The sequence below is a fragment of the Coffea arabica genome, chromosome 5c (genome assembly GCF_036785885.1).
Source record: "Coffea arabica cultivar ET-39 chromosome 5c, Coffea Arabica ET-39 HiFi, whole genome shotgun sequence".
Classification (NCBI taxonomy): Eukaryota; Viridiplantae; Streptophyta; class Magnoliopsida; order Gentianales; family Rubiaceae; genus Coffea; species Coffea arabica.
The window spans coordinates 47,398,357-47,936,441 of record NC_092319.1 but is presented as its reverse complement, the minus strand read 5'-3'; the positions used below and the strand labels follow the sequence as shown (position 1 = coordinate 47,936,441).

The 538,085-nt window shown below is 37.6% G+C and overlaps 87 protein-coding genes, 3 long non-coding RNA genes and 4 other non-coding genes across 141 annotated transcripts; 43 read left to right on the top strand and 51 right to left on the bottom strand.

Moving 5' to 3' along the window:
• Positions 1-2,314: 2,314 nt before the first annotated feature.
• On the bottom strand, positions 2,315-4,239 carry LOC140007392 (scarecrow-like protein 18). The gene is made up of 2 exons (XM_072050151.1): positions 3,797-4,239; positions 2,315-3,593 (listed from the first exon to the last, which is right to left on the bottom strand). The coding sequence occupies exons 1-2, from the start codon at positions 4,237-4,239 to the stop codon at positions 2,315-2,317; spliced, it is 1,722 nt and encodes a 573-aa protein (XP_071906252.1).
• An 8,377-nt stretch (positions 4,240-12,616) lies between these two features.
• Positions 12,617-18,160, top strand: LOC113690514 (uncharacterized). Its single transcript, XM_027208442.2, has 3 exons — positions 12,617-13,719; positions 14,248-16,843; positions 17,318-18,160. Exons 1-3 carry the CDS (start codon positions 13,246-13,248, stop codon positions 17,494-17,496), a joined length of 3,249 nt encoding a protein of 1,082 aa, XP_027064243.1. The 5' UTR covers positions 12,617-13,245; the 3' UTR covers positions 17,497-18,160.
• Positions 18,161-18,894: 734 nt separating this feature from the next.
• Positions 18,895-20,877, bottom strand: LOC113690512 (autophagy-related protein 8C-like). 2 transcript variants are annotated; one of them, XM_027208441.2, is made up of 6 exons: positions 20,720-20,877; positions 20,479-20,587; positions 19,915-19,970; positions 19,758-19,810; positions 19,291-19,409; positions 18,895-19,165 (listed from the first exon to the last, which is right to left on the bottom strand). In XM_027208441.2, exons 2-6 carry the CDS (start codon positions 20,513-20,515, stop codon positions 19,071-19,073), a joined length of 360 nt encoding a protein of 119 aa, XP_027064242.1. In that variant the 5' UTR covers positions 20,516-20,587; positions 20,720-20,877; the 3' UTR covers positions 18,895-19,070. The 2 variants fall into 2 exon arrangements, with proteins under 2 accessions (XP_027064242.1, XP_027064241.1); XM_027208440.2 differs by having other exon boundaries at positions 20,479-20,578; positions 20,720-20,853.
• Positions 20,878-25,438: 4,561 nt separating this feature from the next.
• LOC113690511 (CASP-like protein 2D1) lies at positions 25,439-26,903 on the bottom strand. The gene is made up of 3 exons (XM_027208439.2): positions 26,503-26,903; positions 26,297-26,408; positions 25,439-25,865 (listed from the first exon to the last, which is right to left on the bottom strand). Exons 1-3 carry the CDS (start codon positions 26,664-26,666, stop codon positions 25,602-25,604), a joined length of 540 nt encoding a protein of 179 aa, XP_027064240.1. The 5' UTR covers positions 26,667-26,903; the 3' UTR covers positions 25,439-25,601.
• A 766-nt stretch (positions 26,904-27,669) lies between these two features.
• On the bottom strand, positions 27,670-31,799 carry LOC113690510 (probable beta-1,3-galactosyltransferase 2). Its single transcript, XM_027208438.2, has 11 exons — positions 31,372-31,799; positions 30,411-30,501; positions 30,163-30,224; positions 29,872-30,083; positions 29,711-29,774; positions 29,385-29,457; positions 29,075-29,195; positions 28,785-28,872; positions 28,564-28,689; positions 28,360-28,469; positions 27,670-27,968 (listed from the first exon to the last, which is right to left on the bottom strand). Exons 1-11 carry the CDS (start codon positions 31,485-31,487, stop codon positions 27,820-27,822), a joined length of 1,212 nt encoding a protein of 403 aa, XP_027064239.1. The 5' UTR covers positions 31,488-31,799; the 3' UTR covers positions 27,670-27,819.
• A 6,495-nt stretch (positions 31,800-38,294) lies between these two features.
• Positions 38,295-39,783, top strand: LOC113690509 (heterodimeric geranylgeranyl pyrophosphate synthase small subunit 2, chloroplastic-like). Its single transcript, XM_027208437.2, has one exon. It carries the CDS (start codon positions 38,670-38,672, stop codon positions 39,585-39,587), a length of 918 nt encoding a protein of 305 aa, XP_027064238.1. The 5' UTR covers positions 38,295-38,669; the 3' UTR covers positions 39,588-39,783.
• Positions 39,784-40,713: 930 nt separating this feature from the next.
• On the bottom strand, positions 40,714-42,501 carry LOC113690508 (protein S40-4). Of its 3 annotated transcripts, XM_027208435.2 has the most exons (3): positions 42,052-42,500; positions 41,727-41,961; positions 40,714-41,609 (listed from the first exon to the last, which is right to left on the bottom strand). In XM_027208435.2, the coding sequence occupies exon 3, from the start codon at positions 41,603-41,605 to the stop codon at positions 41,045-41,047; it is 561 nt and encodes a 186-aa protein (XP_027064236.1). In that variant the 5' UTR covers positions 41,606-41,609; positions 41,727-41,961; positions 42,052-42,500; the 3' UTR covers positions 40,714-41,044. The 3 variants fall into 3 exon arrangements, with proteins under 3 accessions (XP_027064236.1, XP_027064237.1, XP_027064235.1); XM_027208436.2 differs by lacking the exon at positions 41,727-41,961 and having other exon boundaries at positions 42,052-42,501; XM_027208434.2 differs by having other exon boundaries at positions 40,714-41,961; positions 42,056-42,500.
• A 4,085-nt stretch (positions 42,502-46,586) lies between these two features.
• LOC113690507 (ATP synthase gamma chain, chloroplastic) lies at positions 46,587-48,298 on the bottom strand. The gene has a single exon (XM_027208432.2). It carries the CDS (start codon positions 47,962-47,964, stop codon positions 46,819-46,821), a length of 1,146 nt encoding a protein of 381 aa, XP_027064233.1. The 5' UTR covers positions 47,965-48,298; the 3' UTR covers positions 46,587-46,818.
• A 780-nt stretch (positions 48,299-49,078) lies between these two features.
• LOC113690506 (uncharacterized) lies at positions 49,079-53,589 on the top strand. Of its 2 annotated transcripts, XM_072051449.1 has the most exons (10): positions 49,079-49,497; positions 49,604-49,904; positions 50,575-50,631; positions 50,948-51,000; positions 51,283-51,334; positions 51,818-51,880; positions 51,957-52,016; positions 52,744-52,780; positions 52,949-53,011; positions 53,276-53,589. In XM_072051449.1, exons 2-10 carry the CDS (start codon positions 49,793-49,795, stop codon positions 53,337-53,339), a joined length of 561 nt encoding a protein of 186 aa, XP_071907550.1. In that variant the 5' UTR covers positions 49,079-49,497; positions 49,604-49,792; the 3' UTR covers positions 53,340-53,589. The 2 variants fall into 2 exon arrangements, with proteins under 2 accessions (XP_071907550.1, XP_027064232.1); XM_027208431.2 differs by having other exon boundaries at positions 49,079-49,908.
• A 1,138-nt stretch (positions 53,590-54,727) lies between these two features.
• LOC113690505 (putative aconitate hydratase, cytoplasmic) lies at positions 54,728-62,916 on the top strand. Its single transcript, XM_027208429.2, has 20 exons — positions 54,728-55,184; positions 55,828-55,932; positions 56,236-56,396; positions 56,481-56,573; positions 56,900-57,085; positions 57,337-57,498; positions 57,640-57,784; positions 57,867-58,009; positions 58,103-58,159; positions 58,251-58,330; positions 58,422-58,497; positions 58,852-59,037; positions 59,226-59,293; positions 59,391-59,509; positions 60,104-60,225; positions 60,556-60,654; positions 60,738-61,214; positions 61,505-61,603; positions 61,697-61,939; positions 62,372-62,916. Exons 1-20 carry the CDS (start codon positions 54,842-54,844, stop codon positions 62,435-62,437), a joined length of 3,030 nt encoding a protein of 1,009 aa, XP_027064230.1. The 5' UTR covers positions 54,728-54,841; the 3' UTR covers positions 62,438-62,916.
• Positions 62,917-63,212: 296 nt separating this feature from the next.
• On the bottom strand, positions 63,213-67,285 carry LOC113690503 (uncharacterized). 3 transcript variants are annotated; one of them, XM_027208427.2, is made up of 7 exons: positions 67,148-67,285; positions 66,805-67,044; positions 66,514-66,641; positions 65,714-65,883; positions 65,070-65,147; positions 64,117-64,261; positions 63,213-63,956 (listed from the first exon to the last, which is right to left on the bottom strand). In XM_027208427.2, the coding sequence occupies exons 2-7, from the start codon at positions 66,923-66,925 to the stop codon at positions 63,543-63,545; spliced, it is 1,056 nt and encodes a 351-aa protein (XP_027064228.1). In that variant the 5' UTR covers positions 66,926-67,044; positions 67,148-67,285; the 3' UTR covers positions 63,213-63,542. The 3 variants fall into 3 exon arrangements, with proteins under 3 accessions (XP_027064228.1, XP_027064226.1, XP_071907549.1); XM_027208425.2 differs by having other exon boundaries at positions 63,419-63,956; positions 66,514-66,656; XM_072051448.1 differs by lacking the exon at positions 67,148-67,285 and having other exon boundaries at positions 63,419-63,956; positions 66,514-66,656; positions 66,805-67,061.
• A 314-nt stretch (positions 67,286-67,599) lies between these two features.
• Positions 67,600-68,243, bottom strand: LOC140007875 (uncharacterized). Its single transcript, XR_011815335.1, has 2 exons — positions 67,846-68,243; positions 67,600-67,753 (listed from the first exon to the last, which is right to left on the bottom strand). It is a non-coding gene; the product is annotated as an uncharacterized lncRNA (long non-coding RNA).
• A 1,151-nt stretch (positions 68,244-69,394) lies between these two features.
• On the bottom strand, positions 69,395-71,981 carry LOC113690504 (protein FATTY ACID EXPORT 5). Its single transcript, XM_027208428.2, has 3 exons — positions 71,576-71,981; positions 70,323-70,410; positions 69,395-69,689 (listed from the first exon to the last, which is right to left on the bottom strand). The coding sequence occupies exons 1-3, from the start codon at positions 71,772-71,774 to the stop codon at positions 69,617-69,619; spliced, it is 360 nt and encodes a 119-aa protein (XP_027064229.1). The 5' UTR covers positions 71,775-71,981; the 3' UTR covers positions 69,395-69,616.
• Positions 71,982-71,994: 13 nt separating this feature from the next.
• Positions 71,995-73,485, top strand: LOC113690502 (uncharacterized). Its single transcript, XM_027208424.2, has one exon. The coding sequence runs from the start codon at positions 72,121-72,123 to the stop codon at positions 73,399-73,401; it is 1,281 nt and encodes a 426-aa protein (XP_027064225.1). The 5' UTR covers positions 71,995-72,120; the 3' UTR covers positions 73,402-73,485.
• Positions 73,486-74,420: 935 nt separating this feature from the next.
• On the top strand, positions 74,421-76,903 carry LOC113690501 (CRS2-associated factor 2, mitochondrial). The gene is made up of 5 exons (XM_027208421.2): positions 74,421-75,084; positions 75,544-75,671; positions 75,778-76,003; positions 76,131-76,258; positions 76,373-76,903. The coding sequence occupies exons 1-5, from the start codon at positions 74,517-74,519 to the stop codon at positions 76,478-76,480; spliced, it is 1,158 nt and encodes a 385-aa protein (XP_027064222.1). The 5' UTR covers positions 74,421-74,516; the 3' UTR covers positions 76,481-76,903.
• Positions 76,904-77,371: 468 nt separating this feature from the next.
• LOC113690500 (purple acid phosphatase 18) lies at positions 77,372-80,967 on the bottom strand. The gene is made up of 5 exons (XM_027208420.2): positions 80,649-80,967; positions 79,303-79,971; positions 78,497-78,685; positions 78,319-78,407; positions 77,372-77,836 (listed from the first exon to the last, which is right to left on the bottom strand). The coding sequence occupies exons 1-5, from the start codon at positions 80,802-80,804 to the stop codon at positions 77,617-77,619; spliced, it is 1,323 nt and encodes a 440-aa protein (XP_027064221.1). The 5' UTR covers positions 80,805-80,967; the 3' UTR covers positions 77,372-77,616.
• An 864-nt stretch (positions 80,968-81,831) lies between these two features.
• LOC113689635 (senescence-specific cysteine protease SAG39-like) lies at positions 81,832-83,187 on the bottom strand. Its single transcript, XM_027207380.2, has 2 exons — positions 82,564-83,187; positions 81,832-82,442 (listed from the first exon to the last, which is right to left on the bottom strand). Exons 1-2 carry the CDS (start codon positions 82,994-82,996, stop codon positions 81,853-81,855), a joined length of 1,023 nt encoding a protein of 340 aa, XP_027063181.1. The 5' UTR covers positions 82,997-83,187; the 3' UTR covers positions 81,832-81,852.
• Positions 83,188-89,015: 5,828 nt separating this feature from the next.
• Positions 89,016-93,586, bottom strand: LOC113690499 (polyadenylate-binding protein RBP45-like). Of its 2 annotated transcripts, none has more exons than XM_027208418.2 (7): positions 93,114-93,586; positions 92,119-92,593; positions 90,172-90,227; positions 89,966-90,096; positions 89,785-89,881; positions 89,563-89,703; positions 89,016-89,377 (listed from the first exon to the last, which is right to left on the bottom strand). In XM_027208418.2, the coding sequence occupies exons 1-7, from the start codon at positions 93,444-93,446 to the stop codon at positions 89,375-89,377; spliced, it is 1,236 nt and encodes a 411-aa protein (XP_027064219.1). In that variant the 5' UTR covers positions 93,447-93,586; the 3' UTR covers positions 89,016-89,374. The 2 variants fall into 2 exon arrangements, with proteins under 2 accessions (XP_027064219.1, XP_027064220.1); XM_027208419.2 differs by having other exon boundaries at positions 90,050-90,096.
• Positions 93,587-95,048: 1,462 nt separating this feature from the next.
• On the bottom strand, positions 95,049-101,131 carry LOC113690497 (DEAD-box ATP-dependent RNA helicase 32). The gene is made up of 8 exons (XM_027208417.2): positions 100,606-101,131; positions 99,581-99,856; positions 98,477-98,800; positions 97,320-97,511; positions 97,046-97,201; positions 96,524-96,945; positions 95,919-96,085; positions 95,049-95,566 (listed from the first exon to the last, which is right to left on the bottom strand). Exons 1-8 carry the CDS (start codon positions 100,978-100,980, stop codon positions 95,220-95,222), a joined length of 2,259 nt encoding a protein of 752 aa, XP_027064218.2. The 5' UTR covers positions 100,981-101,131; the 3' UTR covers positions 95,049-95,219.
• A 1,379-nt stretch (positions 101,132-102,510) lies between these two features.
• On the top strand, positions 102,511-110,651 carry LOC113690496 (uncharacterized). Of its 3 annotated transcripts, none has more exons than XM_027208416.2 (13): positions 102,511-103,010; positions 103,402-103,523; positions 103,618-103,778; positions 104,326-104,425; positions 104,613-104,647; positions 105,339-105,411; positions 105,492-105,522; positions 106,163-106,437; positions 106,834-107,076; positions 108,485-108,586; positions 108,710-108,757; positions 109,164-109,251; positions 109,361-110,012. In XM_027208416.2, exons 1-13 carry the CDS (start codon positions 102,833-102,835, stop codon positions 109,390-109,392), a joined length of 1,488 nt encoding a protein of 495 aa, XP_027064217.1. In that variant the 5' UTR covers positions 102,511-102,832; the 3' UTR covers positions 109,393-110,012. The 3 variants fall into 3 exon arrangements, with proteins under 3 accessions (XP_027064217.1, XP_027064216.1, XP_027064215.1); XM_027208415.2 differs by lacking the exon at positions 109,361-110,012 and adding an exon at positions 110,258-110,651 and having other exon boundaries at positions 102,512-103,010; positions 106,834-106,941; XM_027208414.2 differs by lacking the exon at positions 109,361-110,012 and adding an exon at positions 110,258-110,651 and having other exon boundaries at positions 102,512-103,010.
• Positions 110,652-111,066: 415 nt separating this feature from the next.
• Positions 111,067-114,150, bottom strand: LOC113690495 (protein METABOLIC NETWORK MODULATOR 1). 3 transcript variants are annotated; one of them, XM_072051446.1, is made up of 3 exons: positions 114,016-114,150; positions 111,637-112,729; positions 111,067-111,526 (listed from the first exon to the last, which is right to left on the bottom strand). In XM_072051446.1, exons 2-3 carry the CDS (start codon positions 112,672-112,674, stop codon positions 111,404-111,406), a joined length of 1,161 nt encoding a protein of 386 aa, XP_071907547.1. In that variant the 5' UTR covers positions 112,675-112,729; positions 114,016-114,150; the 3' UTR covers positions 111,067-111,403. The 3 variants fall into 3 exon arrangements, with proteins under 3 accessions (XP_071907547.1, XP_071907548.1, XP_027064214.1); XM_072051447.1 differs by lacking the exon at positions 114,016-114,150 and adding an exon at positions 113,729-114,002 and having other exon boundaries at positions 111,067-111,517; XM_027208413.2 differs by lacking the exon at positions 114,016-114,150 and adding an exon at positions 113,729-114,000.
• Positions 114,151-115,184: 1,034 nt separating this feature from the next.
• On the bottom strand, positions 115,185-118,944 carry LOC113690494 (1-acyl-sn-glycerol-3-phosphate acyltransferase). Of its 3 annotated transcripts, XM_027208411.2 has the most exons (7): positions 118,673-118,938; positions 118,292-118,420; positions 117,800-118,154; positions 116,880-117,026; positions 116,448-116,546; positions 116,281-116,373; positions 115,185-115,854 (listed from the first exon to the last, which is right to left on the bottom strand). In XM_027208411.2, the coding sequence occupies exons 3-7, from the start codon at positions 118,118-118,120 to the stop codon at positions 115,618-115,620; spliced, it is 897 nt and encodes a 298-aa protein (XP_027064212.1). In that variant the 5' UTR covers positions 118,121-118,154; positions 118,292-118,420; positions 118,673-118,938; the 3' UTR covers positions 115,185-115,617. The 3 variants fall into 3 exon arrangements, with proteins under 3 accessions (XP_027064212.1, XP_027064211.1, XP_027064213.1); XM_027208410.2 differs by lacking the exon at positions 118,292-118,420 and having other exon boundaries at positions 118,673-118,937; XM_027208412.2 differs by lacking the exons at positions 116,880-117,026; positions 118,292-118,420 and having other exon boundaries at positions 118,673-118,944.
• Positions 118,945-140,734: 21,790 nt separating this feature from the next.
• LOC113690492 (uncharacterized) lies at positions 140,735-144,414 on the top strand. The gene is made up of 3 exons (XM_027208405.2): positions 140,735-141,312; positions 141,815-141,943; positions 142,376-144,414. The coding sequence occupies exons 1-3, from the start codon at positions 140,914-140,916 to the stop codon at positions 143,945-143,947; spliced, it is 2,100 nt and encodes a 699-aa protein (XP_027064206.1). The 5' UTR covers positions 140,735-140,913; the 3' UTR covers positions 143,948-144,414.
• A 199-nt stretch (positions 144,415-144,613) lies between these two features.
• Positions 144,614-149,879, top strand: LOC113690493 (OVARIAN TUMOR DOMAIN-containing deubiquitinating enzyme 2-like). 4 transcript variants are annotated; one of them, XM_027208406.2, is made up of 9 exons: positions 144,614-144,961; positions 145,727-145,811; positions 145,909-145,954; positions 146,983-147,091; positions 147,463-147,554; positions 147,649-147,711; positions 148,168-148,286; positions 149,229-149,304; positions 149,425-149,879. In XM_027208406.2, the coding sequence occupies exons 2-9, from the start codon at positions 145,747-145,749 to the stop codon at positions 149,479-149,481; spliced, it is 627 nt and encodes a 208-aa protein (XP_027064207.2). In that variant the 5' UTR covers positions 144,614-144,961; positions 145,727-145,746; the 3' UTR covers positions 149,482-149,879. The 4 variants fall into 4 exon arrangements, with proteins under 4 accessions (XP_027064207.2, XP_027064209.2, XP_027064208.2 ...); XM_027208408.2 differs by lacking the exon at positions 144,614-144,961 and adding an exon at positions 145,012-145,149; XM_027208407.2 differs by lacking the exon at positions 144,614-144,961 and adding an exon at positions 145,155-145,307.
• Positions 149,880-150,559: 680 nt separating this feature from the next.
• Positions 150,560-153,714, top strand: LOC113690489 (uncharacterized). Its single transcript, XM_027208403.2, has 2 exons — positions 150,560-152,257; positions 152,355-153,714. Exons 1-2 carry the CDS (start codon positions 151,230-151,232, stop codon positions 153,529-153,531), a joined length of 2,205 nt encoding a protein of 734 aa, XP_027064204.1. The 5' UTR covers positions 150,560-151,229; the 3' UTR covers positions 153,532-153,714.
• Positions 153,715-153,779: 65 nt separating this feature from the next.
• On the bottom strand, positions 153,780-156,856 carry LOC113690490 (reactive Intermediate Deaminase A, chloroplastic-like). Its single transcript, XM_027208404.2, has 6 exons — positions 156,515-156,856; positions 155,822-155,937; positions 155,672-155,716; positions 155,352-155,425; positions 155,198-155,247; positions 153,780-154,057 (listed from the first exon to the last, which is right to left on the bottom strand). Exons 1-6 carry the CDS (start codon positions 156,699-156,701, stop codon positions 153,963-153,965), a joined length of 567 nt encoding a protein of 188 aa, XP_027064205.1. The 5' UTR covers positions 156,702-156,856; the 3' UTR covers positions 153,780-153,962.
• A 992-nt stretch (positions 156,857-157,848) lies between these two features.
• LOC113690488 (NEP1-interacting protein-like 1) lies at positions 157,849-159,991 on the bottom strand. Of its 2 annotated transcripts, none has more exons than XM_027208402.2 (5): positions 159,577-159,991; positions 159,259-159,410; positions 158,954-159,037; positions 158,554-158,721; positions 157,849-158,374 (listed from the first exon to the last, which is right to left on the bottom strand). In XM_027208402.2, exons 1-5 carry the CDS (start codon positions 159,755-159,757, stop codon positions 158,252-158,254), a joined length of 708 nt encoding a protein of 235 aa, XP_027064203.1. In that variant the 5' UTR covers positions 159,758-159,991; the 3' UTR covers positions 157,849-158,251. The 2 variants fall into 2 exon arrangements, with proteins under 2 accessions (XP_027064203.1, XP_071907545.1); XM_072051444.1 differs by having other exon boundaries at positions 159,259-159,484; positions 159,577-159,840.
• A 5,382-nt stretch (positions 159,992-165,373) lies between these two features.
• On the top strand, positions 165,374-170,467 carry LOC113743807 (uncharacterized). Of its 6 annotated transcripts, none has more exons than XM_072051443.1 (5): positions 165,376-165,643; positions 166,932-167,078; positions 167,238-168,531; positions 168,888-169,118; positions 170,139-170,467. In XM_072051443.1, exons 2-5 carry the CDS (start codon positions 166,934-166,936, stop codon positions 170,266-170,268), a joined length of 1,800 nt encoding a protein of 599 aa, XP_071907544.1. In that variant the 5' UTR covers positions 165,376-165,643; positions 166,932-166,933; the 3' UTR covers positions 170,269-170,467. The 6 variants fall into 6 exon arrangements, with proteins under 6 accessions (XP_027127710.2, XP_071907544.1, XP_071907543.1 ...); XM_072051442.1 differs by adding an exon at positions 166,112-166,827 and having other exon boundaries at positions 166,932-168,531; XM_072051441.1 differs by adding an exon at positions 166,045-166,827 and having other exon boundaries at positions 166,932-168,531.
• A 2,890-nt stretch (positions 170,468-173,357) lies between these two features.
• On the top strand, positions 173,358-178,331 carry LOC113689851 (calcium-dependent protein kinase 19). 2 transcript variants are annotated; one of them, XM_072051436.1, is made up of 9 exons: positions 173,359-173,740; positions 173,978-174,692; positions 175,411-175,554; positions 175,678-175,830; positions 176,450-176,562; positions 177,232-177,399; positions 177,475-177,602; positions 177,725-177,824; positions 177,931-178,331. In XM_072051436.1, the coding sequence occupies exons 2-9, from the start codon at positions 174,011-174,013 to the stop codon at positions 178,003-178,005; spliced, it is 1,563 nt and encodes a 520-aa protein (XP_071907537.1). In that variant the 5' UTR covers positions 173,359-173,740; positions 173,978-174,010; the 3' UTR covers positions 178,006-178,331. The 2 variants fall into 2 exon arrangements, with proteins under 2 accessions (XP_071907538.1, XP_071907537.1); XM_072051437.1 differs by lacking the exon at positions 177,931-178,331 and having other exon boundaries at positions 173,358-173,740; positions 177,475-177,614.
• Positions 178,332-179,263: 932 nt separating this feature from the next.
• LOC113690992 (protein translation factor SUI1 homolog) lies at positions 179,264-179,835 on the bottom strand. Its single transcript, XM_072051439.1, has one exon. The coding sequence runs from the start codon at positions 179,833-179,835 to the stop codon at positions 179,497-179,499; it is 339 nt and encodes a 112-aa protein (XP_071907540.1). The 3' UTR covers positions 179,264-179,496.
• LOC113688868 (AUGMIN subunit 4-like) lies at positions 179,264-187,334 on the bottom strand. Of its 3 annotated transcripts, XR_011815333.1 has the most exons (15): positions 187,075-187,328; positions 186,932-186,979; positions 186,679-186,804; positions 185,867-186,220; positions 185,524-185,623; positions 185,006-185,051; positions 184,197-184,290; positions 183,990-184,061; positions 183,738-183,796; positions 182,814-182,882; positions 182,677-182,728; positions 182,381-182,458; positions 182,158-182,294; positions 180,481-181,954; positions 179,264-179,899 (listed from the first exon to the last, which is right to left on the bottom strand). XR_011815333.1 is itself a non-coding variant. In XM_072051438.1 (13 exons), exons 1-13 carry the CDS (start codon positions 187,201-187,203, stop codon positions 182,232-182,234), a joined length of 1,290 nt encoding a protein of 429 aa, XP_071907539.1. In that variant the 5' UTR covers positions 187,204-187,327; the 3' UTR covers positions 182,078-182,231. The 3 variants fall into 3 exon arrangements, 1 of the variants encoding a protein (XP_071907539.1); XM_072051438.1 differs by lacking the exons at positions 179,264-179,899; positions 180,481-181,954 and having other exon boundaries at positions 182,078-182,294; positions 187,075-187,327; XR_011815334.1 differs by lacking the exons at positions 179,264-179,899; positions 180,481-181,954 and having other exon boundaries at positions 182,125-182,294; positions 182,381-182,549; positions 187,075-187,334.
• A 2,128-nt stretch (positions 187,335-189,462) lies between these two features.
• On the bottom strand, positions 189,463-195,255 carry LOC113690859 (uncharacterized). Its single transcript, XM_072051435.1, has 7 exons — positions 194,438-195,255; positions 193,268-193,408; positions 192,810-193,175; positions 191,687-191,932; positions 190,854-190,946; positions 190,332-190,532; positions 189,463-190,052 (listed from the first exon to the last, which is right to left on the bottom strand). The coding sequence occupies exons 1-7, from the start codon at positions 194,756-194,758 to the stop codon at positions 189,837-189,839; spliced, it is 1,584 nt and encodes a 527-aa protein (XP_071907536.1). The 5' UTR covers positions 194,759-195,255; the 3' UTR covers positions 189,463-189,836.
• Positions 195,256-196,851: 1,596 nt separating this feature from the next.
• LOC113688843 (fatty acid desaturase 4, chloroplastic-like) lies at positions 196,852-197,995 on the top strand. The gene has a single exon (XM_072051434.1). The coding sequence runs from the start codon at positions 196,967-196,969 to the stop codon at positions 197,972-197,974; it is 1,008 nt and encodes a 335-aa protein (XP_071907535.1). The 5' UTR covers positions 196,852-196,966; the 3' UTR covers positions 197,975-197,995.
• A 267-nt stretch (positions 197,996-198,262) lies between these two features.
• Positions 198,263-202,085, bottom strand: LOC113688844 (vacuolar protein sorting-associated protein 22 homolog 1). The gene is made up of 8 exons (XM_027206651.2): positions 201,743-202,085; positions 201,509-201,619; positions 200,597-200,732; positions 199,951-200,105; positions 199,463-199,570; positions 198,880-198,969; positions 198,670-198,775; positions 198,263-198,568 (listed from the first exon to the last, which is right to left on the bottom strand). Exons 1-7 carry the CDS (start codon positions 201,791-201,793, stop codon positions 198,671-198,673), a joined length of 756 nt encoding a protein of 251 aa, XP_027062452.1. The 5' UTR covers positions 201,794-202,085; the 3' UTR covers positions 198,263-198,568; position 198,670.
• A 1,831-nt stretch (positions 202,086-203,916) lies between these two features.
• LOC113690474 (probable folate-biopterin transporter 4) lies at positions 203,917-208,389 on the bottom strand. The gene is made up of 7 exons (XM_027208390.2): positions 208,042-208,389; positions 207,203-207,330; positions 206,388-206,609; positions 205,665-206,105; positions 205,202-205,399; positions 204,963-205,100; positions 203,917-204,539 (listed from the first exon to the last, which is right to left on the bottom strand). The coding sequence occupies exons 1-7, from the start codon at positions 208,120-208,122 to the stop codon at positions 204,278-204,280; spliced, it is 1,470 nt and encodes a 489-aa protein (XP_027064191.1). The 5' UTR covers positions 208,123-208,389; the 3' UTR covers positions 203,917-204,277.
• Positions 208,390-209,518: 1,129 nt separating this feature from the next.
• LOC113690476 (uncharacterized) lies at positions 209,519-212,059 on the bottom strand. The gene is made up of 2 exons (XM_027208393.2): positions 211,766-212,059; positions 209,519-210,032 (listed from the first exon to the last, which is right to left on the bottom strand). Exons 1-2 carry the CDS (start codon positions 211,929-211,931, stop codon positions 209,749-209,751), a joined length of 450 nt encoding a protein of 149 aa, XP_027064194.1. The 5' UTR covers positions 211,932-212,059; the 3' UTR covers positions 209,519-209,748.
• A 1,097-nt stretch (positions 212,060-213,156) lies between these two features.
• On the top strand, positions 213,157-216,355 carry LOC113690889 (uncharacterized). The gene is made up of 2 exons (XR_003448510.2): positions 213,157-215,881; positions 215,994-216,355. It is a non-coding gene; the product is annotated as an uncharacterized lncRNA (long non-coding RNA).
• On the top strand, positions 213,695-213,775 carry LOC113691178 (small nucleolar RNA R21). Its single transcript, XR_003448591.1, has one exon. It is a non-coding gene; the product is annotated as a small nucleolar RNA R21 (small nucleolar RNA).
• Positions 215,017-215,098, top strand: LOC113691177 (small nucleolar RNA R21). The gene has a single exon (XR_003448590.2). It is a non-coding gene; the product is annotated as a small nucleolar RNA R21 (small nucleolar RNA).
• Positions 216,356-222,051: 5,696 nt separating the features above from the next.
• LOC113689623 (uncharacterized) lies at positions 222,052-224,375 on the top strand. Its single transcript, XM_027207368.2, has one exon. It carries the CDS (start codon positions 222,052-222,054, stop codon positions 224,056-224,058), a length of 2,007 nt encoding a protein of 668 aa, XP_027063169.2. The 3' UTR covers positions 224,059-224,375.
• A 9,743-nt stretch (positions 224,376-234,118) lies between these two features.
• Positions 234,119-237,031, top strand: LOC140007554 (uncharacterized). Its single transcript, XM_072050233.1, has one exon. The coding sequence runs from the start codon at positions 234,247-234,249 to the stop codon at positions 236,881-236,883; it is 2,637 nt and encodes an 878-aa protein (XP_071906334.1). The 5' UTR covers positions 234,119-234,246; the 3' UTR covers positions 236,884-237,031.
• A 1,413-nt stretch (positions 237,032-238,444) lies between these two features.
• On the top strand, positions 238,445-241,520 carry LOC113691097 (probable serine/threonine-protein kinase PBL23). The gene is made up of 5 exons (XM_027209299.2): positions 238,445-238,759; positions 239,283-239,464; positions 239,587-239,785; positions 240,264-240,655; positions 240,832-241,520. The coding sequence occupies exons 1-5, from the start codon at positions 238,615-238,617 to the stop codon at positions 241,132-241,134; spliced, it is 1,221 nt and encodes a 406-aa protein (XP_027065100.2). The 5' UTR covers positions 238,445-238,614; the 3' UTR covers positions 241,135-241,520.
• A 1,084-nt stretch (positions 241,521-242,604) lies between these two features.
• On the top strand, positions 242,605-251,094 carry LOC113689621 (DNA polymerase I A, chloroplastic/mitochondrial-like). The gene is made up of 12 exons (XM_072051432.1): positions 242,605-243,206; positions 244,094-244,913; positions 245,074-245,265; positions 245,372-246,045; positions 246,306-246,732; positions 247,063-247,158; positions 247,637-247,729; positions 247,817-248,011; positions 248,938-249,030; positions 249,118-249,330; positions 250,040-250,129; positions 250,456-251,094. The coding sequence occupies exons 1-12, from the start codon at positions 243,064-243,066 to the stop codon at positions 250,615-250,617; spliced, it is 3,198 nt and encodes a 1,065-aa protein (XP_071907533.1). The 5' UTR covers positions 242,605-243,063; the 3' UTR covers positions 250,618-251,094.
• A 215-nt stretch (positions 251,095-251,309) lies between these two features.
• LOC113690806 (microtubule-associated protein TORTIFOLIA1-like) lies at positions 251,310-257,252 on the bottom strand. Of its 2 annotated transcripts, none has more exons than XM_027208880.2 (6): positions 256,012-257,252; positions 255,009-255,200; positions 253,879-253,981; positions 253,175-253,803; positions 252,216-253,097; positions 251,310-251,761 (listed from the first exon to the last, which is right to left on the bottom strand). In XM_027208880.2, exons 1-6 carry the CDS (start codon positions 256,729-256,731, stop codon positions 251,564-251,566), a joined length of 2,724 nt encoding a protein of 907 aa, XP_027064681.2. In that variant the 5' UTR covers positions 256,732-257,252; the 3' UTR covers positions 251,310-251,563. The 2 variants fall into 2 exon arrangements, with proteins under 2 accessions (XP_027064681.2, XP_071907534.1); XM_072051433.1 differs by having other exon boundaries at positions 253,175-253,782; positions 256,012-257,247.
• A 1,094-nt stretch (positions 257,253-258,346) lies between these two features.
• On the top strand, positions 258,347-262,732 carry LOC113689729 (uncharacterized). 3 transcript variants are annotated; one of them, XM_072051431.1, is made up of 2 exons: positions 258,347-258,724; positions 260,129-262,732. In XM_072051431.1, the coding sequence occupies exon 2, from the start codon at positions 260,189-260,191 to the stop codon at positions 260,669-260,671; it is 483 nt and encodes a 160-aa protein (XP_071907532.1). In that variant the 5' UTR covers positions 258,347-258,724; positions 260,129-260,188; the 3' UTR covers positions 260,672-262,732. The 3 variants fall into 3 exon arrangements, with proteins under 3 accessions (XP_071907532.1, XP_071907531.1, XP_071907530.1); XM_072051430.1 differs by having other exon boundaries at positions 258,348-258,728; XM_072051429.1 differs by having other exon boundaries at positions 258,349-258,867.
• Positions 262,102-262,599, top strand: LOC140007391 (2S seed storage albumin protein-like). The gene has a single exon (XM_072050150.1). The coding sequence runs from the start codon at positions 262,102-262,104 to the stop codon at positions 262,597-262,599; it is 498 nt and encodes a 165-aa protein (XP_071906251.1).
• Positions 262,733-263,654: 922 nt separating the features above from the next.
• LOC113689772 (protein LHCP TRANSLOCATION DEFECT-like) lies at positions 263,655-265,009 on the top strand. The gene is made up of 2 exons (XM_027207548.2): positions 263,655-263,998; positions 264,596-265,009. The coding sequence occupies exons 1-2, from the start codon at positions 263,693-263,695 to the stop codon at positions 264,851-264,853; spliced, it is 564 nt and encodes a 187-aa protein (XP_027063349.1). The 5' UTR covers positions 263,655-263,692; the 3' UTR covers positions 264,854-265,009.
• A 436-nt stretch (positions 265,010-265,445) lies between these two features.
• LOC113688884 (chloroplastic lipocalin-like) lies at positions 265,446-268,676 on the bottom strand. Its single transcript, XM_027206705.2, has 5 exons — positions 268,350-268,676; positions 267,643-267,766; positions 266,815-267,054; positions 266,327-266,617; positions 265,446-265,887 (listed from the first exon to the last, which is right to left on the bottom strand). The coding sequence occupies exons 1-5, from the start codon at positions 268,448-268,450 to the stop codon at positions 265,606-265,608; spliced, it is 1,038 nt and encodes a 345-aa protein (XP_027062506.2). The 5' UTR covers positions 268,451-268,676; the 3' UTR covers positions 265,446-265,605.
• A 6,216-nt stretch (positions 268,677-274,892) lies between these two features.
• LOC113689858 (septum-promoting GTP-binding protein 1-like) lies at positions 274,893-277,718 on the top strand. The gene is made up of 6 exons (XM_027207651.2): positions 274,893-275,561; positions 275,705-275,825; positions 276,003-276,099; positions 276,261-276,300; positions 276,698-276,781; positions 277,407-277,718. The coding sequence occupies exons 1-6, from the start codon at positions 275,193-275,195 to the stop codon at positions 277,572-277,574; spliced, it is 879 nt and encodes a 292-aa protein (XP_027063452.2). The 5' UTR covers positions 274,893-275,192; the 3' UTR covers positions 277,575-277,718.
• Positions 277,719-280,335: 2,617 nt separating this feature from the next.
• LOC113689619 (F-box protein At3g62230) lies at positions 280,336-283,136 on the bottom strand. Its single transcript, XM_072050231.1, has 3 exons — positions 282,092-283,136; positions 280,811-280,990; positions 280,336-280,652 (listed from the first exon to the last, which is right to left on the bottom strand). Exons 1-3 carry the CDS (start codon positions 283,028-283,030, stop codon positions 280,338-280,340), a joined length of 1,434 nt encoding a protein of 477 aa, XP_071906332.1. The 5' UTR covers positions 283,031-283,136; the 3' UTR covers positions 280,336-280,337.
• A 3,273-nt stretch (positions 283,137-286,409) lies between these two features.
• On the bottom strand, positions 286,410-293,423 carry LOC113689618 (uncharacterized). Of its 3 annotated transcripts, XM_072051427.1 has the most exons (12): positions 293,092-293,423; positions 292,203-292,431; positions 290,895-291,566; positions 289,784-289,812; positions 289,548-289,614; positions 289,226-289,283; positions 288,773-288,865; positions 288,342-288,456; positions 288,175-288,222; positions 288,028-288,073; positions 287,834-287,904; positions 286,410-286,848 (listed from the first exon to the last, which is right to left on the bottom strand). In XM_072051427.1, the coding sequence occupies exons 3-12, from the start codon at positions 291,534-291,536 to the stop codon at positions 286,809-286,811; spliced, it is 1,209 nt and encodes a 402-aa protein (XP_071907528.1). In that variant the 5' UTR covers positions 291,537-291,566; positions 292,203-292,431; positions 293,092-293,423; the 3' UTR covers positions 286,410-286,808. The 3 variants fall into 3 exon arrangements, with proteins under 3 accessions (XP_071907528.1, XP_071907527.1, XP_071907529.1); XM_072051426.1 differs by having other exon boundaries at positions 292,203-293,423; XM_072051428.1 differs by lacking the exon at positions 287,834-287,904 and having other exon boundaries at positions 292,203-293,421.
• A 176-nt stretch (positions 293,424-293,599) lies between these two features.
• On the top strand, positions 293,600-297,160 carry LOC113688793 (tryptophan synthase beta chain 1-like). The gene is made up of 5 exons (XM_027206592.2): positions 293,600-294,192; positions 294,688-295,044; positions 295,863-296,305; positions 296,401-296,495; positions 296,744-297,160. The coding sequence occupies exons 1-5, from the start codon at positions 293,863-293,865 to the stop codon at positions 296,917-296,919; spliced, it is 1,401 nt and encodes a 466-aa protein (XP_027062393.2). The 5' UTR covers positions 293,600-293,862; the 3' UTR covers positions 296,920-297,160.
• Positions 297,161-298,536: 1,376 nt separating this feature from the next.
• On the bottom strand, positions 298,537-303,243 carry LOC113690416 (glucose-6-phosphate/phosphate translocator 1, chloroplastic-like). Of its 2 annotated transcripts, XM_072051423.1 has the most exons (5): positions 302,361-303,242; positions 301,815-302,040; positions 301,070-301,292; positions 300,132-300,345; positions 298,537-299,022 (listed from the first exon to the last, which is right to left on the bottom strand). In XM_072051423.1, the coding sequence occupies exons 1-5, from the start codon at positions 302,910-302,912 to the stop codon at positions 299,011-299,013; spliced, it is 1,227 nt and encodes a 408-aa protein (XP_071907524.1). In that variant the 5' UTR covers positions 302,913-303,242; the 3' UTR covers positions 298,537-299,010. The 2 variants fall into 2 exon arrangements, with proteins under 2 accessions (XP_071907524.1, XP_071907526.1); XM_072051425.1 differs by lacking the exon at positions 298,537-299,022 and having other exon boundaries at positions 300,128-300,345; positions 301,026-301,292; positions 302,361-303,243.
• A 2,335-nt stretch (positions 303,244-305,578) lies between these two features.
• LOC113689617 (F-box protein At4g22280-like) lies at positions 305,579-310,498 on the bottom strand. 4 transcript variants are annotated; one of them, XM_072051421.1, is made up of 6 exons: positions 310,095-310,498; positions 309,548-309,609; positions 307,898-308,868; positions 307,596-307,751; positions 307,220-307,517; positions 305,579-306,007 (listed from the first exon to the last, which is right to left on the bottom strand). In XM_072051421.1, exons 2-5 carry the CDS (start codon positions 309,594-309,596, stop codon positions 307,233-307,235), a joined length of 1,461 nt encoding a protein of 486 aa, XP_071907522.1. In that variant the 5' UTR covers positions 309,597-309,609; positions 310,095-310,498; the 3' UTR covers positions 305,579-306,007; positions 307,220-307,232. The 4 variants fall into 4 exon arrangements, with proteins under 4 accessions (XP_071907522.1, XP_071907520.1, XP_071907523.1 ...); XM_072051419.1 differs by having other exon boundaries at positions 310,105-310,498; XM_072051422.1 differs by having other exon boundaries at positions 310,176-310,498.
• Positions 310,499-315,519: 5,021 nt separating this feature from the next.
• On the top strand, positions 315,520-316,920 carry LOC113690053 (uncharacterized). The gene has a single exon (XM_027207871.2). The coding sequence runs from the start codon at positions 316,065-316,067 to the stop codon at positions 316,779-316,781; it is 717 nt and encodes a 238-aa protein (XP_027063672.1). The 5' UTR covers positions 315,520-316,064; the 3' UTR covers positions 316,782-316,920.
• A 460-nt stretch (positions 316,921-317,380) lies between these two features.
• On the bottom strand, positions 317,381-325,478 carry LOC113689616 (uncharacterized). Its single transcript, XM_072050149.1, has 7 exons — positions 325,176-325,478; positions 323,555-324,610; positions 323,304-323,450; positions 322,869-323,233; positions 318,178-319,177; positions 317,942-318,088; positions 317,381-317,844 (listed from the first exon to the last, which is right to left on the bottom strand). Exons 2-7 carry the CDS (start codon positions 324,566-324,568, stop codon positions 317,548-317,550), a joined length of 2,970 nt encoding a protein of 989 aa, XP_071906250.1. The 5' UTR covers positions 324,569-324,610; positions 325,176-325,478; the 3' UTR covers positions 317,381-317,547.
• A 1,382-nt stretch (positions 325,479-326,860) lies between these two features.
• On the top strand, positions 326,861-333,875 carry LOC140007874 (uncharacterized). Of its 3 annotated transcripts, none has more exons than XM_072051416.1 (16): positions 326,861-327,208; positions 327,326-327,466; positions 327,872-327,963; positions 328,412-328,508; positions 328,727-328,770; positions 329,361-329,449; positions 329,939-330,030; positions 330,113-330,259; positions 330,479-330,626; positions 330,747-330,823; positions 331,110-331,181; positions 332,317-332,364; positions 332,470-332,597; positions 332,694-332,850; positions 333,002-333,226; positions 333,434-333,875. In XM_072051416.1, exons 1-15 carry the CDS (start codon positions 327,104-327,106, stop codon positions 333,218-333,220), a joined length of 1,656 nt encoding a protein of 551 aa, XP_071907517.1. In that variant the 5' UTR covers positions 326,861-327,103; the 3' UTR covers positions 333,221-333,226; positions 333,434-333,875. The 3 variants fall into 3 exon arrangements, with proteins under 3 accessions (XP_071907517.1, XP_071907519.1, XP_071907516.1); XM_072051418.1 differs by having other exon boundaries at positions 327,310-327,466; positions 333,002-333,212; XM_072051415.1 differs by having other exon boundaries at positions 326,862-327,208; positions 333,002-333,212.
• Positions 333,876-336,377: 2,502 nt separating this feature from the next.
• On the top strand, positions 336,378-337,722 carry LOC140004307 (vascular-related unknown protein 4-like). 3 transcript variants are annotated; one of them, XM_072050229.1, is made up of 3 exons: positions 336,378-337,004; positions 337,132-337,221; positions 337,344-337,722. In XM_072050229.1, exons 1-3 carry the CDS (start codon positions 336,636-336,638, stop codon positions 337,479-337,481), a joined length of 597 nt encoding a protein of 198 aa, XP_071906330.1. In that variant the 5' UTR covers positions 336,378-336,635; the 3' UTR covers positions 337,482-337,722. The 3 variants fall into 3 exon arrangements, with proteins under 3 accessions (XP_071906330.1, XP_027062658.2, XP_071906331.1); XM_072050230.1 differs by having other exon boundaries at positions 336,383-337,004; positions 337,159-337,221; XM_027206857.2 differs by lacking the exon at positions 337,132-337,221 and having other exon boundaries at positions 336,381-337,004.
• A 2,220-nt stretch (positions 337,723-339,942) lies between these two features.
• Positions 339,943-340,013, bottom strand: TRNAG-CCC (transfer RNA glycine (anticodon CCC)). Its single transcript has one exon. It is a non-coding gene; the product is annotated as a tRNA-Gly (tRNA).
• Positions 340,014-340,735: 722 nt separating this feature from the next.
• On the bottom strand, positions 340,736-344,578 carry LOC140007873 (electron transfer flavoprotein subunit alpha, mitochondrial-like). 2 transcript variants are annotated; one of them, XM_072051414.1, is made up of 8 exons: positions 344,409-344,578; positions 343,670-343,852; positions 342,874-343,085; positions 342,293-342,456; positions 341,924-342,085; positions 341,657-341,709; positions 341,194-341,334; positions 340,736-341,018 (listed from the first exon to the last, which is right to left on the bottom strand). In XM_072051414.1, exons 1-8 carry the CDS (start codon positions 344,481-344,483, stop codon positions 340,941-340,943), a joined length of 1,068 nt encoding a protein of 355 aa, XP_071907515.1. In that variant the 5' UTR covers positions 344,484-344,578; the 3' UTR covers positions 340,736-340,940. The 2 variants fall into 2 exon arrangements, 1 of the variants encoding a protein (XP_071907515.1); XR_011815332.1 differs by having other exon boundaries at positions 340,845-341,018; positions 341,099-341,334.
• A 3,422-nt stretch (positions 344,579-348,000) lies between these two features.
• Positions 348,001-353,986, top strand: LOC140007872 (protein disulfide isomerase-like 5-4). Of its 2 annotated transcripts, none has more exons than XM_072051412.1 (15): positions 348,001-348,315; positions 348,500-348,590; positions 348,860-348,954; positions 349,363-349,420; positions 349,503-349,687; positions 349,779-349,836; positions 350,289-350,329; positions 350,465-350,539; positions 350,902-350,958; positions 351,236-351,302; positions 351,577-351,720; positions 352,215-352,439; positions 353,066-353,215; positions 353,421-353,498; positions 353,634-353,986. In XM_072051412.1, exons 1-15 carry the CDS (start codon positions 348,275-348,277, stop codon positions 353,709-353,711), a joined length of 1,443 nt encoding a protein of 480 aa, XP_071907513.1. In that variant the 5' UTR covers positions 348,001-348,274; the 3' UTR covers positions 353,712-353,986. The 2 variants fall into 2 exon arrangements, with proteins under 2 accessions (XP_071907513.1, XP_071907514.1); XM_072051413.1 differs by having other exon boundaries at positions 348,045-348,315; positions 349,508-349,687.
• Positions 353,987-354,640: 654 nt separating this feature from the next.
• LOC113688990 (early nodulin-like protein 9) lies at positions 354,641-355,799 on the bottom strand. Its single transcript, XM_027206818.2, has 2 exons — positions 355,516-355,799; positions 354,641-355,365 (listed from the first exon to the last, which is right to left on the bottom strand). The coding sequence occupies exons 1-2, from the start codon at positions 355,715-355,717 to the stop codon at positions 354,872-354,874; spliced, it is 696 nt and encodes a 231-aa protein (XP_027062619.2). The 5' UTR covers positions 355,718-355,799; the 3' UTR covers positions 354,641-354,871.
• Positions 355,800-358,121: 2,322 nt separating this feature from the next.
• LOC113689615 (uncharacterized) lies at positions 358,122-366,965 on the top strand. The gene is made up of 13 exons (XM_072051411.1): positions 358,122-358,765; positions 358,869-359,061; positions 360,941-361,036; positions 361,244-361,347; positions 362,110-362,276; positions 362,379-362,444; positions 362,671-362,793; positions 363,554-363,642; positions 364,341-364,446; positions 364,768-364,865; positions 365,264-365,524; positions 366,330-366,413; positions 366,567-366,965. Exons 2-13 carry the CDS (start codon positions 358,972-358,974, stop codon positions 366,579-366,581), a joined length of 1,299 nt encoding a protein of 432 aa, XP_071907512.1. The 5' UTR covers positions 358,122-358,765; positions 358,869-358,971; the 3' UTR covers positions 366,582-366,965.
• Positions 366,966-373,226: 6,261 nt separating this feature from the next.
• On the bottom strand, positions 373,227-376,359 carry LOC113689684 (COBRA-like protein 11). The gene is made up of 3 exons (XM_072050228.1): positions 375,627-376,359; positions 373,546-375,021; positions 373,227-373,448 (listed from the first exon to the last, which is right to left on the bottom strand). The coding sequence occupies exons 1-2, from the start codon at positions 376,252-376,254 to the stop codon at positions 373,607-373,609; spliced, it is 2,043 nt and encodes a 680-aa protein (XP_071906329.1). The 5' UTR covers positions 376,255-376,359; the 3' UTR covers positions 373,227-373,448; positions 373,546-373,606.
• Positions 376,360-379,137: 2,778 nt separating this feature from the next.
• Positions 379,138-382,360, bottom strand: LOC113688976 (DDRGK domain-containing protein 1-like). The gene is made up of 9 exons (XM_027206807.2): positions 382,208-382,360; positions 381,832-381,971; positions 381,536-381,641; positions 381,239-381,345; positions 380,831-380,932; positions 380,584-380,745; positions 380,238-380,294; positions 379,799-379,835; positions 379,138-379,670 (listed from the first exon to the last, which is right to left on the bottom strand). Exons 2-9 carry the CDS (start codon positions 381,955-381,957, stop codon positions 379,465-379,467), a joined length of 903 nt encoding a protein of 300 aa, XP_027062608.2. The 5' UTR covers positions 381,958-381,971; positions 382,208-382,360; the 3' UTR covers positions 379,138-379,464.
• A 1,385-nt stretch (positions 382,361-383,745) lies between these two features.
• On the bottom strand, positions 383,746-387,528 carry LOC113691063 (pectinesterase 2.1-like). Its single transcript, XM_072051409.1, has 2 exons — positions 386,383-387,528; positions 383,746-384,641 (listed from the first exon to the last, which is right to left on the bottom strand). The coding sequence occupies exons 1-2, from the start codon at positions 387,368-387,370 to the stop codon at positions 383,950-383,952; spliced, it is 1,680 nt and encodes a 559-aa protein (XP_071907510.1). The 5' UTR covers positions 387,371-387,528; the 3' UTR covers positions 383,746-383,949.
• A 2,179-nt stretch (positions 387,529-389,707) lies between these two features.
• LOC113688858 (thiamine thiazole synthase, chloroplastic-like) lies at positions 389,708-391,958 on the bottom strand. The gene is made up of 3 exons (XM_072051408.1): positions 391,357-391,958; positions 390,226-390,786; positions 389,708-390,063 (listed from the first exon to the last, which is right to left on the bottom strand). The coding sequence occupies exons 1-3, from the start codon at positions 391,717-391,719 to the stop codon at positions 389,902-389,904; spliced, it is 1,086 nt and encodes a 361-aa protein (XP_071907509.1). The 5' UTR covers positions 391,720-391,958; the 3' UTR covers positions 389,708-389,901.
• Positions 391,959-393,697: 1,739 nt separating this feature from the next.
• Positions 393,698-396,322, bottom strand: LOC140007871 (protein translation factor SUI1 homolog). The gene is made up of 5 exons (XM_072051407.1): positions 396,165-396,322; positions 394,848-394,955; positions 394,403-394,608; positions 394,263-394,316; positions 393,698-393,934 (listed from the first exon to the last, which is right to left on the bottom strand). The coding sequence occupies exons 2-5, from the start codon at positions 394,882-394,884 to the stop codon at positions 393,890-393,892; spliced, it is 342 nt and encodes a 113-aa protein (XP_071907508.1). The 5' UTR covers positions 394,885-394,955; positions 396,165-396,322; the 3' UTR covers positions 393,698-393,889.
• A 1,268-nt stretch (positions 396,323-397,590) lies between these two features.
• LOC113688765 (uncharacterized) lies at positions 397,591-401,981 on the top strand. Of its 2 annotated transcripts, none has more exons than XR_011815331.1 (12): positions 397,591-398,292; positions 398,403-398,454; positions 398,537-398,642; positions 398,791-398,896; positions 399,752-399,820; positions 400,339-400,376; positions 400,545-400,613; positions 400,833-400,881; positions 401,036-401,076; positions 401,207-401,367; positions 401,458-401,544; positions 401,778-401,981. It is a non-coding gene; the product is annotated as an uncharacterized lncRNA (long non-coding RNA). The 2 variants fall into 2 exon arrangements; XR_003448105.2 differs by having other exon boundaries at positions 397,592-398,292; positions 401,781-401,981.
• A 2,741-nt stretch (positions 401,982-404,722) lies between these two features.
• Positions 404,723-405,390, top strand: LOC113690167 (2S sulfur-rich seed storage protein 2-like). Its single transcript, XM_027207994.2, has one exon. The coding sequence runs from the start codon at positions 404,808-404,810 to the stop codon at positions 405,270-405,272; it is 465 nt and encodes a 154-aa protein (XP_027063795.2). The 5' UTR covers positions 404,723-404,807; the 3' UTR covers positions 405,273-405,390.
• A 1,981-nt stretch (positions 405,391-407,371) lies between these two features.
• LOC113690808 (polyubiquitin) lies at positions 407,372-409,794 on the bottom strand. Its single transcript, XM_072051404.1, has 2 exons — positions 409,546-409,794; positions 407,372-408,976 (listed from the first exon to the last, which is right to left on the bottom strand). Exon 2 carries the CDS (start codon positions 408,974-408,976, stop codon positions 407,603-407,605), a length of 1,374 nt encoding a protein of 457 aa, XP_071907505.1. The 5' UTR covers positions 409,546-409,794; the 3' UTR covers positions 407,372-407,602.
• A 1,988-nt stretch (positions 409,795-411,782) lies between these two features.
• On the top strand, positions 411,783-414,450 carry LOC113690811 (uncharacterized). Its single transcript, XM_072051406.1, has 5 exons — positions 411,783-411,962; positions 412,140-412,237; positions 412,440-412,539; positions 413,150-413,332; positions 414,080-414,450. Exons 1-5 carry the CDS (start codon positions 411,906-411,908, stop codon positions 414,200-414,202), a joined length of 561 nt encoding a protein of 186 aa, XP_071907507.1. The 5' UTR covers positions 411,783-411,905; the 3' UTR covers positions 414,203-414,450.
• Positions 414,451-415,354: 904 nt separating this feature from the next.
• LOC113690810 (protein NDR1-like) lies at positions 415,355-416,546 on the top strand. The gene has a single exon (XM_072051405.1). It carries the CDS (start codon positions 415,669-415,671, stop codon positions 416,311-416,313), a length of 645 nt encoding a protein of 214 aa, XP_071907506.1. The 5' UTR covers positions 415,355-415,668; the 3' UTR covers positions 416,314-416,546.
• Positions 416,547-416,769: 223 nt separating this feature from the next.
• On the bottom strand, positions 416,770-421,958 carry LOC113689614 (putative multidrug resistance protein). 2 transcript variants are annotated; one of them, XM_072051402.1, is made up of 7 exons: positions 421,611-421,958; positions 421,214-421,268; positions 420,920-421,107; positions 420,348-420,805; positions 419,712-420,252; positions 417,540-419,503; positions 416,770-417,407 (listed from the first exon to the last, which is right to left on the bottom strand). In XM_072051402.1, the coding sequence occupies exons 1-7, from the start codon at positions 421,791-421,793 to the stop codon at positions 417,032-417,034; spliced, it is 3,765 nt and encodes a 1,254-aa protein (XP_071907503.1). In that variant the 5' UTR covers positions 421,794-421,958; the 3' UTR covers positions 416,770-417,031. The 2 variants fall into 2 exon arrangements, with proteins under 2 accessions (XP_071907503.1, XP_071907504.1); XM_072051403.1 differs by lacking the exon at positions 421,214-421,268 and having other exon boundaries at positions 421,611-421,746.
• Positions 421,959-423,352: 1,394 nt separating this feature from the next.
• LOC113690807 (pentatricopeptide repeat-containing protein At4g04790, mitochondrial-like) lies at positions 423,353-427,121 on the top strand. Its single transcript, XM_027208882.2, has 3 exons — positions 423,353-423,807; positions 423,916-423,963; positions 424,741-427,121. Exons 1-3 carry the CDS (start codon positions 423,528-423,530, stop codon positions 427,023-427,025), a joined length of 2,613 nt encoding a protein of 870 aa, XP_027064683.2. The 5' UTR covers positions 423,353-423,527; the 3' UTR covers positions 427,026-427,121.
• An 872-nt stretch (positions 427,122-427,993) lies between these two features.
• On the bottom strand, positions 427,994-428,774 carry LOC113689613 (protein CHLORORESPIRATORY REDUCTION 41, chloroplastic-like). The gene has a single exon (XM_072051401.1). It carries the CDS (start codon positions 428,658-428,660, stop codon positions 428,007-428,009), a length of 654 nt encoding a protein of 217 aa, XP_071907502.1. The 5' UTR covers positions 428,661-428,774; the 3' UTR covers positions 427,994-428,006.
• Positions 428,775-429,057: 283 nt separating this feature from the next.
• LOC113690809 (polycomb group protein FIE1-like) lies at positions 429,058-433,704 on the top strand. The gene is made up of 13 exons (XM_027208883.2): positions 429,058-429,366; positions 429,864-429,929; positions 430,034-430,156; positions 430,310-430,390; positions 430,525-430,617; positions 430,755-430,830; positions 431,767-431,846; positions 431,938-432,009; positions 432,480-432,539; positions 432,643-432,739; positions 432,945-433,008; positions 433,123-433,182; positions 433,264-433,704. Exons 1-13 carry the CDS (start codon positions 429,190-429,192, stop codon positions 433,325-433,327), a joined length of 1,113 nt encoding a protein of 370 aa, XP_027064684.2. The 5' UTR covers positions 429,058-429,189; the 3' UTR covers positions 433,328-433,704.
• Positions 433,705-434,093: 389 nt separating this feature from the next.
• Positions 434,094-443,588, bottom strand: LOC113689612 (uncharacterized). 2 transcript variants are annotated; one of them, XR_011815330.1, is made up of 21 exons: positions 443,054-443,588; positions 442,840-442,928; positions 442,523-442,632; positions 442,366-442,420; positions 442,152-442,240; positions 441,353-441,419; positions 441,208-441,270; positions 440,830-441,000; positions 440,595-440,688; positions 440,421-440,497; positions 440,213-440,288; positions 440,060-440,103; positions 439,834-439,901; positions 438,733-438,818; positions 438,478-438,635; positions 437,068-438,391; positions 436,652-436,935; positions 435,957-436,148; positions 435,717-435,873; positions 434,815-435,221; positions 434,386-434,624 (listed from the first exon to the last, which is right to left on the bottom strand). XR_011815330.1 is itself a non-coding variant. In XM_072051400.1 (20 exons), the coding sequence occupies exons 1-20, from the start codon at positions 443,163-443,165 to the stop codon at positions 434,326-434,328; spliced, it is 3,615 nt and encodes a 1,204-aa protein (XP_071907501.1). In that variant the 5' UTR covers positions 443,166-443,587; the 3' UTR covers positions 434,094-434,325. The 2 variants fall into 2 exon arrangements, 1 of the variants encoding a protein (XP_071907501.1); XM_072051400.1 differs by lacking the exon at positions 434,815-435,221 and having other exon boundaries at positions 434,094-434,624; positions 443,054-443,587.
• Positions 443,589-450,532: 6,944 nt separating this feature from the next.
• On the top strand, positions 450,533-457,451 carry LOC140007870 (autophagy-related protein 18f-like). Its single transcript, XM_072051399.1, has 8 exons — positions 450,533-451,517; positions 453,491-453,949; positions 454,023-454,445; positions 454,828-455,055; positions 455,163-455,990; positions 456,087-456,253; positions 456,532-456,894; positions 457,211-457,451. The coding sequence occupies exons 1-7, from the start codon at positions 451,308-451,310 to the stop codon at positions 456,890-456,892; spliced, it is 2,676 nt and encodes an 891-aa protein (XP_071907500.1). The 5' UTR covers positions 450,533-451,307; the 3' UTR covers positions 456,893-456,894; positions 457,211-457,451.
• A 2,239-nt stretch (positions 457,452-459,690) lies between these two features.
• LOC113688944 (probable galacturonosyltransferase 12) lies at positions 459,691-464,035 on the top strand. The gene is made up of 6 exons (XM_027206771.2): positions 459,691-460,309; positions 461,525-461,580; positions 461,676-461,831; positions 462,373-462,963; positions 463,043-463,345; positions 463,568-464,035. The coding sequence occupies exons 1-6, from the start codon at positions 460,099-460,101 to the stop codon at positions 463,850-463,852; spliced, it is 1,602 nt and encodes a 533-aa protein (XP_027062572.2). The 5' UTR covers positions 459,691-460,098; the 3' UTR covers positions 463,853-464,035.
• On the bottom strand, positions 462,762-465,758 carry LOC140007869 (uncharacterized). The gene is made up of 2 exons (XM_072051398.1): positions 464,375-465,758; positions 462,762-464,148 (listed from the first exon to the last, which is right to left on the bottom strand). Exons 1-2 carry the CDS (start codon positions 465,370-465,372, stop codon positions 463,980-463,982), a joined length of 1,167 nt encoding a protein of 388 aa, XP_071907499.1. The 5' UTR covers positions 465,373-465,758; the 3' UTR covers positions 462,762-463,979.
• Positions 465,759-465,876: 118 nt separating this feature from the next.
• On the bottom strand, positions 465,877-469,695 carry LOC113688946 (transcription factor ILR3). Its single transcript, XM_027206773.2, has 5 exons — positions 469,339-469,695; positions 467,704-467,766; positions 466,875-466,952; positions 466,630-466,792; positions 465,877-466,329 (listed from the first exon to the last, which is right to left on the bottom strand). The coding sequence occupies exons 1-5, from the start codon at positions 469,473-469,475 to the stop codon at positions 466,066-466,068; spliced, it is 705 nt and encodes a 234-aa protein (XP_027062574.1). The 5' UTR covers positions 469,476-469,695; the 3' UTR covers positions 465,877-466,065.
• Positions 469,696-473,283: 3,588 nt separating this feature from the next.
• On the top strand, positions 473,284-474,454 carry LOC113690658 (photosynthetic NDH subunit of lumenal location 3, chloroplastic). The gene is made up of 3 exons (XM_027208653.2): positions 473,284-473,674; positions 473,770-474,056; positions 474,163-474,454. Exons 1-3 carry the CDS (start codon positions 473,386-473,388, stop codon positions 474,262-474,264), a joined length of 678 nt encoding a protein of 225 aa, XP_027064454.1. The 5' UTR covers positions 473,284-473,385; the 3' UTR covers positions 474,265-474,454.
• Positions 474,455-474,625: 171 nt separating this feature from the next.
• LOC140007868 (kinesin-like protein KIN-14N) lies at positions 474,626-480,813 on the bottom strand. The gene is made up of 17 exons (XM_072051397.1): positions 480,527-480,813; positions 479,818-480,072; positions 479,496-479,640; positions 479,303-479,412; positions 479,081-479,200; positions 478,770-478,973; positions 478,304-478,513; positions 478,136-478,210; positions 477,885-478,031; positions 477,655-477,793; positions 477,455-477,564; positions 476,696-476,857; positions 476,420-476,607; positions 476,092-476,173; positions 475,874-475,978; positions 475,682-475,786; positions 474,626-475,058 (listed from the first exon to the last, which is right to left on the bottom strand). The coding sequence occupies exons 1-17, from the start codon at positions 480,599-480,601 to the stop codon at positions 474,879-474,881; spliced, it is 2,412 nt and encodes an 803-aa protein (XP_071907498.1). The 5' UTR covers positions 480,602-480,813; the 3' UTR covers positions 474,626-474,878.
• A 4,217-nt stretch (positions 480,814-485,030) lies between these two features.
• On the bottom strand, positions 485,031-485,103 carry TRNAA-AGC (transfer RNA alanine (anticodon AGC)). Its single transcript has one exon. It is a non-coding gene; the product is annotated as a tRNA-Ala (tRNA).
• Positions 485,104-486,189: 1,086 nt separating this feature from the next.
• Positions 486,190-487,482, bottom strand: LOC113690009 (21.7 kDa class VI heat shock protein). 2 transcript variants are annotated; one of them, XM_027207835.2, is made up of 3 exons: positions 487,302-487,482; positions 486,743-487,066; positions 486,190-486,601 (listed from the first exon to the last, which is right to left on the bottom strand). In XM_027207835.2, exons 2-3 carry the CDS (start codon positions 487,050-487,052, stop codon positions 486,351-486,353), a joined length of 561 nt encoding a protein of 186 aa, XP_027063636.2. In that variant the 5' UTR covers positions 487,053-487,066; positions 487,302-487,482; the 3' UTR covers positions 486,190-486,350. The 2 variants fall into 2 exon arrangements, with proteins under 2 accessions (XP_027063636.2, XP_027063635.2); XM_027207834.2 differs by lacking the exon at positions 487,302-487,482 and having other exon boundaries at positions 486,743-487,236.
• Positions 487,483-490,667: 3,185 nt separating this feature from the next.
• On the top strand, positions 490,668-492,889 carry LOC113689625 (zinc finger BED domain-containing protein RICESLEEPER 2-like). The gene is made up of 2 exons (XM_027207371.2): positions 490,668-492,728; positions 492,821-492,889. The coding sequence occupies exons 1-2, from the start codon at positions 490,668-490,670 to the stop codon at positions 492,887-492,889; spliced, it is 2,130 nt and encodes a 709-aa protein (XP_027063172.2).
• A 3,059-nt stretch (positions 492,890-495,948) lies between these two features.
• Positions 495,949-501,863, top strand: LOC140007867 (formin-like protein 5). Its single transcript, XM_072051396.1, has 7 exons — positions 495,949-496,634; positions 497,817-498,492; positions 498,570-499,215; positions 499,413-499,612; positions 499,975-500,210; positions 500,381-501,241; positions 501,442-501,863. The coding sequence occupies exons 1-6, from the start codon at positions 496,491-496,493 to the stop codon at positions 501,233-501,235; spliced, it is 2,757 nt and encodes a 918-aa protein (XP_071907497.1). The 5' UTR covers positions 495,949-496,490; the 3' UTR covers positions 501,236-501,241; positions 501,442-501,863.
• Positions 501,864-504,158: 2,295 nt separating this feature from the next.
• On the bottom strand, positions 504,159-504,801 carry LOC140007390 (uncharacterized). Its single transcript, XM_072050148.1, has 2 exons — positions 504,535-504,801; positions 504,159-504,449 (listed from the first exon to the last, which is right to left on the bottom strand). The coding sequence occupies exons 1-2, from the start codon at positions 504,799-504,801 to the stop codon at positions 504,159-504,161; spliced, it is 558 nt and encodes a 185-aa protein (XP_071906249.1).
• A 5,939-nt stretch (positions 504,802-510,740) lies between these two features.
• Positions 510,741-512,012, top strand: LOC140007866 (histone H2A.6). Its single transcript, XM_072051395.1, has 2 exons — positions 510,741-511,046; positions 511,485-512,012. The coding sequence occupies exons 1-2, from the start codon at positions 510,858-510,860 to the stop codon at positions 511,692-511,694; spliced, it is 399 nt and encodes a 132-aa protein (XP_071907496.1). The 5' UTR covers positions 510,741-510,857; the 3' UTR covers positions 511,695-512,012.
• A 5,588-nt stretch (positions 512,013-517,600) lies between these two features.
• Positions 517,601-520,259, top strand: LOC140007865 (uncharacterized). Its single transcript, XM_072051394.1, has 2 exons — positions 517,601-518,719; positions 519,364-520,259. Exons 1-2 carry the CDS (start codon positions 518,056-518,058, stop codon positions 519,993-519,995), a joined length of 1,296 nt encoding a protein of 431 aa, XP_071907495.1. The 5' UTR covers positions 517,601-518,055; the 3' UTR covers positions 519,996-520,259.
• Positions 520,260-522,571: 2,312 nt separating this feature from the next.
• Positions 522,572-526,125, bottom strand: LOC113689695 (putative anthocyanidin reductase). Its single transcript, XM_027207435.2, has 6 exons — positions 525,592-526,125; positions 524,350-524,517; positions 523,990-524,207; positions 523,748-523,907; positions 523,144-523,354; positions 522,572-523,067 (listed from the first exon to the last, which is right to left on the bottom strand). The coding sequence occupies exons 1-6, from the start codon at positions 525,743-525,745 to the stop codon at positions 522,911-522,913; spliced, it is 1,068 nt and encodes a 355-aa protein (XP_027063236.1). The 5' UTR covers positions 525,746-526,125; the 3' UTR covers positions 522,572-522,910.
• Positions 526,126-526,787: 662 nt separating this feature from the next.
• On the bottom strand, positions 526,788-529,598 carry LOC113689610 (large ribosomal subunit protein uL24c-like). The gene is made up of 4 exons (XM_072051393.1): positions 529,405-529,598; positions 528,182-528,220; positions 527,324-527,554; positions 526,788-527,117 (listed from the first exon to the last, which is right to left on the bottom strand). Exons 1-4 carry the CDS (start codon positions 529,495-529,497, stop codon positions 526,911-526,913), a joined length of 570 nt encoding a protein of 189 aa, XP_071907494.1. The 5' UTR covers positions 529,498-529,598; the 3' UTR covers positions 526,788-526,910.
• Positions 529,599-530,854: 1,256 nt separating this feature from the next.
• Positions 530,855-536,279, bottom strand: LOC113691027 (calcium/calmodulin-regulated receptor-like kinase 1). Of its 4 annotated transcripts, XM_027209196.2 has the most exons (10): positions 535,911-536,279; positions 535,673-535,802; positions 535,353-535,416; positions 534,671-535,035; positions 534,214-534,367; positions 533,246-533,372; positions 532,422-532,507; positions 532,226-532,297; positions 531,853-532,056; positions 530,855-531,494 (listed from the first exon to the last, which is right to left on the bottom strand). In XM_027209196.2, exons 4-10 carry the CDS (start codon positions 534,982-534,984, stop codon positions 531,159-531,161), a joined length of 1,293 nt encoding a protein of 430 aa, XP_027064997.1. In that variant the 5' UTR covers positions 534,985-535,035; positions 535,353-535,416; positions 535,673-535,802; positions 535,911-536,279; the 3' UTR covers positions 530,855-531,158. The 4 variants fall into 4 exon arrangements, with proteins under 4 accessions (XP_027064997.1, XP_027064998.1, XP_027064999.1 ...); XM_027209197.2 differs by lacking the exon at positions 535,353-535,416; XM_027209198.2 differs by lacking the exon at positions 535,673-535,802.
• Positions 536,280-538,085: the final 1,806 nt, after the last annotated feature.

The window sequence follows — 538,085 nt, the reverse complement described above, 5'->3', positions numbered from 1 at the left end:
GTGTTGGATGATGGCCTCTTCTGCCGAGTAGCTCCATTAGTCGACAACAGAAATCGACAATTTCTGCGTCTCATCTCTGAACTTTGGAGAATACGTCTCAAACAACTGGGACAACCAAAATCCTATCTTAACATAGCCAGCCTTTCAATCCTCTGTGCTCCGTGGACATTGGCCGTCATCTTGAGCATCTTTTGGCCGCAAACGCACAATCCGTTGAACAAAATTCCTTCTCAAAAGTTGTTCCTTCGGCTATTGGCTTTTTGCTTAAGTCGAAAGAATATTTGAACCGGATGCATTTAACAAAAGAATGCTACAACCTTAAATCGTATAAAATGTCTTTAAGATTGTTTATATCAACAACACAAGTCTACTCCACGTTAAATCAGAGTGTCACCATTCTACCATACGCTCCGTGTAATTATAGGAATGAGATGATCGTTTGGAGCAATATGGATAAACATTTTATATCTTTTAGATGGAGGGATAGAATGGATATTTTATATTACTAAATAAAAAAATTAAACTACATATACATACATGTGAGGCTCAATTAGATCCTACAAGTTATTTGAGCCCCAAATACATACACATATGTGAGTTAAAACTCAAGTTTTGACTCAGCCAGTTTATGATTAACTCGACCGAACTTGATTAATTTATTCAATGACCAGCAAAGGAGAATCTTTCTGGAGATCATATCATCACGATGAAAGTAAAAAAAAAAAAGCGCTAGGCTGGGCTAGTTTCACTAGGCCTAAGGAAATTAAGGTTGGAGATTTGTCACAAATCCTAAACTACCTGATTATCAATCCTAAACAGCTCCTTCTGTTACTTTTGCAGTGCTCGTTTATTCCTTACTGCTTTCAAGTGCATTGGTTAGAAAGGGTATGCCACTTTATTGTGCGCAATCTTGTCCCCTAAACGGCAGCAAGTTTCTTTTATAAGAAAGACAAACCATTCCAGGCTGCATTTGGTTCATTTCTGATGTTCTGGATGTGTGTTGCTTTTCCAACTGTAGATTCTATTGCCAGACTCTGTATACTTTAAAGTTTTGTCTCAACCTAAAACTAAAAGAAAAGGGAAAATCATTGCCTTAAAAACACTCCGAAGACTGAGGAAAAATCGATTGCAGTCACAAGAAGTCGAAGAAACTACTTAATTTTATGTCTGAGTTTCTTATTCATAGCAACAAGAAAAAGTATGTCAAACTTTGACAGGTCGATACCCTTACAAGAGGTTGCAAGAGTTAATTTCTCTTTCGACCTTGCACAGTCAGGAGACAAGCAATACAGAGGCTAAATTGGATTGCAATTCATGGTATGTTCAAATTGGAGCCGACTCAGACTAGTCACACAATTCACACTCCAATCAGCCATATTCTTGGAAAACTTCCAACTCTGACTGACATTATTATGATCATGGCTGGAATTTCAGTCTTCATATTTGCAACAAAGTAGGTTCTTGTTTTCACCGAGTTCCATGCCCAAATATTTGTACTATTCTTTTGTTGGCCACTAAGAGTGGTAGGCGGCTCTAGAATGGCATTTAGTAAATCAGCCAACTTCCTTACCAAATTACAAACATTTGAAGATAATTTCGAATGCAATTGAGTGAAGCACTTCAGACTTTGGTCATCGGACTGACAGATTGCTTCTAATGACATGCACATCGAACACAGCAGAGTTCTTACTAAACCAAGGATACAAACACAACAATTTGGATAGAATTGCTCTTTCATGCTTATCGAGAGCAGAGATCTCGATTCTTTCATGCGTGATCCCTTGTACAGGAACATTCAACCTTAATTTTCCTTGTGGTAGAGTTGAAGTTTGTACAGTTTTAAGTCACCGTTATGCTGGATCTTTTCTGCATAACTAAGAGAAAAGGAGGCATGCATCTACATAGGACACTGAAGATTGGAGAAAAGGGAAAACCTTGATGAATTCCGATCACTATACATTTATACAGGAAGTACATCTAACACAATGAAAATACGGATGCAACCGTTGGAGTAAGCAAGCTGTTAAAGAATCTCTTGCATTACCACCATCATTCCTAAATTCCACTCAAATATCAGAGGCCGTAGGATCAGCAACTTCAAGATAAGACTCAAACATGACTGCACGCAAAATCACAAAGACTTTATGCTTGGTTTGCAAAAAAAAAAAAAAAAACAATCAACTAATCAATCTTAGTATCTATGTCAAGCAACATGAAAAAAAACCTGCATATGCATTTTACAGATTTAGATAGACAGTTAGGAGGACGATGACAGATTCAAAATATCAAAGTCCAGAACTGCATTCTTAGAATATTATCGAAACTTCCAAGCAGAAAGTGAATGAATTGGGGTTCCCTTCCACCCGATGATTAGGCCTTTTCCATCCATAGCAAGCGTGCAGGAACTCCCACAATCAAAATTCTTCAGCAACAAATTCGCTTGGTACATGGAAGACATGCTTAACTCAACCTGAACCATCCCAAAACGAGCAAAAAATGCCTTCCAGACGTTCACTGCCACATGTCGGATTGTCCTTTCCTCTCCTTCAGTTGCTACTATGTTCCTTATTGCCTGACTGAAGTATACTGATTCAACGAACATTCTATTCTTTGAGTCATGCTTCAGACAGTCTTCCAAGGAATCATAGAAAGCACCATAGTAAAATAGAGCTTCAATGAAGCGGGTCACAAAAACTGGAGAATTATGGTTTCCCTCGACTTCGGTAACAATCATCACACGAGGATTAATAGCTTTGACAACATTCATCAACGATTCCAGTATATCTTGCCTGCGAATCATGAACGTCAAGTAGTACTCGACCCAGACAGCAACTGCTTCATCAGCATATATCTCAAACAGGTTCTCATTAAGATCCATGATATCTGCAACCATGACTATGTTAAGTGAGAATTTCAAGTTCCAAGCCCGGGCAAAGCTTGCGAGTCGTCTTCCAGTCTCCTCAATTTTGACCTTTGATTTGGTTCCTATCGCAGTTACCTTAAGATATTCAAGGGGATTTTGACTCCTAGTCGCTAGAGCTTGCATCAAGATTGTGTACTGCATCCCAGTCCTTATCTCAAGATCGACAATATGAATTTTTGTTGCATCAGCTACATGATCTAATATACCTTGAGCTCCAGCAAATTGGCTAACCTGACTAAAGGGTATTGATTTTTGCATCGCAATAATGTCTGGTGTGATGCCTGACATCGTGTCTAGCATATCGAGGGACTGCATCTTCCCCAATCCTTTGGGAGTAACTGTTCCAGTTTCACGATCAATTCTCTCGTGGAGTGCACCAGAGAAATAGTAGACTAACCTTTCAATAGCATTTCCTTGATTAGAACTCAGCTTATCACATTCAAGGAGGAGCTTACCTGCACGTTCGAACTGTTTCTTGCCCACTAATTCAGCTGAAGCTAGAAGATACTGGACAAGTTGCACACCTTTGATGTCTTCCTCACCCAAGCCAACGAATGAACTTGCATAAGGATGGTTAAGCACAAAGAATTCAGAAGAAGTACCTTCGGAAGAACTTCGGATGAAATTTTGTGCAGCCAACTTTAGAATAGCATCAGTAGATAATTTCTGGCTAGTTATAAAAGTGCACCCCAGGTAACTTGGAAAATCCGTCTTTTTTGTGTTTGGATTGCATTTTCCGTGATTTTTCATGGAAAAATTACTGTAGCGATTTGATGTATGTGAGGGAAAAAGGTAATAGGGAAATGTGATCACGGAAAACGATGTAATTTTTTGACGGAAACCGGCAATCCAAACAAGGCTAATTTTCTGAACCTTTTCCTGTAGTTCTTCAGAATCTGAAGGGATCCTGCATATGGCCTTTCTTTCTTGGCATCATTAGGTTCTGAACCCTCGAAAGCCACATCATCGACAAGCTTCTTAATCGCTTCCTCACATGATTGAAATGGTGGGATTTCCATGTCAAAGTAGAGATCATTGAAACAGGCAAAACCTGACAACTGTTTTAACTGCTGCTCCTGATGCAATTTGGAGAAGATAACTCCATCAGCTGTATTGCAATGCACCTGATTCGACCCAGGGGCACCAGGATAAAAGGAACCAATGCCTCTGGATGCTTCCCATTCATCATCATTATTTGTAATCAGATGATTCCGTTTCTCTTCTTTCGCATGATCTTCAAACTGAAAACCTTTTGTAGAACCATACTTCCCAGAGACCCCAAGAAAATCAAAGTGATCGAAATGGAACATCTCCATTAGGACCTAAGACTTGAGAGATTTTTGCAGATTTTTTTTTAATGCTTAAAATTCTTGCAAACTAATCTTTATGTCCGCTTATTCTAGAGGTGATACAGTACTAGCACGATCAAAGCAACAAGTTTGATCGATGTTGGCGTCAAGTTTGAAGCGCTTTAAATACACAAGCCTTAGATTCTTTCTTGCAGCTGAAATAGATTTTCTGGAATAGCAAATAGCAAGATTTTGACTTATTCCAGCGCGTAGGAAAGGACAAACACAACCAACAATTGAGTACGTTTGATTTTGACGATCCACCTGCTTAATGCCAAAAGCTTCGAGATTAATCATGTCGTCGTTCGGCTGCGGTCGAATCTTTGGATTCCACATTGGACAAACGACGCAAAGAAGAATTAACACTTGTGACCAAATAAGGATCAAACATGTTTAGTTAACTTATTTTTTTACACGAAATCAACAAAGGTTACGTGATCTTGAGCTAAAATTTTAGGAGTCTGATCTGGGGACCCATTATTTTCCTAGTAGTACACCGTCGAATTGAACTGAATTCAACTAAGATTGATGTAAACTACTTGAAAAAAAACAGCTGGAGAAGCTCCAAGGTTGTGCTTAAAAAATTTAATGCGACAACGAAATGAAGACGCATTTTTAGCAGTATATTTTTCAGTCTCCAACCCTCAATATACAAATGACAAGCATAGAAGAGACCATTGGGCTAGAAAATGAAAAGTACAAATATTAAATTAAGTAAATATTTATCGTGAAAGTCGACTCATTTTGATCACTTACGAAGATTATTAAGAATCCAAAGCATATACTTTTATGTCCGAAGAACTATAAATTATATTCATTTTGATCAATTGTGAAGATTAAGCATCCAAAGTGTCCACTTGTGTCGTAAGAACCTTTCCGGAAACTAATCGAGCCTCTCTGATCATATCGTTTGACCACTCGTGAAGCTTGCAAACCTTTCCAGAAACCTATATATGGTCTTTCAATTTCCACGAGAAGGAGAACAAAAGGAACATCTCATAGATGTTTTATTTAGCTCATGACTTTTTTGACATGACTACAGATTTTTGGATAAATTTTTTAGGCAACACGAGTGTATATACTTTTTTTACCGAAACGGCAAGACTTTTGCTTATTAAATATGGGATATATGCCAGATGTCCTAATTTCAACTATGAATATAATTTTTGTATATGTGGCATATTTCTAGAACTACTAATGTAAAAAAATTCTACACTAACGTTGTATAAAAACTTAATTCAAGATTTTTGGACATGACTAAAAATTTTGAGCTTGTGAGGTCCCGCTCGCTAGAGGGCCAAATACATATATATATATATATATATATATATATATATATATATATATATAATAAAGTCATATTTTAATACTTATCCATTTATTTTTATCTCTTTCCTATGTGGCTATTTGATTGAGCAATGCTCTCTCAATGTCTAAGCACTCTTTGACTAGCTATTTTTTCTCTTGATTTCCTTTTGTCTTTATTGCTTTTTTTCTTATCAATTTTGGATAATCTTTCCACCAATATCTTTAATTTAAATTTTATTATTATCCTTATCACATGTGTTGTCATGTTGAATTCTCGATATGTTTCTTCTAACAAATTTCTATCTCACTCTTGATGACTCTTTTTAATTGACTCTATTAGAATCTTTCCCAAATTAAATTTTGAAAAGAACATTATCCTTATCATCTGAGTTGTATATATTACGGGTTCAATTATCTTTCTTTGCTCTTGTAGGTATGTCTAACATCAAAGTTTCATCCGGGGAAACAATGGGTTTGGTAATATGAGGGAGAGAGTGTAAGTTAGAAATCTCGAATTTGAAACCTTTCATTTATCCAACCCAAGTTCGAAACCTCCCACTTAACAAAAAAAAGTTTCATTTATAGTTCTCTACATAACTTTTACGATAAATTATTTGCAATTGTATTTTTTTTTTACCACATATGACTTTCCCAGGTGTTGTTGTGTTTTTATCAAATTATTAGGGGTTTCTAGGAAGCACTTTTTCAAGATTAATTATGATTTTTTCATCTGCGCTTTTTTTTCTTTTTTTTTTAGGCCAAAGTACATTATATTTGAAGGAGTACTAAAAAAGTAGTTCATACACAATTTTAGACTCTTCATGCTCAGATGATTCCTAGAATTTGAGAAGGCATACCTTTTTTTTAAGTGTAAATAGGAAATTTCGAATTCAAGACCTCTCACTTACATTTCATTTCTCCGTACTATCCAACTCAATCCTCCTTCCAAAGAAGGCATATTTAAATTACTAGATGGCAGTAAACAACCCGTTCTCTATTTCTCGACCTTGAAGAAATAGCCAAAACAAGTTCATTGTCTGAAACAACGTTGGGTGCACGGTGCAAAAACCCCAAATTCGAAGCCAGCAAATCCTAAACCAGTCTTATCCAAATATTGTAGTTTTAAGTAATTATATTTGGGAGTAAAAAGAATTTTTCATTCCACTGGAGATGTTTTAAAATTAGGAGTTTGTAGTAATTACGTGGCATAGAGAAAATATATAAAACTATTTATGCATAGAAAATTATGCTTTGATATGGTTTAAAATCGTTTTGCTCACATAAATAATATACATGTTTTTAGACAAATTTTTCATGGTGACACTATTTTGTTTTGTTTTTTTGTTCTGGATTAAGTTAAATTATTTTTGCCTTTTAGTTATCACAAAACTATCGTGAAGAAGCAAAATAGTTACAAATAAATATTGTCTACATCAAGGGGATTAAACACGAAATTCTTAGCATATGAGTTCAAAGGATCTTAAGCCATAAATGTCATATTATCACACAGTAGATTGTCAATTGTCATCACTAGATTAGAGCAAAATATTGAAGCAACTTCATGATTTAAGTTTTTATTTTTATTTCCTCATTAAACTATTTAATTTTAGTTTTATTGAATATTACATGAGCTTAGTTTCCAAAATGTTGTGGCGGATTGAAATGTATAAGATGGATATGGAGGATATCTGAAATGATTTTCTACTGGGCTTGTTTGCTCGGAAGAGAGGAGGACCTCGGTGCATTAGATTAGGTTTTATGAGTAGGTATTAAGTACGGTGGTCGACTGCATTGGAAAAATTGGTCTAAGCGGCCTCGATAATTTATGATTTGAGGTTTGTTGATCTGCAACGGCTGTATTTATGTGATATCGGCTAGCTGAAGGCCTGGAGGGAGAGGTCGGTTGTAATAGTTAACTGTTCGTCATATCCCGATTCAGTGATTTAGACACAGAAGAAAAATGAGGTCGTTTCTTGTAAATTTGGTACAGGCTTTCTTCAAGGAAGATTACTACTGTTATTGTGATTTGGGCATCATGATTATTTTATGGTAGCATACCTTTATCCTCTGCGGAGTTGGCTGTTTGGCTGTGTGTACATCGCAAACAATCACCCTTGGGGAATGAAAAAGAGCTGGTTATTCTTGCACTTGCACTTCATCTTTATTAGTGCGTCATTTCGTGATGATTATAATTGTTAGGGATCTTTTTCAGTCGCACTACCTGACATCCATTATTTTGAAGTCTAATGTGTGTTATCTTTCCTTGGTTCTCTTACCCACCGATTGTGATGTCATTTTAATTTCCATGCACTCTTGATAAATGACATAAATCAGACATTAATCTGCATGGATGGACGAGAAAAGAGATAGCTGTGTTAACATTTAACAGAGTTAAGGGAACGATTTCAGTTCTACATCAAAAAAATCGGGAATAGCTCAATGGTCAGAGGCGCTATTGTTTTATTCTTGCTTGACATCTAAATGCCTTTGCAATCTAACATTCTCCTCCGACGAGTCTTATCACGTTTGATCTTTTTCGATGGAGTTTTTACTTACATCGAATCACCCTTTTCCTTCCTCTTCCTCTTCCTCTCTTCTAGATTAAACTAGATTAGCTTATAAAAATTCTACAATTTTGACAAAAAAAAAAAAAAAAAAAAAGAGTCTTCTCAATAGCCATCCAATCCAAGCCGAAAGGCTATACGCGCTAAAGGGTTTAAAGCCAGACAAAATATTACGGACGAAATTACAGGACTGGGGTAATCCAATCAGATCCCCCGTCCTGAAAATGACAGCACGAATCCTTGTTGCAACAAAGCATTACTGCATTAGCAATACATATTCAGATTGTTTCTTGTAAGAAGCTCTTGAAAAAACCTATGAAAAAAAAAAGCTTTTCTCTTTTCTTGTGGTGGTGGTGGTGTTCTGTCCTATACATAAAGTAATACTGGAGGCTTGTGAGGAGCCATTATTGAAAATTTTACATGAAGAAAGATCGATAACATTACACTGAGCTAATCGTGCTTTTCTTTTCGTAAAGAAAACCGGGCAACAGAAGCTCGAGCTCGTCCACGGGGGACTTCTTGTCGCTTCTTGTTCTTAAGAAAGAGGCCCGGGGAAGATGATGATGAAGCCTTGGGATCACGCAAGATACAAACATCGCCATTACAAACAAATCGCCTGGACTCTTCTGACGACTCCCTGAAGCAATTCATGAAATTCAAGAAAGCCATAGACATGAAGATTCAGAAACAATCAACAGATAAAATGATTGTTGTAATATGTCTGGCCTCTCAGCTGTGTTCTTGAGATCCCATGGAATGCTTTATATAGGACGTGTAGAGGAATGAATGGCGAGTATGAAACGGCAACAGCAAATTGAATGGTTCCATGTGATAGAAAAGTCGCCACGGGCAAAATCAGGAGTGAGGTCAAACTTAAAGAGGGGTCCAAGGAACATAACATCAGCTCTTGTCGACAATTTTGACAAGAGAATATTATAATCAATCAATGACTTGTTTCAGATTTTTAGGGCTGAACAAATGGTGCAGAAGAAATAGGTCCAAAGCCACGTCTGGACTGAGTGTGGATGGAGTCTTCTTTGTGGCCCCTGACCAGCATAAAATAGACCTAATAATCCCTAAATTTTTGTCATTATATTATTCCTGTCTATAAAACTCGATTAATACTCATGCATGCGTGCACTTAAGGGACAGTGCAGCATGAGTTAACGAGTAATTGACGATTTTATTTCAAAATTTTTAGGACAAAATTGACGATTAATTACATTTGGTAATTAGTTGTTCTTTTTCTTTTCTTATTAGAACCGGAGCTTAAACCCACTGCCTTCTATCGTATTCAATCAGTGGGAACATAGCCCAGAGAAAATGAAGAAAGCTGAAATAATTGACAAACAATAACGCGATGTGCTGGTGTCTTTCTGGTCTAGTAATACGAGTGGATAATGGATATTTTCATATTTTTTGTCGTGTCCCATGACGTTTTTCTTTTTGTTTTATACGCGTCTTCGCGGAAAGCTTGGAGAACAAAAAATCGTTTCAGTATTGGTAGGTGGAGACTAGAGCGAGTCGCAAAAATCAAATGAAAAAAAAAAAGTAGTATTCTACGATTAAGCCTCTTTTCACCTTTTTTTGGTGTTTTTTGGAGGGAGGGGGGCGGGTGGGTGTGTGCGTGTGGAAGAATACTAGAATAGGCCATGTGTTTTGGAATCGAATTACGCACAATAGCTTTAAACCAGTGGTCAATACTGGTCATATTTTATTAATGTTGGACCAAGGCTTTTAATAATAATAAAAAGGGCAAGTTATCCATTTGACCCTTCAACTTTTTGTCTAAGTAAAATTAAGCTCCTCAACTATTTTTTTTCTGACTTTGAGCTCTCGAACTTGTAACATTGGGCACCCGTGACCCTTTTGGCTAGTTTATCCGATTTTACAACCGGAAGGCCAATTCACACGAATGTCACTGTGCTTTGAAGAAGGGCATTTTTGTCCGCATATTTTAAACAAAAAGGAAACAACTCCTTCTTCCTCCCTCCATTTTCCTAACACGAATGATTAGAATGGAGTGCCAGGAGCTATTTTGGAATGCAAATATCATGGCCAAAGAAAAACATGAAATACAATTTTGTAGTAACAATTGGCCAAAAAAAAAAACTTAAATTCGATGAAAAGAAACCCCCTATTTATGAAAATTAATTGCATGAACATCCAAAAACTAAAGCCAATAACACCAAATCTCGAAAAACCCTTCACAACTTACCGAACTTATTGCAGCAATCAAACTGAGATGCTAAACCCACAAACCAGGAAAGTAAGAAAGAAAGAAACAAATAATAGCTCTAACGGATCAAAAATGAACGACAAATAAAGCAGAGATAAATAAAAGATATTTATCCCCAAAAAAAAGGAAGAAGGAATCACCAAAATTCCACCATTCAATCATTTAAAGAGTCGAGGAAAGTTTGACAAGAAATGAAACCCAAAAAAAACTCACATCAGGTGATGCACATAGATATACACAAAACAACCGAGTCATCCACCTAGTAGATTCGAATTGGAAATTGAACCAAATAAATAAAGATGAAGATAAATCTTCAAGAAGAAAGATCGAAGATAAACAAGTAAAAGATTGACCCACGACACTGGATCCTCCTGAGCCAAGCATCATGAGTGAAGATAGCTTATAAAGCTTGTTCAGTCGCTAATGGATGATTTTGTGAAGAGATCGATTTTGTTCAGTCGCTGATGGATGGTTAGGAAAATGAAGGGAAGAAGGAGAAGTTGTTCCATTTTTGCTTAGAATATGCGGAAAAAAATGCCCCTTTTCAAAGCACACCGGCATTCGTGTGATTGGTCTTCCGGTTACAAAATCGGATAAACTGACCAAAAGGGTCATGTGTGCCCAATTTTACAAGTTCGAGGGCTCAAAGTCAGCCAAAAATAGTTAAGAGACTTAATTTTACATAGACAAAAAATTGAAGGGCCAAATGGATAATTTGCCCTAATAAAAATGTTGGTTGGGAACTTGGGTTGGCAGTCAACAAATTTACCGGCGCCTGGTTGTTTATCTACACTTGCAATCATCTGATAACAAATTTACCGGCGCCTGGTATTTTTAATGATTTGATAGATTTACACGGTGATAATATGTTCAGATATGTCAAACCGTTTGTTTGGACAGCGGATTATTTTTTCAAATATATTTGCTTATATTATCATTATAATTTTCAATACACCTTTTTAGCTCACATATATCACATCACAAAAAGTGTTACAGTAAAAATATCTCAAATAACTTAGAATCCAAAAGTAAAAAATATAAAGGCTGAAAAGTCATGTATACTTTTTTTCCAGTAACCGAAAGAAACTCACACATGCACTCAATTAGAACAAACAATGGAGTAATCCAAAAGAGCGACCCGAAGGCAATTTAAGGGAGACCCACAAGAAACATCCATCCAGCCAATTGGTGATAGGAAGATGCTCTCATGAACCTTAAACCCAGAGTGAAGAAAAGTCACATATACTTGAAATTTTTTTTAAAAAAAATGGATTTGTAGAAGGTGATGATGTATCAGGGTGACAATTAAGGGTCGATCTAGGGAGGATTGAGACCCAAGTTCTTGATAATTTGTTTTGTCTCAAATAGATAATTGAAATTTTTTTAAATTTAAGATTTTTGTCCCCTTAAAGATTTATAGTTATTTCATATCGTATGCTTAGAGTTAGATGTATTACAATTCGTGTCTTCAACATCGACTTTATGGTTTCGACCTGTTATGATATAGGTAAACATTTGCATTATACAATAAATAAATTGTTTTAATTAGTGCTGGTGCCTAAAAATAAATTCTTTATTACAATAATGTTGTCCTACTTACCATTATACTCATTCCAGCTTTCATTTTGTTGGAAAATGTCGATTTTCATCTCTAAACTTTAGACTATAAACACATTTAGTTCTCAAACTTTCTGCCGCAACACAATTTAGTATTTAAACTACCAAATTTTGATCAACTTCATGCTCAAATGAAAAACTAGTCAATTTGAACAAAATTTAAGTTGGAAGAGCGAAGATCGCTATTCTATTTTACTGATTTTAAATTGTGCAAGTCTTTTTACTTCTTTTCTATGTCCTGCTTGCATAATGTAACGCTGAGAGCATAAATATACAGCCAATCACTGGGGAGTCAGATTCAAATGAAGATAAGCGCTTACCCCTCCTCAACTTTGAAGAATTCTCATTGTTAGCTTTAATATTGTCCAAAAACTACATACACTTTTCAAAAAATTTCCTATATTCTTTTATTTTGCTCCCTAAGTTCTTGAAGTCTACAATTATCACTTACTTTAAAAATAATGACATGTCCGAAAGGAAATCAAATATTAGTTGAAAATTTTTTTTAAAAAAAGGAATTTTAATAAATGAGCCTAAAAACTTTGCTGTCTATTGTAAAAAAAAAAAAAGAAGTAATTATCACGTAGGTGTTTCAACACTATTATAAAAGGGAAGATTGGGTTAGATGAGCGAGGTGTCAAGTAAGATTTAAACAAAATAGATTACCCTCCCTAACCTCGATCTAACCCCGCCGCTGCAACCAATCAAATATCTTGTTGCATTGTTTTGAAACTGGACTTATCTGGCCGCATTTTCTTTCGGGACCTATCACAGCATCCACAAAACGTCTGAGAAAAAAGCGCAAATAATTTAGCAAAATTCTGATCTGGCCTTTGCCTAAATAAAGATGCAAATCCTGTCTAAATCCCTGGCTTTTCCCACCATAATCTCTCTCTTGCTTTCAGAACTTCGTTACCTCAAAAAAATCACGAGTTCGGTGTGAATGACAGCTATTAACGATCTTAATCAGCAAAAATGTCACAAATTACTACAAGAATAAGGCCAGATTTTTCTGGATCAAAATTCCGTTCCTTTCTTAAAGAATTCGTTCACTTGCATTGACATTTCATATTCTAAGAACAACCCATTAAGGATTCAACTGTTTCCTTGAAGGGTTTTGCAAGGAGGAGGAATCTATATGCATGTCAGAACAAATTTAGTCTTGAAGAAAAACCCAGAATAAAAGCAAAAGTAGACTTTCCAGAGCTGCATTTGTCTCGCAATCCAACATCTGTTAAACTCTTGATGACACAAAATGGGGTGGAAGGATGCTTGTTAGGAACCACCAGCTGCAACCTGGTTTGGTGGTCGCCGGAAGTACTCTCCGGCGGCCCATTTGACGGCGGGAAGTCCAAGTCAAAGGACCAGCCTTGCATGCTGGAAGACGGTGACGATCTTGACATCCAGGGTCCTCTCGAAAATAAGGGAGGTAGAGCAGCTGCGGGGGAAGAGGGAGACGTGATGGTGGTGAAAAAAGGGCCGTGGTCGGCTGAGGAGGATGAGAGGCTGAAAAAGTGTGTGGAAGAGCACGGGATAGGGAACTGGATAACCATAGAGAAGTATTCAGGGTTGGGTAGGACATCAAAGAGCTGTAGACTTCGGTGGACTAATCATCTAAGGCCAAATCTTAAAAAGGGCTCGTTTACCAAACAGGAAGAGAGACTTGTGGTCAAATTGCACAAAAAATATGGTAACAAATGGTCATACATATCCTCCAAGGTACCTCCTATCGTAGTATTGTGCGTACGTACATGTATAGCTGCAATTTATTTTCTGTAAATGCTGACTGTGTGATATATGTGCAATCTTCTGTTTTATGTGTTTGGTGTTGTTCTTTATACAACTATTTTAGATGGTTACCTGCAGTCCTTCTTGTTTCAAACACAATGTCTCTTTCACCCTGTTGATGTCTCTTTATTCTTCTGACGAGTGAGTCTTAATTGTACTTTGCAAATGCATGAGTTCGGTGCATTGTAATCTTGGGATTAGGTTTTGGTGCATTTTGTGTTGTAATTTGTGGTACTTGATTCGTTGCATTTCTGGATTTAGGCCCAAGATCAATGTCAAAGTTGCAAGTGAATTGCTTTTTGAAACTTATTGGTACAATTTAGATATAGCCAAATCATTCTCCTTCCATTTAGCGATTCATACTTGACTCTGAAATGTGAACCATTATGTCTCGCTTTAATTTGTATGTTGTCTTCTGTGTGATTATTCACTCTTGACGCTTTTGAGGGGTATGTGCAGCTACCAGGGAGAACAGACAACGAGATCAAGAATTTTTGGCATGGAAGGGTGCGAAGGTGTCGTAGAAAATTCCTACCTATCTACCCAGAGGACATTGAGGATGGTGGATCACGTGGAGATAGCTTAGATACTGATGGGAAGAACAATATCAATGACAATGATCATAACTCCAGCGCCAAGAATGGAACTAACAGTATTCCTTCATTCCCCTCCATTACGTTGCCTGAATTTCAGCCCCCACTATCACTTTCTGTTCCCTTCGAACAGCAACCAAGTCCTGTAATAAATCAAAACCCTGCTTCATTCTTTACTCCACTGCCTCGAACTCGGCTCCTCTCTCCACAAGAGAAGCCACTCCCATCACCGCATGGCTTCTTATCTTCACATTACCCAAGCCCTGCATGCTATCCAACTCACATTCCTCAATCACCCCTTAGTACACCTTCCCAAACTCAATACCACTCAATTCAAAGATCCCAATCAACTGAAACCCCTAATACAACACTCCAGAATCCACTTTTATCATTGCCACCAGACTGCTCATCTATACATCAATCCAACTCCCCTACTGGTCCTGCTTTCACACCTTTGAAACCTCCACCAGTTCTATCCCCTTACGTTGGTTATCTCAAGGGATCTCGAGGAAGCTCCAGCCTGCAGTCTTCACCAACTGCAGTAACTCAATCTTCGGCTCCTGCACAAGGGAGCTCTATCTCAGCAAAAGGATCTTCAGCACCTTCCCCCAAGATAGACGTTTCATCTTCAGTTACTTCTTCTCAATTTAGCTCAACCGCAACAGGATCCCTAATAAATTCTCCTAAACTGCATCTATCCGTACAACTGCCTACCGCATCTTCTGTCCCACTGCAGACTTCATCCCTGCCTTCTGCTCTTTCTTCTAGTAATCTGAACTCACCCAAAATACATGATCCCATGATAGCATCTCCACATTCTCCCCTCCGTTTGAACTTAACAAGCTCAATACCATTAGATTCCCATCTCCAACACAATCGATGTGCATCACCATTTCTGTTATCTTCTCAGTCATGGAATGCATCAAAAGCAGAGCCCCCTTCAGTCCAAACTCCAACATCTGCCTTGAGACCTACCCCTGAGATGAAAGACAGTGAAAGAAGTGTTGCGGTATTGGATGCTCCATTGCAGGAAGCTCAAGCAAAGGCAGACACCTTGCACAAGAATTCACCAGAAGAACTGTCTGTTGATGGATACCTGATAAACAATGACCTGCAAGGAAAGATATTGGTGACGGAATCTATCAGGGACAATGTGTTTTATCAAAGCTCAAGCGAAAGAGATTTCTCTTGCGAAAAGCCAAGAACAATAAACTTGCTGGGTCAAAGCTTGAAGCAAGAGAATACAACAAGAGAAACGCCAAAGACTGAAGATTTAATAAACAAAAGGTCATGTAAAAAAGTTTCGCATGATAAATGCTTAAAACCAGGAATTTTAATGGGGAAAATATCCAGAAGACAAGGTTTATTAAGTGAAATATCAAAGACGGGAGTTCTGTTAGTTGAAAGTGAGAAGAAACAAATTTTGTTGCAGGAACTCATGAATAACAACTTGACACAAGACGTTTTAGCAAGACGAAGTTCAAAGACTGTGGACCTGCAGTTGGGCGGACTCACTAAGACAACAAAGCTATTTGGTGAAAGGTTGAGTATTGAAGATCCATTGAGTCAAATCTCTGCAAGAAAAAGTTCAGTGGTTCAAAAATCAGAGGAAGGTGTGTCCATATTTGAAAACTTGACAAGTTTGCGGAACCAAAACTTGGTAGAAGATATTCTTGATATTAGCCCAACGAGGTCAACGTCTAATCCTGACACATTTGGTTTCTCTTACAGCCCAAAAGACACGACTACACAGTTCATATCAGATGATTTGCAATGGAACTTAAGCTCTGCTCAAGTTGTTGCTGGTGAAGTTTGTAATGAGATCTTGAGGGGAGGTGCACCATTGGCTTCACAATTGCAAGAGCATCAAATTGAGACACTTGGTCCTGTATTCAGCCACAGGCCTGAGCTGGTTTTGTCTAATTTTGGCTATGATGGGGGAGGTAAATCGACATGTGGTGAATTCTATGAAGGTGATCACTTGGATAAAAGCTCGAGGGAAAAATGTCCCGACTCTCCCAAAGGAGAATTTATAGAGGACCAGTCCCAAGGTGGTCAAGTTGTCAGTGGAGGTTTTATGACAGAAGGTATGTTGGTTTCGCAAAACTGGCACGAAATTCTACGAGGTTCAATTTCGGACCTTGACCAATATATCACGGCCAATTTGTTGAGATCACCAACTCCAGATGGTAAACTGAACACTCCTCAAGAATGTGGAGGTGGTATCATGGAAGAAGCTCTAAGCATAGAAGGTTTATCAAGCAGAAGCTTGAAAAATGGAGTTTCCCTGGATCAAAGCTCACGAGATATATTTGTTGGAGAAAGCTCAAGCGCAAATGTAATTGGATTGCATGAGGTGGCTTTAAGTGAGTTTGTTTCACCACCTAGGCAAACCACTGTAGCCCACCTGTTGACATCTCGTGATCAATTTAGTGAGGCTGGCTCTTCACAGTGCTATGAAGGTGAGTAATGTTTTCATTTCCTGATATGGGAATGAATATGGCAGAAAAGTACCTAAGAATACTAAGAACTTACCATAATTTGTTCATGGTTGAATCATTCCATTCCCACCATTCAATACCATAAGCATTTGGTGTGGATTTTGTATTCTCAAGTCCTGGAAATTGGTTTATCTTGTCCATTGGATATAGGGTCTAAATATAGTTTATTTGCATCATCATATTGTCTACAGAATACTACCTTCTTCTTTGGCCTTGGACAATAATTTACCATGCTGAGAAGCAACTGATGCAATGGCTTATTTTCTTCTAAGCTCAACTTAGTAATTGGAGAACAATTCATAAAGCTCCTAATCTGATTTACAACTTCCATTTTTGCCCGTGTCATTTTAATTGTAACTTCTTTTTTATAATTGGTTGGCCATGCTACAGGTCTTTTACATGTTGTTAACTTGCTGTGTTCCCCTAAACCTTCAGGAGTAAAGTTAAAGCAGGAGATAGAGGAACCCCATCCCTTGCCTGAAGAACTATCCAGCTTGCTGGAATTTTCCCCGACCACCTTACCAGATTGGCATGACATTGGTTGTGAAACTTCAAGCATAATGGACATCACTTTTGGGCTTGAGATGTATCACCTTCATCCTATCATGAGATAGGACCTTAAATGAGGTAAAAGTTTGGTTTCTGCAGTAGTCTTGCATAAGGTTAACTCGAGACATTTTGAACTCAAATGTTCTCACTGTTGACTCAGCAGTTAAAGACATTCAACAGTGAGAAACATTTTGGTTTCAATTAATAGGTAAAAGCGTGTCTCTTGAATTAGGATTGTTGGGTTTAGAGCACGGGTGAACTACACTCATAAATCAAATATAGTATGTAGCAAGATTTCTTTAGCGCTGGCAATGTACTTTTGATTTGAACCAACGGCGAATTTAAGTCTTGATCATCTTCCTCTTTTTTCCCCACCATAACCTTCCGGGAGAGCTTATCCTTATGGCTGATCAAGAGTGTTTGCTGACAAGTTTGGGTAGATAACGTTGCTTTGAAACAAGCTGAAGCACTTCCAAGGTTGACGCTGAATCCGTCCAGTGCGAGGATGTCATTGTTTAGTTTAGAACAAGCTGAAGCACTTCCAAGCTCGTCCAGTGTGACAATGTCATCGTTTAGTTTAGAAATATGCAGTAAACAATGAAATTAGTTTGTCTTCTTTCTCTATGTGTAATAGAAGTTCTTCACCAATGTTCCTAGTAGTTTAGATGCCCTTCGCGGCGAGACAACAACGATCCATGATTTTAATTTTTATTGTGAGCTATTATAGCACACTGGTATTCTCGCACAATAGCACTTCGACGCAGAATGCGTTGCTGAAATTGGTGAAATGCAGAACAAAGAAAAAGATTACATCTAATCGATTCTTGTAACTGAAACAACTATATGCCCTGAAGTATAATCCACAGACAAAAGTTTCCGCATGGAAAATGGATCTTTACCAGCCTACATCAGCTCCAATCCTCACTCACCAAATAGACCAGCAACGGTGCTGATCATAGCCGCCTCACACCAAAGAAAACCTACTTAGCATTTCGTGATATCCATTTTTTTTTTCAGCATCTAGCTGGTCGTAGAGAATTCAGATTTGGGATTAAAATGCCAGTATCATCCACACACCACATTAGCCCTTTCTTCCACCTCACTTTGGAATCATTCCTGAATTCCCAACAACTAGTGCAGGAAATAGAGATATTCTTGTGAACGCGTCAACTTGGACAATACCACAAAGCTTATTACCGGAACTACAATCTCCACCATGATTCAATGTGCAGCTTGACAGCCCACAACCAACCTCCAATTTCCGAATGTACAAACACAATTTGCGGTCAGAAAATGTTATCAAAATATCTTCATCTTTACTTCAAACATGTGAGAAGATAGAGAAAAGCCAACCAGATCTAGTACTGGTGCTCCGTGAAGGGAGCAATTTAAAAAATTTTGGAAGTGAAAAGGAGAAGCATCTTGTAATGAACAAGAAAACCCATTTCGTAGCATCAACATAATTCGAAGGGAATCAGAATATGCATATATAGATAATCTTCCTGGAATAAGTAAATATTACATGTCCAATAGAAACAAGGCAGATCTTCCAGAAGCAGTTCTTCAACCAAGATCAAAATTAAAAGATATTTACAAGTTCCTCTAAGATCTATATACATAGTTCAGGATGACTTGCACTTCAGCGGCTTCCAAAAGTATTCTCTCCACTGTAAGTCATATATAGGAAACCATCTTCATCTTTGTTTTCCTCATAAATTGCAGACATCATAGCAGCTGCAGTAAGAAGACAGATAAATATCAAGAAAAGAAAGGCTAAATTGCAAGTATGTATTTTAATCCTTAATCATATTAGGACTCATAAAAATAGAGAAGATATAAAACTCAAGTTCCTTCTTTACCAGTTGGAGGGAGAATGTTCTTGACAAAGATGAATATGGCCTTCTCAGCACTGAGCTTAATCCTCTTGCGGACAACATAGACAAATTGCCCAACTGTCAGATCAGCAGGCACCAAATACCTACAGATGACCAGAGTTAGAGAAAAGTGCGATAGCTGGGAAAGAAGGCTGCAGAAGCATGATGAGTAAAAGATGAGAAATCATATGCTGAAGGTGAAGAATCAGCTGAACTCATGATGGCCATAATCAGAAGAAAATAATTTCCTCCACTTGTTCTTCAGTAAGGAAAACAGGATTATGAATAACCAACTTTATATTTGTAGGAACAATTTAATATTTTCTTGTTACAAGCAAAAGGCACTTCAAACACTGAAGAGGCTAGCTACTCCAAGTAAGAAATTAGACACATTGATACAATTACCAACTCATCATATGAAGGCAAACATGTGAGATTATGAAGTGACTAACTTTTTCTTGTCAATGTCAGGTATATCACTCTTTTCAGCCTTTTCCACAATGACCTGCAAAGCAAAAACAAAGCAACGACATTAACACAGAATACAAGTATCAGCTATTGCGAAAGGTACAATCTTGCGAGTACATCAGACAGTGATTTCTTCAGTACCGGAATTCTATCAGGGTACTTCTCCCTGATTCGAGCTGCCTCAGCCTGTCGCCTTTCTGGAAAATCATATAACCATATCATATACTATGAACTAGAGAATCATAAGTGGGGAAAAAATCAGAGAAGGAACATGTTTTACTTACTAAATAAACAGTAAAAGAAAAAACAAAACAAACAATAACCATAGGCCTAATGGCAATAAAAAGCATCTCATATTTCTTGTAAATACACTAATACAAAATCTGTTCGTCCGTAAACTGTAGAAGATCAACTTTTTCATCATCTATTTCAGCAATATCTTGACATAATTCATTGACTACTAATCTTTTTTCCTTTAACTATCAAAACAAAAAAAACGCAATATGTACTATGTGCACAATCTCAACTGCAAGAAAATCAAGAACCCGTTAAGACAAAGAGTTGTCAATCTCAGCGACTATCAATCAACAAGCTAAAAAGCACAAAAGGATCACCAACTCAATCGATCCCAAATAGGAAATCACCAATAAAAAGCCACTTAATTATGAACAAAAAGTATAATCCAATCAAATCAAATCAAGATACCGAGAGGGTGCTCGAGCTTGAAGGAGCTTTTGGCCATGATGACGAATCGACGATAAATCAAAGCTACCTCTAGGGTTTCGCTAACTGCGATTCGAAAGGCCTGAAAAAACTAAAATTTAGGGTTAAAAATTAGAGCTTTCCCCTTTATCTTTATCTTTTTTTTATTCCCTTTCCAAGAAATAATCGAATTAAAAGTAAAAGATTGAGAAAGGCGTTAAACAAAACAAAAAAAAAATTCTACCTCGAGAGATCCAGACGGCGGTTTAGTTGTCTGATCAAAGGAATAATTACAGAACTGTCCTCTCAAACTGAAAATTGGGGAGGTTTTGATCGCATAAATATTGTTGCTGCCGTGTGGCCTTGCGTCTTGTTTCGCGTTAGAACTTCTATTGCTAAGGCTTTCCAAAACGTCGACGTTAGTAGCTTTGCATCATTCGATTAATTACATTAGGGAAAATGGCCAATTTAGTCCCTATACTTTTTTTTATTGTCAATTTAATCCTTACATAATTTTTTTGGCCAATTTAATCCCTAAACTTATTTATCGATTCCAATTGAGGAACTCTGCGGCGGCGCTACCTTGTAATTCCGATCAAACGTTTTAATTGAACACTTAAGCAAGGGTATTTCGGGTACTTCACTGCTGGGGTTCCTTTTCAAAAGTAAAAATCAAAATCAAAAGTGACCGGCACACTTTTATCACCACTGAGAAAAGCCCACCTGAAATCTCAACTTTTTCTTGCAAAAACCGACTGAAATCTTGCAAGAAATTTAGTCCTTTACAGGCACCTTATTAAAACAAATCCAGACAGCCTTCTTATCCCCAAATTTTATCCATCCCAAATAGCCTTGAAAAAGTTCTTGGATTTCCCTAACAAATCATTGGAAACCTGATAAAATACAATTCCATTGACCCAGATGTAAGTAAACAAGAATGCCAAGATCACGTACCCATATGCAGTTGATAAAATCCAAACAAAGTACATCAATGCCATGGTGTCGCGTCAGCCTAATTCAAGACCCCTTAGCAAGAAGTGTAAATCAACAACAGCATTTGAATCCTTGGTGGAATCATTAGCATCAGGATGTAACGAGGTGCTTTCTTGAGGGATTTCTAATGGCTTTGAAAGGGTTATAAAGGCAACCACACCAGACCGTACTGCGAAAGAGGCGCCATTGTCCACAATGGGGTCGGGCGAAAAACCCCAGACTGGGGTTGAAATTGGAGAGAATCACAAAGGTCCCATTGGGTTGGAATTTAGTGGTGGGGTTGAAGAGGGAGCGGGCTTAATCGAAATCACCCAAGAAGAAGTTTTCGTCAAAGGTTTCGATGCTAGAGAGATGAAGAAAGGCGTGACGGCGCCGGCGGCGGATATGGTAAGGGTGGCGGCGGCGGTGGTATTGTTGGTTGCCAAATAGGTTGAGACGGGAGATGAGGGACTTGAGAGAAGGGTCGCCGTCGACGGAAGAAATGAGGTAGTGGGCCCCCTTCTCGACGTTGAAACAGAAGGCGAAAACAAGAGAGATGAGGTAGATAAATGTGAAGGGATGTGAAATGAAGAATCGGCTGGTTTTCTTGAAGATTTGGACTACTAATTGATTGCTGATCGGGGAGGGAAGCCACCATTTAGGACCACATCTGTCGAAGAGGCGCTTCCTGAAGGATTTGAAAAGAGGATAAGAAGCAGGGGCATTGTTTATGGAGGTTGGGTGCAACTGCCGGCTATCTTGAGCCATCCATCAGTGGGATGCTTTGTGAATCAGAAAAGTAAAGCTTCACTGATTGGCTTTCCAATGACTCCGAAAATCAGGCTCAACCGATAGGAATATCCGGCAAAACAAGGAATATCCGGCAACAATTAGTGTGAATTTGGATTGGAAAAAAAATTACTCCTCTTTCAACGGTCCCAGCATTGACTGGTTACGGCCCTGCATTGAAGTTCCTAAAATATCCTTTTTGGGTTTCTCGATTAGGAGCATAATGAAAATTATGTGGTGGCGCCGCCGCTGAGTTCCTTGATTGGAACCGAAATATAAGTTTAAGGATTAAATTGGCTACAAATAATATATAGGGACTAAATTGACAATAAAAAAAAGTATATGGACTAAATTGGTCATTTTCCCTTTACATTATTCTCTTTTGGGTGCGATAATTACAAGTTGGTCCTTTAAGTAGCCAACAATTTTTAGCTACCTAAAAATATATCAATTTGACCTTTTTCACTACATAATTTTTGCTTCAGTTTGGCTCTTGAATGATGATATAGATTGATTAGTCGTCCAATTACTCAATGATGGATAAGCGATATATACAATTACAATGTCCCAACTGTATAATGCAATGTAGGTATCCATCATATATCAAACGTACACACTAATATAACAAGTATAGATAATGACACCATAATTCGTAAAACTACAATAAATCTTGACACTTCAAAAAAATTGTGTTTCCTGTAATCAATCTCATCCAACCCAATTTCAAATTAAATCCATTTTTATCATTAATTGCACTCTACAATCAAAATTGTAACTGTAGGAGCCCTAATCCCTCAATGAGGGCTGATCTATGGTGTAGGTGATGATTGAAGTTGAAGAAAATATGGAGCATACAAACTGAGAAGGATAAATAAAGTAAACTAATATGGAAATTCCAAAGGTGATTTAAAAGAATAAGAGTATCTGGTATTCATACTAAATTTCATTTTATCCCCTTCCCTTTTGGGGATTATGAGTTTTGTTGATTGCTAGTACCATTATACTAGAGATATCCACCTAGAAGTATCAACTTTATGGTATGACCATTGATTAGTTAAGGGAAAAAGTCTCAATAGCCCTCCAACTCTTTCTCAGGTAATGTTTTAGCCCTCCAACAATTAACAATAAAGTTTTGGCTCTCGATATAATAAAATAGCATATTCGTGGCTCTTCTGTCAAACCCAACAGTTAAAATTGACGGGAAGCTCCATCTCATGAGACGTGCGACCAAATATCAAGGGTATTATAATCTCTAAGCAAAGACAAAGTAAAAACACTTTCACCGATTTTCCCTCCAACAATTTCCATCCCTTTTGCTCTAAAACCCTAGTGCGAAAAAATCAAACAACTCAATCCAGATGCTGCAGCGAAAGTGCTAATTGCCAGCGTGGGAGAGGTTATAAAGGCAGAAATGGAGTGGCAAATACAGAAGAATATTACAGGGATTTGCGAGTATATATTGGCAGTGGCGTTGAGAGATAATTAGTGGCAGCTCTAACCTTTGACAATGAGCCATCGCTTGGAAACAAGAGAGCAGCTTTTTCGGTCGCCAGAACTGAGAGATTGGAAGATTAAAGCTAAGCACTCATCGGGAATTTCGGAGCTATAATCTTGCCCATCCCCGAAAATAGGGAGAGTAAGCTGAGCAATGACGTCGGTGGAAGAGACGGCGTTCGATTGATTAGCGGTGATGCAGCGGCAGTGGCTGGAAGTCGGGCTTGACCTACCCGGTGAGTATATATGTATAGAAGTAGACTGACCCATTATCCAGAGAGAGAGAAAATGAAGAGCTTATGCGTCTTCGGTCATATGTTATTAACTTAATGGTCCGACAAGGACAGTGGAAGTAACACGCTGGCGGTGTGATGGGATGGATGGACTCCGTTGATTTCCTTTCCTTATATGGGGGCTTTGAGAAAATCTAGTTCGCACATAGAATAGAAAAAATTGGGCAATGGGCTTCTCAAGGAGTTGAAATTGGGTCTAGCCGGAATGTTCATTTGAAGATTTTCGAATGCTGCAACGAAAGTACTAATTGCCAGCGTAGGAGGAGTTGTAAAAGCAGAAATGGAGTGGCAAATACGATTTCCAGAAGGAAAATCAGTAGTAAAAGTGTTTTTGCTCTGTCTTTGCTTAGAGACTATAATACTCTTGATATTTGGTCGCGCGTCTCGTGAGATGATGCTTCCTGTCAATTTTAACTACTGGATTTGACAGAAGGGTCACAAATATGCTATTTTATTAGATCGAGAGCCAAAACTTTACCGTTAATTGTTGGAGGGCTAAAACTTTACTTGAGAAAGAGTTGGAGGACCATTGAGACTTTTTTCCCATTAGTTAATGAAGGACAACATGCAAAACCTTAACAACCTTCTAGTGGCCGGAGTTAGTTTGGCCTCCGGGAGGTCCAGTCCGAGTTTAACTAACTAGGACACCGTACTGCTTTTCTATCAGATGGCATATGAATTCTGCCGAGAATGCAAGGTCTATAATGAATGTCGCCTTCCTTCTGCTGCTATCACCGCAGGTGGGAGTAGCATCCAGCTAAGTCGATTGTGGAAAGGAGCTGCAAATCCTTAGCAAATTATTTATCCATCCATATGTCATTAGACATGAAGTAATTGCATGTTAGATATACGAAGATTGTGGTAGGAGAGGTTTTGGTTTAGCGACTAAGATTGAAATCTCAAGAATTGTTCGAGTAAATGATTCAGCGACTAGAGTGGAAATCTCAAAAATAGCAGCCAATATGGTAGTGTTGTTTTGGTGGTCGCTGAAAACGGCAATTGTGAGAGATCAAATGGACCTCCTAATTTGCCAACAACGAGTCCTTCAGTGCTTTGATACAACAATATGCCATTAATTCTCTTAATGATTTTTATAATCAAACGTAATGTAGATTATTGGCATAATATAACCGTATCAAGGGGAGATTAGAGGATGAAATAGCTCTGCAATTCAAGAAATTTGTCTTAATTCCTGTTTCAGATGAATTCAGTTTTACGAAACACTTCTTTTTTCTTGGATTGCAATACGTTCCAAAACTTGGTGGAGGAAGCATACTTAGCAGTTACAACATAGAATCAAAAAACTAGCGAGTAATTCTATAGCATCATATTATCCCAATTTGGTCCGCTTTGGATGCATTTCTCATTCGTATATATAAGAGGTGAGATAAACAGAAAATCAGTCGCCGAGAGAGTGGCTATGTAATTTTCCCATTTTCCTATTCCACCAGCAAAAGTACAACCGGTATTCAATTGAGGGATAATCATGGCTTGATTGTTTATGGATCACAAGGCAAGAAGACATGATCTACAGTTGTACACAACAAAAAGAGATGGAACCCAGAAAAAGAAAAGATTTCAGGTTCGTTCTTCCTCGGGCTCTTTAGAAGAAAGGGTAGGAGGACCAAATCTGCTGAAGAGCCTATAAGCTGAAATAACAGCTAAGAGGAGAAAACACCACAGGGCTACAACATGGAATCCCAAAATCAGCTTCATTCTGTGGCAAAACCTTCCATAAGAAGTACAAGCTTCGCTCCATGTAACTTTCTGGTCACCGTTATATGACAAATATAGAATTTCCCCCAATGCAGCCATCGCTGTAACCATCAAGTATGCAACCACCTGCTCCATTTACATATCACCCCCATTTAATGCGGTGTCCATGAACCAAATAGACAATGCAAGATAAAAACAATGCATTTATTGCGTTTGCTCCAACATTATGGGAGTAGTTGGGCAGATCCTCAAGGCCACAACAACATATCAAGGGAATCAATTGCACAGAATTTACTGCTGTCGGACAACAAATTTGTTCTCGAGTTTTAGTACTACTTTGTTACACCTTTTAAGGTTGCAATTGGACTTCACCAAACCTATTTCCCCTTTGCTAATAAATTGAAGAAGCCAATTAAATAACCCATGCCCCATTAGCTCAGAATCTTGATAACCTTCATAAGTAGCATATATACTTAGTATCCAATTTCAAGTGCTAAGAGCAAGTGTTTGATGTGATTGGTTGAAATCTGTCTTAAGGATTCCAAGTGGAGACATACCTGATCAGATACAAAGAAGATCCATGCTTTACTAACCAAACATCTGACCCACAATGAAACAGCAGCTAAAAGAGCATATCCAGCTGATACTGCGCTGATGTAAACCATGTACCTGCAGAAAAGCTTGGATTTTTAACATATTGACCACGCGAAAATCATCAGAATCAAGGAACTTGAGAAAGATATATGGTCATATTGCTAATTACTTGAGCCCCATGAAGTAGCTAGAGACCAATTCCCCATAGCTGCTGTTGTCTTGGTGGTTGGTGAGGGTTAGCCAGATAGCTGCAATGCTAAAAGGAACAAGAAACAACCTTAGAGCACAATCCAGGACTTTGAGCCCGGATACATTTTCCTCAAAAATCCCCATTTTTTTTATGACAAAAGCAAGAGAAATTGAATAAGCCCTTAAGCTTCAAGGAAACAAGAAGTGAGTGGTGTTATCAGGGAAAGGATAAACAGAAGATAAGTAGAAGCTTTGAGTATGAACCAGCAATAGACACATATCAACTGCCTGATCACTTGTACATATGTAAATAATTTTCTCTGGAGATTGAACGGACAGAAGCCAAGCAGCAGCAAGGCTTGTTGAGCTCACTTTGCTAGTGGGAAGAAAGAGAAGCAGTGGATAGCCTTTTCACTAGAAGAATGATGATCCAAGGGTCGTTGGTTTTGTTATCTGGCAGAAATGGCATCATTGATTCCACACGGCTTCAAACCTTGCATTTACAACTACTACTGCCACAGTCCTAGTTACTAGAAATTTATTTCTGACCTCTCCGCTATTCCTTTATTCCTTTTTATCTTTTTACCAAGGCGTATTTCTGACTTTTGAAGTATTACTCCTCTAGTACTATTACTTTGGCGAAATGGAAACTACGCCACACTACTTTCCAGTCTCTTTAAGCCTCCAGGCACTTTGGTTAGTCTTCGAGGCCAAAACAGCCAATTAGTTTGCGACAACCTTTCGGATAAGACAGCGTCCTAACCTTTTACTTCTCTTCTGGCTGTTTGAACATTTAGATCGACCCTCAATCGTCTCTTTCGACACGATCCAAACGCGAATTGTCAAATGCAGAATCAGATCAGAATGTGAGAAACGGGTAAGTAGATGGAGAGCATCACATTTCCACTTATGAAGCAACAAGACGCTCGCATGATCGCTTATCGTAGACGTTTATTGAGTTTCAGCAGTCTTAAGAGCTGCAATCTGAACTCGTGCATCTTTTGACACCAAAGAATGGTTGCCTACAATTAATTTGTCTCTTGGCAACAAAATGATCTTACTCCTGAACAAAAAAAGGAGTTGATCTCCCATAAAATGGGTTGAGGCCGAGTTTAACCCCAATTCCCAGAAGAAAAAGAATAAGGAAGAAAGGAAAAAAAATAATGGTAAAAAAAAAAAATCTCTCATGCTTTACATATCGATATAACATACAATTTACCTAAAGGGCAAATATCTACAACACAAAATTCTCAATGATCAATTTGCATCCTCCAGAATTTGGATGATATGCTCCATGTCAAAAGACTGCATTCCATAAAGCATTCTCACCTTCTCCACATCTCCGGTGCACCTCCTTAATCCTCTCTACAGAATTGCAAATCCCACTGCACCTCCAATCGAAGGAAGCAACACAGATGTTGCCTGCCTGAGCCTTCCACTCACAATCTGGGTCAACATTAATAGCAAAAATATCAAACCATTTGAGTCTTAAAGCTTTGTTCAAACTCTTGTCCGACACTGGGTAGCACCCACTTAACTGATCTTGTTCTTTACACTCTTACTTTTAACAAGCACAATTCTTTTCTTCCTCATTTTTTCTCCTTTCGAATGGGCAGGGTGCTGATCAAGCTGGGTTTTTAAACAAAATATTTACATATTGGTAGAACTCCGTAGAGTTCAGACTCAATTTACAGGAAGCCATTCACTAAAAAAGACCTATTTCAAATAGGTCTAGTCATTGTGTTAAAGTCCACTGCAGTGTGCCTCGTGTCATTGGAGCATTGTAACCAACAGACTACAAATTGATTATTCAACAAATAGACTCATATAACCTTACCGGGTGGAGTTCCACAACATAATTGCCGATCATCTATGTGCTCCACGTCCAAACCAATGAACCAAGAACCTAGTGAGACGTCCTCATTGGCATATTTGTGAAGCACGTGCCTTATATGAATGAATATACACGATTAAAAGAATCAGGTTAACACATACAAGGCGATGCCATTGCAGCAGTACTATAATGAAATAAGATGCTTACTGGTTTATTGAGATATAAGTAGCCAAATCTTTTGAAATAGCATATAGCTGACCGGTAGCATGACGGAAGTACTTGTTTCCATATTCTCCAAACTTCCAATGCTCAGGTTCGTGATATCTCACTCCCCTGTTGGAGGAGACAAAGGTTAAAAAACAGGCCACTATCAACATAAATGTATTTTCAACATCAATTGGAAGAGCAGTTATGTGGTAGTATCATACTTTTGAGCAAGAACAGGCCCGGACTTCATGCACCCTATGTAAACCCTGGGTTTGGAGAGATGTCTGGATAGAGTTGCTCCCAGGGTTCCTGCAATTGTGCACAAGAACATAGTTATTCAAGTAAATTGAAAACTAACGTCTTTCGAATATGTTTCCCACAATGGCAATGATACACAACATTTTGAATATACAAGACAAAAGAAAGTTTTTGGTCATATAAACAAGAAAGGAAGAATTTACATTGCCACCCAAGTTTCCAAATGATAAACCAAAAAAATCATATCTTTTACCTATATTCACATGAACATCATCATCAACTTTCACATAGAAATCTGCATCCCACAGAGCAACAGCAGTAGTGAAGTATGACTTGGTCTTTGCTGACAATTCAAGGTATCCCTCAACATGTTCCTATTAAAGCATAAAAATGGAAGCATCAGTGAGCTGTCTTCTCAGATGTTCATGTACTTTATGAAAGTCGCAAAGCAGCAAATTAAATTAAGGTCATTGCAAGGCAGGCTGGGCTACAGTATATTCTGATCCAATACTGAACAGCAATGCATATCAAGCAAAAACTTAATTAAGGAAAATTGATGATACCAGCCTCAAGATGTCCCCGTGTTTTTTTTCTTCTGCTTCAATAGCTCTATCAAGAATACCACCTGATGTAGCACTGTTGAATAGGCGAGTAAGAATCAGACTTCAGTGATCCTTATTTGCCAAAAAATGAATTGCATCTTGGGAAATTCAAATGATTGTGTAGTATTTTTTCACATTATTCTTTCATAATAAAAGGTACTTCCATGATTATCCTAACAAGTAGCATCAACAAAATTATCACATAAGTTTTTGAAGTGGAAACATAGGAAGAGAACAAACTAGTGGAAACAGGTCAACACAACGTCCAGCAAAAAAATCTCTCTCACCTGTGACCTATTACAAAGCGGATTATAATGCCCTTTTCTTCTTCAAGTTTCTTGCGTCTGTCACCTGTTTTTACAGTGTTAGCAATTCATCCACGCACCCATTCAATTTAATAGAAGAAGAATTCAAAACCCAAACACAAACTGTCTTAATATTCAGAAACCTTGCGGCATCCAGGTAGCACGAACAGAGTCTCTTCTTTTCCTGCTGCTAAAAGCTGTGTTAATGCCTACAACCATGAGATATTTCCTTCTCTTGATCAATTCTGGAATCTTCAAGTCCCCAGACACTGGTGAACCAGTAAGTAGGGAATCTTGCAAAGCCCTTGCAGCAGCTAATTCCATCTCCAAACTTGAAATTGTTTTATCAAGTGTTCTGAAAATCCGTACAAAACTTTGAAGTTGCATGTCTACAAATTAATGATATCTAAGGTAAACAAGCATAAGGAGCTTACTGTATGCCATGATGCGTCTTTGACACTTCTCCCGGAATATCATTGGACTTACTTTTCATATTCTAGTAGCAAACAGGAATAGGAAAGCAGAACTTAGTCCCCACAAACCTCTTTACAAAGTCACTGATGACTAGTAACTCAACATCGTACATGAAAATGGATTGACTGTGAGCTTATTATAGCACTCAGTGACAATCTCCAAGCTCAAAATGAGAAAATGCAGTCCTCAAAATTATTTAAGTACTCACATTTTTACAGTCCTCCGCAACTAGCTTTAGTTTTTCGTCTTCAACTGATGATGTCCTTGATATACCTTTAGCTTCTGGGACCGTCCACATTCTAACATCACAAAAATTCTAATTAGGGACACAAACAAAACAAGCAACTCTACATAGGAAGTTGCCATGTGCGAACCCAGGCCATATTTTTTCACCAGTGTAATTATATAGTTATTGTGGAATTGAATGGAACTTCACAAGTTTCTGAACATCAAATTATGTCACTTTCGTCCAATCTTCAAGTTCTTGAAACTCCTTTTTAAGGGAAAATGTTTTAATAAAACCACCAAATCAAACTTTCTTTCTTAAACTGAAATCATCAACTCGAACGCTTTAAGCCAGCAAAACATGAAATGATCTGATGGAAGAGAACTGGACTTTTGCCATTTGTGCCAGCTGCAGATTAACCTGCTCTATGGGTGTGTCTTCTCCGTTTGTAACATGAGGCACTCCACTTGCAGGTGTTGAACTTTATCTTCTTTTTATTTACTTATTAATTAATCTGAAGATGTTGAACTCAGGAACTAGCACAATGACAAGGAAGATGACCCACAACCTTATTTACCATCCAAATAAAGACGATTGTACTGAAACCGATGGCAAGATCCTAACACCAATATGCACAACTGTTATACAAATTCTCGTGTCTCTGGCCATGAGAATTTTCTGCACCGAAAAGCAACTAAACCATACATACTATGGATACGAACTCTAGAAAACCGACGAAATTAATACACTTTTTATCACCAAGACACTCAGTAACCAAAAATGGGACTTTGGAACAAAGAATAATCTTTTCTATTGAAAATTTACCACTCAGATTACCAGATTTACAAGATTGATCCAAGAACGACCAATTCAAGTAATTCTGTTGCACATTTAAAGGGAAAGAGAATCACTAGAAATGTAAAGAAAGATAAAATAAACAAACCTGTCGGTGAAGAGCATTCCGGCACAGAAGCATCCAATACATAGCCAAACTGTTAATCTTCGAGAGACAACACTTTTATAACTGGACTCTGCTCCTCCTCTGCTCTTCCCAGACATTATGCTATTCTTGCATAATCAAATTCGATGTAAGATTTGACAGAAACCCAATTCAAATCTCACGGCTGACTTAGCTGAAGGAAACTCAAGAATAGATTATAAAGTTCAAGACTTTAACTGGAATTCCAATCAGCCACTTCCACAAACCACCGAAATCAAGCTATACCCAATTCAAAAACTGGTTTACCTAAAAAACCCACTTCAAATCTCAACTGAACTATGCTAAAACCTCAACTTTGGACCACAAAGTTCAAGCTACTGTGCCCCAGTTCAGTTTCTAGTGCACACAGCTCGACAAAAACCAATGAATTCTCTCTTTCGCTGAGCAAAAGATTGAGGAATGTAATGGAAGAGAAAATCCCAAATCAGGACCAGACAAAAAGAATTGGCCTTTTTTTCAATGCACTAACCAACTAATTTGTTTGTTTGCGTGACATTTTTTTTTTTTCTAATAAATGTCTAGAATATATCAAAGTTGGAAACTTCCGGTAATATGCTAGCTGTACTAACTCACATTCTAGGTGGAGGAGGAGGAGAAGGTAGGGGGCTGGTGGGTTGTGGAAATCAAGGACAGTTTTGGTAGAACGGAGCCAACCAACTTTAAAAACACTGCACCGAATTCAAGTCTCGATTTTTCCTAGTGGTATTAGTCTCTGTTTTCACTCCACTGCTTCAACAATTGTTTTCTATAGAAATGTCGGTGAAGCGGTGGCTGACTCGTAACAGGAGTCGGAAAGCAGCTTCAGCCTCCATTTTGGGTTGGAATTACTGAAATGTCCTTTTTCATCTGCCGCAATAGGTAGGTGAATTTTCTTGCCAGTGCCCTAGTTATTAGAATTTGAAGCATTTACCGCTTAAATATCCCATAAATTTTCCTTATGTGGGCGAGAGAGCAACAGATAGCACGAAAGAGATTTGTTTCTGCTTTTTTCTTCCTGGCAAGACAAAGATGAGTTATTAAGGAGGTCGGAGAGAGCACAGTGACTAGAGAACGCACGTAAAAGGAAGGAGCATCGAGAAGGAAGCGGGTACTTCCTTTGATATTTTTGGCATTCCAATTTAGTACAAGTCAGATTTGTGTTACCTAATCATTTCGGACTATTTTTGTTGGAGATCGCAAATAACAAAATGATGAGCTGTGGACACATGATGCAAGGGCCAGTAACATGGCCACTCTATTTCATTCCATGGGTCAAAAGCCATCTTCAGTTACGTACAGTACACAGAAGACACGGAAACACAGGCCATCGCAACCGCGACAGAATACTACACAGTAATTACTAACGCTAATAACCCCTGCGGTGGCTCCAAACTCATTTGCTACTATTGCTTTTTCCTTGTTCTGTTTGGTCCATCTGCTCAACGACATAATCCTTACTTAATCAATTACACCCCTTCAAATTCTGAGTTGTGCAAGGGTTGACCTCTATTCTAAAGTGATGTTGTTTGTTTACACTCTCAATTGCGATGGAATGACTATCCGATTTCTCTGGACAAGGGTTGAAATGGAGATGGTAATATCATGCACATTGTAGGGTACTCGATCTACAAGGACTCCGCTATGGATATGATTAGCAAATCGATGACCCTATTGTCCAATGTTTTCTCTTTTTGGTAGGATATATATATACACACACACACACAAAAGTCAGCTAGCGTTTACAAAATTGAGGCTAGCAAAAACCCCTTCAGTCATCTTCTAACAATCTAGAAATAGAAATGGATTTCCGAGATAAAGAAGTAAAGTCTTGGTTCCCTGTTACTCCATTTTTTTTTTTTTTTTTGAAGCACCTGTTACTCCATTTTTGCTAAAAAGTCCACACACCCTGTAAATTATGTCTAATATCAGTAAGCTCCCTGTGAGCCTTGCAAGTTGCAATCCAATGTGATTCACAGTTGGTACACGCTTTAACTATAAAGACCCTATCTTCTGTCCTACATTCTGTGCCACTCTCTATCCCACTTTTTAAGATATTACTATTTTTTTCTAAATAAACATCATGTTTTAGTTCTTTTTTATTTCCTTAAAATCCAATAACTATTAATTGAGTAAAAAATAAATACAGCATCTTAAAAAAAGCAATATATAATAGCAAATTAAAAAATATAGCAGAAATTTCATAAAAAATCTCATTTTTATGCATTTTGATTTTTTGAGTTTGTTAAATTTTGTGTATTACTCAATTAATAGTTACTGGATCTTAAGAAAATAAAAAAGAACTAAAACATGATGTTTATTTAGGAGAAATAGTAATATAATAAAAAATAGGACAGAAAGTGATAATAACGTGGCTGGCGCTGCCATTAAAAAACAAAGGCAGGAAACTTCATGATGTGTCACTACTAGCGTAAATAGCCAACCAAATACCACCTTGTCCAAGGTCCGAAGCTCCATGATCAGTGATCACAGAAAGATTGTTCGGAGAGGACTAAGCCCCGTGGGGAACACGCTCGAAAGGTTAGTAGGGGGATTTTGATACGATGAGCAATCACCTGATCCCAACATCTGCTGACACATTTAATCTCACAACTTTGAAAGTTCATGTGCGATGAGAATCACCATGGCCAGGAGATTCTTCTTGAAAATATGAATGTTTTTTATTTTTGAGAGAACACATTCGAGGACACATATTAGGTAGAAAGTCTGAGTCGTGACTTTCTGCAAGTGCCAGTCCTGTTTCCATCCCCTTGTCGTTATCGTTGTACTAGAGCTAAAAGCAGAGGATTGATTCATAAGCCGCACCAAACTTTACATATTAATGGGGGCTTTCTTGTCAATGTTCTCCCGGGGGGCCTGTAGGTTGAGGTGGTCGTTGCCTTGCCCTTTTGCCTTCGTAGTGCCGAAACAGGCACGTCTAGAATCTTTGGTGGGATAGTGACTCAGTAGCCAACTACTCGGCAAAATCTTACCCCAATGTATTCCATTAAAATGCGCCCCTACGTGAATGGTCCAGCGGCAGCGCCTCTCACAAGTGAATCTTGAGGTCACAAGTTTGAGTCTCCGCTCCGCTGAATTCCTCTGCGCACTTAACGTGTTCGGACTGGATTGGGGCGCCGGGTCCAAGTCGCAGGGGATTAGTCGGGTTCCGTAAGAATTGACCCGGACACTCCCGTGTCGAAAAAAAAAAACAAAAGTATTCCATTAACATGCATTATCTTATCTCTCCAAATGAAACCCACAAACAGCTTCAAAAGCATTTTTAATTTATTGATGAGTAGATGAGATGGACATGATTTTGTCTAAGATGGGATTGTATACATGCCAGAGCTGCTCAAATTTTATATGTCTCATTAAAAGTTAAGCAATATGTTGCGATATCAAGTAAAACTGGATTTCGCCTCATTGACTTCACCTGTAATGAAGAATTTATGTAGAGCAACAGATGATTAAGCCTCACAATGCAGACAATCGAAAGGTCGAAATTCTGCAGTTGGTGAATGGTGGTTGTGTTGTGTGACTAATTACGTTAAAAGGCTTGTATTTTAGGTCCTATATTTGAATACTCCATCTCCTGTTAGAATTTCTTCTCTTATCTCTCTCTCTAAAACTCCTCTAACCAAAATCTCATTTGACTCTCCTCTGGGAGAGAGATTAGACAAGATAATCCGGTTTTTCTCCATGAGAGGATGCCCTTTCCCAAAATTTATTTCCTTTGTATGAATAAATTCTTTTTTAGAGCTGTTTAGTGAGAGATTGTTTTCTTCTAAAATTTTCTGACGAGAGATTTTTCTCCGTTAAATTTTTCTAGTGGAAGTTTTATTGTCTGGTAAGATATTCTTGTGAAAGTGTTTTTTGTTTTTCTATCTTCTCTCTTTTTAATGGTCGAGATTAGAGATTTGGTAAATCTTATAAGCCAAAATTTTTTGGGTTTGAAGCAGTCTTTGTTCTATCTTTTTCAGTGGATGAGATTAGATATTTGATAGATCTAAGAAACCAAATATAGAAGTCAAATCTAAATTTTTTTCAGATCAAATAAAAAAATGTTCTATCATTTAATTTTTAGATTTATATATCTGTATCGTATTTGATGTATTAACTGTCATTAATACTATATTTAATGTAGTTGCTGCCATTAGTGTAAATATTGGAATGAAATTGCGTTTGTTATATATGTAGAATATATATATATATATATATATATATATATATATATATATATATATATATATATATATAAGTTTAAGCAGCAACTACATTTCAATATCTAGATGGAGGGGAGTGCGCGGGTGTTTGGTGCTTGTGATTAGAGATAATTTTTCATTGGACAAATAATAGTACATTCTGGAAAAAAAAATAGTCATCAAATATGACAAATCTAATAATAGTACATTTTAATTGTAGCACGTACTTGTGTACTTTGATTTATCAATACTTTTATGATTTTACTATCCCCAAAGATCCCTACAGATGTCAGTTGAAAATCGTCAAAAAATAAACATAAGTTGTTTCAGACAAAGGAATATTTTTCAATAGCTAGTTATAGCAACATGTTAATTGCACAATATGTTAATATGTCTTTGTGTTAATTGCACAACAAAATCCACACTTTAATTAAATGTGTCTATAATACCATTTCAGTAATTATACCAATACATAAGCTTATATGAGTTGTACTTGATGCAAAAACAGTTGCAAAATAATTTCATTTTTCAAAAATACTCAAACGTCTCATAAATCAAAACTTTCAATAAATGAAGACATTTTAGTAAATATACCTAAATACATGCTACCCTCAGTTGTACCAAAAATTTTAAAAAACTACATAACATTTCACATTCTCAAAAAATTCCTATCCATGCAATTGAAATTTAAACCTTCTTTGATCATAACTCATTCTTATATAGTATAAGGATATATATATATATATATATACACACACATATAGTTCAGCAAGTTTGGTGGGGGAAAATGGGCTGCAAGCGAATCACAAGTGTTGACAAACTTACTGGTGTGGAGCCCCGTAACTGAGCCTAGGAAGCCCACGTCCAACGCAAATTGGGACGTGTACATTGTGCTACTTTGTCTTTTTTAAATCTACTTTTTTCCTGTAAAGCCCCCAGTACGGTGTCACAATGCATTGAACACATGGGCTCTGGGCGTAGCTGTCCCAAAGCTAAATGGATATGCACCAAGCGCTGTTTATGCATAACATTTTCCGTGCACGAGACAATCGAGGCACATGGGTTAGGCCCATATGCCGACAAGATTGATTTGATTGGCTGGAGTATTTTGGCTTGGTAATTATTATCCTCAACTCGGATTAGGGAAGTGTCCTTACATTTCCGATTATACACTTCTTTGGTTGGTTTATCTCCCTCTTGCTCCTTTTGCCTCAATTAGGCTCTCCCTTAATATAGATTAATTTAGTAGTCATATAAATGTAGACAATTTTTTTTTATAAAAAAAAGAAAAACGTCGACCTCTTCATTAGTGTTATTAAATCCAATCCGATCTGATCCGGTGATTTAACCCGATCAATTCAATGAACCAATAACTAAATCGAGTTAAGTCTTTAATCGAATCATTTAAATAATAAACCCGTTGACGAATCGACTGTTCAACCGATCAACTTGGTGAGCCGATCAAATTTGTTCGAATGTGGTTCTTCATGGTTTCAAGTGGAATTGAGTCATAATAATGCCTCAAGATCTTGACGTCATAAGCATTGAAAGCAAGTTTAAAATAACGTAATTATTGACTGGAATAGTCCCAAATTCATTGATCTCTCCATGGTGTCAGGTGGAATTGAGTCATAGACTTGTCTCTAGACCGTTATAAGAATTGTTATAGGGCATATACACTATTAAGAAGTGAAATTAATCACTGAAGCAATGTAAATTTTGGGAAGGAATGGACTGACTCCTTGGCTAACCCTTTAAATATACTCCCATAGCTATTCAGCGCGTAATTTTTTTTTCCCCCTTGGAGGAAATATTCCCAAATACTCATCATTAATAGTGACGAGGATGTAAGATAAAAAAAGAAGCCATTATTCAGGTATATTTCGTTATGATATTGGCCACGGCAGGGAGAGGGACTGGTTTGTATTTTTAATTTCCCCCCCCCCCCCCCCCTGAAAGATAAGAGACGTGCCGGAAACGTCTAAATGGATTTTCCACTGCAGATGGTCCTGACGTTCAGTTTTGTCGGTTTAGCCCTAGTGCATCAATCAACCACATACATTTCACACAGGAATTTAGAGCTGTTAATCGAGTCGAGTATTTGGCTGTCGAGCTCGACTCGAGTTTAATTCCAGTCGAACTCGACTCGAGCTCATTAGAAAAACGAATTTTAAAATATGTTCGAATTCGACTCGTTAAATATACATGTGACTCGAGCTCGACTCGTTTATCACAAACGAGTCGAGTTTCATGAGCTCGAGCTTTAGCTCATGCAAATTAACCTTAATAAAAATTTATAATTTATAATTTTTATAATTTTAATTTCTAAAATGACAAATATACCTTTTATTAATGAGTTACTCGAGTATCAAACGAACGGTCAATAGCAACTATGGGTAATTTAAGGATGGCAAGAAAGAAGAATTTTTTTTTTTGACGATAAATATAAAGAAGATAATTCTTCAGCTCCGTTTGGTAGAGTATAGTAGTAGTACTATTACAAAACCTAGACATCTTCTTTCTCTGTGGTCCCTGAAATCAAAATCATTTGTACGCCGTATGTCAACATATCCAGTGCAACAAGTGAAAAGAAGTTTTGATGTACGCATGTCTGCTTCTTGATCCTCCGACTATTGTCTCTTGCATAAAAAAAACGTTTAAAAGGAAAAACATATTAGGCAATACTACTACAATTTACTTCCGCGTACTCTTTCTTTCTTTCTATAATGTCAATCAATCAACCAAACGGTCTCACGCGGTTCCATTACCATTACTTAAATAGCGTGAGACCTAAGGCAGTAAGCATCAATAATTGCTACGTAAACAGAGAGACCTCCAGCTTCACAAACCCGTGCCCCGCGTGCTCATGCACCACCACCACCACCCAAAAAAAAAAAAGAGTAGGCCATAAAAACGAAATCTTGACTTCATCTACTACCAGTATTATAAGTCTCCCGCACCAGCTGCAAAAAGTATTAGCCTGCAAGATCTGGAGTCATCAGCAGTAGTGCTACTATTATATCATTTCCATATACTCCTTCCTATCTAAGAGAAGAGAAGATGGCTAGAGCTCTTTCAAGTTGCAATGGAAGGGCGAATCTTTTCGGGTCCTCCACATCAAATCTTCTTAGCCCAGCGTCAGTATGCTACAGGCCTCTGGTGGTCAGAATGTCCCGAGAGCAACCTTACTCTTACTGGGCGAACATCGAAGCGGACGTCGAAACACATCTAAAGGAAGCCATCCCAATCCGGCATCCGGTCTCGGTCTTCGAGCCCATGCATCATCTAGCCTTTGCTGCGCCGAGAACCACAGCCCCCGCCCTGTGCATTGCTGCTTGTGAACTCGTCGGCGGCGACAGGAGCCAGGCCATGGCTGCGGCGTCTGCTGTTCAGCTCATGCATGCAGCCGCGTATGCTCACGAGCAGCTTCCCTTGACCGACAGGACCAGGCCCGCAACGGAACGTAGGTTCGGCCCGAATATTGAGCTCCTGACCGGGGACGGAATGGTGCCATTTGGGTTCGAGCTGCTGGCTGATTCGCTGGATTCAGCCCAAAACAATCCGGATCGGGTGTTGAGGGTAATGGCCGAAATCGCCCGGGCCACAGGATCGCAGGGGTTGGTGGATGGCCAATTCAGGGAATTCATCATCAGCCAATCGGACGAGGAAGGGGCGGTCGATGCGAGCTCGATTGAGTATGTGAGCAGGAAGAAAGAAGGTGAACTGCATGCTTGTGCTGCAGCTTGTGGAGCCATATTAGGAGGCGGCAGCGAGGCAGAAATCGAGAAGTTGAGAAGCTATGGACTCTATGCCGGAACCATACAAGGAATGCTACATGGGATTGGAAGAAATCAAAAGGGAGTGCGAGAAATGGTGGAAAATTTGAGAGCATTGGCCCTGAAAGAAGTGGAGAGTTTCAAGAAGAGAGAAATTGAGGCAATTTCCAGCTTGGTTCAGCCTGAACTCAGCTTCGTCTAAGGGCCTCATATTTTACGTAGTCTACGTACCTATCAAAAATGATAGTAATAAATATATGTCGTTACCAAAACCAAAAGAAAAGAAATTTCAAAGATGAAGTGTGAAGACAAAATATGATGTAATGTGTCTGGCTGCATGTGTGACATCTTCTTCTGCTATTTGATTATGAGAAAGCAACTAGATACTCTTCCTGCGACTTTAGACACGCCATTAAATTATTTTCAGCCGCAGAAAACATTATTTTCTTCTCTGGATATATTTGCGGCCGCCTAATTCCAAAATTTCCAAGCCTGATTTTGTGTGTTACGGCCATGGCTTGTCAATTTTCAACGGGGCAATAAGTGTACATTGAATAGAATGGTGGGTACCATGTTAAAAAATGTGCCCTTTTTTCTCTCTGGTTATAATTGAATTGTCAAGGACGAGTTACGTAGGGTGGTGGCTTCTATTTTTTTTTTTTTTTTTTAAAAAAAAAACTTATAAAATCTGTCAAACCTAACTAGCTAGCAAATTGGAATTTTATAGCTTAATATGGTGAAATGAAAACAAGTCAATAAAAATCAAGAAAAACGAGGGAGGGCCTTTTTTTTTTTTTTTTTTTTTTCGCTCCATAGGGCGACGGTTGCACAATTTTATTTGTACTAAATGTTATATCACAATATAAGAATACACAACTTTTTTTTTTTTCCATTGCCACCTTGTTTTTACTCTTCGATAATGTCATTTTCGTTGTCCCCTTCTAAATTTGGGTATTTTCTTTATGAACACGAGTAAAGGCACTGTTGGACAAAGGTACTAGCAATAATACTCTTTGTACTCCTTGTCTGGTTGTATCTATTATTGTCGTGTATGAAAGTCGTATACGTGCTTTAGGTGAAATTTATTGATCAGGAAAAAAAAAAAAAGAGGTAAACTTGCAAAATTCAGACTCGCAATGATCAAACTATTTTGCATTAAGGAGAGGCAAGAATCATTAAGTAGTTTAAACATCGAATAAAGCGCCAGTGGTAGTGGATATTGGAAACCCTTTTTTTTTTTTGGGTCGAAGAACAAGTTTTGATTGATCTCCATGCAGTTAACCCCCATTGGTAACCAAAAGAAGAAATAGAAAAACAGAAATGAAAAATTTATCAACATCACCTACTTATTTTATTAGTTCACTTTTAATTTGAAGGGCAAGAAGTTAATCTCTTACCCACAGCAGCACCAACCTAACAGGCAAATACACTGGTACTAAATACAGGATGCACAATTATTGTCTACTTATGCCAAATAAGGCAAATTGTCTAATCAGAAATCCTGAAGCAGGCAGACAAACCTGTACAATTGAATTGCGATAAGATAATAGCAGCATGATTTCACAGGGACCCATATTTACTAGCAGTATTACATTACCAATCATATTGATGAAACAGAATCACCATCATGACAATGTTAATCATGTCCATCACAAATAGTTACTCAAGAAATCCTGTTTTGGTTAACACAGCATTTCTGACATTGCTCAGATCTCTACCTTTGAGTGTTCTTCCAACGCCTTCGCACACAGAAAATGAGGTTATTTGACTCCTTGCAAGCTTTCTGGCGATCCATTCATGGGGTGGAACCACACTGCCATCATCTTCCTCTTCTTCATCACTGTCCCAACTGTTGTTCATCACGCCATCGCTATTGCCGTGATCATCAAGCCGTGAATCAGTATTGGATGGTTTTTTGGAGCTGCTTCCATAGATCTTGGACCAATCAGGGATGTTAACAGGGGCTGACTGTTGAATAATTTTGGGTTCGGTCCCAGAATTACTACTGGTGGCTTTTGGAATCATTCTCGATGAAGTCGGCCGGCGCCTCGAAACCATAGAGGACGATTCTCTGTAGGAATCAGAGTTGGACTTCTTCAATTCTTTACTTCGCCCGAGAATACCCCAGACATCTTGTTCTTGAAATTCTTCATTCCTCAAGGTTGACCAACCAGAGCTGCCTTGCCTGTACAAGCTATACTTGCCTTCAGCTGATGACATCCCCCTGAAAACACAAAATCCAATTAAGTCAACTGGCTAAATCCATTAACCAAAAAGACAGGTGCATACATGCTATTCCAAGTAGAAAAGAGAGGATCTCTCATTGTTGCTTCTTCCCCACCTCAGAACCAACAATCTCAGAAAGCATCCAAAGTTTAAGAGAGTGGAATTATCTTTTTTACTAGGCAAATCCCGCGCACTCAAAAGTCTTTTTCAGAGAGAATCCACAGTTCGCTGAGTTAAGAAGTCATGATTCAGAAATTGCAGCTCTAAATCTGAGACAGTGATATCAACAATCTATCGGGAGGGAAATGCTGCGCGAGCGAGATTGTGATGTGTGATGCGTGTGTGTATCTCTGAGAAAGAAAGGGAGAGCAACATAAGGGACCGGCTAGCAAATTTAGAAGCTTAAAGCATTGCTTCTGCTTAGAGAACCAGTTTCTCACCTACAGTTTAAGAAGATCAAATGAAGCTGGGAAGTCTGCTGAAAGTAGATAGCCACCAAGAGAGATGGCAGAACAAGGCCAATCCTAGAAATTCTCTAAATAACGTGTGTGCATGCGTTTCCCTTGTGTTTTAAATGACTCACTCTTGAATCTTGATAGTGAAAGGTCAGAATAACATCTGCAAGTATTATTTTCACTTTGTATGCGTTTCACTTTGTATCTACCTAACAAAGACTACCGGACCCCTTTGTATGCTTAAAAATATCCTATATCAAGACAAGAGCCTCGACTCTCCCAGCCAAAAAGAAAGACAATATGTGTCAAAAAGTTTGAAGGATAGAACATTGGAAGACTATGAAGTGGAAGTTCACACAAGATGAGGATTAACTTTCTGATTCTGTAGTAGTTAGTGGCTCCGGACTCGGGGGAGAATGCACAACCCTATGATAAATAGATTCAATTAGAAATGAGGAGGTGATTCTGCCAATAATAGTAGGGAGACCCATAATTATATTATTGATTTATAATCTCCTGAAGAAGGTGGTTAATGTCGTCATAAAGGTATAGTAAATTATGTAGTCAAGCATCAGTAACCTTTCCCGGTTGTTTCTCTGATTTGGACTTCATTTGAACTTTGTAAGACTAAAACCCGGATATACTTTCTGAAAGACAAGTAGCACCTTTAATGGTGCTGCTGAGTGCAATGCACATGTAGTTTTTCCACAATCTAATATTATCATATGTATATTGAAACCTTGATTTCATCATCCGCCTGCTGTTTTGCTCCGAACGAATGGCTGCTTTGGTTACTTGCCGTGGAATTTCCTTCAAGCATTTCTTTCCAGTGATCTATGGTTTTTTTACCTTAAAGGGTCCCCTCACGAATGGGGAGGGAGGTTTCCATCCAGTATCCCACTGATTAGAAGGATGGGTCCAGACCATTTTCGACTAATCAGGTTAAGCCCTTGACATCAATTGACTCAGTGAAATGGATATCCGATCCAAATCTAAGCATATACTTGGATCCAACTTGTTTCTCTTCACTATCTGCATAATAGTAGGAAAAGAATCATGATGCCATGTGTTCTCATGACTCTGCTAGAAGTAGTAATATTTGTCTGTATTTCTCCTTCCAATCAGTGTATTCCACAAACAACAATAACCCCCACTCCCAGACCCACAGCCACAGGTACGTAAATTTTAACTCCAGCGAGAGGTCAAATTTGGTGGGCAAATCATCTTAGCTTAAAATGATAAAAAAGAACATCTGATAAACATGATGCTCAACGTGACATAAGAAAAATCTTGTAACTTTTAGGACGATAACTTCTCTTTTTGCATTAAATCTTGTAAAATAGTTCATTCTTCCAGCAAAGGTTTTGCTTTATAAAATAATAATGCAGCATGTTTCTTTGTCTTGCTCGTTGGAAATGAGTCCCCCGAAATTAGCTGTTCTACATTGGCGTATAAGAGGCATGGCCGCCATTCAATGAATGCGGCTGCCTTCAGCTTTGGACATTCCAGCATGACAAAATCCCAATTTAAACTATTTCGACCTCTCCCTTTTCTGCAAATAGAAGAAGAGTATCTCTGGTGATAGAGGAGGACATATTCATGTATCTTCAGTAGATTCATTTGCTCGTAATACCAAATCTCGTCTGGAATCACTAGCAGCCGCCATCAACTAAAGTAGTACGGCGGTACGAGGTCCCACCATGGTTCAAAGTCACGGTCGCGGTTGCGGTCGCGGGCCACAACGTTTCATATCGGTCTCGGCATATCGGTCGCGGTCTCGATGAGACGCAAATTTTAAAGTATTTAATATTCTAAAAATTGTTAATAATATAAAAAAAGTATGCTAAATAAAAATAATTAAAAAATAGCAAAAGAAACGGTCAAGTCAATCCGTCACGGTGTGACTCGGCTGATTTCTCGTCTTGACTCGGGATAACTCGGAGTGACTCGGTGTGACTCGGTCGAGTCAATCCGTCGCGGTGACGACTCGGCCGATTTCTCGGCGAGTCAAGTATTTCGGTATCGTTTCGTCATGGTATCATATCGGTAGAGACCGAGACGGTGACGACTCGGTCGAGTCGTCTCGGTCTCGGCCGAGACTTCGAACCATGGGTCCCACAGGTTAGGGCGATTCTGTCCCTCTAATTCAGTCAATTTTTTCACATGCAGGCTTGTTCTGATGTTTGTCCGCCAGCTAATTTAATTACTAATAAGAAGGCAAGTTGTCCTCCAACTCTGCTCGCAATTTGCGTATGCCAAAGCAAAATCAGTTTCTGGACCTTCATTCATACTGGTCAGTCATCCAAAATTCCAAATTCTTGGAAGCTAGCAAGGAATCCAAAAACTTGCAGATGTCTTCTGTTTTAAGTCCAATTTATCTGTCTCTTTTGGACCCCTCGAAATGAAACATTCTGTTCCACTGCGTTCACCATGCATACATACTATAGCAGTTCCAAACCCCAGCAATGCTCCACATGAGACAACGAGACTGGGGGCAACATGTTCTCCATTTTTTCTTATAAAAGACTTATAAGTGTCTAGAAGAGTTGACATTTTTTCTTTCAATTTAGATGTTGAAATGGCCAAAGGAGATTGAATATTTGAATTTGCATTATTACTTGTCACAATGCTAATGTACAGTTTTAGTACGATTTACTTGGGTTATTTTGGCCCTTGGCCAACATTTATAGTTGGCCAATACTTAAATCACCACCAAGATCATTCAAACTCCCCTTGCATCATCATTTAAGCACTTCTTAACAACATCAGGTGGCCTGCCAGGCTATCCGCACAACACCCACTTCCTTCTCTCCAAGTGTGGTTCAACTCGCACTCCCATTCCTTCCTCATCCATTGTCTGAGCTTCCTTCCTCTTCCTCGTCCATTGTCTGATCCATTTTCTGATCCTCCCGTTCAAACTTGTTCTATTTGCTTCCTCAAGTTTCTCCTGAGTTTCACAATGTCCATTTGCTCCGACTTGTATATCCTCCTTTCCATCCTCTTTTTGATCTACGCCTGGATGATGATGGTACTCGGTCCCCTCAGGGTCAGGCAACACCCAAATTGGTGTGCTCCAGGGTGTCGACAGATCTGGACAAGGTGAAGACATTGAGATAGTTTTATCTTCAATGTGGTAGGAGTATAGGGACTTGTCTTGGTAACGTGTGAAGTAAACCCGACTTCCCATTCGTTCTATATCAGTTATCATAATTCGGCATGAGATTGCTTCATCATTGCTCAAGAAAAAAGCTCTATCCGGGCAGCTGTCCACTCTGTTCCATTTCCTAGTTGGGAAATCCAATTTGAAAACATCAATATATTCATTGCTTCCCTGGAGTGTATCTCAAAATTTATCGCAAAGAGATCCCCATCGGATTCCACCAAGTACATTTTTACGTGATCACATACGGATTGAAAAAGAGGTAGCTGACAGTGAAGAGATCTTATAACAAGCCTTTGTTTGACAATCTCAATCTCTGCCAGACCACGTCTGCAACAGGTAGTAGCATATATTCTACCATTGCAGACAATTGGCAAACAAAAATGATGCCAACCATCGTCGGTCCCGCTTATAATCTTGATCTCTTCTTTGCTGCAGCTTCTTATAGTCCACCTTTGGTCTTTGATGCAACAGAACGTAATGCTCTGAGGATTAGCCAAAAATAACAATAGAATGCTTCCGGGATTTGCAGGAGACGATGTTAATAGGATACCTTCCACACGTAGTCTAGGTTGCAGGTCCAAACTCCAAAGGAGGGAGATAAATTGATTCCAAAGATTTTTAGATTCCAAAGATGAAACTGAGTTTTTTCGACAAAACTAACCAGCGGTGGGATGACAGCCAAAATCTCTTGTTCTGCAACTCAGGAATTGATCTAACGTATTTAGTATTGGGCTGAGACATGCAATAAAAGGTTTGATTTTCCATAATTTTTGCCATGAAAGAAAACAAGCCAAGGGTATAGACTCGGAGGGGGTGGACAATGGCGGATTGGTCTGCTTTTTACTACCTCCGCCATGTTCAATTCTAGACTAGCAGTGTTTCTCTCTCTGTGCTGTAGTGAAAACGATGTAGGTCCTGTCCTTTATATAGGGTCCATGACCACGACCAAGTCCTGCTCCCTTTAGGGCTTCTTCCAATAAGGAAATGGATTTGGAGCAGAGTTCTGCTCCTTTAGGACTTCTTCCTCAATGAATTTGGGGTTCTGCTCCTTTTACACGGCAAATTACATCTAAAAATGGATTTAATTTGGCAACCCTCTGTCCTACCCCGCCTGTAGCACATTAAAAAACATGGTCCTTAATCGATTGATTGCTGTTAGAAAGCGGTCCACCACATCCCCGCCGAATAAAGTAGTGAAATAAAAGGAATTAAATCCGTAGCCATGTTTTTATTTCGACTTCCACAAGTAACCGTAAATACCAAATAACCCCATCACTTGTAATTTTTTTTTTTTTTAGAAAAAGCGTCTTAAGTCGATATTGTCTGGCATTCTAAAATTCAAAAATAGAATACCTCATGGCTAACTATAATCTCATTTCAAGCCGGAATGGTAGTGTCACAACTCATATGCCAAACTTGAGCAAGAGAGTATAGACACTGAATCTAGAAGGTACAGTCCTATTCCTGAGAATTGCAAAGCCCAAAAAAGCATATTGAACGGATTCAAAGGTTTTGGAATTGAGAGGCTTGGGATAGAAGCATAGAAGAGATCATACAATGAAAGATTGCATAGCCCAAACCGAAACAAACTAAATAAGTGCCTCTGCTCCAGCAACAATTTCCAATATCTCCCCTGTGATCTTAGCTTGCCTTTCCCTGTTATAAGTAATGGAAAGGTTCTTCTTCAACTCCAGCGCATTCTCAGTGGCATTGCTCATTGCATTCATCCTTGCAGCTAGCTCACTAGCAAATGACTCCTGCAATGCCCTCAGAATCTGACTATTTAAATAAAGTGGCATCAATGCATCAAGAATCTGAGCAGGGTCTTGCTCAAACTCCAAATTAGGCAAAAATTCCCTCTTTTTTCCAATCGGGCGATCCCTCTCCACAGTCAATCTCCCTTCTTTTGTTGTCAATCGGAAAAACTCATCTTTGCCTACATCAACACATTTGCCATTCACATCATAAACCTCTCCTTTAGCAGACAGTGGAAGCAAAGTATGGATTACTGGATCAGACTTTATCAATGACACAAATTTGGTATACAGTAGCTCAACTTTATCAACTTCTTCACTAACAAACAGAGAAAAAACGTCATCAGCAATCACTTGAGCTTCTTTAGAAGTAGGAAATCCCCCACTCTCGACAAATCTACCCACAAACAAACCATCCCTTCTATGAAAGTAAGCATTGCCCTTTTTTCCAACACTAATCAAATAATAATCCAATCCAAGATTCCTCAACTCCTTAATCCGGGCCTCAGCCTTTTTCAGCATAACATTATTGAAACCCCCACAAAGACCTCTATCTCCAGTCATCACAACGAGAGCAACTTTCTTGACTGGCCTAATATTTGTTAAAGGAACATCTATATCATCCAACTGAAGCTGCTCATTGATATCGTACAAGACTTCAACAAGGGCCTCTGTAAATGGTCTGCTATTGATTACTGCTTCTTGGGCTCTCCGCACTTTTGCAGCTGCAACTAGCATCATTGCTTCTGTCACTTTTTGGGTGTTTTTTACCGTTTCCATCCGCTCCCTGAGCTCACGGAGGCCATTTTGAATAAGGGGCGCTCTCGAAATATGATAAAAATCAAACCTTTTTGTATCTGTAATTGTTTGATAATTTAATATGCGATGGGGGTTGAGCTGAGATAGGGAAGAAATTGAAAAGGGGTCACAAATTGAAGGTTTTAAGGAGACCGTTGTTGACATGTTGGAGCAAGACATCATAGTTTGCACGTTACAGGTTTCATACAACAAGATGCAGCAAAAGAAATCGAGGGTTTAAGATTAGAAAGATCGAGCTTTTGGGGATTTTGGAGATATTTGGAATTCGAAGTTGGATTTTGAACTGTTTTGCTTGGGAGAGAGCATGGTAAAAGAAGATCCAAATAGTGAAATAGTTGAACGCCTGCCGGAGATGAAATTCCGGCCAGCGGCTATCAAATTGGTTTTAGATCTTCTTTTAACAGTTCAGGTGAAACCGTGGAAGATGTAGTGAGACTGTGACAGAGGATTGAAATTGGTCTAAGCACAAATTGGGCCTAAACTTTTCAATCGTGGGCCTAATGTTTGTCCAAATTTCCAAAATTTTAACAATTGACTAATATTTGCATCGTTTGAGTCACGTGTGCAACATTTGCTGGGAAAGCCTTCTGTAGAAATTCATCTCCTATGTTCGGATAATTGATTACTTTTAAAAAATGTTTTGTTACTATTTTCTAGATATGGTTTTAGATCACACTTTCTATTTTGTATGCACAATCATATCACCAAAAGAAGAACAAATTTCTAGATAGTTACTCAATTCAAACACCTGTAAAATGAAAAATGGATTGAAATTAGTAATTAAAAGACTATGAAAATGATTAGCTTATAGGAATGTTATCGTTGCAGGAAAAAAAACAGGCAGTTGAAAGACATTTTTTAATTTTTTTAATAATTAGAAAATTAGCTGCCCTTAGAATTTAGAGGACCTAAATTCAAATTTATTTTTTTCCTGTGGCATAAATCCTACCCCTCTCTTCATCTGGATGAAAGATTGAAACAAACTGTTGAAAGGCGTCATTCTTTTGCCCTTTTCTCAATAAGAGGATCTAGATTTAGATTTCTTTTCTTTTTTGCTGCCACATAAATCCCCTCTCGCCCTTTATCTGGAAGACATATTTTAAAACGAAAAATTGCTGCATAAATTCCCCCCTCCCTTTATCTAGAAAAAATATTTAAAAGGAAAAATTGGATGATTAAAAGAGTGATGGTCCAATTTGGGCCGCCCATTGGGCAATGATGGGGCCAGGAGCGCACCAGCCTGTAGTCCCTCCACTGCAAGGAGCGGGTGGTTTTCGCTGCTCTGTTAAGCCAGCCTCGCGCAGTGTCCATCTCTTTAGGGACCGTGAAACATCAGCCTTCGCCAAGATTACGCGGCCCAGCTCTCCGCTTGGAGTGGGCAGGCTAGTAAGTAGCGCTCTCAACCCTACCCTCTAAGTCGGACCAATGTTCCATCACTCTAATGCCCCCGCTTGAGTTACAAGCCCGCGCTACGAGGCTCGGCGGGCAGCTTGCTCATTCTCTGATGATTTGAAGAAGTCCAGACTCTTCTGTTATTCCGATGTGGGATTCCAGCTATGGAACTGTTTGGCAGATACCAGCGATACCTGAGAAAACAAACCCAACCCAGACTCTGCCCAATACTGGGACCAATAGACATCTGTTCTTGATTATTTTGTAATTATGGAGTTCGAAGAGCAAGAGAACATACTTCGGGTGATTTGTTTACGTTGAATCAAGTGATTTTGATCCATAGGAATAGGGAATGGAGCAGCATGAAAAGTGCTGATTACAATAGTTAACGCAGAAGTTAACGTTTCAGGTTGTTTCCAAACACTGTCTTATGTGGTACACAATATTCAAGACTTGAAGCCACCTGGGTTCGAACTCCTTTCTTGAGGTTTCAGGAAGGAAAACAGAAGCTTATGGTTGAGAGTCCAGAAGAAGAAGAAGCTGTTGAAGAACCATTTATTTCCTGATTACTGCTGATTAATATCGAAAAAGAAAAAGGATGTCGAGATTTTGGGCAAAAATTGTGGGATTATTCAGAAATCAGACTATGGCGGGAATGGACAAAGCTGGGAATCGATACTTTACTCGAATGGAAGAAATTGATGGTGTCAGTAAGTGGGTCCTTTCTTCTTCCTTTTTTTTTTCCTCTCTCGCACTTTGTGCTAGTTTGGCAATATATATAATTTTATTAAATGAATGGGCATAAAGCATCTGGTATTTGGACATGTATTAATAAGTTTGGAACTTTGTGAATTTCGATGTATGAATTGGGAACTTTGGGAGGAATTTGCACACATTCTTGCTGATTCCTTTATTTTTTTTTTTATTTATTGAAATGCTGCTTGAAGAACTTGTGATTTAAAAGCTGAACTAAAGTATAGATGAAATGAAACTGGTCAAGGTGTGATATAGGACGCAGAAAAGTTTGATTTTCGTCAGGTGTTTGTCCAATTATTTTAGTCGCCATTTTAGGCCAAAAGATATCCTGGCAGTTAAGGCCTACAAAGATGGGAACTTTGAGTTTTAGTGAAGCTTAATATCATGGTGCTAGTACTTCTTTTCCCACACTCATTTAGTTATTGGAAACTGCTATCATCAGATTATTGTACTGCATGATCTGGCGGAACGTGTAGATAGTTTAATGAGATAAACTACTAGCTTGAGGAAGTCTGTTGGCTCTCTGTTAATATTATGTAGCTGCAATGCCGTTTCTTCAGCTTTTTTGCAAATTGAAATTGTAAATGTGCTTGGCCTTATGTCTTACGTATGTGACTGCATCAGTGAAAGAGAAACGATGGGTGGTATTCAAAGGAGAGCAGGAACCAACTTCAGTTCCAGGTATATCTCTTCGGACAGAGCATTGTTCTTGTTACTTTCCCTTTATTGTGTGGCTTCTTTTCTTGGATTAATTTTAAAATTATCGGGGTGAATGGAACTTGTTGTTTAATGTGTTAATTATCTACAATGACATGCTAAATTTGAGGAATTCTTTATTGAGGGAAAATGCTTCTGCTTTTCCATACCCACTTATAAACCTGAATCCTTGATTTTCCTACTTTAAGTTGGTGAAGTTGTTCAATTTTATGATCACAAGCACCTTGCTTCTCCACATTTTGTTCTCATAATCAGTAATTTTATGCTTAAACCATTGTAGTCGAATGGATATGTTGGCTGAATGGACAGCGAAAGATAGCTCCTACGCCTGAGGTAAATTAAGCAACCTTGTCTGTCTTTTGTTTCATATGATGCTAAGCAAGCTGAAGGTCACTTCTCTTCTGAAAGTGCTGTTCCCATCCTTTCGATTGTCAATAGGTGAATAGGGTAGGAAAGTCTCTTCTTCTATTAGAAATTTTTTATGTTCTATGTGGACAATATACCGCTGTCTTTGTTTTTATCTTCAGGGGATATTCTAGAAGTTCTCCATACATCATGTACTAAGAAGTTGAAAGAGAACAGAAACATTTAGTTGATTATTAATTTGGTTGTCAGGAAATGGCTGAGCTTGAGGCTAGACGGGAACGTGTTAGACTCAATGTTGCTCGTAAGTATAATTTGTGTAATCTCTTTCAACTTCCATCAGTGCTTATCTTTTCTGGATTTGACTTCCCATAACCTTGTATCTGAAACTTTGGCATGTGATAGAATCTGAGAAAAGAGCTTCTCAATCAACCATGAGTAATAGCTCATGCTATATATTTTCATGTTTCCCGGAACAGTCTAATGTGAGGTGATTCTTTTCACATCTTAGTAAGTTATGGCAGAACGCTAAATGGTCAGTGCTGCAGGGTTTTCATGGAATAACAAGCTTGCATTTGTCCATAAAAGAATATAAAATGTGTTGTCCTCCACTGATTGAAGTCTTTGGTTGCATAATTTTGAACTATTGTTCCTAGATTCAAAAAATCAGCATCTCCAGGTTTTTATGATGAGCTTAATCTTCTTAATTAGATTTCAAAAAATTGAAGTTGTTGTGATATAGTTTTTCACCAAAACAAGTGCTTAACAAATATTTTACTGCACTAAGTTCTCAAGAAAGAAGAGGAGGAAAGGGGGGCCAAAGGTCTTAGTCAAGAAGCTGCTAAGACTGGTAAGCCACGCATTTTCTTGTATACTTTCACATGGTGTTATTGTACTAAACTCACAGAAGGCTATCTTTGGTATAGGTAAAGTTGTAGGGCCAGACTTGAAGAGTTTTATCCGGCAGCTCCCAGTTACTTCAGAAGGTAGCCAACTATTGTTTTACCATTTTAATTGTTAAATTGGTTGTCCTTTTTATAACATTAGGCGCTGTTATGAACTTGCTTTCTTATACTTGTAATGACCAATACATTAGCCCACAGCTGAGGGGATAATTCTGCATGGATAATGCAAAGTTTAAACTATTAATATATTGGGCAGAATGCAAAATTCACTAGTCGGCTTTGGAGTTCAAGATACGTGCCATCCTAAGCCTTCTTCTTTGGATTTGGAAATTAAGTCCCTGAACTTTCGTTTCTTAAGTTGAACTTTCCATCCAATAAATGGACAAAAGCTTTTGCTTGACAGACATTTTAAGCCAGCTGTAGGAAGATAAACTTTCTGGAACTACTTCCCAGTGTCTAAACTCTGCTGTCTGCTATCACTTCCATCTTGCATCTTTTCCAGTATTAGTTAGCTTCTATGCCTACAGTCCTTTTACTCCTTGCATAACCCTGTGCCCTCCATGTAAAATTTGGAAACTGCGAGAGTTAGATGTACATGTTTCTTCATATACTTACTAAAGAACCACTGTCTTGAGAGAAGAGAGGATGCAGAGAATGAACAATTCTGTAATCTGGTTCTGCATTTGTCTATTTATCGAGCATGATAGCTTCCATCCTCCGACCTTACTCGTCTACTAATTTCTCCCTTTCTTTTCATTAGAATGTGCCATGTCTCTTACTTTTTCCCCGTGTTATTTTATTCTTGAAGGTGATGGACGTGGGGAAGCACTTGATGCATCAGGGAGGTCAGTCAGATCGTATATGCACCTGTTAATGATGTGGTCCAAGTGAATTGAAATTAAACCCGCAACAAGTCTATCTTTCTTCTTTATTTGTTTAGTGTCAATTACCGTTGCATGGATGTACATCTGATCCTGAAATTTCCCTTTTGGCATGCCTTTGTGTGGTCACAGGACCTCCAAAGCAACTGAGTCAGAGAAGCAACCACCATATGAAGTTCGACAAAAACAAGAAGAGTAAGTTTCTTGGTTCATTCAGTCCGTGCGTCTCTACTCCTCCATTTCATTTCGCGTGTGCCTGCCCCAAGATTTTGGCTACTCGACATCAGTGGACCAACTTTTACGAGTGTGCAGCTCAAAAGTTGTGAGCAAAAAAAAGTCCATATGAGTGACGTGTTATTGTTTGAAACTGGAGATGATCTATTTCACTGATTTCATGTGAAATAGCATAATCATCATCTATGCTGAAAAATGTTTTGACTCCACAAACTTTTGTTTCAGTTCTTCCGAGCCTACGGGAACAGGTGAATCGTTCAGACCAGGGACATGGCAACCTCCAACATGACGTGATACCATATGCTGGTCATTTGGTGATTTTTGCTCCTCAAAGACCGTCTTTTTCCAATTATTTCCAAGGGGGTTTTAACGCCAAAATGTTGACCCTTACAATTACATGGACAAGTACTTGAATCTTCTGAGCTCTCTAGTTAACTGGGAGGCTGAATGTGTATTTGCCCTTTTACAGTAGTGCAAGTCATTTGCTACAGTAGAAATGAATCAGCCTGATCAATGCAGTAGACCAAGTCATTTTTACACGTGAGATGAGATAAAAAGGTGATTGATTAGATAAAATAGTGCGCGTTGAAAAATATGATTGCGATATAAGTAAATGTTTTTTTGAGAAATAAAAGGCTATCCAAACACGCCCAGCCTAAATTAGTTGCGAATGTTTTGCTTTGACCAATACTTTTTCTTTTAACACAACAGTTAATGATCAAATAATCATGTTAATTCATAATAAATTTCTCTTTTTAACTATGGAGGCTAACCTAATTTTGATTTAGTGTGAGGTCATATGCATTTGAAGAAGTAGCCTATAGAAAACGTGGTGCACTGCAAACATAGATTGTAAGTGCATGTGATTAAGCATATCAATGAATAAAGTTTGGGTAGAATTAATTACACTAAAAAAATACACATAAATTCACATCCACTCAAATATAAAGAAATGGAAATGATCATTAATATCTTACTATATATATAATAATCATCATTCTATATGTATATGTATGTATGTGCGTCTATACACACACACATAGAATGATGAATATATATATATATGTGTGTGTGTATATATATTACGAAAGAGAACTTGTAAATAATTTAGGTAACTTTGTGGTATATCAAAAATTATCCCATTAACGATAGTTTTTAAAACTATTCACTCGCTTTTCTTTTTTTTTTTTCTTTCAACACGGTTTTAATTTAAATACAATAATATCCTCCAAAGCAAAAGTAATAATTATAAATTTTTCAGTAAACCCATGATGTCTATCATAATATGTACTTCGCGTGAAAAATAAATCATACATTTTTTTAAAAACAATCACACACCTAGGGTGTGTAATAATTAGTCATAGCATCTACAAATTACTCTATAAAGTATAAACAACTTAAAATAAGAAGGCGTACTTTTTTCCATTTTTTTCCCCCTTTTCACGGGGAACACCACCTAAATTCATCCACACCGTGTCTTATCCCACCACCGCTTCATCCTATGGTCCGTGATTACCAATTGCATTCCAAAACCACAGTGCTGCAGCACCTTATCAAAACCCTTCCATTTTCTATCCGGATATCCATTTCCACGCAGAAGCAGCCAAGCGAAGTGAACAGTCTTTCGATCCTCCTTCAACGAGCCTATACATACAAAAATTTGTATCTATAAATGAACGCAAAAAAAAAAAAAAAAAAAAGAGTGAGAAAAACCTGAAGTTATATTCCCCCATTTTGATTTTTCTATTTAGGGTTCACTGACACCTCTGACAAACCGGGTGCTCTCCCGTCATGTATGTACCCACATGCTCACCTTCATCGTCAGTGTCCAAATCTGCTTCTGCTGCAATCTTGAGAGCTGCTAGGGTTCGTTTTGCATCTACAATTTCATCATCATCACCATCTTCTATTTTGTCTTCTGTTTCCAGAAGCTTCGTTTCTCCTTCGGTATCCAAACCGTCGTCGTTTATCGCTTGTCGGTCTTTTAAACCTTCGTCGGCGGTTCGATCGCTTCGTTGCTCTGTTCCTCGGTGGAGTCACGGCGTTGACTGGAGATCGCCTGTCAGTCTTAGAGCTCAGATCAGAACTGCTGCTCCTGTCATCGAACGCTTCGAGCGAAAGATCGCAACTATGGGTATAATTCAATCAAATTTCTCGAGTTATTAACTCAATTTCAATTTAGCTTGATTCTAATGTATTTCTTCGGTTCCTCATGTGGAAAGGTTTTTTGTGTGGTTTGCTTGATCATGAGTTTATTTCGTGCTTAATTGATGTCTGCTATTCATTTCGGGTTGGATGAATTGTTATCCATCTAGTCGAATTTGCCATTCGTGTGAAAAGTTGGAGTTTTACTTGTAAAAGTTGGTTTATTGGGTTGCATTCTGATACTCTTTGGAAAAAAAAAGGCTTTACTTTATGCAGAACTGTTTTTCCTCGTCAAACTTACATGCTGAAGTGAACCAGCTTGAAATGTACGTTTGTGTACCTACATTTGATTTGTCTTTGAAAAAAAAGGTTTTGTTCTCTTATTGTTTTAAAATGAAGTGCTGTAATTGTTGCTGCCTTAGTATAGGATATTAGCTTTTTGCAGTTATTTGCTCCTGTTTCATTTTTCTCTCTCCCCTTCAAGTCTTATTATCTTGGGATGACAATGACAACTGCGTGGTTTCACCTTTATTTACCTCAATTGCCTAATTAAGCTTACTTGAATAACATTGCCACAATTTAGCCTGTTGAACTTAACTTTGTGGTGATTGTTTTATTGATTTATGTTCCAGCTCCTGAACATCCTTATAAGGGAATATTGACCAGTCTACCCAAGCCTGGAGGTGGTGACTTTGGAAAGTTCTATAGCCTTCCTGCTTTAAATGATCCCAGAATTGGTATGTGCTCCTAGTCGTACTATTCTCATGTGTTATCAGGGTATCTTGGCTTGTCTTTTCCGGTAGAAATTTATTTGTTTTATTCTGGCATTATTATTCTTCTCTTCCCTTAGGTATCTCTGGTCTCCTGGCCTATTTGTAAACAAAGTTGTCATATTTCAACCTGATATACCTAGTGGGATTTTTTCGCTAATTGACTAAGGTCATTAGTAAATTTTCATTAGTACAATATTTAAGGTTTCTTGTTTTGAGGAGAAAAGGCTCTCATTTTCCTTAACAATGTAAAACCTTATTTGGATACAGATAAGCTTCCATATTCCATTAGGATACTCTTGGAATCTGCTATACGTAATTGTGACAACTTCCAAGTCACCAAGAATGATGTTGAGAAGATCATTGATTGGCAAAATACTTCACCAAAGCTAGTTGAAATTCCCTTCAAGCCAGCCCGAGTTTTGTTGCAGGTTAGAGGCATGAGTTTAGTAACTTAATCAGAAAATATATGCAGTAAACTTTTGGAACACTATTTTTTTCTCTTTTTGCTTCAGGATTTTACTGGTGTTCCAGCTGTGGTGGATCTTGCTTCCATGCGAGATGCCATAAAGAGTCTTGGCAGTGACCCAGAGAAGATCAATCCCTTGGTACATATTTATTCTTTTTCCCTGTGTTACTGGGATTTGTCACCCTCTAGCTTGAATGTTCTAAGCTATCCTTTAACCTGTACTCTGTGGTATTCTTTCTTCAGCCGTCCTTCCTTAAGTTCCATTTTTGACTTCAATGGCCACTTGTTCCGCTGTAATATGTGTGTTATGACAGTGGGTGGGTGGTTGTGTTTGGGTGTCTTTGTTTATTTGTTGTTTACTTCGCTTCATAGTTGCATATTGCAGCCTGACTTTTCAGATAACAAAAAAGTATTGCTATCCTGTTATTCCTTGTCATCAGGTCTAAGATGAGATATATTCTACAGGTACCTGTGGACCTTGTTATTGATCATTCAGTTCAAGTTGATGTTGCAAGACATGAGAATGCAGTGCAGGCAAACATGGACCTTGAATTCAAGAGGAACAATGAGAGGTTTGCCTTCCTTAAGTGGGGATCCACTGCCTTCCATAACATGCTTGTTGTTCCTCCTGGTTCTGGCATTGTCCACCAGGTAAAAGTCTGACATAGATTATAAAATGTTGTTCAACTCTATCTGGAGTTGGTGTGAAGGTTTTTCACGCGACTTTTTTGTTTATTAATGATAATGGGGCATAAAGTTAATAGATATTTGAATTGTTACTTAGGCTGAAATAGTTTTGGGGAACTTGTACAATAGTTTAGCTTTTAATTTTGCTCCTTACGTTGTTAACATGTTCATGAAAACTTGACCACACACTTGCTTCTCTTATGGCAATATTTCAGGTTAACTTGGAGTACCTTGGACGGGTTGTCTTCAACACTGATGGCATTCTTTATCCTGATAGTGTTGTTGGAACTGATTCTCATACAACAATGATTGATGGACTAGGAGTTGCTGGTTGGGGTGTTGGAGGAATTGAAGCTGAGGCTGCTATGCTTGGGCAGGTAGTTGGATCTCCTTTTGTTCTATCATCTTTTACTGGAGTTGTCAAGTTAGATTTAGTTGTTTTGACAAACTAGGAATGTCTGAACTTGTTTGTTGAATAAGGCATGACACAGGACTTTGATTTCTTATAAATCTGACAGCCAATGAGCATGGTTTTACCTGGTGTTGTTGGATTTAAATTGTCCGGAAAGTTGCGCAATGGTGTCACAGCTACTGATTTGGTTTTAACAGTGACCCAAATGTTGAGAAAGCATGGTGTTGTTGGCAAGTTTGTCGAGTTTTATGGTAAATATACCTCTTCAAGTATTTCTTGGGTTGTTCATGTTATATGTTTACAGTTTAGTACTAACAGAATATGGGTGTTTAGGTTCTGGTATGGCTGAATTATCGTTGGCCGATAGGGCAACTATTGCAAATATGTCACCTGAGTATGGAGCAACCATGGGTTTCTTCCCTGTGGATCATGTCACATTACAATACCTTAAATTAACTGGGAGAAGTGATGAAACAGTAAGTTCTGTGATCTCAGTCTATTCATTTTTGTGGTTTCAACAAGATAAATTTAGATGCTTTCTGGTGGCTTTTTGCTTCAAATTATTTTAGGTGGCAATGATAGAAGGATATTTGCGCTCAAACAAGATGTTTGTTGACTACAGCGAGGTAGAATCTCTCAGTTTCATACATTTTAAGGTGATATAAGTGGATCAAAGCATAAAATCTGATTTTGCTTGGTGTGTTCAACTTTGGCCAGCCTCAACAGGAGAGAGTGTATTCATCTTATCTGGAATTGGACCTTGCTGGTGTTGAACCTTGTGTTTCTGGACCGAAAAGGTAGTTGTTCTAGAGCTGTTCAGGGAAATTTATGGTTTGGTTATGGTTTTTCTTTTTGTTTATATTGATGAGATCGGTATCTTTGTTTTAGACCACATGACCGAGTTCCTCTAAGACAAATGAAGGATGATTGGCATTCATGTCTTGATAACAAAATTGGGTTTAAGGTGCGATAAAAATTTTTGCTGTTTGTTTTTAATGTTATTTTCTACTGTTCCTTTTCTACTTCTAACACCTGGTCGCATCCGTGAAGCATGAAAAAAAGATTGAAAGGAGTGAAACTCTAATTCTAGTTTTTTGTTTACATGATTCCCCTTTTCTTCCCTACTCTTGGTTGGATAGGGATCTTTAGTTGCCTGGCCATAATCTGACAAGTTTTTGTTTGTGTGGCTGACCATGCAAATGATGTCAAATTAATAAGATTAGTGAGATTATACTGCATGGGTGAAATGTAGGAAACAGTTCTGCTTTTGTTGATCAGATGTTAAGCTAGTGAACTACCTGAATCTGTCACTTGCCAGGGGTTTGGAGTGCCAAAGGAAGAACAAAGTAAGGTTGCCAAGTTCTCATTCAGTGGCCAGCCTGCTGAACTTAAACATGGTAGTGTTGTTATAGCTGCTATCACAAGCTGTACAAACACATCCAATCCGAGTGTCATGCTTGGAGCTGGTCTTGTTGCAAAGAAGGCCTGTGAGTTGGGGTTGGAGGTTAGTATTAGTTTCTCAGGTCATGCATGTACCACAGTTTGAAGTTACAGTGCTTTATGATTTTTACCTTTTGCTTTACCCCTTTGCCTTGCTTTGTGCAGAGTCTCTTTAATCACTTGACTCTCTGCATATTGTAGTCATACTTGAAAGTGGTTTTTGACTAATTTCTTTTCTTGGCTGTTGGGTAGGTAAAGCCATGGATAAAAACTAGTCTTGCCCCAGGCTCTGGAGTTGTGACAAAATATTTGCTCCAGAGGTACTTATGTTTTGATGCAAATTCATCTAAGAGTTACTCCTTACTCGCCCAGTGTACTGTTTTAAATTAGCAACTAAACTTCTTATTCTTGTTCTAGTGGCCTGCAAAAATATTTGAACCAGCAAGGATTTCACATTGTTGGCTATGGATGCACGACATGCATTGGAAATTCTGGGGATCTGCAAGAATCAGTAGCTTCAGCAATCACAGAACATGGTATTAAAGTTGTTTATAATGTTACTATCCCATATTTACATAAATTCAGAGCTGTGCAAGGCTTTCCTCTAGCTTTCATTTACATTGCCCGAATATCTTTGGAGTCACTTGACTTTTAGACATATCGTGCTACTGTTGCCTGTGTTATTATAGTTTGTCTTGTATAAAAGGGAATGTGAAAGCTAAATGATGCCTTTTGAATGATCTTAGAGACCTATTACAATTTTCACATAGGCAATTGAATGAAAAGTTAAATGCATATGGTGATATGGTTGCAAATGGGCTGCTCTGCTAGACAGGAGTGTTTTCTTTATTTAGAATTTTTGTGAAGTTCGTTTATTTTGAAAGAGGATGCGATTGAAGTATTTTTTTTTCTCTTTTGTTTATGGCCAGTGTAGACCAATATGTCATTTTATCTAGTAAAGTAGCAAGAAATAAAGATTTTAACCTATTTTGCTTCTGATGCTAGGTCGCTATATTAGATATGTCAGCAACCTTAGCAGTAAAATTGCTTTTAAAATTTGGGTGACACGCGATATTGCAAGTTTGCTAGTATTGCTCCTGTACATTCATGTTTTTTAACATCCTTTGCAGACCTCATTGCTGCTGCTGTACTTTCTGGTAATCGCAACTTTGAAGGTCGTGTTCATCCGCTGACAAGGGCTAATTATCTTGCTTCACCTCCATTAGTTGTTGCTTATGCACTTGCTGGCACGGTATTATGCATAACTTTATTTAACTTTACGTTCCGGTTTCTTCCTCTGAATTTGTGTAGCTATCAATATAATGATCACCGAAGTTGAGATGCTCCAATTTTTTATAAGCATTGTGTGTTTTTCAAGGAATCAAGAGTCCCTCGAACCATGATAGTGGTCTACATCCTTTTTAATTATGGTGTTGAATACTTTTGTATCTGATGATCTATTGGTTATTCACTTTTATGGTTGAGAAACCAGGGGCTTGATTTTTTTATTGTGCAGCTGGGGCCAATATCAATGGGAATCCTTGCATTTTGATAGGATCCTTAACATTTTGATTCTTTCCAGGTTGACATTGACTTTGAGAAGGACCCAATTGGAATTGGAAAAGATGGAAAAAGTGTGTACTTCAAAGATATCTGGCCCAGTACCGAAGAAATTGCTGAGGTAGTTTCTTTGTAATTTTCTTGGTTGTTTGACTTTCAGTTGACATTTTTTACCATATCTGACTTTGTTTGCTGAGATCACAGGTGGTGCAGTCTAGCGTGCTCCCAGAAATGTTTAAGAGTACTTATGAAGCTATTACACAAGGCAATGCCTTCTGGAATCAACTGTCTGTTCCTTCATCAAAGCTTTATGAATGGGATCCCAACTCAACATATATCCATCAACCTCCATATTTCAAGGACATGACCATGGATCCACCTGGTCCCCATGGAGTCAAGGATGCGTATTGCTTGCTGAAATTTGGTGACAGTATCACTACTGACCATATTTCTCCAGCAGGGAGCATCCATAAGGATAGTCCAGCTGCGAAGTACTTGATGGAGCGTGGTGTTGACCGTAGAGATTTCAATTCTTATGGTAGTCGTCGTGGCAATGATGAAGTGATGGCAAGGGGAACCTTTGCAAATATTAGACTTCTGAATAAGTTCTTAAACAAACAGGCTCCAAAGACTATTCACATCCCAACAGGCGAGGAGCTCTATGTTTATGATGCAGCAATGGTGAGTTTTAGTTAGATCAGTGTTGATTGACTTGGATAGTCTGTGGAGTTAATTTGATTCTCTGTGTCCATGGATACATGAATTATAAAGGCTGGGGGTATCTCCAGCTGCCGCTTCATGCTGGTAGAATGAAAAGATAGGCGAGTCTTCCATTGTAGCTTGCTCTTTGCTTTTTTTCCCCCCTCTGCTTAAGATTGATTTTCTGTTCTCTCAACTAGGATGTTAATTGGTAGCATTCTAATCCAATCTTTAACCTTTATTAATTAAACTAACACTGCAATTGTTCTCAGAGGTACAAGAGTGCTGGTCAGGACACCATAATTCTGGCAGGTACAGAGTATGGAAGTGGCAGTTCTCGAGACTGGGCAGCTAAGGGTCCAATGCTGCAGGTAAGTTGGTATTGTCTGCAAAACATTTTTGGATGGTTTGGTTGTTTAGCACATCCTATTTGCTTCACCTGCCATATTCTGCTTCTGATTTAGGGAGTCAAAGCGGTGATCGCCAAAAGTTTTGAGAGAATACACCGCAGTAATCTTGTAGGGATGGGCATTATTCCACTTTGTTTCAAACCTGGCGAGGATGCTGATACGCTGGGCCTGACAGGTTATGAACGTTACAGTATAGACCTTCCAAAGAAAGTCAGCGATGTAAGACCTGGCCAAGACATTACAGTCACCACTGATGATGGAAAGTCTTTCACATGTGTAGTCCGTTTTGACACACAGGTATGTATAACTGTTTCAGCCCTGTCAGGTCTAACTTGATGCCAATTTGCAAGGAAAACTTGTGGCCATGGGTCGATACTATTTTATTCCCTTCATCCCTTTCGGGGTGGTTAGTGGCCAAATCCCGGTGATGAACCCTTTCTCAGAATGCCACAGCTAAACAATAATTTCTCGTTGTAGCTGATGGTCATTGAGCAGCACTACTTAAAGTAGTAGAATTCCTTGATAGGATTTCTTTAGTGATTCTATCTTAATACATATAATTCGTGATGGATGAGGTGATCCAATAAAAAAATTGAAAGTGGACCGTGTGAGTTAGGTTAAAAGTTTAAGAGAAATTAAAGATTTCTTACGTTTTTATTTTTTCTGGGGAGATTGAGAACTAACAATGAAAAATTGTTTTCTGAAATCATTATTTGATTGTGTTTGCAGGTAGAACTGACATACTTCGACCATGGTGGAATCCTTCCCTACGTTATTCGAAACTTGGCCAAGTGAAAACTTGAGTTTCACTCGAGCATAGGATGACCAGTTATGCAGAACTGGGACAGCAGGGACTACAGCACAGCTACAATCCTCTCTTAGTTCATGAGCTATCGAGATTTATTGCACGGAGTTGTTTCTTGCCTTGAAATAAAGCTCTCGGATAATAGTGAAAATTTACATCTCATTTTAATTTGGCCCTGGTGAAGTGGGAACATGTGGCGTAATTTGTAGCGTGTCTTTTTTGGAGGCGGTAGTGGTAAACTTGCGTAGATACAAATGCCACTGTGGGGTGGATTTAATCACGGGGTCGGCGCTTGTTTGTTAAACTTTTCCTGTTATGCGTGTCTTCAATTTGTCCATCTTTTCTCGTCTCAGTTTTGCTTCTCTCACTTGACTAAGGGCGTGTTGTCAATGTGTGATAAAGGTGGTTAAGTGTATAAAGGTTATCCTTTGTCGTTTGACGAATAATATCCATCTCTACTTACCGTGCATTTTCCAAATATTAGTGCTTTTACTAGAGTGACCACTGGGTGCAGATAAGGCCCTGCAAACGGTGAAGGATATCTGCACGCTCTAAAGCTTCAATGCGCTCTCTTTAGATTTTGTTGACGGTCAAATAATGCGTTTTTTGTTTATTGAGTTAAACAAATTTTTGTAGGTCAAGCAACATGTACGTCGGCCGGAATAAAGTTTGTCTGAGACGCTGCGTGAATCTTCTTTACCTATTTTTTTTTTTTTTTTTTTTTACCTTTTCTCAAAATAGACGGAAATTATTATGCTGTACCTGTGAAGCAAGAAATTTCTTTGGAATGCATTACTTTGCAGCCGGTGTCTTAACTATACTTCACTGTACTTAAATACTTTACAAAGGCAAAGCAAAAGAAGAAGAATGATAACACAATCCCTGATCAGTGAATTCCTCCCATCCACTGGATCGCTAGAGATACCTAAAACATACATTCTACATCATGAAAACGAGAGAGACCGAAACAATGAAAATCATGCCTGCAAAACCGCATAGACTTCAGGCCAACTTTCAAGTAATACAGTGATAAAACTTAATCCTTAGGATCTAAAGAATGAAACTCATGATATGAAAGCAGGATAACGTCCTAGCCTAATTCCGATGGTGTAGAGACTTGGTTGCTTGGGAGGCAAGTGCCATTGCTTTTGCTCTAGAACTCATCATCACCCACTCCCTCACTGCTCGTCGCTGGTGCTGCCTTGCATTCTTTGCACGCTTTGGTGCCAACCGGTTATCTCTCTCTACAAATGCAAGCCTAAACTTTTCAGCCATGGGTAACTCATCAGAGCCAGAAGTTGACGCGATTATTGACCCAGCTGTAAACCCAGATATCGCCCATGTTTTCGGATCAATATCTTCAACAACTGGATCGTCCAATGCTGCACTTGGGAAGGCTTCTCTAGGAATTTCAAAGCCTCTGTATCCAAAAGCTGATGGTTTTGGGTTTATAATTATGCGGGGGCATTCTACAGACAAGCTCTCTAAGGAATCCTTGTCAACTTTTGGCTGTTAAAAGTTCACAAATCAGAACTCCATGCAAATAAGAGCACTAACCCGCTCATTTTTTTAATCTAGTATCATAGGTTAAGCAAACCAAATTTCTGAACACCGGTCATCTTTAATAGCAAAACGGAACTTACAAACTAACATTGAAAGGAAACCATACCCATACAAGCCAACGAAGTGATTGTGCAGCAGCGGCAATATCTGTGGCCTCCAGTTCCTCCCAAGATTCCCCGGCCACATCATGTAAAGTAGGCTTCAAGATACTTAAGCATCTCCGCGCTGTTTGGTCAGTTGCTGGGCACCCTCTGCAACATGAACTTTGGTTCATTTCCTGTTATTGAGGTTTATGCTCATGGTCAAAACCCAATATATTGGGTCATTCTATCCCATAAGATGATGAGAATACTCGAAGAGAAAATTCAAATTGGTTATACTTTTCTTCTTTCTATTAGTATGAAAGACTCAACTGGCACGGATTGACAATTAATTCGAGAAAGTCGAGACATGCACCGGGGTCTGGGAAGCTCTTTAAACGTCTATAGAAGTTTATTTCACTTCTGATTGAGGCAGCAAATGGAATAAGTAAATATCACTTTAAAGTAAAAGTTGAGTGAGTTCTGATAAGTTTTTTCATCTGCCTCCAATGTCCTTTTTCCATTCTTCATATATCAATCTAGACAACAGAAATGAGCCTAGATTTATTAATTATACATATATATGTTTGCTATAAGTCAATGCAGCAAAAACATGGGTTGATACTAAAACTCAACTATGATCCAGGTTCCAGTTAAAACGTACAAGATCAATATGAACACACAAGTTCAAACATCTGCGGTGAGTTGACTGCCAGGTGAATGGCACAAAAATTTAGCACCTTAATGTTAACAATTATAACACAGGCGTTAAGGCCAATTAGTTAATTAAACAAAAAACAAACAAAAGTATTTGAACTACAATCTTGTATGTATCTCCTAATATTAATCTTAAAATCATGTTAGAAGTTAAGGAGGTTGTACACACCTAAACAAAACCAACCCGGTGAATTTAATCATAGCAGCATCGCTTTGTACATATAAATATAGCACAGAAAAAGGTACAAGGAAGATAGCATACCCCCATCTCAATATCTCCAAACACTGGCAATGCTGAAGGAGTTCAGAAATCCCAGTTGACGTGAGTTTGCTGCACCGACTAGGTAAAGAAAGACAGCAGCGTAAACAAAAGCCAAGTCACATTAGACGAATAAAGTTGGTATAGTAAAAAATAGTACAACATATGCAATGTGATACCCCATCAGGATAAAAAACAATCACAATATAGAACTTTCTGCAAGTCGAGAACTGGAACATTTGGGAGCTTTTTAAACAAAAAATCCACGAGAATGAACTGAAAGTTACAAAAGAAAACCACATCCCATAAGTCAGATTGGTTCTCTCGCCTAGTCATTGAAAAGATGTAACCAAGTTGATGCATCTTTAAATCTTCAGAAAAGTCCAACAGTATGAGATGATAACCAAGCAACTGATCTTGAAAATTCAATGGAAAGGACCATACTGTTGGCTTCTTACAGCCCATGCAACGCAAAGGATAACAATCATTCATAATTGAAAAGTTTGTTCATGGAGAAGATGTTAAATTCTAAGTAAATCTACTAATGTGGCAGCAATTCCAAATGGAACGTCCTAGGGTTCCTACCATATTGCTACATAAGAATAACAAATTGCATCCGAATTAACACAAAATCACAACTTGGGTACCTTATGTCAACTGCTCGCAAAGATTTGCATATCTGAAGTACTTGTGATAAACCAAAATCAGAAATATCTGAACCCGATATGTCAAGTATGTCCCAAGAACTTTCAGCTAATACGATAATAACATCATCAGTCAGTAACTTTCGTCTTCTTGCAATTGCGGCAAGGGCCATCTGACAATTTTGCATGGACATGTCAATATCTTTTCTTTTTAAATAGAACAAGGTTCATGAAATAATTCATTCATATATGCACCCCTGCTTTTCATACCTAGACTGATTTTATGAGATCATGTACTGCTATTATCCATAACAAATTGCAATCCCTTAAGCCATCTTAAAAGGACTCTTAAGGCACTTATTTTTCACAATAACACTGTCGACTGATCAAATAAAGCCAATTGATTTCACAAGCGGCAAAGGCCCCAAATTTATTAATAAGAATGGATGATGATACCACCAAAAAAATTAGAGGAAAAAGCAAACAAAAATAGAGTCTTCAAAGCAAGCACTACAAGTTTAAGCAGTTTAGGTAACAATGAGACACCAAATCTCAATCACATATTAACGGCCCTGGAGCACCATTAGCCACATAAATATTAGAACAATTTATATTACGAATTAAATCACTGCCAATCAAGATAACCATTTTAACTCATTGCTGTGATTACACAATACGAAGGATCAATACATCAATTTCTGTACAAAGAGAGAGAGAGAGAGAGAGAGAAGAAGGAGAAGAAGAAGGAGAAGAAGAAGAAGAAGAAGAAGAAGAAAAAGACGGGTTCTTTGATGTTTTTTAACCTTGATATTGGGTGGAAAAGTCGGGGCAATATCAGGCAAGTCCTCAATGATGTCCTCAAAATGCCTACCAACTACCCCAAGACATAAACTCACTAAGCTGGGAGGCTTTGGCTTCTTAATCTTTAGCACTGCAATCCAAAAAGCTCGAACAAAGTAAAAAAACTTAACATCGCAAGAATATCATCAGTCAGTTCAAGAAATGATCGAGCAAAATTTTCAATAGGCTGATGAACCTCCACACACTAAAAGAATAGAAAAGGGAAACAAAATACAAGAGGGATTGGTGAGTACCATGATTTTGATGGGAAAGGAGCGAAAACTTGGTTGATTTCTGAGTGGCCTTGTTGGGATTGAGATGCAAATCGAGCTGTTGAAACGAGGCCGTTAGGTCTCTGGCTTTGACTTTTTCCATCGACAAGCCGGGGCAGGGAGCAGCTGAAGAAGGAAAACCAAACCCGGGATTTGAAGGATTGTGCTGACAATTCTCAGCTGCTCTCTTAATTGGCGGTCCGATTCACCGCCTTTTGCCTCCTTTTTCAAGAAATTAGAAATGCAAAAAAAATAAAATAAAAATAATTAATAATTAAAAATAAAGGGAAGAAAAGAAAGGAGAAGAAAGTTGTTTGGGACTTGCCTGATGACGTGGCAGTTAGTGACCTTGTAAAAAGTAAAGAGTCTTGTTAGCTCATAGTATCTTATCGTATTATGAAATCACTAGTCCTGAGAAATCTTCTCTCTCTCTCTCTCTCTCTCGACGGGAAAAGATGCAGAAAAATAGAGCGAGTTTGAACTGCGGATAACTCTAGAAGGGAACTTCGTGCTCAATGCTGAAGTACAAAACAACTGAGAATTAATTGGCACTTGGCAGAAAATCCGATTCTCGACCCTCCAAATCCAAGCTTTAGTTGTTAAATTGATTAATGCCCTGTATCTATATTGTATTGTGTTTTCTTTTTTGGTGTTAGTTGAATAGGAGTCCTTGAGCTGGTACTGGCATTTGGGTCTCGACTGAACTGATTGTCTGGGCAGCACAACTTCCATGTGAATTGAGTAACAAGACAGTGAATTGTGACTAAAGCCTCGAACTTTCGCAAACTCGTATCCTGGACATTTACGAACTCCTGCCCCGAATGCAATGAAGCAGTAAGGAGGAATGGAAGATTGATCATCAATTCTTGTCGGATCAAACTTTGTGGGATATGCTGCTATCCATGCGAGTCATGGCCGCAACCCAAAAGATCTATAGTTATCGTGAAGGAAGGATTTTTTTAATCCCACGCTTTACCATATACTAGAAAGAACAAAAATAACAGGAGGAGGTATCTCTCTTACTTGCCATCCTTTAGGCATAAGCAGGACATTGCGTATTATCTCTTCTTCATATAATACTTCTGCATTGCCTTCTCCGGGGATGCTAAGTAAACAAGAGATGAGGCCCTGGTGGGACGGAGCCCCTTTTGACAGTTCAAGTCTCTTTTCACGTAAAAGCTGCTCCTTTTAACATATCTTGAGTCTTTGCACCGGCCTTAAGGCTGCGGTTGATGCGTGGACGGAGCTCCCCTATTAGCTGTTGGAGGTACTTAACAAGTTGACCTCTTCGAGCTCCGTGTTGAACCCGAAAAGAAGTGTACATCTTCAGACAAGAAGAGCATTTCTAACTCGCTTATGATCTTCGTCGCTGAGCTCCAAAATATTACGATCCCCCCAAAATCATACTTATTGACACGGCCTGTTGGTTGTTGGAAAGTTTGCCTCCGTCACTGGACTGAACAAAAACTTGTTTGCAGCCTGTGCATAGATGAAAACTGTTGGTTTTCCAAAGAGGCTTAGCTTAGAGACTGGACCGTACTTCTTGTCTCTTTCCTCAGACCATGCTTCAGCAATATTGGCTCGCATTGCCCTGAGAAGGCCAAGGCTTTGGCCTACTAAGGGTAGTCCCAGTGACCCCGGTGGAAGCTCCTCTGATGATCTTTCCTTTTCTCCTCCTGAAAAGGAGAAAGAAGACTGGCAGAAGGAACAGGCAAAGTGTGAGGAAGATGTTCGTCATGGACGTCTCCTTGTGTTGCAGTCTAGGTGAGTGAGTTTGATCGTCCCTAGACACGTTTGATGCTACTTAATGATGAGTACTCTATCGCGGGATTTTGTATTGGAAGGAATATGAAACAATGCTGTCAGTGACCATTTGTTTAGTTCCGAAACTTTGTCTATTTTGAGATGGGAATCAGATGGAAATGTCCTCGTGCTGATGCAGCATCACTTGTTGATCCCATCCAACTCTGCCGACCCGTCCTGCATTTCAATTGTTTTTCTCGGTGAAAATGTACAGAAGTTGTTTCAGTGTCAATCAATTTTATTAGGCTTTTCATTTCGATCGCTTTGTGACTTGGGATATGTTACGCGAATTCACGGTTGGGTTTGGTCTTCTATAATGGTTCTCTGGTTCACCGCTTCTATTTCTTATCCAAGTTGTTTGTTATTTTTAATTCCTCCTGCAACAATTCTTTCCTAAAAGTCAACTCTTCTCTTTCACCAAACTCATTTCACTGTTTCATTTGTATATCCTAATTCTCGCTGCTGTCCTGTCCACTCGAAAGGCTTGGCCATCTTCAGCCTGGCTGTAAATGGTTGGTAGGTGTATTCGGGCAGACAGAGAAGAAAAAAAAAAATCTTGTCATCTCTTAGGGAGTACAATTCCTACTAAATACTGATTAACTACTTGTTAAACTATCAGCACTCCGATCCCCCTTTGTCCATTCAGGGATCGGCCATCTTCACCTCTGTTGTTTAGCCTTATTCGAAGACAATGAATATAGATAGCTAAACAAGCCTCTAGGCAGACTTCTTCCCACTAAAACGGAGTCCAACAATCAACATCTTACGGTTGCATAAATCTTCATATGATTACGTGAAATAGTAGAGAGCACTTTGTATACATGCAAAACACAGTGGGAGTGGTAAAATCTGTTGATTTGCCAGTGAAGTGGCACAAATTCTTTTCCTGCTTTCGTGCAAAGCTGTTTAATTAGTAATGTAGCAAAGTAGCCGAAAATACAACCTCGTCTCGTCTTGAACCCGTAAAGTTAAATGCTGCTTCTCAGGGCCATCACTCGCTCTTTGTGGGGAAATGGTTTCCACCAGTGATAATTTTGTAGAGATAAAATACAGTCATAACCGCGCTGCAAGAGAGTACGGAGGAGTTCCATTTCAGAATCTCAAAGTAAATGAGGGGGAAAATCATAAAAAACTAGGTAAGACACCAAGTTACCTCATCCAGGCAAGTAACTAAGTCAAACAAAGATAGTTATAAATATCACAAAGAATTTACCAACAAAGATGCTAGACAGAGAATAAATGGTTTTCGAACTCCAGAATTGTTAATCATTTCAAGACTCCCAGAGCAACCACGTAAGAGCAACCACGTAAGACGCTACAATGTGGCAGATGATATTTGACCATTCTAGCTCTACCCAGGTGATGAGGTTAATTGGGGAACAAAATATTTGTAATGAGGCTAGTGCAATTTTCTTCCTGGCCCCATTGCTATCTCATATCCTAGTTCTTTGTGATTGACCCTGGTGATGCCAACATGTTCCCACTTTTAGGTAGTAATTGAAGCCTATAGGTTGCTTTAGTTCGAAATTCTGCCTTGTTTTATACATTATGAACTTTGGCATTGAAGGCAAAAAGCCCATAGAATGAATAAATGCATAACATGGATGCAAGCATTTTTCTGCCACAGATTCCAGTTCTGCAACAAAATAGAATAATCCAACTGCAAAAAGCATCCTCTTCCAATGTTTTAAAATTACCTGATCCCAGCAACAACACCTGCAGGCATTATCTTTGAAGTTTGCAGGTAGCGGTGTACCATGACCCATGTAAGTAGAGCAGCACAAGCTGTTTGAACCACGTTTGAAAAATTAGACACCAAATTGTGAACCATAGCGCTAATCATTATTCAAATAAGATCATCAAAAGTATATACAGCCTCTTTTATAGATCACCACATAACAATATTGACAAAAGGAAAGGCGATGACTTGCAATTGAAATGTAAAAATTGCAAGTACAAGACATTAGCAATCTGACTAGGGAAAAGATATATTCTTTGGATCTTAAAACCCATAAAAGTTTATTTAGGTTTAGAAGAGCATAGGCATGGTCCTGTACAAGTGCACAGCTTTGATCTACTAACTTCCTTGATGGTTCCTAAGTAGACCCTTTACATCTTTATAAAGGTTATATCCTCCCCCGCCCCCCTTTTTGGCCCCCAAAAAAGCACTTAGTAAACCAGGAGCAGAGGTTGGAGTGTCCCCAAACTCCTGTGCTCCAACAAAGACTCACACACTAAAGACAGCATATGAAGTCTGTTACAACTTGTTATCCACCTAAGAGAACTACAGAGCCAAAGAGAATTTGCTCTCTTCAAAAGTACAGGCTGCAAAAGCATTTCATTACAGTAGCTCTTAGTTTAGCTTATGCACAAGCAAGGAGGTTGGGACGATACATTTTGCAGCAAGAAAAAGTTTAACAAGAAGAAAGCTAAAATTACACAAGTCGGAACGTACTTGCATAAGCAGCTAAATGTGCATACCATATGCCAACTAAATCTGTAACAAATTCGCATGTTGATCTCAATTCTTCTTCTATTTATGATGCAACGGACAAAATGCCAATAAGGCGAAACTATATTTTGCTGTTATCCTAGTTCCTCAAGCAGGCATAACAGAAAGTAAACTCGGATTAAGAATTAAACTTGGACCATCCAAATCTACACGAGGTAATGGATCTACTACAAGTCTAAATCAAGAAAAGCAAGATCTGAACATAAGATAATTGCTGCAACAGTTCTTTCTCCCAAATTCGTTACGTTGTCTTCGCCCAAGAATATTTATGTATGCCATATAAAGAAAAGATATTTCCTTCCACACTTCACAACTTTTCGAACATGATTACCTATCATATCACCAGGAGAAAAAGAAAAAAAAAAAAAAGATGTCCATCTCGAGGGAAAAAAAATTGCAGACGTCTTAGGAAATTTGACTTATGAGGAATTTGATTACCAGTTTCAAGAATCAAGGCAAGATAAGAGTTCTTGCGCTTATGGAAAGCTTGGAGGCTCAGATAACCAGCTAAGAGGAGGACTAATCCCGTGCCAAGACCCCCAGCCAGTGAAGCCGTGCTTCCCTTCCTGGCATATCCGACGATGCCACCAGCAACAAGAATCAGGCCATACGGAATCGTAAAGCAAAAGTCATGCATTTTTCACCAACTGGGTTTTGGAAGTAAGATTGAGAGAATTCGAGAAATTGGAGGCCTTTCTTCTCCAGATCAAGAAAGAAATTTATCTGAGGGTGGTTTTTCTGAAAAATTCAGCTGCGAAATTTGGAGGGGCCAGTGGGGTGCTGTGGTGGGCACGAGCCTGTTGCTTTATTTCTTGGTCAAGAGCCAAAACCCAAAACTTTACCTGCAGCTACCTACTACAGGGGCAGGATGGTAAACTAGAGGCTGATTAACGGAACAAACCCAAGGAAGGCCCAAATCTGTTCCACGCCTTTACCTGACTCCGTCTACTTAACCCGTTTCGTATGGACTGCTCCGTGAACTAATGCAGGTTCATTTTCAGATCCGAACCTGGCCACTACGGAGGCTACATCTACTTTATTTTCTTCTCAACCCGTCACAAATTCGTTCAAGCTACATTCAGGGAACCCTAACCTCAACTGCAGCAATGGCGACTAAATCGGGTTCTTCAAAGAGACCCATGTGCCCGAAATGCTCCAAGCCCGCCCGAATTTGCCTCTGTACCCGATTAAAAGCCCCCAGGCTCGAGAACTCTGTCGCCGTCACAATCCTCCAACACGGCCTAGAGAAAAAGCACCCCCTGAATTCTACAAGAATAGCCTCCCTTGGCCTAAGAAATCTCACCGTAGTTTCAGTCTCTGATGTCAATTTTGAAGGCCGGTTCGTCTTGGACTTCAGCTATCCGGATTCTAAAACGGGTTCGAGTCATTGGGATAGGAATATCACTGATTTTGGAGGAATAGGAAATGGTAAAAGAAAGTGGGATTCTGTTCAGTGGCCTATTCAATGTAATGGATCAGAGAAAGGTTCTCATTTCGTCAAGTTAACGGAGAGGCCAGAAGAGAAAAGGACTAATCTTGCTGACTCTGATGAGGATTTTAGTAAAAGAAATGATTTTGGTTGTGTTACAGCTTCCAATAGTGAATCTTTAATCACTGAATGTGTCTCAGGACCAGCTTTTAGTCCAACTGAAGCAGTTTCTGGATGTTCAGGAGATGCTGTTGTTGCTTTTACTATTGAGAAGTACGGCGCTATTGCATCTTTATGTAACCAAATGCAGAAACAGAACAAGTTTGATCAGCTATTGGCTTCTCAAATAGCTGGTAACGATTTAGGAAAAGGGTTCAGTGTAGTTAAGTTTCAGAGAAAGCAGTTGCATGGAATTGATGAATACGAGGAGTTTCAGGAGTTTGAAATCAAGGTTCCCCCCGGATCAGTATTGCTTTTTCCTAGTGAAAGAGCAGTGAGGATTGAGGCTAATAATTTCGAGGTGAAGAACTTGATTGTGTTGGATGGAACATGGGCTAAGGCCAAGAGAATGTACAATGAGAATCCCTGGTTGAAGCTTTTGCCTCATTTGAAATTGGATTTAGATGAGCTGAGCTTGTATAGTGAAGTGAGGCATCAGCCAAAGACCGGTTGTCTGTCGACTATTGAGAGCATTGTATATGCACTCAAGGCTTTGGGCGAAGACCCTGAGAAATTGGATGGTCTGCTAGAGGTCTTTAAATCCATGGTCGGAGATCAGAGGCAATGCAAAGATGAAAGATTGAGCAAATTCTCTGTAAAGCCTTCACAATCTTGAGCACTGATGTCATCATTTCAGTTTTCCATATTCACAATGGGACTCTTCATTAAATTGTTGGGATCTAATTGACAGTTTCTTGCCCTCTTGTGTTCTTTAAGTTAGCGTTCAGCATTTTATGCTTTTACATATTCTGCACATTACCTCTCAAATTACACGGAAGAATAATGTGTTGTTATATAGTATATACATCGAGGAAAGGCCTAGTAACTTCTTTAACTAAGTAACCCCATCTCATGCCTTTAACATTAAAAACTCATAGCAAGTCAAGATTAAGGCTGAAAGATGAACCAACTATCGAATCGAACTCAGCTTGGTAATAGTTCATTCGAGTTTGATTCGCCAACTAATCAAAGTCAAGATTAAATAGTTTTTCATATTCGATAACATTCAAACTCGATAAAGAGCTCGTTCAAACTTGATTTGATGAATAAACAAGTTAAGTTTGAACAAAATTTCAAACTCGTTAAAATAATCAAACAAATTTAAACAATGAAATGTTCAATTTAATTAGACTTGTTTACACACCTAATCAAGATGAAACTCAATAAGGCAAAATATCTTGATAACTATTAAGGTATCCACTGCAATTTTTAATTTAGTAATGTAAAACATTAACCATGCAACCAATTTGGTAAATTAGGTTCAATCTTTAAGCACCTTATTTGTTAACAATAGGAATTGAATACCAACCAACATTTATCCTCGAGGTGGGATTAGTTTGATAGGAACTTGTCCAACATTAATTTGTTACTTCATTAGACCAACCCCTAACAAGAATTAGAGTTAACTAACTTCACAAATTCAGACAGTGAACTCCAGTAAGCACAAATCTCGATTAAATTTAACATGAATAAGGCAAAGCACTGAATACTGTAAATTTAGGCTTGATAAACGACTGAGTAGTTCAACAAAGTGCAATCCAAATCCACGTCCTATTCTAATGAAAGTACCAATTTTAAGCCCAGTTCCAACCAGGCCCAAAACCCTTGGCAAAACTTGGAGAGAAGCCAGCAGCAAGTCTTGTACGGTTGTACCCAAGAGTGGCGTGGACTAGACTAATTTCTTCATTTCACCTGGCGAGCGACGACACCTGACGGACATCGCATTTGTCGATGCTGAAGCTCTTCGCGTGGCGTCGGACAACCTCTCGAGGCCTACCCAAAATCACGCCCTTACCCTCATCCCCAATGCTCTGTGTCTCTCGACTTCTGAGCCACTCTCCGTTATCTGATGAAGACGACGACATTTACGACCCTCCATTCTCAGCTACCTCCAAAACCCTCCTTAAACCCCGGGCCGGGAGACAACACAAGAAGAAAAATGAACAAAAGAAAGCTCGAGGAGGGAAAAAGGGTTCCTCGAATGTGCTTGATTCCCGAAATGCCCTGAATTTTCCGGTAAAGTCGGACCTACCCTTTGATTTCAAGTACTCCTACTCTGAGACCAACCCGGATGTGAAGCCAATCGGGTTTCGCGAACCGCCGAGGTTCTCTCCTTTTGGTCCTGGTCGGCTTGACCGGAAATGGACCGGGACGTCGGCCCCGGCGGAAGAGTCTGTGGATTCGGAGAAGTTGGCCGAGCAACGGAATAAGGTTCTTGGGGAACCTTTAATGGAGGAGGAGATTGCAGAGCTCGTGGAGAAATATAGGCATAGTGATTGTTCTCGCCAAATCAATCTAGGTATTTTCAAATTTTGTTTCCTTTTGATTCTGATGATTAAAAAAAAAAATTCACTCTTTTGCTAGGAAAAGTAATTAGAGCTTGATTTACTAATCAAACCAAGTCCAAGGACGTTCCTTTGAGCTTGGGTCAAGTGCTTTATCTCTTGCTGATAATTTATTAGGTATCTGAACTTATGTTTGAGGAAAACTTTTAAGCAGCCAAGGCATTATGGAATATGATTTTAGAGGCTGAAAAGTTTGTTTTAGGCTCCCCCTGTTATTGAATATCAATATGTTAGTGCGTGATAGGATTCAGTGGTGATGAGTTGGGAGTTGAGATTTTATTGGGTTGCGATTCTTGCTTAATACTGTGTTTAGTTTTCAGGATGAGGGAATTATGCATATTATGAAAACTCATGCTAGGCTCTAGTTGTAAAGAATAATGAATTGGGTTTTCCATCTACTTAATTTGATAAAGGGAAAGGAGGAGTTACTCACAACATGCTGGAAGACATTCATAACCATTGGAAGAGGGCTGAAGCTGTGAGGATTAAGTGCTTAGGGGTGCCAACTCTTGACATGGACAATGTTTGTTTTCATCTCGAGGTTTGGAACTGTAAACTACCTGTTAATCTCAAACCTTAAAAGTGTTTCATTTCTTTATTTAGTCTATCTGTGGTTTGTGCTCATCAGGATCACAGTGCGCTTGTAGGATAAATCTGGTGGGATGATAATTTATCGTCAGAGTAACGTTCTCCTGCTATACAGAGGTCGGAACTATGATCCTAAAAATAGACCAGTCATTCCTTTGATGCTGTGGAAGCCATATGCACCAATATATCCAAAGCTTGTGAAGCCTGTTGCTGATGGCCTGACATTTGACGAGGCAAAGGAGATGAGAAACAAAGGGCTCAACTCTGATCCCATAATGAAACTCAGTAAGGGAATTTAGTTTCGGGAGTTTTATACTGTCTGCCCATTTCTTCTCATGGTTAAACTCGCGAAATTAAATGCTGCTTTATTTGTTATGTAGAGCTGGTAATAGTTTTTGCTTCTTTTCTACAGCCAGGAATGGTGTGTATGTGAATGTGGTGGACAGAGTGAGAGATGCATTTAAGACCAAGGAAGTTGTTAGACTAGATTGTGCACACGTGGGGACTAGTGACTGCAAAAGGATAGGAGTTAAGTTACGGGTATGGCTCTTGTGGAGAGCAATAACTATCTTACATGGAATTTGTTTGTCTCAAATTGGTTGACCCGTACGTCTGATGCTGCATTTCTCATTCCCATTGCTTACACTGCTGCAGGATCTGGTACCTTGTACTCCTATCTTGTTCAAGGACGAACAAATAATACTTTGGCGGGGAAGGAATGATCAGATATACAGCTCAAGTGCAGTGGAACTTGCAACTTAAAAAGATGCTAGAAGTAGAAAGTCGTATACTTGGAGTTGAGCTCATTAACTTGGGTTTACATCTTGCTTCATTTCCTCCATTAATCACCAACCAGATTTGGGAAGCATGAGCTGACTGCTTTATTCTGGGATGAGGTCTTCCTGACTTTATGGCTGATAATTTGCCTATTCGCAGTTTTGAGTCCTAGGTTGTTGGCACATGATATGATTGAAAGGTTAAAAATTGAAAGCACTCGGTAGAAAGGTGGAATCTTATAGGCTATATAGCTAACGGATTGGAGTACCAATTTTATATTAGACTGTAGAGTAATCGCCTCCCATTTTGTCATTCGTATTTAGTGTCCCGCTGTGGAACGATGCCATTGTTGCGTAAAAACCTTTTTTCTTTTCGTCCAAATTTTATTTATCAAACAGATTGCAACTACTGATGCTGTGTGTTGTCTCTCTCTCTCTCTCACACACACACACACAGAGTTTGCGCAGCTCAGCATATACCAGCTCCAGACGCTTCCTAGTAGCTAACAAAATCTTGGTACCGTCCGTCACGTTATTCACCATTTCTAAGTACAGTACTTGATCAGTTATAACAAGTTCTTCTTTTGGTAATACTTGTTACCACTTTTATGTCAAGGGCGATGGCAAATTTGGATGTCGGCAACACGATGAGGATTTTCTTGCTGTCTGTCCGGATCCCTTGAAGGAACCAATCAAACTGTACTCAAAAGCTGATATCTAGTTTCTCTTACCTTTGAAAAAATCTTATCCTCGAACTTTCCACAGTTCCAGAAGACATAGGACCCAGATTAATGAAGATCACGTTAATGTCCTGCTTTGCCCAAGGGCCCTGGTTTTAAATTCAAAGTGCCGAGTACTTTTAAGGATTCAATCCACCTTCAGAAAATAACACCCTGGATTTAAACTCACATACCGTAAGTAATCTTCTTATACAGCAATTTAAGGATTCAGTCCACTTCCAGAAGAAAGGAAGGTACATACCGTTCTTACAATACCTTACAATACATAATAACAGTACAACACTTGCAGATTTGCACTCCTCTAACTATGCTGGTATTATACACTGCTTCAGGAGTTTGTGCAGTAGCTCATTTAATTAGGCACCCCCTTGAGAGAACAGTTTTACGGCTGCAATAGGAGCTTTCTCAAGTCACGACTCTCTTCAAGAATGCAACCCGAACTCCTTAGAGTGGTTATCCAGACCTCATCGGACCTCACTGGTTCATCATCGTCATTCCTATGCCAGCTCCAGAAAGCATGAGTGGAATTCACTATCTTGAGCTCACCATGACCAAAACTTGCTTCGCGGAACACTGACCATTCAGGCTGTTGATCTTTGAACCTGTCATCATTTCCCAAGACTAGTTAGACGTCAATGTGGAGAGGAAAAGGGAAGAACATGAATTGCAAAAAGTGACTTGTAAAACTCAATAATGACTCAACAGAGATATCAATGTTTCAAAACATCAAGTTTAACTCCTTCAGTCCTCCCCACCCTCCCCCTTTCCCCTCTCTCTGTGACAGACACACAAACAAACACAGGCACGCACTCAAAAAACATCCCTGCTTGGATCAATGTCACTCCCTTTTCAACTTCCCCAAAAGCTTTTTTTTTTTTCCTATACGCAGAAAATATTTGTTGCGAATGTACGACGGAATTGAAGTATTCCGGGAGAGAGAGAAAAAGAAAAAAGGACGCTTCATTAAACCAATAACTCTTGTTCACGATGCAATTCAGTTACTCGACCCAAAGAGCCATACTACATGAAAGAGGCTCTCTTTAATCTTTCTTAGGTGTGCAAGGGGATCAAGAGGAAGACTCACCGATGTGCTAAACCTTCTCTATTTCCTCCATCACCAATTGTTATATGTACAGCACCACAAGAATCCGATCTGCCATTGTAAACACGTTGCTGCGGACAAGGAACCAAATAATCAGGTTAGGTTCCAGATCACTCAGAAACAAGGGACCAAATAAGAAGTTAAACCAATTTGGGCATACCGAGCGTTCATAAGCATGCACATGACCAGCAAGTACGATATCCACACCGGCAGCGTTTAGTAAAGGTTCCATTGATGCCATCATGTTGTCACCTTCGCCTTGATGAGCATCATTACTGTTGTACCACGGCACATGGAATAGTGCAAGTAGCCAAGGTGTCTTCTCACGATCTACCTTCGCAAGATCAGCCTGTAATTCAAGGTTCAGTGAACTACTAAGTTTTCTTGGTTCAGAAAATTAATCATTGAAGACATATGTCCTATTCTATTACTCGACATATGCACTTTTAGAATCATTTAAGAGCATGACTTTCTGTTAAAAATATCTTAGAGGAAACGAAATTTATAGACAAACCATAAACTTTTCCAAGCAAAGGAAAGAACTTGATTAGTAATCTGAAATTATTGTAATGGATATGGATCCTGGAATAGATTTGTTTTAAAAGAAACATAAGCAATACAACTCATATAAAATTTTTTGCTGAATCTACATTCCATGTGTTCTAGCTCATCAGAACAATCAAAGGTTGTGATTCAATGATTCACTTAGGCATAAATGTCTACAGCGGTACTGCTTCATGTTGACATTTAAATTTCAGAGCGACCTCAAAGCAATTCCTCAAAACCGATATGGATAAGTAATGAAAATAAATCTCTCCTTTTCTCTGCCCTTGATTATGTCAGACATTTCAGAAAGACACTAATCATACCCGTGGCCCTGATACTTTAATTACCTTATTTGGAAGAGTAGTGGGAAAATTATTGAAAGAAAGGCAATTTCGCGCAAAAGCATACAGATGTTCAAACCTTCAGCCAACTATATTGGTCCGAGAATTCATCATAATCTGTATATGAACCAAGCATGATGATATGTGCACCGGCAACATCAAATGAATAGTACAAGTTTGAACTGGATCCACTCTCCTCGTATGGCATTTTCCATCTTGCATTATAAGCAGCAAACGACTTTTTGATTAGTAGTATGTGCTCCTTTTCATGGTTACCTTGTGTCACCATCCAAGGCCTGGCACTGGCAAGTGGCTGCACCAGCTCACCAAATGTATCCCACCTACTCTGTATGTAATCAGCATATGAAAGGTCTCCAGGGAGCATATACACATCGTATATGCACTGGTCTATGTGATCTAAAGTTGATTTGGTCCATCCAGTTTGACCCAAATCACCAGCCACTGCCAGAGTGATTGGGAACTGGGATGGTGGGGTTTTGAACTTGAACTCAGGACCCTCTCTACCACATTGATAGTAGTATATGGTGTCATCCTCCAGTGGCCCAATGACAGTATGGTGTATCTTCCCTGAGCTGTACAGAAGATAACTGTACGATGTGCTTTCTCCTTGAGCAACAGAGTTATATTTTCCAGGTGACATCCCATAGTTAACAACTGAAGGAGCAGATTTATCATCTGTGATCCATGTGACACGCATGTGCTTATCCCCGGCCAAAGAGATATGAACCTACAGCAACTCAACAAGAGCGAAGAGGAAAGTCAAATTGTGCAACGAAAATATCCCTGAGTAAGAACAAGCAGCTTTACAGCCTTCATACATAAACCTGACAAGAAAGAATCAAAATAATCCTGCAACAATAAACAGCATCCACAAACTTTTGGCTACACTAAGAGTGCATTATGCGCTGGAAATCCAACATCAGTGACCTCTTGAAGCATTGAATCTTACTATTGACGGCTACATGCAAGGAAGTAAGAAGCACGCATGTACATCTATACATATAATACCTACAGAAAACAGTAATATAAGCTCTCCTACACTTTCTGAATGCTCCCTTTATTTTATTTTATATGCTTTTTTGTTTTCCAATTTTTAGCAACTAATATAGGTGAGCTGATCACAAGTCTCCCACAAAGATATCATCTTTCGATGAATAAGCTTGAGCTTTAACCATGACAAACACCAATTGACAACAAATTTCTGAAGACTTAAACGTACACACACTTTCTTTGAAACAATTCACACTCTTTTCATCAAAGCTCAAGAAAATTAACAAGATCCCGTTATGATAGCATCACAGGCAGTGGACTTGCTAACAACCCTTTATCCAAAATTCACTAAAACAAAAAGCAAACTAGTTTAAAGGACAAAAGAAAGGCCTTCCAGTTGATCCCTTTTCTTACCTGTTGGGGATGAGAAGAATGCTTCGGACTCCATGGAAACTGAAGATTTTTCCGAGGTGCAGGTCGAATGTAATCGCCGGTCGTAGCAGTTACATTTATCACTGAAACAACTGCCAATGAAACTACAGATACTAGTGTCTTCAGATTTGGCTTCATAACTTTGTGATCTTTTACTTGCTTCAACTCACCATTAATTAATAGGAACCAAGAACCAATAAACAGTAAGAAGAGAGAGAGAAGCAAGGGAAGCAGTAGGTAATAAATTTCCGCTCAATGGTGGATAATGTCCTTTTAGGAACGCTTCTTGTCCTGATTACAATTTTGTCTTCATTATTCCATGTGAACTTTATATTTGTATTTATGATTTTATTCTCGGACTTTTGTTTTCCTTTTTATTTTTTTAGGATCTCAAAAAATGCCAATACCCATTTTTTCTTTTTTATTCCGCGTAAGCTCTTTTTTTTTTTTTTTTTTCGAGTGTGCCAAGTTGTAATCGAATTATATAAAATTTAATTTGATAATTTTGTCCTTAAAGTATAATCTCATGCAAGGCACGTGGTGAATTTCGATCAAAAATTAGTCGAAAACTTAAGTAAGAACCAAATTTGATCAATGTGAATTTGTAAGGGACGTAAAATTATATTTTTAAAAGTGAGAGATGAAAAAAGTTATTTTGTAAAATGTGAAGGACGTTTTGAACGATTTTCCCTTAAATTTAATCTTGCGTTGGTGATTAGCATAATGATACATTTGCAATATGGGGACCAAATGCTATTTGATTATGAGGGTTAAGGAAAGGGTTGAAGAGATCTTGGCGTTGGAACTAATCATCATTGTTGAGGCATAGTTCAAAGATCCTATCGCTCTGTGCTGACTAATTAGTTTTCTCCGCGCCCATATTTTTAAGTTGTGTACAAGATTCATTACAAATGCAACTTAATAATGATCAATTGTGTGGATTTAGAACAGAAGGAAGTGACTTTAGCCCTTTCTTTTCTTTTTTTTTGGTAATTCTTTCAGACTTCATTTCTTGCAAATACAAGCTTGTAAGTTGAGTACAACTTTCCAAAACTAAGTTAAGGGTCAAATGCAAGAGATTGCTACCATCGAATGGCAAAAAAATCCGTAAGCAACTAAACTTCAATAAATACGCCATAAAAATGAGGGCAAAAAAAAAAAAAACTGATTTGAATCTAAGAAAACTTCAAGCAATAGGATAAGAAGCATTCATGGCAATCCCGCAAAGCCCTTGCACATCATGAATGTCTCTTTGCATTCTGATGTATCCATCTTCACCCCAATCAACACCCCATGAGTTCTTGACTAACCAATACTTGATTCCATCTTCGCTTATTCCATAGCCTACGGCTGTGGCACCGTGGTCTAAATGAGTGCCGCATTCTCCTGTAAACACTCCACTGGAGTAGAACGCAAAATCTTGTCCACCAGCATCGATTGCAACAGATACAGGTTGATTAGCCACGGCTTTCAAGAGGGCTGATTCGTTATTTTCAGGGACGTCTTCATAACTTTTGATGGTTGCTGCAGGGGGATGTTCCTCATTTGCACTGCAACTGCCATCAATCCCCAAGTATGGATAATGTGATTCAGTTGTGAGGCCATGGTTTTTGATGATAAAGCTAAATGCTGAGTCCATTAAACCACCTTCGCAGCCTCGATCCTCATCTGTATCGCAGTCCACCAGTTCTTGCTCGGATAGCGAAATCAGCTCACCTGTTTTCAGCTGGTGAACTCCTTCCGTAGCTGCCACAGCTGAAAACGCCCAGCAGCATCCTGTAGATTGGGTCCAAAACTTTGTTAAACTAATCCTGCGAATCCCACGTCCTGTTATGATATAATGGCATCTTATTGGAGAAAACAAATATAGAGAAGAGAGAGAGATTTGTTGACTTACCACAGTCTCCTTGGTTCTTGACAGGAGTAACAGCTCCCTCCTCTCTCCAGTCCAAGCTAGATGGAACATCTGTAACATTCTCATATCTAAATGATGCTGACTTCGATGAAGTAAATGGTTTGTATCCATTGCGAGCCCGGAACTCCTCATTGGTCATATCAGCAAACCGGTTGATGCTTAAGCTGTAAGTCTTAGTTCCAGCTTTGTTAAAAGATTCGATATACTCAAAATTCTTCTTGAATATCTGGAATCTCTTTGCCTTTTCTGCATCATCCTTGTAAACACGTCCATAAGTTGCCATCCACTTTTCATGCTCTTCAACCATTGCCGCTTCATCATATTCATGCAACAAGCGGGACGTTGCTTGAGAAGCGCCTATCACCAACACAAAAAATGAGACTAGAATAGGCATCAATTTGAGCGGAACACCCATCTTCTGCTATATTTTCTGAAAAGATTCGACTGAGAAGCGCAAACTACGTCTATACTTGTGAAGCAATAAGTATTGGAATTGGGCTATGAACGGAACAGGGAGGATAGAAGTTAAAATTCTTGGAAAGCCAGGCCAGTTGTAATTTGTAAATGCAATATCAACAACCTCAGTTCTTGAACTAGACCAGTGAATGCAGCTACAACGGTATATACTCGCCTTGTTATTCTTTTTGTAATGTTACTATGAGCTGGGTTGCAAGCCTAGTTGGATCGACAAAATGAGGCAAGGAAAAACTCTGGTGAATATATATATACACATACATACATACATATATATATATATAGGCTGTGAAAATCGTTGCTTAACAAATATAACATGTGTTGAAAGTACAGTATTTCCATGCGCAATGATAGCCATCAAATTAGAGATCCTGGAAAACGTATTGACTTTGTCTTTGATTTGCCCCAATGCAGACTTTTTCTTTTGTGTACTCCAAAATCATTTACGAGCCTGAATTTTAAACCTATACGGTGCATCCGTGCAACTTTGTCGTGCAACCAACCAACTGTCAAAGCCTTTCAACAGGGATTTGTCTGTCAGCCAAGTATCGCTGGTCCTTGGAAACATTCAACTTCATACCTCAACTTTCATCTCCCGACAAATTTTGTTTTCCATTGCAGCTTTCTCTCAAAAGTCAAAACGAAGCTTTCCAAGTTTGATGCATCTGGTGTCGGGGGCTTCTCCAGAAAAAATTGTATCCACTCTCGGCCAGTTGTGGAAAGCATACTACATTTGATGTAAAATGCTATAACTTTGATGTAAACGTGAGTTGTGTCAACTCATATATTAATTAATGATTATATTAAATCTACAAGACTTTACATCCAAAATTGTAAGAATTACACCAACAAGATGATTGAACTAGATAGAATCAACTAGAGAGACCCTTAATCCGTGTCGCTATGATAAAAATTAAATCATCCCCTAGTTACTTTTTTCCCACTTTGGAAATGAAATCAAAATATCGACAGATACTATAACCCCCTTTTAATGTCATACTCTTAAATTGAAATTCAATTTTAGATTATGAAATAAGAGTTGAATTGCAACAATTTCAATCAAATTACTTCCATTGTTAAATGTATGTAGTAATCAGTGATTCAAGGAAATCCTAAAGAAACCTATACAATTTTCCCAAAACTATGCGTATTCTTTTCTTGCTTTCAATTGCACGTTAGCGGTTGACAAGGGTTCGGAATGCACCATCCCATCTTGAACATTTTCAAGGCCAGCCATAAATCCAAACTAATAATTGGTCTACCATTGGGCTATGAATTAAGTGCTTTTCAAGATATTTTTCAAAAATTTACTATAATATCGTGTATCAAAAACTTTCTTATAACAATACTAGTTTTTTCAACCTCACGCGATGCGTGAGGATGCCCTGGCTATATGTTAATCAAGATCAAATGAAGGTAAGTGGATTAATGTAAATTGGTTATATATTTAATACATGATAGGTGTTAATAAATGTGGAGATTTTGACTTTAGGTAAATTGAATATTGTTGTTACTCGTTTACTCATTTGATTTGTAATTTTCTCTTAGATAGTCAGTTTTTGGCTTAAGATCCTTGCGAATTCTTGATACTATAAATAAATGATGCATTCATTTAAAATGTACAAGTACATACAAATATCATAAATATGGTGACGCTGATCATTTTTAAAATTATGCACACACTATTTGTATCTAATCAAGAATGAAATAAGTTTCAACAAGATCAGTTAGGTGAGAGTGTGAAAACTTCACCTTATAAAACCACCAAATCCAGGTCTTCAATTGAAGAAAGAAACACATCCAATATGTTGCTTTCAGATGGCTTTCTCTCAAGATTACATAGGCAAGAGAGCTAAAACTCTGAATGAAAAAAATACCAATAAAAGTATCTAAAACTAAAGGTTAGGTAGTACATTACTTTTCTGAAATTTCTTATCAAGAATTAGTTCAAACATGTTCAAAAAATCTTTTCTTGTTATACATAATAGTGAGTAAGGCGCACTCAGATGTGTATATAACTAATTAGAATAAAAATATTTGTAATAATAATTCTCTTATAAAAGTGAAGTATTATAGGGGAAACAAGTGCATGGACTTAATTTGGGTGATGTTAATAAAGAAAAATTGAAGAAATGTGTGTCAAATATAGTAGATAAACATGGAGAAATTGAACGTAAAAATATGGGAAGATTCGAAGTTATGATAAAATTGTTGTTTTATTATTTTGTTACAGAATAAATCCATTTTATCCTTTATAATAAAGGCAAAAAAAAATTTTAAAAAAAAAGAAGAAAGAACTAACAATGCAACACCGTAAAGGGCATCAAGTTTTATATATGGCACATATATGCTTCCTAAAAAATGCCGCTGGAGGGAGAGGGGAAAGAATTCTAGCGTTGAACTCTGGAGCAAGAGGGCAAGCCCAAATAAATGCCTATGAAATACCACTGGAATTGTCGAAATTTACAGCATAACCAATCTATCTGCCTATGAAATGCCACTGAAGTTGCTCAAAATTACCGGATAACCGGCCTGCCTATGAAAATGCCACTGAAGTTGCTCAAAATTACCGGATAACCGGCCCATGAGCACTGTAGCAACTCCAACGGGCACTTTTAGTATACTAGTTTTTTAGGCCTCGCGCTACGCGCGAGGTTGCCCTAACTTGTGTTAATTTAATTTAATTTTATGGAGTAGGTTAAACGATGATAATCGGTAATATGATTGCATTCGATAATTAGAAAGTCATTTTGTATAGAAGGTATAGATGTATCAGTGTATGTATATATCAACCGTTATATTAGTTGTTTTTAAACTGGTTTTTTTTTCCCCTGGTTGAAATATTTATTTTAAGTTAAACGTTCCTTTGTTGGAACACAAGGGAAATCGTAGTGAAGAACAAATTCAGTTTATCATGAAAATTCTTGTTTCTCAAGGTAAAACAAAGCAAGAAAGCTAAAGTGGGAAAACAAAAATGTTGGGCTTGAATATAAAGTATGGAGTAGAGGTGTTGAAATGGGTGACTTGGGTGGGTTTGGGTTGGATAAAATGGGTAATGGGTATAAGTGAATTAACTCATTTATACCCATTTAATTAGATAGGTATAAATGGATAAGTTAAAAAATGAATTGGGTAACTCAATTATCCATTTACAACTTATTTGTTTTAACTTTTGGTAAACTCATTTAAATTTATTTTTGCAAAACAAGTTATCAATTTATACCACTCTTTGTACCCATTATTAGTTTTAAATATTTATTTATAATGTTCAATAAATTTAATTATCAATTTTTTTTCATTTATACTCTATGTTACAAAATTATCTATTATTTAATAATTGAATAATAAGAATATAAAAATTTGAACTAAGTACTATAAAAATTAATATAAAAATTTAATTCAAAAATTTTGAACTTATACCATCTATTCATGGACCGATATAGGTAAATTTAATTAGGTGGGTTGATTTGTCACCTCTAGTAATAATTGAATAATAAGAATATAAAAATTTGAACGAAGTACTATAAAAATTAATATAAAAATTTAATTCAAAAATTTTGAACTTATACCATCTATTCATGGACCGATATAGGTAAATTTAATTAGGTGGGTTGATTTGTCACCTCTAGTATCGAGCCATTATAACAATTGGTTTGAGTTTTATTAATATTGTCAACAAAATGGCTACGAAAAATGAGTACGAATTTGGGTTGAATAAAATGGGTAATGGGTATAAGTAAATTAACTCATTTATACTCATTTAATTAGATAGGTATAAATGGGTAAGTCAAAAAATGAATTGTGTAACTCAATTACCCATTTACAACTTATTTATTTTAACTTTTGGTAAACTCATTTAAATTTATTTTTGCAAAACAAGTTATCAATTTATACCACTCTTTGTACCCATTATTAGTTTTAAATATTTATTTATAATGTTCAATAAATTTAATTACCATTTTTTTTCATTTATACTCTATGTTACAAAATTATCTATTATTTAATAATTGAATAATAAGAATATAAAAATTTGAACTAAGTACTATAAAAATTAATATAAAAATTTAATTCAAAAATTTTGAACTTATACCATCTATTCATGGACCGATATAGGTAAATTTAATTAGGTGGGTTGATTTGTCACCTCTAGTATCGAGCCATTATAACAATGGGTTTGAGTTTTATTAATATTGTCAACAAAATGGCTATGAAAAATGAGTACGAATTTCGTCCAACATGGTAAGTTGTTTCTTCTACAATCTATACTGAAAATGTTAGGCCAGGTAAGATGAGGGTTTGAAAATCAAAGTCAAAGGTAGATGCCACGAGTGCAGGACCATCTCTCGCTCTCTCTATCTCTGTTGGGCTCAATGTATCCAAAGTGGCAAAATTTTCGTTGAAATGGAATTTCTCATTTCACATGTTAGGCGTAGCTGGTGTATTCGGCGGCTCCCTATTCAGTGCCCATAACAAAGCCACGCGGATAGCAAAGCCACCACCACTGAATGGCAAAAGACCAAACTGCCCCTCAAGCTCACACAAATCACGCTATAACCGGCCCATTTTCACTGTAGCTAAGCCAACTGACGCTTTTAGTATAGTAAAGATATATATATATATTATTTTAATAATAAAATTACATATGTATCCCTAATACTTTATTATATGTTAAGAAAAATTATTATTTTATATATTTTTTAAAAAATAAATAATTATATTTATTTTTTTTAAATCGAGCTCGAGTTTTACATTGAGAGCTCGTCAAGTTCGAATTCGAATTCGAGTTTGGGAAAATTAAATTGAGATCAAGACTCGTTTTAATTAAGTCAAAACTCGACTCGACTCGATTCATTTGCAACCTCATTTATGATACCAAAAAATCTTCACGGTGCATTTAAAAAAAAATAAATAATTATATTTATTTTTTTTTAAATCGAGCTCGAGTTTTATATTGAGAGTTCGTCAAGTTCGAATTCGAATTCAAGTTTGGAAAAATTAAATTGAGATCAAAACTCGTTTTAATTAAGTCAAAACTCGACTCGACTCAATTCATTTGCAGCCTCATATATCGTATATGATACCAAAAAATCTTCACGGTGCATTTCAAGATGGGCGGTGACTATGTCGTTATGCCAGGTCCGATTCCGATATAAAATGGTGACGAATAATCGGACTCGCAATAACCAATCACAAGCCTGATAAGCGGACCAAATCAATTGAACTCAAATTGCAAACTCCCGCTTTTAGTATAGGTAAGAGTAAGGAAAGGATATATTGTGACATTTTTTTCAATTTTAAATTTTTGAGATGTTTCTAAAAAATTTAAGAATTATCCCCACCTTCCTTCCTTTCCCTCCTCCCTCCCACCCAACATCATCTCCCTTCTCGTGCCCCTCTACCATCTCACTCTCCTCCATCAACACTACTTCCCTTCCTGCTTCCTGCTTCCTCCTCCTCCTCCATTTCCTCTCTTCACCTTCTTCCACTTGGTCTCCCTTTTTCCCCCACTTCCTTCTCTCCTCCCCAGCAATCGAATCTAGTCATCTAGGAAAGGAAAAGGGGAGAACAAGGGGTATGCGGAAAAAGAAAAGAGAAGGAAAAGATGATAGCGCCATAAAAAAGAGAGGAATAGGAGATGAGGAGGTAAAAGGAGGAAGGGAGGGACATGGTAGGGATCGGGATTATTACGAGGAGCTAAGGATGAATGGGGGGCCCGAAGGGGGGGGGGGGGGGGAAAGGGGAGGTACAGTCACGGTGGAGGTGGAAGAAACAAGTGGTGGATTCTTTTTCAGTCAATTTTTGGTGTTTATGTTATAGGTATATTTCAAATATATTTGGAGTGTTGTATTGCAGATTTGGAATACATTTGGGGTGTTTTAACACTTCGAATACAAGTTTTTGAGAAAGACATGAATCCAAACAGACAGTGACACACGACATTGGAGAGCCACAAACACCAATACTTAAACCAATAATTCTAGATTTAGGATGGCAAGCATTATAAGCGTCACTATTAGAGATAAACCAGTCAAAATCCTCGACATAATAACAATACTGTAAACCTTCATCACCATGAAACAAGCCCGCCCGCCCCAACAGCTCCCAAATTGATGGAGAGTCATAAAGTAACGAAATATATAAGAGCACATATGGTTCTTAGCCCTCCCATAACGGCAAACTATCATTCAGCCAAATACCGCAACTCTCTTGATTGGACATGTTACGAGCGTGAATAGCAAGCAAATACCCTGAACAATCTCTGAGGCTTTCATATACCAAGTTGCGTAGACTGCCAAGGCTTGCAACTTGCAACAATAGATCACTGCAAATATTAGCACAAGGAATTTCAGTTGCTCATCTATCTAAAAAAATTCAACAAAGGAGGACAAGAACCAGGGACGTTTGCATCACTTCCTGAACCAACAAAACCAACTAAAAAAGTAACACCCTTGCTGGTTAATTCAGCAACAAACAAAAAACGCATAAAAACATTTCGCATTCTCCTACCTGCTGCGGCTGTTGGTAATTTGTATATCCAGGGTAACCTCCATAATATACATTTGGGTCTTGCGGAGGTGGAGCATATGCATATGCATCATAACCTTGTGTATAACCATAGCATCCACCATTCCACGGGGGTTGATCCGACTGTCCAAAATCAAGGAAAAGTAAGATATGCAATTATATGCAACTATCAACCGTACCAAGAGACAGAAAGATGGCCCAAACCTGCTTGTTGGAAGGACTACGCCCCCATGAAAGTCGAATACTTTGTAATCCCAACTGTGTACCATTCAAGCTTTCCAATGCTTGTTCCGCACATGCCCTAGCACAGAAAAATCAAAAGAAATAGGCCATCACGAACTGCAAAATTTACCACAACATTTTTCCCCCAAAATTTAAAGGTTACCTATTAGTGAATTGAACAAAACCACATCGCTTCCCTGCAGGTATCTTTACATGTACAACTTCCCCATATCGGCCAAATACTTGCCTCAAATTCTCATCTGTCACACTTGGGTCCAATCCACCCACAAATATCTGCACTTACAAGAAACAGTCTTAACTACCACACAGGTAACAAAAGTAAATCCATAACTAAGACAAGCTACGCACTGTTGTATTATTTGGATCACTTTCACCCTCATTTCCTTGAGTATTCTGATTGGGAGCTGCAAATGATGGATAAAGGTAAGAATGACCAGAAATTAAAAGGAAACTGTGAGTTACAGAGATATTATCAGTTTGATAAGACAGCTACTGCATCGCACACTGGAATGCCAAATGAAGTATTGAGACACCAATAGTACACTAAGTAAGAGGCACAACTGCACTTCTCTGTAGTACACCTTTCTTCTAAGGTATATAAATGTTTACTCATCCATTGATCAAAACTTCAGAGCTAACAATGATAAAGTTCATTTGACCAGCCAAAAGAAACATGCAAAAGAGAGAAAATTTATAACATTAATGCTCCAAAGCAGTACATTACATTAGACTTTAAAAGGTTTTCACTTTGACAAACACGACTCTAGTCACACTAGTCAAGCACAACTAAGAACAGCAATAGACAAGCTCTTGAATACATAAATGCAGCTTTACAGCAAAGTTTTTCATGTAAGTGGGCTTTTGGCAATACATAGCACATACTTTTAAGAATGGTCACCATAGATGCACTGGAACAAGAGGATGCACTAAATGCATAAGACAAGGAGAATGCTTGGAAAGTGCACACTATTTTCGGCAGGAAGAAACGAATAACTTGAAAAGCAAACAATCTCAATCTCTTAAGATTGTCATGCTCACTGAAAAAAGATTTAAGTTACTAACTTGACAGAAGAAAATGCAAAACAGCAACAGGTAACATTACACAAGATTTTTCTAGTCATATCCAATCATTCATGCTATGCAGTTTTGCCAATCCATGATTTTCTCACGCTCATGTTCTCATTGAAATGTCACATAAATAAAATTCCAACATAACTTATGCCTATTGCAAGACCGGTAACAACACTTAGTAAATTATACACCACAAAGAAGCCCATAAACCACACAAAAATCCAACCAAAAGACCTGTTTATCCACAAAAACATATTCAAGAAGTACTTTCACAAAGCTTCGAAATCCATGAATGTATGATCCTCAGAGATTCCCTTCCAACGAAACCTTAAAAGACTGAGCCTCAAAAGATTCATTGCACCAAAACCTCAAAAGACCAAATCAATTTCATTTCCCTGGAATAAAAACTCAATAAAAAAAAGAATTTTTACAAAATTAGAAGTGCAATAACTGGGTTGGAAGACTATAAAAAATCATTCCCCAGGTTACTAACAGAACCATACACCATGAGAAGACTTGGAAAAAACATTAACTGGTAAAAGATAAGGTAAAAAAACAATTGGCAATGGAAGAAATAGAGTATCCTTTGTCACCAAAGAAACTGGTCCATAACAAAATGGAATGAAGGTAGTTGAGGATCAAGTAGAATGAAGGAAGCGAGAAAGGAAATGAAACCTCTGAAGGAAAGAAAATAAATATTCCCTTCTAAACTCCAAAGTAAGAAACTGGAAAGTAAGTGTGTGTAGCATAAAAATGCCACAGGAAATCGAAGTAAGGAAGCTTATGGCATAAACAAATTAACTGACCTAAAAGGACTGCCACCCATTAAAGTGGAATCAATTCAGCTGAAATCAGTTCCAGGCCCCCCGTAAATGAGAGCCTCTCTGTTTCCTGCTTCGAGACAACATGAGTTTTATAAGATTTTTAAATTTTTAGCAGAAGTATATGAGCCCATTTTAAAAAGGTAAGTACTGGAAGGAAATGACTTCGTAAATTCCACGTATCTTCATGTGCAAAACTCAAAGAACATTCATATCTCAAAAGCGGTAAAAAACAACTTCCAATGCCTTGACTAGGAACTTATTGCTTCACCTACGACTAAGAAGTACCAAGAAAACAACAAATGAAACAGTCCAATAAAAAGAGAACAAAAAGCAAATGTCAATGCCCTAAATTCTTGCCATAGCACACCACCATCAATTAAGAGATGTCAGCACGACATACCTTTCTGATATTGCTGAACGCCAGCAGGTTTTTTGTTAGCCGCTGGTCCAATCCTCATGGGCCTGGTTAAGCATATGACACCATTCATCTCTGTCATAGCACGGAGTTGCTCACTCTCATCCCCAAACTTAACAAAACCATACCCCTTGGACCGTCCAGTGTTCCTATCAATAACAACTTTTGCGCCTTTAACTGACGAATAGACAGCTTTAAATGTCTCTTGGAGAAGGTAATCTGTCACGTCAGCAGCCAAGTCCCCAACAAATATTGTGTAGTCAGGAGAGTCATCGGTACGCCTCTCACCAGCACCAAGAGTAGCCCAATTCAAACGATAGTGTTGCTCGACATTCGGCATCAATGTGCCATTATACGTAAACAAAACATTTTCAGCCGCTGAACGACTCCTGAACTCAAGAAAGCCATAGCCCTCTGATTGACCACTTTGCTTGTTACGAATAAGCTTTACAGAAACAAGCTGAAAGACGACAAAACGAAGAATTAAAATCAGTCAAAAAAAATCTTTCCCGCCCTTGCTCAATCTCTACAACGAACACTAGCAATAACTCCCTGACTAAAATTCTAGTTTTTGATCTTCTTACAAAACATTACCAAAAGCGCCTCAAGAATATTCGCAGAGCTACAAATAATTTGGAATATCGAGGTATTAACGTTGAGTACAAGATAGCACCTGTACAAACCGAAAATTACAACGCCAAGGCCAATACTACAAGTGAACAAAAAGCCTGGCATGCACTTTGTTACCAAAAACAAAAACCACGCCTATATACAGAACTACAAAACCAAGTCTAGCACTGCATGCATTATATCTGCAATCGATAGCAAAACCTACCGTTTTTAATGAATCTATAAAGCCGGAGGTTATCATGAGGTTAAGAAACCAAACAATAAATCAAAATAAACGATCTTACTCAAATCTTCCCCAAAATTCCCCCAAATTTCGAAAAACGTACAATTTAACCAAATTCTCCTTATACCTCTCCAGTATGGAAAAAGCAGGAAGAAAGATAATTCTCGTCCATCCAATACTGTAAGTCCCCAATCCACAGAGAGCGAATCTCATTGGAGCCGGGTGAAGCAGCAGTCGACGGAGGCGCAATTCCATATTGCGTAGGCTGAGAATGCTGTGGAGCCGACACCTGCTGCTGGCCCCAAACCTGAGGATCCTGAGGCTGAACCGGAGGTTGCTGAGGAGGCATCATGAACCACTGCTGTTGCGGCGGCGGGTACTGTTGCTGCTGGTGGTGGTGGTGCTGTTGTTGATCCATCGGAGCCATGGGTGGAGGAACGACACCGCCTGGTTGCATCATCTTCGAGACGGAATCGAAGAAACCCTAATTCGAAGGGAGAAAGAAATATAAAAAGCACTAGTAGATACAGCACAGATATACTGGAGAGGGACAGGAAAGAGGGCACCCAGATGGATAGGGCCAGTAATTGAGAGGAAGATTTCTAGGAGATTGGGGGTATTTATGGGGTTCGAGAGCGGGCCGAGAAGACAAGGCGGCGCTGAGAAAGGGAAAGGGTCAGTGATGGGCTGAAAAGTACTATATGGATAAGCCCATTAATAATTTATAGACAAGCAATTAAGCGAGATGTTGGTAATCACCAAAACTTTCTTGTCTTCTTTCACATACTTTTCACTTAATTGTAGCTGCTATTTTCAAACGACTCCCTCCAATACGATTAGGCTTTCCTTTCCCCTAAATTAGGCTAAAGTATGTTATACAAATATTATCGTTGTGATAAAAAAAAATTAAGCACAATTATGTATATGCACGTAGAGAGTTATCTTTGTCCCAAAATAAAAATAAAAAAAAGTTAATTTAGTATCAAAATCGATCGAGGAAAATTCTATGATTCCTTTGAGGTATCATTCCCTATAGGGCTATAAATGATTTAAGGTACTATTCCCTATAGAGGTATAAACGAAACTAATCAATCTGAATACTTTAGTGTTCAACTTTGTTTTGATTATTTTAATGAATTTAAAATTGTGTTTAAGTTTGATTTATTTATTTGTTGAATCAAGTTCAAATGAGTTTTTATCGAATTAGACTTGAGTTAAGTTCAAATAGTTTGAGCTTTTTACTTAAAATTTTAATTTTATACTAATCAAACCAAGTTTAAAATATTATAAAATACAACATGCTGTTCAAGTTTGGTTTGATTAGTTCGTAAATCAAGAGGAAGAAATTGTGATCATGGAATAAGCGATTAGCCCAATGTACGATCAATGGGTTAATGTCAATTTCACGTACACAATGATTGATACATCTAATTCATTCATTTATATTACCTTATTCTCTGGCTTTGTTTTAACTAGTACCCTAAAGTGTGTAATTTTAAGAAAAAGATATTAAAATGATTAGAATTACCCTTGTTAGAAAAATAGTAGTTTAAATGAATGTAGTTGTTGTAAGAAATAAGGCTCTATTTGACAAATATTAACTAACACATTTTATTTGGCAACCACAAATTAGAACCCCCCCCCCCCCCCTTCCAAAAAAAAAAAACAGTATTATGGTTCAGTTTACAGGAGAGGAATGAAAATATGCACAATTTAAGGTTTCAAACCTTATTTGGCAACCACAATACGAAGTGGAAACACCCTAAATGCGTGCATCTTTTAACAGGCAAAATATTCCACTAACCATAAAGTGGCTTCTTGTATGGTTTGAAACAAAGGTACAAGATGATCTCAGAGCACTTGCCAAGATTGGGGTTTAGGGGAGAAAATAAGTTAGAGACAGACAGAAAACTTGAGTTATGACAGAAGAGGTAGAGAGTTTTTTTTTTATTTATTTTTATCAACTCTTTTGAGTATAAAACTGGGGGTTTTTAAACCTTTAAAATGGCAATACACAACTAAACCAAATCTCTCAGGTTCCATTCTTTTTCTTTCCCACAACTTTCAAACAAGGAAAATATGACCTTTCTTCTCATTATAATAAACTAACTGCAAGTGTACAGATTACAGTTTGACTGGATACTGTCTCACCTCATACCACATTTCATGCTGTGTGTGTTTGGTTTTTTTTTTTTTTTGGAAAAAAAAAACCACTATAATATCCAAATATAAACTACGAATGCATGGAACTCAGCAACTTAAGAGCCAGCTGCTCTTGCTCAGCCAGAGAAATGGAGTCTGCAGAACCACCCTGTTTGTCCTTTCTCGTCCTCTTACCATCATCACTGTCACTGTCCGAATAAATCTTCGTCTTCTTATTGACTCTATCTCCACTTTCTTCTGTGTCTGATGCAGAAATATCCACCTCACTACCTACATCTGCCTCCTCTCCTTCCCTTCCTTTCTTCCACTTCATTTTCTCCTTGATTCTCTTTTCTTTTCGCCGCTTACGGTCCAAAATCTTATCTTCCTCGTCTACTATCTTCAATTCTTTCCTCAGGTCTGCAAATCTTTGCTTAACTGAGGCATAGGAAATGTAAAAAGTCAGAAACAAAGAAGTACTAAAATCTACATTGATAAAATACAAGTGCACACACTTAAATCTCCAGGTTTATAGTATGCATTCTGTTCCCTTTGTGCCAATCACTGAACTCCCAACATCATCCAAAATGAGCCATGAAATTTGGTATTTTTCTAATATAGTAAACAACAAGCACAAATCCAAGTAGTCTAAATCTTCTAAAAAAATGGTCACGACTTCATGATATCATTTTGGCGAATAATGACTTCAAGGAGAACCAGAACTGAAATATCTTTACCATACCTATACTGTTGATATCATATATTAGCATAACGTAACCAAATTAATTACCTTTGTCTTTGTCCAGATGAACCAAGTCAGCACTTCTTTTTACATCAGCCAACTTTGCGAGAGGGGGTAAAGTGTTGCAGTCTTCATCAAACACAACCCTGGTCCCAACTGGTCGATGCACATTGATCTTCAACTTCTTTTTCTTTAAAACCCTAGTTGCAGGTGGACTACCAAAACATCGGAGAGTAAGAACTGGCCCAAATATTTAAGATCAGGATACAGCATGAGAATATCAGAAACCATTTACTAAGTGGCCTATTAAATTTAACCAGGACTAATTGTGAGCCAGGTAAATGAAGTGTGTTATCCAACAGTTATCTATCATGAAAATGCATTCTTAATTTATGGGCAACATACAATTCATCCATTCTAAATTGAAAATTGTCTTATGAACAAATCAGAGAGGTGCATAGAGCAGATAAATAAAGTCTATTGAATTATGCCAGTCAATTATGGTTTACATATTTCTTAATCACTAATCTAGAGTGAGGACTGAAAATTAAGTAGCTGGAAAGTGAATAACATCTTTCTTTATTTGATCCCCACAAATTAGTTCTTAGGTCTAATATGTAAAGTAAAATACCCAAAGAAACAAAAATAATTACCCAGCATCTCCAATTTCCGTAACTTTTTCTCCGCGTTGCGTGTCTTCTTGCAGAAGAAGAAATTTGTCTTCTTTTGCTTCTACTCTGTCTTTCTCAGCTTTGCCAGTGTCAAAACTTTCTATCTGATCTTCATTCAAGTTGTCACCAACAGTACTTTCTTGTACAAGAGACAATTCCTCAGAAGCTTTTCCCTTAACTTTCTGTTTCAGAAAACGAATCTTGGGAGTCATTGGAAGGCCTAATGATGCAGAGAAGTCATCAATTGGGAGTTTCATCACATCAAAGACCTCCTTATCCCGCTGTTTATTTATGGACTTCAAATATGTAATAAATGCTCTCTGAGCCAGCTGCTGCAGATTGGGGTACTTCACCAACAAAGCTGCTAACAACCCAGAAACAGGTTGTAACCTTTTCATATTTGCCTGTGCCGATGACCAAGGAGCATTTTTAAACACGTAAAAATAATACATGATGCAAATGTTGCTTAAACTTAATCATATTTAACAAAATGAGAAAAAGAACCTTGATAAATCGAATGGGTATTTTCTTCTCTTCTAACTTTTTAAGCATTTTCATTTCTGAAGGCAAGAGAAATAAAACAGATTTCCCTCCGGAAAGGTAGCGAGCTGTTCGGCCCACTCTATGTATGTATGCAGCAACATCTTCAGGACAATCCATCTGGAAATCAACAAAGTTAACAGATTAATGACTCCTTTTCTTTGGTAGCTTGTCCAATAAATTAATCAGATCAAGTGTTATCTTTCAGTATCTATGGCCTACTTAACAAGTAACTAACCTGGACAACCCAGTCAACAGCCTTATCAAAATCAAGCCCCCTTGAGGCAACATCAGTGGAGAATAAAACTGAACGTTGCTCACAAAACTGGGAGTATATGCCCATTCGTTTTTCCTGTTTCATCCTTCCATGAAGACACTTCAAAGGGATCCCCGGACGAAGTTTTTTAAAGGTCTCAAAAACAAACCTTACCTGTTATATAATATGAAATGAAAATAACAGGACAACAAAAATGGAAAAAGTATGAAACCAAGTTGAGTGAAATGCATTTATTTTCTTCTCCAGCAACTAAAGAGAGCATTAGAATAACAGAAAAGTCCACAAAGTACACATTAAACTGCATGAACCACCATGAAAGTATCAGTTTTTGCAATTGCTTCTGCTCTCAATTCCTAAAGGCTCATTTATGAAGCATGCTAGTAGTAGATCAAAATGCAATATCTAGACATCTATCTGCACAGCCCAAGATTCAATGATGTGATATCTGTTGAGAGATTTCAAAAGAAACTAAGAGAGATGTTAAAGCCATTATAGCCAGATCCAGCAGACAGAATTACAAATCCTACAGGTTCATACCAATGTTATTTTCACCTTCTTGTTTGTTACTTCTTTATACATTTTAAGCCAGTGACTTGTGAATAAATGGTTGACCCCCAAAAGCAGCAGAAACAATGACTTGCTCGGAGATATGGCATCAAGATTGGCATCTATTTAGCTGGATTGGAGTCTCATAGAATTAGATAACAGCAGCTTTAGCTTTTGGCTCTCTCAGCAGTTCTGCTTTAAAACTATCTGCGATGCACTCAGACAAGACAGACCTCTGAAGGTAATATTTGTTGAAAGAGATAGATGGCACTAAATTCAGCAATCTAAGAGGATGGTGATCATGTTCCAAGTCTATCCAGAACAAGATTGCTTAAATAGACAATATCAGGAGATTTATTTCCGCGTTTACAGAGAAAAATATTTATGCAATGTTCTCAAAAAAGAAAGTACATATCCGGCTACTTTAAAATGCTTGGAGATTGTTCTCATACACGCACAGCAAATTTTGCATTCAATTACAACAGCTAGCAAGTTATGCATGAGAAATTTCTTCATTTTTCAGGCTCTGCACCTGAATATCCCAATTCATAATAAAGCTAAAGCAGAATTACCTGCTTGCAGCTTGAAAGAAACACCAGTATCCTCGAATTAAGATGTGCCTTTACAAAGCTCCATAACATATCTAATTTTTGCTCAAGAGGAACAATGATTGCTGTTTGCTGCAGGCGATTGGGAGTTGCAGTTTCTGCCTCTTCATGCACACTAAGGTATTCTGGATCTTTCAGACTAAGCCTAGCAAGATCTTGAACAGATTTTGTTTGGGTAGCTGAGAACAGCAAGGTCTGTCTATCCTTTGGCAGTTGTGAGATAATAGCATTTAAAGCTTTCTTAAATCCTACATCAAGAATACGATCTGCCTCATCAAGCACCAGAACCTGTATCCTGGCCAGAAAAACAAACCAAGTCGGCTACTAAGGAACCATGAAGATTTCATAAGGAAGCAAAAACTTTAATTTTTGAACCATAGTCATGTTTTAAAAATTGTCCCTATCTATCGTAGCTTAAAATTTATTGTACCATTAGCACATCCTTTAATTTCACTAAATATCACTAACAACCTCCATACAACTTGTTGAAGCGTAATAAAGAAAAGGTCCAAAGTAATAAAGTCTAATACAAACAAAATACATGCCACCCCTGCAGACATGAAATATTAAAAGATGCTGCAAAACTTGTCCATTTTATGTGCTTAGGTGAAAATATGGATGAACTCAAACTACTGCCCGAAAAGAATTGTATAGAATTTTGCAGCAATTGAATCCAACAACAATAAATTACATTCACTGATCCCCTAGCAACCGATGAACTGAAAAAGAATTATTCTCGCTTTTGTAGAAGAAAGCATGCACAGCTACCAAGTCAAAGATCAAGTTTCCAGTCCATTAAAGCGAATATAAGAAAGTGCAATAGTATATGGCAAATGCCACATAAAACTTAGTCCATGGCACTTTATAAACAACTAAGCATGGACACTGATGATTCTTGTTTCTTCAAATTAATGTTCACAGCTTGTTACAGGAACTAAAGTTACTGGATGACAAAACATATCATACACTGTGTATATGTACACAGGAAATGCTAACACTGGAAGAAGAGAAACTCTAGGAGAAAGTCAAAGCAGAATAGAAGAACAAAGATCAAATGAATATATTGACCTGGAGCTGTGAGCAGTCGAAATTTGGGGTTTCATCCATGTGCTGAAGAAGCCTTCCGGGAGTGCACACCAAGATGTTCAGATCATTAACATGTTCTTTCTCTGTGTCAACATCTTTACGGCCACCAATTAGAAGACCAGCACTAAAACCATGGTATTTTCCAACCGATTTTAATACTTCAAAAAGTTGGCCAGCTAACTCCCTTGTAGGAGACATTATAATGCATCCAACTCCATCTTCTGGACCCCATCTAGCTTGGTATAACTTTTCAAGAATCTGTCGAGGAGAAACAAGACTCCATCACTACAAGAAATTAAGATGTGCTAAAAGTGCACAAAAAGGGAGGGGGAAAAGCAAGGAATATTAACTTGTTAAGCATGAAAATCAGGAAAAGCCTTCATTTTCTTTTCTCCCAATTTGGGGGGGAAAGAAGGGGAAGAATATCAAAATTGTCAAGCTCAATCATCTAACTTTAAACAAATACACGTATGAAACTTGACAACTAGAAGCATTTCTGTCTTCAGGTCTCAAATTCCGCACTTTACATGGAACTCTTAAATCCAAATTATACTGATCTTTTAGTTTGAAGTTCAACCTAATGCTGATGAGTCCTTTTACAGAATTTAATGCGAAAGCCTCAATCTTTTTAACTCCAATTGAAAAAGTTTAGAATACAAATGTCAAAGAGGAGAAAGAGGAGAAAGAGACAAACTTAACTTGTCAATAGAATAAAAGCATAAATTGCCATCAATCAGTTGGATTTCTGAAAACTCCTAGGATAGGCAAGAAAATAACCGAAAGTAACCCAATTTTTGGTAAATTGCAATCTTCCATTCATTTTCCTAATCGATGAACAAAACAAACTAAAATATCAACAAAAGGAGAACATTGAACACGTCCAAATTGAACATTTCCGTCTTCTACCAACCAAAAATCAAGTCTTTCACACCAGCAAGCATAAAAATTGACCAAAATAAGATTGAAAAAACAAACCAAAACTGTGACAAATTCAGCTGAAAACCCACCGGAATAACGAAAGCCAGGGTCTTACCAGACCCAGTTTTAGCAGCACCAAGAATGTCACGGCCGCAAATCGAATGGGGCAATGAGGCCCTCTGAATATCAGTCATGTTTTTGTACTTAGCTGCAGCCAACCCATCTTTAGTTTCCTTCGACAAAGGCAATTGGCTGAACTTTTTACAACCCGCGTAACGAGAAAACGAGCCATCGGATAGCCGGCCAACCGGAGATTCATCTGGTAGCGGCTGGAGTGAAAGCGGGTTAGAGCCCGATCCGGGTTTACCGGATTCAATCCATGACTCGAGGAGCTCAAGTTCTTCAACCTCGGCTTGACGGCTCTGGATTTTGAACTTCTTGGACTTGGGTTTTGGTCTTCTCATGTCTGTTAGAGGATTCTGAGATTGAAGGGTTGCCGGATTGAACTTTGTGTTAACCACGGCGATGCGGAAGAATCTGGAATCGATTGGAGGGGTTTAAAGGGGTTTAGCAGGAGAAGATTTTCCGGGTTATAAAATTTGTGCACCAGTTAAAACTGGAAAATTACGTTTGTGCATCATAATTATAGCCAAAGCCAAAAATTGGCCCACTTTTTTCTGTACTAGTGCTACTTTTAATATGGGGTGTTTTTTGGAAAACTATTTAGACCCTTCCTAGGTTTAAAATTTTCAAGAGGGGGGAAAATATTAAAAGCTAGATACTAGTTGAGGAAGGAGTCTAGAATACAGATACACACGAGTAAATGTATTTTATTAATTAAGCACTTATTGGAAGATTTTAAATAATAAAAAAGATAAAATTCTTGAAATAAAAAAGAAACTTAAATTACATAGAAAATTTACACTACGCTCTCTTGTGAGAAGAAAAAATAAAACATAAAGTAAGGTCTTGTTTGATAACTCCGTTCAGCACTTGAATTTAATGAATTCAGATTTTAACATATTCCTGTTTGATAACAAAAAATTTGAACATTTGAATTAATTAAGTTGCATTGAATTTTCTAGGTAAAATTTACTTCCAAAATTAAGTGATAAACTGTTCACTTACCACTGAACGTGATATGCACTTCAATGTATTGGATTTAATATTTAACAATTTAATAATTTAATGAATTAGATTTAATGTATTAGATTTAATATTTAACAATTCAATAATTTAATGGATTCAGATTTCAGATTTTAAATCTTAAATTTCAACTTTTAGATTTCAATATTTTATCAAACGCACCTAAATGTATCAAGGTGTCACAAATCTTTCATTTACTTTCCTATTTCTCCGTAATAATACTTCGGCTTTTTCCTTATTTTGTTTTCAATTCTTTTCTTTTATCTCAATCCTTATTCTTTTCTAATGCATTAGAAGTTATATTAGTTAGACCATTATGTTATCATCATCTCACGAGTTCAATTAAAAGGAAAAATTCAGCATTTAAATACTCTATATATATTTTTAAATTTCTCTCACATCCTTTTCACCCTCTAATTATTAGACACAAAATTCTAACCGTAAACACTCTAGCGGATGTTATTTCTGAATAAGGCCTTGTTTAATAATCTAATTCAGCGCTTAAATTTAATATATTCAAATCTTAATATATATAGATTATTTAATAATAAAAAATTAAACATTTGAATTAATTAAGTGACACTGAATTTCTTAGATAAAACTTAGTCCAAAAATTAAGTGATAAACTATTCATTTATTACTGAATATAATATACACTCAAATATATTAAATTCAATACTTAAAAATTTAATAATTTAATAAATTCGAATTTTAAATTTCAAACTCCAATTTTCAGACTTCTGTTTCTTCAAACGCACCCTAAAAAAATTGGACTGTAAAGTTTTACGTAAAATACCCAAAATTGTATTTGTACAAGGAAAAAATAATCTGAAAGGTCTGGTAGGCGAAAAACACGAAGAAAAAGGCATCACCAAAAATTGCAGCCTAATGTCCGGGTACATGAGCCAAAAGGAAAAAGCATGGCAGCATTTTACATTGCACTAAAGCCCGCAAGTTTCATCTAATTTTCGCTGATCGTGAATTGTCTTCCCAAGCTGTGCAAAACAGCAAGAAGCCACCTCCTCCACCGCCACCACCACTTCAGATCTCTTCAGCAACCTTTGAATCACTAGTTTGTCTTGCCTTATAAGCACAAAAGCATATATATATCGATATATACTAAGTGTTGCGAGAGAGAATCAGGCTGTAAAATTGGGAAAGATCATAAAGATGGGTCGCAAAAATGGGGGGCTTTTGCCAGAGGAACAAAACGGGGCCTCAACTTCAGCGAACAATGCTCTGGTATTCATTACTATGTCCATCATTGGCTTTCCAGTGGATGTGCATGTGAAGGACGGCTCGATTTATTCTGGAACTTTCCACACTGCTTCTATCGACGATGCCTATGGTGCGTTTACTGTCATTCTAGTGATTCTTTATTTTTTCTTGTCAACGTTTGGAATTTCTTCTTTTCCTTACTGGCTTATGTTATTTACGTGAAATTGTATCCGGGTTTCAATTTTCTCCTAGAGTTACTCCTGTAAAGATTTCTATCTTTATTGACTTGATCAACTTGGGATGCGATTTGGTATTTTGTTTCCTGTTTCTTTTTTCGACAATTCTATTGTACATATTAAAAAGTTTGATAGCTTTGATTGGATTTCTATTGTGTTTAAATAAAGAGGGGATCTTTAGGCCTAAATTGCTTTTTTACATCACCTCTCCATGTTCAGAATTTAGCTTCTGAAAATTGTGAGATTAAGAAGGACTCCTTATCTTTGGATTTGGCGTTTATCCAGGTATTGTTTTGAAGAAAGCAAGGATGATTAAGAAGGGCAATCGACAGACAAATCTAGCTGATGGAAGTCTGATAGAGACACTTATAATTCTGTCAGAAGATCTTGTTCAAGTTGTTGCAAAGGTATGCCATAGTCCATTCTTTAGCTATTGGGAATTCTTGATATTTTGGAGTCAAGCAGGACAACCATTTGTGTAACAAACTCGATGGTGTATAGGAATTAATGCTACCAGCAGAAGGTATCTCTGGAAAAGTTGGAGCAGCTTATGTTGTGGCTACAGCTGGCACTTTGCCTCAGAATGTACGTGAAGAGAGGGAGGCAAATGTAACAAACTCTAAAGAACCCAACTTGGACAGAAAGCATGATACTCATGCGAGGTATTTATTGAAGTCTCTATTAATGTTATAATTTTTATGACTCTATGACTATATGCCTTAATCTTTATACGATTATATCGTTGGTAGTGCCACCTGGTACTGGTTGATAGCATTAGATGAAAGTTCTTCGTCATGCCAGTGAGGCCCACATCATGATTCTCGCTTTAGTTTTTGATGTTACGGGTGTAATAGTTGCAATCACTGGCTGAAATTTTAGTTAAAGCAATTGCTCAAATTGACTTTTACAATTTTTTCGCCAGTCTCTTTCTTTTGCCTCAACTGTTATTGAGCCTGGTTGTAGAATTTTCAAGTGCAGTTGATGACTTTAAGTTGTGCTCAAGTTTAGTTTAGGGCTTGAATTATCATTATGTTCATGCTTGCACATTTTGATTTTGGTTCTATAAATGCCCCTGTGCAATGTCAACTGAATCTGATCTTGAAAATATAAATGCTATGTTGTCCCTATCTTTTCAAAATAGGTGAGCTGTATAATATTCATTTCATAAGTGGTTTATTTCTAGTTAATGGGTACATTTGTCATGTGCAGGTTTGTCCGTCCATATAAGAATAGCTTTCAGAATGGTTCTGTTCACAATAATTCTGTGCCAATTGCAAATGGAAAATCAGACTGCAGAAACTTGGTCAAGGTAAAGTTGTAACCTAAGAAATCTTTTTCTGTAGAAAGTCAAGTTATAACCTTGTGTTACATTGCAAGAACTCCAGTATATGTAGATGACAAGTATGAGCTTCTGTACATGCCTCCATGTCACATGCTTATCTTTCATCATATTTAGATCTTAAGATTTTTTATACATTTGATGTTTTTGGATGCAGGGGGGAGAGGCTTTCACCGTTTCACCTAATATGAGGTAGGAAGTAGTGGTGATTTTCTCATTCTTTGAGATGAATTCCACTATGCATTATATTTGTTGAAGGACATTATTACATTCATTTGTATCTATGCTGTGGCAAAAGGAAAAAAAAAGTTGAGGCGTCAAATATGAAAGTAGAAAATTGTAGTTTTGCTAGCATGTTTCCTAATTGATTCTTTAGCCCTTGAATACTTTGTCCTTGGCATGGAATTTATCACATTTGTCACTTCAGGATTCATCTTTATTGGTAATTGCATTGTGCTTTTTGCTTTTAAGCTATTGGATTTTGGTTGTGTGTATTTTGTTAGAGTTTTTTCTTCTAACAACTGTCTTTGCTTTTATAGAGCAAGAGGAGGCTTATGGACTCAATTTTTTTTTCACTCGTTTAATTTCTCTTGTTACCCTTACAACAAGGACAAAATAATACCACTTTCCCCACCGCCCCAAAAAAAAGCAAAGAAAAATAAAACACTCACATGTACAAACCTAAAAAACCTCCAATAACTGTCAAGAACTTGCATCTTTTTTTCTTATGAATTCTTTTCTTTTAATTTGCACAGAAAATACGGTGCGTTTTTCTCACTAGTTTATATAATTCTTTCAATTTCTGCCAAAATTATAGTGGTACTCATTATAATTTTCTGAAGTAAGTTTGCTTCTGTGCTATTCCATAAATATTTCTTGACAGACAGGTTGGAGACAGCTCAGAGGAAAAACGGAGTGATCTAGTGCAGGAGCAAGTTTTGCATGGGGAGGAAACGGTATGTTAAACAAAATATCCAGCTAAAGGATTTTACTATGTTTCGTAACTTAGTGATGTAATGTCTGTGAATGTTTTCAGACTGATCAAGTTGAAGGCTCAAGATCAAGCTGTGAGTTCTTACATATCTTCAGTAGTCTCTCTGATTTGATTAATTGGTTAATTGATCATTTATTTTCATACACCACTGATTGGGGAGGTGCTCACTTGTGAATGTTTAGGTTAGTATGTTTCATTAGTCTCTGAGGTGGCTAGGGTGGGGAGAAATGAAGGGTTATTATTAACATGGGAAGCTTATTAATGTTGATAATTGATTGGCATTGACCTTTATGGACTTGTCGTCAATGCTATATTTTAGGTGGAAAGTTTACTTTTGGTTGAACCTCCAGTGTGGAGTCTGTGCCCACATTGGAAGAAAACTAACTTACCTAGGGGCCTTGGTTACATTAGGGTGGTTTTGACTCTAATGTGTTGCCTCTAGAATTTATAGGCATATACTTTTCCACTGAGGTTTTTACATTCAATGTGTTAAATTGTTCACTGCCTATTAGGGAATAAGAGATCCTACTGCATTTTTTAAAAGCTGAAAGCATTCATCATGTTCGGATTATCAAATGCATTCAACTCCTAAAATTTATTCCATCATGAAATTATTTTTTAGTTAATATTAAGTCAAGTAGATGCCTGCATGCCCTGTTTAAACTTTTTTTTTTTTTTTGTTGGATTTTGAACTTTCAGTTCTTTGTATGCAGTAGATGCTCATTCCAAGGACATGAATGCTGGAACAAACAAAGGGGAATCACCAAATCTGATGTCTTTTGAAAGATCTACTGTGGCCAAGCTTGATGATCCAAGTAATCTGAGGCACACATTAGATAAAGCTCAGGAGACAACTGCTCTTTCCTCCAAAGTTTGTGCTGATGCTTCCTCTGGTTTCGGTGTTGCCTCAGATTGTAACCTCAGTTTGTCATCTGCTTCCACTAAAGTGGTGCTTCCAAAAGTTGCAAATCATGGTCTAACCACTAAGGTAAAGCATGTGTTCTTAATATGTAAAGTTGCTACTTAAGGTTGCTGTGAGTGCTTGAAAAGCATTAACTTCCCTTCTTCAGGACTTAATTTCTATTGCTAGCCCTTCTAAAGAACAAACTTAAGTGGTCTGAATTTTGAGAACCGCACTCGCTGTTGCTCTGTTGCTAAGTTCCCCTCTGAGTCAAACTGTTAATCAAATATTTTGAGAGCATTTTACACTATTGTCTTGTTGATAAATTAGAGTTTAGGTGATAATCTAGAATGTAAACTGCTACTGGTGATGCTTGCTCTTTTTTTCCTGTATTAAATGGTTCGATAAAAACCTTTGCTCAAATACTTGGTTTATTAATTTTTAGTTTCATAATGTCATCTCGTGACACATTATTCTTCTCAGGAATCTAAGCTCAACCCAAGAGCAAAGTTGTTTTCTCCATCACCTTTGCAACATAGATCAGCGACTCCTCCTGCAGTGCCATCGCGCACACCAGAACCCCCACCCACGGTATCAAATGCACCTGCAGATCCAGAAGCTGATTTGAGTTCCTTTGCCTATTGTTCTTCTGTACCTGCTAAGTTTCTTACGCGTAATAACCTGTTTCTGGGAAATGGCTGGAGTGATCTACAATATGTCCAGCCTGTATGCTTACCAACTCTTGTCATATTGTTTAATGATTCCTTAGTTATTATACAGTTACACAGTTTAATTCATCTAAACATCTGGAAGAGGGCTGATGGTGAAAAAATAATATCACAATATGATACAGGCAAAGTAATCTAGTAATGCATCTTTACTGGTAGCCTTCAAACGAAGTTCTTTATATATATGTTTCTGTCCACCATAGTAACAATACATCTATGAATCGTGACAGTTGTCTTCAGGGAACATTTGTCATATATACTACCATAATAGTATTGCAGAATTTGCTGTAAAAACACCTAAGGCCCTTTTATCAACTTTTTCATTTCCTTTAGCTATTCTCCTGAGACCATGGGGGTGGTTACTGTTTCTTCGGTATGTTGTCCTTCACATTTGTTTGTGTTTGCTTCCTCTATCCTCCCATTTCCATAGTACTAGTATCGCAAGCATTTTTACTTGCCCATAAATCATATTAGATTGGGAATCATGTGGATGACATGAATGTAAAACCAGATGATAGCGGAAATACGATTTTTGAAGGTTGTTTTTCTAGATCCTTGAAGCAGATTTTGGAACACTAGATAAGGTTTCATATGCAGGAACTTCCTTTTTCAAGCCTCCCACCTTTTACTGATAACTTGATCTTAAAAAAATGTCCAAAATTAGCCTGTCAAGTTTTTCTGCATGACTGCTATGGTTTCCCATTTTAACAATTAGGCTTGGGTTTTAGTTTATTAGACATGTTCTCTTTTCTTAAAACCACTTCTCTTTAATAATAATTGTCAAGTATACCTTCTTAGCATACTTCCCACTTATAAGCTCTTCTCTGAAAAAGGTAATAAATATCTTTAGTGTTCTTGTGTTGGGAAACTTGAAAGTGTTAAAGCTTTTAAAGATCTTCCATAATTTGTAAGTCCAAGTTAGTTCCTTTGAAAAGATAAACATGTCAAAAACTCTAGATTACATCAAACCCTTTGGCCTTGTGACATTGCCATCCAAATCATCACTGCATCTATGGGGGACGCTCTGTTTATTCAAGTTTTCAAATTCTGTGATGTTCATGTGGGAGATGCTAAGTTTTTCTGTTGTTTCATTTTAAGCTGCTACAGCAGATTGGTGGTTGAGATGCCATCTGTCCTATACTCTTAGCTCATCTTTTCCTGCATTAGTCATTAGATGAGATTGATAGATTGGATGAATTTTGAGAGCATTTGTCAGTTGTGCTACTATGAATGGTGAAGTTTAAAGGAAGAGTGACAGAACAAGTAATAAAAAGAGCAAAAATTAGTCAACGTTGGCAACTATTTGAATATCTGTATCTGTTTTGATATCTGTACAGTTTTCCACCATCTCTGGGATCTTTAATGATGTCAATTTCTCACTGTATCTTTGTCTCTTTTACGTGTAGGTTGTTGGACATGTGGGAAGCAGGACACCTCCAGTTAGATATGCCAATCAGTATAATCATCTTCAAGCTGGGACAACGTATCTGCATCAAAATTCGCAAAATGTATGTAGCAGGGGACAGTTAGATTGCTAGTTTTCTTCGTTTGGTTTTCTTTTTTATGTAGTTGGTGTGCTACTGGATTGCAGATAATTTAGCTAATTTGTGTTAGCATTCTTGACTTTGCAGATGACTGGGCGAGCAGGGCCGCTGTTTTATGCACTTCCAGTTTCTAATGTGAGACAACTTCTGACTTGTTTGTTCATAGCATAGGCAACTTTTATTGACTTGAGATTGCATCAGATGATGCACACACTGAGGGTTCTAGCCACAACCTGCTGGAATGTCAGTAATTTAAAATTGAACTTTTCCATGCTTCTTTGAGCAATACAGTGTCATCTATGATGGAATATGCTGCAACTAAGAAATTATGGTTGGGGGAGTTATGGGATGTGTTTGTATTCATTTTACTTTTAGTTCAATACTTCGCTGGTTAGCTTAAAAGTCACTGTTGCTGGTTGTTTGTGTTTCTCTCTTTCTTTTATAATTTCCTTCTTGCATGTGTTGTTCTTTTTTCACCATGCATATGTAATTTCTGATCCCTTCTTATTTTCACATCTAATCTCTTCTATGATATTAATAGGATGCCACTCAGGGTGTGGCAGGATATTCTCAGTTATCTTCACATCCTCTGCTGATGCCACATCAGGCAAATCTTCCCAAAAACCAAGGTATGGAGACAGTTCAGAGCAAGTATTTGAAGAAATCAACTTGTTGATTATAGTAGCTTAGTGAAATCTGAAATCTGATTATTAATTTTTACTTGTATTCTTTTTGTAGTTCACCTTTCCTTTTTACTAGGACAAAGGTAACATTATAGTCACAAGGGACAAGGGATATCTGGCATTATATAGTTTGGCAAATCATGGATCTTCAGATGTATGGATGAGGTTCAAGAGAAATGAAAAAAAAAATTCCTTTAAGGTCAAATGGTGTTGGGAGTAAAGCAGTTGATTTCATGTGCACTACATATGTAGACCTCTAGGAATTCTTAGAAGATAAGTTTATAGTTGCTGCCTGCCTTAGTAGTTGATTCATCTTTTGGATTGCTTTGCATAAAGCACATATGCAATTGCATTTTTGCAAACAGTTTGGTCATCTACTTTGTGTCCAGAGGGATGTACGGCTTTTGGTCAGATTGTAACTGATCATTCATGGATATTACTTTGTTTGTCTGCTGAAAGTAGTTAAAAGGGCCTCATTCTCACCCAATTGTGCGATCATGTGGATATTGAAGTAAGGCAAAACTTTTTGACAGTTTTAGTTATTTACCATGTTGGGAAAAGGAACCCTTGTCATGCTGACTACATATTCGAGTATATACCAGATTTGACAGTTTTCTTGAGTGAGTTGATTGTCATCTCGGGACATGAAAATATTATGCTAGTATTCTTCATGGTCTTTTATTTAATACTCAGATTATGTGATTGAAGTTTGTTGGTTGATGCTGCTTTTGATGAGAGACTTCTAAGAGTACTATTTATGTTGCTTACAAAAATTCTATTGTTTGTGTTCTCTCTCATTCTTCTTCTTCCCTCCATCCTGTTTGCCAGTCTGCATTATTCTGCTCAGCCTCTTAATCTGGAACTGTAAATGCATATTGTACACAATGTTCCACACTTTTTAATGCACACTCGGACACACATTTGTAACCAGAAAAATCATCATCAACTGCAGGAATCGCAACAATGCAAGCACTGCAGCTTTATGTTACTCCATTTTTAGCTAATGGGCAGCAGCCATATGCAGTTCCTTCGTACATCCCTATTTCACCTCCATTCTTTCCCAGTATGGGGTCCATTCCAGTTCCGGGATCTGATGGTTCCTTAAGCGCCAAATTTGTCTGTCAATCGTGAAATGGTCACCCCCCCCTGATACTTGTGTCCCCATGATGCAGAGGCCATTGATTTTGTAAAAGTGCAAGGGACCCTATTTTTGGTCATCTTATATCTTGAAGCTTAAGTCAATTTTTTGTTTGCCTTTATCCGTATTTGGTTGGAAGTGAAGGCTCTCGTACATATATGTGACATTTATGAGCATAATTAGGAGAACAATCGCTCCAATTCTTTTATCTTCATATCGTACTCAAGATGCTTCCGATGTGTTCTGGCTCTCGTATGCCTTGTCTAATATTTCCCATGTATCAAGATGTTTTGCTTTAACTTGTTTATCACTCGTTCCCATTCTTGTCACGGCCATTTTCCTTTACCGATCCAAGTGAGAGACAATCTTACTTTCACCGTCTAATTGGATCTTGAGCGACTGGTTGATCTTGCAGATCCTCTAAATACTTTCTAGGCAGGCGGCAACCTTTTCGTGGCCTCTTACCCGCTGTAGCTACCGTTCTACTACCTGCAAAATGTAATGCACGAAAGTAACCCTGCTACAAATCAAATCTCAAGTACTTCAAGCCTTTCCGTTCATCAATCACCAAAAAGATCCATGGAACCAGGTGCTGAAATACAAGAGAAACGGGATGATTTGAATGATGGAAAAAGAAAAGCATTAACACCTTGAGAAAAATCCCCAAAACCAGTTAGTTCTCATAGAGAAACACTCTCTACACATTGAGCACGGCCAAGCTCAGAGTATCTGACCTACATTACAGCTATTAAAATCAAACTTCTTTCACCTAAACTCTATGTTCGCACATTAACATCTAAAGGCCCTTGGCCAGGCCGGATTGCACACCAGGTTATGTTTGCCCCATTTTGCTGTATCACTCCATTCTGAGATGCTTACCAAATTCATTATAGAAGGATTAAAAAAAAAATTTTTTTGAGGTGACCCGCTAAAATCAGCAGCTTCTTTTTTAGAACAAGGTCATTCATTGGTTCTCTCGTCTTTTCCACATGTTTCTGGATTCAGCTTTTCTTGAGAGTCTGCTCCAGATCCGGCGGATGGTTCAGCTGGAGGCATCTGGTTGTCAAAATTTTCCTGCAAGGCCTTGATACAAGACACTTAACTTTAGTCTTCATTATCAAAACTATTACAGAGACGTATACATGTAAACATCGGTCTCGTGCAAATATTTGAAGTTAATGGTTCTTTTTTACCTGTAAAAGCTCAGTCATTCGGCCCTTGCCATGATTATTCATGGGTTTAAGATCAGATGGTAACTGAACATCGCCAATTTCTTGGTCTGACTCCATTTGAGAGGTTCCAGCTGATGATTTATCATTATCAACATGAGTTTCTGAAGATTGTGAAGAGCCTTGGGATCCCGCAAGTGGTTCTCCCAGTGTCGGCACACTGGTTCGCTTCACTTCTTGAGCTTCTTCCCTGTGTCCAACCACAGATACAACTTCACTGTACAATCCATTTTCAATCGGAACACTTCCTGCTCGTACTTGGTTGCTAGTTTGCACTTGAGAAGGCTGCTGTTGATTTGTGGCAACCTGAAACTGGCTAGAGGATGCTGATTCATCTGGTCGTAACATAGCCAATGGTTCTACAGTCACCACCTCTCTACCTTTTGAAGGTGATCCATCCAGAATCACTTGATTGCCAGGTAGTGGTCCATTTGTAGGACCGAGAGGTTGCAATACAACAGGAACCACATTACCTCTGGAACCTACAGGAGGAAATGAAGGGCCTGCTGTTGGAGAAGTAGATATTCCTTTTTTCACCACCATGTTAGCTATTTGGGATGACGATCCATGAATGTCATTCCTCTCTCTAGATGGGTTGCTGCTCTGCATCTGGTTATACAAAGGGAGACTGACTTCGCTTCTTTGGATCATTTGAACATGGGGAGCTACGTCATTCTGTGATGTTACAGGAACATAATGCCCAGGCTTGAAAACAACTCCCCTCAAAATGGTATGGGAGTTGCCAATCCTGACAGTTAGCAAGTAACCAGCATCAAATGAGGCTTCAACAACCCCTGCAACTGCCTGGCCAACCATATTATCTTTGCCATCAAATTTATCTGCTTTTCGGGATTTGTTCTCTTTTATTCCTTCAAAACCAGGTGGAACACGAGCGAGTCCCACGCGATTTAGGCTCTGATCCTTCCTCGGGCGACCCCTTTTTCGTTTTGCAGGTAGGACCTGCGTCAGGTTAGAACCCTCTGACTGGATAGCCTGGCTCATTGTCCAGATACAATTGCACAATTACTTTCTATTGGGGAAATGTTGGCCCTTGCCCCTGTTTGAGAAAGAGCCATCACAATGATTACTAACAGAAAAAGCATAGAGTTTTCCAACTGAAAATTCAATGCATTAGCAATCTTTATATAGCAATATAAAAGTTTACATGTGGACAACACCCTATCAACGAATTATAACCCTTAAGGGAGAAGGTTTAGACACCTCAGCTGTACCTTCCATCAACTCATATGATAATTACCCAAAACGCCCTACCCCGCTCCACAAAGGAATTAATAGGCATACTACCAGAAGGAAACAAGATCATTTGTATAAAACATATCCAAGCAAAGACGACACTGCAATTGACCTCTTCATATAAGGACCAATCAAAGAAAAACAATTAATGTACTGTCACATGCACCTTGTCCCTCGCCTACCTCTAGCTCTTGATATTGAGGAGCGTTAATTTATCAGAGATTGATCCCAAATGTCTGCACTTCTAAATCAAGACAGTATGCGATTAATTGTTTCAACAACTAGCGCACGTCTAAATAAGTATGCATCGGCGTACTTAAAATAAACATTCCTATAGCTTCTCAAAGACTGAATCTCCCCCTAAAGCACAGAAAACTAGTAGAAAGCCCAGAGACGAAAATAAGCAATATATACGCAAAAAAAAAGACCTACTTTTACCATGAGCTAAAGACGAGGACTATCATTTTTGCTTACACTTAATAGTCCCGAAGAAAATATTTTAACAATGGCAATCTTTGCATGCAGTATTAAACTCCACCCCAAAAAAAAAAAAAAAAAGAACCGAACTTTATATCATTCTCTAAAACCCTAAGAGCAAAATCTTGAAATGCAGACATGAAGACATCTAAAAGAGAAAAAAAATTTAACTTTGATGCATTAAAGTTAATCTAATCACATTATCAAGGCTCAGATTGCTAAAGGATTTTCAAGAAACACAAAAGGTTACTGAAACCCGGAACCCAAAAAAAAAAAAGACAAAAAAAGGACTGAAATTAAAAGCTCAGGAAACGAAGGACTTTACCTTTTACAAGAGCTTGAGAGGGGTTTAAGATAGAATTACAAATGGGGAAATTCTTAAAACCCTAATAAGGCTTTTTTTTTAAGGTGAAGGAACAGATGTGCAAAAATACGACCTACGGCGAGTATCTACTAGTTTTAGTAGCAGTGGAATGGTATGAAAAGAAGCAGCGGTAGTAGTAAAAATGGAGATTCGGATTTATTTTAAGGTTAAAAGTAAAGCATTAATGATGATATTTTTGGGGAGGGGGAGGAGGAGGAGGTGATGAAGATGCAGTCTTAGGAACTTACGACTCCAGAGATTTGTTTATTCTGACGTGACTGTGATTTGAAAACTCCGTGACAGGCCGTTATGGGCGCAGGAGAAGCTTTGATTGGTCCCATTGTTCTTCCATCCAGCGGGTAAGACTGAGATGGAGCGTAGAAGGTAGAGTATAAACTCAGTTGTTGTAACGGTTGGGATGGGGCCACGTCAATGCCCCTGTTTTATAGATTTTACGTAACATGTTCTTAAACGAACATATAATATATTTTTTAATATTTAAATTTTTTAAAAATAATTATTTAGTGTGTTTGGACAGCCAATTATTTGGCCAAATATATTTGCTGACATCACCATTACAATTTCCAATACACCTTTTCATCTTCCCAATTACCTTTTTATCTCACATACATCACATCACAAAAAGTGCTACAGTAAAAATATTTCAAATAACTTACAATCCAAACACACTTATTTTGCATATATCATAAACATATATTTTTATTAAATTTTTTATAATTTTAATTATTTTTTTATCTCGTATATATCATATCACAAAAAATATTACAATAATTATTTCAAATAATACTCTATCCAAACAAACCATTGATTCCGAATATTTCATGTAATCGCCACTACTGATGAAGATAATCGCTCTACACAATTATGGTTAACGAGAAATTTACTGCTTTTTTCTTAAATGCTAACAAAAAGTAGTATATTATTTAGGGATGATTTTAGCTAACCCAAAATCTGTGTGTTTGATGACTAGGAATTTTAGCAATAATTTTAGTTATCTACATTTAACTTTTTAGAACTTCTACGGTCTGGACTTTTTTTTTCTTTTTTCTTTTTGGAAGTATATGTGTATGCGCTTTACCATACTGGGAACTTTTTTTCTCTTATAAACATGTACGTGAAATTAAAAAAAAAAAAGAAAAAGTACTAGTTAGAAAACATTTTTGGACTTTTTCAAAAACAAATTTCTACGGGACTCGAAAACTCAGATGAGGCCAGGCCACGTATTGGAATATCAAGGATATCTGAGATGAAGACAGAGATGAACAGTTTAATGACGCTGGACCAGGGGCAGGAACGGTTGGTTGCAGGAGCAACTGCTCCGAAGGTTATATGCATTTTACACACGCATAACTCTATTTACAGCAGCATGATATAACTTACTTTCAACGACATGTAATTTTAGAGCAAAATTTTATGTATTACACACATATTGTAAAAAATGCGATACAAGATGAGATCTGAATCGTATAATTTTTTTTTTTTTTGACTAAATCTTGACTGTGAACTGTCAAGCAACTGTTCCTACGCCTCTTCCAATGAGGCTGTTTACTCTGACATCATGCTGGAACTCGACTCGGAAACCAAGAATATGCACGATATATCTGCTGCTTTTTTGGTTGCAAACAAGAGACCCATCCATGAAACCTATGCCGATTTCATTGGTTGAAAAATGCCAGCATGGTACATTATATCAGCTGTGCTATTTCGAATACCGAAAATTTATACGCAATGATGCTCCCATCTAAAGCTGCGGCGATTCATCCGAGAGCTACAAATTACAGGAAGAGTTTTTGGCTGGGAAGGCGGTGTTGTTCCAGCACTCCTCCCTCCTAATGCATGGGCCTTTGAGATTCTGGGAGGTTTTTGACATAAACATCATGCACCATTTTCACGTAGTCCTCAATTTTGTCTGCGGTCCAATCATCTGTTCTGATGGGAGGAAGATACTCAACGTTCAGAGGCGCTGGCCTAACGTGCAAGCTCCCCTTCCTCCATGCCCTGTGGGTGCCTGTAAAGACAATAGGAACAATTGGCCGGCGGGTTTGCAAAGCCAAATGTACAAAACCCTGCAAAGCCAGTAAAAATCTCCTTGGTTACTAGCTAGCAAGAATGATACAAGATTTTTTATTTCTACGAGTTGCACTCCCAAGAGTTTAGGTGAAAGATGGATAAAGAATAGAATTCAGCTATTTCATGTAAGTTGCTATGTCAGAAATGGATACAGGTCCAAGATAATTGACCTAGTCAGTATAATGTTCAAGCGTACATCTCAAACAAAACTGTATAACATGCTAAGGAAATAGCCAGCATCATGATTCTAGATGCCTTATGCAACAACATTCAGCAACATTCTTTACTAGAAAGAAAACCATTGGCTCCAGTTTTAACAAGATCTTCCTAGACTCAACCTAGCAATTTAACGGTTACAATTGTTCGACTGACATTTGATTACTCATATTATTTTTCCCAGTCAGTGTAATTGTGAATCTTGCCTTTTTAAACGGTAGCAGACGCCCATTTTTGGACCTTGTTCCTTCGGGGAAAATAATCAAAGACAAATTATTCTTGAGAATTGTATGCGCAGCCTGCACAAAAACTTGATTGTTTCAGCAAGTGGATAGTGGATCCAATAGAAACAGAGGGAGACAAGATCAGCTACCTCCTTCATGGACTGAATGGCAGCACTTGGATTGGAGCGGTCTATCCGAAGATGACTGGCTAAAAAGTACAACTGTCCAAAGAGTGGATACCATATGATCTGCAGAAAATTCATCATCTGGATGACAACACGCCATGTATGTATTCAAAAAAAAAAAAAAAATTCCCTTTCGACAAAGAATCACAAAAGAAAAAAGGTGAGATCTTTCCAAAATCTCTTTCTCATGAACTGTAGACACAACATTCCTATATATCGCCCCTTTTTGTTCTTTTTGACAAAGTGAATGACATGTATCAGTGTTCAAGCCTGACTTCTCGGGACTGACTAGTCAAACTAACTAAAGGGCAGCATTCCAGGTACTGACTAGTCAAACTAACTAAAGGGTAACAAAGTCTGCTGAATAAACTAGTAAAGAAATCACTTTTTTTTTACCTCTTTTTTCGCAACACCAACAGTGCCAGTAGGTGTCAACCACATTATAAGAATAATGTCGATGGGAGATGCATGGTTACAGATATAAATCGCCTTTTCATCATATTCAGAACCTTCAATCTTTATGGGATTCCCTAAGATCCACATCTGCAATCAACAATCTGAACTTTTTCATCGTCGAACACTTGAACACTTAACGTATATTTTTAGATGTGCCTCATGTAACAGCATTTCCTTGCTGACTTAAAATGAATGTATTGTTGCTTCGTCTGGTAAGAAGGGTGATTCCCTTCTGAACTTCTGAATGTTATAATTGCGTGCAGCATATTAACATGACGGAATGATAACTAGAAATTAGCATCACTCAAGTTACAATTACGGAAAAATCTGGTAATAATTCTGGAAAGACAGTGATTGATTGCCATTGACTACATAGAAGGCGCCCGGATTCCGAATTAATCAACTTCAATAAGCCACATAAGATCTAGAAGCTCTCGTAAGTTTTGCTTACAAATAGGGCATCTCCTTGTAAATCAAATTGCATGTCCGAGGAATCCAAACCACCGTTTTAGCATTGTGTGTGGGATGCCATTATGATAAAAAATTTTCTCAAAAAAATGTCTGGAAAACAACATGACGCTGGATGCAAACCAACAAACACTAAATGCTTGTTCAATTTGGAAGAGTGTATAATTTGGTTTAGTAATTCAAGATGAGGAACGTTGAGATTCTAAACAACATACATCCCCAAGACATTGCAATAAAGCTTAGTTTGATAGTTTTCCAACTTTTGCACTATGCAGGGTTCACGATGATCACAAACAATCAGAAATAACTATAGTGCAACCACATATGAAGGATAGAATTCCAGGGGGAAAAATCATCAAATACAAAGGTGCAACAAGAAGCAAGATACTTACCAGCAATCTGCCGGTCAAATGACCATAGATATTACCCTGCCTGATCCTCTGGTAAGGCCAAGGAAAAAGCACCAGCATGATCAAGGCCCATATGAATGTAGTAAACATCATTGTCACGAAACAAACAACGATCCTAACCCATGAAATCAACACAGCCCCTATTCCATCATCCTCCACAAAAGCAACAGATTGTATCTTCTTTTCCACCTCTTCCTTTACGGCTACTTTTGACGGTGAGGCAAAATTCACCCCAAAACTCGCTTCAAGGTAGTTCCCAAACCTCCTATTCCTTAGAAATGAACCAATTCCAGAAATCTCCATTATCAACCAACTCCTCTCTCCAATCAGCTTAAATCTGTCCAGAAGAAAGTTCAAGAACCCACAAGACAAACTATGAGTCTACAATGACAAGGCATCAAAAGAAAGTACTACTAAAATAATACATATCACATAAAGGACCAGAGATTATGCAAGTCAATAATATTATATCACCTTGTTCAGGCTTCCAAGAGGGTGAAGAAGAAAAGTACGAAAAGACAACCATAATTAAGATCCCACTTTACTATTTTATTGAAGCTTTCAGAATCCAACTGAATCAATTATCATAACCAACCCTGGTTGCTGAGAAAGCGACATAGAAAAAAAATGGAAGAGAGTGAGGCGAAAAAAAGAGAGAAGTCTTTCCAGTCAAATAAGCTTCTTTCAATGAAGAAAACATTGACACGCCTTTTAACTCATATACAGTATCATTGACAATAGAGAACGATCCTAAAACTAGAAAGACTTGATTTTTCCTCAAAAGCAGTGCTATAAAGTTGCTGAAAACGTTAAGCCCAGAAAGGAATCGTTCAGGAAAGCAGTCTTTCAACGTACCTTCATCTACTTCCTGAGAGCTGTTGGCAAAGAAAGGCGGAGAACAGAAAGAAAAGGTTCAAGAAATACAAGGAAGTCAGCAAAACAAAATTTCTGAAGATGGATAAAGGGATAAGTGAGAGGAAGATAGAGAGTAAAATAAACTGGCGAAGATGGATAGAGAGATAAGTGAGGGGAAGATAGAAAGAAAGTAAGAGCTTGTGGAGGATGAAAGGAAGAAACAGAAAAGCAATAGAAAATGCAACAGGAAGTGATGCATACAGTCACTGTCCGAGAGCATGATAACTTATTGGCGTTGGAGAGAGTTCCCTCAATTTTTTTTTTGGCCTGCTTGAAAAAAAAAGAATATAGTTTTTTTTTTTTTTTGACAACTCCATTATTGCAAAGTTTTTAGTGAATACCACCAATTTGGCCTTGTCTTGTTCAGTTTGACAGAATCAGCCCTGAAATGATTCGTTATGTGGCGGATCTTGAGTTTAGTTTTTGGGGTTATAAAAGTATTGTCAAGGTGTTTGGTGAGGATTTGGCGGAGGAATAGACAAAAGATAAGAGATAGGAAGACAATAATGATACTGAACAAGAGAATATCTTGTGCAGCATATACATGATTCTGCTGAATTCAGGATATACTGACGATAGAATGATTGGTTATAGCTTCTACGCATTGTATTTGTTGTAAAAGAAATTGCAATGTTTGGTTTTCCACACTTTGGAGGTCATTAATTTACATGCTCCATGAAGATGTACATTAATCCCTTAAATTATCAGTCATATTTTCGAGGAGGGTTGGATTTAGGGCTGCCAACTGGTGGAGTCTGGACTCGGATTGGATCCGGATCCGATAATTTGAGAAATAATTTTGATACTTGAATCCGGGTTCGTACTCGTTTGCTCTAATAAAGAAGCGAGTCCAATATGAAATATAGGATTTTAACTTGGATCCGAACTCAAATAATATATTAATAATTATAAAATATAAATATTTTTAAATACATCCTTTTACTAAATTAACAAAAAATATTTTTTTTACGAAATTAACCAAATTACCCATATCCCAGATAACGCATCTAAGAAATTGAGATTTGGAAGAGGCAAACTTGTTTCACCAGAAATGTATTCATTACAAATTGCATATAAGCGCTTTTTTCTAAAAATCCAGGAATCATGTTGGGGTCTTTTTGCTAGCATAGATAAAAGAAAATAAATGATACATGTTGGGCATTTTCTTTTCGGATAGACCCGGACCCAACCTGAACCCATCACACCCGATTCTAGAATCTTAAGCACAATACCTGTCAGAAATACGAGTCGGATTCGGGTTCGGGTTCGAAATTTTCAATTTTGATCAAAACTCAATCCGTTGACAGGTCTAGTTAGATTAGACGATAAGGTAAAAAAAGTACTAGATTCTCAATTCAATATCTTTCACTTATATATAAAAAAAAAAATTAGTCATTTCCATGCGTATGGTGTTATACAGTTGTTGCTAGAAATAGTCTTGAAATAAAAACAATGAAAAGATGCAATGGAAGTTTTTTGGTCTATGTTTAGCCTTGATCGTGACAATTTGCATTGAACTATCACAACCCTTTTATTTAAGGAAAAACCCTCTATGTGTTTTACATATTTCAGAAGGGAAGAAGAAAGAGACAGAACATATTAAATTCGAAATTAATGCAAGAAACAAGTGCAAGTTTTTTTTTTTTTTTGGTGAAAGATTATAGAGAGGAATAGAAAATAAGGATAATTGTAATGGAATTGTTCTAAGACGATGAAACATGGCCCAGAAATATGTAGCTATTGATAACATGTATTTAGACCTCGTGGATTGTGGAATTTTATAAGCATATTGGTAAGGATGCAAATTCATCTCTGCGTATATATATACATATATATGTATATATATATTTGTGGGGGAAGAAAATGCAATTGCCGAGTGAAAATGTGGAACCATTATTTGTCTTGCTTTTGGAACTAGTTTTTGTCACAAGCCCACTGAACCTATATATTGTTCTCAAATCTTCAAGACTTTTAATCCTTTTCGCTCTCAGTTACGAATTAGCAGATGGATTTGACGCAGTTAATGCAAATGACTCGCTGTAGTCTTGTTGCACGCATTTGTATGGGTGGGCGTTCATATTTCGGGGGAAAAAAATGAAAAATGGGCACCGGTAAAACGGAATTTATTTCAATGTTGTTTAAGAATTGAGATTATGAGATAAGACTTAGGATTATGACTTTTTTTTTTTTTTGCATATCATATTTGTTTGAGTTAATTTGTTTGAATTTTATTGGAAAAATATATGGGATGTTATTTTGTCAGAATCATTTTTTAAAGAAAAAAAAGTATTTTAACTCACTATTAACATTTTGAATTTTGGATGTTATCAAATTACTGATTCTTCGGTCCAATTTACCAAACTAAAATTTGGACAGTAATCGGATATTGGTTTTAAAAAACTGATCCCCGAATTACCGAAAATATTTTTACAGAAGGCATTTGTTATCTTTCTATTATGTTATATACAATTCTCTTCTTGATTAAAGCACATGTTCACCCCCCATCATAAGTTCCTGGAAGATGTAACAAAATTTTGATCAGTACCACCTCGTCCAAAACTTTCCTGGGCAAGAGGCCCAAGCTCTCTCTGGGGGTGAATTTCACAAAATCGTTAGCAGGCATCTAAACAGCAGCAGAGGACTGTGAAAGCTCAAATGAACGTTACATTTCAAGTCTCTTTAAATACAAAGTTCCCTCCAAAACACAGTTCAGAAAAAGCCCTTCAACTCCTCGCCTCCTCTCCCTGATCTCCTTTGTATCACAATTCCAAGCTCCATTTCCGTCCTGCTTGCTCAACTGTAATTAGAGAGGAAATGTGAAGTTGTAGGTATGAATTAAACTCAGTTTATATAACGCATGTGCTGACCTCGGAAACAGAGAAAATAAATTGCATATTCTTTTTCCAACTTTCTTGATCATCTCTCTCCAAGAATCAATCTTTTTACTTCCTTTTGTTGTTTCTGTTGGTTAGAATTCGTCAGAATTAACTTCAATCTGGAAAAAAACTATCGAGTTCTTGGACAATTACGCAAGTCTCCATATCCAGCTTCCAAGATGTTGCCCTGGTTAAAAGCCAAGTAAATCCAATCTTTAGTACTGCTATGCATTCTCGGCTTTGTTATTTGTATTAAATTAATTACTCATATTCTTCGGCTGATGCATTGTTCATACTGGTTATAGAGCAAGAAGAGATGGGTATCTCCCGCCACCCCATTATCATCGTCAAAATCCACCCCACGGCCAAGGATATCAGCAGCAGCAGGAGGAAGCAGCATTTCATCCAAATGATCATCCCATTAATCAGGAAAATCCTGATAATCAGCAAGCCGTTGCTGGCGAGCCTGCCACCGCCATTCAAGAAGATTTTCATTTTCATACTCCTCAAGATCAAGAATTGCATGATACAGCTTCACTATCCCCAAATCTTGAACTTCATCCTTTCTATCAAGATCAAGAGCACCACGATGCAGCTACACTAGTCCAAGTTAATCTCGACGAAGATGTTAATACTGGTCCGGAATTGGGTATCAGGAAACAACGTAGCCAAATCACAAAAATGGGATCCTTTGATAATCACCATCATCTTGGGGAAAAGGCAAAAGTTGATTTGAAAAGATTAAACTCAGAAGGCCAGGGTCACCCGGCAGCAGAAGATGATAAACATGGCAATGAAGGCGGCTATGATTCTGATGTATCTTTTAATGAATGGCTTCGTAGGACCAGTACCGATCCTAAGAGACATCCTGATGATGACTTTGATGAAGAAGATTCTGCTTCATTAGACCTAACGCTTCGTTTAGGCAATGCCCGAGATACACCAAAGACTTTAATCTTATTCAAGTAGTCAGCAAATGATGCATGAAACGTTTGTGCATGGGAGCTTGCATTACAAGTATAGACTATCAGTCATACGCTTTACCTGGCTAGTAGTGTGATCATCGGTATGTTCGTTGGAATATTCACATTCTTGTATGGATGGAAACTAAGCAACACCAGATTACCGCAAATAGTACATTGTGGGATGTAAATTAGTTCTCTAGTTTGATATACTTGAGCCGAATGCAAGATAGATGCCTTCTACTAGTACCGATTCAATTGATTTTGGTGGACAGCAATCCAAATATTGGCTCAATGTCCATTCATTTTCTGTTAAACTGCGGGTCTATAAACATTTTGCCCGTAATTAGATACAGATCATACTCCAAGAAATGTATTCTTGAGAGTATGTTGACCTAATTTGGAGTCTGTTATTAAACAGGGTCTTTTTTATTTTCTTGTTACCCCCCCCCCCCCCCCTTCAAATGGGCTACAGATTCAGCCACTTGTACTTTAATATACTCAATTCTCAGTCCAGTTGATACAAGAGAAAATGTTAGTAATACGTTTCATTAAATGACAAAACTTACTTAATTTGATCTCAACGTTTTCATAGCTCTTAGACTACTACGACTCCATTTATGAGTAGTTTTAATGTTAGGATTTTTTTTTTCTCTCGTTAAAAAGAAGGAGAAGAAGAAGAGACAGCATCACTGTCAAAATGAGTAATTGACTATCTGTCACTAAACAGACTCAGATATGGATTTGACATCTTATGAGGGGGATGGCTTAGTTTAATTTTATTCCGAACAGCTGCCTCCCGTTTCCTCCTCTCTCTCTTCTTGTGGCTCTGCTCTAGTCCCCTCTACTCTACCACCTCTTCACCATCATCCCTCTTCCATTCATAAAAATTCCGTACAATTATGCTCCACAGTCATCTTTTACAATCTTTTAACTTCCAATAATTCTGATGTTCTGTGGTGGGCTTTGAGAGAAAGAGAGAGGCAGAGATGTCTGATAACAATCCTATTCAAAAAGTTCGGGTTACGGTTATGGGTCGTGCTGGGAGTATGTGTACGAGCTGCAATTGTGCTCTTTTTGTTCATTACTCCATGTATGTATACTGAGGTCCAAGCATGAAGTTCACATTATGTGAGCGCTGCAAATCAATTATTTATTTGTTTTCTTGTTGACTGTTCTTTTATCAAACAAATGACTTTGAGTGGCTAGATTGTACTTTGAGAAATTTATCTAGGTAACAAAATCCTTACTGGAAATTTGGAAGAACAAAGAACTCCAAAAATTTTCGCTATCTTTTGTAGCTCTGAAACAAACAATACTTATCTTCTATCTTTTTTGTCTTGCTTCCATCCTTGATTATTTAAAAAAAAAAAAAAAAACTAGTGTGTTGAATATCAGCATTTCTTGCACTTCTTCATCTTTATTATTCTATAAGAACACTTCTTGCACCTATTTATCTCCATTCTTTTGCACATGGATGCATCTTCATTTTGTCTCAGTATATTTTGTTCAACGGAGACGGCTCCTATAGTTTGTGTGCAGAAGCAATAATCTGTCACTTGAGATAATCAGTCTATAGGCATCTATATGCAAAGGAAGAGTGCCGTGATCAGGCAGGTCAGAAAGAGTTCAGCGATTATGAGCATCCAATGTCGTCTAATTATTCTCAAAGGGAAAAAAAAAAAAAAAAATGGATCAGCTCAAAATTTGGTCGAGGGAAACCGAAGTTTCGTCATAAACTATGGCTTCTTCTAACGGTTCCACCGGAAGTTTATAATGCCCCTCCTTTACAATTTCCTGGGATCCATTATTTTGGACGGAACAAGAAATCAGTTGCTGTTGCCTCCCGCCTCCTCGTCGGAGGTAGGTCAGAAGGAGAGTATCAGCAGTCCAAGAACAAAATGGGATTTCATAGCTTAATGGAGCACCCATAAGTCTATTGAAGATTTTTTGACCCAAGACTCTTGGATGCCATATTCCCTCATCGCCCATATATCAATCAAGTACCCCCTGTGTCGTCGACCCAAAAAAAATCAAGTACTCAGATGGTGACTCGAAAGGCGTCTTGACTAAGAAGAAGGCAAGTAAATCATCCAACACAGCAAGATTCGCAGCTGCATCGTCTGCTATCTCGCGGACCAATCAACCTGATTCTCTGGGATCCAATGCAGCAAGGGGCTGCGACTTTAATGCGGGTAGCATGTTCCAACTATGTCATGATCCGATGAAGCAGGTAGCTCCCAATCAGGGGCTGCGACTTTAATGCGGCTGGCCGGAGATGCAATATTGTCTCCATAATCTTCAACCTCATGGTGATTATAAGAATGGAAAGATAACAGCATTTTACTCGCTGTTATCGCCGTTGGCATTAACATGGCTGAATTGCATATCGGCAAACCAAGGGCTGCTGATCAATGTGCACCATGTTTTGGAGATGCGACGGAATCTCACCAGTGATTTCACGGGCAATCTCATCAGAATCTCAGTCATTACCTCTTCAGGCAGTAGTGGCTGCACATCATGATTCATCTCCTTCATCAGAATTGACTGTTGACACCTTGGCCTGCCCTCTGAAGTAATTAAACCCGCAATATAAACAATCAAAGCAACTAGAATCCTCACGAAGGATGTGAATTCTCTTCACGACTAAAGAACCTTAGAACCACGAGTACAGAAGGATATATGCATACATAAATATATACAGAAGGATTCTAGGAACCGACAAGAGTACAGAAGGAAACTCACTTAGAACCACGAGTGGAATAGAATTGGGATCCCCGAAAAAAGATCCCAACCCGTTCTCCCCCCCCCCCCTCCCGGGGGTCCTCCTGGCAATAATTTAGGAATTTCTGTTGGCCGCCGCTCAATATTTTACTTGGGAAGAAAACTTCAGATTTATGGGCCTTATCTTGAATTCAATCATTTTTGCAATAGAACTACGTATTAATCACAAAAAAGATTCGTACATCATGAAAGTGTACATCAAACTCATTAAATAGAACTAACGACTAATAATCAGTTAATTGACCAGGATTAAATAGAATCCTTGGGCGGGCTCTTCCAGCCTTGGGGAATTAGTCTGGTCAATTGACCAGGATACCCCAGTCGTCAAAAAAAAAAAAAAAAAAAGACTAATAAGCAGTTAAGGATGGATAAAACTCATAAAATAGAACCAACGACTAAAAAGCAGCGAAGGACCAATAAAAGGAAAAGATAAACATTTAGTTGTGAATGGAAATTATTGATAGGCAGATTTTAGGGATGATTTCAGAAACCTCCCTTGAAGTTTTGCCTAATATCACTCAGAACCTTTGAAGATTCATAAATATCACTTAATTCCCTTGTCATTTGGATTGGAACACTAATTACCCTTAGTGCATGCAAATTGACAAAACTACCCTTAATAGCTTAACCATTCTTTAAGTTAATAAATATGGAAGAGAAAACCAAAGTCACTAAAATACAATAGCTATTTTAATCTTTTTTTTTTACCACTTAAAGAATTTTGATCTTTGCATGCGAATCAGGTATTAATTATCCTTGATATTATAATAATTATTTTGGTCTATCTAATGTAGGTGCTAAATTTTTTAAAATATAAGATTAATTAGAGAAAGTATATAACTGCGAGAGCTGGTAATAATAGTTAGCTTGTGAATATATATGATAGGTTGGATGAAATTTAGGTGCGAGCACTTGTTAGGAAAAATTCTAATCGTTTAAGTAAATAATATATAAAACAATCTAAATTTATAATGACGACGGCTACTTGAACAATTATATTTATATTTAAGCACCCTTATCCTTCCATATTTCTTAGCTTTCCTAGATAAACTTTATGTCAAATCACCTTTATTAAAGTTAACATTTATTAAAGTTGAATGTGAAAATACTCGACGTCGCGTTCCCTACTTGTGTCATTTTATGCCAATCTTATATTTATACTTGCAATTTTTAAAAAAAAATTATGTAAAAAATGGAAGTGCTTAGTAAATGGCGAATTTAATGAAAAAAAACTGCTTGGCTATACATTCTATTAAAATTTATTTACGTGCCACCTGGACGGGTTTGCATTTTCCAGGAAACGGAATTACCCACTGTACACTAGGGCATGTTGGTGGAACTTTAGTGCAGCATCATGCTTTTTTTTTTTTTGGCTATATTCTGATAAAATCACCTGTAAAGAGGTTGGAAAAGAGTGTATAGAGAGTTATTTCCCTATATTAGTGCTTGGGCATATTGGTGGATGCTAGTCATTATGTTATGGGTTTGTTTGATGATCAATTTGTTTTTCCCCCAAAAAGTTAACGATTTAAGTCTTAATTATTATGCACGGTAATATTAGTGGATGTTAATTGTTATGTTAATTATTGTCATTTTTGAAGAAGCAGAAACAATTAATAATCCGTTTAAACGGTTTCTCATTGCTTCCCTTGCTACATGGAGCTACCAAGTATGATTGAACTAACTTAGGTGTTGGATTTTGTTTAGGGATTTTCTAACAGATGCCCTTATAAGGTATAAGAAACAACCTAATTAGTTAATGAATTAATTATTTTATATTTTGGAAAGCTATTTTTAATGGATTCAAATGCTAAATGACATACGTAACCTTTTTCCTAAAAATAAATATCACAATTCTTTTGCTAATACTTATTTTTATGCTTCCGAAATAATGATTTCACCATGGTGCCAAAAGTGATGCTTTTAACGAATAACCACAAAAATGGAGCCATCAATATGCATAAAGCTCATATTTAACTCATATTTAGAATTATGAAACTTTTAATTCATGTTTGAAATCTTCAATGCTTTGAGAAAATATATTAAAGACAAAACAAATGCAAAATCCAACAAAGAAATTATTATTTTAATTGAAAGTGTTCTTGTATTGGAAGTTTGACTCATTTTAGTTTTTGACATGTTTTCACATTAAAATCATTAATTTAAATTAATGTAGTGATACAAAAAATCACGAGAGTGTGCTAAATTCATTTATCAAATAAAAGAAAAAGCAAACCTAGTAAACCAAACATATACAATTTGTTTAATTAAGAGAATTAGCATATCATATCTGATATGCTTGTTTTGTTGATTTTTTTTTTGAATTTATCATATTTCGAATTTTCATTTTTTACAAGTCTTAAAAATCTATTATTCTATATTTTCTCCCAAAATAAATTGTATTTTTCCTTTCAATTTGTCATTTATGGGGACAAAAAGTGCCAAGTTCATAATGGTCTCTCTTTTCTTTTAATAAACCATAATGGTCTTGTTTGGTTTGATTTAGAATTTGGGAACCTACTATCTCTTTGAAGTTAAAATAAAATAAAAGCATAAAATCATTTTTTTATTGTTGATTTTTTTGAATTGAGCTAATTTGCTACAAAAACATATTATTTTAGAGAAGGTTAATGATATTTTTAAAATCTCAAGGGAGAGCAATGAAACTGTCAGAAACCTTAAGAGGGGTTTCTAAAAATTAACCCTTGTTATCATAGCTGGTTGATGGTTCCGGTCTTCTAGCGGTTCAGGTCCAAATCGAACCCTAGCAAGAACGATGGAGGTTCAAAATCCGCCATTGTGCGGAGGATTGAGGTGAGGAATGCGACTATTTAGGATTTTTATTTGTTTTTGCGCCAAAATGAGATTCAAAAATGAATTTTTTTGTTGTGGATTTCAATTTTTAGCGACTTCCTTCTAATCATATCAAAATTGGACTCGTAAAAGCAGGGCGTTTGTAAAGTAATCTGATTTCTTATTGTACTATACGCTGTCGTCTCGTGGCGGAGAATTTTGCCTATATGAGTTAGCTTCTTCAAGTCCAAAAATACTACTCTCTCCGTCCCACTTTGATAGTCCTGTATTCCTTTTTCATCAGTCCCAAATTGTAGTCCACTTTCAATTGAAGAATGTAGTTGTATTTTAATTTTCCTAAAATATCCTTATTCAATGTGAGTAGTTGTTACTATAAATCTATCCCATTTAATGAGGGTTGATTTTTTTTTTTACCATCAATTCAAGTTCCCATTAAGTTGTACCATATTTAATGTGAGGGTATTTTAGGAAAATAGCAATCTAAATTTACTTTTCCAACAAAGTTAACTATTTTTTCTTACATTGTGTGAAAAAAGAAACTGGACTATCAAAGTGGGACGGAAGGAGAACTATAGTAAATAGATCAAGCCATTACTCATTAGGGCCTGATTTGACTTTTTTTTTTAAATACAAAAAAAAAAAAAAAAAAAAACCTTGATTCGACCTTCAACTTAATTATCATGTGTTTGAGATTAGCTCAAATAGTAATTGAGTCAAAATTATGTATTCTAAGCAATGTTAAAGTCAATAAAAAGGTCCCAATATTATAGGATTTAACTCGATTATCTTTGATTTTGCCCCTATTACATGAATTAGTCTTATGAGTTGTAGTGTTAATGAATTAGGTCTTCTGATTTGGCTAAAAGTGGAGTAACTCATTAATGCTACACAGTAGTAAGTAATATTATTTAGCAGGTTAATGTTCCTGGTATCCAAGTCCTCTTTTCCAGAAACACAGACCAATTATCAACCATGCCTGCCTCAGAAAATTACCATACATCAAGTTTTTAATGTAATTCAAGGCATGTAAATTCCATCCAAGATCTAAGATTATATCAAAATGTTTGCAGGAGTGTAGGAACACCTAAACAAATAATTAACACGAGGTCACTTTGCATTAGCTGGCTCTGTTGATAAAATAGCTGTAGTCTAACAAGTAACAAACCACACCCCCCCCCCTCCCCACCCCCAAAACAAGAAAAAAAAAGAGTAGCAGCAGCTTAGTATTTGATTCATGTAACTGACACCGTCAAGTACGGCTCAGAAAAAAAAAAAAACATGTTCATCCTGTTTCCTATGTACACAGACAAAAATTTCCAAGAACCGTTTCAACCCCATTTCCATTGGGATCAAGGAAGTGACGGAGATAAATGGAGGCTGAGAGTTGCATGATCTATGTCTGAATTCAGAACCTCATCAAAAACAAAAACTTTACAGGACCTAACAAATACTATACGAATACAAATAACAGACTTTACAGGACCAAGTTAACTTAACACCTACCCTTTTGTTCAATACACCTCAGCTTCTGGTATGCTTTGCAGGGCAGGCCTCCAGGAGCTTGGATGATGCGTCTCATTTCCATGATCACTAAGGTTGTTGAGCAACTGTGTTAAAACCTCTTTCACCGGTTTCCCCTGCACATCCACCTTACTCAGAAGTTCCTCCAACTGCTTCTTCGTGATCTTGATCTTCACCTCTGTCCCTGCTGTGGTAGACGAAGGAAAAGATTTAGCCTCCTGCTTCCCTCTAAGAGAACTCTGTCCCTCCATCTTTGTTGGCTTCTTCTTCATATACAGCCTGTTGTTGTCTTGGCCAGCCCCACCAGAGAACACGGTTTTTTGGGCCTCTGATGGCAACGTCGAGAGAGAGCCCCAATCATCCCCTCCCCATTCTGTGGAGGGTTCTTTGACAATACAGTTTCCCATCTTCTAACAAATGAATGCTTGGAATTGATTACTAAAGCGATCGAGTAAGATCTTGATATATATATATATAGGGACTCAGGGAGGCAGGTGGAGCCCGCGGGGGAATTCTTTCAATGACCAATTTGAACAGCCAAAAGAATTACACAAAAGAAACAAACAATTACATATCCAGAAATATGAATGACCATTGAATGTGCATATTATGAAAAAGAAAAAATTTTTGATGCTATTGTCTATGACGCACGCACGCCAAAAATCTTGCACGTTTCATTGTAGTAAACAAAACAAAATGAATGTACCGAGTGGTAGTAGACTAGTAGTAGCAGAAAAGTGATAAAGAAGATGGTTGCCACGAGGGTATCCTACCTGGCAGGTGCTGGAGCGTTTGGAATGTTTGGGTCCGTGTCCCACACTGCACCTGTTCTTGGTTGGCCTCTTGATTGAGTCGAGGCAATTTTATTGGACCGCTGGTGGTGGCGGCGGCGGCGGCTCAGCACACTTCAGTCAGCTAGCTACTTACTATTCCATAGTGTAACCAGTTAAAACTTGTTTGACGGAAAACGGATATGATTATCTGATTACTCGGACGAGTAGAGGCTTCTACTGGACTTGTTCAAACCTCTCTTAATTGCATGCAACCTGGCGGTGTACGTAATTGAACGGAACGGTCCAAGGGAAAGGCCTGGTTGAATTTTGTTTGCTCAACCTTGGAGGCAGGCTATCTTCTTCTTCTATCTTTAAATTAAATGGGGATGGAAAGAACGAGTCCAAATTGAATATTTTGGCCAGGTTTAGGATTTTCCCCTCCTTGTGATCTTTTTTGGCTCTTCTTTCTTGTGCTCTTTTAAGCCATTGCATCCGTGTCAAAAAAGTATAATTCTCAATTTAAAATTAGCCACGTTTGCATTCAACTCCTATTTTTTTTTTTTTTTTTAAAAAAAGAAGAAGAAATTCTAGCTTTTCTGTAGATATAGCAAATAAATGTCTAACTTATAATTGATGCATCATCACATTGCTCCAACCAACATGCACTTGATTTATACTAGTACTTATTACTATGCTCTTACAATTTTATGCACAATATATATAGTTTAATGTGCTTGCATCTAGCGGTGCTTTCTCTCAATTTTCATTGCAAATTTAATCATCATATTACAGGACTTAAGTATTTTCTGCATCCTCATAATAAAAAAAAATTCAAATTCAAATCAAATACTTCTAATTCGTCTTAAACTCGTCCTTCTTGAGTTCAATTGAAATTGATTGGTGATGTATCATTTAACTTCAGAAACAACTTTAGTTTTTTTTTTTTAAAGAAATAATTTTAGTTATAAATGAAGAAGAAAAATGTCTTCTACTTGTACCAAAAAAGGAACGATATATATATATATATACATATATATAATTTTTGTCATAGTTTCAACATTATTTACATGTATAATTCTATGTGTCGATTCAAAATAGTGGCTAAAAACATCTTCGCCATTTTTTCCTTGAAAAGAGATATATAGAAAGTGATAAGGGCTAAAGAGGTAGTGACTAATACATGTAAATAAGAAAATTTGTTAATACGTTCATCGAATAAGAACAACTTTATTTTACAACAATTCAGAAAATTGTTCTAAAAAAGTAGAGGTGATTCCGTCGAAGCTCCGCCACTGAAGCAGCAGCTGAGTATTAGGCCAAACCCAATGAGCCGGCTCCGTGTGAAAAGAGATTGGCTAGCGAATCTTGCTTGCTGATGTCCAGTGTGAACGCAACTGGGCAAGTGGAATCTTGCGCATTCGTACTCACGTGTGGGTTCCCTAATCTGCTTTTTTTCTGGCTGATCTCACGCTAGTCGTAATTAAGCGCCCTAAGCTTTTCATTATCACAATCTTTATCCCACGAGTAGGTTGCTCCCTCAGGCCTCGTCCCATGATGAAAGTTGTTCATCACGAGTCTTCTTTGCAAACACGTTTCAATTATTTATCTTTTTAATTTATATATATATTGCATCATAAAAAGTATCATTATAATTACCTTAATTAATTTCTCAGAAAAAAATTATTTTAATTAATATCTTCATCAAAAAAACACGCAACATTTAGGGAACCCGGAATCTTGCATAGTTTCATGTCGACCACTAGGTATTGCCAATTTGCGATGATGCGAGCAATCGGGAAGATTGAGCAGGAAGGGACGAGCATGTTGACACGGAAAGTGGTACGTGCACTTAATTCAAGTGACACAGCAGTGGAATGCTTCACATTTGATTTTTGTGAAGGGATACTTACTTTCTTTTTTTCTTTTTTTTTTTGAGCCTAATAAATATCGGATTTGTTTGGATAGCGAATTATTTATCAAAATTTTCATCACTTTTCTATGTTACATACGTCACATAAAAAACAGTGCTACAGTATTTTTTTTTCTTTTAAAATATTTATCCCAAATAATCTACCACGAATTTCTGAATACCTATCCTATGCAACTCATTCTTGTCCACCTCCATTAAACCACGAATCAATATCTTCTCTAAAACAATTGAGCGCCTTTATGAGTTCATTATTTATCTTAACAAAGATATCATTAAACACTTTCTCGAGTAGTTTTTTTTTTTTTTTATGTATTACTAAGAGGTTAAGTACTTATTTAGTTGCAGATTAATTGCAACAATTATGCAAGTGCATGATGTAGGGGCGTAGTCCGATGATATGGTATCATCAATAATAAGTACGTTAATTGTTGGATGACACTCTTTTTTTCTCTTCTAATCAGTTGAGTAAATTGAACGCCATAATAGTAGTATAACTAATAAAACTGACGAATCCTCAATTGGATTGGATAGTTCGAAAGATGGAGTGTAAGTGAAAGGTTTCGTATTCAAATCTGTTCACGTATATATTAAAAAAATTTAAGAAAAAAAAAAAAACTGTGTCGTGTACTAGACTGAAGTTCTTGTCACTTTTTGAAAGGTGGTTTGCGGCAAGCTAGTCTAAGTTGGCTCCTTCTATATATCTGTATCGACTAATGGTAAATTCCCACCTCGAGGAAGCTAACCAATATATGCAGCGCGATTTTCCAAACATTTGAACTTATCTCTTCTCTTTTTTTTTTTTTTTTTTTTCAATAGAAAATGGATCGGTTCTAAGAAAAGAAGTGAGGGAGGAGAAGGTAAATTAGAACCCAGAAACTCGAGCTCTTTTTGCCACTTTTAATGGCTTTAATTTACATGCAAAATTACGTTATGTAGTTCAGGCCATGCATATGTACTTTGCATTGCATGCATGGCGAAGCAATAGATTGGTTGACTGTTGAAATCATGCTGCTAGCCGAATACCTCTCCACGATTGCCAAAGTGTTCAAACTCATACCGAAGATGATTTTTTTTTTTTGGTTGTTGGGGGGGGGGGGGGGGGGGCATTCCGAAGAGACGATAAGGCGAAAATGCTCGAGCATTACTAAAGTAATTAGATGAGAAAAATTTGGGCTGCTGGTGCAAGTATAAAGCTAGCGTTGTCTTTTGTGTTGAGGGAATTGGCCCTTGCTTTGTTCAATTGATGAGGGGGAAAGACCTTTCTTATTGTGTGAAATCTAACACAGATAGGGCGTGCTAAATTGTTGTGGGATGAACAATTCTATAATCATAGGTCATACTAGAACAGAAATTAAAGTACGAGTCCAGAATTAAAAAAAAAAAAGAAATAAAAGTAGGCGAGAATTGTCTTAACTGGATATAGGTCTCGTTTGACAAGTGAGTTTTTTGGACGTTTGTTTAAAATTTTACTGTAGTTTACTGTAGAGTTTAAAAAAAAATTTTTTTTGAAGTGTATAACTTTTTTGAATATTTTTAAGTGTATAGTTTAAAATTTTTTAAAAAGTTTTTTGAGGCTACTATAGCTATAGTTTTAACAAAATTTGTAGCAGACAGACTTGGCAAAACATTTAAGTGCCAAGCAGGGCAATAGTTTAAAATACGACAAAGCTGGAGAATCCAAGAAACAAATCGATTTTGATGTTTTGTAGTCAAACTAGCTACCGGCTATTTGGTTCGTTTGTTTGGGTTTTCTATGACTGCTGAAATTGAAAAGGAAAAAGAACTAGAAAAGCCTTCATTCAAGACGAGTACCTCTGATTTTCAATTTAGAGGCGTACATGACTTTATAGAGAGTTTGGAGGCGGTCAAACAACATTTTTAATTACTATATAACAAGGAATCTACAATCAATTCTTATCATTTTGATTTTGGACCAACCACGCTTAATTACTTCCAGTTCCAGGAGGTTTAATTATTATACTAACTAGAATTTTCGCAACAAAAAATAAAATAAAATTCCTAGAACTCGCTTACTCTTGCACGCAAAATCTGAAAGTACTTTTGTCAATGTCTGAATTCGTGAAGAGTTGATATGTAGATAGAAAACTATATAAATTTGTACGTACTTTGTCAATGTCTCGACTCTTGAATATCATCCTGAAAAAAAATGTCAAACTCTGAATGGATAATGATTAATGACTTAATTTGATGGTACTAAGAGTTTAAGTGCTTGATTAATTATATCTTACAACAATTTATATATGGATTTGTATCCGCTAAACATGCAGCTGCACCTGCAATTTCAACATCACAACACTATTAATGGTATATATATATATATATATATCAAACTTGCTTATTGATTGATTAATTACTGGCTTTTCTCATTCCTTGAATTCGAGTGATCGAGGGATTAAAGCCAGTAATGGCCACGACACGAGGGACACTTGAATAAAACTGACGAATCCTTGACCGTTGATTAATCTGTGTCGTGCACGAATGGAAAGATACATACATACATATATATATATATATATATCTCGTCACTTTTTGAAGGGTGGCAGCAAAACCAGTCTAAGTTGGCTCCTTTGTTCTCTCTGCATGGACAAGGGTTAATTCCCCACGTGGTGTGTATATATATATATATACTCCCTCCGTCCCACTTTGATAGTCTTGTTTTTCTTTTTTGTCTGTCCCAAATTGTAGTCCACTTTCCCATTAAGAAATGTAGTAATCTTTCAAATTGTCTAAAATACCCTTATTAAATATCTTGTTATTAATACATTGTTATTAAATACTAACCCACTACATTGAATACATTGAGTTTTTCCAATACTAACCCATTAGCTGTAACTGATATTAATTGGCACTCTTCGTGATTAGCAAAAGGGTATTTTAGGAAATTAATAATCTAAATTTATGTTTCTAACCAAATTAATTACATTTTCTTAATCTGTGTGAAAAAAAATCATGACTAATAAAATGGGACGGAGGGAGTATTACCTCTTCTGCCAATTCTATATTATTCATTTTTATGGATTCCTCATCCTCATGGCAAAATTGATGCATATGTACTTGCACGGCGACTGGCTGAGCGATAGACCGGCTGACTCTTGAAATCATGCTGCGGCGACAGGGCGGAAAATTCCCCAAAATAATATAATAAAAAAAGAAAGTCAGGAGTTTAGCTCTTAAATGTTTTAATCAGTCGCTTGTGCGGCCGTGCGGGTTTCTTATGACTTCCGAAACATAAAAGCAAAAACCTGTCATTGTTTTGGTGGCGGTCAAATAACAATAACATTAATTACATAAAAAAATATACAATCAATTATGCGGTCTTCAAACGTTTCCTTGCATCAATTTCCATCCCGAATGGTTCAAACGTTGCGTGCACTTAGCACACTTAGTTCATATATATTCCCAATGTAACAAAGAAGAATGTGAATTGCCAGAAAAGGGACGTGTTAGAAAGCGACGAATCTGGATAAACCCGTAGCTACGGGCCTACAATCAAAAGAAAAGAATGAGAATTCATTTCAAAGGTCTGCATTTATGCATGATTCATGCACATCCCTCTTGTCATTTTGGTTTCGGCCAATCAGACTTGTCAGTTCCCATAGGTTTATTCATTAGTATTAATGAGAATTCTTGCACATTTAACAACTCTCAAAAAAAAAAAAAACAAATTAGAAAAAAACTAGAATTCGTTCACTCTAATCTGGAAGAGTTTTAAAACTCTCTCTTTGAATGTAGGTCAAGAAAATCCATTCTCGTTCAGGATTTATTGTAAGTTTCATCAGCGAGTGCAAATGTACCCATCTCTTATCTGGTTCAATTCTGGATCCCCATTGACCTCCGAAAAACAGAATATAATTTATCGTGTTCGAAAACCAAAAAAAAAAAAAAAAAGAGGCTAACTCATAGATGGCTGTAAAGGACGAGATCGCTTATGTCTCAATCTTGTCAATGCGGAAGCGGTCGGGACATGAAGATCTTGCGTACTTGTACTGTTTCTGTAACGGCCGGGTCGGGCCGCGCCCGAGCCTGTGGATGGACAGAATCCAATTAGAATTCGAGTTTCAATAAATAACAAGTGTTTGGATAGCAGATTTTTTCGAATAATATTTTGTTTGCATCATAAATATATTTTTCAATTCATCTTTTTATATTTTTAATCACTTTTTTATCTCACATACATCACATCACAAAAAGTGCTGCAGTAATTTTTCCCAAATAATATTTCAAATAACATTCTATCCAATTCCTCGCATATTTCATGTCTCAAATTGGTCTATCATATCAACAAAAATAGAATGTGATAAAGTTGGATCCTTCACTGCATTGTCACGGTTGGGTCTATCAAAGTTTTCCCTTAGCAGCGCCAATGGAAAAAACAGATTGAAAGTTCAAAACTCAACACTTGTTTATTTTTTTGAGACTTGAAATCGTTAAGATGCCAAAGACTGATAATTGAATGATATCGTATGTAAAGAAAACCTGTTTAAAAGAAAAAGAGAGGAGGAGAAGAAGAAGAACTTGTTTTCATTCAGTTTCTAGAAATTTGTACGCCAAATCCTGCAGAATTCCGTCCACAGAAATGTGTTCACTTCCCAGGGATGCCGAAGGCCATGACAGGAAGACGAGTCCGCCAATTATATGTACACTCCTGCTCCTCCAGTCTGTACAGTCCCTAACAGTCAACAAATCCTGCCAATTATATGTACCTGCCAATTCGGCCTGTTCAAGGCAAAAAGTTCCGGTGGATATGCTGGGGACTAACAGAGAGCTAGATCAGGAGGCAGCCCACTGGACTACGGTTTTAAAAGAAATTGGGCCTCATCGGGTTCTGCCCCAATTAGAAAACTAAGAAAAATCAGCTGATAAGGAACTGGACTATGGCTTTAAAAGAAATTGGGCCTCATCGGGTTCTGCCCCCAAGTGGGAGAAGAGAACATCATACTTTGTGGTTGTGGGGCCCATTGATTTGGTAAAGATGAAGAAATTAAACAGGTATTTGGAGTAATACAACAAACCCATAGGAAACTGAGATTTGCTGGTACCTTTTCGCTGGGCTACTTCGGAAAATTTTGAGTATTGAGCTCTTTTTGTTAATGGACAAGCAGTTAAGCTGCACTGCACACAAGCAGATTGTTTTTCTCAATAATTATCTTGGTCCATATTTTTAAATAATTGAAACTATTATAGTTTCAAAGTCAAAAGGTCAATGGCCACCACCTCTCTTGCCGCTCATGGGCAACTCGATTGGTGTCAGCAAGCCTCCTTAGGAGCTGATGTCCAGTGCCCGCAAGGACTCGAGTTCTATGATTATCGTGTTCGGGAGATGGAGCCTCTCCTCTCGGATCGGAGTGGGATTAGTTGGGTTCCGTAAGGATTGATCCGGACACCCACTCCGTCAGCAAAAAAAAAAAAAAGAGTCAAAAACACTACTTATTTCATCATTTCATGAAAAAGTCGAAAATGACCGTAGAATCTCTTAATAATTTTTAGGGGCAGCTTATATTCGTAATTAAAATATGAATTACAGCCTTTTTTTTTTTTTTTTTGGAGTAACGAAAAGTAAGAAAATCAATACCAATGATGCGTATTAAAGGGTTCAAAATATGTACCGTGAATTGTTTGGAACTTATGCTACTTGGCCTTCTTTGAATAGTATGTTAGAATGAACGATAACGTGTTCTGTTAAGAGTCTATTATCTTCTCCAATAAGTCAAAAGATATGTTGCAAGCATGGACATCACTCGTCCAACTATTACTCGATTTACATAGCGATAAACAAAAGGACATACCCAACTTAATAATTAGAACTGATAGAAGAAACAAACAACGGGAGCACTGCCATTATTTGTGCATTCCACGTCCGTTGTCCGACGTAGGCTAATGAGTAGTTCGTAAAACAGATGCTCAGTGGAGATGAGATCCGACCTGCATATACTGTAGTAAGAGCATTATCATTTTCAATTGCCTAATCATCACGATGTGCAAGCCACGTATGCATGTCGCTTTGGTAAAAGCGTAAGAGTGATACGAGCCGAGTCGAATCGATTTTGAGTAGTGTTTAATTCGAAGTCAAATTCAACCATAAACAGGGCTTTTTGATTGAGTTTTGACCTTGAGCTCAACTCAAGTGAACAAGCAAAAATTCATATCGTGAGAAAAGAACAATTAAAAATCGAACTCGACTTGAAAAGACTATATATTATTCTTGAGCCTTATCGAGCTCGAGCATTCAAAAATTTGAAATACAAAACTTTGCATAAAATATAAATCCTTATTGGCCATTTCATAATCGAAATAATTTTATTATATAAATAATAAAACTAATCGATACTGGACGAGCACTTGAACAGCAAGAACAAAGAAAGGATTGAACTCCATTCGGCCCCTTTATCCAGCTACTCTCAAGTTCAAATTCGACCCGCTCATGAGTTACTCGTCAGTACCTTCACCACCACAAGAGGGTCAGCACCGCCTACGTGTGAAGGCATGATTGCAGCCACGTGGAAACTCCCCTCGGATTCTCTTTTTCCGAACCATCTCCGCAACTGTACCACGCATCTCCCAAGCGGAAGAGCTCGCAAACTTGCAGCCTCGCCAGACTCCAGGCGCACGCAAGCCCAATCCTGTTTCTGTCGAACAAGCGCATTTCTGCGCGTAGCCATATACTATCCGTCAAGGACAAAAGCAAATGTACAGTTTTTGAAATTGGTGATCTCATCTTTTCTCGAGCACTCGGAAATTCTACCATTATTAATTTTGACTTACCATTGTTGTTATGACGTGCGAATAGTGGAAGCTGTTTTGACTTCGCAAATAGTAGTGGAAGTTACGTGCAAATAAAAACCTAAAGGAGCTTTGCTTGCTCATCACTATGATGAAGCAGTACACGTTTGCATTGAATTATTTGACATGCTGCCTCACATTGATTGACATTTGCGAAATGAGAGCTAATGGTAATGAAATGATACTCAAATATCCACGTATGAAAATTTAAATATTAGAGAAACATGATGCATTCCCTAAATCTTTCTTCTTCTTTTTTTTTTTGCCAAAAAAAAAAAATTGAACTTAAGTTGATTACTTTTTAGTTATTTATCACTTATGCAACATATGATTGAATAAACCACAAAAACAACGAGATATTTTGTTGTGTTACACTGTCATATTATTTGTACATGATTGTTACGATGAAACAAAAAACTATTTTAGTCATTTTCAGCCAATAACCAGCTTACCGCCAAAATGTTGAAGCGTTGGCATAACAATTAACAAAAAACAAGTGTTTATTTTTTCAAGAAATAACAGTTTTTGTTAACAGTATATATCTATATATTTTTTCTAAATAAAGTCGAATAGGCATTTTTCATGTTCTATATCTACTAGATGGAGATTCTTCTTATTTATAATTTGGAAAATTTTAGCTTAGATGTTTATATACCCAATCCTTAATATGTTGATACCCAATAGTTCTTAATGTTCTTTTTTTGAATCAATAGTCAAAATGGAAAAAAAAATGATAAACATGCATAATCTTTTAACTAGTATACTACTATTATTGTATATCTATACACTAATTGGTGAGCAAAACACACCTTATAGGTGTTTACATTAAAAAACTAATTTTCTCTATAATAAAAGAGTAATAATAATTAAAAGCCTAGTTTTAAAAAATAAAACAAGATATTAAAAATGCAAAGAGTAGAAGATTTTATAAGTCATTGAAATTTAATAACTACAAACAATTTTATTTGTAGTGATTAAGTGTAAATCCTTACTTATATGAGGGTAAAATTGATATAATAAAAAAATGAAAAAATTTTAACAACTGATGGAGTATTTGCAGGTCCCATCGTAACAAGATCGATCATGGGTTTCGTTTACTCGATTACTCCTGCGGGCTCTGTTTTGTGATCATGATTCATGAGGCCTTTTTGCTATATCCTACTGGGATTCACAGCAAGTTCTAGTTACCGCACGAGAGAGACGACGCGCTCCTTGGTGCGTGAACATTTACAAGAATACAAGTCACATGCGTGGCGGTTCAGTAAATTTCGCGGCGCCACTAATTTAACCAGCAACCACATGCTGCTGTCCGATTCCCCAACGATTGGACGCCTTCGCTCCTTCCAAAAACGACACCGATTCGACACTAATTCACCGGCTATACGACACCGTCATCGGCCCTCAAGTACCAGTTTCCTCCCACGACACCGTTTTATCTGGCTTTTATTAACGCAATCCGAGGTTACTGTAATAAGAGACGTTGACCGTACAAATCTACTTATACGTATTGCTCTCTTCAGTCTGCCCTCTGATTTCTCATCATCCCAAGCTAGCCAGGGACCATTTCTCTGCAAGAATTCACAAAACCCCACTGCCCCATACCCTACGGCCCCTCCCATCTTCACTCAAAAAAGCCAGAAATAAAAAAAAGAAAAGGCATCTCAGGGAGAAAATCAACATTTGTCAGAAGTTCTACAATGGCTGAATCAGGGTGGAGAGCATGAAGATTACAGCCGGCAAGAAGGAGCTCCAGCAGGGTCCATCTTCGACACCATTCAACCCTTTTCAAAGTTCCGATCTTTTAGAAAAACCCAGTAAGTCTAGCAAGCCACATCGTAGGAAAAGTAGGGGTTCCGGCAATGGAGTTCGGCTGAGAAAAGACTCTGGAGGAAAGAGGAGCAGCAGACCGGAGACCCCTTTACTCCGATGGAAGTTTGATGAAGTTGGTGTTGAAGATGAAAATGAACTTTGTAAGCAGGAAAAGTCGCCGCCAGAGGCTGGTCGGAACAATGGCCGGAAAGTTAGAGCTGTGGTTTCGGCTAGGAAGCTTGCTGCTGGGATTTGGAGAATGCAATTGCCGGAGGTTTCTACAGGCGGCGGTGGAAAGTTAGGGTTCCAGGTAGTGTGATGCAAAAGATCCTGTCTTTAGAGGCTTATTTCTGTATAGGTTGAAATTAAGGGATAATTAATGAATGCTTGGTTTTCTATGTTGTGGAGCAAAAAGTTGATCAGTTCGTACTAATCTTGCATTAACTCAACTCCCCTTCATTTTTGGTTGGGATGCTTAGCTGAAATTTTCATTGAAATGCATCGGTATTTTTATTTTTTTGACTTCCTGGAGAAACTTTTGACATCCTTTTATGGTACTGTGTTATCTTAAACAGACAGACATTTTGGATTGAGCACTACACGGTCATTTTGTTTTTTTTGGAAGAGCTGTTTAAGTTATATAGGATCATATTTGTTGCCATTGACGATTTTAAATCATATCAGGTTTAGTGCTGTTTTAGATCTGGAGCTGATTTGTCTCGAGTTTGGAGCCGTTAAAATTTTGTTTTGTCAGGTAAAGGACTGAGATTCAGTATGTTGTTGTTACCTTTCTTTTCTTTTCTTTCTTGCAGTCTGGAGATAATTACGTCGGGGTCCCCTTCCATGGTTATCATAATTGCAAAGTGCACGATTGTACAACGAAGGATCTGGTGCGAAGTCCCCAGTCCGTTACTGGTCCAAGAAATGGGTTTTCCTCTAAGGTATGTGTGGTCCTTGTCAGGTTTGTTCTTCCGAAGCTGTTTATGTCTACTAAATATGGTAGATCTAGGACTACATACTTGTATGGGCTAAGACAGAAACGTCTTTTAGAAACCAAGGAGGACCTGGACCATATGGTGAGGCATGAGGCATGACTCGTTTAGCATAAGTAAGAGTGGCGACTGATGACCATGCATCGAACCCCTCTAAGAGCAGATGTTCTTCTTTAACATGCATTGAACTCCTCTACGAGCAAATGTTCTTCTTGAAACTAGTAATTTGGTCATTAAAAGGTTGTATTAACCATATGATAAGTTTCGGAGGACTCGATAGTTTCAATCACCAGAGAGATACTTATCCTGCGATTTATTGTTTTCCTGTTGGTTCTGGATTATCATGATCTGATTGTGGGGGAACTGAATGATACCTTGTAGGCTGAATCCTCATTTCAACTCTCCAACTCTGCAATGGAAGGTGCAACGAAATGGGATCCTGTTGGCTGGAAAACATCCAATGAAGTAAAACAGATATTTGGGCAGCAAAAGCAGTTTGACCAGGAAGCAAGAGCTTCAGCAGCTATATCTGCCCTAGAGACACAACTTGAGCAGGCTCGATCACAGATTCATGAACTTGAACTGGAGAGACGGACCTCAAAAAAGAAACTTGAACATTTTCTGAAGAAACTCAGTGAAGAAAAGGCTGCATGGCGTAGCAGAGAACATGAGAAAGTTCGTGTAATTATTGATGACATCAAAGCTGACTTGAGCAGAGAGAGGAAAAATCGCCAAAGACTGGAAATTGTGAACTCCAAGCTGGTTAACGAGTTGGCTGAGACCAAGTTATCGGCGAAGTGTTATATGCAGGACTATGAGAAAGAGCGCAAGGCCAGAGAATTGATAGAGGAAGTATGTGATGAACTAGCTAAGGAAATTGGAGAAGACAAGGCTGAAGTTGAAGCATTGAAGAGGGAAGCTCTGAAGCTCAGGGAGGAAGTCGATGAAGAGAGAAAAATGTTGCAGATGGCTGAGGTCTGGCGGGAGGAACGGGTTCAGATGAAACTGATAGATGCAAAGGTGGCACTTGAAGAGCGGTACAGTGACATGAATAGGCTAATAGCAGAACTGGAGTCATTTCTGAGTTCAAGAGGTGCAATCCGAGATTCTGAGGAGATAAGAATGGCAGAGCTCCTTCGACAGGCTGGTACCTCTGTGAATGTTAAGGATGTCAGTGAGTTCACATATGAGCCCCCAAATCTGGATGATATATTCTCTGTATTTGAAGATGTTAATTACGGTGAACCCAATGAGAGACAGATTGAACCATGTGTTGCATATAGTCCTGCCAGTCATGCTTCGAAGATTCGTACAGTGAGTCCTGAAATTAATGCGTTTAAAAAAGACATTATGCAGAGACATTCTAACGTGTTTGTCGATCAGAGTGGCACGCTAGAAGAGGAGGGAAGCGAATGGGAAACTGCGAGCCATCCTGAGGATCAGGACTCTAGTTATTCACCAGATGGAAGTGATCCATCTGTTGAGAAAGATCACCAAGACAGTAATGTTTCTAGAACTTGTACAGAATGGGAAGCAAATGTTTGTGATGGGACACCAATCACAGAGATCAGTGAAGTCTGCTCTGTACCTACTAGGCAACTGAAGAAGGCGTCCTCCATTTCTAGGCTCTGGAGATCATACCCAAGCAATAGTGATAATTACAAAATCATATCCGTGGAGGGAATGAACGGAAGACTTTCCAATGGAAGGCTTTCAAATGGGGCTTTGATTTCTTCAGAATGTGGTTCAGGTAAAGATGGGCTCAGTCCACCAGACATGGCTGGACAATGGAGTTCACCTGAAGCGGGAAATCCACACATAACCAAAGGCATGAAAGGGTGCATTGAGTGGCCACGCAGTGCACAGAAGAATAGTCTGAAATCAAAACTTCTGGAGGCCAGGATGGAAAGTCAAAAAGTACAGTTGCGGCATGTTCTAAAGCAGAAGATATAGAGATAATAATTATGAATGTCGAAACCAGCTAAGTAGAGCTACTTGTTAAGGCCGGAGATTATCATGATGGGCAGTTTCGCTCTCTACCGACTGAAACTACTCGGAAGGAAGGTTTTTATGGACACCCGTGAACAGAAACGGAGGATTAAATCCTTGGGAACTCTGATCCTGCTCCATTTACATAGGCCTTGCAAGAGCATTCATCCATAACTTCCACGAGTGGAAGAATAATAGCTTGATTTTGGAACCGGGCGCGGAGGGGTTGCTAGCTAGCAAAATGTAATACTACTCCAATTGTCCGTTAATAGTTCCAGCAAGGAAAAACCATTCCGGGATAGGGGGTCAGGTTTTGGTGTTCTGGATGTATCTCTGTGCTTTGACAAGTGGGGCAATAGTCTCTTTCAAATGGCACAATAGACTTGTATTCTGGGTTTTTAGGTTATATTGCTGAATTCTCTTTTCTTGGATACGTATTCATTTACCATTTTTTTTTTAATCCTTACATAAAATTCTCAGAGGAAGCGAGCATTGAACAAATTTAAATAGGTGGAGGAGAAAAGTTTTGCCATTTTTTGAAAGGCTCAACCCCCAAAAGTTGCAAAAAGAAGAACAAAAAAAAGGTGTTCATTTCAGATATCTATTGACATTAGAGATTCGTCGTCTTTCATCGTTGCAAGATTCGCGCTTCATGCCCTTTTTCCCAAAGAGAAAAGAAGAAAACATTAAAATTATTACTCAGCGGTAGAAAAACAGGGTCCAAAACTCCAAATGATACATACTACTGTTACAAATTGGGTGATTCAGCGGGAGGCTGTTGAACTTTCCTCTTTTATTATCACAGGCACCAGCCTCTCGAGCTTTCGGGCTCTCAACAGTCCATAAATATCGTGCATAAGCTTCTAGGCACTCCCACAAACTCGTATAGATTCATTTCCCATAGATTGCTTCTTCCGCATATATCCAGCAGTGCAGACTGCAGCGGTGCAGCCTGATAACGTATTTGAATTGTGAATTGTAAGCGAGATTTCTCTCTATCTTTAACTTAAACGCACTCGCGCGCTATTTTATATACAATGCTTACTTGTCTGGTGTCAGCATATTCGGTTCTTATCTTTCTATCGGTTTTACTTGACTTCCAATTAAAGCAATCTTTGGAAGCATAGATCTACGCCCTTTTCATTTTGCTCATTTTTCTCATCTGGGTACCGCTCATTTTCAGTGTGTACAATCAAGTTTTCGATTTGGGAACAAAATTTTTGTCTCTATCTTGCTTTTGGGTTGGCTTTCTTTGGGAGTTTGAAGAATCTTAGCTGGAGCTAGTTTTCCAGAACCCACCCCTTCTCTTGCAATCATTTCCTAAGTAAAATCCAAAATTCACATGCCTTCTCAGCTTCAAACCTTTTTAGTCGTGCTTAATTATTACGCAGTAATGCGTATTTTTAACAGCTCTTGGTTTCTTTCTTGTATTTCGTTTTCTTTCTTTCTTGAAATCACATGTCAAGAAATCACAGCTTTTTTTTTTTAGTCGTGCTTAATGAGTCGTGTATTTCTTGTATTTCGTTTTTTTTTAACAGCTCTTGAAATCACACGTCAGTTCTTGTTTTTCGTTTTCTTTCTTTCTTGGGATGAAGTTGGGTTGGGTGGGACATTTTTTTTCCTATATAAAGTTTTAATTATTAGCTATATGTCCCGTGGACTGATTGATTACATTTTAGTTTGATGTTTGAAATCCTGTTAACCCTTAATTAGAATCTCACCTTTGTGTTTAATGACTTTCAGGATTACATAAGCGAATAAAGATGGAGGGCATAATTGTTAGGAGGGTAATTCCTTCAGATAACAGCTGCCTGTTTAATGCTGTTGGGTAAATTTTGGGTTTCCTTCTTTGTTTTCATCTTTCGTTGTAAATATGGTGTAATAGAATTGAATTACTTTTATCTTTGTTGGTTCTTTGTCTTCAGGTATGTTATGGACCATGACAAAAACAAAGCATCTGAGCTGAGACAGGTAATAAAATGTTCATGTTGTACATATGTATTAGTTGGAAGCCCTTTAATTGTGCCTTGTTATTGAGGAAGAAGAGTGGTTGTAGTTTGTGGCTGCATCTTGCTAGTAATCTATTTAGGTAAAATGTGATATAAATTAGATTCATCAAGTTAATTGAGGACCGGCAAGTTGTGAAGTGACATAGTTGGGTGTAATTGCTGCTATTTTGGGTTCAGAGACTATTTTCTTATGTTCAATTATCTGTGCATTGGCACGGTTAGTACTAGACTCCATTTTTTGTGTTGAGTTTTCCTATGAATAAGCTGTTGACACTTTTATTGGTCAGATTCTGTGAGCGTCAATTATGTTTATCCCTTTGTTCTAAATTCTAAGAATTTTATTTCACTTCTGAAATATTTGCTTGAAGTAAAGAGGAAGTCATAGCCATTTCTAAAATTTTCTACCTCTGGCCTTTGTTTTCATTCCGCCCTTTGAAGTTCCATCTGATTTTGTTCTCTACATTGTTTAATGGCCACTATGTTATGGAGCTGCTAGTTCCAGCCCTCACCATTATCTAAATCTCCTGTCCAAGTTCATACTAGAAAGCTATTAACAAGTAATTCTAAGAGTTTGTATGGACGATTAACTAGTCTCGTTTGGTTGCAGGAGACATGTCTGTCTATACGCATATCACTGAAAGTTTCACTGACTATAGAATATTTTACTTTAGTTATGTAATGTGCAATACATCTCACATTAAAGTAACATGTTTGACTCAATCAAGAATGTTTAGCATACTGTAGAAGAGATTTAGCAGCCATTGGATTGCCTGACTTTGTAAACGATTATGCATCTGGCCATCCTACCCTGATTGAATCACTAATGTAAACATTTCCAGGTGAAAATTGAAGGTGTCTGAATTAATCATTGTAACTTTTTAAGGAAATGGTATTCTTTTACTCATTGTAATTGGTTAAGGAAATGATATTCTTTCAGTTTGCTTCTTACAGTATCTTACTAACCTTTCTTAACTTCAACTTTTTTGGTAGGTAATAGCTGCAACAGTGGCCAGTGATCCAACAAATTATTCTGAAGCATTCCTTGGAAAGCCAAATGAAGAGTACTGTGCTTGGATTCTAGACCCGGAAAAGTGGGGAGGTGTGTGTTGTGTATTTCTGTTTCTTTTCCACTGCAGTTCTTCCAGTATATCTAAAGCTTAACTACTGCCACTGCTCTGATCAAAATCATAAATAATCACTGGTTGATGAACACCTTATAACCACTGAAAGCTGATATGGAGCTTTTTTCTTGTCCTGAGTTTTAATATCTGCTGCATTCAACTGTTGAGGACACTTGACTTTCTGTTGCTTGATTGCAACACTGATACTTCATTACACATATGTTTGGTTGTATCAGTTTTGAATAATATTGTTATTCGTGCTCCCTTTGCAATTATTTTCCCCCTTTTTTGGTCTGTTAATTCATTTGATTGAACTGTATATATGCTTTATCTTTTTTGCTTCTTGTAGGAGCGATAGAGCTTTCAATATTGGCAGAATATTATGGACGTGAAATTGCAGCATATGATATTCAAACCGGAAGATGTGATTTATATGGACAGGTATCACTTTGTGGATGTCAATGTGGCTTTTCTGAATTGGACTGGCTCAACTGACTTCAATTTCTAATCTCTCTGTCATCTCACTCTTTAACAGGGGAACAACTATAATGAGAGAGTTATGCTGATATATGATGGACTGCATTATGATGCTTTAGCCGTAATGTCTTCTCCCTTAACTATGATTTCTTCATACATCAGTGGGCATTCTTATGTTTTCGTGGTTTTGATTCCTGAATAATCATCATGAGGATGATCATGATGTTGGAAATCATATGTTTGTGTCTTGGCTTTATACGCATCAAGTTTGTTACCATATGAAATTTCACTCATCTCAGCACTCGTAGTTAGTGAATTCAAGGTTTTGAGAAAATTTGTGATGTAGATGTCAGAAAGGAATCAATAATATCATGAAAGTAACTTTCACACAGTTTTACTGTAGTACTTAGAACAAAGTAGCAGTAGTGTAAGCATAAATTGCGTCACTCCACATGTAAATTTTTTGAAGATATACAAATTGTAGTAGTAGATGCGTAGTGATAATGAAATCTTTCACTTTCTAGGTCCATTCTTTTCCACATATTGCTGCTTCTAATATAATATCTGACTTCAACAGATGTCTCCATCTGATGGAGCTCCAGAAGAATTTGATCAGACAATATTTGCTGTTCAAAAGGACCAGACCATTGGACCAGTGGAGGGGCTTGCTCGTAACCTGGTGAAGGAGCAACAGAGGTAATGAATCACCAGTATTAACAGGACATGGAACAGCTTTCTTCCAAATTAAAACTAGTTCTGTGACAGTGCTTGTTTTGTATTATCTCTGCTCTGAATTACTGTGCTCGAAGGACATCTTGTTATTTTGGCTATAATTTAACACTCCTCCTAAAGAGAAAAGACAATAACATCAGTTTGAAGAATAGAAGTGGCCACATCAAGGAAGGGAATAGGCCTGAAGTAATGATCTGTGTCTCAGAGCTTTTTGAAGTTATGATGTTTCTTAGAATATGGTGTCTCTCTTTTCGTCCTCCTTTCTTGAGTCAAAGCCCGAAGAAATGCAACTTTTTTCTTTTTGCAGCTGAAAACAAGGATAGAGCATGGTTGTTCCATTTCCACAATTTGAGGGCTGAAACTTACTGATTTAGTGATTGAAAACAAGAAAATAAAGACTTTGTGGGACAAGTATTCCGTGTGTTAACCATAAGTTTGGTCTGGCATGGTCCATCATTAAACATTTTCTTCGTCACTTCCTAAGTATGGGTGAGATGAGTTGCTTTGGGCCCATAAAGCTCTACTCACCTGGAAATGCTTCAAATCTGGCAAAGTATGATACCCATCCTTAAATACGTTCCTTGATTAAACTGCAAGTGCACAATTATGTGTCTTGGTACTGTTCTGATGGAAGGTGTAACTTACTCAATCGAAGTATCATAAGTGTCCTCCTTCATGAGCCTAATTGTCTGTGGCACATACTTGTAAGTTTCCTAAGAATCGATATTTCTTGCCCATTGTATTCTTATTCAAGTCAAATCTTGATGGTTCAGAAAGCTAATTAAAATGCATTTGAGGATGCTGTATAAATTAAGATAACGAGCCTTTGTTTCTGATATCAAAATGAATGACATATTGAAGCTGCAGCATGTGACATTTTAATTGAAAAATGTTTCTGAATTGCAGGAAAAGGATTTACACTGACACTGCTAATTTCACTCTGCGTTGTGGAGTCTGCCAAATTGGAGTGATTGGACAGAAGGTTCTATTACTGGCTTGAAATGTTATCTCTTCTTGGTATTTGCTCATCTCTCCTTTTGCTAGAAATTCAGAGCTCTTCTGTCTCTTTTTTTTTTTTTTGGCAAATATCGTAAATGAACAGGAGGCTGTGGAGCATGCACAAGCAACAGGCCATGTAAATTTCCAAGAATACAGATGAAAGAATCTACAAAGGTGTGAAGAAAAAGAAAGTCTGATAAATCGATCCTTCTTCTTCTTTGAAAGAAAAATATGTCTGTATTCCTCCTAGGCAGTTCCTGAGTTGTGGCTGTACCACTGAGTTGCGTCCCTTCTTTGTTTTATGGGATCAGTAATCTGGTCACGTTTATCTCTTGTGAGGTACTGAACATATACATTTACAATTTACAATTTGACACAGAGAGGAGGAGGAAATATGTCCTTGGTTCTTACTTCTCTCCCCTTGTTTAGTAGAAGTCAGCAGAGTTTCGCTCTTAACTTTGATACTGGTCCACTTTTTACTGCTTTTTAGCTATAAGGAGTGCGCGCCATGTTCGCCATTGATCAATAAATTCTAATACTTCTGCTTTTCCCCTGAAAGTTCATATATCATTGGCAATACGCACTCAGTTTAGTAGTTTCTCAACAGGGATAAAGCTAATCATACAATGACGTGAGAATTCAATTGCAGCCTGATCAAATACTTTCTTTCCCCCTTTCAGCAGCAAGCTGTCCTTACATAGTTATTCCTTTTTGGCCCGAGGGATCTAATTATAAACAGCTAGGGAGTCAGTACAGTTTTTCAAAGTCTTTCCTGTACATGTTGAACATGTCACTAGCTACTGCCTGCAAAACAAGAAGCAACTTTCTGTACGTGGTGAACCTACCACGTTAGCCATGGCTCATGAAACCCTTTTTCTTGAATGCAACAAATGATGAAGGAAGGAAATAGACCATTATCACAACAATTTCCTGCCCTAGCTGGGAAATTCCCTTGGTTGGAAGTATACTGTCATGGGAAGCGCTATGACGACATGACCTTTTGCACGATATTTCCTTCTGGATCTGCGAAGAGCAAGCGTGAGAGGACCGCGGAATTAAACGACAAAAGAGTAGTATCTTGTTCTGGCGTTTGGTTAATCTTGACAGATGACGAGACCCGGCGATTGTACTCAATTTGGAACCCCCAGACTTCAGAATGCTTTGATCTGCCTCTCCGAAAATCGAAGTTCCCCGTTAGAGATGGACTAATCGTGCAAAACTTTTGTTAGCGGGATCTAAGGATGAACTTTTTTCAGTTCAGCTCTGCTATGGCATCACTACGTTTTCCCAATTACTCCCAACTTCTCTGCAAACTTATGGGAGAGAGTGACAAGTTTGCATGGTCGAGCCTTGTTTTTGGGCCTTGATTACAACCTTTCTTATCTTTCCAGCAGTGTGTGACTCGGGCATGGGAGAAGCAGGGAGGCATATGTTTTGTGGGGTTTTCACTTTTCGAGCGGAATAGAAAGTCCAGGTTTTTAAGAATCGTGAAATTTCACTATTACAAGCATGCTAAATTAGCAATCTCTGGTAATTTCAAAATAACAACGTAATCACTTCAACAAGTTCTCCACCAGTGATAATAAAGCTAATAATAAATAACTAAGGGAATTACTTCCAAAAAAATGGACTAGAGATTTTTCGCAGAAGCTAATGTGTAAAGGAAAGTTTCCCTCTTTCAGCAGGATCTGTTCCTTTTTCGTTGAAAATCTAATTATGGACAAGATCCCTTTCGGCAGGAATTGTTCCCTTTCCCGTGAAATTGAAAATCTATTTATGGGGGGCATGTACATGTTGAACTTGTTCATTGATTATTTATCAAGAAACTGTCTACTTCCTGCTTCCCCATCTTCTGCTTCTTCTTCTTCTTGTCGTTAATTGTTTTGGCAAATTCTTGATTCCAAAAACATGGTGGAGGGACAAGAAAGACCATTACCGCAGCAATTTCCTGCGCCAGGAAAATACCCTTGGCTGTTATACCGTCATGGCAAAGGCTACAACGACCTAACCTTTTGCACGATATCTCCTTCTGGACCTGGGAAGAGCGAGCGAAAGAGGATCCCAGAATTAATAGATAAAACAGTTGTATATTGTTCTGAAGACGGCTGGTTAGTCTTGGCCGATATCGAGACCAAGTGGACGTACTCAATTTGGAACCCCGCGACTTCACAATGCTTTGATCTTCCCCGTCTAAAATCAAAGCTGCTCTTTTTCGATAGTTTCTTGTCATCGCCGCCAACTGATCCAGGCTGTTTGGTAATGTTATTTGTGGCTAAAGCCCCGATAATCTTATACTGCCGTCCTGGTGACCAAGAGTGGACTGAGTTTAATTATGGTGAGAGTTTGAAGGCCCAAACTTCAACCACAAAAGACAGCCGAGAAAATTTTCTGTGTCAACCCGTAAGCTGCAATGGTAGAATCTATGCGACATCCGCAAGGATTTTCTGTTTGATGCGCATAAACTTGGACAAGAAATCCAACACTATTTGTGGCATATCTTTATTGAACCAGCAAAGGCCACCTTGGTACCACTTCCACTCAGTTCTTGTAAACCTTTGGTTGGTGGGATCTGGGGATGAGCTTTTCTCAGTTCACAGCTGTTATGGCTCGCTAGACTTTTGCGACACCCTGACTATTGAGATCAACAAATTCAACTTCCCATCAAATTTATGGGAGAAGGTGACAAGTCTGAATGGCCGAACCTTGTTTTTGGGCGAGCACTACAGCTTTTCGTGCCCGGGTCCAGTGGCGTCGTCCGACTCAGACTCGGACATGGAAGAAGCTGGGAGAGGGAGTTGCATTTATTTCACTGACCGCTTTGATGCAACGTTGTACTCGTACAAGATCGAGGATGAAAGCATTACAACGCATTTACCTTGCCCGGATTTACCAAAACCATGGCTTCTTTTTCCCACTTGGATAATGCCTGTTCAAAGGTAACGTTCATCAAAAGTTAATCCTTTTTTGGGATGTAATTTCTAGTGCAGAAACAGTTGCAGATATTCATTGGATCTAATCTCCTCCTCCAAACAGGTCCGAGCGCCATACAACTACCAAAGAAGATGAAGAAATGCTGCCCCAAGAAAATAATGTTGAGGTCAATAACAGTGGCGTAGAGATCATCGAGGAAGAGGGACGCTTGTGCGATCTCCCGCCAGATATGCTCGCAATGGTCTGCGGAAATCTTTCTTTTGTCGATTACATGAATTTTCGTTGCCTCAATAGTGTCTGTGCCTCCACCGTTAGGATGAAATCCAACTCACTCCCTCGGCCATTTCTCATCTTCTCCAATAGAGACAAAGGAGTCTATGAAATTGTTGAATCCAGGCTACAGGGCAAGCACTCAGTCACGGTTCCCGAGGCTATTGAAGATCATACAATTCGCTATGCCAAGGACGGATGGTTACTGCTGGATAAACGAAATTCTGTTGCTCTCTTTAATCTATACACGAAGGAGATCATTCGTTTTCCGGATACGCCTCGTGAGCGCTATACAAGCTTTGTTTTTACATCCTTGCCATCTTCCGCGGGGTGTTTCGTTTTTGCAAGCTTAGGAGTTGATAAAGAAGTCTGTTTCCACCATTTCAAAATGGGAGAGCAAGAATGGAGGCAAGTGGGGTTTGGCCAAGCCGACATAAAATTCCAGCCCGGTTTTAGCAGCCCGCTGCTCCACGGGGGGACTTTCTATTACCTAAGCAAGGATGGCATACTCGGAGGTCTAAAGCTAGAAGCCGAAACTGATAATGACATCATGGAGATGGAGGAGGATGGAAATGCCGAGGTTGAAGATGGTAACTATGTTATGGAATGGAGAATTAATCTCGACCTGGAAAGGCCTTGCAAGAATTTTCGACGCGCTTACTTGGTGGAGTGCGATGAGAATCTTCTGTCTGTATTTGAGGGGCGCAGGGGAAATAGAGTTTGGATTCGAGTGTACAAGCTAATTAACGACGAGCAGAACTGGCAAGAGATGAACAGCTTGGGGAACTATTCACTGTATCTCAGCCGGTATTCGTCTATCGCCCACCTTGAGGAAAGCCCAGATATGGCCAACAGAATTTACTTTCCCAGATTTTATCAAGGTGGCCTGCTTTATTATTCTTTGAGCACCAAGAAGTATCATTCCGTTGGAAGCGACGATTTACTGGACAACTTCTTTGGCACAACAATGTACAATGATTGCGCTTGGGTTGATCCGAGACGGCGCTAGATTTTTATTTTTTGTTGTTGATTTAGGATTTGATTTTGCCTCCTAATAATAGGTTACACCCTTCTTTCTTTGATTTCATGTCCCAAGGACAGTTACATGATTTTGCAGGCAACTTGTAATTAAAGCCGATATGCAGCGTGTTACTGTATATGTTAGTTAAAGATCTTGCAGTGCATTCCGCAACTTTCTGAGTTTTCATTGTCAAGAGCTCCTAAATCTGCAAAAGGAACCAAATTTGCAACACGTCATAATGAATCCTCTTCTTACGTTTCAACTCTTTCCATGAAGAATTTCAAATTATGAGGTATTACAACTCTGAAGGATTCAGCCTTCAGATACTGGACCTCAATTACAGATTCACATGGCTCATCTGAACTTATTACGCTGGGATCCTGGCTGATAATGTCCACAAAATCATTTCAGCTGAGAAGTCACAGCACCGCTATGCATTCTATTTCAATTTTTGCGTCCAAAGGTAAAGCTGCTACTTGGTAAGTTGATCGAGCTGGCGCCGGTGATGTAAAGTCTGCAACATAAACAGGCCAAATAGATTACAACCCATTGAAAGAAAGAAAGAGAAAGAAAAGAGAATCACATAATTCTGGCTACCATGTCGTAATTTTAGCTGGGATTAAAGTCTCCATAATCAATAATCCTTGACAAGAAAAATGCAGACAACATCTGTTCCTTCAATGCGCTTCACAAACCTTACTCTTTGCTAGGACAGGAAAAGGGTTCTCAAGTGTTCTTGATACCATTAAAAATAGATAACCAAGTACTGAGACATTTGAACCTCTTCCAAATTAAGCAAGAAAAAAAGAAACCCCACACAAGATATTAGAGAGACAGAGTGTGTGTGTGTGAGACATTTGGTTTAGTTGACAGGACACATATTCAGACCTTCAGATGAAAAAAAGAAAGCGCGTGGATTTTTAGGCAGAGCAATGATTTTATTCAGTGTCGTCAATATTAAAAGAGTATTTATATGTTCCAGCTTAATGTTTGAATAACTGTAAACATGATTTGTGGGTCAGAATCTTTATGGATTACTCTACCTTTTGCTACAATCTCTTAAAAAATTTAACATGACAAGGAATCTTCATCATGTTTCATGAACTTTTTGAAATCGACCAAACCATGACAATTAACACAAGCATTTGTAATTGTAGAGTCCACATATCATAGTAGAAAAAGACAATCTCCAAAGCATGAAAGGAAAAGGACTAATTTTGTAATCTGTAAGGGCTTCTTAATTTCATCTTCCATCATATATCTGTAAGGAGACATTACGATTGATCAAGAAGGCACAACTTGTCCTTTAGCTATTAGTTTCAGCATCTTAAACATCCCAAAAGCCCCAAAACAATAAGAGCCTCTTCAACACGCTCTTGATAAAAACACAACCAAATTCAAGTACCTCTTTCAATTAATCTCCTAAATTCCCACAAATGATTTTTTTTTAGTCCATTATAAATGCTGTAACTCTGTTACAACAATCATGAGACACATGATTGTCAGCTGACAAGAATTTGGGATCGAATCATGAATGTCATAAGGAGTATGCTAGCTTCTCCCCCCCCCCCTCGTATGTTCTACCCCCAGACAGAATTCAAAAATAGGAAAAGGAAAAATGAGAAAAGAACTTGGCTTAGTTCAATGGACTCACATTTAGCATAAATCTCATTGACTTTCTTAAAATCCTTCAAGTCAGCCAACCTGTAACAGAAAAAGAAACACTTTTAGCCTTAAGGATGGAAACTTTCTGAAAAGACAGAGAGATACGTTAAGGTTATATTGAAAGCCTAGAAATGATTGCTCACATAATTGTTGTCTTAACAACTGAGGAATAGCTAACACCACTTGCTTTAAGTATCTCGCCCATATTCTTAAGAACCTGTTAATTTGCATTAGCACAAAAAGTGTTAGTAAGATCCACTCTGTAACTATAATATCTGGTAAAATATTCAGAAAAGAAAAAACCTAATTTCAGATACTTCATTTGCACCACACTGTTTCAATTAATTCATGTATGTGTATTTCATAAATGCATCAGCAGCAATTCCATCGGTCAAAAGTTTAACACTTACTGCTACACTCAAGCTATTTAAAAGAATGACTGGCGACAACACTTAGCATGTACCTGCTCTGTTTGATCCTCAACACTATCCGAGACAAACTTCCCAGTCTGGATTTTCAACACAAAACAATTTATTACCCATTTTTAGTGAATAAAATAAATCATCACATATTCAGACACATACTACGGATCATTGAAAACAATGTCACAGACCTCTGGAACTAGACCAAGAACCCCAGACACAAAAAGGAGGTTGTTTGCTTTTATAGCTTGAGAGTATGGCCCCAATGCCGCTGGGGCCTTGTCAGTCTGAATAGCTTCCTTTATACCTAGAACACAAAAGAATAGTTTGCATAGCAGATAAAATCGCATAAGAAACCCAACGAGAATGCATAAGAGCACAAAAGTAAGCCCATGCACAGACAAAGTTCCTATAATCCATCAAATGCATAATTCGGTACTGGGTAATTCATTCATCCATGCGGTGATATGCATTAAATTTCTGTTGCCCTACCATCGAGTATAGCCTACTGATTAAGGTTCGTGGTTCCTCATCTCAGGACAAAAGCTTGTTTCTGAACGTCTCTGTCCCTTTTTTCCCCATTAATCTCATTACACTATTGATCAAATGATCCAATCTATGAATGAAATTCAAGTTCAAACAAGGCTTCTATACAATCATCTTTGACAAATGAATTATATACATAAAATCGTGCTTGCATGATCCATTAAAAAAATTCCACTCTAAAGAAAATCAAAACAATAAATCGACCCAAAAAACCAAAAAACAAAAAACAAAAAATAGCGTAGAAATGTCTAGTTAAGTTTGGTTGCGTAGTGTTGAATGAGGTACAACCAGTATTGCGTGAGATGCCACATCTAAAGTGAGTGACTTTTGACACTTACTGGCATCAGCGGAAATGCTCAAGGAAGCGAAGAGCTTAGACCGAAAGGCCGAGGAGGATCGGCCGATGCCGGCGCCGGCCATCGACACGCAGCCGAAGCAGCCGACAGCTAAGGGAGCTCGAGAGCGGAGGGCAGTGACATCAACCGCCGGCAGATGGAAGCTCTTTGCAGCGGCCAACCACGCCATAGTAGTAAATTTTTTACCCTTCAGTCTCCACTCCAGAATCTCACACAATGGCCGTTGGTCTCGTCTACGACCTACTCCCAAATCCCAATCCTCTATGCCTTTTCGCAGTATTTCGGCGTTTCAAGGATTTGACTGTTGAGAGAGAGAGTCAAGACACGGAGTCTTGTGTACCATCGCCGGTCGTCTTTTCTAACATATGTTGCCTGGGCTTTTTGCGGAGCGTGGGTTTGCATGACTTTCGTTGGAGTTGTGCATCTCAGGCCCAACCCAAACTCACACCACTGAGACTCTTTTTTTTATCAATTTTTTTTTTCAAACAAGGAAAGGAAAGGACGGAATTTAAAAAGCGGGAAAGAGGAGAAAAGATGAGTGAGATTTAAGAAATTGAGAAGAGGAAGCGAGAATTGAATTTAGAACATCTAATTCGTAATATTTCAAATTTAATCATTAGATCAAACCCTTTTCGACGATTGTGGTCGAAAAAGTATCGGCTCATATTTCTTACGTTTTTTTTTTTTGTTTGGTTTGGAAAGTTGCAAAGATATTTTTCAAAAAAAATTTCGGCTCAAAATGAAGCATTTTTGTCCTACACAACCCTTGTCCCTGAAGCCATTCTGCAATTAGCATGTTTTGTACTTTGTAATCGTTTATTTATTCCAAGAATTCACGTTGAGTTGGTTAGAGTTGTGAGGATATTTTACCTTTAATTTATGAATCAATCTTATATAGTACACCAACACCAACAATGTCCACAACCATTAAAGTTAAACACATAATATCATATGGTTATAATTTTAAAATGGAGGGGTCACTCCACTCGATTGATTTAAGGTTTGGTTTCTAGGGTGAAGTCGATCAGCAATCTCCTGCCTTTAAAGGTTGGATACGCATTCGGCCTAGGATTTTCAGAATGCAGCAGAATATAAAATGTTCTCTGGGAGACAACAGCAGAGCAGAATGGCCAAATAAAGGCCCACAGGCTGAGTTAGATTGGCAGTGCAAAGGTTGTACTTGTAGAGCAGAGCAAACAAACACGTCAATCCAAACAAACGGTCGCGGGGCTGAACAACCGCTCCGGAAGGTGTAACAGCATTTGTACATGGTGTAACATCATCTGTACAAGATGTAACAATAGAACAACAGCGAGTAATATTAAAACAACATTTTTGTGGATTTCATACGACGTGAAAATCGAGTTACAAGACGTGATCTGAGCCGCATAAATTTTTGAGGCCTCGTCCAGGCCGTGAACTGCCTCGGACGGTTGTCTCCAGGCGCCTCGTCCCAAACTAACAAACACTCTACTCTACTACTGGTGGTACAGGTACACCCTTTGAGTAGTACCACAATGCTACTAACCCATCATTGGATTTTGCACTAATTCCTTACATTCAATTGCCTGACCATCATTGGACGCATGTTGTAATTGTACGTATGATGATGAGATTTACCTAATTAATTCAATCAAAGTTGGCTAATGCACTAAAATACGGGTTCCTTCCTGCTCTCATTTTGTGCTCTGCATCTCCTCCGGCCAAAGTGCCATCAAATCAAATATCTCTTCTACAAACCGGGCAAGTGCCATTCCTGTTTAACCATTCATCTATGCAATTTAAGTGGAAAGAATGTCCACAAGTAGGAAGCATCCGTGCACAATCTCCGTTCTTGAAGTCCTGTTTATTTATTACAAGGTAATAATAATAATAATAAGCAAAAAAAAAAAAAAAAACACACACACACACAGACTGATCAGTGATCATCAAGATACTCCATTAAATATAGGAGGAAAATAATAGGTGCCAAGAAAGAGAACATTTTCTTGTTCCTGTCCGGACTGAGGAAAATAGATTACCGTCAAGCAAATTGCACAGATTGTTTCATGGCAAGAAGGATTTGTGGTCTCTATAGAATGAAGGTTACATGTAGGTAGATCATTGATAGCTTCACGTGATAATCCCCTGATGGAATTGACCTCAAAAATGTCTGAAATCTCCCTCAAATTTGATTCCATGTCGCTAATCTGCAATTTGAAAAAGCCGAACTTGATAAGCCTACTGCTATCACCGGTCTGAGTGACATGATAGTAGTAGTTTTGTTAGACATGCATGAACCAAGAAGAAGAAGAAGAAAAAAAAAAAAAAAAAGCTGAAATAGAGAAACAATTGTGATGCTCCTATATATGTATGTGTTAGAAACAGAACAATTGCCTAAGAGAGAGAGAGAGTACTGGTGTGGTGGTGGTGGACACTCACCTGCCATTGATAAGCTTTTAGAACAGCAGGACTGACCCACTCCATGAATATCTTTCCATTCACAAGACTACATATGAGAGCAACCTGTCCAAAAATATGTAGTCGTAAACGTCCATTCCCATTCATTGATTGATAATGCATGCATGCAGCTATAATAAAAAGCAGCACTCCAGTGCCGTGTGCATTTACCCTCGTGAATGTGAAAGGGACGTACAATTCTACTTTTCTTTCATTTTAAAGTTCATCATGTTTACCTACCAGCTGTCCGTTGTTTTTAATTAGCACCGGACGCAATTTCGATTTACCTTGGAAAACGGCTCTCCATTAACCATCAGTTCCAATAGCTGGACCGCCGTGATGGCCCCTGCCACCGCACCAACTCCGGCCCCACGGAAGAGTCCAGTTTCTGTAGTCTGTCCTTTAATGGCTCCTGATATTGTCCCTACTGTTGCTCCCCCTACAGTGCCAAGGAAATTCAAAGGAAAGCAGGGGGATATTTTCCGTATTAGATTCAAAAGATCAAACCTTTGCCTGGAAAGTAAAAGAAAGTCTGGCGAAAAATTAATTCATTCATTCATTCAAGAAGGGAAGAATCGAAATGCTGGGGAGTCAAAGAAACTTGCCTAAAGCAAAGATGCAAGTGAGCAGAGACACAGCAGTTCTCTTCATCACTGTAAATAAGAGCCCGGATCCGAAACAGCTCAGTTCCGTTGAAAGCCAGGAGAAAATGCGTTCCTTGCATTTGAAGGTCAAATTACCGAGCCCAGAAAACCATTTCTTGATTGCTGGATGACAGACCAACATGGCCTGTGGATCCCTTCAAGGCTTAGCAAATGTTTTGCAGAAGGTAATTAAAGGAGAGCGTTTGTGTGTAATTTTAGCTGAAACCGGTAGAATTGAGAAATGCGTGGAGGAAGTGAAGAAATATGTATGAGGATTTATAGGGTGAGGTTAACTGGTAGAGGAGCATTTAATCGGCCTGATGGAGCTGTCGTGTACGCATGTGCCTGCAAGTTGCAAGTTGCAAGTTGCATGCATGAGAGAAATATATACTATATATATATATATATAGCCAATTAGGCAGTGCGTGCGGCTCCCCCTTTACTAAAAGACTTCAAATCACAGGAGTGATCATTTTGAAAACGCACTCCCATTCCTTCATAAATTCACATTTTCTTTTTGTACATAAACAATTTGTACCGTCAATCAACGTTAGAATTTGAGTCTTACCTCCTGGCTATGGGATAACATCGTTAAGCCTCGGGTCGTGCGGCGGATTCTGACTCTCTTTCTGCATGGGCCCAGAAAAATTAGGCCTTGCTTGGATTGAAGGTTTTCGTCAGAAAATATTATCGTTTTCCGTGATCACATTTCCCTATCACATTTTTTCCTCACATATATCAAATCGTTACAGTAATTTTTCCATAAAAAATGACGGAAAATGCAATCCAAACACAACCTTAGTTTGCAAAAAGATTAATTTGGCAAAAACTGGGGCACTCGTTGTGTTGACCAAAAAAAAAAAAAAAAAAAAATCAACATTAGAGTGATTTGTGAAATTAGAGTGAAGGCGTGAAAATAAAAATAAAAAAAATCAACGTTAGAATTTGAGTGGTTTGTGAAATTAGAGTGAAGGCGTGAAAATTTAACGGATCTGGGGTCTCTACTGTCGAATATTTGTGTCTGGTTCTGTACAACACTGGGCGTTAAATGGTTGAATTTTGGTGTAAACATGAATTTCGTATCCGAACCGCCGGATTCGGGTACAATAATTAGACCGAACCAATCAACCGGAGGGACCCGGGTTCCAAATTTAGCAGCAGCAGCAGCATTGATTTTTGCTCCCTGCTTTTGTATTGGCATTGTTGAGTCAGCTCAGCTGAGGAACCAGCTCAACTCCCGTGTAAGAGTTCCAAATTTACGGAGGAAGAAAACAGGAGTCCGTCCATTCGCCTTGACCAGATTGGAAATGTATGCACATCCAGGAAAATGAATGCATGGCCAAAATGTTCAACTACACTCGACTCCAGCTACACGGACCTAACACCATTAACTTCAGTCGATCGATAAGATATCTTTATAAAATTACCCAATTTGCATCCGAAACCGGGTGCTGCAAACCATGGTTAATCCTCAGCCACTGTGGGCTGATGACTCGGAAATTGGAACTTAGAGAAATGGGCCTTCCTGTTTTTGAAGGGGGATTGTATGTGGTCCTTATCTTGCATTAATGGCTGCTGAGATTTTTTTGCGTCTTGGGTGAATGGATCTGTTTTATTATTATTATTTTTTTGCACGTACAGATACTGCTGCTGGGGGTTAGAACGTATTTATGTGTTGATTTCTTTATATTTCTCCGAGGAATCATCAAACTGTAGCTATTTCAACATTTTCTATTTAAATAATTTTGTTGGGATGGTCAGCTTTCCTCTTCCATAAGTTCTGGTAGTTATTGTAGTATCCCACTTAACAGCAGGTCCCCCTTATAGGTACATTTGTCCCACATCGGGGTTGGGGTTGGGTTTGGGTTGGGATATAAGTCCCTGGGATTGCCTCAAGAGTTGCCGGCTTTTGAGGTTAATTCTGGGATTAGGTTTATAAAACAACAAAAGTCTGATTCAGGCTGTTGAAAAAAAAAAGTTCTGGTAGTTATTGATTCGCATTTTGGTCCATTGCGAGCAGCTAATGTTTGGATTCTTGGGGTGATCAACACATGTATCATGGGCTCGTTATTAATGCATGGAACTTTTTCGGAATTGGATATACTACTATTTTATTTTGCTGACAATTTGCCCACGATACCGTGGAGCTAGCTTTGGTATTTGATTTTCGAGGTGGATTTGGTAAAACTGGAAGGATAAAATTTGTCTGTATATACCGGCTGTTATTTTGTTGCAGAAGAACTGTGAGGATTCTACCCTTTAGAAATACAGAGATTGTCTGGTGGAATCGAAGTAGATAACAGTGATAATAAATGAATCCAAAAAAAAATAAAAATTGAATGTTATATTTGTTTATAATGCTGATATTTCAGTTTTGAGGTTAGTCAAAGTAGAACAAAAAATTTAATGCCCGAAGAAGCTGTTGTTTACCATCCGAAATCAATTGGGTTGCTTGGTGAATACTATCCTATGTCGAGGAGAAAGGCCGTAAATTTTCTGTATGCATCTCAAGTCATATCAGGGATATGTGGAGTTGTACGAGTGCAGCAGAGTGCAAGGTTCCCACGTTGTAGAGAAGCAATCTTGCTGTGCTGAAAAATTTTTGGAAGGCGCATGCATTTTGAAAAAAAATCCAGTAATTCTTCCGGGACCAAAAACGATTGAATATCATATATCTCGAGCTGAAGGAAAAACTATTGCATTACAAAATATGGGTTCTGCGATGGTAATGATGCCCTTGTACCAGCATGAGACGCCCAAAATAATCATGGAGATAAAGGGCAGTGGAAATGGCATGAAGACAACTATAGCCAACATGGTTTGGTTGAGATTGCAAAAGCTTTGGCCAGGCCAGCTTCTACAATGACAAAACATTTCAGTATGCAGGTGTGGCAAAGAGACATGTCCCTTGATGCAGCCCATCAGGTCATCCAAGAACATTCGGGTTCTGAGATGATTATGCTATGAGTAGATGAACAAGAGAAGCAGCCAAATGCAGCAGACAAAACACGTGGGAGTCCCAAAGGTGCTTCATCACGACCTAAGGATTATGCAACTGCTGGGCACGGAGACAAACCCATGAAAGGCGGCTTGGCTTGTTCAGGAGGTGAAAGGGACTCTAAAAAGGGAAATCAGCTCCAGTCCTCCTTAGCATTGCTTTCTAATTTTGCTCCGGACGTGATGACAGCTCTCTGCGAGGCATTCCTCGATGATGTTGAAAATGAGTTTGCAAAAAGAAAAGCTATTTTACTGCAGCAGTCGGTGCGGATGAGGGCTGGCAGTTGATTCTGCTTCGAACAATTGAGCAATTTTGCATGAAGTCAATCAAACTCAACTGAAGTGAAGGAAGCGGCTCCGGTCCTAAAAGGAAAAGCCTCGTGTGATTTTGGAGGAAGAGTTTATAGTACAGTGGTTTCAGGAAGGCCGGGCAGGGAAACAAACATTCCCCAATTTGCAAAACTCCAAACGCTTCATTGATTGGCTTCAAAGCGCTGAGTCAAAAATCGAGGGTTGTTGATTCGACTAGAACCTTTTCCACTTTTCTGGGGCCGCAGCCGGAGGGGAGAGCGTGGGGGAAGGATGGCTTTGGAGTTGGATTGGACTCCCTTCAGTGACTTCACCCTTTGAGTCCCTATCAAAATGCGGACTCGTGTAACCGCTTAATTTTCCGGAACAAGTGATGAATGCTAATTTGCGATTTTCGTAATTTCTGTACCTATAGGCTTTTCTATTTTACTTTATTTATTATTATTTTTTGCTAGCTATGTAAAATGAAATACACATTTATACCCTCCTCATGTAAGGAGAAAGGAACCAATGCAGTAGGAGTTTCGTGCGGTTCGTTGATTATTACCTTATTTGGTGTATAATGATTTTCTCCGTCCCACTTTGATAGTCTTGTTTTCCTTTTTTATCTGTCCTAAATTGTAGTCCACTTTTCAATTGAAAAATGTAGTTATTTTTTAATTTCTCTAAAATACCCTTATTTAATGTAAGTTGTTATTACTATAAATTACCTTATTTAATATAGATTATTAATATTGAATATAACCTACCCCATTTAATGCATTTAGATTTTCCAAACATATTGATATATGAAAAGCCAACTTAATTTAATGTAAGGGTATTTTAGAAAAATAGTAATCTAAATTTATTTTTCCAACAAACTTACCTACTTTTTCTTAAACTGTGTGAAAAAAAAAATTAGGACTATTAAAATGGAACAGAAGGAGTATATTATATTATTCTGCTTGGAGTAAAAATTATGTATATGAATAAAATATTTGACATACATTTAATATAACATTATAATGTATTTGTATATCAAATATTTAAGGAATAATTTCACAAACCTTCCCTAAGATTTCTCACAATTACAAAAAGTTCCCCTCAGGTTTTGAAAATTATATATATATATCTTCCTTACTTTTATTGTTTAGTAACAATGTAGGTCCAAAAGTTTAAATTTTCTTTCAAAAATCCTAAATTGCCCTTGTATACAAAACTAAGAAAGAAAAATATAATATACTCAATCATTTTCTTTCACACTTTGCATAAATCAACAAGCCAAATTCTTAAGAACCATTCAAACATAAGTTCTAAAATCAAGTAGCCATTCAAAAGATCCCAAATTGCATACACAGTATCAATACTTGCCATGATAAAAAAAACACACACACACACAAAACCTCATTGACAACCAATTTTATACCCCCAAATTAAATATCAATACTCAAATATAAGCTAATTTGACTGAGAACCACCATTACAACTCTTCTATGGGTTTAAAAATATTAATATCTCAAAAGTGGAGAATAAATTCTACCTCCCCAATAAAATCATAATAAAAAATTTCTAATCCAATGAAAGAAAGCATTATATAATTATTGATATTTTATAAAAGTTTTTCTTAACAACAAACAAAATATGATAAATTCTACATATTTTTAGTTCTTTTCCTATTTCAATCAACAATTTCATTATTTATTTCTCTATCACTGCGAGTCTCTTCGTTTCCTTCTAGTTTGATACATAATCTGCGCCTTTTTGTAGATTTTGTAATTTCAATTTGTTAATATCCACAAAATTGAAAATAATAAAAAGAGGTTATATTAGATGGAAAATAGACAAGAGGCAGCAAAATAGAGTTTTTTTTTTAAGGTTTTGTAAATTTATTGCCTTAAATTTAAAATTGTCTACTAAGTGGAGAGTATTATATATATTTTACTATATCAAGGGAGGTAAGTCTAATTTCTCAAACCTAAGAGGAGCCGAGTAAAATTACTAGAAACATCAAGGGAGGTTTCTGAAATTATCCCAATATTTAAAGACGTAATATAATGATCGGACAGAACCCTGTGCAAACGTAGCCCCACCGAGTCCTTGTCCTAATGCAAGGCACTACTAATCTCAAAGGACAAGCACGAGACGAGACGAGACGAGACGAGACGAGACGGCTGTGATCACTAAGACAGGTGCTGTGCTGTGAATTACTAAAAGCCAACCAAGAGAACTAAACCAACAAAATGAAGAAACACCAATCATTGAAAAAAGAAAACAAGAAAATGGAAAGATTCTGATCTGATTAGTGATTACAAATCAGTGGCAATAATACAGGTACAAAATATAAATTCGGGTCCGGGTTTCGTTCGGAGCGATAGAGTTGCACCGAACACGCAACTGACGAGCGTCTAACTAATTTTCACTAACTTACAAAAGAAGATGGACGCCAGAACCGTTCACGAAACCGTCACTCTATTGTATCTGTATAGCGTATACTTTTTTTTTTTTTTTTTTTTTTTAAATTTATTTCCTTAACATCCGCAAATTTGACAAACATCTGTTTCCCCGAAAATTTGACAGCAAACTGAGCTACATTTCGCCATCGCAACTTTTATGAGTTTTATATTTTATTAGCACTACCTACCTGTGTGATTTTAATATAAACACATTTCCGCCATTAACTGCCTAGGAGCGAGCAATTGATGATCATATTTAAATTAGAATTATATCGCTATCTCTAAGCAAGGTAATGATGTTATGTTAATCATTTCTTCCTTTATTTCGCATCTCATATGCTCTCTCCTATTATTTTCCATGAATTGTGTGAATTCAGTATTGCACTTGTGAAGAATTCTTATTTCTTATTATTATTTTTTTTTTGGTTTTGAATTCGGGTGTTTTTTTTTTCTTTTCCTTAAATTCGTAATTACGAGCTGAATTTATGATTTAGTGACATGCACGTTTGGTTAATGAATTTTGTAGGAAAAAAAAAATGAAGTTTTTAGATACCTGTTGTTGCATGTTTGATTTTAATTTTTCTCCTTCTCCTGTGTTTTATTCATTTCTTGTTTAACGGAAAATCAGATAGAGTAATTATTTGTGAATTTTATATAAAGTGAAAGCTGTAATCTTTGATTATGATTGAAGTCGGAAAACGATGAAGACATGCAACAAGAAGGGGTGAAAGTTTTTAAAACTTGGCGGTTGTTCCCAGGTGGGCCCCATCTCACCTCTGAGCCCCCGGAAGGGAAGGTACTCCAGGAGAAACAAGAACTTCTAATGATTGAAACCGAAGCTTGGTTTTGGACAGTGGAATTCAGCTCAATTGTTATGGCTTTTTCTTGGGGTGTTAGGTGGGGTGAAAAGAAGGAATGGTTAAGGTGTTAGGATCAAGTAATTCTTCGTGTTGCACTCACGCGTTACTATTATGATGCTTGTGTCGGTTTGCATGTCAGCTATGATCTTTGTTGTTGGAGTGCGTTGCTGATTCCCAAGTGCAAAAATCCCAGCTTTAATTGTTTCAGTTAAGCTCGTTTTTAAAGAACAATTCTCCACTTCAAATAATTCTCCTTATTCTCTAAAACTTTCGACTGATTATACAAGTATTCGTGCACGGACTGGGAAATATTCACTGACATTTCCATACCTGGAGAACTTTTAGGCCCCTACTCAACACATACTTTAGGAAGAGACGCCTGCTAAGTTTGTCTAGGGAACGGTTCTTGATGGTTTATGCCAAGTTGGTTTGAATTAGGTAGATGAACAGTGACAGGGCTTGAGAAGGAGAACCTTCTGCTGGCTTGTCAGTCTTGCCACAGGTAAATTTTAGAGCAGAGCCACCATCTTTGGGTTATTGTAATTCGCATGCAATCTGGTTAATTGGGGTTTTAAGAAACTGATACATCAACAGATATTTTGATTGGTATACAGGTAAATGTTGAGATCACACATTTGTCTATTGCAGCAAGAAATTAAGAATTTGTTTTACCCCTCATTTACCCAATGATTAAGATGATTTTTCCCCCTATTGGCAGGCATGGAGGTGGGTTCTCCTGAAAATGGATTTGATGAAATAAGCGACCTTTTCAAACACGATGAATCCACTTTATCTGAAGATTTAGGCCTAAGCTTTCTAATGAATAAGGATGTAGCTGCAGATTATGCGTTTGGTGACTTGGAAGGTGAAGATAAGTTCAATTTCTGTTTCAGTGAGCAAGGGCACTGTGAATTGCCTTCACTGCTGTCTAATTTCAGATACTATGACCCTCCGGGACATCCTTTGGAAAATCTCCATTCTTCTGCTCGAATTAGCAGCAGTAGTGATTTTTTGATTGATACAGATGCTGGTGTTGTTTTGAACGAGGATAATTTGCAGATGAGATCGCCCAAAAACCACCAGCATGAGGATACTGAGAAGTTATGTTCTGGTTATCTTCGTGATTTTGCCTCCCAAGTAGATTTAGAGAGTATCAATTCTGAAGTTCCAGAGGTCCTTTGCAGACAACCACAGGTACTTGCTTCAACAGGGAACCCTATATTGGGAGGAGAAATAGTGGACACTCGAGATTCTCCTTCTCACTACAATATAGGTGAAGAAACCTTTTCAAATCCACAGCACCAAGAACTTGACCAGTCTGAGTTTACATCCAAAAAAGAAGAAGGTGGTGTTCCAGTTGACCAGACAGAAACGCTTTATCTTTCTCTAGAATCTGAGAGTGGAGATTTCAACTCAAGAAACTCTGGAGATGGTAGGGAAGAGCTCAAAGAGCTTGATTTGCCCCATGTTGATCAGTATGACCAAGAGAGAACTTCGCACTTTTCTGTATCTACAGGAGTGATCGGGGAAATATGCGTTTCGCCTGAGACATCTCTTTACGCTATCAAGGTTCCTCATGATCAGAAACTGTCTGCTTCACATGGTCCCAAAGATGTATTATATTATAATGTAACACATGATCCAAAATGCTGCAAAGCTGAATGCTTTGACCCAAGTGAAGATCCCCTTTCTGTGAATCAGTCGTTACATGCTGCTATGGAGAATTGTGCATCTTCAAAAGGTTCTCCTGCGAAACATGTTCATATAGCTAAAATAAATGATCAAGGGGTAAAAAGATCAAGATCACAATCACCGGTTAAGCAAACATATTCCTCTTCCAGGTGTAAGAAGGATTCTCAAACTAACTCTGAAGCAAGACTCCCACAATTTAAAAGTTGGTGCCAAAGATCATCTGACAAAGCTGCTTGTTCATACCAGTCTCCTGGAAGTCCTAACAGATGTGTTATTCGAGAAGGTCACAAGGAACAGTCCTATTATTCTTCATCAAGTAACCACAAATATGAATTAGCTAGGACTGGTGGTCGGGGTAGGGAAGTCACTTCGAAGGATCATTTGTCAGTCACCAGTCGACAGAATTCTGCTGCTCTACAAGAGTCAAGGAGAGTGTTTAAGGATAGTTCTTCCTCCAAATGTGCACCTGCCTCACCAAGCAATCACTCCTTAGAAATTACTAGTCGTCGGAAAGTGGAGAGGTCAGGTTCGCCATCACCAATCTCGCGTAGGAATCTCAAGAGAGAATGTGATAAATCTCGCTCAAGGTATCCATATCCAAAGGATATTTGCAGGCAATCCTCAAGGTTACTTTTCCTTCTTTTGGAGTGTTACTGCAACGATAGAAACTAATTAGATATTTATCATACTCGATGAACTATTTTCTGTTTGTGGACTTCGTACACTCGTTGGCTTGCACATTTACCCGTTCTTTGGACTAACCATGTGTTATACTATAGTTGTCTGCTTCTTCAATTACCTATTCTTTGGACTGACCGTGTGTTAGAATCTACGCTTGCCTCTTCAAGATGGAATAGATTACTACAGGACTGATGGTTTATTTGTTATAATCGTAAACATAGCAACCTCTTTTCATTTTTGTGAGTGTGTGTGTCTGTTCTGTTATCTAATTTTGCCATAATTCCTTTTCACTCGAACTCAGGACGAGGTACTCCTCAAGGCACAAATCTTCCTCAAGGAGCTATTCTGCTCATAATACATCTCTTCAAGCCAGATACTTGTCACGAGCTTCTTATAGGAGGACTGGAATAGGGAAACCTGGGAGATGTCTGTTTGTTGCAGGCTTTGAATTTTCAACAACAGAAGGAGAACTGGAAAGGAAGTTTTCTCGATTTGGCCATGTGAGAGATGTTCGCATAATTCGTGACAAAAGGTAATCTATCCGCCTATCATTTACTCCTGCAGTGGAACTATGATAGACAATTTTGGAGGCCTTAGATTTCACCTAGTGATCTACCTTTCTATAATAACAAATTTTGCATTTAACATGTTGTCACAAGAAACATGTAAAAAGAAGATTTTCTGCAGTTGCAAGATCTTTGTTATGCTGCAGCTGTTATGAATATGCTCACAAAATCAAGTCATTTCCAGGAATTCTGTAAACTATGAAAGTGCTTAGAGCCTCAAACATTATCCACACAAACATACGTGTAATGCATATGCGGGCTTTGCACATTGCATAGGATCTCATCTAGAGTGAATTGAAAACATTTTTCCATCTAAGGTCTTCTTTTAATAGTCAAGCGTGATTTCCAAAAGGCCATGAATCCTTCTGCAATTTTTGTCTGGACAATTGGATTTCCTACTTAGTTACACTCGAGGGATTTTGTAATTTAGGAGGGGCCTACTTTCCAAATGTGTTTGGAGCATCTATTTCCTACGGTAATCTTGGATATACTAGGCAGCAAGTAGGTACTTAAAGGACAACAATCAATTATAGTAGCTCAAAAGTCTTAGCTCAGAGTTATCTGTAACGATGTTGGCCTTACTTTTGCTAGTGAGATTTAAAGGTGAACATAAATGTTTTACACCCCCAAATTATTGAATGCTTGGAACAAGAGCTTCTTTAAAAATTGAACTTAATGAAAAACAGCAGCAATGTACCGCAATGTTGGTGCTTAGAGGGGTCGGCTGGTTTTCTGGTTCTTCTGTAAACAGCTAGAGCCGTTCACATTAGCTTTGTTTTGATAGTGAAGCTTTTGCAACCGACGCTACTTTTATGCCCTACGGGAATGCGTGAGCTTGTACAAATACTGCTGTCTTATCATTTATTGAACGTCTTGGCTAGACAATTTGTGGACTGAGTTGATATGTAATGCATGCCTTCTTTTATCTTAATTTGCTATTTCTTTGGTGATGAGTGAATTCTGAAATTCTTTAATTTCAACGCTAGGTCGGGACTTTCACGCGGATATGGATTTTTATCATTAGAAAGGGATGAGGAAGCAGATGCGGCCATTAGAGCTCTGCACAAGACAGACTGGAATGGTCGTGTTGTTCTTGTGGAGAAATCAATTAAGTGAAATCTCATTACCTGTATCTGAACCAGCTTATAGTTTCTTGTTCCATGATATTTTGACTGCAAAGTTTTGTTCTAGCCTGGGCAAACACATATAGTAGCTCAGCCTGAGATAACGGGGACATGTAATAGTTACTTGGTTAAAACTTTTGTCTCCCTATCCATTAACTTGATAACGTCTAATGTAGTGATTTTTTGTGTAATGTCTTGGTGGTTTTTGTTCGTTTGATCTTCCTTAAAAGATCTAAACTCAAATTGAAGCTCTCTTTCAGTGACTCAGTCGTTCGCCTTGGAAGGCATATATATATATGTATGTATGTATGTATGAAGTTAAATAGTGAAAGACAGTCAGAAAACTCCAGGAGATGGGAAATGCCAAGTCAAACATGGGTGGGTAACAATGATCTGATGCCCATCTGTTTTGTCTGCCATACCTTTGATTCAGGTAAGCACCAAGGGCACATCAACAACGAACCAGTCATGCATACTCGCTCAACTCAGGGGAGGGAGGGACAGCAGAGTTCTGTGACATGTTGGAGAGTTTTTTTATTATGATGTGTTTGGGCGGCCGAGGCATTGAAGTTGGGGTTTAGTCCTTGCTTGGGAGATGTTGCCTTGTTTGGATGACAAGTTTTTTGTCAACTTTTGTCCGTTATAAGTATTTTAAAAATTAGCTACAGTAATCTCAAAAAAATTTTCAAAATTTTTAAATTATACACTTCAAAATATAAAAAAAAAAACACCTCAAAAATTTTTTTAAAAACTTCTACAGTAAATTACAGTAAAATTTTAGACGAACACTTGAAAAACTCACTTGTCAAACGGGTTGTTTTGGTCAAAAACGTTAGCAATTTCATTCGTAGAATCATGTATGTATATATCAACCCAATATTTCCTAACGATGAATTGAATGGCTTTTTTTTTTCTCCCGTTTATTTATTTAAAGGACAATTTTACAAGGGCAAAAGGGAAAAGGTCAAAATTAAAGAATCAGAATGAAAGACTTCACAGTTGTTTGATTAATGTCTCTTTATCAACAGATGAGGGTGTTGCCTATTTATTTATTATACTTGTGCAAATTTGCTGGAATATATGCACACGTCATGCTAGGATCACTGAGCGAAGTCATCAAGGAATGTGTCTTCCAGCTCACATATTGGCTGGCGGCTACATTGCCTTTGTCATTTGAGAGAAGTAATAAATGTATGGTTTGTAAACTGCCTGACCAAGGGAAATTAATTTTGCTGTTGAAAATGATTTAATTACAATTGATAACTTTTTCCTCTCAAAAGAATAAAAGAAAAGGAATGTGACTTCCGGGAACCAAAACTGCGTAACAAGTACTTAAAAAAAGCAGGTCGGCTGCTTCTAGGTGGGAAAGTTGGAAGCAGTCCACGAATGAATGTAGGGTTCGAAGTTCTCAAGCAATGTCGACAACGTCCTTATCCGCAACATGTATGATGTATGGCCTCTCTCAGTCATCTCTATGGCAGAAAAACCGTGTATTTAATTTTTTGAATTGCAAATTAAAAGGTATATACAGAGTCTAATTATTATATAGTCTTTTTTTTTTGAAAAATATTGCGCTAATAGAAAGAAATTGAATATTCTAAAAAAGTATTTTTTTTTCCTACAACTTTCTTTCTTTTAAATAGCTGAAAGTATTTTATATTATTGTCAATAAATACGGTGAAACAACAAAAAGATGCCATGTATCACATGCTTGCTTTTCCTAATTTCTTGCTTATTAGTAATTTTCAAGATTTCAGTTGTATCTCAAGATTTCGAGGTTTCAATTTCACTTTTTTCTGTTCTCTAGCTCATACAAAAGATAAAAAAAAAAAAAAAAAAAGGAAACAGCAGCAAAAAATTTGACCCTTTTTCTCCAAAATGCAATAATGATCATGATTATTACCAATAGCCATTGCGCATCCTTTGAATTGTTTAGTTAACTAGTCCCAGCATATGCCTAGCTGCCAGCCCCGCCTCAGAAGGAGATGTTGGTCAACTATTCAATCATGACATATTTCCTTGTTCACATTTTGCACATAAAAATGCAATGGAATGGCAATTCTTCATTGGGATTGCATCTCGCACCTAAAATTTCCCAAAAAAAGGAACCAACCGGATAAAAGATGGACTTTAGAGCTTAAACCTTTAGTTACCTGACTCTATCAAATTTCATTTGTACTAAGAGCAACGGCAGCGCGGGTGTAATGGAGGGCCATTACACCGTTCCATGACACGGTCTCCCATTGGAGCTGTGCCGTGACAGTGTCACGGAGATTACACGCATCATTGATGCGTGTAATTCATTAGAAGGTGGGACTCATGATTAAATGTAAAATAATTCTAATCACCAATGGTTACATCCATTTTTTGCTTCAACGGTGAATTTGCTAGCACACAACACATTTTAACTTTCCAACGGTTAGATTTTAGTCTTCTATTTAAACACACAACGGTTAGATTATGTAATATTATGTTATGGAGTTCAACTAATTACATTCCGAACTATTAATTAAGTATGGATTATTATGATATCTTTGCATTTGGGGTATCAAATATTTGTTTAATTTCCTGCATAATTACTTTTTGAAAAAAAACAATATATTATTTTTGAAAGATAGAAAAAGATATATTATTCAAACTTAAAAATTAATAATATCATTTTTAGAAAATAAAAAATTCAAAATGTAAAAAATTTAATGAAAGTTAGTACTTTATTTTTTAAAAATAACAAAATTATTTTTAAAAATTACTTTATTTATTTATGGGATACGAGTTATGCATTATTAAAATAAATATTTGATTTAATTGTGGACCCATGCTATTACACCTTATGAAGTGTAATCCATTATGAGTGAAAGTATAATAGTAAAAGAAGAGAAAATGGAATGCTGACGCGGCATGTGGATTACACTCCACAAGGTGTAATAGCACTGTGGATGCTCTAAAATCAGTTGATTAAAATTATGATGTGTTATGTTGTTGCATACGTAGCATAATACAGACAGACACACGAGACATGGGACCAACTATAAAGCATTAATCCAAGAGTTTAAAGGCATTCTGAAGTTACAGTGCACCAACCTAGAAATTGCTTGGGGAGTACAAAGCAACGTTGTGCACCATTAATTGGTGGAACCATTGGGTATTGGCCTGCCTGCATCATCTTGCCTCGATCCATTATCAAAGCCAGCATTAAAAAATTCCAGGCTGCAGCATTGCAGGCAGGCTAATTATCGTTGGCTCCAATGTACGTTTCACTCAACTATATTCTCCTTTACCATTTCCCTGTCAGCTGTTCAGTCTTGGAGAATTCAATTCAGCATTGCAACAGATGCATCATCTAACCACCTTCTTTCATTCTTCCCATCAGACTTTTCCATCCAAGTACAACTTTGATTCTATCTTGGTCAAGACTTGCAAAGCCTTCCAAACTCAAGGGTCCCGCAATTCTTTCTAAATCCTAGGTACTGAGTACACCTCCCTGTTTTCTGACCAAATCTCAGTTATACCTCGTTTTCTTGATTGCAAAATGGCATCTTTCTACATGGTATTTTGAGTCTCTAACTGGGTTCAATGTTTATGAATGTTCTCCTGTTTGATTGTAATTCACAAGTCAACTGTTCCTTTTCTTCTTCTTTTTTTTTTTTTTTTGTGTGGGTATTATTAAGGCTTTTGCTGATTGAATCTTGCTGTGCTATCAGAAATTCAGAATTGACTGATTAGAAAGGAAAATAATGGGGATGTGCTTTAGCCAAGAAAAACCAACAGTCTCCAAGGCCAATGGTGGTGTCGATGGAATGTATATTCCTGGGACACAGCAAAAACCTGTTCAGCACACAAAATCACCAGCTCCTAATAGCCAAATGCCCTTTAAGCCACCTCCAAGCCCCAGACCAGTTCACAGGCCAGATACAATATTGGGGAAGCCGTATGAAGATATTAAATTGCACTACACACTGGGGAAGGAATTAGGCAGGGGTCAATTTGGTGTCACATATCTGTGCACGGATATTGAAACTGGAAGACAATATGCTTGCAAGTCCATATCAAAGAAGAAGCTTGTTACCAAAGGTGACAAGGAGGATATGAGACGAGAGATTCAGATTATGCAGCATTTAAGTGGACAGCCAAACATAGTTGAATTTAAGGGTGCTTATGAGGATAAGCATTCAGTTCACCTTGTGATGGAGTTGTGTGCTGGTGGAGAGCTTTTTGATCGAATTATTGCCAAGGGACACTACAGTGAAAAAGCTGCAGCTTCAATCTGCAGGGCTATTGTCAATGTTGTTCATGTCTGCCATTTTATGGGTGTGATGCACCGTGATCTTAAGCCTGAGAACTTCTTACTGTCAGACAAGAGTGAAAATGCGGCCTTGAAAGCAACAGACTTTGGGTTGTCGGTATTTATAGAAGAAGGTATCTTTCTCATTCTCAGTTCTCACGTAATTCAGAAATGTATGCCAGCTTTTCCTATGAACTTTAAGATATACGTGCGCCCTTGGAGTATTAGAATATAATATGTGGACTACTTAGCCAACATTTTGAAGTTGAGTTCCCAGTTTTTCTAGCTTAAAAGTGCAAATTATGTTTCCTAAAGATTGAGGAAATGGTCCATGAATACTGAATTTAGTTGAATGTTAATCTTCGAAATGTATATGCTGGTTCAGATATGACATAGATGCAAAATGCTCTTAGTTCCTTTCATATTTCCTAGCAAACTTCCAGTCATTAGATTCGTTACAGACTGGAAAATAGTCGATAAGTTAGATTCGAGTTTGGTTCAAGACAGTGCTTCAAAGATAATCTTGTAGCAGAATATAGAGTTCTGCAGCTACGTGTAGTTTTGGTTGCAAAAATTGCTGCTTATTTGCTTAGAATATGTTTAAAGCATGAAAATAAGGCTTTATCAAACCATGAGAAGCTCCTTTTCACAAGACATGGAGGTATTGCAACTTAAGACATCATCATCAACTGCACCTTGATCACAGATATCAGTGACGAGGCTTTGATTTACACAAAAGTGTTCCTTACAACTGATGCTGCCATTAAGTGAACTAGTGATTGCAATTCATGATTTTCTTGGTGTTTTCCATCATAATCTTATCAGTTAAACCGAGTCTGAACCTTTCTGTAGGAAAAGTATACAAGGATGTAGCTGGGAGTGCTTATTATGTTGCACCTGAAGTTTTAAGGCGTAGGTATGGGAAGGAAGCTGACATTTGGAGTGCTGGAGTCATGCTGTATATATTACTCAGTGGTGTGCCACCCTTCTGGGCAGGTAAAGCAAACAAAGTTGCCTTCTTTTCTAGTTCTAAATATGTAATAACGTTTCTTATTATTCTTCTCTTGGTACCATTTGCCAATTAATGTAATTAATCTTTTCATGAAATTTGCATGACAGAAACTGAGAAGGGTATATTTGATGCTGTTTTAAGGGGACATATTGACTTTGACAGTGAACCTTGGCCATCAATCTCAAGTAGCGCGAAGGACCTTGTCCGCAAGATGCTAACACAAGACCCCAAGAAACGAATTACAGCTGCTCAAGTACTTGGTATGCCTAAGAATGACCTGAGTCATTCACTAAAATCCTTACAGTTGCAGAATATACCCTTTTTGTTTATTGTTGTCTCAGAGATGAGGTCACATACTTGCTAACTTAGGAGCATATCTCCTTAGTCAAAGCCTCAAAACCTTTTTATGGTTCTTTTTCCACTTCAAACTGCCTAAAGTTTCTGTATCCACTGGCATCTAGAAGTAGTCGAGATTTATCTAAAATGTCAGAAGTTATTTCTCCTGGTTTTAGCCAAATGGTTGATGATTCGTAGCTTAGTAGACTAGATCTGAAAGAAGTTATTTAGTGAATAAGCTTAAGATGGTCAAACATTGGAGCATTTTACATTTGTTCTGAAACCTAGTAAGACATTTACATTTAACTGAAAGCATCTCAGAAAAGCACTTTTCTACTTCGACAAGCATGTTTCTCCTTATTCTTTATGAAATGGATGGATTATCACTATGCAGTTCTCCAGTAACTCTTTCTTAATGGTAAGAATTCTTTGTGCTAGTAACATACTCGTACTGCAATTCTGGCGTCAGCATCCTGTACCTACAAAATTTCATATGTTCAAATTTTGTGCTAATCCAGATTTTGTGCTTTTTTGACTGAACAGAGCACCCATGGATGAGAGAAGGAGAAGCATCAGACAAACCAATAGACAGTGCAGTCCTTTCCAGAATGAAGCAATTCAGAGCAATGAACAAACTCAAAAAATTGGCTCTGAAGGTATGATCACTATTCAAGAACTTGGATGTCAGCCCATAGTAGCATACGTTTAAAATAGACATGAATCAGAGTGACTGTTAAAACCATCATATATAAGCCCAATATCTTCTCTTTAGCTTGTAAATCTTATCAGTCACAGAACCTGGTTCAGTTGCTCCAGGAACACCAAGTTCCTAGAAGGATGTTGCAAAAAAGATAGATTGCAGGTAAAAGCTATCATAGAAGAGCCCAACTCTCTCATCAAGTTTGCTCAACTTACCTTCTGAGAAACCTGACTTTGGCATCAGAATGAGAGATATTGCTTAGTCTGCACCTTTCTGAACACCAGCTACGCCGAGTAATACATTGCCCATAACCATCAAACAAAGGGAGTTGGGAGGGGCCAACTATAGAAGCCTTTGTACTGATGAGACACCTCCCAGGTGATACTGAGCAACTCAGTATATGGGCACCATCGTTTAGTACCATATTCAGATTCCAGAAGACTTTCCGCTGCTGTGGGATTTCAGAAACTCAGTAGAAATGCTATTCCAGTGATCAAACTCTAAAACCTCCCAACTCACTCTAAGCAAATTACTAATGTGCCAATGCCAATGCACATTGTATATTCTGGCACATTCATCTTACAAACCAGAATTGATTGTTGGTTGATTTAAAATCATATTCCAGGTCATTGCAGAAAGTCTCTCTGCAGAAGAAATCCAAGGGCTGAAAGCAATGTTTCAAAATATGGACACTGACAACAGTGGCACAATCACATATGAAGAACTAAAGAGTGGACTTGCTCGACTTGGGTCAAAACTCACAGAGGCAGAAGTTAAACAGTTAATGGAAGCTGTAAGTTCAGTAGAGCTCTTCCTTCATGCTATGCTATAATATCCTGAAACTAATTGTTATTATGCCAACTTTCAGGCTGATGTTGATGGAAATGGGACAATAGACTACATTGAGTTCATTACTGCTACAATGCACAAGCACAAACTCGAAAGAGAAGAAAACCTTTATACAGCATTCCAGTATTTTGATAAAGATAATAGTGGGTGAGTTCCATGGTAAGATGCCATCTGAATTAGGCATCTCTCTTACAGTGTTGTTGATCCACTAAATATTGCAACTAACTTAACAGTCGTAAACCCATAATTTTCTTTCTATGCTGTTTTAGGTTCATTACGAGAGATGAGTTAGAAACTGCGATGAAAGATTATGGAATGGGTGACCCAGCCACCATAAAGGAGATAATATCTGAAGTGGATACAGATAATGTGAGTATTCTTCTTCCTTTGTTGCAGGTCTCTAAAGACTTGTCACCTTTTGATCATGTTTGTCCGCTCACTATGTACTCCATTTTTTATGCCGTCAATATTCCAGGATGGAAGAATCAATTATGAAGAGTTCTGCACAATGATGAGAAGCGGTACAAAACAGCCAAACAAGCTCTTCTAGTTCAAAGCTCCAAGAGCTTAAGCTCTATGACTCGGGGTTAAATCTTCTTCTCGGTTGGAAATTACATTACTAAGTCGAGCAGCAGCTGTCCAGCAGGCTTTCAGTTTGGAAATTTAAAGTATAGCATTTGTTTTGTGATTTGTTCCAGCTCAGTTGTTGCTCTTTCTGCTGTTTCCTCAGTATCTATCCAGCCTTTTTTTAAACAACCTTCCTTTGGATGTCTGGAGGAGGGAGGGGAAAATCTGGATGTCTAAACCTCGCATTTAATCCCCTCTTCTTTTTTGATTTATTCTTTAAATGAAAAAAATGAAAATAGCCTTCCGTAACGCCGGTATGCATTTCGCATGGGGACCACGTTGTGCATTTTGCACACCGCGTAACTTTATTTGCACACGACGTAACTTTGTTTGCACAATGTGTAACTTTAGAATAAATTTTTGTGGGTCTCACACACGTCGTTAAAAACGAAGTACAAGAAGTGATCTGAATCGTACAATTTTTTTGGACTAAATCCTGGTTGTACACTGTTTAGAAACGGTTCTTCTGATGATGACCGTCCCTGCCCCGGCTCCTCTGCATGGGAAAGGCGGATCAGCTCATTACTGTAAATCCATCCTCTCTCTATTACAATTTTTTTGGACTAAATCTTGGCCGTACACTGTTCAGAAACGGTCCTTCTGGCCGTCCCTGCCCCGGCTCCTCTGCATGGGAAAGGCGGATCAGCTCATTACTGTAAATCCAGCCTCTCTCCATTACACTCTTGACTTGCAACCGCCTGTTAGCTCATAAAAGCCATGGGTCAACAAGTTTCAGATGTCATGTGCTCTCGTCTGCAACTGCAAAAAAACCTCAACTGCCAAGAACAACAGATGCAAAAGGCAGTCTCAGCCAGGATGCGAGAACCACCTCTACAAACCAAGTTATCTTAATCTTGTCCACCAAAACTCACTCTACCAAAATTCCTCCCAGCCAGCAAACATCCCCACAAATAAATGAACATCCTCCAGTGACGAGCGAACGCATGACGCATCTAACCGTAGTTCTATGTGATGTATTCTGAAGTCGTCACCAAACTTGAATGCCACGCAGATGACAGCTTAAGGCCACAAAGAGTATCTTAGATTTGGAAATCGGTTTAATCCAATATACTATCCCTCGATCTTTGAAGGAATCATCATATACCAATTAGAAATCAAAGCAACGATTTGACGCATTTACAATGACAATATTAAAAGATTAAAGCAAATACACAAGTAAATATATCAATTATACCTTTATTACTGAAAAATAAGAAGGTAGGCTTACAAACCGCTTTTAGTCCCATGACATTATCAAATGAAAGAGAACCAACACCAACTAACGCGAATGGTTCCCACTATCCACACAAACACTAACACGAATATAATAGGCAATCCTCAGATGCCACACACCAATGCAAAATACTGCTATACTATATATTATTTTCTTCAGACAAGATGATCATAATAATCCTTAAAAACCATGAATCTTGATCTGGTCTTTCTTGACAATTCCAGCAGTCACAAGGAACTGAGAAGCATTCTTGCGCTGATCACCTTGAAGTTGAATGACTTTGCCTAGCTCTTTGTCTTGCACCACATTCCCGTTGCAACAGAACTCTTTCTTAAGATCCTTGAGTATCTTCTCCAAGCTGAAATCTTTTTTCAGCCCCTGAATAGTTGTCAAGCACTTTTTACCATTCCTTTGTTGAACACGGATATGAACATACTCTTTGGCACCAGGGGCACCTGAGTCGTTATCCTCGGTGAATGGATCAAAAGCAGCTGGGATTTGGATGTCTAGATCAACCATGTATTTGTTGGATTGGAACTCGAAAACTTTCTGAGATCAGAAAGCGGAAATATCGGCACTAAAGCTGTAGACAAAGAACAAATATCTGTCAGCATCCAAGAACTTTACTTTGTGAATCAAAATGACAAAAAAGAAAGAAAGAGAAAGAAACTAAATCGGTACATCAGATTAATCATAAAAGCTCGCATAGCTCATAATTATAGTCCAAGAATGTAACTACAAATACAAAAGCAAGCCCCATATATCTTGATGTATATTAACAAATCCTTAACGACCCTAGTACCTCATGCTACCATGAACCCAACATCTTTTATCAACCTACCGATCAAATTCAAAAGGGTCACAGCCTATACTAACGTAGCAAAATCTCATCGTGGATTGAATTTCACAAACAAACCAGCACCTTCCCCACCAACTAAAAAAATTTTTCATGTATCAACAAGCGCAGCACCCACGGGCTACCATCAGGCCCCATAATAAAACTAAGAAAAGCATCGCATAGTCACGAAAAACAAAACAAAAAAAAAAAAGGAAAATAACCTATAATTTTAAAATAAGGAGATCGAGTCTTCAATTAAAAGGAAAAAGAAGAAAAAAAGACCAACACTTTAACAACTGGAAGAGGGAAGCGGGCAGAAAACTAACCTCTTAAACGAAGACCCGCAAGAAAGCGAACGCGTATAAAAGACGTAGAAGAAATTATGGAAGGAGGACAAGGGCTGGGGTGGGTATTTATAGGGAGGAAGGAGGCGGTGGGAGACGGGTGGGTCTTCAATTTTGTAGCCACACGAACTTAATTGTGGTTGGGTTTAGCCGCCCTCATGCATCACTAGTTGTGCAATTAATGTGGATTTCCATTTATATCCAGATGCTTAACAAACCTTAGATGAAGGATCGACCAAAGTTAGCGAAGGGGAGTGGGGAGGATATTAATATTATTAGGTCTGTGGGTGGGCGGCTGGGCAATTTGGGGAATTTGCAGCTACAGAGATCGCGTAGAATCAACGCACTGGAGCCAGCCGTGACGACAACGCAGAAAGAGATTTGTGGAAGTTGTTGAATGACGGTGGGGTACGTCTTTGTGTGGGCAACGCGTTGATTACGGGGTATTGATGCCTCATGGAAAGACTCCTGATTCATCATTGTTGCTGGGAAGGATCCAGATGGACCAGGACACCGCCCAGCCCACAACATCTTTGGCTTCATTTTCGGTCGAATCATAACTCTTACTGTTACTCTTATTTGAGAGGGAATTTCACCTCTCAATATGCATCCTTTATATATATATATATATATATAAAAAGGAGGGTCTAATTGAATTAAAAGAGGTCAAAAACAAGAGGACTTCACTACTAAACTAAAAAATATACAACATGCACGTCCTCTAAAAGTTTAAAGGCAGAGGTTTAGAGATAAAAAGGCTTGTTTGAATAGTCATTTTTTGATGATCGAAAAATAGTCTTATTTTTCGTAAACACATTTTTTTTTATCATTTTTTTAACTCACATATATCAAATCGCTACAATAGTTTTTCTTCCAATGAAAAATTTATAAAAAAATGCAATCCAAACACTCGTAACCAAATCTGCACCATATGCTTCAAGTGGTGGCTGACTCATCGAACGGGAAGTTTGCTCCGCAGCTTCTTTTGAACTCGGTGGATTTTCCGGTGTTGTTTCTTTCTGATGTACACCTGACCTGACAGACCATTTGGAGCAGCCATCCCATCATAATCCTATCCAATCCTGCTGTGCCCTTCTACCCTCTCCCTGTCTTTTCGACATATCCACAAGTCTTGGCACTCATCCGGCGGGGTTTTCTTTCTTTCTTTTTTTGTTTGGGTTACTGTTTGGCGACCTTCTTTACCCACTTGGAATTCTCGGTGACATGTTTTTATGCTAATTCAATGTATTGCGCAATACTATTGGTGACATTGGATTGGCATAAAAAACATGTCGCGCAATACTATTGATGGCATTGAATTGACATAGAAAACATGTCACCGAGGATCTCAAGTTTTCTTTACCAACTAATTCCAATCATCAGACTCATTTTTCCTCTCCATGTATGTGGTCGAGCTAGATTTTCAAAATGCGCCTAAAGTCGAGGAGAGCATAAACTGTTGTTTCGAACAGAAAGGGGAGAAATGAGTGCCTATCGAAGACAAAATATATTCATCTCCTCTTACCCCTTCCCTCCTTCTCTCTAGATTAGGCTAGATTTGATCATAGAACATCTATCGTTACAAAAAATTATTGGTTATATATATATTCATTTGCCACTCACGAATTGTGCAAAAAACAAAATATAATGGATATTTACTCTGATATTATTGGTTATAGTAACACAAGACAGAAGAAATACGACGATAAGCTCCGAATCCAGGAGGTAAAAGGTCAGGTGCTTCGGTTAAGGTCCATCTCCACTTGGTGAATGGTCCAACGCAAATTTTCCAATTTCTGCAACAGGACAGTCCAATTAAAGAGTTAACGAACAACTGGACAGAAACAATTTCCATGGTATATTCTGTTTAATTCCCACTTGCCTTGACTATCTCATGATATTGTCTGGCTATGGAATCGAAGTGTGGATCGACGCCTTGATATTCACGAAGGCGTGTAACCTGGAAGCATTAACAAAACAAGAAAACGTATCTTCCTTGCTCCACTCAAACTCAAAGACATGATTCGAGGGAAATCTTATAGCATCATGACCTATTTGATAGAGCAAGAATCTAAGCATAATTGGCTATACGAGCAATATCAGTGGCATGGACTTGCACACAAAAGCACATATTCTACAACCCCGACTTGAAAAACAGAATATACGAATGAATTATACCGCTTTATTATACGCAAGTGATGCTTCGTCTGCAGAATCGACCAGATACTTCCTGAACCAAAATGAAAGCAAAGAAAGAGAAATGTTAATCCTGCGGCATCAGCAGAATATTCACCGATAAAGTTGACTTTGTTTACCTTATCTTGTGAAGTGCGCCAATTGCTTCTGGAGTATAGGTGTCACACAACAGGACGTGTTCTAGAACTCTGAGAACAACATTTACGTAAGAATATTATATTCCTCCTATAGGCAAACAGCAGTAGACCATCTGTCTCAAAACAACTCAAGTTGGGTTGGGGAAGCCATTTAGTTATCAGAGAGCCCCATCATCACACTTCAAAGGCACCACCCTAACCCATTCGTGCACTATCTAGTGAAGGCATGCAGATGTCAAGTTGCGTTATTTGCCCCCCAGAAAGAGTATTCCTGATTTACTTTCTAAATACAGGTCATGAAAAGAAAAGAAAGCAATGGACTTTCACCACATCTTGAGCATCACAAAGGAGAGAGTTTATATCTGATAAGCAACAAACAACAAATCCAATTGCAAAACCTACATTTAAGAAAAGACCAACCAAAAGAAAAAATGAAGAGAGGGAATTAGATACAGATGGTTTAATAAACCCTAATTTTAAAGCAGCATTGATCCACATCGCTGGCAAAAGGAGAAAAGAAAGAAGATGAAATATAGGGAAGAAATTTCGATGCAAAACCTAAAATAGTAAGATCAAGTTTGTTTCTGACTACTCAACAACCCCTCCCCCCCCCCCGCGGGGGCGGCCCCAAAAAAAAGAAAGTAGTAGTTTGTTTCTGAATGTTCTAAGTGATATTTTTGGCCAAGTGATCCGTAGTTACTAAATTGAAATTTCTGGCATTTAAATTCATTGCATCACTGATGTGGAAGTATCCTTATAAAGGTTGTAGAATGTAGCCAAAATTCACTGAAAATGTATCAGATGATGACAAGTCAGAGCATCCTTGACACCAAAATCTCAGAATGTACAATTTATACAGAAATAAAATTGTCCAATCACAAGGAAAAAGCACGAAGTGGGGCAAACCTCAATTTGGCATTCATGGTCTCACACCTTTTGCAAAGCCAAGTTTTGTGCAGTTCATCCTATCAATTTAGATGCAAATAATCAGCTTAAATATCTAGTGAGGAATAACCAAAAAATCAAGAGGTTAAGCTTGCAGTTACATTTAAGGACAAAACTACTAGGAAACAGCAGAGAATGAACTAACATTATTTCCAAAATCAAGTTCATAACCTGTAGCTTCAAGAATACAACACTGTAGGGACGTAAACTTACATATTTATGTTGATGCTGCAACTTAATTTCTTTAACAAGCTTGATTAGCACACCTAGTATCTGCTCCAAAACCTTAAATGGAAAGAATGACCTTTAAGTGCTAATTGTAACGAACTATGAATCTGCAAATGCATGTAAATCCAGAAGTTCAATAAGAAAAATAGAAGAGAAAAAATGCAGGGACTTGGGATGCCAAGAAGACTATACATTGTAATATTCTGCAAACTTTCTGTCAGATGAATATAGATCCTCCCTCCATGCTGTTTCTTCTCTCTCGATCTCCTCAATAATCAACTTTATCCTGTTAAAGTTAAAATCCAATCTATTGCTTAATCACATTTATGCACTAATGACTTAATATTAGTGTAAAATAGCACCTAAAATTGATATGTGTACCTAAAATTGATATGTACCTAGAAGTTATACAGACTATCCAAAATAATCCTGCTGGACCCTGTAATTACTTGGGGAATTCTGACTAAGCGGAAAAAAGGCACAATTATGTGTATTTTAAAGTTATTATTACCATTGGTTTGGCCTGCGATGGTGCGGGGAGGCGGGAAAGGAGGGGGTAAAACCTGAATCTTTGGTCACATTACTAGAATTTTCTCTAAATTTGAAGATTCTGGCATACATTTTCAGTGGATTGTTTTTCACTTCAACATAATGCCATAACAGTAACATTTGCACAACCTCTTGAGCATTTAAATAATCATTAAGAAGAGTCATCAGAGTCTGAGACTGGTAGTAATATTTTATCCATGTTTAAATGGAATCACATTGACAAGAACCGGCTAAAGATCACTGAAAGATACAAGAAAAATTGGCAAATGCAGCCAAAACTATGGGAATCCATTGAATTATCAACACTTGATGCGGCACTTTACATCAGAATGAATCAAATAGCAGCCTCAGTGCATAAGAAGCATTTTAACTTCATAACATAGATACCCATAAAAACAGAAACTTTGTAATGTTAAGGTGCCGAAAAAAAAAAATTATATCAAGGCTCAGACCTTTCTGGGAGCCTAGCAGTTGAATTTGGACCACTGGTTGGTGAATCTGCAAAGACAAAGGAACTTTACATCTTTGAAGTGTTTACAAGCAAGTATTGTAACAAAACTTAAAATGACCAATATCTTCAAGTATGAAAAAGTTTGCTATTGGGCGTTGAGAGAACACAACTATTTGAAGCAAGTCATACTCAGTAGTTCAGCAAAAATAACATGAGCATGGCTAGGGAATCGATATAGTAAGATGATCATTTTCCCTATTTATTATTCATTGCTTCATAGTTATCAAAATTTTGAATTAACGCAGGCACCCAGATGTCCAGTCACTATCAAGTTAGTTTAAGAGTGTATCAACCAATAATCAGAACTTTTAGCCTATGAACTTGGTAGCTTTTCCAGGTCAATGAACTTGCCACTAGTAGCAAATGGTCAAGAACAATAGTGACCAGGCAACCAATCCACATCCACAAGCAGGAATATTTTAGGACAATATCGAAACAATTACAAATATCTTGACTTACCGATGTCACCTGTAACCATGGCATCTATTAACTTATCAGACTTAATGTCTAGTCGACTGCCAATCTCACGGGCAAGTGACATCTGGTATTCTGCGATATCCTACAGTTGCATAACAGAACAGGTCTTTAGTTCATTGGTTCAACATTTTATTCTTCCAAAGTAGCTCCAACTAACAAAAGATTCACATATCAGAAATAGAACTTCCACTTAATCATGTATCATACAAAGGAACCAAAGAGCAAAAGGTTGTTTTCAGATCAAGCATACAGGACATTCTCTAACTGCACAAATTATCAGTAAAGAAATCTCTGTCCCATGTGATAAAGTCATCTGATGCCATACCATAGGTAATGGAAGTTGCTGAAGTTGAGTTTGCCACAAATAAGCAGGAGTGATTCCGAGGTATCGATTAGGAGCACCACCAACTTCAGGTTCTGATGCATCAGCAACAACCCCTGAGATCATTGTGCTGGCAGGAGCAGAGGTGCCAAGTGCTGAAATATTTGAATAATTAGTTGAATTTGAGCTTGAACTAATTGTGACACTGGTACAAGTACTATCAAGGGAGCTTCTTGACATTATACTCCATTTTTCAATTTCTTCCTCGTGTATTTCGCCATCTTTGGATATCAGGGGAAGCCTCAGCTTCTGAGCAGCTTCTGCCATGACCATTCGATGCTCAAGAGCCTCGTAAACCTGAAACATGTATATCATAGTCCAATTTTTAACCTGTCCTCAAGTAAAAATTTTTATTTCAATTAAAAGTCTGCGGAAGTGGGGTCCATTTTACAAGGCTCAAATCGATAAATCCTGCTCAATGACAGGGAACAAGATAGATACACAGAAAGAGCGAGATCTCAAATGCAACCTATATTACCTTTACTCAGATCAACAGACTGCTTTGTATAACTATATAATTAACAGATGCTTGGGAATGACTTCATCATGAGACTTTGATACATATCAGCTCTAGTGATGCCGATAAAATGCATGCATTTATATCGAGCTTATATGGCACAGAAAAATGACAATGGCAGCACGCTTAGCTAAAGTAGTTTCGCATTCCCATCTTGCAGAGAAACATACTACTTAGAAAATTTTACAGAAATACTCCCAACAATTGCTGTTAAATATAGGAAAAAGAATCAGAAAACCTGAGGAGGATTCTTCAAGCCAAGCTGGGAGTAAAGACCCTGAACATCGCGAATGCCCCCAAAATTAGCCACTGAAACCGCCTGCTGATACTCTTCCACCATTGCAATTGCCTCGATGTAAATTGCCTACGGTTGTATTAGCACAGATGGTATCAATTAAATGTGTCAAAAAGAAAAAAGAAAACAAAACTAAGTGCAACGAACAAACCCAAAAGAAAAAAAGAAGAAGGAAGATTCTCGGTAGAGAGAATACCAAGGCTTCCAAATAACGCTGTCGTTCTTTGCACATTTCCTCCCTCGCCTGCATCCAATCCACATTTACACTAAATTCCTACCTCAAATTCATTTTGTGATAAAATAGAGAAAGGAAGAAGGTAAAATTGTTCGAGAGAGTACGAGTTGGAGATCGTAGTGAGTGGATTTGGCAATGAGAGACCCATCAGGAGCTAAGCAGTGCCGCTCCAACTGATCTAATAGCTGGATCACGTCTGCTCCTAGATTCTGTGCTGCAATCCCCTTCCCCATTTCTCTTCTCTTCGACAAATTTCACTTGTGACTTTTTCAGGAATATCTTGCTTCTGCTGTTGGTTTCTGTCTTTCCCTCAAAATTCAATATTTAAAGTTTTTTTTTTTTTTTTTTTTTTTGGAATTCGGTAATTAACTTCATTTTTTTCGTTTTTGTTGGGATTCGATAGTTAAAATCGTTAAATATATTATTAGGTAATATTCTGGTACGAAAATAAAACCTGCTACGTTGGTTGAATCATTGAATTATGAGCTACATTTTTAGGTGAAACTTTTTTGTCATCAGGATTAAAACCTTGCCAAATGTCAAAGTGAATCGTTGCATTGCATCATCTAATAAAAATAAAACCAAAATAATTGAAGAAGGTTTCTTCAATTAAACAGTAAAATGCTCAATGAATGTACTAATACCATCTTTTATCAACCATAAATTGTCATTTGAAACACACAAAGCTTGATCCTTTTCTTCCTTCCTAGTCTTATTAGATGTTAGAATTCATCAAATCAAAAGGAAATCCTACTAGTCCCAAGTGTCATGCAGGAATGTTTTCCAGACTAGAGGCTTGTCAATAACTTTCCAACCAACGTTGTATCTTGCTTGAAGCCAGAACCCTTAAAGACGTACGTTGGCAAGATGGAAGAAGAAGTCAGGAGCCATCTGAAGATGCACTGGGAAGGGAATCCGCAGGTCACGGCATGTTCTGTGATGTGTCTAGCATGTTATCTTAGGAATTTGACTAGGAAAGAGTCGCTATAACCTATAATTGAACCCTTGATGCAAAATCTTAACTTGAATCAGATGATGAACTGAAGTTCCTTATCCAATTTTTATGCCAAATATATGTGCCAGCCAACTGGGATTTGAATGTCTTCCAAAACTTGATCACATAGTCGCACTGCACAATTTCGGAATGTATCTGCAAATTCAGTTGGCAAACGTTTCTGATTGACTTGTTTATTACTGTGTCACCAAACCGTGGCTGGGGCTTCTGGTAGGTACTACCTTTGATGCAGAAGCTCACGTTCAACATAATTTGCTCTCTTCTTTTTGGGATTGAACGTGGAGAAAGAAGAGATCAATATGTCCACCATTTCCAAGAAATGATAGAAGGAATGTGGTCAATTCCTGTTAACCTGCCTGCCCTTCACACGCTTCAACAACAGCCTCATAACATGTACTGTATTCATAACACAGTACTTTGAAGTTACTGTGTCAGTCAAACTCAAGTTCGAGGATTAAGATTTTCTTAAGCTCGTTAAGTCCAAAAATGAAGGACAAAGAACAACTCAAAATTTGAGCATTAGTATCTTGCTAACATTTACATATGCTGCAGCTAGCTTTCCATAATGTCAATCAAGAACGTGAACTACCTAAGGTTTACATCCCATGAACCGCATGAAAACTATTGAAGGCAAAGATGGATACTGTTAGAAAGACAGTTAAAAATGGCTTGTAAGCATGTTAGGATGTTAAAAAGATGTAGCGAGCAAATATCGACTTAAAACTTGAGAGAGGACTACATGTACAGTTGCCAACAGGCCGACACTGCAAGACGTCGAGTATGCAGGCTAAAAAGATAACTAGTAAGAATCTCTCCCAAACTCAAGACACCCTGCAACCACTTGCACATCAGTTTCTCTCATTCCCCACCTTTGATAATGCACACACTACTTCACTACTGATCAACTTCACAATCCCAAGAATCCAAATTCTACACAAGGCTATGATTCGTGCGGAAAATAACATGTTCCCAATGCCTGCAAAACTTGACCCTGCAAGACTGGAAAACTAGGCATCCATTCCTCCAGAGTGCTTCGTTCCATTTGGAGCAGAACGCCTTTAACATATTAACGTGTACAGGATATGTGTTTGCAAAGATTCAAACTATTCACCATATATCATTTGGTTACTCGATTCAAATGGAAACAGTTCCGTGCCGACAATTTCCACTGAAAAGTGCCCACAAAAGGACTCAAAATTCTAATAACCCCCAACAAGTTGCAATCAGCAGGGATGAGTTTGCAGCAGCAATATAAAAGTTTAAACAGACTATTTTGAACAAAAAATTAAGGCCACTCACGTCTTGTTCTAGAGTTGAAATAGTTCTATCAGAGATCTTGAATAGGGAACATTACCTCAGTAATTATGTGAAATTAATCGATCAAACAAGACAATCCCGAATACCATATACAGTGCATACGATGAAGCTGTCACATGTCGTGGAGCCTCATGAATCTCTAGCATGCATCCTCATAACATGTACAAAAGCATTAAAATTATGTGAAAGACCACTTGTTCTAGAATACAGGCACCCCAAATACCAACATAGTTCATAACCTACTCAAGTTATGTCATATTTCACGGATACTGCTTCCCCAAGCCCAAAAAAGAAATCATTAAAACATAATGGAAACATAAGAGCACCACTAATTTACATTCATTTGCAACTGTACAATGTAGCTACATTTTCATTTACCTAAAATAGTTCACTAATAGTAAATTGGACAATATTTGTCCCTAAGTGCCATCCCAAGCAAGTCAAACAATGCATGAATAGAGATGGGCATCACGAGGGTAAGGCTCCAAAAAATTTGTGCAAGGACCCTCCAGAGGGTATCAACTTAAGAACCCATTAGCAACCCTCTGGTCTGTAATATTCGGGAGGCATAGATGGGCACCTTTCATTCATATGAGGGTATGGATTTATGGTGTTGTATCCAGGCAATTCCATCCGGTATTTCCCTCGAATCTGGCAAAAGGGAAGCTCCACTGTGTCACCATCCTTGCACCACTGAGGCAAGTGGCTTGAATCATTTTCAAAAATATTGAGTGAGTAAGCATCTTTAATCTGCATTGGCAAACTAAATGGGTTAAGAACTCATCAGATATTTTGACAAGGAGTTCACGCTAGAACACCTAAACTATCATTTCAAGTTCAACCTTATTTAACTATATTTTGAGTTGTGAAAATTGATCGATTTTGCAAAATCTCAATATGAAGTAGATTGCAGAAAAATGTGCACTTCACAACCCATTCGATGCTTAGACACCACCATAAATAAATCAACTGAATGCAGCCAAAAAATCAGCACAAAGAAAGACTCAGCTATAATTCAAGCAGACCCACCGTAAACTCAGTAACTTCAATGGAGTTTCCAAGTTCACCAAATATTCCTGCTTCTTTATACATCTCAAGGACAAAGGCAACACATGATGCAGATTTCCCGTCAACGTATGTCCAGTTATCCCTTTCTGGAATAGCCAACAGTTCAGCAAAAGATGATCCACGCTTCTCCACTTCAACTAGAATTTCAGGAAGACCAAGCCCCTGCATACAAATTGGACACTTGATTAACCATCTGACACTTCATTAGAACCTACAGCCTTCATGCAGAATAGAAGTTGCAACTTAAAGATTTAGACATTTACTATTAACCCATCTAGATTCAGCGTTGTTTGCTTTTTGGCTGAGAGATATGAATCTCAACCTATCCCCTTTATTTTGGGTTTTTCTTCTATCAAACACAACATGGCTACATCTTATTTCATCATTACCTTTTCAGCTGTCGTACTTTACATTTTACAATCATTTGTGTTAAGGATAAACATTTGACCATGGGATTAAAAGTAGTCTTGGAAAAATGAAAACCTGAGTTCCAAGTCTCTTGTTCAAGGCCTCATTCCACAGGTTAGCAGCATATGTTGGCTGCAATTGACTCCAGACAGTCATGACAGAAGCAACCTGCACCAGAACCACGGTTCAGAAGCAATTTAAGCAGCAAAAGTGGAGATGAGGGAAGAGGAAATTAGTGAGGAGAAAAAAACGATAAAGAAACTCACTATATGAAACTCCAATCTTATTTATGGAATGAAGTCTTTACTTAGTTCACAACCGAGAAAAATTACTCCTAGAGCATATTCAAAATTTTTAAGTTCAACATGAAGCTTTCTTCAAACAGGAACTAGGTCAATAAAAAATGCAGGCTTTTAAACCCCAGACCACTGAAGATCTGCGAAAATAACCTAAAATTATCACATAAAACACCAATTATGGTGTACAGACTCCAAGCCTGAATAAGGCTACTTGACAATCGCATTCACATGGTCCTATCAGTTGAGATAATAGAAGTCAATCACAGCCATACGTTATGATAAGACAAACGAAAGCAAACCAATTATCGTGCATACAACACTGAAGAGACCATATCCTCATATCCCAGTAAAATCTAGGTGATTAATGTTTACTGGAACAGTAGAATTCTTTTTGGTATATTACTGAGCCAAAATATCATAATATGACTATATTATGTATTTGCCTAACACCACAACACCACAGTCCAAGCAGTACAAGATTTGAGCACCAGCAGATCCATAGGAAGTACACTACAATAATATTATTGACCTACAATAATATTATAAGACATTGGTCAATCGAAGTTAGCTTAAAAAGTAAACTTTTCAAACTTAAAAAATTTAGATTACCAAATGAGCATCCAAGGGTGGTGGATAATTTCCTTCAATCGTGTCTATCCAGCTAAAAATCAAGTTATGGAATCCATAAGATAATCCTTCCATACTACGTGCATACTCCCAAGCAGCAGTCTCATTGAACTTGGCACGGAAGTGAGGATGCAAAGGAAGCAAGGCAATATGTGGATTAGAATCGTCCTTTGTCAACTCAAAATCCCACCATTCATCCCATGGTAAGATAGCAATGATATCTTGCCCCTGTCATAGAATTGTGATTCAATTTTCCATAAGAGAAAATGATGAAAGAATGAATTCCTAACCAATAAGCAATTGGAGAAAGTTAAGTTGTGAACATCCTGAATGCATACCTTCTACCATTTGTACCTAGTCATGCTTTTTATCTTATGTTCTAACAGTCAACATAGAGCATGTCAATGAACACGTAAAGATAGGGCAGAAAAGAAACACTCCTCCAGAAACAAAAGGCTATGAGATTGATGAAGAAAACAGAAAACAGTTGGTACTCCTCATCCACACAAACAGTTGTCAGGAAATGCAGAAATACCTTGAGCTTCAGTAAGTGCAAGTCAGCAAGAAAAAGTGGTAAAATAATGTGAAGCAACCACCTTATATGCATGACTCCTCATTACCCCATCTTCTTTTCTACATGAAAAGAAAGAGACACAGAAAAGGGGAAGTTCTGAATTGATTTATGCCTCACTTAAACAACTCTCTTGTCACTCCTCATCAGCACATCAAGGTTACATATCTTAAGTGCTTTTGTTAGATTTTCAACACGTCACTCACTCCATTAGCACCCTGTGAAGGCATAACTATGACAACCCCTAGCACTTGATTTAGATCTGCTTCTTAGTTATTTCCATGAAGTCCATACGTAAATGAATAATACTAAGTCCATACGTAAAAGAATAATACTTCATGAGCCACAGAAAAATAATAAAACACCAAAACATAGGCCTCAGAATGTGTTGAATGGCACGAGAGAGAGAGAGAGAGAGGTAAAAGCAGATAATAATAAGAGAGAATTGTTGAAGTGCTTTCAGCAAGTCAGTGTACACCTATATATTTGTGGTGCCTTTATATATTTTATAATCTGGAAAGTTTGACATAGTACCTCCTTATCCTCATGTCCTGATTCACCAACCCATAACTTCCCTTCAGAATCTCTCAAACAAACAGCTGAATGACCAGCATAAGCTCCACTCACCCATTTTTCCAGAGTCTCAAAAGCACCCCATCGGCCCCGAATCTTTGATACTGCAAGGAAATCTCCAGACTGTATATCATCAACGCTAACATTCATGACCCATGGTTGAGGACGTTGCTCAAATGAAGCCCCCATATGCTTCTTTAAAAACCCAATATTTGAATTCTCTCCCCATCCTGTATTTGTAAACAATGGGAAGACATCCCATAGAGCTTGAAGGGTGCCTAGCATCCCTGCTTTCATGAGGAAGATTGCAACTCCCTTGTGTCTGACCTGTTTCCATGGAGAGTAGATTATATCTGATGCAGAACTTTGTTCTATGAAATATGCATGTAGACTAAGATCAGCAGATGGTTTGAACTTACATATTCATACTCCTGTTCTGATTCCCACTCTTCGAACTCAAGGGTATGTTCACGAGACAAAAAGTAATAGTCCCATGTCACACGGTATGGAGTTGCAAAAATATACAGATCCATACATGTCCAGCTATGAGCCTTGCTAACCTGAAAGGTCAAAGGAACACAAGTGAATACCAACAACAAAAATTTATCTTGCCATGGAATGAAAGTCAGACAACCATCACTCCCCTTTCCTGCCACTCGGCAATAAGTAAAAGAGGAACAAAATGAAAATCATGCTTGCAGAAACATGAATGAGAAGGAAGAAATTCTTGGCCAACTAGAAACAGGAAAACAAAAAACAAATGCGCCTTCCCCAAGATAGGTGAGAAAAGAGAGAGCAAACGGTAGCAGAAACTTTCATCTCTCATCTGAGAAAATGGGAGCTGGGGAATCTTAACAATCTTACTAACTTCATGTCGTTGTCTTAGACACTAGATCTAACTTAAGTGGGTTACCTACTGCAAATTCTCAAAAAGACAAATACACAAAACTAGATGTTCCATGGATTGATGACTCAAGATACACAGATTAGTGGCAACCTTCCATCCAATTTCTAAGTAAATAGACCGAGCAATAAAAATTTGCCACCCAATGAGGACAACAACGATAAAAAGTTTTGAAAGTAAAACTTGAAGCAAGCATCATAGGAAAACTCCAATCATCTAGGATAGTCACGTTCATAAGAAATGCGTCTCTATCTAATCTAAAAGGATAATTTGCACGTTTTAAATCCTGAACTCCGGTTCAACTCAAATCACTCCAGAAGTACAAATATGACCAGCTAAAACCTGAAAGCCCAGCTTAATTAAAGTGATCACAACTCATTTCTTCATGTTCTTGGCAATCAAATATTTAGCTGATACTCAACCAACACCAACAATTGCAACTCTGCCCTATCATCTAAATGGACTTATGTTCTAGAAATACAGGTAATATGTTCCTCCTCAATTTTCTTTAGAAAAATCAAGTAAATAAACCAGGAAAAAAAATTTCCAAAATGCCGAGTTTGTAGCGATCACGTAATCTCACTTAGGCAAAAATAAAACCTCCAAAAAGCTAAAGTTTCAAAAAAGGAAAAGAGAAAACAATCAAGAAATCAAAAGAAGAGACAGAATTAGCTAGTATCTAAACCTTGATATGAAGTGTGCCTCCACCGAATTCGCTGCCGCTCTTGTTGTTAAACTCCAACCAAGCAGTATTTTCGTAAAAGCAAGCCCCTTTCCACTCCAAGCTATTGTTGGTGGAAGAAGCAGCCCCAACGAACGAAGGCAAAAGGTCCACTGCACTATTCAAATAGTTCATAATTGGCCACGAGACTCGTCTTGGTAAAACTGGCAAGACATCCAAGGGATGAAAAGGGACTTTCAGGGCATGTAGTTGAGATGCAAAAAAGAAGGCATAAATGATAAAACCCAAGCATACGTGGTGGCTTTTCTTGAGTTGAATTAACATGGCTGTTTCGAGAATTGAAAGAAAGTTTTCAGCTTTAGTATTGGATTGTGATAAAAAATTTATATGGGATGAAAACGGTTTGATCTTTATCCAAATTCAGCAGATGGGTACAAAAATTTCCGCTGGAAAGTCTAATTCTGTGATGACCCAAGTTGTTTGGTACTGCTATAGAACCTTTGCCGGAGCCTTGGGGTGGTTAAGCACCATTAAAGTGGAAACAAGAAGTTTCATTTGGCTGGGGTGGAATCGCAGAAGAAAGATTTCATCATCAAGAAAGTAAAGAATTTTTCTTTTTTTTAACTTCGGTGAAAATTCTACGTATCTGATGATTACTAAAACGATAAACTTCTCTTATCGCAAAATCAATAAGTGATCTCTAGATTAGCGTACACAAGTAGAAGAGAGAAAAAAGGTCAGTTGGCTGAAGAAAGCAAGTCAAAGTTTTCACCATTTTACAGACCCACATGAAATTTTATGCTATTAATGGCAGCCTTAAGATCAATACGAGAGCATCAATTGGTTGTTCTTTTATTGGGAATTTGTCACTATCGTTTTCTTTTTTATCCAACCTTTTGTCAGTAGTATCATCCTTGGATAATACTCCGTGGCGTCACAAATGCGATATTATTGTTACCACAAGAGGAGTGAATTTTTTTTTTTTGTTGTCGAAACATAGCTGGTAACAGAAGAGAAGTGAATCAATCATCAGAGTTTGTAATTACTCTCCCTCATGTTTGTCCATTTTTTAAATAATATGTTTCAATTGCCAAGATATATGATACTGTAATAGTTTCTAAATTAAGAAACGAACTTTCAAGACCTGCAATAGTTACATAAAGATGTTTAAGCGGAATATTCTTATCTTCATTATCCAAGATATGAGGATGATCAACTTTCTCAAAATCCTTTAATAAGATTTTGATTTAATGGTTAATATTAAGGCTTCAATATCTCGAGATTATGAGTTCAAATTTTACTATTTTACATAGATTAATTTATGTTATATAGTCAATGGTATTGAGTTGTAACTCTCACAATTTTTGAGTTGATTTGAGTTAAAAGTCTTACACTTTGCGTGACTTAATTTATAGTTAGCTTGCAGTGATGTTGAGCTATAATTCCTACTACTTATGAGTTAGTTTGGATATGATTATCAACATTTTTTCTCCCCCGGCAGAAGCCTGATTCCATGACTCTGGTACGTAGAGTCCAGCAGCATCTATCTCTACAGTCTATCCTCTCGGAGACGGTACCTAGCCATCATCAGGGGAGCAAGTCTGTATTTTGTGGGCATAATTTTACGAGTTATCGGACAAGTCATAGCCAATCAAGTGATTCTCTAGAAAGCAAAATGTGGTGGGTGGCCAAACAGCTCTAAGCTACTACAAGACGGATATTCTTCATGAAATTCCAACTTGCACCACCAGGCATCAAGAAAATGCTCTATCGAGCAGGAAGGAATATTCTTTTCTTCCTTGCAATATCATGGTCTTTGCCCCCTCTGGATCGGCAAAGAGCATGGTACTACAACTGAAACTCGTAAACATATAAAGCTTTTTCATTGACATCATAGCCATTTCCTTTTTTTTTTTTTCTTCTTCTTTTCTTGTTTTCATGAGCAATGCCCATGAATTAGTTGGTTGGTGTTGGTTTTGACCTGCTCATATTGGACGGCTGCCATAGCAATTTAAGTTATTGACGTGGTAGAATTGGCAACATGTTTTTCTTTCCTGGCTCCTATTGAAGTAGATAGAGATCGCGTTTGGTTTTGCTGGCTGAAGATTTGGCATTCACTCAAACAACAGCTTTCGTTGTCCAGCAATGAGCCACGCAAACAATGCGAGACGAGAACTAAAATAACCTATCCAAATATTCACTCTCTCGAACAGAATATATTGTAGATCCCTCGAATTCTATTTCTTATAAAGCCAAAGTTATTTTCTTCTTTCCTTTTTTTTTTTTCCTTCCACCTTGAAAACAACAACTCTTATTCTTGTACGATACGAATTCAGTGGAAGCCTCCAGCAAGCAACTCAGCAACCACGCATCTCTCTTTGTAGCCACATTACTTCCTTATATTTATTCCCCCCGCTATCAATGACCACAAATGCTCGGGCTGAGTCTCATGAACCACTAAACTCTCTTCTCCTGCACCTTTTTTCATAGTACTATATATTGAGACTTTCTGGTGCAAAATGGTTTCTCTTGATGTTTGCAGAAGTTGCTACCATGTCTGCATTCCCTCATCTTAGATCCCTACACCATGTTAACCAATGCCATTATCTTTCCCCTCCCTCGCATATCTACCGCTCTATTACTACCACTACCACCAAATCCAGGCGGCGCCACCCTGAGCCATTAGTCGTTGATCTACCATGGGTTTTGAACACAAGCACCCCAGCCACAACTACCATTCCACTTGATGACCCAAGCCTGCAATCAACTGATCCACCACCAGTACTGAAACGGAGCACCCCAGTCGCAACCACTTCTATGCTCAATGATCCAAGCTTGAAATCAAAATGGTCTCACCGTGCATGGGTGGCAAGTGGAGGCACGACTGTGCTAGTTTCTCTAGCCAAGTCGGTAACTGGTGCAGTTGATTCGGGCACATGGCTACAGCCCATTTTAGCAGGCGTTGTCGGCTACGTGCTGGCAGACCTTGGCTCTGGAGTCTACCACTGGGGCATTGATAACTATGGCGATGAAAACACCCCGGTTTTTGGTAGTCAAATTGAAGCATTTCAAGGCCATCACAAGTGGCCGTGGATCATCACAAGGCGCCAATTTGCTAACAACTTGCATGCTCTAGCTCGAGCTGTTAGTTTCACAGTTCTCCCAATGGACCTTATCTTCAATGACCCTGTGCTGCATGGTTTTGTTAGTGTCTGCTCAGGCTGCATCATGTTTAGCCAGCAGTTCCATGCCTGGGCTCACACTACAAAGAGCAAGCTTCACCCATTGGTGGTGGCACTGCAAGATGCTGGAGTGCTGGTATCTAGATCAATGCACGGAGCTCATCACCGCCCTCCATATGACAGCAATTACTGCATCGTAAGTGGCGTTTGGAATGAGCTTTTGGATACATACAAGGTTTTTGAAGCCCTTGAAATGGTCTTGTTCTTCAAGCTAGGAGTAAAACCACGGTCCTGGAGTGAACCTAGTTCCAACTGGACAGAAGAGACAGATACCTCATCTCTAATTGCAGAGTTATAATTCAATTTTTATTATTGCTTATTCTTTTCTGCATGCTTTGGATGAAAGCAGCATTCTCACAGCAAAATGGCTGCTGTTGATGGATCCTTCTCCACTGTAAAGTAATTATTGATTAACCGGAAAAAATTAATCAACCACAATTCAATTATCTAGAAACACCATCCCCCTCCCACCCCCCCTTCACGGGGCCTTCTTTGAAAAAAATAAAAATTGAGAGAGTAAAAGAAGAATGGAACAGTATAGTAGAAGAGAACATTCCTGAATAGACTTCTTTCCACCCTTGAGAAATAATGCAAGAGAAGATCTGTGTATATTTTGAATTTTGCGTTCACTTTTTTGGCTGCTTCTTGTACAAAAACATGTACAGTTTGATTCTAAACCTGTACTACTTTCACAACTACAACTTCAACCACCAATTCCCAATACCACACCCACCTCCCATATAAAATCACCAAGAGATTTGCATGGATAACTTTGCAAACGTAGAATGTTAACAGCAGAGAGGTTATTTTGCCTTGCTAATCAGACCACAATCAGATTGACAATTCTTCATGTGTATACAAGAAGGATCGTCTCATTGTCATGTTTCATAACCTGTAGGGAAGGAGAAAAGGAGACGATGTCATCATGCCTATGAGATCCTTCATAGATTCTGACTTTTTTTGCATAAAACAGCTAGTGGTAAAAAGAAAAACCTTAGGAGGTATCAGCTCCTGCATATGAAGATATAGAAGATACACATGGGAACCAGTATCGTCGTCTTCCATCTTTATCACCATCATCAATCATTGCAAGACCTTCCTGCATTGCAGGACAAGGGTTACAAGCTCCCAAAAGGAACTACAGAACAAAGCACGAGTGCAAATTTTGCAAAATGAGATGTAAAAACAGCAGCAGAAACTTACATCTAATAAAGTTTCAAGGGCATCAGTGGCACGCCCAGAAGGCCAGGAAAGCCGTCTCTGTACCTCATCAACTGTAACAAAGCCTTGAGCCTGCAGGAATAGCAATATCACTATGCCAACCTACATCTAGACTAAGAGATTTTAAGCCACTAATGCAACTTTGATGCTTTGAAAGTGAGAAAAATAAATAAATAAGGACAGATTATAAGCGTGGGAGGTAGGTAACTCAAACTGATGAAATTGATAATCAAGTATGCATTAAGCATATTTCAATTCCTCTTCCTTCGCATGCATGAAACAGTTTGCCTAAGTTACAGCCTATTCAGTGGGATACAACCATATATGTTAAAATGAAGCTAGATATAGACGATCAGATATACTATAGGTCATACAGGCATTTGTAAAACCAATAAAGACCAATAAAAGTAGACCCAGCACAAAATGCCAAGAATTTGCCAAACTCAGATATACTAACACAAATAGATGGATGATGTTTGAATATTCATTATAACAGAAGTAGATTATATGGCATATCAACAATATTTGGGACAAATGTAAAGGAACATCCAAAACGAGTTGAAACCTGTGCCAGCTCTAGGATTTCATTATGGTCCTTGTTTAGTTCTGTTGGGACAGATCGAACTAGTTTTCTCTTTCCAACAGAGATCACCTCAAAACCACTTCCTAGTACCTGAAAATTTCACAAAAAGCATTTTAAGACAATGGAAGCAATCTGGAATTGTTGGAAATTTATCGACATGTGCTCCCCCCAGAGAGCAGAGAAAGCTAGCAGACGAGGAAACTTGGATGAATTAGATTGATTCAGGCAAACAATAATCTTTTACAACAGCCAAGGAATGCTAATGGTTAGATTGATTCAGCCAAGGATTCAAGGAATGCTAAGTAGGCTTAAAGGAGAGATAGTTAGTTCTAAGCAATCGAGAATTGCCAGCAGTTTGAAAAACAAAACATTGCAAGTTGCTTCAAGATAACCATCTCAAATGGACATAGTGCTGCTCCAAGTAAATTTCACGTATCTAGGAGCATATTGGCAGAAACGCAAATTAGTACCTTCAGCTTACTAATAGCACGCAAGCAGTCATCCTCAGAGACAGCTTCACGAGCTCCTTTGCGTCTCTGGCCAAGTAGTTTGCAAAGTTCCTCTAAGCTGATCAAACCTCCATTATGAGCTCTAGTAGACAAGCAAATATCAACAATTTGCACCCCTGTATGGAAAGAAATCAATTAAAATTCAAACATACAGAAGTCATCCAGCAAAGTACAATGAATAAGGACAAGAAGAAAATATTTTTAAATATAGTAATGGATAGACAACAGTAAGAGATAGTTTGCTATTCAAGTAGAAATCTTGCACGCAAGGATGCAAAATATGTCATGCAACTGTGCTTTATGCAATATAGTGTGTAACGGCAATCCTGAAAGCATAATTGCATGTCAGAAGTCAAAAGAATATTCCTATGATCTAAGTAGACAGAGCCCAGGGAAATGCAAGTGAGATCCAAGTTGCACTAGCGCATGTTAAAGAATCATAGAATAGTGCTCAATTACTGACATATATTCTGAAACATAAACAAATAGAAAATAAACCACTATGCAATTGCCAACTAGATATAAAGGACCACACAATTAGCAGTAAGAGGAGCTTTGTAACATTAGTTACAAATTTTTCAACATAAAAATGAGCAGTGTCACCAACCAAGTTCGTAATAGAAGTCACCAATCCCCAGCAGCTCTGCCCAGAAGCCCTTGTTTGAGGCTAGGGGGTCCACCCCCACTTTAGCACACATCTCATGGAACTGTGATCTGAAAGCTGGATTCTTGCGAATGTCATTCTGCACCAAGCAAACCAAGCATTATAAAAGGTTAAATCAGTAAATGCAACAAAAAACATATATCTTCAGCTATTAGCTCATTGTATCGCATACAGAACTTTGCTGATTCTCATTTTACTGAAAATAATACAGCGGAGTACCATTTCAATGCCAATTTTGCTTATGGTACTGAATGGTAACTCTAATCCACAGACACTTCCACCATTAGAAGGTCTAGCAAAGGAACAGGCATACATCGCTTTACCATGGGAACATGGAGGAAAGCAAACGCATTCACCAAAGCAAAGAAAACAACTTTAGCATTGTGGAGATTCTCATCCTTCATATGAAAATCAACGTACTTTTTATACAGTAGAAGAACATTACATCCAGATCCTGTCCCAAGGCTACCAGGATAAAACATTAACGAATTACACGACAAATGCATAATCGAGGATCCTGTTTTCATAGCCTTAAAATGAGGATACAATTCTTGCCTCCTCCATTACCCCTCGCCTTCCTGCTTCTTCCTTCCCAGCCCTTTTCGGGAAGGAAAAAGGGAAAGCTGAGATTTATTTACCTCCTCATTGAGCTCAAACAACTTAAAGATGACATTTTCTGACTTTATTCAGTTAATGGATTCTCTATATTCTTCCACGCAGGAGTATCTTTGCTCCTATTTTCTCCTCAATTTCTAGCTCTACCCTTTAGTTTACTCTCCCCAAAACCAGCAAGTATAACTACATTATAAAGAAATACGAAAAATTAAAAGAAAAACAGATACAGAAAGATGAAACCTTGTGTTTGCGGGCAAAGTCTTCAAGCTGAGAGCGAAAAGTAGATAGCTGCTCCTTCATTAGATCTGTTCTAAGCTTCGCCACATTTTCTCCCAGCAGCCGATATTGATCCTACACCCCAAAAACAATTACAAAAAATTAATTTTACCAATGAGTTATATATCTGATAAACAATCATGGAGCATCTATGTGTAAATATATAAGTAAATGAAAAGGATAAAGTACGGAACGAACTCTAGCGGCAGCAGCATTCTGCAAACCTCCAATTCCAGGTCTCCGCCTCATCCTCCAGCTTGAAAGGTCGTTCACCCGCCGCTGATTTTCTTCTGGTTTGGTTGAAGTGCTTGACGGTTCACAACGCAGTAAAGACTTCAGGGACGAGTTCTGATCGCCGGATAAGGGGCGGAGGCTTGTTTTTACTATTTTCTTTTTCCCTTTCCTTTCCCTTCTAATTTGGCATCATTAGTGCTAGCTCAAAAAGAAAGACGTAAGAAGAAGAAAAGTGTTTTTTTTTTTTTTTTTGAAGAAAAAAAAAAGGAGAAGAAGAAAACTGTTAAGTTTCCCAAAAAACCTATTTAACGTCCAATTGTTTCTTTCAGACTTCAGTATCCCTCAGTTCCCTACATTGTAAATATTTCAAAAGTATATAATCTTCTTCCTTCGTAAATGACAATTCCCAGTTTATAAGAAATTGTACAAGTCCATGCTGTAATTTAAGTTATCTAGTGTTTTGTTAGTTCTAAACTAATTAAAGTATCCTTAATTTGTAAACTCTTTTTTAATAAAATAATTTAATATTTTTATTTAATGTTTATGCTTTTTAATGCGCCAATTAAAATCAAACATCGAAGCCCATTGCAGTAGTTAATAGCAAAGTACACCAGAAAACCCCCATTTAACAATCAGTGATTAATGATCAATTTCTTCTCTACTTTTGTATTTAACTACCATGGGAGTAACTGGTAGCCATTCTTTTTTTTTTTTCCAATGAGTTTTACGGTAAGGAGGATTATCGCATTTAACTGATTTATATTAAATATTTATATACGCAATATTTATTCAACAAATCAGAGTGGCGCAGCGGAAGCGTGGTGGGCCCATAACTCACAGGTCCCAGGATCGAAACCTGGCTCTGATATAAGAGAGCAAGGCTTCTCTTCCCACTCTAGTATCATTTTTGCCCCACAGGTCCCAGGATCGAAACCTGGCTCTGATATAAGAGAGCAAGGCTTCTCTTCCCACTCTAGTATCATTTTTGCCGTTTCCCGGAGGAACTGAACTGTACCGGACCAGGCTAGTTGAAATGGCCATTTCGTATTCCCACCTAAAGTCTTTTCTCAAAATTTGCAACCTCCATGTTCCATCCACAATTTGTTCGATATTTCTTATTTAATTTATTCAGCACAAGGAATTTTTATCGAATCAACCAAAAGAAAACGTTTGCAAAGAAAACTTCGGGAATATTGCCCTCCTCTCTTTCATTATCTAGTGGCATCGGATACTTTCTTTTTAAGAATCTCAGTTACTTCCATCCAAGGCATCTTTCGTTCTTACCAGAAATTGATCATCCCTGTAAGAGTCAGTCAATTATTACTAGAACTTTTTATCATCAGAATATAATAATGATGGTCGAAGAATTTATTGTTGTTCTTCCAGTTGCTGCTGTCCCTGTTGGCCTTGGCCATATTGACCTTGACCCTGCTGCAATTGCTGAACAACGTGCCTGACGGCCTCACAGCGGCATTGCTCGTCGAAGTTCCTCAGCTGCTGGCAGCACTGCCTCAATTGCTGCTGTTGCTGTTGTTGATTGTACATGGGTACCACCAAAGGACTCCCCTGGCTTTGCTGCAAGAACTGCTGGCACTGTTGGAGCTGCAGCTGCCTTTGTTGAATCTGCTGTCTGCACCTCTGAGGGGACTGTTGTTGCCCTTGTTCGCCCCCATCCACGTTGGTCTATTTCCTCATCGATGCAGTGGGTCGGAAGCCAGAAACTCCCACCACAGCCAAGAGGGCTACGGCCAAGACTGCAGCAAACGCTCTGACATTCACCATTTGGTCCGTCTTACAGAGTGCTGCATATCGTAGTATTGTATTGTCATACAGGACAAGTTTGCTTTGGGGGTTTTGGGAGGGTTATGGCAAAGGGTATATATAGTTGATCTCAGGCTCTGCATGGCCGGAAGATAGCTATCCAAGGAAGACAAATGAGGTGGTTGTCAGAAAAGGCTTCAGCTTCCACGTATCTATTTGCATGCAAATGCTGCTGTTTGAGCCTATTCTACCCATGGTGATTTAACTGATTTCAGGGCGGATATGCTACAGTCACTATTCACCGGAAAAAATCCACAACACTGACGCGTATTTAAGTTGCAGTAAGAGAATATAGAGCTTGGTTGCAAGAGTTCAAGTGGAGCAACGTCAGAATCCATCAAGATTTAAATAAATGTAACAGAAGTCACAGATACACAACAATCTTCACATCTCAACAGCATCTTTTACTGTAACTGTTTCTTTTGTAGGAGAATCAACTGCATAGGGATCCTATATTGTCTATTCAGATGTTCTACATTCTCTGCCAAAAGAAAACTAGTATTACAAAATCACCTGTGGTTAAAACTATGCTCTCGACAAAAATCGCCTGTAATTCTTAATAAAATTAACTGCCTGCTTGTTCTACTTTCAGACCAAATAAAAATGGACAAATGAGAGAAGACAGCAGGCAGTTTTGTGAATCAGGAATCCCACTGTAAACTTGATTGTATCACGGAACTATGCTGGCATCCCAGTTGCTTCCTTTGGTATCAAAAATAGGAGCAATATGGGGATAAAAGTGCAGAGAACCTGAATAGTAATTCCTAAAGCAAGGTTGTCAAATGATCCTGAAGAAATATCTAGAAGTGAAGCAAGACCAGCACCAACAATTGATCCCACCGTAGAGCCCAAGTTGTTTATTGACATGAAGAGGGCAAATAAAGTTCCTTCAATTCCAGGAGGGCAAAGTTGTCCTGACATGATAAGGAAGGGCATGAACCTGCAAAGTAACATGAAAATGAGTTAATAATTGAAACTGCAGGATGCCATTAACAATCAATCATAGAATTGCCCAATAACATGCGTTGACGACCTGAACAACGAATAAATAGTGTTATTTTGTTTTTTGGATAGAAAAGGAGTAAACTTAATTAAAAAAAAAAATCAACTGGAATGTACCTACTTAACACTTCACTATCAGCTAAAAGAAAAGAAGATAATCCAACAGGGGGATTCAAAACAATCAAAATTTGGTTGGATTGAACTCAATCATACATTTTGCAACTGACGTGGAGTAGAGGCAGACTACAGAAATTGATAGCAGACATCTGAATATGAGTGTGAACATGAAAGTTAAGTGCCCAACAAATCCTAGTTATTAAATTAATCCCATAGACAAGCAAAAGAAAGATGCAGCACATACTTGAATTGATTGATACCATCTGCGAGAACAGACCCGCCTAGCACCATAACTTTATCAGATATGCCTAATGAAGTATTAGATCGAGACACCAAAGCCACATCCAGAAGGCTTGACAATGCCAGACCAACATGAGCCCACCTGCATAGAATGTGCAGATCATAACCACATGGCAATACCAATCAGTAAACTAACGAAAATTTTGAACATAGCAAGTATAAACTAATCAGGTGTATGCTTACATAAGAATTCTTCGTAAATTCATTTTCTTCAAGTAGCGATTATAGATGAAGGTTCCCAACATGAGACCTAACCAACCAACAACACGAGCTGTGCCCAAAAATGAAGCTTCCAAGTTTAGGACCTCTGACTGATAATAGAACATGATAGTTGAGAAGTTTGGAACAGTTACATTTGCCAAGAAAAACCATGCCATTGGTCTGTAATATGGAAGGGAAGAGATTAAGATACAACCAGAACATAATTAGAACAAAAGTTCAACTCAAAACAGTAAATAACGTCATCAACTAGCTAGGTCAGAGAGAAACGCCAAACGACTGATGGTGCAAAATTGTCTCATCAAACTTCATAGCTTTAGTGGTCACTTACAAGACCATCTCCAATCAGGCTTTAAATTTTACTCAATATTACATACTTCATCCAAGATAACAAAAATAATTATCAAAATATCTTCTCACTTATTACCTTAAAATCATTGGTTGACGGAAAGCCTTAAACAATGCAGAACAAGCCATTTTCAGAGAACGGAGCCATTGCGATGCTAAAGAAACATCTTTTCCAGAAATCTCAAATTCACTTTCAACTGGTGCTTCCTTTTTGGTGTTTTTGTGGCCCTTCTTTCGCCTCAAGGTGATGGTTTTGGACATGTTAGAGAACTTATCCTGATCAAGAACCCTTTGACTCCTTGTCTGCAAACCATTTGATGTAGACGGTTCAGGCAGAAAGGAATTCTCCTTGACCAAACCACAAGAAAATAACTGTATGGTTGGTAACACAGAAAAAAGTAGAAAAATTTTGTCAATCTGCAAATTTTCTAAGGCATATCCTCCGAGCAAACTTCCACAAATTCCTCCTAAAGCCATGGCCATCCAAGATACTGACTGGAGATCCCCAGCAAAAGAGGCCCTGTTTGAGTAGACATAAGACTTTAATCCATGCTGCAGAAACAGTTACACAGAGAGAGAGAGTGTGTGTGTGTGTGTGTCCAAAGAGAAATTAGACAAATGTAGTTAATATCTTCAATAGCTGGTTTGCCAAAAGCCTCAGACTAATCATCAAATGTAATTTCCATAGCTGAACATGTTTACATGTTGTTATCCAAGTAGATAATCATGCTTTCCACCATCCAGAAAAATAAATATATTCATCGTACAAATAACCAAATATGAATTCAAAATGAAAACATACCGTTCAAGCCTTACTGCCTCAGCAATCATCGCATCAATTACTACATCAGCCATTGCAGAACCCAGGTTTTGAACTGTCAAAAGAATCATGAGATGCACCCTTGAGCTCCTCAAGGATGCACTTACACCTAACATGAGCCATGGACCAAGAGCGAGCAGAGTTGCAAGGATCAAGTATGGAATCCGCTTTCTTCCTCTGATTGGTATGCAATCAGACAAGATTCTACAACCATCATAGCCAAATTTGTCAGTAGATAGCAAATTTAATGGAGAACTGGTGTTTTACAATAATCTAAAGGACAAAAAATAAGAACAATACTACAAAATTAGCTCCTTGCAAGATTTAGCGACCATTTATTCGTCCTCTACTAGCCACTATTAGCTCCATTCAAGCAGACGCTATCAGGTTATACAAAGTGACTTCATTTCTATTCTAGCAAATAACATACTTACAGGCTGATATTTCTACTAGAGAAGGCATAACTTTGACATGCCTAGTTACAGACACTTTCAATGATAAATGCTACACTCGTTTATGAGTAATTATCAGATAGACTCACCACACTAGAATCCAACAACACTCTTTTATCTTGGTTATATGAACTTTTATCAATCTATCCTCCCTGGCACCCTTCTCTTTCATTCTCCTCCTTATCTCAAGAATAACATTTATAAGTTACTATGATTGTAACATAACTACCATGTTTAGGTTTCACGTTGAAGCATCACAGAGAACTTAAGCTATTCTGAAATAATAAACCTGTCAAAAGTTCAGTTAATTAGTTCATAAACAGTAGGAAAAACTTGAATCCATACCCATATAGTGGTTTAATACTCCATGGAAAAATTGCAATTGAAGACACAAACTGGGAGGCTGAGGGTGATAACTTGAGATTGTCTTTTAGCTGATAAGAGACTGCTGTCCAGACAAAAGACCTGAAACCCTGCTTTCACCAAAACCCTCAGTCAGTAAGCAAGAACCATTTTCCAGCAAACAAATAACCAATCACGAAGAAACGGTTTTTCATCAAGACATTCAAAAGATGGAAACCAAGAAATAGCAGGTTTCACAGTTGACCACGTTATAGAACTTGATGAAACGAAATTAACAGGATGAGATAAAATTATGTACCGGCGGAATTATTGGCCCGCTGTAGTATAGTACTTAGAACTGCTAAAATTGATACTATCAATATGCTCTTTGAGCGTATTAACTAGTTAAGAGTTTTACCAATTTTGTAACAGAGGAAAGGCATGTATTAGTAACTTCTGATTGAAAGAATGCTCGAGTCAGAATAACAAAAACCATTTTTGCCTGCATTTCCAGGTCGGGTGAATTCAGAACTAAACAACCACTCCAGATTACACTAGTTTGCAAAATGAAAACCAGACTTAACTCAGAAATTATTTTTCTTCAAAACCAAAATCCACTAAATTGAATGCGTCCATCCCTAAAGGCCACGCCCAACATTTCAAGAACCCACTTCCCCAAAATTGAAAATTGCAGCAAAACCAATAATGTTCCACTCAAGAATGAACCAAAAAATAGACCAAACAAGAAAAACTCGAGATAGTAAATGACCAACAAAAAAAATGCTTGCAGTCGCAGATAAACGCATGGAGACCACGAGAAAGAATAATGAGAGCAAACAAACCTGGGTAAAATAAATCAAGCAAACAAGCCAAAGAAACGAAGCCCCAAATGCGATCCGTAACTGATTGATCCAGCCTATCATGTTATACTAATCCTTTTGCAGTACGCAGCGGCAACCTTCCTGCTCTACTTTAGCAATGACCCACTTGAGAAAAACCTAGTTTAATAATGGGTTTTGACTCTTTTCTATCGATCTTTTCCTCATCAAGAGAAGGAGTTGGATTACTGATTACATATGTTCATGACCAATCCCCGTGTTTAAAGATGGGAATCTTCATTGAATATTGTTGCCTACTCAATTTTGATACGTGCCTTCCTTGCTTTGCTCAGGTTCGCAACCACCTTTTCTATTGTTCGTTTCTTTCTTCAATTCTTGCGCCAACCGCATTCTCACTTCAAATATCAAATATGGGGAGCCAACTCCGCCAAGTCCAAATAGGAAGAAGGTGGCCGTTTGGAGGGCCGTGTCATTCTGTCCAATTGTCTCTGTCCACGTGGTATTGTTCACTCATGGTTCGCCATTTGGCATTTGAACGCTAGTTTCCATTTTTTAAAGTTGATTTTCACGAAAATTGCAATTGTGACTTCTGAATAATTATCGGTAAAAATAAAAATAAAAATTGCAATTTTTCTAAAGAAACCATTTGGCATTTGAACGCTAATTTTAAAGTTTTTGAAAGTTGATTTCACGAAAATTGGAATAGTGACTTCTGAATAATTATCAATTTGAATTGCAATTTTTTTTTTAAAAAATTACTTTTATGCGAACATATTTTCTAATCATCCTTTTACCATATATACATGCAATATTTTTTTCTACTAGACCAATCCTTTTCATTTTCCTTTCTTCTTTTTTTTTTTAACTTTTAAGGATGATGAAAATTGCATTTTTTTAGATTTTTTATAGAAAAATTACCGTAGTAATTTGATATATGTGAGGTAAAAAAATGAAAACTCAGCAATTTTTCTTTGAAAATCTGCAATCCAAACACACCCTTAGTTTTTAGTGCATCGAAGAAAACAGATGTGGAATCTGATCAAATATGGTTAATGTTGTCGTGTAATGCCAAATATTCAAATTTCTGTAACAAGCAATAGAGATTTAATAGATATATAAAACCTGATTCTGGTGCCATGTTGGTGCTGAAAAGAAGGATTTCAGACTCGTATCACCATCTATTGAAACAGTTTAAATTGTGTAATGAGTTTTGAAGTTTCTCAGCAGGTAGAATTTGTAAGAGCCAACAGTTGTTTATGCTTTACTAATGCAAGACAGCCAGATAAAGGGTGCCACCATCGCAGATTTCCCTGAAGACGAAGGGCCTGCTTTGTGGCGGAAAAATCAAACATTACTTTGTCTGGCATAGCCGCAGAGTTCTTTGCTTCTAACTACAAGGGAATCTGCAAAACAGTAAATAACAAGCAAATGCGCTGTCTTGGGGTTAACAAAAAATGAAGAGAGAGAGAGAGAGAGCGTCTTAGAGGCTACGACTCATCTTACCATCACATTAAAGGCAGGTTTACTTACAAACACCAACCACAGCAGTGTAGAAACTGAAAGTGGATAACTTACGGCCAAAATACCGCATGCGTTATTCAAAGCACACATACACACGCTAATATACAGTGGTAATTGCAGAAGAAACCTTCCGTTGTAAATGTAAAATGTGCCTTCCGTTGTATATGTGGAATGTGCCTAACATTTTCACTAGATGCAATATGTTGGGAGATTGGTAGGCCGATACACAAATGGTCTGACAGTGTGGGAATAGCCAGATGGATGATTGTAGCTGAACTTGAAACCAGCATTGCCATCTCCTGATTGTGTGCAGTGCTCATGGAAGCTGCTGATAGGCCTTGCTAGGCAAGCATCCCAGCGATCAGCCTCCGGCATTGTCTCTGCCACTGTGTATACGCCATTAGAATTTGTGAACGCCTGGTAATTCAGAACTTCACCAGACTTTGTTATGCAAAGAACAGCTACCTCAGCACCTGCTCCAAGAAAACCAAGTAACGGCTTCTTCATATGTAAAAACCTTTAGGGTTCAGTTTTTGCATTAGAAACAGACTTTAGCCAAGAGAAGCTGTTGAATAATCTACTGCTACTTGACTATCAAACTTATAAGAAACACAACTCCACAGTTTGTTCTTCTACCAAAAGGAACATCACAGTTCATCAAATTGTAAGCAACAGAAAACTCAGGTTGGCCACGAGATATTTGCTTTTAAATATAGGACAGCCAGGGCAAAAGGTTATTTCTGTACGCAATTCCCCCACATAGGACCCTCAATTTCACCTAACAGGTTTACTAGAAGTCATAAGACTAAACCTCATGAAACAGTGATAATCACAAGAGGAATGACCTCTCTGTTATCAACTTTATGCATGGGAGGCTCCTCCTCATGTAGACCTTTAACTTGGTTGTTTCCTTGTCAGGTTAATATCAGCCTCATACGTGTAGTAGTCTCAGTAGGACAAACAATTTCCCAATTTAAATTCGCTTCTTCAGCAAGAACAACACAAATAACAACTTCTGATTCAACCACCTTAAGTTTCAGGACAAAGGCTGTAAGTTACTATAAATAAAATAATAGTAGAAATACTGTCTGTTGCCTTTTTTTAATTTCCTTTGTAATTGTTTGGAGGTTTAGCTAGGAAATAGGGGGCACGTAAGTCCTTAACATGGAACAATCAATGAGAACCTAATATAAAATTCCTACACATATAGAAGCCATCTCACTAGAAATCATATGCATCAACACAAAATGAAACAAATATTTCATTTTCATACACAGACCAAAATGACACTCGTCAAAGAACAGATGTAAATAAATTTGACAAGAGATATGATCAGCTGAAGATGTGATTGTTTATGCTGTGACCATCTTATAGCTACTAGTGTAGTAAACCATGATTCTTCTGATCCTGTCATTTGTAACTGAATAATGACAATGCAACTAGGAAATATCTAACAGAAGCATATGAAGGGCCTCACAAGAAAGCATGGCTCACAGACAAGGCAATCAGAATTTAGAACAAATTACCATCAAAGGTGTGGATTCCACATAAGAAGATGTGGACTAGTGGTATCGAGTTTGCCTTTCCTAATCTTCAATGTCAATAGAGGAGCAAGTACGTAATACTTATATGCAATCGAGGCAAGTAAACCTAACAGACAGTTGGAATTCGCAGGGCATCCCAGCTTTTCTCTTAGGTGAATTTCCAAGCTCTAACCCCTCGTCCCTCAAATTCAGCAACCCAATTTTGTAAATGACCATCACATTCCCTTTTAATTTCGAGACACTTGATTATTTCTATTTTTATTTTTGTCCGATCTACCACCAATTATCCAATCCCGTATACTCAATAAGACCAAGCAAAAACGATCCATTCGGTGTTAGCAAATTATGTTCAAATAACTTCACTGAGCATAATAAAAAAGAGAACTTGATGCCAAAAACCCAGCCTTTACCGCCAAAAAGAGGTTCATACTATCAGCACAAAAAATCACTCTTCGGGCATCCCGAATAGCCAATCAGCGCTAGAATCAAATTTCAATTCAAGTACGGTTCCAGCTAAAAGCTAAATTTTACTATGCAATTCTCAAAATATTGAACTCATACGAGCTAGCCAAGAAAGAACATTTAAAAAAAAAAAAAAAAAAAAGTAAGAATTTATGCTTGAATAATAAATAAGAGGAATTGACAAAATTTTCAGCGTAAACCTGCTAAAACATGGTCTTCAGGGCCGACAGAAGAATCCCCACATACATCACACACCACTCTGCCATGGATTTCACCAGTCCATGCTCTCACGGCATCACTGTACAAGAGGGCCAAAACAGCAATAATTGTAAGGATAAATGGAAGCTTTCTGGAGTCGGTCTCCATATTCAGCACGGTACGAAGAAAAACTTTCTCCCCACCTACTAACTGACTGTAGAGGTGAAAATCTCGCCGACGGGCGTGTGATTTTCCCGTTCTTCCTGTTTGCAATTTTACTACAGGCAACCGGATCGGATCCTTCGACTTGGGTGCATAAGGCCTTGAGTGGGCTCCATTTTAGTAGTGAATTGACTTTTTTTTTTAGTACTCAATTGACTTGACTTGATTAGCAGCTGGCTCGATTTCTACCCTAGTAATTTTTAATAAAATGGCCATTTTATTCTTTATTGGCAAATGGCAATAAAATGGCCATTTTTGAAAAGAATGAAGGGTAAAAGCAAGATTAAGCTCATTCTCAAAGATGAAATTTGTGTAGATTTGTTGGGGTGGGAAGGGCAATGGCAAAAATATATAGTAAAAGCAAGATTAAACTTAATCTCGAATCAGTGGCGGATTTAAGGTGGAGGCACGGGCCCTACTGCCTCCTTAAATTCCTACGGTACCTATAAAATTTTGATATAATCTCAAGTGTGTTTCCGGAGTTTTCTTATGAAGGAAATGAAAGAATTACGTCGTTTTGCAAGTTGGTTCATGAACTAATATTCTAAAAAGATATGTGAGTCACAAAATTTTATTTAAAATAAGTTTAAAAAAAGTTTTTCATTTCAACTTGTTGGTAAATATTTTTTTTGCTTAAAAAACTAGAAAAAGAGTAGGTAAAAAATTTTTCTTATTTTTCCTCCCACTGAGAATTTTTTCTAGCTCCGCCACTGTCTCAAATATATATAAATTTGCTCTTCAATCTCTAGTTTAAACACTTTATCAAGCTTAAATCGATTGCAAAATTAGGTTAACTTTAGCTGAATAAATTGGATGTTTGAATGTAAGATTTGGTAATCTATCTCCTTTTTTGCAGTATAGCGCAAACCCCTTTTTTTTTTATCACATTAATACCGAATTATGATGATGCAATTGGAATTGGGATATTCCAACTCACTTATTCATGGAGGGAAATGTTCTAACTGAATTCAAGTTCTTTTTTATATGAACCTAAATTTTAACACAAATTCCTTCCTGTGATATATCTATTTATAATTTACTTCAAAAGTCTGGCTTTAAAGTTGCACATGTTCTTCAGCTCTAGTTAGGTTTTTTTTTTTTTTCTTTTTATCTTTTGGTACTTGGATGGAAATTGATGGAGTCCATTAGTACCTTTCACCTCAAAAAAAAAAAAAAAAAGGAAAAATGAGGGACAAAGAAACAATTTGCAAGCATTTTTATCCGAAAAATTTTTCCTCTTACTTCATACTTTTGGAACACGGGCAGCTGGTTATTGAGGTTCCATTCCAATTTGGGCTGGAAGGTCCACTGACCAACACAAAGAGGATTCCATTCCGCTATCAGGCTAAGGCCGGGTATCATGTAATGCTATCCAAACAAACAGGCATTCATCCCCAAAGGCCGAAGCTCTCTCTAGTCTCACTATAAATCTCCATTTTCACATCCCACTTCTAGCAGCGCCGCCATTAGGTTGTTAAGAGTCATGCTCTGCTTCCAGGGTCGCCTTTGGCCATCTCCTGCGACCTGCAGTCACCGTCCTCGCAGTTTCACGTAAACTCTGGCTTCATCATTAGTTAGGTTGATACGGAGCTTTTCTATTAAATACTACTACCCATTACAGTAGTTGTTTTTCTTGTTTTTTCTTTTTCTTTTTTTTTCCCTTTGTTTTCCCCTGTGATTCTTTTTGGGATTGTTTAAAGTGATTGTCTGGTCCCTATGATGAACTTGACAAGTAATTAAAAGTAGTGGACTGATGATACTCGTTGATGACAACTTTATTCTGAGGGATTTTGTTTATTCATCGTTTTGCCATTTTCTTTGGCTTTGTTTGTTTATGGGCTCTAAAAAGGATGAATTTTTCTAGTCGCAGCATTTTTTTAGAAGTGAGAACTGTTTATTTGTCAAATTTCTTTTATCTCCTTAGTCTCACTCCCAGAAGGTATGAATAGAGACTTTTGGCTTATAAATTTACTTCTTGCTTAACAACTGGGGGAGGGGAGCATTAAATGATGTTTTAAGGGAAAGTTCCATTTCTTTTACCTGCTTTTATTTCAATGGAAAACCATTGCTTTTGGACTCTGTTTGTGCTACTCTTATTCGGAAAGTGTAGAAAGATCTCAGGCAATAAGTTACTGCCTCGGTTACAGGCATTATTTTCAAGTAGGGATTCAACTGACTATTACACTTTCCCTTTAAGCTTTTCTTTATTAAAATTGGATACTGTTTCTTGAATAGCAATGGTTGTTGCAGTGTAGATGCATAAAAAAAAAAAAGACATACATAATGCAGGATGTATGTATATAGGACCATGCCATACCTATTAGAATGTTTTATGGTATTGGGCTAGTAGTCTATTAGGTATATGATGTGAGGTTGTCTCTCTCCCTTCTTTTATGAAAATAATGTTTAATGTTTTGTTTCTTTAGTTCAATGCGTCATGGCTTTGAGCTTTAAAGGTGATTGTCAAAGTTGTGATATGCTGTTCAAAAGGGTAGCCATTTATGCGAAGATAGGGAATTCTTATGTGATGGGTTAAAATACTTCATCCGGTCGCATGCAGTTTTTGTTTTAATCTATATTCTGTGAAATTTTATGATGCTGGAGTGAGATGAATCATAGTTTCTAGCTGCTACTTGGAACTTGCAGGGCTTCTTGTTCGTGAAATTATCCTGTGCTCATTGGTATGTACTGACTTGTCTCAAATGTACTTGCATAGATGATTGGATGTGTAAATGTTTGGATTTTCTTAAAGAAAAATGTAGTATGAGATGCATGTCATTGATTGGTAATGCTTAAGCACCATTGAACGTTTCTTGCATTAAGCTGTTTCCTCAGAAGGACCTGGGCAATCTTTCACATTATTGGTTCTTGGACCGGGAAGATAAGGGTTTGACAGATTAAACAGGGACGGTGCTTCGATGGTAGCAACTGTACAGTATGATAGACCTAGACCTAGACCTATATTAACAGCTCAAAAGCATTTGTTTGCTCGATTGCCTGGAACTTGTTAATGTCCTCCTCCCTTTTCTTGCATTTCTATGAAGATTGCATCTGTATTTTAACGTTAAAAGTAGACTGAAAGTCAACTGATGACAAATCAATTCTGAGGGATGCACTCTTAAGCCTTGTCTGTTTGCTTCCTGCTATACTGGCTTTTCATGTAAACAGTTATTTGTCTAGACAAACTGGTAAATTTTGTTTTTCCGTCTTGGTGAACTTAGTTTAGCTATTTAGTGCACTTTCTATTATGCCGATTAGTTTAGCTATTTAGTGAACATTTCTATTACGCCGATCTATTAATCACTGATGCTACCCACTTACCCTTGTAGCAAAAGGCTAAAAACTTAAATGTAAAAGGAAGAATTCAGCTATAATTATTGGACTGGATTTCTCTCTTCTAGATTGATGCATTTTATCTGCTAAGATGGCAGTTTATTGGCCATTGACAAAAATTAGTATGGAGCATTTATCTTGTGTCTTTGACTGTATCTTTCTCTGCTTTGTCCACAAGTACCTCCAGTTATTTCAATTCTGTCACCGGCTATGTGGCTCAGAGGATCTACTTTATGAATTTCTCCTGTACTATTGCACAATTAGTTGTTCAACTTTCTGACTCTCAAGGTGTTAGTGTATTCATGCCTACTTGAAGATGCTGATTTATAATTTTCGTGACTGCCGCCCTCCACCTCCTCCTTCCACCCATTTCCCTCTTGGATAGATTGGTTTGTGTCACAATGGAGCATAAGCACTTTGGTGAACTCCGCTGTTGATTGTCAGCTATGTCATTTAGTATTTAATGGTGCTTTCTAGTGGAAGCCTCCAATGGAAACTGCAGAGCTTGTACTGAATCCCCTCTAGCAAAAAGATTCTGATGGCTGGCAATCTTCAACCTTTGAGTAAGCACATGACTCATCGACTTCGGCTGAAATGGTGACGCTATTTAAGTAGTTTAGTCACTTGATGAATTCTATGGAATCAGGTTCTGATGGTCGGGCTTTTTCTGAACAGGTGATTCAAATTTGTTCCAAGGCAAAAAGGAGGCTGATGATCTTTGGCAATGATGGAGAAGAAAGCTGCTAAGGAAATGGTTTGTATGAGAGAATCATTACTCACTTCCTTATTCCAACTTGCGAAAGTTGACACCAATTCATTCGCAACGTGGGAGCGATTGGTGCTATGATTCCCGACTTCTTGGGCGTTGAAGAGCATTGGAAATGCAGTAATTCGACGATTAAAAGGCGAGTCTTGTACATTGTTGAAACATATATGACTATTGTTCTTTCATTTTTTTTTATGCATTTCGTACAAATATACCTTTGAGCAAAAATAGTGTGGAACATGTAATTGAAAGCACCGCCTTACAAATTTCATCCTTTTTCTTTACGTTGAATCATGGTTAGTTCCGAAACTCCCACCAACTAACTATTCTAAAACATAAAATTTACTACTAGTTGGTACTTTGCTTGATGTGAAAATAAATTTGGAGTTCATTGCATGACATAGAAAGAGATACAAAGAGGTTTATTATAGGTAGGGATGGCAATGGACCGGGGGACACCTCCCTCAACCCCCGCCCCCGCCTCCCCCTTCCCCGCCCCGCCCCGTCCCACTTCCCCCGCGGGAGCACCCGTGGGGTTAAAAAATTTTATTATATAATTTAATTATAATTAAATTTGAGCAAATAATCGAGTATTAAAATATCAACACATCATCAAATTATTATTGATTGTAACTTCACAATTGAAATTCATAAAAATAATTAAACAAAGATTATTTGAATACAATCTAATATAATAAAACAAATATAACTAAAATAATCAAGTTTTCACTTTTGATACAACTACAATTACTAAATTATTATTGTGTTTTTTTAGAAAAAGTAACGGCTCCGTTTGGATTAGCTGTTTTTGGAGTTGTTTTTCAAAAACAGCATTGTAGCATTTTATTTTTGAAATACAATTGTATTAAGTGTAGTTAGGAATTTAATATAAATATATTAATAAATTTAGTATAAACAATTAATAATTTTTATTAATAGACATGTATAATTGATAATATCATTATATATATAATTATGTACAGATATATATATATATATTTCAAACGGGTGGCGGGACGGGGAGTATACCCTCATCCCCGCCCCGTTTCTATCTTTCAACGAAGAAATCAGAAGTAAATTACTAATCCCGAACCCCGCCCCGCCCCATTTCTAAACGGGGGCTAATTGCTTAGATTATAGGTTAAAAAAAAAAACATCCGCCAAATGCACCTCTGACACAGGGTTGTTCTTGTTCTATACGTGCCGTGCTGATTCAGCACGGCCCCAAAATAAATTTCGCAGAAGTCAGAAAAATGTCAGCCTGTGCAGTCTTGTGTCAGTCCGGGCCGTGCTGATTGTGCACGGTCCGGAATGACTAAAGACCGACGGATACTGCTTTTGTCAGTCCCGGCCGTGCACATTCAGCACGGCTCCATTGAAAAAAATTAAACCATTGGTCTTGCGGCAGGTGAGAATGCCGTAGGAGTGATCCTTGGTGGAATCTTGTAAGTTTCCTCGCTCCTCGTTCTTTCTTGGGAAGGGGGATGTTTTTGTTGGTTAAGCAAAATATTTATAGGGCTAATGCTTAATGACACCTCAAATGCCAAAAGAAAAATCAAGTCTTGGGATTCTATCATCTTTATAAATTATGCATTTATAATACTCCCTCCGTCCCATTTTCTTAGTCTTGGTTTTTTTTTCACACAGATTAAGAAAGTGTAATTAATTTGGTTGGAAACATAAATTTAGAGTAATAATTTCCTAAAATACCCTTATGCTAATCACGAAGAGTGCATTGGAAAAGTTCAATGTATTCAATGTAGTGGGTTAGTATTTAATAACAATGTATTAATAACAAGATATATTAATAAGGGTATTGTAGACAATTTGAAAGATCACTACATTTCTTAATGGGAAAGTGGACTACAATTTGGGACAGACCAAAAAGGAAAACAAGACTATCAAAGTGGGACGGAGGGAGTAATATACACTTATACATTTAAATATTGTATTTATAATACATTTATATATTTATATCAAAATATATAAATGTATTATATTATATATAATACATAATATAAATATATTTTTAAATGTATAAGTGTATATTATTATAAATGCATAATTTATAAATGAATATTATATAAATGTATAAAGTAATATATTATAAATATATATTAATATTATGTGTAAATGTATTAATATAATTAATATAAATGCAAAAATGTATTAATATTATGTATAAATGTCAAATTAATATCATGTATATTAATATAATTTATATAATATATAATATTTATATAAATATATTATAAATATATAAAAATACTTTGTAAATAAAATAAAATATTTATAATATGTATAAATAAATAAATATTTAATATATAAATATTTAATATATATAATATACATTAATATTAATTATAAATATTGTAATATTATAAATATGGTGTTTATATAATATTTCAATTTGTAATATTTATTGTACATTTCATTATATAAATATTTGTATAATACATAATATATAAATATATAATATATAATTTTCAATAATACATAAAATTGTGTTGAAATATCAACAATGCATATTCGGTCAACATTCAAATTCAAAAAATAATTTCAAAGTTGACAAAATATTGATAGACCGTACAATTGACTGTAGCTAGCACCATTTGTGTCATGAGCAGTCGTGCTTAATTGGAAATGGCAAGGAGAAATCTCGTGCTTAATTTTTTTCAAAGGAGCCGTGCTGAATGTGCACGGCTCTGACTGACAAAAGCAGGATCTGTCAGTCTTTAGTCATTCCGGGCCGTGCACAGTCAGCACGGTCCGGACTGACACAAGACTGCACAGGCTGACATTTTTCTGACTTCTGCGACATTTATTTTGGGGCCGTGCTGAGTCAGCACGGCACGTATAGAACAAGAACAATCCCGTGTCAGAGGTACATTTGACGGATAATTTTTTTTTTTACCTATAACCTAAGCAATTAGCCCTAAACGGGGGTAAAAAATTCCTCCCCACCCCCGCCCCCGCCCCAATGACCCCCGGGCACCCACCCCGTTACCATCCCTAATTATAGGTATGATTGGAAGTGATGTTGGTCCCTTGCCGCAGACGTTTATATAAGTTACATGGCACCTCAATTGATCGATTATTCATCTGCCTTGGCCTCATTTGGATTGTACAACAAGGAAGTGTTCTGAAAAAAAGGAAAAAAAAAAGAGTTGGTTAAAAAATGTGTAAATTATTGTGAAACAAATAAATTAAGTAATGAAATGTAGAGACAGAAAGGATTAGATAAAGAGATTATTCATTCATTTATTCTTCCAAAAGTTCCAAAGTTTCCTCGAGGTCACAATTGAGGCTTCCAAGATACGCGTACCAATATTAATACAGATATAGAAATTTAGTGTTTCCAGTATATGAATATGGTAGTTGCATAACTAACTAATAAACTATGAGAAGATATATGAATGTACCAATGAATCTCCTAGGGAATGAATGATGCAATATATCTCTTGGGGAGTGATAGAACGGATATCCAACTTATCATTTCATTAATTTCATAACACAAACGGAATCTTTTAGAAAATTTTTCTCCAAAAGTCAGAAATGGCACCTCAATTGATGGATTATTCACATGTCTTGGCTTTAATTGGAAGGGTTTTGAGGAAAGAAATAATTTAAAAAAATGAAAAGATAATTGAAAAATATATAGTAATATATGCGAAATTACCCACTCGCGATTTGGGGTTGGCGACAGTAATGTTTGCATTGAAGAAATGGAGGCATTATCTATATGGGGTGACATTTGAGGTCTTTACAGATCACAAGAGTCTTAATTACTTGTTTTCTTAAAAAAAGTTGAACTTGTGACAGCGTAGATGAGTGGAATTTTTGGAAAATTATGACTATACGATTAATTGTCACCCGGGGAAAGCTAATGTAGTAACTGATGCCTTAAGTCGTAAAGTACAAGCGGCTGGATTAATGATAAAAGAATTGCACCTGCCAGAGGAAGCCTTCTGACTTGTTTGGATTGCGTTGCGCAGAAAAGCATCGACCACAGCGGGTGACAGGCAATGCAATTAGGCATGGACCAAGATCTTCCTGCTGATTCTTGTGCTTTCAATTTGGCGATTGATAGCCTTAATTTTTTCGTTCCTCCAAGATCCTTTGAAGCCGGTGTTTCTGCAAGAAACTCTGGTTGGTGGAAAGATTTGATGAGTGCTCCACCAATAACCTGCAATCAAGGAAGGATATACTCTTGCAACATGAAAATGACAGTAATTTTAAGGCCTCATTGGAAGGGGACAAGAAAGAATGTCGAGCCTTAAAGATATCAAGCGAAGACTCTCCCCATTCTTCTACGCCAAATGAATTCTCCACCAATACCACGACTAGTGTGTCAGTTGATAATTTGACCGATGACGATATTCCACTCTTCCCCAAAAATGTAGAATCTGAAACACCACTACCAGCAAAGAGGTTCAAGGGCAATGGCGATGACTCTACCGAATCAGTAACTTTGAAAAATCCCAAGAAATCATCTCAGCAATGTACTAAGGAAAGTAGGGAGTCAATCATTGTTCAAAGCAAAGCAGCCAAGTAAGATTGACTATCAAAAAAGAGCACACCATCTGGTAAAGGCACCTCTGCCTGAAATCCTATAATTGTTTGTGAAGACTGAAGAGAGCGAGAAAACGGAGAATCAAGAAAAGGCATTTTGTTTGCTCCTGGAAGGGATGCGGACTGCAAGTCACGCACATACTCTGACTCGAGGGGAAAGTCTCCCAAATATCCCATATTCGTTGTTGTTGACTAGAGGAAATTAACTAAGAGAAGCCGAGTGGACGAATTTTTGGACTGAAGAGCGAAGGAAGGTTATTTCCTTTTGCTTCCTTTTGTATTCTACTCAGCAGCCTTGTGTCCTTCTTGCTTGTCTTGGACACCTATAACAATGTGCTGCATGCTACCAATGTGTGTAATAGTTAAACTCGAGTAATGAAGTATGAATGTTATAAATGGCAAAGCTTAAACTTAATTTCAATGTTGAGGTATGTTATAAACGGTAATGACTTCTACAAATAATCCCACAATTGAATTTATTACAGGGTAGGGGAGAGGGGTTTTCACCAATAAAACGAAGAAGAAGAGCCTAGTCCTCTTGAACAAGAACTTAAACTAACTGATTGTAGAGTAACATCTGCAAGTCTTGGATATGACTGCAACTTCCCATGACTAAGCAAGCTTAATTCCACTTCCTCATTTTGTTAACTATTCACAGCAGGTGCAGTGTCTTGTTCTTTAAAGCAGGGAAGATCATTGGATACTTGTTGCAGCAAATTAAATTAGTGACCCTGTCAAATTTCTTGGAAGCAGCCGAAACGTTAGATGAGAATGATATTAAGAATACTGCAGACACAAGAGGAAAAGCTAGAGGCAGGAGCTTCCTTTCTTGTGAATACGGTACATTTACTCTACAGCTAAAGCAAAATGGTTGTTGTGTCCTTGTTCAAGTATTATTGCGCCAAAGGAAAATGGTCTTAATTTAGCATTGAGCTTGTGCAGCTTTACAGTCACCCTTACCTGACATGGAAACGTTGTGAACTGGCATGGGCATCTCTGTCTTAAACCACCTAAAAAATCAAGAGTATTTCATACAGGGAAAAGAAAAAAAAAAAGAAAGAAAGAAAGAAACGAAAAAAATCGAAAGAGATCATTGTGATAGAGACATTGTCACATTGCTAGTAACAAACCAGTAAAACACGCTCGGTAGCATATTTTGATCCATTGCATCATGTCGTTTAGTAGTTGAGGTGATGAAATACAAGTGCCGTATTTGAGCACTTTGAAGCAGAGGAACAAGCGTATGGATGTGATTGAATCATGACATTTCGGTTAACTTTCTTGTCCAAAAACCTTTTCTAGTCACCATACAACCTAGAAGCACCTAAAACCCTGTCCCTGAGCAAATATATCTTGGGAAAGGGAAAGAAAAGAAGGGAATTCTGAAACCCAACGATGGAGGAGCAGCCATCAGATGCCGTGATGGAGGAGAGAGAGGAGCTAATGGTTCCACCCACTGGTGGAAAACCAACTCTAAGAACAGCCTATTTCCTCAAGCCCACCGATCATCGGACTTTCGTCGAGAAAAACGGCCTTTCTTCAGTTCCCCGTGCTTCAAATGTCATGGTTCCTATTAACTCCAAAGAAAGCCCATTACGTGTAGTCTTCGGTGGATGGAAATGCCGCCAACCGAGGGAGTGGAAGAACTGGGTTCATCAGTTAAGACCTGCATATGAAGACACATGGAAGAAAGCTGGAATCTTGGAGGCTATTTTGGCTTCAACTTACCATACCACCAGGGATAATGATCTAATAGTTAAGCTTGCTGAGAAATGGTGTCTTGAGACGAATACGTTTGTCTTCTCCTGGGGTGAAGCAACCATCACGTTGGAAGATGTCATGGTTTTGGGAGGTTATCAATCAGTCTTAGGAGATTGTGCTCTAGGCCCTCTTGCGTGTACTGAAGGTATGTTTAACCTGGAGGAAAAGCTGAAAAGGGCCCATAGTATGATTTCACGTTCTATGGGTCAATTTGCAAGGCAACGTCCTTGGATCCGTCATTTTAAGGGAACTGGGAAAAAACTGGAGCATGAGGCATTTCTTGCCTTGTGGTTGTCCAGGTACGTGTTTCCCAACTACTATGACTTTGTAAGCAAAAATGTCTTCCCCGTAGCTATCAGTCTGTCTAGAGGCTTTCCTGTTGCAGTTGCTCCTTCCCTTCTTGCTAGCATATATAGGGATATGGGCTTGCTGAAAAAATTTTTAATAGCTTCGGTTGAGTGTCCTGATAGTAAATCAAAGCTTTATTTATCTGCTCCACTCCAATTAGTTCAACTCTGGGCTTGGGAAAGATTTCCAACATTAAGACCTAATCCTAACCCGCTTGAATTTGGAGAGCCAAGATCAGCCAGATGGCACATGTTAAAGAAAGTGGGAGTTAAAGATGTAAGGGAGGCTTTGGATTCAGCATGTGAAAGTTTCCAGTGGCGGCCATACGCCATAGCAGTAGAAAACTGGAACATTCCGAGGTTTTACAAAGAAAATGAGGATTATGTAACTGTCGATTCTGGTAAGGACTTGGTGATGGAGTCCTGGGTTAGATGTTTGAGAATTTCAGAGCTAGTTGGGATGGACTGCCTGGAGCTGTATCTTCCACATCGAGTTGCAATGCAATTCGGGTTTGACCAAGATGTTCCAGGCTTTGTCAAGAGATCATCAAATTGTCAGCCTCTTGAGATCGCTTGGAGCAACTACAACAGGCCAATTAAAGATGTCAAGCTTCATATACCTGCCCGATTGTTCGAATCAGACGTCACAACACGGTACTTGGAGTGGTGGGATAAGTTGAAGCTGGATCAGGGAAATGCTACTACAATTACAAATGTTGTCTTGCCAGGCTTGTCTCCCAATCCTGATCATGTAGGACAGGAGGTGGATGATGATGATGATGATAATATAATGCTTGCTGAATTGATGAAGAGGAAGAGGGGTCGTGCTGATGAAGCCATAGGAGTGTCTGGAGGTTTTGAGATTATGGCAGATGCTCAGGGCTTATCACCTGCACCTGAAAATCGTGTCTCTGTTAAAAATCCTGAATCAGGGATAAACTCTGTAACATCAGGTGACGAGAATGTTGGAAGGGTACTGGAGGAATACAGGACGGATAACTCAAACGCAATTATAGTAAAAGAAAGATTGATGAATACTGAAGAAGATGAAGAGGAAAGCTACAAATCTAGTGCCGGTGATCCACTGGAACCTAAGATTGGTACATTAGATAATGAAAGTGTTGCAGGTGGTGCGTCTCAAAGTGGATATGCTGAAATCAATGAACAGAGCGGAGCTTTGCCAGAGAGACTAAACTGGAATATAGAGGTGGAAAATCTTGAGGCTCGAATTAGGAATCTTGGGAAAATACTTGCCTGGATTCAAGCTGCTGAAGGTGAAGCAGGAAGGAAGTAAGAAATCAAGCAAAAAGAACTGCTGCATCGTCTCTTTTATAATTCACTCCAACATCACTTCATTTTGAGTTTATAGAAGCCAAAGTCTTACTAATGTAGGGGATTCCACACGATCGGTTCCGGTCTTATGTAGTAGTATTCTGGGTATTGGACACTGTTATTAAGTCTTTCTAATGTAGGTTGTGGGCAACTCGAACGTTGCTAAGTACAGCCTGAGGAAGGAAATGATCTAGCAAAACCACCACTACATATTTTGTTAAGGGATCAAGGAAAAAGAAAGAATGGAAGTTCTAATTAATTGAATTGAATTTGCTGATATGACTGGATTTTGAGTACTTAAATCTAATTACTGAGACTCTACATGACATTTGTTTTTGTTAAACCGCAGTATTTTGACAAGTGGAAAGTGTTGAAAAAGAAACTGCTGACAAAGTGGTTTGAAATATCAATGAGATATTTACTACTCTATTTTATGTATTTATTTATTTATTTATTTGAAGAGAAGTTGGGCAACGCCCTGTTTAATAACCCAATTAATCATTTAAATTCAACGGATCTTAACATATTCAGATGCATTCGACAAACCAAAAATAAAAAAAAAATGAATTAATTAAATGGTACTGAATTTTCTCAAAAATAAATAATAAGCTATTCATTTCAGATTAGTACTTGACAATTTCAATGACTTAACGGATTCATTTCAAATTTCAGTTTTCAAATTTCAATTTTATCAAAGTGATCTTTTTTTTTTTCGCAAATGAGTTGTAAAAGTAAAGATTGTTTTGAAAAGTGCCTTACAGAATTTTTTTTTTTTTTTTTTTTTTACCCGCTTAACAAAAACATTAGAACAATTTACAAGAATAATAAATCCTAGTCAGAATGCCTCAAAATATTTAGGTAGGAACAAGTATAAGATCAATCTTTGTACAAACCGCAAAAGTGTTACAAAACAAAACAAACCTGGTAAATGAAATTTCAATTTGTCTTGGGTTGAACTGGCAGTACACATGTTGCTCGTTATTTTCCCATGCCATTAGCTGTTGAATTTTGTTGGATTGCACCCTCATTCGTGCTTAACGGTTAAACATATATGGTTAAATATCTGAATTCTTTACTCAATAATAAAATTCTGTTTGCATTTAACATAGCTTAATTAAAAGCTATGTTAGCATAACTTATTCATATTAACTAAGTGATCCACATCCAATCCTTATGAATGTCTGCTCAAAATCTACAAGTACATCCAGTGGATGTCAAGACCCAGGGTGTTTCTGAGCAGCATAGCATAATCATGTCTAGCGAGTTAAATTGAGCGTTAATTCATTTATAAGATTTTTTTATATTCTCTCGAGGGACGAAATGTCACGCCAGCGTCTAATTGGGTAATTCTTTTATAAGACGAATAATTGTAATAAGTACTCTCATTTATTCATCGCGTCGGACAAACTAAGCAATTTTTTTTTTTTTTCTTTTTTTTACCTTGCTCTCTCTTCAACTTATATATTATACAGAGCTACAACGACAAATAACACTTCAACTTTCCATACTTGAAAATGCACTTTCTGGGAGAGAAAAAAAAAATATATACACAAAAACTTCAAAATGCAACATACAAAACGGATTGCAAATGGGACAAATCTATCCCAGATGGTTTTTTAGCTGGTGTCATCATCCAGTGAGAAGTATAATAAGCAGTTCCTCACTTTCTTCTTGACTGAAACAATCATCCCTCATCCATACAAAACCATTTCTGTCCCTCGTCTACCGCTTCATCATCGCTCCAGCAATCCTCCCTGAAGATGGCTTTCTTATGCCATGGTTGGTAACTTCTTAATTTCTCATCAATTCTCCCTTCTTGCCTTGTGTTTTTCTTTAAAATTTTGTTCCCTTGCTTCCTTCTCGCTTTTTTCACCTTTAAAAAAATTTTATTGCTGTTGAGACTAAGAGTTACACCAGTAGAATTGACTGCCAGTATTTTATTGCTGTACGGTCCCCTTTGCTATTAACCAAGAAAAAATAAAGTAGAGGGAATGGAAAAGGAAAGAAGTATCACAGATTTTAACCGAAAGGAGATTGTTCTTAGCAAAATTTGCAATAAAAACAAATTTTTTTTTTGGAAAAAAAAAATATTCTCAAACTTTGTGAAGAATTTTATGAATTTGCAAGTATATCAAGATCCTCAAGTTGGACAGTTGGTGTGACATAAAAACTTTGCTTGATCTGATCAAGGGGCAGTGCCGTCTTGTGTTTTGCCGTGCTCACGAGTTCAGCATATCAATACCCACGTCTCACTGTGTGGGGCCGCCTCCTAAAATACCATCTATACCCTTGAATCAGAAACGCAGACTAGGCAGGCAGTATTAATAATTGGATTAAAGGACATTTATATTACCCCCATAAAAAAATGGTTTTTATAATGCTGCTATTTCTTTTGTATTTTCATTTTTTTTGGGTAAGACATTTATAATGCTCTTAATTACCAAGTAAAACTCATTATCATAGAATACAATAATGCATTCACTCTTTTTGGAATCATGTTTATTCTGGTACCTCTTAGTTAGATGCCGCAGTAATTATATTAAATGAAATTATTTTTGGTACCTAATAATTTTAGTTGAAATTTTACTTGTTAATTCCAATAGACTAATATAGTTAACTCACAATTTAGTAATTTTTGTTATTGTACTGCCTATTATTGTCGCTTTTAATTAGTTAATATTATCACGTCGTCATGTCGTTGTCTCGTGATTCTTGTCGCATCGTATCATTGCCTTATCACTTCTAATCGGTTACTATTATCATATCGTACCGTTATCTTATCGCATCATATCCTTGTCTTGTCGCTTTTAAACTGTTTTTAGTAGTTAGAATTTTCGTCGATCAATATCGTTGTTTGGTATTTCTTTTTTTTTTTTTTAAAGCAATCTTAGATACCATTATAATGTACTAAAGTAATTATTGTTGCCATTTTGGAATTGGACAATGATATAACATATTACAATGATGTGCTATCTTCTTTATATATTCAACACGTGTTCATACTTTTGATTTATCAGCATTTTTATACTCTAGTAAACTATTCTTAGTAGCAAATTATCTCATAGCCCTCGTGTTCGAAATAGTACACGAGTCTTCTACATATTTTTCTTCTATGCTCGAGAAAATTAAAATTGTAAGTAAATATTCTACTTTTCATTTTGTTGAAGTAAATATTCTACTTGTAACACATTGAGTTATCATCATTTTCTAGACAATTCTTAGTAGTATTTTGTCACTTTTTAAGTCATTTCTGTGCTATTTATTGTTCAAAATGGTAAACTGATCATATACATACAAGTATACGTATACATACATACATAAATATATATATATACATATATATACATATACATATTCTACACCTATGAAAAAATTCTCATAAATATCCTACCTATAATACTTCAACCTAGTCTAGATCATATGCAATCGGATGAATTATCACTGAAATATGTATATCTCTCTAACTACGAACAAAATTCATTAAAAAAAAATCAATTAGGACTACAACATCTCTTGTTTGTACTGCCCGAATTTCTGCTGTCTATGTAGAAAAGTGATTCTACTGTCTAATGGCCTACCAGAATAAAAGGGCAACAAAGTCTTTTACGTGTTCCTCTTCTTGTCCATGAGCAGTGAGTGATAAATGAAAAAATCATGTATTCATTTCTCTGTTTCCTTCTCGACTAGGCCAAAACTTTGCTGCCAATTATTGATTTTGCGTTACTGAGAGAAAGAAAAATTGGATCTTTATCTACTATCATTGCTTAATTAGTTGAATGGAACTCTTAGAACTTTTGTCTACCTTAAAATGGCAGTTCCATTGGATGATGACATCGTGGAAGAAAGGGAAGAGATCGTGGCTTCAGCCAGTGGTGGTATTTCACATAAGAGGACTGCTCATTTCCTGAAGCCGCCTGTTCCTTGCAGTGAAGGTTCAAACTTGAAGCTTCCTTATCTTTCACCTAAACCATGGTGGCCTCTGCATGTGGAATTCAACGGCTGGAAAGACCCACAAAAGAAGTGGGAAAAATGGGTTGATCAAATGCAGTCCAAGAACCAATCTTTATGGAAAAAAGCTGGAATCTTTGAAGCTATCATGTGCTCAAAGTATAGGTTTCACAGAAATAACGACTTGGTTTTTGGTCTAGCTGAAAGATGGTGCTCTGAGACCAATACTTTTGTATTCCCTTGGGGTGAAGCAACTATTACTCTGGAAGATATGATGGTTCTGGGTGGCCTCTCTGTTATTGGTAGCCCTGTTTTGTTGCCTTTGGTAGACAAGGAACTGGCTGAGATTGAGAAGAGTTTGAAAAAAGTGCATGCCAATTTTGCTCAGAAGAAAAGTCATGGCCATCTTCAATGGCTGAATTTCTTCATGGAGTCTGGAAAAAGACACGAGCATGAAGCTTTTCTTTCCCTCTGGCTGTCAAGGTTTGTTTTCCCCGGGAATGAATTTGATCAGGTTGGAGAACATGTCTTGCCAATTGCCATACATCTTGCTAGAGGGATGCGGATGGCACTTGCACCAGCTGTTCTTGCTTTTGTATACCGGGATTTGAGTTTGTTGAAAGAATCAATGGCTGTTTTGCGAAGTCTTGAGGATGAATCAGGTGAATACAGTGTATTGGCACTTAGCCTTTGGGCACCTCTACAATTCGTTCAGCTTTGGGCCTGGGAAAGGTTCCTGGTATTTCGGCCAGAGCCAAATATCATTAGTTTTGGTGACCCAAGAGCAGCTCGATGGCATGACATGAAGAGGTCTGATATTGGAAATGTGAGGCCTATCCTTGATTCATCTGGAGATATTTTCTTATGGAGACCATATGCTTTGGCTGTGGATCAGTGGAAATTTCCTGAATTCTATAGGGAAATAGAACAATGGATAGTTATTGGTCTATGCCCAGATGAGGCATTGGACTCCTTTGCTCGATGCTTGAGAGCTTGCGTGCTTGTTGGGATTGATTGTGAAGAGCCTTATCAGCCACATCGTGTAGCAATGCAGTTTGGATTAGATCAAGATATTCCCGGTTTGGTTCCGCGTTCGACTGAAAGCCTTGAAGTTGCCTGGATCAATTACAGCAAACCTTTTGACCATGGTGCAAGCTTGTATATTCCAGCTAGATTATTTGAATCAGATTTGAGCATCCAATATCAGCAATGGTGGAGGAACAGAGTGTTGGTTCCGGTAGACTCATTTCAAGGTGTCTCACGCGGAAAAAGGAGCTCAAGGATACAACATAGAAGAGATTTACCGACTCCAAGACAAGTTGGATTGGAAGGCATTGAATGCCATAGTAATACTCTTGCAGCAGAAGAAAGAGCTTCCATCCAAGTGCAAATCAAAGATGAATCTGATGTTACACCTGGACTTCTTCCCAAAGGAGGCTACACTTCAATTCTGGGGATCGAAACTTCTGCAAGGAAGCAAATCAAAGGAGAAGGCAATGATGCTGATGTTCCGCCGGGATTTCCTCCCAAAGATAACCTTACAAGGCCAGAAAATTCTAGCGAGAAGCAATCTGAACGAAAACTAGCCAATGATGCCGAAGTTCCTCCTGGATTTCCTCCCAAAAAGAACCATGCTCTTACATTGAACCCAGAAACTTCGAGCGAGAAGCAGCACCAAGGAGAAGGTGATGATGCCGATGTTCCTTCTGGATTTCCGCCCAAAAAAAGCCTTACTCCTGTTAAACTGCCTGAAATTTCTACCCAGCTGCAAATCAAGGAAAAGGGTAATGATGCTGATGTTCCTCCAGGCTTTCCTTCCACATCTAACAACAATCCAGTTTCTAGGCCGAAAACTCCCACCAAGCAGCTAGCCAGATCAGAGGATTTTGATTTAAAAGTTTGTCCTAGCTTTGATATTGGCGACAGTACATTTGCGTGGCCAGAAACTTCTGTGAAGAATTACAAGCATGGACATGATTTTGACTTAAATCTACCCCCCGCCTCTCCTTCGGAATTGGATAGCTTGTCGGAACAAAATCAAGCAAGCAGCTACTGTACTGTTCCTGATGAATCGAAGACTTCTTCAGCTTCTCAAATTCAAGACAAGGCTTCATCAGCAGCTGCAGCAATTGAAAGAGGCGACAGCAATTGCACTTTCAATTTCAGCCCAGAAATATTAGCAAATATGCAAGCCTTCATGAATAGAATTGGAAGGGGAGTAGGTAATCAATCACATGGGAGCAAGATTAGAGATTTATTTCAGTTTGGTAGAAAACCAATGTAGTACTTAGTTAGCATCATTGCTGGTGGCAAATATGCGGACTTTTACTTTGAAAATTTGGACAGAGTATTATTTGAAATATTATTTGGAATAATTACTTAGCATTTTTTGTATACGATGTATATGAGATAAAAAATGATAAAAAATATAAAAATATGGGTTAGAAAATGCGTTTACGATGCAAGCGAAATATTATTTAAAAAAAATTTGATATCCAAACAAAGCCAGTATTGTTTTCCATGTTTTTATCTTTTTGTCGCTATTATTTTCTTTTTAAAGAGCCGCACTTTACAGTTGCACTTTTTTTTTTTTAATCTTGTTTACATTTATTGTTCTGTCTGTCCTATTTATTCTCGTTTTAATGAGATGGACTTTACAATTGCATGAATTAAATAGAACTCATGACTATTGGCCGACTTGTACACATGAATAATCAATACATTTGACATCTAATCTTTACACTTTACGCAAGTGGCAAAGCTTAAAAAAAAAATCTAATAAATAATAATGCAATTGATACAAATGTGGACATCCTCATTTTTAAGTAGAATAGGCATTATAAATTCGAATTTTGCACGTTTACTTTTGTATTTAAATATGATTTTTTGTAAGAATTAGAAAAAAAAAAAAAAAAAGAGTTCAGGAACTACATTCAATTTAGGAAAAGATACACCTACAAAGGCCTCGAGAGTTACCATTTCAACTTCGATCGGAATTCAGGAGGTAAGTACTCCCTCTGTTCCTTATTAGATGGCCTGAATAACTAATTCTCTTAGATTAAGAAAGTTGGTTATTTTCTAAAAGTCAACAAAAGTTTAACTTTACTTCTCAAAATTACCCTTTATCTCTCTTCATCTCTTCAACTACTTTTATTGTTAATGCTACAAATACTGCATTTAATTATTTAGAGTTCCAATTCAAGAAAGTTGAAAGGGTAAGCAAGGGTAAATTTGGAAAAAAGTTCATAAATGCTTTCTTGATATCATAAAATGATAGATAAAAAGAAACAATGGATTAGGACATCTAATAAGGAACGGAGGGAGTATAATACTACCTATTTAATTATTCAATTCAACACTTAAATTTAATACGTTTAGATCTTAATATATTCAAAAGTGTTTGATAACAAAAAATAGAACATCTTAATTAATAATTCATTTATCAATTATCATTTAATACAAAATATACTCGAATGTTATGATTTTATACTTAACAATTCAGTAACTTAATACATTCAAATTTCAAATTTTAGATTTCAATTTTATCAAACACACATTCTTTATGCTTTATCATCATCCTTGAGTAACTTAATTGTGAGTAATGTATTTTCATTTGATACAAGCATTTAATTTTCATAATAAGATTATGGTATTAAAGAACATGTCCAAAAAAAATTACATAACTCAAAGGGCCTACCAATTTTACTTTTTTTTTTTTTTGAAAAAATTGTCATGCTATTGAGGACAAATACACACACAGAGACATATGTGTGTGTGTGTGTGTGTACGCGCGCATAAAATGATATTTAGTTTCACTTTTTGATAGGTAAATTGGCTATTTTCAAATTTTGTCAAGTGGACATTTTATCTTCATGCCACATGGTAAATTAAATTATAAGAAAAAGAGTGTTTGTTTGTATCTTTGTAGATTTTATTCTTTTCTTTTTTGGTAACAGTTAATCATAATCCTTTTTAAAGTTCCTTATTTATAGTCAATTTCATTCAATTTATTAATGACTTACCTTATATAAGTTTATATTAATTGTATCTTCTTTATTTTTTATTAATCAACCCATATCTTTTCTTTTAATTTCTCGTTTTCAAATTCCTATTATCGACTTGACTATTTTTTTATTATCATTACTAATATTTGGACAAAATATGCTATATTAATGCTCATATTTGGACAAGAGAGGGTAGTCATTGTTAGTATGTGTATATACATGATAGGTTGGGTAGAGTTTAGGTATATTAACAAGTATCTATTGGGCACCCATTAGAAAATGCCTTCTATTATTTGGCTTGATTATTTATTTGTAATTCTAAAGTTTCAACAATTTTCTTTTTTCAATGAATTTATATTCCTTCAATTCTAGCATATCACTGATACAAGTCCACTTAAATTGTAAAAATAGTCATTCTTTTTCTCAATTTTTTTCTATCAATTTTTATGCTCTCTTTCCATTGGAATTCTATATAGGTTAAGATAGTATTCATATAGATACGGGATAATAAAAGTTCTCCCAAATTCCTTTTTTTTTATTAGTTTTTAATAATTTGATCAAATAATAAGTTCATTATCTATTAGTTTGTATTTTGAAATTCTTTTTAGTTGCGAAAGAATCACATATATTTCCTAATATATCTGCATTACACATATATTGACATATCACCATTAATTAGAGCAAACATATCTGAATCATAGGATATGATTTGATTGAAACTAATTATTAAGTCGTTATAAATTAACTATCTTTCATGTATTTAATTCAAATGTTTGTTTTACAATTAGCATATAGAATTTTATAAAATAGTGTTCTTAATTATTTATATCATTTTTTTAAAAAATAAAAATTTTAGAGCATAAAAAGTGCCTGTGCAAATACAAGGTGAATAATTAGTTACATTAGAATCCATTGCAAGGCCAACTTCTATTTTTTTTTTTTTTTTGGTATGAATAAAGTTGCCAATACAATTACAGAAATTAGTAAAAATTATCTAAGGATCCCTTATGTTTGGCTTAGAACACAAATATAACCGTACAATCACACCACTCTACCCATCAATTTTAGGTGTACATACAAAGTTACAAGTTTACAGCGTACTTCTCTGGTTCCCCGTCATGTCACTCTACACAATAAACAGTCTTTAGCAAACGCATGCATTTGCCTTTTTGCCTAGATTTAACAGCTTGGGGGGGGGGGGGGGGGGGGGGGGGGACAAAATCAAGCTCCTCACCTGGAGGAGTTCTGGAGGGATGCTGCAAGGGGTGCAATAACCGTGGAAGTAGCCGTTAATCGATCTAGTGCTAATGAATCCAAGACTTCTTCAGCTTCTCAGCCTTCATCAACAACTGCAGCAATTCAAGAAGCGTAGTACAACCCTCCTTGCATGCATGCAACCAGTAGGAATTGAAGGACCATTAATTAGCACTGCGAATTCAAGCTCAGAAGGACCTGCAAATCATACCAAAGACAGTAACGAGTCTCAAATTTGTGACCACCATCCATGAAATTAACCCAGAAATAAGATTACAATAATTAATGAAGAAAGTGCCATGGCTAATCATGTGACACAAATTACATAAATCAAAGGTCCACAAATTTAATTGGTTTGTTCGAAAAGAGTTGGGTTGCCATTGAGAAAATAGATATATATATATAGTACTCCATTATAAAATGGCCTAGCTTTCTGTATTGCTTGAAGAAGTTAGTAAAATTTAGAATGTGTATCGTGTTCAGTTAAATATTCACAGTTCAAAAACAAAAGAATGTAGGTGATGATATATATATATTTACATATACTTAACTAAATACAATCTTGAATTTCATCTAATTTCCATAAAATATTATTAGGATAAATTAATAGATGTGATAATGGATGAAACCACAAGAGAGGTACATAGAATAATAGAATTCACTCCAAAAAAGATTAGATGGTATATCAAAAGCTTTTTGTATCTTTTGCCACCAGTTTTAATCTACGTACAAAACGTCGCGTTTTTGCTCCTCTATTTTATTTTGTCAGAATACACTCACGCATCTACACACAAATGACAAACGAAACGTCTCTTTTGTCAGCACACACTCGCACAGTCAACCGACAGGGAAAATAAAAACCCCTACGCTACGCAGTTCGCACGCAAATGGCACGGCCGTAACAGAAGTAAATCTCAATCAGTTCGTCGGTGAAATTCTCTGGAATGGCGGAAGTTTTAGTTCAGAAGCTCATGGCAGAACTGAAGGAAGAGATGGTATGTCCAACCGGGGGAGAACCGACTGTTCGAATAGCTCATTTCCTGACTCCCTCGGTCACCTCAATCGACGGGCCTGTTTTTGATCTTCCCCCAAACACCTGCTTTCCAGGAGCTACATCCAGCTTTGCTGCCATTCTCAAGAAATCCAATCTCAAAGTGAACTTTTGTGGGTGGAGAAACCCGCAAAAGGATTGGAAAACGTGGGTTGATCGCATGAGTTCACTGCACCGTGCAGCCTGGAGAAAAGCTGGTATATTTGATGCTATAATGAATTCTACCTACCTTATTACCCGAAATGAGGATCTGATTTTTAGTTTTGGTGAGAAATGGTGTCCTGACACAAATACATTTGTTTTCCCTTGGGGAGAAGCTACAATCACATTGGAAGATATGATGATCCTGGGTGGTTATTCTGTTCTTGGTGACCCAGTTTTTAGGCCCGTTGATACGGATGAATTTGCAGAGGTAGAGAAGAAACTACTTTTAGCAAGATCCGGGTTGGCCAAGTCGAAATCTAAAAAGCCGTCGCAGAGTCTTTGGTTGACTAAATTCATGGACAGTGGAAATGAGATCGAGCACGAAGCGTTTCTTGCATTGTGGTTGTCCAGGTTTGTATTCCCCAATAAAACTAGTGATGATACTGTACAAAAAATTGTTATACCTATTGCAATCCATCTAGCTAGAGGCACTAAAATTGCTCTTGCACCAGCAATTCTTGCTAATCTTTATGCTAGTTTGAGCGAGTTGAAACAGGCTCTTGTTGATTCTAGAAGGATGCAGAATGTTAACGAGCAAGATAAGATTTTGGAACTTTTAATTTCAGCCCCATTTCAGTTAGTTCAGATATGGATATTGGAGAGATTTTTAACATTGCTTCCAAAGCCTGTAACTCTAGAACATGGTCAGCCAAGGTTCGCCAAATGGAGTGGCCTGAGGATGGAGGATATGATAGACGTAAGCTTATCCATTGACGAAGCAGCTGATTTTTTTCTTTGGCGGCCTTATGCAATTGGATGCAAAAACTCACTGCCTCACTACATTTACAAAGAGAAGGAACATTGGGTGTTGGTTGGTTCCGACATGGATGAAGATCTAGAGGCGCTTGTCAGATGCTTGAGGGTGAGTGAACTGGTTGGGATAGAATCGGATTGCATTATGCAGTACCTCCCACACCGAGTGGCCATGCAATTTGGCTTTGATCAAGGTCTTCCTGGTCAAGTAACGCGAGCTAATTTGAATATAAGTTTAGCCTGGGAAAATTACACTAGGACAGTTAGAGATGAGCGGTTGTATATACCATCTCGCCTCTTTGAGCCGGATGTTACTACTCAGTACCTGGTGTGGTGGAGGAAGTCCATGTCTGTTCATCTAGCTGCAAGTGTAGATTCTGTGACTGGAGCGAGATATAAGGGTTTGAAAAAGCAGTTGTTACTGAAATCTTCTCAAAAGAAATCTGCCAGTGGTGCACCTGCTTCAGCTAGTTTACCTAGGATGTGCGAGACAGTCAGACCAAATGATTCAGAAAAGAAGGCCATTGCTGATAAAGAGAGTGCACAGACTTCATCTGAAAAGGAATCAGATAACATTTCTCTTGTTCCCCCTGGTTTTCCTCCCAAGCCCAATCAAACAGGAACAAGCAATTCAGAGGATGCAGATCATCAAATACAAGCTAAACGATTAAAGGAAGGAGCTGATGGAAACCACAAAGCTCAGAATATAATCAGAATGACTGGCGCACAATATAAAAAGTACATTGCAGATCGAGTTAAGAGTTCAGGAAAAAGAGTACAGCTGAAATCGGATAAAAAGAAACCAAACAATAATGAAGTTGTCACACCAGGTTTTCCTACCAAGGGAAACATATTGGGAAAAAGGGAGTTGGAGGATGAGGATGGGCACACAAGAGTCAAACGTTTGAGGAAAGTAACTGATGTAAGTGGGAAAACTGAAAATGTAGTCATATTAACTGGTTCAGAATATAAGGCAATGTTGCTAAATACAGCTGGAAGAAAATCAGATAATCACGGTTCTCTTCCCCTAGATTTTTCTCCTAAGCACAACACAGTGGGAGCCAAGGGTTCAGTTGACAGGAATGGATGCGTTCAGTTTGAAAGTTTGGGGAACAATGCTAATGGAAAAGACAAATCTCAGAGAGATTCTCAACTAGAAGGTCCAATTTCCTCAATTTCTGAGAATATTACTGTTCAGAAAATGCAAGTAGAGCCCTCGGAGATTAAGTTAGAAACTGAAATGGAAAAAAGAAGCTCAAGAATGGCACTGGCACATGAGACTGAGACTACACCTGATGTATACCTAACGGGTAGATTGGTTGGTTGTGGATCACGTCATAAATGTGAAGGTTCTGAAACCCAACCCTTTTGTCATCTTCCTGCTGGGCCAAGCTTACCAAATTTAATAAAAGACAGCAGTGAAGCGGGGGCTGTAATTCATGAGATGTTCGGAGTTGATAAAGGAAATGGGAAAAGCTGTAGTCATGAAGCTTGGGATGTTCTAGCATGGAAACTTGAAGCTAGGATTAGAAATATTGAGAGCACCATTTCCAGGTACAGAGGAGGATTATAGTCTGTAAGTGTTGATGAAAATTGTGATTGTCTATACAGTGCTTTTATTCCAGCTGCTAAAACATAGGGGATGTAACTAATCTGTATTTTAGAAGCAGTAAAGGCGACTAGACCAAATCGCTCCTAGCAGCAACTGTTACCATGTTTGTTGTTTTTGTTTCGTGATTGTTACTTTATTTGTCTGATGCTTTCTCACTTGATTTTTAGCCAAAGTTGTTTAACATGCTTGTGATCAGTGAATGCAATTTTCTGGTTTCTATGTGTGCTAATAGACTCTGTGCAAAATCTTAATTTGGAATAATAATTTGTTTTGCCAATTATGCCCAGTAACTATACCGTTGAAGGCAAGATTGTGGTATATCATGCTAAAATTATTCAACAGGGCAGTATACTCATTGCTCTCAGTCTGCATATTTCTTTTCTTCAGCCGGCGTAGTATCAGTTAGTTTTCAACAATCTCATACTTCATTGTACTTTCTTGCAAGTTTTGAGTACTGCATTTCATTATCAACACAGTTTGTTTATTCAGCAAATCTAACTTTGTTTTTCTCTCTCATTTTCATATTTTTGTCTGCATAATTAAAACATATCCAATCAAGCTACAGTGTTAGGAACTTGTTTGTTTGGGGAAGAAATTATCTTTGCCAGTCTCATAATCCCCAACTTCTGCCTTTTTATATTTCATTCTTTGGACTGCCTGGATTCCGAGCCTCTGAGAACTCTTCCAACAAGATTTTATGGTATTCTGTCGGGAATTCTCATGAAATATGGGATAATTCATACATTCAAATTACTTGAGTGAGCCTGTTGCGGGTCGTAGGCAGATTGCTGATCAGTGTCTTTTTTAGTTAAATGCCTGTTGCAATGTTTTGAAAAAGAGAGACCAAAGAAAGTAACTTTTGAGATCAAAGAATATAGTCACTTATACTATATTAGAATCCCGTAAATTTACCAAATTTTGTGGTAATCTTTTGGCTGGGGTGGGGGGGGGGGGAGTGGAGTGGTGCACCATTCCCAGGCATGGTGTTTGGAAGAACTGAAAAGGAAGAAATGATTTCCACAGTGAGTCGAAGAGCAGCGAAAGAGAATGAGGATTTCAGCTGCTTTGGCTTAAAGGGAAAAACACAAGCTTTTTCTTTTGTTTCTAGACAAAGAAGAATAAAAAAAGCCACCATGGAGACTTTTAGGGGTGCTGCAAAATGCAATTGGCTTACAAAAATTACAACATTTACCTATATAACCTGTATAAGAATAGAAATAACCATAATTGTCCACACAAGAGAGGATGACCCCAACGTAAGTTTAGTCTTAGACAAATACAATTAATTAAAAACACTATGAAATGTTGGTTGCTAAAATGGGATTTATTTTCTTAGTGTTTCCAAATTTATGACGTTAGAAAAATTGGGCTTGCCAGATGTCCTTGTCGATTCTCCGGAAACATTGATTTTGGAAGGAAAAAGAATAACCAATTTTAACGAACTCCTCTTGTTTCCTTGAGAGACCAGAAAAAAAAGCTGGATCTTTCAGGGCTGGAAAAAAAAAAAAAAAACTATCTTTCTTGGTCTGAGTTTCAAACTTTGAAGGTTCATTCCACATTGGACTGTGCTTCTTTAATCTTTTCAAAAAAGATTGCACTTTTGTCGAAAAGGAGGAATCTTTGATTATTGGTTCCTGGATTCAATGTTTTTCGGGACCAAATATGATAGAGACGAAATAGCAGAAGAAAAAGATGAACTGTTTCTCGTGTTGTTTGTCAGAAGAAAAAGATCACAAAAGGTCTCTGAGAAAAAGCATTGAGGAATTCAAAAAGAGCATCCAGGAGCACCAAGAAACAAGGACTATAGCCTCATTCGCTAACATTTCCTTTAAATCTGGTAATTTTCATGTATACAGATGCCATATTTTTGTTAGATTCAGGAAGATCCGCTTTTTTAGTTTTCTTTTGTTGAATGGCTTCCTTTCACCAATTTTAGTCCTTTCCCATATTTGTTTTCCATTTCCATCTTCGATTAGAGGAGATTGCCAAGAGATGACTTGTTTCAACGTTTGCATTGTCCTCTTAAATTAACGATACAGAAAAAATGTTTCTTTCAATTTTGTAATGTATTTCCTTCGCTCACATTCATGATAAAATCTCCTCCAGTTACTATAAATTCGATCAAACGCAAGGCTCCTAGATTTCCAGAAAGTTCAGCAATTGTCACCAAGGAATATTTCATGATGGATATGCACACGAGCTGATTGTCATTCTAAATCAGTAAACCAATGTTTTCACACCAACAACCTGATTAATTGTAGACTTTTTTCCTTTTGTTTTGGGGATTAATTGGAAATATCCTCCTCCCTTTTCCCTTTTTTCTTGATTCAGATGGTTAAACTTATCAAGTAATTATGCAGATAGCAGCAAACGGAGGTATATATGTGAAGAAATTGAAAAAATCGGAAAACAGAATATTTCAGCTCAGATTTTCACATTCCGAGAATTATCCCTTGCTACTGATAACTTCAATGCTGAGCGTTTGATTGGTGAAGGAGGTTTCGGTAGAGTGTACAAAGGGCAAATTCAAGGCAAAGATACAGTACTCTCACAATCTTTTCATCTCTCTCTTTCTTTTGTCCTTCCCAGAGTTTGCCACGTTTCCCCAGAAGCTTTTTGGATGCGCTGACTCTCTCATTTTTCCCTTTTCTTCCCCTCATCCAGGTTACTAAGGAGGTTGCTGTCAAGCAATTAGACAGGAATGGATTCCAAGGAAACAGGGAATTTCTTGTGGAGGTCCTGATTTTGAGTCTTCTTCATCATCCTAACCTTGTCAATTTGGTAGGATACTGTTGTGATGGTGATCAGAGGGTGTTAGTTTACGAATACATGGCCAATGGCTCACTTGAAGATCACCTTCTCGGTATGACAAATACAATCTTGTTTACTTTGTCATTGTCAATGAATATGACACACTCCGATTCTGGTAGATCTAACCTGCCTAAGTACCTCAAGGACTGTCTGAGAAAGTATATCTCAGGCAAACACTTCAAATAGAATCATGCTTCAAGGTTCATTGACAATTCATTGTGAAGTATTACTATGAATTAGTTGTTCTTGCAGTGCAGGATAATAACTGTCATACGAAACTTCAATACTATATGCACAGCTATGTATCTGCCAGTCCACTAATTGATGCACATAGTATTCGGCTCTGTAAACTGATAGTTTCAAAATTTATAACTTACTTGAGAGTCCAAATTCCAATGGTGGATAATAAATTACAAGTAAAGCTATTGATATTGAAGATAATTTTATTGCATTGGAAGACTTTCTGCTAATACAACAACTGAACAAGGTTCTGTATGGGTATTGCTGATCAGACCATCTTCCTTTTCCAGACATAGGTCCAGAAAGAAAGCCTCTTGATTGGAACACTAGGATGAAAATAGCTGAAGGCGCAGCAAGAGGGCTAGAATACTTGCATGAAACGGCAAACCCTCCAGTGATTTACCGTGATTTTAAAGCATCTAACATACTTTTAGACGAAGACTTCAATCCGAAGCTTTCTGACTTCGGACTTGCCAAGTTAGGTCCAACAGGTGATAAGACCCATGTATCTACCAGAGTAATGGGAACATATGGCTACTGCGCGCCTGAGTATGCTTTAACAGGCCAATTGACAGCTAAGTCTGATGTATACAGCTTTGGCGTAGTGTTCTTGGAGATGATCACAGGAAGGAGAGTCATTGACAATTCAAGACCAAGTGAAGAACAGAACCTGATTCAGTGGGTAAGTTTGACAACCAAGGTTACAACAGATTTTGAAGTTTCTCTCTTTCGATTTTCAATGTTAGTAGGATTAATTGAAAGCTTCCATCTGGTATGTTAGAAGAAACACTGGTAGTATATTAAAGATAGTATCTAGATCCTTGTGGCTGATGTGCTTCTGCAACTGAATGATTACAGGCTCAACCATTGTTCAAAGACAAGAAGAAGTTTCATTTAATGGCAGATCCTTTGCTTGAAGGAAACTACCCTGTTAAGGCACTATACCAAGCTCTTGCAGTTGCAGCAATGTGCCTCCAGGAAGAAGCTACAACTCGACCTTTGATTAGTGATGTAGTGACTGCTTTGGCATACCTATCTACAGGCGATGAAGATGCCGAGGGTAATGCAGAAGACACCAAAAAATCCACCAATGAAGGGGCAAATGATGTACATAACCTTCAGCACAGTCCATCAAAGACGCAGCAAGGGGAAACCATATGATTCCAGTCTTCTAATGTAAAATGCCATAGCATGGCTCAAACCATGGCTTCAATTGATATTCCCCACTCAATTCTTTCGCGTTTCCCTTGGATTCCTAAGTCGTTATGGATAGTTGTTCTTCATCCGCATGGATGTACAAGGGATTTACTAAAGGGTCTTAAAGAAAAAAAAAATTTTGAAGAGTTATTTTAGAAAAATACTTCCTCATGGGTTCGTCTATTCACTTGCACAAAGTTCAATGGTATCATTCTTGTAGGTAAGCATGGGGGATGAGTTCTTGAAAAACCAAATGGTTGAAACACATGAACCTATAGGCCATCTTTAGTTGTTGCATGCCAACTTAATCACTTCAATGTCAACTAATATAACTAAGATTAAGGATGGATTTCTACGCTATTTCTTGTTAACACTTGTTATCTTGATAGGGGATCTCTAAATAAAGAAGCTAAAAAAAAAAAAGAAATCATACCTTTTTCCTCTCTTCAAATCACAAAGACAAAAGTAATTTCTTTACGTCAAGGGTTGACAAAAAGTTACAATACACTTCTTTTTTTCTGGATCTTAAATTGGTAATCATCAACAGGTAAAGAGAAACCCTCCTCTGAATCTAGCTATAATTCTTTTCAAGACACTATCACCCAATTAGAGAGGGATTAAGGATACACAAGTAAAGAGAGTCTTTGAAAATGACCTTGTAGGCTACGGGCAGCAGCTTGTTGCCATTAAAAGTCACTTCGTACTCACGCAAGTACTGCCAACCAAAGTGTATGGACGCTGCTGCAGTTGTACAACAATGTAACGTATGAGAGTTTACATTTGTTGGTTCGATATGTACATTAGCTGACTGGGATGCATATCGGGGTTTGTTTGGATATAGGAGTTTATTTGGATGATTTATTTGAGATAATTATTATAGTATTTTTCGTGATGTGATGTATGTGAGATAAAAAAGTGATTGGAAAGATAAAAAGGTGATTGAAATTTATGAAGCAAATTTTTTTTTATCTAAAATCATTTCAATCCAAACAAACCCACAATTACAACCTGCAGAAAGTAGAGGCCCCTCAACTGCAAATAATATCCTCCAAGGTAATTAAGTTCTTTAATGGGCTTATTCAATAATTGGAATAATAATTCAATAAAAAAAAAACCCAACAGAGGACCCAAAAAAATACAACAATTTTTTCCAAGCAAATTACTCATGTAGCCATTAAACTATTAATAATCGAGTTTTTTGGGATGAATATTAGCCATTAAACTATTAAACTTTTTGAATAATTGAGTTTTGATCAGACAACTATTAATAGCATATTTTTATTCATTAAATTTAAATTTGGTAGAGTTAACAATAAAATTAGACAAAATAGTCCACAAAATTCACACTTTTGGTGATTCAATGAATAAAAATATATTATTAATAATTGAGTTATCAAATTTTGACTATTAAAAAAAAGTTTAATGACTATTGCTGGAAAGGTCAAAGCGACAGAAATTTGCAACCCCCGACAATGTCCGATGGTCCTCCGCCCAGTGTCCCGTTAGCCTCTAGTTTCAGGGTTTAGCCTCAAGCGAAGGGTTAAACCCTCTTTAAATAAAGCTTTGTTCACCAAAATCTTCCCTCTTCTCTCCGTTTTTTCCTCTTTTTTCCCTCTCTACTCTGCTCTGGTATGGGGTTGGTTTCTGCTCTCCTTTTCAGCCATGAGTCAGTCATCCCCATTCCCAGACAAAGAGTTCTCATAAACCCTCTCTAAAACCTCTCTTATTTACAGCCCCACTGTCACCTGCAGAAAAGGGGGAAATATTAACAAAGCAAATCTTTTTAACTGTTTATTATAAACGGAAAAAAAAAAGATTATCAAGACGGCAGCTGCTTACAGTAAAATCTGTGGCGCTAGCCATAAACTAGTTGGCAGAAGAATTGCGAAGGCCATGGCTGCTGCAATGGGGGGTTTCTGTACTCAGTTCACCCCTTTCAAAAAGTCCCCTTACTTGTGGCTCTGTCATTCATCATGCCCTCACACTTTTTCTACTTCTCGCTCCTTCTGGGCTCTTTCTAGTAAAGCCCTTTGCAGGTTTGCTTCCTTACTCTTGCTTAAAAAGCTTATCTTTTTACGTTTATCGTGCATTTTCCTTATGTGGGTTTTTTGATTTTTCACCTAGTAATTTCTGGGTTTTCAGTAGGTTGCCATTGAAGGGGTCTGCTGGGCCCCCCGGGGGGGGGGGAGAGGAGGAGGTTGGGAGGGGGCTGGTAGGCTGTTGGTTTTTTAGCCTAAAATAGTTTCCCCTCCGTCCCCCTCCCCCAACCATCAAAAAACCAAAAAAGGAAAAAAAAAAAAAAGAAAGAAAGAATGATTTTTTGGTGAATTAGGCTCTCTACATGGTTGAGCTTTATGTCATCTAATCAGCAATGCTGTTACTCTAAGTGGCTGAGATGTTTGTATTGCTTATCTTGCTATAATTGTTAGTCATATAATGTGTATTCTGCTATGCTTTGAGTTATTTGGGCAAGGTCAGTAGGCAGAGTGTGATATCTTTCCATGTTGTATGTCAATATTCTTGGCTGCATTACCATGATTAGATGCCTCGTTTACTCTGATAATTCAAATGGGATGAGACTGTTAGCAACCAGTTGTGGCTTAATTAACAGAAATAAGTTTAGGCAAAAAACTAAGCAGCGATAGATTCAGTTTCATAACTGAAAGTGTCGTCTTTGTCAAAATATGAGAAAAACTGCTTTTCTGTTCTGCTGTAAGGATATCTGTTCCATAGCACCATATGTCAGAGAGATCTGTAATGCTATTGAGATTTGTACAAATTCATTAAACATAGGATAAATAGTTGATAATGCAAATGTTTGTACTTGTCATGAGTTCAATTTGTGTGACAAAATAATGTATTTTCATTTATTTTATTTGAGTATTTTGTTGGCTTTGGGCTTTCATGACACTGTGACTCTCAGGCCAGAATATTGCAAAACCCATTCTGGCTACATATCCTTCTCAAATGTCTCAAACGGCCCTGCTTCTGATCATTCCGTTGTGAAGATATCAAGTAGGAGTCATGTGTTTGTGCATGACTATCAGAGGCCTACTTACAAATCCTGGGGTGACGTGACTCAATACTATAAGAGAAGAAAGGAAGCTTATCGTGCTGAACGGACTTCTAGTTTGCCTAGTTTGACAGATGGAAGTGATCACAAATTTAGACAGCAAAGCACTGATAATGACTTATCTTGTCCATCTACTAGTAATTCACCTCTCTCGTTCAGAAATGTTCATGATTCAGCTTGTTCTTCAGGAAACCTTAGCCTACCGAATATCGTAAGTGTGAATACAATTGCACCAGATCGTGAGATGAAGGACAACTTTTCAAGTAGCAGACAGCCTTATACATCAAATAGCCAACAAGCAGACATACACTGGAAAATCTCTCCGAGGACAATGCAGTTACCTTCAAAGTCTTCCCAACCTAATATTTCCCTGCCAAAATTATTCGAAGAACAGAAAGAAAAGTATCCCTCAATTGATGAAGGCAGTGCTCATAATGTAACAAAAAGGGAGGCTGCTGCTGCAATGTCTGTTGGTGTTGAAAAAATAAATGGAACCCCCACAGGAAAAGGATCTGTGGAACCAGAAGCTATTATCCAGTCAAATCTTCGTGAGAGGCTTGGTTGCATTTATGACAAGGTTCTTGTGGTTGATACTGTCTCTGCTGCAAAGGAAGTAGTTGGTTTGCTCACAAATCAATACAGGCATATGGTCCATGCATGTGACACGGAAGTATGTTTTTCATTTGACTTGCTTTTAGACTATTTTACATTTGGATCAACCAGTTGAATTCTGTACTTTAATTAACTTATTCCCTTAATATTCATGTTCTCTCCAGTAGCATTCACTTTTTTTTTGGGAGCTCATTTTACTGGCGTCTGCTAATGTGTAGGTATCAAAGATTGATGTTAAGCAGGAAACACCAGTTGATCATGGAGAAATTGTATGCTGCAGTATTTATTGTGGACCGGAAGCGAATTTTGGAAATGGAAAGTCTTGTATCTGGGTAGATCTTCTTGATGAGGACGGGAGGAATATTTTGGCTGAATTTGCTCCTTTTTTTGAAGACCCGTCAATTAAAAAGGTAAAGATTTTTTATATGTAATTCTGTGTGGAGCTCTTTGTTGCTCATCAGTTCTTCAAATGATTATATGCCATGTGGGGAACTACGCTGGCTTGTTTTTCTGTAGGTGTGGCACAACTATAGCTTTGATAACCATGTTATAGAGAATTATGGACTTAAACTTGCTGGTTTCCATGCTGATACAATGCACATGGCCCGATTGTGGAATTCATCAAGAAGATTAGAAGGTGGGTATTCTCTGGAAGCCCTTACCGGTGATTCTTCTGTCATGTCTGATGCTAGGTTATGCCTTGGTGAAGAGTTGATTGGTAAGGTGTCAATGAAAACCATCTTTGGGAAGAAAAAAATAAAAAAAGATGGTTCTGAGGGTAAAGTTGTCACTATTCCTTCTGTTGAAGAGCTGCAAACTGAAGAGCGCGAGTTATGGATTTGCTATTCTGCTTTGGACTCGATAAGCACTCTTAGGCTTTATGAGAGTCTGAAAACTAAATTATCTAGGATGGAATGGAAATTGGATGGAGCTAGAAGAGGATCAATGTTTGATTTTTATAAACAATATTGGCGTCCATTTGGTGAGCTTCTAGTGGAAATGGAAACTGAGGGGATGCTAGTTGATCGTGCATACCTCGCTGAGATTGAGAAAGTGGCTAAAGCAGAACAAGAAGTTGCTGCTGACAGATTTCGCAACTGGGCATCAAAGTACTGTCCACATGCAAAATATATGAATGTCGGAAGTGATGCGCAGTTGCGCCAACTTTTTTTTGGTGGCATACAGAACAGGTATGGCTCTCAAATGAGTGTCTCAACATGTATACATAGCAAAAAAACTTGAAGTCGACAGAATTGTTTGTCAAATGGCTTATGATTTTCATGTTTCACTTAGAATCTGGGATTCCTATGTGACATGCCTAATTAGCTCACTGGCATTCTACCTTCTTATGTGAATTATTTTTCTACTTTCTGGAAAAGGGTTAACAAAATTTATGTAATTAAGTTGGTCAAGCTTTCTATGTATTCATCTGTGCATTTTTTTTTCACAGAAAAAATCGGGATGAGACTCTTCCAATAAAGAGGGGATTCAAAGTCCCCAATGTTGATAAGGTCATTGAAGAAGGAAAGAAGTCTCCAACAAAATTCCGCACTATTACTCTGCATAGGCTTTTTGATGACCATTTGAAGAGTGACATGTACACGGCAAGCGGATGGCCCTCTGTTAGTGGAGATGCTCTGAAGGCACTTGCTGGGAGTATTTCTGATGAATTCGATCTCATATATGAAGCTGCTCAGTTGCAGTCTGATGATAGCTTCGGGGTGGCCGATGAAATGGATGAAAGTGATCTCGCTGATAAATCAGCTTGTTCTTCACTTGGAGGTGATCAAGGAAGTGAGGCTTCCAGTGCCATTTCTGCTCTATGTGAAGTTTGTTCGATAGACTCTCTTATATCCAACTTTATTCTACCCTTGCAGGTTAGTTTCTGTGAAACTTGCCGGTCTTTTACATATAAAATCCTGATAAAAGCAGCCAAAGGCATAAACCCCTGGCTCTTGGGCTTCATACCCAAATAGAATTGGAAAAGGCTGGACTTTTGGTTGTTAGTCATGTGTCTTGTTTTGGGTCTTCTTCAAAACCGTGCATGATGCAAATTAAAAAAAGATGTGTTTGGAAATTAGGTAAAAAAAAAAGTAATATTAAGTGTGCCAATCTTTTTAGTGTTCCATAACAAACATTTCTTTTGCTTTTCTCTATGTATTCAAGAATGTAAAAAATAATGATGGCATTGGTTTCCTTTCTCACAGGGAAGTCACATATCAGGCAAGAATGGGCGTATTCATTGTTCACTTAATATTAACACAGAAACCGGGCGGCTTTCAGCAAGAAGGCCAAATTTGCAGGTGTGTTGTATATATATATCTCTGATCACCTCAAGCAAGCATGTCAAACTATAGTGGGGCTATATGGATCTTGACTGCTTCTTGTGCATTGCATACTGCATGGTATTGACAATAGAAACTGTGAATCCTGCATGGCATTTTTTGCATTGTGGTTTTGTTTTGAAAAAGATGTTCTTGAGACATGCTGTACATTTGATAATTGCTATGGTGGGGTTACCCTTTCTCAATTTTCTTGCTTGGATGCATTGTTTTTTACTGTTCTTTTGTATTCACCATTGATATTTGTAGATCCTATATTATGGATCCTCATGGGCCATGCAGTACCCAGATTCCTTCACCCATTTGATATTATTTTGCATTGATTGTGTTCTTTGAATCGGAATACCTTCTCAAATAAATATCTTAAGTGAACCTCCCACTTCTATCCTGCAAATGAAAGCTTTATTACATTCTATAATTCCAATGTTATGTCGAACAGAACCAGCCTGCCTTAGAGAAGGACCGCTATAAGATTCGTCAGGCATTTATTGCTGCACCAGGGAACTCTCTGATTGTTGCTGATTATGGGCAGGTAAATAGATTTGGCTTCCTAACAATAGTGATAGAAGTTGTTCAATTTAATACTTTGCGGCTTAATTGCTCATACCATCATAATCAGCTGGAGCTTAGGATTCTTGCACATCTTGCTAACTGTAAGAGCATGTTGGATGCTTTCAAAGCTGGTGGAGACTTCCATTCAAGGACAGCAATGAACATGTATCCACATATTCGAGAAGCCATTGAACAAAAACTTGTTCTTCTTGAATGGCACCCACAACCTGGTGAAGAGAAGCCTCCAGTTCCTTTACTAAAGGTCAAGTGTATTCTGAAATGCCTGTGGTATCAGCAGATCAGATCAATTTAGCATTTCTTATTTCTTGTTTTTGGTTCATAGGAATAGTAACACTGTGGCATATAAATAAACTTAGGATTCAGTTGAAGAACAATATCTTTGATGACATGAATTCTATGAACCGTAGCACAAGCTTTGCCAAGTCAAGATAAGCGACTCAATGGGGATTTAGTATGTATTCTTACAAGCAAGTTTCCAGAAAGACGACATCAAGTTGTGCAACTCTCTGCATTCCTGCCCCACTTTTCTTTTGTGAGGTTCAGTAGCAAGTCATGGCGTAAATAAGATTTAAAAATGCACCCCGACTTCAAAATAGGGTATATATTGTATACCTATATGAGACTATATAATCATTCTTTTATAGCCTATTTTCCTTAGGAATGGTATTTGATGTTAAGGTGTTAAGACATGGTTTCGAAGCCTGTCAATACTTAAAACTTGGTTAATGGTATCTTTTATCTGATCAAACTTCACTTCTCTTACACTTTAGGCAGCCTGCAATGTCTGCTAAGACGGCAATGGCTGCTAAGCTTTGCTAATTATTGCCTCTCAAGGTTCTATAGCTTCCGGAGACAGATTAATTCTTGGTGATGTTAAGGACAATCTAATTGGTTGCAGGATCAAAACAGATAGTGATAAAGTTTCTAATGGAAGATACTGTTTAAATATGTATTTAATTTAGATTCACTTTCAAGTTAGTTTCTTATACTGTTAAGTTGTATCGAGTTTCCACTTTGGCTGATCAATTCACCTAAGCCATGAGGTGTGTCATTGTAGTTGCAATGCATTAAGGTACACCACAAGTGCTGGTGTGCCCCCCCTGTCAACTGCTCTCTATTGGTCTCTTGTGGATGCTAAAAATGTGACATTCCAAGCTCTCTTTTCAGGATGCTTTTACTTCTGAAAGAAGGAAAGCTAAGATGCTCAACTTTTCCATTGCATATGGAAAAACTGCGGTGGGGCTTTCCCGTGATTGGAAGGTATGTTAGATATAATTGCTAAATTCTTTTTATTTCAATTCAACATCCTGCATCCTCTTGTTGTTAATCAGCATCTGCATTATGAAGGTTTCTGTGGAGGAAGCAAAGAGTACAGTTGATCTCTGGTACAGCGACAGGAAAGAAGTTCTGAACTGGCAACAAGATCGCAAAGCTGAAGCTCGTCAGAGCAGATGTGTCCACACATTGCTAGGAAGAGCACGCCGTTTCCCTTCACAAAAAAGTGCTACTTCAGCGCAAAAAGGTCACATTGAAAGAGCTGCCATCAACACGCCTGTTCAGGTCTCTGATTTTATTTAGGGTCAAAAACAAAAAAGCCCTAATACACAGAAAAGCCCCCTATGGTTTCAAAATATACAATACGACACCTCATACTTTGAACTATATTGTAAAGGTGACGAAATCCGTTAAACTTAACGCAAATGACTTATTGGAACCTAAAAAAAAATTTTATACCTAATTTTTATCAAATATACCTATTCTACCCCTTAACCCTCAATTCTCTCTATTTAGAGAATAAAACAAATGATTTTTTTGAGCTGCTTTTTGCTTAATTATATCAGGGCATTTTGGTCATTTTGTTCATTTTCGTTAAGTTTAACGAATTCCGTCATCTTTACAATTTAGTTCAAAGCATGAGTGGTCGTGTTATATAATTTGAAACCATGGAGGCTTTTCTGTATATTAGATTTACCACAGGGGGCTTTTTTATTTTTTACCCTTTTATTTAAAATGTTCAAAGATAACTTTCTCAGATATAATTGTAGGTATATTCAAGATTGGTAGAAACTGTTAAATCATGTCTCCCGCTTCTTTTATTTTATTCCATTTCAAAGATTTCAACCAGATTTTTTGAAGTTCCAAAACTGCATCTGATACATAGAAGTATTCTGTTATGTTGCAAATAATATTACGTTTCAATTTCTGGTGACATGATGTTATCAACCTGAAATTGTGATTATTTTTTCCTTTGCATGCAAAATTGCAACAGGGAAGTGCAGCAGATGTTGCTATGTGTGCCATGTTAGAAATTTCAAAGAATGCACGCCTGAAAAAGCTTGGGTGGAAGTTGCTTTTGCAGGTTAGATTATTCTCTTAGCACATTACCTACCCTGAACTCCTCCTTCTTGACACCTGCATCTGTCTTTTCTTTTAAGGTTTTTTGCATATTGGAACTGATGGTTACTCAACAATGAATTGGCGCATGCTTTGCCACGTTGACATTTTTGAATATCAGCTCTCCTATCTATGGTCATTCATGTTGCTTTGTGATATGTATCTGATTTGGCTAGATGGAATATCTGTTCTGCTGCAGAGCTTTTAGTTCAGAATAGGTTGAATTGTCTGACTCATAAATCTGAATTGATATTCTAATCTTTGCCTACTAAAGGATTTGTATGTGAACAGGTTCACGATGAAGTTATCCTGGAAGGGCCAACAGAGTCAGCTGAGATAGCCAAGGCCATAGTGGTCGACTGCATGTCAAGACCGTTCAACGGAAAGAATATTCTTAAGGTGGATCTGTCTGTTGATGCCAAGTGTGCACAAAATTGGTATGCGGCCAAGTAGATAATATGTGGATTGCCAAAACTTATATGGTCTTTGTGGCGGGCTTGCCTTTTGCACGTTGTCAAGAGCACAGCATGATCTCTTCATGCTCCGAGGTGGTTTTAGCTGTCTCAAAATTTTGCAGCATCTGATTCGTATCATACCTTCAGCTATGGGTAGTCAATGTGTCATAATTCTTGTTTTGCTTGTCATGGATGATGGACTTCTATGCAGTCTGAGCATTCTGAGCGTTCTGAGCATCCGTTGGGAGTTAGAAAGCCTGCTGAATTTTGATTGATTGTATATAGGAAATTCTCTTATTGGTTGTATGTAAATCCTAGGACGTTCGAGTCTCATCTTATTTTGTATTTTCTAGCGTCGGACATCTTTTACCTTATTTTGTAGAAAACCTTTCCATGAGAGGGAGAATTATTGTACCTTTATTACCCATTTTTCTAGAGTAACGAGTTAATTGGTGGCGTGTTTCTTTGAGTTCCAGCTAAGTGGTCTCCATGCCTCTCGGTTGTTGGTACTCTCTTAATTGTCCTGCTAAATAAACTTCCTGGCAAACTGCCGGAGAGGAAGCTGCAAAGAACTAGTGCCTTCTTTTCTGAAGCCCGAATAAGCCTAAATTTCTTGCCCATATTACAAGCAGTAGAGCTGTGATCCAGCAGCCTAGGATACCCAACTTTGAAGTCACAAAAGAACAAGCATAAAGCGAAAAGAAGCGTCCGTTGGCTTCAAAGTTCAAACATACTTTGTATGTGTAGTCTTTAGCATTGCCCCAAACCACTACACATAGGATCGAGCTTGAAAATCCATAATTCAGCTTCAAAAAATGAACAAATTGAACTAACCAATGGAACATAGCTAGAAACTGTTGTGATTTCAACAACGATAGGTAGATACAAAAATGTACTCCCCAAAATAAGATACTACTGGTCAGCTTTCAAGAGTGCTCCTCAAGCTATTTCTCCAATTGCTTCAAGTCAATTTCCCAAGCAGATGCCAACTGGAACAAAAGTTGTTCTGGTGTTGCTCCTTCCCAGTCCTCTGGCACATCAATTGCTGAAGAAGCTTCATGTAAATTCAACAAAATTTCTCTTTTCACATCCATAGGAATGCCAAGAACGTCAGTCCCGTTTTCTACCGTAATTTCCACCAACTGACGAGATGAGAAATGAGATCATTTAGTGTGAAACTAAGGAAGCCAGAATGAAAAAACATAATAAGAAGATCAGAAAACCCTGCAGCCTCCGTGCAACAAAGTCCTATAAGGTTGCTTGTAGACCATTTAACAAAAAACCGCCCCACTTTTTAGACAAAATTACTCGACTGCTTCCAGTTAATTAGAAGTCGTCCTTTTATTATAAAAACATACTACTGAGAATTTATCCTATACCATTTGACAGTAGAAGTGACAGACATAAATTGCAAAAGAGGCTAGAACTCATGGCTTTGTATGCCTTCATCATTTTAATCACATAATTCATGACTTTCAACTTGAGAAATTGAGACAAGAACTGTGAAAGGAACCTGGATTCATGAAACCATTTTGACAATAATATAGATCTCAATGCAGTGAAAGAAAGTCAGGCAATAATCAAGAGTGACAATACCTGTTGCACCCAGGATAAGCTGATGTCATACAAGTCCTGCTCGAGTAAAAATTGGGCAATGGCATGTAAAACCTCAATTGCAACCTCACTTGAGATTTGATCTAATACAGGCCCTGATCTGTCCATTAACTTTACAAGCAGAAGATCATCTCCACTAGATAGAACTTCAGCAAAAGCTGAATCTGTATCACCAACATGAAGTGCATCCATAGCATTGCTCCAAGAATTCCAGATAGGATCTCTTTCTTGCATGACATTATCATCCCCTAATGCTTCAGCAGTCAATTCTGGCACTGCTACCCTTGCACTTCGAGCAGCCCCACTGTCTTCACCAGCTACCCTTATTGCTTCTAATGTTGCCTCATCCTTTGAAGCTTGCCAGACACTTCTAGCAGATGGTCCCTCACCAAATCTAACAGGTCCAGCTCCTCGGTCCCAAGCTCTCCTGCTGCCAACTTGATCATTATCATTTTCGGATTTAGGGGACCTACAATCAACAGGACCACCACCCAAAGTTCTTCTAGAACCCATTTGCCCATTTTTACCATATGCTTGAAAATCCCAAGCATCAGGTGCATCAGATCTCCAAGGAGGGCCCCTTCCCCTATTGCCTGAAGGTCTACCATCAGAAGGTGCAAATCTATCTCCAAAGGGAATCCTTCCATCACTACCACTCCCTAATTTAGCATTAGTATAGTCAGCAAAGGCATTGTATTTCCCTGCACTTCTGTTGGATGATCCTTCAAATCCACCCATAAAACTAGCACCTCTTCGACTTGTTGATAGAGACAAATCCCGTGCCATGTCTTCAACTACTCTTTCAAGACCTCTCACTCTGTTTTCAAGCGTCACCATGCTATCATGTGAACCACCCATAAAATCCTACAATATGAGGAAAAGGTTAGCACAACTGGAGATACAGGAATAATTCCTTGCAGTTATATGTTATTGAACCTCACCTGCAACATGTTCATGAGATGAGCCTGCTGCCTTTCCAGTTGTAATAATTGCCTCTGAATAGCCAGCCAATTTCCTTTATTATTCGAGAAACTGTCAGATTGGCCTCCACTCTTGGAAAAACCCCCTTGAATGCCAGATAAATCTCTTTGATTCAGATCACTTGTTTCATCAGTATCTCGTTCTCTAGAACTATAGCTAGAAGTTCCTTTCTCAGTGTTACGATATCTAAAGTCAAGTGATCCACCATCAGGCTGGTAGCTGGTCCTTGTCCTCTCCCTTGAATCCTTGCCCACAGCCTCTTCCTCATTCTGCAAATTAGAAGAATTAGGGCATCGACGAGGGACAACCACTTCTACAGGCAAATCATCTGAACCCCTTGTTTCAAGTTTTTGGAAAAACTCAGGGTTCAATTCTTTGTCAGTTAATGCAGGTGCCTTCTTCCTCAGTATCCCAACTGCCTTGTCCATAATGTTGCTACCCTTGTCTTTGAGATATGCATCATTAGAAGATGGATTATTAGATAAATCCTTCACCGGTAGTTCACTTCTTTCACCAGGGTTTCGAGAGTCCTTGTCTGATGGATAAGCTGATTCAGAAGTCTCACCATCTGAAGAGACATAAGAAAACACTGGGCTTAAGAGAATTAACAGGAAATCCTAATTGAAGGAGAAACTGAAATTTAATATATTGAAGTCAAGCATACTGTGAGATGAAGGTTTGTGTTCATCTGAAGCTCCATCTCCTTTTCCTGCAATTTTCTTCCACAGCTGCAGAGCTTCAGTTACACTATCTCTGACTGGTTTTATCTGGGACAGAGAGTGAACGTGTTAACTTTTAGCTTTTGTATGTCGAGATACTTGCAATACTTAATAACTTCACTTATCTCATTAAAAAGGAGAACTGAAAAAAAAAGGGAAGTAGAAAAAGATTCAGATGGTTGAGATCTCTGTCAAATTGAAAGAGAAAATCAACAACTACAACATTACATATGGTCATTACATTTGAAATACATAGAAAACCCGTTAAATGCTGAGGAATAGACCAGCTGTATCAAAAATTGAAAAGAAATAATATTAATCATTTTTGTAGTTTTCCTGAAAGCAAGAGTGTCCTGGAATTTTAATTCAAAGTCTGCACAAACATTTTTACAATTTGTAAGTAAGCAACTCTTCTCCATGTTGGAAGAAAAAGGGACTGCAAATGTTAGCATCATTAATATACTGATTAAACCCAAAGAGTGATATTATTCCAATCATGTATCCTCCTACATAACCATAAAAAGAACAAGAGAACTGAGAGTAAGACGTGGAATATGTCATCAATAGGTTAGATTAATTCTAATCCTGCACTCCTTGGCAAAATCAAATGAAAGTATGATGAAAGCATGAAAGACATTTTGAAGTTCATCAACTAAAGAAACATTTTCAAATACTCACAAGAAATTTCTCAAAAGCTATACATTCTTTTAAGATGTTCATCTTGGTCCCCATTATCTTTTGTGTTATGTAAAATAACAGACTAGCAATCTAAATGGGACTAAAATAGATAAAGTATTCATGAATGAGAAATATTAGAAGCTTCAGAAAAAAAAAAAAAAAAAAAACAAAATGTCAACATAAGAATATTCCAAAATCCTTGTGCAAATAAAACCTAAAAGGAAAAATGCACGATAGCTAGCATTGATGCATTTATCAGGCTATTGACTTTTCTTGGTTCCATTATCAGTATTCAAGAAAAAAACTCCTGCATAAGGAGACTGCCCATTCGGAACCACACAGCATATTTATTGCGACAGGATGATTTTTTAAACGACAAAAATTACAAAAAGGCTACTTTGTCAAACCGGCAAGCCTCTAGCAGAGTCACTGTGGAGTTAGCTCCCTCTACCACCAAGCTGCTAGAGTGCAATGCCAGAACAATTAATGTCTCAGCTGCAGCCTTACGTGTCGCCCAATCTGAACTGCTAAGACAGTCGTGAATACTTTGCACCAAAGATTCAAGGCTTTGAGGTGCAACAGCTCCCACCTGAAACAAGTAGAACATAATCTCAGTTTTGTGTTTACACCATTATATTTCCAATATATGTGAAGACTGCATCACGTCTTAGTTTTTTCTGATGCATCCATATGGTACATTGGGCAGTAAGGATAAAGAGTTAAAAAAACTTTCGAAGATGCAAAACACAGAACCACATGTGTGGCAGCTATTGCATATAAACAGTACATTTCTTCCTGGTGCACAGATAAAATGACAGTTTCAAGCATTTCCAAATTCTGCACCAGCAAATCTCAATGAAAACAGAGGCTGAAATCATTAACTACTCGAAATGAAAAAAAATCACATCAATACAATAAACTGCAAAGAATGCTTGACCGAACGAAGGCAAAGGAAAATGCTGATTAAGCAGGGTAAGAGAGGCAGACTACATTTTCGTGTCCAGCTGCCCTATATATATATATATATATATATAAAGCTATAGTAGGCGTTGCTTGCCATTGCATTGGGACATCATGGTTCTATGCCTAACAAAATATCAAATTGCCTTTCTTCTAACCATGAAATACATATAGCATGCAACTCCATGACCCTCGCAAAATACTTAAAATACCAACCTGACTAAAAAAATTAACATTTCAATTTCATAAAGAGTTTTTGATCGCTTCTTAAGAGAAAATTCTCCATAACCGGGAAAATACTGACTAGACGTGAATCCTCACTAACAATAACACACAAGAAAACTAATGAAATAAAAGATGTACTACAGCTTAATCACCATAAACAAAGAATTGTCCACTAGAAAAATATTGGAGAAAACATGTGCCTAAAATGAACAAACCTGGGATAAGCTGGAAACAACAGGCAACAATGCTGCCTTTGCCATAAAATTGGGACTATTGAGGTACTTGCAAATCCTGGGACACAGCTTCTGGAAAGCCATTGTAGGCGGGTCGGAAGCAGATTCCACCATTTTAGCCATACACATTGCGGCCCCACCTTGAACCACCTTATTATTCTCACTCATGGATTCAAACAGCGGCTTCACAAACAACGAGACTACTGAATTCAATCCCACATTACCATGATCAGCCGCAGCTTCCCCCTTCAAGTAAAGGGATGCCAAAGATCCAATGGCATCCCGACAGGAATCCCTGACAGCAGAATCCGAGTCTCTAAGCCTTTTGACAATGTGGGCTATGATTTTAGTCAAGTGGGTGGAAGCCGAATCGGTATGGGAAGCACATAGGACTGCCAGAAGGCGGAGGGATTCTTTTTTGACGGCGGGTTTAGGGTCGTTGGAGGCGTCGTAAAGGCAGTTGAGAAGCATTGAAACGCCATCGTTGGAGAGGGTGTGGACGATTTTCTCCAGGTCTTCAACGGCGATCTGATGCGTGTCTCTGTCGGAGAGCTTGGAGAGAGAAGTGAGGATTCTTTGCTTGAGTTCAATCATGGCTAAATGGGAAGAAAGCGAGGAGGAGGAAGATCTTGAAGGGGTTGTCTGGGCGGAGGATGGGTTTGGGGGTTTTGAGGGTTTAGCAGATTTTAAAGAAGTACTCATTTTCACAAGAATTTTGCGAGCATGCGAGAGAGAAAATGGCGTAAAAATGTGGGAAAAAGTTTGCCAAGACTGGTTTTTTTTTTTCCCTTTTCCTTTCCTTTTTTTTTTTTTTTTTACCCTTTCTGGGGAATGGGATTATGAACGTGGGCTCTGAGGTTGGGGAAATGTAAAATTTGAATTCACCGGTCACTCCTGGTGTGGTATTAGTCGGTTAGATGTAGAGGAGAACAGATGCAATGCAAAGAGCCTTGTGAGAGAGGGAGAGAGCTGGCTTTGGTGGAGTGGACAGTGACAGTGGGGAGAAGTGAAGTGAGAAGGAAGCGAAAACGAAAGAGGGCCAATAATCAAAGAAGGAAGGAAGATGGGAGATCTGATCTCACTCATTCATTAGCCAATGCCCGGTGGGTTTAATCTTAAACTGAAATGTTAAATAATGTAGGTCAAAGGTCTGTTGGTTATGTCATTATGTGTGTGTGTGGTGCTTTTTAGATTTATGGTTGTTTAGGGGGTTGGAACCTGGGAGGGGGTTAGGAGTTTGAATAATTAGAGAGGGAGGACAATGAAATGAAAGATGGAAATTTGAATCTATAGAACTTTGGAAAGAAAGAGATGAGTGTGATCGGCAGTAAATTTATGACCAATTATGCCCATTCCCATACTCCCATCCCCAGAATCCAGAATTGGACTCTAGCTTATTGGTTTTCCTTAGTCAGTTTTTGATTTTTCTAGTTTACTCTGGAGAGGGTGGCTTAATTGAGTCCGACGAAAATTGAATCATTGTCGGATCATACTCGGATGTGATTGTTAAAGGGACGTGAAATTCACCAATCCAATTGCTTTTTGTTTTGGCTTCTAGAGAAGTTAAACAATAGCGATTTATCATATTTTAATGACCAATGGATGGAAACAAGGTTTGAATCTAACCTCCCAGTCCACCAAACCTGAAAGGCTTTGGTGGCGGCCACTGAGCTAAATTTTAGTGGTTGCTACCTTGTAAAATTTTGACAAAGTTAGGAATAGGATAGGTTGATACAAAAAATGAGTTTGCCCAGCTGGTGAGGCTTCTGCTGTAAGACGGTCAACATTTTTTTCTGCATGAATTCCATTGGACTATTTATTATTCATTTTCCTGAACCAATATACTAGTACCAAAGAGAAGAAGAAGATGAGTTCCTGCCTGGATATTGAGAAAGAAATGAAATAGACAGCATAACTTCTTCCTCTTTCAATCGTTTTTCTTTAATGAGCAAAGTCGACATGGAACCTGCTTCTTTAGATTGCTTTTATCAGGAGATTTGTCATCTCAATGCAGCATGAAATTGCAGATCAAACCGGGTAATGTGCACTCATGGATGATGGCTCGTTATTATCAAACCGAGCTACGAGACCCGGCCACCTGAAATCTCGTAGACAATCATTGGCCCTTTTAGAAAATAGTCGGAGGCCCAATATGGAAAGCATACATCTCGGGCCATTGTTATTCAATTTGGACTAGGAAGCGGGAAGCGGGAACCACCAGCCATCAGGCTTTCTCCAGACCCATTCCAATTCTGAAAACAGACACACTTCAGAAGGTTTTTCATATCAAACCTTTCACTCAAAATCCTAAAAATAACCTTTTAAACCTTCAACGTTTCTTCACGGGATTAGTAGTAGCGTCTCCCACTAGGCGAAAAAGGACAAAAGGGCGCGTAATCCTATTATTAGAGGACATGATATGATATGATTTCTTGTCGGATATTGCCTAAACCTTCCGTTTGACTGGTTAGATAAGCTGCCATGCTAAATAAGTCACATAGCTTTAACTTATAAAGTTGGACTTATGAAATCTCGCATCACTCAAGATTTTGATGGTGACAGAATAACCGCAGTCTAGATTGGTAGAGGACGCAGCAACCCTTTTTCAAGATTCTTGGGGTAGTTGGAGAATTGTGAAGACTGAAGACTCCTCCATCTTTGCTAGCTCAGTTACTGTTTTCATTTACTTACTCCAGTAGGTATCAGTTCTGGCTTTTTAGCGTATTTATTTATCTCTTCCATCTCTTTGGTTTAAACTTTAAAGGGATGTCAAGGGACCCTTCCTTCCTTCACTAAGTTCACTTTTGAGAGCTCCAACGCACGCTCAGGTGTTTGTAGGTAAATTCTGTTTCTTGATTTCTGCGTCCATTTCCCTGATTGGGCCCTTTTGGTTAGAACTTCTCGATATCTTTTTACTTAGTTTAGATCTGCAAATTTTTTTTCCCCTTAATTATAGATGAACTGTTCACGGAAGAAATCTTTGCGTTGGTCCATGGCTGTTGAATGTTATCTCACTGATTTACCTTTTTCGATTTGATGGCAATTTGTCTTCTTTGTTCCTATATTTGCTGGGGTTGAAAGTTGAAACCATCTGTACTTCAACCTTTTTAGCCCGTAAAAGTATAAATAGGCTGTGTGCCATGTCTTTCTATCTTCTGTGGGACATATAGTTTATGAGGGTTTATGGTTCTTGTTGGTGGGGTTTTAGATGATCTGTAGAGTTTAAAGGCACCACCTTTTGCTCTTGTATTGTGCATTTCATTACCGTGCTGTTGGATAAAATCTGACAACAGCTTTATGAGGTCTTCTTCATTAAAGCTAGCAGTCCCTCTGTATGAAGTCAACTAATGCTTTGCAATAATTCAAATTGATTGCAATGTCTGTAATCCTTAATGAACACCTTTTGCCAGCTCAGTGCTGTTTAATTAGCGATGTCTGGTGAGGTGGGGAGGTGTACTGCACAATTTTTAATTTTCTGATATATTCGGATAATAATCTTCTGCTCTTTGAAGTCAGGCCTTCTTGTTTTGTCTGATCAATTTAACTGGAATACACATGCTTAATGATTGTATGGTTAATGTTCCAGAGTGCCTGTTAGTTGATCGATTGAGGTTCATCAGTATTTACTAAGGCAGGTTCTGCACTGAATTGCTCCAATAGCTCCATATCTTGTAATTTCCCATCATAGCTGTAACTGATGTTGTCACATTATCAGAGTCATATTTGGATGGTGTTTTCAGCTAATGGTTGCTGTTCTTAGGAGACTTTTTAGTTAAGACATGCAAACTTTCCTGTTTTGTTTCCCACTTGTGTATTCTCGTCCCCTGCGTGGTCTGTTAGCTGGTAATCGATGCTAAAGCTAAATTTAGAAACTGACATAACTAAACGCCATCAACACTATCATCTCTTTCTCCATCTGTGTTTTTAAGAAAAATTACATGTTAACAGTTTGGTTAAACAGCAGTTGTACCATATTGTCAGTGTTAATGCTTATGTTGAGGCATTATTGTCAAGATCCAAACAAAATGTTATATGGCACAATATATTTTTCCAATGGAGATCTATCTCAAATTATATCCTTGGTGCTATTGCGATGCAGGGTCTTAAACTGAATCTGTTGACTCTTTTTTGAAACCTTTCTGGAAATTAAAGAGTTGGGATGGTAAAAGAAATGGTTCAGACGCTAGAAGAAATCAGGGGTGGTGGAGGCTCCATAAAAGTTGGAACTATGGGGACAATTGGTGCCCTTATGTCAAGGGAGTTAGAAAATGTGAAACCTGAACTTCAGGTAAATGCACCAGCAGATTGTGATTTCCTTCCTATTGGAACTTCTAAGCAAAAGACATTCAAGTCTAGACCCCAGGTGAATAAAGCAAGCAGCAGCGGTCACACTAACCACGGTAATCCTGAAAACATCCGGAAGACCAAGCACTACACTCGGAAGAGTCAAATTCCAATGCTCGACTCAGATAACATTTCAATAGATGGAACGCCTATTAGACAGAAATCTGACAAAAGGTTATCTTACATGGCTGAAGTTGTGGACATAAAATGTGGGAGCCAAGATAGAGCATGGGCGAGCCCTATAACCAATCGCCTAAAGAAGCTCGGTTTCTCAAAGCTATCTGAGAGCTTTATCTAAGCCTGCAAACTCTTAATATCAGCCTTCAAATTCCTGTAAGAAAATCCAGACTTTGAAGTTGGCTGGCTGCTCTCTGCAACGTCTACCATGTTGCACATGCTGGGTATAAGCTTTCTGCCTGCTCTTCTCTTCTTTTTGGGTGGTGTTGCCAAAGATCCACGGTTGATTTTGTTGGAGCTACTTGAAGATGGCTTTTCTGTCGGTTTACGAGGTTTGTGTAAGCTATCTTGACACCCTAATTCTAGCTGGCTGAAAAATTCGATTTCTTGTAGTATGAGGGATCCAACAGTGCCTCTTGTGCCTATTTCAACTGGAGTAGTTTTTGCAGTCATTTTCTTTGGAATCTGCAGTGCATTGGTGCTGGATTTAGATACCGCCTTCCTATGCAATGTAGAAGATAAATTTGAGGGCTCTGGTTGAAGAGAGTTGGTGGTCTGGGGACTTGTTTTGGTTAGAGTATGTGGCATTTTGGTGAGGCTCAACATCTTGTGATCTTCACATGAATTCCCTACCTTATATTCTTTATCTGAGGTGGAGATTGCCTTTGTAGAGGGTATGGGTGGAGATACATATTCATTGTATTCATGTGCAGATGGTTTAATACATTGAAGAAAGTTTGTAACTCCCCCTACAATCTTCTAACCACTTTTTAATCTGGATTCATGGTGACCCTTTGTGAAATCACTGTACATTGTTGAAACAAACAATTCATTGCCGGGCCCAACTGGCTGGGTGAATGTGGTGATGCAGGAATGAAGAGTGAAAAAATTGAACTTTTCCTGATTTGCGGATTGCTAGCTTCCTTTTCACTGCCCCTGGTGGTGCTTTCAACTTGTGACTGCTTCGAGTCCAGCAAGAAAATCATGAAAGCAGAGTTAAGGAATTTAATGCGGTAATAGTACCAAAATTAATTTAAGATTTCAGAGCATATGGTTGTGCCTTCATTCTCACAGGGGACCAGGATCAAAAATAAATTGACGGCACACATTTCTTACACGTGAGCATCACATGACTTTAGTAGTCTTTTGAGCCCCCTTTTTTTTTTTTAGGCCCCTTAATCTTTTTGGGGGGTCAATAATGCTTCTGATCTTCTTAGGTTAATTACAGGAGATTAATAATAATGACAACAGATTATGGAGTCTTTGGGCCTGTGTGTATTTGGGCCGATGTGTAGTTTGCATCCTCAACTTCAATAATGGAGATATCCAACGTACAGAAGAACGATGGGAGGGAGCATTTGCATGTTGATTTGCTACGTGGAAGCTTAAATGCTTTGATCGAAGCCACCTCACCCCTTCTTCCGCCCACAGCAATCTTCACTCCCTGTAGCAGCAGCTTACACGTTCTAGCCATGCAAGGCCCAAGCTCCGCTATAAAATACCCTCCTCCGCCCACTGCTCGCTGCTCCATCACAGAAGGAGAGAAGCGAGATGACGGCAAGAACGACGGTGATTGCAGCAATGTTGGCTACTGCCCTCTTGGCTGTAGCTGGAGTATCTGGCTTTCGAGCCACCATAACAGCCATCATCGACGAGGAACTGGACCAAGACGCCGGAGAGCAACAACAGACTCAGCACAAATGCAGGCAGCAGATTAGGCCGCAGCGGCTCCAACAGTGCCGGCAGTTCTTGCAACAACAGAGCCAGGAGAGCCCTTACGAGCCCGTGCTCCTGAACCAAGAAGAGAAACAGCAGCAGCCACTCTGGCAGTGCTGCCAGCAGCTGAAGAACGTCGACGAGCAATGCCGGTGTGAGGCCGTTAAGCAGGTTGTTCAGCAATTGCAGCAAGGTGAGGGTCCCTATGGCCAGCAAGGACCGCAGAAGCAGCAACAACAAGTTCTTCAAAAGGCTAGGCAGCTCCCCGGGATATGCAACCTTCAACCAAAGGAATGCCAAATTCAGCCACCGCAACCATACCCCTACTACTAAATCCGAATCCTAATCCTAATTTCATCCGCAGGATGAATAATAATATGCCATGCGAATAAGCACATGATCCTGTAAATCCCAAGAGGGAGTTTTGTAATGTTAAACTTCAAAAGGCTAGACAACTTATTGATCACCTATTTGCATTCATTTCCTTTTCCTTGTCAATTAGCTTCCCTTTTTTTTTTTTCTATACATATACATATATATATATATATTATGATCTTGAAATTTGGATAATCTATTAATCTTGAGGCACGCATGTGTGGTTAATCAATTTATGCTTACGTTAGAAAATTTGGATATTCTCATCCACTTTGAACAGGCCAGCGTTAATAATATATTACACTATGCTACTAAGAGTTTTTGCCAAGCAATCCCCAATTATGTCAAAGCCATGGATGCATGCAAATGTATGAATTTCTTGCACTGAATATTTTGTTACCATTGAATCCTGAATCTATAAATACTCCCGTACGACATCTGCGTTTGTCCAATTACGTTCTTTTTCGGGGATTATGAATCAGTTTCATGAAGCAAATAACGCAAGAAACTGTTCAAATTCTGGACGGCAATATCCCAATTTCAAATTTGCATCTCAATCTTTTTAATTGATTTATCACCCTTGAGCTGCAGAACAGAAATAACAGAATCCGAAATTTGGTAGATAGTCTACTGATAAAAATTGATTTTGTTTCCCAAAAGAGAGAGAGAGAGAGTTTGCTGGTTGGACCAGAGAGAAAAAAGTTTGAAATCTAAACGGACCAACAATACATTCGATGGACTAGATTGGAAAAGGCCCGTGTACTTTCTAGCCCAACTCCGGTTGCTATTAAGGAAAGAAAAGGGGCAAAAAAGAGAAAATAGCGCAAAAAGATTTCTAGAGTGGGAAGAGAAGCCTTGCTCTCTCTTATCAGAGCCAGGTTTCGATCCTGGGACCTGTGGGTTATGGGCCCACCACGCTTCCGCTGCGCCACTCTGATTTGTTGATATATTTATGTCAAAAAAAATATAAGTAGTTAGGTACATTTATCGCTCCATCGAACTCTACCCGATAAGGCCGCTGGTTTCGTTTTCGTGTCTAAAACCATCCTCAATGGCTTCAATTCCTTGTGTTCTCCAGAATCCGTTAACTTCTTCAGCACCCATCCTCAACTCTTCTTCTTCACATGGATCAAACTCTATTCCAATCCTCTGCAAACTCACTCCTCAGTTTGTGGGTGCCCCCAGAAGCAGTAGCAAAGGGTTAGGATGGTGCAGGCCCACCAGAATTGGGACAACCTCCGGCTTTTCAAGAACCACTTGCTGGTTCAGGTTTGGTAAGAATGGTGTGGATGCTGAAGGTGCTGGCATTTATGGTAGCCAATCCCGTGATGATTTTGACAGTGATGATGTTGAACAGGTACTCTTAAGCTTTCCTCTGCCTTAGTTTCTAAATCGTACCGTTAATTTGCATTTTTTTCCATCCTTAATATAATTGCCATTTCTTTGAGTCATATTAGTAATTAGACCATGATTAATTTAGATTGAAAAGGAAAAAAAAAAGAAAAAAGAATCATGTAGCTAGTGTAGGAACTTTTACTCCATAGGCTTAGTGCAAATTGACTTTGATAAGCTGCTGGACATTGACAAAATGCAAAAGAAGATAAAGAAGCTTGGTGCCTGTTGGGATTAGGTTCTAGTCTAGTTATTGAATGGGAGAATCTGCTGAAATTGATTCTTTCATGGGAGTCTTTTTATCATTAGCCTTGCTAATCTTTCCTGCAAGTTCTTTCCTCCCAAATAAAAATGAATCAGGTTTCTCAACTGTCAGGTGGACCTAATGGCCATTTCTGTCTAAAATTTATCTGCTTGTGAGACAAACTTTGTGCTTCTGCATTATATTGTTACTATTTTTAGCTGTTTTTGTTCATCCAACATGGTTGGTTTTTGAAGCTACTCCTTCAAATGCGACAGTTGACTAATGGGGCGAACAATTTTTCTGCTCATTCTTTCACAGTACTTCAATTACATGGGCATGCTCGCAGTTGAGGGTTCATATGATAAGATGCACGCTCTTTTGAAGCAAAATATTCATCCAGTCGACATTCTGCTAATGATGGCTGCCTCAGAAGGTGACAAGCCGAAAATTGAAGAACTATTGAGAGCTGGCGCGGATTATACAGTCAAGGATTCGGAAGGACGGACTGCCCTTGATAAGGCTGCTAGTGATGAAATTAAGGACTTTATCCTGGGGTTTTCAGTTCAAAAGGCTTGACCAAATTCTTTCATATGAAGGCTTTTTGTATCTTGATTTCATAGGACACGGTTTTTCTTCTTTTGAGTCGTTGTTCCCTGCTAAGCTTTCATATTTGATGTAACTTTCTGTAAACGAATTCTACGTTAGATCAAGAATCATCGAATGATTTTGTACTGTGACTGACTGCTAGAGTTCCATTCGAGTTACCATCACATTATGCTGTTTCTACCCTGCAGTGTGCGATTTCAAGTGGGTGAATTCTACAGTACGAGTGACTGTATCGATATCAAATCTTTAGTTCCTTTTAGTAGCAGAATATTTTCTCCGGATGAAATTTCAAAGGTAGAGATTAACATCTTGATCCTCAAGAAATTTAAGAAGTGATATTTGTTATGTTGACTAGTTCAACATAAAATATACATTCCCTAATTAATCTAAGTAACTTGAAATTTTGATATTTGCTTTTCAAACCTACACAATCCACAAAATGATTATGTACTTAAATTTTTACAGAGTAAATTCGGTGCCAGAATAGTTACCATTCAGTTCTAACTTTCCACTTGCTGACCAGGATAAAAGAAGCCACAGAGAAAACAAAAAGTTCCTAAACTTCAACCAAAATACTAAAATATGTTTCATTCCCAGGAAAAGATCGAGGAAGAACTGTAGTTCCTTGAACATGCTAATTACATATTGGCAGCTTGAAAACATCTTTGAGGGTTGTAGATCTATAATATGGTACAAAGCAGAAGTCCTGATAATAAATCATATTATTGTTTGAAATAAAGCTGAATAAGCTTCTTTAGAGTGTCAAATACACTTGTAAATGGATCAAATGCTACAGGGGCCTTCAGTTCTAGATCAGGAAATTCGTTGGTTAGAGCTTGCTGCATCCCCTGCATAGACATCATAGCCGCAAGCTTACTGTTAGACATCACCTGACAATCTTGTGGGGTGTCCTTAATCTTGTTTGGATCGTAGCCAAGATTTGCCAAGTATGCTTTGTACTTCTCGATGAATTGCGGACCTGGGTTTGGTGTTCTCGAGTATATCTGACATACAAAAACAATAAACATGATGTTGATTCGTTGGTAAGAAAAATGTTATATCAAATCAGTTGCTGCATCAAGAGCACAAATGCCATATCCCATGTATTACTCCTTATACTTGGATAAACAGGGACCAAAAACCTGAAGTTGAAACAATTTTTTGGATAAGAACATTTGTGTTACAACTAAATCAGATAACATCGACAAGTCCATTAGAAACTCGACACCGCAGAATTAAGACCCACATCAATTTTAATGAAGCAAGAGAATTTGAAATTAAGAGTCAAACAACCGAACAATAGTAATGGAAAAATATACTTTGCAATGAAGTCTTAACTAAAACGCAACCCCAGGTTATATGGATGTTATAGTTAACAAAGCAGGTTATCAAAATCACAACATATCAAAAGCTTTGGCTGTATCAAAAGCTTTGGCTTCATACCTGAACAAAACTTTTGTCTTTAGCTCCAGAAACAAGGGCAAAATTGTCATAATCAGTTGCAATCACATCATAGGGCTCCTTAGGGATAAATGGCAGCGTAGGAAATCGTAGATAACATTTCCCCTTAATCATCTCACTGTTTTCTAGATTGGTTGCTTCTTTTTCCAAGTCTTCCCCAGAAAGACACTGAACTTTTCCCCTTATCCCTGTAATATAGCCATCAGGTCCTCCGTGAACACAGAAGGTGTCAACCTGGATTGCTGGTGCAGTCATATCAAATGTATATACACCCTGCATTTTCATTTGAGTAAATGAATTTGGCTGGTAGCATCTCATGCATGCCAAACAGAGATCACAAGAACAACCAAGACATAATAACATTACACTGGAAGGCAACAAACTTGGTTCCACAAGTATGCAAAATTGATCCTAGTCAAAGGAAGATGTGATATAAAAAATCAGAATAATGTGATTCCCCAATCACTTACCTGGGTGCAATGGCAATCTTCTTGACCTTGTCCTGCAAATCCACGTTTTAGTGAAGCTACTTCAAACCATCTTCCAGCATATCTCACAGGATCAAAATCCTTTGCTGTCATACCACTCATCATCCTGACCTTTCCACTGGCTTCCCCATCTCCCTTGTCCAAAGGCAGAGGTGGCAGGCTGTTTATAGCACTTGCAAGGTGGCACAAGTTGTTGTTCCAGGTGAGATCTTCTGCAACAGCCTACAGAAGACAATACATATTAGTATATGAACAGGTCGTTATCTATAATAGAATAGTTTATTTCTTGATTCCATCCTTGAGAAGCAAAATTTAATCGTGAGCTCAACCTCACCTAAGAATACTTATTTTTGCTTCCTTCAAAATCTAATGAGAACATCAATGTATAAAGCTAGCATCTAAAGAGTTCCAAAGTTCAGCAAAATATTCTCATCTCTCCACAATCCCTTGGAATCATCTAAGTATAGGAGTCTAAATTTCAAATTGCAAAGTATCATGTGGCAGGTGGCAGGTAGACCAATTGTACACTCAGAATGATGGTTTAATACAAAATACCAAAAAAAAAAATCTAAAGACAGGCCCAACAATGCTTTTCCTCAAGCAGTATCAACAATGCTTGAAAATCAAAGATGGTACAAGCAGCAGCCAATACGAGTAATGTCAAATTTTCTAATTTTAATCCTCCAAATAGGAACAGATGTCTAATCTTACTACTAATTAGATTCTCCTCTATTCTCTCTCCTTTGATAAGAACTCAGAAATAATGACAGCTGACTGATGTAGTACAAACACAACTACAAAAGTACTAACCAGGTTGGCTTGAGAGAGAAGAATTATCGATGCAGCAACACCTGATAATACTTGTCTAAACTTGGCTTTCCTTGCTATTGGATGATCTAAACAGCAGTTGGCCATTAGTTTCCCAGGCAATGCCCTAGAGGGACAGAAGAAGAAAAAAAATCCATCATGTGAAGTGCACAAATTGGATATGAAGAAAATTACAAACTCGATGCCAGCTATTTGATACTTTACCATTTCTCATCGACCATTTCCAACCAATTCACATTAGAAACATAAAGCACTAGTAATAATGATTTTGTCATACTGTTGAGTCCACAATCTTTAGCCAACCTAGGACTCTATAATGTTTTTAGGCCAGTGATCAAGCCAATTAGCAGGAAACTGAACAACAATTGAGAAGCACGCTCCTCAAAGCAACGCTACGTTAATCAAAAGAAGGCCTCAGAATGCACTGTGAATCAGAATTTTCATGTTCACCAGTAGCTTAGTTTTATATTCTTGATTTTCTCCATGATTCGGCTTTCTACACACAAATCCAGTACCGGAGTACCCCGGGTTTTGTGTAAAGAATACACAACCATGTCAAAGAAGAGAGCTTAAAGCGGATACACCAAAGAGTAAAGCAAAAGCCATGTACACAAAAGAGCAAAATAGATACACAATCTTCTTCATAATCCACATTCTTTCTAAAGAGAGCTGGGTTCATAGTTCAATACCTGGACAATGGCTTTGAGGAATTCTGATAGAGACGCGATTGAAGCATTGCAGGTGTCCACGATGACTGTCCCACCACTGAAACTCCTGGAGAATACACCATTCTTTTGCTATCTACAAGCTTCAAGAAAGCTGCTACTCCTACTGTTTTGAGATTTGCACAATTAAGATCTTCACTTTGAAATCTGGTTCATCTCTTTCACCATTACCACATTTGAGAGCTCAAGAATCCCAGAGACAAAATACTCGTTCAACTCGAGAACAATCTGAGATGAATGACACCAACTAAAAGCATCCAGCCCAATTTGTGGATCAGTCCAATGCAGCATAAGAAATCGTCTAAGGAATTGATCAGACTAATGCAGCACAAAATAACCCGCCATAAATTGAGTGGGCCGAGAGTTGTGTTTGGGCCGCTTGCGTGACAGAAACGTCTGAATAGTGGGAAAAAAAAAATGTGCTTAGATACCTCATTATTTGGAGAATTTTTTTTAAAATTTTTTTCTAGTAAAGAAAGAACGGAATTTAAGAAGCACCGAAGAAAAAAGAGATTTTAAATCTAGAAATTATAATTTCTGGTACCTCCACTTTATCATTATTCTTGTACTTATCATTAAAACGGTTTTCAATAACTTTTTTTTATTCTTTATAACTATTTTTTCACTCATATATATATATATATATATATATATATATGACATCATAAAATTTATTATATTATTAACTTAACAATTTGTTTCGGCTATCAATATATTTGGGAGGAAAGCTAGAGCCTACAATTGCCAGGCCCAAGACTACAGAATCGATCAGAGTTTAGAAGCCGGATTTCCATGGTTCTATGATATTGCTCCGTCAATGATTCTTTAGGCTTAATTTACATGTACAAGATGCAAACTGTCCGAGTCCAAAGGGCTCGGATCGAGACATGTTACGGGTTATAAAAGAAAATGCAAATTTTTAATTATTTTGTCGCTGTCAAAAGTCTTCTCCCAAGCGATAATCTCCAATTAGTCTTATATTAATGTCTCCCTCCATGCATAAAAGATAAAGGCTACCCCGGAATACAATTAATGGAAGTTTACCAATCACGGCAAAGAGAAAATTCAGCCGCAGCAGCAATCATGCATGCCGGCCGCCTTCAAGTCAACCTTGTCAACAAGTAACCTGCAGCTAAGGTTACAAGACAAGAAACCCTCTATCTATCTATCAAGCAACCAAATTGAAATTGTTTTTCAGGATAAATATTAGTGCCATCTGATCCTCGTTACCCCGAATGGACCAAGTCATACAACCACCAATAATCCATTTTGCTCCATCTCCTTAGTCCGAGATTGGGTCCAATCTCACATCATCTGTCAAATGGGATTTTCTATAAATTTAGGTTGTGTTTGAATTGCATTTTCCGTCATTTTTCATGAAAAAAATACTGTAGCGATTTGATATATGTGAGGGAAAAAGGTGATAGGGAAATGTGATCACGGAAAACGATAATATTTTCCGACGGAAACAAGCAATCCAAGCAAGGCCTTAGCTTTAAACGATCATTCTCAAACAACCAAAAGGGAGAAAAAAATTTTGGGGATACAAATCTTTTTGCCTTTAAAGAAGTCGAAATTAAATGTTCTTGAAATCCCACTGGAATTTTACCTTGCTTAAGGCTCTGTTTGGATTGATCATTTTTTCAAGAACAAGTTTTTTCAAATACAATGTTAAAATAATAAACAATAACTAAAAAAAATATCTCATCCATATAATATAACAAATATTTTTAAAAAACATTTATAATAAAAATTTTTGATATGCACTGCTACGATCAAAATTTTCGAAAAATAACTAATCCAAACGGAGTTGGGACTGGCTTCCCCTGTGTTGCTGTTGCGTGCTGTGCCGTTGGTTGGGACGATGGATCGTAACAATCTGTTTGGCAGGAAAATGTAACTAAAGCGGAGATTATGTCAATGGCACTAATCTTTGTTGATGAAATAAATTAAAAGATTAGAATCATTAGGCTGCTCATACTTACTCCAAGCGTTTTCGCAGGAGATAACCCGTAGGCATCAATGAAGTAATCATACCGAGTCTGAGATTGTGTGCATTTCACTCTCTCTTTGACGTGGCTCGACATGTGTTGTCTGCAACGAAGAAAGCGACCTTCTATCTCTTCAACTCTTTTCTTTTCTTTGTCATACATATATGCATGCACGTTAAATAAAAAAATGATTAAAAATATATCTGTATCATAATTAAATAATTTTAACAAATAAAAATTCATATATTCAAATAAATTTACTGAAAGAGAAAACAATTTTTTATTTTTTGTAAATTTCTTTTTTGTGCTAATGCAATCATGCATACTTGTTGATGAATTGACATTTTTCGTACTACAATAACTTTCTTTAATGTTGGCAAGAACATCATCACAAATATAAGCTGACAAGATAAAAAGAACAAATCGTTGTTGGTTTTATTGTTTGCATGCGTTATAAGTTTGGTATACTTGGTTTCTTATTTCAAATCACACCCAACCCACAAACCTGGCTTGTGGCAAATTAAACTATATAGTCTATGGAAATTAGTTGGGTGGTTTTATTCTAGGTGTCTATATCCTTTTGGACCCCTTCCCGAGAGCCTCTCCTAACCTACGGCTACGTGTATCGCCCCAGTAGCAAGTACTAGTTCTTTTCAATCCATGATCCTTTTTGATCACGTCTTCTACGTATAGTCAAATGTTGAAGCTATTGTTATTAATTTGTAGATCGACTCGTATTATTGATCGGAACATATCCCTTTTCACTATTCAAGGCAAAAGAGAGAGAGCTTCGTCGTATTGGATCAATAAAAGAAAACTCAGAGAGGAAAACTGATATGATCTTCGAGAGAGCCTGAAGCGTAACAGCAAATTGACTAAATGAGCAAAAGACTGATATGGCTCCTGTCGGGGTTTCTATCCCACATCGGCTTTGGGAGGTTGGGATTTGGGTAGTTAAGTCCCTGGGAGCAATCCAAGAGTTGCTGGCTTTTGTATTGACTTCTGGGATTATGTGTAATTAGTCAAATTTCGTTTCTCGAAAGAAGAAAAAATAATGGCAGTAATCTGCCAGCGTCAGCATAAGACAAGAAACTTCCGCTTGGGTCGTCTTTCTCTGGGCTTGTGGGGGGTCTTCACCGCTTAGTAGCAGCGGGTCCAATAGGCTTGGCCCCTGTCGGGGTTTCTATCCCACATCAGTTTTGGGGGGGTTGGGATTTGAGTTGTTAAGTCCCTGGGAGCAATCCAAGAGTTGCCGGCTTTTGGATTAACTTCTGGAATTAGATTTAATTAATCAAATTTCGTTTCTCGAAAGAAGGAGCAAAAGAGATGTTGAAAAGCTTGGCAACAATAATATATTCTTTTCTCCTTGCTTCGGCTGGTATATTTTCTTTAACGATTGGAGCTTTTCATCAGGCCACGAACATTTCAAAATATCAGGTAGGTAGTGAGGTGGGCGGGGCGGCCCGGGGCGTTTGGTGAAATCTATACTGCGTCGTAATGGTTAGTTGGTAACTTCCTCTGCTCTGCATATATGTATGTATATATATATTATTAACGAAACAGGTAACTTAGTAGGTATGCATGTGTAAAAACTTCTCTAGCTTTTTCTCAAGTTAATCATACTCGTTACTCCTTACTCTGCAATTTATGTGTCCAATGCCATCATTACTGAGGTAAGATTTCACCTTAATTCACTCATTAAACTCCATCTGCCCCATTTGACAGTTCTAGTTTTTTTTTCCACACAGTTTAAGAAAAAATATTTAACTTTATTAAAAAATAAATTAAAATAGAGTACAACTTTATATTAATTATTTATGAAAACTTGAATTGATGGTTTTATGAAAACTGGAATTGATGGTCAAGAAACAATAATCTATAGTAAATGGGGTAGTTAATACTAATAACAACCTAAATTGAATAAGGGTATTTTAGATAAATTAAAAGATAAATGTATTCTTTTATTGAAAAATGGATTATAATTTGAAACAGATGAAAAAGAAAAATAAGACTATCAAAGTGAGGCGAAGGGAACATGTAACGAAAGTATATATTTAGAAACTAGCACTACAATGCACACACCACAAAAAGGGAAAGGCAAAAAACTGCTCTTTTAGTTCTTGGGTTCCGGAGCACTTGGCAAGGAAAAAGAGAAGCAGAACGTATAAATTTATCTGCACATGCAGTGCTTTTAAAGAAAGCAAAGAGGGTTGTTTCTTGATCTCCAGAGGATTTGGCAACTTTAATCTGGTTGATCTAGATCACCCACTCAAATGCTTCCACTAATCCATTTTTTTTATGCAATTTGGACAGTGAGAATAACCGACTTTTAATCACCCACGTATTCTTTAATCTAGCAGTAGTGTGTTAGCTCACACTTTTGCATAATCATGATCTAACCGTATTAGATTCCAATACGTGGACATAACACAACGTATGTTCGTTTCCATCATGGATGATAATTATGAGAGTTTTAGTTCAGGGTAATCATATATATATATATATATATATATATATATATATTGTATACAAGATCCTTTCCTTATTTCTTTTTATTAATTTTAACAAATAATGGATGAGATTTAAAAAACAGAGGGGGGAAAAGAAATGAGGAGCAAGAGCGGTATGTTGCTAAATTTATGTATTCCCTCTGTCCTATTGAAAGTGTCGTACTTTTTATTATAGAATATCATAAAACAATTGTCATGTTAGAAAGGTTAACGCACCTTTTAGTCTCTCTCTCCAATATATCCTTTATTTCTAATCATATGCATGCTACTTTTCAAATTTATATTTTAAATTTTTGAAGGTAAAATTGAAAAAGGAAGCACAAACATCACAATCAAACCACTATTTTTAAAAAGTTGAATTCTTCAAATATAACTAAATAAATGGGAGGAAGGGATTAAATGTTATTAAAGAATACAAAAGAATCCTTCATTTACTCTAATAATACCTACAGAAAAAGAAAACAATCCAATCTATTCACTATTAAACCAACTAAGTGAAGTACATGCTCGGGGAAAGAATGAATTAGGTGGTGTAAGGAAGAAACGGTAAGCAAGAGATTTCGAATTCGAATCTTCTACCTATATAGAGTAGATAGAAAAAAAAAAAGAAGAAGGATATTCTTGATTTTTTTTCTTTTGTTTTTCTTTAGCTAGCTAGTAACACGACGCTACTAGTGCTAGCTAGTAATACGACTACTGTTCTTTTTAAAGTCTTTGGGTTGTAAGCATATAGTGCAGACATGTCATGCTTTATTGTTACGGTGCACAGACGTCACAAGATGCTGGTGTTGGGTGTACTTGTACTTTGGCCCATAGCTGCTGCTTTATCCATTCTTTCCACACCGGAGCTTGAAGATCTAGCTCACTAAGGTGACCCAGGCCGACCTTTTCTACTTTTCTTTTCTTTCTTCTTTTTTTTTTTTTTTGGTCTGGGCGAAAGATTTTTTAGGGGGGACTCAAATTTGAATAACCCACCCTCCGAAAACATATATTCCTCAATTCATGTATAGCACTATTAGTAAGAAAGAGAATTTTTATTTTTCTTACTAACTATCTTTTATTTGATGTATTAATAGTTATGGAGAATAAGTGACGGGTCACTGAAAGATAAAGATAAAATTTTATTAAAAAATTTTTTGGTTATGGAGAATAAGCGATGGATTGCAATTTTTTGGAGTTTTTGTAAAAAAAAAAAATAATGTAATAATTTGATATGTGTGAAATAAAAAAATGATTGAAAAATATATTTATAGAGAACGTAGATATATATAAATATATTTTTTAGATGTATCCAATTTTGAGACGTGAACATCCGGGCGTTTACTCTTGATTGGGCATTCACTTTTCATGTATGCGATGCAGCTATGGTGCAAACACACGATAAGAGCAAGTTTGACTATGAGCCAACATTATAGAAGTTTCAGAGCTCTTTGTTATCTCCTACTACTATTCTTGATTTAGACAAAACGTTCGCCTCTCACTGGCCCAAGTTCCCGTAATCTTTTCATTCTTTTCTGTCTAACATTTTTCTCTCTTAAATACTCCCTCCTCTTTTTTATAACTGACGTTTAAGATTTTGCACACCAATTAAGAAATTTTTTTTATTATTTAAATCTATATACTACTTTCCTTTTGTATCCTCATTAATTATCCAATTCACTCATATTTTCTCTCACTAGAGTATTAAATGGTGCTGTTTTACTAGGCCAAAAACAAAAAGAGAAATAATAATTACTAGGAGTAGTAATTAAGAGCTCTGTATTGGTAGAGAGAGATAAAAGGATAAAATTATGAAAAAATAACTAATACTGCATGGGAATAATATAACGACAGATAAAAGTACTTAAGAGCAAATTTCTTAAATGTCAGTTATAAAAAAAAGGAAGGAGTAAATACAAAAAACCTTTAAGTTATTTTACCGACTTAATCTACCCTTTTAGATTTTACGGTACCCACCCACGAAATTGAGCGGTCTATATAATAATCAATTGGAGTAAAGCCAGAATAGTCCAATTGACCTAAATGCCCAGGCTTCGTTGAGACCAAGAAGCCGGCAGCTTGGACTGATTTGGTATCCGTAGCGTACCGGTCAACCGCCCCCCTAGTTTTTGACAACACAACCTCGCAGGCAGTTAGGCTTTGAAAGTCTCCCACAGACTTGCTCAGCAGTAGGAGAGTGGAGGGTCAGGGTAGAGTAACCGAACAAATTGAGGTCCCAATCCCAAAGCCATCGAGCCATTCATTCAAGCCTAGCCGAAACAGAAACAAGCCCGCCATGCCAAGGCAAAGAGCTTTGGTATACATCAATGGATTCAAGAGTCCATGAAAGAGCTGGCAAGAGGATGACCCAAGTAATCAGAAAATTTGTTCACTTCAGGATAAGGTGGAGTTTACTGGATAAAGTGTCCATTTTCAGGGAGTTCTTTAGGTTGCTTTGGGAGAGAATCCTTGCTTGTTCTATTGGGAAGCCTGTGAGGTACAGAAGGCTTTCTCAGAGGTCCTCTTCTCCTCCTCCTTCGTCCATGGAAGCTTTAGAGCCTGGTGGTAACGTGTTGGGGCAGGAGCAGCCCTCGACTACTTGTAGCCTGGGCTTTGATAATGATAGTGATTCGGATTTAGTCAGCTTGAAGATCAGCATTTTGGGTGATTGTCAGATTGGAAAAACGAGTTTTGTGGTAAGTGCTTCATGATTTTCTTTAACCATTTCTTGGTTACAGCAGAGAAATGTCAGTCTTGAGCCCTTCTTTTCGTTCCCCAATCCTCCCCTGCTAATGAATCACTCGAGAAATTCATGGTTATGTTCTTTTCGGTGTTGTAGGTAAAGTATGTAGGTGATGAACAAGAAAAGAGAGGTTTGCAGATGAAAGGATTAAATTTAATGGATAAAATCTTATTTGTTCGAGGTGCAAGGATTGCTTTTAGAATATGGGATGTTGGAGGTAAGTTGAATCATTATTATTGACTCTGCTGCCTTTGGTTTGGTGAGAATGCCTTCTTTTATCTTTTTCTTGTATTGGAATTTGGTGCAGCTTTAGGTTAAACAGAGTGAATTTTCAGTTTAAAGATTTTTGGATATATACATATATATATATATATATATATATATATATATATAGGTGATAGAAGGTCCCTTGATCAAGTCCCAATTGCTTGTAAAGATGCTGTTGCAATTTTGTTCATGTTTGACCTCACCAGTCGTTGTACATTAAGCAGGTAAAATTTATATGCTTGCAGTTGCAGCCATCATTTCTATGCTTGTATATTATTACCTATCACAGCGGACACAGAAAAGCTTGAATGTAGAAGGTTTTTTTTTCTTTCTTTCTTCCCATGCATTACTTTTGCTCAAAAATTCTCTTGTACTGTGATTGCAGTGTAATTGGATGGTATACTGAAGCAAGAAAGTGGAATCAGGTACTTTACTTCACTCTCCTTCTTTTAGAGAAGAGAAGAATCAAGAATAAAGGAAATGATTTCTATTTTGATTTGAAAACTGAAAAATAAAGGGCAATAACTCCTTTAGGTAGAGATAAAAGGGGGGGGGGGGGGTAACAGTACGTGCATTAACTCCTGTAGTTAAAGATTTATCCCAATTCCCGCGGTAGGAAAGGAGGTAATAATTAGAGTTGTTTGTTGATAATTGGAGTTGCTTCAATAATTAGACACTCAATTCAATGCTCATAATTAAAACTTGATGATCTCAAGAGTATATGGTATGAGATGGGATGCTTCTTGGTTGGATGGAAAGAGTTTAATTGTTTGCTTTGATTGGTTTTGCTGATGCCTCCTCCTCATCTGAAACTATTTGCAGACTGCAATTCCTATCCTAATTGGGGCCAAGTTTGATGATTTCGTTCAGCTCCCACCAGATATTCAATATACTGTCATAACTCAGGTGAAAAAATAAAAATTGTTTATGAAGTCCAAAAATTCACCTGCTTTTTTTATTTTTTATTTTTATGGACTGTCATTCATGCCGATCACGTAACAAAATGTTCTTGAAATTCACTCTTGGAGTATCATTTTTTTCACGCGCAAGGCTCCTTATCTGTAATACACTGAGCTGTCTATTTCACATGTGATCCAACTTTCATGCTAATAACTTTTCATGACAAACTGCATGTAGAAAAAAATCAAATATTTAATGAGGGGCATACCCCACGTGTACCAGACGTCGAACCCTTGGAAAAAATAAGGGAAAATTTTGAAGAGTCTTTAAATTGTCACTTCAAAGACAAGTGTCCGTGTTAATTAAGAAGAGAGGAAGGGAAACATGCGTCGAAGTATGGAACTTTTCTCCTCTCTTTCCGCGTTGGCGTTGTGGATAAGTCCATTCCAACGCAAGAAGAGAACATCGTCTCATCATCTTCTGTTTGATTGGGGGGTTTACGTTAGAGTCAAGGCAGGAGAACATTTTTCTTTTCTTTTCTTTTCTTTACGCGTACCCAAGGTCCTTTTTCTTTTTCCACAAAGCCCCAACATGTAATGTAAGTAATTGTATGCATCCCTATCCTGTGCAGGCTAGAGCGTATGCAAGGGCCATGAAGGCAACCCTTTTCTTCTCCAGTGCAACCCACAACATCAATGTCAACAAGATCTTCAAATTTGTTATGGCCAAGCTTTGTAACTTGCCATGGACGGTGGAGAGAAACTTGACGGTTGGGGAACCTATCATCGACTTCTATTAACTTTTGCTTTCGCCCCCAAACACTTTGTAAATATATACTTCTGTCCGGTCCTTTTTTGGGCAACCAAAACCTTCTCTTCCTTTGTTGGTGAAAAGGGATGAACGATGCAGATCAATAGCTAAGAGAATTGAGATGTTTGTTTCACCTCAAGGATTGACACCAACCAAACCATCTAGGTGCCCTTTTTTTTTCTTTTTTTTTTTCCCTTGTAATTCTTTCTCTATTCTTCTCTCCTTTTTTTTTTTTTTTTTTGCCAAAAAAATTATTATTTTTTTCTTGCTCTTAGGGATCTCGTCTTCTCGCCTTCTCCACTGTATGTAGAAGATTAAAAGTCCTTAGACTTTATGGGTGGGTTGTTTCTTTGTTCCTAAAAGAGGGCCAAAAATGTCATCAATCCATGCAATGCAATGAATGTTTCCGCTTAATGAGAAATAGATAATTGTTGGAATTAGAAACGGTGAAATTGTTATCCATCGACGAAAATGTAAAAGGAGTAGTCAATAGGCAACCGTGGAGGCAAACTACGAGGCCGTTATCTATGAAACCTTGCGTTTTCATTGGGTGCTGTATCTGGACTTTTCAGCCCATTGCTCACCACTTTGATTGTTGAGCGGTGAGGCCAATTTATACGGGTCTCATGGGACATATTGTGGGCCTAAACCCAATTTAGCTAGCTAACAAACTTTGTCTTCTCGTCTGCATTTTTTCCCAGCATTTTAAAGTAGGCCCACTCCCAGGTTCGTGTTAGATTCTCTTCATCAATTGTCATTGGTTTTCTCCTTTTGTTTTTTTTTTTTTTTTGGTAAGACAGGATTTCATTGCCATGAATCTATATTAAAGACAAAAAATATATCAATGGTCATAAGAAGATTTATTTCGTTGGAAATAAGTGAGTAGAGATTCAATTTAATTTGATGAGGCGATTTTCCCTGGAGTTTTCATTTTGTGTTTCACATATTATTATGTCATAGAAATGTAGAGAGAGAAAAGAATGGCCCCATAAAACCTAACCAACTACTGACTCGGTCGTGTTGTATTCAATTCCATTTTTTTTTTCTATCGATAGAAGAAACACACGCACACTTAATTTAACACGAACGCAGAGGTAACACTGAACACACCGGTCCTATCGAGCAATTTAAGGTGAAACCCACAAGGAACATTCATCCAGCCAATTGATAACAGGAGAATGCTCTCATGGACATTAAACCCAGGATAAAGACCCCGCGATCTTTCGACGTTAGATAGAAACTCTCCGTTTGCTCCGCACGTTTCAGACTCCCAAGCACTTGCAAGGGACAGTTTGCAATTTGCATATCTGATTCTCAGACAACATGACTTAGATTGTATCACTTCATTTTACCACATGAAGAAGCATAATTTGGTTCATTGAATTTTTGGCCCAGGAATAGTTAACAGAAAATTTATTCGGATCAATTTTATATATTTTATATAAGACGTAACTTGATTTGCATATGATATAATTCATTTTATACGATATGTAATTATATAGTAAAATTTTATACATTTCATATATGAGGTAAAAAATAATAATGTATAAAATAAAATCAATCTTATATATATATATTTTTTAACAAATCTTGACCATCAACCTCGGAAGAGGCAACCATTCCTTTCCTGCCCATTTTCTGAGGCTTTGCAGGCCTACCTAAAATTTAGGACTTTTACCAGCGCTACTTCTTAGCCTTTCGAAAGGGCGGGAAAACAGGACACAAGCGGGACTAGCAGTCAACAGTCTCAGGATGCCATCAGTCAAATCCAATAGATTGTGTGTGCTGTTTTGAAAACTAATTGGTAGTGCAAGTGAATCTGATGATTACTCTGTCAGTACAAACATCCAATCACCGTCACTTCACTACAATACTTAAACAAGTTTTGGGTTCCCAGTCCGTCCGAGCCTCGCGAAGCCGTCATATCATTTATTTCCTCAAGAAAATATGCACCGGTATACTAATGACTTGTACCACTTTTGCGTCTAATGTACTCGCAAGCACTTGTACATGTACGATTAGTGTATATTGACCACATGGAAGGGAACGATTTGGATGCAGGCAAAGCTACCGCATTTCTTCTCTGATGGAGTAATAGTTGTAGACCGTTCATGGGTTCATTCTGATTTTACTGACCGAAACCTTATCATAAAAGACATTAATTATAATGTGTCTGCTCTACTGTACAATTGTCAAGAGAAAAATGAATAATGTGTGAAAGCTGGGTAATTCCCACAATACTATGTAGCTTCTCGATGTAGGCATTACGCTAGTACAAAATGCTAGATGTAGGCGTTATGCAAACACTTGCGCTTGTATTTGCATATGAAAGGAATGAAACCTCTCGAATGGATTTATATATGCTTGCGTGCTGGCACACGGGATCCTTAGTTCCACTCTTTCAGTGTCAATTCAATGCCATTTTTATATTTACTTCAAATGTGCCGTTTATTTAATTTGTCATGCGCTATTTATTTAAATTTCTTCTACCATCACGTGATAAGTGAGATTGACACTGAATAATGACACAACAAAATAGTAGTGTCCAATTCATGTCATTATAACACTTACATTACATTATACATTACAAGTCCCAAAAAATCTGATGCGCATCAAATCTGCTAAAAATGAGACACTTAACAATAACAACATCTCCTCCTTTGGGGCGTAGAGATTAATGATCTGTATCATAATCATATAAATCTCTAAGCACCAAAGGAGCAAAAGCTTGCCAACATCTCCATCTTCTATCTTATTTACGACGTAAGAATATCCGGAGTCCTTTGGATGCTACTTTGCAATTCTTTAAGCTACGAATTTTGTTGAAGTAAGTTTCTTCCATGCTTGCACCACCAGGACCTCTTTCCTTTGAAAGGTGAATGTGCACTTCATCCAAAACCCTACCATGTTTGAGAAGATATCTCAGCACCAAAAGTTCATTTGGCTCCCCTTTAAACCCTTCCACATGAACTGATTTTAACTTGCTCCTCAAGCAAGTGTAGTTTGGTTGATATCGTCCAGCATACAAAAATGCATGATGCTCAATGCCAAATGGAGGGTCGCACTCCTGAAGCCATGGCCAAATTTACGTGTTGTTAGAATTTTGCAGAATAGACACTATGAACCGAGAAGGGTGCTAAATGAAACTATCAAAAACTTCAGGGGAGATTTCTGAAATTACCCCTCGAGAAAAAAATGATTGAAAGAAAGAAATTTGAAACTCACCCGAAAAATTCTGATTGAAGTAGTAAGGTCAATTGTGAGGACCTCAAGATTAGGACAACTATTGAGAAAGAAAGTGATCCCGTAGAATTCCCTTCTATCCATGGATGTCTTCAGCGTCAGGCGGTTCACACACCCAAGAACAGGCTGCAACTTGAGTGGCTCCTCCCCAGTAGGAATTACCTTTACCACCAACACCCCCGGCCCCCCCAAAAAAAAAAAAAAGGCAGAAGAAGTTGAGTGGCTTCATATCTAAATATTGCACGAACAATGCACGATCAGGATATTAAACATGAAATTGCAATTACTCTTCGCAAGACCTGTGCATTATATTCTACACTCTACTAGATAGCCTCCAATGTACAAGCTTTTTGAGACCACATTGCACTGTATAATTTAAAAAAGTGCAGGGAATGTTGTATCATTCAATGACAAAAAAAAAAGTTTGTTATTCAATGATAATATGTCACCCTACTAAATTAGTACGACTTTTTGGTTTCAGATTTCAGCAATTCAAAGAAAATGTTAATGTTCTTCTAATTGCCAAAATTTATTTGTAGAGGTTGTGATTTCAACAAGTCCGGTTTTGGTCCTCGTACTTTCATACTATGTGATCAGGTATTTTCCAGGTACTATTCCCAGCCAGTCTTAGATGATCATATGATTTTTGTGTTGAAGGCCAGAATTCAAGCGACTTGTACAATGGGAATTGCCCAAAAGGAAATGGTTCAGTTTTTGGGGATTGCAAGAAAATCTATTCTGCATTGACTAACTTGCTCAGTGCTGGATCAGAGGAACACCCAGAATCTTCTTGTTTGGAGGTCATAAGGAAGAAGTACATGCAAAAAAGTTCTGATTTTGATGCAAGTAGGAGGCTTTTCAGTGACAAAATTACTACTCCAAAAAACTCGCGGTTATTAATGTCCCAAGCTGTTGCCAATTTTTATGTCCTTCGTATTTACTCTATATATACTTTTCTCTAGAGGTTTTTGTCAGGGGATATTCTTTAATGTTTTTCACCTCCACAGGAATCACTTGGCATGCCCATATATTGCACGATATTTCTTCTTCCTCTTTTTTTGTTCCCACCTCTACGGCAATGATCAGTTATAATAATAATATTGCACAAATATTGCACGTAAGTAGTATTCGGTTGCTAGGAAAGCGTAAATGACTCGTTTTAAAATGTAGTAGCAGTGAGAATCAAATGAAAATGCCTAGCAGGAAAAAAAAAAAAAACAAATGGAAACAAATCTGATGGAGAAATTTGATATGAATAGTTACCTGAAGCATATAACTGCAAATGGTCAGTGTCCTGACACAAGCAATTTCAGCTAGGAGCGCACAAAGAATGTCCCCATATTCACCATATTCCCCGTGGAGACCAAAATCAAGGTCCGCCTCCTCCATTGATCCCAGCCTTTCAAACTCAAATGTAGTCAGCACTCCAGAATACTTGAAGACTCGCAATTTCGGAGCATTAATCAGGATGTTTGGCATCCTCATGTTAGGTCCAGCTCCAGAACACTTCTCTAGGACCAAGGTCTTCAACCTCGGGCCAATAACCTCGAAGTAACCAGCATGAAAGCAATTCTTCGTACTCAGAGTCTCCAGTGCAGGACACTTTTCCATCAAGTTCTTGATAAAAGCAGAAGGCAGCCCAATCCATCCCAAATGAACACTCTTCAGAGCAGTGAAATTCGGGGATGCCTGCGAAATTCGTGGAGGATTGCAAGAAAACAGCCTCAAAGATTCTAGAGTACGTTTGTGTTGATCATCAATGTTGGGCAGTTCAAGAAAGGCCTGATGAGGTTGAATGATGTCTTCATCCCATTCTGGATCAGAAAAATCAAGATCAATAACTTTAACTCTACGATCAGTAGCAAAACCGACGAAATGCTCCATCTCTAGACGATGATCCTCGGGGTGAGAGAATGCCAACCCAAACTTAACTGGACCCTCAGAATCCCGATAGTTTCCAATCCATCCTGCTACAAAATCAAGAAAAGCCCTTCTCTTGTTTTGCCGGGCTTCCTGATCAGAATCCGCTGCTTCAGGAACGAAATCCCTGTCTTCAAACTCCAGGTTTCTTGTTCCCACGGGAATACGACGCCATCTTCTTGAAAGCACGGAAGTTCTTACCGCTTCCTTGAACGGCAAAAAAGAGACGATGATGAACAGGACACCGTCGGGCAAAGGGGATAATCTATCTTGGTTATCCATCGCCTCTTTAGAACGTTAAAAGGCTGAGACGGAAGGAAGAGACTATAAGGTGGTGCAAACTCGAAAGTTGGCGAGAAAATGATGGGGATGAAGAGGGCCGATGCATGTCGACAGTACATATAGGGCTGGTAGAGTCGTGAACAGTTACGCGGGAGTCCGTCGGAAATGGGGGAGCCAGTGAAAAGGTGTGTCCTCCCAAATTTGAGTAGGCGGCGATGTATCTTTAGGGGGTTAGGGAGGGGGAGAGTTGGGACGAAACGGAACGAAGCGAAGGGGTGGAAACGAATATAGAAATGGTAGTATAAAAAGACACAAAATGGATTGCATCCTTTTGGACAAGAGAGGCCAAATGCAGAACTGCACGAGTGCTCGCGCGTTTTTCTATTTTTGCAGTTTTGGTGAAATGAGAAGATTGATCTGGACTTATAAAATGAAAACCATAAATTTGGTCAGCCCTTGTATCGTGTATGTTGCGGGTGGAAATGGGGCCTCTCCTTAGTTATACTGTAGTTGTGTATAGCGATAGAATTTTGATATAAATTAATGCAGTTTTAGTATAAACCAACCAAAGCTGGCAATTAAACCTACACTACTGACTCGAGAACCTCAAAGGACCAGAGATTGATGAGCTAAGAGTCATATTATTGCATTGCTTATCTCTGTCAACTGGCAATTAATCCAATGATGCCTAGACTTGTACTATAAGGATCCTATGCTCCAATTCCAAGCTCTCGATCCATCCAAGGCAGCGTTTCAATGCAAGCGCTACGATCCTGTGCCATGCAACTTCAATTAATTGCATGGTCGCTGTGCACGGTAAAATCCATCGACGTCCGACCAGTTTTGACACAAAAACATCTCAAACTCGAGGACAATAGGGATTACCTGAGAGAAAAAATCTCTTGTCGTACCACTTTAAAGCTAATTAAAGTTCCTGGTGTTACTTGTTTAATGAAGCCAATAAATATTAATGACCGTCTGAAGCAACTTTTGGGCGCCTTCAATTCTCCTCATGCTAGCTGCAATTGCGTCTTATTTCAGTTAGATAGAACCTGCGTTGGATCCTATTAATTTTTCTTCGGATGCTACATTTTCTGTGTGGAACAAGAGACTAGAAAGAACCACGTATCTGTTAATCATGATATCACTACTGTTTATGCACGACAATAGCCGCACAAAAGATTTCTGTCATTATGGAGCAATTCTACTTTTTCCCATTTTTTAATAAGTTGGGTTGAAATTTTGCATAACATCATCGTTAGACAAGACAATGACCACAGTGAGCTTTTTGACGTGACAAAGCTATCCAGACAACCGCAGACTACCTGGAGACTGTAGAAATGTGCGTGCAGTGGACGTGGACTGAGTACAACATCTTAGACAGAGTATTAGCTTTCTCTTAATCATCTTACATAATAGACTCGCACTTCTAACTTAAGCAGCTGAGTCTATTTTGAGGGAGATAGCCCCACTTTTTATAAGTATTTCATCTTCGCTGGAGCAAAGGAATTTGAGGCATACAAGCAGGTGCAAGATTTTGTTTGTCCACCATATTAAGTCAATATTAATGGTTTCAAGGAACTTTGTTAGGAATGTATAAACCTGAAATTACTGTATTATTAACACCACACGGTAGTTTGCTCTATTTTAAGACTCTTTACGTCTGGGCACGATAAGTTATCCAGGTTTTTGGAGCTGGATCCTCGAAAGCTCATAATGGGACCCTGATCCTTTGTTTTCTTCCCCTCTTTCAAAATTTTTACATATATCACTAACCGCGTAGAACGTTTTTCCATGTAAAGACTAGTATGTAGTTTGCAAGATTAGCGATCTCATTGAAATTGTTTAAAAAAGAGTCATGCAATAGATAATTCTTCAATTGTTTTTTTTTTGGTGTAATTTTCAAGGCATATTCTTCTATTATTGCAAAAGTTAAATGATTTACATGTATTTTTGCATCTTTTTTTTTTTTTTTGCGGAGACGGCAACTATTATATAATCTAATCTATCCTACATTAGGGGGGGAGGGAGTGGACCTAAGGAGGTTCAGAGGTAACTCGGAGGGGGCTGAACCACCATCGCACTAGATAGGTGCACTGTACATCCGTTTGAATTTTTTTGAAGCCAAATCACTTAAACGTGGCATTTTTGGTGGGGGTGGGCTGGTGGTTACATGTATTCTTGCATTTGATTAAATAATTCTTGCAAAAGTTAAATAGTGTTTGTTGGAGGACCGTACCACCGGCACAACCAATTCTATTAGCCGATATCATTTATTGTTTTTATCCAAAAGAAAAAGGAAAATGTTATTTACACTCCATTTTTTGTTATTTGCACTCCTACTATTTATTTATTATATAGTCTAATAAATGAAACCTATATATTTAATGAATAACTTTTTAATATACTGCCGGCATATAATTTCTTTTTTACTAACAGATTTAAATCATCGTCACATAACATAAATTCAAATTTAAAATTCAAATCATACCTATATGACATACATTCATAATTACTAGTGTAAAAAAATCACTATATTATCAGTATATAAAAAAGTTAATTCATATTTAACAGATGTATTCTTTGCATTGGAACTTTCGGACGGATGTGCCATCAACATTTAGAAAAATACCAAGATGTCGAACAGCTATCATGCCACGATCGCAGTATTTATAACAGAAATCAAAACCATCCCAACTCTAAGACTCCATTTAGTCATTCTTTGCCATGTAAAGATTACCAAGAAGTCGTATACTTCAATAGTAGGATAGAAACGTTTTAACACTACTCAGGAACACCAATTCGTCCTCTATTCATTCCAACTTCTTCCAAATAGTTTATGAAAATAGATATGTCGCTTCAAAACCCATAGATCAACACACCAGTAATGCAAACACTCCCTCCTTCTCGAAGGAGAATGGATTGAATGATTCGGAGGATGGAAATACGTTCACTTGCACTAAAAAAGATGCAACCACCCTCGCAATTCTTTGGTGTACCAAATAATGGGTCTGTTTGGATTGTAAGTTATTTGGGATTATTTGGGATATTTTTACTGTAACACTTTTTGTGATGTGATGTATGTGAGATGAAAAGATATTGGGAAGATAAAAAGGTGTATTGAAAATTGTAAAGATGATGAGTGTGTTTGGATTGTAAGTTATTTGAAATATTTTTACTGTAGCACTTTTTGTGATGTGATGTATGTGAGATAAAAAGGTAATTGGAAAGATAAAAAGGTGTATTGGAAATTGTAATGGTGATGTCAGCAAATATATTTGGCCAAATAATTGGCTGTCCAAACACACTCGATGTAAGCAAATAAAATTGGGGAAATATGAAGCAATCCAAACAAACCCAATGAAAGAGCCTAGACCGGTGAAAAGAGAAGTCTGGGCCAGGGGGGGCCAAGGACCTTTTTTTTGGGGGTGGGGTTGTGGAAGGGGCAGTTAGCACGCAGCCATGCAGACCCTTCGTCCTCCTGAAGCTTAATTCACCTCAAGGGTGCAAGAAGCAGTTATGTGCCCGGAAAATATATTTATCAATCCAATTGCAGCTGCTAAACAAATTACAGCTCCTGATTAAGCACAAAGTATAAACCAACATCTGCAGAAGAAAGAGCAAAATTTAGCAGGCAACATTTGCAGCTCAAATTTACAGCAAGACGCCACTGAAAGCAGTTGGACATCCTTCCAGCAAGCCTCAGGCAACATATCTTAATTCTTCACAACCACACCAATAGGCCTCACAAGCCATGATCGAAGCCAATCAATTAGCATCAACCGGTTGAGTTCTCGTGCAGCAGGACATACTCGCGGCTGCCAAAACACACATTCAGGAATCAGGATCATTAAACAATATTCGTACTTAACTTCAAATGACAATACAGGCCAAAAGTGGAATATAGAGAGATTGTGGAGTGCATTGTCCGTCCCATAATAATGTACAGGCACATATCCTTGAGTAACACATATTGCACCAACTTTGATAATACCATTAATACATATGGTAAATGAAGCTAAAAGAGAACAAAACAAGAAACATTTAACAACTTGTAGTTTGCACCAGAAACGAGCTTCTGGGATCAGTATCCATGCCCAAAAATAACAAAAGAAAGTCACTTCACATTCCCATCAGCTAAGACCTACTTGCACCGTTCCTGCTGCTGAATGCTTCCACTTGCCCTTTTAAAGTTCAAAATGACATTCTTCTTTCATAGCACAAAAGTCCAACATATGGAAAATACATCCCAGGCAACTATTTGAGATGAAAAGGTCTAGGTAAAATTGCAAAACTGGATCCCTTATTTCCACATGATCATGGAGGTCAGCCAAGATCAAGTTATTCTAAATACATAGACTTCATACTCCCAAAAGCACAAGATAAACTTGCATCCTTATCCAACTTAAATTCTATAGTTTCTCCTTTTTGTTTTCTATTACAGGTTGATCTTTTGTCTACTCTTCTCAACTTCGATACACTGGTAACTAGAACGGAAAACCAACAAATAACAACACCAGCTGGGAAATTAGCACCCTCAAAATATTAAGCAAGCAAACAACTTTTGGAATCCAGACAAAGTGTCTGTAGCTCATGATAGACACCTGTTTTGATCACATTCTACAGTCCAGTATGCGGTTTAAAAATCAATGGATGCAACTAACAAATAAATGGATGCATCACAAAACATAAATATACATGCAGAAGTAAAGATAACAATAACATAGAGCATGACTGTGATACTGTAGGCAGACTTTCAATTTCAAAGGAAACCAAAAAAGATAACTTGAATATGCAGCCTACCTACTATTACCAAACTTAATCGTATCTTTTTCAAAAAGTTCATAATATTTCTGAGCTTCAATTCGATCATCCTGCAAATTAAAAACCAAATGTAAAAACATAATTTGGCAACACAAATCAAATGTAGATGCTTCCCATACAAGAGAAAAGGCAAATTACATAAAGACAACTAATATAACTAACAAAGTGCTTACATTGATAAAAGTTCCATTGGTGCTCCCAAGATCCATTATATAAGGCCTAGATTATACAAGACAGGGGCAAAACATATCAGTCCTATAAGGGCATATCATTGCCATCTAAGGGAAGGTAAAAAATCTAAAGCTACACATTAGTCTTACTTTACTATCTTCGATAATGTACCATCAGGTTTCTCCTTCTCAACTTGCCTGCAAGTAAAGCAAAAAAAGGGCAATAATTAAAAGGATATTCTAAAATAATAACAAGCACATATACTAGAAAACCATGTTACCAGCACTCATCCATGAGAACTAGCCTTGGATAATACCTATATTGAAGAACAGCGTGCTGTTTGCTGCAAGATGGGTGGTCTGTAGGGACGTCAGCAACCCTCCTTTCTCTCCCAAAAAGATAACAGCTTTGACGGTGTACGTAGAGGGGTTCTGCTCAACAAGTACATAAGACAAGATAGCAAAATATGATCAGAATTCTTTAAAAGAACTACAGAAATACAAGCAAGAGCCCCACAAAAATGCTAAAATGAATTGCTACCAATCCACTCTAACCACCATTATTTTGTGACTCTGTACCATATCCACACATTCTAACATCCTTTTCAAACTCATAAATGAATGAAATTGGTTCCCTTCACCCACTTTCAACTACAGAAAACTATAAAAAAATACCCCCAGAAAAAACCAACCTCAAGAATTACCAATAACAATGGTGATCAAAATGACAAAATGGTTATGAAATTACCATTCAATGGTTCACCACCCTTGAAAACATACAATCGCCACCTTATATCTGGCTTTCTTGCATCTGGTGGCTCAGTGAACAGCAGTGTTACACCTAACATGAGGTAGCACTCAGTAAGGAAAGGAGGAAAGTAAAGGAAGAAGGAAAAAGGTAATCACAATCTAACATAACCAGATTCTTAGTCACAAAACACTTCACCACCTTTCCCGGAAGAAAGCAAACCTGCCCTCTTTCCCCGATTCAGAGAGCAAATCCTAGTGTGTGTAGGATGTTTAGCATAATGAAAGCCAATTTATTTGCTTTCTCAAGTAAAACATATGCAAGCTTTGTAGGTTTTTTTTTTGGTTTTTTTTTTTTTTTTTTGTTTGGGGGGGTGGGGTTTGTTAAAGAAGGAAACAAAAAAAGAAACAGAACATGGTTTTGCCAGAATAAGATGATGAATCTATTTATCACCTCTATATCGGTTAGTCTCCGCAGCAAGCTTCCCAGACAACTCAAATGAAGGTTTTTCCTGCCAAAATGAATTGCCTGCTTAATTGCTGGCAGATTGTATATAAGCATTACAACGTTCATATGAAAAATCATTCTTACAAATAATACTAAGAACTGAGGGCTGTGGGATGAAGGAAAGCTCATATAGTTTAGACATATACAAAATGAAAAAAGAGGATATATTCTTTTAATGCAAAGAAGCGAAGATGACAAAAGGCAGTAAAACATCAAGCGAGGTTTGCTATCAATTAGTCAAAGAACTTCAAGTTGAGGCCAATACTACCTTTTCTTTTGATTCCAAAGCTGATTCAGTGGCTTTCATTTTAGCTACTGAATCATTTTCTCCATTCCTGCTCAAGTTGAGCGTAATGAACTACGTCAGGATAATATGAACTTGAAAGCCAGAAAATGCAGAAATATTGTACATACATAGCACCACCACTTAATATCTTAATAAGACTTTCAGAAATATGAATTAAAAGCTCAGACAACAGAATGAAGTTCAATTGAAGAGCTCACCGATGATCAGACCCCCTTGAATTTGTTTCCTGAAATGTAAAAGTATAAGCATATTAACATACATCTCTTTCTGAAAATGCAACTTAAGGAATACAAAGCAGGGCTGAAATAATGTTAAAACCTAAACTTTCTCCCATATTCTGCATTTAGCAAGAAAACAGAGACTTGCACAGTAATGATCAGGCAAATAAACCAATAATTCCTTTTTACCAAGAAATATCAGCTCAAATGCTTAATAATATCAAAACGCTCAAAGTTCAAGAAATGCAACAATCTCCACAATGAAATTAAAGGTTTGCTATTCACAAACACCCCTCCATATCCGAAGCAATTTTACAGCATAAATTCTATTTTTCTTTTTTATAAAATATCCCTTCAAGCTGTGTATGTTCATAAGCATTCATTTGTAATCCCTTCAAGCGGTCTACAAAAGCGATATCTCATCCAACTTGCTTATAATCCAAGCCCTAAGATACTTCTACCCTTGCAAATACATTTCCTAGTCAACTGTAGCATAATGCCTAAATATGAGAGGATTGAAAACATATCTAACCAATAAATGAGCTGATGGAACAGAAAGCCTAAAGAATCGGCAACATAAACTACAGAGAACTGCCTATAAAGTAAAGATTTTTAAACCTACTGATATACGTGGCAAAAAATTATCACTCACATTTATTGCAAAAAAGAAAATTGATGCATTAATGCCCTGTGTAGACGAGTAAAGTACAATCTTTCAGTTAATCTGTATGGGCAAAAGTGTGCCAATAATTCTTTATTTTAAGAAGAAAACTTATGCTTCTAGAACATGGGTAAAAAATCAAATGCCTAAGTAGAGGTTCTGATAACAGTTATGTCTGATCATTTTCTTCAATCTTCCAGTCCTCCCAAAAATCTTTTCCATGTTGGAGGCAGTAGGGAGGCTGATAAGACACCAGGAATCTTGACTTCATGACATTATTGTTGGAAAACAGGTAAAGAAAAATTAATTCCATATATTTATACAGATCAGAAAGTTATTGCACCTTAAATTTGTGAAAAAAAGGGATTATCATACTATCATTAGTTACAAATCATAAAAATAGCAATGGACATGGATATCACCAGACACCTCATCACGTGCCCTCTTATCAGCAGCATGAGGAGATCTAGATCTGTGCCGACTCCTGTGGCGATAATTAGGTGGAGACACCGAGTGATCATGTTTCGATCTAGATGATACATTATCAACTCCATCCCTCCCAGACCGTCTCTCTCTTCTCTCATTTGCCACTTCTTTCTCTGAATCCCTTTCTCTATTAGAAGCTCTATCCCCTCGCTTACCATGAGTTCTCTGATTTTCTCTCTCACTTCCCTTCTCAGCCTCTCTTTCAGCTTGAGCTCTCTTTAACCTTTTGGTCCTTGGGGAGGGTGAACGACTATCAGGCGACTTTGAATTTGATCGCTTGGGCGACCTGGTGCGATTTGAGGGCCTTTCTCTGATTGGAGAGGCTGAAGAAGGAGATATTGATCTTCTCCTTGGCGGGGAGTTTTTACGAATTGAAGGTTTCTCTCTCACAGGTGAACGAGACTCTGGCGACCTTGACCTGTCACGCCTTGGAGACCTGTTACGATTTGAAGTTTTCTCGGTCACTGTTGAGTTTGTGGAGCGAGAACTCCTGTGTCGAGGCGGAGACCTTTCTCTCCGCGAAGGACTCCTTCTACGTGGAGACCCACGAACCTTAGGAGGAGATTCTGAATGCCGACGCCCCATGAAAGCTTTCTGCTCTGCTCATGCACTTATCTGGTTGAAAGCGTGCAAGTTAGGAAATAAAGCTCACTACGACAGGTTTCTTTCAATGATTTCTCAAAAAATTAGCTCCTTTCTAGTAACCCTATTTCCTGTTATAGCCATCTGAGCCTGAAAACCAAATACTGTTTCCAATTTCTCATTCAAGCACATAACACCTCATTCACCAGCTAATGATTAACTTAGCAGCCTAAAACTTCAAGCTTTCTTCTCATAAATTTATTGCAAGTTCTTAAAACATAGACTTCTTTAGCTGAAGGGTCAAGCCTGGTCTTCAATTTGTTCCAGCACTTAATAATCAAACAGACATTTCGTCGAACAGATAAACTAACCAACCTTCCCCGACCACTCCCACCCCGCCAAAACCCCCCTTCCAAAAAATAAAATCCATAATGTATACCCAAAAACTGTATGACGAGTATATAATAAAGACATTTCACAACCAATCATGCTGGAAAAAACTGCATTTAGAAAAACTGTAAATTAACCCCCAAAAAAAATGTTCGACAATAAATCTTCTAACAAAAACTAAGCACTACAACAATGGGACCCAAGCGTGTTTAGTTAAACTTTTTTGAAACAAAACAAGGATCTAGAGGGAAGTTGGAGAATAACAGAGCAAGAACTTACAGTTTAGGGTTGAAGAGGAGGGGTTGTCTGCAGCAGAGCCCAGTGAAGAAGAAGATGAAGATAGAGCAAGACCAATGCTTAGGGGACCTCTGTGATGATTTGTTCTGTAGCTCTAAACTTTGCAGCGTCTGTTGATGTTTGGGCCAGATTCTCTCTTGTCTCAGGCTGGAGGCCCATCTAGAAAGGGTTTGGGCCCATGGCCAAAAGGTTTGTCATTGGCAACCACCTCCTGTCATGGGTTCGCGGGTTTTTTTCAAGCCCGGATATTGTAGATATCGGACGATTAATTATTATTCAGAACTCGAACACAACTGGGAAAGATCTCAAATAGTAATTCATATTTGTCATTTTAACCCATTTGATAAATAGGGCAATCCCTGCTATTTTGTATTTGGTAGTGTCAATGCAATAAAAGAAAAATTTTAAACAATGATTCCAAGTTCATATGGATCATGTTAACCTAATTAATAAATAGGCATATCCTTGTTAGTATGTTTTTTATGTTATTAATTATGATTTGTATTGAAAAAACCATTTAATCAGCAAGTAGATTTGCATCCAAATTGATGGTAGATACAAGCCAAAATTTTCAAAAAAATTTATGGAGTAGTCACAACACTAAGCATGGCATAATAAATAAATAAATTATATTACTTTTTTTTTTGATATGATGGAGGGGGTATTCGAGTCATCGGATAAATCGGACCTGACTAATTCCCTACCGGCCTGGGAGGAGAGGCTCTATCCTCTCGAACACGATAATCATGGGACTTGAACCCTGACGAGCACTGGACAACAGCTTCTTAGGAGACGTGGTGTGACCAATCGAGATGTCCATGAGAAGTAATTAATTATACCACTTGTTAAATCATAATTGACATGAATCTACCTGTTATTTCAGCCTGTTGATTGACGTTGATTCGAGTTGAATCGAGTCGAGAAAGCATCTGGTTATGATTTTGACACGAAGCGGTGCGCCATACATCCAGATACATATACTTACGTTAGGTTGGAATCTATCCGAATCCTAGACATGGATGGATATGGGTTCAAAGGGGGCGTTTTAATGTGCCGGCATCTTTCCAAGCAATCCTGTAGTATGAACCCAACCAAGGGCACTGCACACCTCTTATTTTTGACATAACAAGTACTTGTGACCTAGCTGGCGGCTATTTGTTGGTGGGTGAATCCATTTTTTGTCTAGGTCCGGGTCGTATTCCCACCATTGTTTGCTTACGTAAGGAATTGCGCCTTCTGTTTATGGAAACTACTAATAATTGCTCCCCATGTAGGAGTGGTATTTAACCACTGAGCCCTCTCGTGGCAGGGTGGGAGGTCAGGGTTCAATTCTTATCTCTCACCAAATTATCTGTTATTTATGAGCAACTCGATTGGTCTCAGCAAGTCCTTTTAGGAGCTGGCATTTAGTGCTCGGGTCTGAGTCCTGTAATTATCGTGTTTGGGAGATGGGATTTCTCGTCCCGGATCGAAGTGAAATTAGTCGGACCCTGTAAAAATTAACCCGGCATGCCCCGTCAGGAAAAAAAAAATTGTAGGCCTGGTATTTACCAAACTACAGTCCTTTTTAACAGCTAGGCGCTGACTACAAAATGCTCATCCCGTCCCTTCAAACGAATGTGCCTCCTATTTCCTGACTAAAATGGCCGCCTTTTCCACCGCTTCCGTCACCCCAGAAACCGCCGCCACTCCTCTATCGCTTCCCAAGCCCTACCGCCCCTCATCCGCCGCTTTTCTACGATCGCTTCCCCGCAAATTCAACCGTTCTCCGAAGACCACCTCCCCTTCTGTTTTCTGCACCCTCACCAAGCAACCCATGACGTCTACGGAGGAAGAAGTGATTCTGCAACGCCCCGATTCCTTTGGCCGCTTTGGCAAATTTGGTGGCAAATATGTGCCTGAAACCCTAATGTATGCCCTTTCTGAGCTCGAGGATGCCTTCAAATCCCTCTCCGCCGATAATGAATTCCAGGTTTCTCCGAGTTCATCAGTTTGTATTTCCGTAAATTTGAGGCTTTTTTTTGCTTTGTGCTGATTATAGTTTCTAAGTTTTGCTAATTAATGTTTTTACTTAATTTAGTAATTGAATCCGGCTCTGGCTTTGCAGATTTTATGTGCCATTTCCATCATTTGTTTGAAAGATTGATTTTTTAAAAAAATAATTATTATCATCATTTGTTTGAAATATTGCTAATTGTTGTATTGAGAATGATGGAAAAGCTAATGACTTTACGGCAAAGTTTTTTTTTTTTTCCAACTTGAAGAGAGGTCAATTTTTTCTTTCCATAACACACAAACAGATTTATCATTTTCACGTACCGTTTTTTGTGTGAGTTGTCCGGAATTGGTTATTTTGTGGATCGACTTAAAAGATGCCTAATTGGAGTCAATGCTTAGGAAATTAGTGTAGCTTTCAGTGATTGTTTAATAGAACAAGGTTTATACTGACAAAATCTACTGATTGCAGAACGAGCTGGATGGAATCTTGAGAGACTATGTTGGACGGGAGACCCCTCTTTATTTTGCAGAACGGCTTACTGAGCACTATAGACGCCCCAGTGGTGAAGGGCCACATATTTATCTTAAAAGGGAAGACCTTAATCACACAGGAGCACACAAAATTAACAATGCGATTGGCCAAGCTTTACTTGCTAAACGGTTGGGCAAGAAAAGGATCATTGCTGAAACTGGAGCTGGTCAACATGGTGTGGCCACTGCTACTGTTTGTGCTCGGTTTGGTTTGGAGTGTGTCATTTACATGGGTGCTCAAGATATGGAGAGACAAGCTCTCAATGTCTTCAGGATGCGGTTGCTCGGAGCTGAGGTGTGTATCTTTGTTTTTAATTGCTTCAAAAAAATTTTTTTTTTTCAAAATCCAGCCTGCATTTTGATTACAGATTGAAGCTGCTATCTTGCATTCTCAGCTTTTGGTTTTAATACGGGAAAGCATTGCTCTTGTTATAATACTGGAGCTCTGTCCAATTGTTCGTGGTCACTGTTTCTTGTGGCGAAACTGAAACTTCTTTCCATCAGTCTTCATGTTTTGAGCTTTCTTGTGTCTTTGTTGTTGGTCTTTTTGTCCGATTTGCTTACAACAATCTCATTTCCTGCCTAGTATTAGAGCCTCTTTTTTTTTGGGCAGCTTTAGAGATCACAATTTAGGTTTGCCTCTTATTTTGTTGTTTACTGGTTGTGTACTTTTAGTAGGCATTTTTGAGAATTATTCATATTGTCATGCATAATTGAACTTGTTCGTTGACAATCTGTATCCTACCTTTCTCTTATCTGTGGATTTCACATTGTTCTCATCTGTTATGATAATGATGAAAACAATATGGTTGTGAAGCATACCATTTTGACACAGAAGATTACTTTTCTGGATAGAAAAGAGTAAGAGTTTTAGCTTGATTGTAAAGAATCATGATTAAAAGACTGGTCGATGTTCATTGGTGATAGGCACAGTAAATGATTTTGATTAAAGTTTGAACAACTGTGGAGTTACCCATAATGAAAACTCTTTAGCTCGTTTTTTTGGCTTGGAGACTATAGCATTGCTTGATTTTATTGAATTTGAACAAGGCACACTATTGCCACAATGTCTCTGGTAATGCCACTTCTGACTTCCAAATTTTGGAACTGCAGGTTAGGCCAGTTCATTCTGGCACTGCCACGCTGAAAGATGCTACTTCAGAAGCTATAAGGGATTGGGTGACTAATGTGGAATCAACTCATTACATCCTGGGTTCCGTTGCAGGGCCACATCCATATCCAATGATGGTGAGAGAGTTTCATGCAGTGATTGGTAAAGAAACCAGGAAGCAGGCATTGGAGAAATGGGGTGGGAAACCAGATGTGCTTGTTGCATGCGTTGGTGGAGGTTCAAATGCCATGGGCCTCTTTGATGACTTTTTCGATGACAAAGATGTTAGGTTAATTGGCGTGGAGGCTGCTGGTTTTGGAATAGAAAGTGGTAAACATGCTGCCACTTTAACCAAGGGTGAGGTGGGAGTGTTGCATGGAGCCATGAGCTATTTGTTGCAGGATGAAGATGGGCAGATAATTGAGCCTCATTCGATTAGTGCTGGGTAAAAGTGTCAACTTTATCCTTGCATATTTTCCTTTGATAGAAAACGTTTTTTGGGGACAAATCCTGACTACAATTTTCTCTCATCTCAAATAGCCTGGATTATCCTGGAGTTGGACCTGAACACAGCTTTTTGAAGGACATAGGACGTGCTGAATATTTCAGCGTTACTGATGAGGAGGCGTTGGAAGGTATGGAAAAATAATGTTGACTCCCTATGAACCTTTTTTTTTTGGAACATTGGCTTGAAAAATTATTATTATTTTTTATTTTTAAAAGGAAAAATAGCCTAGGTGAGTGGCTTTTTAATGCCTTGTGATGGTTCTACAGTCGCTAAAAGGATATTTTGTTCTGATGGTTTTATATCCTGGTATCTTTCTGTTCTATTTATACCTTGTAGTATTTGTCCTTGACACGTTCCCTTCCAATGTTTATGCAGCTTTTAAGAGACTATCGCGGTTGGAGGGCATCATCCCTGCACTTGAGACATCTCATGCTGTGGCCTATTTAGAGAAATTGTGCCCAACTCTTCCTGATGGAGCTAAGGTTGTACTTAACTGCAGTGGCAGAGGAGATAAGGATGTTCAGACAGCCATTAAACATCTAAGGCTCTGAAGAAAAACTTTGATTGAAAAATAGATGTGCCATCAGTGGTAGTGTTGAGCAATTAGTTCAACTTCCAAGGGAACATTCTTTTTGTTCTATGGATGAGTGGTTGTACCTTGAGCAGAACTTTTTTGTTATTATACATCAGAAACTTGTTCTGGAGATGTTGTTGTAGATTTTGTACCGTTATTGACTGATACATTCATAATGCAATAAAGTTTCTTGAGAAATATATAATTCACTTTCAATAGATTTTGGTCTTTCAAATTGATAGGACTTTTTCTTAAATGCACTGTGTATGAGCGCATAAAGAGACTTGGGCTTTAAGTGCTTATATGAGCTTACCTCTGATTATATGGCGGAAACAAAAAATTAAATACACGAGAAACTAGAACTGCTGGATTAATCGCCAAAAGGTCATTACTGGAAGCTGAAGGAACTTGGTCCGCTGGATAACGGCTGTGATATCAGAAAACGTTGAATCGCAGCCGCGAATGTTTTATCACCAACATAAGGTTCAAAATTCGAAGTCCCAAGTCCGTCCAAGAGCAGCTGATGCCAAAATCCTTGTATAAAACTGACAAATCTTGTTCACAGAAAGAGGATAACTAAAAATCTGAAATGAAACTCTACACAACAAACATAGGCACCGCCAACCAAACAACCAACCAACTCCGGCCCTTTCAGTTCTCATTGCTGAATTGGAACCACCCCGAATCGATTTATTATGAGAAAAAAAGAACCTCCATGGCCCGGCATCTCTGTTAGCTTTCGTCCATACCATGGAGAATCTTGCATATGATTTTGTCTGCATTCCATCGGTGGCCTTCATCAACAAAGGAATCAAGCTCGTAACGTTTCTTCTGATTGGAAAAAGAGCATGACCGTCTGTAGATACCATGCCAGCGGAAAGGTACAGATTTTAAGTATAAACTTGATCAAGAAAACTAATCAGGATTAAACCTTTTGTACAATCATTTTTTAATTGAACCTTTGGTCTTCCATTCATTACACTTGATCAAATTATTAAGGATTGTTTTTTGATCCAAATCTCAGCACAGCGTACTTAGAAACACATAGATCCACCTTAGCTACAGGTAAAAAGAAGTTGAAGGACATCTGTACCTTGGACTAGACCTAGTTAAGCTCGCCTGAGACCTAACAATTCTCGGCCTCACTCACCGCTAATGCCAACTTTTACCCCAGGTTCCGTGCCCTTGTGGTGTCCTGTGTTCATCGAGCCTTTGTTTTAAACTTAATGGCACAAGCACAACCTAGTTAGCCATAGGTTACGAGCCTACAAGATTTTCTTGCCACAGTTTTGTTGACAAACCATCCAAGACTTGTATTTTGGGTTGAAGATGATAATCAATGTAAAAACTTCGGGCTTTGTAAAACATACAAGGAGCAACTTGCCTCGAGTACTCTGGAAGCAGAGGGCAAAATCTTTTTTCAAATGAAAATAACTTGACATTAAGCAAATGGAGACACCCAAGAGTGCTCTTTGCTTTTAAAGGAAACAATGACCATGGCACATCGAGCAGACAAAAACATGCCACCAATATTTTTGCACCTATCTTTCTGAGTCATGCCCAACACCAAATGAGAGCCAAAAGAAGCAGCACATCCAAAATTTTGGTGATTTTGACTAATTAAGTTGATAGGCAACAAATCAAAGCATAGTTCCCCTCTGAATCATAAATTCCAAAGAGCTATAGACAACCATTGTCAATACTAGTACTATGAATACAAACTAGGTCCGGTTTTAATGGCTGAAATGGACTGCATATGATCCAAATCATCAACATTTTCGTCCCTTAAATGGGCACAGTTGTTGCCACTATTTATTCGTGCTGTTCTTGATTCTCCCCCTCAACATGCAACATAACAGGGATTACCTGCCTAATTAACCTGTATAAGATTTTAATGTATCTTAGTTCACAATTATTGTTATCTACATGTAAAGCTACTGGCTCATCTGATTGTTCTCATTCTTCATGGAACTCAATAAGAAAGCCATATCAACACCTTAAGAAGAACAAAACTTGAAATCACCACCACTGTAAGTTAAGCTGCCTGGTTGGACTCAAAAGTTGCTCCTCATTGCTTTGCCTGTCAGACGTGAAAACAAGTCTGTAAGGAATAGAACAAAGAATACTGCAGCAGGCAGCAGGGGTATAAAAACAGTACAACATACTAAACAGCACACTTGTGACAGGAAGTAGAAGCAATCATTCTAAGAAGCAGTTCTTTCTCTGCCCATCTTATCATTTCTAAGGTTTATCAGCAAAATGGGTGCTAAGTCTATTAATTGCTACACAATATCAAGATAATTACTGATAGCCAACAGACTGATAAAAAGTTCAGCTGTTGTTAAAAGTCGCTCAATACAGGCAGTTGTTCAAAGCAAACATCAGCATCACTTCAAATAAAGAAAGAATAGACTGTTTTAGTTGAAAGAAGCAAAAACTATGTTTGGCACTGCCAGTAACTACACTAAACAAGAAACAACAAATAGTTGTTTCTGACATGCACAAGTATTAGTGAAATGATGGTAATTCTACTACTTCAAACACGAACATAGCTACAAACTTTTCTTTCATCATCCCGGCAATGCAACCACCAATATCAGGAGCATGGACGCAAAATTTATGTCAACTATTCTTGCAACGAAACACGGTTAACCATGACTTTCATGTGTGCTAAAAAGTAAGAAACTATACCCAGACAAAGAAATAAAAGTAAAGCATGTAAAACAGAGGGGAAAAAGAAAAGAACAAAAGAGCACAATGAGGAAAAACAAAGAAGCATACAACCATGATATTTTAAATCAACCAGGATAGTAATTACCCTGGTGTTTTGGAATTTCTTTCTCCTCTCTTCTCTTGATTTATTTACTTGAGTGTTATATTGAACTCTTAGTCCTAGAAGCATCCCCAGAACAATCATGCTCTCAGTTGCCAGTACTTGCATCCTTCTCAAGATTATTGATATTTCTTAAACTTAACAACTCAAGAACATGCCTTTTTTACAAGGTATCGAAACAAAATTCCATAAATCTCAAGAGGCCAAGTGCAATTTATTACAAGAAAGTTTGACCTACGCATATGGACAACACAAAAGTCATCCAGAAACACACCCTGAAGTCAGCTACTTGATAGAGATATCAAGTAAATGAAAACTACCATTTGGTGACACACAAGCAAAAATCAAATCATTACCTGTGAATACAAGAAGGTTCCAAGGATGGCGATGGCAGCTCCAAGAGCATTGACAGGCTGGACAGGCGTATGGAAGATAATGATGGATGACACTATAACAGATATACGTTTCATAGTGTTTCCAACGCTAAATGTCAAAGGAGAGATCTCATCCAGTGACATGTAAGACACCTGATTATAGAGGTGATAGAATACACTCTGAGCCGCCATCCACCTATAGAACAAGTAACCACAGAACATCAGTGAAAGGAACCCATGAAAAAACATATAATCACGCCTACAAAAGACCAAAAGATGCAAAGTTTCCCTTGAAATGGATCCAAACTGTTGCTAATATCTTTTTGTCTTTAGAAAAATGACAGGGTAACAATGAAGGTGAGAAAGGGAGGAAAGATCACAAAAAATAAAATAAACAAAGACCACAAAGGCAATTATACAGGCACTCAAACCTTCATGTGAACCCTAGAGATGAAATCATCAAGTATGGTACCTGACAGCATAACTTGCAGTATGGCTCTTAAGGCACAAATACATGAGAGGCAAAAAATTCAACACTAGATGTTAGATGACAAAGTAAAATAATGCCATCCATGTTATGGTTCCTACATCATGATATATTATCTAGTGCAATTCATCATCTAAGGAAACAGATAGATACAATAAAGCATCCATCCACATCAACACATTCTCCAAGTATTTCAAGGCTCCTCATAGGAACAAGTTTTCAAAACGTAAGTATTTAAACAGTATTTTTTTCCGATAGTCCCCTCGATTAACTCAGGTACAGAACAAAGTATGAAATATTAGGTAAATTCATGTTAAAAATCATTGCAGTTCAACTACAGGTTGTACATTGGAGTACACTGTAATTCAATAAGCCACGTCCTCACATACAATGTGTGCAGAAACACCAGAATTGGTATGTTTCACGTGATTACCAAATCAACTGGGGTCCGATTTCAGAGACGGCCTTTTGCCATCCAAGTGCCCACACTTGTGGTCCCTCCACAGCAATAGCAAATGGTGTGAGAATTAAGAGAGACATCATAGACAAGCAAGCATAGTAGTTCATTCCGCTAACAGACTTCCCTTTCATGCCCCTCTTGGAAAATATGTTCCGGAAAACAAAAGCGAGGTTCGATATCATGGCCCCCATAAAACCTGAAGACATAAGCCAACAACAGCACTAAAGCATCAGGAAAAGTAAAATCATACAGGTAGTTGATATTAACTAAAACATAATACCCCACCACCTGCTTAGCGGTTAAAAATAATATTAAGTTCCTTGTGACCTTTATCTAATTGAAGAAGAGAACTGTAACTACTCGAAGAAATTATAGGATTATGAAACTGGCTACCAAACCTTTGCTAATGAAATACATAATAGCAGTGATTAATTTGCAAGAGACATTGCTACTACACTGAACTATTATTCATCCTTTTTTTTCCTGGAAAATAAACAGCAGCAAAAGTAATCTGATTGTCAACATAGTCCTCGTAAACGGTTATCAGTAAATATTTTACTAAATTTTAGGATAAAATAAGTGTAGCTTCCTTGAACTAGCAATCTATAAAAAATAAAAAAAAATAAAAGCAACAACAAATGAGGAAACAGAAAAAACAAAGAACAACAAAAGAAAAAGAAACTCTAACAACATCTAACAATAGCAAGAAACCACTTACCAACCATGTTGAAGTTCAGCTCAGTAACAGCAGCCAGTGCGCAACCACCAATAATTGGGATCAATGACAAGTAAACTGGCACCGGAAATGTCTCCCCCAACAGGAACCTTGAGACCAGGACACTGAACGCAGGTTCACCACTCTTGATTATATGAGTAAATGAAACTGCTACCTTTGACATACTCACAGTCGCTGCCACATGCCCGATCGTATGAGCAACAGCAACCTAAAGACATAAAACACAAACCATCACCAAACCAAAACAAGCCAGGCATAAACATATTTAAAAAAAAAAAAAAAAAAACCAAGATCACCCACCCCCAAGATAAAGCGAACTCGTATTACCTAATTAGCCTTTTAAATCCTAATTTACCATTCCTACGCAAGATGCAGACAACATTTTCCAACAAATGAAGCAATCCAGACCAGAAAACCACTATTCAACCAATCCCAGATCATAAAACAAAAGAGTAATGAAGAACGGAACGACCAATATAATAAAAGTAAGAGGAATAGAGTACATAAAACCCTAAATTGGTTTCTTACTGGGAAAAGGGCTTTCCAGAAGTCGAGATCGGTCTTTGGAGTCTCAGCAATCCTTAAAGCCCAAGAAATGAGCATGATCAGAGAGCCAGCAGCCAATGAAAGCGTTGAGGTCAACCAAGGAAAGGGATAAGCATTCAAAACCTTCTTGTTATATATATTGAAAATCACATTCAAAGTCCACCATGTAGCAAAGTAAACCCCAATTTTCACCCTCCTCGCTGCCTCAGATCGCGCTTGCGAGTCATCAATTGGGATTGATTTATCAGCCTCATAAGCCCTACATATAATCAAGTCACGCTTTTGCGGAACATGATCATTATCGCCAGCGTCACCAGTTGAAGAAGATCTTTTCAGGGTCCCTAAAGGAGAAAAAGATTCAACTTTGGAAACAAAAAGGGGCTTTGACAGTGAAACAACAGAGCTACTCCAACGAGTATTAAGTGCAGGAAGCGGCGGAAGAACCGAGAACCGCCTTGACGGTACAGAAGACTGTGGCCGGAAAGCATCGGACCCATGGAAATGTACTACTGGCTGCTTCAATGAAGACATCATGCTTGTACAGAGACACTAACTTCTTTCACTATTCAGGCGAAAATCACGGTGGGTTTTGACCAAAAAGTTGACAAATCTCAGAAATGAAAGATCCCGAGTTGACAACTTCAAAGAAAGGGCCGAAAGATCGGAGCTTGGACCTCCGTATATGGCAAAGAGAAGCCAGCAAGAGGCGAGCTGTCCCCGGCTGTGACTCGTGTGTAAGAAAAGCCTACACAACTTACCTGTGCAAATAGAGTTGTCTTGTAGATGGACTTCTGCACCGAACAGGTTTTCTAGCAAGTACAATACGGCATCGGTATAACAACTACCCCAAGTTCAAGACTTATTATTATTATTATATAAAGTATAGTATATATATAAAAAGTAGTAGTATTTGGGATTTGATTTGTTTCTGTGCATTTTTACCAACGTTGTGCGCTTGGAAATCCCAGTGCAGTTAAGTGTACAGTACCAATGTGAACAAATAACTCATGTGAAAAAGACTCCTCCTTCATCATCATCAGATAAAGAACGGGGGAACGTCGAGGGTATTTGGAGGCTGGCTAAAACAAGGGGAAAATGCAGTTTTAGTCCCTAACGTTTGGTATTTGTATAATTTTAGTCATCAAAGTTTTGACAATAATTAATTTAATTCCCAATTATTAGCATGCATGCACCTTTTAGTCCTTAAAATTTAGGTAAGATCAAATTTTGGAACGTTGGTCAATTATCCTGAATTTGTTCCAAATAGGTAAAATTGGGGATCGGATTTATTTTTGCCGAAATTTTGAGGATTAAAATTGAACCACATACCAGACATTGCAGAGTAAACGTATTTTTGCCGAAACTTTAAGAATTAAAATTGCACCATATATCAAACACTGGGGACTACATTTATTTTGCTAAAACTTCAGAGACCAAAATTGCTGCCTTGTTCGGAAAGGCAATTTCCATCAAAAAAATCTTTACATTTTCCGCGAACACATTTATTGATTATATTTTTTAATCTCACATGTATCAAAACGCTACAGTAAATTTTTTTTAACAAAAGCTCTAGAAAATTGCAATCCAAACACACCAAGTGACTAAAAAGTCAAGTAGCTTTCACTAGAAAGGGCTGGGTTAACAAGGATGCTCCTCAACTACACCGACCGCCGTCCTTAGAGAATGACGGCAAGCCAGCCAAAGTTTTCTGTTTTGCTACGTTTGTTTTGTTGATTCTGTTGGTCCAGCGACGTTTTGATTGGGTTTATATTCATTTTTGAACTATTCCAAACTGTGCAGCCTGTCCTAAGAACACGAGAACAAATTTTCAAGAAATAATTCGTTTTTTTTTTTTTTTGGGTACGAAAGATAGTAGTAATATTAAATAAATAAGTCTAACCCGAGTTTACAAAACCAGGTAAGCAAAAGCTCCTACAATCATCTCAAAGAAGTTTAGAAATGGCCGCAGGCCTACAAGGAATATACCAAAAAAAAAAAAAAAAAAAGCCTTCTTCTTGCTGCTGCGACTCCCATCCTCGCCAGAAGAAGATCCGCACATCTGTCTCGCTTCTGCACGTCGAGAACGGGGGACGACCGGAAACATGATGATCCTTCCTTATCACTACTATCATTTCATATTCTTTTGGCCAGCTAACTAGTTTGGTCGTCGGATTCAGTTAGGTTGCAGGGACTATTAGGCACATCCTGTCATGGTAATTAAGGCAAAGAAAAGGAAACGACCAAAGCGAGCTTAAATGGTCCCCCCTCGATCTATTATCTTTTCTTTTTCATTTTTTTTTATTACGGCAACGACAACATATGATACGATATGATGATGATGATGATGATGATGATGGAGTAGTATATAAGCTGGCGTATGTTTTCTTGGAAGTGTCGTTAAATGTCCAATGAGATTATTGTCAGTATGTACATGACAGGTGTTAAACACCCCAATCAATTGTTAGCGTGTGCATGGTTTGTTGTCTTTAATCATTTGACAATAGTCGAAATCCAGAGCTAGAGATATACTGTATAGCATCATTAGCTTGAATCTCTGCACAAGATATGTTTTCAATCATGGCAATTCTCGTGCAGTGCTTTAGGATGGACTTTAACATCAGAAGAAAATATTTTTATAGTCCTTCAGCTGCGCATCCAGCTTATTAAAAATCTGATGCTCTACAGTATAGCAGTTGACCGTCCTTTAAACAAGTAGTAATATGATATCCAACAGCATATTCCAGGGATATATGCCATCAGATACAATCAATAATGAATCAAATACTACCACTAGTTTATTGCCCTTGTCCCATCATTCATTCAATGCTTAAAAAGTCCCAACTGCCTCTCCCACAGCTCAGGTTATGTTCTGTGTTTCTTTGGTTTGTGCGTTTGACCTACTTGGGTTTTGGGTTTGTGTCGATAGGATATCTGGATGATGGCTTTGAACTGGCTTCGGATAGCTGTACAGCGTCATTCACCAATTTATACCTTGACAAAAAGGATGGATGGATGGATGGATGGTGGTGGGATTTGTAAACCTTGCTGAAAATACATCATCCAGCCGGGTTTTCCACGGGTTGCATTTGGCAGATGCATCTGTAACCATCCTAAAAGCTGTGAAACCAGCAAGAGCAGATTGAGGACGCGACTTCACAGGCCACAACATTTATGCTACATCACGTGTATCGGCAAAGTCGTTACGAACGACAAACCTTTTCCACCAAAATACATTAATATTCTGTAAATTTTGACAATGGTTCGAACATGCAGCACTTTTATGCATGTTTCACGGTAACAACCAAAAACAGTTCAAAAGTAGACCACTGCGCATCTCAACTGATCAGTAAAACCTGTGCAGACTAATTTCTATTTGCTATAACCAGGACCCTCAAATGATCTACACAACAGTAGTAACCCTATCTTAACATATACCAGCTGCCAAAATTAACCCCAACAAAACAAATTTCAAAACCACTCATGCTAAGAGCTTCCATCAAAATTTGTCAGAAATTGCCTTTTGAGGCTCTGCAAGGTCACCATCACAGACTCCATTGCAAAACTATTTATCATACTCCATCGAGATCCAACAGCTACACTTGCAGAAGAATGCCAGTTCTTGAAACAAACTGCAAACCAATGAAAACGGTCAAACTTCCAGAATATGTACAGCATCTTATACAATTACTAAGGAAAAATAAACGCGGAAAAGCTACAAAAATCTTTCTAGTCGAGTTTCCTTATACATCTATACTGCTAGACATATCTTCCCGGCATGCAGCACAAGATGTAGCAGCATAAGACAAGGGTAGAATACCAATTCTAATGAATTCTACTCTAATCAGTCTAAACTGCAGAAAGCATCACATTTGTTCAATTATGTATACTTGACTTCCCTACTTCAAGAGCCAGGAAAAGACGACTCGGTGAAAGCAGATTATACTCCATGAGGGGAAAGAAAGGAGTATAACTGCACCCCTCAACTCCCTCAAGTAATCATAAATTTCCCATATATGCAGTGAGGATAACAAAAGCAAAGAGTAAAACAATGATTGTGTTTCCCCTTTACACTTCCATGAGTGCAAGGCCATGCTCATTGAGAGATGGTGAGCAATATTGCAAAATGTTATCAATAAATTCTTCCATTCTCATCATCACTATTTTCTATGCCCGGGAGATGATCATTTACCACATCATCCAATAAAGGTATGTGATCAAGGTACGAGATTTAAACAAGTGATCGATCCTACGAAATAGTTATGGGTTGACTAATATTATTCTACACAATGCTCCATAATTTACGAATAATGTTCCCTCCCTTTCCCCCTCCCCTCTTCTCTCTCTCTCTCTCAATAAACAGAAACATCCAACGTACATAAGCTTCTAACGATGCATCAAATCATGTTAATACCAGAGGACGTAGCATGCTTTTACTATATTCATTGAACGTACTTCTGTCATAGTAGCCAATGAAGCAAACAAAAGTTTGTGGATACAGTCTGAAAAAAAAAAATGTGTTCCCCATGTTGAAACACCATTATTCTATAACAAGCATATTTTTAGACAAGAAATATAAAAGAAAATGACACTGAGAATCAATCCCATCCTCAATATAATAGGCATAATAACCAATTTTGGGAAGCAGTTGATTAAAAAAATAATAAAAAACTGTAGCAGCATTGTCTCCATTCCACCCCAAACCATGATTCCTATTATTTCAGTTACATTGTCACAACACAAAAGATAAATAGCCATGTCAATTTAAGAAAATTAAATTCTTTCCAGGTATGCAACAGGAAAAAGGAAAACAGCTTGGGAAAGAATCATTAAAAAGAACTTACATTTGCATGAAGTTCAAAAAAACACGATCATACAGTATTCTGATACTCTTGGATGTGATTGCAACTCATTCTTCATGTCTTCCTGCTCTTTTGAATCATCTAAAGGGCTCTTGTGACAAAACACAATCATTCTCTCCAAGGAAGATGCATGTTTCAGGAAGTATCCCAACAGACAAACTTCGGTACTGTTGCCACGAAAACATCGGAGGACCAGAGTCTTGAGGCTAGACATGAAACTTTTAGCTGCTGATTTGGGTGTCCAATCATCTTCAGTGAGGTACATGGCAGGATCAAGTCCCTGAATAACAGAAAAATGCTTTCCTCAGTATATGCAGCAAAACGTTATGATGGAACTTTAAAGGTGCCACAGTGTTGCCTTAGAAATATTAAGAGACTCCAAATTTGGCAAGTGCAGTAAAAATTTCATCAATGCTCCACCACAATGTACGCCAAGCTGCATGCTCAACTCTAAACGAGTCAGCTTCTGAAATTCCGGGAGGTCATTTGGCATCTTTTCACGGAAAAAGAGGGACTGGCAACAAAGAAGAATAAAATCAGATTTTACTTGGTCAGAATTGGTGTGACAATTAAATGTGCGATAACGATGAAAACCACAAAGAAATGTCAAAAGGAACAAAGAATAAGAAAAATGAACAGTAAAAATGCACACCGATTTACCTCAATGGTGCAACCAGAGATTCCCAAAGAACTGACATTTTTCAGCTGAAGAAAGAGCTTGATAAGGCGAGAATACATTAGTGGGTTTTGTGCTTCTTGCACCATTGGAATGTGAAGTAATGCCTTGACTGAAGATGAAACCTCAATAAGATGAATATCATTACTTAGATAACCACTGTACTTAAAGAATATGAGGCTTCCAGCATCAATTTTAATTTCACAGCCCCAACAGTAAGCTCTAGAATCAAAGGTTGGCAAATCATCTATTATCAATTTCCTTAGTGAGGGAATCGAGATGGAAATATGTCTCATATTAATCCAATCACAATCCAAGATAGCCAATTCTTCAAGCACTGGGCAGGAGGAAAGTAGCCTCTGAGTTGATATATCATCAGGAAATGTGACAAGACCCAAGTGCAAGATTCTAAGGCCTGGACAAGAGATGCTATTGGGTAGCTGAATGATACTGTTCATTTCTACATTTAAGATTGAGAGTGATCCACAGTTAAAAACACGGTGAGGCAATAGAAAAGGTTCATCTACAAAGAAACAAAGATCAAGCTCTTTAACATTATGTCTGATAGCTGCTGAAATCCACGCATGAACACGAGATGCACTAAAACAAACACGACATGAAAGTCGGAACCTTTCAATATTTGATACATCTCTAAGTAGAAGCACCCTCTCAACAAAATTCATAAATCTTGTGATCTCAGCTGGATACCAATAGTTCACATGGCTTGAGTAGAGCTTAGAATCATCAAAGTCCAGAATTGGAACAGCAGTCCAAAGATCCTTCCACCGCCTTGCTAGTATGCCAGTTGCTACAGCCTCCTTGGTAGGAAGAAAAGAGAGAATATAGTGAAGAATGCAATCAGGTAAACTGCTGATTCTATCTTTCCCTTCCTCATCATTCAGTGCAGCATGAACATCTTGCTGTTCTGAGCCATCCATGACTGGAATTCTTTGGCCTGAATTCATAAGGAAAATGCCTAGATAGAGGTACTTGAACAAACTTGACAAGCTACCACATAAGAGAGCAGCAATTGGTTGTAAACACGCAGAAGCATGGCATATGAAGAACTAGAAGTAAAATATAGAAATCAAGAACTCGTGTTCCTAAAAGCTGCACCATTGCCAGTTTTCAGACTTTAAATTTGGGCAGCAAGAACTGGAATAGTAGTATGGCAGTGGTGTTGGTAAAATTTTCAGTTAACATTTCACTATTATGAAATTAAACCCCTCGAGCGTGCATGAAATCACGTCGACAAACGCTATGAAATTACCAAAACTGACTCCACGTGATTTTTGGCCGAAAATGGTAATTACAGCAGCAAGGCGGAATAAATACGACGTATCAGGAAAATCTGAAAGCTAAAACTAACTCTTGGACAAAATCCAACCGAGATTTCCTTTTTGCAAACTAAGTCTCCACTAACTTAGATGACTAAGATTCTTGACAAATAATTAACCCATGAATATTTCCCCCATTAAGAGCTAAACGTGGCACGAATAAATACTTACTAAAGTGCCTAATAGCTTCAGGGTAATGATTGGCAATCAGAATAAAGGGACGCTCCAACAAAGAGAAACTTGTCAACTAACTGAAGTCAATCAACCACTATCCAAGTCCCAGATGATTAACTTTACCTGATTCAAGCAATTTTAGCATTTTGGCTGGTCTCATTTGCTGCCCCATGCTAGGCTGGTTCCTGCATTCCAAACTCGATCAGTATCAGTTCCTGAAGTTAATTACCTATTTGATGGCGACATATCTTCAATTGAATTTAGTTGCTAATTAATTAGAGCGAATAGATGCTGCATGGCCAGTTCTATGGGATATGGAAATCACCCAGCCCTAAGGATTATGAAGATATCGAGATTTGCTCAAAACAAGAAAACCCCTCTTTCTGTCTTCTCCAGTATTAATTGTTAATCTTGTCCTCAAATCCAAATGGATGGATATGATCCTTACACCTGATAATAAAAGCAAAGAAAAGGCCAAAGCAACAAGACCCCTTTTCTCACCAAGGTTAAAACCCAAGAAAAAGTTTGAAATTTGTCCTTAAATCCTAGTGCAGAGATGCGACCCAGTGACTTGATAACAAAAAAGGAAAAAGGAAAAAAAAAAAAAGGAAAAAGAAACTGTTTCTGAAGTGCAAAAAGTGCAAGTGCAGTTAACAGAAAAAGATTAAACCTCTGCCCACCAGTGTTGGGTTAAAGCAGGAAAATCCGGCGAGTCCAAAACAACAAAGAGCATCAAAGAAGCAGCTCTTACTATTATATCAAGGCCAATGCATATCGAAGAGATAAAATCAGAAGAGAGAAATTAAAGAGGATGGGATGATTACCGAAGATGAAAGAAGCAAAACAAGCAAGCAAAAAGAAAAGGCTTGGGAAATGCAGAAAGTGATGGTCTTTAGCCAAGTTTTCATGCGCGAAAGGTGAGGTCAGGGGACGGCGGCCATGGTGGTGGAATTTGATGGGTTATTTTGGGAGAAATCGTTAAGGCTCTCGTTTCTTTGTCTTTACTGCTATGGGCAGAGGACTAAATTGATGTGATAGAACTGACCGATGACGGGAACTCCGAGGACCAGAAGATTGGGCTGATTTGTATATATAGTGGTTAGACCTCAAGTGAGACCAGCGTGTACGTGTTTATTTTTTGGTGGTCTTTTGATGTGTAGTTTTTTTTTTTTTTTTACCAGCACTAGTGTTTTAGTGATCAGTTTACCCACTAATCTTGTAAAAATTTGAGCTACTAACTTTTCTTCTGTTGTATGACAAATTATCTTAATTGACCATATCTCTGAGAGACAGTTGATCTTTTAGAAACTCTTGCGCTGGTGATGATGAAGACGCGAGTAAAGGTGTAGTAGCGGACCAATCACCCTCATGTCTTTTGAGTTACTGTCACCCTCGCATCTGCAACAAGTTTACCTCCCTTTGCTCACCAGACAAAAACAATAAAGATTTTATGGCGGAGATCATGCGTTGAAATTTTTCTGAACAAGGTTCAAGCACACAAGAGTTCACTTATTCTCCATCGTCCAACAGCTTTCTCATCTTGAGACTCTTGACAGATGAGAAAAGAGGCTCAGGCCAAGCTGGCTGCCAAGCATTATATAGCTAGGCTCTAGTTAAAGTTGCCTTTGGTCTAGAACTTGATTGCGGTTCTTTGGAATTTACTGTATCAAGAACTTGCCTGTCTGTCTTTGATCAGAGTCGGGTCTTTGGAATTTACTGTATCAAGAACTTGCCCGTCTGTCTTTGATCAGAGCTGGTCTCTCACTCAATAAAGGCATTGTAAAAATGTCACACCCAGAGCTAAATGCGGCACCATCTTCATGCTCAAAGCCAATGGCAATTCAGGAGCCAGAGCGTAGAATCTGTCTGCATTTTCGGCCGGGGATGTAATTTGTCCTCTTAATCTAAGAGATATATTAATTTGCTTAGTATTGAATACAGATGATCTCGTACATGCTCTGCCTGCCTTTTTTATGGTATTAAAATGCCTTTTTTTTAATGTCATGAAACATGAGACAGATTGGTTAACACATTTATCCTCACACGGAGTACTATGCGCGATGAGGACAAGAAGCTTGAATTACACGTGATGAAGATAAAACTGCCATTCAAAGCTTGCTGCTTTTTGTTATCTCAAATTTTGACAAATTCCTCGGTGGACACATTTAATAATTATGGGGTAAAATATAGAAAAACCCTTTGAGGTTCAGCAAACATACAGAAAAATCTTCTATAGTTTCAAAATATATACCCCGGTACCTTGTGGTTTGAACTAATTTAAAAAAGTGATAAAAATCATTTGAATTAACAGGTTTGAAATAAACGCGCTTCTTTTGCGAGTATTTGTATTGAAAATAAATAAATTTTCAGTTAATATATTTATTATACCCTTAGAGTTGTAATACAGAAAAGCTCCCTGTGGTTGAACAAACCAACAAAAAAAATTTTTTGTGATACAATCCAATATCTCGTGGTTTGAACTAATGTGAAAAATTGATGAAAATCATTTAAATTAATGAGTTTGAGATTGCTTGACATGGAAAATAATTTTTAAATCAAAATTTTATTTGATATACTTATTAAACCCCTTGAAACTCATAAAATTTTCAAAAATAACCTAAAATTTTCAAATACAATTCACATTATTTCTATACATAAAATAAATAAATAAAAATTTTTAAGTAAAATTCACTTTATTTCTATACACAAAATAAATAAATAAAAATTTTAAATGCAACTTATCTTATTTCGATGCACAAAATAAATAAATAAAAACAATATGTAACCATAGGGATTTTTTCCATAGGTTGACTTAACCACAAGAGATTTTCCAGTAAGTTTGCTTAATAGAACGGTTGTTAGAAGGTCTTTTGTTACTTGTATATATTAGGATAATTGTGTCGTTTTGTCTACCTTCATTAATTTTGAGGATTTTCGTTACTGTTTCAAATTAGTTCAAACCATAAGAGGTCAAAATGTATGATTTGAAATCATAAGTGATTTTTCTGTAGATTCAAACGATGAGGGGTCGAAATGAAGAAGACTTGGTACATGCTAAGTATTTAATCTAGCCCTTAACCTTTGGACTGACAATGCTTTTCCATGACATCAAGCTCTAACCCGTTTGGATTGCATTTTTTTAGATTTTTTTGTAAAAAAATTACTGTAGCGATTTGATATATGTGATATAAAAAGGTGATAGGAAAGTGTATTCACGAAAAATGTAGCAATTTTTTTGAGAAAAATCGCAATCCAAACGGGGCCTTCTAAGTTCACTTGATACTTACTTGACCATACCAAGCTTCAATAGTTTGCTTCGAATTGTACTTGGTATTAGCATATGGAAATGTAGTTTGTTCCTTTGATCATGCTGGTGTTTTGAAATTTTTTTTTTCACGAGAAATAACTTAGTTCGACTACAAAAGGTAATGCATTTTGCTTTTGCAAAGTGGGATGATTAGAAAGGTAAATCTTATATCTAGACTGATTTCTTCCTAAAAAGCTGATGCAAAGGGAAAACTTATTAAAAATGTTGGGATTCAAATTCAAAATTAAACAACTATTAAGATATTAAGTACACAACAATTTAATGATAAAAAAGTCACATATATGAAAGATAATGACACATAATATTTAACGTGACTCGACTTTATTATTAAATCTACGTCAACATAAAGAAAACTCGTTCTTTATTATGAGAGGAAAATCTTGTACCAAAGTACAACTTGAACCCATGGTAACTTTTGTATATTATCTCTCATCTCTCAATAACACTCTCTTATCTCATATATAAGGTTACATGTCACCCTTGTGTGTCCCTTGTACTTTGTAGGATGCCAATCTACTTATTTATAGAGAATATTATTTGGCCAAGAACTAAATAATAACAGGAAATCGATATTAATTTCTAGATTGATTCAGAATAGGAAATAACATCTAATTCTTAAACAAAATAGGAAATTTTTTCACTAACATTTCAAGCAACTAAAACCAATTACAAAACTAATTACTTCCACATAAATTAAAAATTTTGAATAAAAAAATTAAAGCAATTTCCTAGCAAAAGAAGTTCTAATCGCTTTATCTTTAGCTTTATGGTTAAAGGCCATAAACTAAACCTTAGATTACTCGATGTACGTAACTTTTAAAAGCTTCATGGACAACCGTTGAATCCTATGAATATTTACAGCAAATTGATCACACGACTTGATGGTTTAATTGGTTGCCCTAAACCCCTCCTTGACTTCTCCCTCACCTACCGCCTCCAGCTCTCTCCTTCTCTGTCCTCTCTCTGGCGGTCTCTCAGAAACACAGACTACCTTCACAGAAAGCAATGGGTCCGTTTGGATTAGCTGTTTTTGGGGTTGTTTTTCAAAAACAATACTGTAGCATTTCGTTTTTGAAATACAAGTCCGTTTGGATTAGTTGTTTTTGGGGTTATTTTTCAAAAACTATATGAAAAACTTTTACTGTAAATGTTTTTTGGATTATTTTTAGAGGTATTTTTAAAACATATTTTTGAGTATTTTATAATTTATAATTTATATATTTTTATATTTATATACAGTTATGCATTTATAATACATTTATAAATATTTATAAATAAATATATTTATATATTTATATAAAAATATATCAATATATTATAAATGTATTACATTATACATAATACATAATATAAATATATTTATAAATGTATAAATGTATATTATTATAAATGTATAAATTATAAATAAATATTATATAAATGTAAAAATTATAAATTTTATATTTTTATCTAAATATATATTTATGCATTTATAATACATTTATAAATATTTATAAATACATATATTTATATAGTTATATAAAAATATATAAATGTATTATATTATATATAATACATAATATAAATATATTTAGAAATGTATAAGTGTATATTATTATAAATATATAAATTATAAATGAATATTATATAAATGTATAAATTAATATATCATAAATATATATTAATATTATGTATAAATGTATTAATATAATTAATATCAATATATAAATGTATTAATATCATGTATAAATGTAAAATAAATATTATGTATATTAATGTAAATGTATAAATGTATTATATTATATATAATACATAATATAAATGTATATTATAAATATACATAAATATATATATTATGTATAAATGTACATTTAATATTATGTATATTAATATAAATGTATAAATGTATTATATTATATATAATACATAATATAAATGTATATTATAAATATACATAAATATACATATTATGTATAAATGTACATTTATATAAATGTATAATCTATATAATATAATATATAATTTTATAATATATTTTTTATATAAATATATATTAAATAAATAAATTATATATAAAATGAATAAATATATATATACATATATTATGTATATATTTATAAATATTTAATATATATAATATACATTAATATTAATTATAAATATTTGAATATTAATAAATATGGTGTTTATATAATATTTCAATTTGTAATATTTATTGTATATTTCATTATATAAATATATAATATAAAATTTTGCAATTTGTATAATATACATAATATTGTATATATATAATATAATATACATAATATACATTATTACATTATTACATATTATGTATATTATATATTATACATAACATTATTATACATTATTATACACAATAATGTACATAATAATGAAAGTACATTAATAATGTATATATTATAATATAATGTACATAATATATTATGTATAAATATTTATACATTTATGTATACAATATTACATATTATGTATATTATATTATGTATAATATTAATGTATATAAATATTTATATAATATATAATATATAACATATAAATATATAATTTTCAATTTGTATATTTTAATTTATATTAATATAATATATATAATATAAATAATTGAAATATACATATTAAATTTGTATATTTGGTGTTGTTTTTGATATAATGTTTGGATATGGGTGTTTTTGAAATTGTTTTTGAAATACACATTTACTGTAGCATTTGGAATGTGAAAAACAGTTTTTCAAAAACAGGTGCAAAAACAAGGAATCCAAACGAACCCAATGTTTACACAGCAACATTCAATCTTGTAAAGTTTTAATCTTTTCTTTTCCTCTTTCCTTATTAAATGAGTCGTGGGTTTGAGTTTGCAATTGGCTTAAATTCCGATTGTTGAGTCATATAATGGGTTTTATGGTGGTAGCTTTTTGATATGGGCCAGCTGCGAGGAGAAAAAGTGAAAAGGAGGGAAGGGCTAACAATGGCGCTAGCTCGTGGTTTAGCTATGCAGCCAGGACAATTAATGGGCACAAATCTGTCATTAGTGAGGAGAAGAAACAGGGGAGGAAAGGGAGAGCGACTTATTTAGTCTTTGTGACATCTTAACTATTTAACGATTTTTCCTACCATTTTTGGATTTGGATTTTATGTGGACATCAGGAATATTCTCCATCTCTCGGTTTCAGTTGTAATTTATCCAGGCTGATTAAATCAGTATCCAATTCGGAAACAAGAAATTTGCTTTCCACATTTAAAGAATCCAATTCCTTGTTGGAGAAAGACTCCAATTTTGCGTACATTTATCTATCGTAATACAGCCCTCTTGTAATGACGCCTCAGTCCGACAACCTAGCAAAGAAAAACATGACAATCAGAAAGATCAGAGTACTATATTCAGACCCAGCTGCCACAGATTCTTCCTCAGATGAAGAGCAAAGCAGCCATGAGAAGAAGCCAAAGCGTATAATTCACGAGATTCTGATTGACCAGAAAAAGATGGCTCCTTCGCAACCCAAGTTCAAGTGGGATAAGAAAAACAAGGAGAAAAGGTTTGTTGGGGTTAGAAGAAGGAAATTTGGGAAGTATGCTGCTGAGATTAGAGACCCAATCAAAAAGAAAAGAATCTGGTTGGGAACTTTTAAGACTGCAGAGGAAGCCTCCGAAGCTTATCTTGCTAAGCAGCGTGAATTTAAGGCCCTAGAAGGATTCCAATGGGAGCCAGTAGATTGTAAACAATCTTATCTGAGTGGATCATCGGATGAAGATCAATTGCAGTCTTCGATGCCTACGCCAGAGGCCTTGGGTTCACCTATGCATACCAGGAGTGAATCATCTCATGATTCCTCGTCCTCTATGAGCAAGGAGAATCTTAAGGTACAGTGTCTGGAATTTGACGGAGGTTGTGTGATGGGAATGTTTGTTCCAGTTCCCAAAGGCCCGGAGGACTATCCTGGATCAGAGTTCTTTTTGCCTATTCTTGACAACCAGGGTTTCTTGTTGGGGGAATTTAGCAAATTGGATGATCTCAGTATCTGCCTTGGTTGAAGATGACAATAATGTACCTCACTAACCTTTGAGTCTGGTTCTCGTCAGCAACTTTTTGTAATTCTTTTTAAACTTATCATGACAATGTATACATATATATATATTCATCAGTCTCTTTTTGTAATACTTTTTAAACTTATCATGACGATGTATATATATGTATGTATATATTTGTCAGTCTGATTTAGTTCACTATGTTCCCAATATTGTTTGCAAATCTTTCTTAAATGATCTCAGGTTCTGATCTTTGTCAATTTATATTGGAAGAAACAACTAACTCAAAATAACAAGAGAGAGTGCTCTTCTACAGGGACTCTTATCTTTGTCAATTTGTGGTGGGACAAACGACCAACTTAGATAACAAGGAGAAAGTAATCTGCTTTTCATTTGTTTATCTTTTTTCACTGTTGGACATTTACAATGCAGACAGGGTTGAATATGAGCTCAACATAGTGAAATATGTACTCTTGCTTAATCCTGACAATTACAATGAGGTTCCCCTTTTGCAAGACTAACCAAGGTGTCTTATATTCAGATGTTTCAAGGCTGCAAGTTTGGCACAAAAAAGGGAAAGTTGAAAATGACAATGAGGAATGGAGTTATGAAAAGAATGAATAATTGAGTTAAAAGGACAATGAACCATCACGTCTATTAGGATATAGCATTCCAGAGTTAATTCCTAAACGTCAAATTAAGTGTCAACAAGGATAAACTGCTTATTTGAATGACTTCATGTGCATTACAGAACAACAATGCCGAAAAATTCTCAAGAAAATTCAATTTGGCAGGAGACTGATCCTCTGGGAAACAATAAAAGCTCCTTGAGAATGCTTGACTGCAACTTTAGATCTAGTTTGTGAGAAGTAATTTTCAATTCCTGCAGAAACTTTGCGCTCTTCAAAATGTATTGGACGAGTCTCATCTCAACTTGGCACCCATCAAATCCAGCAAGTCGAATTTTTCCAAGGCGTGAGGAGATACAGCTGGGGATAGAATCTGGAGGCTTCCATATGCAGCAGTGTGGAACTTGAGGACCTTTTCCAATTTGAGTGCACCTCCTTACCTGGTACATTGATAATTCAATGTGAACCTCGGGATCCAAAAAAAAAAAAAAAAACAAGGCTATCAGTTTTAGAGTTATCAAAAACACCAAAGCTTACCTTAGTACAGACAAGAACTTCTAAATTAGGAGAACTTTCAAGCAAATCAAACACAAACTGCCAGCTTCCTTCAAGTTCCACTTCCAAACAGGTCAAGTTAGGATATGTACACAGGCAACTACCAGCTTCAAGGGCACAGGCAACAGACTGAGAGGAAAAGAAGAATTTAGACATTAAGAAACTGAACACATAGAACTCTGAGATAATGAAAGAGAAAGATTACCAAAGCAACCAACCTTGTTAATGTGATGAGACAACTTCAGACGCCTGACGTTGGAGATTTTACATAGCAAGTTTCCAATCAAATTCTCACCATAGTCGTCACTTGGAATGGATTGCTTGTATATCTGAGCCACACTAAGGCGTGCTTCAGAAAGTTGAGATAGTTCATTGACATTGAAGTCTTCAGATATATAATCTCCAAGATCAAGGAACTGAAGGCATGGTGATTCAATCACAACACTGTATTTGTGATCTTTTGGACAAGCTATGCAACAGTACAACATTAGTCTTCTCAAAGAAGATGATTGTACACAAAGATTCTGTATCTTGTCAAGGGCACTTCTTTTGATCCTCAATTCTTCAAGAATAGGGCAACCAGCAATAATTTTCTTCATCAAGCTGTCATCTAGGCAATCAAGAGAACAGAGGTCAAGGGTCTTCAAGTTTGGGAAGCAAATTGGCAGAGAAGAACCAATGTTGAGGTTAGAGCTTAGCTTTAAGACAACAAGCGTTTTGCAATCAAAAAAGCTTCGAGGCAGTGCCAGGGAGTCTTTCATAAGAACTCTGATATCGAGCTCTTCCACATCATGCATAATTGCAAAGGAGATCCACATATTAATGCGCGAAGTGTCATATTCTTGAGAGCACTTGAGGCGAAATTTTTTCACAGATGGAGCCTTTTGAAGAATCAAAACTCTATCAACAAAGTTCAAGAAGTGACACTTATCCTCGCCAGAATGCTTGGCAGGAAGGAACAACAATTCATCATCAAAGTCATAGCTTGAGACTGAAACCCAAAGGTACTTCCATCTTGTTGACAAGACGCTGGTGCCAACAGCATACTTAGTTGGAAGCAATGAGAGTATGCGGCACAGAACTTCGGGTGGTAAGTAACTGATCCGGTCCTCAGATTCTACAGTTTTGCCTGCCTCAAGATATTTTCTACGTTTTGAACTGGAAGTTGCAATACTGGCAGAATTTGTAACTGGAGCCATTGTGGTACAGCAAAAGAACCTGTTGGGAAGCCAAATAACATTATGAACCAGAGAAAAAACAATGATACAGGGAGACAGACAACCAGATACAGATATAAGATATACAACTTAAACAACTACTGAAATGTCCTTACTGGTCCAAGTTTACATTCAACATTTTTCATTACTTCACATGTAAACAATAAAGGAAACTCAAAGATCAAACAGCCAGTTACAAATGCAGCAACCTATATCGGTCAAAATAACTGAACTAGTCCTACTAATTATGTTGTATGGATGAATCAGGAAAGGGTGTTTTTGCTATCTGCAGTTCCAAAAGTCGACTTAAAACATAACTGATCTAGAAGCAAAAGGATGAGCTTGGCCTCAGTTTTTCTCCTTTCTTTTAACTTCCACCTGCATTAGAGTTTCTTATTCTTTACACTTTAAAAACCTTGCCAACTGGTAAAACATGCTACATCTGCCCAGGGACCTTTATCACACTACTTTCTGATTGTACCTTTATAACTGTTTAATATTGTTCAAAACGAAATTCTGGCTTTGAAAATCATACTGGATCTTGCCACCAATTTTACTTACAAGTTCAGAATGTTTCATCTTGTACCTCTGTCTCCTAATGAACCACAATAGTCAAAATTAACCTTTTCTACGCCAATAATGTAAGAAAAATGACTGCAATAAACGTAAAATCTTCAAAATTTTTCCTCCTAAAAACCTACAAAAAATTAGCAAACAGAAATCTGCTACTTCCTGCACTCTAAAAACCCCGTTGATTTGCTCATTCTGTACTAGTTATACAATGAGTATCATCAGGTTTTCAAGACTTTATCTGATCACATAGCCAGGGGAAGAAATCCCTCTATCAACACTAAAAAAGCCACAACTTTTAGCCACGAAGAACCCCAGGGCACATTTTTATACAGCAACTGCACTTTAATGGACAAAAAAAAATGCTGTTTCTAGGTAAAATATTTATACGTAATCTTTCTAAAAGTGGTTGCTTGATGCAATCAAACAGTGTTGGCAGTAACAAAACAAGTCTACTGAACTTAATGCTGACTTCACTACTACATGGAATCAACATAAAATAGTTCACAGATCTCATGCAATGCTGTTACAAATAAGCACGTAAGCTAACCTGTTTTGGGCTTGTATGCCACTGTACTACCCGGAAAACAGTGCCTTTTCTACGTTTTTGTGCTAACCCAATTGCTCCTCTTTCCTGTAAAAGTGAAGCAGAGAATTGCTCTAAATAATATAGGAGGTTCTTTCCCCTCTTTTTGGCTTTTTGTGCTTAACGGCAGCAAAATTGGAGACGTCTTGTAGCAAAGGTCGGATCCGGATTCCATCCTTGTTTGGATATCCGAATTAGTAGGTTAAAGGACCAAGTAATGTTTTCGTTTGTTGGTAATAAGGACAAAGCAATGTGGATGGATTTTTTTTTTTTTTTGTTTTTTTGGGGCAAAACCACAAAATAATTAGTCCCTTAATATTACATTCGTAATTTTTTTCCTTGATTTTCAAACAGATGCAAATTCTACCTTTGCATATTACTGAAAAAAATCACCATTTTAATATCGTAGAGACAAAGACCTATTTTAGACATCACATACCTAATGCAATGCATATCAAAGGGTCGTTTGAGGTTGTAATAACTTATTGAAAAGTACTTCCTCAATAAAGTTTTCAATAAAAGTACTTATTAAGTGCTTAAATGGTTTTAAATATGCTATTTGGAGACATAATTCAATAAGTGTTTATTGTATTGGATAATATGTGATTTGAAAATTTTTAAATGTATTTATCTCTTTATTTAGTTTATAATATAGAATAAAATGATTAAATTTAATATTTTAGTTTTTCAAATCACAAAACTACACTAAAAGCATCAAATTTGAGTTTTTACTAAAAGAGCCTTTCACACCAAAAGTTTCATTCCTAATTTTATGGGATGATATTCTCCAAATGCCTGAAGTGTGCTTTTAACACCTAAAACTATTTTTTCACCAAAAGCACTATAATCCCAAACAAGGCCTAAGAGTAATAGGAATTAAAGAAAAGCCTTGCCAATTAAATTAATAGCAAAAAGGTTTGGAAATTAAAAAAAAAAAAATCCATCTAACGTTTAGAAATCCTAAATCCCAATGAAGAAGAAACCTGTCTGTCTGAGTGTTTGGATAGCACAAATATCTCAAATAATATTTCGCTTGCATTATAAATACATTTTCCAACTCACTTTTTTATATTTTTAATTATATTTTTATCTCACACATATCACATCACAAAAAGTGCTATAGTAATTATTACAAATAATGGGAGTGTTTGGATACCTCAATTATTTCAAATAATATTTTGCTTGCATCACAAACACATTTCCCAACCTACCTTTTTATATTTCCAACCACCTTTTTATCTCACATATATCACATCATAAAAAGTGCTACAGTAATTATTTCAAATAATATTTCAAATAATACCCTATCCAAACAAATCCATATTTCAAATAATACTCTATCCAAACAAACACCAAACTAATTTCCCTTGAGGCACGAGAAATCACACATTTCAAGTTCCAAGTTTGATGTAAATGAACGGGAACATGCCATTGCTGCACTAGTGAATGGAAAATTTGTTGATCTTTGAAGAATGACAGACCAGTTGTTAGCCAGTAAGTAAAGCTGGCAAAAGTTCACCCCACATTATGCGACTTCGTAGAAAGTGATAACGAAGAAATTTTGTTTCCCCCAAAATTCCGGAATCGAAATTGAGATTGGAATTTGAATTTTGAAGATGGGCTTTGGTTGATTCCCTTTACTTGTTTGCTTTGGATATGGAATGTGTTTCATTCTCTTAAAAGTTAAACCCATCGAATGATCCCCATAAAGGTCTGCCAAACTATAATCGGAATCATTATTGACTGTGAATTTATTCCCACCACCCCTCGGCTCGGACCCATTTGTGAAACACACCTAAAGCTTAACCAATCAATCTCAGATGCTACCACCGAATTTTACAAATTGGCAAGACATAACGGGTAAATTACTGTCTAGCGTCTTGTAGTTTAGCACCTTTCTTTATAAAACTTTTCATGTTTTCAAAAACTACACGTAACATTCTCATGATTTGAAATAAAGTGTTAAAGAGATGGAAGTTGCCCTCCGTAAAATCCTTAATGGAGCCGATGGAAAATGTTAAAAGTAACCCAATATCACGATAGAAATTATTTGTTAACCACAGGAAAGTTAGTTATAAATTTTGAATAGGAATAGCATGTCTAAGAATCTTTGCTACTTCAATTGCTTCAGTTCCTAAATAAGGGTAATCTTAATTACCTCCATATTTACATAGGACGATTTTTATCAATTTGACACCGTAGGAATATTATGTGTAAGAATCTTAGCTACTCCAATTTTTTTTTTTTTTTGAAGTTTCTAAATGAGGATAATCTTATATATTTCAGCTACTTCATAGCATAGGCCGATTTTTATCAATTTGACACTTCACTCCTAACCACGAGAGTATTATACGTGCGATTTTGAAATCATAAAAGTGTCATGTGGTAAAATGCTAAATAACAAGAGGGTAAAAGTAACCCAAACATATTTGATAAAAATAGTGCACTTGAAGCACTTCTTTACCAGCAGATGTGAAGAAACATGCGCAGGCGTGTAGGGTGCAATACCAACATTCTGCTGAGGGTTCAGAGTGATAGTTCAGGCATTTGGACGTCAAGCTGACAAGCAGCAGATCCCTTAGCGCAGTTCATCAATTTGTCTATGAAGGATACGCGATCATCAAGCCGACGAGCAGCTGGATAATTAGTAGTATCCATCGGTCCGCCGGAAACCTCAAATTCTTCATAACAAATCGTTATCTTCTCTAGAACCAATGCATTTTCCAAAAAATATTTTAACAGCTTCACTTCTTCCTCTACTCTACCAGTAATTCGCCGAATTTCCACGTTCTTCAGGCTAAATAGCAAGCATTCAGGCACATTTTGTGGAGGCTTCCAACTGTAGCTTATACCTTGATTCTCCTGGGGGTTAAACCCCATTAGACCTGGACTGGTAATCCCCTGGCGTTGGAAGAAATAAAAGTGAGAAACCACTTTTGGTAACAGAACTAGGAGCACTCATCAAAAGTACCTGAGGCAAGCTGAGGCTTTCTAGTTTAGGAGAGATTTCGAGCAATTCTGGCAGTAGCATAGCGCCATTCACCCCATCCAAATTGATCTCCAGGTGGACCAAGCTCTGGAACACCGGCAGCCTTCTATCGAGAGATTCACTCGTAGACTGCAAATTTATGAAGACAGCCATAAGTTCTGACCAAGAAAGCAATTAATGGTGTAATCACTAGAAAGCAATAAGCAGGATTGAAATTTTAAGCCGAGGCTTACTTCCATGGTAAATTCGCCTATTGATAAACGCTTCACATTCGGGATACTTCGAAATATTCCGCATACATTGCTTCCATAGTTACTTATTTGTTCTGCTGTCCGACTATCAATCTCTAATATTTTGCAAACAGCAATGCGTGATTCGGTTACACTGGCCATGGAACTAACCTGAATTGAATCCGACATATAATCAACTAGGCTTAGGTACTCCAAATTTGGTGCAGTAATTATCAGTTTGTGCTCAACAGCATTTTCATAATCATCTTCGTTGTATAATTCCCCCTCATTGGTAGAAAAATCCAAAGCCAACCTTTTCAGCGAAGGTACTGCGATCACAAAATTCGTAACGTTATCCTGATTCGTCCTGGATATCTGCAAATCCTCAAGGACAGGGCAAGAAGAAAGTAACTTTTCAACTGATGCATTGCCCGCATATGTGGTTGAATGAAGATGAAGAATCTTAAGATGTGGAAAAGAAACAGTAGACGGGAAGTTGAGCAAAAGACCACAACCCAGTTTCAAGATTTCCAGCGAGTTATCTGGAAAGGGACTCCACTGGAACTCCCCGAGCACCCATATTTGAAGATCAAGTTCTTGAACATTATGCAAAGCAGACAACCAATTGTCGAGGCATCTAGAGTCAACCGCGTGATCACATACCAATCTGAACTTTTTAATGCCTGAAGTGTCACGAACAGCCAAAAGTCGATTCAGAAAATTTGTGAAGCTCTCAATTTTAGTCTTTGCAAACCTATCAAAAGCTTTCATGTTACCCTCATAATTTGCCCATAGATGCATCTGAAATTCAATAACAGGTACTGAAAGCCAAAGTTCCTTCCATCGTTTAGATAAAATCCCGGTTTGTGCTGCAAATTTAGTCGGAAGAAGGGAGAGTATGTGACACAGAATGTTATCAGGTAATTGGCTTATTCCATCTTGTGCTTCGTTACTGATTTCTTCTCCTTCAAAGATCTTTCGATTCTTTGAAGATGTCTCCGGCAAATTCGAGTCCATGACTCCAGTGACAGTACATTGCAATCCCACACTATAAAGAACCTAGTGATATTGTGGATAAAACAAAAGAATCAGTCAACAAATTGGTGGACCAAGGCCTTAACAATTGTAACCACAATCATCTCATGCAATCTACATAAAGATAAGCATAGCCATTTGTCAGACAATAAATATACATTCTTTTAAGTGTGATTGCTCAACAAATTAACCTTCATTGGGCAAACAAATATTCACCTAGTAAAGGTTGAATATCCAATCCTAGCTCTGCATCGGTCCCAAACATCAAGCTATCAGTTTTAACTTTTAACAGATACTACCTCACAAGAATTGGATATTCTGCAATTACGGATTCTCTTAAGACCTTTTCTCTTCTTCATATGTCATCTCTAACCATTTTTAATGGCAACATAGAATAGAATAAGAATCAAGAATAATTTACGTCTACTCCAAAGCTTGCGAAGTGCACGAATATGCCCAAAATAAACTAAAGCTAGCCATAATTGAAAATGAAAAATCAACTCAAAGTTGAAAGACATAAAAAACGACCGGAAGAGATTTGGAAGAAATCAAAACCATGCAATTCTGTCGATTTCGTCAGACAACTTACCTGATTAAGTTAGTGCAAGCAGGAGAGAAAGAGGATAGACCCCTTTCAGAAGACCAACTTGGCCACCATTCTTGGGCGGTCTTGATTTATACTAAGCTCCAAAATATGGCAGTCTTGATTAGTAGCAGAAGTAATATAATCTTTAACTCTTTTAATCAGCAAATAGAGGACATTGGGAGACTTCTGCCATATATGCAAATTCTACACTCAATCAACGGGAGAAAATTTACTTGACTTTTCCCAGAAATGAAAGTGAAGATGTTTCTTTTTTAAAAGATAGAGGGAAGAGAGAGGTCTCTGTCTACATGAATTTGAGGACCCAGTATTTGTTCATCTTGTGCGTGTTCTGCAAGACGTATGGACATTTGACTGATATTTGCCAGTACCTGATTTTCTTATAATGGCCACACAACAATTTCTTTTTCTTTTCTTCTTGAATGTGGTCAACATCGTGCAGCTCCCCAGCAAGACTGCAAATACAAGAGTAGTTTGCAAGGACCCATTCAATAAATGCACACTACAACAAAGAGCTTACTTATGTCAAATGGTACTGAGAGACTATACGCGAAAGGCGTAGTGTTGATATCACTGTGAAAAGCAAAGCAAAAGAGACATCTTTGTTGAATTTACTGATAGTATATGTTACGAGGGTCCCAATTCTTCAAGCTGATAGAGTAATGCTTAGTAGCAAAAGAGTAATGCCATATTTTGGAGCTTAGTAGTTAAGGCATCCTTGAAGTAGCAGAAGAGAATGGTGGCCAAGTTGGTCTTCTGAAAGTATAAATCCAGGAAATTGGACCTCTTTGGCATTACTCCAAAATGTGGCCATATTTTGCCTTAAATCCAATTTCTTCATTCGGATTTTCAGCTTCTTCCAACAACTTTTTTGCAGCTTCGTTAACGGACTCCAGACCGTGGAAAACCAAGTCTGCTACATATGTAGCATCTTCGCACTCCAACAAAATTTTCTGATGTGGGTTTTTCTTGATGACATTTAGAGTATTTTACTGTTTGATCTTTATCAGGAACGAATTCTGGATAGTACCCTCCTCATTGTTAGACTTTGCTTCAATTGCATCCGCTTAAAAAGCCGTAAACTCGACATACAATTCGGGGTTCTCCCAGAATAGGCTTGAAACTCCCTTGTCCAAACAGAAATTGAGAGGATTTATGTAAGCCAAACTATACGTCTAAAACCACACAGGTTTCTTCTTCCAAACCTGATGGGATTTTAGTTTCCAACATTCCCAAATTTGATTAGAAGAATTGTCATCTACAACACCAACGAAGGTCATCAAATCTTTAACGTCACATCAATGATCGAAGTGTGCATATGGTCAGTTGGTGGTAGTAGGAAGATTGTGGGGAGGGTAAAAACTCAGAATAATTTAGGAGCTTAATCTAAGCTAAAAAGAAAAAAAAAGAAAGAAAAGAGTATTTCTCATTACTTAGTATGATCAACTCTGCGTGTTAGAGTATTTCACATTACAATGATGAACTCTGCATGTTCTCGCACGCTATTCTTCTCTCCATGCAATTAAAACTAGGAAATAAACATTAAGAGTTTTGCTAAGAAAAGAAAAAAAAATTTGCTAAAAGGCATGACCAAATATCTTGCATAATATGTGGGGCTGAAAACTGCAAGTAGCCCAAAATTTAAATTTAGCCTGTAGTCCAAAAGTTGGGTCCGAAAAAATGCAACCAGCCCAACAGACATTATCCTGAATTCTGCAGTGAACATGGAAGAAAAGAAAAAAAGGAAAAAAAAAAAATATAGCAGGTGAAACCCAACAAGGCGCATCAGCTCACCACAGGACGACTGAAGAAGAAGAATAAGAAGAAGCAGCAGAAGAAGAAAAGTTGATTGTTTAAGGAAATCGATTTTCGTTAAAGAAATTGAAGAGAAAATAGTGAAAAATAAGCATAAAATGAGTGATAGAGAATGGGAAATTCAGCTGAGATCATTATCTACCATTGCCAGAGATTCCAACTTCGCTAATGACCCCGTCTCCGATCCTTCTCTGCTCAACTGCGTAAGATATTTTCCTTTTCTTTTCATCTTTGGAATTTATCTCTATTTTGGTATTTTGTAATTTTCGGAACTTCAAAATTTTTTTTTTTAATTTTGTGTTAGTGGGGTTGGTTTACAGGTGAAAAGGCTATGCGAACTGTGTAAAAATGAGAAGTCGGAGGACTTAATAGCTAGGGTTTATCCGCATTTCAATAAGATTTTTCAGCGTTCCGTGGCTTCCATTTCTCAGTCTCGATCCTCCATCGCCATTCTCCTACTGGTATTTAATTATTAGTAACCTTGTCGTTTTAAATTTTCAAACTTCTCTTTTTTCATGATTTCTGTGCTGCTTAATTTTCCACAAGTTTGCTTTGGAGCCAAGTTTGTCATTTTTTCTGACCTTAAATTATTGACTGTGAGTAATTCAGAGGCACAAAAGAATGATGCATCAGTCCACTATAATGAGTCTGATGAGAATTAGCTAGTTTGTCATATTGTCTGTGAATTTTAAATTCTCAACGATTTACTATTTTTCCTTTCAAAAACAAAAATAGCGAATCTTTTCTCCTCAGGGTGAATTGGAGTTGTATTTGTTCCATTAAGTTTTCCTTCAATATTTGTGTTTTCATATTCTAATGCGGACATGTCACTTTCACTTCCTACAATTAACCATATTCCATTCCAGGCCATTCTCCAATTTTTCCTTGATCATGGAGATATAGTTCTACATGACGCTGATCCTAGTCTGAGGATATTTTTCCGCTCATGCTTAAGCCGGTAAGGACGGGCTTTTTTTTTTTTATTGTTTGTTTGTGGTTGAGCGAAAACCCTGATTGAGATGTTGATGCTTTTATGTCTGTACATGATATGTTAAGAGGGGAGTTGGTAATGTGTCAAAAGAGCTTCTTTTGATGGACTCATGTGGATGCCAGAATTACTTGGGGGGAGGGGGTTTGGTGGAGATGGGGATAGTCAAAAGATCCTTTAGCTTAGCACAAAATGAGGCAACACGGTTTCCTTCTTTTTATGTGTTTGAATGGCATTTTTAACTTTTGATTTCACGTATGCATCCTTTTGGCTTCATAGGCCCTCCACTGCTTTTGGCTGCTAACTTATCTTTTGTTTCTCATCTTTGTTTTTTCTTTATCATCCACTGTTCCATATGATTAGTTGATAGGAAGTCAAAAAGTTGTGTAAATCAAATCGATGCTAATGTTTACTGCAGTGAGTTTGCAGACCCTGGTGTTGCTGAAGCAATACTTGCGTTTCTTAACACAAACAAGAGGAAGCTTCTAAGTTCCTTTCCTACCTTACTCCCTCAGGTACTTATACCTTGAGATTGATTTCATAGCTAATATAATTACTTGATAGTATTATCTTGGTATTGAGACCGATTTTATGGCTAATGTGATTACTAAAATTTTTTTTACGATGTTATGGTGAAGCATTTCTGTTCATCTTATTTGTTTGGTTGTTAGAGCTAGTAATGAACACATGGATCTGGCCAGTTGTCTTCTAATCTCTCTGATGAATTTTGCAGTTTTTCCCATTACTGTTAAAGCTGATTGCCTGGAACGGAGAGAAGTAAGTCTTCAAAACCTTCTTTGTTCTGGTTCTGAATTGCTTGTAAATTTCTGCAAACTGGGAGTCCAATTATACGTTAAGGTATTGTGGAAATTTGTTACCCATTCAATATTATTTAGACCAGTTGTTTTCTTTGTTGGCTTTAATATAGTGCTGCTCACCTTGTACCCCCTTAAGCTGTTGAGATGGTTTACATCTTATGCATTTTCTTGGGTCCTATATACCGCACACACAAAAACATCTCCAAAAATCATAACAAATGAAAGGTGTTATAGATCTTTAGATACTACTGCTATAGAAAGTTCTCTACAATAATATATAGTAAGTCTTATATTAGCCCAGGGGTGTGAAAAAAAAATTTAAAGCTTGTATATGCCCATCAGGTGCATGTACTTCTTCACTATTCTTTTTCCTAGTTTGAGGGATAGAGCTGTGTGGGCAGATAGAAAGGTGAAAGAAAATCATTGTCATTGTTTTCACCTATTATTGTTGATTTTTTGTAATGAAAGCTAGAAATGAAGTTACTTTTTGTTTTCTTTGTATACGTGATGTGTTAAGAAGAAGCTTCATGGACTACTGTTATATTGCAGGTTAGAAAAATCATTTTTAGGAGTTTTCCCTGGATTGATATCTCCTGGATCATTTCTTCCATTGTTTCCCTCACTTGTCGACCTACCTAGTAAGTTATTCCTATCAGATTCTGTTTAATTATCTTGCTCTTTTTTTTTCCATTTCTCTTTTTGTATCTTATTGTTTTATGATCTTGTGTTCCTGAATAGTCCTTTCTGTTGGTTATCTTCATGATTTAAGTATCCTTTTGTGTTGTTTATTTTAATTTTTCTTCATCTTGGGTATGACAAAATATGAATTTATTGGTGTAGTAAGATCATCTTCTAACATGAAGTCTGCATAGACATGCAAATGTGTTCTGTCCCGGGCTTTACATGGAGAAAACAAACAAAAGATTTTGTTCCTTAACTTTGGATGGTTCTATGGAGTGGTAGCAAAGTAGAGGAAGTAGAGGAGTTCATATTACCGTAAAATTACCTTCAGATGTATAGTTGATACAGCTTCAGGATGTCATGATTATACATGTTTTTAGTTCCTTTAATGGCATCTCTTTCCTGTTTGAATTAGTCTTTTATGATGTTCCCTTTTACTTAACTAGTATTGGTTGTCGGCTTGGAGAAAGTTGAAAGGAGTTCTGGGTCTTTAGTTGGTAGCAGCATAGCTTCGATCCAGAAGAGTACAGCTCCTGAGGTTATATTTGAAACTTTTAAGAGACATAGAGCTAAAAGTTTATACATTACGCTGTGACTAAGCACACTATGCTTTTGCACAGATGCTGCTTTTGTTAATGGATGAAGCCTATACTGGATCGACTATTGGAGATGCAGAGGTTGATTCTGAATCTGAGGATAGCAGTACAATGGCAGCAGCTGACCCATTATTTCTTGAGCTTCTCAAGGATGAGAATGATGGCCTCGCCGTAAGTTTTTTTCCGTATTAATTCTAATTTTCTCTCATCCGGTTCCCTTAAAGTGACAGACGAATTTGGTGCCTTTTGCCTTTTTTTTTTTTTTTTTTTTTTGTTGTTGGGGGGGGGGGGGGAAGGGAGATGTGATTTTCACAGTTTTATGGATTATTTCCCCATGTAACAAAAGATTCTTCTAGAGACTAATTATTAAATGGCTTTTTTATGTTTCAGGAACGCCATTGGACTTCTCCGGCAATGGCTGCAGTCCTTCAGGCAGCAATTAATGCTCCTCAATCTGATAGATTGAAACAGGCACTGAGGATGGCTCCTCGTTTTCTTGACGCATATTTTTCCCTAGCAATCTCTAAAGTGAACGACTGTATGTTATTATTGCTTGGCTGTCAATCTTGCATTTCATATATAGTTCTTTGTTTCTTGAAGTTTGTATATGTCTGAATTCATAGAAATGATTTTTGATCCTGAAGCATATCTCTTGCAGCTTTAGTATGCGCATTACTTCCCCTACTCATGGCAAGATATTCGACTTTGTTTACTGACAAAATTTTTTGTTATGAGGTAATAGTTTGCTTTGAAATTTCATGATGGAAGTTTCTTCGACATCAAGATCTGTGAAATGTAGTGGACAAATTTTATTTAGCAAACTTTGAACAATGTTAATCAATAGCCGATTTCTGCTTTTCCCTAGTTTTGATATCTATAACATAGAGCCTATCCAAAAACTTTTACTTTGAAGACATCATCAAACAGATGTTTATTTTTCTATTCTGCATGTTCTTGGGTGGTTGCTAAGTTTTTTAGATTAACTTTATGACACATCTTGTATTTTGCCCCATCAATTCAGGTTCAGAAAAGGCTCTTGGAATTTATGCTAGCTGCCTTTCACCGGACTCCTGATTTTGTTGCACTTTTGAAGGTATTGTTTCAACTAAATCCATTTATCAATCTAATGCCATGCCTGTTATTCATGGTACCAGGATGTCTTATCCGAAATTCATAGGAAGGTGATCTCCAACTGAAAAATTGGTATGCAAGTGCAAAACGTGTATCTCTTGAACAAAGCTTTGGAATTTCTGTTTTGGTTTGACTATATTTGGGAACTGACCAATTTGCTAAAGAAAACAAGAAAAAGCTAGAAAAATAAAAACCTGTGCTAGTTGTTTTAAATTTGTGAATGGTGCTCAGGAGGCGGAAAAATGAATCTCAATGAGTCTGCGATATGAAGCCTTAGAAACTCAAAAGGAACAAGGGCACTGGTTTCTGAGGCTTCTTTGCTGCTAGACTGGAATAATCCTTTAGTAATTTTTACTTTGAAATGTGGACCTTGAAAGTTGCAATACATCTGGGAAGTATGAGCTAAGCCTACGTGATAACCCTATCGATACTAGTGCCCTTGAAAACTTCAAATTTTGCAAGGTTGCTCAGTCTTTCTGGTCAGATTTGAGTGTGCACATGATATTCCTAGTGTGTTTTAGTGTTAATTGAATTCAGTTAAAAAAAATTACTTGCTTCACAATTAGGCTTAGGTTGGTTCCTATTTGTCCCTCAAAACATACCTGATTATCAGTTGAACCATGTAGATGCATATGCATCAATCTGCTCCCCTTCAGCTTTTTATTTTTTCAGCCTTACCACAAAATTTCTGATGTATCTCAACCCATTCTCAAAGGTCATGATGGAGTCAGAAGACTTCTGCCTATTATGTAATCTGAAAAAAGGAAAAAAGAACCTGTACTTGACAGTTTTTGTGATGGTTGTCAGGGTTTTTATGACTTTTTAAGGGGCATAACTATAAATATTTGCCTTCATCAACCATACAAGAAAACATGTTTTTATTAAGAACAAGAAAATCTCTTTGCTTGGTACCTAGTATGACTATGCCAAAAATCTTGTAGAAAAAAACTAATTGTTAAATTGGATGATCATGGAATATTTCTATTATGAGGCCAAGTGATACTCTGTTTTTTTTTAAGACTGAGAAATTAGAATTCACTCTTAGTTTTGTTGCCAATTTTGCTCTATGTGGATTATGCAATTTTAAACCTTTGCAGAAGCCAATAGTGGACAGGCTTGCAGAAGCATATGACAATCCTGCAAAGGTAAGAGAGCTGACTCTGACGCTTTCTCCAGCACTAAAGGGTTGAAGATATTTCATTTATTATAACAGCATTAGATTTAATATCTTCTATCTGATTGTTTTGCAGACTGAGTTGGCATTACAACTATGTTGGGCCATTGGTGAGCATGGTGGTGGTGGTGAATCTCATAAAGATGCGGCTCGTGAACTTTTTGAAAGCTTGGAACTACTTTTGTACGAAAACCTTTCTTCCAGGTATAATACTAATTGCAATCTACAGTAATATTATTTCAGAATTGCTTTTTCATTTTGCTGATTGAAGGACTGATGTCTCTTCTGTCGTTGTGGAAGTCGTCTGGGTTTACATGAGGCAACTCTTGGCTCTGGTAGTTTGACATTTAGAAAATCATTGCAGTCGAGGCTTCTATGTTTTGTCGTGACTGCTATAGCAAAACTTGCAACGTATCATCGTGACTTAGTGCCAAGGGCCCGTGTATCTTTGGCGAAGGTCTGTCTTGTTATTGTGATAGCAGCAACCTCTCTCATGTTCTATTGTTTTGTTTTCCACAGTGTTAATGTGAAAAAATCAGGTTATTTAATGCTTAGGCTTGGAAACTCAGTGCAATTGCGCTGTTATAAGTCGAATAGATTTTGCGCAGGTAGCTCGCTCACGAATTTCAGATGCCAGAGTCTGGGGGCGTGCACGTGATTATTTGGGTTTAATGAATGAACCTGCATTATGTTTGTCCGTCTTGGGCCCTTCTAGACCCTCAAGTAAATCCATACAAGATCCAGGCACTGTAAATTGGAAAGAAGGCAGCAAAAGAATGATTGCTCATCTTCCATTTTATATTTTAGGGGAACAAGAAGGTAATTGAACGCTGGTGAGAATTTATTCCAAGTATGTTCAAAACCTTAAGCAGCAGCGCTGAACCTACTTTGAAGCTTTTGATTTTCTATTTCCTATAAAAGGAGAATGGTCTTGAATGGGAATGTGTTTCTTCAATTTAATTATCTATTGCAAGTTGCAAGTCATTTCCTGCGTATTTTGGTTAACATTGGAGATCTTTTTTGTGCTCAATTTGCTACAGGTCCTCCATTCCATGACTTCTCATTTTCTGATATTCTTCCTAGAGGATAATTCATTTTGAGGAAAGTGTACAAGGACTTTTTCACAGAGGTAGGCAACGGAAACAAGTGAGATGAGGGTAGGCATAGGCATCTAATTGCCAGAATTGGAGATCTGTTGATGCAAAGGCTATGTCTTTTGTGAATGCTGGAATCTCAAGCTGGTATAGATCTGTATCATTTGTTAAGCCGGGGGTCCTTTTTAATACGACTGCTCCTACAATGTTGAGGTTCCTTTTTGATACAACAGCTCCCACCATTTCGTTGTCGTCCGTTGAGCTGGCATGTAAACATATAATTTTCCCAGCCTTTGCTTTTTGTTCTTTGCTAGGAAACATGTAATCTTCTGGTTGGGTGTTGTAAGAGAGCACTAGGGCAATTGTTTGTAGCATTCCTTGTACTGCAGCTTGTTGGTTTCTTCTTTTCGTTCTTTATCATTTTACTGCTTTCTGTTGATTTTACCGGGTGGGAACTTCTTACGAAAAATATGTATATATTTTTTAACTGCTTGCAAAGCCTAAATACACCCTATTTTTATATCGAGACGGGATAGTTTCATGCAAGGATGTAAATGTACTATTCACACAGGACGGGGATAGAAAGAGATGAATTCCACTTTTTACACGTAAATGTATTTTTGGGAAAGGAATTACGCACCATCTAATCGCCACAACATGTTTAGACGGCCAAAACATCAAAAGCAAATGTTCCAAGAAAATGATACGTCTGTGTCCAGATGCTGATCACATCTCCTGTGGTGTGGTGACCAAAGGAAGGATACACGAGCGGGCAGGCAGTATTAGTGTGCAAATTCCTTATAACGTTTTCGGGTTCTGATGGAGCCATCTTTCTAACCAAGATCCCCAATAAGATTGATTCCACAATTATTGTTCGTGAATCACGTACATTGAAGAGGAAAATGCTGAGCCCCCCCGGGGCTAGACCATCTGGTCTTGGGCTTCTTTCGGAACTCCAAGGTCAAGTGGTCGAATCCCACTTAACTCCCGGTGCGTTTGGGGTGGCGGTGTACTTGGGTGCAGGGGATTAGTCGGGTCGCCTTCGGGTCTTGATCCGGACACTCCTGTGTTGACAAAAAAAAAAGGAAAATGCTGAGCATTTTGACTTAAATTTTGGACCCGAACCAACCCCCCCCCCCCACCCCCACCCCCAATTTAAGAAGAGTAGGTTATCATGTTTTGTTAGGATTGTTTTCTTGGACCCCACTAATTAGTGTTAGGATTGTTATGTCCCATGTCATCCCATTTATTATATAGCGCCCCGGGCTCAGCATTAATTCTCCTTGTTTCTAATAAGACTTGACCAGAGCCTCAGCCAGCCACCATCCCATCCAAAAAGTTAGCATGACTACCACTCACTCATACACAGAGCTCGGAAAATGCATTAGTCCATGTCGTATCGGTCTCGACATTGGGTGTTGGCATGAATTGCCCTCTCTTGTCCTTTGTTTCCGACTTTGATTGCACAAATGGATATTTGGGAACCATAAAAAAAATTGGTTCAAAGTAGACTTTGCTTCACGTATTATTGCATTAATAAAGAAGAAGAAGCCTTTTTTTTTTTTTTTTTGGCTTATATTGGTCAAATTCTTTTCCTAAAAGCTATCCGGCCCTTTTCTTTCTTTTTTTCTTTGCAAGTGCAGCCATCCCTTTTCTACTCATTTCATGTAGTCTTGTTAGCGTATGAATATGGACTATAACTAGTATTTTGTTTGTACACCCTCCCTAAGGACAAAGAAATAGCAAATAAGGGGACGATCGAGATGAAGCCAGTACACATTCTGGTAGACTGTTAAGAGGTAGCAGCAAATAAAGTGGTCTGTGGTCTGTTTTGGTATGTGTAATTAGACTTGCATGAGAAAAAGCTATAAGACACTGTAGGCCATAGAAGGGCAGAAATAGCAGTCAAGATGCCCACAAACATAATCAAACAAGGCGAACGCCAGGAGGTGGTGGTGGCCGGAGGATGGACATTAGAACATGATCCATGTCCTACCCTCACCACTTGTCCTTTTCAAAGGACTCGTGCAATGTGGAAAATTCGTGTCCTCTTGAGCCAAACTTTGTCCTTAGATTTAGAAATGTTTAGCAATTGAGTTTGATGTCCTCTCACATCGACTAATTAATTGAGCCACAAAAAAGCTCTTTAGTTCTTGACACAAAATTGTGTTTCTTCAACAATTCATAGAAAACTGTTTCTGGCTGAAGTCAATACACGACATTCCATCCAATGATAGGGTCCGTTAAGTTTTGTTGCATTCAGCTGGTGACTCAACAGTGGGCTGCTCTAATTTAGTATAGAGCTATTCACACAGGTGTTCTGATGACAAGATAGCCAATGGAGAGCATATGGCATTTACAGCCAGTTCCCAAAAATGAAGCTTCACACAAACTATTCTTTGTAACTCAGTTTTAGGCTGCGGCAATTTAATTTGCAACTAAAGATGAATGCAGCGAAAAGGGTCGGAAAGTTTTTTCCAAGTAAGCTGTTTTCTGGATCGTTGGAGGACTTCCAAAACTTGTAACAATCAAATAAGCAAAATCCTTTCAAGGGGCAAAGGGTCTGGCTAATTAGCATTCAAAACCACTGAAACCGAATCCCTTGGAAAAAAAATTCTTACTGCTGCTAGACTTATGCACTGCAGATGATTCATGAACTTAAAGTGACAGAACTCAAATTTTCGTCTACACATCTTTTACGAGATTTTTACCGGTAGAGGTTTTGTACTGAAAGCTTGAAAAGTTGGCATGCGGAAGTTCTCGAAGAAAAGACAAATGAAATGGTCCAAGTGATCGTTTGATGAACAGTTGAGCGATTCAGCGAAGTGCTATTTTAAATTTTTAGGAAAGTGCAACGTCGAATTTAAGATTTAGCAAATCTCTATTGGTGCTAAAGACTCATCCTAACCGCACCCCTACTATATCCTTCTTTGTTTTTGTGTTGCAGACTACACATTTTAACTACCTCAACGGCTCAACTCCCCTTTTTCCTATGGCCCCCAACTTGGACTCCATATCAATGTTCTTTCAGCATTATTTTAGCTTAATCTACTTGACCTCTATATAACATCACCATCTCCTAGGGCCTTCCCTATAACCTGCCGACTGACCCACCCTATGTTTTCTCCAAACATTCCTTGCTTTATAGATGGAGAATTCGGTGACCTCTAGGAATAAGGCTCTCTCTTCTTCTAATAATGAAAAAACAACAGAGGATTCTCCTGAAGAGAGCAGCTGGACTTTCTATTTGCAGGACTTCCAATGTGATCATCATCATGACCATGATAACACTGGTTCTGTCTCTTATAATAGCTGTGAAAGTTGCCCATCTCTTGTTTCTGATGCATTTTCTTCAGCAGCCAGAAATGCTCCTGATGACATTGAGGCTGCAGTCTTTGCTTCAGCCAGAAGTAATTGCAAGAACTTAAGTTTCAAGAGGCGCAAAGCTAAAGCAAGTGCAGTACTCAATGATCATGACTTGGAAGATACTGCTAGTTCGCCCGCCAATAGTCCTAAGGTAGGATGGTTCATTTGTGTTGAAATATACACGACATATTCGTTTCATGTTCTTTATGGTTAATCGACATCATGGTCTTCATGAAATCTTAACAAATTTTAATAAAGTTAAATGTACTTGCCCATAGGTCTTTTTTTTTTCATTTTTTCCACAGGTTTCTTCTCTCAATCAGTTGAATCATACTCGCAATGATAAGGATAACATAAATGTTTCAGAGGTAGTCAATCCGTTTATGGCTCAATTATTCCTTTTCTTTGTGTTGGCTTTTGCCTATGTCAGTATCACGGCAACTTCACATGATCATCCAATAAGCTGCTTCTGCTTTTATGGCGTTTGTAGGCAAATGTTTGCAGAAAGAATAGTACTGCTGAAGAAGCTGGTAGCGCTGCTCATGAGGAAAAGAATAATCAATCAGAACTGAAGAAAAGGGGACTATGCTTAGTACCTGTATCTACGTTGACGAATTACTTCGGCTAGGTTTTCTATTAACTATTTTGAGGCGGCTGTACGAGCATATTTTCTTTTTGGTTCATGCATGATAAGAGTTCCTGTAAAAGGGAACTGATGTTGATTTTAATGATGACATGTTGGAGTTGATCATGTTCTTGGGCTGTGCCAATTTTCTTTCCTCTGAAACATGGAAAATTTCCCTTCAATTCCATAAACTTGCATTTTTCCCATATAATATATAGTGAGGCTTTAGTCCTTTGTCGCTGCATTTGCGGTTCTTTGTGGCTTATAAAATAGGAAGTACTCATTACAGTAGTATAATATATGAAATACTTGTTCCATATATAAAATATACTTTGACTATATAAAACCGCCCATAATAAGCATTCTCTCTTCTGCTCTCAGGAATAAACCCCTTAAAATACTTCAACAGACCAATCGAAATAAAGTAATCTTGGAGGAATTAGTTTAATTTATCTCTAGTTTGATGAGCCAAGAAATCTTCTGTTCATTCCTCTGCTGACCTTTCACTATTCTCAATTTTTCTGTGACGCATACCATACTTGATGTAATCAGACGTGTATCTGAAAGGTACTAATTTAAGTAAGGCGACCAAAGGCCTTCCAACTTTTAGTTGGTCGTGGCAGTCTTTAGCTAAACCTCCATAAGCTAGCCAGATTCAGGGAGATGTGATTTTGCACCCCAGTTCTTGATAAATTCTCTTTACTTCTAACAACAAGGAGATCTGGATATCACTTGATATAGTAGGAGCGGATGGAGGGCAGCTGCATCCGAACAGAACCTCTTTTTTTTTTTTTTTTTTTTTAAAAAAGGTGAATTCCTCAAGAAAATCAGATTTTGGTGGAAAATTTGTACACCAACTCTCAATGCCCAGCTTCGCCACTGAATTGCTGCCTTATGATTTTTACCTATTCATTGTCAAGATGGACATGCTAATTAATATGACACTTGAACTTGTAAGAGACGTTCAATAACCTTACTAAAACCATTGAACATATTCTCAAGAATAAGCATCACTATTTCAAGGATCCTCAGCCAAAATCAGAAAGGCAAATAATAATGTCACGCAAGCTGAGAAGCAGTCCAGATAAATACAAAAGCCCCCCACTTTGATAAATCTTGAGTCGCACACTTTCACAGCAAAAAGTCCTTTGCAGTTCTAAGTTCAAAATCACCGAAGCCCAAAGGAATGGACCCTTTTGGTGTAGCCTAAACCCGATTGAATGTATTTTTTTTTTTTTTCTTTCATCTTCTTGAGAAACCCAAGAGATACGTCAAACAAACCTAAACCCTAGACCAATCGTCAAAAGCCGGCAACTTTTGACGACGACCCAGGAGACTTATCTAACCCACCCTTAACACCCACCCAGCCGATGTGGGATTAAAACCCCGACAGGGGCCAAGCCTGCGCTGGAAACTGCTACCAGACCTTAACTAAGAGCCCATCCCCAACCTAAGACGACCCGCAGCGGAAGTTTCTTTCTTTCATCTTCTTGAGAAATTTCAAGAGATACGTCAAACAAACCTAAACCTCAGACCAATCGTCAAAAGCCGACAACTTTTGACGACTAACCAGGAGACTTATCTAACCCACCCCCCGATTGAATGTATTTGTGGGAGTAAGTTGACAGAAATTTTGCAGTTTTTGTGTTTCACATGATCATAAACTTGCTCCGAGACAGACTGGCAAGTGAAAGACGACCAAGTTGGATTCTGTTGCTGGCAATTGATACCATAGGTAGCTAGTAATCATTGGAACAGCTAATCTTTAGGAATCTACTGCCTAACAATTAATCATGCTAAAAACAGAAGGGAAGGGAATAAAAGTCATTAATTGATTTAGATAAGATTTTAGTGACAGTCCCGATACAACAGTCAAGTAGAGCCTCCATCGATTCTGCAACTTATGCAAATAATGTAGTGAATTCTGTGGAGAACAACTGGAATGAGAAAAGCTACACCATTTTTCCAATTTTATCTGGCTGCGGCATATGTATCTTGATGAATACCACTACAAAGTTCCACCTTCCAGCACCTAACCTAACGACAATCTTCATCGACCATTAGTAGTAAAATACTTCTTGGTCTGATATCAATCAAACGTTAGGTCCATGATATCAGTCGACAATAATGTTATTTAAAAAAAAAAAAAAAACCAAAAAGAGAGGCAGCATTACTTGTCAAATCGAGGTAGCATGACTTGTCAAATCTAGTAATCCATGCTATCGCGATTTGACAAGTAATGCTGCCTTTCTTCCCATGTTTTGCCGGCAAGCCTTTATATGTACAGAAGAAATGATACGTGAACAATTTTTTACTCTGCATTGAATCCATACGGATAATGATTATGTTTTCTGAACTCGTGGAATGTGGAAGTTAGAATCATGAATGCATTAGTAGACTCAGCAGTGAAATACTAACAAAATTGTACTACACATTAATGGATTCGCGCCGAAAAACGATAAAATGCGCATCCGGGGAATCGAACCCCGGTCAGTACCGTGGGAGGGTACTATGATACCACTACACCAGATGCGCTTTGACTTGTGGGGTATCAGGTAACGTATATAATAATATGTCCCCCTGATCATAACTCAACCCTGCACACCCTAACAGTCCATCGCGTGGTTCAAACTTGATAGTAATTGTCAGGTTGAAGGGCTTCTCAAGTTAAGCTCTATCAAATTCACTTTTGACTGATGTAATTCTTACAACTTTTTGATGTAAATCCGCATACATTAAAATTATACTAGTTTGCGTTACATGGTACAAAACTTGCATAGCCAGGTACACAAATTGAACAAAAGTTCAACTTGCGAGGCCTCCTCTGATCCCCAGTCTTACTAGTTGTTTACTGGCTTCAGCGCGCATGATGCGCGAAGAAAGCTTAATCATTCTTTATAATCCCAACTGAAGGAAGCAAACAGATAAAAAAGGAAGCAGTCGTTGCCTCCCTCCCTGTCTGTCTTGCCTTGTGTATGTGCAGAAGTCACCAAGAACGTGATTAGATAAATTTCAAATCCATCAACTGTAAAAACCATGCCGATTTGTTCCACTAAAGGTTTGACATTCTTGGTTAGTTTGATAGAAAGCATGTTACGAATTTGCTGTGTCCAATTCGATCTTCCAAAACAACACCACGAGTCCATTTTGTTGAAGAACGACTACAATGCAGGTGCTGCTACGTACATGATCTGTCCCGAGCCATCAATTTCGATGTTGATGTTCCAGCCGGCTATGAGGGGCTCAACTATCAGAGAGAGAGAGAGAGAGAGACCTTTTCTATTATTGTTTGTTTTCCGTGTTGTTCTAAAATCATAGTCAGCAGAATGAATTTACAAGAATGGCACAAGGCCTAGTAGAAGCAACTTTTGTATGAAATCTGTCTCATCTTTGTGTGAGATTTAGCCTTAAAGGTGCAAAGAAGAATCTGCTCATTTCTTGGCCTTGATTTGCAAATGAAGTCTATTTTTTGTCAGGGAGCTTCTCTAACAACTCGGGTATCACCTCGAAAAGATCACCAACAAGTCCGTAATCAGCAACCTATAATGCAGACATAGAAGTGATGATTATGATCATATTCCCAAACAACTATCATTCTGGAAAGAGGAGAACACGCTTACCTTCGAGAAAATTCAGAAAACCATGGGTAAAGCTTAATGTTCGCGATCAGAACTCTGATCAGAAAAAAGAATAAAAGACTGATTCAGTCTATCACCTGGAATATGGGCGCATCTGCATCTTTATTTACAGCTACAATAACCTTAGCATCTCTCATTCCTGCTATATGCTGAATGGCCCCTGAAACGCCAAAGGCCATGTACAGTTCTGGGGCCACGATCTTTCCAGTCTGCCCAACCTGATGTTCACAAAATACCCAAGTCGGTGATCTGTGCAAGCTAGATCATCATAATTTCAAATGGAAATTTGATCCTCAATAAAATAGGACGGGAACTTATATCTATTGGCTACAAATAATGCATATCACAGTCCACTAAAGATTAAAGATTAACAAGAACAGAATAGACATCACAAATAAAGCGAGAGTTTTCATCCAAAATGAAAGTATGAAGAATAGTTTTTACAGCTAGACATAAAGAATTGAAATTGGAATGGTGTAAATGTCTCCTTCAGTTGTGGGGGTAACAAAATATCCCCGAGCAATAAACACCATATTTTACCTGAAGATCATTGGGAACATATCCTGCATCGACAGCAGCACGAGTTGCGCCAACTGCAAAAATAACAATTATAAGCCTTTTCCAGATTGCAAAGATACTGGAATTCATAATACTATTATTTGCTCTAAAGCTCTTCAATGTTCAGATGCAAGCTCACGGTCCCTAAATGCAGTCAACTTCAGAATAGCTCAAGGTAAATATCTAAGGAAAAAACATAAAATATCAAAATTAGAGGATGAACAAAATAGCTATGGAATAGACAAGAACCTGCTGCCCCAAGTTTTTCTGCAAGCTTCTCTATCATTTTAAAGTTCTCAGCGCTTTTCAAAGCTCGACCCCCAGTGATTACAACACGTGCATTTCCCAGATCTGGGCGCTCTGTCTCTTGAGAAGAAAGTTTAATATATCTTGATTTACCCACTGCATCATCTGCAAACAACAAAAAGTTTTCTTAATTTCTTGTAGTTTTCCCACTGATAAACCAAAGCAGAGAAATAAATCATACTTATAGGTTATATTCATTGTCTTTTTAATCCTCAAGCACTTCTGAATTGACTAACCTAATATGTAGGTCTTTGAAAACAGTAAATTGTTGAGGTACAAATGGGTGATCACATTACAAAATTATCGACAGACCTTCACTGAAGTTTGAGAGGTCCACCTGGTCAATTGATGCAGGTTTGGAGTTTGAATCAGCTGAAGTTGAGGCCACGGAGAAAGATGTAGACCTAACTGTTAACATGCAAGGGCTGGAACCGGTATATCGAACGGTACAAAGAGCATTCCCAGCATAAATGGGCCTGAAACAGAATTAAGTTGTCCAAGTCAAGTAAATTATGCAACGATTAGGTATCAATAAATGTCAGGGTCTCTATTTGAGTACTGAAAAAGAAGAATCAATGCAAGGCATGGAAAACATTTAGATTCCTAAATCCTATTCATATCATTGATATGAAACTCAAGATTCCAGTCATCAGTTTGCTCTACAACTGCACAGACATGATTAACAGTTTACTAAATAGGAATTTACACAATGGCATATTCAAATTCCAACTGCTGTACATAACTGAAATACAAACATACTTGATAAAATGCGCCTCAGTAAAGCTTCAAAACCACTCTACCAAAGAAGTAGTAACAAATCAGAATAGATTTGTATAGCTCGAAATTGTTTGAAAGAGAAATAAATCACCATGACGAGCCATGAGAAATTTTACCTGACAAAAATATTAGAATCACTAATTTCAGTGACATCAGTGACTGGGGAAATGTCTAAAAGAGCAGCTGCACGAGGTACTATGTTCTTCCCAAATGACCCTGAAGCTGCAATAATGTGTGAGTAGTCACCTTTCTGATGAACCACATGGATAAGTTTAGCCCATGGCTCTGCTAAAGGATATGTAAAATTATCTGATTCTGCAACGAGCACCTATACAAAAGCCAATGAACTGAATCAGATTGGTGCATAATTTTTCAGCTCTACATGTATTTTTCACTTAACACTTTCAGAAAATAAAAGGTGCCGTTAAATCTTTATGAGACTACTAACATTCTCTTTATAAGAGTTTGACTTGAGAAAATACAAGCATATCTGGAGGTATCAATTTTTGGGAGAAAAAGTGCTGTGTTCACACCTTTTGATTAACTACTTCAGCATGGAACTCAGTTAAATGCACCTAATGAGCAAACTACATACAAAATGATTCAAGATACTGAAAATAAAGTAGAAGCAAAGAGCAAAAATATCCTAGCATTACTTAGTTCAATGAGGATTAAACTCTTGTCAAGTCAAAAGAGAAGATTATCAGTTCTTCTAGCTGATTTAATCTGAGTAAGTTTTTGACATTTTTGTTTACCCTGACGATTCTGTCCATCTAAAGACATATCTCTCTTTTTTTTTCTTTTTTTCTTTTTTTTTTGTACTGGGGCATAAAATACAATGAGGTCATTTATTGGGAACCAACAGGTACCGAATCATCAAACAATGCATCACAAACCCAATAAGGCATGTACCTGAGAAATGGAAGGATGGCATGAGGCAGCATGTTCAGCAGCTTCTTTAAGAGATGGACCTGACCCAGCAAGCAGTAGAGATACTGAATTTTCATTACCTATCGACTTTGCAGCTTCAACGGCACTAATTGATGAAGCCTTAATAGAACCTCCTTCATGCTCCGCTAAAACCAAGGTGCTAAGCTATTGCAAAGAAAAGAACACAGAAAGAAAAATTACAGAAAACAGCTTATGCATCTAGTTACTGATTTATGCAAACGAGAAAAGAAACATAGTTTCATCCAACAAACTTGACATGTCAGGCAACTTAGAACTATAACCAAAACAAGTTTCCGTTTCAATTTCCAATTATGTCTAAGCATCTTCTCCTCTTTTCATTTTTCTCATATTTCTGGTTTTGGGTTCTTGATTTCCGTATAGTTCTGATGGCATTACATTGGGACCTTAGGCAAAGCAATACGGGGTTTTTTATCATATGCTGTCATCATTTCTTTTTCCTCATTTCTTTCTTGAAATCGTTAGATATATAACATTTGTGGGTTTTTCTCTAAGCAAGCAACACAACCAATAACATGCAATCTTCAGCAAAAAAAATAAAATAAAATAAAATTGTGCTTTCATCTAATTTGCTGTTCCTGGACTAGAATCCCAACCCCAGTGTTCTTCAAAACCCAATAAAAGACAAGCCAAAGAGCAAGAAGGAAGGGGAAAAGATCCCAGCGAAGAATAGAAGACTTACGGATCGATACGTGGCAGCAATTCGTGAAGAAATTGGATGATATCTGATAGCTCTGAGGATTCCGGTAGTAGCCATGGAGGAGTCCAGAACCAAATAACCCAACCAGCTTCAAGTTTTCCGCAGCGAGGAGTCCGAGTGGGAGACGACACTGTGCTGTGGGCCCCATTTTACATCGTTCAGATAAATTTTGTCATTTCGTTTGTTGAAAAAAAAAAGATAAATTTTGTCATTCATTTTTTTAGTATTTTTTTTGTTCTTTTCCTTTTACTTTTTTATGTTTTACGATTTTTACCGGTAGAATGGAGAGGATAAGTTAAGCAAACTTGACTTCATTAACGGATAGTGTGAAATAAAAGATTTTTTCTAATGGATGAGGAATTGTTCTAGTTAGTTAGTGTATCTCAAATGATAATCATTTGAATAAATAAATTTCTAATTTAAGTTCCACCTCTTCCAAACAATTAACATCTTCAATCTGATAATAATAGGTGTCCATTACGCAATTATAAAATCATTTACGAAACAGTGAAGTGAATAGCCAACAATAAACCAATAATATGATAGTTTGGCTAATGAGCATCTAATGACTAATAAGTGTGTTCATGTATATATGCACATAATAAATTAACTTTGAGAAGAAGTGTCTCGTTAAAAATAAAAAAAAAATTGTACTATAATGCTAATGTCAAGCATTCTTATAATATATAAGATTGAGTTTTGGTGAAAGAGGTGATTGTATTTTAACCGCATAGGCATGGACTTTTTTGAAATGTGAAATATACTGTAGTGTTTTACAAGTTATAGGTACAAGTGAGTGAAACTTGTAGTTAGGTATATTAATTGAAATACCCTTATTTATAGACATTTCAAACTTTATGTTGTTGAAACATATGGGTATTTATGGTATGTGCAATTAATCTGCAACCATTTGTTGCTTTTGGTACAACACACATAAGTCATAAGTCTGTGGGTTTGTGAAATTACTTAAATGGCATTCACACATCATAAGTGCAATCATTATGAAAAGAAAAAGTCATGACCATAAATACGGCAATTGAATCACACGGTTATTACTGAAATGGTCTTCACACATCATAAATGCGTCGTTTGACTAATGATCACTGAACTTGGAAATCACTTGTACAGGGAGCCCACAAGTGAAAGGGAATAAGAAAGGCCAATCATGCTCAATCGTTATCGTGGTTTGAGCTCAGGTGTGGAAGCAACTCCTTTTAGATCTTCTTCTCTATCATTTATACCTGAATTTAATGGCAAAAAACGTAGGCCTACTAATGGCTTCTAAGTTTCGGGGATTGGGTTTTCTCTTGCAACATTTGTCTCAAACAGAATGATGCATCGTTTCCCTTCTCACCCGAACTTATGGCCGAAATACTCCATTTCTTTCTCATTATAGCCTCAATTAAATAGTCAGACGTTGGTAAGTTAATGCCCAATGACTGTGTCGGTTATGATTGTTTCCATGCTTCCTCTTCACCTTCTTCAAATTCAACCTTTTCATATTTTGGGATTGAGATATTTTTTTATGTCCTTATACTGTATAAATTCTAGGCATGAAAACAATTACCGCCCACTGAAGCAGGAAGTTACGGAGGGTTCGACCGACAATCTTTACGAGGGTCATTAACTTAATTTGGGATTTGATGAGGCTTGCATTTGGCCTCTGCTTCATTTTAGTCCTATGATTTCTTCATTCTGCTACAGTTTGTCCTAAATCACCTTCTATTGGTAAGTTAATGACTCACTCACTTGAATACCGATCGAATGTGGACATTAGCAGCGCATAGTCCTTCACCACAAAACTCCTTCAGTTTATTTGCTTCCTTAAGGCAAAAGCACCAAGAGCAGCTATTCTGATAAGAAAAGGCACCAACATCTCTGCGTTGCCTCCACTTTCAACTTCAACAGTTAGAGTAGTTGAAGCAAGAGGCTGCGGAAGGCCCTCAATCATGTGTGTTCTACACTCATCATGTAGATGGTAAAATTGGGACCAAAATGAAGAAACCACCAAGAAGCAAGGCATCTGACTGCTGTCTATTACAGCATCTACATGAGTTTACTACTATTCGTATCACTAAATAAGTAGACATACATGATGTCTTATTTAACCTATTCTGCTATCTATCTCGTAGTTTTTACCTGAAACAATTTCATAAATATTTGTCTGTACACCTTTGGGAACTTGTTGTATCTAATTATTTGTGTTTGGGAATTTTTTTATTCTAATATTAAAAGATTCTTATGTTGTTTGTCTTATAATTATACCTGTTTCTAATTATTTATCGCAACGTACTATTTTCGCAATGTATTATTATTTGTCCAACCAAAAAACCTTCTTCAACCACAGACACCAAACACCCGCGCGATGTGCTAGCACTCCTCCCCTAGTATAGTTATAAAATTTAGTCCAGTTCGACGATCAAACTGATCAATTCAATGAACCGATCATAGGGCCGAATTGAGTTGCTAATTAAATTAGTTAACCAACAAATTTGTTAATTAGTCAACGATTCAACGGTTCAATCGATGAATTGAAAAAAAAATCGTCAATTGAACAATCAACTTAAAAATTTTACTATTTTTGTAATTTAAAATATATTATTATATTATATAATATAACTATTGTGCAACTCGCAATTGAGTTGTTGTGAACTTAAATTAAAATATATTATTATAGTTTAAAATATATTATTATAATATATAACTATTCTGAACCTCATGGTTGGTTAAGGTGCAGGTGGGGTATTAAGTAAGGATGAAAGCCTTCGTAGCATTGATGTAAATTCACTCGTTGCCACCCTTGGAGTTTTGAAATCACTACAATGTCCAAATGCATGACACGATATTATAAGTTCACCGGCCTCTGAATATCCTCATCCTACATGTAACCATTGTTAATTCATGCTATCTTTTAGTGCTCGACGGGAACAGTCTAGAGGTGCTATCGAGCCAAGTCGAGCTCGAGTAGCACCATACTCGAGCTCGAGTTCGATCAAAATTTGTGCTACTCGAGCTCGAGTTCGAGCTTGATCGAGTAAAAAAATTTAGACTCGAGCTCGACTCGATGAAATAAAACTAAACTTGAACTCGACTCGTTTGAGTTCAAGTAAGCTCGAGTAAATATCAAGCCCGAGCTACTCGAGATCGAGTTCGAGTTTTGAAATAAATCTATAATTTTTTTTAAAATATAAAATATAAAATATAATATAAATAAAATATGAAAATTCGATTAAACTCGACGAGCACTCGAGTATTTATTTCTTGAGCTCGAACTCGACTCGTTAAATTTAACGAATAGCTCGATCTCGAGCTCGAACTCGATTTTACCGAGCTCGCGAGCTTGACTTGCTAACACCCCTAGAACAGCCTGCGTGTTTCCGTAATTAAGGAAAATGGATTTTTTTTTTTTGTGTAGAAAAGGGAATATATAATAAATAAGCTTAAACAGTTACAAGACGGGGCAAGAAAAGACCCCTACCATCAGTGGAAAATGGGGCTTCTTTTGAAAGGTAGAATAAAAATATAAAAGGGAAAAGGAGAGAATAAGGGGCGTAATAAAGATCCCGGTTTAATGCGCATGTGGCTTCGGCAGGGGAGAGCCTTTACTTGAGTTTACGAAAAAGCCTTGGCCCAGAAGCGGAAGCATATCTTCCGCTCTCTCTGTCTTATCTTTCTTCCCATTCCCAAATTGCTGGTTCAGTTGAATTGGAGTGCGTGGGGGATTTCCCGTTCATTTCTGGTCCAGTCAATATCTAATTAATCAAGTCAAATCAGCCTCCACTGCAACATTTTAGTTCCCAAAATTTTCATCTTCAGATCTGCTTTCGTCCTCCACGAATACAATAAAAATGATTTCCGGCAGTAAACTCAAATCCGTGGACTTTTACAGGTTTCTTTTTTTTTTTTTTCAAATCCTTTTTCTTTCGTTTTATTTATTATTAATTTTTTTTGAATTTTCGATAATTCGTTTGAGTTAGATTGACATTTTAGACTAATCTCTCCTATGTTAAGCCCGTAATGGAATTTATTCGTGGCATTTAGCCCAGCAATTGAATGCTTTGTTTTGCTTACAGAAAAATTCCGAGAGATTTAACTGAGGCATCACTGTCGGGTGCTGGGTTGTCCATTATAGCAGCCTTCTCCATGATCTTTTTGTTTGGAATGGTGAGAAATTGGTACATATTACTTGTCTATAGCTGCCCATAACCCCATTTGATTTCAGCTACAGTTTTCTTTTCCTTTCCTGTTTCTGAGGTGTTCTTGAAGGCGCATTGGTTGTTTGTTTAGCTCTTCTGGTGTTTGTTAGTATCTTTTTGGTCTTGCTGTTCTTGTTGCATCATTTATTTCGAGTAATTTAATACCACGCTTGAACTGCCATTCCTCTTTCTTTTATGTTTTGCGTATAACTTGGGTCAACTTTTTTGTTTCTGCAGGAACTGAATGACTATTTGACAGTGAGCACCTCTACTTCCATTATAGTAGACAATAGTTCTGATGGGGACTTCTTGCGGATTGATTTCAATATCAGGCATGTTCGGTGATATTACTCTGTGACCTGAACTATTGATTGGTTGCCCCTATTTCCTTTCCTTTGCCATTCATTGGATTAAAATAGATTGGAATCGACTAGTTAGAAAGAATGGAACATGTCTAAGCCGTAAGTGGGAGAAAGATTGGGACATGTGTCAACTCTGTATCAATCTAGTATGTGTATCTCCTATCCTTAATACTTGAATTTGCTTTGATCATCTTAAGACGGAAATAGGTTTTTGGGCTGTAATATGTGATGTCAATTATATGACACTGACTGGACTGAGAAAGCCATTATTTCATTTCGCTTGCTTGAAGTTCTGCTCCCCCCCCCCCCCCCCCCCCCCCCCCAACCAACAAAATCTATTTATTAAAATCAAGCTAACATGTTGCTAAATCCTTGTAGTTTTCCAGCATTGTCTTGTGAGTTCGCATCTGTTGATGTCAGTGATGTCTTGGGAACGGTGAGTTTTGGAGGTTCTGTTTGCTTTTCGACTATGATTTTCATATGCATGGTTTTATGAATTTTTGTTGTCTTGCTTGCAGAATAGGTTGAACATAACAAAAACTGTCCGCAAGTACTCAATAGATTCACACTTGAATCCTACGGGCTTTGAGTTTCTGTCTGGGCCAATCTTAGATGCAATTAAGCATGATGAGGAAATTGATGAAGAACACGGCGAAGGTGCTGTTTCACTATATGGCCGTAATTTTGATAGAATTGCAAAACAGTGAGTTAGCTGCATCTTACTTTTATACCTTTTTATCTTCTGCTTTTCTATTTGTTATTTTGCTAATTTGTGCCCAATATAACTTCCTCAGGCATCCGATTTTGGTTGTGAATTTTTTCGCTCCTTGGTGCTATTGGAGTAACCGCCTGGTACTATTTGTATCTTTGGTGATATTTAGCTTGACTGGCTCTGAGCCCATAAGTGGTTTCTGCCTGTTAAAAGATCTCTCTCTCCCGCTTCTGTCTCTGTCTCTTTCCTTATATTTGTGTCTGTGTTCATTTCTTAAAAGATTTCTCTCTCTCTCTCTCTCTCTCTCTCTCTCTCTCTCTCTGTGCACTCAATTACATGCATGTATGCATTTCTATTGGCTAGTTTATGTATAAATCTGTGATTTCTACTTTGATGGTGTATTAGTGTAGCAGGGCACTTTCATCTGTGTGTAGCTTATTCTAAACTTTGAATAGTGTTCTTGTTAAGTATCAAATTGTTTGTTGATTCTTTGACAGTTTGACTGCAAACTCTAGATGAATCTATTGCTGTACAAATTTAAGGCTGATTTATGTCAGTATAGATGATTTTGATATATTGCTGCTTGTTTCAGAAACCTTCTTGGGAGAAAGCAGCCAAAATTATAAGAGACAGGTGTGGTCTCATCTTCTGTTCATTAATTCTCGTTAGGAAAATGGAGCTTTTTTTTCTGCTGAAGATTCATCTCAATTTCAAATGGCATTTAGTATCATAAAATCTACTTAAATCTGAGTGCGACCTTGTCTTTAGATATGACCCAGAGATGGATGGTCGCATTCTTTTGGCAAAAGTTGATTGCACCGAAGAAGTTGATTTGTGTAGAAGGTACTTTCTGATAAATGAATTTTTGATCTTTCTATTGAAGTATCTTCCAGTATGGATGATGGAAGAGCACCTGCTTTCTGTAATATTCTTTAGCTTTTGTCTTACAATCATCTTCCATGACTAGTGGATAAGCATCTTAATCTATTGGCTCATATATTGTCATGAGTTAAGACATTTCTACAATAGTCAAGACGAAATATCTATTAAATAAAGTTGTATCTTGTACATGAAAAGGCTGTAGACTTTGATCTTTTTGTCCAGACCATCAGTATGGATTTATCAGTTGGGTTGTTCTGCTTCTCTTTCTAGTCCCCAACACGTAATTTTCTGGTTAACCAAGTTGCTGGCTAATGAATTTCCAGGCATCACATACAAGGGTACCCATCTATTCGCATCTTCCGTAAGGGAAGTGACCTTAGGTAAAGTGACCTGACACATTCTATCTTTAATTTTCATCACGTTTTCTGCTTCCTTTGCATGTTTTGATCCTTTGACCTTTGTTGCCTGTAAAAAACTGTTTGCTTATTATATGTTTGTCTTGGTTAATCTGAACTTTCTCATTAAAAATTTCCTTCTGTAGTGCAAACTTTTCTCTTCTTTAGCTTTAAGTAGCAGAAATTTTCAATTATAATGACCTTATGTAATATTTGAATTTGCTGTATTCAAATCAGAAGTTTGTTGTCTGTTTTAATATAGGGATGAACATGGGCATCATGAGCATGAATCATATTATGGCGATCGAGATACTGAAAGTCTGGTCCAGGTAAGAAACAATATTGAGTTGCATGCCCAAAGCTTTAAACGGGAAAGGCAAAAATCAGGCGAAGAAAAGCAAGGAAGTAAAAGAACAAAACAAAAATTAAATAAATAAAGGAAAAGGGAAACGTATATGTAGCATGACTCTGCACATGTATCAATGCAGTTGATATCATTTTTCTATACTAGAAACATATGATTGAATTGTGTAGTCCTGCATAGGTGTCGATGTTGTCACCTATTATATGTGTGGCATTACTGGGTTTTTTAATTATTTGCAGACAATGGAAACTTTGGTTGCACCTGTTTCACTGGAGTCTAAAAGACTTGCTTTAGAGGATAAATCTGACAAGACAAAAGATCCAAAAAGACCTGCGCCCTCAGCGGGAGGATGTAGAGTTGAAGGTTTTGTACGCGTTAAGAAGGTAGGTATTACACCAATTTGAAGACAACCAGCCACGGTGCTGGATTTGATTTCTGTCCAAAACCCTTTATGCTTTAATTTCAAGAAAGAAAATGAAGTTGGCAGTGTAAAACAAGTTAAGACATTTGAGCCACTTGCGTAAATGTAAATTTTGCTTGTTGACTTTTTCTTCATTGAAGATTAGCAGCAATGTCATAGAATTTCCACTTGCTGTATTGTTTTTCTGTAGTCACCATGTTGAAAAATGATTCCTATAATCTCCTGTCCTAGTTGGAGAATGAAGATTTTCAGGTGAAGGGCCTTGATTTTATCTGTAATTTTCTTAAACAATTAAATACATAAAGGGGAAAGGAGGGGGCAGACAGATTGACCAGAATGAATACTGCAATTTTACAATCTGTACTTTATGTCAGGATTTTTTTTGATGTCAAATATATGATTTTATGCCTTTCACTGACCTGGTGCATGGTTTTCAACATGCCTCATATGATGCAGGTTCCTGGCAACCTCGTCATTTCAGCTCGTTCACCTTCGCACTCCTTTGATTTTTCTCAGATGAACATGTCACATGTCATTTCCCATTTTTCGTTTGGGAAGAAGATTAATCCAAGGGAAAGAAGTGATGTGAAGCGATTACTACCATATCTTTTTAGAAGTTATGACAGATTGAGTGGCCTTTCATATATCTCTAACCCAAGTGACTCGAATGAAAATGTTACTGTAAGCTCCTCTGCCTTTTTCACTGACATCTAATATTCTCCTGCTGGCCTATGGTGCAAATGCTATTTTTTCCCATTCTGGGCTTTAATTATTACTGGATGGTGTTGCCTATGCATGCTTGATTAACTTGCTCTGGTAAATACACGATGCTTTCCTTTCGGGAAATCCTTCCTTTCTTTATGCATGTTAGCAGTCTAGTATAGAAGATTAAAAGGACTTGAAAGTGTTAGGAAGTGAAGAATGAATTTCCATGAATATTGGCCTGAGAAAAGCATTTTTTTCCCTTATCTTGTAGCTCAGTGATCAAACTTCTGATATATTTATAGTATCCAAGTGCATGGTTTTAGTTCCATCATCGGCAGTCATTCACATGACTCATCCTAACCCTTCTACCAGCTTTGCCTTATTGTCTACCCTGTTTTGGGCAGTTAGTGTTGTCACTCATTATTCCTCAACTAAGAACTAGAAGTGTGCAAATTCATTGCCCATTCACCTTTTTGACTTAATTTACCCTCTATTGGCTCTAATTCTCATGCATATGGGTGATTAATCATTTTGGTATTTCAACTTAGAGGAATAGGATGATTAAGTCTGGAAATAATTTGCATATTCTTTACCAAATGCAGATTGAGCATTATCTACAGGTAGTGAAAACTGAAGTGATGACAAGATCTTATAAAATAGTTGAAGAGTATGAGTACACAGCCCACAGTAGTTTGGCTCACAGCCTCGATATTCCAGTTGCAAAGTTTCACTTTGAGCTATCACCCATGCAGGTTTGTGCGGGAAATCCTTTTTTGACAATTTTGTTTAGTGTGCATTCAACCATAGGTTCTTGTTCTTGGTGTTGCCTTCTCTGCCTATCAAATCTAATATTTTTTGTCATTAATGGTTTAGTGCTTTTCTCATCTCTCAGTTTTTGTGGTTAAGATTGTTTTTATCATCACCTTAATTGGTGGTATGCGCCTCTCTTGTGATCAGGTCGTAATAACAGAAAACTCAAAGTCCTTCTCGCACTTCGTAACCAATGTTTGTGCCATCATTGGTGGTGTTTTTACGGTTGGTTTTCTCACGTCTTGTTCCTTCAGTCATCCTCCATCTCAATCCTTTCTTTCTTGTATTTGCTCTATCATTGCTTTCTGCATTTCTGCCGTGATAGTTGGCAATTTCATCTTTGGTTTGTCCGTGTTTCAGGTTGCTGGAATTTTGGATGCAATTCTCCACAACACGATGAGACTGATGAAGAAAGTTGAACTAGGAAAAAATTTTTGAGGGGAAAACGTAAAAATCCATTCTAGTTACTGTATAAAGAGCATCAAAGCACGGCCACACGATTTTACACACATTACTTTATCAAATTGGGTTTAGCAGTGAGCTGCAGAATTTTGCAGTGGATTTTTAGTATAGAAACCTTCTGATGGAAAATCCTAGTATATGTTGTATTAGTCAGTTGTGACCTACGATATTTCTTCCCTAGTGTATCCATCAAATGTTTTAACTCATGCTAAGCTACTTCAGCTCATAAGAAGTCAGAAGTTTTAAGCTTATTATGTGGCTGCATTAGACAACTGACTAGGAATTTGGCAAAAACACTTGATGTTAAGCATATGATGAGGAATGAGGAAAAATAGAAAATTACCGAAGGGCATGTAAAATGGTCCTTTGTGCTGTAGTGAAATGTGAAATCTAACTTTATCTATTTTTTTTGAGTTACAAGTTGTGGGATTCCATGCACTGTCCTTTCCTAAAGAAGTTTGTACCTCTTTTTAACCTACTAGGTTAGTCGAAAAAACGACGTAGGATGGTCGAAAAAACGACCCTAAGCACTGCAATATCTCATGATACTTTGGCTGGCACCCTCGGTTGGGAAATCGACAAAGAAAAGAAAAACCTTGGTGCGATGATCCATCGTCTAATTAGTCACAAAGGAAAGAAAAGCCAGGTCTGCTTTATGATATTATCCACTCAAAATGTAGAAAAGTCTCTGGATATCGTTCACGGGCCTTCAATTGGATTTTTTAGGAAATTTGTTGCTGGTTAGAGTGATCAATAATATTGTCCGCCAGTAGCTTGTATTCGGTACGATGGCGGCATATGCTGAAATGTTAATTGAAGAACAGAAGAGGCCTTCAAGCTCTCATATTAACAACTTTATTTGTTTTGTACACTCTTCATACATTGTAGCAGTGGCCAATACAAACTTTACTCAAACATCAGCTTATTTCTCACCAGTATAATAGTGTAACAAATAATTTACCCTTGAGAGCCCAGCTGAAAGTTGAAGCCACTGAGGTCAAGGCATGGAAAATCATAATGTAGAAGAAATACAAAAAGAAAGAAAGAAAGAAAGAAACAAGACAGCCCTCAGAATGAAATTTAAAAATTAAAAAAAAAATATATATCCCAAACTCTTAACAACACAAATCTTGAATTCAGAAAAACAGCAGGAGTGATGATCCAGAAAGAGCTCCCAAGGAGCCAATGAGTCCGAAAAGAATTGAAGATGCACCACTTTTATGAGGAGATGATTGCTCTGAAGGGGCTGGAGTTGGATTTGTCTCCTCTGGTCCAGAGGGTGGAGGAGATGATTCTCCAGTTGCTGGTGCTGGGGATGGGGGTACCTCTGCTGATGGTGAAGGAGGAGGAGATGTCGTCGTTTCATTTGAAGGAGGGGAAGCTGCCACTGTTTCGTTAGAAGGAGCTGGAGCGAGCTTGCTTCTGTTTGCCATCACAACCACAATGATCTTTTCGTTCTTAAGGCAGTTGTCCTTGACTCCACTTATGAAATAGTATGGTCCAGAATGGTTCAAATTGAACACGGTGTGGCCATCTGTAAACTTTTGAAGAGGTCTGTCCGTACTGCAATTGTTATAGTCCTCCTTAGTCACGTAGAGCACAGAGTCTTTGTCTCCCGGGTAGACGAACACTGCAATAGAAAATAGCAAGTGACAGTTAAATTTTCATGTTTTTGCAAAATGCTGAAGGCTGCTTGCGGACGATAAAAGGGTAGCAGCACAAGACTAGCGTTGTAGTTGATGAGAAATTGATGCTGATGTTAGCAAAATGATCAACTTACACAGGGAGTCCCCAGTTTGAAACCGGTTTTTCTCCGCCCATTGATTGTGGCTGTTTGAGTTAGGATCAGCAGGAACTGCCCAACCGTTGGGACCTCCGACCTTGAACTCAAATGCAATGCCTTTCTGAACAAGCAGCAAAAGGCAAAAGAGGCCTAGGACACGAAGTGCTTTTCCAGTTGATCTCAGATTGGCCTGAGCCATTGGAGGTTGGTAGGCAAGTTTCGACGTGTAAACTGAAAGAAACTCCCAGTAAAACCTGGCTATGAACTTGCCGGTGCAGTAGCGAACGATCAAGGGGTATTTGTAGGACAAAATGAACGAACTTTACAAGCTGTGGCAGTGAAGCTTTTGCTTCTTTTTGTTATTCTTTACTTTCGGATATCTTAACTTCCAGTGCAAAGTATATGGGCTCTTTTTTGGGCGTGAGCTTCGTTGTTCTTCTGAGGCCTTTAAAGGTAACTTATTCTGCAGATTTATACTTTCCTTGACCAAAATCAGCACCTTCTTATCTTGTGCTTTGGGCATTCGCATCTGAGTCCTGACAAGATGTCTCAGATTTTGAACTTCTTACTTCCTATACAGCTGGAGTAGCTTTGCTTGATGCAGAATGTTTAGCTGATTAGGCAGCTTTTTCTTCCCGTCAAATGGGATGTGTATAAACGTGCATTAATTACCATATACATATATATAATTCCTTCTTGAAAATAACTGCAGCTAAACAATTGGGATCCTTTTCTTTTTGATTTTGTGACATTGCATTCAGCCAAATCAGAGAAGACCTCAACAACGTTAAAGTTCAACTAATCATTCTTGGTCATGAAAAGAGTTCAAAGAACGGGGGAAAAAAAGGTATCTATCTTCATAAAGGGACCAAAATAAGCAAAGATTCATCTTCGGTCAAATAAGATGTTGAGTTTGATGCAGTGAAAAGTTTGTTCCCTAGCTGCACCTTGCGGAGGTCGCATTGAATGCAACATAGGTTCCATGTCTATTTTTTTTCATTTTTAGTTTGAAAAAATTAGATGTTTTCAAATGTCTTAGCGTAAGAATTACGATCACCACAACTCTTACTCAAAAATAGTAGTATTAATAGTATTTTATGGTGGTAGGAATGAAATGAAATTAGACCCCCAATCCAGATCGGCAATGCATAAAACTGTAAGGAAGCCCTCTTAGCAATTGGGTAAAGCATATATCAAACTTGTACTCGCTTCTCAAATGCAAACTCGGTAAATTACACGCAACTGATATTGGATTTTATGGCCACACAGGCCATAAAAATTGGACTTTTATCAGTTTTCGGAATAGGAGGGGGACGTACACAACACAACTCAGCATAAAAATTGCACATTTTGGTTCTCTTCTTTAATTAGCAGTGCCTCGGGCGGCCCTCAGTCCATCTTTCTTCTCCCATGCATGCATGATACTGTTATATTGCAGCCGGAAGTAGCACGCAACAAATGTAATTATATGTATGTGCTCTCTAATCCTTGTTGTGTTATTATTACATCATGTGTGTGAGTTCTCCGATGTATTCTCTCCACAAAGAGATTGTTGTAAACTTTGGTGAACAAGGAAGATCTCTATTGGTGTGCTTTGACTGAGGTTGCAAACGAATCGATTTGATTACAAAAGTCGTCGAGTTCGAACTCGATCAATATCGAGTTTGAGTCGATCAAATCGAATTCGACCTCGAATTTGAGTTCTCGTTAGTTCGTTCGTGAGTCGGCTCGAACTCGATTATATATATATATATATAATTTTAATAGTAAAATTACATATATATCTCTAATATTTTATTATTTGTTAAGAAAAATTATTAATTTATTTATTTTTTAAAAATAAAGTAATTATTTTATTTTTTTAAAGCTCGAACTCGAACTTGACATTTTGAACACGTCGAGTTCGAGTTTTGTAAAATTATGTCGAAATTCGACTCAATCAGACTAAAATTCGATTCGATCGGGCTCGTTTACACCCTGACTAGATTGCAACACGCTGTATCAGAAGAATTCCAGGCTTTTGTCATGTACGTTGTCTACGGGTCACAACTTGGTAAAAAACGAAAGAGAGTAGAAGAGGTCCGCCCATCTCATTCTTATATGATCTCAACCCACCAACCCCGCCTTCAATTCTCAAGTCTCATCTAATGATATACCCTTCCACGTCTGTACAAAATTTCTTGTGACCGGGTCAAAATTGAAAATTGGTACTATTTAGCTTTCACATTAAAGCCTTGAGCATTCATCAAGATGTGGGGATGGTTTAACATTGGAACCTTCTCAGCCAAAATGTGAAGGTTTTGACTTTTATTTGCCGCCAACCTTTTTAACTTTTTTCTTTTTTCCTCCTCCTCCTCTCCCCCCCCCCCCCCCCCCCCCCCGCCCTCGTGAGTTCAATGCTTTAAGCAGCAAGAACCTGTCAAACGAAACTCCAAACATAGAGAAAGTTGACGCTGCTTTTGAGTTCCATTGACTTTGACTGGACTACAACTACTACTTGCCAAAAGTGGTCGAAAAGAAAAACACAAAGAAGAAAAAGAAAAACAGAAACAGACGATGACCAGTCCAGTCCAGTGGAGGCCAATTCCTCCTCGGTTTCTAATCCGCAGTACTTTTCAACGCTGTTCTATCGTTTGACAAAACACCTTAACGCGCCACCGCAAACGCGTGTGTACACTCTCCCACATTTTCATTTCAGCCCCCCGCGAATATAGGCGAGTGAGTGGGCACCAATCCCTTGATCTCTCGCCTTTCTCGCTACCCCCCACGACTCAACCCAACTTCACATACGTACGCGTCCAGCTCGTCTTATACCATACACAAATTAATGGGAGAAACCGGTTGCTACTCTTAAAGAATGGAGAGACAGACAGTATAAAGAAACAATCGATTTTTCCTCATTAACGTCAACGCATTAAACGGCTTCTTCTTCTTGTCCTTGTCTGTGGTTTTTGTGTCAAAGGGACTTTTGGGTTACTTTATTTATAAGTTCGTTAATTTCTGATCACAGGCCCAAAAGTTGCCTTTGCCTCTCTAACCATATCCACCGCCCTCCATTATCATAGCCACCTACCCCAACTAATTGCCAAATCAAGAAACTCAAGGAGAAAATAAAGAATACTGTAACTATTAGAGAATCCAAAGCATCGAATGATGAGAAGGAATACTCCTTTTCTTGATTTGTGTGCTTGTTTATGTATTTTTCCTACGTCTGAACTGGCCCTTTTGGGATCGTTGTGACAAATAGGTATGATCCCAGCTAATGAGCACATCGTACATGATCTGAATTGATTTTTTTTTTTTTTTGGGCGTTCTTTATGTGGAATCTGATCTGGGTTTTTGGGATTAAGCTTGCACGTGCTGATTTCAGAATTTCGGGACTTGCTATTGAGGATTTCTGAAGTGAGTTATTCGTTGGTTTTATTAGCTGGGATTGTTTAACACCACGTTGACATGTGGAGGGACCCTGGAGCTCCTGCTGATGAGTTCTATCAGGTTCGGCCTGAATGTACTGATGTTCCCAAAAGCAAGTTTCGAATCAAGGTTTGTCGATTTCCTTCGCATCCAATTATTGCATTTTCTGATAAAGATTATTGCTGTTTTGGCTTTTTTTTTTTTTTTTTTTTATTTCTTATACTCAGATCATTGTATTGCTCATGTTTTAAATATCTCCTCTAAGTGTTTTCATTGAGATCAATGGCTTGAAGATTGGTTTTTTGGTAAATATGTGAAGTTGTTGTTACATTTCCCTTTCTCTGAATGCTACCATTTAGTTGTTCCTGTGGATTTGGGACGACTAGCTTAAGGGAAGGAAGAAATATGACTTTCTGAGGACTCCTTAGGTGAAGAACGCCCTACTAAGTACTAGTACTGACTGGTGCTTCTTTATTTTAGCTACTTCAATTTCGGGATCCTTTCTCTAAGTGCTAAAACGGTCCCTGAATTCCACAACTAAGACAAAGATAACAAATCCTGTTTAACAGACTGTTCTGATATGCTATCTTGGAAAATTTTGGAATGAACAGCAACTATTAAATGATGTCCCAACTTAGAGATGCTTGATTAGTTAGCTCTTTGAAAATTGGATGACATTTTGTCAATTGTGGTGGATGGGATGTGGTGATTCAAGTGGAAGTGATGCTTTGTAGAAGAGGATCTCTTGGTGGTTTTGGTGTCAATCGAATGATCCTTGCAATCTAGCTATATCCATGGAGTTATCCAAACTCTCTCCATGATCTCATTTTATCAGGAGAACCTCATCTTCTTCGCACTCCAATTACTTGATTACATTTCTGGAAGAAGTAAAGTCAAAGCCAATTTTTGTTGTATTTTCCAGTTGTCTGGGGCTGGACGGTTTGAGGTGTTGCATCGCAGACCCTGCCAACCTGAAGGAAAAATGAATAGGTGTAGCCAGGAATAGCTTAGAGGACTTGTTCCTTTTAAGGGGACAGTTTAGTTCTCTGTGAGGTTGCATTCAGAAGTCTTTTGGAGCATTTTATTGTTTGCCAGACTTGATTCAAAGTCCAGAGTTTCAAAGAACTGAAGTAGCAAATCCTTAGTTACTTCAAGTAACATTTGAGAGGTTGAGTTGATGCATCAGTTAATTCAAGTAGCAAATCCTCCTTGACCCAGTGTATTAACTTTTACTTAAGCCTAAAACTTGATCATTCAGCTTTTTCATTGGATCATGAGACTTCTGTTAAACAGACTTGGCTTGGAAATATATAAAACCCCCAAAAGGAAAGCCCTTTCACTCTAAGGATGCCAGCCTGAAGTCTTTCTCTTCATGGATGCTCTGCATGTGGTCCATACACCTTTTACCTTAGTAGGGGACGATTTAGAAATTAGTTGAGTAAATTTTGGTCAAAAATTAATTGATTGACTTTCCATTCTGTACAAGAATTTTTATCAATGAAGTGTGATAAAGGGTAACTTTCCTTGTTTTGGGATTACTTAACAACTTTGAGAACTAGTCTGGTTGTCAGCATCCAGAAGTTTAGAGATAACTCAATGAATTTGCATATGCGAAAATTTCATTTCCATGTAGACCTTTTAGGTTTTTCAATGTGAGTGCATCTTCATGCTTAGGCACATAATGATTTGAGTACTAACGAGGGAACTGGTTTTGAATATTCAGGAGAAAGGGAGAATTTTTATTTTAACTTCTTTTTTATTTAGATGTATTTCAATGAGTTGCAATTTGAGAGGAAATACCAGATCCTGGAAGAGTTGCAATTTGAGAGGAAAGTGTGTGGTTATGTAGCCTACGCAAATTACATGATTTAAAGTGTTAAATGGTGGTATTTGTTTGATGTTGGAGTTTATTTTACATGCTGAGTTTGGTATTTCATGATGTTCCCAACATTTTCCTAAGATTGTGTTGGCCTGTTTCAAGATTTTCTGTTTTATTTTGATTATCCAGGCTGGAAAGACATTAAGTGTGCGGAAATGGCAGGCTGCATTTACTCCAGAAGGGCAACTTGATATAGGCAAAACACTTAGTCGCATTTATCGTGGGGTGAGTAGTGAATCTCCACAAGGATTATTACAATTTCACCGCAATCTACAGTGCATTGTTCTTCTTTTAGTCTATAACATTTATTTTACTGAAAGATCATGATGGAGAATGCTTTCAGGTCTTTTGACCATTGCAGTATATTTTATCTCTTCTTTTGCGTTGCTAGAGATTGTTTTGATGTGCAGTAAAGTACTTGTGGCAAAACAGGGTATCCATCCTTCAATTAGAGGTGAAGTTTGGGAGTTCCTATTGGGTTGTTATGATCCTAAGAGCACATTTGAAGAGCGAGACGAGATTCGGCAACGTCGTAGGTAGCCTGATTTTTGCTTTATGATACAATTACAAATTATTCTTGCATATTTTGGAAGACCTACATGTGTAATTAAAGCATATGATTTCTGTATAGGAGTAAGGTTGAGTACGCATATGATTTCTGAACAGAAGCTTTGTGGCTTTGGTTGATGAGCATTGATTAGCACAAATAACTGACAATATTTTAGAATGATCAAAGAATGAGCTTAGAGTTCAAAGCGTTTAAATAACCAATCTAATGGTGTTGCAAAGCAAAATAATTTGACTTCAATACAAGAAAATCACACTTGTACAAGAAAATCATTTTCAATAGTTCACTGCAAAAGAATAGTGATGCATATTTGCCTCTTAGGCTATCCTGCTAACCACCGGTTACTGATAAACTTTTTCAAATTTGATATTGAGTTGAATTGTAATAAATCACGAGGGTTTGTCTGGTCTCATTAATTGAAGCTGATAGTTTCCTGCACACCCATCTCAAAGAACATAAAAACTACTTAAATAGACACTTGAAGTACTCAGAAAAGAGTCCAGTCTTTAATTCATGTTAAGGTCCAATGTCTCACAGAAAATTGATTAGGTTCTGACACAGACTGTTAACTGGATCCATTCCTCTAAAATGTTGTGCAACTTTCTATTGGTTTTTTATGCACCAGAAATTTGCATTTTTTTCTCTTTAACTATTTGTATTCAAGTTGCAATTTCAACTGTCAATTGTTTAAATATTTTACTGTTGTTATTTCTTTATGTAAACCTTTCAGGGCAAAATATGCCTCAATTAAAGAAGAGTGCCGGCAAATGTTTCCTTTGATTGGAAGTGGTAGGTTTATCACAGCACCTGTAATCACCGAAGATGGTGAGCCTATTCAGGATCCTATAGTACTTCAACAGATGGATTTGGACCCGGCATTAATAATGCCACAAAATGGTATACCAATTTTCAACTTTGAACTTGTAGCACTGTACTCACCAAAAGGAAAACGAAATGTCTGCTATAATTAGGTATAAGCCCTTAGTCTTGTTATTGCAGATGCTGTTGGTCACAATCCACGAGACAAGAAAGTAATTCAATGGAAACTTACACTACATCAAATAGGTTGGTGTTTCAATAACATGTTGATGCATGTTCTCTGGAATTCACTCTTAAAAGCTGTCAATGTTCTATGACCTATTCTCTTCCAATATTCTCATCATTTATTTGTTGAACTGAATATACTAGAAGTTTCCACCGGTATATCTGCATGGATCTTCATTTCTTTACCAGTTGATTATTACTTATTTTTCCTTGTAACTTTTCATCCTTGATGTGATATGTCTTTTAGGTCTGGATGTTGTTCGGACTGACAGGACATTAGTATTTTACGAGAAGCAAGAAAACTTGTCAAAGCTTTGGGATATTCTAGCTGTTTATGCCTGGTCTGATGCAGATGTTGGCTATTGTCAAGGTGGGTGGTCAAATATACTCTTGAAGGTGATTTATTGTCATATTTTGGCTTTCCTTTAGCTGTTTTTCTTGTATATATCTAAACTACATGGTCCATGGATCAGATCTTCAGAGTGAGATGAAGATTTTTGCCTGGTCTTAGATTCGGTGGCTTTAGTTTCACCACGTCATTTTCTCATAATTCTTTTCTACATACTATAGTTGTGGTAGAGTCAAGTAATTTGCTCCTGATCCTTGTTTAAGAAGCTTGTAAATGCAGGCAACAGATTGATTTAGGAAGTCAATTTTAGAAAATATTGGAGCATTTTATTTTTATGATTTATAGCATGTTAAGTTAGTATCCAACTTAACCACTGGTCAGCCCAAATGGCCAAGGGAGGGCTCTTAAGGTCTTCACCCCTGCCAAGTTCCGGTTTGAATCCTGTGCTTGGCAGTTGGAAGTGGGAAGGGTGTGGGGAGGGGTGGGAAACGTTAACCCAAAAAAGAAAAAAAATCAGTATCCAACTCAGAATTTTTTTGAATGACTGGCAATCTGGTCTCTTCCCATGCCAATAAGATTTTTAGTCGGATAAACCACACTGCATTTGCTGTTCATGTCCATTAACATCTCCCAACAGTGGATTTGAAGTTAGACAGATTTTGTTATTAATAAATTATATGTTCAACTCTATCTTGGAATTGCAAGTATTTGGCAAAAGTTCATTATCAATCGCATCGGGGTACTTGTTCTGATGTATTAACTTTGGGAGTGTGCCAAGCAGGAATGAGTGATCTTTGCTCCCCTATGATAATGCTTCTGGAAGATGAAGCAGATGCATATTGGTGCTTTGATCGTCTAATGCGGAGATTGGTGAGTCCCTATTCTGTTATAAAAATGATCTGCTGCACTTGTTTGTGATTTGCTCTGTTTTGGAATTGCATCAAAAGATTGGTTCAGGTTATTGTCATCAGGTTGCGTCCATCTACTGACTGACTGCCCTATTCAATGCTAAGCACATTACCTAGAGAAATTAGTAACTCTAGAATATTTTTGTATCTGCTTAAAAGTGTCATGTCTCATTGATAGTGAAATTAGTAAATTTAGGAGATAAAGATATTATTTCAATCTCAAATTGTTAAAATGATACTTTTCAGGCCAAATAACAACCAAGCTCATTTCTTAAATTTTTGAGATCATTGAAAGCAGCTATCCTATGAAAATTAAGGGTGCATTATATTAGTTCATCTTATTTAACAAAAGATAACCACGATAAGAGCGAAACAAGGACTTCCTTTTATCAGGTGACATGATTGTAGAGCTGTAAACTAACATTACCAGGGGAATATTAATTTCTTATAATGCATTATCATTTATGGTCTCATGATAGTACTCTTTTTAAAATTTTCATCTTCATGAGATATCTTCTGGCTTCTTTGTGAGTCAAAATTTATCATTCACGATGATATTTTTAGTGTGTCGGTTTCCTTTCTTGTTGACAGCGTTTTCACTCTTATGAACTGAATTGTGTTCACCTGCTGATTCAATCTCTTGCTATTGAAACTCTAAAGCGAGGAAATTTCAGATGCACAGAGAGCTCTGTTGGTGTGGAGACACAGCTCAGCAATCTAGCTTCGATTACTCAAGTTATTGATCCCAAGCTTCATCAGCACTTAGGTATCTGCTTCAACTATTGTATTTTAGTAACTTAGTAGTGTCCAGACTGCCTGATCTAGGTTTGGGTGTACTTTGTATCAAGTACTTCTGCATGGTTTGACATACTTGAAAGATAGATTTAGCAGGGATACTGGCATGCAATTAAGTTACAAATGTTAACAGAAGTACGTTTGTGCTTTATCCAACCTATTGTTTACAATACTTAAAGATTTATGCTATAACCAAGGACATATTTAAATTTGTCTTTTAAGTGTTCCTCTAATTTTCTGTAATATGATCTAAATGAGTGTTTAACGTCATTGTATCTAATCTTATGCACAGAAACCCTTGGCGGAGGTGATTATCTGTTTGCTTTCCGCATGCTTATGGTTTTGTTTCGTAGAGAGTTCTCCTTTTGCGATTCTTTATACCTATGGGAGGTAAGAGTTAATTCTTTTCCTGTTGGAGTCTGCTGTCATTAGAGCTCACCTGATATTAGGCTGTTAGATGATCTTTTATTACATTGTAAACAAGGGCAAATTTCTTAGAGAGAAGAGGAGACCTGGGTACGAGAACTTGGACATAGTAAATTCATTTTCCACTTATTTGCTTTTGTAGTTTTGATCCTTAAGATTTATTTGCTTATTTCTGGAAATATTTTGAATTCTTGCTGTTGTTTTCTCTCAGCTGTTTCCCATGGTTGAAAATTGATCCTTGATCCTTTTTTTTTTTTTGGGTTTTGCGGGGTGGGTGGGTTAATTTATTTTAATCTCTTGGTTATTAGGACCCTAGAGTTCTTTGATCTTTCTGAAAGCTGGTCTGTTTTAACATTTAATAGATGATGTGGGCCCTGGAGTATGACCCAGACATGTTCACTATGTATGAGGAACCTGAATCTGCTGCTGAAAAATCTGAGGGATCCAAAGGAAAAGTAAAGTCAAGACGCCAGTGTGGAAAGTACGAGAGAGATAACATGAAAAATGGGGGCAAAAATGATGACGCGCCTCTTCCGATTTCTATTTTTCTTGTAGCGAGTGTCCTCAAAGATAAAAGTTCCAAGTTGTTGACGGAAGCTCGAGGTCTAGATGACGTTGTTAAGGTCAGTTTGATAAGCTTCGTGGATTTAGTTTGATGATCCTTGACTGTAAAATTATTTTCTTTCATGTTATGCGCAACATACAGAATGCATGCTAGAAATTTTGGGTAATCAGAGACGTATGAGTGTGATAATTGTGTTGCATATACAGGCAGGTCAATTAATGTGGTTTTGAACTGAAGGTTGTTATTGTTTTTCTTTTTTAAACTTTATCTGAATATACTTAAGAGTTGCATGCTGTCACATGGTTGACAATTGTGAAATAATAATAATGGTTCTAAATTGAAGGAAAATAAACAGTGCTTCTCTCATTGGAATTCGCCATTGAACTCAAAGGTCTTTTCAAGCAGAAACAATGAAGAAATAAGAAAAGCAAACGAAAAAGCTTATGCATTTCTGTATATGGAGAAGCAAATACACCAAACCGAAAATATCTGTAACTTGATTCATGCTAATAGTATATTGACTCTTTGCGAGATTCAGAAATTCTTTAGGTGTTTGTGCACTCTTCCCGAATGTTTTATGATCGACTCTGACCAGACACTTGTGAGGGCTGAAATTAGCTTTAAGCTACTCATAGTGTGTTGGAGGTGGAGATAAGTTGGAATGTTAGGATAGATTGTCCTCTATGTTCATCATCATGATCTCTCCATCCAACCTTGGGCATCATTTTTGCCTTTACTTCCATACGGGCTTAGGACAGAACATTGTCAATTTATATCTCTTCAAGTCAATGATTACTATTACTATTACGGCACCAGTACGGCTTCAAGTCAATGATTACTTTCTTTTTCATTGCCTTTCTCAGATACTGAACGACATGACTGGAAACTTAGATGCAAAGAAGGCCTGTACTGGTGCTATGAAACTTCACAAGAAGTATCTGAAGAAGGTATGATCCTTAAAAAGTTAGCTTCATGTATTTTTTGGATCTAGTATTTGGGTTTTTGGTTGTGAACATTTAGGGGTTATCGCAGGAGGGTGTCCTACACCCATTTTCTGCTTTATAATTCCTTTGCTTATGCTTGGATTGATGTCACTGCAGGCCAAGAAGCCATGATGGTGCATGCAACAATAGTTTTGATATTCAGAAGGCATAAATATCCGTGCCGTATACTTTTGAGCATTTTCAAGAAAGAGCAGATGAAATTGCAGTCTGCAGTTTGGTTTAGATTAGAGTGTCAATTGTACATTTTTCTATCGGTACAGTCTTAAGGGTGTATTATCAATTGTGTACACATCCCACGGCACGGATGCATTTGATTGAAAATGCGTTTGGAAGAAAAAATTTTTTTTATTCTTGTCACACCTCCTCAGTATTCTTATTCTTATACCATATTCATCTAAGGGTGGTGGGTGTATTGCTCGTGTGGAGCGAGCTAAGTTGTAGCTTTTGTAAAACTCTGATGAAATGCAAAACATTTAAGAAAAGATTTGGTTGGTACTTTTCACTTGTCGAGAAGAGTGGTCGTGATGAGTTAGAATTTTGTGTATGTACATCTTCTTGTCAACTGATTGCGTGGTTATTGACTCGTCATTCGGATGATTCGTGGTATCTCCAAGAGAACATGAATTCTAAAAAGCAAAAAAGAAAATTCCACTTCTAGGCCTAACGGGCAGCCGGGGCCTAAATGATCCATTTCCAGGCCATGTTTGGTTTCTTCGACCCATATGCTGTCATCAGGCCGATTGGACGAATTTAAGTCGGATGGGGTTGACTAATGTAGCACTGGATGTTTGTTGGTCTCTATATGCGTAAAAACTATAAAACATTGATCGACTTTGTTTTGCTCCAGACCTCCAGTGGATGTTGAAGCTTACGACACGAGGACCATCAACGTACACTTGAAGCTCTTTAATAAGTTTCATACTTAATCTGAACCAAATGCTGCCAAAATTCGCCCTTAAATTTTCTGTCTTTTTTTTTTTGTAATCCAAACGTTAGCTTTATATTTCATCGTAAAAACATTATAATAACTGAACAAGGGTCTAAACAAAAGGGACAACGGTCCTACAATATTCATTGATGCACTGGCATCTAAGATTAAGATTTACCCATTTTTCATCTAATCAGATGTCACGAGCATAAAAACTCAGCTTAATACTATTTACTTTTCCTGAGTTAGCAAAAGAGAAAGAGCACTGATGAAATAAATTATAAATTGACTGAATATCCTCAATTAGTTTAGCAGCCCGTTCGTTGTTGTGTCTTGATTTCATTATATATCCCACAAGTTTTCTGTTATCCAGCTTCACTTTAATGTTCCTCCAGCCTTGGTTGATGGCTTTCAATAGAGCTAGTCTCACAGCTTCTGCTTGATCTTGTAATGGATCACCTGACATTTTTTCTCTGAGTGCTCAAGTTGCTTGTAGTTGGCCAATATTGTCTGTAGCTGTGATTCCTAGCCCTACAGTTGATTGACGTTTGTCTTGTTGGATATGGATCTTGAACAACATTCTCGTGAGGTCTTCATTATGATCATGGTCAATCTTGTGCTGTACTTTTATTTCCTGAGTGTTCTTTCTTGATTCCTTCCCTTTGTTAGCTTCTTCAAACTCTGTCCAATCCTTTGAGACCTTCTCAATTATCCTGTGAGGCTTCTTTTCCTTTTGGTTGAACTTTCTATCATTCCTGACTTTCCATATTTGCCAGAAAATGTTGATGGTGAGATTCACATGATCCTCTTTCCCTCTGCTTTCCCGGGCTTCTATAATTGCTAACCACCATTTTAGGAAGCAATCAGAAAGATGTTCTAGGCCATCCCACTGAACTGGTGCCATTTTCCAAATTTTCTTAGCTTTCTTACATTAAAGCAACAGGTGTTCGATTGTTTCTTTCCTTTCTCCACATCCTGCATGTATGGGATTCCCTTGGTTTGTTCTTCTGTAAATTAATTCTCTTATTGGAAGGGCACTATGCAAATATTTCCAAATGAAAACTTTCATTTTTTGACTTTAGTGATAGTGTCTTCATAGCTTGGTCCAGCCTCCTCCCTTCTTTCTGTGCATACCTAGTTCTTTTCCTTCATCCATGTCTTGTAGCCAGACTGGACAGTATATTGGCCATTCTGAGAGTGCATCCAATAGTAGTTGTCTTCTTTACCTGTTACACTTATTGGTATGTTCAGAATTCTCTCTGCATCTTGTGAACTAAAGGTTTTGAGGACAAGAACTCTATTCCATCTGTGGTTGATTATCATTTCTGAGACATGATTTATTTGACATCCCTATAGCTTAACAGATGTTGGTTTCCCAGATGGCCTGTCTGGAATCCAGTTGTTATCCCAAATTCTCGTTCCTCTACCATTATCAATTTTTCTTCTAATTCCTTCTTGTACTTCCTTTCTGATAGTTGAAATATTTTGCCAGATCCAAGAGGCATACTTAGGCACTCACAGTTGAAGACTAACTGTTTGGAATAATATTTCTCCTTTTAAACTTTACTGACTAACAAGTTTGGTTGTGTAATTAACTTTCATACTTGTTTTACCAGTAAAGCTTTATTGAACATTTGCAAATCTTTGAATCCCATTTCTCCTGTATCCTTATTCTCTGTTATTTTCTTCCAACCTATCTAGTGCATCTTTTTCTTCCCATCTGTGTCACCTCACCAATAGTCTGCTATTTTAGAACTAATTTCTCTGCATAATTTGGTGTGTAACTTGAAGCAAGACATAGTATAAGTAGGCATGGCCATTGCCACTGCTTTAAGCATTATCTTCTTCCCTGTCTAGCTCAATAGATTGTTTTTCCAACCTTGCAGTTTCTTATATATGGAATTCCTTATAAATCCAAACACTTGCTCTTTAGACCTTGTGATGATCATAGGCAGCCCAAGGTATTTACCTTGTCCTACCTGTTGAATTGGCCCCATAGCTTGATGACTTCATTCCTCATTGTTTGATCTGTGTTCTTGCTAAAAAATACTGAGGATTTTTTCATGTTGATGAGCTATCCCGTTGCCTCTTCATACATCTTGAGGATCTTCATTAGTCTCTCAGCTTCTTGAGCATTTGCTTTACAAAACACCTGTGAGTCGGCTGCAAGGAACAAGAGAGTGATTGCAGGTGACCCTCAACTAATTTTTAATTCTGTCAACTCCTTTCCTTGCATTGATTTCTGTAAAAGATTAGAAAACCCCTCTGAACACATCAGAAACAGATAAGGAGAGAGATGATCCCCTTACCTTATGCCTCTAGAGGGGGTGATGTACTCCTTGTGTTCACTATTAATGTTAAAGGAGTAAGTTACTGAGCTGATGCAAGATGAAATCCAGCCTATCCAAGTGGAGCAGAATCCCATTTTTTTCATAATAGCCTTCAAAAATTTTCATTCTATCCTGTCGTAACCTTTGGACATATCCAGTTTCACAACCATAAATCCTACTCTTCCATGCCTTTTATTTTTAAGGAAGTGCATTAATTCATGAGGCAAAATAATATTATCTATTATTTGTCTGCTTGGAACAAACGCTGATTGATTTTTGCTGATACATCTATTGAGAAAAGGCTTTAGTCTATTGACAAAAATTTTAGCTATTGCTTTATAGATCACTTGGTAGAGGCTGATAGGTCAATACTATTTAATCTCTGTGAGACCTTCAACTTTTAGAATCAAGGATATGACAGTATGATTTATAACTTTAAGAATGACATTGTGGTGGAAAAACCTTAGATTACATTTACCAGATCCTGCTTAATAATGCTCCAGAATCTTTGGAAGAACAAAGGTGACATGCCATCACTACCAGGAGCCTTGTTAGGATCCATAGAGAAGAAGACAGCCTTAATTTCATTTTTTTTCACTTTTTTAGTCAATTTCTTATTCATTTTGTTCAGTTACAGTAACAGGAATTCCATCTAAGATCTCCTCTAACTCCCCAACAGCTGAAGACTTAAACAGCTGCTCATAACAAGTAGCTATTTCTCTTCCCACCTCTCCTTCATTCACAGTCCATTCTCCATTAGGCTTTCTTAATTTCTGTAATCTGTTTCTCTTTCTCCTCCTCTTTACTATTGCATGAAAAAATTGAGTATTCTTATCTCTCTCTTTCAGCCATGTCAGTCTAGATTTCTGGTTCTAGTAAGCTTCATCATCATCATAGGCCACTTTCAATTGTCTTAATATCCTGTACTTGTTGTCTTTTATTTTCAGCATTTGTTGCCTTAATGTCCTCAAGCTGGTTTTTGCACCATTTGATCCTTTTAAAGGAATTCCTTTTCTTGCAGCTGCTTCTTTTCAATAACTCAATTCTGTATCTTTTAATTTTCTGGGTCACTTTAAACCATCTTGTTCCTTTGCAGTTGACTTCGTTAAAGCATTGTGACCATTTTGAAGTGCATAATTCCCTATCAATTCTTTCTTTCATTTCTCCATTCCCATACCAATTATTACACCACGTCCATGGCTTCCCCTCAAAACCAACATCCACCAGCTAATTATCATTTATGAACTTCCTAAAGTCTTGGAAGCTTCTATCATCTCTATTTCTTTCGCTCCATATCTCATCATTTGGAGTTATATCATTAAAATCTCCCATGATAATCCATTTTTCCCCAGCCTGATTTTCTTCTATTTATTACTTCCCATTGTCTTCTTCTTATTTAGTAGACACAACTGGCACATATGCCAATGAACCACCAGCGCTTCTTCTTCTCCTCATCTTCCACTCTACCTTCAATAGTGAAAGCTGTCTCTTGTACTTCTAAAATTTTAACCTTTTTCAAGATTTCTACCACAAAGATATTCTCCAAATTTTTTTTTTACTTTTTTCATATAATTTTTCCTATTTTTTGTTTCACTAAGGAAAATTATACTTGAGGAGAGGAGTTTATTTTCCTCGTGCAGCTTCCTTTTGGTATTCAACCCATTCCCAGATTCCAAATTCTGGATCTCTTTCGGAGGTTGTCTGCCTCTTGCATTCGTTTTACTCAGAAGTCTCGTTTTTCTCTTTTTTTTTTTTGTTCCCACATAGGGTTGTAAACGAACCGAGTCGAATTGAGTTTTGGACTAATCGAGCCGAGTCTCGACTAAATTTTATCAAGTTTGAACTCGAACTCGACGAGCCGGTAATTTAAAACTCGAGCTCGATTCGAATCGATTCGAGCTCGATTCGAAAAAAATAAAAAATAATTATTTTATTTTTTAAAAAATAAATAAAATAATATTTTTTTCTTAATAAATAATAAAATATAAAAGATATATATGTAATTTTACTATTAAAATAAAAAAATAAAAAATATATATATACTTAAAATAAAAAAAATAAAAAATATTATATATATATACTTGAACTCGCGAGCTATCGAACTTAATATTTTGAGCTCGATTTCGACTCCAGCTAACTCGAGCCGCGCGAGCGGCTCGATTCGTTTGCAGCACTATTCCTACATCTTTGATCTGATCAGTTCCCGCATCTCCTTAGATTTTCTGTCGTGGCATCAATAGTCAGCTACGCGGAAGCTTCAAACGTCCAAGCTACTTTCGAAGAATGAAGCTCAGCCCCGTTCAGTTTCGAGTTTCAATCCTGAAATACAACCCCACCAACATCACTTCCCTCTTGTTATCTTTATACATCACTTCTTCTCTGATCTCTACATCTATCCGCTTGCCTGATTCAACTACGACGATTTGGGGCGAAGGCGATGAGAGTGACCAGTGCAAGGACGTGATCATCCAAGAGAGCCCAGAATTTAGCTTCTGCTTAAAGGCTATATCTCAAAAGTGGCCAACTGAACAAGCAGTTTTGCCCTGCTGTTGGCAGTTCAAGAAAATGGACGAGAAGTGCCGTTGTGAGGCCTTCAAGCACATAATCAATGCAGAAGTAGCGGCGGCTGCAGCCCCATCCGATGGAGAGGGAGACGGACTTGTGCCTGATACGGATGCAGAGTCAAGAGATCAGCAAAATGATTGGAAGCTGTCAAATGTGGCCTCTCTAGTTTAAGAATATTTAATTGTACCTCAAAGGTTAATTAACAGCCTCAAATTAAATACTACTTAGTAGTAAAATTTAGACAAGAGCATCTAGATAAAATTTACTCCTACCTAAACTTCGAAAATGCAAACTGCGCGTAGAATTTTTTTTTCCCCCTTATTCGTTTATGGGGTATGTGTTTCAACTTTTCTTGAAACATCAATTCTCTTGACAGGGGATGCAATATTTTTTCCCCCTCTTTCAAGAAGTCGCAAGCTTTCCAGGGACGTCATACTCCATTTTCCGAACTGATACAATTATGATATTTGATTAAACAGGATTTGGGGCATCGATCAGGCTCATCTGTTCCTTTTTTCTGGAGAAAGTTGTTATTATACACGTAAAAAGTTACACAAGTATAAAATTTTGGTCGGTTTAGTATAGCTGTATGTTCAACTAATTATTATTGGTTGGAAGCCCGTCCTACTATGGCTACTTTTTTTTTTTTTTTTTGTCAATCTGCTATGGCTACTACTGCTAAGTGATTTCGGGGACAAAGGGTGGGATATCAAGAGTTCTCTAATCAAACTTAAGAAAAGGTTACAAGTTGAATAAGGATTAGCTACTAAACAATCAACTGAGCGCAGAGGCTCAATTTGTTAATCTAACTTCGGTAAACTGTCGTCAATGACCAGGTGTGGACTGGACAATATTCGAAATTTCAAATCAATCAAGTTTTCAACAACTACTTGAGGTTGGGGATCCTATAGTGAAGGCCAACAACCCAAAAAAAAAAAAAGGAGAGATACTCTCAGCATCGAACTTGCTCAGAAAATATGCATGCCCATGTTTGTATACAATAGCTAGCAGCAGTATAATCGTCAAGCATTCAGTAACAATTTGAGATTTTCTGTCTAAACTTGTTACACCTTCATCTTCTTCATCTGCTATAGTTGGATAAAAATTCTTCTTCAGGCATCGCATCCTACCAAGCCCACATCATTGCTTCTAATACTGACAAAAAAAAGAAAAAAGAGAACAGTACTAGATCAGTAATAACAAACACAAGCTAGTTAATTAACAAACGAGCTAGTTACAGAATATATAATACCCCTCTACTGTATTGGAGCAACATTGCTAGGGAAACTGTATAGTTGCTTCAGCATGAGCGATCAGAGATCAGCCAATAGCAGGAATGTTATGATCGCAATGAAAATGGCTGGCAAAAAGCTTAGTGTAGATCTACGCTTTCCATCTGATCTTTGCGGTAATCTTGTCGGAAGAGCACATTCTTCACCATTGAATATTACTTTTGTAGGGAATCCATCACCAGCAGCTATATTAAGGTGAGGTGTGTGTTTCTTGGAGAATGAAATCACTGATTGCTGTTTTCCGGGTACTCTTGGGCTAGTCGGGTGAGTTCCATTCACCTCTCCCACTAAGTAGTTCAATCCAGGTAAGCCCTGCATGAATATGATGTCATTGAGGTCAGGTAGTTTCGTGCCATTGAAGGAATAAACCTTTTCGTAACCAGGGTAAGCTTTCTTCATTTGGATGGCCGCGAACCAATTTGCGAAGATATTTTCCCCCCAATTGAAGAGGGTCATTCTTGCCGCAAACCCAGTGTTGTAATCTGAATCTATATGCCAGTTTATGCTCACGCCACAATTATCTGGACAAGGCAATTTTAACGGCAACTTGTGCTTCTTTAAATGAGCCCAAGCTTTTGCCGTGGCTGTTCGGTTAGTGAAAGGTACAAGTAAGGCTTCAGGAGGGAGAGTCAAGGCCTGCGCATTTGCATCACAGCGAGATGTTTCTCCACATCCACAAGCGCAGGTGTTGCATGGAATAACGGAGTCAGCATAGTAAGCAGAGTAAGAAACACAGCACTTAGCTGCCTTAGTCTTGGGGCGAGTAATATTGCAAGTTACTTGCCAACTTGCAATTGCTGCTGTCGTTGAATCAAGTCCACTAGGGTCTGGGAATTCTGTGGGATCTACCCTGACTGGGGGGCCACATTTGTAAGTTGGATTTAGAACACCAGTGATATTCCAATTCTGGGGTGGGGTGATTGAAGTTTTGTTCTGAATATCAGGTGGAAGCTTGAAGACCTCAAGTTGGAAAATGGCTCTTGACTCAGTCTCATTCATAACCGATGGCAAAAGAGTCCCATTTTTGCAGCAATATGGCAACTTACCAACCTTATCATCATCCTTCTTCTCACGAGGTAAATCAGAAATGATCGGCCTACTACTGCAGCTCATGACAGTGCTGAAGTCGAAATCCTGATAATATTGTCCTTGGGGGCCATAAATACAATCATAAGGGTCCCTCTTGTGCGTGTAAGCTCCCTTCATCGAGTATATGAACTCATTTTTCATCCAATTCCAAGTCAAGTTCCAGTGATCCAGACGACCAAGCGGACTGTTGTTGTCGATAGTGACTTGTGCGAAGTACTTGTTTTGATAGGCTTGAAGAACATCGTATACCATATTAAGGTCACCGTATTGGCGAGGCGAAAATCTGGTTTTGATAATCTTTACTTTGAATTTCGGATCCCTCATGCAACATACACTCATGTAACTTCCTGCAAATGATATATATCAACAGGTAATTTTCCTGAGGGTACTTTTCTGTGCCCTCCTCATGACACCAAAAAAAAAAAAGATTTTTTTTTTGGAAAAAAAAGGTTGGTTTACTATCAATATTTTTCACAGGATATATATCAGTAATTATTTTGGCGAAAGTGTCAATTTTTGTACAAAAATTGTGTGCGCGCGCGCTTAAGGTAAGGAACTGTGTTGTTGAAAAATTTTCAGATTATCATGATTCTTAAAGCTTCAATAATTCTCCCTTAAATCAGTTTCAAAGGATTTCTACGAAACACCATATACACGTTAACCTTTTGCACAGGCCAAAAATATATTTGCATGTCCTAGAATATGGAATACTCCATTTTTTTATGAAATCAACAGATAGATTTTGCATGATTGGCTTCGAACTTGATCCCAAACATAACGTTCCAAATCAACCAATTTAAGTAATGTAGTGTTTAGCCAATTTCTTCTTAGCACATTTTGGTCATACAGCAATGATTCATCATAAGAAGTAGCAAATTTAGTCCGATGGATCTTATGAAAATTCATGTCAGATGGCAAGTTTTAACGAAATAGTATGAATTATAAGACATACCTTGGCGTTTTGCAGGAGGACACTTATAGCCATCATTTAACAATTTAATGTTCTTGGGCATAGGAGTGCCCTTCTTCAATCCAAACATTGTTCCCTTGATTTGCACCTGAACCTGAATCTGAGTCGTGTCCCCAGCAGTCTCAATGGCTGTCTTTAGATCTGTCATTGGATACCCTGCAAAAATCGTGCCATTTTTTCCCACTGGAACAGGCATCTCGGACTCGCCAACGAGAACTCCCCCATCAGTCGAAACCAATAGCTCATTATACTGAAAACCAACCTTAACCTGCCATGCTTTGAGCTCAACGGATCCTGTATTAATCAAACTTAAAATACTCGTGAATGAATATGCCTGCGCTGATGCATTTTTCACGTGTGGATATATCTTCTCTCGTCCGTCAAAAGAATATGAGAGATAGACACCATTGCAGGAATCCAGTCCTGGTGGCGGCGGTGCTGCAACACCATCGCCATCGCCATCGCCATCGCCACCGCCACTACTGTCACCCCCGAGGCCGAGGCCAAGACCATCTTGGGCCTCACATATCACCAGACCATGATAAAAAAGGATGAGGACAAGGTAAGCCACCACTACATTCCATGTTATTTTCATTCCTTTGCTTCTCATCTGTGGGTGTCAGGTTGAGATTGTTTTGAAATTTATATTCCTAAAGCGTCAAAACGATTAAAGGTGGTGCATGCGCTAACAATGAACGGAGAAGAGAAGAGAAAAGGAGCCAGGAGGCTATTGAGTAATTGGGAAGGGCTGGCAATGGCTGGGGTTAGGCCAGCATTCACCAGCCAAGGCCGGCGCAGAAGCTGATAGGTGAAAAAAAATGAAGCCAGATAGAGAAGACAACAATTTATGAGACCGTTAATTCGTTACCAAATGCGATGCCATCCATATAAAAGAACACTAGTCAATGAGAACAATTCAGAAGCATTCCCTTCCTCTAGTTTTTGCGTTCGATTCGGAGACCCCCAAACCAAAACAAAAAAAAAAATGTTAAAAGAAGTACCAGTAGTTGTCTCTGTATGGTCATCAACTTCATTTGCGCACTTGCTGTCTTTCTCTTTTCAATCTCTCTTTTCTCGATGCTTACATGCTTGCCCTTCCTAACTGATCCAGACCATTTGGTCACTTTTCTTTATATATTTTCTCGGGGTAATTTCATAAACCTCCCCTGAGGTTTTTTATAATTTCATTTAACACCCTTGAAGTTTTAAAAATATCATTTACCTCTCTTATTTTCAAATTTTTGTATCATTCTCAACTCAATTCAAATTATATGATCAAAATACTCATTTTAGGAGAGAGAAAGTAATTTCTTTCCAAAAATACTCATTTTTGTATAATTTGAATTGGATTGAGAATGTTACAAACATTTAAAAATAAGGGGGATAAATAATATTTTTAAAACTTTAAGAATGCTAAGTGTAATATCAAAAATTTCAGGAGAAATATCCGAAATTATCCCTATTTTCTCTCAATCATTTGGGAGGGTGAATCGGGAATCCGAAATCTCCTATGATGTGGCTAGAGGTGTCAAAATGGGTGACTTGGGCGGATTTGGGTTGGGTAAGATGGGTAATGGGTATAAGTGAGTCAACTCATTTATACCCATTTAATTAGATGGGTATAAATGGGTAAGTCAAAAAATGAATTAGGTAACCCAATTACCCATTTATAACTCATTTATTTCAACTTTTTGCAAACTCATTTAAATTCATTTTTGCAAACTAAGTTATCAATTTATACCACTCTTTGTACCCATCATTAGTTTTAAATATTTACTTATAATGTTCAATAAACTTAATTACCAATTTTTTTCATTTATACTCTATGTCACAAAATTACCTATTATTTAATAATTGAATAATACGAATATAAAAATTTGAATTAAGTACTATAAAAATTAATATAAAAACTTAATCCAAAAATTTTGAACCCCTAACATTTTTTTCATATATAAATTTAAAATTTCATTTTATAAAGATAAGAAAATAGGCTAAAATTTATCATAAATTGGTAATGCTAAAAAATGAGCAAGTTAACAAACTAAGAAAAAATAAAATAATAAGATAAAACCAACAAATAATAATAATAATAATGTTAACATCATGACAAAATGAAAAATTAAAAAAAAAAAAAGGTAGGGGAAAAGAAGAGACTTGGGGGGAAGAGAATTTTAAATGGGTTAATTGGGTTTGATGGGTTACCCAATAATACCCATTTAATAAATGGGTATTATTGGGTAACCCATTTATACCCATATACAAAAATTTAAGATACCCATACCCATCTATTCATGGACGGGTATGGGTAAATCTAGTTAAGTGGGTTGATTTGCCACCTCTAGATGTGGCGTAGATAACCACTTGTTATGTTGCGAACACAATAGCCTTTGACTGGTTGGTGATGTTGCCAGAGCAATAATTTTTGTGCCAAAAATAATTTTTAATAAAATACCAATTTTATCCTTAATTGCCAACGTCTAACTTTCACACCACTGCTATCGGCTCCACTACACTTGCCTTTCATTCCGCCCCTCTATTTGTCTCTAGAAATTGTTTTCAAGCGCTCCACAATTCGGCTGTGATTTTCCCAACAACTGTCGCTGGCTAGCAGGAATCCCTAGTGAGAATTTGATAATTCAATACCACCAATGAATCAGCACAAAGAATTTTCAGATTTTCTAGAATAGCTCAATCAGAAGATCTCAACTTTTCTGGCTGCTCCTCCATCTCAATTATTCATCCATTTTTAAGTTATAAATCAGTGTTGATGCACAGAAATACAAAAGGGACTTTGGGATTCTTCTGTATCAGAACAAAAAGGGTTCATCTGGGACTCAATAGAGAGACCATTTGACAATGTCGACTGGATGGATGCTTTCATCAATTAAAACCTTGGCTCAAAATCATAAATCCATTTTGTTTCATATGAAACTCTATTATTTTTACTTCCAACTCGACCCAGATTACTAAGGCATAAGACGGAAGTGCTATTAGCGGGGACCCACGAAAATGAATAGGAGTATTGGTTGTTGACTGAAAGGCGCAGATATGGTATAATATGTAAAATTGCTTTGGCAAGAAAAAAATGGCTCTAGCAGTGTTGCCAACCTATCCCTGTTGCTGGATCTCAGCTTTTATTCTTCCCCAACTTGTTTCGTCTATCCCCCACGCACAACCTCCTTCCACGTCCCTAGATGCAGAACTCGATGAATTCTCAATACTTATTAATGCCCATGACCTATTAACTGGACTGCATATTTTCTGGTACAATTTTATGTGAAAGTTTAATCTTAGCAATGTAGAGATTTTCAGAACTTTCCTAACGAGTTGTGACTTTCTCCCTGAACGTAAACAAAGTATCTATACTTGTCCAAGATCAAGAACAAGAAGAAGACAGTTTGCGAGGCCTCTTATCTAAGTTAAATGGGCTTCCATCCATCACGAACCAAAAGCCACAAGGTTGCAATTCAATTCAGCAAAAGAATCAAGTGTGTTAAAAGGAAATCTGAGCTAAGCTCGGTAAGAGGAAGACAATATATAAATATATATATATTTTACAGCATTCTTTTGACACTTCGCACGTACATGCTATCCTCCCTCCCAAAAAAAAAAAAGGGTGTCCAGTTTTTCCATCTCAACCAAGTATCTTAAATTCAAGAAGTGTTCCTGAAACAAAAATAAGGCAATTCTCCTTTTCTTTTACCGTATAGGGTACATCAAACAAGAGAATTAGGGGAAAAAGGGACTGATAGACTAGAGAGCTATCCACAAAGTGAAGAAATTTAACTATTTCCTCACATCTATAGAGGGCATGGAAGTATCAAGCAACAGCTATCTCTTCTACACTGCTGATGTCATCCACAAACTGGGATATTGGTTCCAAATCTATGAACTGGTTGGACTTGCTAGCTAAGTGGGATATGCTGACCCTACCCTCGCGCTTGATGTATTCAGCTACAGCATTCATCTCTTCTTGCGAGATATATATGTATTTGCCTCTATCATCCATGACTCCAGATAGTCTCCCTGAAACAAAATCATCACTACCAAATGATGTAGGAAGGTGGGAAAGAGTGGCAGGACTATTTACTCCTTAATCAACCATTAAATGCAGCTAATAGACACTCTTATGAGAAAAAGGAGGGAAAGCATACCCATATCTTCTAGCGAGGTGATCCGGTTAATACAGTCCTATACCAAATAAAACTCATCAGAAGATGAGGAAACAAGTTAAAACATGTTAGGATACACACTAAGAAATTCTCAAAGTGCCTTTCGATAATTAGACTTAAATATATTCACATTAGAGGTCTTACGCATAAAACAATCTTTAGACTATTGGTACATTATAATTTCTCACAATAAACAGTTCAATTGTCTTCAAGAACTATGGGGCATCAAATTTAAATTAATATAAAACAGGGATTAACTCTCTTTCCATTTTTCCCCTTTTAATGTGATTGACCAATGCTCAGTTAGTTCATCTTTGATAAGCAAGCGAAGTAGTTTCTTAAGTTAGCAGATCAGATTCCTATCCCTGCTATTATAATACAGGTAAAACAGATAGGTTGGCGAAAAGTGCACAGGCCCTACCTGGGTCCGTAATTTGAACTCTGCGGCAAGATCTTCCAATGGAATGCATTTATGATTCTGCAAAATGAGAGAGAAGGATGAGAAAACAGCATTCTTTCAGTCTTTCTCTTAATTCTACATTGCATGTGCCTTTAGAAATTCCTTTGGACTTATTTTTTGAAACAGTAAACTGATTCACTTCCAATAGCAAACAACTCTAACATTCACTGATTCAAATAAAACAGAAAACTATTTTACCATACAAGCTTCCTATATTACCAGGCTAACACTCTGAGTCAATAGTACAGGAGCAGCATGAATCAAACGATAAAAGAATCCAACAATATTGTATTGCACTAGGAAGCACCTTGATGTAATCCACAAAACCAGAGAGCAGGCCTTGGCCTCCATCTTGGACTTCATTTTCTGTAGTACCTTCTGCATCAACTGAGAATTCCTCTTTCCATTTTTCAAATTCTAATGCAGCAGCTTCTTCCTCCTTGGCTTTGCGAGCTCTGGCTTCTTCTTCCTAGATAGACAACGTTCAGGTACTTCAACAGATAAGACAACATTTATCTACTTCTTACAGTCCCACATAATATCAATCAACCAACCAGCTTAAGCTCTTGCGCTTCTCGTTCCTCATCCTTCCTCCTCCTCATTTCTTCGTAACGATCTTGTTTGGTCCGTCTTGACTCACGTGCAGCCTCATCAGCCTTCAAAAGGAATGATTTTCAGAATTCACCAGTTCATATTAAAGTACTAACATGACAGAAAATATTAAAGAACACAATAGCAGAGCAATTAATTAGAAAATCTTTAAAATGCCATTCTATGATGCATTCCCAAGTTCCAATCAATCAAAGACACACTTTAATTCACAAGGAAGATGCCTAATAAATCATTTAATATGTTTTCCTCATAAAACTAGTCAACAGAATGCAAATGCATCATAGCAAGGTAGAGAAATGTTGAATTGTTCACTGAAGATACTTCAAGTGGAAAGGAGAAACTTATTGCACCTGTCTCTGTGCTTCTCTTTCCTGCCGCTTCTTTTCCTTTTTCTTCGACACTTTAGCAGGATAGTATTCATTTCCATCAGCTTCTTCATCACTTTCATCAACAGCTTCTGCATCCACATGTATCAAATAGCCACTTCAAACCACTTTGATAAAACAGTCCAACATATTATCCAACTCTCTCTTTCTTTTCTTTTTTTTCCATTTCCTTTGGAGAGAAAAAAAGAGGGGGGGGGGTGTGTGCTGGGGCTACATCGACAATATTCTCCAACATTATCCTATAAACGAACAATAGGAAACCTTCTACAGTAGCTCCGGCTGACGATGAGCTGGCACCAGAAGCAGCAGGTCTTCGCCGCATCCGCCGAGCTCCACTACCCCTCACTACTGTTTCCCTTTGCCTAACCTAAAAATTATACACCATCACCCCAAATTACAAAATAATTATATGATTAAATAAAATAAAGCCAAAATCAGCGACCAGCACGTCATTAATTCAACCGCACAGATACTAGCAATCAAGCTAACAACAACGAAAAAAATTTTAATATTAAGAAATAAAAACTACTGAATATATTCTGTAAGCTAATAAGAACCTGAGGTTCCTCCTCCTCTCGAGGTTGATCAGGAGACCGAGAATCAAGTCGGCGTTTCCATAGATACAGCGGTACTAAAGCAAACACCAGAAGCATCGACAGAATTGCAATAAATATATCCTCCATTTTTCCAACTATTTCTGCAAATAATTCATCGTAAGTACCAAAAGCAAAACATTGCGATAATGCTCATAGGAAACTGAAATCACCTATGTAGTTTTCGTGCAAATCGATGATCAATAAAAAAAAATATTTAGGGTCAAAGATTGGGAATTTAATCACGTAAGTTGAGAATTCAGCGCAGCAATTAAAACCACTGAAGTATGAGTAAAGATAAAAAAACAAAGCTAAGAAACCTTTTTTTCCCTTTAATTACCTTAGAAAACTGAAGATCTAGGGTCGAAAAAGGGGGAAAATTCCTTCAAATGATCAATTTCGGGGTTTTAAGAGGGAAAAAGGTTTGCGTTTTCTTCCTGCTTATGTGTAATTTGTGAACGACGCATTTGGGACTATGTCGTTTGAAAGTGATCGGTGTCGTATCTCAGATTTCGACTGGAAGAAAGAAGCCGCGACTGGCCCTCTCCGTTAGGCCCTATCAAATGGGTCTCGTGAGTGGGCTTTGAGAAGCTCTGTCGGACCCAAAGAAAAATCCCACTCGTCCGCCTGGATTTGGCTCGCCGAAAAGGCCCCAAATTTTGAAAAAAAAAAAAAATATATATATATATATATATATATCTTAAAATTTTTTAAGGGAAAAGAATAAATTTATATATGAATTTGAAAATTCATATAAATTTTTCAATTTTTGGGTCATTGAGAGTTAACATCATGTCTAACTATTCACATGCATTTTATGACTCTTCTCATGTTCTTTCTCACATAATAATCATTTTTCATGTGATCTTTTTGATAACAGAAACTATATATAATTAAAGAGTTATTTACATGAAAAGCTTTAATAGATCTTACTTCTCTTCTCTTATGAATAGTAAATTCATTTGCACCAGAATTTAACTTCTTTTCATGAGTGCCAAGATGAGATTTTGATCTATTTATTTGAAAACAGTTTTATTTTTTATGGTGGAGAAACTCATTTAGATTGTCAATTCTTCTTTTCAAATCACCTTATTCCTCTTTGAACATTTTACAAAGGCTTGTTTTTCTATCAACCTTATTTTGTAGATCAATCTCACCCTTTTTTAAGTAATCATTTTTAGTTTTCAACTTTATATTTTTTTGAAAAAAATGTGCATTGTCCTGAAGAAAAAATTAATTTTGTGTTTTAATTCTTTGTTTCTAGTATATGATTCTTTCAAACTATCATGCAATTTTCAATGAAAGATTCAAAATCATCATCAGTTTCATCGTCACTAACTAGACCTCCAATGTTTAATGGGTCAAATTATGTGAGTTGGAAAGAGAGAATGATTATCTTTTGCAATTGATTGACATTGAATTGTGGTTTATTGTTAATGAAGGTCCATATGATACCTCAATAGAAGTTGAAAATACTCATAGATCTAGACCGAAAATAAAAAATGAATTGACTGCAGAAAATAAATCTCATTTCATCTTAAATGTAAAAACTATGAATGTGTTATATAGTGGTTTAGACTCAAATAAATCTATTAGGGTCAAAAGCTATAAGTCAGCTAAAAAGATTTGGGACAAATTGAGAAAAATTCATGAAGATAATGAAAATGTTAGAGAACAAAAAATTTGACCCTAGCTATGAATTTGAAAATGCAAGATTTTATAGTCTTAGATGAAATGTTCATCCATGATCTATCCATGATATATCCAAAAAGCAGTACAATTCTCCGAACAAACCATTAAGAGCCAACTTCGGTGAGGTACTTCTGCTCATGAAAAGCTATAAAATTTGACCTCCATAAAAGTGCGTTTGAGCTCAAGTGAGGAATGGAAGAGGTTAGTTCCTCCTGGAATCTTACTAATCACTTTTATTTCTTCCAACCAGAAGCGCGATGAAGAGGAGGAATACATAGTCCAAATAGACTAAATATGGCATGAAATTATAAGGTTGTAGATCAAGCCTCAGTGATTCTCAATTATATTTGCTAAATATTGTTGTAACTTGACTAATTATGATATGCTAATCTAAAGTCCTTCTGTGTAAGCAACTCCAGTAGATGGCAGCCATTCACCTCCTTGTATAAGTCCAGCAACTGTGAACTTCATAGCCTCAGACGGTTCAGTAATCACATGAAATCCTGTCCAGTTTACTCTCTTGCTAGTGCCTGCACCTGGTCCTCTGTTCATATACTCCCCAAAATACAATGTCTTCAGTGCAAAGTCTCCACTCCATACGGACCAGCCTGCTGGATCAATTTCATCACCAATGTATGATTCTAGGACAGCAACTCTAGCATATTCCTTCCATGGCCTGCCAAGATAGGTAGGAAATGAAGATTTCACTGGTTCAAGGTCTTGACTCGCTATGATTTCACAATTCTGGATTGATGTCCCCGTGTTCTGATTTGGGTCGATCCTCCCCTGTGCAGTAACCATGTTCTTCTGGTCTTTCATGGGCAATCGTGGGACAAGTGTGCAGTTTTGCAATACTACTGCTGCATTGCCAAAGATGAAGTCGATTGTTCCGGTAACGTTGCAATCCCTGTAGAATTGTCTGAGAGAATGGCTGTATAGGGTGTCTTGATAAGCATCAATTCGACAGCGGTTTATGACGGATTGATCTGCCCCAACACGAAGTGCTACTGCTTGATGCTTCTCTGGTCCTGCTGTGTTCTGGATGCAAATGTCTTGCAGGATGAGTCCATCACCAACAGCAGCTGCCAGTAAAACGCGAGATCCATGTTCTTTCATTTTCTTGGTCAAATATTCAATTATGAATTCGTTATAAATAATCACTAAATTTTCAGCAGAATCTTCTTTTGGTACCTTGGGGAAACTCATGAGAGTTCAATTATAACAGATTCACTAATCCAGCTCTAGTAGGTTAGTAGAAGTGACATCAAGTTCAATAACCAGTTACAAGCATGGTTCGCCAACTCGGCCGAGTCCGAGACGACTCGGCCGAGTCATAACCGGAACAGTCCCTACTGTTCCGATACCGATACCCGAAACGCCGATTATATCATATCCGATGTGAATCGCTCCGAATCAGTCGATATTGTCCGAGTTAGAACCGTGTAGAAAGATATCGGTCAAATTCTCGGATTCGACTCGGATATTGTCCAATTTCTCACGCTTTCTTGTTTTCTTTTTCAGCCACAAAGACAAGATTTAGGAGAAAGGGAAGATAAGGGGAGAAACATACCGTCAATTTCTGGGTGCCTTTTGCAGAGAGGGAATATCTTCAGATTAGCAGAGAGGGAAGGAAGGAGACAACAGAGGGTGACCATGGTTATTTGGAGAAGCGAGTTCTTTCTTCATCGTCCTTCCAGTGAAGGAAGGAGAGGAGAAAAACAGAGGGTGAAGGCAGAGGGAAGGAGACAACAGAGGGAAAGGGAAAGCGAAAGAAAGAATGAAGGTGACGGCTGGCTAATCTGGAGCTGAAGCTTCAATTTCTTCGTCATTTGTACTGGGCGAAGGGGTCTTCAATCTGGCTGTGAAAGGGAAATTACCAAGCTAAGGGACGGCTAAATCTGAGAGGAACAACACTAGTGAAGTCAGATTGCTACTTTGATGGTTTGATTCCCAATCTCACTCGGAGGAATCGAGAGCATCTCAATTCTTTTGGCAGTAAGTTTACACGGAGTTGTTTCAGCATATGAAAGGAGCCTAATGACAGAGCTTTGAGAGAGCGGCAACCATTTAATAATCCCAAAGACACCAGGCTCCCACTTTGCCAGGTTTCACTCTCTAATTCCACATTGCGGCAACTGTCACATATTTGGTGGAGAAGCTGGGCTTTTGTACCAGACCCAGAGACAGGGAAAAAAATAGAAGGAAAAATTAGAAGCACTTAAATTTCAAGTTTGGCCTAAGTTCAAGTCTGCATCTTCTTTCAAAATAACTTATCAATTTTAATTTTTTTAATTTAGTATTCAGATGTGATATTTAAATATTTGTAAATTTATGTAATGCATTTTGACAATTTTTACATATTATTAAGTATATGATTAATTTGTATTAGTAGTCTCTTATCTAAATTTTAGTTAGAAAATATATAGTGATTATTTGGATACATTTTAATGATCATAAATATAATTTATTTATTTTCAAGTATCTCAATTATGTTGGTTAAAATGATTTTAGGTAAATTAATTAGAAAAAGGCAAATTTGATAATTTTAGGTAATATATAGTAGGTATTTAGTAAATTTAATTTGATATTTGTGTTTTTAATGGTATTTTCTATTTTTAGTAATTTTTTCAGATTTTTTGGAAATTTTTATATACTATAATGTGTGTATCACCCGATATTCAACCGATATGCCGCGACGGATGTGGAACAACCGAGACCGCGACGCGGCCGCGATCCGCGACGGCGAACCATGGTTACAAGACACTACAAGTCTCAATTTTGAGTAAAAAGGGTACTAGCTATTAGCAGAAACATATCACTTACCAAGAGTGGCAGATTTGAAAGTTGTAGATCCATCAACAACATTGAGGCTACCACTGACAACAGTCAAGTCCATACCATCACCAACAATCATCAGATTCTTTTTCTTCTTAGTCACTTCGACATTCTCTACGTAAGTTCCCTTCTTCACATAGATCACATACCGTTTCTTGCTTTTATCAGGTGCAGCTGCAACTGCTTCCGCAATGGTCTTGTAATCCCCCGTCCCATCTCGTGCCACCACAGCATCAGCTTTGATATCCTCAGCTGATTTCTCCAACAGTTTCCTGTCCCTCAATGTCAGCCATGATGGCGCCTCCCCCTTCAAGGGCTGCATCATTTCTTCCTCATTTGGAGCTGTATGAACTGCCGCAAGCATGGCTAAAGATGCCCTTGCTCTTGAAATTAAGTCTTGAACGACTTCCCCCATTAATTTTCTCCCTGAAATATTAAGCCCATCAAAACAGGTAACATGATTAGTGAGCGCACCACTGAGCCATGTTTGCACATTGAGATATGATATCCTAGTGGTACCGCCGCCTAGAGCCATCATTGAGTCAGTAACACGATCAACGGACAGATCAAGTAGGTCTAGGCAGTCCTCCAAGGCCCCTTGCTCATTTTGATCATTGATCTGATTCATGATTTTCTGTGTCTCCAGAATTGCATGGTTCATGCGATGAACATACTTCTTCAAGAATTTCTTGAGAAGAATTGGCCCATTTTGTTGTGCCACACCATCACAGACTACTTCCGAGACAAATGCTAAACATTCTTGGGGATCATGGGACTGGTGGCATATATTTGGAGAGAGTGATGATAGATCAGAGTGGCTGCTACTGCTGTATCCGATTAAATGTGGATTAAGACGATTAGTAGAAAAGATCACTAATGCAGTAACTACGCATATTGCGATGACAAAGTAGAAGGTTTTGCAGTTTGTTATCGTCCTGTTAGTAGGATTCAACAGAGGATGGTAGGCAGAAGTCATGGGGTCTCTCTACTATCTATATGATTGTGTGATTCAACATGGTAGGTAGCTTGGAGCTTCTTGCCTCTGGCTATATAGCTAGAGAACTGCTACTATGAATATAAATCGCTAGAGATGTGCCAAAGATATACTCGGTTTTGACCAGCTAAATTTTTTCCACATCACATGCCATCATGATCCCTGAAACCTTTCGGAAGACAAATATGGCAAGGGTTAGACAATTTTTCCATTCTCTCGGCTTTAATTAGGAAAATTTCACCTCAGAAACAAAAAAAAAAAAAGAATCTGCCAGAGCACTCTCATGAAAATGACTAGTGGAAAGAAACACCCGACAAAGGTTGATGAATTGATTACTTGAATCACGATATATAATACCCCCTTCCTTCTTTTATAACTGACGTTTAAGATTTTGCACACCAATTAAGAAAAGTTTTCATTGCTTAAATCTGTACACTACTCTCCTTTTGCACTCGCATTAATTGTCCAATTCACCCATATTTTCTCTCACTAGAATACGGAGGGGCAGATAATTACTAGGATTGTTACAAAGAGAGAAGCAATAATTACTAGGAGTAGTAATTAAGAACCCTGTATTGGAAAAGAGAGATAAAAGGGTAAAATTGTGAAAAAATAATTAATATTGTATGGAGATAATAAAACGACAGATAAAAGTACGCTAGAGCAAATTTCTTAAACGTCAATTATAAAAAAAGGGGAGGGAGTATTCGTTAAGTTTCACAGTAATCAGCGCCAAATGCATTATTAATGCCCATAACCATTACAGATTAGCGGAGTATATACGCTATGTTAACTCACTGAACGGTAAAGCGGGGAAAATTTCAGTTCATAGGGTACACGTACATACCCACCTTTAATTGCTGATTAAAAAGTAGCTGATCATATTTCAAGACTAGATTATTAGTATTACTATTATATAAAGAAATTGCGACTTAGGCTCCACCAGTATGCAGACCTGGAAGGCACCATCATGATCGATCCCCAGGAGAATCCATTCTAAGATGTAGGACGCATGTCAACTTTAAGGAAAAGCTATTGTTGGGTTTTGACAAAAATTGGAGAGCACTTGATTGATGGCGATAATGACGAAGAAAAACATGGGAACGCTTTTTTACTTTCATTGTGGTTGGTAGGACGATCAGGTGATAAGGTTGAAAATTCAATGCTCTTGGTCCTTCTACAGTTGTATTCCATATCAAAAATGCATCCATTTTAATTAATTACAATTAATTATCTATGTTCCAAATGGCAACTCAAGAAAGGTAAAAGCTGACCGGAATGCTTGTTTACTGACGCCAACAGTCAAAACATGTTACCTTAAACAAAGAACACACTTAAAACTCAGGATTATTGGTGCAATGAAAACGCCACCATCCCCCCATTCGTGCGATTAAACGCAAGAAACTGTAGATGCTCTTTGAAATCATATACAATCAATATGATGAATTCGGCCGGCAGCAAGGGACGCTGGAACCGGATCCCAGCTTCAATTTTTTCGACTCGCTGTACCTCCCAAGCATAATCACCCCAAAAACCAGTGTGGTTAGACCCGAATCGGATCAATCAGTCTGATTGATCCGATCGTGAACCGATCTTCTTTTCGAATTGGTTTATAACGCAAAACCAAAAGTAGATTAAAGCAATGATCCGATTCGACTGATTAACCCAATTTTCAAACTTTTTTTTTTGTTTTCTCAAAACATAATTCGAGTTACTTAAATTATAACACTTTCATTTATTAATAGGAATAGGAACACCGTCCACTTAGTATAAATATCAAAATTACTCGCTTTTCTGAATAATTTCTAAATCAAAATATTTTCATCTCTATCATCTTATCAATTTAGTATCACTCATTCCAACTCGTGTTAATTTGTTTCAACTAAGTTTTTCATGTAATTTTAAAGAATAGACATATTTTATTCATGAATTTATATTTTTATATATAATTATTAGATGTATATTTAATTGCAAGTCTAATATTTTCAAAATATTTCGTATGATTGGCTTATTGTAACTAACAAGATAATTTCAATATTTCTGAAACCTATAAAAATATAAAATAATTATGACATCACGATGATATCAATGAATTTTCGAAAACAGTTCAACCAATCCGACCAATTGATCCCAAATTCATTTGTTTAGCCGAGTCACCCTCCAATTCAAGTTTAACAACATTGTCAAAAACTTTAAATTTTTCTTTGGTTCCTAAATTCAAAATTTTCAAGATTTCCTTTGGAACATAAAATTTCAACCTACAGAAAGTCGAAATTGAAGAGGGATGAAAAAATAAAAGGGACCATGAAAACACAACGATTAAGAACTGCGAAGCTCCAATACCACTTTTTCACATACAACTTTCAGCTACATTGATAATCATCACGTCTATAGTCCCAGAAATTTATTCATTCGTTTGAAAGTTGCAAATCTCCAAACCCATCGCTCTTATTTATATACATTACTACCTCTTGTTTTCATTCATTCATCTTTAGTTCTCTAGTGTTCTACACTCAGGCGTCCACGGTCTCTGAAGCATCAGCGGCAGCAAGGATTAGCTCAGGGTGAATACTTCCCGCATATGTTCCATCTAATGCGTTAGGCAAGCCCAGGGACCTCAATGCAAGATGAGCCGCCTTCTGCCCTGATATCATCATGGCTCCGAATGTTGGCCCCTGAATCATCACAATGAACTTAATCATGTATCCTAAACCTTCCATTGAAGGCCAAATTATTCATCACTCTCATAAAGACTAGAAAACAATGATGCTTCATCAAAGTTTGAATTTTGATCCAGTTATACTTGATTTATAGTAAAATGACCAAGATTTACATACCATTCTTGGTGCTCCATCAATCTCAGCAACTTCCATACCAGTGACAATCATCCCGGGCACAATTTCTCTTGTGAGCCTCACAATTGCATCCTCAGCTGCATTCATGTCCAACGCTTTCATGCCAGGGACATTTTCAATCATGCCAATACTCTTGAGCCTCTTAACACCAGTAGCACCAAAGGGGCCATCATGCCCACAAGAACTCACCACAACCTTAGCCTCCACAACATTAGGATCCATACAAGACTGTGTGTCATGGTTCATTGAAACCAGAGCCCAATTGGTAACCACGCCCCCAACTCTACTCCCCTTCACTATCAAGTCCTCTGCTGCAACAGCATTGAAGAGCTTCACATTTGGCCTAGCCAAAAGTTTGCTCATGATGGTTGAAGTGAACAAAGCTGCATGTTTTATCACAACGTAATTGTCTTGTTCATCGTAGTCAACACCAAGCTCATCAAGGAAAAGATGTGCCGGCTTCCGGACAACCATAGCTGAAAAGAGTTGTCCGCCTAGCCATGCACCACCACCAGGGCTCACGGATTGCTCAATTATGGCCACCTAAATGTACAGAAGAGAACAAGGACATTAACAAACCAAGATCTGCTTGTAAAGATAATTAATCTAGCTAGAAAAATACATAATTTTCGAACAGAAATATCTGGGACCATATCTTTTTTTGATATATACGCAATTGCATAGAGCCCATGCAAAATTATACAGAGAACAACCCTGCACATGTTTTGGACAAACACTAAAATTCCGTTTTAGTCAAAGGAACATTTTCGTTTTTTCTTTTCCTAGTAATATTTTCCACTTGCACAACTGAATCAGAGAAAAAAAAAAAGTTGGCAAAAATCCTACTGCCATATGCTAATTTTAATAAAGTAACGAAATGATTATGAGAAAACTAGGATTTAACTCAAAAGCCAAAGTCCCACTAGGATAGTAGGATGATGAAACTGAAGGAGCATTAAGTGCTTATGAGATAATCTCAAAATTGCAACTTGTATCCGATGAATGATATAAATGAGCACAAATAGCCCAAGATGGAGATAAATCTTGATTAACAAAGAGGGATATTATGGGAGGTTAATTTTATACGCAAAGGAGAATAGATGATGAACACACCTGGACAGAAGGATTCTTGCTGAGTTCATAAGCGCAAGAAAGTCCAGCAGATCCAGCACCAACTATGACAACATCAGTGTCAGCATAGGTGATCATGTCCATCATGTACCGGCGAGTCATCTCACGAGAAACGATGGATTCTTTGATGGGATCAAACGTAAAAGATTGGAGATCATAGGGGGGAGTAGCCGAGGCAGACATGGAGATTAAGGAGGAATTTTGCGGGGTTGATTTAATTGGCTGAAGATGAGGAGATGAAGATACAGGTAGTCCATGGAAGGATGAGCGGGAATTCCCAAAGAGAGTTGTTCTAGGCTTGGATGAAAGAGTGGAGGTGAAGGTTGCTGTTGCCATGCTTGCCATGGATTCACACACAACTGGAAGCCTGAATTTACCCCAAGCAAAAACCCTGCCTGCCTGCACTATAGTTTGACGCTTCTGAGTGAGGATCACTTTGGCTGTATCGCCTGCAGGAAGATAGGGATTCGTTTGTATTGGTATTATTTGGAGTTTCTCTAGAAAATTAAACTGTAGCAAACTAGCGATGGATCTGTTGTAAAAAAAAAAATAAATATATACTATATCGTAGCAATTTTACGTATATAAAATTAGAGGGTGATTGAATAATATATGCATGAAAAATGTAAGAATTTTTTTGGAAAAGATGCAATCTTGACAAGGTCGCCCTGAACAGAACAAGTACACTTTACGGAATAATTGATGTATGGAATGATTGTAGTAATGAATATTTGAGGATTTTTTAATGGTTTAAAAAACGAATTACGTAAAAATAAAAATAGTGTGCTCTCACAAGTATGTATCCCGGATTCATAGAATGTGGCCATTTCAGTCCAACACGTAGTAAGTTTAGGGAGGGACTTAAGGCCTTGTTTGAATTGGTAATTTTTTGTTGAAAAATTACGTCATTTCGTAATTATATTTTTTTATTATTATTTTTCTTTACATACATCAAATCGTTACAGTATTTTTTCATGAAAAATTATGAAAAATGCAATCTAAACACAACCTAAGTAAATCCCTTCTTGGGCTGTTGGTGAGGATTCAAACCTCACCAGCAGCGAAAAAAATCTAAGAGTTGTGCCATAACACTCCTTTGATTTAGTTGGATCTGTATACCCACTAATCTCTATCATAGTCTCCTCAGGCTCTCCCTCCCCCCCCTAGATTAGGATAGAACAAGTTATACAAGCTAACAAAAAAGAAAAAAGGGGTAGGTAGACGCGTCACTATATCTGTGCTTGGATTTTGTCCTTTTTTGCATGCATCACGTGACACTGATTTGCTGTCCATTTCTCGTTCAATACACTTGTGAAGATTTTGTTATTGTTTTTTTTTTTGGTTGAAGATGTCTTCTTGTGACGTTCAAGCATGCACTAAAGTTGATCAAAGTGGAGTAAAAGATTATAGAAATATTTTATGCTTTTAGAGCCGTGATCCAAATTCCAAAACAATTGAATCTAGAAAAATTTCACTCCGTCCGTCGATATAATCTGCAATTACGGAGTTCCTTCATCCGCTGGGAATCACACACTTTTTTTTTCTGATGACCTAAAAATGCGCTTAAAAAGCATAGCATTTGCCACAAGGTTAGAAAACGCGGGGCTTAGTATCGTTTTTGTCTTTAAAATTCACTCTTCGCCCATCAACATGATATGTCAAGGTAACAAGCCCTAAACACCTTTAACATCAAGAAAGATGATGATGACGAAAAATTACACATTTGTGTTCGGTCCCGCAAGGAAACACGACAGCAGGAGCAAGGATGACCAAAATTGAGCTTCTCTCACCTTGGCATCGCTTTCCAGTTTAATCGCTTTTTTATTGGGTCGACCCATCACTTTCCCCCATCGCCCTTACCTTATCCTCGTGGTATAGTCCAGCCCATATGCCATCATTGGTTAAGACATTGCCGGGACTACGCCTGCTCATACTTTATTGGCTATTCTTCATTTTCGTTGCATTTCTGCTGTCAGGAAGTGGTACTCGTGAATCCGATCACCATATTCACTACGCCACAGTGTGAAGTTTCAATGCAATTCAGCCATTTTTGTCGATGGGGAACAAAAGAATCAGACCCTCAGGTCGACGGGGAAATTTAAAAACAGAAATGTCTTTTTCTTTTATTTGGTTCGGAACAAGAAATACTTCCAAAGTAGCTTCAAATCATCAATGTCATCCTTGCAAGGAGCAAACTTACACAAGTGAATTGTCCATCGGTACTCAAACAGGCAACGAGGGGAGGTGAGTTTCTTTCCACCCACGTAATAGCAGATTATGGAGAATCAGAAACCAAGACAAGACAAGACAAGACTGAATGATGTTTGCCAGGCACAAGTCACAATTATTTAGCATAAACCTCGGAAATAAGAAGCATCCCATCACAACAGCACACACTGCATACATATCTAACCACACCATAAAATTTTTCAAAGTTTACAATAGCATATCAGATACTACTATACGCTGGCACTGACACCCGATGAATGCACACTGTCTCACTTGCTGTTGGCAGTTAAAAACCATGAATCTTTATGTGTTCCTTCTTTACGATCCCAGCCTGTTCCAAGAAAGAAAACATCACAACTTTATCCGTGTTCAAAACTTCAATAAACTACAGGATCACAAGTTGTTATATGCTCTGTTGAGCCTAAAGGCCATAAAATTCAAAAAGACAAAAAGTCAGCTGGAGTGTAGAAAAATGACCCTCAAAAGAGCAGGAAAAGGAAGAAATCATATGCCCACCAACCCAACAAAATTGCTCCGAGTCATAGGCAATAGCATAAATAAATCAATAACCTACGGGAAATGAAAAGATAACAAGGGGGGAAGAAGAAGAGGCGAACGAAAATGGCACAAATTAAATGCTTGGGCTTTGGAAAGACCACCTGAACAAGGAAACTTGAAACATTCTTACGCTGATCCCCTTGGAGTTGAATGACCTTCACAATAACGAGAAAATTTACAGATTAGAAGAAATATCCGGTTAAAAGCCACATCTATCCTATGCAGTGTCAATGAAACAGACCTGGCCTAGTTCTGGGTCTTGGACAACAGTACCATTGCAGCAAAACTCTTTCTTGAGGTCCTTCAGGATTTTATTGTAACTGAACTCTTTGTTCAACCCTTGCACAGTAGTCAGGCTTTTCCTACCATTACGTTGTTGGATACGGATATGCACATAATCCTTTGACCCAGCACCCGAGTTATCAGCATTGGCCTCAGCAAAAGGGTCTAAAAAAGCACCCCATAAATTATGTCAACAGCATAGCAAGGCAGAAAGGAAGAATTCTAGATTTCCCTGCCCAAAGTTTATTTAGTGGCAACACATAGGCAGCTTTTCTATTGTACCATATCATGTGTTTTTAACTTATATACAACTACTGCCTTGTCGCTTATGTACCAGAAACAACACAACAGGATCAGAAAAGTAATTGTGTTCTTAAAGAAACGAAAATAAAGGTGCAACATACCAAAAGCAGCTGGAGTCTGGAGATCGAATTCAGACATGAAACTTTGCTAACAGATAAAAGATGCAAGTGACACAAAAGATCTGCTAACGGATAAAAATGTGCTCAGACCTACATGAGAGGATAAGTGATACCATCAGCCAATAGTCAAAAGGACTAACTTCAATGCAATAACAAAAGCCAGATAAGTAAAGTAATTAATTTCAGATTCAATTTCCAGATTCCAAATATGAAATTTACAACACGTAACAAGCTGTTTGGTGAGAAGATGAATTTATGGAATTTCCCCCATTTCATATCAGATTCCTGTAACTTGTGTTATCTTTAATTAGAAAGTGAAAACAGAATTAGTAAAGCGAAGGGTGGATAGAAATCTCAAACTAATTACCCTTTCTTATTTACTTATATCTTGACAAATGGATCAACAACCTTAAACCTACCACCCACAAGATAAACAGATACAACCAAGATGAGGATGCTAGAAAGTTTACATTGAAAACACCCAATAGTAAACAAAAAACCTATGATACTCACAGGGTATCCAAGAGGCATACATATTCAAACACCGAAATCCAGAGGGTGAGGCCAAAGATCATGTAAAGAAAATCCACCAAGGGAATCCTTAATCAGTATTCATTTACTTAGTAGCAGAAAACGAGAGATCAAAAGGAAAGCTGTAAGCTTTCATCCAACTTTACATCTACATCAGCAAATAACAAATCTTTTGGCAATTAGCACTCCTAAATAAACGATTTTAAGACCTAATTCTCTCAAATAATCTTCCGAGATGATAACCAAGTCTGAAAAGCAGGAATCTTTCCAACAATTATCATTGATCAAACCTTTTACGAGCCTGATCATTCAAATAAAAGGAACAAAATAACCCAAATTACATAGTAAATCATGCAAAACAGACAACCTTGAACTTCTTTAAGGGTTCTTCCAAAATCCTACTGAAACTCTGCAAACGACAAATCTTTAGACCAATCGTGACCAAAGAAACCGTTTTAAGCCATAAATGAAAATTTGAATTCTTACGATTATCAAAGAAAACAGTTGTAGATTCTAATTCTTCAGGAGAAAAGTAGCCCAAAAGCACAAATTAGCCAAACAACCCAATTCTAGCTACCAAAATAACAATTTTATAAACAAGAAAAAGAAACCCATCGCAAAAAAATAATAATAATAATAACAAGAAGGTCAACAAACTAATACGAGACACAAGGGGGAAAAAAATCAGACCTTTAACAGATAAGAGACCATAAAAAGGGTTGAAATTGCATGGATCTAAGAAGATCAGAAGAGGGCAGGAGAAGATACCTGATCCAGAAAATTGGGGTTCGGGTCGGGTATGATCAAGGAAATCGAAGCAAACCCCAAAGTAATCCGGACGAGGGTCTGAGCTGATAGAGGAAAAGCGATAAAGTCAGTGCACAGGAGAAAAAGAATAGAGAGAGGGAGATGGATCTGGAAGGCTATAAAGACTTATTATGGTGGGCCCCCACGTTGTTAAAAGTCAGGTCGGTCGCATACCAGCCATCCATCCATCCATCCGTCCAAGGTTTAGAGGCAACGAGATTCATGCCCTCTTCTGCCCTTAGCCCTAGGCCTGTCAACGGGCCGGGTCCGGGCCAAAATTAATAAATCGAAACCCGGACCCGTTATACTGGATTAATTTCGAATTCGGCCCGAATACCCGACGGGTCCTTGTTATTTCTACCGAACCCGCGGGTCCCAAATCCTTTTAGTGCCCAGATTGTTAGCATGGGCTATCGCACCAAGATAAGGCGACAATACGGTATTATGGGAGGCTCATGCCATGATTGTATCCTTCATTTCTGTTGCGAGCGTTGCGCCTTGTGCCAAGAGTACCGTGAACTTCAGTTCCAAGGATATGATGTTTCTGCTGGTATGAACATTTTGCTGCCCATGTCCTCTTCCAAGGAAGCACATACCTGGTGCGGACTACGGAGAGGAAAATGTTTGTGGGTCGCGGTCTTCTTCAATTGTTCACCGGAAATGAGGAGAGAGTGAGACTGCAACTCTGCAAGAGCTGGGCTTCCTTGGAGATGGCCAGATCCGGCGGTTTCTTTGGAGCTGGAGATGGAGAGAGTCAGACAGCGTCGCTGGTTTCACTTCACTGGCGTCTGGACTCTAGCGGAGGCGGCGGACACGGGACTACGGGAGGCAAGGCAAAAGAGAAAAGAGTGTGAGGGACTGAGGGGAAGAAACCAGAAGGGATGTGCGGTGTGCGGCGGTGGGGAATGGGTATTAGGGTTAGAAAATTTTGGAAATACATATGAATAATTATGATAGATATCTATATATTTTTAATTATTAATTAATTAAAACGGGTCCGGATCGAATACGGGTCGGAATTGTATATTCCGTATTCGACCCGTAATTTTATTAGATAAAATGGATCCGGGTCGCGGGTCTATATCTCTATCCGTACCAGGAAAATATAGACGGGTTCGGGTCCGGGCCGGGTCCGAGTTCAGACCCGGACCGTTGACAGCCCTATTTAGCCCACATAATATAATTATGAAAAAAAGAAAGAAAAAGAAAAAGTTGGGTGGGGGCAGGGATGTCATTACACAAGATGAGGGTTTTTTCTTTTTTTTTTCCTTTTTCTTTTTGTTGGTTAAAGAGGGCTGCTAAAGTTTCAACTAAAAACCAAAAAAAAAAAAAAAAAAAGATAAAGATATATGGAAATTATGCCTCAAGTCTTAGGACCCCATTCCTGTGCAAGTGTCCTCTAGCTTACTTGAGTGTTTGATTCGCAATCATAAATAGTTTTATTTCACATACAATTTATTAACATATCTAATCTATGCGCGAATGTCGTTGTTTTCAATTAAATTCTAATTGCTGACGTGGCGCGCTGGTATTGACTAATTGATGGTCGTTCGGCCCGTACGAATTTCCAATTGATGGTCGTTCATTCCTACACGTTAATTCTTTTGTTTGCTCAGACATTTAGCAATCCTTTTGTTTCTTTGTTTGTTGTTTGTCGGGACTTGATAATTTGACAGCCTTTTGGGGATAATTAAACCACTTCCTCTCTCCATAACAGTTTTTTTTTATGGGATTTGACAGGGAGTTGGGCTCGATGCAACAAAAGTCTCCTCTTTCCCTATTTGTTCATCGACCGTCACTCTCTAAACCTCTTAGAGCAACTTTTTCTCTTCTTCTTCATCTTCCACCTGAGAACAACAATGACCAAGATGGTTTTCTTCATCTTCCAATTACTGGGAGTTTTGTTGGCTTGAAAAAAATAAGAAACGGTTTTTTTCTCTTTCATTTTTTCCATCATCGTCTCTCTTTACCTTATCTTCCTCTTCATCAATTATCCCCCCATTTCTCTCATCTTCTTCATCTTTTTCTTTTCTTTTCGATTTTAACTGAGAACAACTACAACAAGGAGGATGGTTGGGATTTTTTTTGGGTTTGTAATCTCTTCTTTTTTCTCTCTCTAAGCATTTGGATCTTTTTTTTGTGGGGGGTTTAGCGGTCAAATTTTTATATATTAATTTTTATATATCTTTGCTATTGCAGGTGCAAAAAATTGGAAATGTCTTTCAGCCTCCAGCATCTCAATGAGAGTAAGGTTGTGTAACTTTTTCCCTTTTTATAAAGTGAGTCTCTTTTGTTTTTCTATTTCCTTCCTAAGTTACTGCCTGATTTTTCAGCAACTGGTAGTGGAATCCTCTGGAATGTATATGTTGGAAAAGCTTTCAGGTTAGATTTTGAGATCTAAATAAGCCTTTACCGTCAAGATTTTGCATAAATCCTAAGGTTAGAATTTTGGAACCCCATCTCGTGTCTGGATGTTTTAACTAATATGCTCCAAGAAATCTAGGATTTTTCAGAAAAATATGGAGTGTCGTTTTATGTATTTGTATACATTGATTTATTGTGTTATTTGTTTATTTGTTATTGTTAGGGTATAGATGGAGAATTAAGAGGCGAATTTGACAGAAAATTTGCAGGCTTGGAGTGAATGGTTCCAATAGAGCAAAACGAAAGCTTTCCAAATATCATATGCAAGGGTCCTCTCTCTCTCTCACACACACACACATAAAGTGTGCATTTTTATCTGTTTAATCCACTATTGATTAATTAAGTTTCAAATATGAAATATTTTTATTGCAAATATCCTTATCTTAGTATAATTTGCTCTAAATTACTGGTAGTTTAAAATGCTTGAAGTATAATTTTTTTGTATTGAAAAATTTTGAAAGTAATCTTACTTGATGGTCAAAGTAGAACCATACGAGGCCCTGCTGGGGTTATTATCAATGGTTTCTTACTACAAGAATTTTTTTTATATTGACGATATTGAGGACTCTTAAATGATAGGAAAGGTGGGTATGTGATTTCTGAGGTATAAAAATTGCTAATGAATCAGGAAATCCTGAAACAAGGTCTCTGACCCTAGGCTTGAGAAATCTTGAAGGTTTCTGAACTTCCTCATTTGGCTTGCCTCTCCGTGTTCTGTAATTTTGTTTTTCGAAATTAGTGATTCGTATCATTTTTATACTGTAATAGCATCACAAAGAAAGTTGCACTTTTTCTCTCTTGAATTTCTTTCTGATAGACAACAACAAAATCAAAAAGTTGGCTGGAACTTTTTTGCTTCAAATACTCTCATTGCTTCATTTTGTCCAAAGTATCTTTATTAGTCTTTTAGTTCTTTTTTTCCTACTATAATTTACAATTTTTTTCCCTTTCTAATGGACATAAACAAAATCAAAAAACTGGCTGGAATCTTTTTTACTTCAAAAACTCTTCTTACTTCTTTTTTCTGAAGCATCTTTATTAGCCTTTTGATTTTTTTTTTCCTCCTATTATTTACCAGATTAGGTGTCTAATTTTTTCCCTTTTATTATGTTGTGATGTTGTAGGTACATAATCTGGAAATTTCCTCCACCATCTTCATGCGGTTTTCTAAGCCTTGTTTTTCCCTTTCGAAGGTAAATTCTATAAGGTTATTTTCTAAAAAAGGTGTATTCTTTAACATTGTTTCTCATGTTGAACCCTTTCAGTTTAAGGAAGAAAATAGAAAAAGCATATCAATGTTCCTGAAATAAATCACATGCTCTTATTTTTTTTCTTTTCACATTTACATGCATATTTTTCCTTGGCCTCGTTAGCAGAATATTTTGCGCTATCTCGTTCTTTTGGCCGCTTGGCAAATTGATTCGATAATATTCTTAAATCTTAACTGAATTCTTTTGGCATTTAGGAAGCTTCATTTTATTTTCTTAAATTTGTTTTCTAACAACCTTCCATTCTTTGTTTGCTCACTGCATATTCAAATGCAGTTTATTTTTGTATGATATTGTGCATTTTTTTTAATTCTTCTTTTTCCTTTGCTTGCATATAGTTTTGGGATAATCTGTTGTTTATACATTTTCCCTTTTGCTTGCTTTGTTTGTAAAACCTGTCATTCTATAACTCTTTAAGGGCCAGATTTTTTTTCTTCTGATAGAGTTGTTGGACGATAGGCTCAAGGCAGAAAAGTGGCTGGTAATCTCCCCCTCTTTCCTCTATCGATTTTTCCCATTTCTCCCTCTTGTTATTCTTCATCTCCTTCCCTCCCTCCCTCGAGTGATTATAGCTAATTTTTTCTATTTTTCTGCCATCTTCTTGGCAAAAAACAATCAATTTTTCTTTCCTCTTTCGTGTCTTTTTCAGAAACAGCGAGAAAGGGAAGTTCAATATTTTGTCCCGACTATCTATGCGAATTTGTAGAATACAGATATGGTAATTTTTCTTCCCTTTTCTTTCTGTGATTAATGTATTTGTTGCATTTCAGTTTTTTATTTTTAGTTCCAAGAAAAACTTTTAATATGATCTAAGATGGTGAATAATTGATTATTAGCTAGCTTTTAGATATTTATTTACTTTATTTTTTGTACCTACTTGATTTTTATTTTTCTATTTTTCTTTTTCAATTTTGCCTTTCTTGGATTTCTTCTGCAGCAGGGAGGAAAAATGACCACCCGTGAAAGGCAACTGCTGTGGGAAAAATGTAAGTTTTGTTTTATTAGTCTGATTTAACTTTTTTCTTTAAATTGCTCTCTTCAAACCTCAAATGATGGTATGCTTTTCTTATTAGCCATTTTCTTTGGCATTTGCTCTTTTCGAGTTTTCTTTTTAGTCATTTTCTTGTGTCTTTTGTGCAGGTGTTTTGTTGATCTCCTGCTCAAAAAAAGCAATCCATATGGTAACTAAAAAGATTCGCTTGTTTAAAATAGATTTTTTGATCTTTAAAATGTCTTTCTATTTGCTTCAGTTCTTCCTGTTCCCTTTTCTTCATTGGGTTTTCAGCACTTGATGAATATACTTCTCCTCAGGGAATCAGGAACTTCCCTGTCAAGTTAATCATTGATCAAAATTTTGAGTTACACTAGCAGTACCTATTATCTTTTGCTTGAAGATGATTAATGCAAAAGATATTAAAGCCAAATTTGTAATCGAGGCAGCTAATCATCCTACTAATCCAGAGGCAGATGAGGTTAGTATGGAGGTCAAAAGGCATAGTGTTTCAAAGCAAAAATAACATGTGCAGGGAAGCAACTTAACTAACCTTGGCTTTACTTTACAGATATTAACAAAGAAGGGAGTTGTTATACTCCCAGACATATAGGCAAATTCCGGAGGTCTTACAGTCAATTACTTCAAGTGGGTTCAGGTATCCATTTAGCCCTTCATTTCATAATAATCCAGAAAACCTCTGGTCTTAGTTCAGCACATGTAGTGGTTTTTTCCTCACAAAAAAAGCATGCTATGTCTTTGTGTTTGTTTTCCTAAAAAATTTTCTAAACTTCTCAATCACTATATGGAATGCAAGTCATGGTTTTCTTTCTTTTCTTTTTTTATCTCTCTCGTAAGGATTTAGCTGACTTTTTCAATATATTTTTTAAGTAGATTATGTTGGACTTGGAGAGATGGCCGTGTTTTTCATTTTCTTTCTTCAAGTGGAAGATGATAAAGAAGATTGAAGACGAAATGATTGTGATTTTAATGGATGTTTTGACATTATTTTATTCACGAAGTGATTATTAACTTAATAACTGTTTTTACAGTTTTCTTTTTTATCCCTATTCTAAAACTTGCTTCTTGTTTTAATGGCAGTTATGTGATAGAAGAAGAATGAACAACAACTATTGGTAGGTTTTTCCTTTTAGTAATTTCATGTCTTTTCTTCCATGCAAAATGTTTGTTAAACTCCTAACTCACAAAGGGTATTCCTTATGGCTCCCTGGGTTTTTAAGAACTAGAGAAGTAAGCATTTTCATGTTTGTTTCTTTTTCTTGTCTCTTTTATCTTGTGCTTCAATTATTATTATTTTTTTGCTAAACATCTGGTCAAGTGGAAACAATGGAACAAGGCTTTCTTTTATGTATGTGTATGTGTGGTTGAAAAATAAATGATTATTTTGAGCAAGATAATGAACAAATGATAAATTGTGAGATTGGCATTTAATGGATGGGAAGATGTCTTGCTGGAGTTATCTCATGTCAAGAGTGCTCCAATCCTTTCTATCAAAGAAAAAAAACTATTCCCTCTTCTTTCTATGCAAAAAACAAATTTTCCCTCTTTGCTGGTGGGTGAAATACAAATTCCTGTATCTGCAACAAATTCTTGTATCCACCTTTTCTCAATTAGGCAACTAGAATTCTCTAACACCTTTATGTAAAAAAGAAAATTAAAATCTAAGAATTACATAAAGAATAAAATGCGTTTCAGGATTTAAAAAGTAAACTCTTAACAAATATCAAACTAATATATTGAAATTTCTCTGTAGCTTTTGCTTTATTTTTTGGAGCTTTTTGTTCTGTCATTGAGCTTTTTAAGAAAGAAAAGAAAATTTTCTTTTAGTTTAAATTGATGTCTTATGTTCATTCATGTTGTCTTGGCAAAAATGTGGCATGAATGAAATATAACTACATGATTTATAGGCTAAAATGCATATGTTGTTTTTTATTTTCTGTTCTTTATTTGTTTACCTAGCATTCATGTTTGAGAAAAAATTGGTTGGCAGGAGGTATTTATCCGAATAAGATGGTGGCTCAAAATGCATCTGTTGTTTATTGGCTTTCTATTCTTTATTTATATATCCAAAATTAATGTTTGAGAAAAAGTTGAATGGCAAGAGGTATTATTAATGGTGGCTCAAACTTAGGAGTAGGGAATGTGTTCTTGACGACTTTGTTTATATTTCATGTTTTACTATTTCCTTACAATTTTGCAATAAAGTGTGGCAAAAACTACGGGTGCGTTACCTGTGATTTAACAAGATTGTCATTCTACTATTTACAAAAAATGTTATTAAATTCTAATATGATTCCTTCTTGGCAGATCTGATTGATATTTGGATAGCTGGAACTTGGAAGCTAATGGAAGCTTATGGAGTTTTGTCATGAATGCTTGATACTTTGTTTTGTCCTTTCCAATATCTTTACCAGAAGTCATTAGTTACTTCAACAGCCACTTGCTATAGTAGAGATATCAAACTTTGTGATGCTTTTTTTTTTTTTTTTGAAATTTTGACCACTAATACATAGTTTCACTATAATTGGCTGATTGAACGCGACGGAAGATAAGAAAGACGAGAGGCATTTCTAGATATGACAGTCAATATTTCTGGATGAATGTATCTTATATCTTAAATTGTAACTTTTCACAGGTAATGAGATGCATCGTACAGTTGGTGAGCTTACCTCAATTATGTGTTATTATGCTCTTCAACTTTATTAGTGTTATTTCTTTTCTTAATTGAAATGTTGACAAAATGCTTCATTATCTACCACATACAGAAAATGATAAACAAAAAAAAAAAATAATTTATTGTTGGAAGAATAAAGCCAGTGAGGGCTCTGGTCGTATTAGCTTTTTAACTTTTCACTGGGCATGTTAAACTTGTAACTTCACACAGCACATAGTGCGGTGTTCCTCTCCTAGTAATAAATAATTTAACCAGAAAATTACCACAACCGTTGAATCTCAATTTGTCAATTTGTCATGTAGAATTGAAGATTGTGGTAGTCTCAACCTTTTCATTCTCAATCGGTCGGGTAAATCATGACGGTCTTAGCAGGTATGGCTGTAAATTGATTAGCGTCAGAGTTTAAACTTTAAAGCTCCTTAGGAACAGAAATACTGCAGATGGACGATCACAGAGATCCAATGTCCAAACGATTATTCCCAGTCTTCTTTCACAAACAAATCTATCTGTGTACCATGAAGATCCCTTGACATAGATTTCTTTGCGTGTTAATGTATCAGCAAAACCAAAGATTGCCTCGTCTCTGTGTGCCGCTGAGTCACTGATGATCAAACCAAGTAGCTGTACAATTTAAATGGGGACCAAACAACAACTCTGGCTTTATTCAATTCATTTGTGCGCCACCAAAAAGCAAAGAAAAACAGAAATTCTGCAGGAAATGGGATGGTAGGTGTTCCACATTTGAGCCACCTCAGTAACCCTCTCGAGTCTCTGCATCGCACCTGTATTTTCCTACCCTCTCCATCCTCCACGTACGTCTGCTAGTAAGGTGCTCCCTGCTTCTGCTAAATCCTAATACAACCAGCTCAAAAGATGCATTGTTGAAATGAATTCACGAGATCGAGGTGGAAAGCGCCCCATTTGATGATCGCATAAAACAAAATGCCTGCATGCTGATACATTATGTATGGCAGCATTCGCAAGGGCATCAACGTGTAGCCTTGAATCAAGAATCGATCGACACCTCATCACAAGTCCACCGATCCAATCCTCCGCATCTCACCATCTCCCTCAATTCTACCAAATTTTCTCCACTCGTCGAACATGCAGAGGTCAAGCTCTTCTATAAAATCCCCCTCATCCTCCGACTCCTACCACTCACCCCACTCTACTTCTCAAGCATTAAGGAAAAAAAAAAAGGGTGATTAGTGCAGAAAGTGAGGAGAATGGCAAAGCTCACAGTCCTTGCAGCAATTTTGCTGGTGGCCCTTTTGGCTATTGCTTCAGCCACGGCCCACCGAACTACCATAACCACCACTGTGCTGGAGGATGAGGAGGACCCAGGACAAGGAGGGCAGTCGCAGAGATGCCAGCAGAAAATCCAAGAGCAGCAGCAGCAGCTCTGGCACTGCCAGCAATACTTGTCTCAGATGAGCCCTTCTGACTTGCGCATGTACCCGCTGCCGGGGCAACAAGAGGAGCACCTCCGGCCCTGCTGCCAGACCCTTGAGAACTTCGACGAGCAGTGCGTGTGCGAGGCGGTTATGTACGTTGTGAGGCAGCAACTGCAGCAAGGTGGAGGCTGGCAAGGGGAGGAGATGCAGCAGCAGGTTATACAGAAGGCTAAAAACCTCCCTCGCAAGTGCAACCTGGAACCACAGCAGTGCCAAATCGGAGCTGTTTTCGTCTAGTAATTAACTTGTGTATGATGAACAAGGTTCACTTGGCTTCCGGCTTTTCTGGCTGGAGATTGAAGTGATGCCAATCCAATGTAGTTTAATAAAAAGCACATGATCGTGTGTTTTGCTATGTGCCTACCTACTTTGTAGTTTTCTGGCAAGGTGAGTATGACCTTGTTTCTGAAAATGCTCGTATTTTCCTTCTTCAGATTCGCAAGCAGTGGTGATTTTCCCTCTTTATTGGGCGTGAACGGGATTTGTTAACTTCTGTCATGCGCCAAGACACAAGATCACTGGAACAACTAGTACTGTTTGACCGTCATTTTAATTTTCATAAAAAGCTAATGGCATAAAAAAGCAAAATCTCAGGAAAATAATATAAGTTCTTGGTCCCCTTGCGCATCCTGCAGGGCTTTAGGACTACAGTATTGCTCAAAAGCTCAAAATTGTCATCAGCTCATCTATCGAGTGTGCTCGTGAATTCAGATTTTAGATTCTGATTTAAAAGATCAGATTTTAAGATTCCTCACTTTAAAAAATAAGTTCATTTCATGTTTTGCTTTTATGTCTAGATTTTTTTGTTCATTTTTTTTTAATTTTTAATAGAAGAAACAATTATCAGAAAGGTAGAAACATTCACGTTCTCCCTTCAAATTGCTTTAGTTTCTGAGAACTTCAAATTATTAGTTTCTAATGCAATGCAGTCAAACGATTGTATTTGGATTGTATTTTTCATGATTTTTTATGAAAAAATTACTGATTTTTTATGAAAAAATTATTTGATGTATGAAGGGAAAAAAAATAATAAAGAAATATGATCACATAAATTACGTAATTTTCTAATTTTCTGACGAAAAACTGCAATCCAAATAAGATCGTACTCGAACGATCAAAGATCACATAGCAGCATAAGTGCGATAGACATCTGGCAAAAAGAAACCTACTCCAGAGAGCCTGCCTAAGCCCCAGGTAGCACTGCTAGCCATCTCATCACCAAGTTCCCAATATCCATATTAATGCTTAATTTTTTTTTTCTTTTGTTGGAAAAAACCACCTAAGAATCACATGATTGCAATGGCAAAGTTGATCAGCCTGGCTACTTTTATAGCTGCCGTATCAACCGTAAGTGCAGAGTCTTTGCCACTCAGCATCACCGTCAACCCCCGGTATCCAAGGAGTCGGCTTTCTCCCGGAAAAGCTCAGGCGGATCATGCGAAGAGCAGCTCAAGAGGCAGCAGCTGGACCGCTTGATTGAGGGGCTGAGAGGAACTCAGCAAACATTTCTACCAACAGCATCACAGACCAGCAGCTGTCTGGAGTTTCTGGCTTTTGGTAATGAATGCCGCTGCCGAGCCATAAAGCAGGTACTAAGGCAAGAGTTGGAGGAAATGGGGGGCAGTTGGGAGGATGATCCGCCGCAGGAGATAGCTAGGAAGGCAATTAACGTTCCTGAACAATGCTCACATTCAACCCCTCCCATGCCCCATATTCCAAACAAGTCTTTTCAGAATAAGGACCAAGTGTTATGATTTATATTTTGCACGTTTGAGGTGATTCTCAGCATTGATCTGGTCAGAATGCTCTTTCGACTTTCTTGCTCGGCTCAAGTATACCTTACTGGCTCAATCCTACTCCAGTTTTCACTCGGCTGCACAATAACTCAACAAACACAAATCAGATTACCAACCTTCTGATCAGGAGTCGTGCTTCTCCTATTTCTTAAGCCCTCTTGTAATCAAGTATCATATTTAAGAATTACCTGGTTCATGAAATGAACTAGAAAAGCCTAGAGAACCCGAATTAGTCATGTCATACCATAACTGGCTTAGAACGTTCCTAAATCCAACAAATATGTGTTCCCCCCAATCAGTCACGAAAGATTAAGCATTTAGCAATGAACCCCAACGATTTACAATTTACGTAGGAATTTGCACAGAAGAACAGGAGCACTCCCGTGCCTGGTTCGACGCAATCTACCCCACCCCGCCTCTTTTTGTAATTCAACACAAAATTATCCCTGCTTGCGAAAAGCTCACATCGAGTAAAGTAACAAGTTTTATGAACAGCAAATCACAATATTTAAGGGCATATATAAAAGGACATAGTAAAAGTTCCATTCTCAACGAAAATGAAATTTATTCAAAATACAGGTAACACATCCAATTTTCCCATAACAAGCTGTTTAACAAACAAACACCGCCACCAATCCCAGAAAACACGGCCACAAACACTATTAAAAGATCCATATAAAATGGCTTTATTTGACGGTCCGACCACCCATGCACGATAACACCAAGGCAAGTTCAGTTCAACACCAAGACAGCTTCAACAGAGTACAGCATTTAGAAGCCACCGCGCAAACGGAGGACAAGGTGGAGGGTGGACTCCTTCTGGATGTTATAGTCAGCCAAGGTCCTGCCATCTTCCAATTGCTTACCAGCAAAGATCAACCTCTGCTGGTCTGGTGGGATCCCCTCCTTATCCTGAATCTTAGCCTTCACATTGTCAATTGTGTCCGAACTCTCCACCTCTAGGGTGATGGTCTTTCCGGTCAAAGTCTTCACAAAGATCTGCATTCCTCCTCTCAACCTAAGCACCAAGTGAAGGGTTGACTCCTTCTGAATGTTATAATCCGCCAGAGTGCGTCCATCCTCAAGCTGCTTACCAGCAAAGATCAACCTTTGCTGGTCTGGTGGGATTCCCTCCTTGTCCTGAATTTTTGCCTTGACATTGTCTATGGTATCAGAGCTCTCCACCTCAAGGGTGATTGTCTTCCCAGTCAATGTCTTGACGAAAATCTGCATGCCGCCCCTCAACCTCAGCACCAAGTGAAGGGTGGACTCTTTCTGAATGTTGTAATCAGCAAGAGTCCTTCCGTCCTCAAGCTGCTTGCCGGCGAAAATCAACCTCTGCTGGTCTGGGGGAATACCCTCCTTGTCTTGAATCTTAGCCTTGACATTATCAATGGTGTCAGAGCTTTCCACTTCGAGGGTGATAGTCTTCCCGGTGAGGGTCTTGACGAAAATTTGCATGCCTCCCCTAAGACGAAGCACCAGGTGGAGGGTTGATTCCTTCTGAATGTTGTAGTCGGCAAGGGTTCGTCCATCCTCAAGTTGCTTTCCAGCAAAGATGAGCCTTTGCTGGTCGGGGGGAATACCCTCCTTGTCCTGGATCTTGGCTTTGACGTTGTCAATAGTGTCGGAACTTTCAACCTCGAGGGTAATAGTCTTTCCAGTAAGGGTCTTCACGAAGATCTGCATCCCACCCCTCAAACGGAGAACCAAGTGGAGGGTGGATTCCTTTTGGATGTTGTAGTCGGCAAGGGTACGACCGTCCTCGAGTTGCTTTCCAGCGAAGATGAGCCTTTGCTGGTCTGGGGGAATGCCTTCCTTGTCCTGGATCTTGGCCTTGACATTGTCGATGGTGTCCGAACTTTCAACCTCAAGGGTGATCGTCTTTCCGGTGAGGGTCTTGACGAAGATCTGCATTCCACCCCTCAGACGGAGGACCAGGTGGAGGGTGGACTCCTTTTGGATATTGTAGTCAGCGAGGGTGCGGCCATCCTCTAGTTGCTTTCCAGCAAAGATCAACCTTTGCTGGTCCGGGGGAATTCCTTCCTTGTCCTGGATCTTGGCCTTGACATTGTCGATGGTGTCAGAACTCTCGACTTCGAGAGTGATGGTCTTGCCGGTAAGAGTTTTGACAAAGATCTGCATCTGCTCAGATGGAAGATCCGAATTCAGAAGTCAGAATCCAATTAATCGAAAAGAAGAACAATCACAATGTACAAAGCTAAAATCTTTCATGTATCTATATGCATCCACGGCAGATTAACAAAAAATCTAATTTAAAATATAATTTTTTGTGCATCAAAATATCGTAGAAAGATGAATTCCAGATCCGTAAATTCCGAAAAATTCATAAGACCCCAGACCATAGATCTGATATTTAATCAAACCAGATTTTGGTAGTATGACCTTAATAGAAAAAAATATAGCACCAGAAAGGAAATAATCCTTACTGGGCAACAAAATACCAATTTCTAATTTTAAAAACCGAATTTTCCAAACTCGCAAAACCGTCCCATCATCCAAAAATTGTCTAAATTCCGGCAATAGATATGAAATCCCTAACCAAATATTTATACCTAAGATGAATTCTTATCTTGCTATGAGGATATGATAAAGAAGAACAATAATTGGAAAAATATTTATACCTAAGATGATTTCTTACAATGAATATAAAACAAATAAGAACAAGAAGATAATCGGAAAAGGCCAATTACCCTGACAGAGAGAGAGAGTAGAAGGCTTTGACAAAGAAATTCAGAAATTGGAGCTGTGGACAGATGAATGAGCGATTGGCAACGGAGGAGATGGGATCAATTTAAAGACGTAATGACCGAATTATTACGAAATTGCCAGCCCGTGTCCGCCTATTGGGAAGGGACACGTGTCATCATGAGGTCCATTGCACCAACCCTACACGGCAACGGCGAAGGAATCCTTCTCCTTGATTTATTTATAATTTATTTGCTTTCCTTTCCTTTCTTTTGCGTGGCGGAGATAATTAGGAGCGCCTCCCTTGTCCATACGTCCGCTCGCATCACGCAGACTGGCGCTGCAATTTAAAAATATAATTTTATTAATTATTTTTATATAAAATTTTTCTTGCCAAGATAAATTGTAGTATTTTAATCTTTTTAAAATTAAATAATGATTACTTTAGTAGTTATAATATTTAGAGTCAGTCATCTTGTGAACATGTGTTTAGATGAGTTATGATTTAAAATATGTATTGCTATTTTTTGAATTTTTGGTTAAAAAATGTACCGATACAATTTGATGTATGTGAGAAAAATGATGATTAAATCACTTATTCACAGAAAATATAAAAAAAAAAATTTATTACAAATTATTTACACAAAAATTATTATTTATATTACATCATAAAAAATATGGCAATAATTGTTTCAAATACGACAATAATTTTATTGCTAATGCCTATATATTTTGCAAGCTTGTTGCAGAGTTGCAGTTTGAATTGTTTTACGTCTGATTTTTCTGTTGGTAGGTCCCGTTAGAGAAGATAAAAGATTAGGTGGCTAGAACGATTGCTTAATGCATACGATAATCCATGTATGTGCATCTTATCTTATGGGGCAAGGTTGGTGTTAACGTCAACTTGCAGATTTTTTTATTTATTTTTTGTCATTACTGTAACAGTTGTCTCTCAAGTTGACGTGACCTTAACAAATGGAGTTGCAGAATAAATAATATGTTTTTGACCGGGTCATAGGCATTAACAATTGTCTCTCCATCACTGTCTTTTTTTCCTCTTTTTTTTTTTTTTTTTTTGTGATTCGGGCTTGGCACTGCTTTATTTTAGTCAAAATTTAAAAATTTTTTTAGCTTACTTTATTTTTATTAAAGGGATTATTTGATAGGAATACTTGAAGGTCCACATTCTAACTCTCACCGGTCTAGAAATTAATATGATTAGCTTACTTTCTGTTTGTGATTTGAGATTATATATCTTTAGCCAGACGTGGTCTAATCATTTCAAGTGGCTCCGAAAAGAAAATGTATTCTTATTTGTAAATCAAAATTCGAGGCAACAGGTGTTATTAAAACTAATGCTCAATACACACTCAATGTGTGTGTAATCAAAAAATATATAATATTTATGATTATGTATTTTAAATCAAATTTTTATCACTGAAGCAAACTTTAATCTTTTAAATAATTTTCATAAAATAACTTTATACTAGTGGTTATAATATTTAGGGGTAGTTATGTTGAAAAATCTACTTAAATAGTTAAAGGTAAAAAATTGTCATAGGTAGTTATATGTAGTTAAAATAAAAATAATTTTTATGAGGATAAAAAGGAAAGTTTATGAAGTGACGATAAAAATAATTGTAGTTACAAAGTTTATGAGGATAGTAGTTATATGTAGTTAAATAAATTTTTTATTATCGAATCTAACTTTAATCTTTTAAATATTTTTCATAAAATAATTTTATATTGATAGCTATGATATTTAAGGGTAGTTATGTTGAAAACATATATTTAAATAGTTAAAAGTAAAAATAGATGAGTAGTTTTAGATAATTAAAATAAAAAATAGTTTTTATAATGATAAATTCATAAAATGACAATAAATATTAATTCTAATATTAACACCAAATCTCTTCCTCAAGCTTTATGTATAATATATATAGATACCTAGTGCTAAAGACACACTCATGTACGTGCAATTTAAGAATAAATTAAATTTTATAAAAATCTTGTTTGATAGTTATTTTGGTAGTTATGTCAATTGGCAGTTATCTTGGCTTAGTAATTGAGGATGGACCGTCAACTGGTAATCCAGGCCTCTGTCTCTTCTGATACCACCTCTAACCCAACCCAGCCCTGCTCAAACTTTTCCAAGGCCCATAACGTCAGCCTCTGTCCTCCTCCTCAAGCAAAGCCCAATATTTCTTCTAAACAAATCATCAATCTCAGGCCCAAGTGATACAATCCTGAAAACGCTTCCAGGACTCCCTCGAAACTCGCACTCGATCATCAGCTACTGGAGTGGAAACCAAAGTATTCAAAGTAAATCTCGCCGGAGAATTCAAGAGCGTGGAAGCCTTCCCCGATGCCTCCCGTTGCTCCCAGATCCGGTGACGCCATTTTCGCCAGCGTGGAACGGGTGGTACGTTTCAAAAATAAAAGGAAAAACCAACCAAGAGAGAGAGAATTTTCATTTCCTAATTATTCTCCGCACCCAGCGATATCTGCTTTCTATTGCGTGAACTCTAATAGCATTAATAGCTCGAAATATTGAAGTTTTTTATTTTGGATTTTATGGATTAATTGTTTGTTGTGTTAGAACGCGGAGCTTTTCACTCTAACCTATGGCGCGATCGTTCGTCAGCTGCTAACCGATCTGGAAGAGGTCGAGGAAGTCAACAAGCAGCTTGACCAGATGTAATTTACTTCCTCAATACTATTGTTAGCTTTCAATTTATAATAGTATTGTTGATAGTCAGTGTGTTCTAGTTTTCTGTGTTTAAAATCATTTGAGAATAGCCAATTTTGCATTTTTTTCTAAATAAAAATCATAGTTTTTGCTCAGGTATGAGACATTGATGAAGTTGTTTAAACTGGGATATTTCTTATTATGTTGCAGGGGTTATAATATTGGGATTCGGCTAATCGATGAGTTTCTTGCGAAGTCCAATGTTTCTAGATGTGTGGATTTCAAGGAAACTGCTGAAGTCATTGCCAAGGTCTCTTCATTTTGGAGTATACATTTTCTGATATATTGTTATCTTCTGCTCCAAAGGATTTGTATGCTTCGTCTCAAGTTTCAGCCCCAGTGAAGATCTCGTGTCCCTTGTTTAAATATCATTCTACTAAGTACTAACCATTGCCTTAGATCCATTACCCAATTATAATTCATCAAAAGGTAGTATTTTGGTGATGCTTGGTTCGTTTTTGTTCTTCTTGAAATTCCGCAAGTTGTATCGCAAATTTGCAGTCAGACCAGCAGGAAATGATTTGTCTGTATTAATATTTTTTCCCCTTTCATTTGGTGGCAAAATAACTACAAGTAGGGAAAAAGTTGCATGTTCTTGCAGACTTATGATGGGTTTCTCCCTTCCCTGATTCTTATTCATAGTGCTTGAGCCTAAAATTGGTGATATGTGAAACTTGTTAGTGGTAGCTGAGATGCTGATTGTCTGGTTATTTTTCATACTTATTGTATATTAAAAAAAATCTAAAGTTGAACTGAATTGGCTTCTTGTGTTTAGCGTTGTTTGTAAATAGTTGGAAGATCCTTCACTTTTTTGGTGTTCAATGTGATAAATGCTTTTCTTATGGTTCCCTGTTACACAGGTTGGTTTCAAAATGTTCCTAGGGGTCACTGCAACTGTGACTAATTGGGATGCTGAGGGTACAACCTGCAGTCTTGTTTTGGAAGATAACCCGCTGGTAGATTTTGTTGAACTTCCTGACACTTGTCAAGGCTTGTATTATTGCAACGTCCTGAGTGGAGTTATCAGGGGAGCTCTGGAGATGGTTAGCTCTTAACTCAATGGACTTTTGGGCCTTTCTGTTGACAATCTTGTCCGACTCGTGCTCTTGTTTGAATTTTCTTTATATTATCTGTTTTTATGTTTGTTTTTCTCTTTATGCTTTCTGATGAGGAATTTAAGTTTATTCATTTCCAGATGCATGGCTGAAAATGGAATGTGGTTAACCGTGTTGCTCGTTCTATCGACCAAAACCACAATTACAAATGGAAAAAAGATTTTCTTTATGGAGAACATTAATACCTTATTCTTGCATTTTCCAAGCGGAAGAACAGAGACCTCCTTCAGTTAGTAAAATGTTTACTTCTAGGTTTCTGTCCCATTTCCCAAGTAGTCGTCCGTTCTTTTCTTTTGATTCCATCCGACCCTGGTATAATTTTGTTTATCAGATCTTCTAAGTGCGAACTCCTTTTGCTCTGAGCTATTTCAGGATATGATCGCACAGACGAAATTGCACGCATGCATGCTCTGCAAGCCTAACCTTTTCTGTTTGAGCTGCATGTTAACGTGTTGTGCTTCATAAATTTGTACCATTACATTTTTTACTTTGATAAAATGGTTTGAGCTAAGCATTATTAACTACTTAACAAAGAAATAATCCTACCTACTTTTCATAAAATTAACATACTAAGTTGAATGAAATATTTATTGTGGCCTATATATGAAACTTGAGTGTGCAAACAAAATTCTGTTCCTCCTAACCACATCTTATACTTTTTCCTCCAATGATCAGGTGTCAATGAAAACTGAAGTGACATGGATCCGTGATATGCTGAGAGGGGATGATGCATTTGAAATGCAAGTGAAGCTTGTGAAGCAAGTTCCTGAGGAGTACCCCTACAAAGATGATGAGTAACATGTTGCTTGACCGCGTGATCAATGTATATACATAGAGTGCTGTTTAACATCATGGTGTTGTATTTGAGTTCATTCATCATCTTTTTTTCCTCAAGACATGCATATATGGCTTTGCTTGTTAGTCTTAAGTTTGGAAGACAACCTTAGAAGTTTTGATAGACTTGACATGGCTTAAATCTTTTAGGCTGTATGCCAGTTGAGAATGCTGATGCAAGTGAGACAATTCACGCTCTTGTTGCGTTTGAACTTTTTTGCCTGAATAGTTTGGTTGTTAGTTGCTCAGACAGGGGACCTGATATGATGTGGTTGCTAATAAGTTGCTATGGCGTAGCTCATAGTTAAATATCTATTTTAAAATTTCTACTCCAAGCTTCTCGTCCTGTCGGGAGGCAGAACCAAAGAAGTCATGGTAATCATGCAAGGGCAGTTCACAGCATACTGGGACGTTTAACCATCTTAAGCTGCTAGTGGGTTATCTGCTGATGTTTTAGGAGATTTAAGTCAAATTACAAATATGCCTCAAAGTAATTGAGCTATTCATTGTTTAGCTTTTATAGCAGGTCCAATTTCTAACGTGACATGATCCCCAACAGATATCCCAACTGAAGCATTGTACCTTTTCCTTCCTTGAAGCGCCTAATGCACTATTTACGCGGTATTGTAGACCAGGCCGGGTCTTCTTTTATCGATCGTTACATTCTTCAAGCCAATGACCAAAACAATTACAGGAGCCAAAAAAAGGAACGGTATCCTCTGGAGCCCAAAAAAGGTAAAATTACTTTTGGATGGCCTTCAAAATTCAACTTAAAGGGTCTTTGTGTTTATTGTGATCCAATTTAACGGTATATGAGAGTCACAGCAAAGCTCTCTGGCTCGTGAATCGATGAATGTAATCCGCTAAAAGTAGTTCATTTCTGGCATGCCTAAAAGTAATTTGTTCTTTACAATTACAACATTTTTTTACTAAAGTAAATGCTCCTCCTAAGTTACTCCAGTGGCCAATCCGCATTAAACCACAGTTTTCTTAATCTTTACTGCAGTAAATGCTCCTCCTAAGTTGCTCCAATGACCAATCCCCATTAAACCACATTGTCCCACAATTTCCCATTAAGAAAAGGTTAACGAATCTACTGCTAAAAGTTTGTAGAGTGCTCAGTCAATGCACGAGCTGACCTCAATTTCTTGGAGCGAACCAGGAAATTTCAGCAGAGATCCCCATTCATGTTACGGAAGTCTCTCCAAAGTCCAAACCAAAAGCAACGCGGCCTACACGTACTGATCAATTTTCCTTTTAATAAAGCACGAAACACAACAATTATTCCTGCCTGCAGTGTTTCTTCTTTCTAGTCTTCACAATTGAATTGATTCTTTTCTTTCCACTGGCATCATTTGTTGCCTGATGCCACTTTGTTCAGTGGTAGTCCCTCATAATACTTCACCGGAGAACCACCATTGTTTCCAAGCATGTCAGACCCCAGCAGCAGTGGAGGAGGGTGTTGCCGATGCTGCTGCAGCTTCATATTGACCTCAGGCCTAACAGCCTTTTTCATGTGGCTAAGTCTTCGTGGGTCTAAACCCTCATGCTCCATAGAAGACTTTTATGTTCCTTCCCTGAATGCAACAGATAATTCCACCACTACTAGAAGCAACCACACTCTTTACTTTGATCTGAGGCTCAAGAATGAAATGAAGGACAAAGGTGTAGGCTATGATGATCTGAATCTCACCTTCTTTTATGTTCAAAATGGTAGCCTTGGAATAGCAAACTATACCGTCCCCAGTTTCTACCAGGGTCATGACAAGAAAGCTCGCCGGAAAGAGCTGGTGCAGACATATGGGGTGCCGTGGGAGGCTGCTTACAGGGCGGTGTCAAATGGGTCCACGGTGACTTTCCGGGTGGGATTGACCACGAGGGTGAGGTACAAGATTCTGTTTTGGTATACCAAGAGACATGGCTTGAAGGTGGGGGCTAATCTGGATGTCAATAATTCTGGTAAAAAAATCAACAAGAAGGGCATCAGACTCAAGTCCGGCGCACCGGAGTCGGTTCGCTGTCCTGGGCTAGTGGTAATTTCGATTGCATTGTATTTCTTGGTTCTGCTATTGTAGTTTCTAATTTTTGAAGCATCCTAGATTTAGATTTCGCAGCGAGTGCAGGCAACAGGGTCTTGGTTTAATCCTTTGAGAGGAAGTATTAATCTAAGTATGGTTTCGTCATTTAGTGTAATCCTATATGGTAGTTATTATTGGTAGGTTAAGTTTTCGTTTTACTTAATTCTTAAATTTGTACTCAAATCTACTTTGTACCATTATGATCGTCGATTGGATTATCTGTAACTCCATAGCTCAGTCTTCCATTGTAAGCCTAATTTCCAGATTATTGATCTTTTCTGCCTTTTTTTTTTCCTTAAGAAAACAAGAGAACGATTGAAACTAGTAGTAGAATTTGCGAGAAAAGAAATAGTAAGCCATGGTACCGCCTTATCAGATTTTCTACAATACAGTGCACAATCATTTCTTTCATAATTTTTCCTTTTTTTTGGTATTAATGTACACCTGGAAGAGTAAAACTCTGCCTAATCCCCAAGATCAACTTCTCATTAATGGTAGGTATTATTACATTCTTTAAGGAGCACAAGTCCATCACCAACCAACTCGAACACAAATTTTGGCAATAACAAACTAAATACTGATCTATATACTGATAAAGGGATACCGTAATCTTCTCAATCATGAACAACGCAGAAGTTTCAGGTGAAAACATAACTGGAGATGGCTCTTATGCAGCCTTACCCACCGTCTACTTATACTAAAAGTTTGCTCTATTTCACCGGTAAGGAGAGTTGCTTCCCTGTGTTTTTACAAGGGCATAGTAGGCGCCATTACGTCCTAACGAAAGAAGATCAGAATGTGAACCTTCCTCTGCAACCTTTCCATCCTTGATCACCACAATCGAATTTGCTTTCTGTATTGTGGATAAACGATGAGCCACAACAATGCATGTTCTTCTAGCCGTCATTCTCTCCAGTGCTTCTTGAACTAAGCTCTCTGATACACTGTCAAGAGCACTGGTTGCTTCATCCAATAGTAGGATTCTGGGATTCTTTAATAGCGCCCGAGCTAATGCTATTCTCTGTTTTTGACCACCAGACAGCTGAACCCCTCTTTCTCCACAGTATGTCTCGTATCCATCCTTCATCCCACTGTTACAGTTAATATAACATTATTATGTTAGAGGTCACGCAACTCTTTTGTTGCTAGCGGAGTTAGAATAGATTTATCGGATTGGTGCTAAAAGAAATTAGTTTCTGAATTTGTGAACATTGACTTCATACCTTATGAACTCATGTGCATTAGCAAGCATTGCAGCCTTTCTTATCTCAGATTCCTTGGCATCCTTCTTCCCATAGGCAATGTTCTCATAGATAGTTCCAGCGAAGAGGGTTGGCTCTTGGCTGACTAGTGCAATCTGTGTCCTCAAGGTCCTCAAATTGAAGTCTTTTATGTCCCTTTCATCAATGCATACTGAACCTTTAAGAGGATCGTAGAATCTCTCAATGAGCCCAAGGATTGTTGATTTGCCGCATCCGCTTTGCCCAACAAGTGCTACTGTAGTTCCTGCACTGATTTTGAGGCTCAAGCCCTTAAGGATTAACGTCTCAGGTCTTGATAGATAAGCAAAGTGTACATGCTTCAACTCCACTCGACCCCTAATACTTGTTTTGGTTGCGTCATGTCCCTGTGAATCATTTGGATCAATCTCAGCCTTTCTGTCTAGAATTGCAAAAACTGAGCGGACAGCATTGCTTCCTCTAGATATATCTTTTGTCATACTTCCTGCTTCTGCAATGGTATAAGCAGTGAACAGCAGAGCCAAAAATGCTTGAAAGAGTCGCTCTGGAGATATTTGCCCTTTTGTTAACAGCCTTCCGCCGTACCAAAATGCTAAAGCTGTAGAAGCCGCTGCCAGAAATTGAGAACTAAACAGGCCAAAACCTGCAAACCAGGATTGTCTGATGCTCTCCTTCCGTGGCCCCTCCAATGTTGCTTGGAACAACCCAAGAATTTTTTTCTGAGAAGAGAAGGCCGTAATAGTTCTATGGTTAATAACAGCTTCACTTGCTAGTTGGCTTCCTTCCTTCTGCGCAATTTGAGCTTTTGCAGACATACTTTTCATCAAAACACTTCTAGCATAGAAGCTTCCTATCACTAATGGCTGAGCAGCCATCATCACCAGGGCTAACCTCCAAGTTAGCATTAGCCCTAGTGCATAAGCAAAAGTAGCTCCAAAAAATGCTTGGGCAAGTAGCGACATTCGGTCACCTACAAGGGAACGAACCATGTTAGCTTCGGTTGATATACGTGCACATATAGCAGCACTAGCATTTTCATCCCGATCAAACCATCCGATCTCGAATGTCATAAGTTTCTCAAGCAGCTTCTCCCTAACTCTTTTGGTTAACTTTTCCCCCATGACAGCGAAATTATAATGTTGCAGGACATTGGTAAAGAAGTTGAAGACTCCCAGGCCGACGAACACATAAGAGTAGTTTCTGGCATGGGATGTGATGGAAGGTCTATCAGGTCGAAAGTAAACTGATATTAACGCTCCCACGCAATAGGCATTTACCGGTTGAACAGCTCCAGAACCTATAGCCCCCATGCATCCAAGCAAGGCTCTGCCCCACTCTGGTGCATTCATTTTCAGCAAACGCCATTGTGAAGGAGCAGGAGAAGCCGAGTGGTCAAACTCTTCGTCTTCACTGTCAGAGTCATCAAATTGGATTGAGTAAGGAGTGGAATACGGTGCACTCCTCGAAAAGCCTGGACTAAGAGCATAGAGAGCTGGGGTCCCTGGTGCACTTGATCTGACGCTCAATGGACTTGGAGGAACAGTCCTTTTGTACGGACTCTTCCAGTCACTCTGATAGTTAAAGCTATTGTCAGCTTCATTTTGCATCGTTTGTTGCTGCAACTGCACCATTCTAAAGTATTCCCCACCATTTTCGCCATTCATCTGCATAAGCTCATTGTGGGTGCCTGATTCAACTACTTTCCCTGATTGAAGAACCACAATCCAATCTGCCATTCTAATTGTGGAGAGACGATGAGCTATGACGATTGCAGTCCTCCCCATAGCTGCATTATCAATGGCCTGCTGCACAATATTTTCAGACTGTGTATCTAATGCACTTGTAGCTTCATCAAGCAGCAAAATTTTTGGATCCCTCAGCAAAGCCCTTGCTATGGCTATTCGTTGCCTCTGTCCTCCGGATAATTGAACTCCAAATTGTCCTACCTGGAGAAATCCAGTGTCCAAACACTTGATAATTGAATAATGGCAGCACTTCAAGAAATTAAAACACAAAAATTGTAGCATGTGAACAGAGTCCACACCACAAAAATACACACTCCAACACACACCCGCAGAGGAAACCATTTTGAAAAAAAAAAACATAGGTACCAGAAAGATAATAGTCTCAGACTCAGAGGTAGAGATGCCTTACTTGAGTGTCATAAGCATCAGGTAATTTAATAATGAAGTCATGGGCATTAGCAGCCTTGGCTGCTGTTTGCATGTCTTCCATAGATGCTCCATCCCTTCCAAAGAGGATGTTTTCTTTTATGGAAGTTGCAAAGAGGACTGGTTCTTGATTAACCAGACCCATTTGGGATCTTAACCATTTAAGATGAAGTCTCTTTATCTTGTATCCGTCCAAAAATATTTCACCTTCAATAGGGTCATAAAATCTTTGCAGTAAGGAAACAATGGTGGACTTGCCAGAACCACTTCCCCCAACAAGTCCCACTGTTTTGCCTGCTGGGAATACAAGATTCAGGCCTTGTAGGACGGGTGTATCCGGCCTTGAAGGGTAGCTAAAATAGACACCTTTGAACTCAATTTCTCCTCTCACATATGATAAAGCTTTCCCCTTTTTATCTTCATTATCAATGGTCGGCTGCCTATCAATCATCTCAGTAATCCGAATAGCAGCAGCCTTTGCTTCCGTGATGGCAGTAAGATTTGGAAGTGCAGTCAAAATATTTCTGCAAGCATTTTGAATAGTAAGATTTAATAAAGAGATTGAACAAAGAAAAACTAATACTCCAACTGACAAGTATGCTAGAATGAAATCGCTCACAATCCTCCCATGAGAACATTGAATCCTGCAACAAAAACGTCTCCACCCTTCTCTCCCCTTTTGCTAACTAGAAGGGAACCAGCCCAAGCTTGGAAAGCCCAGCTAATATAAATACCTCCCATGCTTCCCAGCATCAAGCCTCTTGCAAACCCTTGCTTTATACCTAGTTGCATAGTGTTTTCAAGCGCATTGCTAAACTTCACAAGAGTTTGATTCTCTGCTACATAAGAATATACAGTTCTGATTGAGGAAATTGCTTGTTCTGCGATTCCACCAGCAACTCCATAAGACTCAATCATTTTCATGCCAACGTTCATCATTAATGTCCCAAATCCAAGTCCAGGAACAATGAAGGTGAGGCTTAATGGTAGAGCAGCAAGTGTAATCTTCCAGGATAAAATGAAGGAAAATATGAGGCAGAAGAAGAAGGACCCCATGTAAGCCAGGCAATCGGGTATCTACATTCAGAAGATGAAATTGTTTTAGAATTTGGCGGAACAATTATGATGTCCTTAGTGAGTGCATTTTGGTGGGATGACAATTGACAAGAGAGACGAAAGTGAAATGCTTACCTTTTCACCTATGGTGACTTGGATCGTATTGGAGTCTGCCGAGATAGTGGTGACAACCTGAAAAGTGGTGGAAGAATCTGCTGCTTGTGTGTCAAAGAAACCAACATCTTGCCTAAGCACAGATTTCAGGTACTCCAGTCTCATCCTGGAAGTCTGTCTTTCTGCTGTTCTTGCCCAGCACAATCCCTCTGCCACCATCCAAAAAATAATAATAATAAAAAAAATAGAGCTTTTAAAATGCATGTATGCCATGCATCATACAGCACTAGCTAATTTAAACTAATTTCTGCATACCAACAAAAGCAGATAGTCCAACTCCAATTGCAACATAGAGTAGCCTGAGTGCAAACTGCAAGATTTTGAAGATTAAAACAGCATGTTAATAAGTTGATGCAACGTTTTTGATTCATTTTCTACTGGATTTGTTGGCAAGTGGTGTCTGAGCTAGTATTTTCGCTAACTCGTGCTAATCTAACTCCAAACTTGCGCACAAGTGACTGAAGATGTCAAATCCACAACCTCAAAACACAATTGTTTGGCCTTTTTTGTCATGCATGATAAGGGCTACATAATATGTTACACCATAGAGAGTTATGTTTGTTAAAACATTTTCTCCCCCTGATCTGACTCCATAATGTTAACTGGATTAGCAATAGTTGAAGACAACAGCATGTTAATTAACTTTTGTTACCTCATTAACGGTATCGAAAGAGAGTGCACCACTGGGATTTCCGTAAGTATTGATGACATCGCTTAACACAAACATCATTAGAGGAATCTGCAATCCATCTCCAATGCTACCTAACGTCCCAAAAGTCATCAGCAGCTTGTCCACTCCATCAGCATATCGAAACATGCCATTGTTACTTCCCATTTCTGAGTTCTAATTGCCCCCTCCAAGAGGGAATATCACCTTTTGAATACGCTAAATATGCTACTGCCGATTAGCCGAAATATATTTTCTGAAGGAAGTCTCTAGTTTCTGGACACCATGTTCTTCATAAATAACATAAATTAATTAAAGAATCTAGAGAGTTTATTTTATTCCAGCAGCAGGCCCTTTATCGCTTCCACTGTCATTTGTGATTACGGGGCTGCAGTACATTGTGATCAGATTAGCCGGCTGCTTCCTCTTGGCCTCGGACGTATAAAAATACGACTGTTTCACATTAAAACCAGTCTTTATCAGTTGCCTTTCCATTGTTTGCTGCTTCTTTCCATCCTACCATAACATGACTGTTTGCTGTACTTTTCCCAGTGTTTACTAACTGGTAAGGGAACCTTTCGCGGCCAAAACAAAGTGTCCGAATTCTCGGTAGCAATCCACCAAATTTATATAGTTAGAAAGGATTATTTTACTTCGTTCTTGTTTTGCTTGTGCCTATGCAAGAGCACAGGTTACAATTCACCTGTTATGGGACAAGTGCTCCATCCATGCTGGATTGATGTTCCACCAAATGTTATAATATTTAACTCAACTGTTAGATGAAATTAACGTCTACTTGGTTAGATACCGCACGTTACTTCATGGTTTTATGTTTATGAATTGAATCATTCACGCGAAAATCCCAAAAAGGAGAATAAGTAAGAGCTTTAGCCTATTCAACGCAGAATCCTTCTTTCATATCAAGTTACATATTTTTATAACGCCCGTATCTGTCATTTCCCATTCGTCCTATATATTATTTGTTGGTCTGCCAATGCAGTTAACTAAACAATTTTGCTCAATCTCATCCTATTCCTCACCTGTTTGTGAAAACGTGTTAAACTTGCACGCTCTTCCTCCTCATATGGATGCTGCCAGCAAAATCCGAGTTTTTCTCTTCTTCCTTGTTAGCTAGCTCCTTATGATAATCTCATTTGCACTTAGATCACGTAAGATACATACACCAGCCGTCTTAGAGAGAATAGGAATTTGCATTTTACACGAGTAATTAAGTTGCCAATAGCGTGAGGATTGGTGGGGAGAGGGTAGTACATATATGCCAGCAGAAGACGCCACTAAACAAGTCTGTAATTTTTTTGTATCGTTTGAGATTTTTAAATATTCGCAAAACGAACTGTTTGAGAATAAAAATATAGGGATAACGAGATAGGATACTAATGAATTAGAAAAATAGTGACTTTTAAAATCACAAAATGTGTAACAGTAACATTCATATTTTTTTTTTTTTTTGAATGTTTAATTTTTATTTAAATAATAAAAATCAAGACTCGAATTAATCTCATAATCACCTAACTATACATTTCTTCAAATTGAGTTGGACCCTGAAGGCACTGAAGCGAAACCCACACCACAACCCAAGAACCCATAAATTGTCCGATCGGGGGAGGCCCAAAACCCCAAAAACCTTTCTACGTTAGGTGCAAGGCCTTACAATTAGTGAAGTGCTACTAATTCAGGATATGCCCAACTCACCTTTTCGTCACCAATCCAATTTTGGCAAACACTCTCTTCTCACGCACATGGACATGGAGGGAATACAACACATCAACCGCTGGTCCATTAGCCCACAAATATCTTGCGAAAAAAAGGGTGGGGAAGAAAAAGCTTCGGCGAACGCCCACACTATATGCATTTCAACAAACATTCGCCGGACATCTTCTCATGCCCGCCACTAAGCTCAAAAACCTCGGCAACCTTTTCCGTTCCGCCTCTAAATTCAAAACCACCACCGCCACCTCGGCTGAGGACGTTGCTCTGAAAAAATACGTTTCCTCCATAAATGTCTCCACCTCCGAGACTATCCGCAAGCAGTTACTCAACTACAAGGCACCTAAATCAGACATCTCTTCTTCTTCTAGTATTGATACTGCTTCTTTTCTCAAGCCTCTCGGGGATATCGGTGGGATCGGAAACTTGAAGCTTCTCTCTGCTGCTGATAACGGTATTTTGTTCATCATTTTCATTTTCTGCTTCAGTTCTGCGACTAGTACTGTTACTTTAAACTATTTCTGTTTTGCTAATGGTGTTTGCTGGCTGTTGTTGCAAGTAGACGAGTCGGCGAGGCTGCTGTCGGAGGAGATATCTGCAATATTACGTGGTTGAGTAAATCATTTTTCTGTTTTTACCTGTACTTGTTTTGAAATTCTTGGGCCATTTTTGTACTACTTGTAGGATGGATATTTAAATAAAAAAAATAATAATGTTGTTGATCGGAATTATAGATATTCAGAGAGTGTTTGTTATATTTGCAGTTTGTGGAGAGAATGCTACTGTTATATCTTGCGGTAATTACATATCAAGATGCTTCCAAAGCAGCTTATTTACGTGGTATAACATTAAAATGTCCGGAATGAAATACTTGGCCATTTAAGGTCTCTGATTTGTGGTTAATGGTCTTTGTTCCTTCACTCTCAGTTCTCACTGTCCCCATTTAGCCTTCCCTGCTTCTGTTTTCCCCTTCAGAAATTGTTTTAGAAAGAAGAAAAAAGAAAGAGGTTCAACCTGTAGAACAGAGGAAATTAACATTTTTTTTTAAAATATAATTGACATCTAGTAAACTTTGATTATATTATGGGAAAGCGTTGGGTATTATGGCTTGCTAAGATGCAGTATTTTAAGTTTGTTGACTGGATGTAGCCAGAAATTTGAAGTTTCAAGAGAGTATGGAGTCTTGCTTGTGATGATCTTCTGCATAAGTAAGATATGAAGTTGTGTGTCTGCACTTTCAGCTTATAGGCGCCTGACAGTTAAAGGTTTGTCCTGTTTAGGACATCATAATGGAACAAATGGAAAATTCTTTTGTTTTTGCATTGTGAGAATGGAAAGTATTGGTTGGATTCAACCATTTAATTCTTGTTCTTGACGGTTAATGCAGGTGAGCGAGATTACCACGTGGATGGCTCATATGATTCAGCAAGTGATAGTGAAGAATCTTTCAGCAATGTTTTGCATGATCCGTGGATCTCACGCTCAGCAGAAAACAACATATCTCTGCGTAGGAAAGAAATATCCCGGGAGCGAAAGCAGAAGTGGATCTTTAGCAGTAGTCAGAAAAATCGTTTTGACCGACTAACAACAATGTGTGGGGAGAAGTTGGGGCCAGATGCGACCATTCAGATACTTGGTAAATTGGGACGAGGAACTGGATTGAAAGAATTTAATGCTTTAATTCGACTGTGCATAGAAACAGCCAGGAAAACTGATGATGAAGAAGTTTCCCTACAGCAGATTTTCAAGGCTTACAAAATTTTTGAATGGATGAAGGAATTGGGATTCCCAATAGGGGAAATTACTTATGGTCCCTTCCTTAGGTATCTTATTGATTTTGGCTTGGTTCCTGAGTTTCACTTCTTCTGTGAACTAATCAGAGACGAGAATTCACTCCCCACATTAACTTACTATGAGATGCTTCTTTACATTGGAGTGAATGATGAAGAAAAGATACAGGAGCTTTGTTATAATCTTGCACTGTATGATGGTAACGATAAGTCCTCCTTTCAACAGAGCTATCTTTTAGCATTTTGTGAAAGTAACCGGAAAAAGGAGCTTTTGCCCTTATTGGAAGCTTTTGACATTACAAAAGTTTCATCTATGGAGCATTTGGTGAATATTTTCAGATCTTTGGGGAAGCTCTCGCTGGACCTCTTTGCAGAGAGGTTCTTGTTGGCATTAAAAATGGATGAAATTGGAGCAGAAAAGATCTCAAACTTCATCTACAACTATGTGACTAGCATACCAAATTTAGCAGTTGAAGATGTCCTTGTCAAGTTTAAAACTTTGCTAGCAAAATTAGAACTGATGCCTTTGTCTGAGCATTATGAAAAGTTTATTCAGTGTTGCTGTGAATTGCTCAAGGTACATGATGCGCTTAACATTGTAGATGAGATGTTAAAAGTAGGATTTACCTTGTCATTGGATACATTTCATTCCCTGTTGGATGCCTGCGAGGAAAGCAGGGAGTATAATTTGGTTCGTCGCCTCTATTCCATGATATCTTGCCATGACTTGAAACCAAGTACTGAAACATTCAGGAGGATGATAAATCTCAGTGTGAAAATGAAAGATTTTGAAGGTGCGTATGGCATGATAGTGGATCTGGATAAATTGAATTTGATGCCTACATCAAACATATACAATGCCATAATGGCTGGATACTTCCGTTATAAAAACATTAATGGTGCATTGATGGTTCTCAAACAAATGAAAGATGCAGATGTGAAGCCAGATTCCCAGACATACAGTTACCTTTTGGTCAACTGTGACTCTGAAGAGGATATTGATAAGATTGTTGAAGAAATGAAGCAGTCTGGAGTTCTCATCACGAAGATTGTTTTTATGTCCCTCATCAATGCATATGTATCATGTGGACAATTTGAAAAGGCTAAACAGGTAATGTTGGATAAACGAATACCAGCCAAGAGCTTGAATGAAGTTAAAAGTGTGTTTGTTTCGGCTCTTGCATCACATGGACAGATGTCTGATGCTCTCAATCTGTATGAAGAAATCAAGCAAGCAGAAGGTCGTTTGGAGCCCAAGGCAGTTATTAGTTTGATCGAACATCTCCAATCGGAAGGTCAATTGGACAGATTGCTTCAGTTACTCAAGGAATTGGATAACCCTGATTACTGGTTTGATGGGTGCTTTAGGGTTGTTTTATACTGTATTCGGCATGAGCATCTAACCTCTGCAGTTGATTTGCTTAGGCAACTAAAGCAGAGTGTCATTTCTGATGATGCAGCAACAGAAAATGTCTTTGATGAGGTGTTTTGCCAAATTGCTGAGAAAGAGCCAACAGATATGCATTTTGGCTTGGCCATGCTTCAAGCTGTCAAAGACCTTGATCTACGCCCCTCACGGAAAAGTCTTGATTTTCTGCTTACAGCTTGTGTTAGTGCCAAGGATTTGGAATCTTGTTTTCTTATTTGGAAAGAGTACAAGGCAGCTGGTCTTCCATACAACGTTCTAAGTTTTGTAAGGATGTATCAGGCCCTTTTGGCATTGGGCGATCATAAATCTGCACAAAGTATTTTGAATAAAATACCAAGAGATGATCCTCATGTTAGCCGGGTCATCCAGGAATGTCAGGCAACATTTACTGGATCCCTTCCTTCAAAAGGAAAGAAAAAGAAAAAGAAAAAGAAGAAAAATGTAAAGGTGTAATATTCTTCCTTAGTTCTTCAATCCGAATTTAGGAAGTTCAGAGGCATAATGTTCTCCTGCTGTTGAAATATTATCTCGTTTCATTATTTCCATTTCCATCTTTGTCTGGTTAAATTATACTCCTATCTTTCTGTTGCTCATTATAGTTCCGAGAGATTTTTACAGGTCGAGGCATCAGCCACTGATATCTGGAGAACCGGCAAATCCCCTTCTTTCCTTTCTGAGTTCCTGTCGGAAAAATTAATTGGGACCTAAAGAAGCCTGCCCTATTGGTTTATTGTCGGACTTTCTTTCGTTCCTCGTTCTAACTCCCTCATCATCCCTTCAGCTTGATAAATTTTTATTACTGTAGTAATAACGACAGAGGCGTGGTTAGACAAACAAAGTATTCAAGTCCAATTGCCATGGGAAATATCTGGTCACGGAAGCTTGATAAAGAAAACACCATCCATGTTGTTGGAAAACTAGCTTCTAAGTAGTTCAACCTTCATTTTGAAGTTCTATGCTAATCCTCACCCTAAATGTGATATCGTATTTGTGGCAAGCTCAACTGGAGCTCCACTTGCCACATCTATTTGTGGCATAATTTTGAACGTTTTCAATTCCCAATGAACAGCATGATCTTGACCTTATCATTTGTTCAATTTGGTCGCTCTGATATTCTATTGGTAATAATATAGGAGATTTGATGACTCACCTTAACATTTCCAATCAAAATGGCAGGATAACTTAAGCAGGATGAAAAATAATTAAATAAGATGAGAAGAGTTCTCCAAGTGACTTTGCTAGCATATCCGTCCTTCATTTGGTAAACAACAGACAGAAATCCAAAACAAAAAGAGCCCCTTTACTTTACCGTATGTTCTCTATCAGGACAAACACAAAACTACGTGACACGTTCAATTCTAGATGATCAGTTCTCTGTATTGCATAAACATTAGAAGGTTCTCTGGAACAAGCAACACGCAGCCTCTCTGCGCTTTAAAATGAATTAGCAACAAGAATAGCTTGTCTGCACCTTGCTTTAGCTTGTTCGAGTCTCTCAATCAACGTCTCTTCTTTCACTGCAGCTCTAACCATAGCCAAATCCATCTCCATCAGCTTCAGTACTCTAAAAAGTTCAGTAACCATCCTGTCATCAACTTTGCCTTCGTCCTTCAAAACTTCTGCTTCTTCTCTAGCTCTCTCTGCCACAATCTCTCCTGCTTTCGCTAACAGCGTAGTCGAGCCAAATTCCTTCCCCATTAGCTGCTCCAACTTCTCCAAGAAATCCATGATCACGTACCCTACTGGCTTTTCCAGCTTGATAGGCTTAGTCCTTTTCCACCCTATCTCAAGATTCGGTGGCTCGGGTTTAACAAGGCCACTTCTTGACCTTCTGTCCCGGATTATTTCCGATTTTCTTCTTTTCTCGATCGGGAATTTTTCTGGGGGGACGGTGGCTTCGGAGGCTGGGGCAGCGGGGAAGAACTCGTCTTCAGGTTCGTGAGCATTGGAGTCGTTGGAGCATTTGACTGAGTATTGTTTCGGGTGTGGTGTGGAATAATGAGAGGCTGCTAAGGATTTTGAGTTGGAAGAGCTTTGGTAATGGAAATAGTATGCATGACGGAGGAGCTGGATGACATTAGTAGCCATCGGAATTTGACAGTCAGCTAGTAGCAGGAGTAGCGTCTGTCTCTGTTGGGAAGATGATGATAAGGTTTGCTGTGTATTTTTTTGCTGATAAATTGCTTCAAATTACAGAATAGAAGTGGGGTTGGGGGTGGGGGCGGGAGGATAAATTCATTATGATAGGAGTGGACTGGTCAACTCTTGTATTACACAAAAAAAAAAAAAAAAAGAGGGTAAAAAACATTTTTTTTTATTAAAATAACATATTCTAACGAAGCAATTCATTTATTTAGCTTTTGCGTGGGCGTGGCAGATTTCTTGGTATTTGTTTTTTCGTTATTTTGTTTGTAGTAGTATTTTCCCTGTCTACTTAATAAAATTATAAACTTCTTCTTCACCAAATATCTTTATTAAGTACTCACTTAAAAAGCAGCTCTCTCTCTAGTTGTCTTTGGGTACTCGTAGGTGAAGAAAAACTGAGAAGCGTGAGTGAGATAGACAAACGTAAGTGGCTGGAAATCGAATAAATTGGGGAGACCATAAAGCAGAAACAATGGCGAAGATAGCACTGGGATGCGAACCGGTGGTGGGATCCTTAACTTCGTCGAAGAAGAAAGAGTACAGAGTCACCAACCGGCTCCAAGAAGGCAAACGCCCCTTATACGCCGTAGCTTTCAACTTCATTGATTCCCGTTACTTCAACGTCTTCGCCACCGTTGGCGGCAATCGCGTGCGTTGTTTCTCCCCAATAACTCCTCTCTCTGTCTCTTCCCCTCCTTCCCCACCGACCCTTTTCTTGTTTACTTCTAATTCTGCGTTTGTTTCCTTAACTACTACTATTAGTGATTGAGAAAACTGAGAAAAAATTTAAATAAAGGAAGATATTTTCTTGAATTTGTAGATAAATTTGTTAATGTGGATGCCAACTTCAAATTGGGTTGACAAAGATTGTAACTTTAGCTTTTTGCATTGTTCAGCTTTCCTTGAGCTGCCTTCGCCTCTAAAATGGCGAGTTTTTTTTTTTTTTTTTGGTTTTTGTCCATTATTTATGTTCACGTCGAATAAAGAGTCCATCTATCGTGAATATATGTTATTGCCTTGTTCCAATTTATCATTTACTGTTTAATGGGTTGGAGTACATATTGGGATTCTTGGTTTCCTTGCCAAAGCCCTTTGCTTAGCTGGCCTTTGTGATTCTCTTGATTCTGTTCGTTTGTTTATATTCAGGTGACTGTATACCAATGCTTGGAAGGGGGTGTTATTGCTGTGTTGCAATCTTACATTGATGAGGATGTAAGAACTTCGATTTTCCTCTAGGGCATTTCTAGTCTTGATAATTTTAGGTGAATGTGTATTCTTAAAGGGCTCTGGGTGCTTCCAAATGCTTTTTAGATCAGAAGGACGAATCCTTTTACACTGTCAGCTGGGCTTGCAATATTGATGGTGCGCCATTGCTAGTGGCTGGAGGAATCAATGGCATAATACGCGTTATTGATGCTGGTAATGAAAAAATCCACAAGGTATTTTTTCCATCTCTTGGTTCTCAGCCAGCTTAAGCAAAGAAATACAAGGCTAGCATACACTTCTTCCACACTCGCCATTAAATGTCTGCTTGGTTGGAGCCTCAACTCATTTTGACTCTTTCTCCTAATTAAATGTCTTCCTTTCTGCAGAGTTTTGTTGGTCATGGTGACTCAATAAATGAGATCAGGACACAGCCTTTGAAGCCATCTCTTGTGGTTTCTGCTAGCAAAGTTAGTGGAAAAACAATTATCTCATAGTTTGGCCATTTCTTTGCAACCATCTGAATAACCTTCTAGAAATTGTTGGAGATATTTGCTTTTGTCCTTTTCTCTATATGATCTATTAATAATCCACACTGTACCAGGATGAATCAGTGCGGCTGTGGAATGTTCATACAGGTATATGCATATTGATCTTTGCTGGTGCTGGAGGTCATCGAAATGAAGTCCTGAGTGTGGTAATGTTCATCATTATTGATTTATGCAACCTTCTCACTCCAGTTGTGCTTCTTAATTTCCATGAGTAGTAGTGATTTCATGCATGGTACTTTGCCACATTGGCATTATATGTTTCCATTCATGATGATTATTGTAGGATTTCCATCCTTCTGACATTTATCGGATTGCAAGCTGTGGAATGGATAACACTGTTAAAATTTGGTCAATGAAAGGTAAAGTACTGAATTTTTTTTTTCTGATTATTTTCTCAAATGAGAAGAGTTGCCTGGAATTCTCTGGGATATTGAGTGAGTTAATTTTCCATCCTTCTGACATATATCAGATTGCAAGCTGTGGAATGGATAACACTATCAAAATTTGGTCAGTGAAAGAAAAAGCACTGATTTTTTCTGATTATTTTCTCAAATAAGAAGAGTTGCCTGGAGTTCTCTAGGATGATGAATGAGTTGATTTTGTTGATTGTGCTCTTTCTTTGGTTCCTTTCCTTTTGGCCTCTTAAGCTGGTCTTCTTAAGCCCGAGGCTGGTATCATAAGCTGACCTCACACAAAGTAGTTGCTGCTGAATGTGAAGGCAGTCATACAACTAAACCGATCTTGGTTAAAATACTGACGAAAATTAGGATGGTGTTAACCTCATTGTATGAAGTTTTCTCTGCTGAGATGTCCTTGGCAGATTGTCTTGTTCAACTAAGAAAGTTAAGTAATATGTAATAGTATTTCAAATCATCTGGCATGTGAAACTGGGCCATGTTTACATGGTTCTTCTGCTGAAGTGTTGAACTTCCTAATCATCATTTAAATACCTTCGAGAGTACATCAAATTTTTTGTTTTGCAGCTTGCTGTAGCGCACACACACACACCCCCCCCCCCCCCCCAACAACAAAAAAAAAATCTACTATATGCTCTGGAAGCATTTTGTGTATCAACTTTTCTGGACATTCTTTCTCTGTTTTACTGTATGGCTAAACCTGTGTGTAGTCTTCATACTACTTATGATAATTGTTTTATGCATTTGGACAAATCTGATCTCAGTCATCTTGTAACATTAATGTCAGTCAAGCTCCCTTGCTCGATGACATAACCAAACTATTACCAATGTAACTTGAGGCCCTAGTTTAGGTAAGGCATTGTGCTTGACTTGCTGCAGAGTTCTGGACATATGTGGAGAAATCATTTACTTGGACAGATCTTCCTTCCAAATTCCCAACAAAATATGTACAATTCCCAGTAAGTAGCTGCTTTTTTTTTTTTTGTGGTTCTGCTTTATTACAAGAAAAATTCTTAGTGTTGTATCTGAAGTTGGCATTTGTCATTCCAGGTATTTATAGCTTCAGTGCATTCCAATTATGTTGACTGTAATCGGTGGCTTGGCGACTTTATCCTGTCTAAGGTGAATGACAAGAACTACTAGGGCATCATTTTCTCTTTTCCCACAGTTTGCGCACTTAGGCTCCCATGCCCACATAGTATCAAGGTACAGCACTAAGAGATGATCAATGTTTAGGCTCCGTGAGGCTAGTGGGACCTCATTTGCTGTTTAACAGAGGATTGATGTTCCCTTCCTTGTAGATTGATTCTTTGAGCTATATAATAATTTTTCAGCCCATCACATTGGAAATATTTTTTTTGCGCTTTTCAATTCAGCAGATAGTGTCATGTGCCCAAGAGTACCTTAAGACAAACTGTGCAAATTTCTTAAAGGTTGCTAGTTAATAGGTGTAACATAGTGCACATAGAAATTCATTGGTTACATTGGGTCTTTCTAAGTATACTTCTTTTCTGTCCAAATTTGATTTCTTTTACCTATTTTCTGCACTAAAATTATTCTCTCTACTTCCCTCTTCCTGTGGATATGTCCAGAGTGTAGACAACGAAATTGTCTTATGGGAACCTAAAATGAAAGAACATTCTCCGGGAGAGGTGAGTAGATTAGTATTGGGAATGTTGTTGGCTATGAATATGTTATCTGATTTTGTTCCTCGTATGCATGATGGTTATGAGCAGTAAATGAATTTCCTTTCAGGGTTCAGCTGATGTCCTTCAAAAGTATCCTGTTCCTGAGTGTGATATCTGGTTCATCAAGTTTTCCTGCGATTTCCATTACAAAGCAGCTGTTATAGGTGATATTAACTATGAAGAATCCAGAATGCTATTATCAAAACTTCTTCTGATTTTTAATTGTACATCTTTTTGCTAAACTATTATAGTTTCTAGCTGACTTGGTTTCCTTTTGTATGAATCTTAGCATGAGAGCCAAATAGCGATTATTCGTTGAGTTTCAGCTGAGGTTGTGTCAGAGATTCATCTTTCTGGTTTTTTTTGCAGGAAATCGGGAAGGGAAGATTTTTGTCTGGGATCTCCAATCGAGCCCCCCCGTCCTCATTGCAAGGTTGGTTACTTTCTGCAATCCCTTTCATCCTCCACGTGAGGCAGTGTGATTGCCAGCTTCAATTTTAATTTGGTGGATAGTTTATCTAACGTGCGTGCTCTGCTGACTCTTCAGGTTATCTCATGTTCAATCAAAATCTCCTATTAGGCAGACTGCTGTGTCCTTTGATGGAAGGTAAGCTCGGAACAGAAACACCTCGATCCAAGTTCTTCATCTTTTATGAGTTTAAAATAATTGTATACTTAAATGCTGCAGCACCATTCTCAGCTGCTGTGAGGATGGGACTATATGGCGCTGGGATGCTGTAGCAAATTCTTGAGTTACTGAGGTCCATTAACGCTGGTCTGATTGCAAAATAACTCTTTCTGAGATTCATTGATGCTGGTCTGATTGCAAAAACAGCTCTTGCTACGGCTTTCAGCGGGTGGGTTTGTTGTATGATACAAGGATCATCACGAGCCATAGTCTGAGATTTTGTTTGCTCAAGTTGATATAGGAGCTAAATTTTTAGGCTTCTGGCAGCTGTCATTTAAACTCGGTCTAATCGACATGTTGTACTCTAGTTGTTATGTTGATTTAATGTGGCCTTAGCAGATTAAAAATATCTGTTTATGTTGGTTTGGGAATGCATCATGAAGAACTTTCAGAATGCATAATTTTGGAAGCTGTGAAAATGGAAGTTTTGGTGTTCTAATCTTTTCCTGTACTAATTCGGTGCATCTTTTCCTTGCCAGGGGAAAAACTGGGGGCTAACCATACATAACTAACCATTCGGGAGATGGGTTTCATGTGTAATTTTTATTTATGAAGTTTCTTATGCCACCTTACGCAGGTTTACGCGGCTCCCATGTCCCAGTCGGGTTATGGGACCTTGCTTCCTTAGCCAGCGTTTAGCCTATTCACAAAAGGACCTGCAATTATTCATTGCGGACGGAAAATAAATAATAATGCAGCATCTGAAATTTTTTACATTGTGCAATAAGTTCTGACAGAAAGTTCTGACAGAACTAAAAGCTCTCAAAAACTTTTTATTTTGATATATCACTGAACTTTTACATGGAATTATCGTCCGAAGGCTAACGAAGTCCGCAAAATGCTCTTATTATACATGGCATCAAAGTAGTCTTTCTACAACAAAATTTCCTATTTCCAAATACAATATTTCAAACTGAAACTATGATTGCTTTAATACAATTGCCGGCAGATAGATAAACTCGATGTATTACTATGTATTAGAATATACACAAAAAAGAATGGCTTAAGAGTTGTGTCCGTTTCTTTCTCCATTTTGTACGGTATCGCAGGAGTTAAAGCAGATCAAATTTGAGTCCGCAACCGCATTAATAATTTCTGCATGCTCTCAAGTTTCTGACTCAATTTCTTAACATTACGTAGGTTTTCTGCTGAAAATTCTGGACTACCAATTTCAGAAGTAAGTGCAGCACATTTGGCCTGTGAATCCAAGACCATCTCCTCAAGAGAAGACAGCGTGGACTCCAAACATGAGTCACGAATTCCACCATTTGTATCCGATGACAAATTGAACCCAATACTGCTAGGACTGCTACCCCTGCTGAGCTTTTCTGGGGTGAAAATTCTGTCAAAGCCTTCGCTTCCTGCAACAATTAGTAAGGTGTTAATACTCTGGCTGGGTGTCTTATGTTTTGAGCATGGCAACCACGTGAAACCAATAAAGAAAAGGTTCAATTTGATATCATAAGATATCCAAAAAGGAAATCTGGAGGGGTGCATGTGCAAAGCAATACAACTTTCTTTTGATCATGTAGAATTCGCCCAGTTGGATACCTTTTAAGGGCTCCTACCTAGTCCCACAATGGACTAGAAAACGCAGGCAGCCTGATCACCGACAATCTGTAATTCATGCTGCAGGAATCGACTCTGCAAACCCGTTGAGTCTTCATTCTCTGTTCTATGCAAATAAGTTCTCCAAAATCTTTTTCCTTTTTAAGAATCTTTTGTTTCCTTTGGGTGCATAGTTAAAGTTAAACCCATAAGCTTAATTCATCATTTCTCAGTCAATATGTGTCTCAACTCCTCAGGATGTCATTTGTCCAGACCAAAAGAATGGTTACACTTTCAAGTTTACCCAAAAGTTTCTCTTCCACCTCTTTGTTTCCAGCAAAACTGGATCCTTCTGTGAATCTCTTTGCGATCAATTCAAAGTACAATTACGCATTTCCTTCCTTGATTAACTGAAAAGGGGAAGCATTACGCATTTCCAACTAAATCATACCTATCCATAGGGATGCATTACCCTACCATAAACAGAACTGTGATACTAAAAGCACGCCCAGTTGGATACATAAGCTTTGCATTGTGGGGGAAATGCTTCCAGCCCACTTTTATTTCCATTCTGAAGCTCAAGACTAACCTTGTAAATCTTACACAGCTCAGAGTCAGAATCATTCTTTATGGTTTCTTTGAAACTGGTGATTCTTCCCATATTTGGAATTCATGTTACTTGCCCCCTTTTTGGACCCAAACCCAACAGAGGAAGGGCAAGGGAAGTGAAAAAATAAAGGCAAAATATACCTACAAGAGGTCTCTTCAATAATTTCCAACACTAGCCAAAATCATAATATCCAGATTTTAACCCCAAAGAGAATAGCATCAATGAAATTAAAATATTTAGTAATGTAGTTATAAATTGTAATTTATGATATGTCATGCATATAGCATAAGATTACCTAAATTGCTTAGTTGACTGATTGCTGCAGGGCCAACAGATCCTTCTAGTTTAAGCACCCGCAGGATTCCAGCGGCTATTCTACCCATAGACTCAACTTCAGATTTGAACAAAAGAGCAAGGTAATGAAATTCATCTTTTGTGACAACTGCCTCAATCTAGCAAAGTCAAAAAACAAAAGTCATTACATGACAACCCAAGCCAAAGCAATAGCAATCACATAAAGGCTAAACCACTTTACCGGCTGTTTCACAGAGAACTTCAAATTATTTACCACCCACTGGGCTCCCCCATCATCATCATCTTGAGAAATTACTATATCAACTTCAGTATTTACTCCACATGTCTCAACAATTTGCTTATTCCCTACACCATTTTCCAGGCTGCCCATTTGAGATAGAGGCTTTAAGATCTGCAAGCCTTGTACACCAACCTGCAAGCATTTGCATACTACGTAAGGTAAATAAAGCCCCATACATGTGAATGATATATCTGATGCGGACAGATGCTGCCTCTAGCCTTTACCAGTAATTTTGAAATAAGATCAATGAGAAAGTTAGCAGAAGGAAGACACGATATGCCACCAAAATGGCTGGAAAGAACAAAAAATAAAGTTATATATAGGGGTCATGAACCATGTATGCTCAACGCATCAGGAAGTCAATTGCTTCTTCTATGGATGGGGAAACAATATGCGCATCCAAGAACTAAAGACAGAACAAGAAGTTGAATGATTGACTCACAAACAAATCAAATCTTAGCATCTTAAGGCCATATCTTCATGTCGTATTCTATTAGTTACATCTTTTTTCCAGATTGTCCTAAAATGTATGCAGACGATAAAAATAAATGGTAGTAAACGAGATTTCCCTCGCACACCATTTTACTGCTATATGATCTATTGCATTTGAACAAAATAATGAATCGCGTTATTACCGTTACCAACTCAACAGGATATTTCTGCTTTCCATGAAATTTTCTCTCATCATTCATTAAATGCTTTGGACTGCTTTTTGCTTTGACAAGCATGTTCTGGAAAGTCACATGCCAGCACATGTCCTCTCTGCTAGCATGTTCAGAATTGAACTGCCACCTCTCTGCTATCTCCTCTTCTCCTTCAACAGCAAATAACCAATCTGTCAATTCTATAAGTACATCCACATCATCTGGAGCACCCAATTGCAATGCAGTGTTCTGCTTTTCATCTTCAACATTTCCACCTTGAAAGATTAAGAAGTGAATAGGAGAAACTAAAATGATCAGCGATGTTCAAACTTGAATGTCATAAAATATATGCAGTTCAGCAGGAATTCAAAGCACAGAGGCAAGTTCAAGTCAACTGAAAAGCTTACTTTTTCTGCTATCTCTGAGCTCATCCACAATGGGTGATGCTTTAAAAATTTTTGACAATGGCCCCCCAGATAATTTTTCCAACCCTCTTGTGAGACCCTCTCCAGGACCACCATCTGGGCCCAGGATTCCAAATCTGTGAAGCAGAGCTTCAGCATAACTCATCCCTCCTCCAAGACGAACCCCAGCAATGCAAGCTGACACATTTAAACTATGACATTCCACATCGTGTGCATCATATGGAATCACATGGACTACATTTATATTCAAGAATGGAACCGAGACAGCACGTGAATTTTCATGCAAATTCTTCCGATTTTGCACCCAAAAGACAGCTCTAAGATGAGGGTAGCCATTTCCTGACATAGGACCTTTTTTATCAGATGCTAGCTTCAAGGCATTCTCATGTGGCAAGTTATTCTCAGTCTCTGCACAATCAACCTCAACACTCTCCCATCCTATGCTGGACGAAATCATTATGGCTCCACCCAAGGTTCTATGAGTAACTTTAATGAGCAAATCATCACCAGAAAACTGAACCAAAGGTGGTCCCAGACAGTCTCCAGAAGAAGATTCCAAAAATCTTAGCCGAAGGTCATTCAAGGCTACACTTAAAGCTGTGTCACCAGGAACCTTTTCAATTAGTGTTCCACCAAGAGACTCATTTGGAACTTCCATATTACGGTTTGTTTTCCCAACTACAGCCATCCTTTCACTTACCCTACCTAAGTATGCATAGAGATCTAGCACAAAAAATAATTGCTCAACTGAAGTATTGGACAGGAATTGCTGACAAGCAACTCCAACTCTCACAATACCTCCAGGGGGGGGAATATTCATTAAAGGCCTGCCATCCACAGTTCCCATTGCTGCTTCAAGGCAAGCACCTTTTAACTCAACACATCTCCACAAATGAGAAGACATTCCAGCTGAGTGACTGCTGGTTTCCAGAGATAAATTGATGAGACTAGCCCCACTTGTCCACTTTTTCTGGCTAGAGTCAATAGGCTGACCTTCCCAGAGACAAAAACATGCAGGATCTTTCTCCAGGTTTAATAGCCGAAGTACCAATGAGGGTGACTCAGAAAAGAACAAGTTTTCAATATGAAGGGTTGCCCCAGCAAAGGGACACCGGAAATCAGCAACACCACTTCTAGAATCATATTGTGGTTTCCCAATATCAAGAGGCACTGTGACATCCAAACCTTTGAGACTGAACAAGAGCGAATTAATTGAGAAATCTGGTAGAACAGATCCAGATTTTCCTATAACTCCGTCAGCTAAGAGAGAAGTTATTCTTAGACAGGATTCCTCCTGGAGGTAGACCTGAGGAAAAAAGGCAAAATTCTTAGAAACTGAGCTGTAAAAAAAAATTATGCTGCAAAGCTCTTCAAAAATATTAAGATACTAACCATCAGTGGCTGACAATCAATAACTGTCTGAGAAGCAAGTTTTGGTGGAGCTGGAGAGGGCTGGAGCTGAAGAGTATGGAGACATATCAGAGGTGGCCCAATGCTGAACTGCCATCGTTCATCTCCTAAAGGATATATTGGAGGGCAGAAGTTTTTACCTGTTTGACAATTGGTCTCAAAATAAGATAGATTCCTTAAGATCAATAGGCAAATATAGACAAACTTTCTCTGAAGAGAATATGCAGATAACAGTACCAAATTCTGGAATGTGCAGAATATCATCTGAAGCAGCCTGCATTGACGGCTGCACCAGAGTACATGGAGGACGTGAAAATGTATCTCTGTATTTCAGACAAATTTACAGATCAAGAGAACTTATAACTGTCAACTGAACTTGAAATAGTCACAATAACATATCAATTTCAAGGTAAAAGGAGCACGCCCCAATTTTACTACTGATCATCTCGCCAAGCACTAGTTCTAAGCACTAATTCCACAGTGGACTAACCCTCATGAAATACATGCAACGAATTGTTTTTCATCCAAAATCTCTTGGACACATTAATTATGGTTTATTGACTTTGGCGAAGCATCATAGCTGACGTTCATGAAAAGGCTTAGCATAATTGTCTGATAGACAACAAAAGGTAAGGGTATAAACAGATGGATAGTGTACCTTTAATAACAGAAACCCCAATTGAACACCATGATCTTTTTTTTTTTAACACACGGAGGAGAAGTACCACAGAAAGCAATCGCTTACATTTTGTGTAAATTAAGCACAAGAACTAGGTCATGGAATTATCCATAGTTTTATTGTTACAAACTGAGATTATTTTAAGTATAATGAAGCAGAACAATTATGCAAGACTTAACACAAGAAGAAAAATTTGCTGTGAGAATTTCAACTCCATTTTCATTTTGCATTTAACACAAGAAGAAAATTTTGGCCTCTTTTCACCACTACCCTCATAGGGAAGACCAAGAACGTATGAGTATGTATGCCATCTTTACCTCTACTCCACCGTAAACAAGATTTTTCCCACAAGTAGTAGGCCCAATGACAGAATAACCATATCATACTAAAACAGCAGCCTGTTCTTGTTTCTTATATGTCATAAATGGCAGTTTAAGCCTATCCTCAGCTGAATGCCTATTTGATATATGGTTAAATGACATTTGTTGATTCATAACACAACAAATTGGTACAAAAATTCTGAAACATCAAATAGAATAAGCGACTAAATTTAACACAGCTGATGAATAATAAAATCACACAAAAATGAAAGAATTGAGGACTTTCAGTATCTGATTGCTGGCCACCTTGCACATATTAGGTCTATATGTACTACTGACCTCAGAAATAATCCAGCAATCATTACTCTGGTCAAGCATTTACTATTTTCTCCATCAGAAATGCTAGCCTGCAGTTCAAAGTAATATCTCATATTGCCTTTAAAGAAATAACTACTGAAAAAGAAGTGAATACAACTTACAGGAAATTCATGTGCGTTGAATGCGCAATGATCAATGAATTCATGAACAACTGGAAAAAAAGAAAAGTTGCACAAGTAGAACATACCCGGGAGAAGAAGAGAGACTGCATTAGGAGTTCAAGCTGGAACTCTGCAAGTGAAATTGAAACCTCTTAAGGGCACCGCAGCATAAAAACTGCTTTCACAGAAAAAATCATATGTAGCATCGAAGAATGAACTTCCGTGTGGAAGGAACTAACCAACATCTTTTACACAGAGAAATATATGGTCAACGATTATACAGACAAGAGAACGCCCTGCCGATTCCATAGATCGCTGCAGAGAGAAAGAGAGAGATTATTAGGTAATTCTGGAAATAGTTTACTGGATGCTCCAAACAGTTCCGCTATTTCTTTTACCAATTGTAGACTATGGCAATTAATGCAACGAAAAAGTAGATGCAATTACTTGTGCATTTGGATTTACATCCCCTCTGTTTAAACAGACATACAATCCTGAGAAGAAGCGGAGAAGAGCTCGTAAACCTGGTAACAGCACAGAATACAAGAACATTGGCAAGACCATCCAGAGTGTGTAAAAGACATATCCAAAAGCACAAAAGAAGTTCAACATTCTACTTGCCTGGTTCACTCAAAGCAGGACACACAACCTCGTTAATGTGTAATTGAACCTCAAGCCCCAGTGGGCTATTGAGTTCTGTCCTCTGGATTGTTATCTGATCGTAGTTATCAAAAGTCACAAATATTTGAAGAAAAAAGTAAACATGACAAGGACACAAAAACAAGTGTTTTTTCGTCAAAGCGGAAGTCAAATGCAAAGTTCTTTTATAACTAAATGAAGCATAAATTCACATTACATGGGCCTCTCCTGATATTCCTTCAATAAATCGTTCCCCACCAAAGAACACTCGTTTTGCTCCATCTTCATCTTTCCTACTGGACCCCTCCTGAGAGCATGCTAAATGAGCATCCGAGAACATATCAGGATGAGGCAGGAGGTCAATAGATAGAGATTCCCACTCAAGTTTCTGCCAAAAGGCAAATTGAACATCAGTATAATATCCTGCTCTAGTAAGAAAGGAGGGACACAGGCATACACATCTTGTTCAAGCAAATAGTCAAATGTGATACAGAAAACTGGCTAAGTATATATATCCAATAATTGAAGGAACAGCCACCAATGATAAGAGACCAAAAGGAAAGCAAAAATCTTTACTGAAGAAGGAGACTGTTACCTTGAAGACATAAATGGATCCCTTGTTAATGGAAAAGTCTCGTGCTTCTTTAAGATTTACAACCTGTTACAGGATCTTGATTTAGTAAAGAATTGTATCTCGTCATTAGAAGCATCCCTAATATAGTTGGTTTCAGAAGCCAGACCTGCCAGTTTTCGTTGGTTGTATAGAGCAGAAGGTTGCGGAAGGTGATTGACGCCATGGGGGATGCCCTGGTTAGATAAGAGGATATTATAAATACTTGAAACAAATTTCTGATCCATTGTAGCTTTATGCTGCTGTGCTTTCAAATCGTCGCTCAAATAAACTAAAGGATTTATCTCAATTTAATGGATTCTTGCATAGAGAGAAGAGCTCCAGTTACTAAAGGAAGACAGTTGCATACATGATAAACAACCAAAGGACATGAAAATTAATGATGAAAACAAATGCGCCATCCGAACAATTTCTACAATATCTGAAAATTAGAGTGAAAAAGACTACAAGAAGTTCAAGGAACAGCCAAATGCAGCACATCAGAATGAAGTTTTAGGCCACAGGTTCAAATAATCAAGGGGTAGTTGGGGAACCGCTCTTTATCCCACATACAAGGAGGGTTACTGCAGACCATAAGTGAAAAGGACCCTCTGTTGGAAAGTTGGAAGAGAATCTTTGGTTCAAGAAATAAGAGCGGAGCATAATACACAGTTGAAATCTCATAATGTAGTCTATCATTTAAGAAAACAAGAGTGGGCAGAAATTGCAATGGATACTTGAACCATATACCACCAAAAGCAAATGAGTCAACTTGCATTATGCAAAGAGGTCAGAATTTGATAAAGGACCTTGAAACATAAGAGGTTATCCTAACTGTCATACTCAAAACAACACATATACATCAACTGAAGCAACAATTGCCATGAATTTAAATCATGTAGGATATTCAGAAAGGTTCTGATAAATACCAAGTAGCTCCACCTTGGCGTCTAGCACCCCCATGAGTTTCAAGCAGAAGGTTCACAGTACGCACTTCCAGCGTCATTCCATCAGCAATCTGTTCATCACAGAGGATCAATAACAGGAAGCTGAAGCTAACACAGAGAAGAAGCAGAATCGTACAAAACATCTGGGAACAGTAAACTCAGAAAATAGACAGCAGAACAAAACAAAGAGACTAACCTTGTCAGCAAATCCATAACCACTGCCCTTTGCAGCACTGGCAGATGTTTGAGCACTGCACGGCGAAGATTTTAACAAATAAACAACTAGGACCTTAATGACAATCTAAAGCAACCACCTTTAAAGAAAGTTAAGTTTATTGAGCCTAGCTATTTACCTGCTTGAGCTCGTAGGTGCATCTATGTCATCATTCTCCTCCAGAACCAAATCAAGCCTATCAATTTGCACCACAATGGGTTCTATTTGCACATTGCTCACAGAAGGAAGCTTCAAAACCGGAAAAGATAAGAAGAACAACGTAATCAGAAGCAGCAAAAGACTGTCAGTGCAAAGCATTTCAGCATTTTCTGCATAATAAAAAGCAAAATCCTCGGTCAAAAATCACTATTAAAAATCTTTTTCCCGGATTGCAGCTCAAAATTTCAGACGAAACGATTGCAATCAGAATATGAAATTTACAAATTGATTGCTTACAACAATCTCCAACTTTCCAACTTTTGCCGTGGTGACATTCAATGCTGGTGGTAATCCAACACTCGCATGCAGAGCATCTCCGTTAATATCTACCAAGATTACCCCAAAAAAAGGAAAAAAAAAAAAAAACGTTCAATTCACCAAATGAGGTCTCTAAATTCAGCAGTGAATACGAAAAACCAACTATAACCAGACCAAAAAGACATGTATGTACCTAAATTGGAAAGTTGTACCGTCCGTCCTTGCAATTTAAACTGATCTCTGGAAAATGATTTAAGCCAATACTTCAAAGTATACTCCAAAGCTCGAGCCAGTATCGACTCCATTTCCGATATCTTCTAGCCTTCCAGGCAGTCTAGAAGAACTTTAGCAAAGCTAATCTGGAAACTTCTCAATCCGCCGGCGACGGCAGTGATGGCGTTGGCGGAGGTGGATCAGGTCACCTTGATGGATAGTTCAGGTGAATGGGAAAAAAATGGAGGAGGAGAGGGGACTGAGTTGGTTCGCACGTGCGGGAGGAGTTATTAGGCAAATGTCACGTGAGTGATATTCTGTGGGGCCTACTAACTTTCGGCGAGATTGATCATTGGCCCTTGACGCTATCAGACTTCAGATGGCGAGTGGACGGTGGGTGATGAGGGAGGAAGGAGTGGGGAATTGATGGCGGGTGCATATGATTGGAAATCGGAGTATTGGTTCTCGGGATTGCGCATTGTCAGGTTTATGGACAGTGCTATGGTGGCGAGAGTGTCAGGAGAGGGTTTGTCGGCATCTTTAGTACATATTCTCGGGATTACTTTAAGGTACGATAAAGTATAGTGAGAGTCAAAAATTGATTTTTATTATTGTTTTTCCTCCTTTTACCACTCCGCCAATCTAGAGGCAAGGTGAAATGTTGATGATATTCTTTCATTCTCGTGTCCATCATGTAGGGCTGCAAACGAATCGAGTCGAGTTAAGTTGAGTTTTGAGCTAATCGAGCCGAGTCTCGATTAAATTTTACTAAACTCGAGCTCGACGAGCTGGCAATTTTCGAGTTCGAGCTCGAGCTCGAAAAGAATAAAAACAATTATTTTTATTTTTAAAAAAAATAAATAAAATAATATTTTTTTCTGAATAAATAATGAAATATTAAGGATATATACGTAATTTCACTATGAAAATAAAAAATAAAAAAATATATATAATATACGTAATTTTATTATTAAATAAAAATAAAAATAAAAATATATATATATACTCAAGCTCGCGAGTTAACGAGTTTAATATTCTGAGTTCGAATTCGAGCTCGAGTTTGACTCGAGCTGGCTCGAACTCGACTCGAGCCGCTCGCGAGCCGCTCGATTCGTTTGCAGCCCTACCATCACGGTCTAAAAGAAGCCCCTTTAGAGAAATTCATACATTGCAAATTAGAGAAAAATGTTAATTGGACATTCACACTTTGCATTTTGTTTGTTCTAACTTTAGGCCTATTTGGATTGTCATTTTTTGGTTGAAAAATTACGTCATTTTTCGTGATCACATTTTTCTATTATTTTTTTTCTCACATACATCATATCGTTACAGTAAATTTTTTCATAAAAAATGCAATCTAAAGAGGGCTAATTTTTGTGTCATAGTGGCACAACTAAGTTTGGAATTTTTTACAATTCATGCATAAGGCAATTAATGGTAACTTGGTGAAGCAAAAAGGCCCAAGACTATAGAGAGTTAAAAAAAAAAAATGGAAGTGATACCGGTGCAAAAGTTGTCAATCGAACGAGCAAGAAAATTGATATCCTAAGCAAAGGTAGGATGCATGAGGTCACTAATTAAATATTAGAATAGAATATATTGACGATGGAAATTCTTTAAACATCGAGGTGGAAGAGCTGAGGAAATCACTAGCTTTGTATGGGGATTGCTGATTTGACAAGGAAAGGAAACAAAAGATGCGTAAAAATAGTTGTTCTTGAATTGGACCACCTAAAGCTTCCTACTTGCTTTAATCCTTTTTCTTCTGATTCCACTTGAGAGTTGAAAGAATATTTGCTTAATAAGCATGAATAATGGCATCCCATCATTATCGGGTAGTATAACGAACTGTCTACACAAAAATACAACAAAACGGGTGCGTATATATACTCCGCAACTATTTTATACCATTCGAATGAACGATTTGCCGAGTTTAATCTTTAAATATGGAGCAATTGATGGATCCATAATTCATTCCAATCAAATTTGGTAGGACAAGATGGTGAAGGACAAAAAATAAGAGCATTTTACGTGCTAGAAACTAAAACTATTCGTTTTTATTTTGAGGAGCTAAATTTTCACGTCAGTAATATATGACTCACGATTAGTGCACTTTTTCCTTTAAATGTGATAATGTACCCTTGAAGGCGTAATCTCTATCTTCCGTAGACCTGATTGTGATGGGCAAATCCTTCTTTAATTGCTAAAGCTGACTTTTAACATTTCAAAAAGACGTGACAATTAAGAAAAATCAAGTGCATTTTGCCCTAACCAGAATTTGGCATGCTTGCTCAATCTACCCATTTTGAATGTGATCTGGACTCCTAGAGAAGCAAATAAGGTTGCGCATAGTCTAGCACAGTTTGCTAGATCTTCCGGTCTCTCTAAATCTCTCTGGAACTTCCCCCCAGCTTTTGTCAAACAGTTGGTTGGTGCTGGACGATATCCAGCAATCTAATTAATACAACCTCTTTTACTTTTTCAAAAAAAATAATTTGGCATGCTTGCTGAGGGAGCCACCTGAAGAAACTATTATGGGCCGGAGAAAACAATTAATGAAACCTTGTCATACTAGTTTTACATCGTCAGCCCCTTTAATGGTCCAAGGCTTGATATGAGTTTCCCTCTCCTTCAAGAAGCTAACAGCTATTAGGCTGTTTTGCTGGGCTCCAGATAAGGCCTACATGCACCGAATGGTTTACTCAATGAAAGAATTAGTTGATTTTTTTTTTTGGAGAATCTACTTAACCTAACGTACAGTTTTTCCAGCTGCTATGATCTGCCGGAGCAATTTGGGACTCGACCATGACACTTGAACAAATGGGAACATCAATTCAACAGTTCTTCGGCCAAATAGGGCTCAATACGACTTTACCTGCCTTGATTGGCAAACTTTTAGGTCCGCCAAGCTCGTGAGTATTCAAAGTGGCCAACTTTAAGTCGTTTTCATACTTGTGCTAGCTTTTCCCTTGACAGATCGTCGCTGCGGATGTGATGATCAAGGAACATCTAACGCCCATTGTCTAATCTCAAAAATCTTAGCTTCCATATATCACTCTGTTTTTCTTTCCCCCCACGTATCACTCTATTTAGTTATTCGACTAATTTTTACTCTTTAAGGAATATGTCGTTCGATTGGCAACTTGATCTTGTCACTAGCTAACAAAAGCATAACCTAAATTCATTTCCTTATTCATATTTACATGCAGGTAGAGATGTCAAAATATATGAGTGGGATTCGAGCGGATCAATGAGTATAATTGGACCAATCTATATATACTTATTCAATAAATTCAGTTATATTGGTTTAATGAATGAGAATGAGCATATCAATTACCTATTTATGAGTTATGACCCGTTTAAAATTCTATTTATTTTTTATTTTCTCGCATGTTGTATGATAAGAAATAACGATACTTTATTATGATCAAATTAGTAAGAAATTCAATGTATCCCCTTAATACCCACTAAAATTTGAACTTGAATGTATAATTATTATTAAATGGAATGGATATATATTGGTGAGGGGGGTCAATCCACTACCAACTAATTAAGTGGGCCTAAACGAGTCATCTATTTAAATCCATTCAAAATGCATTGCATGCCTACGACTACTTATTGATAGGCGTGTTTGGACAAGTCAATATAAATGAATTACGATTGACGCCTCTATGTGTAGGTATAGGATTTAATAACTTGAAAGCAATGATGTTGAAGTTGAGTTTAAAACCAGTCTAATAGCTCCTGTCGTAAAAGGCATACATATTGAAATAACACGAGGAAATCATTCGTAAAGTGCTCTTGCAAGATCTTGCACCAAAAAATAAAGTGCTAATAACTAATTTTGTCCAAACATTTCCAGAAAACCAGATTTGTCATCACATATTGAGTAGATACATGTTGAGGAGGCGTTACGCTCGTCCAATTCGTAATTAAGGGTCTGCCTAATGGTCCAAATGAATATGCCCCCCGATATAAAACTTTGTGGTCATTCGATATTCTGCTTCTTCTGAGTAATAGCTCCTCCGCGGACCCCTGTAAGAGGGAAACTCGAGGAAGGATGATGCCTGTTTAGGCATCCATTGTTGGAACAATTGAACCAACCATCCTCTCGAAAGAAAGGCAGTTGAAACTCGAAACTCATGGGCCGACTCGTGCTGTCGTGCACCGCAAGCCTGCCCTTCAGTTTTCTCATGTTTTCGCCGCGAGATGCTATACTGTCTTTTAATAGTTAGGAAAATCGAGGATGAGGTCAGAAGACGATGCGTCAAGCTTCAATATATTACTTGTATTAATTTAATAATAAATCCAGACAAAAATTTTTGTCACGGTCTCCGTTTACTACACCAACAGCCAGCCACCTTGGTCAGGTGAACTATCTCCCTACGTCCAACTCCCTTGTTCCATTGAAGAAGACCGAAAGGAATAGGCTATAGCCCCTACAGGTTTTTTTTTTTTTTTTTTTTTGCTATTTTGGTATTAGAAAAAAGAGTTTGGATAAATTCGATTTCAATTACTATCACAGATCAAATTGTACTCTCAGAACCATAGGAAAAGATTATGTACTCTCTTTAGATCATTCATTAATATGGTTCATACATAAATAACGAGATTTCAACACATAATTTTTTATGAAAAAATAATTCATTGTTATCAACTAAATTTCATCGTACTCGAGTTCGTTTGTCATTGTTGAAATATTATGTATGTTTGGATTGTAGTTTTTTTGTAGAAAAAGTAGTATAATGATTTAATACATATAAAGTAAAAAAATAATTAAAAAATATAGAGATTTTTTTGATAGAAAATCCGAACTCTGGATTTGAATGGATGGCTAGCGCGTTTTTGCTATTGATTTTGACATGAAAATCATCAAATTGACTTCGCACGTTTTCAACTTGCCAAATAGACCCCAGCACAATCTCACCCGTCATTGATCACGAGATTTTTGCTCTTCAGGAAGCAATCTCCATCGTCAATTACTTATTTCATTTGCACTCCATGGGGTTAATAATCTGCGGTAGTTTTTTTTTTTTTTTTCCTCTTTTTGTTTTCATTGAATGCGTTGGTTGTAATTATTGCCATATTGTCTGTGTAGGAAAAAAAAAGAGAAAATATAAGTTACAAGAAGTGTCAAAATAGATGACTCAAGTAGGTGTGGGTGGGTCATAATTGGGTAATAAGTACACTAGAATTTATATGCATTTAATAAATGGGTATGGGTATGCCCAATTACTCATTTATATAAGTCATTTAAAATTCTATTTATTTTGTTCTTTTTTTTTGCATGTTATTTGGCAAAAAATAACAATCTTGTATCGTTATTAGATTGGTAAAAAATTTAAATTTATATGCTTAACATTCATTAAAAGTTAAAATTAAATGTATAATTATTTTTAAATAAATATAAATGGGTGAGTCGAGTTAACCCTACATATAAATTAAATGGATTTAATTGAATATCTATTTAGACTCATTCAAAATTAATAGATGGATTTGGGCGAGTTATTAATAGACAAGTTTGCACGAGTCAACATAATTGAGTTATAATTAATACTTCTAAATATAATTTGTGATACTGAAAATAAATTTTAACATTGAGGAAACGTAGTCATTAGTAATTACACCAAAATTGGATAGTAAAATCCATACGAATTCGTTTGATTTGCAATCAGTGAATCAACAAAGAAAAAAACTTCTTAGAACAATAATCATATTAGCTACTCTTTGAAATTATGTGCAGTGCCTAATGTGTTAATCAGTGGTATCCCTCGAAAAAAAAGTACTACTTATGACATATTTTAGGTCTCGTTTGCATTGACATTTTCTGAAATTTTATGAAAAAAATTAAAATGATTTAATATATTTAAAATAAAAAGACACTTAAAAAATGTGATCACGGTAAAAATTTTTATGCACAAAACTTCAATGCAAATAAGACCTAACAAGTGTTTTAGTACTCGATTAGAAAAAAGTCAATTGACGAACTTCAAATTTGATGCTTGCAAGTAGTAGCAATAAATACTCTACATGGTTTTGACCAATTGAAGGTTCATATGTATACTGTTGCCGACGGCTAAGAAGACTGTTGACATACTTGCCACGCAAGAAACCCCTCGACTTCTTCTTCATCGGATTCTACCCTCATTCCCGTCGTTTAGTGGTCTCGTTAGGCATTCTGCGCTGCTTCCCCATTTCTTTCACTACTCCCTCAGCTCCCAACCGTTCTATCATGTCCAATCAAATCAACGGCAGCATCGTAGGTCCCGGTTGGATTGATATTTTCTAAAACTTTTGTAAAATAATATGTTAATAACGATTGATATATATATATATATATATATATATATATTGTAACGATTGACACACACACACACATATATATATATATGATAAAAAGATAATTGTAATGTGTTAATAAAAAGATATTACAGAAGTTTGTTTGGATAGTTTATTTCAATTATAAATACATTTATAAATTATTTTTTATTATATATATATTGCATCAAAAAATGATACAATATTTTTTTCAAAAATTATCTTAAATAAACTTCTATTCCAACACACTAATTTAGGGTCTGTTTGGAATTGCATTAGTTTATTGAAAAGTACTTCTCCAGTAAAACTTAAAAGTACTTATTTAACTTTACGGAAGTACTTTTAAATATATTTTATTTGGATATATAATTCAATAAGTATTTATTGTATTAGATAATGTGTAATTTAAAAATTTTTAAAAGTGTTTATCTCTTTATTTGGTTCATAATATAGGATAAAATGATTAAATTTGATATTTTATTTTTAAAATCACATAAGGTATTCTAAAAGTACCAAATTCGAACTTTTGCTAAAATTGCTTTTAAGATAAAAAATTATACTCCTAATTTTACGAGATGATATTTACCAAATACTTTAAAAGTACTTTTAGTATTTAAAAATATTTTTTTATTAAAAACACTAGGTTTGTTTTGATAGAAAAATTATTTCAAATAATATTTCGCTTGCATCATAAACATATTTTTCAACCCATCTTTTTATATTACTAACCACTTTTTTATCTCACATATATCAAATCACAAAAAATGCTCTAATAATTATTCCAAATATCTCAAATATCACAAATAGTAACCATCCCAAACGAGACCTAAATATCAAGTCCGCTAATTCAATTTTATTTCATTTTCATTTCTCACAGGAGATGAGGGTACGGAGGGAAATGCAAGCGAGAGGACCTAACTTTTTGTTACCAAATTTGGACAGTCGCACAGTGAAAAAAATTGACGCCGCATGGTGACGGAGAAGACGTGAGGAGAGGTTCGTATTTTTCTTTTCCACACTATTCAACTCGTCCACGACACGAGAGACCCCAAATCGAAAAAAAGAAAACTAAAAAAAAAAAGAAATGCATAATAAACTTTTAGTTTTAATAGAGAGAGACGTAATCAAGCGTTTTGTTATTATTTCTTCACCCCTATTCATTATCCGATCGCCCAATCTTCCCCTCTTCCTCAATTCCTCTCTTCTCTCTCTCTCTCTCTTTCTCTCTCTCAAAATCCCATAACAGAACCCTAACTATTCAATTATATTTGAGTTTCTCCTTAATTTCTTAATTCATTTCTACAAATTCTTTATTTAATTGTAAAAATTGTTAATTTCCTATATTTTTTTTTTTTTTTTAAAAACTTAGGTTGTGGCGGTACAGAAATCATAGAAACTTTGTACATATGTTGATTGCAGTGATGACATAAACAACAAAAAGAGTTTTTGAGAAGTTTTTGTTGTTGGTGTTTTGAAAGTATTTACTGTGTGAGAGTCTGTGTGGGGGTGGAAATTTTGTGCTTGCGCGTGGCTTGGATGATAAGTGGGGAGGAAAGGCAAATAAAGAGAAGAAGACGAAGGAGAAGGAGAACATAAAGAGTGAAGAATTTTTGTTGGGATGCATTGATGAGTAGGATAACTAGGGGGTGTAGACGTTAGATTTTGTTGCATAGGTTTGGATGTTTTCGGAGTTGGGAGTGGAAAATGAAGACACGTTTGAGCAGGGGGGAGGAGTAGAGAGTCGGGAGAGAGCGAGGCTTTTGGGGCAATACAAGTTGTTTTTTGTGGTACAACTATATAAACCGACGTCATGCAGAGGAGGAGTTGCTTATTATCACTCACTAGTGCGGAGAAGCCAAAAAATTGCTAGAAAAATTTTAGGGTGTGGGTTCTATCAGTAGAGAGAGTCTTTGGAGATGAGGAATGATGGCCAGAAACCAGGTGGTGGAAACAGCGGCGGCGGCGGCAGCAGTGGTGGAGGCTTCATTCCTACTTCATTTAAGGCTCTTTCCAGTTACTTAAGGATTGTTTCTTCTGGTGCTTCCACTGTTGCTTCGACTGTAAGGTCTGCTGCATCAGCTGCTTCTGCCATTGTGGAGAGGGACTCGGATTCCTTCCATGATCAGGTACTCTTGTCAATGATTTTTTTTTTTGGCGGGGGGGGGGGGGGCGGTGGGGGTGTTGAAGATTAGCTGTATCTTTCTTTGATGGATATTCCAGCTTCTTAATGGGAAAAGTTTGGAACTTTGAGCTTGATATCGCTTAGGGTTCAAAAGTTGGATCTTGAAATGAAAGCATTGTCCCTTCATTTGGGGAATTGGAGTTTGTGATTTAGCCGTTTGATAAATAGTGGGCATCATCTGGATGTATTTGTGATTTTCTTATTTCCATGAATGGATAGCTTGTGTGGGTACTTGAGATTGATGTATTCTTGGTGTCAAGAATTAGATTTCTGTCAGTTTTTTATCCAAACTTGTTTTTCTATTCAAGGATGAGAATTTGGTCGGTTATTGAATCAAATGCATTTTTGTTTCAGGGATGAGAATTTTGTGGATTCTTTGACTAAATGAGTTATCTAATGTTTTGTGGAAATAGGGATCTGCTTGAAAATTGCGGGGAGTGCACTCTAGTACTTCTCATTATAAACCCACTCTTTGGAAATGATTGAGAAGTTGCGAACTGGGCATTGTTTGCAACTGCATGGAGTAGTATCTAATTTGTAAATGATTTTCCTGGATAAAGATTGTTGTCCTTGGTGGTGATAATTGTTAAACGCAACTTTTCTTGCAGTTCCACTCATAATTTGTTTCATATCCAGGAAGCAAGTAAATGGTTTTCTTTGCCCCCCCCCACCCCCACCCTATCATAGAGAGAGAAGTTCCCCAACTGCAGGTCTCAGTAAATAGCCGTATCTTGTACTTATGGGGTCGTATAGCTGTACTTGGACATTTATATTGTTACATTTCCTATCATTTTCTTTTCTTTGTTCTTCAGAATGTGAGATGGGAGGCTTAAACTTGCATGGCACATTATACCTCACTATGGAAGTTTTTGACTTGTCAAAAACCATGCTTTATGTTTTCTACTTTTCAGCCAATAGAGATCAATCCCATTGCAAAAATCTGTTGGTTGTGATGTATTATGGGAAGAAAACTGTAGCTTGAAACAGTTTGAAAAAAGAAGTATTTGTCGCTTGTGAAAAGTTAGTTCGTATCATATCATATTCTGCTATTATTTTGCTGCGTGGCTGCTGTTTGTTGACTTATATCGAAATACTTTGCCGACTGGCTGAGGGCTTACGTGTGAGGTGCTATGTTTTTACAACCCGACAAATGTGGACCTTTTTAATTTTGTTGAGCAGTTGCCGTTATTTTGTTATTTTGTCGTTTGGCGGTCATTGATCCATGTCGATAATCCGACAGAAATTGGCACATGGTTGACAAATCTATAATGTCGGGCAGTTCATTCTCAAGGGTCTTAGCATGTGTCATTAATTATTGTTTCCTGTTCACATGTTATTTTGAGGTTTTCATGTGGACTCATTTGGATGGCTTATGGTAGTTTCCAAGGTTTTGTGAGCCCTCGCTTCCTCTACCCATTAGGTGGTTGGGGAGTGGTAGAGTTCAATTTGATAAGTAAAGAACTTTAATTGGATGGTTTTTGCATTACGCTAAAGGTAATCTTAGTATTCTTTTTCTGCGTTTGTTGTAGAAAAAATATAGGCCAACCAAGTGCAGCTACCACTGCTGAATCTTGTGCTGGAGTGAAATTGCTCCGTCAGGACCTTATAGTAGGTTTAAAGTTTAAATTTTCTAAATGTATCATTGCTTGGGTTTCCCTTATTATCAATGTATCGGTGAATGCTTGTTGTAAATTTCGGTCCATAGCTAGTGATTATTGTTGGAAAATAATTATACTTTTTTTGTTTCCTGCAATTTATGCATGTGATGCTAATTAAGATTTAGGTAATTCTTATCCTCATTGAGTAACTCACATCAAGATGACTAATTCATTTATTATTTGTTTAGATTTTCAATTTACCCGATTAGGCCTACTCTTTGGGATGTCTAATTATACATTTCCTGTTTTACTGATATAGGTGCATTGGGCTGCGTTTGACAATTTACAATGTGATGGGCACATCACTAGACAAGTCCTTTTGCTTGGATTTCGGAATGGTTTCCAGGTTTGGGATGTTGAAGATGTGAGTAATGTACATAACTTGGTTTCGAGGCAGGATGGTCCTGTTTCATTCATGCAAATATTACCAAAACTGTTGGCCTCAAAACAGGACAGAGACAAGTTCGCTAACAGTCGGCCACTGCTCGTAATTTGTGCTGATGGTTGCTTTCCTGGAGGCAGTGACTTTCAGGAATGCAGTTCTCGTAGTGGGACCATCCATTATGGGCATGAGTTACCAAATTGTAGTGGTGTGCCTACTGTTGTTTGTTTCTATTCCTTGAGATCACACTCCTATGTGCATCAGCTCAAGTTCAGATCAGTTGTTCATTTAGTAAGGTGCAGCTCTAGAATCATTGCCGTTCTACAGGCATCACAGGTATGTTAGGTTCTTTAAGCTGCTTTGGTTGACTCTTTTTCTGTATGTGTTAACTGCTATAATTTAATCACAGATACATTGTTTTGATGCTGCAACTTTGGAAACGGATTATAATATTCTTACAAATCCCATTCCATTGGGTTGTGGATCTGGATGTATTGGCTTCGGACCTCTTGCACTGGGTCCCAGGTGGATGGCTTATAGTGGGAGTCCAGTAGGTAACTCAAACTCTGGACATGTCAGTCCCCAACAACTTACCCCTCCTAGACTTCCTAGTCCTGCATCAAATGGGAGCCTGGTTGCACATTATGCAAAAGAATCAAGCAAACAGCTAGCCGCTGGTTTAATGACTCTTGGAGATATGGGTTATAAGAAGCTTTCCAGGTATTATTCTGAGCTGTTGCCTGATGGAAATAATTCACAATCAGGGAGTCCTCGACTGAGTGGGCATGGAGTTGCTAATTCCCAACTGCATGATGTGGAAAATGATGGAATGGTATGTTCCTTATTCTCATATAGGAATATAGTTATGGTGCTAATTATCTGACTTCAAATCTGATGTTGGAGTTATTACACATTATGCTACTTTTTAGTCTTAATTTGCTTCAAGAGACACGAAGGAATATATTTTATAGTAGCTAGCGTTCTATTAGTCCTTCAAGGTTTGGATGCATTTGGTTAAATGGTGATCCTTTGCCTTTCATGTTTTTGTACCATTTTGGATTTGTATAGGTCGAGTAAATAATAGCATCAGTATCAAGCTTCAGTTTCTCAGCTTAATATAATTTTTCTGGAGAAATAGCGCATTGATTGTGTTTTAATAGGTATTCACAGCTTGGGATATTGTTCACTAACTTTCTCCATTTCCAATTTAACAGGTAGTTGTCAGAGATATTGTTGAGAAGACTCTTATCACTCAATTTAGGGCACATAAAAGCCCCATCTCCTCATTATGCTTTGATCCCACTGGTACTCTTTTGGTGACAGCCTCGGTTCATGGTCATAACATTAATGTTTTTCGAATAATACCTAGACATACATCTGGAGCTGGTTCTGGGGCCTCGTATGTTCATCTTTACAGGCTGCAACGTGGTTTTACTAATGCTGTGAGTGCTGTTGTACAATAGCTGTTTCATACTGTTGATAATGATTTTACTTTTAGTTTGTTGACATGTTAGTTAATGTCTTCCATTTTCTCATAATTCCTTTTCAGGTTATACAGGATATCTGTTTTAGTAGGGACAGTGAATGGATTTTGATAAGTTCTTCCAGAGGGACAAGTCATCTTTTCGCAATATCTCCTTTTCTTGGTTCATCTGGAATTCAATCTGCTGATGTTTGTTTGAGCTCAAAAGGCAGCGGATTAGGTATTATGATGAGATCACCAGCTTGTTCAACTCCACATTCTGGAGCACAGGTTTATGATCAGCAGTGTTTCCGTACTTCTGATCCTCCTGTAACACTCTCTGTTGTGAGCCGAATAAGGAGTGGAAATAATGGCTGGAGAAACACTGTAACTGGTGCTGCTGCTGCTGCTTCTGGAAGGATGAATTCTCCAGCTGGGGCTATTGCAGCTGCTTTCCATTACTACAAAGGCAGTGATTCGTATTTAGATACCAGCTTTTTGAAGACTAATTGTCACCTGCTGGTTTTCTCTTCTCCTGGTTGTTTGATTCAATATGCAATGCGGGTATCTTCTGGTTTAGATTCTCTGACGACAATGCATGAACTAGGCATGGGACGTGACCCGTGTCTTGAGAATGATGCAAAATTAGTGGTGGAGGCTATGCGGAAGTGGAATATTTGTCATAAACAAAACTGTAAAGAGCGAGATGAGAATGTTGACATCTATGGTGAGAATGGATATTACGATAGCAGCAAGGTATTTCCAGAAGGAATCAGAAAGAAGGGTGTTTACTCTGAGGCTAGAGACACGGTCTCGAAGGATAAGATGGCTTCTGAGGAAAAATACCACTTGTATATATCTGAAGCAGAGCTGCAAATGCATCAGCATCGGGTTCCATTGTGGATGAAAGCTGAGGTACATTTTTGCTTTGTTGGCAATGAGTGAAGATTACCTTTGCATTGCATATCTGCCGTGTAAGATTTCTTTTATTCATGTATTGTTGCTGGACAGATATATTTTCAGACCATGGCAACAGATGGCATTAATACGAGTGAGGAGAGTGCCTTTGAAGGAGAGATTGAGATAGAAAGAATACCTACTCGAATGATTGAAGTGAGTTCAAAAGAACTAGTTCCAGTGTTTGAATATCTTCAAGCTCCCAAGCTTCAACCTGGAAGGTGCATTTAGATGCTTATTACTTTTTATTTTTATTTTTATTTTGAGCTGTGTTGGTTTTGTTGCGTTATTTGTAGAAACATATTATTCAGGATGATCCAGTTTGTGCTTTTGTTAATGATTTTGTGTAGATATGTTGTAGTTTACTCTGTAAGCATAAGTTTTGGCTGAGGTCTGGATTAGTATGATTTTGTGTATATGGTTTTAAAATTCTTTCTGACAGTATAAATTGGTATAGTTTCGTCCAGTGCTTCTGAATCACGCATCTCTTGTTATTCAGGCAAGTTTTAAATCGCAGCAAGGATAGACAACTGCTGTATCAGAGATCTGGAATGTCTGAGAACAGAAAGCTTGCCTACATGGGCAGTTCTGGTTCATTAGATTCCATGAGTGGGGGATTAGCTGTGACCGAACTGCACAATGGTGCTGAGGAAACAGGATGGGTTGGTCTTCAGGTGCCAACAAACACAACCAAGGGTTTTGTAAATACTGCTGATTACTCCAAAGCAAATGGTCGGCTTGAGATTGTAAATAATAGAGAGAGCTCTGTGACAGAGACACAATTTAGCTTCGTAAATAATAGTATAGGTGTGCTGACATCGGAGAATCAATTTGAAGGTAGTGGTGATGAGGTTCTTTGAAGGTAATTTTTTTCCTGCTCTGAAATTGCATTTGATGTCTTTGTTCTTGTTTGACGACACAAGCATTTGGCCAAGTCCAGCTTGTTATCAGAGGTCTTTCTTTCTTTATGTTGTTTATTTGTTCCCAGGTCTTTTTGACACGTGCATCAATTAATTCTGGTGTTGTGTGCAGTCTTTTTTTTTTTGTTGCTGCATTCATGCTTCTAAAAATTTTTTCTTCATCCTACTTCACCATGTTTATAGGCAAATTTAAAAAGAATTGGCTGTCTTTTTTCTGCCCATGCAGTTGAAATTATAGTTCCTTACATATTTCCACAGGTGTGAAGCTATTCTTTTATTCTCCTGGAACGTTGTATGATAGTGAAGATGTTCGGAAGAGCGAGGCAAATGGCTTTGATTGCGATCTAGGATTGATGATAATGTGTTGTTTTGTTTTATTGCTGCAACTTTGTATATAATAGACTCGAAACATATGTTGGCTAGTTACGATTTGTAAATAATAGCATCATCTTACAGCATTTTTTGCTCTCAAGGGCATTACCTAAATCTTATTTAGTGATGCGCGGCGCCTGCGTTTTTATGTTTTGAAGTAGGTGTTTTCTCATATAACCCCGAGCTTTGAAGAGGGAAAAGTGCATTTTGTTAAAACATCCTGCAGTAGCGTTCTTAGACGTTGAGTTCAGCTCCGAATTGGGCCGAGGTTGGCTTCAACTTGGCAGAATGGCATTACTGGAGGACGAAAGTTCCTCCGGATGTTTTGTAAATTGAACTGGAATATTTAAGTTACTCCAGTAGCATGGGTCAACACTTTTTATGCTCTTGTTAGATGCCTTAGAAAAGCTTGATAGATGTAGGCATGAGTGATTTTAGATGCGAAATCCAGCTTAAAAAAAAAAAAAAAAAAGAGAGTGAGAAATGTAACCTGAAAAAAATAATAAAAAACCACATGTATATTACCAAAACATACATCAACCATGGGTAAAAGGGATCTAAACACCCTGCACAGGTTCGGGGGAACAAAACATGGAGGAAACGGAGAGGACTGGAGAAGTTTCTATTTGAGCAACTGGGAATATGGATTTGGTGGACTTGCAGAATCTTAGAGGAAGAGGTCTTTCATTTCCTCGCTTTAATCCACGCTAGCTTGTTCCAGACGTATGCACTCGGCAGTTGATCACTCTTAGTTTCTCTAAACCTGGGCATGCTACATTGTGGTGGCTGCAAAATTATTGGAACCTCCGAAGATTAGTCAATTTCATCATCTGTAGGTTAGGAAATTGGAAGTACAGAGGAATGTGGAGGATTCTATTTCTGACTTGAACTTGTGGAAGACTCTCTTGTCACACGGGCTCTGGAAGGCTTTCTATTTCGTCAAGACGTGAATGCTGCTCTTCTGCAAATTTTCATCGTATCATCATCAGCGATCCTGGTCGGGGGAGGCCAACTTCCAGACCTGACAAGATAATCTGCAGTGTCATTAACTCCACTGGAAGGGATTATGTTAAACCTTTTATTCAATCAGTTTCAGTAAAACCAGCTACCCGCCCGGCGTGAAAACTAAAAGCTGCCCCAATAAAATGTCCGCCTTCCATCTACAAAGCTTGGTAGCTAAAAAGTGACCCTTAATCCACAGGAACAACACCCTTGTCGACCATTAGCCCAAACTGACCTTTTCCAAGCCTTTTGAAAGGCTTGATTCTTTTGTATGAAGAGTTAAAAAAACGGACGGGGTTATATAAGGTTGGAATTTCATTAGCAGAGGGTATTGTTAAGTTTGATTCATGAAAACTTATTACAAGCAACTTCAGAGTTTGAAAATTTCTTCGGCTACCCAATTTGTTTTAATCCCTCGGTTGAATATTTGTCAGGCCACTTTTTTGATTATTGCTGAAGGAAATGACTAAAGTCCTTTCAATCTTCTGCACCATGGAGCTCGTGTCTGTTTAATATTCCTATGTTAATTATTAGTAATACGCTTAGAGGATGACAATTGGAAATGGGAGGCCCCTTACCCTACCGGATGGAAAACCTCACTTACTTTGAGAGTCACAAATGAGAGGGGGTCTAACTTGAACTGATGGCAAATCGTTGTGCGCTTACCAGTCAAGAACTAGAAATATAGTTACACCATATGTCATTTAGATGGGTTTTTTTTTTTTTGCCTTCGGAGATTCTCCATTTGGAAAATGCATCTAAAACTTCCTCGAACATAATATACAAGTACTAATATCATGAGCAAATCATGACACCAAAAGAAAGAATGTGAGAGCTTATATATGCTTCTTGTCGTCCCCCTTTTTTTCCCCAATGAGATGGTATTAGCATGATTTCTTTACCAAGAAAAGGATGAGCACAATTCAGTAGATGACAAAGTTGACGTCCCAACTCTCTGCCAAAAGAAACCTTTTAAAAGAAATTGGCTAATACACTAATTACATACTCGAGTAAATTAGATTGGACAACCTAATTTCTCAGAAAACAAAATATAGTCTTCCTGTAATTTTCACTCCAACAGACCAACAACCAAACCCCCAACCCCACTCTTTGCAGTCATCTCCCCTGGCAGTGGCTTGTAGAGTATCTCAAACTTGGAATTGGTCAGTCGTTTTCCATTTAGAAACTCTGTTTCCGTCAAACCCCAAACCACATATGTTTTCTCAAACCTTGCTATGCTTCAAAACTTCATGTGGAGGCAAAGCCAAGCAAAGCAACAAACAAACAGCAACAAATATTCAACAAACAATACATTACATTTACATCTCCCTGCTTCTTGTGTATCAATACGCTTGTGCCCTGTCTTTCTCTCCTCTCCTTTTGTTTCAACTTCCCTTCTTCAAAACCAAGCCAAAAGGCCGCAAAAACAGGTGCAGATTCTTGTTTCCATCTCAAGTCTTTTTCCTTCAAACAACTCTTCTCTGCCAAAATTAATATATATAACCGCCTGTAAACCTTACATGTCTAACCAATATGCTAAGCAAGGTTAGGTGACTGATAACAACCCTTAAAATAACCTTCCTTTCACTGTGTCTCTCCTTCATGGGTTTTTGCAATCGAACTCAAAAGTTCTTCTTGGGCCATTGCCTGATGAGGTACTAGCAAGCTTGTGATTGAGGGACGTACCAGAAGTGGGGGGAGACTTTTTTTTTTTTTTTTTGTGCAGCATTGTGTTCTCTTCTGGTTTTTCTGTATTAGTTTCCAGAGCCACAATGCAGCTTCATATATCGCCGAGTCTCAGGCATGTAACGGTGTTACCAGCAAAAGGTTTTAAAGAGTTCATCAAAGTGAAAGTTGGATCAAGAAGATTTTCATATAGGATGGTCTTCTATTCACTTTTGTTCTTCACATTCCTCCTCCGTTTCATCTTTGTGCTCACGGCTGTGGATAATATCGACCGAGATACCAAGTGTTCATCGATTGGTACATTTCTTTCCCTCTCCCTCCCTCTCTCCATCTCTCTCTCTCTCTCTCTCTCTCTCTCTCTCTCTCTCTCTCTCTCTCTCTCTCTCTCTCATACACACACAGAAGACGAGAGACGTGCATCATTTAGAATAATTAAAACATGAAAAACACTTGAGGACCCGCCAAGGCTTCAGTTTGCAAAATTAGAAATGAACCCAAATTTTGTACGTTACTGAATGCCTAGATTTCAGCATTAACGTTAAACTCTTGATTCAAAAGCCAATCCAGGTTTTGCCGGGACAATTAATAAAGAGTCAGTAATGTTGCCAAAAACAGAGACATTTCACATGGAATATAGTTGTTTTTACATTCTTGATACACCCACTGGAGAAATATCCTTTGTCTAGAGAAAAGATATGTAAATTACCGTGGTAGGGTGAACAGGGAGTTTTTGCTGGTTATTAGATTTGCCATTCAGTAGTAGCCTAATCAGATGCATGAAAACTCAGCAGAAACCCACTAAAATCCCCGGTGTTAAATTAACCAGGTAAATTATAAAAAAGAACAGAAAACTATAGTCACACAAATTTTTTGTACCATGATCTGGAGAAGCAACATGCAACAGGTCGCCCAGATTGGTCATAGGCATCTGTAGAATGGTTAATCCAGGCAATTGAAGGTGAATGGTTGATGAGAGTATGGCGTCAAGGAAGTGCCATAAATGGCTTTTATTGGTCATAAAAACCCGTAATACTACATATTCATATTGGAAGACAAATATTGCCATCAAATTGGCATAATGTAACAAGTTTTCCAGCACTCCATTTGATGTTCTTTTAGGAATGGCAAAAATCGCTGAATACCAAGTATCAGAGCGATTTTACTGCAGTCAAATAGCATCTGGAACCTAGCAATCAGGATCCACATTCAATCATGCTGCCATAAGATGCTCCTCCTTTCACAGATACAGCTAGAAAAACTATTTGGATTGAAGATTATTTAGAAAATGTTTTTGAATTATTTACTATAACAAATTTTATGTGAAATAGGAGGGTTGTTGGACAGATAAAAAGGTGGTGGGAAAATGTGATTAGGGAATAACATGTAATGTTTCCAAATAATATGCTTTCCATACAGATATTAATGCTTCTGGCTATCAGAATACAGTGTTCTTTCTTCATCAGACTGATGGTAAGTATTGCATTACCTTACAACTTTACCTTGCCATTTTAGGTTGCTTGGGGAAAAGATTAGGACCAAGGATTCTTGGAAGAAGAACTGAATCAACTGTAATTCCCTAACCTTTCTTTTGTCGAGATCATTATATGCTTACTACTCCTATGTTCTGATCTATTAATTAAACTTTTTTTTTTTGGTCTCTTAGGTCCCAGAAGTGATATATCAAGTACTAGAGGAACCTGTAAACCAAGATGAGCTACAAGCAAGGCCCCAGATTCCTCAAACACTGGAAGATTTCATGGCTGAAATAAGAGATAGTAGACCAGATGCAAAGGCATTTGCGCTGAAGCTTAAGGCTATGGTAGTGTGCTCCCTTCACATCAATCAACAATCTACTTAAACTTCTGTCAGAAAGTACATTTCTACGTATCAGCTTAACAAAGCTTAAAGAGCTTTTTCTTATATCCCTTTTTAAAATTCCTCAACTGCTAGTATCTGTAAAATCATGTCCTGAATAGTTCAAGCATCAGAAAAGTTTCACAAGTAATACATTTATACGTATCAGCTTAACAAAGCATAAAGAGCATTTTCTTATATGCCTCTTCAAAACTCCTCAACTGGAATTTTTCAGGTGAAGTATCAGCAAAGTTTCACAAGTAAAATATCACCTATGAAACTAACACCGCCATTTTGATAAAAAACAAGCATCATGCCATATTCCTAGACTAGGGCAGAAAGTTAAACCAAGGCAGATAATGCAACTAAGGCGGTATTATTGAGTCCCTAAACTTCTGCAGATTTGCATCTGACTTAACAAATGGAAGCTTCTTCAAGATTTCATTGTTTCTGTAATATTATTGATCACCAAGATGTAATCTCATCTTTCTCCTAACTTCGTACAGGTCACACTCCTTGAACAAAGGACAAGAAATGCAAAAATTCAAGAATACCTCTACCGGCATGTGGCATCAAGTAGCATACCAAAACAGCTGTACTGCCTCACACTCAGATTAGCAAATGAGCACTCTAGCAATGCCAATGCTCGGCTCCAGCTCCCATCACCAGAGCTCATCCCTGCCCTGGTTGATAACTCATTTTTCCACTTTGTTCTTGCCTCCGACAATGTACTTGCTACCTCAGTTGTTGCATCATCACTTGTGTACAACTCATTGCACCCTGAAAGGGTTGTCCTCCATATAATCACAGATAGAAAGACATACTCTCCAATGCAGGCATGGTTCTCATTGCATCCTTTGACTCCAGCGGTCATTGAAGTTAAAGGGTTGCATCATTTTGATTGGTTGACAAAGGGGAGGGTCCCAGTGCTAGAAGCAATGGAAAAGGATCAAAAGGTGCGGTCACAATTTAGGGGAGGGTCATCAGCTATTGTGGCAAATAACACCGAAAAGCCTTATGTCATTGCTGCAAAGTTGCAAGCGCTCAGTCCCAAGTACAATTCACCAATGAATCACATAAGGATACATTTGCCAGAGGTAAAGTTTTTAATATCTGACAGCCTGTAGCCTAAACTTCACAAGACCTATGGTCTCACAACTATCAACTTAATTGCAGTTGTTTCCCAGCCTCAACAAAGTGGTCTTCCTAGACGATGACATTGTGATTCAAACTGATCTTTCACCTCTATGGGACATTGACATGAGGGGGAAAGTAAATGGAGCAGTGGAAACATGTAGAGGAAGGGATAAGTTTGTCATGTCAAAGCGATTCAAAAGCTATTTGAACTTTTCTCATCCACTAATAGCAAAAAGCTTTGATCCGAATGAATGTGCATGGGCCTATGGCATGAACATCTTTGATCTTGAAGCTTGGAGGAAGACAACCATAAGTCAGACATACCATTATTGGCTAGACGAGGTAATTAAACTTCAGATACACCCTTAGCATGCCTATGCTCTTATTGTGGAAAGGTCAAAGGTACTAGAGGATATCTTTTGCATTCTGAATAAACAGATGACTATTTAAAGAATTGGAAAATTATCCTAATTGCTGAGAGAAAGATCAGAAATTCGTTGGACCATTAAAACAATGAGGAAGCTGAGACTCAAGCATTTCCTAATTTTTCTTTTTCCCCTGCAGAACCTGAAATCAGACTTGAGTTTGTGGCAACTAGGTACATTACCTCCAGGACTTATAGCATTTCATGGTCACATCCACGTTATTGATCCCTTCTGGCACATGCTAGGACTTGGATACCAAGAAAATACAACCATTGAGACTGCTGAAAATGCTGGTGTCATCCATTTCAATGGCAGAGCGAAGCCTTGGCTAGACATAGCATTTCCTCAACTTCGGCCGCTATGGACCAAATATATTAACTTCTCTGACAAATTTATCAAAAGCTGTCATATTAGAGCATCTTAGATTGGATTTGACTTTTCCGACCAATTTGTAAATGAGTGATAAAAACAGGATCACCAATTCCCTATGGCAAGGTGATTACATCTTGAGTTTCAACTCAATGACTTCTTGTTCCTAAAAATTTTGTTGTTCAAAGAATATTATATATTTCTTTAGTTTTTGGGAAATACGATACAAATTTTATCACCTGCAAGGCCCTTCCCAACCCCTGCACAGTCACCATCTCCCCGATTTTTATGTTTTCACCTATTACTGCTCTCGGGAAAAAACCAAGCTGCAAGTTTGCATTCTTTTGTTGACTGCAAGATATGAAATCAACATCTCATAAAAACTCATTTAAGAGCATACACTCGAGGAAAATGAACAACATAAGAAAGGGAAAGAGGGAGGGTGGGGTGGGTGGGGGCATATACTATCAAGTGTCAATTCAACAACAACAAGCGCAAATCATCTGCGCATTTTTCTGTAAATCCATAAAATCACAACTTTTATGCTCCACAATTTAAGCACTTGAAATGCACTCACTTTTTCCCAGTTGCATGTGACATCAAATTCTTCAAGAACTTTGCAGACTTGGTAATTGGTGAATTGATAGCCATCAAATTATACAAAACCGTCTCAACTTCAGTAATTGATGGCCGAGCTTTAAAGCTGGAAACCACCTTCATTTCTCCATTTTCTTCCACAAAAACGTTCCATCTCTCACCACTTAATACCCCATCCCTAACACGCTTAAAAATAACACCTTTTCTCTTACTCAAGATCCCTCTTACCTCCAATCCCATAAAAGAATACACCACTTCAAAAGAACCAACAAAGCTACTCAATTCACCAAAATCACTCTCCTCCTCAAAAGCCCAGCCGGGATTGAAAAGCACCACTGGTTTAGGATAAAGATCGTCAGTTATTGTCTTCAAAACCGCCAACTGTGAAGCATCTGGCGCCAAAAATACTGCCACGTCAGTAGAACTCAAAGTTCTTGTTTCCTCATTGTATACTGATGAAAGATCAGAATTTTCAACAAGAATATATCCATTCTGAGAGTCAAATACTTCATTGGCAGCTTCTTTCAAGCTTTGATTGGACCAGAAAATAAGAATTTTGACTCTTGTGCCTTTTCGTTTGATGGGCATATCTCCAAAGACTTGAATAGCGAGTTGACTGAGTGAAGAAGGTGAGTCATCAATGACTGGAATTTCCATCCGAAATCTGGGCTGCTTTAGTTTCTTGAGTTTTCCCGCGAGTTTGGGGTTGTTCAAAGGCTTCTCCAACGTGGAGGCAAGACAAACCTTGGCCTGGAGGATGGCCTCCTCTTTGGAAGTTGGGGGAGTGGCTGAAGAAACTGAACACTTTGGGGATAAAGAGGGTGTTCTTGGTCTATGATGGGGCTTTAGGGGAACAATGAAGAGAAGAGAATGGTGATGCTGCTGTTGAGTTGGGGCAAAGGAAATGAGAGGGAGAGTTTCGATTTGTTTGTAGCTGAATGGAGTAATCGTAGCTCTGCTAGCCAGTGATACACTCATTTGAACGAGATAGGAAGCCGTTTTTAAGGTGCTAGTATTTCACTACACCCCGGCAGGTTGAAGAAGAATCAATAAAGTATGGGAAGCAACAAAGTAGATAAGATTGCACGGAAAAAAGCGGCAACCTCAGAATACGAGTCCCAAACAGCAGCCATGAGGCACAGGAAGTCCATTTGGCCTTGGGTTGTGGTCTTGACTCTTGACTTGTCCAGGACCTTCGGGAAGCGTTTGACGATGGAGGATTGCTGGGACCTACTCGTTCCGCTGCAAAAACTAAAGCCCTTTGCTCGACACATCCCATGGCCTAAAAGGACGAAGGAGGTTTCAGCCCCACTTCCGGGCAACCAGGTGCTCATTTGATCCAAGGAACTTCCTCCTTTTTCGTGTAACTCATATGGGCAACTCGCAAATCTCACCATGAAGTCCATTACTGTTGGAGCCCAAGTATTTTTCAAAGCTGGGATTACTTATTAACATTAACATGCAAAACCAGCAGTACTTAAATTTCAAGGAAACGAGAGTCTTTAGCAATCCACCAAATCCAGTTACATTGTCGAGCAAAAACTATTACAGTCGTGAAATGCCAAGCTAAATTAAGAACTAGACCACAAAGTTGGAAGCACTATGCCAAGCTACATTAAATTGAAGTCCATCTAAGCACTTGCTTGCAGTTGGAAGCCTTTAGCCTCTGGCTTAGGCAACTGGTGGGCGAAGCACATGATCCTGTGAGGTATCAACAGCAGCAGGAGGCATAAACTGCCACATGGCAACTCCAGGGTAACTGATGATGGGTACCAACTTGTTCCCAGGTGCTTGACCCTGAGCAGCAAATGGTGCAGGCATGGTAGGAGGTGGCATGAAGCTAGCTTGGGTATTCACAGTCTTCAGTTGTTGCTCCAGCTTTTCCTTCTCACCCTTTAGCCTCTGCTTTTCATCCCGAAGCTCATTCTTCTCAGCCTACACAAGTCAATCAATTACATGAAAGACCATAGACTGTTAATAGGTGCATTACAGCACAGAGAAAAATGAGCTTCTCAACTGCACAAGTTAATCAACCACATATAGACCATAGACTGACAATAGGTGCATTAAAACGTAGAGGGAACAAAGAGGAGAAAGCATTGATCTGATTTAAGGTCAGCAAGCTTACATCCAAGCGTAGAAATGGGGAATAAGGTGGGGGTGGAGGGGCAGGGCGAGAAAAAGACAAAATAATGGGATAAAGAAACGCCCAACACTGGTAAGACAAAATTTTACCTTCAGTTCTTTAATCTTCTCCTGAAGACTTAGATTTGAGTCCTTCAGCTTCTGGGCTTCAGTACGCAACTGAGTCACTATTCGAACAGCATCAACCAGAATGGCAGCCTTGTCTGTTTTGGGAGGCCTTCCAGGATCAAGCAGAGCCCCCAATTCCACAAACCTGAATGATGGATTAAGTCTTTGTCAGAGACTTGGTAGAAAACGGTGAGAAGCGTAGAATAAAAGATATCAAGTGTGCGCACTTGTCATTTAGCCTATCTCTCCGTTGTTTCTCCCTGCATGCTTTGGAACTTGTTGAAGCGCATGATTCAGTTCTTAGCCTGCAATAAAGGTATTAGGAAAAAGTGATGACCAAATAACTCATGGGTTCAATAAGAAATCTCTTATCCAACAGCCTTCCAGCATATATTTGTGCTCAGTCCATCTTCTTCCAATCACAGTCCAGAAATGTTAAACTAACCACCCCAGTTTAAGCTTTAATAACCTAGAATTTCACTTAGCTATTGCAAATAATATGTCCCACACTAGGTTAAATGCTAATATAACCTACAATAGCAAAAAGAACCAATTACAGCTACTAAGCAACACTTGGGAACCAAAATTGTCTTTAACATCTAATTGCAATAAGATCTGTTCCAGTACATAAAATTGAGCCATTCAACTTTCATTTATATGCACAGCCAATAATTTGTAGCCCACAATCCAAACTCATTCTCTTGTCATTTCCCACATCTCATTTACTTAGTGCACTCATTTCTACTACTGACTGTCACTCAATAGCAAAAATGAAAAACATGAAATATGAGCACTCCAAAGCAAGGAAAAAGGAACTTTCCATGAGCATGCTCCTTTTAATTTTATCAAAAAAGGAGAAAAGGCAAAGAGGAGAAGAAAATAAATGGTTTTTTTCCTTTTTTGTTTTTGGGTTGGGAAGGGGGGGCGGGGGAGGGATCTCACAACACTCAAAAGGCTCTTAGCTTGGCTAAATTTACTCCAAATCCCACTGAAGTAATTATAGATTCAGCATCAACTTAGTCGAATGGTGTAATATAAACTTCAGAACTACTTCACCGTTTTCTGGAGCCAGTTTCCTTTGGGCCATCTGAATCCCCAAGCGAGCCATCAATCTCCACACTGACAATAGATAAACAGGAATATCAGCTGAAAGATGCAAGAACTTTAAAATTAAAAAAAAAAAACACTCACGCAAGAATAAAACTAAGCAAAACACACACTAAGCTCAAATTGTAGTTCTCTGTGGCTGCTCCAGCCAGGGTGTGACCAGCTCTCAAAAATTTTTTTTTTGTTATTTTGGGGGTGGCTGGGGGGAGGGGGGGGAAGGCGGGGGAAGAAATCATGCACAACACAACAGAAGGCAGACACCACACAGACAAATGGAGAAGGACAGTAGAAATCAATCACTCGGTAAATACCACTGAACACAGAAAGCGGATCCATACCCTGTGGGCAATATCACCTCAATCCCTCCAACATAATAACAAATTCTTAAGTCAGAAAACTCTAACTTCTCTCCCTGATACGTTCAGTCAAATGCAAAAAAGTTGGCCACCAAGAAAAAGGTAAATGTTCAACTTGCAATATGTCAGTCATATTATCATAAAAGCTAAAATCCAAGCAATCTCTTTTTGTCAGACCTGAAGCCTCAGAATTCAACTTTTATTCTTCTACCAGTTTAGCAGATATATTTCCTAATTACTGAAGTGAGCAAGCAAAGAAATATTTGAGAGCAACTAATTGCAACAGAAACATCAAGCGAAGTTCTTCTGGAAAACTTGCGTGATTACCTTACCAGGAAATGCCAATTATGTCAGTAGGAATCAACTTTAGTAACTTTCTCCAAAAAGACTTTAAAAAAAACCAAGTTTTTGCAAAATTAGAGTACAATTTCACACAAAAATTCTACTCATCATTTTTCCTACTCGACACTTCTAAAGAATAAAGAACGAATTTTCAAGACATCAATGATCAATACCAATTGGCACTCCAGACAAGGAGAGGAAGTAGGAAGTTTTTTTTTTTTTTTTTTTGTGGGGGGGGGGGGGGGGGGGGGGGGGGGGGGGGGGGGGTTTGGGGGCGCAATCAGAAATCAGCCACTGCCAAAACAGTGAAAAAGAATTTGATAAAATTCCTCAAATGCCAAATGAGAGCCAAAAAGGAACCCTAAAGCCTTAATCTTTAAAACATGAAATTTTCACTCTAACCTTCTATCACAAGAATATCCTGATTTCAACACATTAACCATCAATCAAAAAAACATAAGAAACAAACACCCGGCAATAGAAACATATAAAACACCACCTAAACAGTTTAAAAAATAAAATAAAATAAAATAGTCAGTAAAAGTCAAAAATTCCGAATGCGAGCCAAAACAGACCCAAAATCATGGTCTTTACAACAGGAGAGAGGCAAATTCAAGACCAAACGAGTATGCATGAACACCGTGTCCCCCATTCACTAACAAAAGAAAAGCACTTTCCCACATCAGAGATAAAGAGTCCATAAATTCTGAAAGGGAGCCAAAAAGGGACCCCAAGTCCTAATGATTGCAGCAAGATATAACGTAAAACCAGAGCAATTGAGGTATTGGACAAAGCCCTAGTCCCCAATTCAGAACAAAACCAACAAAAAGCTCTCAAGTCAAAACACAGAAAAATTAAGTAGGATTGAAGGGTTTTTCAGCTATACCTAACATTTGATGAACCATTCAAGGTCTGCACGGGCCAATTAAACCCTGAAGCTGAAGCTGGAAAATTCCCATCAGGCACAGCAATATCTTCAAACGCGTAATCGTAAAGCCAGTTGGTGTTTTCCGGGGAAACCATTTCCGATCAATTCCCTGACACGAAAATGTTTTCCGGTGGAAAAAAGAATATCAATTGTTGAAGATAATTAAACAAGACTGATGAGGGGCTTTATTCTCTGTGTTTTTTCCAAATATGCGTGGGGTAGGCTGGGGATGGGGGGGTAGACGAAATTTTGGGGGAAATCAGGAATTATTTTAGTTTTGAAGCGGGGAAAAATGGATTCTGACGACTGATGAAATTAATACTGGAATTTTTTATTACATAGCCCCCCAAGAAAAAGAAAAACAAGAAAAAAGTGGCCGAAGAATCCTACGTGTACTCAACTACACGTATGCTGGCGCGTTTTTCGTGCGTGGTTTACTGTCGACTGAAGGCGACTTGGGCTTCTCGTCATTTTAAGTGAATTCAATTCAATCCACGGACTTTACTCATTGGGCCCAAAGGCCAGTTTCAAATCTCCGTTTAAGCCCGCTTGTCCAAATGTTTAGTTGAAAAATTCAGCTCAAGCGTATGCTCATAGTTGAAGTCACTCGACTTTGCGTTGAAGATTTTTATTTTTATTTTTTTATGTGTAAGTGTGAAGTTTCGAATTTAAAATTTCTCATTTACATTCTCTTTTTCGTATCATCCAACCTATCTCTCTCCCAGCTAAAGAATTTAGTTGCTTGTAAGGTTGTACTTAGGTACAAATATGTTGCAAAAAATGTAAGCACTATAGTACTCGGGTCTACAAGATCATAAAGTGTACCATTGAACAAAAAAAAAAAAAGATCAAAAAATGTATGCGCCAAAGTATTCAGGTCTACAATATCAAGTGTACGTAATTTTTTTTTTTTTTGGGGCTTTACAATATTGAATACATCAAAAAATTGAACTTTGCTAAAAAAAAAAATAAAATAAAATAAAACTTCCCAATTTGTGTGGGGAGGAGATTAATCTATTTTACTCAAAAAAGTTGGATGATGATGTCTGGTTAATCTCATCTTGCGACTGCAAAGATGTTAAAATCCTTCCTGTAATAAGAGCTTTTGTTGGATATTTTGCAAATTGAGTAATTTATGCGTCTTCATTAGTTGGGGCTGTGCTGTCGCGAGTAGTCTGACTGATTCCATAACTTGATAGTTACCAACAGGTCCGGCGATCAGCCTTCGTGTATTACCTTGCGCTGTGTATTCTTGAGATAAAACTCTATATAATCTTAGGAGATTAGTCTAGCCTTTTGGTTAGGATGCCCCTAAATGGAAAAAAGAAAAATTAGTTGGGGCTGTTGTTACATGTACGAGTTAAGAGTACAGTTGGCAAAATGATTTTTATGTGACGGTGCCCTTCCTTCAAGTTTCAACGTCACATTGCACTTCCAAGCCAGAAAGCGCCAAGTTGCCACGAAAAATCGTAGTATAATTTCAAAGCCAAAAGGTCAAGGACAATGATATAAAGTTGTCAAGCATCGATGCAATATGTGATTTACCACCTTGGTAGGCTTCAAATTTCTCATTTTAGAGCCCCTTTACCATTTTCCCCTTCCCTTGCACTTTTTTTTTTTTTTTTTTTAATTATCCGGAATTGAACAGAAAGAGCATCGATAATAGATTGAAGTGGGATGGTGATGGTTTGACACGTCAACTTGGCATTGGCAAATGTTGATGCTGCTGGAAATGGCAAAATGATTGAATATGAATGGCCCAAAAAGCACTGCAAGCTACGCCCACATTTTGGTGGGCCCAAAATTTGACAAAAGATATGAAAGAGTACAAATAATTACGGGTGTGTTTGGATCCCTTGTTTTTGGGGCTGTTTTTGAAAAACTGTTTTTCACATTCCAAATGCTACAGTAAATGTGTATTTCCAAAACAACTCTAAAAACACCATATCCAAACATTATATCAAAAACAACTACATATGTATATTTCAATTTGTATATTTCAATTATGTATATTATATATATTATATTATATTAATATAAATTGAAATATACAGATTGAAAATTATATATATATTATATATTATATAAATATTTATATAAATTAATATTATACATAATATTGTATATTATACATAATATAATATAATATATATAATATGTAATATTGTATACATAAATGTGTAAATATTTATACATAATATATTATGTACATTATATTATAATATATACATTATTAATGTATAATATTATTATGTACATTATTGTGTATAATAATGGTATGTATAATATATAATATACATAATATGTAATAATGTAATAATGTATATTATGTATGATATATTATATTATGTATATTATATTATATATATACAATACTATGTATATTTTACAAATTAAAAATTATATATTATATATTTATATATTATATATTATATAAATATTTATATAATGAAATATACAATAAATATTACAAATTGAAATACTATATAAACACCATATTTATAATATTATAATATTTATAATTAATATTAATGCATATTATATATTAAATATTTATATATTTATTTATACATATTATAAATATTTTTATATATTTATATGAATATTGTATATTATATATATTATACATTTATATAAATGTGCATTTATACATAATATATATTAATGTATATTTATAATATACATTTATATTATGTATTATATATAATATAATACATTTATAACTTTATATTAATATACATAATATTAATTTTATATTTATACATAATATTAATACATTTGTACATTTATTTTAATTATATTAATACATTTATACTTAATATTAATATCTATTAATAAAATTATAATTTATACATTTATATAATATTCATTTGTAATTTATACATTTATAATAATATAGACTTATACATTTGTACTTACACGCATGATCAAATATGTGACATTGGCTTTGTGCTGCCTGCAGGGGCCGGGCCCAATTGTATCATCTTTCCTGGCTCAATTCCTAGTTCAACAAAACCCCGTTAATACAAATGTAACAAATCCGAATTCAGCAAGGACGGACATTAATCAACTCCCAACTCCACCCTTTTGCCCCCATCTCTTTGAAGGAAAAAAAAAAAATTAATTAATGAGTCGACACTTTTACAAACCCTAATGCTTAAAATCCTCCGAAGAGCCCATGATTGTTTTTTTTTTTTAAGCAACGATACATTTGTATAATCTACTCTATCATAATGGGGAGCCTAAGGAGGCTGTGATAGGGGCTGGTGGATATTACAGATTCACCTAGATCAAGAGAGTGCTATGACACAATTTTTAGATTTTTTTCGCAGCAGGTGAGGTTTGAACCCTCGCCTACAGTCCAAGAAGGGACTTAAGATTGTAGAATAATTTGCTACTGTCAGTCTAAAGGAAACCTTTTTCCAAGTCTACACAAAGGCTAATTTGTGGACCAACAAATCACCTTTTATTCATGCCAAATTTACATTTCTAACGGATATGTAATGTCTTTTAATCCGTGAAATCTTTAGTTTAGCTCTTAAATCTTTTCTTCTTTTTTTTTTTACCACAAACTTGTTTATCTCAACCTAAACTTCATAGTAGCGTTTTAAAGGTTGTTTTCTCCAAAATTATTTGCTAGGGGAACACATCCCAATAGCCCCTTTCATATTCTGAAAATCGAAGGTAAACCAAACATTTACAAATGCCATGGTCAAATTGTAAAAGACAAAGCAAATTTCTTCTTACATGGTGAACGAACTAATTCACCCAGAAGACATGGGATTCACGAGCCTTTTGGGAAATGCTGATTTTCAACATAATTTTGTCCCTTCTGGTAGCGGAGAACACCAAAAATAATTTCAAAATTTACAAATTACAAATCCATCCCGTTTAAGATATCCTCCTGGTGGACAGAAATAACCAGCACACTTGTGAAACGATAAACTGACGATAAAGCCATTACCAAGCACCAACTGCATCAGGCTTATAGTTTCCTACGCTCGAATGCCCGCAATGGCCCGTGCAACAAATTTGAGCGGCATCTTTGAAGCCTTCTCGATCATCCCAAAGCTTCATGAGGTCGAGAACATCCGAAAGAAAGCAACGGATGTTAACTTTCTCAGCAAGAGGACAGATGAACTTCAAGAAGACACGTTGCAGACTACAAGAAGATTAGCCTTAGGCCTCGCGTCTCTTGCAATTTTCAGCACTTCAAGAGCTGCTGGGATCTCCCTTGCTGAGGATAACGGTTATTGGCTTACTGGCCCTATTCCTGTACCTTCAGCCAAGAACAGTGAGATTTTCAACCATCTCTGATTCTGCGTATGAAATGTTTTGTCTGCCGCTAAATGTCAGTACATTTTTCTTGTTCTCACTTTCATATGGCAGAGATTACGAATGAAGATACGGGGACTCGTTCTTTCCTGAAGAGAGGAATCTATATTGCAAATATTGGAACAAAAGGGAGGATGCATAGGCTAAAAAAATATGCCTTCGATCTTCTGGCGCTGGAGGATTTAATAGGACCTGATACATTTAATTACGTACTGAAGTATCTGCGCCTTAAGTCTACATTCATGTACTTTGATTTTGATGAAGTAATCACGGCAGCTGCTGATGGTGAAAAGCAACCTCTCACTGACCTTGCCAATCGGCTTTTTGACAGTGTTGAAAAGGTAATTCAGTCTCCAGATTCCCTGATACGATGAGGATCTTCTACAGCCATGGCCTTGCTATTAAATTTCCATACTAAGATGTGTCCGAAATTTTCTGTTCTGGCAGCTTGAAGATGCTGCCAAAAATCAGAATCTTCCTCGAACGCAATCGCTTTATCAAGATACTACTGTTATTCTTCAAGAAGTCATGAACCGGATGATGGCCTAATCTGCAAGTTTTTCACTACGATGATATGAAGGCCCCTAACCTAATGTGAGCGATGATGAGTAAAGAGAAGGAACAGAAGATAAGAAGTTTTTCACAACTTTACAGGTAGTTCTGTTTGTTAATACTAAATTTGTTACATTTTAATATATATCATATTAAGTGATAAATTGTCGCTTAATTTTTTTTTAAACATATTTTGTTTAAAAAATTTAATGCCAATTAATTAATTTAGACGTTTTACTTTTTTGTTATCAAACAAGGCTAAATTTGAATCCTTAATTATTAGATTAACGAACGGGTCTCATTAGTCAATCCAACTCGAGTAGATATTAGCTGTTGACTGTCTTCACACTGAATATACTTGCGGCAAATTCCCCAACCAATCTTGTAGGGTATGGTATATCTAACAATCAATATATGAGATATATTGTAGGTACAAATTCAATGACTAAAGGGTGAGTACAGAATACAACGCCAGTGATTTCCACTATACAAATTACGCTGTTAGAAGTGTGTCGAATTCTTGGTTAAACCGCAAATCACATACCAAGCAGAGGTACAGGTACAGATAAAACATTTTGCTAAAACAAAATTACAAGGATTATTATCCATAATTAGCCGATGCTCAAGCGAGAATCTATACTTCGCATGCTGGTTTGACGCCTGGGGATCCCAATTTCACAAGCATTAACCCGTGCTGCGAACCTAAGGGAGCAAAGAGATTCCCCTGTTGATGTAGGATCTGGAGAAATATTAACAAACATCAAAGTCTTCGAGTCCCCACCTAAACAAGGCTGAAAAACCAAACCACTCGTCAGAAGCTAAGAAGAAGATACTTGACGACAACAATCAGAAATAAGACGATGATGCCATACGCTTCTTCCCAACCTCTTGTCAAAACATTGAGAAGCATTTATAACATGGCACCTGACAGCATTCATTGATTCAATGCATGAAAGATGTTTTCCACAGAACTCAATCTTATGGATACCTATATCTATCTATACATAATCCATGATTCCTACAATCTACAGGTTGCATTATGAGATGGCAAAATCAATAGCAATTTCACAGTTTGCCCTAGAAAACCATTAGGTATTACTGTCCGGACAGCTCCAACAAGGAGATAGTCAAGAAGGATCCTCGGTCTTTGTTCCATACACACTCAAAGCCATCGTCTGTCACCTCCGCCAAGCAAAGAATCTAAACTCTCTCAGATTTAAGGATTTCCAACAGTCCACAGTACGGAACCATAAGAACAAGTTTCTCTCATAGCCTAACATTTTTCTATTTTCATCTATTCTACACAAGGTAAAGCACGATATAAACTTCTAGAAAACAAATGTGGTGGTGGTGGTGGTGTTGAGATGATCTACATGGAGAACTTAAACAGATCATTTAAAGGTGAAAGACATACCTGAAGAAGGTACGTGAGTTTTGAGTTCCTAAATGGTACGTGCTCCTCCTTCTTTGCCAAAGCAAATATAACGTCACTTAAAGACGACAAACTTTTATTTATGGCCTGACAATGTACAACTCGATCGTTAGGAAACAATGCCATGAAGAAAAGCTTGGTCCAGAACTAAGCAAAAGAGTTATATTCACATACTTGAGTTTCTTTCAGGCGATCCCCTGTAGACCCACTTTTAGAAAGTCTCTCACTACCAGCAAGATCAATTAGGTTCAGGACCCCCTGTACTTGCTGTTCAGTGCTCTGAAGCCATTTAAATATCCATCATTCAGCATGTTTAGCAGATGACAAGAGACGTACAAATGCCTTGGTCAAACTTAAAAGCAATGATATCTAAGACAGACACGTACACATACCTCATTAACACCAAGAATTCTCAAAGTAAAGACAAAATGGCTTCTCGAAGACTGTTCATTCATCTGGGTCTTCCCTACAGACCTAACAGAAATGAAACAAAAGAAATCAGGAGTTAAACCATTTGCTTTATAAAATGATATCAAAAAGCTACTAAAAAACTATAACGAAATTAATTCTTGAGAAAATTCAAAGGAATGTACTATTTACTACCTCACAAGTGGATTAAATATTTTCATGAGGAATATTGACCCTCTAAAAGATATAATATTAAAATGCAGTGGGATTCTAGACTTGACCAACAAAGAGCAAAGTATAACCATGTCATACCTGCTTTGAGCTGCGCGCTCCAAAAGATAAGAAACCTCCCTACTGCTGCAAACATCTACTATTGTTAGATCAGAGACATGAGTATTTCCATTTGCATCATGCTTGATGGCATACTGCTTTCCTCCATTATCTGTCCTTGAAGATAACAGATCACGGATCGTTTCATTGTATATTTCAAGCATTGATACCTAACAGTAATGGCAAAAAAAATTGATTTAGAAAGAAAAGAGAAGATTATACATCCAGACTACAACATAAAAAGCAATCAGTACTTACCTGCATTTCATATCTCCATCCTTGGCATTGAAGAGTTTGCTTCGTCTCAAATACCTGCTCTAATGTTCTTGGTATCAACCCTTTCTGATCTGGATTTCCCGTCTTACCCATCATCGTGTATGTCTTACCAGAGCCAGTCTGACCATACGCAAAGATACAGACCTGGAAGCATGGATGATCTACAATTCTTAGTGAATGATTCTGAGGTAGACAGAGCATTCATGTTCATGAAATTATGATGTTCATTCCCTAACTTGTTGAATATTTTAGTTTGACTGGATAAAGACATTGAAAGTCAAATCCTAAAGTGCTTACACAGAAAATAGGAATTAAATTTGACAAGCTATATTGGTAAATTTGAATTCAAGAAAAAAGTGAGGAATACTTGGGGTTCCCATCTTTTTTGATGCGTCAGAGTATAGAATTGAAGTATAAGGTAACAAGATGTACATAATTGCAAGATAAACTTGAAAGGACATTCAGCTTAGAACTGAGGGAGAGTGGTACTCATTTCCAGCCAAATATGCAGCAGCAAAAAATTGTAAGTAAAGTAAATTATGCTTTTGACCTATCAGAATAATATGGAAATGACAATCATCCCCAAAAACTCTTTTAAGCTCATTCAGTAAAAATTTTAGATGCACGGCATTAAGTGTCACAAAAGGATAAAAGTTCCCAACATCATGTATGAAGAAGGCATGTCAATTGCTCTTAGTTGAAGTGGTGACTCTTTTAATGAAAACAAGTGCAAGACATCACCTTATAACCATCCAGAGCACTCTGTACTAGTTGTGATATTTCAACGAAAACATCTTCTTGTGATGCATCAGGCATGAAAACTTTGTCGAAAGTAAAAGAATGCTTTTGCCCTGGTAAAAGTACAAAAATCAAGTGAAATAAGAGCCCATCACACATGGTGAATACGCACTTATTTGCATAAGATTCAGAATAAAAATTACCATTCTGGCTCAAATCAATGCCTCGTCCAAGTGATTCCATAGCAGTGGGAAAAGAGATGACTTTCATTTCGGGGTTACCAGCATCATCAGACAACAAAGGCCGCACTCTACAGAATACCCGAATGTTACCCTTTAATTCCTATATCAGCAGAAGATTCTTCAGTGAAAAATGAAAAGAGCAAACTCCCAACCACAACAATTTATTTAAGCAATTCAACTGACAACCATACCAATATAGTGTTATGTAACTTTTTACGTAGTTTTTCTCCTTCCACAATTTTCATCTCAGCATCAGAAAGACGATTTTGTAACTCCAAGATCAATTTCTTTTGCTCTTCAAATTCTGATCTTGTTTCCATTGCAGATATGTCAGACATCTATCAAGAACAAAAGTATATAAATATCAATACCCATTTGAATATTTCTGAAAGCTAAAATTTTCAAACCATTAATAAAAGCGCCCATCTCCTGCAAATCATACCATCAATTTCTTCTCAGCAAAAGCCAGTTGTTCCTGCAATCTTCTAATATGTTCACTTTGAGATGAACATCTCTCCTGTTGACAAGAACGGGAAATCCATCAGCACAGGATCATCATAAATAAAGGCCAATTATGTAAAATGAAAAACAAAGGAAAAGTGAAACAAACCTCCAGCTCATTTGACTTCACAGTCAGAGTATCCACATTGGCAGAGGATTGACCAACAAATTCCTGGCATTTTGCTAATTCTGCTGTCAAGGACTGGACCTGTAATAATTGGCGGTCACGATCATCTCTCACTTGTTGCATATCATTCCGAAGGCATCCCACCTCATTTGCCAAAGCTTCCTTCTGTCTCACTGCTTCTTCTTGAGAAGTCTAAAGGCAAATCATAGTAAACAAAAATAAACCACGTTTATGAATTGTAGTCCTACTCAATGCCCATATAAACAAGACATTGCAGAATGTGCAATTCAAAGTCATTACACTATCATGTTGTCGTACTAAGAAACTGTCCACATTAAAAACAGCGACCAAGTTTGATAACTTGTCCAAGCAAATGAAGAGTACATTTTCATGAATTATATGAAAATACATCCCCATCAAGATATTCGACATAACACAAGATACTCACTCTGTAAGCAGCAAGCTGCTCCTGCAAAGAAGTCTTCTGACCCCTCAAAGTGCTCAGATTTTCCACTACAGCAGCTTTTTCTGTTTCTACACGCTTTAGCATCTCATTGGTTGAAGCAAGCTCTGACTGAAGTTTACTGTTGTATTGCTGCAAACTGGTGTTATACTCTTGCAAACGCTTATACATTTCATTCAATGACTGTATCTGAAAAGGGAGAGAAACAACCAACGTCATATAAACTTTGAGGAGCTGATTACATCGTATCATAAGACACAGGTTCATAAGATCAAGCGAATATCTCCTTCTAGAACCTTCTGATTAGAACTCGCAATATCCTGTTGAGCTCTCTTAAGGTCTTCTGAAAGAGAAGACTGTAGTCTCTCTGCGGCTACTCTGGCCTCTTTCTCTCGGGTAAAAGAATCCAGAGCTTCCTGATAATCAAATACACAAACCATTCACAAATTAGCAAAACTGCTTCAGCAATACGAACCCAGAAACTTCAGAGATTGATTTATCTCCTCCCTTAGACTTACCAATTTATCAGCTTGCTCCTTTGCGTACTTCTCTTGTGATGCCTCGTAATTTCTCCTTAATTCCATGATTATTGAGTTCAATTGTTCTTCCTTTGCCTTCATTAGCATCTCTAAAGGCAAGGCAATTAGATTAAAGTCAGAGAACAATTCAAACATCTGAAGCTGCCAAGAATAATTGTGAAACCAACAGTACCCATTTCATTGCATTTCTTCTCAGCAGCTTCCAACAAATCCTTCAACTTCTCATGCTCTGAGACATGTTCCTTTTCAAGCTGTTGGAACCACTTGATACATTCCTTAAGCCTTTTAATAAAGTCCGACATTTGATCACATTTTTCCTAATTACATAGCAAAAGTAAATATATAAATACTTTCAACACATCTAACAACCAAAAAATCAAACATTTTCCACTAACTATTTTCATTAACCCACTACATCTCAGCAGAGATAAAGATAAAAGGCAGAACAGCGACCTGCTATAAAATTTTCTCACGATAATTGAAGAAGCCCTAACCTTGTAGTTAAACTTATTCTTAACTTTCAACCTCTCGTTAACCAATGCTTCAACACTCTCTTTAGTGAACTCAACAACACCACAATCTGAGCCAGCAGTGCTCGGTGGACCACTAGACGGCGGTAGATCTCCACCCCCATTTCGCTCCATCAGTGCCTGCCGGTTTGCTCTCGTACTGATGGTGGCCGGCGGCATTTTTGTATTTGCGATCTTCCTCTTCTTTTCTACAGACACCTCATCCACAATATACTTGCTCTGAAAACTCAACCAAAACATCCCACAACACAATCAGCACACTATTAAACACCTTATCTTCAAAACACAAACTATTAAAAGAAACCAAAAAAAAAAATCATCTACAAGATATATTCAAAAATTTTCCCAATTTCGAATCTGAAAACTAGCAAAATTGCCGCATAAAAATGATGAAAACTTCCTCATAGCACAGTCAACCAGCACGATGAATTAACTAAAAAACCACATATTTAACCAAAGAAGCAAAACCATTTTACGTATTCTCATAAAATAAAAAATCCATCAGCTATTCCTAATATAAAACACCGAAAAAGTTATTAACAGAATCAAATCTTGAAAAAAGAAAGCACCATGAAACAATGAAAGTGAAGGAAGTAAGGAGGAACAAAAGGGGAGATTTAGAGGCAAAATTTATGAGGAAAAAAAAAAGAAAAGAAAGGAAAGGGGGTCTCACATTAGGGGAGCTTGAAGTAGAAGAAGCAGCAAAAGTGGGTAATGGAGGCTTGTTCTGATTGTTCTTTGGTGCCATTTGAAGGGATGGTGTGTGTTGTGTGTGTAAAATCAGAGAGAAATGGGTGAAGCCTTGAGTTATTCAATTTTTTCCAACTTTTTTTCCCCCTTTTGGTGGGGCCAGGATTGCAATTGAAGTATCAGAGCCGTTGCTTTGAATTGCAGGAAACTAAAAAACACACAACAAAACACAATTGAAATCAGCCAGACAACGATTTATGAGCCTTAACCCTAAGGATGAATTGATTAAAATACGTAAAAGAGTAAAGGGTTACTCTCTATAAGAAATTCGGCTTTTTTATTTTTATTAATCTGAGTAACTGAGTTCACATGGGGCTTGATGGTAATTTGGTAAATCTGGGTTGACTATTGGGGATTTTTCTGGGTAGAGCGTTGTGGAATGAAGGTAACTTTTTGAAATTTGAAATGGAATCTGGCGGTCACGTGAAGAGAAGTTCGTTGAAATTTGTCGTGACATTTATGCCCCTGTTCGTTTTTTGGTGTAGGCGCACCTCTGCTCATTGACATTTTTTCAGGTTGTATGGATATTTTAACAGGGGTGACTTTTTAACATTTTTTTCGATCCGATTTATTGGACTACTTTTTTTTTTTTTTTCAGGTTGTATGGATTTTTAATGATGAAAAGTTCTTAGGTTGTTTTTTTTTTGACAATTGTTGAGTGAATTTTTATGGTACTGTTTGGAACAACATTTTATGTGTTAAAGGCTTAAAAAAATTCCAAAAAGTGAAAAATGTCCAGAAAATAATAATTTAAGCTAATTCCTTACGCCTGAAAAATTTTGAAATGCACTTTCTATGTCGATTTTATTTGCAAGAGAAATTTCACATTGAAAAAAAAAAAAAAAGAGAGAGAAAGGGACAAAAAGGCACTTAAATTTAAAAATTTTATAAGTTAAGATTTATGAAATGACGTGCATGAGTTTTAATGAATTATTTTGATGATTGTATATAAATTTTGTTAAAACTATAAATAAAACCAAACAAAATAAAAATATGATTAAATTACTTTTTATAGAAGAGTGTAGCCTTGGCAAACGTTCAAATAAATAGATATGCCAATGACTCGTGAGAGAAAAAGGAAAAACTAATTCGTAGAGGAATAATAAAAAGGTAATAAATAGATTTGCTAATGCGTAACGACCTGTAAAAGAAAAAGGAAAAACTAATTGTTTGGTATGTGATTTTTGACAAAAAAAAAATTTACATTTTTCATGAACACGTGTTTCAATCACTTTTTTACCTTATATATATCAAATTATTATAATATATTTTTCTATGAAAAACCCTAAAAATAGCAATCCAAATAAGACCCATAGAGAAACAATAGAAAGGAAAAAAAAGATAATGGAATGCCCTTCAAGTTTCTAGAAATTTAAATGTATATTTTGTTAAAACATTTTGATGTGATGCTTTTAGAACAACTTTTAAGAGTGTTTTCAACTATGTGGTGTGAAATCCTTCACTTGCCCTTATGTCACTTTTCACTTTTCAAATTCTGTCATCCTCTGTTTCACTTTTTACTTCTCTCGCTCAAGTCGCTTTCCCTTCCTCATTTTATCACGCCACCTCTCACCCGTTTTTCTTTTCCTCACATTCTCTCGTGCCATCTCCGTCTTCTACTTCCACGTCGCACCCTTGCCTCTCCATATTCCTCAATCTTGTTTATTACAATAACAATAGAAGAGGAACGAGTAAGGAGAAAGAGATAGTGAGAGGAAGGTAGATTGAAAAAATGGTCGAAGAGATAGGGCGAGAAGAGTGAAGGACAAAGGAAAGGGTTTGATTAACTTGTGTGGTTGGCATGGGTGGTTAATGGGGGGCATTGATGTTTGGGTATTTTGGAGTATATTTTGTAATTTCTTTGCTTGTTTTAAATAGTTTTTAATTGATTTTTAGTGTTTTAAGGAATTATAAATAAGTGTTTTAAAAATAATGGAGTATATTTTGTGAAACAATCCTACCAAACTGAACCAAATAGTTGTATACTTGCACGCATGCAGGCACAAACATTTAGCTCCACAGACTTCTCCACCTGACAAGAGAACAAACTAACTTGAAACGATCCTTTTTCTCGCGTCAAAATGGTGCCAAGAATTTTCCACTTTGCCTTTCCCTTGAGAACAGGATCTACCATCCATGTACTGTTGTAAAACTTTACAAACAGTAGTATATTAAACCATCTCCCAACACCCAAAAAAACCTCCCTGGATAAAAGAAACAAGAAAAAAGGGGAAAAAAAAGAGAGAAAGAAACAGGTAATGCATTGTGCAGTTGCTGTTGCTCTATCTAATTCACCAATTGGTGTTTTGTAGCCTTCTTCAAGTCCTTTTCTTTAACCTTTCACATGAAGCTTCTCCTTATCGATCTAATCTGGTTTGTGCCAAACGTGTTGTGCTAACATTCATTGAAAAGAGTTAGCAGCAGCAGAAATATAGCTTTCCAACTCAAAATCACACGGCCCTGTTGTGAACCTAATAAATACATACCATACTGCTTTAACTTGCTCTCGATGTTCACTGCTCGCCTTTTTTAGGTACATTGGTTTTTTTACTCAACATCATCTCATTTCCCTTTATTATTGTTACTCCTACTCATTTGTCTTTTGAACTTCCTTTTTTTTTTTTTCTTTTTCATATCTCTACTTTAAATTTCTTGTATTATTGTTTGATTGCAGTTCGAGGGCTGCGATGAAAGAGATTTCATTTCATTTCTACACGCCTCCTCATAGGACATGTCATAAATGATAAAACTGGTAGTGTAAGGTGCACACTAGTTTTGATTCGTACAAAATGACTCCTTTCTATTACAAAAAAAAATTAAATTTGCAAATGAAGGGCTGAGCTAGCACCGCTTTAATAGTTTAATTAACTAGCCAGACGGGAGTCTTGAAAACTAGTTTTTAAATATTGGCAGATGAAAAAAATTTATCTCCAGTTGATTTTTTTTAATAAAAAAAGGGTAAAAAATAAAAAAAAAAACCCCTTGTGATAAACCTAATACATAGAAAAGTCTCCCGTAGTTTCAAAGTATACAACACGACACCCCATATTTTGAACTAAATTGTAAAAGTGGCGGAATCCGTTAAACTTAACGGAAATGGATGAAGTGGCCAGAATGCCCTGATATAATTAAGCAAAAGACAGATCAAAGAAATCATTTGTTTCATTCTCTGGATAGAGAGAATTGAGGGTTAAGGGGTAGAATAGGTATATTTCTTAAAAATTGGGTATAAATTTTTTTTTTTTTTTTAGATTTCAGTAAGTCATCTCCGTTAAGTTTAACGGATTCCGTCAACTTTACAAATTAGTTCAAAGTACGGAGTGTCGTGTTGTATATTTTGAAATTATGGGAGGTTTTTCTGTATATTAGGTTTATCACAGGGGTCTTTTTTGTAGTTTACCCACAAAAAAAAAAAAAAAAAAACTTAACACTATGCATATAATTTAATCAATAAATGAAGTCCGAAAGTTCTTTCGAGTAGGGTGAGGGGTTCTCAATCGAGAATGGTGGAATAGGGTTCTCTGGCAGAATATACAAAATATACACCTGCACCAAAATTAACGACAATAACATCAAATTATGGGAGCATTAGTTAATAAATTCACAAAAATCGAGACTGCTAGTAGCCTCATAATTATCAAGCATTCAGTTCGTTGCTTCAGCTGGATCCAAACGTAAAGACAAATTAAAAGTGCCAATCATTTTAATAACAAATCTTTATCTGCTTCCGGCCGGAGCTTGACCATTGTTAGTGTTACGTCTTTCGTGAACTAACTCTCTCAGAAAATACCAAGAAGAAACGGTTAATTTGATTGTCTTCTTCTCGCAGGTAACTAAAAGCTGAAGAATTGAAAACAAAAAACTTCGTCTTCAAGGCAAATGGCAAGTTTTCACTTGATGTCGAAGCCGGACAGAGGCAGCGGTAGTAATTGACCGAGTATGATGGAGAAGTCCCTCCAACAAGAAATATGCGAAGGCCGCTAGAATGTGATTTTTTGCTTCTTTTGCTAAATCACGGTAGCGTAGATTCTGGAGTCGTTTTCTGTATGTAGTTAGTTTGAATCCGAAGATATTGTCAAGAACAACGAAACATTTGTCAAACAGTAGTTATGAAAAGAAATTTTAGAAGAGAGCCGGTCAAGAAGAGAGCGATCAGAGGATATACCTAATTGAAGCAACTTCTTCATGTGGTCGACATAAACCAAGGTTTATGGAGTAACTGATGATTTTTATATGAAAGAAAGAAAATTCCGGACATAGATTGACATAACTCACACAAATGACAGAAGCAACCATTAAAACGACTTGTTACTTCGGAGGTTCGAAGGCACGCATTCAAATCATTAGCACTTGGAAGTTTGGAGGTTCAATTGACATGAATTCCACACCCACCACGGAAAAATTAGATGGCGAAGGTTCCAATTAAATGGAGATGCGGGGTATCGATCCCCGTACCTCTCGCATGCTAAGCGAGCGCTCTACCATCTGAGCTACATCCCCAGTTGACGGGCAGCAGAAATCCATGTCCAAGTTTAGACTTCAATTTTCACAGGCAAGTTCTTTGACTCTTCCTACTAGTGCGGTAAGTTGCGCAATCTGGAAATTTAATATGCTTAATTTCCTACGAACGAACCTATTCATCTAATCCAACATAAATTGTACTTGATCTTAGTCATTTGCTTTGAATTTGTAATTACGTTGACATGCACCGTTTTTGCCTATTCCTTTTCTGAGAGCAAGGAACTTGTCTCAGCTCTTCCAGTATGGAATAAGCGTCCAACTTTTAAGGTTATTACCAATAATCTACGTATACGATAGGTTAAATCTGCATTCACTTCTTAAATCCACACCTTTGATGCATCCATGATGACGATGGTGATTTTCGCACTGATGAACCGAGTCTACAGCACAAGTACACTTGTCAAAATAGAGAGACAACCACGGCACTGTCCCCTGATCTAGTTTCGATGATAAAATCAGTTATGCAAGGGATCAAGAGTAAAAGCAATACTAGTTGGACTAGAGTTACGAGCAGGAGAGAAATTAAGCAAAAATCCTCCCTCTACCTCACAAAGGGACGGGAGTATTTATAGTAAGCAGACTGACAAGAGAAATAATAGAACCTACTCCTTGTTACCTGCAATAAGTCAGCCTAGAGCGGCAGTATTAGAGGTAGGCCTAGGTATAATGGCGGCGGCAGTCATATCAACCTGTCTGACATTAGTCAACTTTTGTCTGTAGGTATCAGACATCGAATAACTAGACAGGCCCAATCGACTGAGATGGACTCACCTTGGGAGGTAATTACTTTGGTAAACACCAAGATAGCTGAGGTAATTACTTTGGCCTAAAACGTGTTGGATTGAGTCACCTCGACGATAAGTTGAGCCGAGGAAGCCGGGGTGAGCGTCCACACATGACTTGTATGATTTGTATTGATACTTGCATAGACTGCGGATATAGGATGAAGGCGTGTGAATTTGGGATGACTTGTAACGTATTTCAGGAACAATTCTGTCATGAATTGAATGACGTGCGAAAAATATCATGAATTGAATCACAGGCATTCATGAGAAAGGGCCTTAGTTGATTCCCAAGTCAAACATGTCTCTTTTAATTTAAAGAGCAAAACTAATTACATTCCTTGATAGCCTATCTTTACAGCAAACGTATACATAACATCTCTATCTTCAGTCGTCGAACAATTTAACTGCAAGAAAACATTTTTCTTGATTTGTACTGTATTGCTAAGGTGGTATACAATTTACAGGGCTCTTGGGAACTCTAATCTCTAAAAGTGTATCATCTGTCACACAGGCTTCCATGTTCCTCCAATCTGCATCATCAGGCAGTTCAATCCTTCTAACATATCCATGTTCCCACCAGTTGGAGCCTCTCCAATCTTTTGTCCTGGACTCCTGCTGCTGCCTCCATTGGCCGCTAATCTCCACCACCTCCCCTTTCTCAACACAAACTTGTATGCTATTTTTCCCGGTCTCTGCAACGTTAAATTTAGAAGTTAAAGAAACTTTCTTTGCTGTTTATCTTGAAAGACACCTGGCCTAGCTCTTGGCCTTCCCCCAACTCTGAATCTGTAATCCTATTTGATGCAACGAAGTATAAGGTTAAAGATACTCACCTGGTAATTCAGCCTTCAAGACATAATCTGCATCTGTTTGAAACCAATCAACCGTTCTTTTCTCACTTGAGCCATAAAGATTTGACAAGAGAACATCTGCATCAAATTCCCAGAGCGGAAAAGCATCAGAAGGATCAAAGAACTTTCCAAAGAGCAATGGACTGAACAACGACCCTTCGCCAAAGATCTTATGAGCTACTGGATTCCCTTTCTCAAGAAAAGTTGTGAATACATCTTCCTTGAGGGGAAGACACCATTTTTGCGAGCTGTGATCTTCCAACAGAACTTCAATCTTTTTGTAACTTGTCATTGCAGATTAGAAATCTAGAAGTTGTGAAATTATTGCCAAAGTGAGTTTGAGGCTTTCTTGCTTTTTATAGTACCATAGCTGCTTTTAAAAAAGCGACCTGGAGAACAAATTCTTATGGAATATATGAAGGCTGTAAAGATAAAGAGGAATATTTCCCATCTGGAATTTTCTTACGAGTCAAAAAGTTCTAATGGTGATCGGATGAATAGAAAATGAACCCAAGATGGTTAAATTCCCTTAGCAACTCACCGGAAATTTCTTGTTTTCATCTTCTCTGTGAACAACGTGGCAGAGCAGAACAGGTAACGTGACAGCATATTGAGAATTGAGACCTTTCCATGCTGGGGACGATAGAGTTGCCCTTTTTGCTTATGATCTTTGGACTATTTCACCAAAAGCTAGAAACTTGCAACCATGATGATTCTTGGCAAATAAGCTTATTATATGTAGGGTACTCCGACATGGCATGGCACTAAACTTTTAAGAGGAATGCAGCTGCGTAAGTGGAGGGTACGTCATGTGTGAATGCTTGTATCTGAAAGCACGTTCGGTTTAGTCTGGAATTAATTGCAACATCCGACCCTTAACCCTCAGGTTAGTTGGGATTAAGACTTCGTTAAGATTCACAAAAACTCTGCTGTGCCTGCTGGCGTTCATCCCATCAATTAGAACACACAACACAGGTAAGTGAAATAACAATGGCAACGAGAATGAAAATCATGACAGCCCATCTAATTCCAGCGATCTAGAATTCATTTTCTGTACACCAAAGATGTAAGATTTTGTAAAACAAAAACTGATATAGCAACATGCAGCTAGAGCTGTTAATCGAACCGGGCAGCTCGCGAGCCGAGCTCGACCCGGCTCGATAAGGGCTCGGCTCGGCTCGTTAACAGAGAGAAACGAGCCGAGCTCGAGCTCTAATGAGTACTCGTTTATTTAACGAGCCGATCCTGCTCGGCTCGTATAGGCTCGGTGGGCTCGAACGATAGGGGCATTTTCGTCATTTCAGCGTGTATGTGGTACACCGTACACTAAGTCATCTCCCGTCTGCTGTAGCCTGTAGCCCTAATTCCTCATTTCCTCTATTTCATTTTCCCATTCCACAGGCCAGAGCCGTCGCCCCGCACCCGCAGCCGCACCCCATTCCTCGCAGCCTCCCTTCTCACCGCCAAGCGCCATCCTCCATTCTCACCGCACTGACCGCAGCCTCCATTCTCACCCCACCCCGCAGCCTCCATTCTCACGGCCAGCCTCCATTCTCCTAATTTTTTCTTTTCCCCTTTCTGCATTCTCACCGCCAGCCTCCATTCTCACCCCTCTTCCCCGCAGCCTCCCTTCTCAGTTCTCACCGCCAAGTGCCATCCTCCATTCTCACCGCACTGACCGCAGCCTCCATTCTCACCCCACCCCGCAGCCTCCATCCTCCATTCTGTAGCCGCACCCTATTTCCTCTATTTCGTTTTTCCGTTCCACACCTGCAGCCGCAGCCGCACCCTCCTGACAAAAGCAGCCCACTGAATCAAGCGACTGAATTCCTTCCTTGGCTAGTAGCTCACCTGATTCTTGCCACCGTCACTGACTCACCATACGGAGCAACCACACGGAGCCACCTCGGTAGAGCCAGGGGCCTCTACCATACCCTGATTCCATCCATTCTGGTAAGTAGTGACCCGATTCTTTCTTTGTTTTTCACTGCATACTTACACTTAATGTTGATATCTTAGGTGGTAAAATGCGTGTTTGAAGTGGAATGTTTTGTGTTCCATTGCTGACTTTTGCTGAATGATGTAACTCATGTTTCTCTGTACATCACCAATGCTCTGTTTTCTGAAAAAAAAATTCATCTATATTAGAAATTTAAAGAAGTGTTAGTCTCTTTATCGAACATTGCTGAGTTCTCTTGGCGGTTCCTTTTTGGTTCAACTTTGTTGTCCACCATATCTCCTTCCACAAAAGTGTTCAATATTACACTTCTTCACTTATTGGATTTTGTTATTCTGCTTGCCCAGAGTACAGGTGAGAATATTGATTTGGAGTTGTGTGGCTTCCTGAGTCAAATTTTGGTGTAGTGAAGTTGAAATATAGATGTAATGGACTCAGTGGTGTGATGGGGTCAGATTAAGTCTTCAGTTAAACATTTAAAGCTCTGGAGTCTATAATTAGGCATGATCATTTGTGCCACTTGGATTTAAACATAAATTTAAGCAGTGTCACTGCATATAGCCTGTAAGAAAACAAAGATTAAGCAGTTGCAGCCAGATAACAACAGGTATTGTCAGATAATTCATAGTGAGATGTTGTATTCTGCATACACGTATACATGACATGGCATGAAACTCATCCATTGAGGTCCAAAGGGTGTTTGTTAGACTAATTCCAAAACCCTCCACATGTTGCACAATGGAAAGACAAAACCTATTATTATGTAATTGGCATGTACTGTAGTTTGGCATACATTGGGAAATAAGTTTCTTTTTTTTTTTTTGAAATAAGTTTCTTGTTCTCCCCTATATTTGGATCAGTTGCACTTTAGGCAGAGAATTTGAAAATTTTCAGGTTCACCCTTAGAAGAAGTTGTGTTACAATACCTTTGTTTTTGGATGGTGATGCATTTAAGCTTTTGGTCTACCCTTTTGTCTTAGATGTTAATGATTATAAAGTTCATCAAAACACTAAACTATTCTCTCGTGATAAATTCTATTAAACACTTTCATTTTGAACAATTTGCTCCAATTAATGCACTTGTTTTGCTACCTCTTTGTCCAATAACCAATTTCTGTGGTTTGACCAAAAAAGGCACACCAAGATTGCGTAAAACTTTTTTGTCCAAGTAATTAGTGGTAACTAGTTGTTTCAATACAAACAGGTTTCTGTAGTTTGAAATGTATCTAATTGCTGCAATGTAATATTCAAAAGATCATTTGACAAGTGGACTTTGAAATTTGGATATAGAGCCTAATAAGGTGCAATTTTACTCACTATGCTTTCCAATCAAAAGAAGTAGACTGACTTCCCATTTCAATTTGAAAAATGAATTATGGCAAATATTTGTCTCTCTGAAAATAAATCAGGCAGATTATCTTTCATTGCCCATGCTCAGCTTTTGTTTTTCCTGTTTCCTTAGTTTAGTAAAAAACTGCTTTGCTTTTCTATTTCTGATGATCTGGTTGAGTTTCATTCGAGATGGTTGGCTATAGACTATAGTCAGACCACTGGAGTGCATGTGAATTGTGTACCATCTTCAGATGACACTATTTGTATTTAATTTATTGGAAAAGCCACTATACTGTCCTTTCTTTCATCACTGTCCCCATGCACAAACTAATTGGAACTATGGATTCAGTATTTCCCTGGAATTCATCACTGTCCCTTGTTTGGATTGCCATTTTAAGAGTTTTTAACATTTTTTCTCTGTTATTTCATTAATCTGAATGTAAGTGGGCATTATTTCTTGGAATCTGTTTTATTACTTTTGTACCTTATTTCTTAGAAATGTTATTCTAAATTTCTGTTTTGGCTAATCAAAATCTATATTGGTTATTAAATGTTTTTGATTAAGGAATGTACAGCTCTCCATTCAACTCATTTCAAGGTTCATCATCAAGTCCTACGATGGAGCAAAATAATGAAGACGTGGAACAATTAAATTACAACGAAGAAAGAGCTGATGAGATGAGTGAAGAACAAATAGAAATAATAGAAGATGATGGCAATGAAGGAGGAGATGGAGATGGAGGAGCTGGTCCTTTTGAGAAAAAGCAAAGGAAGAAGAAATCCAGCATATGGGATGAAATGACTGAAGTAGTGCTAGATAATGGGACGGTCAAAGTGAAGTGCAACCATTGCAAGGAGCTTTTCACCAAGAGTACAACCGGAGCCACATCTCAGCACAAGAGACACCTGACTTCTTGTCTCCAAAGAAAGATGGCCATTGGGGAGCAAAGCAAACAAAAGCAACAAGTGCTTTTATTCACCGAAGGTGGAAGTGATGGTATCACTTCCATCACAAATTTCTCGTATGATCATGCCAAGGTAAGAGAGCTTGCGTCACACATGATTCTTGCACATGAGTACCCCTTTTCTATGATGGAGCATGTAGTTTTCAACAAATTCATGAAAGCAGTTTCTCCGTTTTATAAAAAGATTAATCGGCAGACTGTTAAGGAAGATTGTATGAGTACTTATACAATTGAAAAAAGGAAGCTGAAATCATTGTTGAAAGGTCCTGGTAGGATTAGTATTACAACTGATTTGTGGAAATCTGGTCAAAAAATTCAATATATGGTTGTGACTGGTCATTTTATTGATTCTGATTGGGTGCTTCAAAAACGTGTATTGAATTTTTGCAATGTTCCTCCTCCTCATACTGGAGTTATTATAGCTGATGCTCTAAGTAAGTGCTTCATTGATTGGGGGATTGAGAATAAGGTTTCTAGCATGACTGTTGATAATGCTTCATACAGTGATGTGTGCATTAGGAGACTTAGAGAGGATTTTTCTCTAAGAAAGAGATTAAGTATTGGAGGAAAAATTTTTCATGTTAGATGTTGTGCACATATACTTAATCTCTTAGTGCAAGATGGTCTTGGTCAACTTGGTGGTGTGATTGATGTTGTTAGAGAAGGGATAAAATACTTGAACAATTCAGAATCTAGGCTTATTGAATTTGCCAAAATTAAAAAACAGCTTCAATTGCCCTCTAGAAAACTAATTTTGGACTGTCCAACAAGGTGGAACAGCACTTATTTGATGTTAGCTTCAGGTTTAGAGTTCAAGGATGTCTTTCCAAGATATGCAGACATAGACCCTGGATTTCACTATGTTCCTACTGATTTTGAGTGGATGAAAGTGGAAGAAGTGTGCAAATTTCTAGGAATATTTCATGAAATCACTGATATGATTTCCGGGTCTGAGTATCCAACATCTAACATTTTTCTTGTGGAGCTCTATAGGATTAAAGAGCTTTTAAATGAAAAAGCTCTTGATCCTTTTGAGCATATTCGGGCTATGGCTGGAAGTATGTCTGCTAAATTTGATAAGTATTGGGGGGAAAGTAATGTGCTGCTATCTTTGGGTGCAATTTTGGATCCGAGATACAAAATGTTCCTTATTAATCATGCTTTTCCGGTGATTTATGGTGAGGATGCAGCTCCTAGATTCATGGCTGAGATTAGAGACATTCTTTATGAGCTTTTCAATGAATATGTTGATTGTCATGTTGTTTCCCATTCTGAACAACAAAGGCAGGTTGTAAAAAAGAGACAAAATGAAAGTTCTACTTCTTCTAGTAAGAAACAGAAAATGACTGTACCCACCGTTTTAACTGGCAAAGAAAAGTTTCACATGCATGTGAGTGAAATTGATAGGGCTCCACCAGAAAAATCAGATTTAGATGTTTATTTAGAGGAAAGTAGGTATGCTTGTGATGCAAAGGCAAATCTGGATGTTTTGGGTTGGTGGAAAGGAGAAAGATTGAGATTTCCCATCTTGTCGAGGATGGCTGCCGATATACTCTCCGTTCCTGTTACCACTGTGGCTTCAGAATCTACCTTCAGTGCTGGAGGGAGAGTAATTGATGATCGAAGAGCTTCTATGTCGGTTGAGACGGTGCAAATGTTGCTTTGCGGCAATGATTGGATCCGCAGTTTCCATGGCCTAAAGAATAAGTCTCGTGTAAGTAATTGATTGGATGTTTTTGTTGTTGTTACAGTTGCCTTATTTCTAATTTTGATGACTTTTCTAACTTTCATACTTTTATTCTGTAGGAATCACTTGATGTGGCCGAATCAATCACATTTGAAGAAGTTGAACTTCCTGAATCATTCAATGACTAATTTGGTGGCTGTTGTCCGTTGATGTTGCTTGGGGACAGTTTATGTAATTTTTTATTTTGTAATCTGATCTGGTTTGGACAGTTGATGTTGCTTGGTGGCTGTTTATGTAATTTTTCATGTTATAATTTGATTTGGTTTGGACATTTTGGGTTGGACATGTTGTAATCTGATCTGATTTGGATATTTTGGTGTGGACATGTGGTAATCTGATCTGGTTTGGATTACTGGTGGCTGTTGATATCGTAATGTGGCTGTTTATATAATTTTTCATGTTGTAATGTGGACATTTTGGTGTGGACGTGGTAATCTGACCTGGTTTGCTGAAGTTTTAACTTCTTGTATTGTCATTTGGTGTTGTTTTAACTTCTTGCTGCAGTTTAAACTTCTTGTAATTTGATGTGGTTTGGACATTGTAATCCCCCTGTGGACATTTTGTTTCTCCATTTGATGGTTTGTTGAATTGAATCAGGGAAATACGAGTATTGTCATTTGGCATGGCTTGTATTGTCATTTTGACTTCAAATAATAAATCAGAAAAAGTGTATCTTCTTGTGATCTGGGCTCTCCCGTAAACGAGCTCGAGTTCGAGCTTCGAGCTCGAAAAGCTCGACTCGAGTTTTTCACGAGCTCGAGCTTCGAGCTCGGCGGCTCGATTTCAAAACTCGATCTCGAGCCCGAGCTCGAGTTCTCTATAAACACGTCGAGTCGAGTTCGAGCGCCTTGTAGAGCTCGAATGACTAATCGAGCGAGCTCAAGCTAGCTCGATTAGGGGTTCGAGTCGAGCTCGATTGTCCTATGCTCGAGCTCGACTCGACTCGTTTAACAGCTCTACATGCAGCATGTGGAGTTCTTTAGAAGTTCTAATTACGGCAGGTTTTTGCATCAGAGCAACTATTTATGAAGATAAATCCATCCGCCAATAGAAATTAGAACCTGGCTCTGTACCAGTTTTACACAATGTGAAAAGAACATCTGAAAGCTAGTAGTGTTTCCTGATGTCACCAGAATATCACTTGAATCAAGTGTTTGCTATTGTTACAAGGCACCAATCCGGTCCATCCAATTCCAGTGCTGAACCTTTTTCACCTTTCTATGTCCTTCGTTCCTTTATTGTGAAAAGAAAGTTGCATTCATTACAGGCAGTATTCTCATGGTACGACATCTGCATATCCACTCACCCAAAGAGCAGAATTTGTTTCAGGGTAATGCACGTAAAGTTACCTTAGAAAATGAAGGATTCAACAGATTTTTTTCTTTTTTTTTTTTTTATGAGGAGGAGTTTGCAGATTCAGGATTTGACCAAAATTCAGGACGTGATCTTTTACTTGCACGGTATTATATTAAATTATGTGCCATAAATCAACAAATTGTCAAGAGTGGGATTAAGAATTTGAAGGGTTCGTTATTCGTTACCGCTGCAGGATTCTTTACCTGTAGAAGTAATTGACGTTTCTTTCTGCCTAAATTTCTCAGGAACTTTGCATTTTTTTTGGTTTAAGATAGTTGTTTCGTTGGCCGATTTTTCAGTTCATTGAATTGTCAGGTTGAGAAGAATTTTGGTAACAGCCATCTGTTTGACCTTAATCCAGCAGTAATCTCTCGAAGAAGAAAAGGCAAACTAAGTCCGCGTGGAAGGCATACCCTCTTGAGCGTTTGTCAGAGCTAAAAAGATTTATCCAAGTACGAAGTAAAGTTATTTTCAGTGCTAATTTTACCAATTTTCTATTCATAAAACAAACCCCAGTAATACTTGGACCAATGTCATTAGCCCAAGACAAGAGATGTGCGCAGCATCATCATATCATATGGTAATTTACTCTTTCTTAAGCCAAAAAAAAAAAAGAAAGAAAGAAAGAAATTAACGAGTAATAGTTTCATTTAAATCCTAATCTCACTTTAATTAACAACACATTCGATTAAGTCAAATTATACAATAAAAAGCTAAAAAAAAAAACAACTAGTTGCAAGTCACAAACCCAAACACAAAGCATGATGAAATCCTAATCTCACCTTAATTAATAATAACACAGATCAATAAAATGAGAGGATTTTTGTTTAACGAGTGACCAGTAAACCCGAGTTAGTATAGTTAAATTGTATTTAATATGGTATACGGGTGCACATTCTAATAATCATTACCTTATCTTGAATATATATATATACTTTCTATGTTTAATTTTAACTTTTTATAATATCAGCACCAGAATTCTATTTTAATGATTGTCTAGACTAGTCTGCCCCATATTATGGAAGAAAAGCCAAAAAAAGGAGACTGTTTCCCACTCAAAAAATTAAAAAAAAAAAAAAAGATCTAGAAACAATAATTTTAAATAGTACTTGTAAGAATTAGGGGGGAAAAAAAAAAAAAGAAGCAATTCTGGAAAATTGACATTGTCAAGGAACGCCAACCCAACGACTCGAGTGGGCATACAAAAGTACATGATACATCCCGCTTCACCTTTCCCATTCCTACACTCAATGCATGGGACATGTGTAATTGTGCACCCTTACCCTACACTCAAGACGGCTCCTTTCCGCGTCATTTTCGCATTTGCTGGAAGGACCGACCCACGGAGTTATAATTAATTGAAATATCGGTAATAAACGAGTGCACTTATTCAAACGAAGGAAAGAAAAAAGAAAAAGAAATATGCATAGTTCAATTTAATGACGAAAGACTAATCAATTAGAGAAAGCCAAAATAAAAAAAAAAAAATTTTGGAGAAAACAAGACATACTAAAAGAACTAATTTATTTAATTATATTATCAATATATTTTTTAATTCACATACATTACACTCAAAAATTGTGACAGAATTTTTTTTCAAAAAATCATTTTAAATAATCTACTATCCGGACACACATTAATATAAGTAATATGGAAAAAAATAAAAAAAAAAGGTAAATTGCCCAAATTACTACTGCAAAGAATTAAAAAATGAATTTGAGGAAATGCTTTGGGAGATTTCGTACGAACATCAAGCCGAGAAAAGAATTCACTTTCGTTTCTCGGGAGGAATTTTCCTTGGTCAACTCACGCGCTCTGCCACCGCCACCCCATTGCAGTTTGTGTTTTTTCAGCTGCCTTCTGTGGTAGATAAATTTGGTCACATTCGATAAACCCCATAGTAATAATTACCCATTTTAGATTTATTGGTTCTTGGACGAGAACTCGAATTCCTTAAGTAAGTATACAAACGTTCATCTCCATTGAAGATATTTTTGTCTGATTGCATAACAACGGTGTATTCTATCCCAAAATTTGGCTTTTTTTTTTTGAGGGGGGAAACGGGTTATTTTTTTCGTTTATGTCTTGATGTTGACTAAGATTTGATGCCAGATATTGGGCTTTGGCCTAAAATTTGAAAGTGGGTCACCGAGATTCTTGGTAAGAGGTCTATGATTGAAACATTTGAGGGGTTGTATTGAAAAAGTTGAATTGGTTTTGTGGTAAATGCTGTAAAGACTTGACCTTTGTCCCAAACTGGAGGAGATTTCTGGTACAGGGTATAAAAGAAGTGGTTTTTGTTCCTAATCTGGGGTTGCTGGTTTGATGATATGAGAAGGATTGAAGGCATTTGGGATACTGATTCAAGAACAAATGGGAGTCAGAGGGGGGCTTGGTGTAATTGCATCTTTGGTTCTGCTTTTAGTTTTAATTGCAACATGTCTTGGAAGCAAGAAAGCTGCACCAGAATCTTCACTTGCAAGTCTGGTCAACTTAATGGAGAGGAATCAGGATGTGGTAAAAGATTCTTACTTTTTCACTTGCGCTTTACTTGTTTAGTTCTGTATGCCTATTTTGGTAGCATATGAACAACTATTTCCTTTGGTTATATCTAGTAGAAAAGGAGCTGAATGGTTACTATCTTGTTTCGGTGGTAATATCTTAGCAATTATGTGCAAATTTTCTAAGGATAAGATGTTTTCCTTTCAGAAGATGTTTCTTCTTGATTTTCTTTTTGCTCCTGTATTGCGGAAGTACATTGGGAGGACACCAAATATTGTTTATATTGGGGATCTGGCTCGCTATTTTTCTTCCCCATCTTCTTGCCCTTCCTATTCAATTTTTCTTATTTTTGTTTTGCTGTTTCTATGTTTCTAGTTCGGTTCATGATCTGGGAGTCTGTTAAGTTCTTAGTCTGCCAGCTGGAATTTAATGTCATGCATTGCAAGAGATGAATGAATGTTTGTCTTCTCAGAAAATGCTTGCTAAATCTGCTGAAATTGGAGATATGTTTGGGGAAATGGTGTCACTCTGATTATGATAAGTTTGGCATGTATATGTACTAGGAAATGCTGAAGCTGTTTTATATAAAAATGGCTTTTTGAAGTAAACAGGAGAATGATATAGTGGAGGGCAGAGATCCATCTATTTATATGCTTGTAAAGATCCAACTTATTTATTATATTGATTAAGTAAGAGGATCTGCACATAACCTGAGACAATCAAGAGTTCAGGAGAGTTGGAACAAATCAGAAGCATGGTCCTGAGTATGATAGCGTTTATGAATATGTGCATATTATTTTGATAGTATATATGCTTCTGGAGGAGTAGAAGAGAAAAGAAGAGGGGAAAACTAAAGAGTATTCCTCTGGGTCGGCAGCCATGAAGCTTAACAACTGAAGTGCAGTAATAAATCTTTTTTATTTTCTTTTCATGATGTTTGGCATTTGCAACTTTGAATCATCTGTAGGGCCATGCAACTTTGTTGACACCATGGTTTTATCAATCCAGTTTTCATGGTTATTGTTTTACTTTCTTCCTCTATGAATTGTACATTTTCCAGTGTTGAAAAGGTAGCATAAAAGGAATATGAGAAATGTAGAACGCAGATGGTGTGTCAATCAACTGTAGTTATTTGTAAATTTGTTCAGATTTTGCAGTGCTTGCATTTTGAATTCCAATTGGATATTCTTCTTGCAGGCTGAGCTGTTGATGGCAAACTGTAGGTTGGAGTTGATGCGTGCCAATGAAGCTGTTGAAGAGTCGAGTGAAGTTATTGTGAATGGTAGGTCATTAGCCAAATCAGATGCACAGAAATTTCTTACGGTGTTAAATCCCAAGGTTGAGAGGACTCTTTTGGAATGTTTAAGGAAGAAAGATCTCGTGTTCCTTGAATCTGGAGAAGAGAAAGATTCAAAGAATTGGTTCATTAGGTATCTGGATTTCATATACACCAGACCTGGTGCTTCTAGAGGACGGAGATTGATTCAGAGCTTTGGAGAAGCTCCTGCCCCGTCCCCTGCACTGCCATCACCTGCTCCAGCTCCTTCAATACCTGTAGTTCCCAAACCGCAGCTAAGTACTAGCCCCCCATCACCTCCATTCTTCCCACCAGATTCTAGCAGTTCAAACTTGCTTCGTACTCCCAGTGCAAAGCCTTCTTTAGGCCCAAGTTCTTCTTCTGATGTACAGGCAAATAAGCAACATGGTACCAGCAAAACAGTTGTCATAGCTGTTGCTGTGACTGCAGCAGCAACATTTGTTATTTCTGCAGTGCTCTTTTTATGCTGTCGTGGATTTTGCGGGAGAGGCTCTGGAGTTGGAAAAAATGATGAGAGGCCTCTTCTCAATTTAAGCTTAAGTGACTACTCCGTCGGTAATTTTTCTTCACTTAATATCTAATAATCAATTGCAGTTTTCCTGTGCTGATTTTTTGTGGTTTTGATGTTTCAGCCTCTCCAAACAAGTCATTCACTTTAAGTTCTTCAATAAATAATGAGAAGCCTTCTAATCAGTCATTCTACAACTCAAATCATAAGATGACTGGTGATTTCAACATGGACTCTCATTTGCAGACTGATTCAAAAATTGAGATTCCACTTGGAACTGCTGCCGGAGGTGGAATTACATTATCTGAGAATTCTTCGCAGATACTTGGGAGATCAGAACCAACTGGTTTACCTCCCCTGAAGCCTCCCCCTGGTAGGGCAAATTCTCTTGGACTTCCTACTGGTCCTGGTAAAGCACCTCCTCCCCCTCCTGCACCATCAGCTCCGCCGCCTCCACCTCTAAGACCTGGTGGCCCACGTCCTCCTGCCCCAGCTCCACCTCCTCCACCTACTATACCTTCTCCTGCTAGGAATGGCCCTCGTCCACCTCCACCACCACCGCCAGGTGGTAGTGGGGCACCACCTCGGCCCCCACCCTTAGGTCTAAAGCCTACTCGTCCACCTCTTGGATCGAGTAATTTGTCAACTTCTGCCAATGTTGAAGATGCTGATGCTCCTAAAGCTAAGCTGAAGCCTTTCTTCTGGGATAAGGTTCTGGCTAACCCTGACCATTCTATGGTCTGGCACCAAATCAAATCGGGATCATTCCAGTAAGTTACTCTCTTTGTTTATCACAGACTCGTGATTTTTGAATTGTGCTGCCTGATAAACAGCATGTATGGCCACGGACAGGTTTGATGAAGGGATGATAGTGGCTTTATTTCATTTCTTACTCTCTTTCTTTATCATGTAACTCATGATGTTCACATTATGATTTCTGATAAATCTGATGTTTGCTTGTGAACAGGTTTAATGAAGAGATGATAGAGTCTTTATTTGGTTATGCTCCTGCTGACAGAAACAAGAATCAGCGCAAGGAGTCTACAGCCCAAGATGCTGCAAACCAATATATCCAAATTATTGATCCCAAAAAATCTCAGAACCTTTCAATCCTTCTTAAAGCATTAAATGTGACAACAGAAGAAGTTTGTGATGCACTTCAAGAAGGTGATTTGTTCTTTTCTTTTGTTGCTTATCAAACATTACATCAAAGTAGAGCATGCATTGTTTGTTTATATATTGGAGAACGAAAACAAATTTGGTCCTATTAGCTAGAAAGTGTCCTGTCAAAAACAAATTTGTTCTTTTCTTTTGTATTGTAGTCACACACGGAACATCCCGGGCAATTAAAAGAAAATATTAGATGTTAAAAGCAACTTTTTTTAGCCAGTTTTAGTATACTAGCTGGATAACTATATGAAATGTCTCTCCAGTAACTTATCCTAGCCCTTGAAAAATAAGAAAAAAGCATCTAAAGAGGTTCTCTGCAGATTTTAAAGCACTTGCAGCTAATACTTAGAATCATTCAGGAAATGAGCTTCCTTCTGAACTCATTCAAACATTGCTAAAGATGGCACCGACAACTGATGAAGAACTGAAGTTGAGATTATATAGTGGTGACGTTTCTCGTCTTGGGCCTGCTGAGCGCTTCCTTAAAGTTTTGGTGGATATACCATGTGCTTTTAAAAGATTAGAATCATTACTGTTTATGTGTACTCTTCAAGAGGAGGCATCTCTGGTAAAAGAGTCCTTTGCAACCTTGGAGGTAAGTCGTCGTTTCAATTAATACCTAATTAAGTTATTGGTAAAAGAGTCCTTTGAATAAAATATTGTTCATGAGTTGAAAAATTTTAAAACTTTAATATAATCATGCTTCTTGTCTTGCTGACTGCTGTTTTCATATGCATGTGGTTTTCTGTTTTATTCACGCTGCAGGCTGCTTGCACGGAACTCCGGAAAAGTAGATTGTTTCTTAAGCTCCTTGAGGCTGTTCTTAAGACTGGAAATCGCATGAATGATGGCACATTTCGTGGTGGTGCACAGGCATTCAAACTCGACACACTTTTGAAATTGTCAGATGTGAAAGGAATTGATGGGAAAACTACACTTTTGCACTTTGTTGTGCAGGAGATAATTCGTTCAGAAGGTGTACGAGCTGCCCGTGCAGCTAGAGAGATGCGGAGCATGTCCAGCATTAAGTCTGATGATCTAATTGAGGTTTCTTCACATGATACAGAAGAGCAGTTTCGAAGTATGGGTTTGCAGGTGGTGGCAAATTTAGGAAATGAACTTGAAAATGTCAAAAGAGCTGCAATTCTGGATGCTGATAGCTTAACTGGAACAGTTGTTAAACTTGGTCATGCTCTAATTAAAGCCCGAGATTTCTTAAATGCAGAAATGAAGAACGTGGATGAAGAAAATGGGTTTCGTCAAACACTGGAAAGCTTTGTGCAGAATGCTGAGGTCGACATCATGTGGTTGCTTGAGGAAGAGAAGAGAATCATGGCTTTAGTAAAGAGCACTGGAGATTACTTTCATGGAAATGCCGGGAAGGATGAGGGTTTGAGATTATTTGTTATAGTAAGAGACTTCCTGATAATATTGGACAAGGTGTGCAAAGAGGTCAAAAGTGCCCCAAAAAACCTGAATAAACCTCGGAGAAGCGAAGATGCTACAAGTGCATCTTCAGACCCACGGCAAAATTCTGTCCCTGATCCTCGTCAACGGCTCTTTCCTGCTATAGCAGAGAGGCGGATGGATAGTTCTAGTTCAGATGATGAAACGTCGTAGTGAATGGTAAGGTCAAAATTTGTCCATCCTATTTTGTGGCTGCTTTACTCATCTCAAACTTGTGCTAATTAAGTAACTGATACTACTCATCTAAAATGCTTTTGCTTTTCGGATTTATATCAGTATCGTGCTTTCGCCTGATGTCAATCCATTCCAAGTAGACAGAATCCAAAATGTATTTATTTTTGCTTGGCATACATCTGCAGGAGATAGGAGACCAAGAGAATGATGCAATGCTGATTCTTTTATCAAACCACCTTCTGTAAATGATGATGCCAAAGTTTGGTTGAAAGGTGTTTGAACTCATGGTAATATGCTTTTTCTGCACCCAGCAGTTTGCAGCGCAGTAGATGCCTGACAGAAATTTGAAGCTAACGGAGGAATGTTTGCTAACTCTAGTGTTGTATGGAAGGAGTAGCTGATGTATATGTCTGTAGTAGTGAATCACTAGTTAGGAAGTTAAATTTCTTAGGTTGTCATTCTTGATCAATTTTGACATAACAATTTGTTCAATTTTGTTGTCCTGTTTAGAAGAGTTGGTGTTGGACAATTAGATTTTGTACATCTTACTCAGACATTGCTCATGTAACTTCTTTACTGATACTTAGAGAACTTGTAGTTGAGATCATTGCTGAAGTTAATACAAATAATTATCAAAGAAAACTTTTTTAAAATAAAATAAAATTTACATTAACTTAAAAAGTTGAAAATATTTAGTTCTGCTAGATGGGCAAGTGTCAAGACCATCGCAAAGTACCAGTGGAATAAGCAAAATGCCCAAAACGCAACTCCTCCTTAGTTTCTTCACTACACTACAGGGAATGGATTGCGTTCGTAGAGACTAGAGATTCGGGAGTCCTTACCGCGCATTGGGTTGTATTTTTCAAGCATATGATCTAGACATTTGTCGTGCAATATTCAAGAGCAGAAGTGCCTCGAAGTTAGTTCTTCAGCAAAGTTAATTTTTTGCCTGAAAAGTGAATACATCTTCTCCTATTACCATTTCTGTTTACTCGGTTCAATTACCTCCTTCAACGATTTTTCTGTTTAAATGCTGGTGCAAATCCGTCCTTATTCTTTTGGTTTGATACTTTTTTTTTTTTTTTGGGGTGCGTTTTTGGTTTGATACTTTGATTGCAGCAATAATTATTGCTGCTGGACGAAAATTTTCAACGAGGCTAAATGTCATAATGACATTACTGAAGAGGTTCTTCTTGCTGCTTCCTTGTTAGTACGCATATATAGAATATCTGGAACAGTTCATGCATACACCAGACTGATATGCATGGCTTACGATATATTTTGCTCATTCCCCAACGCCACTAAATATAACATACCTGACCCGGTAATATACTGTTTGAAAATGAGAAAATATATGATCCGTTTCCACTAATAACGTGTGCATGCATGCAACCATGCAGACTCTAACGATGAACGCCACCCATGCATACCAGCTATGTGCAGAAACCAGCCTCCTTTTCTTGCTTGTCAACAATCGATTAAAGAACTAATTAATAAAAAAAAAAACCTAAATATCTAAAGCTACGTTAAATGAAGAATAGACTTTACAACATCTTGTAAATACCAAATTAAGCAAGAAAGACATGAGATAAAACGGGAACTTGTATCAAGTTCTTCAAGAATTTCGATTAAAAGGGCAAATTTAACTGCCTTTGGCGAATTGCTACACCTGGGCACTTTATGGCTACCCATGTTTACTACAATGCGATTCTGTGTGGTTACTGTTTTTCTCGCTTATCGGAACGGAATTCTTATGCTAACAATCCAATTTGGCATATGGAAGAGCCAAAAACTCTAATCACCTGGGCTGCTTGAATCACTTCAGCTTTCAGTACACTTTCGAAGTTGCATCATCATCACCACCACCATCATCATCATCTTCCTCTTCTTCGTTAACGTTGTCTTCAGCATCATCTTCTTGATCTTCAACGTCGTCTTCTGCACCATCTTGAAATCGTCTATCGCCCCATATATGTCTTGACAAGTCATGTTTTTCCTGTTCAAGGGAATCTGGGAAGTTTACATCCTGAGTACCCATTGCTTCAGTTATATTCCTGAAAGAAACCTCCATCCCAACTATCCTTTCCGCCAAATCAGCCCGAGTAATTCCACGCCTGAGTATTGATTCCCCGACAAATTGATGCAGTTCAATAGAGCCCGGAGGAGGGATCTTTCTGCTGTTGTGGTGGAAGTAAAGAATGGACTTCAAGATTGCAATGTCCTGAAAATCCTTGTCTCGAAGATCAACCTCAACATCATTCTCGCCAGTAATTTCTTGATTATCTTGATGATGATCAAGACGACGTCTTTTCTTTGCGGAGAATTTAACAGGCTTTACGGTATGGGGATGAACTAAAAAACAATCTTCATCATAGTTTTGAGCATCATCTTCTTGAAAGCGGCTACCACCCCATATCTTTTTCGACAATTCATACCTCTGCTTCAGGGAAGGATCGTTGAAAATTGGTTCTTCACCATCCTGTCTAACATTCATCTGGAAAAGCTTCCTCAGGAACCAACTCTTGATCTTCAATTGATACGAGGTGATATCTGGTAGCAATTCGCTTCCCTTGACGTATTCATAAAATGCTAAAGATTCAGCCATGGGAAACTCCCCTGTTTCAAACTGGTACTGAATCATCAACTGGAGGATTACAACGTACTGCTGATCACGTTGGTACTCATCAGTTGGGTCGAGAGAACTCATTTTTGTGGAAGAAAAAATGCACCAATTTCTTGACTGAAGGGAGAGTTGGAGACGGGGTTCTGGAGTATCCTTTTTCTTGAGAAAAGTTTATTGGTTTTGTTGGAGCTCCGGTTTATGCAAACCAGGCGACGCATGGATGAGCGAACACAGCAAAAGGATGCTCTGCTCATAAAACGCAAAAAACTTCTATTCCAGTTAGCGAATATTCCTAAACTCTGGAAAGGTGTTAGGAAACAGGTAATAACTCTTGACAACCACCATATCCGGATCCAAAGCAAGCATCTGAAGCTGTGACATAGAGAAGGGAAACTGGTCGAATTTGGTAATTACTGAATCCTTGCAAAAATCAATTCTGTTATTAGGTGCTCCTATAAGAGAAACTGAAGAGAGTTGAGGAACGTCTGTGAAGAGCATGTTTATCGTGGGTCCTTTATATACAAAACAGCTAAAATTGAGGGCTGGAACGACCTCAATAGCCTCTAACCCCTGGCAATATATAATTCCAAAGTGCTTCAGCTTATGATTAGGCGATTGAAGCCTCAAGTTAAGCAAAGATGGTGGCATCAGTAACAGATAACTTCTCCAGCAATGGACAATCAGAAAAGAGATGCAAGAGATGTTCTTCAACTAAATCAACAGAATGCAGCACTAGGGAAGTCAGTGCCTTCCATTCCAAACTTGAAGCCGATGGGAAACAGTATATCTCATCCAAACTCCTGTTAGGTTTCAAAAAGGATGACAAGTCCAACTCAAGCCTCTGAACCCTCTTGGCTGCTGCAAAGGCAGTCCATGAATCAAGAAGACTGGCGTAAGTGTTGTCCAAATCAGGCTTGCTCATTGGTTATACATTCTAACTAGATGACCGGTCTAATTATACACACTGAAATACGGAAAATGAGCAACAAAATTTTAGAAAATCACAGATAACACGATAAATATAAATTTTGGTTATGGAACTTGAGAATATATACATGAAGTGACGGTTTAATTTTTAAAAATAGATGGAAAAAGAGACGCTGAAATCCTTACAGCCGTGGTAAAATCACTCTTGGCCTGTGAATTTTGTGATGATATTTACGAGGACGGAAAAATATAATTTGAACTTATCAATGTAAATGGATAATGAGTTTCAGGTAGAATAATCCAACTCCAGAAAGCCTTGTATTCTTCAAATAGATCGCCCACCGACCATAAAATGATGTATTATCAGATTCATCTTTATTGCCAAGAAGCCTTTTTTTTTTTTTGGGGGTGCGGTTATATGGATAAATAGATGGAGAGAGAATAGTCACAGGAATTAGAGAGACACTAGAAGAAGATGTATAGTAGCTGGAGGTTTTCAGTGGGACATTGAAACTGCACAAATGTTTTCAGGAGGACAAATTCTTTCGTTTGAGAGACACAAATGTTGAAGTTTGAGTTTGTAGATATGTTCTATGCTGCCTAGATTTATGTAATTACGTACGTAATATTTCCATAGATTCCTTGCTGAATTTTACCAAATCAAAGGTAACTTCTTCAGTTTCTACATTCACTCCCTGGTTAGTGCTCAGATTGAATCTCATTATAAGCAATTGACATGGAAGTTTTAGCTTATTTCTTTTCTTTTCTTTTTTTTATGAATACTATGAATTGAACTTGGATGAATAATCAATATTACCTCGGTACCCAGTTGTCACTTTATCTTCTTTTTTTTCTTTTTTCTATTTCACATTCCATGGCCAAATAACACAAACATAAACAAGGATTACCACTGAGTAAACGAGCCAAAAAAGAGAAAATAAAAGTCAAATTGTAAAAATCTTATCTAACCACCAAACGAGCAAACGACTTTCTTTCTTCTTTTAGTACTTATATTTATCAATGGATATAGCGAATGATATATGTAGAAATATTTACAAAACTAGGATTAGTTGAAAGCTGATAAAAGGGCCAATTTCAACAGGTGCCAGGAAATATTGAAGTGGGTAGCTTTGATGCTGGATTCGGGCCCCAGACGGTTTCCAAACAGCCGAATTCGCCACCAACGATCCCTTCTTACCCTGCATTCACCCAGCCCAATTTTCAATTTAAAGAGAAATTAAAACCGGAAAGTAAAATAAATCAAGGATTGAAATCAGATAACCAACAAGAATTCCGAATTTGCAAAACAATCCTCTTCCCTACCATCCAAAACAATCCAAAGTATAATAGTAGATACTACACCATCCTTTCCCTACCATCATCCTCACCATACCAGCTTTCATTTTCCAAGCAAGAAATTACTACTACTAAAACAACATCCCAGAGACAAATTAGCCAAAAAAAAAAACAGAGAAATTATTACTGGTGAATCAGTAACCAGGGTCCTGAAGTAGCTAGCCACCTTCAAAAGTTGTATTGTTGATCTCTCTGCCTCTTCTAGGATTATCCCTCTTTAATTTCTGTTCTCTTTCTCAAAAAAAAAAAAGAAGAAGAAGAAGAAGAAGAAGAAGCTTCATCAAGAGAAATGTCAACATCCGGAGGAAACGAACCAACCGCCAAGAAATTCAAGATTGGTGATGGAGGAGGACGAGTGCCACCGAGGAACCTTCGCGAGGAGTATCTTAGAATCCTCAACTTAATGCTTAAGTACCGCACCAGATTCTGGGTTTTCCCCAGTGCTAACTCTCCTGAATTCCACCAATTTGTTCGGGCAAAAGGCTTTGCAAACATTTCTCAAGAAAGATTGACCCGTGCACTTCTTTTCATGGAGGAGTCTTTTCGGGATATTGTCCGAAGTCGAGGCATCAGCACACATTTCATGAACCGCTATCTGGAGGAGAGATTTCGATTGTCTCAGTTAATATGGGGTCAGATTAATCAAGATTCAGATGATGTTCATGAAAAGGGAGCTGTCGTAGAGAATCCTGATGATCTTGACGACGTTGTTGATGAGGCGCAGGATGTTATGGATACCGCAATCTTGAGGGCCCTTTATGAGTTCATAACTGGCAATGGTGGAGCGATCCCTGAACCTGACTCTGATGTGTTCTACAACTTTCTTGGCAATATACCGATTCCCAACATACCACAGGACCTTTTGGTAGACAGAATCTTGATGCTGGAGGAGAACTTCAACAGAATCGAAACTATAAGGATGATGGAATTCGACGATAGTGTAAAATTCGCAAACCCATGGCGCGAGGAGACATATAACTTGTCAATGAAGATTTGGGGTTATGAAAATGGAAGAGTAGGTGAACTATACGATGTTGCTGAAATGATTTATGTAGATCAAAATGGACAAGATTTTGAGGGTGACGAACAAGATGGTCACCTCCTCGTCAACGAGGGCGCAGGTGTTGGAAACCTAGGAGATGAACGAGATGGTCAAGTTGGTGCTGAAGACGGAGGAGTTCAAGAAGATGGCCAGGGTGGGGTTGAAGCCGGAGGAGTTCAAGAAGATGATCTGGGTACTGTTGAAGACTGAGCCAATTACGAAGAGGATGATGATGCTGGTGTTTAAGCACTCAAGCGCCAAAAGATAATTGAGAATGAAATTGTTGAAAGGACTCGAGTACTTTTTCGCTGATCTTTTCTTCTTCTTTCGTCACTTGCTAGGATTTCTCGAAGGTTGTTACTCATTATTAGGGATTAAGCCATTCTATTGATTCATATTAGCTGAATATTTTACGATGATTAGCATTAGCATCTTTGGATTGTAAACCAGCAAGAAATTTTGTTGTCTTGGACTTGCATTCTGATTTTGCACGGGCAGTGTTGAAGGAGCTTGATAATAAGGGTGGATCATGGACGCATGCATCCTTGATTGGTGGAAACTGGGCTGATATTCTGTAAATCAATTCTTGCAGAAATCAGAGAAAAGTTGTATGAAGAAATGACTTACAATACATGACCTCACTTGCGTAATTGTATATGCACTTTAACATTTCTTTTTTTTTTTCCTTCACAATATTCTGGTCAGGGGTTTAAACGTGGATTTTTTCTTTTTCCTTTTACTTGCTTTGGGTGAAGTGATACTGCATGAATTGGTTTTGTGGACGGGTGTAATTTGGAATTTTCCCTTTGGGTTTTGCATTAGGGACTGATGCAACCGGGGAGTAATTTTCTGCTCTTGCGCTTGTAATTTATTGAGAAAGGATTTAATCAATTTTATATATATTACAATGTACGTAATTATTGTTCATATCATACACGATTATATAATAATAATAATGCAACTTATTATTCATATATAATTATATAATAATATATTAAAAATCTAAAAGCAGCATAGATTTGTGGTTCGAATTTGTTGCGGTGAGCACAAGGCATGTTTTCCTCAATTTGAACCATACTTCAGGAATTAAAATAATTTCTTCTTTTTTATTTTTCTTTCAATTTATCTAATTTTTAATATTCATTTTTAAGATTTAAAATAATTATTGATTCAAAACTATTTATGGAAGCAAAGATATGATTTTTATAAAATAATAAGCAAAAACTTTTTTCTATTTTTTTGGATTGCTTCAGGGTTAATAAAATAAAAATATGTTCTTTTTTCAATGCAACATGGCCTCAATAAGGGTATTTTCGGCATTAAGGGGATTTTTGTTAAATGTTTGATCATTCAAAGGGTGAGACCGTTATTTGGACAAATTACAGGGATTGATTGGTAATATGGTCAAACCTCAGGGGAGGTAAATATAATTAACCCTATTTTTTTATTAATATTTCCTAGACTGACAGTATATACATTATTAGTTTTGGATGAATAACAACTATACAAAATTTGAATTTGAAATCCAACTTTTGCACATTTATCATAAATCTATCAGTGATAATGTATACACTGTCAATGTTTATAAAATTTATCATTTTTTTTAGCAAAAGTATTTATTTTGGGAAAGTGTCAATAAATAGAGCATGTATATTTGTGTGTTAAATTAGGTATAATATAAGTATTTCAATGTGTGCCCTTTTATTTTATATTCTTATTGCGTGCTTTCACAAAATAGAAAAAACACCTTTTATCTGCGTGTGAAAAACATTCCTCTTAGCTTCTCAATGTCTTTGAGAATTGTTGCTATGCTCAAAAGCAAAGAATTAATCTTAGATACACTGATAATAATATACTATTATGATTAGATGTATGACTGTATAACACATAGTAAAATTTAAATTTAAATGAATTATTGTGCATCTAATAGTGATGGTATATTAAGTGTTGTCCGTGTATCAAATATTAATCCTAAAGTTGCTGTACTTAAAAGAAAATTTAGCCTAAGGATAAGTTCAGAAACCTCTCCTGAGGATTTTGACAGTCTCACCGCCCTCCCTTAAGATTTTCAAAATATTAGAAATCTCCCCTAAAACTAATTAGCTAGTAACAAATCAATTCAATTCAAATACAAAAACAATATAAAATTGGTATTAGGAGAAACAAAACAACTTAATTCATAACTACTCTTAAGCTTTGCATTAGATAGTTAATTTACTAAAACAATATATATCTATTTTAACTTTATTAAATGTGAGGCGGTGTAACTGTTACCGCATTCATAGAGCATAAACAAAAGATCAACTCTCTAATTCTATGACAAGTTTAGCAACTCAAAGTCTCATTTACATATTGCACGTGCAATATTATATTATTACATTTATTATAACACATCAGTTGCATAATCTGCTACAAGAGAAACAAAACATGTAAACTCTACTATAGCCAATATTTCGATTTAAAAAGGACCATTTGTTGAATATTCACAAGCAAGAAAAAAATTTGTCATAATTAAAAAAATTTTCAATTTGGTAGCATCCAACCAACAATCTTTACCTATATTTCATACAACATCAACACTTGTTTTTTATGACAACAAAAATAACAATTAGGAAAAAAAAAAAGGAAAAACACTATAATTGAAACCAATCACCAAATGGAATCGATCATACAGAACATAATACAAACTACATAATGTTATGTTTTCTATTTTTTGTTTGATCCAAGTTATTCTTTTTCACTTGTAAGTCGCTATTAAGCATGACCATCAATAATTACCTTCACATCTGCAATAATATAATTAAAATTTCCAAAATTTAAGAGCAAAATCTTAAAAACCAAAATTTTGAGAGCAAATTTCCTTGTCAAGTCTCCTAAATCATTATATATGTCTAAAGAAGCTCTATTTCTCTTATTCCACAAAAATCACTAAAGTTTGAATCATTGCTTCTACTTATGCACATCAATTATCAATCACAGAAGGGTGTTTACATCTAGCCCCCTTTTTGTAATGACATATTAGAAATATTTTAAAAAACTTTTAAATTGCCATTATTTCTGTTAAATATAGTTAATAACAATTTAACTAATCATATGAACATAAAGGGGAAATATCTCTCAAGTTGTGTGGCTAAATTAAGTCATTTTCAATAATTGATGTGATAATTAGACTCCAATGCCTTAATAGGGGAGGTTTTTGATATTTTAGAAACTTTAGGGGAGGGCAATGAAACTGTTAGAACCTTGGGGGAGGTTTCTGATAATAGGCTTCTGAAATTAACGCTTTAGCCTAACTAAGAATTATAAGTAACACCAAGGTAGAAGTGTCAAATTCGCATTCCCCACGTAATCCAACACCACCACACATTGTTTCATATCGCCACACAAAACAGGATCCTTCAAGCGGCGAAATGCGTTGCAATACTAAATCCAACCGTTCGTTCACAAGTTCATCCAACGCTTCACTTTCACGATCCGTGCACCTTTAACTGATTGGTTGCTTTTAAAATCCCTAACCACTATATAAATCCCAAACCGCCCTCGTACGCATCCCACTCACAAACTCCTCCTGTCTCCCGGCCCATAACTTTCCCGAGCTCTCTTCCGTCAATCTTTCGAATCTTTAACACTTTCGGAATTAATTAGTGAAATCTATGGCGGGCCGTGGCAAAACTCTAGGTTCCGGAGCTGCGAAGAAGGCCCAGTCGAGGAGCAGCAAGGCCGGGCTTCAGTTTCCCGTTGGTCGTATCGCTCGGTTCCTTAAAGCCGGCAAATATGCCGAGCGTGTGGGTGCCGGAGCTCCCGTCTACCTCGCTGCGGTGCTTGAGTACCTTGCTGCTGAGGTATAGCATACTTTCGTTTGCGATTTCTTTTAATTTCAACCATGTCTGAAAAGCCCCAATTTTTAGGGTTTCTAGTTCTATTTTTCAATAATTGGCTTTTTAGTCGATGGAATTGGACGACGGACGTCTTGTTTTCTTTTTAATTTCAAAGATACGTTTAGATCCCTAATTTCTAGGGTTCTATTCTATCTGTATTAATTTGGTGATTTTTTTGGCTAAATTTGAAAATTCAGTTTCTAGGGTTTCTGACTATAAGATCTTGGAATGTTTGGTTTCGATTGATTTGGTTGTTAACTCAATGGATAATTTTTAACCACTATTTATACCAATGAAGTGACCAGTTGGACGTGTTTTCAATTTTAGGATTTCAGATCTCTGGTTTTAGGATTGTTAAATAGAATGTTTGCTAATAAATGTTTGGGTATTGGGTGATCTCAGGTGCTTGAGTTGGCTGGAAACGCAGCAAGGGACAACAAGAAGACCAGAATTGTGCCAAGGCACATTCAGTTGGCTGTGAGGAACGATGAGGAGTTGAGCAAGCTTCTTGGAGATGTGACCATTGCTAATGGTGGAGTGATGCCAAACATTCACAACCTTTTGCTTCCAAAGAAGACTGGAACCTCCTCCAAGCCGGCAGAGGATGACTAGATGATGAACAGAAAAAGAGAGTAGCTGGAGACTTAGCTTTGATCAATTTGAAATCAAATTAGCTGTGTTGTCTTTTAGGGTTTATAAGTATGAGGGTATTGAGGGTCAGGTCAACGTAGTGGTGCTTTAATTGTTGTTGTTTTTTTTTTTGGGTATTTTTTGAATTTTTAGTTATAGGTGTTTTTAGGTTTGATGTTAGTTCTATGTGAATATAAATGGACGAATGGATCAATGAATCTGAACTGGTTCTGCTATCGTTCTAACAGTTGTGAAATGCTGATACTCATGAGAGAGAATGATTCAATGAGGCTTCTGCTATCTTGGTACTGAATTCTACTCAATTTAGTTACCGATGTTGTTCGGTAATGGTTTCCTTAGTTTATCTGACTTTCTTCTCTTAGTTGTTGTATATGATGATAGATGGATGTGCCCCCTTTTTAACGTGCCAATAATTTGTATTTAATCCATCAACTGGCTCCTGCAACTGATGGAGCAAACGAGTGGATGACAAACTTTTTAATTGTTCTAGTTGATAATTGCTTGGTTTGCTGAAGATACCTTGGTAGAGAAATTGGTTGGATTGGTATTTGAACTGCTGCTTGTATTAACTTCGGCTTTTGATGGGAATATATTACTTTATTGCATGAATGAGCTTTATTTGTATAGGATGCTATCTGGCCTTGATTGATTGTCTGCTCGGCTTGACATTGACCTTAACGCAAGGCCTTTGCCAATTCAATTCTCTCCCTTAGTTTGTTTCAAGGCCGAAGAGGACTATTAGCATAATGATTTGCTGGTTGTCTTGTTGGTTTTCATTCATTGACAATCCAGATCCGCAATGTGATTCCTCCGCAATTTCAGGACTACTCCAGGGTAAATGCGACATCACCTTCCACTTATAGTTCTTACTCTTCTGGTGCTTGTGAGTGCCCTTGGGAGTCTCTGGGTACAATGTGAAATTATAAATGCGACTTTTTCCATACCAGATACGGAAGTACCATATAATATAATCACCTTCCTGCGAATATTTCTAGTTTGTGTTACCATTCATGTCTGTCGTGATGCATCACGTTGTTATAGTTAAGGGCTTGTCCGGGTCAAGTTCTGTTTGAGTTCTCCTGGGCACTTTTCTAGTGGCGTGACGATGGATGATAGCTGGCTAAACTGGTTGGACCTCTTGCTCCTGGCCATCGTCGAGTGTTTTGCTCGGTAGAAGAAATCAATGTCCAGTTCATAAAGAACTCTAAAAATGTTTTAATATTACAAGTATACAATAATTGATTACTTCTTCAGTTCTCTCACATGTAGCGCTGCAAATAAACTTTGTCGTGGGAGCGCTACACGAACTTTTTCTTCATGTATTGGTATCTACGGTGTGGTTGGAGTTGGCAAAACCACTTTGGCTTCATGTATTTATAAGAATCTCTTGAATGAAACTTGATTTTTGGGTTATTTATGTTTACTGGGTCACTACCTCGCAAGAGGCGAGCACTCCCAGATTACAGAATGTCATTGCCAGAGCCATAAACTTTGGATATCTCAGGTCAAATTAAAATAAGATAACCGCAGAAAAATTGTTCCATGCCTTGAAGAGAAGGGAAAAAAATTTGTGATAGTAGTGGATGATATGTGGAACCAATTTTCTGTGGAGTGGATTGGAACTTCTGTAGGTGTAATCGAAGAAAGTTGGTTGTAAGCGGTCAATTATTTGAAGTACGTTGTAGAATGGGTTGCCAAAAGGAAATAAAAGTAGAACCTCTTTGATGGAAAGAAACTTGCTCGCTGTTTCTGGCTACATTTGGTCGTCCCGATGAGCTTCCATCAGATATAAAAAGCCAAGTTCCTACTAGATTTGGCTTAAATATGGCCTCGTGCCCCATTTCTTCCCCCCCCCCCCCTTCCTTCTTTTAAAAATGGATACCCTATTCCAATCAATTTAATACTGTAAAAAAGAAAAGAACTATTTTTATACACACTAACAACACCGTGTACATTTTCATTGTTGGATATATGATGCGTAATTTAAATTTGAACTTCAAATCTAAATTTTATATATGTGCACGCATTTAATCTCGATAGTGGTGCACTATTAGTGTATATAATCAGGATTAACTCCAATAAAAATATTTTTGTTAGATGTTTTACTTTATTTGTGCCAAATTGTCAATCAGGCTGCTTTGATTGCAATTTTGCCTTAATTTTCAATCTAGGGAATAGCTTAGGGGGCACAAAGTGCAATTAATCCTTCTTAATATAAGACAATCAAAATGGACGTTTATCTTCGCGTGAGATGGTTTCCCTCTAGCAAGTGATTGAAGTTTTTTTTTTTTTTTTTTAAAATTAACTTTTGTCCTTTTTCATTTCCACTGGTTTGGATTTGTCATAATGGATTGCTGGTTCTGGACCCAAATTGAGTGAGCCCAATCCAGCTACAACATGGATTATGCAAATTACTCTATCTGAGTTCGGATTCCGACGCTGAGGCCCATTGACAAGCACGGATGCATCTTTTGTGAGCCTTTGATCGGACTAACAAATATACTTTGTGAGTGAAAAAAAAAAAAAGAAAAACTTGGAAGAATTTAAACTAGTCCATCTAAGGAAGACATACGAAATCTGAATCAATCTAACTCATGATCTTCTCAAAGAAAAAAATTTTAAACTTCCATTTTAGATTTTCATATATGAAGGTCGTCTAGAAATTAAAATGCATATAATGTACTAATGTACTGACTTTAGGGAGACAGAAATCGAGAAATAGTTTGATAAATTGATCATACAAAATAAGTTGGTTAATCTACTTTCAGCTTGGACAGCCATTTTCCCACAGCTGTTTGGACAGCCATTTTTTGACGAAAAATTACGTCGTTTTCCGTGATCACATTTTCTTACTATTTTTTTTCCTCACATACATCAAATCGTTACAGTAATTTTTCTACAAAAAAATTCAAGAAAATGCAATCCAAACAACGCCAGACTGTATTATTGGTTCATGAACTAGAACTGAAGCCATGTCATCAACACGTGCTGGCATTGGATGACTGAATAGATGTGCCATGTGTCGCCTCTAAGATGATGAAGCCGCTATTAAATTACCAATTTAAACAGCTAATCACTCTGCTAAGCCTATTATTTATTTATTCACAATTCACAAAGTAATTAATGTGCTTTTTTTTTTCCCCCCAGACTTGTAGACAACTAGGCTTCGTTTGTGCTGCAATTACATAATCAAAAGTTGCATCGGGCCTAGTGGGTTAAATCAAAGGTTGCAACCATTCAGGAAGGTTTATAAAATTTTATTTCATATTTATATTATGTTGAAATTGATTTACATTCTGAATAAACAAAGTTACATTTTGTTAAAATTGAACGAAGCCTCTCAGAAACTGTCCATCTGACAGCGATTTGACTTCCCCTGGTTCGGCCAAGTGTCCAATGGCTTTGGATTTGTTACTTCCCGCCAACAACCATGACCCATTCATTGATCACGGGTCCAGCACAGGAGCTCTTAAAATCCAGATAAAAAGAGTGGACCCAAATTTCTGTGGATGCAGCCATGCAATTTGAAGAGTTGCAGTTGTATTGGTAAACCTTGGGCCAAGGTCCAAGGTCCGCGCTAAGAGTTAAGTGAAAAGTTATTCTACTCCCCTATGGTTTGACGTAATTGCAGGATACTACCCTCATATTTAGATAATTACATTAACCTCTACAGGGTGCGTGAAAGGAAAATGGTAAACCCAAAATACTATTTTCACCAAATCTTTCGTATAGAAAATCAAAACTTCTTTGCAATTATTCTTTGTTATGTTTTGTGTTAGAAACACAAGAAAATTGAGGGGTTAAAAAATGGAAAGCTAATGATCAAAAAAGCAACTTAGGGAAATAAAGAGATGAAGACAGTTAGAAGGGAAAAAAATTGAGGCAAGGGAACAACAACGAGACTAGTTGAGAAAAATGTTTTGGTCTATTAGTTAAAATTGAGGTCACAAGATCTAGTTGAGACATCTTTCTCGTTTCTTAAATCCCATAATTCTCTTATTAGAAAAATATTTTGGTCTATTAGTTATAAGTTGAGGTCACAAGATCTAGTCGAGACTCCAAGATCTGAAAGTCTTGAATTTTAATTCTCCTCCTACCTACTTGTTTCTTAAATTCCACTTCTTCCATATTAGAAAAAATATTTACAAATATTTGATTTGTTTTGTAACACCCATCCCCTTCCCTTGTTAGAAAAATGTTTTGATATATTAGTTAAGGTTGAGACCACAAAATTTAGAAGTCTTGGTTCTAGTCCTCCTTCTGCCTATGCGCTTCTTAAATTCCAAATCTTTCCTATTAGAAAAAAAAATTAAAAAATTTTTTGGTTTGTTTTGCAAGAATTAAATGTTAAAATAAGGACGGTAAGTGTATTATCCAACTGTAAGGAGGGTTTCTTCCGACTATGAGAAACTTCATGGGAGGAATGTGAAACTATCCTAATGATTTTACAATCTTTCGCGACGATAATGCAAGTCTTATAACGGAATTCATGATACTTGACATAATTCTCAAGCACAATAATTTCCCTTTTCTCTTATAAGATACAAACAAGGTCTCCCTTAGTATGAAATATAAACTAGTTTGTGGATTTAGCCCCTTTTTCTCTTTATTCTTTCAAAGGATGAACATAATTCTCGAAATGAAACCTTTGTGAAATTAACTCTTTAGCTAAAGTTCATTCCATTCCTCATTCTAAGTGGAAACATATGCTCTATCAACCGTGTCATTTAGGTTTCTTGGTGCCAACTCTCCGGTGTATGCCAATGACAAGCTGGAATTCTTAAAAAACGGGCTGCCAAGTAATTGGACTGAGAGCTTCATATGTTAACATGGTATTATTGCCTCCCTGTACAAGGGCTAGTCAGTGTAAATTCCTTTGGTAACATTTCGGCTTTATCAGCTACACAATTTGTCCCAAGAACCCTTTCCTCAAAAACAAAAGCAAAAGAACACAAAACAAAGCAGTGTGGGAGCTGAATTGCCATGGCCCAATGGCTCGTGTTTTTTGTAACTTCTCTTAAGGAACCTAACCCTAAAATATATTCTCTTTTTTTTTTTTTTTTTTCTCATGTAAGAGACAAATCCCTTGACTGGACCACAGTTGCCACATTCTATGGTAGTATTACATAGGATCAATAACCAAATCACAATTCCACATTTTCTTTGACTCTGTAAAAATTGGTGATTTGTTTTTTTCTTGGTAGATAATGATGATGAAAGACCGAAAATTTCACAGTTATCGTACGTAGTCAATCCTGTCGATATGTTGTTACCAGCAATTCATGGAATTGACATGCAATCAATTAATGCAACATGTATGAGCAAAGAGCAGCTCTAGTTGTACTACTCTAGTTATTCAATTGCATATGAATCTTGAAGGTCCATGGATATCATCAGGTTCATATTTACCGCCGTCCCTTTTATGATTTATCCCTCCAGTTAAATAATTAATACTGATCATTTTCAGTATAAGGCCCATTCCCGTACTTGTGTCCTGCATTCATATGTATCTGTATTCTGTAATGCAGTAATGCGAGTGAGCACAGTTGCACCAAAACCACTGGGCTTATTCCTTGGTTGGAATTGGATTTTTATTTAAAAAAGAAGATGCAGACTTGTGGGTTCATTTAATTCGAATGAGGTGACAACTGGTGTCAGGCAATTTCAATTTCCTTGTCCCAGTTTTGAACTCTTTACTGTGTTTGCCACAATCGAATGAATTACTGCTATATTTATTATTGCTGTCACTACTTACCAAACCAGCCCACCGCAAGGTAAGTTTGCCATGTTCACACATAGTCCAGATTGTCATTTTCTTGAATTTCATGGTATGCCTATTAACCTGCACTCCTATTTGTTAAGGAAAGAAAATTCCTCCCTCTAATGTTTTGGCTATCTTATTTTATGTCTGGTTTGAGTCGAGTATCTTTCATATTTCTCATGCTTCACTGACACCCAATCAAATGAATAAAACTCCTAAGCAGTAGTCTTCATGTGATGTAGCTGGATTGCATACGTTGTGTAAGACAGTTTTGACAACTTTCATGGGTGTCTTTTGAGGAGTTCCTTTTTAAATTTGCTAGTAAGTTAACTAGTACTATCATGAAGATGCAGTTCGGGTGGTTTCTTTTTGTTTCTCAAAGGGAACTGCATACAAGTGATGTCAGGCTAGAGTAAAGATTGTTGCTTTCTTGAAATTTAGTTGGTACTTTCAGCTTCTTTGAGGTCGAAAAAGGGGATGGATGGCTTTGCAAAGGGATAAGCTTTTGATGGAAGTACTTTAAGCAACAGAGAAAAGTTGCTTTAAAGTTGTATAGAAAGAATGAAGGAGGGGAAGAGTATGCCAACAGTATGGTTTTCCTTGAAGAAGTCTTTACACTGCAAATCAGAGCCATCTGATGTTCATGATCCAAAATCGAGGAAGCACTTGAGTGCTATATTGACTAAGAAAGCAGGCAGGTCTGGTTGTTCTAGGTCTATAGCAAATCTTAAAGATGTTATTCATGGAAGCAAGAGGCACATGGAGAAACCCCCTAGCTGCAGTCCAAGATCCATAGGAAGCAGTGAATTTCTCAACCCAATAACCCATGAAGTGATTCTTAGTAATTCAAGATGTGAGCTCAAAATCACAAGCTTTGGAGGGTACCCAGAAGGTTTTGGTGGCGGTGGTGGTAACTGCAGTGAAAATGGTGGTGGCTCAACTTTTGTTGGCACTTTAAGGCCCGGCACACCTGGGCCTGGAGGGCACCCTACAATGCACTATTTTAATCCTTCATATAGGTATCCAGCAACTCCTCCTAGGAAAACGACTGCCCTTCTGACAGAGAGGGAAGCCTGTGGGTTTGCGGGAAGTGGTTTTCCTCCGAAACCAAGGGCTTCCCTTGAGATGGATGGTAATGGAACTTCTTCTGTTACATGTCACAAGTGTGGAGAGCAATTTGGGAAGTTTGAAGCTCTTGAAGCACATCATTTATCCAAACATGCTGGTGAGTACTAGTATCTTCTTTCCTGCTTTGTTTCTTGTTTCCCTACAAATCCATAAAGAAATTAAAAAAAAAAATTATAAAGAAATCTCCATTCTGCTGAAGAATACCTTTTCCAGCTTCCAAGCACCTTTCTCCAACCTTACTTTTCACTTTGTTCACACCATCAATGTTGAATACGAATTGAGCCCTTGAACTAGAAAGCTTAATAAATCACTGGTGATGGGATCTTAATAATTGTTTGAGCTTTTATCAGTAATTTCTCATAGAGCTCCTTTCCGATTTCTGTATGCTTTTGATTGTTGTTATTTGCCAGTAGCCCAATTTCCGTCTCTATGTATTTCTTAGTCGTACAGAGGACTGATGTTAAGTTCTTTGCTTCTCCAGATAACTGTATCTAAATATTTCTAAGTTTGTCATTTCTCTGCAAATGCAATTGGATGGCTGCTTCCCTCTAATGTACCTCATATCTGATTAAAAGTAAAGTTAATATAGGTTGCTTCAGTTTCGCAACTCTAATTCTTGCTCCTAATGAGGTCTGTCAGGTTGCTAATTAACTAGTAACATATGATTGAGGGCTGCAAACTGAGCATGAAACTAGTTGGATCAGTATTTTAACTCTACTTTGCATGTTGATCGTTACACAGTAACTGAACTTGCGGAAGGTGATTCATCAAGGAAAATTGTGGAAATAATTTGTCGGTCGAGCTGGCTAAAATCCGAGAGCCATTGTGGTCGAATTGAAAAAGTTTTGAAAGTTCACAACATGCAGAAAACTCTGGCTCGGTTTGAAGAATACAGAGAGATGGTAAAGGTCAAGGCCAGTAAGCTCCCAAAGAAACATCCTCGGTGTCTTGCAGATGGTAATGAACTTTTAAGGTTTTATGGTACAACAATTGCGTGCTCTCTTGGCATGAATGGAGCCTCCAGTCTTTGTGCATCTGATAAGTGCTGTGTGTGTCGAATAATAAGAAATGGCTTTTCTACCAAGAAGGAACTTAAAGGTGGAATTGGTGTTTTCACAACTTCTACTAGTGGAAGAGCTTTTGAATCGATAGAAATCTTTGAAGTTGATCCGACCATAAGAAAAGCTTTGATAGTCTGCAGAGTAATAGCAGGGAGAGTGCATAGGCCTCTGGAGAACATGCAAGAAATGATTGGCCAGACGGGGTTCGATTCATTGGCTGGGAAAGTAGGCCTTTATTCCAACATAGAGGAACTGTATCTGCTCAATCCTAGAGCTCTCCTTCCTTGCTTTGTAGTGATTTGTAGAGCCTGAAGAGCAGAAAATCGAGACCAAATTGTTGTTGTGAAGATTTTGCTTTAAGGCACAGGATTCTGTTGTGCTCTTTTGGAGCAATATCAATTTTTGCATCAAAATTTCGTCTTCTTTACGCAGCGTGAGAGCAATTGTAAGAGTTCTTTATTTTTCGCTTTTGCAAGCAGTGTATTGTTGTAATCCAAGAGGCAGGTGTTTCTCCTTTGTGATTTCTCGAGTTCCCTTTTGACTGTGCCAATGAAATCATTTGTTAAATTGCACCAATTTTGCTTGCTACTTGCTGTCTCCGCAAGATATTCATTGAACATAATAAGAGTGTCTCTGCACTATTGTAGAGTATCAGAATTGGGGTCGCTTATGAGATAATTTTTATATATTTTTTTTTGTCCAAAAGCCCTTCGTGAAAAAACTTAGGTCCTATTTGATTTGTAATTTTTTTTTTTGGTTGTAGTTTTTGTATAAAAATATACTATGTTGACGTTATATATATATATATATATATATATATATGACATAAAAAGAGAATATAAAAATGTTTCTTTCGGACTGGTGCTTTTCACTTCTCGAAGCATAAAGGCAGTGACAACGGTTAAGGTTAGAATAGGGGAGCCTGTATGGTTGTTTACCGTAGCAAAATAAGGAAATCCATCGGCCCCTTTTTTTCAGAGCTAAAATAGAATTAGAACGTATATTAGGTTGTGTTTGGATTGCATTTTCCGTCATTTTTTATGGAAAAATTACTGTAGTGATTTGATATATATGAGGGAAAAAGGTGATAGGAAAATGTGATCACGGAAAACGATAATATTTTTTAACGGAAACAAGCAATCCAAACATGGCCGGTAATCATTTTATTGCTGCAACTCAACATCTGTGCGGAAATCCAATAATAATAATGTTTCCTGGCGCATGCCAACTCATAAATGTATCCAACCCCGATGCTCTTTTGCCTCCAGAAATTTTTAGATAGAAACTCATTTGCTAGTCTTGAATGCCTGAAAGAGACCATCGGTCTTGCTGCTTAGAAGAGCTAAAAACAAGACAAAAGCAAATATTCAAATTACTTGGCATTCACTGCTGATTTAGACCCTTCATCCTGTCGAAACTGTCTTCTTTCTGGCCTCACTTCATCACATCCATTGACTGAGAAGATCCCATTAGAAAACTTCTTTCTCTTTGTTTTTTCTCTTGGAACTTCTATTGTGAAAGTTGCAGCTAGAAGTTGACGAAAGTGCCAAGCAGTAATAGTAGTTAAAGACTGACAAACTACTACTCGTAGTTTATAATGGTTTATAGGTTAGGATAACTATAAAAGTTCTTAATTATCACAAGTAAACAAAAGAATATTTCAGACACAAGAAGCAAACAAAAGCTACAAACGTATCTCTCCTTCCTTTTGGCTCAGGAACTCCACAAAAGTGGCTGGAAAAACCAGGAAGACCCATAGCTCCTCTGCTGCAGTTTCTGAACTAGAAACAGCTTTTGCATATGGGATGTTTTCGTTTTTTTTTTTTTTTTTTTTGGTGTTATGGAATATACAAGACGGTTGTGGATTTCGGTTGTTCAAATTTATCTCTTCCTAACGTTTGCTTGAAAATCTCCTGTATTTGGATTCCAGGCAGAGTAGACTAGTAGTACCACAAGAACAAACTTTAAAACTGCAAGTCGAATTCAGTTAGTTACTTGTTCTCTTGATTTTATAGAACTTTATTATAGATATTGAGTCAGCAGAAGCTACATAACCCAGAACTTAATTGATTTTCCTCACACCTGCTCGCCTGGATTCTTGCCTGATTAAGTGCCTTAAAAATTAGCGATGATGGCGCAACAACACACATGTTTGTTTACTACGTAGTATACATGAGTTGATTTCTCCTACAGCACAGAAGCAATATGTCCATTTATTACTGATGACGATTCTGCATTGTCATTTAATGGAGCTTCCTGCTCCAAGCAATAGTTCAAGGGGGAGTAGGAAAAGCTTGACTGGAGAGTGCATCATGTTTCTTCTAATAGTCTTCGATACTTATTTTCTTAATCGAAAGCAACAATTCAGAATTCTTCCGTCTGTTATAATTGACTTCTCCTTCCTATCTTTTCTGAACAAAGCTTGGACGACATACTTCTAAGTAGAGCTCATTACTCAGCTTTCTGCTTCAATACCAAGTTACTCAAGGACAAATAACAGGTTACCTATGCTACTACATTGATTCAGCGTACTCTTAATTATTTTTATCTTTTGATACCTTCTTTATTTTTTATTTTTTAGGGTGGGTAGATAGATGGTTGCCAAGTTCTCTTGAGCAGTTCAGTGATAATCCGAGTAATAAAAGAGAGAGAGAGAGAGAGAGAGCTTATTATATCTGTAACCATTTTTAGAGTAGTATTACTGTACCAACGTCGTTTTCCATCTGATTGTTGAGAAATTCCCATTTTTCTATTCTAGCCTGGCTGAGATATGCAATCGAATTTGAAGTCGGTAGAATAATAAAAAGTTGTCATCTGCTTACATGGTGATATTCAATCTGAACTCTTAAGAGGGCCATACCAAATCAGAAAGAACGTACAGAAGAAGCTAATAAAATCAGCACTGGTTTTTACTGCCAGATGCAATAATCTATCACATAAATTATCACGTCCACACACCTTCCTCATTTGGGGAGTAGATGGTAAAGACTACAGATTCGACAATTTGCAGTGTTGGATAGCGTATTATTTGAAATATTATTTAGAATAATTACTGTAGCATTTTTTGTGATATGATGTATGCGAGATAAAAAGGGGATTGGGAATGTAAAAAGGTAGGTTGGGAAATGTGTTTGTGATTCAAGCAAAATATTATTTGGAATAATTTTGGTATCCAAACACTCCCCAAAATTCTCCGCTTCTTTCAGTCATTTTAGAGTCTAAATCCACTAATTTAGAAGTCCAGGTAGAAATCCACAGGCAATACATTTCTCAACAGCTTGCTGTATTATATCCTGCACATCATACTTGAAGTTGAACCCCAAATCTGTCAACTTCTTCGAAGAAATTTCTGCCGGAATGGACTCATTCTTAGCCTTTACAAGCCTGAAAAATAAACAGCTATCAGTAACTCTGTTCCAAATCAATTGGAAGCCATTTATTACTGACTGTGGAGAAAAACCTCTGCAAATTAGAGCAAGGATACTCCTCCATGAGGTAATCAACAAGTTCAGCCATTCCACAACTACGTGAGCAGCACATATACCGACCTTCTGCTCTAGCATCCTCCATGACGAAAATATGGGCATTGCATATATCTTCAATGTGAACCAAAGCAATCGAACCCATTCTAGAGTTTACACCAACTAGAATTGGTAATAGTTGAGGGTCACCTTCAGGAGTCAGCAACTGTAGTAAGAATAAGGTGCCTTATGATGTTCAAACACAAGTAAGCCATCCAAAAGTTAAGATGTATGAAAACCAAATTATCTTCGATGAACAAATATCGACAAAGATGTACCTGTGTTGCTTCAATGGACATGTAGAATCATATTTGCACTTCGAAAGTATCAGAACGCCAAATGAATATGAATTTACTCCATCATTCAGATACGAACAAAGATTTTACTGTAGACTAGTTATTTCCTTGAGGTTCCCTTAAAAAATCAATCTTTATCTGATTCGTTAACCAATACTATGCAACTATTTGCCTTACTGCCTTAGAACTGAACTTCAGCTTTTCAATGCAAAAGACTAAATGTAGATAATGGTTCAAGCATAGTAACCTGTAATTGGTGACAAGAGAACTCGGAGGCTTGTTGGAACTGTTGAAGCGAGGAACGGACCAGCAACAGTCGCAGTTATCACAGACCTTAAGTCAATTCCATTTTCATGTGCGAATTGGAAGGCTGCTTCCTCTGTCAGAATCTTTGTCAATGCATAGACCTGGCAAGCATCATTGTAATAAAACAACTGTGGGCTCTCATCAACAATATTCTCAAAAGAATAGTTGAGGGGAGAACATTACCCATCCGGTTGGTTTGTGTTTCCAGACACGATTAATAGGAACCTTGCAGGATTCGTCAACAAGATCCCTCCAGTTCTCTAAGCTGTCTCTGGCAGTCATAGTACTTATTGATGATGTAAAAACAACCCTTCTCACAGAATTCGTTCTTGAGCAAGCTTTGAGGACATTCAAGGTTCCTTTAATTGCAGGTTCAATGACATTTGTCTGGACATAACTGTCTTAAGACCAAAAGGTTGTTGAAGTTTAGCATTCCGATGGACTTGGGTACGTGAAATTCCTACTGACAACCACACTGATTTTCTGAAACCACTCCAAAAGTAAAAATACCCTATGTCATCAGAATAATGCACAGAACATTACCAACATTCTCTTCCACTGGAACCTCAAATTGCATCGAAGCAGCAACATGGAATAAGCCACTGCAACCTCTCACAGCAGCATCAAAGCTCCCATCTTCCTGTAGATCTGCTTTGAAGATTCTCAACCGCTCTCCTCCATCCCACTCTTTTAAAAGATTCAGTGATTTCTCTGAGAAGTTCAGGGAAACTTTTAATTGCAGCATAAGACTTAGTGCTGGCATAATTTGGAGCAGAATGATCATGGTGAATTTTATATATCTTTCATATAAATCTTCCATAAGTAGACCACGTTATGACAGCATAAAATTACGACAATCATGATAGATAACAAAAATTTTCCTTCCATCATTCAATCCATTCCTTTTCCAGACAAAAGTGTAAGTACTGCAGCGTCAGCTGCAGAAGTGCTATGAAATCCAGCAAAGAAAGCCCTTGGTTGCATCATGTGATACTACTAAGAGCCTAACCAGATGGTGAGGTACTTCTCCTGAGTCCTGGATAACCCCAATATCTAAAGACTGTTTTCAGCACGAAAACAGGAGGCTTGTCTTCATCACCAAGTGCAATTATCTGGTGTATTTTCTTGGTATATTTTATTGCTCCAGTACCAGTTTGAATGACAGAAAGAGAGTCGCCACTGTTCAATTTGATTAATCACGGGCAAACTTGATCTATTTCTAGGAATTCAGAATCCCAAAGTAAAATGCTACTTAATTCAGATATCATTCTGACTAAGAGTAATGATGAATACCTTACGGTAACTTTTTTGCAGACCAAGCTCTTGCATTCTCAAGCATGACTATTTTACACAGACAGCGCAACAGATAAAGCATTTTTGCACGCCAAAAGAAAGAATTTACATCCACAATTGGCCTACATTAAGCATATTAGTACTAGTTCTGGAGCAAAGGCCAGAGGCCTTAAATAGCAATCAATGTTCTAAAGTGAACATCATATGTTCGAATCTGACAAAAGAATTAGCCAAGTCGGTGAATGAAGCCCCAAGTCCAACTCAAGCTGCAATATCCTGCTAGTACTAGAAACAGGCTTTCACCCGGAAATCGTTTCACCATAATGTTGATTAATCGGTAATACTAATTTGGTACTTGAAACATAGATAATAGCTAACCAATTAGTAGTGTTTGAACATCTTTAAATGGTAACCAACTTAGGAACTTAATGAAACATTTTACCAGTTGTAAAAGAACAATGAGCAAAAAAGGAAAAAAATTTTTATACGGACCAGGGCTGCGGACAGTGGCGTGAACCCGGTAGCCTCTTTGAAGGAGGGATTTCACCAGCCATGACCCAATGTAACCCGATGCTCCGGTCACACAGTATGTGACGGGGCTTTCTTCTTGGCTCCTCCCCTCCTCTCTTGCTGCTATATCTTCCATTAATATAGGTAAGCAAACCTATATGAATTCGACCGCCAAACTTTTAGTACTTGTACTACTACAACTGGATCAAATCCCTCCACAAGATTAAGTAAATTATGATGAATTAAGCTGGTGATTCTTCTTTCCGCAACCGTACGTGACTAATCTTGTGTAATTAATCAAACAACAGTTCTGAAGGAAGCATGGAAGTAATGGAGCATAGAGAAAGACCGAGACAAGACAGCTTCCTCCTTCATCAATGACCCTGTTTCTCGTAGTGCGCTTGTATTTGCAACAAACTAATGCCACCTACTTCTTTCTGGAAAAATGCATCATCTTCTTCTTTTTATTTTTTTTCCCAGGAAAGTGGGGTATGAATCGTCACGCATGCACAAGCGCAGGTTCAGGGAACAGGGACACTTGATGAATTAAATATAAGCTCTCGCGTGTGATATAAATAATTATGCAGTTGGCAAATGTCTGAGGTGTGATTAGCCAATAGGATCTTTCATAATCACCCCCTCGTTCATCACCATAAACTGAACTCGTGTCCTCCTGATCAGCATTCGCCAGCTGGTATTTTAACCAGTAAATCATGTTTATTGCCTCGGATAATTACTAACAAGCTAGTGAAACTATTATGCCGGAATTCATTAATCTATTTTTGTACAGCCATAACATAAAAAAGGATAAATATAATAGCTCTGCCGGTTGCCTATATTGCTTTTTTCTCATCAAACGTTGTACAAAATTCCCACTCATTTTCAAGGGCGAAACTAAAATGTACCGATCACATGGATATATATATATTCCCACGTGGGCTACAATATTTGTGCGGAGTAGTTGAACCACGTTGTGGCCCAATCAATATCCACAGTTATGTCGACCACTAAAACCCTGCCTCAGCCTAGTTTCAAGTTCGGGGCCAAGCCCCCCATCTACGCAATCCATTGGGCCATTATTTGGCCCAATCATTTTTTCTTATGTTATATATATATATACAATTTTGTTTCCCCTTGCGCAACTCCCTTAAAATTGATAGAATAGCAAGAAGCCCATATTTAGGGACAAGAAGATATACATTGACAAGCAAAAAGATAAATACATGAGATGAGAATAGGGATTGAATAACATCATAATGCCCCATAATGGCTAAATTCGAGGATTGAATGTGATCACCCTACTAAGAGGCAGCAACTGCTTCTGTTTTCTCCTCTTTCTTCTCCTTGATCACTCTCTTCCAGTTCTCTGCGCTGTCAATTATTTCTCCAGTCTTGATGAGGTACCGGACGCGCTTTCCATTGTCCAAGGTTTTATGACCTACACGGCTCGCTACATTTTGTTCCTTAGAATATAGCATCACGTTTGAACTGTGAATGGGTGCTTCTATCTGAAACCATCCAGCCCCAGACGTAAAATTATCAAAGAAGTGTTAACTGGGAAGTGCGGAAAAGTTTATCATTAATGAAACGAATCTGAATTACAGAAAATATTAACTACCTCCCTAGTAGTATGACATGAACATCTTTACAGTGGAAAGAAATCCAACAAGCAGAATAGATGGGTGTATGGACAAATATTACAAGTATTGATTACCTTTATAATTTGACCTGGTTCATCCTCCCCCCTACTCTTCACATGCTTGGTCTTCAAGTTGATTTCTCTCACTTTAATGGTACTGTTATGCTTAAATATCTCAGTGATTTCTCCAGTTTTACCTTTGTCCCGTCCAGATATGACTTTTACTGTATCTCCGACCTTAACATGCATCTTATGTAGCACCGGAAGGCTGTTTCGCTTGCAATCTTTGCGCTCCCATCGCTTGAGCTGGGCATAAAAAAAAAAAGGGCAAAAAAACCGTGAATAAACGATACAATAACCCTCTTCTTTGCTGAATTGCCTAAAATACAATAAGTCTCTATTTCTTGTCAGTCCTAATGGACACCCATTTTAGTATGTGCCATACAATAGATCCTGCTCAATCACCATCAGTTAACTGAAGCAATTTCAAAAGCCTCAGATGTTCAAATAGAAGACCCTCCCGTTCATCAGAAAGAGGAAACAGGTAGAACACTGAGCAGCAGTTTAAATGTTGTAATACTTCAAATGTAGGTCCAATGCAGTCAGTTTAACAAAGCAAATATCCTGCATTCATCCTCACAAAACATTTCCTAAGAATAATGGTGATTTCACATGCCATTCCTACTATTTAGTTTACTATTAAGCTTTCTGAGCTCACAATGAAGCTCTCGATATCAGGATAGTCAAGATGAAAGTTTTTTGATTAATGAGAAATGCATTCTAGATATTTTGAACAGAGTCTGCAGCATTGTGTTCCTGTTTTTTCAGTTTGTACTTTGCCATGTGCACATCAAGCTTTGTCTATGTTGATTAGCAAAGATAGAAAGAACATAAATTCTGAAAATGAGCTTGATAAATTGATAAATAGCTAACCTTTGCTGAAATAGAACAGGGATTCTCTGTGGGCACAACCTGCATCACATAAAAGAAAAAGGCACTAATGCAGGGATGAGCGATTTTAAATTCCAGCATTCAAGGGGGGAAGGGTTAGGTCGGGTGGTAAGGGCAGATTATAAGTAGAAGGCCCTAGGTTCAAGACCTCCCACTTACAAAAAAAAAAATTTTTTAATTAAAAATAAAAGAAAAAATCCAGCATTCAAAGTGAAGTAAACAACAACTTTACAAGAGAACAGCAACTGAAGACAACTACTGTTGTAGAAACAACAAGAACCAGTACTATAAATGCAGGGTACTCCATACATGCAGGGTTCTGAGATCTGATATTCTAAGCATTAAACGATACCAAGTTACTAATCGTTTCTAATTGCGCTACTGCAAGTTCAAATAAATCCACAGGCATTGGGAACTCGGAAGACTATACGTCCCCTTAAGACAAGTCTTATAGAAACTAATGAAATGCAGTTTTTTTTTTTTTTTTTTTTTTTTATTTCTTGTGATGATGATAAGACGACTTTTCCAGAAAGACTTTACACAAAAATTGGAAGACGAAATCAAGGCAACCATTTTCCGTCTTGATTTTGAAAACACAGATTAGAGATCAATAGCCAAAAAGAGTTTCACTTAAAACAGAAGACATATCATAAATTTCTCCATATAGGAAAACTTTTCAACACATGTAACCAGAAAATTGGGAAAATAAAGTTATGCACATGAAGCAGCAAGCTGCTACTCCCATAATGCACATATCTCCTCCCCTTTCTAGATACAACAAAATATTACTCTGCTTCAGCCAAATGAATAGAAGAATTTCCTCCCCTCTTCTAAGATATAAAAACATAGTGACTAATTTACAGGAAATAATATATTGAACTTTTCTTTTAGCCACAAAATGTTTCAAATGCTCCAAACATTCTTGATCCCAATTAAGAGCAACAAAGTATTCCTCACATAATGACGAAGAAAGATATGTCTGAAACAGAAAAGCCTAAAGCTTTATGAAGCAAAACAATCCTCCAAGAAGGAAAGAAAGAAAAATAAAAGCCCCCAATGAATATTAACCACTACCACTCAAGAAAGTACAAGAAATAAATCCATATTCTCCAAGAACTTCAAGCAGTATTCGATGGAGCTGAATTAGCAGTTCTTTCATTTATGAACATGAAACAAAGATTAGGGAAATGAATGGGGCGGCGTACTTGAGGTGGGCAGAGAGGGACGGAGAAGCGTTGGCCGAGAAAACTGTTGGAGGAGAGAGAAAGAGAAGTGAAGGAGCTCTGTAGAGCTGCCATGGCTCTTCGCAGCTGCAGACTAACAGGGGAACAAAGAAGTAGAAGGAACAAGATAGAGTGCTACTCCAATCTAGCTGAATTTTGTGGATTAATCAATCCGACCCGTATGGCCTGACCTTTTCAACCCGACCCCGGAATTAATCTCTTAAAGGTATTTTTAAAACTTTCTACTTGTTTATCTCTCTCTCTCTCTCTCTCTTTCTTATGGTTTTATTTCTCTTTTTTTGAAAATTTGATTTCACTTTTACCATAGGGAGAAGAGGATAACTAAAGTGAAATTTGATAAGTTGATTTTTTAATTATTGAGAATTTGGGAATTGATTTCGACATTTCAAATTCATAACCCAAATTTTTGCCTCATTATCAAACATTTTTTATTAATTTCTCTCCAAATTTTCAGAAAAAACATTTTGTTAAGTCCCCAATTTGTTGCCATTCACCATTCCTTGTTCTTCACCACCCCTCCCAAAGAAAAAAAAATCTTTAGAACTTATACTTCCTACACTCGTGAAGATGAGCACACTTTCTTTTCTTTTCGTATCTACCCCAAATTATGTGCCTTTTTCCTTTTTACGAAGGTAATTTATCAATTTACTATTATAATCATATTTAAGGCCCGTTCGTTTAAGGTTGTAATAGTTTATTTAAAAATACTTTTTTAGTAGATTTTTTAATAAAAGTACTTATTAACTACTTAAGTATTTTTAAATTAAATATATTGTTTGGAAACATAATTCAATAAGTATTTATTGCATTGGATAATGTAAAATTTAAAATTTTTTAAAAGTGTTTATCTCTTTATTTGGTTCATAATATAGGATAAAATGATTACATTTATTTTTTTTAAATCACAAAATCTACTTTAAAAGCACCAAATTTGAGTTTCTGCTAAGAGTACTTTAACACCAAAAACTCTACACATAATTTTATGAGATGATATTCACCAAACACTTTAAAAGTACTTTTAACACTTAAAAATGCTTTTTTACCAAAAAGCACAACAACCCTAAACGGGGCTTAATGTGTATCTTTATCAACAAATATGTTACTCTACTAATTCAATTATTTTAATAGGAGTTATCAATACAATTCTAAAACTAAATATTAATAGAAGGGTACATGAGGTGAGTATTAAACCAAAAAAAAATTGCATTAAACATAACTTGCCCTTCTTAATATGTACTACTATAACAAAAGAAGTAGGCCTAGACTACTAGTACAAGAGAAATTTTTCTTGTTTGCTTGTTTGGTGGATAACTGTGCACGCTCAACCGAGGTTTACTCCCTTCTCGAACACAGCAACTATCCATAAGAGACAGAAAACAGTGGGAAGAGAGGACTAAAACCAATACAGCAATTAAAGAAACATGAAAGGAGACCAAATTCCCTCCCAATGGGAAAATTGCTCCAAGTGCTCTCCATTTCCATCACAACTGTCTAAGAAAGTTAAATGCATGCCTAACTTTTTCCTTCTTTTTCTTTTTGTTCAATCTTCTACACAGATGTACAAAAATTTGGGGGAAGGAAGAAGCGAAAGATGGGGCTGTTATGTTACAGTGAAATCACAAGTCAAGAGAGGACTCGTCCATTCCTATCTATCAAACACATACTTTACAGGTCAAAACAAACGGGAAAAAAAAACCACCATAAAAAGGTGTCGGCTACACTTCACAGGAGTCAGCGGTGCTCTCCACAGATTCCATGCGCCGATGTCCAGACATAGGACTTCGATGGGTTGATTGATCAATGTTGATTGTAACCTCATCTGCTGTAGCAGACAAAGATTTCTTGTGATGCTTCCTCTGATTTCTCAACTTGATAACCCGTGACAGTACCTGTACAATGTCCCTCATGGAGGGCCGTTTTTTAGGAGCGCGATTTACACATTTGAATCCCAGAGTTGCCACGTCATTCAGCTCTTGCAAATCATATTTCCCATCAAGACGAGAATCAACAATTTCTTCCCAACCAACATTTCCTTCAGTATTCATAGCCGCCTATTACCAATAGGTTCACTTTTTCAGAAAAAGGAAGTTTATGCAGGAAGGGAGCTAAATTGAAGTTACATCTACCGAGCATGGTAGAGCAGATGTATGGATAATGAGAATTGTGCTTGTATAGAGGATAATAGAGCATCGTTAATATGGCAAAGCCATAGTGTCCAGTATTCTGCACTATTGCATCAATCACAATGGACGATTAATATCTTCAGGAACAAGACAATTTGGTCATAAGCAATTCATCCAGTTCCTCTAGAAGCTACTTATGTCTACAATTAGCACTTCATATATTTGCTCCCTTTTGCTTTGATTAGATTGTGTTTCATATGCTAAAAGAAAGGCAGAAACAACTTACTAGTTCCACATATTCCATTAGTCCTTGAAGCGGATTTCTTCCTGCAACAAGTTCAAATAGCAGCACGCCATAACTATAAACATCGCTTTTCTTAGTAAAGGCCCTTGTTGATATATATTCAGGGTCAAGATATCCAAAAGTTCCCCGAATATTTGACACGTGCTTGCTGACCATTTCTTCCCTTGAAAGCCCAAAATCAGCCACCTGTTAAAACAGCACATCCGTAGTTAATATAAGCCCCAACAGCGACGTGCAAGAACAAGAATGTTCCAACTCCTGCTGAACAATGCAAGAAAATGACGATACAAAAAGCGAAGCTACATAAATGCTGCTGATAGCTAACCATAGAATCAAGAAAATTAGAAATACGTACCCTTGCCCTCATGGACTCATCCAACAGAATATTGGAAGATTTAATGTCACGGTGTATCACAGGAGGAACTGCCTGCAAATAATATGTCAATAACCCAGAAAGGAAATCCATAACCTCCACAAATGCATCAGCATAAAAAGGATTTTGCTAAGTATAACTATGGCAAAGAATCAAATGCAACAAAATAACAGCTCACCCCATCATGTAGATACTCCAAGCCCCTTGCAACATCCAGCGCAATTTGAACCCTCAACTCCCAGCTCAAAGGTTCAAGCTCTTCACCTGCACAACAAAATAGTAAGCATTCATGCAATCCTTTGATGACTAATATAATAAGATTAACCGGAAATTGGTTTCTCTAATTTGCAAAAGATAGCTCGTTTAACTTTAAGGACTTGATAACAAGCTAAAAGTTATATGCTGCTTGTCCAGAAATACAACTGAGAGGGATTTGGTGGCTTTTTTACTTAATAAAGTTTCACTTGCCTGCTCTAATCTAAAATAAGTTTCATAACCACAAGATTGGCAATTTCTCTAGGTTTAGAGCTTTAATATTGAAATTCTAACTAAACAGGCTGCATATAGCAAGAAAAGCTGTCATGTCAGTCTTTTGACAAATGCATTCCCTACCTAAAGATCATAAACTTTCCTCCTTCATGGGCAGAAATTTGAGCCGTGTTCTATGTTACAATCCAAAATTGTGCACTAAATTTGTAATTTCAGTGTTTCATTGAGCATAAAGTGCTTTTAACTGCTGGATAATGGAATAGCTCAAGATGGCTTGTGATTAAGGATGATAAACTACATAGACACATAGTTTCCCCACTTATGTAGAAATGATGCATCTATATATCGCTCACTTAATCATAAGGCCATCCATTTACGTGGGAGAAGAATATATAGTGTAGGAAAACTTTTGGCTCGTTGGGATCAGAGGTTCATATTCCTGCTTTATCCTGTTATACGTATTTCCACAAATCTAATGAGCTATTTTAGGCATATCTAGAATTAGAAACTTACTGTACAAATGAGAGGCCAAACAGCCTCTACTCATGTATACATAGATAAGCATACGCTGGCCCTTTTCTGCACAATAGCCAACCAAATTTACAAGATTCCTGTGATGTAACCTTCCAAGTAACATAACCTGACAATGAAGATGTAGTAGAATTAACATTTAGATACATGGAAAACAGAGCAAAGGAGTTGATCAACTCCATATACGTCAGGAAGAACTAGAAATTTGCTCTGGGATGCAAGATGCCTTTTTCATCACACAGTCGCAATAAATATTACAAACTTCAGAAGCTCGGTCTATTTAACAGATCCCAATGGTGATACCCAACTTAATGATTATATGTACAAGAAAAAACAAACCTATTTTGCTCCAGAAACAGATACAAATAGGAAAAGGAGAAAGAATGCTTAATAGAAAAATCGCACGCAATTTCAACTCATTAATATATGGTAGGTTGCTGAGTTGGATATATCTACATTTTGCAAAGTGGACTATTTATCTTTCAGCCATGGGGACTTCTTCAATATTTATGTCTTTTTGCTTTTTTAAGGTAATAATTAATTGCCTTCCTTTTTCACTTCCTCGCTTATAGTAACGTTCAATCAATTTATTAATTTTCACCTTAGACATATTCGTATCAGTTATGCCTTACTAAATCTTTTTATCAATCAACTTATAATTTTTTTTAAAATCTTTCAGCAAATTTTTTCCCATTCAAGTAACAGGTTCAAGAACTAATTACTTTCCTAAAAGCAACCAATCACGTTTTAATTACTTTTGTTACTAACATTTTAGCCAACTGGTTTCAATATCAGCCTCACTAGTTTAAAATTTTCACAATTCAAAGCTGCCTGATGACTTGCTCATGACAGGTCTCAACTGCATGGGAGCACACATAAGGTATGCATATAGAAACAAGTAAATGGTTATAGTGGCTTCAGCCAGCAATTTAGGTTGCAATCAATAATACCTCAGCATGGAATTCTTTCTCGCCTTGCTTAGAATCAGTTGCGAGTACCTTAACAGCAACAGTCTCACCAGTTAACATCTGAGCTTTATAAACAGGACCAAACGCCCCTTGTCCAATTAACGTTGTAAAATTGACAGTTGCTTTCTGGAGATCCCTGATTGTACATCAAGAAAAACAAGACTAAGAAGCTGCGTGCTGAAGTGTAAAGCACTACACTGACATAAATATATACAACTTCTAGCACATACTTTGGAGCCCTCTGCCAAATTAGAATTTTAAGAGAGTTGATAATAACTTAGATGTGGTTTTGATTCTTTGGCACAACTCCATGAACTTTAAAGTCAGTTATTATAGTTAAGTGTTACTTCTGCCTGCATTAAAAAAATTCCCAATATCTAAACAGAAGTCACCAAGCATACGATGAAACACTCTGAACTTTTATCTAAAAATCACGTACTTGTAAGAGTACTCCAGAATACCAGATGCAGAAATGATATTAGCCTTCTTGAGTCCTCCAAGCCAGAAGGAAATGCCATTATTTATACTAGTCTTTGGAGACTCTGTACCAACCGATGAATCTGATAATGCTGTGCAAGAATCAATACCATTTTGACGAATTGGGATCGTTGCTGCCCTTCTAGAACTGCTATTACCTATCTGTGATCGTTTCCTGTGGTACAAAAAGCAGAAAAATCCACCTATAGCCAAAAGCACTCCAATCACCACCCCTATCGAAATCCCAATGATTAACCCAGACGACTCGGCTTTCATCTCTTTGCTCGTTCTAATATATCCTACCTAAGATTTTTTCCATCGGCCCACCTGTTAAAATAAAATAAACTAATAAAAATCCAAATACTAATCAGCTTTGAAAATGATTCTGAAGACCCCAGAGAGAGTTCACCTAAATCAGAGATGTTATCAAAAAGTCCATAAACAGTTGATTCTTATATCTAGAGTGATTTTATAAAAAAAAAAACAGAAAAAATTGATATTGACAAAAGAAAAACAAAAGGCAAGCCATTCCACTAAAATAGGGTGGAATGCTTTTATATGTGTTTAATGTATGTAGTCAGGCTGTAAATAGTACAATACTGGAGAAGGAAAAGTCTAATTCAACAACTAAAACGACGACTTACAGGAGGGAAATGCAAAGCAGCAAAAGCAGACTACAGTATGAAGATTTGGTCAACTTTCCAAATCCTACATCATTGCATTACATGGGATTTAGAGAGAGTGAAAATTAAATCCAGAACCCAGAAAAACAAACATCTAGCAAAAAAAAAATACCCACACAAATTTTGTTTGGAAAAAAAAAAACTTCATTAAACATATAGCAGAGCATACATAAATAAAATGCTTCCCATTTTCTTTTCCCATAAATTTATAAGCACCCAGAAAAGAAATTACGGAAAAAATAGAAATGCATCGATCAAGCAAACTAAGTTGAGATTCAAACATGGCCCAGGGGTTAAGGTCCTTGCTCCTTGTCCTGAAACAAGACATCGGTTCTCACCATCCCAAACATTCTTCCCACTCGTTCCTTCCCCACCCAGCCCCTTAAAAATAAGTGCAGATCAAAATTACAGCTGCACAAAAGCAAGAAATTAAAAACTGCCTTTTTTGCCGTAGATTTCATGCTATTACGTTTTCAAAAGAATAAGACTGCAACGGCACATTTGACGTAATTATTATACCTTTTCTCCAGTTGGCGATTATCAGCAATGAAAGTTGCAGCAGTTACTAATTAGTACTTGCTATGTTAAACAACTTCTCCAACCACCCACCACTCCAAATATTTGATTTTCTCTTTGGATTTTGTTTCTGGTAAAAAAAAAAAAGAGAGAAAGGAAAAGGACGAAAAGGGTTGAAAGAAGATCGAAAACTGGATGAGAAAATGTGAAAGTTGAGGGAAGGAGAAAGGAATCTTTGCGGAGTTTTAAGAGAGATCGAAAGCGAGAGAGAGAGAGAGAGAGGAAAGAGAGGAGTTTGATCTGTTTAGGTTGGCCACTACCAGCTTTTGGAGAACGCTGAAAAATACTGCTCACGTAGGATGACTTTTACTGCTCCTTGGTATTCTGAGGATTAATTTGGGAAACCCACACAGTCTAGTAGTAGTATTTTTTTTTTTTCTAAGTGGGAGAAATCAGAAAGGAATAAATTGAAACTTGGGGGGGTTTTTTCGCATACCAGATGCGTGTGTATTTGGGAATTTTTAAATTCCCGGTTTGTCGCCACGTTTACGTTTGAGAAGAAAACGCGCGTAACTTGTGATAATTTTGGTCTGACCAAATTAGCAGACAATTGAGAATACTTTTTTTTTTTTTGTTTTATCTTGATAAAGGAGAATTCTTTCTCATTCGTATGACTTTGATGATTATTACTGCTTTAAAAAAAAAAAAAAAAGCCTCCAAGTAATTGATTTTGTAGTCAAATTAGCTGTATTTGATTATTTGACCAAGCTTATAGGTCATTGAAGAGTCGGGCTAGTTTGTGCAGAATTAACTCTCAATTATGTGAAAGCATGTGCGAGTTGATATTTTATAATTTCATGAAATTGTAATTCTAGCTCAAATTCAGTGCACATAAGTCGTTGACTGAATCAAGTTGACCCAGATTTCACCGCTGATGATCATTTTTAATTGGAATTGTCTAGGCTTTAATTTCTTAGATTTGTCATTGATCTTTACAGAATCGTGCAATTGAAAAATACGTAAAAACCTATGAACTTGAATGCTTAAAGTCTTTTGTAGCCTGCTATTTTTTGAAATTTTTATAGTAAAATGTACAGTAGCAGCAGCGATATAATACGTGTGAGGTTAAAAAAAGAAAAGGTAACTAAAAAATATGTTCGTGAAATAAAAAAAGGTAAAAATTTTTGGAGAAAATTTGCAATCCAAACAAGACTTTGAACCCGCTGTTTAAGCGGATAAATTTTTTGTTAAATGGGGTGAGAGATTGAGGTGATCTACCGCGTCCAATTCAACATGGACCAAATATTACTTATTCTTACTCGTTATAACAACACTAAACTTTTTCTTGGTACCAATAATTATCCCAAAAATCATAAATCGGGATACATGAGGTTTTCCCTTAACAGATATAATAGATGCTTTGTAAGTCCAAGTAAAAGTCTTTAAGACTTGGCATGATCAGAGATTGGTGAAGTTTTCATGTCACTCATCTGACTAACTTGTTACATGGGCATTTGTGTGCAATTGTTCACAGAGACCCGAATTCGCTCGGCCAAACAAACTGTAGTATGATAAATAAATTTTTTTTTTAAAAAAAAAACATTGATGATGTGTAGTGTAGACAACTAAGGCAAGTCATCGAGAAATGAAATTCAATTGCAAGTGCAAAAGGAGTCAAATCGAACATTAGATGGAGCGTGTAATTATCCCCAAGTGATCAAAGATTGGAGTACAAACATGAAAGTTTTTATAAGAAACGAAAGGGAATATCGGACAGATTGTGACAATGGAAGGGGAAGGAGGTGTCTTGAAACAGGAAAGACGTATTGAAAGGGACAGTAGCGTGGAAGCGTAAAGTTCACTTTTGTTGAGCAAATGGACCTCTTTTTTTTTTCTTTTTTTTTTTTTTGCTTGGATTGGAATAAACTTTTCCTACTACAAATGAACAATTCAATTCAAAGAATTAGGGAGGACAAGGAAGGAAGGATGGATGGCTACCGTACCGCATTAGGACTGAGACGAAATTAATGCACAGCTATATTATTTTTTTGGAGAATTCACGAGTTTCATATAATAAAATAAGAATTTACACACTAACCGTCAACTTTTCTCGCTTATCTTTCTCTACAATTCTAAGAAGATCAAGAGGAAATTTGACTCAAAAATAATTCTACGCGC

What these genes read in the sequence shown, in the direction of transcription:
- LOC113689615 (XM_072051411.1), top strand. Translation starts at nt 358,972, where the DNA reads ATGTGGAGGGACCCTGGAGCTCCTGCTGATGAGTTCTATCAGGTTCGG. An exon ending in ATCGTCTAATGCGGAGATTG is followed by an intron (nt 363,643 to 364,340) that starts GTGAGTCCCTAT and finishes GAAACTCTAAAG; the next exon opens with CGAGGAAATTTCAGATGCAC. An exon ending in CAAGCTTCATCAGCACTTAG is followed by an intron (nt 364,447 to 364,767) that starts GTATCTGCTTCA and finishes TCTTATGCACAG; the next exon opens with AAACCCTTGGCGGAGGTGAT.
- LOC113690507 (XM_027208432.2), bottom strand. Translation starts at nt 47,964, where the DNA reads ATGATGTCTTGCTCCAACATGTCAACAACGGTCTCCTTAAAACCTTCA.
- LOC140007870 (XM_072051399.1), top strand. Translation starts at nt 451,308, where the DNA reads ATGAGGAATGATGGCCAGAAACCAGGTGGTGGAAACAGCGGCGGCGGC. An exon ending in CCGTTCTACAGGCATCACAG is followed by an intron (nt 453,950 to 454,022) that starts GTATGTTAGGTT and finishes ATTTAATCACAG; the next exon opens with ATACATTGTTTTGATGCTGC. An exon ending in CATTGTGGATGAAAGCTGAG is followed by an intron (nt 455,991 to 456,086) that starts GTACATTTTTGC and finishes GTTGCTGGACAG; the next exon opens with ATATATTTTCAGACCATGGC.
- LOC113690009 (XM_027207835.2), bottom strand. Translation starts at nt 487,052, where the DNA reads ATGACAAGTTACAAAAAGATTGAAGTTCTGTTGGAAGATCACAGCTCG. An exon ending in CTTGAAGGCTGAATTACCAG is followed by an intron (nt 486,602 to 486,742) that starts GTGAGTATCTTT and finishes TTAACGTTGCAG; the next exon opens with AGACCGGGAAAAATAGCATA.
- LOC140007391 (XM_072050150.1), top strand. Translation starts at nt 262,102, where the DNA reads ATGACGGCAAGAACGACGGTGATTGCAGCAATGTTGGCTACTGCCCTC.
- LOC113690808 (XM_072051404.1), bottom strand. Translation starts at nt 408,976, where the DNA reads ATGCAGATCTTTGTCAAAACTCTTACCGGCAAGACCATCACTCTCGAA.
- LOC113690514 (XM_027208442.2), top strand. Translation starts at nt 13,246, where the DNA reads ATGACACAAAATGGGGTGGAAGGATGCTTGTTAGGAACCACCAGCTGC. An exon ending in GGTCATACATATCCTCCAAG is followed by an intron (nt 13,720 to 14,247) that starts GTACCTCCTATC and finishes GGGTATGTGCAG; the next exon opens with CTACCAGGGAGAACAGACAA. An exon ending in CTCTTCACAGTGCTATGAAG is followed by an intron (nt 16,844 to 17,317) that starts GTGAGTAATGTT and finishes CTAAACCTTCAG; the next exon opens with GAGTAAAGTTAAAGCAGGAG.
- LOC113688858 (XM_072051408.1), bottom strand. Translation starts at nt 391,719, where the DNA reads ATGGCAAGCATGGCAACAGCAACCTTCACCTCCACTCTTTCATCCAAG. An exon ending in GCAAGAATCCTTCTGTCCAG is followed by an intron (nt 390,787 to 391,356) that starts GTGTGTTCATCA and finishes CTGTACATTTAG; the next exon opens with GTGGCCATAATTGAGCAATC. An exon ending in TTGATGGAGCACCAAGAATG is followed by an intron (nt 390,064 to 390,225) that starts GTATGTAAATCT and finishes GTGATGATTCAG; the next exon opens with GGGCCAACATTCGGAGCCAT.
- LOC113690496 (XM_027208414.2), top strand. Translation starts at nt 102,833, where the DNA reads ATGGGTCGCAAAAATGGGGGGCTTTTGCCAGAGGAACAAAACGGGGCC. An exon ending in TTGTTCAAGTTGTTGCAAAG is followed by an intron (nt 103,524 to 103,617) that starts GTATGCCATAGT and finishes GATGGTGTATAG; the next exon opens with GAATTAATGCTACCAGCAGA. An exon ending in TGAAGGCTCAAGATCAAGCT is followed by an intron (nt 105,523 to 106,162) that starts GTGAGTTCTTAC and finishes CTTTGTATGCAG; the next exon opens with TAGATGCTCATTCCAAGGAC.
- LOC113690500 (XM_027208420.2), bottom strand. Translation starts at nt 80,804, where the DNA reads ATGAAGCCAAATCTGAAGACACTAGTATCTGTAGTTTCATTGGCAGTT. An exon ending in ACCAATATAGTTGGCTGAAG is followed by an intron (nt 78,686 to 79,302) that starts GTTTGAACATCT and finishes CTTGAATTACAG; the next exon opens with GCTGATCTTGCGAAGGTAGA. An exon ending in AGAGAAGGTTTAGCACATCG is followed by an intron (nt 77,837 to 78,318) that starts GTGAGTCTTCCT and finishes AAATGATGACAG; the next exon opens with GTTCAAAGATCAACAGCCTG.
- LOC113689612 (XM_072051400.1), bottom strand. Translation starts at nt 443,165, where the DNA reads ATGGAGTCGATACTGGCTCGAGCTTTGGAGTATACTTTGAAGTATTGG. An exon ending in GTTATGGATTTGCTGACAAG is followed by an intron (nt 442,241 to 442,365) that starts GTTAGTCTCTTT and finishes TGTGATGAACAG; the next exon opens with ATTGCTGATGGAATGACGCT. An exon ending in AGTCTCTCTTCTTCTCCCGG is followed by an intron (nt 439,902 to 440,059) that starts GTATGTTCTACT and finishes TTTGAACTGCAG; the next exon opens with GCTAGCATTTCTGATGGAGA.
- LOC113690807 (XM_027208882.2), top strand. Translation starts at nt 423,528, where the DNA reads ATGCCCGCCACTAAGCTCAAAAACCTCGGCAACCTTTTCCGTTCCGCC. An exon ending in TCTCTCTGCTGCTGATAACG is followed by an intron (nt 423,808 to 423,915) that starts GTATTTTGTTCA and finishes TGTTGCAAGTAG; the next exon opens with ACGAGTCGGCGAGGCTGCTG. An exon ending in GATATCTGCAATATTACGTG is followed by an intron (nt 423,964 to 424,740) that starts GTTGAGTAAATC and finishes CGGTTAATGCAG; the next exon opens with GTGAGCGAGATTACCACGTG.
- LOC113690494 (XM_027208411.2), bottom strand. Translation starts at nt 118,120, where the DNA reads ATGGAGATTTCTGGAATTGGTTCATTTCTAAGGAATAGGAGGTTTGGG. An exon ending in TTGGTGTTGCGAAAAAAGAG is followed by an intron (nt 116,547 to 116,879) that starts GTAAAAAAAAAG and finishes AATTTTCTGCAG; the next exon opens with ATCATATGGTATCCACTCTT. An exon ending in GTCTGCTACCGTTTAAAAAG is followed by an intron (nt 115,855 to 116,280) that starts GCAAGATTCACA and finishes CTGGCTTTGCAG; the next exon opens with GGTTTTGTACATTTGGCTTT.
- LOC113690488 (XM_072051444.1), bottom strand. Translation starts at nt 159,695, where the DNA reads ATGCAAGGAACGCATTTTCTCCTGGCTTTCAACGGAACTGAGCTGTTT. An exon ending in CACTTGCATCTTTGCTTTAG is followed by an intron (nt 159,485 to 159,576) that starts GCAAGTTTCTTT and finishes TTTACTTTCCAG; the next exon opens with GCAAAGGTTTGATCTTTTGA. An exon ending in TCTGTGCAATTTGCTTGACG is followed by an intron (nt 158,375 to 158,553) that starts GTAATCTATTTT and finishes ATAAATAAACAG; the next exon opens with GACTTCAAGAACGGAGATTG.
- LOC140007865 (XM_072051394.1), top strand. Translation starts at nt 518,056, where the DNA reads ATGAAGGAGGGGAAGAGTATGCCAACAGTATGGTTTTCCTTGAAGAAG. An exon ending in TCATTTATCCAAACATGCTG is followed by an intron (nt 518,720 to 519,363) that starts GTGAGTACTAGT and finishes ATCGTTACACAG; the next exon opens with TAACTGAACTTGCGGAAGGT.
- LOC113690053 (XM_027207871.2), top strand. Translation starts at nt 316,065, where the DNA reads ATGACGCCTCAGTCCGACAACCTAGCAAAGAAAAACATGACAATCAGA.
- LOC113689858 (XM_027207651.2), top strand. Translation starts at nt 275,193, where the DNA reads ATGGATTCAAGAGTCCATGAAAGAGCTGGCAAGAGGATGACCCAAGTA. An exon ending in AAGCAAGAAAGTGGAATCAG is followed by an intron (nt 276,301 to 276,697) that starts GTACTTTACTTC and finishes AACTATTTGCAG; the next exon opens with ACTGCAATTCCTATCCTAAT. An exon ending in AATATACTGTCATAACTCAG is followed by an intron (nt 276,782 to 277,406) that starts GTGAAAAAATAA and finishes TATCCTGTGCAG; the next exon opens with GCTAGAGCGTATGCAAGGGC.
- LOC113690476 (XM_027208393.2), bottom strand. Translation starts at nt 211,931, where the DNA reads ATGGAGACCGACTCCAGAAAGCTTCCATTTATCCTTACAATTATTGCT. An exon ending in TGAAGACCATGTTTTAGCAG is followed by an intron (nt 210,033 to 211,765) that starts GTTTACGCTGAA and finishes TTCTTGGAGCAG; the next exon opens with GTGCTGAGGTAGCTGTTCTT.
- LOC113691027 (XM_027209196.2), bottom strand. Translation starts at nt 534,984, where the DNA reads ATGAAAGCCGAGTCGTCTGGGTTAATCATTGGGATTTCGATAGGGGTG. An exon ending in AGAAAGAATTCCATGCTGAG is followed by an intron (nt 533,373 to 534,213) that starts GTATTATTGATT and finishes CTTCATTGTCAG; the next exon opens with GTTATGTTACTTGGAAGGTT. An exon ending in TTTGGCCTCTCATTTGTACA is followed by an intron (nt 532,508 to 533,245) that starts GTAAGTTTCTAA and finishes TTTGTTGTGCAG; the next exon opens with GTGAAGAGCTTGAACCTTTG.
- LOC140007868 (XM_072051397.1), bottom strand. Translation starts at nt 480,601, where the DNA reads ATGGCACCAAAGAACAATCAGAACAAGCCTCCATTACCCACTTTTGCT. An exon ending in TTGCGAGTTCTAATCAGAAG is followed by an intron (nt 478,974 to 479,080) that starts GTTCTAGAAGGA and finishes CTCCCTTTTCAG; the next exon opens with ATACAGTCATTGAATGAAAT. An exon ending in AGCAGCTTGCTGCTTACAGA is followed by an intron (nt 478,514 to 478,769) that starts GTGAGTATCTTG and finishes ATTTGCCTTTAG; the next exon opens with ACTTCTCAAGAAGAAGCAGT.
- LOC140007867 (XM_072051396.1), top strand. Translation starts at nt 496,491, where the DNA reads ATGGGAGTCAGAGGGGGGCTTGGTGTAATTGCATCTTTGGTTCTGCTT. An exon ending in ATCAAATCGGGATCATTCCA is followed by an intron (nt 499,216 to 499,412) that starts GTAAGTTACTCT and finishes GCTTGTGAACAG; the next exon opens with GTTTAATGAAGAGATGATAG. An exon ending in TTGTGATGCACTTCAAGAAG is followed by an intron (nt 499,613 to 499,974) that starts GTGATTTGTTCT and finishes AGAATCATTCAG; the next exon opens with GAAATGAGCTTCCTTCTGAA.
- LOC113689695 (XM_027207435.2), bottom strand. Translation starts at nt 525,745, where the DNA reads ATGGAAGATATAGCAGCAAGAGAGGAGGGGAGGAGCCAAGAAGAAAGC. An exon ending in CGCCACTGTCCGCAGCCCTG is followed by an intron (nt 524,518 to 525,591) that starts GTCCGTATAAAA and finishes TGAACTTCTCAG; the next exon opens with AGAAATCACTGAATCTTTTA. An exon ending in TCCAGTGGAAGAGAATGTTG is followed by an intron (nt 524,208 to 524,349) that starts GTAATGTTCTGT and finishes TTTGGTCTTAAG; the next exon opens with ACAGTTATGTCCAGACAAAT.
- LOC113690512 (XM_027208441.2), bottom strand. Translation starts at nt 20,515, where the DNA reads ATGGCCAAAAGCTCCTTCAAGCTCGAGCACCCTCTCG. An exon ending in CAAGCTCGAGCACCCTCTCG is followed by an intron (nt 19,971 to 20,478) that starts GTATCTTGATTT and finishes ATGATTTTCCAG; the next exon opens with AAAGGCGACAGGCTGAGGCA. An exon ending in GAACATTCTCCCTCCAACTG is followed by an intron (nt 19,166 to 19,290) that starts GTAAAGAAGGAA and finishes TTCTTACTGCAG; the next exon opens with CTGCTATGATGTCTGCAATT.
- LOC113689614 (XM_072051402.1), bottom strand. Translation starts at nt 421,793, where the DNA reads ATGGGAAGTAACAATGGCATGTTTCGATATGCTGATGGAGTGGACAAG. An exon ending in TGGACTATCTGCTTTTGTTG is followed by an intron (nt 421,108 to 421,213) that starts GTATGCAGAAAT and finishes GGATGGTGGCAG; the next exon opens with AGGGATTGTGCTGGGCAAGA. An exon ending in AATGTTCTCATGGGAGGATT is followed by an intron (nt 420,253 to 420,347) that starts GTGAGCGATTTC and finishes AAATGCTTGCAG; the next exon opens with AAATATTTTGACTGCACTTC.
- LOC113689635 (XM_027207380.2), bottom strand. Translation starts at nt 82,996, where the DNA reads ATGGGTGTTCCGCTCAAATTGATGCCTATTCTAGTCTCATTTTTTGTG. An exon ending in CAAGAACCAAGGAGACTGTG is followed by an intron (nt 82,443 to 82,563) that starts GTAAGTCAACAA and finishes CCCAATCTACAG; the next exon opens with GATGCTGCTGGGCGTTTTCA.
- LOC113689613 (XM_072051401.1), bottom strand. Translation starts at nt 428,660, where the DNA reads ATGGCTACTAATGTCATCCAGCTCCTCCGTCATGCATACTATTTCCAT.
- LOC113688976 (XM_027206807.2), bottom strand. Translation starts at nt 381,957, where the DNA reads ATGGAGGATATATTTATTGCAATTCTGTCGATGCTTCTGGTGTTTGCT. An exon ending in AAGCGCAAGAGCTTAAGCTG is followed by an intron (nt 380,746 to 380,830) that starts GTTGGTTGATTG and finishes TTGTCTATCTAG; the next exon opens with GAAGAAGAAGCCAGAGCTCG. An exon ending in GTTTTGTGGATTACATCAAG is followed by an intron (nt 380,295 to 380,583) that starts GTGCTTCCTAGT and finishes CTCATTTTGCAG; the next exon opens with AATCATAAATGCATTCCATT.
- LOC113689851 (XM_072051436.1), top strand. Translation starts at nt 174,011, where the DNA reads ATGGGGATGTGCTTTAGCCAAGAAAAACCAACAGTCTCCAAGGCCAAT. An exon ending in TACAGCTGCTCAAGTACTTG is followed by an intron (nt 175,831 to 176,449) that starts GTATGCCTAAGA and finishes TTGACTGAACAG; the next exon opens with AGCACCCATGGATGAGAGAA. An exon ending in TTAAACAGTTAATGGAAGCT is followed by an intron (nt 177,400 to 177,474) that starts GTAAGTTCAGTA and finishes GCCAACTTTCAG; the next exon opens with GCTGATGTTGATGGAAATGG.
- LOC113690811 (XM_072051406.1), top strand. Translation starts at nt 411,906, where the DNA reads ATGCCTCCCGTTGCTCCCAGATCCGGTGACGCCATTTTCGCCAGCGTG. An exon ending in AACAAGCAGCTTGACCAGAT is followed by an intron (nt 412,238 to 412,439) that starts GTAATTTACTTC and finishes ATTATGTTGCAG; the next exon opens with GGGTTATAATATTGGGATTC. An exon ending in TCAGGGGAGCTCTGGAGATG is followed by an intron (nt 413,333 to 414,079) that starts GTTAGCTCTTAA and finishes TCCAATGATCAG; the next exon opens with GTGTCAATGAAAACTGAAGT.
- LOC140007866 (XM_072051395.1), top strand. Translation starts at nt 510,858, where the DNA reads ATGGCGGGCCGTGGCAAAACTCTAGGTTCCGGAGCTGCGAAGAAGGCC. An exon ending in TTGAGTACCTTGCTGCTGAG is followed by an intron (nt 511,047 to 511,484) that starts GTATAGCATACT and finishes GGGTGATCTCAG; the next exon opens with GTGCTTGAGTTGGCTGGAAA.
- LOC113690489 (XM_027208403.2), top strand. Translation starts at nt 151,230, where the DNA reads ATGGTGGAGGGACAAGAAAGACCATTACCGCAGCAATTTCCTGCGCCA. An exon ending in TGGATAATGCCTGTTCAAAG is followed by an intron (nt 152,258 to 152,354) that starts GTAACGTTCATC and finishes TCCTCCAAACAG; the next exon opens with GTCCGAGCGCCATACAACTA.
- LOC113690493 (XM_072051445.1), top strand. Translation starts at nt 145,482, where the DNA reads ATGAGTCGTGTATTTCTTGTATTTCGTTTTTTTTTAACAGCTCTTGAA. An exon ending in AACAGCTCTTGAAATCACAC is followed by an intron (nt 145,537 to 145,726) that starts GTCAGTTCTTGT and finishes AATGACTTTCAG; the next exon opens with GATTACATAAGCGAATAAAG. An exon ending in TGCATTATGATGCTTTAGCC is followed by an intron (nt 147,712 to 148,167) that starts GTAATGTCTTCT and finishes TGACTTCAACAG; the next exon opens with ATGTCTCCATCTGATGGAGC.
- LOC113688793 (XM_027206592.2), top strand. Translation starts at nt 293,863, where the DNA reads ATGGCCGCCTTTTCCACCGCTTCCGTCACCCCAGAAACCGCCGCCACT. An exon ending in CCGCCGATAATGAATTCCAG is followed by an intron (nt 294,193 to 294,687) that starts GTTTCTCCGAGT and finishes TACTGATTGCAG; the next exon opens with AACGAGCTGGATGGAATCTT. An exon ending in TGATGAGGAGGCGTTGGAAG is followed by an intron (nt 296,496 to 296,743) that starts GTATGGAAAAAT and finishes ATGTTTATGCAG; the next exon opens with CTTTTAAGAGACTATCGCGG.
- LOC113689617 (XM_072051419.1), bottom strand. Translation starts at nt 310,157, where the DNA reads ATGCTCTTTGTTGTTTTGGACTCGCCGGATTTTCCTGCTTTAACCCAA. An exon ending in GCTAAAATTGCTTGAATCAG is followed by an intron (nt 308,869 to 309,547) that starts GTAAAGTTAATC and finishes TTATGAATTCAG; the next exon opens with GCCAAAGAATTCCAGTCATG. An exon ending in AGTCTCTTAATATTTCTAAG is followed by an intron (nt 307,518 to 307,595) that starts GCAACACTGTGG and finishes TCTGTTATTCAG; the next exon opens with GGACTTGATCCTGCCATGTA.
- LOC113690511 (XM_027208439.2), bottom strand. Translation starts at nt 26,666, where the DNA reads ATGGGGATTTTTGAGGAAAATGTATCCGGGCTCAAAGTCCTGGATTGT. An exon ending in AGCTACTTCATGGGGCTCAA is followed by an intron (nt 26,409 to 26,502) that starts GTAATTAGCAAT and finishes GCTTTTCTGCAG; the next exon opens with GTACATGGTTTACATCAGCG. An exon ending in TCTTCTTTGTATCTGATCAG is followed by an intron (nt 25,866 to 26,296) that starts GTATGTCTCCAC and finishes TAAATGGAGCAG; the next exon opens with GTGGTTGCATACTTGATGGT.
- LOC113689729 (XM_072051431.1), top strand. Translation starts at nt 260,189, where the DNA reads ATGGTAAAAGAAATGGTTCAGACGCTAGAAGAAATCAGGGGTGGTGGA.
- LOC140004307 (XM_072050229.1), top strand. Translation starts at nt 336,636, where the DNA reads ATGGAGAATTCGGTGACCTCTAGGAATAAGGCTCTCTCTTCTTCTAAT. An exon ending in CGCCCGCCAATAGTCCTAAG is followed by an intron (nt 337,005 to 337,131) that starts GTAGGATGGTTC and finishes ACTTGCCCATAG; the next exon opens with GTCTTTTTTTTTTCATTTTT. An exon ending in ATAACATAAATGTTTCAGAG is followed by an intron (nt 337,222 to 337,343) that starts GTAGTCAATCCG and finishes TGGCGTTTGTAG; the next exon opens with GCAAATGTTTGCAGAAAGAA.
- LOC113690501 (XM_027208421.2), top strand. Translation starts at nt 74,517, where the DNA reads ATGCTGAAGCTCTTCGCGTGGCGTCGGACAACCTCTCGAGGCCTACCC. An exon ending in TTCTCGCCAAATCAATCTAG is followed by an intron (nt 75,085 to 75,543) that starts GTATTTTCAAAT and finishes AATTTGATAAAG; the next exon opens with GGAAAGGAGGAGTTACTCAC. An exon ending in GGATAGGAGTTAAGTTACGG is followed by an intron (nt 76,259 to 76,372) that starts GTATGGCTCTTG and finishes ACACTGCTGCAG; the next exon opens with GATCTGGTACCTTGTACTCC.
- LOC113690167 (XM_027207994.2), top strand. Translation starts at nt 404,808, where the DNA reads ATGGCAAAGCTCACAGTCCTTGCAGCAATTTTGCTGGTGGCCCTTTTG.
- LOC140007874 (XM_072051415.1), top strand. Translation starts at nt 327,104, where the DNA reads ATGAGTGATAGAGAATGGGAAATTCAGCTGAGATCATTATCTACCATT. An exon ending in CCATCGCCATTCTCCTACTG is followed by an intron (nt 327,467 to 327,871) that starts GTATTTAATTAT and finishes ATTCCATTCCAG; the next exon opens with GCCATTCTCCAATTTTTCCT. An exon ending in CTCACTTGTCGACCTACCTA is followed by an intron (nt 329,450 to 329,938) that starts GTAAGTTATTCC and finishes TTACTTAACTAG; the next exon opens with TATTGGTTGTCGGCTTGGAG.
- LOC113689621 (XM_072051432.1), top strand. Translation starts at nt 243,064, where the DNA reads ATGGCTGCTGCAATGGGGGGTTTCTGTACTCAGTTCACCCCTTTCAAA. An exon ending in TCTAGTAAAGCCCTTTGCAG is followed by an intron (nt 243,207 to 244,093) that starts GTTTGCTTCCTT and finishes TGTGACTCTCAG; the next exon opens with GCCAGAATATTGCAAAACCC. An exon ending in CCATCAACACGCCTGTTCAG is followed by an intron (nt 249,331 to 250,039) that starts GTCTCTGATTTT and finishes AAATTGCAACAG; the next exon opens with GGAAGTGCAGCAGATGTTGC.
- LOC113689684 (XM_072050228.1), bottom strand. Translation starts at nt 376,254, where the DNA reads ATGAGAAGCAAAGGAATGAAAATAACATGGAATGTAGTGGTGGCTTAC. An exon ending in TCCTCCTGCAAAACGCCAAG is followed by an intron (nt 375,022 to 375,626) that starts GTATGTCTTATA and finishes TATCATTTGCAG; the next exon opens with GAAGTTACATGAGTGTATGT.
- LOC113688990 (XM_027206818.2), bottom strand. Translation starts at nt 355,717, where the DNA reads ATGGCTCAGGCCAATCTGAGATCAACTGGAAAAGCACTTCGTGTCCTA. An exon ending in TCAAACTGGGGACTCCCTGT is followed by an intron (nt 355,366 to 355,515) that starts GTAAGTTGATCA and finishes TTTCTATTGCAG; the next exon opens with TGTTCGTCTACCCGGGAGAC.
- LOC140007869 (XM_072051398.1), bottom strand. Translation starts at nt 465,372, where the DNA reads ATGAGTGTATCACTGGCTAGCAGAGCTACGATTACTCCATTCAGCTAC. An exon ending in TCACATGCAACTGGGAAAAA is followed by an intron (nt 464,149 to 464,374) that starts GTGAGTGCATTT and finishes CATATCTTGCAG; the next exon opens with TCAACAAAAGAATGCAAACT.
- LOC113690658 (XM_027208653.2), top strand. Translation starts at nt 473,386, where the DNA reads ATGCCCGCAATGGCCCGTGCAACAAATTTGAGCGGCATCTTTGAAGCC. An exon ending in TGTACCTTCAGCCAAGAACA is followed by an intron (nt 473,675 to 473,769) that starts GTGAGATTTTCA and finishes TTCATATGGCAG; the next exon opens with AGATTACGAATGAAGATACG. An exon ending in TTTTTGACAGTGTTGAAAAG is followed by an intron (nt 474,057 to 474,162) that starts GTAATTCAGTCT and finishes CTGTTCTGGCAG; the next exon opens with CTTGAAGATGCTGCCAAAAA.
- LOC140007873 (XM_072051414.1), bottom strand. Translation starts at nt 344,483, where the DNA reads ATGGCTACTACCGGAATCCTCAGAGCTATCAGATATCATCCAATTTCT. An exon ending in TTGCTGCCACGTATCGATCC is followed by an intron (nt 343,853 to 344,408) that starts GTAAGTCTTCTA and finishes TCTTTGCAATAG; the next exon opens with CTTAGCACCTTGGTTTTAGC. An exon ending in CCTCTCAAACTTCAGTGAAG is followed by an intron (nt 342,086 to 342,292) that starts GTCTGTCGATAA and finishes TGTTGTTTGCAG; the next exon opens with ATGATGCAGTGGGTAAATCA.
- LOC113690492 (XM_027208405.2), top strand. Translation starts at nt 140,914, where the DNA reads ATGAAGATTACAGCCGGCAAGAAGGAGCTCCAGCAGGGTCCATCTTCG. An exon ending in GTGGAAAGTTAGGGTTCCAG is followed by an intron (nt 141,313 to 141,814) that starts GTAGTGTGATGC and finishes TCTTTCTTGCAG; the next exon opens with TCTGGAGATAATTACGTCGG. An exon ending in GAAATGGGTTTTCCTCTAAG is followed by an intron (nt 141,944 to 142,375) that starts GTATGTGTGGTC and finishes GATACCTTGTAG; the next exon opens with GCTGAATCCTCATTTCAACT.
- LOC113690809 (XM_027208883.2), top strand. Translation starts at nt 429,190, where the DNA reads ATGGCGAAGATAGCACTGGGATGCGAACCGGTGGTGGGATCCTTAACT. An exon ending in GTAATGAAAAAATCCACAAG is followed by an intron (nt 430,157 to 430,309) that starts GTATTTTTTCCA and finishes TCCTTTCTGCAG; the next exon opens with AGTTTTGTTGGTCATGGTGA. An exon ending in GAAATGAAGTCCTGAGTGTG is followed by an intron (nt 430,618 to 430,754) that starts GTAATGTTCATC and finishes TGATTATTGTAG; the next exon opens with GATTTCCATCCTTCTGACAT.
- LOC140007872 (XM_072051412.1), top strand. Translation starts at nt 348,275, where the DNA reads ATGATTTCCGGCAGTAAACTCAAATCCGTGGACTTTTACAG. An exon ending in ACTCGAATGAAAATGTTACT is followed by an intron (nt 352,440 to 353,065) that starts GTAAGCTCCTCT and finishes TACCAAATGCAG; the next exon opens with ATTGAGCATTATCTACAGGT. An exon ending in TTGAGCTATCACCCATGCAG is followed by an intron (nt 353,216 to 353,420) that starts GTTTGTGCGGGA and finishes TCTTGTGATCAG; the next exon opens with GTCGTAATAACAGAAAACTC.
- LOC113690806 (XM_027208880.2), bottom strand. Translation starts at nt 256,731, where the DNA reads ATGAGTACTTCTTTAAAATCTGCTAAACCCTCAAAACCCCCAAACCCA. An exon ending in ACACAAACCTTCATCTCACA is followed by an intron (nt 253,804 to 253,878) that starts GTATGCTTGACT and finishes TCTTAAGCCCAG; the next exon opens with TGTTTTCTTATGTCTCTTCA. An exon ending in ATCTCATGAACATGTTGCAG is followed by an intron (nt 253,098 to 253,174) that starts GTGAGGTTCAAT and finishes CTCATATTGTAG; the next exon opens with GATTTTATGGGTGGTTCACA.
- LOC113689610 (XM_072051393.1), bottom strand. Translation starts at nt 529,497, where the DNA reads ATGGCAGCTCTACAGAGCTCCTTCACTTCTCTTTCTCTCTCCTCCAAC. An exon ending in CCTGTTCTATTTCAGCAAAG is followed by an intron (nt 527,555 to 528,181) that starts GTTAGCTATTTA and finishes TTTTATGCCCAG; the next exon opens with CTCAAGCGATGGGAGCGCAA. An exon ending in AACCAGGTCAAATTATAAAG is followed by an intron (nt 527,118 to 527,323) that starts GTAATCAATACT and finishes GGATGGTTTCAG; the next exon opens with ATAGAAGCACCCATTCACAG.
- LOC140007390 (XM_072050148.1), bottom strand. Translation starts at nt 504,801, where the DNA reads ATGAGCAAGCCTGATTTGGACAACACTTACGCCAGTCTTCTTGATTCA. An exon ending in CATTGCTGGAGAAGTTATCT is followed by an intron (nt 504,450 to 504,534) that starts GTTACTGATGCC and finishes ATATATTGCCAG; the next exon opens with GGGTTAGAGGCTATTGAGGT.
- LOC113689625 (XM_027207371.2), top strand. Translation starts at nt 490,668, where the DNA reads ATGGAGCAAAATAATGAAGACGTGGAACAATTAAATTACAACGAAGAA. An exon ending in GCCTAAAGAATAAGTCTCGT is followed by an intron (nt 492,729 to 492,820) that starts GTAAGTAATTGA and finishes TTTATTCTGTAG; the next exon opens with GAATCACTTGATGTGGCCGA.
- LOC113689618 (XM_072051426.1), bottom strand. Translation starts at nt 291,536, where the DNA reads ATGGGGCGTCGGCATTCAGAATCTCCTCCTAAGGTTCGTGGGTCTCCA. An exon ending in GGAGACTAACCGATATAGAG is followed by an intron (nt 288,866 to 289,225) that starts GTGATAAATAGA and finishes ACCTCATGTTAG; the next exon opens with GTGTAACACTGCTGTTCACT. An exon ending in ATTAAGTTTGGTAATAGTAG is followed by an intron (nt 286,849 to 287,833) that starts GTAGGCTGCATA and finishes GTGTTTTGGCAG; the next exon opens with CCGCGAGTATGTCCTGCTGC.
- LOC113690810 (XM_072051405.1), top strand. Translation starts at nt 415,669, where the DNA reads ATGTCAGACCCCAGCAGCAGTGGAGGAGGGTGTTGCCGATGCTGCTGC.
- LOC113690859 (XM_072051435.1), bottom strand. Translation starts at nt 194,758, where the DNA reads ATGTTAATTCAACTCAAGAAAAGCCACCACGTATGCTTGGGTTTTATC. An exon ending in GAGGCACACTTCATATCAAG is followed by an intron (nt 193,409 to 194,437) that starts GTTTAGATACTA and finishes TTGACCTTTCAG; the next exon opens with GTTAGCAAGGCTCATAGCTG. An exon ending in ACAAGAGACTTGGAACTCAG is followed by an intron (nt 190,533 to 190,853) that starts GTTTTCATTTTT and finishes ATTTGTATGCAG; the next exon opens with GGGCTTGGTCTTCCTGAAAT.
- LOC113690506 (XM_072051449.1), top strand. Translation starts at nt 49,793, where the DNA reads ATGTCGAGATTTTGGGCAAAAATTGTGGGATTATTCAGAAATCAGACT. An exon ending in GGAACCAACTTCAGTTCCAG is followed by an intron (nt 50,632 to 50,947) that starts GTATATCTCTTC and finishes AAACCATTGTAG; the next exon opens with TCGAATGGATATGTTGGCTG. An exon ending in GCTCCCAGTTACTTCAGAAG is followed by an intron (nt 52,017 to 52,743) that starts GTAGCCAACTAT and finishes TTATTCTTGAAG; the next exon opens with GTGATGGACGTGGGGAAGCA.
- LOC140007554 (XM_072050233.1), top strand. Translation starts at nt 234,247, where the DNA reads ATGGCGGAAGTTTTAGTTCAGAAGCTCATGGCAGAACTGAAGGAAGAG.
- LOC113691063 (XM_072051409.1), bottom strand. Translation starts at nt 387,370, where the DNA reads ATGACTTCTGCCTACCATCCTCTGTTGAATCCTACTAACAGGACGATA. An exon ending in TTTCAAATCTGCCACTCTTG is followed by an intron (nt 384,642 to 386,382) that starts GTAAGTGATATG and finishes TTTTACTGGCAG; the next exon opens with CTGCTGTTGGTGATGGACTC.
- LOC113688946 (XM_027206773.2), bottom strand. Translation starts at nt 469,475, where the DNA reads ATGGTTTCCCCGGAAAACACCAACTGGCTTTACGATTACGCGTTTGAA. An exon ending in AGAGATAGGCTAAATGACAA is followed by an intron (nt 466,793 to 466,874) that starts GTGCGCACACTT and finishes TCCATCATTCAG; the next exon opens with GTTTGTGGAATTGGGGGCTC. An exon ending in AGAAGATTAAAGAACTGAAG is followed by an intron (nt 466,330 to 466,629) that starts GTAAAATTTTGT and finishes TGACTTGTGTAG; the next exon opens with GCTGAGAAGAATGAGCTTCG.
- LOC140007871 (XM_072051407.1), bottom strand. Translation starts at nt 394,884, where the DNA reads ATGTCTGAATTCGATCTCCAGACTCCAGCTGCTTTTG. An exon ending in AAGACCCAGAACTAGGCCAG is followed by an intron (nt 394,317 to 394,402) that starts GTCTGTTTCATT and finishes GTTATTGTGAAG; the next exon opens with GTCATTCAACTCCAAGGGGA. An exon ending in TTTCAAGTTTCCTTGTTCAG is followed by an intron (nt 393,935 to 394,262) that starts GTGGTCTTTCCA and finishes TTCTTGGAACAG; the next exon opens with GCTGGGATCGTAAAGAAGGA.
- LOC113690490 (XM_027208404.2), bottom strand. Translation starts at nt 156,701, where the DNA reads ATGGCGTGGTTGGCCGCTGCAAAGAGCTTCCATCTGCCGGCGGTTGAT. An exon ending in GTTGTTAAGACAACAATTAT is followed by an intron (nt 155,248 to 155,351) that starts GTGAGCAATCAT and finishes TTTCTGTTACAG; the next exon opens with GTTGGCTGACTTGAAGGATT. An exon ending in CAATGAGATTTATGCTAAAT is followed by an intron (nt 154,058 to 155,197) that starts GTGAGTCCATTG and finishes TTTATGTTGCAG; the next exon opens with ACTTTACATCACCGGCGCCA.
- LOC113690499 (XM_027208418.2), bottom strand. Translation starts at nt 93,446, where the DNA reads ATGATGCAACCAGGCGGTGTCGTTCCTCCACCCATGGCTCCGATGGAT. An exon ending in GCTTTTTCCATACTGGAGAG is followed by an intron (nt 92,594 to 93,113) that starts GTATAAGGAGAA and finishes GTCGTCTTTCAG; the next exon opens with CTTGTTTCTGTAAAGCTTAT. An exon ending in GTGATCCAAATAATACAACA is followed by an intron (nt 90,097 to 90,171) that starts GTGCGTAGCTTG and finishes TTGTAAGTGCAG; the next exon opens with ATATTTGTGGGTGGATTGGA.
- LOC113688843 (XM_072051434.1), top strand. Translation starts at nt 196,967, where the DNA reads ATGTTTGCAGAAGTTGCTACCATGTCTGCATTCCCTCATCTTAGATCC.
- LOC113743807 (XM_027271907.2), top strand. Translation starts at nt 166,934, where the DNA reads ATGGAGGTGGGTTCTCCTGAAAATGGATTTGATGAAATAAGCGACCTT. An exon ending in ATTTGCAGGCAATCCTCAAG is followed by an intron (nt 168,532 to 168,887) that starts GTTACTTTTCCT and finishes ACTCGAACTCAG; the next exon opens with GACGAGGTACTCCTCAAGGC. An exon ending in CGCATAATTCGTGACAAAAG is followed by an intron (nt 169,119 to 170,138) that starts GTAATCTATCCG and finishes TTTCAACGCTAG; the next exon opens with GTCGGGACTTTCACGCGGAT.
- LOC113690504 (XM_027208428.2), bottom strand. Translation starts at nt 71,774, where the DNA reads ATGCATGACTTTTGCTTTACGATTCCGTATGGCCTGATTCTTGTTGCT. An exon ending in TGCCTTGATTCTTGAAACTG is followed by an intron (nt 70,411 to 71,575) that starts GTAATCAAATTC and finishes TGGTTCAAACAG; the next exon opens with CTTGTGCTGCTCTACTTACA. An exon ending in GGTGTTGTTGCTGGGATCAG is followed by an intron (nt 69,690 to 70,322) that starts GTAATTTTAAAA and finishes ACTCTCTTGCAG; the next exon opens with CGCGGTTATGACTGTATTTT.
- LOC140007392 (XM_072050151.1), bottom strand. Translation starts at nt 4,239, where the DNA reads ATGGAGATGTTCCATTTCGATCACTTTGATTTTCTTGGGGTCTCTGGG. An exon ending in CTGAAGAACTACAGGAAAAG is followed by an intron (nt 3,594 to 3,796) that starts GTTCAGAAAATT and finishes TTTTATAACTAG; the next exon opens with CCAGAAATTATCTACTGATG.
- LOC113690416 (XM_072051423.1), bottom strand. Translation starts at nt 302,912, where the DNA reads ATGATGTCTTCATTGAAGCAGCCAGTAGTACATTTCCATGGGTCCGAT. An exon ending in TCTGGAAAGCCCTTTTCCCA is followed by an intron (nt 302,041 to 302,360) that starts GTAAGAAACCAA and finishes TTATGTCTTTAG; the next exon opens with GTTGCTGTTGCTCATACGAT. An exon ending in GCTGAACTTCAACATGGTTG is followed by an intron (nt 301,293 to 301,814) that starts GTAAGTGGTTTC and finishes TTATGTCTTCAG; the next exon opens with GTTTTATGGGGGCCATGATA.
- LOC113690505 (XM_027208429.2), top strand. Translation starts at nt 54,842, where the DNA reads ATGTATGTACCCACATGCTCACCTTCATCGTCAGTGTCCAAATCTGCT. An exon ending in CAGCCCGAGTTTTGTTGCAG is followed by an intron (nt 56,397 to 56,480) that starts GTTAGAGGCATG and finishes TTTTTGCTTCAG; the next exon opens with GATTTTACTGGTGTTCCAGC. An exon ending in CTGGGAGAAGTGATGAAACA is followed by an intron (nt 58,010 to 58,102) that starts GTAAGTTCTGTG and finishes AAATTATTTTAG; the next exon opens with GTGGCAATGATAGAAGGATA.
- LOC113688844 (XM_027206651.2), bottom strand. Translation starts at nt 201,793, where the DNA reads ATGAGGCGGAGACCTGGAATTGGAGGTTTGCAGAATGCTGCTGCCGCT. An exon ending in ACTTTGCCCGCAAACACAAG is followed by an intron (nt 200,733 to 201,508) that starts GTTTCATCTTTC and finishes TGCTTGGTGCAG; the next exon opens with AATGACATTCGCAAGAATCC. An exon ending in CCCTTGAAACTTTATTAGAT is followed by an intron (nt 198,776 to 198,879) that starts GTAAGTTTCTGC and finishes CCTGCAATGCAG; the next exon opens with GAAGGTCTTGCAATGATTGA.
- LOC113689623 (XM_027207368.2), top strand. Translation starts at nt 222,052, where the DNA reads ATGGAGGAGCAGCCATCAGATGCCGTGATGGAGGAGAGAGAGGAGCTA.
- LOC113689616 (XM_072050149.1), bottom strand. Translation starts at nt 324,568, where the DNA reads ATGGACTCGAATTTGCCGGAGACATCTTCAAAGAATCGAAAGATCTTT. An exon ending in TAGGCGAATTTACCATGGAA is followed by an intron (nt 323,451 to 323,554) that starts GTAAGCCTCGGC and finishes ATAAATTTGCAG; the next exon opens with TCTACGAGTGAATCTCTCGA. An exon ending in AAAGCCTCAGCTTGCCTCAG is followed by an intron (nt 323,234 to 323,303) that starts GTACTTTTGATG and finishes TTCCAACGCCAG; the next exon opens with GGGATTACCAGTCCAGGTCT.
- LOC113690474 (XM_027208390.2), bottom strand. Translation starts at nt 208,122, where the DNA reads ATGATAGGCTGGATCAATCAGTTACGGATCGCATTTGGGGCTTCGTTT. An exon ending in CGTCAACCAATGATTTTAAG is followed by an intron (nt 205,400 to 205,664) that starts GTAATAAGTGAG and finishes TCCATATTACAG; the next exon opens with ACCAATGGCATGGTTTTTCT. An exon ending in GATGGTATCAATCAATTCAA is followed by an intron (nt 204,540 to 204,962) that starts GTATGTGCTGCA and finishes GTTACTTTGCAG; the next exon opens with GTTCATGCCCTTCCTTATCA.
- LOC113690502 (XM_027208424.2), top strand. Translation starts at nt 72,121, where the DNA reads ATGCAGGTTCATTTTCAGATCCGAACCTGGCCACTACGGAGGCTACAT.
- LOC113690509 (XM_027208437.2), top strand. Translation starts at nt 38,670, where the DNA reads ATGGCTAGAGCTCTTTCAAGTTGCAATGGAAGGGCGAATCTTTTCGGG.
- LOC113689619 (XM_072050231.1), bottom strand. Translation starts at nt 283,030, where the DNA reads ATGGATAACCAAGATAGATTATCCCCTTTGCCCGACGGTGTCCTGTTC. An exon ending in TTTGCAGTTATATGCTTCAG is followed by an intron (nt 280,991 to 282,091) that starts GTAACTATTCAT and finishes TTGGTGGTAAAG; the next exon opens with GTAATTCCTACTGGGGAGGA. An exon ending in CTTCAATCAGAATTTTTCGG is followed by an intron (nt 280,653 to 280,810) that starts GTGAGTTTCAAA and finishes CCATGGCTTCAG; the next exon opens with GAGTGCGACCCTCCATTTGG.
- LOC113688868 (XM_072051438.1), bottom strand. Translation starts at nt 187,203, where the DNA reads ATGGGGAAGGGGATTGCAGCACAGAATCTAGGAGCAGACGTGATCCAG. An exon ending in CTCACTACGATCTCCAACTC is followed by an intron (nt 186,980 to 187,074) that starts GTACTCTCTCGA and finishes GATTGGATGCAG; the next exon opens with GCGAGGGAGGAAATGTGCAA. An exon ending in GCTTGAAGAATCCTCCTCAG is followed by an intron (nt 186,221 to 186,678) that starts GTTTTCTGATTC and finishes TACATGTTTCAG; the next exon opens with GTTTACGAGGCTCTTGAGCA.
- LOC113690992 (XM_072051439.1), bottom strand. Translation starts at nt 179,835, where the DNA reads ATGGTTGATCTAGACATCCAAATCCCAGCTGCTTTTGATCCATTCACC.
- LOC113689772 (XM_027207548.2), top strand. Translation starts at nt 263,693, where the DNA reads ATGGCTTCAATTCCTTGTGTTCTCCAGAATCCGTTAACTTCTTCAGCA. An exon ending in ACAGTGATGATGTTGAACAG is followed by an intron (nt 263,999 to 264,595) that starts GTACTCTTAAGC and finishes ATTCTTTCACAG; the next exon opens with TACTTCAATTACATGGGCAT.
- LOC113688944 (XM_027206771.2), top strand. Translation starts at nt 460,099, where the DNA reads ATGCAGCTTCATATATCGCCGAGTCTCAGGCATGTAACGGTGTTACCA. An exon ending in CGCTGAAGCTTAAGGCTATG is followed by an intron (nt 461,832 to 462,372) that starts GTAGTGTGCTCC and finishes AACTTCGTACAG; the next exon opens with GTCACACTCCTTGAACAAAG. An exon ending in ACCATTATTGGCTAGACGAG is followed by an intron (nt 463,346 to 463,567) that starts GTAATTAAACTT and finishes TTTCCCCTGCAG; the next exon opens with AACCTGAAATCAGACTTGAG.
- LOC113688884 (XM_027206705.2), bottom strand. Translation starts at nt 268,450, where the DNA reads ATGGTGTATTCTCCAGGAGTTTCAGTGGTGGGACAGTCATCGTGGACA. An exon ending in AAGATTGCCATTGCACCCAG is followed by an intron (nt 266,618 to 266,814) that starts GTAAGTGATTGG and finishes ATGAAAATGCAG; the next exon opens with GGTGTATATACATTTGATAT. An exon ending in AAGACAAAAGTTTTGTTCAG is followed by an intron (nt 265,888 to 266,326) that starts GTATGAAGCCAA and finishes TTTGTATGTCAG; the next exon opens with ATATACTCGAGAACACCAAA.
- LOC113690497 (XM_027208417.2), bottom strand. Translation starts at nt 100,980, where the DNA reads ATGAGAAGACCAAAACCCAAGTCCAAGAAGTTCAAAATCCAGAGCCGT. An exon ending in CCCTGGCTTTCGTTATTCCG is followed by an intron (nt 99,857 to 100,605) that starts GTGGGTTTTCAG and finishes TCTCCTCGACAG; the next exon opens with ATTCTTGAAAAGTTATACCA. An exon ending in TTCTTTCAAGCTGCAAGCAG is followed by an intron (nt 97,512 to 98,476) that starts GTAATTCTGCTT and finishes ATTATATAACAG; the next exon opens with GTAAGGTTTGTTTTTGAGAC.
- LOC113690503 (XM_027208425.2), bottom strand. Translation starts at nt 66,925, where the DNA reads ATGGAAAAAGTCAAAGCCAGAGACCTAACGGCCTCGTTTCAACAGCTC. An exon ending in TTGCGAGCAGTTGACATAAG is followed by an intron (nt 65,148 to 65,713) that starts GTACCCAAGTTG and finishes TTCTTTACCTAG; the next exon opens with TCGGTGCAGCAAACTCACGT. An exon ending in TTGGAGATATTGAGATGGGG is followed by an intron (nt 64,262 to 65,069) that starts GTATGCTATCTT and finishes TTCATGTTGCAG; the next exon opens with AGGGTGCCCAGCAACTGACC.
- LOC113690508 (XM_027208436.2), bottom strand. Translation starts at nt 41,605, where the DNA reads ATGTCATCAGCTGAAGGCAAGTATAGCTTGTACAGGCAAGGCAGCTCT.
- LOC113690495 (XM_072051446.1), bottom strand. Translation starts at nt 112,674, where the DNA reads ATGAGCCAGGCTATCCAGTCAGAGGGTTCTAACCTGACGCAGGTCCTA. An exon ending in GAATGACTGAGCTTTTACAG is followed by an intron (nt 111,527 to 111,636) that starts GTAAAAAAGAAC and finishes TCTTGTATCAAG; the next exon opens with GCCTTGCAGGAAAATTTTGA.
- LOC113691097 (XM_027209299.2), top strand. Translation starts at nt 238,615, where the DNA reads ATGAACTGTTTCTCGTGTTGTTTGTCAGAAGAAAAAGATCACAAAAGG. An exon ending in ACTTGAAGATCACCTTCTCG is followed by an intron (nt 239,786 to 240,263) that starts GTATGACAAATA and finishes TTCCTTTTCCAG; the next exon opens with ACATAGGTCCAGAAAGAAAG. An exon ending in AACAGAACCTGATTCAGTGG is followed by an intron (nt 240,656 to 240,831) that starts GTAAGTTTGACA and finishes GAATGATTACAG; the next exon opens with GCTCAACCATTGTTCAAAGA.
- LOC113690510 (XM_027208438.2), bottom strand. Translation starts at nt 31,487, where the DNA reads ATGTCTGGGAAGAGCAGAGGAGGAGCAGAGTCCAGTTATAAAAGTGTT. An exon ending in ACGGGGACATCTTGAGGCTG is followed by an intron (nt 29,196 to 29,384) that starts GTATCATCAATT and finishes ATGCTTTAATAG; the next exon opens with GAACATGTTGAGGGATACCT. An exon ending in ACTTATATCTCAATAAACCA is followed by an intron (nt 28,470 to 28,563) that starts GTAAGCATCTTA and finishes CATTCATATAAG; the next exon opens with GCACGTGCTTCACAAATATG.